The sequence below is a fragment of the Misgurnus anguillicaudatus genome, chromosome 7 (genome assembly GCF_027580225.2).
Source record: "Misgurnus anguillicaudatus chromosome 7, ASM2758022v2, whole genome shotgun sequence".
NCBI lineage: Eukaryota > Metazoa > Chordata > Actinopteri > Cypriniformes > Cobitidae > Misgurnus > Misgurnus anguillicaudatus.
In genome coordinates, this window is record NC_073343.2 from 9,054,511 (window position 1) to 9,631,226 (window position 576,716).

Consider the following 576,716-nt stretch of genomic DNA (forward strand, 5'->3'; position numbering starts at 1 on the left):
TGCCAGTAATCCGTAAGTAAAACACTATCCTGCACCGTCAGTATGAGTACAACACTATCCTGCAACGTCAGTATGAGTACAACACTATCCTGCACTGTCGGTATGAGCACAACACTATCCTGCAATGTCAGTATGAGTACAACACTATCCTGCACCGTCAGTATGAGTACAACAATATCCTGCACTGTCAGTATGAGTACAACACTATCCTGCATCGTCAGTATGAGTACAACACTATCCTGCACTGTCGGTATGAGCACAACACTATCCTGCAATGTCAGTATGAGTACAACACTATCCTGCACTGTCGGTATGAGTACAACACTATTCTGTACCGTCAGTACGAGTACAACACTATCCTGTACCATCAGTACAAGTACAACACTATCCTGCACCGTCAGTACGAGTACAACACTATCCTGTACCGTCAGTACAAGTACAACACTATTCTGCACCGTCAGTACGAGTACAACACTATCCTGCACCGTAAATATGAGTACAACGCTATCCTACACCGTCAGTACAAGTACAACACTATCCTGCACCGTCAGTACGAGTACAACACTATTCTGCACTGTCAGTACGAGTATAACGCTATCCTACACTGTCAGTACAAGTACAACACTATCCTGCACCGTCAGTACGAGTACAACACTATTCTGCACTGTCAGTACGAGTATAACGCTATCCTACACTGTCAGTATGAGTACAACAATATCCTGCACCGTCAGTATGAGTACAACAATATCCTGCACTGTCAGTATGAATAAAACACTATCCTGCACTGTCAGTATGAGTACAACACTATCCTGCACCATCAGTGTGAGTACAACACTACTCTGCACTGTCAGTATGAGTACAACACTATTCTGTACCGTCAGTACGAGTACAACACTATCCTGTACCGTCAGTACGAGTACAACACTATCCTGCACCGTCAGTACGAGTACAACGCTATCCTACACCTTCAGTACAAGTACAACACTATCCTGCACCGTCAGTACGAGTACAACACTATCCTGCACCATCAGAATGAGTACAACACCATTCTGCACCGTCAGTACGAGTACAGCACTATTCTGCTTCCAAAGCAAAACGTCTAAAATATTGCAAATAAAGCTACTGGTCAAAAGCTAAAATGGTCCCACTTTAGGTGTCTTTAAAGGTGGGATGCGTGATTTTCGAAAAACACTTTGGAAAAGGGAGTCAGGCCGACCACCAAAACACACTTGTAGCCAATCAGCAGTAGGGGGTTCTACTAACCGACATACTTGCCTGGGATGAGTATGTGCGGGGCGGGTCTATCTATTGGGGTAGGAGCATGTTTGTTTAGGTGATTTCAAATGTCAACATTGGCTTCCAGAGGTCATGCACTCTGCCTTTAACTACTGTGTACATAAGAAAACATTTAATGAATAATAAGGTACTTAGCTAATTTTCTATGTACAATTAGTGGTGGGTTTAGGGATAGGGTCAAGACTACATACATGTATAACTACATGCGATATTATAAATGCAGGAACAGTGTTACTGCAATCCCTGCACTATTAAAGTTTTTCTAAGTCGCTTTGGTACATTTCTCAAATTATCCTTGACATTTGCAAAACAGTAAGTGCATTTCTCAAAACAATGGATTACCATGAATTACCTGCAAAAGCCAGTCTCTTGCTCAAAATCCTTAGTTTATCTCTCAAAAGTAAATATCTGTGTCAATGAAGATGTAGAAATGTGAACATAGGACAGTCTCCCTAGGGATGTACTCCTTGTACATGCAGTGCTGTAGGAATTACAGTACAGTCTTACTACAGAGAAAGTCAAGATTCACCTTGGAGCAATTTGCCAATTCAGTAAAAAATTAGGAAAAAGTCTAATGGAAATGTATAGAAAAATGCTTGACATACTATGAGAATTTGTTTAACCATTTTGCATATAAAGACTTATGCTATGAACATAACCCTAAATGTTGTGGGGGGTGAGACTATTCAATAGACCCATTATAATACATGTTGATCAACATAACATAAGCTATTGATAATGTAGGAAACAGCATCAATATACCAAAGCATTTGCAACTTCTTCAAAGAAATGGGAAACTGCTTTTTTGATGTGCACAAGTGACACAATGGTGTGAAGATTGAACAGGTAGTTTTCAGAAATTCAATTCTGATCTGAGAAATGTACCAAAGCGACTGAGAAAAGCTGTAATATGAAGTAGAACCGAAAACATTTACTGTGTGCTTTTAGCGACTCTCAGTGGTCGTTTTAGAAAAGCTGACAAAAATACTGCAGAGGTTTTTATCGTCTAGTCCAGGATTGAGCAAACTTTTAACTCGAGGGCCACATTACGTTTTGAAACACAGCCTTTATTGTCATTGTATTTTTCTATATACATCTAGCTTTATTTATTCTGAAATCAACACTTCATTATTAGCCTACTATACTATGTATAGGAATACATTCATCTTTACCATCTTTAGGCTACTCTTTCATATGTTTTTATTGTGTTTTATTGTGCTAGCTATATTTTTTTTAGTTATATGAAGGCTTAAATCAAAACAAACGAACTGCAGGTTGATTGATATTAATTTGAATTTGGAATGCATTTTATTAAAAATAAATACATTATTATTATGTATTTGTAGTTACTAGAAATAGGAATAATAATAAAAAATCGCTTACAGTCTAATCATGCTTCTTTTTTAGAGCAAATCATTTCATTGCTAGATAATTATTAGCCTACACATCAATCAGCATCACAAAGAATGTTAAAACAGAAAAAAGCAGGTTGTGGTTTTTAAAAACGACAATATTTTTTGACAAATCACACATACCGCGCTCTGTCTGGTGCTGGTAATGTATTTTGCTGTCATGTTTAAACACGTGAGATTCTGTTTCTGCACTGGTGCGCTCATTATTCACTCATTTGTGTAAGTAAATTCTGCGAACTAGCGACATCTATTGGACTTTGATTGTATTGCAACAAGAGAGTCAATCTAGACAAACCGGAATATTAATATATTTATAAACTGCTTCACGGGCCGGATATATTAACATTATGAATTATAATGCTTCCTTTTGACTTTATTTATTATGTCCGCTTCTCAGAATTTAAAGGTTATGTTTTTCAGTATTTTAGATCTCTGTTTGGAAATAGTTTCCCTGATTTTATTCTAAATCTCTCAGACATTTCCCTCGCACTTCGCAGTACGTAGAGGTGACATTTACGTTTTATAATCAGGGGCGTCATGCAAATAAATATTATATATAATATTATAACTTTTCTTTGGCCACTTACATTTCTTACAATCTGAGCACCCCTGCCTTCATGTAAAAACCACTATAATAAATCTCTTCTCTAACTTTTTTGTCAAATACCAATCAGAATAATGCCATATTGCATTAGTTACATCTGAAATGACTAAAATGACATTTATGTGTTATTTATGTTCTTCTTAATGCTGCTCAGTTGCCATTAATGCATTTGCATAACAACTGTGTTATGTTATGAAATTATTGTAATCTAGTTAGTATATAATGAAAATGACAAAAACAACAATCAAGTGATAGATTGTAATGTTCAACACTCCAAAACCAATAGGTTTTATAACTAATGAGATGGTTTATTAGAAAAAGTTTGTTCAAATACAAGATTTATCTCTCATTTCAAAATAGACAAATTTACAAATAGACATTTTAAAGGTGCAGTGTGTAGATTTTAGTGGGATCTAGCAGTGAGATCGTGAATTGCAACCAACGGCTCAGTCCACCGTTCACCGAAATGCATAGAGAAGCTAAGGTAGCCGTAAAAGGACAAACATGTTGTTGTCTAAGACAAAATACAGTAGAGACGAAACACGGTCTGTAGAGCAGTTTGTCTTTTTAGGGCTACTGTAGAAACATGGCGGCACAAAATGACAACTTCTATGTAAGGGAATCCGCTGTGTATGGAGATAAAAACGGCTCATACTAAGATAATAAAAACAATACAGTTCAATATGAAAGGTCTTTATACACCACTGATAATATAGTTATGTAGATTATATTGCATTTCTGTCATAAAAGTTTCACACTGCACCTTTAAATGCAGTAAATATTTTAAAAATAATAATTTTTTAATGTTTGCTAGCACTCATCACATGTACAAATAACTTTAATCATGTCTCTAATCCATGATAAACATCAACACTTTCTTGGCCTTCGTGCTCTACCTCAAAGAATACTTCAAACTGATTCGCTGAGACTTCAAACAGATCTAAACATCTATTGTTAATAGTGCCACAAAGTGTGTAATAATTTGTATCTAAATATGGTTGTAAATACAGGCAGTGTTGCAATTTGCTTGAACTCGTGTTGGACTTGATTACAACACTGTAAAATAAAAGGTTGGTAAGGGGAAAGCACACAAAGATCTGTTACCATTAAAGAGCACCTATTGTCCGATTCACGTTTTTAGGCCTAAATACAGTAGGCCTAAATATTTTTTCTTGGACTACAACAAAAACACGGATTGTAGGCAACAGTTTACTTCCTAGGATTGGTGATGTAGACAAGACCGACATTATCATAATTCCTTCCGTTTCGGACTCACAGCCTGTAAGTTAACTCCTGTTAGCAACCGAATCTTTCAAACATGTTAAAGGAGACATTTCACGAGACTTTTTTAATATGTCAAATAAATCTTTGGTGTCCCCAGAGTACATATGTGAAGTTTTAGCTCAAAATACTATATAGGTAATTTATTGTGGCATGTTAAAATAGGCACTTTATGGGTCTGAGCAGAAATGCACCGTTTTTGTGTGTATCCCTTTAAATCCAAATGAGCTGCTCAGGTGGGCGGAGTCTCAAGCGCTCGCGCTGTATCAAGAGGGAGATTCTCTCACGAAAGAAGTTAGTAAGCGATGTTCAGCATTAAAAAGTCAATCATCTGTTTTATGCATACTAAATACATATTTATCAGCAGATGGGGAACATTGTGGAATAAAAATAAAGACTTTTAGGTCTCATGCTGCCAGTGTTTTAAACAGGCACAATGATTTTCAGCATGTTACAATGAAATACACTTCTACAAACACTCAGAAGTTTAATTTTTGACCAAACCACACGAGCACATTTAAATGATCTGTAATAAAACAACACATTTAATGCTTAAACTTTAGAGAAACAGATCAAATGACATGTTTATGCTTATTGTGTATGATTGAACACATTTGCGTTTCTGTCAGTCTCTCACTCTCTGTCTTGTGACTCCTCGTATTCATTTGAAACTTCAGAGAAACCTTAAACAACATATTTATGCTTATTGTGTATGATAGTGAATACGCGTTGTTCCCTCACTCTGTCTCGTGCAGTGCATTAATCCTCGTGTTAATTCATATAAACTTCAGAGAAACATATTAAACAACATACTTGTATTGGTGAAAGTGAACCGTCTCTCTCTCTCTCGTTCGTTCGCTCACTCGCTCTCTCACTCACTCTCTCTCTCTCTTGCACTAAGGTAACGTTAATCCTCATCTTCAACCTTTAGAAAGACCATTAAAACTACAAGTTATAAGATTGTAGGCTACTGTTTGTGTTTAAAGGGAATACAAACGCATCGTGCTGTCAGTCATTCTTTCTCTCTGTCTCTCGCACTCGTGAGGCCGCATCATGGTTGGATAGCGCAGATGAAGGGGCGGTATCATTATAATAAGATCCCCTTACTACGTCATTGGGGGAGCGAAATCCTATTCACTGCTTGCAGAGAGAGCCCTTGCCAAAACAGAGTTACAGCCTTACAGGGTTGCTATTTTTCATGTTTTCTGGGTTGGTGGAGGCACTGGGGACCCGATTATAGCACTTAAACAAAAGTCTGATTTTCATGGAATGTCCCCTTTAAAGACCGTCAATTTGCCGGCTGACATCAGAGGTATTCAGGCCAATCACAACGTACAGATTAACTGGCCAATCAGGGACAAAATGTGCGTTTCAGGAAGAAAGTGAATTTTGGAGCTACTAAAATGTGCAGTAAAATGTGTTTTCTTAAACATAAACGCGAACACATTGTATACACAAAATAACGTTGTCTTGTAGCAATGAAATAGTTTGTCTTTAAACACTTTCCCTTAGGAAATCAATTAAGTTTGTAATTAAAGTGATTCCTCATTGAAATAAATAAGGTGGGCTTAAATGGGTCCACAGTGAATGTTTTTTATTTATTATTTAATCTTTATTTAACCAGGTGAGCTTGTAGAGAAAACGTTCTCAATTGGGCGACCTGGCCAAGATAAAGTAAGGTGCAAGACATCAAATAGTTACACATGAAATTACACAAATTACACAAGGAAATAAATTAAACATATTAATATATAACAATTAATACAAGAATCTAGTTTTTATTTAAAAAATAACAGGCAACTACATAAGTAGTAGGCCTATATAATATTAGGCATAATTGTGCAAGTAGATATTATGCAAACACATAATAACACATAAAATAATATAATGTGCCAGACACTGCAACAAACAGAAGGCACAGAGCAAATGTAGATTTAGTACAAAATTATAAGAAGCATGTGCAACAAACGGGCGAAAGCTCTTATAGTCGTACTTTAAAAGAGGTGAGAGAGATGGTGTTCAAGTTTCAGAGACTTTTGTAACTCATTTCAGTCGTATGCAGCTGCAAACTGGAAGGAGCTATGGCCAAAGGAAGTATTTACTTTTGGGATTACTAGAAATATACCTGCTAAAGCGCAGGTTACTAAATTGTAAGGCAATGGTAAGAAGAGAGTTCAAATACAGAGGGGTTTTGCGTAGAATTGATTTATATATAAAATGGTACCAGTGGGGTGTCAAGTGTGTAAAGAAGGCCAACCCATTAACATATATAGATCACAATGGTGGGTGTTAAAAAAAGCATTGGTGACAAAACAAATGTCACAGTTGTAGACCACATCTAACCTTTGTAGAGGTAGAGGCAGTTCTATAAATGACATCACCAAAATCTAATATTGGTAGGACAGTCAATTTTACTAACGTATGCAGCATAAGTAAAATAAGCTTTGTTTCTGAATAAGAAGCCAATTCTAGATTTAATTCTGGTTTGCAGCTCATAAATGTGGAACTTAAAAGAAAGTGAATTATCCAACCAGATATTTGTAGGTGTTCACATAATCTAAATCTATCCACAGTCAAAATACTATTCAAGTTGGCAGGTACGGGTAGTGTGCGATTGAACAACATGCATTAGTTTTGTTGGAATTAAGGATTAATGTAAATTTTAGCTGCATCCAGTGGTGAGGCTGCGAATTGCAACCAACGGCTCAGTCCACTGCTCACCCTTCGTTTTGAAACGCATAGAGAAGCTATGGTACCCGCCACTGGAAAAACATGTAATTGACTGAGACAACTTCTTGTCCGTTAAGGGCTTCTGTAGAAACATGGCCGCACAAAATGACGACTTCCACGTAAGGGGATCTTCTGTGTATGTAGATAAAAACGTCTCATTCTAAGGTAATAAAAACATAACAGTTCATTATAAAAAGGTCTTTATACACCCCTCATAATATTGTTTTGTATATTATTTTGCATTTCTGTCAAGAGATCCTTCTAAAAATTACACACTGCACCTTTAAGTCCCCAGAATGCATGTTGAATCAAAGCTTTTTTAAGATTGGTAAGCAGCACAGTGTTCAATGTAGGACCAGATGCGTATAAAATGGTATCATATGCATAGAGGTGGAATTGAGAGATTCCAGCGGCAAGAGCAACATCATTAATATACACAGAGAATATTATTGGCCCAAGAATCGAATAGTGTTTTTTTTTTAACTTTTCCCTTAAAAATAATTTAAAAAATATTTTGCATCATAATATATTTCATTGTGCCCACATTAAGAAATGTTTAGATTTTTCTAGCTTGTGTTAATTGGCTAGATTGCATGCATTTTGAGGCGCACCATTTAAGCTCTTTTTTTTTTTTAAAGTACGTTTATGATGTATTTATTTGTAAATGAATGTAAAATAAAAAATAGTGTTTTAGTTCACACACTTAATTCTTTGGTAATGACCCTGAGATTACCCTGCTGAAAAAAAACAATAAAACCATTACAGAAAATTCTAAAGGTTTCCATTAAAATACCAATACGAACCATTAGCTTTTACCATTAAAACCATTACACTGTAGTGTGTTTTGGGCCATATTCCATTAGAACCAATACATAGAACCAATAGAACCAATACACACCATTAGAGACCAACAACCAATACACTGTAGTGTGTTTTGGGCCATATTCCATTAGAACCAATAAAATTCCCAATAAAACCATTAGATTTTTCTGTAATGGTTTTATTGTTTTTTTTCAGCAGGGTAGCTTAGGGAACTAACAAATCGATGGATTGCTTAAAATAATGGCATAAAATATGCATTTTCCTTTTTATAATTTGAGGTCAAAGTTGAAAGTAGGTTTAAGGCTATGTGGGCTTAACCACCCTAATTCGTCTACTCTTTTCGTTTATTTTCAAATTTCATTAAATAAAAATATATTTCCTTAAATACATACATAAAAGTATTAGAGGAACGCTTTTTGCATAACATTTGACCTCACCGTACTGGATTTTGGAAGTGTTGTATGCTTTTAGCGTTATTCTTCAGAGCAAGGAGCACGCGACCACGCACAAATGCCAATGACGTCTGCAACAGGAGTGTTGCGTTGGCAGCGCCTGCTGCCTGAAAGAAAAAAATGACCAAAGATGACAAACATGTCCAAAACTGAAAATCTCTGAAAACTACGAGGACGCCGACGCATCACAGAACTGATAATATTGTGCCCATTAAACAGATTTAAAGACGCTTTTTGGAGGTTGCACGCATACATTGTTCTTTTAAAAAAACACTTGAATGTGCGCCTCTGTTTATAAATATTATAAATATTAACAAGTGTACAGATCACTGGGTATTTTTTCTATTAGTTAAATGTTATGTAACTTTGGTTGATGTTTTCACATGTTGCATGAACGTACAGTAGGCTAGCCCATATCAGTTTGTCATGAAGAATGTTTGTTAATGGCTTTCTAATGGAAATTGTTGTAAAGGATTACATTAGTCATTAATGCACGCAATGACTCTGTGCTCTTGCATGTGAGAAAGTTTGATCGTATCTGTGTCCTGAATTTTTCGGGCGACTACGCAATTTCCGTGTGTGGGAGAGATGCTCGACGGGTCCCACTGTCTGTTAGCTCGTTACAGAGGTGCGTAAGCAAACATGCGTGACAGTGTCTAAAGAAAGAGGAACCAGACTCGTTCGAGTTAACAGATTTTGTACTTTGCTGTTGTTCTGTGCGGGAAGAATCGGATTTAAAGTCTCGGTGCGGGCATAAGGGCGCGGAGAAGCGCACACAGGTGAAAGAGACGCTGGTGGCTTCAAACTCAACATTTCCCGGCCGGCGTTGTGTAAAATGACACAGTCGAAATCTCCTATGTTTGAAACAATCTTTGTGAAGATGACTAGTTTAAAGGCGTTTTCCGAGCCATTTGGTAAGTAAATCAGCTTTAACTAATGTAAATTAAACTTATTCTTTCCTGGGAAAAGCTTAAAGCTCTATCTATTACTCTATTTACATTGATGAAGCGAAGTTTCCCGCAAAGCTTTTGTTTGTGTAGATTTTTGTTTTTGTAAATAGTGTTTATATTTTAAATAGCATAAATAACTCTTTTGTTGGTTTGTTTCACAAATATAAGTATACAAAAGGTCAACATGAATAATTATTTATGCTGGGGTTGACTTTCACTTACTGAGACTTTTGACAGAGATAGGCTACATGAGAATGTTGTTTAGTTGTTTATTCATATTACAGAACTTGCTATTTTTCTATTTCAAAAGACTTTGGGATTTAATTTAAGAATGCAGAGGTGACAGGGTTTGTATTGCTGTATTTGTGCGTTTTGCTCCTTTTAGTATATGGGGGGCCATGCATGCAGAAGTAGATCCGTGCAGAGGGGCTTTGCCCTGCAGGGCTAAATTATGATGTGGTTTACATTTTATCTCTTCAAGTTCATCCTGCGCAAGCAGGTACATGCTCATCGCATTCCCTTGCTGAGCTGACACAGTCATGAATGGATTCAGGCTGCACAGGTTTGGATTCGTCCACAGTTCTGATTCTGAATGAAATTCATCCGTTTGCCTTTCTAGACTGAATTCACATTGAAATATCACACGGCAAGAGGTTTATAACACTTACAGTAACAGTTTGTTGTCTCATTTTCAAGATGATATATTGAGATTTTTGCTCCTTACAGAGGAAGAATGAGAGAAGGGAAAATAACTTTTCTACAGAATTTTGTTAGTTTGAATTTCTAGATAACATCAGCTCAGGGTGATGGGTGCATGCTCTTTCCTGTTGTGGTGTTTGAAAATGCAATGTGTGAATTTATTTCCCAGGCTGTTTGCAGCAGTTAACATGATTACAGTTAAAGAGCGTCTTACTGCCTACATTTATTCACTTTATTAGTTGATGGGATATCTTAGGAAATACCCTATATGTCATATTAGCAGCATAACGGCGAATGCAAGTGTCAAGGACTGTTTTAATAACCAACAACAGTATACACTAAATAATATCTCTTAATATTGCTGAATGAGTGTGTGTATGTATTCTATGTGAAGTAGTAAGTCTGGTGTGTGTGTGTGTGTGTGTGTGTGTGTGTGTGTGTGTGTATGTGTGTGTGAGAGAGAAAGCGAGAGAGCGAGAGAGAACCACATCCTTTCCTTTACACAGGTAAACCACATAGGCTATGCAGTTTTTTGAAGAACTAGCTTATGTTTTTTTCTTGCTGTGTATTTTAAGATAGCTGTGTTTACGTTTCGTTACAAAAGGACACACCTGCGTTTTTTGCGCACCCTGTGCAGTTATATTAATCATACTTGGTTACCTTTTTACATGTGTCACTTTAAGTAATTCAACCAGGGTGGTTTCAAAATGAAAATGTGTTAATAACTGCTTGACTAGCAGTGTAAACGGTTGTGCGGTAAATGCTCTGGTTCTTGGGAAGCATATACAACAACAAAAAACAAACTAAGACAGAGGAGCCTTTTTAGCTGACCCTTTAACCTTCATTATTTCCCTTAAAGCAGAAATGTGCTACTGTACATCCTACCTGCTGAAATATTGCAAATGATAAAAGGATGCACACAACCCAAGGCCGTAGTTTCTTAAATGGGTGGGGGTTGTGTTTGGTGTTGTCGGGGTGACCCCCCAAATCCATCCCCTCTCTTAAATAGTTATATAATAATGATTAATGAAAAAAACATATGTGACCCGTGCTGGCAAATTGAGCACATTTTCAAAAATGAGTTGTTTATATTTTTGACGTTCTCTATTAAAAAAAATCAAAAAGATATATGACAAAAACTGACAGACTAACACCTGTTTGAAGTTAGCAAAGTCAGTTTTGAGAAAAATAGAGTTTTTTAAAGATTTCAAAAACAAAATCATGGCGTCCATACCATAAAATCACTGTTAAAACTAATAGATTTGGCACAGACAGTCAAAAACAATATCTATAGGAAATATATATTATGTTCAACTTTTTTCTTTCTTTTTTTGTTTGATTGAAATTGAGACAGGCAGCTTTAAGATCTACTGTAATGCAAAGATCAATATAATGTTAAACATCCGATATTTTTCACCAATAGTTAACCAAACATTAACTTAAGACATTACAGATTATACAGTATATGCGTGAATTTTTGTCAAAACAGACATTTGTTAAAATTGTAATTCTGTGAAGATATTATGCGAAGATCGTTCTTGACGCTCTTAAAAACTCTTTTAACATCAATCAGGTACGAAACTTTATCTCTCTTTATAACTCTTTTAACATTAAGCAAGTCCTGCACTTTATTTTCTAATTCTTGCATGTTTTAAAACTAAAATGTCAAACGGGCATGTGGATGCATCTTTGTATTAGATCCCATACACACTGCATATTCATTTTGTTGTCACTTCACCTTTCAATGCTTAATCCTGTTCTGTACACACACAGTTCAGTAATTTACAGGACTGACAACCGCATTCTCCGAAAACTCTGCATAGTGTGTACATAACCAAACTGAACAACTTATAGTTAATAAAGTGTGGACATGACAGGTCTCCTGAAAAATGAAATGCCTAGAAGGGGAAAAAGTTTTCTGTATGGGCGGTGCAGAAAATTACAGATGCACGAGAGTTGGCTGACTAGTGTTGCCAGATCTTGCACGAAAAAAACAGCGAACAAGAAAAATCCAATAATAAACCGAAATAAATCCAAATGCTTTACGTCAAAGATCAAAATATTGGGACAGGCATCTTAACACTTTAATAACACAAAACACTTGATCGCTTCATGAGCCAAATTCCATAAACGAGTAAACGCCAAACCGGTATGTACGTACAATATAAACGAGGAACTGGCAACACTGCAAGATAGCACGCTGTGGAGCAGCCTTAATGCACAACGCCAAGATGGAGGTTTATTGCAAAACATAACGCTGTTAAATTATTTTGGTCAAAGCTGTGAGTGATAAGCACGCAAGATGGCAGAACGTTGCTTTGGCTATCTCTGTGTCAATCATCACACTTTCGGGAGTGAGTCTTGTTCTGTACAGACATGTAACGAACATTTAGGGGATTCACTCCCGCATTTAAATGCGCTTGTCACTCTTGAAAGTTTGCAGTGTGTACGAGTCCTTAGATTAAGTATATGGGATGGTACACCTTTTAGAAAGCGTACAAATAAAGATCATTTTAGATTCTGTAAATGATTATTTCGAGCATTGGGATCACTAGACAAGGGCTTAATGTACTTATTTTTAAAATGTATACTTTCTTTCACCTGTAGTTAAAAATAAGACGGTCACATATGGTCAATTTCCATGGGCGGTTTCCAGGACAGGGATTAGCTTAAGCCAGGACTAGGCCTTAGTTTAATTAGGAAATATAACTAGTTTTAACAAACATGTCTTACTTAAAACATTACTTGTGTGCATTTTGAGGTATGTTTGTCAGATATGTCAGTACAAGTTGTTTTCAGTTTGGTCAGCTCTTAAATTTATTTTAGTCTAGGACTAGTCTAGTCCCTTAATGTCGAAACCAAACCTACGCCTTGACCCAACCAGACACTCTCACATTTCCATCACACACAGTCACGTAGTCACTGTGACCTATACTCTATTTCTTTTTTCTATGTGTTTCCTTAAATGTCATACGGATGCTGAGACGACAAGTGTATTAGTGAACTTTCCTGCTTGTCTATCAGTGGAAAGGTTGTGAGGTAAATCTGCTCTGGTTCTTGTGAAGCATACATCAACAAAAAAGACCAAAGAGTAGAAGGAAATGCACAGGACTTTTTAGCCTTTATTATTCCCATAACAGCAGAAATGTGCTTCTGTACATACTTTCTGCCGAAATATGGCAAAGGATAAAAGGCTTTGCCAACCTGTTCACGGTTCTGGCTAGAGGGGATACAGCTATGGCCAAAAATGTTGGGTTTAGGTAGGGTGACCATTCGTGCCCCTGACACATCCTTGCCAGGAATACGGATGCGCCCTCTGGAGGTCGCATTGGTCGACCGCATACGTCATCGAGGTTTGAAGGGACATTCTACTTTTTTTGAAAATGTGCTCATTGTCCGGCTCTCCTAGAGTTAAGCATTTGATTCTTGCCGTTTTGAATCCATTCAGCTGATTTCCGGGTCTGGCGCTGGCACTTTTGGCGCGGCTTGGCACTATCCATTGAGTCGGGTTGGACCATTGGCATTGCGCTAAAATTAACCAAAGAGTTATTTTTCCTATTTAAAATTTGACTCTTCTGTAGTTACATTGTGTAATTAGGCAAATTTTAATTTTCTGTCGATCTTAGTACACGATGTAACTACAGAAGAGTCAAGTTTTAAATAGGAAAAATATTGAAATTTTGGTTATTTTTTGCGCAATGCTAATGGTCTAATCAGATTCAATGGATTGTGCTAAGCTATGCTAAAAGGGCTAGTGCCAGACCCGGAGATCAGCTGAATGGATTCCAAAATGATAAGATTCAAATGTTTAACTCTAGGGGAGCTGGAAATTACCTTATTTCCAAAAAAGTGTAATGTCCCTTTAATATTTCAGGATCTATTTCAGAAAAGCAACTGTTACATTTCAAGATAAAAATAAAACTACAATGATTGTCTTAAGAGAAATACATTTTAAATTTAATAATGTTTTGAATTGAAATGTGAGTACATGGATGATGTATGCGGTCGACAAATGCGACTTTCGGAGGACGCACGCGAGGTCCTGGCCAGGACTTGTCCGGGGAAAATGGCATGTATGGTTACCCTAGTTTTGGTTTGGGGGTGGGATTAGGATGAAAACAGCGGTTCTGGCTAGATAGGATCCAGCCACAGCATAAATCCTGTGAAATGTTGGGTTTAGAGTTAGGTATGGTGGTAGGATTAGGATGAAAACAGCACTCAGCAAGATTTCTCGAGATTGTGGCCGTAGCTGTATCCCTTCTAGCCACAACTCCTTTTCACATCGCACTAGCTGAAGCGACCTCGAGAAAAGGTGTTTGTTTTGTTAATTTGTAGCTTAAGATTATAACAAAGGTCATAGTACAGTTAATTGTTGTTTGGTAATTTGTTATTTAATAGTCATTTTAGCAAGTGATTTTAGAAATATCTTTTTATTGAAATAGATAAAACTTGTAAAACTGTCTGGAGGCGTTGTAAACATGGCCACCAAGTGGCATGACTGGAAGTTTTTGAGAGGGCGTCATTTTTTGGTGTCATGGGGTAACCCCCTAAATCCCTCCCTCCTAATATTTATACAAAAATTAATTAAAACATATGGATAGGTGACACTTCCACCGCCCCCAATGTCTTACCAAACCTACGACCCTTGACGCAACTCACACACTCTCACACTTCCATCCCACATCACGTAGTCACTGTTACACACAGTCGTATTTCCTTAAACGTATAGTTCACCCAAAAATGAAAATTCTGTCATCATTTACTCACCCTAATGTTGTTTAAATTGTGATGAACACAAAAGAAGAAATTTAATAAATGATGATAAGCACACAGCTGGAGGAAACCATAGTCTTCCAAAGTAGGATAACCAAATGCTATGTAAGTATTGTGATGAATGATAATGAAGATATTTTAATAGAATATGGTAAGCACATGTTATTATATACAGATTTCACACTATGGAAGTCAATGGTTAGCATCCAAGACTTACAAAACACTATAAAGTGTCAGAACTTTGCATTGTTTTCCTTGATGATTTCCACAGTTCATCCTAATCCCAATGTTGTTGTTCATTTGTTTTTGCAGGAAGAGTGGCGTCTGAACCGGTGGAGGACACTGACCCCAGCAGCTTTGTTACAGAGATGGTACGTTCATCTATTTATAGCATTGGGAGTTGTACTACCCATGCAGGAAAGTTCTAGATGTTGGGTAATACCCGACATATTAGGTGAATCACATGGTTTTGGTTTTGGTTTGTTATGACATAATACATGAGTTGTAAACATTGTTGCCTTTCATACTCTGATCAAATAGCCCAGATTACGTAGGTTAGACATGATTTTTATACATGATATGAAATAGATATAAAGCTTTTCTAGAGACGCAGGGGGTGGGGCATTGAAACGCATACGCTTACATTGTTCTGCAAAGCCGTCTGCTAATTCTCCGAGGTTTGTTCCAGCCTGTTCTCTGCTCATTTTTCTACACATCTGAAAGTTACATTTTTCCCCCTTTGCCACACCATACGCCCCTCCTCTCTTCAAATCTGCCTCCACATGTAGAAAGAGGAACAACGCTGTATTGTTTTCCTTTATGGGTTGCTGTGGTTGTCTCTGATACAGATGTTTGATGTTTTAAGTTTTTTTTTTTGTATGTGTGTTTTTTAGTCTTTGAGGTCGAATTACCCTGTTCAGGTCACTGATCCACAAGGTATTGTAGCTTTATATTGTTGCTATTTATTGGTAGTGGTGGTGAATTTATTTATAATAGTTACTGATGCTCTGTTAAGCTGTCTAGACAGGTTTCCGTATACCTCATACTGAATATTTATTTCCATAGTATTTAATCAATGCTGATGATCTCAGGTGTTGAGAATGGTGACCTTTTGGTCAGCCTCCACACTTTCCATAATAGTATATTTTTATGATTGTATTTAATTGTATTCCAAGGTGTATAGTAAACAACGGGTTTATTCTGACCTCTGATTCACTACAGATCCTGTGACCTTACAGCTCCGCTCTGTTCCTCCTAGTTACCTGACTCCACCTGCAGACAGGATACAACATGTGAGTCACATGATCTTGTACTGGTTTGAGATCATTTTTGCATATATATATATATATAGGGATTTGGCTCTTGTAGTTTTAACATCATTTGCGGATGTCATATATTAATGTTTGACAGGAAACTTATATATAGATGTAAATTACACACCATGTCGTATTGGTTCTTGAGCAGTTGTGACATGTGGGTTGCATAGGAAATACGTGGTTTTTGTATAAATGCCAGTGCCATGCATGTTATTCCACTCCTCTAGACAGAGGTTTTCCCCTTTTATTTAATAAAAGATACTGTACATTTAATTCAATGTACACTATTTACCTGTGTATGTTTTGAACACTTTCTTTAACTTAAAATTGCCTTTATCCCTAGCCTGTGGAAAATGATGGGAGTGAATTTATTCCATCAGCTTCTGTTTCATCAGGTATGCATCATTATTATTTTATACTACGGGGCTGTTGAATGCTTTATTCTGATTGGTTGAGAAATAGTTAATGAGTGTTGATTATTTAGCTGTAAAACCACCTGACCTGTCAAATGTTTTAAAATAACTGCCAGAGCAATGTCTGTGGTAAGCATAGTATATGCAGAATAAATGAATTATTCGAAAGTACATTGCAAAAAATGTCTTTCTTACTTAGTATCAGTGGCGGCTCGTGACCGAGGGGTGCAAATAAAAAATAAAAACGTTTCCGAAGTGTCATGTGTGTTGCTTGCGTTTTCAAAATATGTGTTTATTGCGTCATGTGAACCATGTGCATCACGTGTTTTTTTCGAAATAAGTGCCTGCTGCACACACGTTAAAACCGTTTATGATTAAAGAGACACTTACGTTCACAAAATACACGTAAGACACTCCCATAACAGTAAACTCTGATTACGCATAAGATTATTGCGAGTATCTGCCAAACGCGAGCGTCTCTTTTATCATAAACCCTTCAGAAGCGTCTCCAGCACACTGAATCTTTTAAGGTAAGTGGTCGCAATAAATTTATTTAAGCTACATTTAAACAAAAAAATTTGAAAAACATAACAAAACAAAAAACTGTTGTTTAAATGTAACTTAAATAAATTGATTGCAACCACTTACCTTAAAAAATTAAGTAAATTGAATAAATCACTTTTTTCAGTGGCACTTATTTTGACAAGGCACATGATGCACATAGGACACCTCGACGCGCAGAACACATATTTTGAAATTATGAACCACACACATGACAGGCTACATACATGTGACAAATTTCACATCGAGCGCCATCGAAAAAAGAAGTCACTGGCCCCCACTGCTTAGTATTTTTGTTTGTTTTCAGTAGAAATATCTAAAAATTCCTAAATCAAGATGTATTTTCTCGTTGAGCAAAATGACCTAAGAAAAAAGTCTTACGTTTTTAGAAAAAAATAAAACAGTTAAGTGAATGTGTGGTTTAAAACAAGCAAAAATATCTGCCAGCGGGGTGAAATTTTTAAGAGAAAAGTTAACTTATTTCAGGATTGTTTATTTTACTCCATTGGCAGATATTTTTGCTTGTTTTAAGCACAAATTCACATAAATTGTAAATTTTTTGTTTAAAAACTAGACTTATTTTGTTAGTTCTTGTCATCAGTTTTCTACTTTTTAAAATAAACTAGGGCTGTCAATCAATTTTTAATCTAATTAATTATGTACTCAGTTATTAATTGATCTAAATTAAACACATACATAATTTTTGCTGTGAAAGTATTAAATATTTCAATTTAAATTAATCATCAATGAATAATCAGCATTAGTGACATTAAAGTTTAAAAAACTATTTTATTATTATTTTCACTGTGCAAATAATGTCCATAACAAGCAAAAAAATGACCTACAGTAATTTGCTAAGGAAGTAAATTCAAAAGTGCTTTAGGAAGATTATTTACAAAAAGTTTAAAAGTGCAGTATCAATTGCAGGACTTTTTGGTGCAATTGAACATAAACCTTAAATAAAAAATCAGCCCCTTTACCTTTGGTATTATGGGACGTGCAGGTCGTACCTCCGGATTAACGTTAACTCCTGAATGCTTTGTGTTGATGTGGGACTTTAGAGTGGACAAACTCCGGTGAAATGCAAATTCCTTACTGCAGACATTGCAGACGACTTTATTTTTATCATCACATTTATATGTTACCGCCAGTCTCCCTTCCTCCTTTATTTTACAGTCGAATGGTGGCTAGAACGTTTCCAGGTTCAAAGGTCAGTACGGAATGGATTAATCTGCGTTATTTTTTTTAACACGTTATTTTTTCTCAGATTTATTAATCGAAATGAACGCGTTATTTTGACAGCCCTAAAATAACCAAATACAAAATAATTGTGATATCTTTTATTTAAAATTTAATACACATTTTTTATTACACAGCAAATTAGCAGCAGAAAATACATGCAGTTGTTTTGTTCTCTTTATTATCAACTAATACAATAAACATGACAAATGTGAAAAACAGTAAGAAAGTAAACTTTTCTTTTTTTTAAACATTTTACAGTACAATCAATAAAGCCACACAGGTGTTTATGACGAATCTCTGCGACAGCTCTCTGACACATGGTGTACTGTTTACCTTGGTGTCCGAAATCGCACACTCATTTTCATTTGCTTCTTCACCATATAGTGGACTCAATTGTCATTCCCCATACAGGGAATTGTGAATGAGTGAACGAGGAAGCGGTTTCAGACACAGCTTGTGATATTATTGAAACAACACATTTTGTGTTTACTTTTTAAATCAACACAAAATGACACATAATGTGTTAAAATTACACATAATGTGTTAAAAGCTTAACACAAAAAGATGTGTAAAAAATGAACACATCCTTTCTAAGAGTGTAGGTCATTTTGCTCATCAAGAATAAGCATCTTAATTTAAGAATTTTAAGATATTTGTACAGAAAACAAGACAAAAATACTAAGAAAGAAAGTAATTATTTGCATGTAATGCACCCCACAAACCCCCCCGGTGTAACGGTTCTATGGGTACCACCTTGGGTGTGCATTCTTTTTGAATAATTCAATGGCCCATCCTCAATTATTCCTTCTGTATCATATTATTAATATAAAATATTATCATTATTTGATTAAAAAGTTGCCTTTTTACTATCCATGGCATATATGTAAACATTATAACTATTATAGCTGTTCTGTTATTCAGTTGCTTTTCTTTACCCACTCTCTAGACTTCACTAAAGATCATAGATCCTGTAAGGAGTGTTCTCGTTCCGCCCCTCCGCCCAAAATCAGTGACCTGATGAACGACGAAGATCTTCTGTACACCCTGCGCTTGAAGTTAGACCCGACTCACTGCACTGTCAAAAACTGGAAGAACTTTGCAAGCCGTTGGGGGATGAGCTACGACGAACTTGCGCTTCTTGAGCAGCGCACACACGGGTCCACCTATCAAAGTCCCACGCAGGAGTTCCTGCTGCGCTACAACCAGAAATCCGTCACGGAGCTCACAGAACTCTGCCAGCTCTACCAGCGCATCGACGTGCTCCGGTTGCTCCAGAAATGGATAGAGAACGACTGGCCGTCGCGCTGGCAGAAGGCACATTAGGTGGGGCTTAGTGAGAACAGCAGACAAGACTTCAGCGAAGAGACGTGTTGTTAGAATCGAAAATGATTGACTTATTATTGACAATGAGTCAGAACACACACTAACTGATGAGTGGTTGTGCAGAATGAGTCGACGGGGTTGTAAACTGGACATTTGTTTAAACACCATTGCAAGTGGCTTTATCACTTCCAGGGTATTCAGAAAACAGACTTGATGACTTTGAACTTGGAAAAGAGGATTAGAGATACTTCAGTCATCTATTGTATGGAGAGGTTACGGTGAACACAGAAAGAAATACACAGTAGAGAGAATTAATGGGTGCATTTATAGTAACTATGCTGAGGTTGGTTTATGTGCCAGACCTGCTTTCGGAAATACCCCCATGATATCTGGATATACCAAAGATTGCATTTTAGATAAGTTGTGTCTTTGAAATATTGATTTTACGTATGCGGTGATCAACAAAAATCTTACCCTGGACCACAAATCCAGTCTTAAATACATTGTATGGGTCAAAATGATGTAGTTTATTTATTTTAATTTTATGCCAAAAATCATTAGGATATTAAATAAAGATCATGTTCCATAAAGATATTTTGTAAATTTTTCGCCATAAATATATCAAAACTTTATTCTGTGAGTGCATGAATATGCTAATGACTTCATTTGGACAACTTTAAAAGCGATTTTCTCTTTTGTTTTTTGTTTTTTTTTGCACCCCCAGATTCCATTGTATCTCGGCCAAATATTGTTCTATTCTAACAGGCCATACATCAATAGAAAGCATATTTATTCAGCTTTCAGATCATATAGGGATCATTATCAATTTAAAAATAATTACCTTTATGACTGGTTTTGTGGTCCAGGGTCATATATATGCAGTGATTAAAAGGCACATGAGAAGGAAATGAGGAAAGACCACCCAAGTGTGACTACAAATATAGAGTCTGAGTGGAAATTGTTTCTCGGTATATATATATACGATTTCATATATATATATGAAATTGTATTTAATTTATTTCTTAAACACAGAGTCATCTTTACTCCTAACATCATTGGTTGTCTTTTAGAAAGTGTTAGTCACATTTTGTGGTAATTGCATTGCTATACTAAAGTTTTAAGACGGTTTCTCACCTGTACATCTTGTGAATGAATCACGAAGAAAGTCAGATTCTTAGTATTGAATGGTTGATAAGATCAGTCTTTATCTGTGTGATAATTCGTTTTATGATGTACACTACTGGGCCACCACCAGCTTTGTTTTAAAATTTGTTTAAATGACCTTATATATTTTTTGTGTGTCTTTATTACAGAAAATACAGGAAATATGTACCCAAAATTAAGACAATACAAAGTTTGAAAAACAAAGTGCACTCTAAGAAGGATGTTTTAATTTTTAACACATTGTTTTGTGTTATGCTATTTAACACATTATGTGTTATTTTAACACATTATGTGTCATTTTGTGTTGATTTTGTATTTATTTTGTCAAATAAATACAAGGGACAACACAAGATGTGTCAAAACAACAAAAAGTGATTTTGCATACAAATATTCTGTATTTTCTTGTTGTATTGTAATGAAGAGAAATAATTATATGTGGTGATTATACAATTGCAAAAACAACAAATCTAATGGTGGCCTCCGACTTTGCCACAGTACTGTATGTCAGTTTTCTGTGACATTGCATAATACTTCCCCATTGCAACATTTTTTGAAATTTCATGAAAATTTGATTTATGTGGTCTTTCTCACTCCCATAACATTGGTTGAATTAACACTTAGGTATAGAGTAGGCCTACACGAGATCTGTATGGAAAGCCTTGGTCTCATTATTAAGCCTCATTCGTAAAACAAACAAAAGATTTTATCTGTAAACCATTCATAAAGCCATTCTCACTCTGTGAATGCAACTTTTTGAAATAAGAATAAGTTGTGAGAGGCTTTTGAAGTGGCCATTTACACACTGTTCAAAATTTCACAAATGTCATGTAGTTTACTTTATTGTGTCTATATGTTTAATGTCCCAATGCACTGCTCACTGAGCATCTATATTTATGCTTAGTAGGAATGGCACTTAAACCCGTTTCTTTAAGAAAGATTCAGTAGTTCTTCAGTGTCTCCGTGAAAGAAGCAGTTTAAGAGAAGTAAAACTGCACACAACAGTCGATTTGAAAGTTGATGTGACTTTATGTAAGTTTAAGTTTGGGGTGTTTTACATTTTTACTCTTTATCTCAAAATATGATCCTAGAAGTTACAGAGTTTACAAACTGCAATTCTGTTGTCATTGTGAAACAATTCAAAATAATCACAAAGTATTGGTATGAGTTCTTGTGCATTTTTCGCTCCTTTTGATTGGCAGGATATAATCTGATTATCAGCTGGGCAATTCCATGCAAAAGTTTTTAACCATACTGATGTCTCAGATGTTAATATTTGGGACTTTAAATACCTATGCAAAGTCTCTGTTAAAGTTTTTAAAGTATTTGTTTTTAATTATTTTCCATAAAGTAAGTGCAACATTTAGAAATGTCACATCCATAACAATGTTTCTTCCTCATAAATGCGCATACAATGAAAATAAATATTAAATGTTCTCTGTAGAGTTGTCACTTTGTCATTAGTTGGGTATTATTGCTTCTGGTTTGTGCATTGTAATTTACAGAATTCCTATAAAATATAATGTCTCCAACACAGAAAGTCGTGTTATAGACGTTTCATAGGACGCACGTGCAGTGCACGATACGCGTCTGGTCCATACTTTACTTCCGGTTTCAGTTTTTTTAATGCTCTGACTAACTGCTAAACTCTTGAAGAAATACCTTGTCGAAAATAACGAAAATAATGATTTGGTTTCCCGAGTAATCTACGTGTTGTTTATTTTGCTTGTTATATAAATAAACTATGTTTAAAGTACTTTGTTGTTAGTTATTTTTAGCGGAGTTTTCCGGAAGTTACGTGTTGACCACGAAAGCCGCTTGTTTATGTTGTTATGGCTAAAACCGTCTATATTCAAGCTAAATTTTATTAATTTATTTGTGGGTCATTCTATGAAAATGGTGGCTTGCCTGTCCCAGCCCCAACCACCAGGAAAAACACTTAAAATTGTCAGATAATGGCACAAAATATATGTTTTTTGTTTTAATTAAAGTGTTTTATTATTAATTAAACATATGTAAGACAGTTGCAAATCATTTTTATATATATTGTAGAACACGGTCAGTACCATGAAATTGGCTTGTCCCTCGGCTCAGGAGTCGTGGTTTAGGGACATATTTTGAGTTAAAAAAAATTAATATTCTCCCCCTTTAAATGTCATAATACAAAGGGAAGTAGTACAGTTATTTAGTAGACTACTTTAAAAACTAAAATATCAACTAAATATTATAAATAATTTACTGGGAATACCTGTCCCCCAATTTCATGTCACTGGTGTTACAATTTATAAAAACCACCACTTTGAAAAAAATCAACATTCTTGCCAACTTCTTCCTGGATCAAACATTCATTGTAAGCATGGCTGTTTTGAAAAGCACATAGTGAGTGTGCACTCTCTCCTCATCTTTTAGCAATTTGATAAATAATTTGATAATTTCATGTGAGGACTTAAGATGTGTCACTGGTGTTACTACAGTTTATAGTAAGGGGAAAGGAAATTTTATTAATAGAATTTTTCAAATTGCATAATTAAGGGATTTATTTACAATTTAAGAAGTGTGGTTTGAGTTACTGTGGCTGCAATCTTAGCTATGGCATTATGTCTGCAGATTTGTCACTGGTGTTATCGTCACTGGTGTTACTGTTGCTTCTTTCATAAGTAAGCATTTTAAGAATATTATCATTCAATTTTGATCACTCAACCTCAATTATTTCTAATGTTACAACAAAAAACACAATGGTAGAAATAGAAAAAGGTCACACAATAGAACTTTAAGCATGCCTGTTTAAAGTAAATTATTACTAATCAAGACAATTTCTTAATATCACATTAACTTTTTCTGTCTTTGATTATGTATGCAAATAAAATAGTCAAAATACATTCTGGGAACCCTTAAATGTCATATAAAATATAGGGAACATCAGTGACAAAAAAGCAGCACAAGCTTTTTTAATGTAATGTAGCAAATAAAATGTATGTAATGAAGTAAAAATATTAAAATACATTAAGCTGTCATTTAAGTTGATTTATAATGTTAAGAGGTTATCTATTATTATCTGACTATAAGTTTTGGTATAAAAAAAAGAATTCCATTTTTAAAAAGTTGTCTGTTCAAAAAGCCACAATTTTCATAGAATGACCGTGTGTCCATGGCATGAAATTCTGCTTTTTTTCATGTCTTGAGCATGTATGTCCTTTTGTGTCACTCACACAAATTTCTTTAAATAGTATTTCGAGTCCATGGCACATGGTCTGTGGGTCTTTTTCGTGTCATTTTATGTATTGTTTTTTTCCTTTTTTTTCCCTATTTTAAATCATTGTCGCTTGGGGATGGGGTTAGATTTGAGGTTTGGGTTAGCATGTACTTTTACGCAGTGGTGTAGTGGTGTCTGGAGAAGTGGGTATACTCTTAGTTTATGCCCCTAGTAGAAGTGGGTATACTCTTAATGTATGCCCCCAGTAGAAGTGGGTATACCCCATGCCATCAAATAAAGAGGTGGGTATACTCCGTATACCTGCGTATACCCTGCACTACACCACTGCTTTTACGTATTCGTTTCTACATGTTTTTTTTTCTGATTTTAAAACTATTTTCACTTGGGGTTGGGGTTAGAGTTGGGGTTTGGGTTAGGATGTCTGAAATGTAACAGAAAGTTGTCCTTACCCCAACCCCAAGCAACAATGGTCAGAAAACAATACATAAAATGAAACAAAACGAAAGTTGTACAATGGACACGACAAACCATTTACAGAAATGTGTGCAAGTGACACGAAAAAGACATTCGTGCTCATGGCACAAAAATTATGAGTTTTGTGCCATGGACACGAATAAATTAATCAAATTTTGTGGCTATAACAGGACTTTCTGTGAGATCAGTCTGGATGTCTCCCAAAACCTTGTGTCCTTTTTTGTTATATCCATAAGTATGCATGTTTCCCTCATCTATAGAAAACATTATTTTACTGATGTCTAAACTCTGTTATCAGGGGTTTAGGAAATAAAAACAGATATATAGGTAATAACTGCATTCCTGAGGATTTATATTTTTAGTTTGTAGACTGTGCTAATGTCACATTGATAACGCCGGAATTGTTCAGCTGTTCTTCAACAACTGGCCGATGTCTGATAGTGGGAAAATGCTTTTATCTACCAATTTTAAGCCGATATATCTGTGCATCCCTATTCAGCACAGATGTAGAGCGTAAATTGTGTGGATGGCACCTTTCTGGACAGAACAAAATATGTTGTAAGCTTGGTTTCCTGCCCTGCACACCAGCATTTGATTCCTTTTGTCTAAAAGTTAAAGCCATATCTGTTTATGAGCATGAAAATAAAAATAAAACTTTTTATATGAATACTTGTCTTAAGTATATAAAAGAATTTGTTTCATAAAAAAGAAATTCATTTTTAAGCCACTCAGCACATAATGTGACAACTTAATATGAGCTTTGAAAGAAATTAACCATTCTCTGTTATTATCATTAACTTTATTAAACTGAGATTAGTGCCTTTGCAAAAATTTAACAGAGGACACAAGCTTCAACAAACACTTAAAACTGATAACAAGTTTGACATAAACGTGAACTTTTCCCAGTCACAATACTGTTGAATATATATAGTTATATTTATGTATATAAAAACAGAAGTGTAGTGTAAACAAAGGATAATATATTAGATTACTACATGTAAAACAGTGAAAATAAAGTCAGGATTACAGGCTTAGCATATGTTTCCTTCCTTTCAAAAAGATAATACAAGCATCATATTTTAAAGAAGACTTTATACAATTACGCATATACCTGCGTTCATACAAAAATAATTACACCTCTTGCAGATTCTGTAATGCTTTGTTATTAATGCATTCTCCAATCATCATCCTCCAATTCTTTGGAAATCCAAACAGCTGGATGTGCATTAACTACGTGAAGGTGGCGTGGAGTCAGCAGTATCAGACTCCTGTTTCGCAAGGATTTATTTCACCTCTAATCCGTTGTCAAACCAAGCATATTGTTCAAGCTTAAGGAAAGCTTGGCTGTTTTATCATCTCCCTCGCTAGTAGAATCCACCACCGGGTAGTCCTTATCAGCGTCAGGCTTTGTAACTTTAAATGTTCCTCTGTTCAATTTAATAGGGTTGTCTTGTTCAGAGCTTTCGTTACGTGCTTTAGACAACCTCAGCCTTTCTAGAACGTCTACAGCAGATGATTGTCCATTAACCCCAGCAGATGGAGATCTCCAATTTGTCTTGTGTGATGAGGAGGCCATGGCATCAGCCAATTCTTTTGTAGGGTCAGCACTGAGGTCAACCGCTCCAGTGAGCTCTTCCAAAGCGTTGTCAATGCTACTAATAGGAGGCAAGTTGTGTGACTTAAATTTAGGTATGTATTCTGGAAATTTCATTTCTGCTGTGGGACCATCTACTTCTGGTGTGTTAACGGTGATGTCCCCATCTTTTGAATGAGATTTTCGCCAACTGAACGGCCATTTGAACTTATGTTTGGAACCCTCGATATCAGCATTGACACCTGGAACATCAACATCGACCCCAGCATTGGGCAGACTCACGTCAGCCTTAGGAACACCGATCTCAGGTGTAGAGAGGTTTAGATCTGGTCCACCTACGTCAGCAGAAAGGTCAAGATCGGGAGATTTGACTTTAGGGCCGGTCAAGTTGAACTTTTTAAGTGTTGGGAATTTCACCTTTGCTTTGGGAGCATTAATGTCAACATCTGCTGTGGGAAGCCTTGCATTAACATCTGGAACCTTGACATCTGCATCTATTCTAGGTGTAGAGAGGTTGAAATCAGGAGTACCAATCTCAGGTGTAGACAGGTTTAGATCTGGTCCGCCTACGTCAGCAGAAAGGTCAAGATCGGGAGATTTGACTTTAGGGCCGGACAAGTTGAACTTTTTAAGTGTTGGGAATTTCATCTTTGCTTTGGGAGCATTAATGTCAACATCTGCTGTGGGAAGCTTTGCATCAACATCTGGAACTTTGAAATCTGTGTTTACTGTGGGTGCAGAGAGGCTTAGATCAGGTGCTTCTGCATTTAGGTCAATGTCAGGGGTTGTCAGACCTGGAGCAGTAAGATTAGATTTTGGTCTCTTCAATGAGATCAGTTTAAACTTCCCAGATGGAGCCTCAAAGTCTGGGGTCTGAAAATCTAGATTAGGAACAGTTACGTCAGCTTTTGGTAAAGCTGCGTTTAGATCAGGTCCCCTAACTTCAGCTTTGGGAAGGTTCAGATCAACACCAGGTGCGTTCAGTTTTCCTTCGATTTTGGGAACTGAGACATCCAAATCTGCATTAGCATCCAGCTCTGGGCCGTTCAGTTTTGGTCCAAATAAATTCAATTTTGGCATGTTAAAATGTGGCAATTTTCCAGATGGAGCATTAATGTCGACATCTGGGACTTTCAGGTCTGCATCAGGCCCTTCGAGATGTGCTTTTGGCAAATTTAGGTCTACGTTTGGTGTGGAGAGATTGAGACCTGGTGATTTTATATTTCCACCAATGTTCGCAGTTGGAGCTTTCAAGTCAGCTTTTGGCAAATTAAAGTCTAAAGATGGAGAATTTAGACTCAGATCAGGTGCATTTAAATCTAGATCAGGCCCCTTGAGTTCTCCTGTAGGCATGTTCACATCTACATCAGGTGCTTTCACCCTAGGTGCACTGAGACCAAATTTAGGTATTTTAATATGAGGAAATTTGCCTTTGCTAGAGGGGGCATTGATGTCTACATTGGGAGAATTTAAATCTATCTCTGGTGCTTGGAGGTTTAAATCTGGGGATTTAATATGAGCCTCCGGCAAGTCCAGATCTACATCTGGAGCTCCAAGTTTGCCCTTCAATTTGGGTGCTGACAGATTTAGGTCAGGCCCTTGGAAATCTGCTTTAGGTGCTTTCAGGTTAACATCAGGGACTGAGACATCAACATTTGGTGCATTTAGGTTTGCATCAGGCCCTTTCACTTTTGCCCCAGAAAGATTTATTTTTGGCATTTTAAAGTTGGGTTTCTTAAGCTTTCCAGATGGAGCTTTCAGATCAACATCTGGTGCATCCACATCAATGTTTGGAGATTCAATGTCCAGCTCTGGTGAAGAAATACCGCCCTTTAATTTTGGTGCAGAGAGGTTAAGGTTTGGTGCCTTGACATCTAGATCTGGACCATCCAGTTTAGCTTTTGGCAGATCAATATCTACATTAGGGGATGACAAGTTAAAGTCCGGTGTCTGTATGTCTGCGTCTAGATCTGGACCTTTCACCTTTGGTTTATGTAAGTTAATCTTTGGCATTTTAATGGTAGGGAATTTGTGCTTTCCAGATGGAGCATGAATGTCCACATCAGGTGCGTTTAAATCAACATTGGGTGTCTTTAGTTCTGCTTTTGGTAAAGCCACATTTAGGTCTGGGGTGCTGATTCCTCCTCCTATCTTTGGTGCTGAAAGATCAGGTGTCGAGACATTTGCATCCAAGTCAACTTCCGGTGCTTTAACCTTTTTCTTAAACGGCCACCTCTTTTTGCCAGATGGAACATCTATATCTACTCCTGGCAGATCCATGTCAACATTTGGGGCACTGACATCTGCATTTATCTTTGGTGTACTGAGATCTGCATCAACGTCCACATCTGGTAGTTTTACTTTTGCATTTTTCTTCTTAAATTTGGGGAATTTGAACTTGCCAGATGGGGCCTCGACATTGGCTTTTGGTGATTCAATGTTTAGATCTGGGCCACTTAGGTGAGTTTTGGGCAAGTTCACGTCTATTTCAGGGGAGTTGATGTCTCCATTAATCGTGGGGGCTGATAGACTCAGATCAGGGGTTTTTAGATCAGCGTTTAAGTCTGGGGCAGTTAAATTCACATCACCATCAAACTTAGGTTTTTTGGTATGTAAATTGAAGTTGGGCATCTTAAACTTGGGGGATTTGGTGGTCAATTCAGGTTTGTCCAGATTGACAGAAACATCTGGAGTGTTTAGTTTAGGGGTGGAGACACTGACATCAGGTGCTTCAACTGTGCCATCCAAACCTGAACCTTTGATCTTTGGCAGGTCAAAAGTTGGCATTGTGAACTTTGGAACGCTGAAGTTAGGTGTGGATTCATTTAGCTCAACATTTGGCATTTCTCCATTTATTGTGGGGGTTGAGATTCCACCCTTGAGGTTCGGTGCATTTATTCCTCCATTTAGTCCTTTGACACGAACACCGGGTGCTTGAAGTCCTGCCCCACTGTTCAATCGAAGATCTCCAAGAGACTAGAAGTGTGAAGATGAAGATGAAATATGAACAAAGAAGTATTTTGCTTGTGAAATTCTTCTTGTATTATATTTGCAATGTTCTTACCAGCCCTGCATTCAGATCTCCTGCAGTCTTAAGTTCAAGATTCTTGTCATAAGGCTCAATGATTTTGATCAGCTTCAGTACATCGTCTTTACTGAGATGATCAAGGTGAATGGTGGCAGCAACAAGCTGGTCACCTGGAAGAACCATCAAACAGACCATGTTTTACACTATTTTAAATTATTTGAGGCAAAGTAATTACTCTCAAGACATGTGAAATGTAAGGTACATGTACATCTTTAAATAGGTTTTTACCTTTTCTCAGATTAACTGCAGGATTTCTAACACCCGTGACGATGACGCCTCCTTCATCCGTGTCCTCCAAAACCACACTCTCCGAGAGAGCAAGAGTCTGACTTTCACCATTCTGAACACGAACATGGAAAGTTATTATTATTTGATTATACATACATATTATTGTATGCATCAAAGAGAATAGTTTGTGATGACAGGACACCAACCATCATTTCTAAGTTTTAAATACTGGACATGTCATGAAAACCAGTTCTCAGGTGATCTGTCAAAACAAAAAGGAACAAGACTTTAAAACAACAACAACAACTCATTTTTAGGAATCATTCTCATAGAATTACAATAGAAATGGCTGTCTGGCCCACAAATTTCATGGTCGTTCAACAATTCATTTTACTTCGTAATTTTGGGGAACATACAGCAAAATATGGTGACTAATCAGAATGAGTCAGAACTTAATGGGAATCGGAGACTGCGGCTGGTTTCAGACCACAAGACTTTGGAGAATCCCCAGCATCTTCAAAACAAAGCTGTTACATGCAGTCATCACTCCTATATAAATGTATGGGTTTAACGTCCTCAATAATCCCCTCCTACACTGTTTTATACATTTGTTGCATCTGTATTGCATCATTCAATAGCACACAACACTGACCATTGGTGAGTTCAACATGACTAAGTGAAGAATTTGATCGGTGCTGATAAAACTATAGATTGAAGCATTATAGCAACTAACTGTAGCTTGTTAGAGAAGAGAAAGAGGAAGTGGCCAGGAAATGTCAGGAACCACCTCCAGTTGTTTCATGAGATGCAGTAGCTTGTAAGGGTGGTTGCGATTAATCATTCATTTACCATTACTAAATAGAAGATATGATTACAGTATTTCACATTTTTGGCAGACCACATTACTGAATCATTGTCAGTAGACAAAAGTAGATAATCAACTAGCTGCGGAGATGACATATTTTATGAGCAAAACCTGTAAACAACTTAGCACTTCCAGTTATCTCATCTTGAGATCAGTGGGTTTTATCTATGTTCTGAGTGCGATTGAGTAGAGGCGGGGACTAATTTGAATATTCATAGAGCTGCATATACTAAATAAGGTAAGGGTGTAAAGTTATAGTGAAGCTGTTTTAAAGCATGAGGAAATCACTCAATGTTCAAAGATCGACAACAGGGGGACTTTAATAAAGTTTGAAAGGGTTGTTGGAAGGTTGGTGATGATGATGTAGAAGTTTATCAAAAGTGATGTAATTCAATTATAGCATTTTAATTTCTAGTAAACACATTTAGATTACAAAAAATGATAAAAGTTGTGTTCATTTGTCAAGATTATCTTGATGGATACAACGTGTAAGTATCATGACATTCGCTGATCATAGAACGATAATTGTTTTTAGATAATCCAAAATCCTATAGATTTTTTTAGTATGAAATGGATATTTTTATTTTTCAAGCATTCTGACTTATTAACACAGTTATAGAGGTGTTTCAAAAAGGCAGTTGCGCGTGTTACAGAGTATTTCTGTGCCGAATGCACTTCGTACAAGTTTCGGAAAGTTTTTTTTCGATTACAGGTCCAGCTGACGTTTCAGGGGTTTCTATACGTATCACTTCTTTACTTCCCCCGGAAAACCCCGCCCACCCGTCAATCAGCGGGAGAAGCTAGGACTTGCAAACATCACATCACACAGCTTTGTTTAATTTCAAAACTCAACAATGGCACGAAAGAAGACGTGAGTTTTTGGATGTAAGGAGAAGAAAGCCAGCCTTATGGAAACAATGGATATAGTTTGTTTATCCGGGGGTAGCAGCGGAGTTTTGCGTGTGTGTTTGATGTGCTGGATTTCATTGAAAAGTCCTAACCGGGTCATGAGTTGCATGCTGTAAGTAAGACTTCTGTCTTATGTTGGAAATAGGCACGTGCATATTATATAAATGACACGAACATGTAGTGAATCATAAGTTAAACAGTGTTTTATAGTGTTGCGTGACCCATACTCGCTCCTCCCGCAGTAGTAACTCCTCCTTCTTCATTTTTTCGTACGTTATTGGAAAGATTCGGTAAAGCTAATCTTTCTTTTATAAATCTGATTAAAGTAAAGACTCTTCGGAGATATAAAGGATGTAATACTAGGTACTCCAGATTAACATCAGAAATGCAGCATGCGTTACGTGAGCTTTAAGGTTTGTTGAAGCACCAAAAATCATTCTTTGCTGCCAAGAACCCTTTTACAATCTTTGATTTTAAGTGTTGCATAATAACCTCAAAATGACCCAATTTACCTGAATTAACTCTTTGGGTATTCATTGGCATGACTCATTAGTTAAGATTGGAATTAACAAAAAGCTAAGCATTTTTCCTGTAACCAGTGTTAAACTTTGATTCTTTCTGTTGATATTCTTGTTAAAGTTGGCATTCTGTATCTTTACCAGCTTGTTTAGTTTGTGTATTTGGTTTGTATGTGTGGAATGCTTGAGGAATTGATGGAGTGTAAAAAATGAGGAGAAGCAGGTTGTTCAGATGAAAGAATGGTGATGAGATAAATACCATGTCAAGATGAATCTCTCTATCTCTCTCTTCCATGCTTCCTGTTTGTTTCTTGGAAGGATACTTAATTGAATATTTTCTCTATAGAGGGTTGATTGTGAGATGTCTTAATTCCAGAACCAAAGTGAAGTTGTTTTCTAAACATTTGCTCAATAATGAGTTTAAACAGCAATAGAAATTATTTAATATATTTTAGCTCCCACACCACCACAATGCCACCCTACCCCCTATGAAAATTACCATTGTTTCACTATATGCAAATAAAACAAAAACAACTTGGTTACTATATTTAAGCCATGGTTATCACATGGTTTTGCTGCAGTAACCATACATTATCCATCCATGGTTATTGTAGTAAAACTATGATTTTTTTCAAATGCTAATCAATACACACAAAAAAACATTGTTGCTATACACTCTAAGAAAGGATGTGTTCATTTTAGCGCATTGTTTTGTGTTATCCTATTTAACACATTTTGTGTTATTTTAACACATTATGTTTTATTTCATGTTGATTTTGAGTTCAAATAAATAAAAGTGACAACACAGTGTGTAATTTTAACACATTATGTGTCATTTTGTGTCGATTTGTGTCAAAATATAACACAAGTTGTGTTAAAATGTGTTGTTTCAATAATAACACAGAGTTGGGTGGATTTTGGGACAACGCTTTTAGTGTGTTGTCAAAGAATCAACACTAATGTGTTGTTTTTAACACATTCGTTCTAAGAGTGTACAGTTTTACTATAATAAAAATTGTTAATTTTCATGAGGGACATCGTCTGCAATACAGAATGCAACAAATTCCCAAATGCTTACTACTGAAAAACCCTAGTGCTAAAAATGCTGCAGTTAAAATGATATTATATTCAACTCAGTTTTAGTTATAAAGCACTTTCAAAACCATTCAAATGGGCCAACTATGGAAGGTATTTTTAGACTTTTTTGAATTAAATAATTAAATGATAAAATAAAAATAAAATCGCAAAATATGTCCCAAATTAGAAAATTAAATGCTTAAATAAAAATTTTAACATTAAATTAAATGATTTCATTTTCATTTTCAAAGTGATGAAGCATTCCGGCCAAATTGAAAAATAAAATTAAATTGATGATTTGACATTTCATTTTCCATATAATCTTAAGTCAACCAACGTGCTGTCTATACTTATAAATAATAATAAAACACATGGAAACATGCGATAATAAAATAAAAAAAATAAAAACACATTGACTATATTAAATAATCATTGACACGATGATTATAAGAACATTATTAAAACGATTTAACTCAGCGAAACAGCACAAATATCCTGTTCAGTTTCGCTGAACAATTTAGGTGAGCAAAGAGAAGCGCAATCTCATCACATTACAACAATCAGGGTAAGAAAGTCAACAGCATAGAAACATATCTACATTTAGATCAGAATTACTATATTTGTTCTGTGTCTTTTGTTTGACACGTCTCTACAAAATTGTGTACAAAATATGGAATGGTTTTGCCAGTGAATCGACTTAAATGTAAAAAAATCATTTGTGTGATAAAACAATGTTTGCATTATGATGTTACTTCTAATGTTGTGTAAATGATGACACAAACACATGTGAAATTTGAGAGTGACCCACTTACCCACTGTTGTTCATGTGAGTGTATCTGCGGCAGCTGATGTTGACACTTCCAAACTCCAAATGAATGTGACTATCTCATACCTGCTCACTTGGATGAAGTTTCTGTCAGATAGTTGCACGCATAGCCACCAAACAGGTTCTACAGCACCAACATGACTTCCCTGCCAACCACACACAGTAACACACCGAAACTACAAAGAAACAGGGCAAAGTCTGAAAGTGATTGAAGAGATTGGAAGTTTACATGGAGATGCATTGCCTTTAGGAGAGCTAACATTAAGAAGTTGTGTTCCACAGAACATCCTGCTAATGCATTCTTTAGACATTTTTATGATAAAACTTCAGTTTTCAAATACATGTGAATCAAATCATGTGCAACAGCAGCATGAAGAATAGAGCATGATACAAAAATCAACATGATGACAAACATAATCAACATTTATTTTGGCTGCAAATTTCAAGAGCATGGTAAACCTACATACTACAATACATAGCTTAATTTAACCTGTGTGTCTCAATCAGTTCCCGTAGCTCTTTAGGTCGTGAATAAGTAAATTGTGTACACGGACTGACGTAGCACTGATATTTCGTTTTTAAATACAATATGAAATACAAAGTATTTTATGCAGGAGTGGTCACAATGAGGCAACACAAATGAGAAACTGACCACCCGCTGGTCGCGCCGGGAACTCACATATGCGAATTTGTCAAATCAAATTTTTAAATAGGTGCTATATTTACTAACCGACTGATAATAATTCTACGTGGCATTGATTTAACAAGGTGCTGAAAGCATTCTTTAGAAATGTTGGCCCATATTGATAGGATAGCATCTTGCAGTTGAGATTTGTGGGATGCAACTCCAGGGCATGAAGCTCCCGTTCCACCACATCCCAAAGATGCTCTATTGGGTTGAGATCTGGTGACTGTGGGGGCCATTTTAGTACAGTGAACTCATTGTCATGTTCAGGAAACCAATTTGAAATGAGTCAATCTTTGTGACATGGTGCATTAACCTGCTGAAAGTAGCCATCAGAGGATGGGTACATGGTGGTCATAAAGGGATGGACATGGTCAGAAACAATGCTCAGGTAGGCCGTGGCATTTAAACGATACCCAATTGGCACTAAGGGGCCTAAAGTGTGCCAAGAAAACATCCCCGACACCATTACACCACCACCACCAGCCTGCACAGTGGTAACAAGGCATGATGGATCCATTTTCTCATTCCGTTTAAGCCAAATTCTGACTCTACCATCAGAATGTCTCAACAGAAATCGAGACTCATCAGACCAGGCAACATTTTTCCAGTCTTCAACTGTAATTTTGGTAAGCTTGTGCAAATTGTAGCCTTTTTTTCCTATTTGTAGTGGAGATGAGTGGTACCCGGTGGTGTCTTCTGCTGTTGTAGCCCATCCGCCTCAAGGTTGTGCGTGTTGTGGCTTCACAAATGCTTTGCTGCATACCTCGGTTGTAACGAGTGGTTATTTCAGTCAAAGTTGCTCTTCTATCAGCTTGAATCAGTCGGCCCATTCTCCTCTGACCTCTACCATCAGCAAGGCATTTTTGCCCACAGGACTGGGACATACTGGATGTTTTCCCTTTTCACACCATTCTTTGTAAACCCTAGAAATGGTTGTGCGTGAAAATCCCAGTAACTGAGCAGATTGTGAAATACTCAGGCACCAACAACCATGCCACGCATATTTATAATTTATTCTCATCTAAAGTAATCTTAAAACTACATTTGGTGACCCAGACATAGTATTATTAAGAAACTGTTATTATGTTCGCTTTTGCAATGTTGTATGAAGATCTTCAAAAAAAGGTCACAGGTAAGGGAACATAGGGTGCATTGATGCTCCCTGTTTTTTGCGTTGCATTTTGGGAATTTTTAGAAACTAATGTTCCAGTGCACTGGAAGTATTTTGTGATGAGACAGCCCAACTTCCTGATCAGCGCTTTGACTACTGATTAAGCTGATTGAGATGGACCCAAACACTAATAAAGGTGCTTCACAATGCCACAGAAGAACCCTTTTTGGCCAACTTTTTTTAAAAGTGCAGCCAGTGACATTATTAAAAAATTGCAAATTGAACTTAAAAACTTGAAATATACTAGTCAACATTTAAAGTGGATCAAAAAAGTTTATCAAAGTTGTCCTAAGACAAGAACAATTATTGGGTATTGGTTTTAAGACAACTTTTAGAAAAGGTTTTGATCCACTTCAATTGTTGACTAGTCACTAGTTTACTTCAAAGTCACCATGAAACGGAAGTAGCGATTGCCTTATTTTCCCCATGGTGACGTATATTCGATTAAAATTGGCTTCTGAAATGAAATAAGGCAGGGCTGGATTTGAATTTGTCCATCGAGATCTGATTGGATCATTTGAATGTGGGTTGTGTTGCTAATTGTTAATCGCAGGGATCTTCTCCCGGACTCCACCCACCTTCGATACCATATGACCGGAATAAGTAAAGAGAGATCATTTGAGGAGGGGAGGAGATTTACATTTTTGATTAAAGATAATGAGGGCACATGATTTTTTTTTTAAAATAATGAAGCTCACAGATAAGTCACTTATTTAAAAAAACACAATATTCCAAAACAAATTACAGTTTTTCCTTTAAATTTCATGGCGACTTTAATTTCCATGACTTACTAATATAAAATAAAAATGACCACAAAATTGTTTGCGTTAGATACTCATTTTAAAATATAAAATATCTGATGTCATTAAATATGAAAATAACACAATATGACAAGGATGACCCTGAGAAAAGTCATTAACCTATTGTTAGCACAGAAAGTTCGGCAGCAATAAAATAAAGTAAAACAAAATCTAAGTCTAACCGTAAAATACAATCTAAACTACAATTAAAATGACCCTTAATAAACAGGTAACACTTTACAATAAGGTTGTATTTGTTAACATTAGTTAACAATGCATTAGGTAACATGAGCTAACAATGAACAGTAATATTGTAACATTAATTAATCTTTGTTAATGCTAGTTAATGCAAATACAATTCTTCATGTTAGTTCACTCTGCATTAAGTCATGTTAACAGTTACAACTTTTGATTTTAAAAGCGAGATGGTGCTGGGTCCCTACACAGGCGCGGGGGATGGGGTTGGGTTTCACACCAAAAAGTTTGATAACCACTGATGTAAGATAATGCATGAACTAATATAACCTTGTTGTAAAGTGTTACCAGTAAACATATTTTACAAGCAAATTTAAAAACTACAATAACCCCGCTGTCCACTATTTTATAATGGGATATTCCTCAAAACTAAACAATACTGACAGTTTGTCAAGGATGTAATGCAATAACTAACATTGGGGAGATAAGGATACAATTCTATCACATTGCCATTTAAAAACCCACATTGTTAGTGGCACCATGACCTTACAAATGGCAAATCCTTACAAATACAACATATTGCTGTAACTCATGTCAGCAGTGAAACACTTAAGATCCAAGAATTGTGTTTGCCTGGGTTTGGCTTTATGTTCTTGTTCCACACACCCTTAAGTGGTTTCTGCATATGAATGAATAGACATGCAAGAAGGTTTCAGTACTTCAGTAAGTTAAACATCAGTTACTGTAGTATTGGAAACACTAATGCAACACCCACAAACCTTGACTGAGCAGTTTTGCACTACTGGGAAGTATTGGATCATTTTAACCCTTAAACCGTTCAACTGGAAATTAATAATATTTGAGAAAGGTCATCTGGTGAAACTAGTTTTACATTTTTTTCTCTTACTTATGAAGTAAGTTTTCATTCCTGTGAATTATAACATCTTCACTGTAGCTTTTTGTTTCTTTTAAGTCATGAACTGCAGTATATCCACATTTCTAAGTAATAAGTAATAAGTGTTTACACTGTTACTCATTCTGTCCTGATGTAATCAAGCATGCAGGCCTATGTCTCAGGATGTGGATATTGACTGCCATTACCACTTCCATTTATTTTTACTCTTTATATGTGCTACACATATCATAGATAAACAACTTTTGGCTATATGGTTCTATAAAGAACCTTCAACGTTAAAAAAAGAACCTTTCTGTTTTGCAAAAGGGTTTTTGTAGTGGAAGGGTAACAAAGAAATGGTTCATTGGGGAACCGAAAATGGGTTATCTATGACATCACTCAAGTGTGAAACATTTTGTAGCACCTTTATAATTAAACATGCTCATGCAAAAGTGGAAATGCAAGTATAGCATGCACTACATGTTAAGGTTCAAGTTCAGTTATCTCTGACCCGTGAATGTTTACGCGTGAAAAAAGACTGTAGGCCATGTAGTACTGAATTGCAAAGTTAGATAGTTTAACAGTTTCACCATTTCTGAGTTCAGGATTTGTTAGGCAGGCCTAAAATGGTGGCTTGAGTACGCACTTAAGCCACCATACAGTATATGGCCCTACCACACAATCATGAGCTTCATTCAGGTTGTAGCCGTATTTTAAAGTTGAGAGAGATGGGAGCATGCCCACAAGTGGGCGTGGTTTCAGTGCAAACAGCGGACACACCCCTACCACTTGAGAGCAGAGAATCCTCTATTTTTCCAAGACACTTTTTATTTACTTGCCGTTTTTTGCCATCATTAAATATTTGGTTGGATGATTAATAAGAACACACAAAGACATGTAAAGCAGTATTAGCAGTGTGCCCATTTTTGTTCTTCTTCTACTATTTAGTTCTTGTGATCGAGCACCTGCCCTAAATAGTTTTTTTGGATGTGGACACATTTTACTCTTTTTTTTGGTTAATAACACACGAGGCGTGACAAACTTAGATCATATTTAACATCTGACTTTACAGAGACTTTAATAGAGGATTTCCATGTCATTGACTGAGCACTTGAATACAAACTAAGTGCCAGGCCTAACAGCCTGCTCCAGCGCAAATGCCTGTTTTGTTGTTAAAAAAACATCAGGATTTACTAGTGACACAAAGTGAAATTAGCGCGAAAAGAAATGACATTCACTTTTTGCGACTGACCTTATTTCATGTGCATTCGTAGGTGTTTCTCTTTCAGACGGAAAATTTATAGAAGGTAAAAATTTAAATATATTGGTCAAATTACTGGCATTTTGACCACCATTCAACACCTCTCATTTTTTGTGCCTATGTTCTTTAACCTGCGCCTTGACAGTAAATCACCCACAGAAAGTTCCCATCAGTGCTTTATTGAAATTGCGCTCCTACCGTAATTTGCCCTGTTTAGTAAATCTTGCCAATTTTCAAAATTCACTGTTAGACTTAACTGTAATTTCTACAGTTACTTACCGCAAAATGCCCAGTAAACTACCACAATTTTCTTTTCCAGTTCATTACTGTAATATGCATTGCATTATGGGTATTAAAGGACAAGTTCGGTATTTTACACTTAAAGCCCTGTTTTCAGATTGTTTATGATGAAATAGAATGGTTTTGACTGAAATTTGGACATATGCTGCCCCGAGAATTTTCAGGTGCTTCTTGTATCACCTCCCACCTCTATAATGGCTGTATAGGTGCACTGGAACAATCCTTCCTAAAATGCATTAAAATTTCATTTACAAAGACGTGAAACCCACCGAGTGGTCAGGGGTGTTCACTGATATGCTCACAAAAATCGCTGCAAAATACGCATTTTAACAGGTTTTATCGTAGTTTTTGCCAACTCCATTGACTTGTATTAGATGTGCTGTGAGGTACGGTATTACTCCGCGCCGGGAACTTTGTTTGTATTCTTGCAATTGGCAAAGGCAGATTATCGCCACCAACTGGGCTATTATTCAAGCTCTCAACGGCAGATTGTACGAGTGTGAGGCGTTTGGAAAAATAGGTCCACAACTCTACAACGAATGCTAAAACACCTGTTGGAAAGCATCTTTTGCAGCGATCCTTGCGCGAGCACACCAGTGAACACCCCCGACCACTCGGCGAGTGTCACGTCTTTGTAAATGAAAGTTTAATGCATTTTAGGAAGGATTGTTCCAGTGCACCTATACACACATTGTAGAGGTGGGAGGTGATACAAGAAACACCCGAAGATTCTCGGGCCAGCATCATGTGTCGAGGTTTCGGTCAGAGCCGTTCTATTTCATCGTGAACGGTCTGAGGGCAGGGCTTTAGGTGTAAAATACCGAACTTGTCCTTTAACATTTAATTTAGAGTGATTTACTGTATGTTTTGAATTTGTGGTAGACTGCTGTAAAACAACAGCAGTAGTGCTACTGTAGTTGAATAAAATAGTGTTATAAAAGCATATAAAATGGAAAAATAAAATATATCTATAAAATTAAATACAATTTATTTGTTATGCTTTTAGCAGTGAAGCAAATTTTAAAATGTGAATTGTTTTTCAGCAGTGTAAATAATTTACTGAGAATTGTAGATAGAAAAGGGATTATGGATAAATGCTTGACCGTAAGATTTGAATTTGACCTCAAGACTTAGTGACGCCAAGATTTCACTCCTCAGAGTGTCGGGAGAGTGACAGAAGAGGCTACTTGGGGAGTGTAGCGAGTAACTTTCATCAAGCGACTCTGTAGCACTCTGGTAGTGTTACGGACTTATGACTTGGGCGATCTGAGTTTGATTCCCCTTCAAGGCAATTTTTTAAAACTAGGTTACAGTAAGCGTATTATACAGTAAAATGAAACTGCGGTAAAGGCATCATACTGTAAAAAACATGTACAGTTATGGTACTGTAATAGGGCAGTTACACAACACGTTGCCAGTTACCGCATACAAAAAAAGTCTAACAGTGTTCATTATTGTCGTATTTAGATAGACAGAGCTTTGTTAAATGTGTGACATCATACCTTGGTGCCCATATTTCTCGAATTGTTTTAAGTAACTTTGCAGGCCTGAAGCATAACCACACCTTTAACCAACATTCTGAGCTTATGCCTACAAAGTCTTTTTGCACAAAATTAAACAGAAGACACAACTGCACATCTTCACAATAGAGGGTTTATTAGTCATTGTCAGAGTGTAAAATAAACTCTCTCAATTGTGCAATTGTAAATGTTTACAGTTCTGCACATATGGTTTACTACATAAGCAAAATGCGGTTAACGTGATTGAAAGCTTTATAATGCGTGGGGCAGATTGTATATTTGGTGCAAATAAGCAGTGCTTCGTGTGATTATTTTCCTCTGTTTATTCAGCAAAGCTCCTTTGACCGGACTGTCATGAACCACAGATGTATTACAAGACCTCAGAAAGTGTTTAAAATTGGAAAGCACCTTGTGTACCTAGCGTAAGCTCATGGATGAAGATTGACTCTGGCACTGAGCTTGTGCAGTTGTTGCTACATGTCTACGGTAAGAGCTTTGCCTCAAGGGAGAACTTTGGAGTTGAATCGTTGACTTATTTATTTGCGCTACATCTAAGTCTTGATGTCTGGGCGTCAGGTACGAACTTGTCTGCTTCATTGTGTCTATATAATGAAATACAGTCATCAGCAACCTACAAACAAAGGAACTCCCTCAGTTATAAACATGTTAAGAATCCTTCACTAATTGATAAAGACTGTTGTTGAACTTCATACTAGTGGGAACTCGGAGAATGTTGCTTCCCTCACCGGAGAAGAAACAGGTGTCTGAAAGTCATCATATAGGGCAACACACAGATAACTAAGTTTGGTCAACTCAAATTCTTGTGTTGGCTGTTGTCACTGTATATGATTGAGCAACTGCAGAGTGCTTGAATTGTTGAAGCACATTTTTCACATTGCACAAACTACCATCGACAGGCTGCTGAATGTTTCAGATGCCGCTGATCCGGTTATAACACACTACTGTTGTTACTAAAGAAACACTAGCAGTTAAAATGCAAAAGCCGTAAACAGTGCATTGTACATAATCTAAGGGTATTTCCAAGTAAAACTTTTTATTTAATTAAATAATAAATAATAAAGATAATCATTAAAAAATAAAGAGGTTATAAACATGCATAATATAAAAGCAGATAAACATTTATTTAAATATGCATATTATAAAAGCAGATATATCTGAATACATATTTAATACGGTTTTACCAACAACTGTTACGTAAAGCAATACTCCAGTCAAATATTAAAATTACCTCATGATTTACTCACCCTCAAGCAATCTGAGATACATATGTCTATCATCTTTCAGACCAACACATTAGGAGTTATTTTAGTAAATTGTCCTTGCTTTTCCAAACTTTTCACATTGGAAAGCAATGGTCAGGGAAAACTTAACTTTAAAGCCCCACACAGCTTCAATGGGTTAATAAAGGTCTTTTGCAGGTAATCGATACAATTTTGTAAGAAAAATATCCATAAACTTTATAAACTGTAATAACTAGCTTCTATACCGACACCATCTTGGACTTACGCAATTCAATCCCAGTCTTAAGAAATTTCGTAATATAGTCACGTTACTTTTTGATTCTTTTTCGTGATATTGTCACGAATTTCCGAGTTTTTTCGTGATCGTATCACAAATTTCATTCTGTTTACGTGTAATTGTCACGTATTGGTTACTCAACTGCCTTGTCCTATTTTCTCACCACCGTCACTTCGGTTCAGGATTAGATTTACATAAAATTACATCCTTACCCAAAACCAACTCTAACCCTAATGCCAGGCGACAATGGTTTAAAATTATGAAAATAGAAAAAAATAATTCCGCAAAAAAATTATATAAACCAATACTTAAAGTGACATCCTAACGCAAACATCGAATCTAATCCTAAACCGAAGCAACAATGGTTTGCAAATAGGAATAAGCAGTATGTGACAATTACACATAAACAGAAATTCATGATACAATCACGAAAAAAAAAAACGGAAAATCGTGACAATATCATTAAAAAAGAATAAAAAAAGTTACGTTACTATATCATGAAATTTCGTGAGACTGGGTAGGTGATTCACGAAAGTCACTGTGCAAAGTACCTATGGCAACCAAAGCTGAAAAATGTTCTAAAAAAAATCACATCGATTAACCGCAGAAGACCTTTATTAACCCATTGGAGCCGTGTGGATTACCTCTGTGAAGGATGATGCACGTTTTTGGGGTTGTACAGTGACAATAGATATTCTATTTGATTCTAAAGTCAGAAGTTGTTCGCTGATCCCAATTTTATTATACAGAAAAGCAAAGACTTTATGGGCTGGTCTGAAAGATATGTGCTGGACATATGTATCTCAGATGGCTTGCGGGTGAGTACATTATGGGGTAATTTTGATATTTATCCCTTTAACAAAAGCTTTAATTCTTGTGATTGTTTTGATATTTCTTAGAAAGACTGACGCAAACTGTCTAAACTGACACGCATGACTATCTTATGACTCAAGGCAAGACAATACAAAAGGACTTATACAGACAAAGAGAAAATCTGAGCCAATCAATCTACATCCCAAATTCCAGAGGTCTATGAGCACACGTCCGATTTGGTTCGATTCGGTTATAATTGTTTCTGTAATGTGCATGGCCAATAACTCATCTGTTGCTGGTTCTCAATAGTACCCCTGTAAACTAAGGCGTGGCAGAGATTGAACACCGTGACTTCAGGAATGCAACAACTCCACATTCCCATACAGGTATTTGTAACTTAAGACAAATTGCACAAGGTCAGAGCACCTTAAAATTAAGATATACAGTAGGCAGATCTTATGAATGGGTTTATGAATGGTTGAGTGTTAGCTGAGAGACACTTAAAATATAGGTTTATTCAATAGGATTGTCCACACTCTCAGAAAAAAATATAAAAGTTGTCCCTGGGACAGTTCTTTTTAAGAAAGGTACTTATATGTATCATTTTGGTAGAGATATGGATGTTTGAGGTACCAGTATGTACCTCTAAGGTACCAATGTGTACTTCTGAGGTACTAATACGCAGTGTTAGGGAAAGCTACTTTTAAAAATAATAAATTACAATATTAAGTTACTCCCCAAAAAAACTAACTAATTGTGTTACTTATTTACTTCTCATGGAAAGTAATGCTTACGTTACTTTTTAGTTACTTTTGCTTTACTTTTTCTTGGCTGAGGCTTGATCTCTTTCAGGCCTTGCAGGTGTTTTTATGAATGAAAAGTTCTGCATTTAGAAATTGCATATTTCATCACAAAAATGTCGAGCTCTGCCCAGCCATCTCAGTTTCTGACTTAAAGTGTTCCCACATAGGCGTGTACGCATAGAGTGCATAATGTGACTACGTTTAGTTTAATTCAGTACATCATTTTTTTATCTAATTAATTAAACTAAAAAACTTGCATTACTTTTTTAAAAAAGTAACTCAAATATTAATGTGTACATTTGAAAAGTAATGTGTTACTTTACTCGTTACTTTAGAAAAGTAATATTATTTATGTAATGCACATTACTTATAATGCATTACCCCAACATGCACCTTTTAGATGACAAATTTTGTACCTTCTTGTAATTTTTTTTGGGGGGGATTAGCTCATCTGGGACTACTTATATTAAGGGCTGTTAATTTTTTTAATGGATTAAGAATTTTTTTTTAACTGTTTACCCCAAAATGAAAATAAATGAATATTTCCAGGGCTCAATGCAAAGAATTTTTAATACTGGCCCATGGTTCAGGTTTTGACTTGCCCTGCCAAAATGTTCACTGGCACCAATAAAAAAATGTCTGTGTCATATATTTAAAAATAATAATTCAAAAGTCAAATATAATTGTATACATATACAACAGACATGTTCCAACGAAAAAAGGTTCCCAAGTTTTCTGCTTTACCTGTAAGCTGACAGCAAATTGTGCAAAATATTGCATGGTTTCTTTACTGTCTGCTTTCAAGATGTTAAATAATATACATTAATGTCGGAGCCAATGGTGTAGTGGACAGTGAAAAGTTGTGGTTTAAAAGTACATATTTTTTCTTTTTCTTGTCAAAAATGACAATCGTTTCGCTAGATAAGACCCTTATGCCTCATTTGGGATTGTTTATAGTCCTTTGAAACTCCGTTGAAAAACTGTTAAGTGTTGAGTTAAGTATTAAATGTTGGGCTCTATTAAAGTCCTTTAAAATGAGAAAAATCCTGCAATGTTTTCCTCAAAAAACATAATTTCATAAGAAAGACACACTGAAAAAACGAACTTTTTGGTGTAGTAATATTTATTGGATTAACTCTCATAATTTCTACATAATAATATTAACATTTATTGAGAACTAGATTTTCCTAAGTAAAATGATGATAAATACACAAATAATTCATGTAAAAAATGAACTGTGTGGGAATAGTAAGTCTTATTAGATATTTTCTTGTATTATTTAATGTATAATGTATTATGTTTTATAGTCACTGCACATAGTCCTAAAATAATTAAGTAAATTTTAATCAAAAACTTTAGCTTATCTTAGTTCATTTTACTTAAAAATATTAAATCCATTACACTAAAAAAATCTAAGTAAAATTTACTTACATTTATTTGCACATGTTGTAAGGAATACCCACAATTCTTTGCGCCTGAATATTTTTATTTTTTAAGCTTTATCACAGAATAAGAACTGATAATAACTTTAACTACTTAAATATTTGTTAGCAAAATGTCATAAAGGTTTAAGCTCTTATATTATTGATGTTGTTTTGTTGTAAATAATAATTTTGTGAAGTCACCGTTCAGGTGATCAGTGTTTCTTTACATGAACCCTGTTCAGAACATTGTATTGTAATTCTCTCCACAGTGCTGATAATGCATGTCAGAAACACAGTTTGTGTGCGTTTCTGTTCCGAATCAAGTTTATTCAATGACTTACTTGTTGTCAGTCATGAATTGTGTGTTATAATGCCATTTATAACACTTAAAAGAACTAGGTCCATATTAATATGTTAAAGAAAATAACAAACAGAAAATACGATTTATTTAATATTATTAGGACAGCAATGCTTCAATTAAAAAAAAAAAACTAATAGACTTTACCTAAACGATTAAAATAAATCTAACTTCTAAATAAAATAATTAAGTAACATTTAATTAATTATTTAACATATGTTTTATCATGCAATTTAAAGTAAATTTTACTTGATTTTAGTAGGTAAGTTTTACTTATAAAAAGCAGTAAATTTTACTTAAAAAAAGTTCGTGCAAATTGTTACGAGGATTTTTTAAAGTAAATTTTACAAGTTGTTTTTTTCAGTGCATCAACATTTTGGATGACATGGTGGTGAGTAAATTATCTGGATTTTTCTTTTAAGAAAATGGACTAATCCTTTAATATAACTCTGACTGTGTTTAGCTAAAAAGTCACAACTAGACTGGCTTGAGGGTTAGTAAAATATGGGCTAGTTTTCATTTTTGGGCAAACTATTTCTTTCAACAAAACATTGTTTGTAAAATGTCATAGCATTTCTTAAGGGGCCGTAATATTTCTTTGAAGTATAGATTTAGCTGGGGGCAAGGATTTAGCTGGGGGTATTTTACATGAGTTAACAATCTGACACAAGTGAATTAGATGCATTAAAAGCATTTGAGGTACAGTACGTGACAGAGAACTAGTCTTATTCAGGACCAAGATACTTCTGATAAGACTCTTAGACAACAATGCGTGTGTTTCAGAATGAGCACAGGCATTTTTGTGAAGCTAAAACGATAACGAAGCGTCTTTGAGAAGGTTCCTCTGATGTCCACCTTAGACAAATCCTCCTCAGACAAGTGGTAAGCATTGCTCCAGAAGCATTTTTTCACCTCTACAATGCATACCTGACATATCCAAATACCGCTGAACCCATGCACGGCACGCTCATTCATTAGGAATTTGGCTCAACTCTAATTCCAATACCTAAAACTTTAGTAAGAGCTACTTTAGTGAACAATCATACACAGTAGTACACATACCATAAACTTTTGTACAAGAATCTAAAAAAAGATAGAATTGAGGATAAAATGTAATAACTGGGAGAAAAAAAAGCATTATACTAAAACATTTTTATTGAATTATTGTACAAATACATGAACATACACAGTATGTTTAAGAAAATTTTAAAGATTTGGTAACTCTTAACAGAGTATCAATCAACAGGTTAAAAGTATGACATCATTCTGCGAGGATGAGAATCTTTTTATCTGATTCAGCTGGTTCCATCATCACATTCTCTCTGACTGGGGACATCGGCTCTCCTTTTCTGGATACGCTTATTTTTGGATTGTCCCTTAAACAAATACATAAATACACATTTAAATGCATACATCTACATCCACAAAGAGTGTGACATTTTCTTAGCTTGTTCTTGAGGGGTCAGATTAAATCATGCTTGTTTGTTTGATCTTTCTGTGAAACACAAAAGGAAATATTTTAAAAATGTACGCTAGCAGCAGCAGACTGACCAAACAAAAGCATTAAGCAACCAGGGGCTGCATATAATCAAAATAAAGAGCCATTGTATCGGGTTTGACAACACAGGCAGACACGGCGGCACTGTTGGTTCTTGCATGTCTCATATTATAGCCAACTGCAGTCACAATTTTGGAGAGATGAAGAAGATTTAAGTGCTATGGACACTTAAAGGAACACTCCACTTTTTGGAAAATATGCTCATTTTCATCTTAGTTTTAACAGTTTGGAAACCATTCAGCCTATCTCTGGGTCTGGCGTTACAACTTTTAGCATAGCTTAGCATAATTCATTGAATCTGATTAGACCATTAGCATCGCATTCAAAAATGCCGAGTTTGTATAATGAACAGTTTCTATATTTTTTTCTATTTAAAACTTGACTCTTCTGTGGTTACATCATGTACTAAGACCGACGGAAAATTAAAACTTGCAATCTTCTAGGCAGACATGGCTAGGAACTATAGACCGTTTCATTGGACGCACATGCGGTGACGCGATACGCGTCTGGTCCGAACTTTACTTCCTGTTTCAGTTTTTTTAATGGTCTGACTAGTGGACTAAAATGAACTCTGAAACAAATACTTCATCGAAAATAACAAATATTTTTGTTTCCTACCTAGGTAATCTACGTGTTGTTTATTTTGCTTGTTATATAAATAAACTAAGTTTAAAGTACTTTGTTGTTATTTATTCTTAGCGGAGTTTACCGGAGGTTACGTGTTGACCACGAAAGCCGCTTGTTGATGTTGTTACTGCTGAAACAGTCTATACTCTCATTCTGGTGTAATAATCAAGAAACTTTGCTGCCGTACCATGGCTGCAGCAGGCGCAATGACATTACGCAGCGCCCAAAAATAGTCCCCAGCTCTGCAACTACACAAACTTAGTGCCAGTCACATTGAAAGTTACCTAGCTGGGGACTATTTTCGGGGTTATTACACTCTTAGAAAGGATGTGTTGATTTTTTACACATCTTTGTGCGTTAAGCTTTTAACACATTATGTGTAATTTTTACACATTCTGTGTCATTTTGTGTAAAAAAATAACACAAGTTGTGTTAAAAGTAACACAGAATGTGTTGTTTCAATAATAACAGAGAGATAAGTGGATTCTGGGACAACACATTTAGTGTGTTGTCCCAGAATCAACACTAATGGGTTGTTTTTAACTCATTTAATCAAAGAGTGTAATATCAGGTTATATTTTCAGAATGTTCTTTACATTTTGTAGGATGATTTTATGTAAAAAGCAATAAATCACAAAAAATGAAAATGGGTTTCCACAGGCCTACTATTATTTTAAATTAAAACCTAATGCCTTTTAGCAAGCTAATATTTCCTCATTAAGCAGCTTCGCACAGTGACAAAGCAAGAAGAGAGAAGTTGCCATGAGATGATTCCCTAGTTTCACCGCAGCCCTTATACAGACTTCATCATGTTTCATTTTCATGTAAATTAGACCCCTCCCCCTTTGAGCTGCTGACTCAGGCCCTTATTATTCATCTCTCGAGCCTTCGCCCATGGCATAATGAGGATGCTTTTCTTTTAAGAGTGAACCAGTCAACACCCTTCTCTAATTTACAACAAATCTTTCTCACTTTAACTAAACAATTAGTTCCACCTCAGATAAGAGTTGTGTAGATAACAACCAAGTAACCAAACCTCTCCCATTTGTTCACTGTCTTTGTTTATGTATATTTAATAATGCTTTGGCCATGTAAACTGACTCTTTATTACCATGTCAATAAAGCATAAGTAAATACACTGTTATTACACTGCCCCTACTAGACAGAGGTGGTAATGACAACCAATGAACACTGTCTGACACAAGCAAATACTTACACAGACAGACTTACTTTTTGAAACTGAATGCACCCCAGAGACCACTGATGGTGGCTTGCAGGCCAGGACGGTTCTCATTGTTGACAGTATTTTTCTTTCCACTTGGTTTCTTTCTCAGACCGCTGGGCCTAGCGGGGGTAGATGTCTCAATTTTACCACCTTTACCCTGCCCACAAGGCTGTTTTCGGGACAACCCTGAAACCTAGAAAGTCACAAATGGAGAAAGTCAAACTGAGGGTGGAGGTGTGGGGAAAGGGATTTAAAAATATTTTTATATACAAATCATATCAACGCTTCATTTAAATGCACAGTCCCGTGGTTTTGGGTATTTTGTGACAATCATAATGTAATGGACCTGCCTTTGTTTTGTTCGCAGGAGGTTTTGACTTCTCGGTGGGAGAACTGCTTGGGCTGTTGGAGCAATCAGAATCTCTCTCCTTTTCCTTTAAACAGAATAAAAAGAAAAAGTAAAGAGAAGAGAAGAGCTGACTACAAAAATGTGTGAAACTTGTGGGTGGTTGAGGATGTTTAGGTGGTTGCTTTCAGACCCATTTAAAAAAAACTCACCCCCTCAAAAGCTCAGTTTCTATGATATTCTAGTCTAGGTTTTCTTCCCCTACTGTATCTGTAAGGCTTGTCTGGTCGATCAAGTAAAGAAAAACAATACACTTTTAACAATTATTATGCATTTGCAGGGTTCCCACACCTTAGTTAACTTCAAATTCAAGGACCTTTCAAGGACTTTCCAGGTCCAATATCCTCAAATTCAAGGACTAAATGTGAGGACACATTTTAAGTGAGAGTAAGGTTACATCGTGTTACCTTTTAAGATACAGGGCCCTATTTTAACGATCTAAGTGCATTGTCTAAAGCGCACAGCGCAACGTCTAAATGGTCCTATTTTTTAATGTTTCATGGAAGTATTTTGGGCGTAACATGCAATAAGCCAATGAGAGTCTCAGCTCTCATCCCCTTTAAAAGCCAGTTGCGCTGGCGCTATGTCTAATCCCTATTTAATTGACGGACTTTGTAAACTGAAAAACTAAGCGGAGGAAGAAGATCCCCAGTTTAAGATTAATGTTAAATAATTGTGTTGCTTTTCACTTGTATTGAAATTGTTATTTTTATTAAAACCTTTAAAACCCGTTTTCTTTTAGTCATGGAAGTAAAAAAGCAGGCTTTTAATTGCTTTAAATGTATGGCTATCCAATATCATTAAAAAAAATTTACAAGTAAGCAAGAAAAGGTTTGTACTGTAAAAATACTTTATTTGTAACAAACAGAAGATAAAGAATTTACAAACGGCTCTCCGCAAGGTTCAGCACTTGGACAGTGTCAGTTTTTTTAAGCATTACTTAAAAATGTTTCTCATCTTACCATATCCACAGGTACAGAGTCATCATATACAATAAACCCACGAGGTAGCATTTAAAAAAAAAACATTTAAAAACAGATGCATTTGTTCAAAGCAAAGCATTTATTTACTTACCAGGCTGCAGGTGAAGCAGCTCTTTGTGCTTTCTAACATCTCATAATTAGTCCTCATTTATGTCCAAGAGACTTAATAATAATCTTTTACATTCAATCCTTTAATCTTTCATATTTAAAAGCGTTTTTGTGCTGTTGCGCATTCATGTATGTGTTAAGCAAACCCGCGTTTAGGGGCATATTACTAATGCGCTCTTTAAATAAAAAAAAAACATATTGCGCTGGTCAATGTCATAGTCTATTTTAGTTGCCTCAAAATAGCAACGCGCCAACAATGCACCTGAACACACCTCGTTTTCAGACCAGAACGCCCATGGGGCACAAAAGGGGGTGCAAATCAAATGCATTTGCTATTTAAACAACGCGGAGCTTAACGTGTCGTGAAAATTAAAATTGCACAGGGTGGAAACTAGAAAAAGACACTTGCCTCGCGCATTGCGCCAGGTGTAAGATAGAGCCCACATTGTTACAGTTCCCTTTCGAGGGAACTCGCGCTGCGTCACTGCGGTGACACTTTGGGGACGCCTCCAGGGGTAAGTGCGTCTGAGTGTGTATATAAAATCAACCAATTTTTGCATAGTTGTGTTTGACACATGAAAACGTCTCGGGTTATGCCTCACCGGCTTAACGACAAAGACAGGGTGACGTGGGAGCCAGGAAATATATCGCTTTCTGAAATATTGCCAAAGACGCCATTATCCTACACTACACAGGGAATAATATGGATTTTTTTCCAGAAAACTTCTTGCATAAAATAGATTCAAGAACTTTTAATGACCTGTATCTATGCATGTATATTTTCAAAAACTTCCTAGGGCCTTGAATTTTCTCCCCCGGATTAACAAACCTTCAAGGATTTCAAGGAACCGTGGGAACCCTGATTTGGCCAACGCTTTTATCCAAAGCGACTTACAGTGCATTAAGGTGAACATTTTATCAGTATGTGTGAACCCATTACCTTTTGTGCAGCAAACAATGCACTACTAATTGAGATACAGGGACACTGTACACTTTTTACCACACTATTTAAAGGTGGAGTGCACAATGTTTGAAAAACGCTTTGGAAAAGGGATTCGGGCCGATTACCAAAACACACTTGTAGCCAATCAGCAGTAAGGACCGTGTCTACTGACCGACATCCTTGTCGGGGTTGCGTAGGGGCGGGTCTATCAAAAGAAGGTCCAGATTCTATTGGGGTAGGGGCGTGTATGTTTAGGTGATTTCAAATATCAACATGGCTTTCAAACATTGTGCACATACTTGGGGGTTTGTTTGCACTACTAAAACATGAATAAACCAAATAATTAGGATTGATTACTACAAAAGAAATTGGTTTCCTCACCCTGTCTGTGATGTCCTCTGTGCCTAGGCAGCTGGTTAGCGAATCCTCCACACCAGATGGGGCATTGCTGGACTGAGAAAAATATGCACTGTCCTGAGACGGAGGAGAATCAGGGGACTTCTCAGAATCTCCAGTGCCCTCTACAGGAGAAGATGAGAGAGAAAGCTTCCCAGATCCTTTCCAGGAGAAACTCCCCTTTTGTCTGTGGAACTGCTGTAGGGCAGATAAACCTGAAGGTGTGGGTGATGACTCGGGTCTATCTGTGGTAATTGAGGGTGGATGTAAAGTAGTTTTTTTTAGTTCTCTGGTGCTTCCTGACCAGCTAAAGACCCCTTGACCCGGTCTGACAGGCCTGGAAGGGTGAGAGGGTGACACAGAGGGGCTGGATGATTCATCTTTGATTTGATCATCATTGGCCTGTTGTTCTTCAGTGTCTGATTCCTCACACAAGGACTGTCTGTCACCAGATTGTGAGAGGCACATTTCTGGAGACTCTATAGGCTGAGGTGCATGTTGTTTTGAAGAGGCTTCCTGTGTCTCTCTGACATTTGATTCACCATGGCAGAAAAACCTGATAGAGATGTTGATAAGATTAGTTGGTACCGTTTAAACAAAGATTTTGGGAGGTGGGGGAACCCTAAGATCTGTGGATAAGCAATAGAGGAGCGGAATGTGCGTCTGCTGGGAATTTTATGTTGTTTTTGCAAAGTTTGACACTTTATTGTCAGCGCCTTTAAAGGTCACGCTCTTCCTGATCCTATTTTTCAAACTTTAGTTAGCGTGAAATGTTGCTGTTTGAACATAAATAATACCTGCAAAATGATAAAGCTCAAAGTTCACTGTTGGGCGATATATTTTCTTTAACAGAATTCCCCTTTCAAAGCCTACATCGAACAGCCGGTTTGGACTACAGCCCTCTACTCCCTGCTTTAATTACGTCAATATAAGAGTTTTTGACTAAACTCCGCCTACAGGAATACGTCAGTCGCCAGCTAAGCTCAAACGACACTGCTAAGCTAAGCTGCTGTCGAATCACAACACACTAAACAAACTACACAATCAGAACTCAATACGTATTTTTGAAGGAGGGACTTCACAGAACAAGGAAGACATCAGCACGTTTTTAGGACAGTGAAAACAGCGGTATACAGATAAGTAAATTGTGTGAAAAATAGCATGTTTTAACACAATACACGTGTTATATTGCGCACTGTAAACACAATCAAAGCTTCAAAAACACAGGAAGAACGAGACCTTTAACAAACAAACTACATTTTTAAAGGGACCCTTTTTTTGAACATTTTCCAGCTTCCCTAGGGTTCAACATTTGATTCTTACCGTTTTAAAATCCATTAAGCTGATCTCCGGGTCTGGCGTTGGCACTTTTGGCGTGGCTTGGCACAGTCCATTGAATCTGATTGGACCATTGGCATCGTGCTAAAAATAAGAGTTTTGATATTTTTCCTATTTAAAACTTGACTCTTCTGTAGTTACATCGTGTACTAAGACCGACAAAAAATTAAAAGCTGCAATTTTCTAGGCAGATATGGCTGGGACTATACTCTCAAACTGGCGTATGTGACTTTGCTGATGTATGCTGATGGCTGCAGCAGGCGTAGTGATATTACACATTGCCCGAAAATAGTCCCCTTAGTAACTTTCAATGGCAGGGAACTATTTTGGGCACTGCGTAATACCATTACCATTACATTGCCTAGAAAATCGTAACTTTTAATTTCCGTCGGTCTTAGTACACAATGTAACTACAGAAGAGTCAAGAAGAGTTTAAATAGGAAAAAGATCAAAACTCTTTGGTTATTTTTTGCGCGATGCTAATGGTCTAACCAGATTCAATGGATTGTACTAAGCTATGCTAAAAGTGCTAGCGCCAGAACCGGAGATCAGCTGAATGGATTCCAAAACGGTAAGAATCAAATGTTTAACTCGAGGGGAGCTGGAAAATGAGCATATTTTCAAAAATGTGGAATTTCACTTAAATAATAAAAAATTGTCTAAATAAAAATGTACGTTTTACAGTATAAGAGTCTGTGATAGCAACTGCATTCATTCATTTAATAATTTTCTCATGATGCTCTTGTACCTGCTGCGTGTGACCTGTCCTCCAGTGCCCTCCTCTGATTGGTTCCTCCACTGCAACAGTGTTGCAAAGCGGTTTCGAGGCATGGGCAGTCCAGCTGTTTTGACACGTTCCTTCTCCTTAGAGACAGATGAGTCAGCGGTGGGTGGAGTTTCAGGACGATGCCTCTTCACACTAGCTGAGTACTGCCCTAACAGGTCGTCCACAGAGAGACCGGAGTCTTACAGAAAATAAAAAAACTTTAGAAAGGATGACTTTTTGCTATATTAGAAGGTCAGTGGAGTTCAATGAGAAATAGAGTGGAGATACTAATGGGATACGGTGCATGCCAGACTTGAATCTGCATTACCTACATGAGAATATAGCAATTCATGTGCTACATCTCTGACTTTTAGATGTATCACAAGAGTCTTTTTTGGATTATATGAAGATTTTACAACATTCAGTATACTCCATGTAAAACTTTTGTTCCTGTTACCTAATGCAGTTATTAGTGTCCTATTTTGAAGTTTACGAAATATATAAAACTAATAATTGTTTTCCAAAAGACACAATACTGTGCATCTGCACCTTTCCTGTTTGTGTTAAGGCTATTCAGGACTACCTACCTTCACGGGGTCTTTTCACCTGTGACTCCCTCTTTGGCAGTTTCAGACTCTGTACACTAACAATCCTCTCTTTGCCCCGAGTGGGTGGGGGTCTTTTGGGGCTGGTGGGACTCTGTGGATGGTTGCTGCCAGGTTCATAGTTCTTGCTCCAAATACTCTTCTGTAATGCGTCACAGTTGTCACTTCTGTTGTTCCAACCACTACTACGAGCAGGTTTAGTGGGCTGTAGGAAAGAGACGAGGGGAAAAACGGTATTTTGTTGAAAAAATATTATATTATTTAATAGAAATGTAAGCAATAAATTCAGATTAAAAATGTCTGGTTTACCCCAGCGTGAGGTGCATCAGGGTTAAAGTTATCAATCCTTTGCATCGTGTTAATGTCCAGATTTCCAAGAGCCATTTCTAGTCCTTTCTCATCTCCCACATTACTGCATTTAATCAGTTAAGTTCAATTTAAAATAGCAGAGCATTGTTACACATTCATTTCTTAACAAATCATAAGGTTTCAAATTAATTGCTGTTTTTGTAAAATGTATGGTTAACATGATAAAAAACTGCACGGTAGAAACATCCTGTTTGATTGGTTTGTGATGTAAAGGATACGTTCCAGCATAGCTAAGGGAGGTGGGGTCGACATGATCTGGGTAAGGGTTCAACGGAACCACCTTCCTTCTCAAGGGGTCAAAGACGAGCTGGTACAGAAATGTGTTGTTGGCTTTGGTGAAACCCTCAATGTATTCATCAGGCACACTGATGTCCATCTTCAAGTACTGACCCATTTTCTTTATCACCTGTACGTATATACAGAATTGAGCAGAATTTAAAGATCTCACACTTGTCGTCTCTCCTCTCTACATTTTTTTTCTTCTTCAGATAATCCAGAAAATGTTTAATTGCCTCTAGCAATCTTTATCCTTTAAAGATATATAATCATCTCACTTCAGCTTCAAATGCACAGATGGCACAGAGAAATGTGCATTTGTGCAATGGGGCATGAAATCAGGCTGAAATTATAAGGTAGTATCTAAGTATAAACACAGAGCTCAGTGCCCCGTGGGAACGTTACCAGAGCAAGAGGAACTTGATAAAACCTGCACCTATAATCACATGATCACAACCAGAAATTGTGTCTGTGTGTGTACAGTATTCACCAATCACCGTTAACTATTTATCCATTTTAGCAAATATTAATGTGTATATGTAATGTTTCTTAGATGTACACATACTCTGCTTTTTCTTTTAATCTGTATATTCTTACCTTCAGAATATCTGGATTATTGGCTATCCTGAGCAGCTTGCATGCCTTTCCCAGACCGATGCCATACAGGGAGGGCAGGTAGTCGCAGCCAGAGAGGATGCACATGTAACGAAACTTCTCCTCTGTGAATATGTTGCCGAGTGATTTGCAGCGGCCGAGGTGACACTGGTCAATCTCAAGACCGTTACCTTGTTTATCCATCTTTAAAATCACCTACAATAAACACAACAAATGTTATGAAGCTGTAAATGTAGTAACATTCTCTGTCTCTAGTTACTTCATAATTTTTAAACATTTACAAGCATACGATGAAAAACAACAAAGCACAGCTACTGTCACGTATAGTCAGGATGAACCAGTGATTCGTGGGTTTTGTCAGACCAACCATGATTCTACAAAATATTGTGATGTAAATCCTCCGTCATGTTCAATCTTTCTGATCTGTAGCGGTCAGAATAAGATTTTGCTGTCCACAGTACAAAGCAGCCAATGAATCCTTCCAAATGTGCATGACATCAAAGGTGGTCAGCATCTTTACAGGTACTTGGGACCTTTACTACTAGTACCTTTTTGCAGCCAAATGCCAGTAGATCAGAGTCCTCTGTAATAACTGCCTGAGCGATGCCAGATTTGTTTAGGAAAGCTAACTGGGCATCAGCTTCATATGGAGCAACAACACAGTCCACTCCACGTGTCCTGGCAGCCTGAAATCCAAGACGGTGACACACATGAAAAAAACTGGAAGAAGCAAAACCCAAGAAAACTCGGTACATTTGTGATTACAAATAATTGAAGTGGAAAGTCATAAATATACCCTTCACTGTTTACTTAATGTACAATAGTACAATATCTTATTTAAAAACAAATGAATTTAGGCCTGGTTCACACAGACAAGGCTTAGCTAAAGCCAGGACTAGGTCTTAGTTAAATTAAGGTGTTTAAGCATCCTTTATAAACATGCTTTATAAAAACATGTTACTGATGTTTATCTTCAGACAAATCAATGGCACTGGCATTTTTTTAGGATCTGCCAGTGCTATTTACTTTCAGTTGAGCGATCTTAAACATGTGTTTTAATCTAAGACTAGCCTTAAGCCTTGTCTGTGAAACCAGGGCCCGGTTTTTCAAAAGTAATCCACTAAGATTTTGGATAACGGATTGAATCAAATCTTGAAAATGGGTTTTTCAAAAGAAAAAACGGATTACATAATCGGATTAGATCACATAATCCAATCTTGGTTTTGATCCGGATTAAACCCTTTTCAAAAACCGGGCCCAGGAGATAATGTTTACAGATATCATGATTGTGCATTAATGGTTTTACCTTGATGACATCATGTGCCATGGATGGGGTGATGTTAACACAGCGGGTAAAACAGTCTCTGGCCTCTGATAGCTTCCCTTCCCGCAACAGCTGTTTGCCTTTCTGCAGGTTTGCCTGTCGACGCCTGGTAGTGATGATACACATGATATACTTCCCGTTTGCTATTTTACTTCAAATGTATTGCCTTGAAAATAAACGTTAGTATTTTTGCAGCAGAATGTCTGTCCTTACTCTCGTCTGGTTTTCTCTACTTCCTTTTTGGAGGGCAAGTTACGTCCATCAAACACCAAGATGGGTTTAACGCCAAAAGAAAGAAGCATTTCTACAAACTTCATACAGTAGGACACATACCTGCGTGACACACACAGGAATACAGAATTTAAAATAGCTACAATATTGAAATTCCTTGAATATTCTTAGGAAAGCATCATAGGATGATACCTCAAGAAGTTGGTTGATTTAAAAAAAAGCCGAATGAGCATTTTTACAAATTCTAGGCAAAAAAGTGATTACTTAGAAGATGCTAAAACATAACCTAGTTTTGATTATAACATAATGTGGCTAGTGTGATTATGTGGCTTAATTGGTAGAATATAAGCATTGCACCAGCTAAGGTTGTGGGTTCGAATCCCAGGGAGCACATGAACTGATTTTAAATACAAAACAAGAAGTGATCATACAGTTTAAGTGGCTCTGTCTGTGTGTGTGTGTGTGTGTGTGTGTGTGTGTGTGTGTGTGTGTGTGTGTGTGTGTGTGTGTGTGTGTGTGTGTGTGTGTGTATATATATACTGCATATTGCATCTGTAATTATTTAAGATTATACTGTATCTAACATATAATGCATGCAACTTACTGATCTGTAGGTTCCCCTTTTGCAAGTTTTTCAGCACATGAGAAAGCCCCCTTGTGGAGCCAGCAGTATGTGTCCACAGCTACTGTCTGCCCCCGATACTTCTTCACATTCATGGGCTCTGAAGCATCTTTGATGAACTGCAACAGGCCTTGAATTCCCATATTGTCGGTCTGAAGGGACAGATGTCTGTAAGATGACTGTGTGTGGTAGAAACCCAGATAATGTTAAGTTACCCTGTCCTATAAAAACAAAAGCCCGTAATCTCTGATCATTGAAATAATGGTTTACATATTGAGTATAGACTTATGGTATACACATGATCCACTTATGAAGATCTTAAACACGTCTTTATAAGAAAGCTTTTCGTTTCTTAACGACTACAAAACATCTATATACATAACGTTTGCATTTCTGCCGTTCTGCTTCTGCTGTTTTATTGCGTCTGTCTGCAAGAACACTTTAACCGCCAAATCCCTCCAAAACAAAACAAACTGATGTATAACAAACCACACACACGACTCTGCCACGCCTGAACCAAGAGAATCAAGCCATTTATAATATACAATGTCAGTATACATTAAAGTACTGTATTTAACAAATTAAATTACTTACCAAAAGCTTTGCCTTGCGATTGGGTGCCTGTCTGTCTGACTTTACTGGGGTTCGACTTTAGCGGCAAAAAACAACGTCACTACCCAAGAACCCTATTGGTCAGATCGACATACACAGCCAATCACAGGGCCGAACTGTTGTGGAGGCGGGGAAATTAAGGCCACTTCCACGTGATCGGGCTTGTTCGACTTCATTCGGCGCTGATCTCGCGGAACTTTGACGTCATCCGGCTGTCGATTCTTGCGGCGCCGCATGAAGTTGAACAAGCCATTCAACTTCATCTTGCACCGCAAGAACAGACAGTCGGATGGCGTCAAGGTACCGCGAGATCAGTGCGAAACATCAAACTGGACAGTTTGATTTCTATTTGCTCTCGCGGTTATTTGACGTAATTTATCGGTCGGTTCTTGCGGCGCCGCATGAAATTGTACACACCTTTCGACATGCAACTCGCGACATGCAACGGCATTGCTTGTTTTTGTTCTTTCTGTATATTTTTGTCAAAAGACAACTAAAATTAATTTACATTAAAATGAGCCTGTATGTATGAAATTTGAAGACAAAAAGAGCACATTTAAAAATAATGAAAACATGTAAATATTAATATATAAATTATATAAAATAACAATTTAATGAACAGATAATACGATATTACGATAGACATTGGCGTCTATTTAACAAATTAATCGACACTCTGTTACTAAAAAAGTATCATTTTTTCGGCCATTACGAACAAAATAAAGTATGTATTTGTTTATTTGTTTGTAAAAATATTAAACACAAAATGATAGCAGTGATCCTGCAGGGGTGTTGTCGGTTCCAGTTTCTGTCACTGGGTGGAGCGCGTGCCTCCCCGTTCCGCTCCAGGATTTGACGTGTCGTCTGTTTTTCTACACTTCCTGCTTCCTCCATGACTGTTTTGAGCCAGCAGTTGTGTCTGAAAACACATCGGTAGGAATCGTTAAACGTGGCAATGGTGTGAAGTTTTGGGATCGGCGGTGGTGTGTGTGATTCTGATTAAAGTCTGAGCTTTGATCGCTGTCAATCATGCAGTTCTCTCCCACCAACGGAGATTTTACCTTCGTTTCATCGACAGACGCTGAAGGTAGGATAGTTAAAGGCCCAAATGCATATAAACACCTCTGTTTTGATCGATGTTAAAATTCTATTATAGGCATGTTGTTTTAATGATTTAGACATAATAATATGTTCATACCTTAGTAAGGGATATGATCAACTCTTAGGAATCATTACATGTTGTTTAGAAGAATGGCATTTATTGGGCAGTTTGAATAAAAATGCAAACCCTTTATACCAGAACTCAGCGGTACAATTGATGCCCCGGATGTCACACTTAACATGGGCCCAGAAACAACAAAGGACACCTATGCTACCACTTTCCTGAGGCAGAGGGGTTATGGATGGTTGCTTGAGGTGGATGAAGAAGAATCGGAGGACACTAAGCCGCTCCTGTAAGGCTGCTGACATGTGGATTTAAGGGCATTGGTTCTTGTGGTTTAGTTGTAAACACTTGACTGTTTGTGCAGGGAGGAGTTGGATATTGATCTGAAGGACATCTACTACAAAATCAGATGTGTGCTGATGCCCATGCCCTCACTGGGATTCAACAGACAGGTAGTGAGGGACAACCCTGACTTCTGGGGGCCACTGGCTGTTGTACTGCTCTTCTCTATGATCTCCATCTACGGACAGTTCAGGGTGGGTACATGAAATTGATGGGCACATGATTTTTATTTGTACGGTCTTAAAGAGCATTTGGTTTATTTAGAAATTTTGGTAATGAATTGCATACTAAAGTAGCTTTAGAAGGGCTTAATTTAAGGAAGGAAAGAAAGTGTAATAAATGCATAATTTAATTAGGCAGATATACAAACTTGTATGATTTATATGTAGATTTATATCAGATGTTCTGTTCTGACCAATCAGGGTTGTTTCCTGGATTATTACGATCTGGATATTCGGTTCTCTGACGATTTTTCTCCTCGCAAGAGTGCTGGGTGGAGAGGTATAAATGTCCTACAGTGTGTCAGAAAATAAATGAGTGTAATAATCTCAAAGGGATCACTCTTACCAACTTATGCTTATGTTTTAATGTTTTTAAATAGGTGTCTTACGGGCAAGTCCTTGGAGTGATCGGATATTCATTGCTCCCACTCATTGTTATAGCTCCACTTTTTCTGGTCATTGGGGGTTTTGAAGTTGTCTCTACATTCATAAAGGTAAGAACGTGAAAATAAATAATGCTATATTAAATAAATGTCTGTTCATTCTAAATAATGCGTTTTTTGTCTTTTCTAGCTTTTCGGAGTGTTTTGGGCTGCGTACAGTGCTGCATCTTTACTTGTGGGTGATGAATTCAAAACAAAGAAACCCCTCCTCATATATCCCATCTTCCTTTTGTACATCTATTTCCTGTCCTTGTATACTGGAGTCTGATTTCACCACAGGCTTTGATTGGCTCGTTGCTTGGACATTGACTGTTTGACACTGACTGTGAGGAGATGCACAGCAGTGATTTCCCATAAAGACTGTGGAGTTAGCTTTATCCTCATTTCTTTTTATGTTCTTTTACTGTGTTTAAAGTCCTATATGCTATGGGGTAATTAGGTGTACAGACATTCGTGTATTTAACCGGTTCCATCAATTTTGTACACAATTAAAAGCCGCATCTTTTACTGTGGAAGCCCTGTTTTCACTGTGCCACAGAATTCTGGAGTCCAACGGAAAAATAAATATGATTCAAACAAGGGATTCTCACATTTTATATTGTTAAAGAATTATATAACTCAGCATATAACTCATGTGAAAAAAACGAATGGTGTAAGCTTAAGGTAAATAGGGTTTTCTGTTAAAGGGTGACCCAGTGCCAGTTTTTTATGGTTCACAGAATTATGAATTTTAATTGTAATTTATGAAATTCCAAACAGAAAAGTTGTATGTAGGCAGTACAGCTTGCATTAAAAATGTCTTCTAAGAATGGGTGCCTTGAATTGCTTGTTTTATATGGCTGTGGTGTATCTTATTTAAGTAATGTAAATGTACTGTAGCCAAATAGGAAAGGAGTTTTTATTTGTAGAACATGCAATTTAAAACAACTTTCTACCTGGTGATATGTATGTTGCAAAAATATGTTACTTTGGCTAAAATAATTCTGGAGTCTGGAAATGTTACAAGAATTATACAACATAAATCGAATTAAAAGCTATCAACACTATAATCACATCCTGTGATGAATCTGTTTAATCTTGACTGTAGTATGATGCTGATGTATGGTCAATTGTAAAAAAAGGGAACAAAGTCGAAAGGTGGTGTTCTAGTAGTTTAAAGGAAAACACCACCGTTTTCAATATTTTACTATGTTCCTACCTCAACATAGATGAATTAATACATACCTATCTTTTTTTAATGTGTGCACTTAATCTTTGTACAGTGTGTCATGAATGTATTAGCATTTAGCCTAGCCCCATTCATTACTTGGGATCCAAACAAAGGATGAATTTAGAAGCCACCAAACCATTCCATGTTTTTCCTATTTAAAGACTGTTACATGAGTAGTTACACAAGTAAGTATGCTGGCACAAAACAAAACGTGGCGATTTTTAAAGCGGATAAAAAAGAGAACTTTATTGTATGGCAGAAGAGCGTCAATAAAAGCTCTGGCTGCCCTGCTATTGAAAATGTGTAGTGGACACTCTGATGCTCAAATGCATTCTCTGAACTCCTCTCAAGCGGAGGTTTTCGCCTTCCGATTGGTTGTCACTGAACCACTTCATAGCTCATTACCATAAAGTTGAACTGAAACTTTCCTCGACGCTCACACCGTACATGACGCCATGCTGCTCGCCGGAGCTCGTTGCTGGCTCTCATTGAAAATGAATGACTTCCGGCCACTTTGACACTCTTGCCAGTGTGAATGCGCACTTAGTTTGCAGCACTCCGACCACGGTGCGCAATGACATTATCACTCCTGACTAATCCCCCTCTCGCACAAACTTCTGTCAATATTACTGCGCCTGAGGTCGAAGTGCTGCAAACTGAGTGCTCTTCGGCCATACAATATAGTTCTCATTTTTATCCGCTTAAAAAATTGCCCCATTTTATTTTGTGCAACCATACTTACTCGTGTAATTACTCATGTAACAGTCTTTAAATAGGGAAAACATGGAAGTGTTTGGTGGCTTCTAAATTCATCCCTGTTTGGATCCTAAGGAATGATCGGGGCTAGGCTAAATGCTAACACATTCACGAAGCGCTGTACAAAGATTAAGTGCACGCATTAAAAAAAGATAGGTATGTATTAATTAGACTAAGTTGAGGTAAGAACATAGTAAAATATAGAAAAACAGTGGTGTTTTCCTTTAACTGTCACCCCCCTTTTAAAGGTGGGGGTGAAACTGTGATATGCACCTTCAAATTACTACTCTGGCATTCTTTGGTCTAGAAGCAAAATCTTGGTCTTGTTTTAAAGAAGACACTTTTAAGTTTTTCACTGAAGTGTTTGAAGTTGTATATAAAATAAAATAAATAGTTATACCAGTTTAAATTTATTTGAAATAATAAAATAATGCAATAAAGTATATACTCTCTAATCATATGTATATAAAAATATAAATGTTTTACTCCCAAAACACCACAACAATAAAGGCACAAGTCTCAACTAGTTCTGAACCAAATTTCAAGTTAAAAACACAAAAAAATAGGTTTCTGTCACACTTTTAGTGGTTTTACCAACGCATGCCACTAGGTGTCAACGCTTAGCTGCATTATCTTGTCACAAATTAATAAATTACTGTCTCTGCATTGTTTTAATGCAAAAAAGTTTTGAAATATGAAAATTACATTCCTAGAGCTTTCCAACAGCATATAGTTTGTAAAGATTTTTGAAGATTCATCAATTTATTTGAAGAATATTAGAATTATGAATATATACAAATTCATATTTACTCCTACAGGGTATGTTACAATTAACAAAATTACTGTCACTACTAAATTTCTGTCATCAAATGGCCCTTAAATATGAAAACTACATTCTCAGAGCTTTCCAACAATTTATAGTTTGTCAAGATTATTTCAAGTTTATAGGGTAATAGTGTTAAATATATAATCATTCAAATGTATTCCTATGTGGTGAGTGACATTTAACAAAATAATATAATAATACAATTTCTATCATCAAATGGCCTTGAAATATGAAATGAAATTTCAGGTTTATAGGATTTTTTACAAATAAATATGTTTTAACACATTGGGCCCACCTATTGGCCTGCAACATTTTAGAAAATGACTTTTAGTACATAATTTTTTTAGCAACGGTATATAGTTTGTCAAGACTGGTGTAGGTTTAGACTATACAATTATTGTTTTAATATGTAATGCCAAACGTCCCACCTGTGGGACAGTGACAGTAAAGAGCAAAAGATAAAACTCTGGAGCTGTTAATGTTTTTTAAAACTATGTATTTTGTAGGGAATGATTATCTATCTATCTATCTATCTATCTATCTATCTATCTATCTATCTATCTATCTATCTATCTATCTATCTATCTATCTATCTATCTATCTATCTATCTATCTATCTATCTATCTATCTATCTATCTATCTATCTATCTATCTATCTATCTATCTATCTATCTAGAGTTCGTGGAATAGCGCCCCTAGAGGTTCGGCGGGCGATGACACAGTAACTACGCCAGTTCCGTTTCCCCGCTGAGTGTGTGAGCAGAAGGAGCCGCTGGTTTCCGCTCCGCTGATGGTGAATCGCTGCTCCTGCGGTATCGGGAGGAGGTTAACAGCCCGCAGTGGAAGCGCAGCGGTACTTCAGGATTAAGATTGAACAGTTTCTTGTCGAGTCGCATCCACGGAGCAACTACTGAAAGAGGAGGGTAGGCAGGAAGGGAAGATAGCAGGAAGATGGCGGCGGCGGCGGCCTCGCCAGGTTCGCCGGACTGGGTCGTGCTGAGGGACGGCTGCCTTCGCTGCGACGAGGAGGGCCTGCGGAGCTTGTCTTACCACCCGGCCCTTAACGCCATCCTGGCAGTCACCAGCCGGGGCAGCATCAAAGTCATCGACGGCACCTCCGGCTCTATTTTACAGGCCTCAGCTCTGCACGGTGAGTTTTGCTCTGGACTGTTTCTGGGGGATTTAAAACGGCCGGACTTGATCAGATAGCAGAAACAGACATAACGTTGGATAGGTAACGTTAATTCGTACTAGGCTGGCCCTCCTCAGAGATGAGGAGAGTGGGAAATAATTTTCTCCTAGTGCCTGTAATTAAGGAGGAGAGAGAAACCAATTGGGGAACAGTGTCAGAATTATCAGATTCTTAGTAAGTTAGATCTTTCGTTTGTAGACAGTCACATGGTGCAGTGTTTTAAGAATGACACCTCACTATTTAGGCTCCTTATGAGGAGTGTTTGAGAATGAACACTAATTCCTTGTGTCCAGTGATGGAGGTGTGTGTGTGGTCCTTCGATAGATCAGAATGATCGGTATCAGATTGAATATTCATTATTGGGCCTCTTAATGGAGCAGTGTTTTGTGATATATCTCATTGTTACGCTTGACAGGAAGGTCCCCAACCTTCATAGACCCACAGATTAAGGCTAACAATATGTTTAATAACACTAACAGCCCTTAGACTACAAAGAAGTGTTGTTGCTGAAATGATACCTCCCTCTCAGAGCATCCGTATGATCCTCACTGTTTAGGGCCTGCTGTTGCTGCCTGATTAACGTTACTTGAAACATTTCAAACTGCGGCTTCACTTATGAATACAAATGTGTTACTATTAATCAATATACCTCGTCTTTACAGTCCACGTGCAAGCAAAACTAAACGAAAACAAAAACTGAAAGCGCTTCTGATCTTTATTGTAAAGCGGCATTGAAGCTAAATCCAAACATGAGCAAATATCAGCTAGTCACTGTGTATATGCGGCTGTTTATATGTGTTGTTTTTTAGTTGGGGTCAGCCACAACCAACATTTTATTACGTGTCATTGATTAATATTGCATATGAGGACTGATTTAAGATTAATTTATTAACAATTTATAGATTGTTTTTGTCCAGCTGACAGAGGTTTAGCTAATTGAGCTAACGTTAGCCTACCGTTAGCCTAGCCTAGCCTGCTACTGTAACAGCTCATGTTTAGCTCAACAGATGACAGCTGACTTTAATGTAACACACAGCACACAGTGATTTAACATTTCATTTAATTGAATGCTTGTATGTGCATGGTTGTGTCGTTTTGTTGTTAAACGTGTTGACCAGAGGATGAGTGCTGCACATTGTGACATTGCGTTTTATATTGTATCATGTTTAAAAGGCTTAACGTTAAATAGACGTATGGATACTTCGGAGTTACGTGCCTGGAGCAGTGCTATTCAGTAAGCAAGCGGGTTATGCCGTAGACGTAGAGAGGTGGTACCATTGCATTAATATTATTAGCAACCTAATAAATAAATTATATATTTGGAATCATGATCAAGGGTTGTCAAACTGGGGTCCAGGGACCCCCAGGGGGTCTACAGGAGGTTCTATGGGATCCCCAGAAATTTTCTGATAGGAAAAAAGCCAAAAAAAAAAATTATTAGGTGTTTATCTTTCAGTTCTACATATAGTGTCAAATCATTTATATTTGCTTTGTATCGTTCTTGTGTGTTTTCCTTATTTCAGTCTCCTTTATCTCAATTAATGTGGTTTGTAAGCCAGGATTCCTTTCAAATCTGCTAACAAGAAGAGTTATTGTCAAAGTTGCATTACAAATTCATTTAAATTGAAAATGTATCTCTTCATGTTTGTGCATCAAGCATTACTTTAAATGACAGCCTGGTAAACTGTTACAATGCATAGTCTCAGCCCTAAATTGTTGTGGTCTTTTGAAGGTCCCTGTAAACATTTGCTTATGTAACATTAAAAGGCACCTATTGTCAGATTCACAATTTTTCATTTCCTATGGAGTGTAAATGTGTATAAGTACATGTTAATGATATGCAAAAGGTGCATACCCCAATGTAAATGATGACGCGAGTTCCAATGGCTAATCACAACATACAGATAAGTTGGCCAATCAGGAACACAGCGCTTTTCAAATCAATGAGTCTTGTACAAAATCTGTGCGTTTCAGGAAGAGAGTGAAATCTGGAACTACAAAAATGTAGGGTATGTGGAAAATAATGTTTTTTGAACCATAAACCACACAAATACATTGTATTATACTAAATACACAAAATAATGATTTTTTTAGCAATGATATAGGGGCCCTTTCAGCTAATTTCCCTGACCTTAATAAGGATTTAATATATTTGTGTGTATATAATGTATGCAGATATTTATTGTTGGTTAGCAGCTTGATCTTAAAGTCTTGTTGATATTGTTAAAACTTGTGGGATGGTTAAATATGTTTTTTGATCGCAGACATCTTACTAAAGTGTTTATTTACTGTTCTGAATTGCAATTCATTTTGGCAGGAAATATTGGCACAGACAAAACCACAAAACAATTTATGCACACTTATTTTGATGATTGGATTGATTGTATTGAAAGGTTTTCCTTTTTTGCAAAGCGGCCACTTTAATACAATGATTTAAAATAACAATGTCCAGTTAGCCTGACGTTGTCATACTCAATTCTAGTCAGAATTTGAGTCTGATACCGCTCCATTGAGCTATAATTATGAGGCGTGTCTCAACCGAAAAATGCCTCTGCACTCAATTGGATAGACCTACGACCAATCAGAGCAACGGAGTGTGTGACGTATGTTGAAATTACGCCTTTGCAGCCTGACCGAACTGCTAGTTATTTCGCTACAATGACACTAACATTGTGATTATACTAAGTCTGAGTTAGCGAATGTACATCAACACCTACTATGTTTACAACATTTTGTTTATATCACAACATTAAGTATTTACTAAGTCATACAGTAAGACTATCTCTTACCATTTGTACGTTAGGTGAAATTCATCCACGACGATACCCTTTGGCTTGAAAATATTGGAGCCTAGCATGTCCCTCCACTTATTCAGCAACCACGATTCCGGGCTTTCAAAAAGAAGCTCGCAACGACGCTACAGATTCACACACGCGCTCTTTGGTGACGTGGTTCATCACGTTATTGTTGATTATCTGTCCATCATCGTATAAAGCCCGCCCTGACAATTTGATTGGTTCGACCAGCTTTGGGTCTAGTATAGTAGCTCCTCAACGCAGAAACCCCAGACCGATCTTCCCGTTCTCAAAATCTTGTGGGCGGGGCTAAGATCGTCTGGCACCCAGGCTAATGTCCAGTGACATGTCCAAGTAACAATGGCAGATTCAGGTTTTATAAGATAACAGGTTATTTACACTTGTGAGCCCTCAACAACTCGCTTTGCATTTTAAATAGATTTTGAACATTCTGTTATGAATATTTTATCTGGACTTTTCTTCTGGACAGTTTTATGTTTCATTTAACTTTCTACCAGTCATGCATGTTAAAGGATGTGCTTGGCTTTACATTCAGAATAAAGGGGAGCAGAACAATTTGGAATGACTTGCCAAAGCCAGTGACATTTTTCACTTTTTCTTACTTTGCCAATTCTGATTTGTTAAAACGAAGGTGTAGCACAGCATTTGCATACGTATTTATGTAGTCAACTTGCAGTAGTTTCAGGTGTGAGAAACGTGAACATTTTAAATTTCATTGGCTTTATATTATTTTTTTATCTTATCTACGTTTCATTTTATGCAGTCTGTTTAGTAAATAAAGGAGGAGTATGCATATCCATATATGCATGTCTTCTACAGGTGCATGAGTCAGAAAATATGTCAAAGTGTGAGGATAAACAGAAAGCTCACAAATCTAGACACTGTTTATCTATTCCCTTTTTTATAAAAGATAAAATAGCAACATTGGGATCATTAGATGTCATGGCAGGGCTCCAGACTGACACCAAATTGTGGCATTTTGCCACCAAAATTTGAGAGTGTGCCACTGAATGTGTTTTTTTTTGTGATGTGACACTGAATTTGAAACAGCACGTTGTACTTTCTGGATCTATCATCAAAGTATTTATTAGTAATACAGTGGAAATTAGTAAAAATGCGAATATTTGGTTAGCATGTTGATTTACGGTGTGTGCCCTTAAATTTTCTGGTTGCGCCCCTAAAATTTTCAGTTGGGGGCTACTGTGCTCCTAGTGAAAAAGGTTAGTCTGGAGCCCTATGGTAAATCTGTTTATAATGCTAATAGGTTTGATAAATATGTAAATATGAATTAATTCAAAGCCAAAAATTTGCACTAATAATTTTTTCTTTCTTTTGGGGAGCACGCTAAACCCGGGGGCCGCGTGAGGTGTCAGTACTTCCCAGCAGTGGATAAGGTGCTGTTTGTGGACGATTATGCTGTTGGCTGCAGGAAGGACTTGAATGGGATCCTTCTTTTGGACACAGCTCTCCAGGCTCCTGTGTCCAAGCCAGAGGACATGGTGCAGCTGGAGCTGCCCGTGACTGAGGTAAGAAACTAAGCAATGGGATAAACCAGATCCAAAACCTAAATCAGGATCAAATAGATGCATAAAAATCACACCCTATACCCTAAATAATGAGCTCTGCCTTGATAAATCGATAAGTTCGGGTACATCACTTGACCTTTTATCTGTCCATAATTGATTATGTGGTTTTTATCTACATGCCTCTGAAGATCAGAGTCAACTTTGAATAGAGTCTTCACCTCTAGCTAGTCACAATATATCAGTATTAACTTAAAACCCCTGTCAACTTTTCATGTTTCGCGAACAATGTGTGATCACAGGTTGCATTTTGACCTTGTGCTGAGGTCAGCGTGCTGTGATATAACATATCGCACTGCTGTGTTCCCGTGATTCGCGCACAGCTTTGTGATGAGAATATCGTCATCCTGTTCCGCACTATGTGGTGTGCATTACAACCACTCCAAATACTAGTTGGTTGAGCAAGCATGGTGATGTGACGATCGCATAACCAGTCTGACAAAGAGTGCAATGCAGACAGACTGGTCCATTGTATCTTAGGACACACTTTGAAAACAAACCGCAAAATTGACACCACTCCCTGGTCCTGTACTTTAGTGTATGAAGACCGGCGGTCTGAGGGTTATTGTAGACTAATGCTCTGACTAACCTGAGACAGTTTGAGGTGTAAAATTTAATACAAAAGTTTTGTTACTGTATTATTTTGCCTTGTCAGTGACCTGCCCCAAACCTTAAGGTGTGGTTAGTACCGTGTGAAACATAAGAACACTCTCATTGATACATTTTTGACTGTAGAGAGCTGAAACATGATTTCCATTTATTTATATGTTTAGTATATTTATATTTTTCTTTTACTTCCATTTACTTCACCTGAGCCCTTTTGATTTGTTTAAGATTTTTAACTAGATATTAACATACCACAATAACAAATGCTGTGATCTGTTCCTAAAATGCATTTTTAATCTACTACACGCACATTTTGTGATGATGTTTTAGCACAATAGAGGCCATTGATATCATAACAAGCTTCCTACAGATGTGTTTGGTCACATGAGTTAGCAGTTCTCCTGCCCTGAACTGACATGCTTCAGTCATGTGATATCACACCTTGTTTAGAAAGGCCATTCATGATCATGTACAGTAAACTGTAGTGTAAACATGAATCTTTACCGCAGTTCTGGAAGGAAATCTTTTTGAATAGCAGCTTTTTTTATTGCATAATGTTAATCATGATTTATTTGTTATGATTGCCTTTGCGGTATTCATCTAAAGGCAGGGGAATACCTTTTTTCCGCGTCCGGCTCCCGCGCGCATGCGTCCACGCAGCTTTCCAAGTATACTCCCCGTGGCTACGCGCGTTCGACACTATACGCAATTCAAACGATTTCTTATTCAAATTATTAGTCTACCAGGCCGTCAGGGCAGCACTGATTTGGCGACATTTACAGTACATTAAAACATTAGGATAGGTGAAGAAAAGTGACTGATCCACCATTGCGAACACAGTTTAGAACAAACAACAAGACAGCAAAGAACAGGAATCAAACATTATGGTAACAAACATGCTCCACAGCTTTTTGTTCTTGGAAGTAAAAGTTAAAGAAGAAAAACGATTGTGTGTGTGTGCAAATGCTGTCTATTTCCTTTGTATAATTGTTTGTAGTGAGTGTCCTGTCCAAATATTTTCACGCGCATGCATGCGCTGTTGTACACGGACTGTTCGCGTGGTCTCGAACTTTGGGCTGCACGCGGACGGTCTGCGCGCCCGACCGCAGACCCTCCTGATGACGAAAATGACGTCAGGCGGACGGCGCCCAACCGCTTAACACGGGCACTACATCACATTTACATCCAAAGTGACTTGCATTCAAGTTTTACATTGTATCAGTTTGTGTTTCCTGGGGTGAATCCATAACCTTTGCATTGCTAACAGGAACGCATCACCATCATTTTTATGAGTTTTTGCCAATATGTTCATGCAGTGTTGTTTTAAAAAGAGCTTTACTGATTTCAAATTTATACATAGCTATTTACAATATTTATCTTACTCTTATGTCTTCAATTCTGATTGGCTATAGCACTAATTTATTTTTAAAGCTTTAATTTATTTAAAAAAAAAATTGGCAATAAAAGGCATAACAGTCCCTCCAGAAAAACGCGATTATGGGATCGCATGATTCAATGCATAATCAGCCAAAGTCCTCATATTTATGTGGGGGTCGCATTTTTTTTAATTTACATCACTTTCGCCGCATAAATTGCAGATTTCTGCTAGCAAAATATGCGGAGCTTGCATTTTCGTAGCAAAAAGTCATATATATCTTAGCAAAAAGTTGAAAAATATTGCATTTACTTCACACATGCGCAGCCATGATCCCTGTTGTCATGGGAATGTTAGGAAGTGACTTAATTACATAACGTGAACATCAATCAAAAGCTGCAAACAGTTTTTGCAAGTTCACACAGTTTTTGCAAGTTTCCGCAGTTTTGGCAAGTTCCCACAATTTCATTGCATAAAATTGCATAAATATCCCGCATATTCCATCGCATTTTTTTAAAAGAAAATTTGCCTCAAGATCAAGGATTTTTGCCCGCAACTATCACAAAAAACTGTGTTTTTCTGGAAGGACTGGCACAAGCTTTTTTCTAAGCTTATTTGACTTTTTGGGGAGTATGTTAAAACCGTGAAGCTTGGTGGCTTTTCCACTGGGGGGGAGTACGTAGTACCCAATATTTTTTTTCGTATCACCTCGGTTGGGGTTCCAAGTGACCCGAGCTGATACCAAATGTGACACGAAAACACTGTACATCACTGATTGGTCTGAGAGAAACGTCACTACCAGCGTCATTGCTATAATGTAAAAGATTAGCTTTACCTTAGTGCTAGCTTGCGCTGTCTCAAGCAAACATGTTGTCATCTGTGCTCTGCTATAAGTTCCCAAACTCCCTTTTTAGCGATGAAAAACATCCATGGGTTGAGAATCAGGGACACCATAACAGTTTTTTCCAGACTTGCAGTTTGTGGCGGAACATTTGCGACGAGCACGTCAGCAATATATATGTTTAAATGCAACTTCAATGATGCGGAGAGCGCCGTCGACTGACGACACGGGTGTTTGAACAGAAACTGTCATGTGAAACAGAAAGAGTGATAAACACGATGTGCAAACTTCTATTTGTGGTGGCCAATTAAAATTTTGTGGTGGACTAAGAAATAATAAATGTATGGGAATGTACAACGACGCTCTCAATTGTATGATGTCACAGTAGGCAGCGCAAATATAACGACACACCTATAATCCCTCCCACTGCGAAGTGATACTAAACTCGATGGAAAAGCTAACCACGCCAAAGTGAGGTGAGCTGACCCTACCCAAACTAAACTAAACCGTGGGGTACTACGCAATGGAAAAGTGCCAATTGTCTGTTTGTTCCTGTAGCTCAATTGGTATGGCATTGTGTTAGCAACGCAACGGTATAGGTTTGATCCCTAGGGAACACACATGCTTAAAAATGTATGTCTTCTAATGCACTGGAAGTCATTTTGGTTGAAAGCATCTTTTAAGTGTGCATAAATTGTATAAAATGTTTGTAGTGCTCCTGTATAGCTCAATGGAGAGCATTGAGTTAGTTAGCGGTGCAAAAGTTCATAGGTTTGATTCCAAGGAACACGCAAACTGATATAAATGTGTATATTGTAATGCACTGTAAGTTGCTTGGTATAAAACCATCTTCCAAATGCATAAATGCTCTAGTTGTGGACCAATCTAATATTTTCAATAAGCACTTTAGTGCTATTGGTTGTGCTATCAATTGAGATCAGCTTCCATTTATAAGCTAAAGAAATGTAATGATACCATAACACCTCAACACTAGCATTTGATAAAGACATGAGAAGAGACAAACTTGAGGGATGTTGCCATAGCAGCTGCTATTAAGGTTTGACTGGATGATAAGTCTGACAAAGTGTTCATGTATTTCCCCACAGGCCCAGCAGATGTTGTACGCCTGTCTGGAAAAGGTGGATGTCTCGAACACAGAGGGCTACGATCTGTTTCTCACCCAGCTCAAGGAAGGCCTGGAGAATACCTCACATGAGACGGCAGCCAATCATAAAGTGGCAAAGGTGAGTTTGATAGGAAGTTACATAATGCATAAATTAGGGCTATAAAGATTTATCAGGCAAATGCGCAGTTTTCTGAATGAATGAAATTGAATGAATTACGGTGAAATGCCGCCACATTCAAAAGCCAGGGGGGCGCACTCGTGCAGAAACGCCACTTGTGCCACAGAAGAAGTAGTGTTACAAACCCTATTCCAGGAAATGTCTACAGGAATATGTATATTGCTGTTCTTCAATTTGTTTCAAGTATTTTCATGATAATAAAGAATGTTTTGAATGATTTTGTTTGACGAGTGTTGCTTTTTCAAATGCACGTTATAAACGACCCAGACTCATAATGATTTTAGATTGATAACAGACTTCTTACAGACCAAAACGCCATAGTACACGCACAAGCTGCGCATAAAACACAGAATCGCGATGCAGATTCGATTTTAGACGGGCCTTTTTAATGGGACACGCGATATATCGTTACAGCCCTAGCATAAATCTTACTGAATATGACAAAACTGCGATATAGTATATTTTCGATTTGCTTTTTACTTTTTTTTTTGTGCGATTGTTTACACGGCCAGCTCTAAATATTGGCTTGTATTTATGTGCCGTGTGAACAAAGTCTAAGTTCTTAGTGTTCTTAACCACAGGTCCTGGTTCTTTCTTTCCCACACACATTCTGTAACATTGCTCATCTGTTCATCATTGTGCTGAGCTGGGATTTGGCTTCATGTTTCAGAACTGCAGAGCTTCTTTCAAGATACTTTACTCTTAATTTTGTGTATACCATAAGGCCGGACAGTTCATGTTCGAAAAAATTGAGTTCCAGAGTGTGTGTGTGTGTGTGTTACAACATGTTTGCAAATGTAACGCAATCTGATTTGTGTTTGTTGTTTAATAAGCCAGAATAGTTGAGTCATGTAGCATTACTCCTTATAGATTATTCATGAGCGACATCCTGACTGTGACTGTGATCTATGCAGATACACACACAAGATGTATTGAACAGTTGTACTGCAGAGCTCAGATCAGTATCCCTGCAGCAACTGAAGTGTGATCAAAGACTTGAAGATCAAAAGAAACAAAAATCTTAAAAGAAGCAAAAACTTATAGATCTTGATATCATATATAGATCATCTAAGAATGTTGGGAGAAAAGCACAGAAAGCCCTCAAGAGATTCTCATTGGGAGAGATTATTCTTTCTTTCCTAACTTTTTTACTCCTCAAACTTTCGGTTTTGTCTTTCTCTCTATGATCCTGAATTTTCATTACTTTATATAACTATAACCAAACCAAACTTTATCAGTGGTTTGTGAAGAGAATGTACCTATGTGTGCGAGTTCTAGATCACCACTCTTATTATGAGACCTCTTATGAAGGGTCCTCTGCAGTTAAAAAATATAATGACGCCACGTTTCTCCTCTGCGTCCTCTATGCCATCAGCGAATTACTGCAGTCCTGTTCATGCAGCTTTGCAGTAGGCTACAAGCATAGGGAATCAGTCCCATGTTTTTAAATGAAGGTAAGGGCAACGTTCCCTTGTTTACTCATCTAAGCCCTTTTTTCTCTAATTTGGCAGACACCCATATATCACTCCTGTAACAATGGGTGTCAGCTCCAGTGATGGATTTCTCTCTCAGCTCTCTGATGACCTCTCACAGACCACTATGCGGGCTTCTGGATCTTTCTTGACACGTAGAGAAAGCACAGACTATGTAGAATGCTGTGATGCTGTGTTATTCAGACATTTTGTTCTGAAGGTTTATGTAGGTTTTAATTAGAGTAGAGATTCAGATAGGCCAGGATGGTTGTGATAGAGCTTGTTTAAACATGCATTCTGAAATTAGAAACGCTCGAGTCTTTGCAGGTGCTATGAAAAGCAGCCTTGTAGTTTTACAAGATATTGCTTGTCTTTCTGTTTGTTCTCATTAAAACAGTGAGTGCTGTAGAAATTTTAAGACAAAGAGCTTGGTTGTCTTTGGTTCTTTCTTTGGAGACAGAAAATTGGTGTGAGAAATCAAATGGGTCTTTTTCTAAATAATATAATGCCTTAAGTTAATTCCCCTGAACCATGATTTGCTGATAGTTTTGAGACCAGGTACCTTCTCATTCTAGAAATCATTTGATTTGCCGAAAATTAGGATATACCTTGAGTTTAAGATGAGTCATCCATATTTATAGTCCAATAAGAGTTTGTTTTAAACATCTGCTAATATGTGTCACTTGAACGCTCTTATTCTTTCAGTGGGCAACAGTGACCTTCCATCTCCCTCATCACGTATTGAAGGTGGTCACGAGTGCCATCGTGAACGAGCTAAAGAAGTTAAATCAGAATGTGGCAGCCCTCTCGGTCGCCTCATCGGTCATGGACAGACTCTCCTACCTCTTCCCGAGTGGTAGGCCAGAACTGGGTGTCGGACCTGGGCGCTCTGTAGACAGGTAACTAGAAAAGATTGAGACACTATAGCTTCTGTTTCTTTTTGGTATCACCACAGCGTTCAGAATTTCACTTTCGCTTTTAAAGTTATGACCTTAATAATGTGACGCTATCTTTGGAGACTGGCAATAAAAACATTAGCTTTATTATTTAATAGTATATTACTTATATTAAAGGGGTCATAGCATGAAAATGTTAGCATTGCCACTTTGTAGGTTTGAGCAAAAATGTGTCGTTTTGTGTGTGTCTTTTAAAATGCAAATGAGCAGATGAAGTGCAAACACTGATCACAATGATGGTGGTTTGTTGTAATTCAAACTCAATTGTGCTATGAATTATTTTCTCTCTCTTTCTTTCTATCTGCACTAAACGGCAGTGCTGTGGTTGGATAGTGCAGATTAAGGGGCCAGTATTATTCTAATAAGATATCCTTATGACATCATAAGGAAAGCTAAATTTCAATGACCGATTTTTGCTCACACCTACAAAGTGGCAATGCTAACATTTTCATGCCATGGCCCCTTTAACGGTTAGTGGTTTATTTATAAAACTTTAGCATTTAAACCTTAGTACAGAACCCATCCAACAAGTTGTTACCTTACTTTCTCTTTTTTTGTATATAGTAATGCTTAGTTTAGTTTTAGTTAATGCTTAAAGGCAGGATAGGCAGGAATTATCTAAAAAAACTTTTTTTACAAATTTGTTTAAACTGTCTTTATATATCAATACATAAGTAAAATGTAAGTACTCTGAAAAAGAGAGTATAAAAATCGAGTGTCTGTAGACCTCTCAGCACCGTTTCAAACACAGCCAATTTCTCCATTCACTCCACCCCCTCCCTTCTGGGTTTCTTCTTAAGCCACGCCCCCAAAACACAAGAACGCGCGAAATACCTCAGACAAGCGGAGAGGAAGGAGCGCGGTGCATGTAATAAAATCAAGTCACAATCACATGTAATAAAACACCTAACTTTATCGCTAGGAATATAAACAGATGGCTTTTATAAACGGATGGCTTTTAGTACTCACTATTAAGCCAGTGTTTTGCATGGAAGAGTTTCTGTGATGAAAGCATTGTTGACTCTGACGAGGACTACACTCCGCAGACAATACCGCTACCGCATCATCGACTCGAGGAAAAGCCACGCGATATTTACTCTCGTTTGATTGCTTCGTTTATTCCTTTTTTGCCTTCGCTGACTGGATATGCAGGTACTGTAAGATGTGAATGCAGTTTCTGTGAGTTGTGAATGCTATTTCTCTGCTGTACTTTTGCTCTTCCTATTGCCTTGTGCACGTTCAAATCAGTCGGGTGTGCGCATGTCTGGGCAGATCCCATAGCAACGGGTGGAGCCATGGTCGCGAGAGAGAGTGATATTTGAGCAAGCTAATCATATGTTTCGTCCCGGATGGAAATAATTAACTGTGTTTAACACAGTCGTGAGAGGTCTACAGACACTTGAGTTTTATACTCTCTTTTTCAGAATACTTACATTTTAATTATGCATTTGTATATAAAGACAGTTTAGACAAACTTGTAAAAAAGTTTTTTAGATAATTCCTGCCTACCCTGCCTTTAAAGGGATAGTTCAACTAAAAATGAAAATAATGTCATTAATGACTCACCCTCATGTCGTTCCAAACTTGTAAGACCTCCGTTCAACTTCGCAACACAGTTTAAGATGTTTTATATTTATATTTAGAGAGCTTGTTGACCCTTCATTGAAAATCTACGTACGGTATACTGTCCATGTCCAGAAAGGTAATAAAAACATCATCAAAGTGGTCCATGTGACATAATTGGGTCAGTTAGAATGTGTTGAAGATTTAAAAATAAATTTTGGTCCAAAAAAAAAAAAAAAAAAAGACTTTATTCAGCATTGTCTTTTCTTCCACGTCTGTTGTAAAGCGCATGCGCGACACTAAAGTCACGTGACTGCAGTGACGCGGATGACGTTTTATCCTCAGACATGTTTGCAAAGTTGTTGTTTTTTTCAAACTTACAGCATGCGTCTCCCTCAGTCTGTAAATGAAGTCCGGGCGCACAAAAAAACCCCAGCTGGGGCGCAACACGTCGTCCGCGTCGTACGTCATCCGTAGATTTTCAGTTAAGGGTCAACAAGCTCTCGAACTAAATATAAAACATCTTAAACTGTGTTCTGAAGATGAACAGAAGTCTTACGAGTTTGGAACAACATGAGGGTGAGTCATTAATGACATTATTTTCATTTTTGGGTGAACTATCCCTTTTATACTTAGTTTAGTTTCAGTTTATTTTTGCCGTATGTGTCTATTTGCTAGGATATTTTGTTTGGCCTAAGTGTGTGTGTGATATTTACAGATCTTTGATGTACAGTGAAGCTAACAGGAGAGAAACGTTCACTTCCTGGCCTCATTCTGGCTACAGATGGGCTCAGCCTGATCCGATGGCTCAAGCGGGCTTTTATCACCAGGTTTGTATCATCATAATGGCAATTGGTTTTCAGATCTAATATGTTTCTATTTCATCTTAGGTTCAGTTGGCTATTCTTGGTTTCTTTCCTGATGGCCACTAACTGATATTGAAAGTATGAATGTATAGACTATGATTAAGTTAAATTAGTTTGAGTCCCTGAGGTCTGACCTAAACCAGGTCAACATTAATCTAAGACGAAAAGTTGATCTCCCCATGATGCTTTGGAGTAATGCATTGCCTCTACCCAACTTGCCATGCATGCCAGAAAGGGTTGAGCTGCACGGGTAACCAGGGAGACCACACTGCTCCTCTCACCCATGTTCCCTGTTGTCATGCCAACCATACAGAGCAAAGGGAGAACAGTGGCCTCTGTGTTGTGGATGAAAGCATGCAAAGAGAAATTCTATGAGTTTTTAAAGAGAAAGTGTGACGTTTATCTAATTTTTTTTAAGACTAAAATAAGTATTTTAACTTCTGGTGAGATTCTGGCGTTAATAGATTCCTAATTGCCTGTCTGTGTTAATCGTGGCATCAAACATAATTTTTGTGGAAGTGCAAACTGTTGTCTGTGGTCAAGAAAATATTGCTTTTGCAACACAAGTGCTTCTTTGGGTCAAGTCACATTAGTCAGCTGTTTGTCTGTTCTAGATTTTGACATTTTTATTGGAGCCGTCACATAACGAAAAGCCTTTTTGTTGACTAGTCCTTTTTCTTGGCTGTTTGTTTTTACACTGATATGATAACTAGATTCTTGAAAATATCTTCACTCTCTCGATAATGCTAACAGATTGTTGTCGCCTTTCTTCCAGCCTGCATCTACAGGTGATGACAGGGCCATGTGTTTTACCTGCAGTGTGTGTTTGGTCTGCTGGGAGCCTACAGATGAGCCGTGGTCCGAGCCAATTTCTGCAATGAAATCTTATATCCTCTCCCACATCAGAAAAAAAACTGTTACTGAACTTTTTTCATTAATATAAAAAGCAAAAACAAGTACTTCCCACTTAATCCCTTAATTCTGCCCCTTTAGGTCCGAGCATGAGCGCCATTCGCCTAACTGTCCATTTGTAAAAGGAGAGCACACCCAAAATGTTCCGCTGTCTGTCACCTTGGCCACCAGCCCCGCCCAGTTTCCAAGTGCAGATGGTTCGGATAAAATCGTGTGCTACGGGTTTGGTAGCTGCCCTCATTTTCTTGCTACAGCAACCAAGAGGGGAAAGATTTGCATCTGGGATGTTTCCAAGCTCATGAAGGTAGGTTTATCCTTAAATAAACCAATTTAGAAACTAAAAAACAGACTACAGTCGTGAACAGTCATGGAGATTGGCACATCGTAAACCTATACGTCTGTACACTATATCAAGTCCTTTCTCGCTTGTACAGGTGCATTTAAAGTTTGAGGTGAACCCGTATGACCCAGCCATCCTGAGACAGCTGATCCTGTCCGGCAGCGAACAGCAGGGTGTCACGGGCACGGAGTCGCGCAGACCCACTCTCTCCTGGCTAGAGGAGGCTACTTGCTGCTCTGACTTACCCAAACTAGAGGGGGACAGGTTCTGAAACCACATACCCATACTTTGCGTTTTGTTTTAAAGATGTCTCTCCTGTGTATTGGACATTTGTTATGTTTGTGTTTTCAGTGATGACCAGATAGAGGATTCAGACAGTGAAGAGCCATCCAGATCTGAGTCGGTCACAGGTAAATACACTTTCCATGTTGATATACAATCAGTAAGTAAGTAACTTATTCATTTCATTTTAGCACTACTGGGAAATTTAAGGTTAGGATGAAAAAGTAGTTTAAACCAGTGGTTCTCAATTCCAGTCCTCGGGGCCCCCCCTCCCAGAATGTTTTAGATGTCTCCTTATATGAAACACCTGATTTCACTCATCAGGCTCCTTAGTTAACACACTAACAAGCTGATGAACTGAATCAGGTGTTTTTATATATGGAGACATCTAAAATGTTCTGGAAGGGGGGGCCTGAGGACTGGAATTGAGATCCACTGGTTTAAACCAACAAGAACAATAGAAACACTTCAGAAGACAACATGTATTAAACTGTAAAGAAGGTCCTATGGCAGACATTGTCAATGAACATATCATTTTCTCTTATATAGGCCCACTGGGTCAGAAGGAGACGATGGAGGTGAGTCTGGGAGTTACAGCCCTCAGTGTTCTTCAGCAGCCTGAGAAGTTGCAGTGGGAGGTGGTGGCCAGTGTGTTGGAGGACACCGTTAAAGACCTAGAGGAGCTGGGGGCCAACCCTCCACATTCACTGGGTCCCCCTAAAGCCGACAAGGGCAAGGACAGGACATCCGAACACCACAACATTCCCTTCCCCTGCCTGCTGGCCGGAGGACTGCTAAGCTACCGGTCAGCGGCTAGTTCTCCACTAGGTCCCCCTCTGTCTCGGCGCTCTATGGATAGCCCAGTAAGGACTGCTGCCCCTGAGGGGCTTTCTTCAGACCAGGGTCTCATGGAGATTGAATCCTGTAATCCCCCCACAGACCTGGGCTCCCCTAACCCACCACCAGCCGCACCTGTGCATAGGACTATGCCTGTACTACTCCTGTACAGCATTAAAGAAGCAGACGAGAAGTCTTCAGGAAAAGTTTTCACCCAGATGAATAACCTGATGAGCAAAGGGCTTCACGAGGAAGGGTTCACCGTCCCACAGATCATCGAGATGGAATTCGACACACATGAACAGCTGCTGCTACAGGACCCTCCAATCACATACATTCAGCAGTTTGCTGATGCAGCAGCTGGACTTGGGCCACTGGATGGCGAAAAGTGGAGCTCACTGGCTCCAAGGCCAGGTTCTCTAGTGCAATGTTTGCGGTTACCCAAAGCCTTGGAGGATGAGAACTTGTATGTGGACTCCATTACACCTTGCAGCGATGGCTTGCACTTGTTAGTCGGCCTTCAGCCATGCTCTGTAGAGTCTCTTAGTGCAATCAATCAGGTGGAGGTGTTAAACACCCTAAATCGTCTGCACTCGGCCCTATGCGGAAATCGCAAGAGACAGACACTGGCCAATGGCCATGACGCCCACTCGGGCACTTCACCTCCACAGACCCCTCTTATCCTACCCCCATATGACCAGCAACAACCCCATACTTCCAGGCCTCTAGTGGGCAGCGGTGGTGGTGGATACCTTGCACTCTACAAGTTGAACTATTCCACCCGCATTGTGACCTTGGAGGAGGAACCAGTGAAGGTGCAGCAGATCCGTGACCCACGGGATGCTGTCACATCACTCCTCCTCCTGCCTCCAGATGTGCTGGACGGCAGAGAGGATGACGGAGAAGAGACGTCCGAGGAGTCGACGCCCTCAGGGCTCAAAAATGGCTCAGGGACGGCAGCAGCCATAGGAACAGCTGGCCCAAGCATGGGATCAGCTGTTGGGAAAGAAAAGAGAGGAGAGGTTGCTGGACTTGGGCACCTAGTGGTGACCACACAGGCAGGTTTCATCATGATTCTGGACTTGTCCACCCTAGAGGTGCTTGCCAAGGTGGAGCCACCCAAGAAAGAGGGGACAGAAGAGGTGGACCCCTTTGTCTCTGTAACCTACTGCTCAGGCACTGACCGGCTGTGTGCCTGCACAAAAGGTGGGCAAGATGCAACACTTATTGATTCATTCAGGTCTAACTCGGAAGTCAATTTCATTGTCCTAATAAATTCTAATACATTTTTATTTGGGTTCAACTAGGTGCGTTAAATGTTGTACTGTTACTGCTGTTATTTCTATGAAGCATTTGCGTTCACAGTTTTCTTCAGTTTAGCTTGCCACCCACATATACCTCATCTCCACGGTAACCAATAATATTCTCATTGACTATAGTAGGATCACCCACTCGCTCTCAACATGCACATTGCTCACTGACATCACAGAGATGTGACCTTGGGAAGGCAGGGAGTTTGTTTATTTCTGCTGATAGGCTGAATTAAGAAAGGTTGATTGATTTACTGTTTGAATGACTAAAATAAGTTTGGCTAAAACAATACATTTCTACATCTCCTATTATATCACAGATAGGAGAACTGTCCATTTCAGTCTGTGAGCACATTTACACCTGGTATTAAGATGCGTTTTGCTCGATCAGATCACAAGTGGACGAGAGACACGCTTGTTTTTGTTCACACCTAGTGTTTTAATTCATCTCTTTTGTCCACTTTCGACTAGGGTTGTGTTGATATACGATAGTATATTTTGTATCGACGATCGCCAGACAATTTGCCAATAGCAGGCTTTTATGACGATAGTTGCTGATGGTTGTTATTATTATCATCATAGTTTCACATTAATATGCGCATTGCAATACGTTGCATGCTGCGATACATTGCAATACTTTTTCTTTTTTTTTTCATATAAAAAAAATAGAGCTAACTTTTTTCAAGCTAAAGTGCTTCCACGTGTCGACTTTGAAAGCTGCAGGTGTTTTTAAAATTTCTGCCATTTTCTCACTTCTGCTAACTTTTGAGACATTGGCCGAATTGCCGTATATGACAGACAACTGGACAGTGACAACTACAGCAGCGGCGGAGGAGGTCGTTTGTAGCACACAGAGGGATTTGATAATATTGATACACTATCGTGGGAAAAAATGTATCACGATAGTTAGCTGTATTGATAGTTTTGCACAGCCCTAATTATTCACCATATTTTTAGTGCTACTTGCAAACAGGAAGTTAGGCTGTGTTTGGGTTTATGTGATAACTGATGTCTTCTTGAATGTCATGTTTTTTTGTCTTGAGCTTGAATGTCATAGTTTATCAATTCCAGCTGTTCAGTTCATTCACTTATGCACTTTGTGTGTGCATGTATTAGCGGAGCAAAAGGGAAATTCCTTACTTTAGTTTCTTTTTCTGCTCTACCTCAATGTCTTTGCTGGTTAGTAGTGTAAACCATGTGGCTCGTTGTGGTGAGGTATGATGTTACTTTTTAAAGCTATTAGACTTTAACAAGAAACGTTCAAAAATACAAAAGGTTTACATTAGGGCTGTGCAATTAATCGTTTTTAATTTTCAATTTAAATTTTTGATTCAAACAATTACAAAAACAAGATAATCGAGGTAAAACAATTATTGAGCAATTAAAATATAAATTGCGTGATGCTGGCCTAATGTGTTTGTAGGGCACTTTTAAGGCACCACTGCTTTGACACCTGTAGTGTATTGTAGAGCTGTAGATCGATTAATCGCGATTAATCGGTTGCAGAATAAAAGTTTTTGTTTACATCATATATGTGCGTGTTCTGTGTAAAATAATTATGTATATATACACACACACACACACACACACACACACACACACACACACACACACACACACACGTATAATTTTAGGAATTTTTTTTATATTAAGTATTTATAATTATATATAATATAAATTATATTTAAATATATAAATGTATTTACACATGTAAATATTTCTTAATATATATGCATGTGTGTGTATTTATATATACATAATTGTTTTACACAGTACACACACATGTATGATGTAAACAAAAACTTTTATTCTGCAACCGATTAATCGTGATTAATCGATCTACAGCCCTAGTGTATTGCAACACTTACTTAATAAACAGGTTAAATAAATGCATGTTATTAAATTCACGGAGTAATAGTGTTAAATAACCGTGATTATGATTTTACCCATAATCGAGCAGCCCTAATTTACATTTGAAGGAGAGACATCAGCCATATATGGACCAGAATATCAGAAGCAGTAGGTGTGAAATTGGCAACCACACAAGCTAGAAACTGCATTTCGTAAAGATATTTACTTATGCTGTGTGAACACTTCAAATTTGCAAAGCACTTTTAGTTTCTTTATTAAAGTGTTGAGCTTGTACTCATAAGTGGAGGGGTGTGTTTATCTTTCTGAAGGTGGAGAGCTTCATTTCCTTCAAATTGGAGGTGTGTGTGATGATATTGATGATGCCGACATTTTTGTCGACGGACCCATGTCTAATAGGGCAGAGCAACTACTGGACGGAGCAAAACCTACATCTAATCCCTCAAGCCCAGGTATTACAGGTAAGTGACTCGCACATGGTAGTGTGGACATGTCTTGGTCCAATATAACGCAGGGGATCAAGCAAAACGTATATTTGCCCCACCAACTACTAGGGGTGTGACGAAACGCTTAATCCACGAGACGAGACGAGACACGAGATCGGGTTCACAAGAACGAGACGAGACGATATTTTTACACTTTTTAAGAAACCCTCGATGATAAAATAAATGAATAAGAAACTGAAATCATGTTATTTTTAAATGTTTTAATTAATCAAGGACTGGCCCTAACAATTATTTTACTAACTGATAATGAAGTAATTTGTTATTTTTGGGTAATAAAAATAGACCCAAGTGAGCAGTAGCCTTTAAAATTACATAACGAAGATGCAATAATAATTGGTTCAAATAAAGTATTAAAACCAAGTTACATTAAACAACATTACATTAACAAACACATTACATTTGTGGTGTATAAATAAAAAGCATTATGTATATATTATAACAAATGCCTGCAGGGGGAGATAGTTGACTCGTCTCGCGGACGCTATCTTCACTTTCACTTTAGATGGAGAGAAACGCTTATTTTTTAGCCAAACAATGTTTAAATCCATTTGAATATTTAATATACGTCCATTTCTTTACAATAGAAATGAACATGCAGACATTAAATCATGTAAACTCTGTGATGGTTTAATCTGTGCTGAGACTTCACATCTGACAGTGATCAACAGACAAACACAACACGTCACAGACTTCATACGAGCTCCCAAACGAACATTATTGGAAACCCAAACAAAAAAGCAAATGCAGTAAAAGACAGAATATAATGCATGCACTGTAAGAGGCTAATTACACCAACCACGCTTTAAACGCTTGGAAACGCAAGGCGCGACGCACTGCCTTTTTTAAAGAAGAGCAGAGCTAGTCGACGCGGCTTTTAATATTGCTAGGCAACCACCTAGTCAGCTGTCTTGTCAATCAAATATTGAAGCGTGCGCTCTTTTGCTGTTAACTGTCACATTAGCAGAAACTTTAAAAAGATGACGCTTGCTCTGACCTTGTTTGAGGGTGAGAGGTGCACAAACACGCAGGAGAGAGTTAGCGAGTGGAGTCCGGTTCTTCAAAGCAACTGTAAACTTCCCTCACCACAACGTAAGGCCCGCATCTCCCCTCATTCGAGTGGACAATGGAAAGACGCGAATGAAGTCGGGCACTTCTCCGCTCTCGGCGTTCCTTCAAAGGCGCGTGCTGCGGCCGCCGGCAAAAACTGCAAGGCGCTCAGCGCGCATAAACAGCGCGCAAACGCTCCATGCCCATAGAATATCATTTAAAAAAGGCGCCTGCAACTGCCATAAACGCTTTTGGTGTAACTGGCCCCTAAAAGGGTAAAACAGAAAGCTGCATCCTCCGGAGGTCGCATATGCAGGCTGCATACGTCATTAAGGTTTATTTCAGATCATTAACTGAGCATTACATTCGCAAGTGGTGAGCATATTACAACAATTTGCGATTAACTAAATTATTAGTAAACTTTATAATTGTTAGTAGTCTCTAATAAGACAGTCTTTATGAAGTAAATGCAGTTTAAAAATGCGACCTCCGAAGGATGCAGTCTTTTATTTGAGAAACGGCCAGAATTTCACCTACACAAGAATTCTCGCGAGACACACTTAATCTCGCGATACATATTTAATCTCGCGAGATCTCGTCGCACGAGATCTCGTCACACCCCTACCAACTACCTCTAAGGAATTCACATCCTGACTCCCCATACTATACCAAATGCAAGGGGTGGGCATTCCAGTGCACACAGTACATTAAACCGTGTATCTGTTACTAGGAGTTGACCTCCTGGTGGACCAGCCATTGACCGTAGAGATTCTTTCATCTCTCGTGGAACTAACACGGTTTGAGACGCTGACGCCACGCTTCTCGGCCACCGTGCCCCCTTGCTGGGTGGAGGTACAGCAGGAGCAGCAACAAAGACGTCACCCGCAACACCTCCACCAGCAGCATCATGGCGACGCAGCACAACACACACGCACATGGAAACTACAGAGCGACAGGTACATGAGAACCATTATAGCTGCATAGCTACTTTGGTAGAAGGGTACATGCATAGAGTAATGCGGTATCATGCAGGCATTGCATTTTTTTGTATTGTGTTGACACCTTTGCTGTTTATGTATTGTAATGATACAGTTAAATTAAGCTCTCTTTCTCTCAGCTCCAGTTGGGATGAGCATGTTTTCGAGCTGGTCCTGCCCAAGGCCTGCATGGTGGGACATGTGGACTTCAAGTTCGTGCTGAACAGCAGCATTACAAACATCCCTCAGATCCAGGTCACACTGCTGAAGAACAAGTCACCAGGCCTGGGCAAAGTCAACGGTGAGTACAGGCAAAGGCAAACGAGAGTCCTTGAATCTTGACAAACAACTCGATTTTATCAGCATTTGTTTATCTCTTGCTACATTTTTGTTTAAATGTTTGTGTAACGAGACGGCAGTGGACAGGCAGATTGTCTTCCCCTTGTCTCACGTCCTTCACTCAAACGGAGAGAAGAATGGGCAGCCACACCTGCATGACTTCTCAGAAGACATCCAGTTCATGGATATAGAGGAGACACCAGGTAAGAGTACTGTGTGAAGGGTCTCGTTGACTAATATTAAAGTGTTCTTATGTATTTATGCCAAAATATATGTAAGGGAGTGTGATCGCAGTGAATAATTGGCATGAAACAAATTCAAAGCATTTCCAGGAAATGTTTTTTCTTTCTGTAGAAATGTAGTCTTGTTTAAAGCATGGGCAATATAGGTCAATACTCACATGGTCTTTTTTCTGACCTATAATGTTTATATATATATAGACTGCATTTTTTAATTTATTTAATCCTACATTTTGAAGGGCACTAATATTTTACCATATTTTACAAGATGTGATATAAGTCTCAAGTGTGCCCAGAATATATCTGTAAAATTTCAGCTTAAAATGTTTTCATGATAAAATTAATTTATCAGAGAATGTCCAAAATGCCCTTATATTGGTGGAAGCAAAAAGGCACTGTTTATGTGTCTATTCCTTTAAATGCAAATTAACTTTATACACAGGTTATATCTGACCACATTCTTTAAAGATTCTTATCTTTCTCTCATAGGCTCCAGGCTTTGCCCCTTTCTGCAGGAACATAAGGATGATATCTTATGCGGGCCGGTGTGGCTGTCCAGCGGACTGGATCTGTCTGGACATGCAGGGATGCTGAGCCTTACCAGTCCCAAACTTCTCAAAGGTGCATCTGAGATACCATTGAAAGACATTTATAGCAACCATTAGCAGTAGTCTTACAAAATACTCTGTCTCTGTCTTCAGGCATGGCGGGGGGCAAGTATCGATCGTTCCTGGTTCACATCAAGGCCGTGAATGATAAGAGTATGGATGACAGCTTGAGGCCGGTGGTGCGGATTCCCTCAGTCAAACCCCATAGCAGTAAAGCTCATTCGCTCTCATCTTTGCTGCAGAGGGCCCAGTCCACCAAGGTATGAGAAATCACATTGTACTGAAGCAAGAACTCAAGGTTTCTCCAAAAAATTCTAGTTAGGATGTATAAATAAGATGCACATGGTATTGCAATACAGCCCCCTATTGGCTGTATAGCAGCATTGCTTTAATAAAGTAGTAATACTCAGTGTCAGGCTTTCATTTAGAGCAGGGGTCTCAAACTCAAATTGGCTTGGGGCCATTTCTGAGATTGACATTTAATCGGAGGGCCACAGAGCTATTTTAAGGTTAAAAAAGTACAATATTTCTGTAAATTAAAATTATATTATTTAATGTATAATAAAAACAATGTTTTTATCTTTTAAATATACATTATTTTATAAAAGTAAATCGTTTCTTAACCTTCCCTTTAATAACTAAGGCCTATTTAAACATTGCACTAAACTAACAAATAAAATTTCTGTATACATTTATAAACTATTATAAAAAAATACCATCAGTAAGTGTTTGTGTTTTGATTTATTTTGGATTGTTTACAGTCATAGTATTGATTTATTATGTTCCATCTTTGTTATTCCACAGTTTTAATGAATTTGCTATTACAGGTATATGTGGAAAAACATGAATAAGTGAAAGTGATCCTAAAACTTCTGAATGGGTAGTCAATGTTACATAAGCTAGTTAAACTGAAAAAAATTATAATACTGCTAGGTGTAATTGCATAGCAAGCTAACGTTACATAATAATCTATTATACTTCATTATATATAGCAGTATACATACTTTTATGCTCTGTATGTTTCTCCTCATCTTTCCTCTTTTAATCTGGCACTTTGATGGCAATTTTTCTTATCTGTAGTTTATGTGTTGCATTACATCTATGGCTCTGCCTCATACATGCGGTGTCTCCATTGGAAGCTGTGACTTGTTGATGTGAGCCCCACCGCAGCTCTTCTCTGAGTAACAGCTGATATTCACCCGGAAGTAACAAATCTTCTTTGGACAAACACAACAAAGTCCCGACCAGATTAACTGATTGCATGGTGACAATGATATGATTGACGCGAGGTTCAGATGAGGAATTAAAGTCCGATCACGCATTCCGTTATCCTCGCAATCTCGTAGCGGGCGACTCATGGCTGCGTATAGCAACAGGTGACGCCACGCCACGGAGCGAAACTTCCGCTTCTGAGCACTTTAGAAAGTAAGAAACGCCTTGACTCGTTTTAACATGCGTTGTTAGACGCGACATGCGAACGAACGTTTAAATTAAAAATGAAATGAATATGAAACGAAGTGCATAAAAATCTTTCTGCGGGCCAGATTATGTTATATTGTTGAAAGGTGCCACGGGCCGCAGAGAGGGGGAGGGCGGGCCGCAAATGGCCCGCGGGCCAGGAGTTTGAGACCACTGATTTAGAGGGTTGGTCTATGCTCTCTTTAGACTTAAAGTATAGCCTAAATGATGAACTTTTATAATTCTCTCTTCAGGAAAAGGCTTCTACATCTAAATCAGATCCTTCGCAGGCTGCCCCTAAGAAGCCTGATAATTTGCGCGGCTGTGACTTGCTCCAGGAAGTGTCTGTCACTATCAGGAGGTTTAAGAAAACGTCTGTACCCAAAGAACGGTAAGAAAGATCAGTATATTCCCTCAACATCCATTTTCTTAAAAAAAAAATACTGATAATTTACTCACCACCATGTCATCCAAACTGTTGATGTCTTTCTTTGTTCAGTCGAGAAGAAATTATGTTTTTTGAGGAAAACATTCCAGGATTTTTCTCATTTTAATGGACTTTAATGGACCTCAACACTTAACAGTTTTAATGCAGTTTAAACGCAGCTTCAAAGGACTCTAAACGATCCCAAACGAGGCATAAGGGTCTTATCTACCGAAACGATTGTCATTTTTGGCAATAAAAATAAAAATATGCACTTTAAACCACAACTTCTCTTCTTCCTTCGGCTGTGTGACGAGCCAGTGCGGCCTCACGTAATTGCGTAATGACGTGGAAAGGTCACATGTTACATATATGAAACGCACATTTGCGGAACATTTTAAACAATAAACTGACACAAAGACATTAATTAGTATCATTCGACATACAACAACGTTGGAACGGTCCTCTTTCTGCACACTTGTAAACACTGGGGCGTAGTTTCGATACGTCATCCGTGACCTCTTGACGTGATGACGTATTACGTGAGGTCGCGCTGGCGCACAGGACCGAGGAAGAAGAGAAGTTGTGGTTTAAAAGTGCATATTTTTTAAATGAATTATCTGGATTTTTTTAAGAAAATGGACTAATCCTTTAAGTGCATAAAGTAACCATGCTATCTTTGTCGTCTTACAATTTCCCAGAGTGCAACGCTGTGCGATGCTCCAGTTTCCTGAGCTTCATGAAAAACTTCTGAGAGGTTTGTGTAAGGAAAGAGATGAAGGACAGAGCTCCGAGCACTGTCAGAGTCTCATTCTGGACATCCTCTGCTGGCTGGCAGGGGTCTACTCGAACGGATCCTGCAGGTGAGTTGCCACTGTAAACATGTTTGGGTTTTTTAAGTGTCGAGTTTTATCGATTTTGTCTCTTTTAAATGAATTTCTTTGTGTTCTCCTTTAGTTTGAGAGAGGGGAAGGAAGGGCTTCTGACCAAAACCAGGAAACGGCTGACAGAAATCATCAGGACGTGTTTCTTTGAAGCCGGGCGTAGTATAGCTCATAAATGCTCTCGCTTTCTTGCACTTTGTATTAGGTGAGTTTGTGACTTCTCTCTTCAGGCTTGTTATTTAATAATTTGTGTCACGGTGTAACTGATGAAGTAGACTGGTGTCGACAAATGCGCTGACGTAATGATCATTGGTGTTTTTGGTGTTTCAGTACCGGTAAAGGAGACTCTGGGCAGCAGGGCTTTGGCCAGGCTTTGTTTAAAGCTCTTCTGGATAATATGCCTTATTTGCCTGCTGCAGCCACAGGAGGTAATTGCTTGACGGTAGTTTGTATTTGTACTACACGTAATCAGAAAAGAGGTACAAAAGCTGTCACTGGGACAGTTCCCTTTGAAAGGTACTAATATGTAGCATTTAGGTACAGATCTGTAGCTTTTTGAGGTATGAATATGCCCAGTTTAGGTACTTTATAATAGGGTTTTGCTTAGGGGTGTAATGATATATGGATATGGATCAATACTTTGATTACATTTCTAAAAATACGATGCATCGTTGCCACGCATATAATATCGATATGAGGTACCTTTATTTTGACACACTATCCACATCTTCATTCATTGAACAGTAGCCAATGTGCGCATTTTTATTTATTTTCATTTAATTTCTTCGATATTGTATCGCATCGTAAAGAACTGTCCGGTTTACACTCTTAGTACCGCTCCAATACTGTAGCTTTTATCTGAAAGTGCAGGGGTTTTTTTTCTTCAAAAAATTAATAAAAGTAGAAAGATCCATACATACTTTGCTAGTTTGCCAGTCTTTATTATCGTTTCATGGGTTTGATTTTTCAGTGAAAACACATACTGATAAATGTGTACTTTAAATGCATTGCGATTGCGAACTGCTTTGGATTCAAGTGTCTGCCAAATGCATAAATGTAAATGTGAGAAACACTGCCAATAAAATTTGCCAAGCAACGACTGTTGGATTGACAGCTATCAGTGCCAGGAACATTTAAAGGGGACATATCATGAAAATCTGACTTTTTCCACGTTTAAGTGCTATAATTGCTATAATTTTACTAGAAAATGTAAAAAAGAACAACCAAGTAACTTAGTTATGGTAAACCATTCTCTGCAAACGTGAAAAATAGGCCATTGACATTTGGTTCCCCCTGTGATGTCAGAAGGGGATTAATACCGCCCCTTAATCTGCACTATCCAATCACGGCACTGCCCTTTAGTGCAGAGATCAGCTTATTTGCATTTAAAAGGAAACACCTCACACCTACAAAGGGGCAGTGTTAACATTATATAATAAATAATCTATATGCTATTTTGACCTAAAACTTACACATATGCACTCTGGGGACACCAAAGACTTATTTGACCTCTTAAAAAATATGTCGCCGCAAGTCTCTTTGGATAAAAGTTTCTGCCAAATGTGTGAATGTAAATGTAAGGCTTTGTTCATAAATCTGAAATTGAGATTATAAATAGGGAAAATGTATCAATTTGTTTACAAAAATAAACAAGTAATACCCGTTTTCTTTTTCTCTGTGCGTCTCGCAGGATCTGTCTTCTGGTACTTTGTCCTGTTAAATTATGTGAAAGATGAAGACCTGGCTGGCTGTAGTACCGCTTGCGCCTCTCTGCTCACTGCTGTCTCTAGGCAGCTGCAGGACCGCCTGACTCCACTAGAGGCACTGTTGCAGACCAGGTCAGCTGACTGCCTCTTCAGTTCATCACTAAACTATATGAGTTTCATAAAATATTCATACTTAAATAATGAGATGAATATAATGTCTCCACACAGATCTGATATATTTTGTCCATTGATGCAACAGTTCTTTTTCTATTCCTAATATTTTTGCATAATGTTGTAGTTCCCCAAGTAGTGTAAACAAGCAATTTACTCCAAACAAATATTCTGCTTGAGTTCAGTGCTTGACAAGTATATATATTTTTTTAAGCATGCCTGTTTGTCTGTGTCTGTTCAGATATGGTCTGTATGGGTCTCCCTTCGACCCTGTTCTGTTTGACCTGGAGGTGAGTGGGTCTTCCTGTAAGAATGCCTTTAACAGCAGTATCGGGGTCCAGTCGGATGAGATCGACCTGTCCGACATCCTCTCAGGTACGTCTTTTCTCACATCTTCCCATCTTCATGGGATCACAGGTGTCTCATATATATGTGTGTATAATGTCAGGTAACGGGAAAGTGAACACAAGCGGGGCAGCGGAGGGCAGTTTCACGGCCTTGACTGGCCTGTTGGAGGTCGAACCCTTGCACTTTACTTGCGTCTCTACAAGCGACGGCACAAGAGTTGAGAGGGATGATGCAAGTATGTTTACCGGTACATATCCCTCTTTCCTTTTTCTCTCTTTAATGATTTTTTAAACAGTGTTCTGGTACAAACTTTGGTTGAAAAAAACTGATCAGACTGAGATCTTTGTGAATGTTTACCGTGAGCACGTTTGGTGTGACGCCCACGGTAGCTGGGCTTTCCACCGGAACCGTCGGTGAGGCGTCCACGGCCCTGAGCTCAGCTGCGCAGGTGGCCCTTCAGTCGCTGTCTCACGCCATGGTTTCAGCCGAACAGCAGCTGCAGGTTCTTCAGGAGAAACAACAGCAGCTTCTGAAACTGCAGCAGCAGGTAGAAGAAGTAATTAAATTTCACACTCTCTTATATTGCAATGTATTAAATAATGTATAGATAAATTCAGTGCGTATAGAATGAGAACGTTCTGATTGTTCTGCATTGCTTTGTGTAATAAAACAGAAAGCCAAGCTGGAGGCCAAACTCCATCAGACAACATCAGCCACTGGTGCATCGGGTGTCGTCAACTCTGTGCCGTCCAACCCGTCCTCCGCCCCAGGCTTCTTCATCCACCCCTCAGATGTCATTCCTCCCACCCCTAAGACCACTCCACTGTTCATGACGCCGCCTCTCACCCCACCAAATGAGGCTGTGTCAGCAGCCATAAGCGTGGAACTGGCTCAGCTCTTTCCGGGGTCCGTCATTGACCCTCCACCTGTGAACCTTTCAGCCCAGAATAAAAACACACACAAAGCCAAACCGGTCAGTACTAAAAACCACCTGATGAGAAAATCTCATTTAACAGAGAAAGGCCATGTCTGAATTTATTGTCTGAAATCAAACTTTTGTTCACAAACAGGCTCACATTTGAGGCTAGTGGGTTATGTAGTGATGAAGAATTTGTTTTAGTTTCCTGTATTGGAAGTGTGTTGTGCAGTTGTGTCACTTTAAACCTGTGATCTGTGCTAATCCAGCATTTGTTGATTAAATAAAGTAAATTGTACTTTGTGTTTTCTCTTTGTAGAATCCTATTGGTAGTGGCCTGGCATTGGCAATGTCCCAAGCCTCTCACTTCCTGCAGCCACCACCACACCAGTCCATAATAATAGAGCGAATGCATTCAGGTAATCTAATAAACCATGTACGACACTCCAGAACTCATTTTAGAGGTACAAATTTTGAATGGACACTTTTGTAATCCCTAATGTCTTGATGTTCCTTCCTATTAGGTGCAAGGAGGTTCGTAACCCTAGATTTTGGGCGGCCAGTGTTGCTGACAGACGCTCTGATTCCCACGTGTGCTGACTTGGCCTCCCTTTCCATTGACATCTGGACTCTCGGAGAGGAAGTGGATGGGAGGCGACTCGTAGTCGCCACGGATATCAACACGCACTCCCTGATTCTACATGACTTGCTGCCCCCTCCAGTCTGCAGATTCATGAAGGTTTATAGACATTTATCATGACTGAAATAGAAATGGGACTTTTTTTAATCTACATTCATTAACTTTAAGCCACTATCACTCTTTCTATACCCCTCTCCCAGATCACTGTGATTGGTCGATATGGCAGCACTAATGCTCGTGCTAAAATCCCATTGGGTTTCTACTATGGCCACACCTACATCCTACCATGGGAAAGTGAACTGAAGCTGATGCATGATCCATTGAGAGGTGAAAGTGAAGCCGCCAACCAGCCAGATCTGGACCAGCATCTGTCTATGATGGTGGCTCTACAGGAAGACATTCAGTGCAGGTCAGTTAGCTGCAAAGTGCCTCTGAATGTCACTGATATAATGTATGCCATTTCCAACAATGCTAATCTCTTGCAGGTATAATCTGGCCTGTCACCGCCTTGAGACGCTGCTTCAGAACATCGACCTGCCACCTCTCAACAGCGCTAACAACGCACAGTACTTTCTTCGTAAGCCAGACAAAGCCGTAGAGGAGGATTCCCGTGTTTTCTCTGCCTACCAAGATTGCATTCAGCTGCAGCTACAGCTCAACCTGGCCCATCATGCCGTGCAGAGATTACGTGTGTGTCTGGGTGCCACCCGCAAACACCTGCCTGAGAACTATGACCCCAGAGAGCTGGTCCAGAACTCCTCCACAGAGCAGCTCCGAACCATCATCAGATATTTGTTAGATACACTGCTCAGCCTACTGCACTGCTGTAATGGTAAGTTTTAACTCGCTATTTTGCATGCACAAAACCTTCATCGCTGTGTGTTGCTAGTCTCTTTTAATGAGGTCATTAGGATGCGTTCCTAATTTTGGTCATCCTAGTAACAAATATGTTGAGTAACCTCTTAGTAAATGATGAAAGACGAATGGCGTGAACTTCACTGCTTCACTCTCATAAACTTGTTAAACACAGAGATTATCCAAAACTATGGGAAAAATCTATATGCATTTTAGCGAGGGAACCAGTGTCCCGCTAACTTCCGGGCTTGGCCTACAAAAATACGTCCCCTGCAGCACTCGCATAAAGTAGTTCTCACTCACTGCATGATTTTAGCCCAAATTTTTGACTCAGCAAAAAGGTTTTGGGAAAACGCCAACAAATGTCCGAAATCACGGCAAGTCGATGCACATTCACGCGAATGACAATCAAACAGTGTGAGCTATCAAACACACACGATCTGAAAGAATCACTGATGAGTCATTGACACCCGTGAGACATCTGGCATGCTAGATATCTGGACCTGTCGGCTATTCAAAATCATGCCGTGTGAAATGAAATAACTGAAAATAACATTGGCGATGACCTATAGCCATTGAGAAAGTAACATAAAGGGCAGCTGAAAGTTCGGGGAGGAGTCTATCCAACCATTTCCTCCTACATAATCTTATTTTTGTTCTTTTTGATGCAAATAAGTGCCCATGCAATTTGTATGGCAAGCTTCTTGCGGGCTATGATTTTAATAATAATCCCAGTCTCATGTGAGAACTCCGGTCTTGCACCCGTGACCTCGCATTGTTACCACATTGTGCCACTTCTCACATGTGTTTGGTTGTGAAACGTAGTTTGGGGACCAGGACAAAGTTGGCGATTCTTTCTACGGTAAAGTCATGCAGTGTGAAACCCCTTGTCGCCGATCCATTGTGCAATGTCAACAAAGCAGCGACTGAGCACTACTCCAGATAGTCATGCAGTGTAAAAATATCATCTGTGACTCGACTACTTTGAAAATTGTGCAGTCTGAACTCAACATACCACCGGCGAGAGCATCAAAGTGGCCAGAAGTGTTTTTTATTTTCAATGAGAGCCGGCGGCGAGCAGGGTCGTGGTGCATCATGAATGGTGTGAGCATCGGGGAGAGTTGAAATCAGCTCAACATTATGGAAATGAGCTATGATGCGGTTCAGCGGCAACCAAACGGCAGGCGGAAGCGTTCGGCGGCAACCAATCGGAAGATAGAAAACTCAGAGTGCATTAGAGCGTCAAAGCGTCCACTAAACTTTTTCTATAGCGTCGTTGGCAGTGTAGCCAGAGCGTTTTTTGACGCTCTCACAGGAGACGTGTTAGGTGTATCTAAATAGTTGTTGCTATTCACTTTTTCTGCACATGTTGCTCAGTTGTTAACACTGGTGGGTGTGTGACTCTGTTGGAGGGGGCGGTGCTCTGACTGACAGACGCTTTGCAGAAATCGAAACAAAACATTAGACATCTTTATGAAATTACGAGAAGTTAAAAAAATGCTTTGTTTTGAAAACTATCGCTGTTCTGTGAGCGAGAGGTGCTGAGCCAGTCAATGTGCTCTGTGCAGCTCTACAATTTTAGTAAGATTTTTTTCATTTTAAATAGAAAACTAAAAATGTAAAGGAAAAGTGTATGTAGCGGTCAGTGTTTATAATTGGGGTGGCCTGCTTTAAAAAATCTATTTATGGGAAACTTTGCCTTATGTGCTTTCATTAGGATGATGTGAAAGATCATTTAAAAAGAAAAAGTGTTAGTTGCTATGTTCTGAAAACTATGACAACAATCTTTCCCTCAAGCAACTTTTCTTTCCCCTGATGTAATCTGGGCCATGTGGGTGGGTGGAAAATATTTACCAGTGACATTATAACCTACTTTTCACAATCCAGTCTGATTCTTTTTGGTAAATGAAAGTCCACCCTACATGTAGCAATGTAGCGACAAGGTTCAGTTTTTTTCTTAGCACTGTTTTGCAGGAGTTTGGTTTTTGATGTAAAGTAAAGATCCAGTGTTTGTAGAAGCAACTATTTATTATCGAGTAATCACAATGTGACATTAATTTAATTAAAGTAAAAAAGTTAAAGAATCTGTACTTCGGGGTTATTTTGAAAAGAACAAGTAAGGCTTCTGATCAACTGTAGCTTTGACAAGTTTTAAAAGTCACAATGAAACAGAACTAGCAATTGTCTTATTCTCCCCATCGTGACGTATATTCGAGTGAAACGATTTCTGAAATAAGAAAAAGGTAGGGCGGGACTTCAATTCGTTCATCGAGAATTGTTTGGATTGTTGGAAGTTGGTTAATGTTGTTATTTGCTAATTGCTGCGATCTTTTTCCGGGCCTTGCCCTCCCGCCATTCCTCGTGACCAGAAGTCCAATTTATAGTCGTGCGTAAGGTCTATGCCGTAAGTTATCCGTGGTCTGCATGTTTGTTTGCTCGTCGATGCGGATGATGACGCAAAAGTATAAATAAAAACCGACACATAACACATGCTGTCGCGGCTACGCCGTAGGACCTACACACAACTATAAGGAGCCCTTAAAGAAAGATCCTTACGAGGAGGGGAGAAGCTTGGCTTTTTTATTTAAGATTATGAGGGCACATGATTTTTCAAAAAAGTAATGACGCTCACAAATAAGTTGTTTGTAAAACATACCACAATATAAAAAAATATATATATTTGTAAGAAACAAAAACCTTTCAATATTACATTAGTAAATTAAATTTACATTATGAAGCACAGTGTATTTGGCTCTTACCCTACAATATTTCCTGCTGTAGATATTCTCTTGATATTTCAGTTTATTGTAAACCACATTTTGTGTATGTTGTGCTTAAATTTGTCTTATTTTTGGATTAAGTTTCCTAGAAATACATCCGTTTGGCAATGTGACCTTTTATATATGAAAAGGTGGAAGAGTGGGGTTGTCAGTCAAACTTATGTACCCTCAGATTTTCCAGTGATTATTTTCACTTTACTCAGTGGAATGACACTTTATAGCATAATATATTAGCAATGTCTAGCACTGATGTAAAAATATGTTTTTTTCTCTCTCTCTCTCAGGTCATTCTGTGCCCTCGGTGTTGCAAAACACATTTCATGCCCAAGCGTGTGAAGAGCTCTTTAAGCAGCTATGTATCAGTGGAACTCCTAAGATCCGTCTGCATGCCGGTCTGCTGCTGGTTCAGCTCTGCGGAGGGGAGAGGTGGTGGGGTCAGTTCCTATCCAACGTCCTGCAAGAGCTCTACAACTCTGAACAGTTGCTCATCTTTCCTCAGGACAGGTAATAAAAACTGCTCTCACCTTGGTATATCTGTTGCTCCTTTGGTAGAGCAGATTTTTTAAGTGTACTGGTCGGGCCAGTGGTTCAGATTTTTGTGCCCCCTCCAACACGCACACAAAAAGCACTAAAATAAAACTGGCATGGTTATTGTTTTTTTACCCATGTAACCTTAAAGGAATAGTCTACCCTTTTGCCATATTAATCTATGTTATTACCTCAACTTAGACGAATTAATACATATCTATCTTTTTTCAATGCGTGCACTGTACAGCGCGTCGTGAATGTGTTAGCATTTAGCTAACACATTTAGCATTTAGCTAACACATTTAGCATTTAGCTAACACATTTAGCGTAGACCCATTCATTCCTTTGGTACCAAACAGGGAAGCCACCAAACACTTCCGTGTTTTCACTATTTAAAGACTGTTACATGAGGAGTTATACAAGTAAGTATGGTGCCACAAAATAAATTTTTTTTTGGTACCATAGGAATGAATGGGTCTAGGCTAAATGCTAACACATTCACAACGCGCTGTACAGTGCACGCATTGAAAAAAGATAGGTATGTATTAATTTGTCTAGGTTGAGGTAATAACATAGTTTAGTATGGCAAAAGGGTAGACTATTCCTTTTAAGGGATAGTTCACCAAAAATTCTGTCATTGTTTACTTACCCTCAAGTTGTTCCAAACTAAATTTCTTTGTTTGCTAAATACAAAGGATGATATTTTGAAGAAATTTGTTTAGCACTGTAGCATTCACTCTGTGTTTTGCAAGAGCTATTCACATAATTTTCGTTTTCATAGATTTTTTTATTTAATAAAAGTTTTTTATTTCCTCAGAGTGTTTATGCTGCTGTCCTGTATTGGCCAAAGATCATTGAGTAACAGTGGAGTCCTAGAGAGTTTGTTAAACCTGCTGGACACACTGTTATCACCCCTGCAACAGACTACTGCAGCACAACCTCGTAGGACAGAAGGTGTGTATATTTGTGTGCGGTTTCGTGAGTATTAGAAAAAGGGTTTGATGTGATGTACATAACTCATTTGATTGTGTTTGTCTATAGGTGTGTTGGATATCCCCATGGTCAGCTGGGTGGTCATGCTGGTTTCACGACTGCTCGACTATGTGGCCAGTGTGGAAGATGAAGCCAGTGCAGCAAAGAAACCTCTAGGCACTAAAGACAGAGAGAGGTCATTCACAGGTGAGACAGGTGTATGGGAGAGCGAGATGGATCTTTCACAGGAGAATGTCTGTAGAGAGAGTGTAAAAACCTTTATGATTTTCACAAAAGTTTAATGCTTTCCAGAAAATGTTCTTCTTTAAATATATAAACATACAATATATCAAACAAAAGAACAGACCCTCTGCTTTAAAAAAAAAAGTGCCATCCTACCTTAATTAGTTCTCTTTTTATCACCTCTAAAATATGGGCAGGTTTCTTCAAAAATAAAAAAAATTGCGCAAAAGCTGATGTAATTGCATTTTTGTAAAGAACTTTTCTTAGAGATCAGATTCAGATCGATGATCAAAACATACACAGGGTCCTTGCTGTTTGCCCTAAGGCAGTGCTTTCCAATCCTGGTCCTTGAGTGCCCCCTCTCAGAAAGTTTTAGATGTCTTTTTATTTAAAACACCTGTTTCAAATCATCAGCCTCCTTCCAGAATGGTTAACATGTCTCCCTAACAAACTAATCAGGTGTGTTAAATAAGGAGACATCTTCAACTTTCTGGGAGGGGTTACTCGAGGACCAGGATTGGGAAACACTGCCCTGATCCCAAGTTCAGACTGCACTAATTTAGCCCTGATTTTGACTTGCCGTCAGGTTTAGAGAAATCGCCAACAAATGCCCGAAATCACCGCCTTGTGGATAATAGCGGAAATACGGTTTACTGAAAAAATGTGTCATTGGCAGGAAAGTGTTTCTCTTAATTGACGAGTTTACTCGTCAGTGGTGGGGAAAGAGTTAAGGGTCATTTACATTATAATGATAACACTAAAAATATTGTTTTAAAACATTTTTATTTTAAAGGGAGTTCACGTCACAACTGTATCGTTAGGATAACTTTTTTCCAACTGATGAATGATAATCCGTTGACAGTCATCACATCTATTCAAACTTCAAGTGCACACACATTTATATATGAAATGACAGATGATATGGTGGAGAAGCCCATTGCCGAGGTCCATAACATAAAATTACCTCAGGTATCTAGCGCTGGTGCAGTTGCTGTAAAATTGACTACGTAATGTTTTTTATTCTACTACATGGACTACGCTTAGGGTTGCAAAGGGGCGAAAAGATTTATTTGATCAAAAATCCTTTAGAAATCATTTGAATATTAATTAGATATTAAAATGATTTCTGAAGTTTTTGTCTTTACCATGGTATAATACACTATTTTACACACAACACAATGAAGATAAAAATTTGAAAAAGTGATTTATAGGATACATGAAAAGATGGACATTTTGACATTATTTTGTGTGCATAGGGTGTGGCCTCAACGGCCCTTCAGTCAGCTGTGTGCATGTGACTAAGAAATATGCAGGGTTGAAAATTCAACTGAAATTTTATTGAATCTTGTTGTTTTACACACATTTATGCTGCAAGATTTTTTCAACTACATTAAAGTTCCCTGTTAATAGACACTTTGCCCTATCTACGGCAAAATGTAAGATTACACAAACTTATTACCTTGGGTTCACACCAGCCGCGTTTGAGGCGTCAACGTCGCGTCTACCGCGCCTAGTTTGTCACTTGAACAGTGTGTACTCACTTCATTCGAACGTGAAATTCTATTCATCGAGACATTCACGTGGAAATTCGCGTCATGGGAGGGGCTTCTGCGACTCGCTTTCTGGAATCACGTCACTACTAGAACAAGCTCCTGATTGGTTAACCAAAGTTAAAATTGTTCAACTCGCACGTTTGCCGCGGCAACGCTCAATTCACGCCATTTGCGTGAACTAGACGCCACGAGACCTCCAGACGCACGTCAAAGCGTCTTCACATTGACTTAACATTGAAATTACTCACGCTTGACGCCTATTCTGCGGCTGGTGCAAACGCAGCATTAGACTCACTGTTTAGTTAACATGAAACGCAGCATGTTAAAGGAAAAGTATGTAGGATTGAGGCTAAAACTGGTACTGCAATCACACAACTGGTGGCCAATACACAAAATGACAACATAAACATCAGTTGACCACTTTTTAAATGACAATATCCTGGCCGGACCACTGTTATCAGTGATATAAGTATTTGAAATGAAAATGATTTCTTAATGTCTAGTGAATTTCTTACATCTAGTAAATTTCTTACATACTGTTCCTTAAGGGCATCTGCTGGTTATACCTGCTGTGTAAATACAACAAGAAAAGCTTATTTACACATTCAGTGACATATGAACAACTGCAAAAGTTTTTATTACCGTAAATATACAGTATTAGTTAATGCCATTTGAAGGTAAGCGATTTGTGAGTGAATTAACATAAAAGTTATCGTTATCGTCCTGTGATTTGGATGCTAATAGTTATCGTTGTAGTTAACGTTATTGTTAAAGAGTAAACGGCCCTTTACGCAGGAAAACATTTCTAGAGAAAGGCAAAGAGATGCTTGGACAAGCAAGATCCTTCACCTGAGATTACGAGTTACACAAGACGATTCTTGGATTTGATCTTTATACCCTTGACAAGCATAATGCAATTGCTTTAGAATTCAAACGGTGTTGAGATGCATTAAGTATCTTTGTTTTTCTCTTTTCAATAACATCAGGGAACCAGTGGAGCTTCATAAATAACAGCCTGCAGTCCCAGAACCCCAGCAGATCATCCAAAGGCAGCAACAGCAGTTTAGATCGCCTGTATTCACGCAAGATTCGCAAACAGCTGGTCCACCACAAACAGGTACACGTGTCTCGCACAAACTTCCTGTGCAAATATAGGTCACATACATACTAGAAACTGGCTTGAAATCTGCTTTTCCTTAGTAGTTGTAGTGTGGATGTTAATCAATTTTGCTTTCATTGCAGCAGCTGAATTTATTGAAAGCCAAACAGAAAGCTTTGGTCGAGCAAATTGAAAAAGAGAAAATTCAGAGCAACAAAGGCTCTTCCTACAAGCTGCTGGTGGAGCAGGCCAAACTCAAACAAGCCACTTCCAAGGTGAGGCTTTCAAGAATAACTCCTCTAGAAACATATATCACATGGCTGTCAAATGTTGCTAACCATGTGGTTCTGTTTTGCTCGTAGCACTTTAAGGATCTGATCCGATTGAGGCGGACAGCCGAGTGGCCACGCTCAACCTTGGACTCTGAGGCGTCGGTGGCGAAAGAGACCCCTGAAGTGGAGCTCTTGCCCTTCACGTTATCTCACGAGCGCTGCATCTGTGTGGTGCAGAAGCTCGCTCTCTTTCTCCTCTCCATGGACTTCACCTGCCATGCAGATTTGCTACTCTTTGTCTGCAAGGTGCAGTTTTACATCACAACTTGTTTTCGACTCAATGTAGCACGAGGTCAATGTTCCTAAATGTTCTCAAACCTACATGTTTAGGTATTAGCCAGGATAGCGAACGCCACTCGACCCACAATCCACCTGTGTGAGGTGGTTTCAGAGCAGCAGCTAGAGAGATTGCTGCTGTTACTTGTCGGGACGGACTTTAACCGAGGTGACATCTCTTGGGGCGGAGCCTGGGCCCAATATTCGCTCACCTGCATGCTGCAGGACATCATCTCAGGTATGTATCTGTTTGGTCTGGAATGGCCATTTAAAAAATTGAGTTATGTGACCAATGTGGTGTGTTTGCAGGAGAGCTGTTGTCTCCAGCATGTGTGGATGGGATGGATGGGGCAGGGGCTGATGAAGCAGGGGCTGCCTCTTCCTCTGTGGTGGTGGATTGTGACGACTCGCTCCCACAGCCGACCCCCATTCCCCTTGTGGAGACCATTGATGAGCCACTAGGACCCGATATCATCGCAGGTACACCCGGGACGTCCTCTGTGTTCCAAAGTGCGTTGGTAACTCCGCCCGAATAGCACGTCACCTTATACGGACCTCCGCCTTTTTATACATATGATTGTTGTTTTCCTCTTTTTTTTTTATGCATGTTCATGTGTTTTAATTTTGCGTTTTAAAAATATTTTCTTGATTAGGAGTAAAGATGGTATAATGCAGTAGACATGGGGTTGGAACAGTGCAGATGATTTGACTCTTTGACGTATCTCTATCTGTAAAAAAAATCATTATTATCACCATAAAGCCAGACGCTTTTTCATGCAAAAAATATTTTATATGATGATAAAAAATGATTCAGAATGGGTCACCGATCCACTGTTTGAAAGCCCCGTCCGTCTAAGAGGAGTTTTGACTTCCTGACGAAGGCTGTCTGGTAGCTTCTCTTGGTACGCTGCTGTTGCAATATTAAAGGTCTTTTCGTTGCCCAAAGTGCGCCACCACTGTCATCTTTGGAAAAAGATAAAGACATAGACTTTGACTTGCTACAGGACTTGATGGATGTTGATATTGATCCTTTAGATATTGATTTGGAAAAAGACCCACTCGCCGCCAAGGTTTTTAAGGTAGGAAAGCTCTTCTCTTACTTTGCATGTATATCCCAAACATATAGTTCGAATTGCATGTTTTTAACTTCTCACAGATGAGTGTCTGAGATTTCTTTTGTTGTTGTTGTTTTTCTTTTTTCTCTTCTCTCGTGCAGCCAATCAGCAGCACCTGGTATGATTACTGGGGTGCTGACTATGGCTCTTACAGTTATAACCCCTACACAGGGGGTGTGGGCATACCCATGTCTAAACACCCCGTAGCCGCCACAACAGAGAAACCTGGATCTCAAAGCCTCTCAGTATCTGTGTCTCAGGGTAAGAAACATCAGAATAAATTAATTAAATCATAAAATGTATAACGTTGGAGGGTTTAAATGCTTTAATGTGTACAACAGCTCTGGACGCTCGGCTGGAAGTTGGATTAGAGCAGCAGGCAGAGCTCATGTTGAAGATGATGGCCACGTTGGAGGCAGATGCTATACTGCAGGCATTAACAGCCACATCTCCATCAGGTATGAAGTTGGTATTTGTATATATGAAGAGTTTGGTTCTAAAATACAATAAATCCATTTTGAGTAGTTTTGGTAAAGATGTGTTTTCTATACCAAGAAAGTGACAAGATGAAAACCACTATTTTCTGTTACAAACTTTCACATAGCATCTTTAGGTTATAATAACTAATAATTAGATTTTCATCTTAGCCATGTTATATTAATTTTGTTGACTAGTGGTATACACTGATAAAAAACCCATTAATGGCATTAATCAAAGCCCTTACTCATGTTAAGAACACTGTCATTGCCGCTGTCATCCTTGGGACGTCGTCGCTGAACTTTTTTGACAGCGATCAGCTGTAAAATATTTTGGTCCTGCTTGATTTTCGTTGACTTCGAGTAAAATAACGGAGAGTTTTTCATAAGATCCCCTGGGGTCAATGTGTTAGCATGACAGAAGCTTGATGCTGTCGTGTGAGCACAAGCAATAGCTCGCATTTTCCTTCGTCCGAGTGCCTCTCACATAAATTATTTGATTTTGATGGCTTATGTTTCATCCCCGTCACAGAAAACCACCACAGGTTTATCATTGCCATCAAAAGTATAATTTTTTTGTTTGTTTGTTAATCACCAGTGTTGGGGAAAGTTACTTTTAAAAGTAATGCATTACAATATTAAGTTACTCCCCAAAAAAGTAACTAATTGCGTTACGTAGTTACTTTTCATGGAAAGTAATGCTTATGTTACTTTTAAGTTACTTTTGCGTTACTTTTTCTTACTTTGCTGAGGCTTGATCTCTTTCAGGCCTTGCAGGTATTTTTTATGATCGCAAAAATGTCAAGCTCTGGCCTGCCATCTTGGTTTCTGACTCAAACTTTTCCCGCTCAGGCAATCAAGAGTGCGTAATTCTACGTTAATATTAATTCAGTACATTATTTTATTTTCAAATTGAATGAATTAACCTGAAAAGTAACTCCCATTACTTTTTTAAAAAAGTAACTCAAATATTAATGAGTACATTTATTAAGTAATGCTTTACTCGTTACTTTAGAAAAGTAATATTATTACGTAATGATCATTACTTGTAATGCGTTACCCCCAACACTGTTGATCACGAAGTACAAAGTATGAGGAAACTAGGATTTCTTGTGTAGCCTATTCAAAGCCACTGTCCTTATTGTTTACAATGCGTGGAATGATGTGCTGTGATTTGTTGAGCTGATTTATTGCATTCTGCAGAGAGGGAGGACTGGTTTTGTTGCGATTTGGAAAAAATGGAGAAAAGATGACAGTATAACACGACGGATATCGGATTTTGCATAAAATTAAGAATGTACTTTTTTAATACTTGACGAGATACAATACTAGTTTTGGTGGTAACTATTTTTTTTAAAATGGCGTTTATCACGTTTTGGAACCAAACTCTTCATATGTTTTCCTGCGGTCCTACAGTCATCATAAAAAGTGAAAATATCAGGTGTTGACTTTCATTCCTTAAAAATCAAGACCCTTTCATTCGTTTTCTCTCAGTGGCTCAGTCTGCAAACGGGACAGATGATTCTCTCTTGCGTGGGGGATTCCACAGCTCTCCCCCCAGCAGCGCTCTGATGGTACAGCCCTCCTCCATTCCCATGTTGAGCACCTGCTTCAACAAACTTTTCTCCTTACTGCAAGTTCACCATGTTCAGGTATGTGCACACTTTTGTTTCAGGTAACTTGCATTCACAACACTTTGAGGTAAAATTTGAAATTCTGGATAGTTGAAAGATGCATGAGTTCTCTCACTTTTTTAAATATCTCATTCCCCTTGTGTGCTCTCTCTCTTTCATTAGTTGGAGTCCTTGCTGCAGCTGTGGTTGACTTTGAGTTTAAGTTCTTGCTCTGGAGGATCGGATGAGAATGGCTCAGATGTCTTCCTCTTCAATTCCTGCAGAGTACCCACAATCCCACTTAACCAAGGTTTGACAGTAACCAGCGAATAGTCGCCAAAACAAACCATGATATTATAAGCACTCTTGACCTCTGCTGTATAAACTTTGCTATAAAAAGTATATCAGACTCTTACATTTTTTTTTATAAAATGTTCACACAGGTTTTGGAACCTTTTAGCACTGCTGATGCAAGCAGCACACTTTTTTTGAAAATATGCTCATTTTCCAGCTCCCCTAAAGTTAAACATTTGAATCTTTGCGTTTTGGAATCCATTAGGCTGATCTCCGGGTCTGGTGCTAGCACTTTTTGCATAGCTTAGCGTAATCCATTGAATTTGATTAGACCATTAGCATCACGCTTAAAATAACCAAAGAGTATCGATATTTTTCCTATTTAAAACTTGACTCTTCTGTAGTTACATTTTGTACTAAGACCGACAAAAAATGTAAAGTTGCGATTTTCTAGGCAGATATGGCTAGGAACTATACTCTCAAACTGACGTAATAATCAAGGACTTTGCTGATGTAACATGGCTTCAGGGGGCGTAGTGATATTACGCAGCAGCCGAAAATAGTCCCCTTGGTTACTTTCAATAGCAGGGGACTATTTTCGGGCAGTGCGTAATATCACTACGCCAGCTCCAGCCATGTAACAGAACAATGTAACTATGAGTCAAGTTTTAAATAGGAAAAATATAAAAACTCTTTGGTTATTTTTTAGCGCAATGCTAATGGTCTAATCAGATTCAATAAATTGTGCTAAGCTATGCTCAAAGTGCTAGCGCCAGACCTGGAGATCAGCTGAATGGATTCCAAAATGGTAAAATTCAAATGTTTCACTCTATGGGAGCTGGAAAATGTGCATATTTTCAAAAAAAGTGTAATGTCCTTTTAAAGCATGTAAAGTTCCCTGACCAATCAGAATCTTCTTTCCTCTAAGTTTCTGTGGTTTACTGTCAAAGGAGGAGGGCATTGATTGGTCAGATTATTACAGGAGTGTATTCATAATGACTGCGATTGTTGTCCCTGTTAGCCTCCATCAGCAGCTTCCTGTCAGTGCTGGCCTGGTACCCAAACACCTCTCTGAGAACGTGGTGTCTCGTTCTGCACAGTCTTACCCTCATGACGAACATGCCGGCCAGCGGTGAGTGTCTTCTTTGTATCGTGAGTTTTTAAAATCAACCAGATGTGTGGAAAATTTTGTGTGTGATGCACTGTTGGATTTTCTTTAGAGAAATCCCATCAGCTCAGCAGATCAAACGGTGTCACGCCTCTGCAGCCTTATTATGAAAGCAAACATTCATGTGACCCGCTTTTTTAAGTACCTGTGCTTTCAGTGACCACCATGTGTCTGTTTTATACATAGCCTCCAGCAGTGGGATGGTTGTGCATGAGAGCACGGCCCAGCAGATGGTGTCTGACCCCACACTTGTGCACGTGCTCGTGCGCTTCCTGTCTGGAGGAAACCCACATGGCACCATCCAGCACAGCTCACAGGTACCATCTCTGCCTCATGACGCACACAGGTTTGAAAAACGACTTTTCTATACACTCACACTTTTGCGCTCTTGCGCTTTTTTCAGGTTGGCCCCACTGCCACACAAGCCTTGCAGGAGTTCTTAACCAGGTTGCAGGTGCACCTGTCCTCCACATGTCCACAGATGTTCAGCGAATTTCTGCTCAAGCTGTTGCACATCTTGTCCACAGAGAGGTACTTTACACAGTATTTAAAACTAATGTGCGTCAATAACCATGTGCGTATGGTGATTTGAAAACCCATTTAACCATTTTTTCCTCCTGTAGGGGACCTTTCCAGTCAGGTCAGGGTCCATTAGATGCCCAGGTGAAGCTTTTAGAATTTACTCTGGAACAAAACTTCGAGGTGGTTTCTGTAACCACCATCTTAGCCGTCATCGAGTCCATCACCTTCCTGGTTCACCACTACATCACGTGTTCAGACAAGGTGGTCTCACGCAGTGGTTCAGACAGCTCTGTCGGTGCCCGCGCCTGTTTCGGAGGCCTGTTCGCCAACATCATCCGTCCTGGTGATGCCAAGGCTGTGTGTGGCGAGACCACTCGTGACCAGTTGATGTTTGACCTCCTGAAGCTGGTCAACGCCCTGGTAATGTTGCCCCTGTCGGGCGATCGGGAGTTCAGCGGGAGGTTGCCCCCGGCGAGCGGAGGCACAGACAGCGTCTCAGATGAAGAGAAGGTGTGCGGAAGCAAAGAGGGTGGGGCTTCTGGTGCAGCACAACATCAGGGACCTGCAGCGGGCGTGGCAGATCTGGTTTTGGCCAATCAGCAGATTATGAGTCAGATCTTGTCTGCTCTGGGACAGTGCAACAGCAGTGCCATGGCTATGATTATTGGTACACAATACTCACTTTTTCTTGAGCTTTCAGGAGCTAGCAATACCAAGGTTGTGGGTTTGAATGCGAAGGAGGAAACATTCTGATATAATTTATAGCTTGTATTTCACGTTGAAAGTGTTTTTTAAAGGATTAGTCAATTTTCTTAAAAAAATCCAGATAGTTTACTCACCACCATGTCATCCAAAATGTTGATGTCTTTCTTTGTTCAGTCGTGAACAAATTATGTTTTTCGAGGAAAACATTACAGGATTTTTCTCATTTTAATGGACTTTGATGGACCCCAACACTTAACAGTTTAAATGTAGTTTAAAATTGCAGTTTCAACTGAGTTTCAAAGGACTCTAAACGATCCCAAACGAGGCATAAGAGTCTTATCTAGCGAAACGATTGTCATTTGTGGCAAGAAAAATAATAAATATGCACTTTTAAACCACAACTTCTCATCTATCTCCGGTCCTGTGACGCGCCAGCGCAACCTCACGTGTTTGCATAATGCAGTGGAAAGGTCACGTGTTACATATATGAAACGCACATTTGCGGACCATTTTAAACAATAAACTGACACACAGACGTTAATTAGTATAATTTGACATACAACTATGTCGGAACGGTCCTCTTTCTCCCACTTGTAAACACTGGGGCGTAGTTTCGCATTCGTCATCCGTGACCTATTGACGTGATGGCGTATTGCGTGAGGTCGTGCTGGCCCGTCGCGTGACCGGAGATGGACGAGAGGTTGTGGTTTAAAAGATCATATTTTTTATTTTTCTTGTCAAAAATGACAATCGTTTCGCTAGAGAAGACCCTTATGCCTCGTTTGAGATCGTTTAGAGTCCTTTGAAACTGCAATTTTAAACCGCATTAAAACTGTTTCATTAAAGTCCATTAAAATGAGAAAAATCCTGGAATGTTTTCCTCAAAAAACATAATTTCTTCTCGACTGAACAAAGAAAGACATTTTGGATGACATGGTGGTGAGTAAATTTTGTGGATATTTTTTAAGAAAATGGACTAATCCTTCAAAGCATTAATAAAATGTAAATCATTTTGGAAATTTAGTAGCATGTTAGTTACTAATGTTTTTATTATGTTATCATAGCATTTATTGGCATTTATACATATTGGTGATTTATGAAATATTGTGTTTCAATCTTCTTCATCAATAAGGTGCTAGTGGGCTCCATCTAACAAAACATGAGAACTTTCACGGTGGATTGGACGCCATCTCAGTAGGCGATGGGCTCTTTACCATTCTGACAACACTGAGTAAAAGAGCCACGTCTGTCCAGGTCATGCTACAACCCATACTTACCTACATGGCCTGTGGGTACATGGGGCGACAGGTGAGACCTGAGCTTATTTGGACCTGTTTTACACACTCAGTATAAGCCAGTGATGATCATGAGCTCAGAAATGTGATTTAATTGAATTTGGCAAATTGTTTTTAGAGTGGAAAAGCTATACATGTATTGTGTGCATCTAATAAATTGTATTCTGATTCTACAGGGATCATTGTCCACATGCCAGCTTTCTGAGCCTTTGTTGTGGTTTATTCTAAGAGTGCTTGACACCAGCGAGGCATTGAAAGCCTTTCATGACATGGGTATGCAGACACTTGAAATCAAAGTTGTGGAAATGCGTTTGTGGTCTATTTTGTCTAGAATACTTTGACTCTTGTGTTCAGGTGGTGTGCAGCTCATCTGTAATAACATGGTCACCAGCACCCGAGCCATTGTAAACACCGCCCGTAGCATGGTATCCACCATCATGAAGTTCCTGGACTCCGGTCCCGGCAAGGCAGCAGATGGCAGTCTTAAATCACGAGTTCTCACTTCAGAACCAGACAATGCAGAGGGACTGCACAACTTTGCCCCTCTTGGTACAGCAGGCACACTTTATGATTTATCATCAAGTCTTAAAGGGACACTCCACTTTTTTTGAAAATATACTCATTTTCCAGCTCCACTAGAGTGAAACATCAGATTTTTAGCGTTATGGAATCCATTCAGCCAATCTCTGGGTCTGGCGGAACCACTTTTAGCAAAGCTTACCAAAATGCATTATATCTGATTAGACCATTAGCATCGCGCTCAAAAATGACCAAAGAGTTTCAATATTTTTCCTATTTAAAACGTGCCTCTTCTGTAGTTACATCGTGTACTAAGACAGACGGAAAATTAAAAGTTGCGATTTTCTAGGCCGAAAAGGCTAGGAAATATACTCTCATTCCGGCATTATAATCAATTATGGTTATTTGTTATTTTTTTAGCGCGATGCTAATTGTCTAATCGAATTCAATGGATTATGCTAAGCTATGCTAAAAGTAGTACCACCAGACCCGGAGATCAGCTGAATGGATTCCAAAACGGTAAAAATCTAATATTTCACTCTAGGGGAGCTGGAAAAAGGAGCCTATTTTCAAAAAAAGTAGAGTGTCCCTATAAACCCCGGTTTCTTGAACATGACAAAGAGGTATTTATTTTGGCATCACCCTGTGTTTACTTTAAGCTGGTCTTTGGTTCCCTGCAGGCACCATCACTTCCAGTAGTCCCACCGCACAGCCAGCTGAAGTGCTGTTGCAGGCCACTCCCCCACATCGACGGGCGCGTTCTGCTGCTTGGTCCTACATCTTCCTTCCTGAGGAGGCCTGGTGTGACCTCACCATACACCTGCCTGCTGCAGTTTTGCTCAAAGAGATTCACATACAGCCACACCTGGCATCTCTCGCCAGTAAGTCTACATGTAGTTGGTAAAGCTGTGGGCAGCCATGTCCAAGTTAAATATAGCTAATCAAACAGGCATATTTAGCCTATCTTTAAACTTTTCCTTAACGTGAGGACCTTCTTGGTGAGGTTTTTGTTTAGTGTGTGTTGTTTTAATTCAATTCAATTTTATTTATATAGCGCTTTTCACTATTGGTAATTGTTTCAAAGCAGTTTCACATTTATAGAAGCAGGGAAAAACACAGAAAAATAGACAGATAGCATAACGTAATACAGATAGCATAAGCAGCAGAATTTGCTGCAGCTATGAATCAACATTATAAGCGATCATATTACTAATGTAACTTACAGAAGAGGGGTGCTAAGTTAAGCCAATGTAGGCTGACTCCCGGGTTGAAAAACCCCCCTAGGAGAAAAAAACCCGGGCTTTTTTAGCCAGGAGAAAAAAGTCCTAGGAGGAAAAAACTCTTGGGAGATTTTAGACAACTCTATTTAGACTTGTATATGTATTTTATTGGATGTTAAACTCTAGATGTGACTGCAACGTAAGGACATCTCTAATTATACTGTACTTGAATAGTGACAATAAAGAATCTTGAAATTTTAATGGTACTGTACCTTTAAGGATATTTTTCAAAACTAAAGTGTAAACAACCGACCTATGTGCACCCTTTGTAAGTAAGCATGCATGATAAGTCAAATTGCAGATGTGATAATATATAAAGCTCATTAAGTGCTTACCCTTTTCTTTCTTTCTCCGTACCTTTCCCAGCATGCCCATCCTCAGTATCTGTGGAGATCAGTGCAGACGGTGTGAACATGCTTCCCCTGTCGACCCCAGTCATCACCAGCGGTCTCACTTATATCAAGTTCCAGCTAGTGAAGGCAGAAGTGGCGTCTGCAGTGTGTCTGCGGCTGCACCGGCCACGGGACGCCAGCACGCTGGGTCTCTCGCAGATTAAACTGCTGGGCCTGACTGCTTTTGGAAACACTTCTTCAGCTACTGTAAATAATCCATTCCTGCCCTCTGAAGACCAGGTGTCCAAAACCAGGTATTGGATGGTTTCTCTCAAAATACTTGATTATCCATTAACACAACTGGTTCTGGATTACTATTACCAGTGGCCTCACAGCAGTGAACATGATTGGCTACTTGCTAATCCTGTTAAATTTTGAATTTAACGGGTCATTACGATCACATCAGTTATGCTATTTATGTCTTTTCCTCTCTCTCAGCATTGGTTGGCTGCGGTTGTTGCACCACTGCCTGACTCACGTGTCTGATCTGGAAGCCATGATGGCCAGCGCCGCTGCTCCCACAGCAAACCTCCTGCAGACCTGTGCCGCCCTCCTCATGTCCCCGTACTGCGGGATGCACTCGCCTAACATTGAGGCAGTGCTGGTGAAGATCGGGCTGCAGTCCACACGCATAGGTCTCAAACTCATCGACATCCTGCTGCGCAACTGTGCTGCATCCGGTACTGACCTGGCTAGTAAGGACTCGCCCACTATTACATCAAAAATGTCTCTACAAATCAGAAACCTCTAAACCAGTGGATATCAACCTTTGTCTATTATTTACAACAATATAATTTTATTGTAATGCTTCTTTAAAATAATCTTAAGTCATCTTGAAGCCCTTTTGGAAGTTTAATGTGGACCCTGGCCCCTTTGTTAAGAAAGATTGATTTAAACGTCACAGGAAGACTCAATCATTCTTGCTTTGTGCTCCTCTTTATTTAATTGGTAAAATTTTTGTGTGCGTGTAATCTGATTGGTGGTCATTGTTTTTCAGATCTGAACAGTCCACTGCTCTTCGGGAGGTTAAATGGCCTGTCATCAGACTCCACTATAGACATCCTCTACCAGCTGGGCACCACTCAGGACCCCGGCACCAAAGACAGGTCAGTGCATTCCTCCAAAGCTTTAGATCTTCTTATAGACAGTTTCATCAGTAACAACATAAACAAGCGGCTTTCGTGGTCCTCACGTAACTTCCGGTAAACTCCGCGAAGAATAAATAACAACAAAGTCCTTTTAAAGTAGTTTATTTATATAGCAAGCAAAATAAACCACACATAGATTACATAGGAACCCAAAACATTTGTTATTATTGACGAGATATTTGCTTAAGAGTTCAGTTGTAGCAACTAGTCAGACCATTAAACAAACAAAAACAGGAAGTAAAGTTCAGACCAGACGCTTATTGAGTCACCGCACGTGCGCCCGATGAAACGGTCTATAGAGCAGATTTACAATACTGTTCCAAGATCAGTTTCATTTCATTCCAAAATATTTCATGAAGTATTACATATTGGTTTTTTGTTTAATTCATGAAAATATTAAATTTTTTTCAATTAATTTTTATAGATGAAGGCAAATATAAAGTATTCACGCATACATGTTTTCATGGTCGGGGTACCTTTTAAATAGCGTTAAAACTTTTTCCATGTTTAAGAGCTATAATTGGGTCCCCAGTGCTTCCATCAACTTAGAAAACGTGACAAAGAACAACCAAGTAACTTTGTTTTGGTAAGCCATTCTCTGCAAGCTAGTGAAAAATTAGGTTATTCAGATTTCGCCTGTTTTGTGATGTAGGTGTGGGTCTCATTACAATAATACCGCCCATTAATCTGCACTATTCAACCATGGCACTGCTATTTAGTGCAGAGAAAACAGAGAGAGAGAGAAAAAAATTATGACAGCACAATTGAGTTTCAATTTCAACAAACCACCATCATAGCAATCAGTGTTTGCATTTCATCAGCTCATTTGCATTTTAAACTTAAGGACACACCCAAAAACGGCACATTATTGCTCATGCCTACAAAGTGGCAAATTTAACATGCTGTAATAAATGATCTGTCTGGGATTTTGAACTAAAACTTCACATACGCACTCTGGGAACACCAAAGAGTTATTTTACATTTAAAAAAAAAATCATAATATGACACCTTTAAACTCTGTTGTGTTGTGTGTATTGCAGAATCCAGGCTCTGCTGCAATGGGTGTATGATTCTTCTCGTGTGGCGGCCCTGAAGCAAAGTTCTCCATCGGGATACGCGGGTCCAAGCGCGCCACCCTCACGGGAATACGGTCTGCTTATGCCATCCCCATCACATCTGCACTGCGTGGCCTCCATCTTATGGCACAGTTACGAGCTGCCGGTGGACTATGACCTGCCCGGACTGCTCAACAGAGAGCTGTTCGAGTAAGTCCACATGCTTGCTTTGTAGTCCTGCAGTACCAATGTTCCTCTTTTAGTAAGAGTTTTGGATAAGTGTGTGTTTATGCCTGAGGTTTGTTTTAGTGTTTTTCGTTAAGAGAGGTTGAGAGAACATATTTCGTTCTTTGCCCAGATCTTTGAAATATTTATTTTTGTAGGTATGAATGCCTTGTGTATGAAACAACATCAATTGCCCTCATAGAGCCTAAAGGAGTAGTGTATTTTAGTCATGAAAATGTACTTCTTATTGCTGTTTTTAAGTCTGTATGATCCTTATTCTTTGAAACACAAAATAGGACGGAAACACAAAAAAGGTGTCTGCAAAAGCAGGAAAGTTGTATGGTCGTCTTTTAATGATGCTTTAAGTGGTTCTTTTTAGTTTTATTTTAGAGTTATTTGAGTACACAGATCAATTTCTTCTTTGTCTCATGCAGGTTGTTGTACAACTGGTCCATGTCTTTGCCCTCCAACGTGGTTTTAAAGAAGGCTGTGGACAGTTTGCTGTGTTCCATGTGCCACATCCACCCCAGTTACTTTTCTCTGCTCATGTCCTGGATGGGAATTGTGGCGGCACCTGCAGCCCAAACAAACGCGCAGCGGCGCATGGCCATGACTGACGACGGCAAGAAGCAGCACGATTTAAACAGCGCAGCCTCTCTCACAGACGACTCCAAAAATGCCCGTACTCCCATTACCGTGCCCATCACCCTCTCAGAGTGCCAGCTAGTGACTTTGGCAGTCGCGTCCCAGTCGCCCAGTGCCATTCAGCAGCTATTAGACTCCGGTCTGCCTTCTCTGCTCGTTCGAAGCTTAGCCGACCTTTGCTGCAACCTGCTGGTCAATGCCGACCTTCCCTTGCCTTCAGGATTCTTAGCCCAGGCCGAGAGACGCCCACATGGGCACAACCAACCCCTGTCATCATCTTCATCTTCAAACAGGCCACCTTTGTCTCCTGAGCTGGCGGCACCCGTGTTGCGATTTCTTACGGAAGTAGGAAACAGTCACACCATGAAGGACTGGCTGGGTGGGCCGGAGGTGAACCCGCTCTGGACCGCACTGTTGTTTCTCCTCTGCCATTCCAGTTCCAGCGGGGCTTCTAACACCAGTGTACACACCAACAGCATAAATGCTGGACATGGGGCATCAGCTAGCACCTCACACAGCAGTGTCCCATCTCATGCCTCTGGGTACTCTTTGGCGTCAACGAGTCGCAGCAGTGGACTGACCACCCAGCAAAGGACCGCCATCGAGAACGCCACTGTGGCGTTCTTCCTACAGTGCATCTCCTGCCATCCCAACAACCAGAGGCTTATGGCACAGGTGTGGTTGGGCTACTTTTGTTTGACTTGTAATTTGTAGAAAAATCAAGGCCAACTAATTTACATACTACATTATTTTATGTATTATTATTATTACATATTCATTTTGATATTTGGAGCATCAAAGTTTGATTCAGTCCTTAAGTCAAGATTAGTTAATATTAAATATACCAAGGTTATATTTTCACAGAATGTTCTTTACATTATGAAGAAAACAGTAAATTATAAATTAATGACGTAAGCTGGGTTTTCAAAGACCAGGATCACAAAAATGCTAATATTGGCCAATGGTCATCAATTTATTTGAATGACATAAATAGTTATTAAATAAAAAATGAAAACGATAAAGATCAAATATTAATATATAAAAAACTAATTAAGTTCACTTTGGACTGAGATTTTATTTTTCTTGTTTGGAAAGGTTCTTTGTGAGCTGTTTCAGTCCGCCCCTCAGCGAGGGAACGTTCCGGTCTCAGGGAACATCTCTGGATTTATACGCCGTCTCTTCCTACAACTCATGCTCGAGGACGAGAAAGTGACCGTCTTCCTCCAGTCTCCCTGCCCGGTATGGACACATGCTTTAAAAATCCTCCGTTAAGTTTATATAGAAGTTATTTTGCTTGGTTAGTCTGTTAAATCATTTATGGCGGCTGCTGTAAAGCCCAGAAAAGCCTCTTACTTACAGGGAAAATGACCCTGACCTTTACATCATGTCGAAGGGATTAAATCCTCCACTGCTTCAGAGCAGATTCATACTGCTATTGCTCTATAACACCACTTGGGGGCAGATTTAACCTTATATTTATGTCTGTCACCCTGGAACAAACGCAGTTTGATTCTTCTCTAAATTTGAGCTCTATTTAAACGTTAATGTTGTTTAAGGTAATGTTTTTCTTCCCGTTTGAAAAACACTATCATTACTTATGTGATTTTGTTTACAGAAAGCATGTTTCCCTGTTTATGTTTAAAATAGTCTAAATATACCCATAGGACATACCCACCTTATTCCTTAGATGACACGGGGAGTTATGGCTCTCCTCAGCCTGCCAAACCGGAACAAGGCCAAATCGTGAAGCCGTAAGCCGTCTTTTTTTAGCACTGCGAGTCATTCAGCAGGTCATTTTTTCACTAAATTACAGAGGGACAGTGTGTTTCAACTCCGATTAATCATTGGGCTTTTACGGAGAGACCGGACAGAGGAGCTCTTAAAATTTAATGTTTACAATTAGATCCAGTTCGAGCTCCGTGCGCTCGGATGTGTCCTCTCAAAGACACAGCCTTCATTTTCTCTCCTCGAACACACCTTCAGCTCCACCTTCAAGTGGATGAGATGTCTGGTGTCTGGACCGCCCATTTTAACAACATGGGGCGGGATTCTTAGGGGATGCACATTAGGAAATGTTTTTAACACATTGAGTTATATTGATTCACTTGTTTGTTTGTTTGTAAACAGCAACAGGACTTTAAAATGACACTGAAAGTAAATTCTTCTTGTCAAGTTAGTTTTTTGCTCTATAGTGCTGTTTTTGTGCTTGAAAGACCACTATGATTGTTTTAGGGCTGTCACGATGATTAAATAATCGTGTCATCGTGATTGTTTGACCTCATCGCGATAATTTCAGATCACTGCAATGATTGCACATCTCTCTAAAAAACACAAGGGGGAGCTGCAGCACCTGTATAAACGAGACAGTATCAGATTACTTTTAAATATTTGTTATGTGTGTTAATATTTACTGGCGGGTAAACCTTGCAAAATATTTAATTTAAATAAAAAATATGCTCATTTTCCAGCTCCACTACCGTTTTGGAATCCATTCAGCTGATCTCCGGGTCTGGCGGTACCACTTTTAGCATAGCTTAGCATAATGCATTGAATCTGATTAGACCATTAGCATTGCACTAAAAAAATAACTAAAGAATATAGATATTTTTCTAATTTAAAACTTGACTCTTCTGTAGTTACATCGTGTACTAAGACAGACGAAAAATAAAAAGTTGTGCTTTTTTAGGCCGATATGATTAGGAACTATACTCTCATTCCGGCGTAATAATCAAGGACTTTGCTGTCGTAACATGGCTGCAGGAGGCACAATGATATTACGCAGCAGCCGAAAATAGTCCCCTGCTATTGAAAGTTACCAAGGGGACTACGTAATATCATTACTAATCAGATTCAATGGATTATGCTAAGCTATGCTAAAAGTGGTACTGCCAGACCCGGAGATCAGCTGAATGGATTCCAAAACGGAAAAAATCTAATGTTTACTCTAGGGGAGCTGGAAAATTAGCTTATTTAAAAAAAAAAGTGGAGTGTCCCTTTAACATTAGTGGACCGATAAATGGATGCATGCTTACGGTGACATGACCTTAACTTTATGTCTGCTTTTCTCTTTTGACTGCAGCTGTATAAAGGGCGGATTAACGCCACCAGTCACGTGATCCAACACCCCATGTACGGATCGGGGCACAAATTCCGCAAACTGCACCTGCCCATCTCCACCACGCTGTCTGAAGTACTGGATCGCGTCTCAGGTATGAAGGCATTGAGACAATATATAGTTACTTGTGTTTACACAAAGCTAATTATAAATTCCACAATATTTTGTTAAAAAATAAGAATTGTCAGTTTTGATTTCATGGGGACTTTAACATTTATCTTATTATAAAAATTTAAAATTTGAGCTTTCAGGTACAGTTTTGCCAGTTTTACTTTATTTTACTTCAGTCCACGTAAATGAAATAACTCTGTTACTTTAATGGTTCACACAGAAATGGTGCTAGGGAGGAAAGTTACGGATTACAGCTCGAAAGTATTAAAGGAAATCAATATTTATACTCAAAAATTCTCTTACCTCTTCCTCCATCTTGGATTTATTTCATTTTACAGAGCTTAGCGCAATTCATTCCAGGTTTGCTTTCTCTCCAGAGAGGATACATGCATTGCTGCAGAATTTGTCTTAAACGATTGGTGGCGGCGTCATTAAGTTTCCTACTTTATGTGACAGCCTTTAAGTCAGGAGTGGGCTTAAAATGCTGCCTACGTAAACAATTCGCTACATTTTACAACAGAGCCACAGTCTACAGGAATCATACCCTCTATGCTCTCGCTATTCACTATTTAGCCTGGAAACGCTTTTACACGCACACATGGGGGTCTTTAAGATTCATCAAAATGTAGCTTTTGCGGCAGCCTCTTAAGGTCTGGTGCACAAAGCATATAGGGCTTAAACAGCTGTGTGGTATAGCCTGCGTGTGTGCATGTATGCATGATGAATGGCTTGTCTCTTGAGACCTTGAATGTGGCAGATATAGTCTTCAGTCGATGTAGACATGCAGTGCGTGTGTAAGGTGTCCGACACAGAGTTGTTCTCATGCTAACGTCGCACTTCCACTGATGGACGACCCACACAGGACACGCACCACTTCTTAGTGTTATGGAGGGTGTAGCTTATTATATTTTTAACATCAATAATTCAGATGATCAGATAAGCTGACATGCACATCGATGGATATCTGTCTCTAAGGAGCAATGCATTTTTTATGCCCACAGCCCAACACACACGCACTATAAAATAGCATTTTAAAAATCCTGAAATTTTAACTCTTCAGATACACCAAGCATCACAGCCAAACTGATCAATGAACAGAAGGAGGATAAAGAGAAGAAAAACCACGAGGAAAAGGAAAAGATGAAGGCTGATAATGGTTTTCAGGATAACTACAGTGTCGTTGTTGCCTCAGGTACTGTTTAACTCCTCCTGCTCACCGCATATATGTTACTCTTTCACTTTATTGTTTACATTTTGTTCTGATTTATTTGCTTTAAATGAGGAACTCGAATGTCATTCAAAACACCTTAGCAACCCCATAGCAACATACCAAAGAACACTCACAGCACATGCTTTTAATTATTACTAACCAAATACTTTTTGTCTCAGGTCTCAAGTCTCAGTCAAAAAGGGCCTTGTCCACCCCTCCGCGTCCCCCGTCTCGACGAGGGCGTGTCCTCAGCGACAAGCTGGCAGCTTCCTCGGGAGTCGATCCATCTGCCAAAACCATCAGCGTGCCTGTCTTCCACCTCTGTCACAAACTACTGCCGGGTACAAACACAGTCTAGCTCTATCACTCTGTTGCATTCTGTCCACTCCTCTCGGTCAATCCGTACCCTCTATGTTCTCATCTCTCATCCCACGCACCTCCAATACAGATTTGGATGCGTGCAGAGGTCACATCAATGTCTGTCCCCGTCCGGCTGCCAGTTCGCCTTACTGCATTTATTTAGAGATGCACAGTCTAATGAATATCAATTACTAATTCCTCTCTTGTCTTCTTTCTGTCTGTCAGTATTTCTGTATGTTCTTCCTTCCTTCATTTTCTTTCCTTCTTTTATCGATGTTTTTCTACACTTCTTTCTTTCTATATTGGGTTTTTCTTTAATCTATGTCCTTTCTTTCTTTCTTTCTTTCTTTCTTTCTTTCTTTCTTTCTTTCTTTCTTTCTTTCTTTCTTTCTTTCTTTCTTTCTTTCTTTCTTTCTTTCTTTCTTTCCTTGCTTCCTTCCTTCCTTCCTTCCTTCCTTCCTTCCTTCCTTCCTTCCTTTACATTTTTCCCCTTTTTTCTATACTCTTTTCTTTATTGTGCTTTTCTTTTATTTGTGTCTTTTCTTTCTTTATTTTATCAGTGTCTGCCTTCCTTCTTTCTTTTTTTCCTCCCTTTTTTCTTTTATCTCAATCTTTCTTCCTTTTTACCTTCTTTTTTATTCTTTCTTTTATTTTATTTTCTTTCTTTCTTTCTTCTTTCATTTGATTCTTTCTTTCTTTCTTTACTTCTTTTTTTTATCAGTGTCTGCCTTCCCTTTTCCTTTCTTTCTTTCCTTCCTTGCTTCCTTCTTTCTTTTATCTAAGTCTTTCTTCCATTTTTCCTTTCTTTCTTTTATATTCTTTCTTTCTTTTTTATCTGTATTCTTTCTTTATTTTTTATTTTATTTGTGTCTTTTTTCTTTACTACTTTCTTTATTTTTTCTTTCATTCATGTTTTTTTGTGTCTTTTTTCTTTCTTTTTTCTTTCTTTCTTTATTCTTTCTTTTTTCTGTGTCCTTTCTTTCTTTCCTTCTTTCTTTTTTCTTTCTTTCTTTTATCTGTTTCATTCTATATTTCCTTCTTTCTTTCTAAATTTCTTTTGTTTATCTATGTCTTTCTTTCCTTCTTTCTTTTTTCTTTCTTTCTTTTATCTGTTTCATTCTATATTTCCTTCTTTCTTTCTTAATTTCTTTTGTTTATCTGTGTCTTTCTATCTTTTTTCTTCTTTATTTCTTTCATTCATTTCTTTCCTGTGTTTTTTTGTGTGTTTTTTTGTGTATTTTTTATCTGTATCTTTTTCTTTCTGTCCTTTTTTCTTTCTTTCTTTTTTCTTCCATTTGTGTCCTTTCTTTCTTTCTTTCTTTCTTTCCTTCCTTGCTTCCTTCCTTCTTTCTTTTATCCGAGTCTTTCTTTTTTCTTTCATTTGTGTCTTTCTTTCTTTCTTTTTTCTTCCATGTATGTCTTTCTTTCCTTCCTTGCTTCTTTCTTTTATCTGAGTCTTTCTTTCTTTTTTCTTTAATTTGTCTTTCTTTTATTTGTGTCTTTCTTTCTTTCTTTCTTTCTTTCTTCCTTTTTTCTTTTGTTATTTATTTTATCTGTGTCCTTTCTTTCTTTCTTTCTTTCTTTCTTTCTTTCTTTCTTTCTTTCTTTCTTCATTTCTTTTGTTCATCTGTGTCTTTCTTTCTTTTATCTGTGTCTTTCTATCTTTTTTCTCTCTTTCTTTCCTTCATTTCTTTTGTGTCTTTTTATGTATTTCTTTTTTTTTATCTGTATCTTTTTCTTTCTTTCTGTCTTTCTTTTTTCTTCCATTTGTGTCTTTCTTTCTTTCTTTTTTTTCTGTTAACAGTGTCTGCCTTCCTTCTTTCTTTCCTTCATTCCTTCCTTTCTTCCTTCCTTTCTTCCTTATTTTATCTGCGTCTTTCTTCCTTCATTTATTTTTTCCTTTCTTTTTCTTTCTTGTTTTTTTCTTTCTTCTTTCATTTGTCCATTTATTTTTTCCTTTCTTTTTCTTTCTTGTTTTTTATGTTTATCTGTGTCTTTCTTACTTTTATCCGTCTTTCTATCTTTTTTCTTTCTTTCTTTCTAGTCTTTATGTATTTCTTTCTTTTTTATGTCTCGCTTCTTTCCTTCCTTGTTTCTTTCTATTCATATCTTTGTATTTCATTTGTATTTTTTTTTCTTTCCTATCAGTTCACATTTGTTTTTCTTTTCTCATAATTAAATCCACCTTTTTTATGTATTAAATACGCATGTAAAATGATGACTAATGTGCAGTCAGACGTTCCAGCACAACTCCTGAACTCTGACCACACTTGAAACTGTTTCCTTTCAGGTCAGCCATTGCCACCAGAGATGACCTTGGCCCAGTTGCTGACGCTACTGTACGAGCGTAAACTTCCTCAGGGATACCGCTCAATTGACCTTACAGTTAAATTGGGATCAAAGGTCATTTCAGACCCTGGCCTCTCCAAGACCGATTCCTTCAAAAGACTGCGTACAGAGAAAGGTACTAGCACTATCATACATAGAGTGGGTTTCACAGAACAATAAACTTTATTTCTTATTATCTTTCAAACTTGATCCTGGAGGGCCACTAACCTGCAGAATTCAGCTCCAACTTACCTCAACACACCTGTCAGATGTTTCTAGTATGCCTATTAGGAGCTTGATTAAAAGTTTAGGTGTGTTTAATTGGGTAGGAGCTAAACTCTGGCCCTCCAGGAGCAGGATTGGACATCCCTGCTAAAATGAGTTTTTTAAAAATCTGTGTTTGAATAGGGATTTAGTAATGGTACACAGCTGTAGACCTTTAATACGTTCCTACCCAAAACTCTTCAGCAGTTTTTAGCTCTCCTCCCCCACATCTGTCAGCCCAGGGAAGAATAACCTGATTGGCCGTGCGTTTCTGTGCTTGCGTGTGCCTACACACATTTCCCTCTGAGTGTCCTGCATCGTCAGATGTCAAATGACTTGGCTTTGCTCTGTCAGTGATGTGTTCATGTTTCCTGTAGGGAACGTGGGTAAAAAAAAGCCGCCACCGTACTGACACTTGACAGCCCCCTTCCAACCACCCCCTCCTTTCCGGACAGCCAATACTCGGATTGATTCTGCCCTGTCGGAACGAGCAAATGTTGAGTTTGTGTGTTCATGCACACTTTACACACAGTTTCTAAAAAACCTGATGGCGTCAGCTCAGGTGAATCTGCTTACCCAGCACAGTCCTGGATAGTGTGACACCAGTGTCCTAAACAGTGTCCTGACCTGGCAGATGTCAAGCGATTCAGATATTTAGAAAGGTAGAAGTTGTATTTCAAATTGAGGATGAGTATTTTCCTTTCAACATAACTTGACACTGGAGAACTGATGCGTCGTGCCTGTCAGTGAGTGATATGGGAGCCCTCAAACTTTTAAACTCTGGGTACAAAGCTTTAATGCTGTCGGTTTATTTTCTACTCAGGACAGAAGCTTTCGTTTTTTTGTTATTTCCTGATCGGACTGAGTTTGTTTGGCTCAGTAAGGAGTCTTGCATCAGCCCGTGTTTGATGGCTCCTGTAGAGTTCGAATTTTTCAGTTTACTGATGGATCAACCCCGACCCCCTCCGGCAAATTGGTTGCCTTAGCCGTGTCAAATCACTATTGCCTTACCCTGAGAAATTTCTTCTTTCCGCGCTCTCTAAATCCCGCACCCATCTGTCAAGAAGCTGAAGGGATGCACGCTACCTTAGGGAGAATTCTCTCTGGAATCTGTTCATCTGTCTGTTGAGGACGAGTATGGAGACGGGCCAACCACAGGTGGCGAACTTCTTGCTTATTACAGAGATGTGATCCGACTGTTTGTTTCTGGGTGTAGTCTCCAGAAGAGTTGTAAGAACCTCAGGTGCTACAAAAATAAGATCAATAAAGCCCTACAGATCTCAACAAAACTCTGCCTTATTTGGTCATATCCGGTTACTAGTTAGTTTCACATTGTAGTATGAATTAAAGCTTTTTTGTTCATCTCTGTGGTGAGAGTTTTGGCTGTCTAGTTTTACACTTGTTTTCTGTATCCTTGCATCTCAACATCAGTCACCGGAAGATCTTGGATCTTATCCCTAAAGCTCAGTCTCTGATGCAAAACCAAACACTGAACTGAAATAACAACAGTTGTTTAAAAAAACAAAAGAATACATTTCACCCCAGAGCTCAAATTCTGTGTCTGCAAACACTTATTCTTTCTCGGTTTCAAACATTTCTCTCTGTCTTGTTGAGTTTAAACAGTGCTGAGCAGTAGGATTGTATTTTGGGAAACTGTTGGCTGAAAATGTCTTGCACTGCGTCATGATTAAATACATTGTGAGGCATCAGAATGATCTTAAATGGGTCTCGCCTACAGTGCAATCTTATTGGTCCAAAATCCCTCTCTGCATAACTTGATTTAAGAACCAAAAGGAAAAGAAACTATTTTTTTCTGGGTTATAAGGCCTTTTACTGTATAAGACGCTGCTGTACTTTGCTTCATTGGCTTTGTTTTCTTTAAAGAGCACCTGTGTTCCGATTCACATTTTTAAATTTCATTTGGTGTGTAAGTGTGTATTAGTACATGTTAACGATATGCAAAAGGTACATTCCCAAAGTAAACGATGACGCAAGGTATCGACTCCAACGTAAACCTCTTTTCTTGGACTACAACAAACACACGGATTGTAGGCAAGAGTTTACTTCCTGGGATTGGTGATGTAGACAAGACTGACATTATCCTAATTCCTCCTGCTTTTGACTCAGCCTGTAAGTTAACTCCTGTTAGCATTGCATTGTGCACGAATCTTTCAAACATGGTAAAAAGCGTCACATTTCCGGTTGACGTCTGAGGTCTTCAGGCAAATCACAACATACAGATTAGCTGACCAATCAGTTTTTCAAATGCGTGAAATGTAGAGCTACAAAAATGTGGAAAATGTGTTTTTTAACCATAAACCACACAAACACATTGTATTATACCAAATACACAAAATAACGTTTTTAGCAATGAAATAGGTGTTCTTTAAATAATTCGATATTTTGCTTTTCATCAGTTATTTTAGTAGGTGTTTATCAATGCTGTTTCATTACTGATTACGTTCACACATTTAGCAGCCAATGTTCTCTGTGGAAAAAAAACTTGATTTACGAGAAAAATCTGATTTACGAGAACAGATATGAGCCATTGTACATCACTGCCCAGTTGGTCATTGTGTTTTATGATGTGAACAATTGAGAACATTTAATTTACAGCTGGGAATTGTAAGACTTTACTGTCTGCCGATTGAATGACGTGCCCCTCCTTTCTGGGATTAATTTCTCTTCCGTTTACTTCCTGTAGATCACTGCGAGATGCTGAGCGGGTGTCCGGACGATGAACTGATGGCCCCGGGTGAGGAGGGTTTGGATTCAGCAGTAGACGACAGCTTGCTGGAGACCAGTCCGATTCAGTCGCCCCTGCAGGTGTTTGCAGGGATGGGCGGCTTGGCGCTGATCGCAGAGAGACTCCCTATGTTGTATCCTGATGTCATCCAGCAGGTCAGTATAGCCTTTAAAAATACACACAAAAGGTCTCCAGTACTCTTTACTACAAGCGTGTGCTCTTTCTTAAATTGTATTGTACAACAACACAAGCATTCTGCCTAATAAGCTTCGTCCTGTGACCGCAAACTCATCATTTCTGCTGTTTGCACGTACATTGAGCCCGTTTGTCCGGATCGTTCTGTGCAGGTCAGCGCCCCTGTGGTGCCGTCCACTACCCAGGAGAAGCCCAAGGACAGCGATCAGTTCGAGTGGGTCACCATCGAACAGTCCGGGGAGCTGGTTTACGAGGCACCCGAGACCATTGCGGCCGAGCCCCCACCCATCAAATCGTCTGTTCAGACCATGTCGCCCATCCCCGCACATTCACTGGCAGCATTCGGCTTGTTCCTGCGATTGCCAGGGTACGCTGAGGTTCTACTAAAGGAAAGGAAACATGCGCAGTGTCTGCTCAGACTGGTCTTGGGCGTCACGGATGATGGCGAGGGAAGTAAGTAAACCAAAAATTGTGTGTCCTATTAAATGCAAATGAGCTGATCTTTGCACTAAATGGCAGTGCTGTGGTTGGATAGTGCTGATAAAGTGGCAATATTATCCCCTTATGACATCACAATTGGGAGCCAAATGTCAATTACCTATTTTTTCACATGCTTGCAGAGAATGATTTACCAAAACTAAGTTGCTGGGTTGTTCTTTTACCCATTTTCTAGATTGATAGAAGCACTGTGGACCCAATTATAGCACTTAAACATGGAAAAAGTCAGATTTTCATGATATGCCCCCTTTAAGAAACAGCTGAGCATCAAACTTCTCCAATAGCCGCTATGTATATGCATCTCCCATACGGGAAGCATTGATTTGGTAACTGCTTGGTTAGTTCATTGACTATATTGAGCCTGGATTTGCTCGCTAGTTTGTTGGAGTCCGAATGCTTGAGCTATTGGTAGATTGGTTAAGTAAGTTCCCATGTAGACTATCTTCACATGTAGTCTACATCAGATTGTCCAAAATATAACCAATTTTGTTACTCTGGGATGCTTTCCAGTATTCTACATGTGTAATTTTTCCCGTTTTCTCCATCTCTCTCTTTTCCTCAAGGTCATATCCTACAGTCTCCCTCGGCTAATGTTTTACCCACGTTGCCTTTCCATGTCCTCCGGTCCTTGTTCAGTTCGACTCCGCTCACCACGGATGACGGGCTGTTGTTGAGACGTATGGCTCTTGAGATCGGTGCCATCCACCTCATCCTGGCTTGCCTGTCTGCCCTCAGCCACCACGCTCCCAGAGTCCCCAGCGGGAGCGCCAACTCAAGCGAGGTCAGAGAACACTCATAAAATTCCTGTACATATTATCTATCACTGGATCTATGATTAAATTTAAACTTTGTTAGATGAGCCAAAGCAATGACCCATGCCTTTCCCGAAGTAGTCATCATTACAAAACAATGCATTAAAATGCATTAATTTACTACGTAAACTCGTATAGTTTCCTACGAACTGAATGCCACATGAGCAAAGATGGCAAAATTAAAGCAACACTATGTAGTTTTTTTACCTTTAAATAATGTCTCTAAAATTCTTTCAGTGATAGAGCAACTGGACAAATTGTACTGTTGCTGCAACCTGAGCAGTCTCCTAGCTGCTACAAGCACACTCTGAAAGTGGCGGTGGAGGGTAGGAAACACAGAGCCACCCCTCCCCCTGCCCGCAGAAGAGTGTCTGATACCAGGCACTGTTGCGGTTTTCAACCACATGGGGGAGCTGTAAGTCATTTTTACATGGAAACTACTGTTGCTTTAAAATAGTGGACTCTAGGAGGTCATGGTGCCAGCCAAGCAACTGCCATTGAGATTAATGGGGATGCTAATAGATAGCTGTCTCCAGATTATAGACCTCTTAGATTCAGTTGGTTTGTAAGCAATTGTGCCGAGAGGAAAAACACTTGTAAATACCTTAATGGTGATGTTTTCCTGTCTCATTGTTTGGTGCGTTGTTTTATTAATGGCTGTGGTAGGTGCTCTTTACAGAGTGCTGAAAGACTGTTTATTCAAAACCTTTAACTTAATGAGGATGGGCGGGTGGTTTGGTGTAAAGGGAACAAGCACTCATCCAGGTGTTGTTCTACATTATGGGGGAAGATGTCGCAGAGGTGGACGTCTCTTTTATTCATTACACAGTTGCGGGGAGGTTCTTTTTGCTGAAATGAAGGTCTGTTCATGAAGGACAATCGACGCATAATGGTAATGAGAAAGTAATGGAAAAAATACTATCATCAGACCCCAATACCAGAGCGAATGACTTTTATAAAAATCAATATTCAGCAAGTCGACCCTTATAGACTGGTTTCATTATTAAAATCTTTTTTTTATTCAGCGTTTAGGAAGAAATGTATAAAGGGTGCTCTGTGCATGGTTATGTATATGTGTGGATTCTGTTGGGTTTCAAATTGGGATTGAACGTTGGCCAGTGGCTTGTCTGGGCCATAATGAGCGTCCTTGGGGCGGCAAAAGTATTGGCAGAGCAAATATTAAACCTGTTCCCTCAGCCATAGAAGAGAACTGCAGTCAACAAACATTTATTCTACTTTCTCTCTTTGCCTTTACAATTTTTTTTTACAATTCTCATCTGTCTTTTTCTTCTTGGCTGTATTGTTGCATTGCATTTATAAAAAACGAATTATACCCCATTCACACAGCACTTTGGTCACAGAAAAATTCTGTAAAAATGGCAGAGAGGCTTCTGTGGGAACACACATACGTCCCATAAATGTTCTGGGATCGCTCTCGTAAAGAAGACCTAGTAACATTGCTGTAACATTCACGGAAAGCATTCTGTGTAAACAGAAACAATGCCGTAAGGGGCATGGCATAGTGAGGACAGGCATGCCATTGCAACAAGAAGTTGTGGTTCAGCTCTTTGACACAGGGATTTAAAACGGATCAACATTCATGATGAAAATTGTCGGCAAACTGGACTGAAGCAGAGATAAGGGAGCTCGTCACTATCCGCGCTGAAGCTGAGATCATTCACCAGCATTACAGAATAGCGCGCCACACGCTTCTTTTGATCGTGTCATAAAAAAATGCATGTGTGTGGTTTCTCGAAAGAGAGGAATCACGGATAATTAGCAAACTTAAGACGCTGTGGAAAAACCTACCAAGTGTAGGACTTTAAAAGTGTCACAGGTGTTTTTACGGTAATCTTAATCTTTACCGTATATGTGTAAAAAATACACGCGCAGATTCTGAAAAATCTTTGGCAGTGTGAATAAACCAATAAAGTTTGTGGATCTGGGGGGGGGGGATTTCAAGGTCCTGGGAAGTTTTTGAAAATATACATACATAGATACTATAGAAGCTACAGTTGCCACAACAAAAAAATGTCATAGACGGAGACAACTTAGTAAAAAAAGTTTGTCCATTAAGGGTTTTGCCGGCACAAAATGGCGACTTCCATGTAAGGGGACTCTCAGTGTATGTAGATAAAAATGTCTCATTCTTAGGTTATAAAAACATGACGGTTCATTATCAAAAGGTCTTTATACACCCCTGATAATATAGTTTTGTATATTATTTTGCATTTCTGTCAAGAGATCCTTTAAAAATTACTCACTGCACCTTTTAATGCTTATATCTTCTGTATGCTTATATCAACTTTTTTGCATAGTTGTGTTTGACACATGAAAATGTCTCGGGTTACGTAAGTAACTGTTGTTCCCTGAGAAGGGAATGAGACGCTGCATCTCCCTTGGCATACTTTGTCCCTGTAACGTCATCTTTGGCAATATTTCCTGGCTCCCACGTCATCCTGTCTTTGTCATTAAGCCTCACCATTTGTTGGATTTGATATACACATTCAGACGCACTTACCCCCACATTTAGTCCTTGAATTTGAGGGTATTGGACCTGGAAAGTCTTTGAAAGGTCCTTGAATTTGAAGTTAACTAAGGTGTGGGAACCCTGATTTTCCATGTATTTTCCTTAATTTCTGTGTGAAAAGGGCTTTAGTTTGTCTTTTTTGCAGAATTTAAGGGTGTGAAATGCTGATGCAGAACTGGTGTGGGGTAGATCCCACACCATGAGACCTAATGCATATTAGGGGCTGTTTACACTTGGTATTAAGATGTGTTTTTGTCGATCGGATCATAAGTGGACGAGAGAGACACATTACGTTTACACCTGGTATTTAAATCCGTCTCTTTTGTCCACTTTCGACCGCTTCTGTGCTGAATACTATGAGGGGGTGGTCTGTGAGACGGTGGGCGAGTCTCTGCTGTCATTCAAACCCGAGCGTGAGTAATTATGAGTTTATATGGACGCAAACTAATATTATGTCGGAGTGCACTGCTTGTTTAGCAAGTAAACATGCTGCACAGTGTTTTGTACATGAGTATGTAAGAGCTTTCTTTGAATTTTCAGCACAATTGATAAAATAGGATCGCGCAACTTTCACACGCTTTCAAAACGAAACTACGGAGATCAGCCGCTTAGTTTTATCTATGAAAGGCTAAAAATTGCGCTGTTCACCGAATGTTCACGCCAGAAGTCAAAAAAGACGTAAAACTTGTGTTTAATACCTCAGATTAGATAAATGGGCGGAGAGAAGGCTGTCGCGTGTGGCTGTTCGAACGCATTCAACCACATGTGCGTTCCGCAACTCCAAAACGATCCGATCGAAAGTGGTTTCGACCACCTCTGGATGTGGTTGAAAGTGGTCGAAAGTGGACGAGCTCAAAACGTTTTTTAACACCGTTTACACCTGGCATTAACGTCGTCCACTTGTGATCCAATCGACGAAAACACATGTTAATACCAAGTGTAAACAGCCTCTTAGACTGAATCTGGCCTGCAATGTTTCCCAATCCCATTCCTCATTCTGTCTTTGATGGTGTGGAAGCGAATATGCCCATCACGTTACTCGTTCTAGATCAGGAGTGGGGAACCCTGGGTCCTGGAGGGCCACTGTCTTGCAGAGTTTAGTTCCAACCCTAATCAAACTCAAGTAATCCCGAAGACTTCAATTAGATTTTTCAGGTGTGTTTAATTAGGGTTGAAACTAAACTCTGCAGGAAAGTGGCCCTCCAGGACCAGGGTTCCCAACCCCTGTTCTAGATTATTAGTATTTTGTGTCAATTGCGTGAATGAGTACAGTGTTTCCCCTACCATTATATAAGGGGGGCGCCCCGCCCTCCTTACGGCTCCACCCGCCCCCCTTGAAGGTCAAGTAAATTTGATATGATTTTCTTTGAAGTGCCAGAGAACAATTTGTTATTTTATTAAACAAACTAAACAGCCCTCAAGTAATATGTTATTTATCTTATTTCCATGATGGCATGATTCTGTCAGTGTTTGCGCTTTTACTTACAATTATCCAATTGAGTGCGCACATTTATATTTTACTGTTCGGCTTAATTTACTGCGCATGCTCTCTCTCTGTGCAGCGCGCGCCTCTCTCTATCCCATAACTGGTGACGGTGTTTTGAAAGTCCGCCTCCGTATACTTTATTTTTCTGCGTAAACATCAACAGTCACGGATGTTACTGACAGAGAAGACGACTGATCGAGTTTATCATGACTTTCCCACACACACGCGTGCATTATCTCCCTCTCTCTCATGCTATACATGCCCGCGCCGCGCACGTGTTTTGTAGTAACTCTGTGTAACAGTAACATTGTATGCTGTCATATTTCTGAATTTGCGAATGACGTGAATCGGGCGGCGCAATTGCCGCGAAAACACGCGCTTTTTCCTTTAAACACGTCTTCGCGCAAGTTGAAAATATGCAGCTCAAGCGAAAAAACTCAGAGCAGCTTCAAGAACGCGCACGCAGGATCTTTTGACATTGTAAAGGAGAGAGCGAGAGAGAGAGAGAGAGAGAGAGAGAGAGAGAGCGAGAGGTAAGAATGGTGCCCACGTTGAGAGAACTTAATAGAAGACTAAAGTATGTATGTCATTCATCTAATTACAGTATGTTAACTGGATAACACTGGATATAACTCATTGTATAGTTTAGTAAAATAATGTATTTTGATTACACAAATCAAACTTATAGTGATTGTTTTACTAGCTGCTGACCAGCATAGGGAATCTCTATGGCTAATTTCTAAGACATGTTGTTGATACAGTACTGTGTGTTGTACCTTTTCTTAGGGGTAGCATCTTATGCCTAGAATTATTCAAGGAGCTTGATTCTTTTAACTTCCTTCAAAGTTTGATCAATTGTGCATAATGACATGTGCAACAAATGGATATAGGGTGTCAAACTTATAGACTTGCATCATTTAAGACGCTCTTTTTAAAATATTTTGGGTCAACCTCTGACATAGATTTAAAGCTGAAACTTATCAAATCCTATGAGAGGTCCAGAATGTCATTGAAACACACCAGTGGCTTTGCTGTCATCAGGATTAAACATGTTACCCCTCGAAGTACCCCTCCCCACAGAGCTCCCACATAACAAATCACAATTTAACCCCTGTATATACATACCCAAACAACCCCCCCCCCCCCCCCAAGATGTAAACCTAGGGGAAACACTGGAGTACAATGCTCTCCTCAATTTTCTGATACAGTCGAACGTGTCAAAAAGCTCTTCATTGATTGGCTTAAAAAAATCTGGTACCCCACTGCTATGTGTAAATTAAGTAAGGGAAGACTGATAATGTTAAATGGTTATGTGAAGCTCACGATTGAGTATGTATTTTATTCAGCCACAGGTCTCCAGTGGACATGTTGGGGGTACCACAGAGGAGCAGCAGCTGTACTGGGCCAAAGGAACAGGTTTTGGGACAGGCTCTACAGCATCGGGTTGGGATGTAGAGCAGGCTCTAACTAAACAGCGTCTGGAGGAGGAGCATGTCACCTGTCTCTTACAGGTAGGTGTTTTTTGTGTGTATATGAAGCCATGGCTTGGTGGACAGCACACATGCTTCATAAACATTTTTTATGTGGTGCAAATCCGACTTGCATTATGCCCTGGTTATCTTTTCAACATAATTTTTACAGTATTTTCCGGAGTAGAAGTTGCTCCGGAGTATAAGTCGCATCAGTCAAAAATGCGTTTTGAAGAGGAAAAAACATATATAATTTGCGCTGGATTATACGTCGCGTTTATTTTGAAAATTATTTCACAAAATCCAACCCGAAGAACAGACATTTAATCTGAAAGGCAAGTTGTTCAACTAAACAATAGCACAGAACAGCAGGCTGAATAGGTGTCTGTGCATGTTAAAGTAACATAAACAGTTATTTACACATTACACAATAGCATACAGAACATACCTGGGAAGCTGAATAGGCTAAATTAAAGGGACATTCCACTTCTCTTGAAAATACGCTCATTTTCCAGCTCCCCTAGAGTTAAACATCTGAATCCCACTACCTTGGAATCCATTCATCTGATCTCCGTGTCTGACGCTAACACTTTTAGCATAGCCTAGCACAATCCATTGAATCGGATTAGACCAGTGGTTCTCAAACTTTTTCAGCGTGCGGCCCCCCTTTTTTATGGCGCATTCCTTCGCGGCCCCCCAAAGAAAATTTATGACAAGAAACTGTTTTAAAACTCAACTTTTGATTAAACAAAACATATTAAATGATACGAAGTAGTGCTGTTGGTTAGTAGTCTTATATTTTTTTTTTTGGTTTAATTGCAAAGAATTCATGATAAATTAATTTATTTTATAAAATGTCATAAAACTGGGGCCCCCCTGGCACCATCTCGCGGCCCCCCTGGGGACCCCGGCCCCCAGTTTGAGAACCACTGGATTAGACCATTAGCATCATGCTAAAAAATAACCAAAGAGTTTCGAAATTTTTCCTATTTAAAACTTGACTCTTCTGTAGTTACATCCTGTTCTAAGACCGACGGAAAATTAAGTTGCGATTTTCTAGGCAGATATGGCTAGGAACTATACTCTTATTCCGGCGTAATAATCAAGAACTTTGCTCCTGTGGCGTGGCTGCGGCGGGCGCAGTGATGTTACGCACTGCCCGAAAATAGTCCCCTGCTATTGAAAGTAACCAAGGAGAGTATTTTCGGGCAGTGCGTAATATCACTACACCAACTGCAGCTATGGTAAAAGTGCTAGCGCCAGACCCTTTAACACGACAAGCCAAATCAAGTTTAAAAAGGTTCCGAAGTCATTCCGCGTCACTGAATCCATTGAATTACATAAATACAGGAGCAGCATAGAGCGGACCCTCGTGGCTGTAGACGGGAATGGTTTCTCTTGATCCATATGAAATAATTTTGACGTATAAGTCGCACCTGACCATAAGTTCCAGGATTCGGCAAACTATGAAAAAACTGTGACTTATAGTCTGGAAAATAAGGTTGTGTCAATAAAAAGAAAAAAATCCCCTAAATATATAAATACATAATGGCCTGTTAACATGCACATGTAGATGTCTAAAGCCTCAATGTTTTTTATATGTCTGTTAGGTTTTGGCAAGCTACATAAACCCATCAGGCTGCGTGGGTTCCGGTGAGACCCTTACTGGAGAGGTCAGAGGTCAAAGCAGCTCCTTGCTGCCATCGGTCTTACAGGAACTACTCAGCCAATCCTGTCTCATCCCTGCCATGTCGTCTTATTTACGCAACGACTCAGGTAGGCACGCCTGTCACATCTGTGTGTGTGTCACGTAGGTCATATGCTCTGTGGGCAGTATACTGTTTTGCTGATGTTGTAATGGAACTAGTTAAAAATAAATCTATAATTATTTGGGTCCATGCATGTGTGCTGGAGTGAAAGATTTGTTTCAATAATCGCCACTTCGTGCTTTGGTGTGTATGGAGACAGCAGGTGGAGCCCCTGCCTCTTCTGAGTCTCTCTCTCTCTCTCTCTCTCTCTCTCTCTCTCACTTTCTCTGTCTCTCTTTGTTTTGAACTGTTTGGGTTCTGCAATGTAGAATTTTGCGTTGATTGACACAGATTTTCCCATTATAGTGGCACCTCTAAATTTGGGCCAGTGTTGACGTTATTGGTTGTTTAATAAATACCTTGATGTTCATTTTATCCAGCATCAACATTTTAGATAAAATTATGTGAATTCATCTTAAATGCAATTTTCGTCTTAAAATTGCTTCTTAAAAAATATATATTTTTGCAGCTATCGTTATGTAAATGGTTCTTAATTATGACAAAATATATATATAAATGTTGTTGTGTTCAAACGTTATTTAAAGTTAAATGCCTGTTGGATGATGCTGTCAGTGTGTGATGTGCAGTGTCAATATAGTTATACATAATAATATGAATCAACAGGACTGAGATGACTGTAGAATAGTATTTGTATTGATTTGTTTATATATTGATATTTTATGAAGGGTTAGGATTAAATGGTAAAAAGTTTTTTTTTTTGCCGTGGCAAAAGTTGTGAAGTTACTACTACTGTAGGTAAAGTTAATTCTATGTATCTGCCTACCTGAGTTAAGATAATGTCCTGTCTGTTATGAGCCATGAACAAACATTGCTTTGTTCTTTTAAGTTCCACACGGCCGTGTGTTGTGTTTGCCTCCCTCATGGTGTTTTTAGTGTGGGTTTCTGTGCGCCGTCAGTGTTTATTTCTCTTCGGCTTAATTAAATAAGCGCCTATAAAACGATGAGTGTAGTAATTAGCTTCAGATATCAGCTGGAGATTTCATCCCTACATTGGCACACACACATCAGGTCTCTAATCTCACACAGCCTGCAGGGGGAGCTAATTTGGTCAATGTAAAGAGAACAAACTGAGCTACTAAACGATGGTAGACGCACACACACAGTGTTAAAAAGAGTACACGCTTTGTGCCATGAGATCCTTAGTCCGTCTGTGTGGCAGCGAAACAGGAAATGAACATCTCGGCTCACCCCTGCTTTAATAACCCCCATCTAGCTGATGAACAGGAGGGAGAAGAGACTAGCGGAGATGGACTACTGCTTCCAAAAAGCATTAAGAAACAGCCAAGGGGCAGATTACAAAGAGTACAAGATTACAGCAAAGAGCTCTGTGTGTGTTTCTTTATGCAAGCGGTAGGGTGGGAATCTGCAGGGACTTGGCAATGCAATATCAATATCTGGGTCATGATATGATAATATCTAGATTATTTACATAGATATTTAACAAATTTGCTTTGCAAGCTTATAACAAGGACAGTGTAATTGCTGATTTCTGATTGGATGAGCCATGTTTGAAGTTTGATAAACGTATACCTGCTTGTTTTACATATGCGATTTTGATTTTGACACATCATACAGTAGCGTGAACAATCAATTGCAAACTGTGAAAATCTAATATTATGTTTCTATGGCCTAATAAAAGAGAAAAGATGAAGATGGAAATAAATTAAAACTGACACTGTGTGTGTGTGTGTGTGTGTGTGTGTGTGTGTGTGTGTGTGTGTGTGTGTGTGTGTGTGTGTGTGTGTGTAAAAGCATATTAACCCGTTAATTGGCGCTGTCCTGTGAGCAGGACACCTACGTTTATTTCAATATTTTCTATGTAAATGTTAATCTATCACGACAAACTATATTGTTGGATAGGTCTAAGTATGTAGTTTTCATATTTTAAAACCTTTTAGCAGTAATAATAATGCAGTAACTGTAATTTATTCATTTGTGACACAAGTATGCAGCAAACCTCAAAGCAAACCAGCACAAACCTCAGTTTTTTGACAATTTTATGTATTAGAAATTATACTATATTGCATTTTTATTTATTACAAATAAATGTAAACTGCTTTAAAAAAATATATATTTTCACCTCCAGACACTTCCCTAAAAAACGTTGAAGTGTCTTTTTTAAAACCAAAAATTACCAAAATTAAAACCAAAATTAGGCTTCTAGACCAAAAAAAATGCCAGTTATATTAATTTAAAGGTGTATATCACCTTTTCACCAACCCCCCACTCAAAAAGGGCTGCGCCAGTTAAAGGGTTAAAAATTAATGTTATTTATACAATGAAATACATTCTTTTAATACTGCACAATTTTACAGCGTATGCAATTTCTTACACAACATTAAAATAAAATTTTGCCCTATAATTTGATTTGGTCATATCTTGAACATTAAAATATGATTATGGCATTCATTTACTCAGAAAACTAACTAGACTATCTAACAAACAAAAAATTAAATATTCACATACCTTTGTCATTTAAGAGGTATTCCCTCCTAATATAATTTGTCTTTTTTTATCTATTTAATTTTTATTTACATGAAAAATATTTATTGCGTTTATTTTGCGTATTAAATTTGAATTCATAACAATGTTTACGTTCAGTGGCCAGTTTTGTCACACGGTACTTTGTCAGTTTATTTTGGACCCTGGTTCAAAGGCTTGTTTTGCGTTTGTGATGCAGTGCTGATGGGGTCTAGTCATTAACTCTTTTACCACCTAAGGCCTCCCTGCCAATGACGAGGGTTTCTGGCTTTTCACAATACCGCTATTATCCACCAACTTGCGCTCTTCCGCAACTTATAAAACCCGGAAATATTGCCCTGGGGCAAACAACTGTATGTCCGTGTAGTTTTGAAGATCGCTCTGCATCTGATCTCTATCAAAAGTCCTTTACAAAAATGCAATTATCTTAGATTTTTGCTCTAAATTTAGTGTTTTTGAAGAAACCTATTCCCATATTTGAGAGGTGATAAAAAGAAAACAAATGAAGGTAGGATGAAACTTTTTTGTTTGAAAGCAGAGGGTCTGTTCTTTTATTTGATATATTGTATGTTTATATATTTTAAGAAAAACATTTTCTGGAAGGCATTACATTTTTGTAAAAATCATTAAAAAATTGCGCTGGCTGGCAACTTTGAAAAAAAAACGCTGGCGGGGAAAGAGTTAAGTAGGGCGAGGTTCTGGTGTTTTTTTTTTGTATCTAAACAACAATTAGCACTCACCTCTCACTTTCTTCTACATTCCTTCCAGTATACCTTCTTACTACCTCCACCTATTAAATTTTTCCCTCTATTTCTGAATGACCTGTTTTTGAAATGGGCAAAATCAGTTTGGGTTGCCATGTGCTGTTTTTGATCTAGGTTTTATCTGTTGGGCCTGTATTGACTGTGAAAAGCAAAGAAAGCAGGTATACATCATGTCTCTAAACATCACATGTAATTCAGTGATCTAGGGGATTATTGACTATGAAAGACCACGCATAGTGTATTTCTATTGTGTTATGTCTTTAAGAACTAAATCATGCCGTGTGTTATGTCTTTAAACGTGTGTGACAAGGCCGTGTCCATCAAAATGTTGTTGTATTTAACTGGGAACTCAAGAGAAGAGCACTAATCTGAGAGCTGGAATAGTTGGTTTACACTGATCTGAAAGTAGGAGTATTGGCTTTACATTAATCTTGAGAGCTGGAATCAAGGCTTTACACCGATCTAAGAGCTGGAGTAGAGGGTTTAGGGTGCACTCACACTATCCAAACCAAACCGTGGTCAGGTACGTTTGACCCCCAAAGCCTGGTTCGTTTGACTAGTGTGATTGCTATGTACCGCGCCCTGGCCAGGTTGCAGAGGTGGGCTGGAGCGAGGTTCACTTGGGCTCAGGCGCAAAAGGCTATGGTGTGAGGGCAATTGCACCTGAGTCCGATTCAAAAGGTGAAGGACGTCAATAGGCTTTATGCCCAGCTGCACTACTTCCTGAACTTCAGCCAGCTCCTTGTTTCCTGTCTGCCCCTACCGGACAAACTGATTAATCCAGCCGTGCCCGACCTCAGTAGTCACAAACAAACTGATTAATCCAGGTGTGCATGACCTCAGTAGTCACAACAACAATAATCAGACACACCCGGATTAATCAGTTTGTCCAATAATGGCAGACAGGAAACAAGGAGCTAGCTGAAGTTCAGGAAGTAGTGCAGCTGGGCATAAAGCCTATTGCACACCATGCTCTGATCGATACAAGTACAGTGTAAGTGCGTGCATCTGGGGGAGTATGGAGGGAGGACAATCGCGCTGGGGTTTGGTTTGGTTTAAATAATGTGAGAGCGCCCTTACACTGATCTAAGACTTAGAGTAAAGGCTTTTTCACTGGTATAAAAGCTAAAGTAAATAATTTACACTGATCTCAGAGCTTAAGTAGAGGATTTACACTAATTTAAGAGCTGAAGTGGAGGGTTTACCTGTTCTGAGAACTGAAGTTAAAGGTTTGCACTAGCTGGAGTAGAGGATCTACACCAGGGTTCCCTAAATCATACCCTGGAGGTCCGGAGCACTGCAGAGTTTAGTTCCAACCCTGATCAAACACACCTGAGCAAGCTAATTAAGGTCTTGATCACTAGAAAATCACAGGTGGGTAAGTTCGATTAGGGTTGGACATAAAGTGTGTAGTGCTCCGGCCCTCCTGGGTAAGATTTGGGAAACCCTGGTCTACACTGATCTCATAGCTGAAGTAGTGGGTTTACACTAGAGGTATTGATGGGTCCACTTAGATCCGAAAACCCGAGGTCCGAGCGGGTTCGGGTCTAAAAGTTTTATGTTTGCCGCGGACACGGGCCAGGTAAAATAATGGCGGGTCTCTGGTAATTTAAAATGAATGTGTTTTTGCAGAATGGATAAGAGATGACCCGAGCTATCTTGCGTGTGTGCGTCAATGTCCTTTCCCAACCCCTCCTCTGTTTGCCAAGAGCGCTTACGACATCGTGTGGCTGGCGGTAGGTTAGTTTTCGTTGAGACGCCCCTGGCAAATCTATTTTTAAAATGTACAATTTAGCGGTTACCTTGGTGTCCTCATCAGATAACAATGTTAAATAAATGGAGCACCAGACTAAATTGGTTCCGATGCCACCGGAGTTTCTTCTGTCTTGCTGGTGCGTGCGGGGCTGCAGACTGCCCACACATCAGTGTTGTTTACATTCGGGTCCAGTCGGGTTTAAAAAAATGCCACCGTTTCAGGTCGGACTCGGGTTTAATTTTCTCGGATTTGTCTCTGGTAAAAAAAATGCACGTCGGGTTCAGGTAAAAAGTGATTCTGGTCATTTCAGGTTAGGTACATTTTTTGGACCTTTAGGTAACACTACTTTAAGAGCTGGAGTAGAGAGTTTAGACCTATCTGAGATCTGAAGTAGAGGGTTTGCACTGATCTGAAAGCTGGAGTAGAGGGTTTACACCGAAGGCTGCAGATGGTTGATGAGAGTTTACATAGAACAAGGGTGCATGGTGGGGATTTGTGTTTCATGACCCTGTAGGTACATGCTGATTTACAGCACAGGCCTTTATTACAGCAGTGCCCTGTGGCTTTGGAATTTATTGAGAGACCTGAGACTAAGCGTAAAGCCCTGCTAACATTTCCGCCGGCTGTTTTTTTTACATATTTTAGCATGACGTATCGCAACACACTCTGATAGAGGGCAAACACACAGTCTTTTCTTGCGAAAAATCAATCGCATGCACACGCTTATGGGGGTATTTATATTGTTTAGGTTTGTGTGTGTGTGTGTGATGTGTTCAGAATGCATACTGAAGCCTCATTCTCATGCATGGTGCTCCCATCAGCCTTCTCTGCTTCTTTCACATGTGACAGGAACTGACCTCTGCGTTCTAGAAGGGCTTAAAAACACCTCCATCACTGCTGGAATAGAGGAGAAAATCCTAGTTACCATCATTCATGCCTCATTCCCCCTCCCTTTTCGCTTTTTGTCTTCGTAGCCTTCTGCAACTGTTTGTTTCACCTGCCTTTTTTACGGTTTGCTGAGCTCTGTGTACACACACATACGCTTACAACCCTAGACGTGTGAAATGTGCGTACACGCAGACGTTCGCAAGCAGCAAAAACATTATCGGTCCAGTTGGTCCAATGCCAGTCATTCTAAAAATGAGGTAAACAACACTTTCAAATACGATATAATGCCACAAGCACCCATTCATGTTCAAATAAATATTCTAATACCCAAACAAACAACGCACGTCATTCATGTCACAAGACTACACATACAGGTAAGTCTGAAAACAACCTAGTCGATAGAATAGAATATCATTTTATTTATGAGATTTTCTATGACACAGTACATCTAATATGTAATCGGTTGTCGATACAAAAGCTTTTCATTTTCACAGAAACACCTTTAGTCAGAAAACACACTGATATTCGTCTGTTTATCGTCCCTCTGCCAGTCAGAAAAAGGAAAGGATTGTGATGAAAAAGAGTATCGTGTTCACAGGTCCAAATGTTTGCTGACGGATCCGCCATGTCTGTGTGTCGTCGTTTTATTTTATTACAAAAATATTTCATACTTAAATTCTTCCATTCTTTCTCTGTATTGCAAAGCTCGTCCCATTGGTGGATGAGTTGTACAGTTTAAAAGCAGCCTTTCCATTGGCCTGTGTAAATCTAATTGGATCTTTCTGTGCATGTCTGTCCTTGTAATCAAAGCCAGACAGTGCCTGACGTAATTTCCGTTACTGGCGAAACATAAAGTCCCTCGGCCCATCACCATCATGTCCTGTAAGCTTATGAATCTGTCATATCCAAAATCATTCTGTGTTTGTCCATAGAGGCCTGTTTGTGATGTAAAGTCCACTGTCTTGGAGTCCATCAGAATGTTTTGCAATAATATATTCCGCCCTTCTTTCTTGCTTTGCGTTAAAAGTCAGAGTTCAAGAGTAGCGTCACTCTACCCATCCAGTGTCATCTTCCACATTCCTTCCTGTGAGACGTCAACCCCTCTGTCATACCTCTGTCTGACTCCACCTTACACCTGCCCCCTACCACGTGGTCCTTTTCCTCACAGGGTGGTGTAGATGTAAACAAACACAATGACGAAGAGGTTTAGGAAGGTGCCAATGATTCCGAGCAGGGCCAAGATGGACTCCTCTCTCTCCTCTTTACCCTCTTGCGCCCGAACGTCTTCTATACTGACAGTGGTCGTCCCCATTCTTAACATCCACCTCTGGCTCCAGGATGCTTATCTGAGGAGAAACAGGAGTTGAACATGAGACACTCAAGTGATGGACTCTTTTCTTGTGTCTGGTCCATCCACCCTTACGCTCTCATTCAAAGCACAGACTAAACGCTAAGGTAAATCGCAGCACATGGGATGAGTTTCCTCTCTCCGCTGATTGCCCAGCTGTGTATGTGAAGTAATGAACAAAAAAGAGGATGTCTCCCCCCACCGTGATAGATTCGCCCCTCAGAAAATGATATTTCCCTGCGGAGCTGCTACAACGGGGCGAATCTCGGCAGCCGGGATGATTTACTGTTCGTTTTAAACCTTCTCACTTGCTGTTCGCCTCTGCCGAGCACACTAAATGATTTCTCTTTTCTCACCCCCACTTTCTCGCAAACACTGTCTTTCAATCAATGTGCGTGTTCCTTCGGCATACGCACGCTTTCAAGGGGATTTTAGCATGGGTACCACATACATCGGAGCACAGGCATACAAGCATTCATGTCTCCGATCGTGAGATGCAACAACAACATCAGCCTCTATAGGCAGCCTGGGGCCAAGCATGTAGCTGGACTTCAAGACAGGAATGTATGGCAGACAGAAGTGGAGACAATAAGGCAGGTAGACAGACAGCAATAAAATGTTATCAAGAATGAAATTATGGAAACGTGGACAGAAAGGAAGACGGGAAATGATGGAACACCAAAAACACCACAGGTGTAGAATCAGGGAAGTCTTACCCTACGGCGTGTGAGATCTGGGGGAAGATCCAGCATGCTGTGGTCTCATCACAGAAGAGGCATATCTGGGCTGGCGGCAACATGAGGGCCAGCTGGCCAAACGTCTGACGTTCCCGAGACAGTGAGGAGGAGAAACAAGAAATGGAAAGGCGAGGAGGGAGAGAAAGAGAAATAAAGAATGAAGAAAAGAGTAGGTCTACAACAGCCTCTCCTTGAGCCGTGTGCGTTACGCAGACAACAATCTCATTCCCCAACGTCCCTCCCCTTCTCTCGCTCCCCTTCTCTCGCTCCCCTTCTCTCGCTCTCCTTCTCTCGCTCACTCTCTCTGTCCCCCTCTGGCTTGCTCTCGTTCTTTCTGTGTTAGTATTCCAGCTTCTTTATGTATCACCAGTGTCTAAAAATCTTTCCTTTTGTTCCATGTTTATTCAGTTCGTATTTTCTTTTTAACTATTTTAACCGTTTATTTTTTAATTCTCTGCTTGAACATCTCACACCTTTCATTAATGGGGCTTGGAGAAATCCTCTTTCTCGTTCTCCCTCTTTCTCTCTCCATCCATTTACCAGACCCCTTTTTGAAAATCACTCTCCCCTCCTTTTCTCGTCCCCTCCCTCTTTCTCTCTCCCCCATATGCTCTTGCTGTCACACACTCTTGTTCTCTCCCGTGACTCTTGTCTATCTCGACCCTCTTAGCATTTGAAAGCGAGGCAGGTCAGCGTTTGTAACAAACACTCACCGTCACCTTCTCTCGCCTTTTCCTTCTTGCCCTCCTTTTTTCTCCGCGGGTGCCGAAGAGCTACAGATGCATGCAAATGCCTCCGGTCCGAGGCTGGCTACGTTCTGGAGATCGGCGACCTGCGGCGGCGAGCTCTCCACCCTGCCGTTTTCTGTCCGTAGCCGATGGCAGCCGTGTGGTTATAGGTCCCATCTCAGAGCCTGAGAGCGGCGTGCATTGCATAACCAAACAGAACGGCTGGTAACCGCGGAAACAGAGGGAGCGAGGAAGATCGGGAGGGTGGGCGGTGAAGAGGCTCACACGTCAAATGTCTTTATTGCCAGAAACAATGTAGAGCTACAGAGAGAAAAGTGCAGGATCCAAGTGGAGGGGAAAGTCATTTAGAGAGAAAAATTGAGGGTGTTGGTTGGGGTGCATTGCATAAATTCATATGTGAGATTCAATAGACCACATATGTTGACATGACGACATGAAGTGTGTCATCTCAGTTTTGATGTTCTCAAGCTATTTGCTTGATATTTTTGATAATTCTGTTTTTGTGCTTTTTAAGAAGTACAGTACAGTAGCACTTTACGATAAGGTTGTGTAAGTAAACATTAGTAAATGCCTTACAGGAATATTCCACTCCAGATTTACTCACCCCCATGTCATCCGAAATGTTTATGTCTTTCTTTGTTCAGCCCAGAAGAAATTAAGTTTTTTGAGGAAAACATGCCACGATTTTTCTCATTTCTATAGACTTTATTGGACCCTAGCAGTTCACAGTTTCAATGTAGTTTAAATTTGCATTGAAACAGCTTAAAAGGGCTTTAAACAATCCCAAACTAGGCATACGTGTCTTATCTGGCGAAATGATCATCATTTTCCCCTAAAAAATAAAAATATGTACTTATTACTTACGTATTATGTAATCCCGTCGAAAGGTCATTGTTTGTCGCACATCTCGCAATTGGTTGTCATATATGTATGTTTCATTAAAAGATCCAGTTTCATGAAAATCCAGTGAGATTTAACATTATCGAAAATAGTTACCGAAAAAAGTCCTCTGCTATTGAAATTTACCAAGGGAACTATTTTCAGGCGTTGCATAATATGTGCCTGCTGCAGCCATGTTACGGCAGTAAAGTCCTTGATCATTACGCCAGAATGAGAGTCATATCGGCCTTTTTACTTTTAACTTTCTGTCGGTCTTGGTACACGATATAACTACAGAAGAATCAAATTTTTAATAGGAAAAATCTAAACTCTTTGGTTATTTTTGGCGCGGTGCTAGTGGTCTAGTCAGATTCGGTGGATTATGCTAAACTATGCTAAAAGTTGTACCGCCAGACCCGGAGATCAGCTGAATGGATTCCAAAACGGTAAAAATCAAATTTAACTCTAGGGGAGCTGGAAAAACAGCATATTTTCAAAAAAAGTGTCCCTTTTAAGTGTGTTTATATTTTGGTGAAGTATTCTCCGAAGTTAAAAGGACATCTTATTTTCTCGTAATCCTTGTCTGCAACTGTCCTACCTGAAACTTAAATGCAAGTTAAATGTGTGTGACTCACTCTGATCCCTGAGGAATATAATTCTTGTTTTCTTACTCAACATTGGTGCTCATAGTGGACATAAAATATACCGCAACCTCCCCTCCTCCTCATCCTCTTGACCGTCTTCTCACTGCTTTTTATGATACTCACTCCTGCTCTCCGCCCTTAGCTGGTCTTCTGTCCATTGATGTGTGTTAATAAACTATCAACCTCATTGTCCACGTTAACATTTTAATGGAGGGGGGCAGAACAGTCCCTGTTTACACTCTTTTCCTGCCACATCCAGTCCAATATAATCATATATCATTATTATGTGCCACATAAATACATTGGTTTAGTTCCATCAACCCCCAGACCTCAGCAGAGCCAGATCAATTATTGCTGTTTCAATTTCAAATGATCCTGACCTCTGGGTGGATGCTCAATTACGGGAGGTAAATAAAAGGAATTTGTCTTTAGGCATCAAAGTTAAGGAGAAAAAACTGTACCAGACTAAGATGTTGTAGTAAATTATCTACAGGACCTTAAAGTTGACAGTAAACTGTTTTGTGATTTGATGAAGCAAAAAGGTCAATTTTATTTGCATGTTGATTTTTGATATTTATTTATTGTTTGTTTGTGGTATGTTTGTTTGAGCAGTTGTTCTGTAGTCCCTTTCACACATACAGTCTTTACTGGTAATTTACTGGTAAATTGCAGTTAACATGTCATGTGTGAACAGAACCTTTCCGGTAAATCAGTGCTCCCAATTTACCAGTAAGACAGGTTGTAAGATTTACGGTAATTTACCGGTAAGCGCTGTGTGTGAACGAAAAATATAGCATTACCGGCATTTAGAACGGACGACGTCAGACCGCGCTGACAGATCGGGCCAATCAGAAAGTTTTTTATACAGGTGACGCGGTTTCCCCCAGACTGTTTACGGACGTTTCCACACACATGTTGCTTAAAAGTCGAGCACACCTGAAGTTAACATCCACATTTCTTCACCAAAGTTGTTTAAAACAGCTTACCATCTAATTGCCAAATTGCCGACGTCCTTAGCACACCATCTGTGAAGCCTAATGTGCAAACGCGCAGGTTCCGTTTGACGCCGCCTAACGCAATGTTGTTTGGTCACGAGCAACTTCGCGACCGTTTGCCACAGATGTGAAAACAACAAAATACGGACTGTGGATATTAAGTCATAACCCGCCGTTTACAAATACAACACGGACGGAGCTCGCCGGCCGCGCGCCACAGGTAACTTCCGCTTTCTCTCCGAGTTTACCGGTATTTTGATACTGATGTGTGAATGATGTCTTACTGGAAACACTGCATGTGTGAACAGCACATTTTTGTATTTACTGGTAAATTCATTTTGGTAAATTCATGGTAATTTACCAGAATTACTGTGTGAAAGAGGCTATTGTCTTAGCTGTAGCTTTCTGAGGTAGAAATGATAATGAAAGGACAAGAAATGATAGGAAGAATGAAATCAGGAAATTATGCATGCTGGCTGTCATCCAGGCCATATACGCACCACAGACCATGCTTTTGTACAGCTAGGCCTGTTTACTAATGTTTAACACTTCTTAATGTCTTCTGAGGTGGTGCTTGAAGTCGTGTCTTATATTTTCAGTAGCTCACAAACATCTAGTAGCCAATGGCTTTTACTGTATAATGCTGTACGCCAGCTGTTACGTTCCAGTTTAACTGTTCATCTATGGCATCTGACCCAGAGTCAGTCGGTACCTGGTTGTGACTTTTAGCATTTAAAGGACGCATTAGAGCCTTACCTTTCTTATTTGAGAGAATTCCTCATTATTCCAGGAAAATACCCCACCCCCCTTTATAATTAGTATCGGCACATTTCAGTCACCATAATGTGCAGAAATTATCGCACAGTCCAATTAAATGAAATTATTATGTGGGCGAATTTCCTCGGTCCCCGGTTCCCAGCGCCGTGCCAGAACATTTCAAAGGGATCAAACTCAACCCGGCGGGTTAGAAGCCATGAAGAAATCGGCAGGATTTTTTCCCATCCTCTCTAAGTGGAGTTCCTTGTCAGTAAGCCGTTGTTTATATTCATTTATTTGTTTGTAATTTTCTCTCTCTGGAGCTGTGGATCATATAATCATCAGGCTGACAGCCGGTGGTGGGCGATTATGGAGCGATCTCATTACTGTACGTGTGTGACCGTATTATAGTGACAGTGTGAGGAGAGGAGCGGATTGTGCTGACTCCTAGATCTACTTGTGTGTTCTGATATTTAACCTCTATTAGAATGTGATTATAATCGCTCAAGACCTTGTGCCTGAAATTAGAGCTTTAACTTAAACTTGACAAACAATAATCCTGATTCTGGGTAAAGTTTAATTTTTTAAGATAATGGGCCGTGTTTGTTAAATAAATGAGCAGAAACATTGAGAGTTAGTTGTCAAACTATTAAAGAGCACCTATTGTCCAATTCACGTTTTTTAATTTCCTTTGGTGTGTAAGTGGGTATTAGTACATGAAGATTTTCGTTGCAAAACGAGATAACTCCGTTTTTTTTTTCTTAAATCTTGTTTTTTGGTTGTGCATTCCAATTAATGTCAATTCAACTGCAGTTGGTTTGTTTTGTTTTAAACCTTCATAACTTAAAAAATTCAGCTAAGTAGCACCATAAAACAAAATAATAACATGATAACATAATAATAAACATGTTTTGACAAAAATGTTAAAAACTGAGTTATCTCATTTTGCAACGAAACTCTTCACATGTTAACAATATTCAAAATGTACATACCCCAAAGTGAACGATCGTCTCCAACGTAAATCTCTTTTCTGGCACTACAACAAACACATGGATTGTAGGTAACAGTTTACTTCCTGGGTTTGGTGATGTGGTAAAGGCCGACATTATCATAATTCCTCTGGCTTGGACTCAGAGCCTGTAAGTTGCATTGCATTGTTAGCGAATCTTTCAAACATGGTAAGGAGCGTCACATTTCCAGCTGACGTCAGAGGTATTTAGGCCAATCACAACGTGCAGATTAGCTGGCCAATCAAGGACACAGAGCTTTCCAAATCGAGTTTTGTACAAAATCAGTTCACTTCAGGAAGAGATTGAAATCTGGAGCTACAAAGATGTACGGTATGTGGAAAATAATGTGTTTTTTAACCATTAACCACGCAAATACATTGTATCATACCAAATACACAAAATAACGTTGTTTTTTAACCCGTTAATTGGCGCTGTCCCGTGAGCGGGACACCTACGTTTATTTCAATATTTTCTATGTAAATGTTAATCTATCACGACAAACTATATATTGTTGGAAAGGTCTAAGAATTTAGTTTTCATATTTCAAAACCTTTTAGCAGTAATAATAATGCAGTAACTGTAATTTATTCATTTGTGACACAAGTATGCAGCAAACCTCAAAGCAAACCAGCACAAACAAAAAATTTGACAATTTTATGTATTAAAAATTATACTGTATTGCATTTTTATTTATTACAAATAAATGTAAACTGCTTTAAAAAAAAAATATTTTCACCTCCAGACACCTCCCTAAAAAACGTTGAAGTGTCTTCTTTAAAACCAAAAAATTACCAAAATTAAAACCAAAATTAGGCTTCTAGACCAAAAAAAAAAAAAATGCCAGAGTTATATTAATTTAAAGGTGTATATCATCTTTTCACCAACCCCCCACTCAAAAAGGGCTGCGCCAGTTAAAGGGTTAACAATGAAATAGGTGCTCTTTAACAAATCCAATGGAGCTGACTAAATATTTCAGTATCAGAGGTTTTGGTAGACTTCATAATTTCTTATTTTAATGATAGACAAGATGAGCATATAAGTTAAAATCTGTTTTTTTATTTGTGAAGAAAACAGACAGAGTGCATCCCTTTCACTTTACGTCACTTTGCTTGACAACATGGGCGGTAAAACATGCAACATTTCAACAGGAAAATACGAAGAAAACAAATGACAAAATACAGATGCGATTAAAAATCAAATGTGTTCGACTGTATGTTATAAATGCACCAAGGCGTATTGATACAGACTCTTGTCATAAGACTTCAGGTCTTTACCTTGGACTCCTGGTGCAGTTTTAATTTTGTTTTGGAGATTGATCTCCTGCTCTTCTATCACACTGTTAAACTTCAGCAGCGCTGCATTAAACTGGACAGGGATGGGAATTACATTTACAAGATACAAAAATAACCCTTAGTGTAATCTGTCAAAATGACGGAAGGCTTTCAGATTTTTCCATCATTGTTCAAAAAAATTTGTCAAAGACGGAAAATTTTTGTTTAACGCAACCTCTGTTCGGCATGCACGTGTGTGATTTTTAGATAATTTCCATATATCTTGCAGCCCTAAACACACAATTATGCATTCTAAATTTACATACTTTTAAGCAACACTTAAAGGTGGAATGTGTAAATTTTATGTGCATCTAGTGGTGAGATTGTGAATTGCAACCAACAGCTCACCCCTCAATTTCAAAACGCATATGGTAGCCACCACAGGACAAACATGTTGTCGTCTTGGACAGTGTAGGGAAGAAACATGTTGTCGTCTTGGACAGCGTAGGGATGAAACGCTCTATACAACAGTTTGTCCATTTAGGGCTACTGTAGAAACATGATGGCCACTTCCATGTAAGGGAACCCATGGTGTATGTACATTTACATTTATTAATTTAGCTGACGCTTTTATCCAAAGCAACTCACAATTGCTATATATGTCAGAGGTCGCACGCCTCTGGAGCAACCAGGGGTTAAGTGTCTTGCTCAGGGACACAGGGTGTGTCACAGTGGATTCAAACCCAGGTCTCTCACATCAAAGGCGTGTGTCTTATCCACTGAACCCCCCTTTATGTAGATAAAAATGGCTCATTCTAATGTAATAAAACAATACAGTTCATTATGTAAGGTTTTTTCACCACTAATAATGTAGTTATGTTTATTATATTGCATTTCTGTCAAGTGATCCTTTTAAAAGTTACACAATGCACCTTTAATATTATCTTTGTGTAACTGAATTATTCTTGGGTATTATAGATCCAATTTGTGGCGTTTTCAGTTTTAAAATTCATTGTATTGCCAGTCTTCAGTTTAGTGTGGCTTTTTTTACATGGACATCAAGGGGCTTTGAAAAACAGCAGTTGCTGGTATAACGCAGTCCTTGAGCGTAGTTCTGCTGAGACTCACAGAAATGGACAGTAGTGAATTGGGTCAGCCCTGACAAGCTTTTCAAACCTGCTGCAACATCCTGCAAGATGCGTCCGCACTCCCTCCATCAAAAGCAAAAAATGAAGAAAGTGAGTGATGGCTCCTTCTAATGGATCTGTGTGCACTCATCTGATGCACTTTTTCAGAAATGTTTTCTCTATATTTCTGCTGCGGGAAATTCATATCAGCCAATCTGAGAGTTTGCACACTGGGATTTGACTCAAATGATTGTTTTCTTGTCAAGTATTTCCAAGTGTATTGTTTCTTACTCTCATTAAGATGTTTGTAGTGTAGGTGTGTAATAAAATTCAGCCGGTTTCTTCTCTGCTATGATGTATTAATATACTGCATTTTGCTCATTTGAACAGGTGCCCTTTGTAAAGTCTTATTTTCCTGTCTCCAAAGCTTTTTGACAGGGTGTGTGCCCACACAAAATGCCAAATGCCAGTCAGAGGGCCTGTCAAAATTAATTATGCCCTCCTGCATAGAGAGAGATAGATACTCCTCCTATACCTGGGTGGGGGGCATGGGAGCTAAATTGGATGAATGATCGGAAAGGAGGAGTGTAGAGTGGAATGGGAGGACAGGAAAAGTGAGGCCATTAAAATGAAGTAGACACAGAAAGTGTCTGAACCTCAGGATTATTTTCACTTTCTTAGTTTTTTTAGATTTGATTTAAAAGTGCTGGGTTTAAACAATTATATCTAATTGGTAATGATGTGGGCACTAGGTCTGACCCTGGCTCTGCTTCAGAATTTGATCAAGGTTTTTGTAGACCACAGACTTATTTTATTTGGTGTGAATGAGAACAAGGCTATAAGTGACAGAAGTACAATTGTGTTCATGAAATCAAAAATCAATTTGCTTTCTCAATTCACATTTCTCGCCTTTGTAATCTTTCATCGAAATATGACTTGCTTCGCCTCTGAAATGTCTTTCCATTTCAGTTTATCAAACCACCTTATTTTTCACTATAAGATCAATTCCCAGTGGGGAATTCCTAACTTTCGTTTTTTCCACTGTATAATACCCTGTTTGACTTCAAAATGCCTTTCAGGTAAATTTTTTTTCTTAAAATATATAAACATACAAATATATCAAATGAAAGAACAGACTCTCTGCTTTCAAACAAAACAGGGAAAAAACTTTCATTCTATCTATATTTTTTCTCTGCTTATAAATGTAAATATGGGCATTTTTCTAAAAAAATAAAAAAAATGGTAAAAAGTTGAAGTAATTGCATTTTTTTGAAGGAATTTTGTTAAGATCAGATTCAGAATGATTATCAAAACATACACAGAGTTTAAAATTGGTAAATAATTTTTTTGCTTCAATTTTTTTATAAATTGGGTAAGTGCGCCTAGCCTGGTGCAACCAGACTCTCGTACATTCATTTCATTTGTACAGAGAGTCTGGCCACGCTCCATTGCAAAGCGTTACTTCCGTTAAGGCGGGTCCTCTGTTGAAGTTTAAAACTATTGGATCTGCCCAGAGTCACTCTGAATCTGCCATAACCAATCGCTAATGTTTGGTCGTGACGTATCTCACTCAGTCTGGTGCACGACCCCAACGTCTGCGTTCTTAGCCACTCCCCGCTGTTCGCTGATTGGACCTGCAGATTTTTGCCGGAGAAAACGAAACTCAACACAGCAATTCCAGACGTTCTTCTGAAGCGAAATGAAAATTAAGCGGAAGAATGTAGGAGGGCGGAGCCAGGCTAAAGTGCGCCATCCATTGGATAATCGCGGTATTACAAATTAACATAAAACCTCATCAGGGACACGTTTTTTTTCATGCAAATGTTTTCTCTTAATTGACGAGATAACTCGTCAATAGCGGGGAAAGAGTTAAATAGGTTACACCGATTATAATTTCGTATCGATTAAATTTTTATTTTATGCATTTTCGTAACCCATGTTGTTTGGAGTTCCATTTTTACTGTAAAGTTGTTAAGCGTGATATATATATACATACGCCATAGCTACGCTGCAGGCTGTGCATATCTCTGCGTAGCCTGATGCACACCTCTCCAAAAATGTAACAATGCGTCAGTTCTAAACGGATCACTTTCCTCGTACACACTTTCGTTCACGATGGTAAACACAAAAGTGGACCAAGTTGAGGAGTAATATGTAACTCAAGCTGCAACAAAGTTTCTGGCTGTTTCTCAATTCCAAGAACGCAGGGAACGGACTTGCGTTCTCATGGAAATCGGTCTTGCTAGGCGACCTTGGAAGAACGAACTCAGAAGGTCGCGAGAACACAGAACACACTTGTGAGAATTGAGATGTGTGCGATCTTTCTGTTGGTCACCTGACCTCCACCATTGTTTTGTCGCAATGACTTCTGGGGCGTAAAACGATTTCAGCGCGCAAGTCTGCACTTAATGCATCCTTGATATCAAGAACACATCCGGGTATTTTCATTCATCCTCTGTACTTGCGTTCTTGAGAATTGGAATTGAACTTCCACGGTTAATGATGACGTAGAGCGAGGACGCAAGATCGCTAAAGAACTCATATTGAGAAACAGCCTCTGTCTTTTACCTCCATCACTGCTGACGCTTCACCAACAATATACACAACAAGCTGCCTCTTCTTTGGTTTTGCCTTGATACTATATATAGACGGTTTCAGTAGTAACTACGTAAACAAGCGGCTTTCGTGGTCAACACGTAACTTTCGGTAAACTCAGCTAAGAATAAATAACCACAAAACCTTTTTAAAGGGTTTATTTATATAACAAGCAAAATAAACAACACGTAGAGTATGTAGGAAACCAAAACATTTGTTATTTTCGACGAGGTATTTGTTCAAGAGTCCAGTTTAGCAACTAGTCAGACCAAGAAACAAACAGAAACCGGAAGTAAAGTTCTGACCAGACGCACAATCGCGTGACCGCACGTGCGTCCGATGAAACCGTCTATACACCAGTTACATGCCTGCTAGCGATCTGCATTGGTAATTGCACTTTGATTTTAACAACGACGCAGAAGTATAAATGAAAGCTGACACATAGCTTATTTCGTAGAGGCTACAGTGTTGGTCCTACGCAGAACTATAAATCGACCTTTAGTGATCCACTTTTCATAGCAGTATTTTCGTTCACATCCAATTGACTGCATCATCTACTTTGACTGAAGTCTATTACAAGGTGTGCCAGAATGTTTTCAATCCACAGATCAGTGAGCAAACCCAATTCCCGCCCTCTTGAGGAGGCTGTAACGGTGTCGTCAACAGAAACCCTCTGAATGATTTAGTGGCCTTAAATGTTGCAGAAAGGGAAGAATACGCTTTGTTATCCTTCCGTTAGCTGAAGGTTTTATAGCAGCTCACAGAGGATAAAAATTACAGCCCCGTGGTCGTCCCCATTAGCTCAATCAAACATCCTCGTGCATAAACAGCCTCCGCTGGTGTGGTTTCCTCAGATACAAGACTATTTCCCCCAAAATTACAGCTTTTCACCCTGACACCTCTGAAAGCAACTGTACATAAACCTCTGGAAGGGTGCCACTTTCTCATGAGGATGTTCTGGCATGCTTATAATTAGATAGTCTGGGCACCAAAGCGTCTGCTGGCTGACTTTTCGTGTTTAAAATAACTCCGAGTGCCGCAGATGTCACCTTTATTGTCTGAAATAGGGTGGATTGAGTCCAAAGAGAATTTTAAAGCATGTGTGCCAATTCTTTCGGGTTGGTTTCTGTGATGAAGAATAGATGGAGCTGCTCGGGTCTCGTCAGACCAGGCTTGTTTGATGGACTGATTGATCTATAGTAGTCTAACCGAACCATAGCCAGTTCGGGACTCAAGTTTTTGTTGTTGAATGAAGGGCTTTGAAGTAGTTTTACATTTGAGGTATAAGGATATAGACAGATTCTTGTAGGCTGAGGTCACAACGGATGCTATATTGAAGCTTTGAAACATAAATTGTGTTTTTCTATATCTATATTGAGCCATCGTGATCCATCCCCAACATTCTTGCCTCAGCCTCTGCTTTCTTTAAAGTGCATGTATCAAGAGATCAGATCAGTTTCCTGAGTTCATGTGAGAGTCAGCGGCCAGTCTTGTGCATCAGTCTCAGTGTTATGTGTGCTAGAGAGATGCAGAAGCGTGGATGAGATGCAGCAATGTTCCTCTTGTTTTATTCCTCATTCTCTTGCATTATTGATGGAGAGCTTCTCCAAGCTCTCACTGCATGTTGTGCTTTTGCTCCACCAGCCACATCTCATGCAAACACACACAGATGCTCCAGACGGGACTCCTTTGCCCTCTGTGATTGAGAATTTATGATTCTGTGTCAGGCTCACTTGCGCTCTGCAAAAGCAGCATTTAAAATCGGACACCTGTCAGTCTGATTTATTTCAACACGTGCAGTCAGTTCGCGCACATGTACATGCATGCCGTGGCGGAGTCATTTTATTGGAGGATTTTTTTTCTCTTGTCCTCTTTCTTTGAGTGTCATAAACAGTTATGCATTTCTACACATTGTAAATAAGCGGATTAAATTTTAACAAACCCACAAGGCAAAAAGCGAGTGTGTGTTTCCACGCTGGTGCTGATGTGTGTGTTGTCCCGGCTGTCCTCGAGATATTTGTTGTCATGGTGACAAAGAGTTTCTGGCACATACTTGGAGAGCTGTCACATACACAGTGTACGGCCCTAAAATGTCTTTGGGGTACATTTTCATGTTTTCTCACAAACAAGCAAGAAGCATTTGTGAATGGTGGTTCGCAAAGGGTTCATTGTGTATTAGTTCATTTTTAAATGAATATTTACAATTTGCTTAAATGACAAGTTCGTTATTTTACACTTTCAGATTGTTTATGATGAAATAGAACGGTTTTGACTGAAATATGGACATATGATGCTGGCCCGAAAATTTTCGGTTTCTGTGGTATCAACTTTCCACCGTCAAATGGCTGCATAGGTGCACCTGGAACAATCCTTCCTAAAATGCATTAAACTTTCGTTTGCAAAGACATGAAACTCACGTAGTTGTCTGGGGTGTTCACTGATATGCTCACACAAAAATCGCTGCAAAAGATTCTTTCCAACAGGTGTTTTAGCATTCGTTGTAAACTTGTGGACCTATTTTTCCAAACGCCTCACACCTGTACATTCTTCCGTTGAGAGCTTGAATAATAGACACTCCAGCCCAGTTGGTGGCGATAATCCACCTTTGCCAATTGCAAGAATACAAACAACTCCGTTTCCGGCGGCGGAGTAATACCGTACCTCACAGCACATCTAATACAAGTCAATCGAGTTGGACAAAATGTATGATTGGAAAGCATCTTTTGCAGCGATTTTTGTGTGAGCATATCAGTGAACACCCCTGACCACTCGTTGAGTTTCACGTCTTTGTAAACGAAAGTTTAATGCATTTTAGGAATGATTGTTTTTGGAATGTCACATTACATTTTTTAATGCAGTATGTTCACTTCAAGACATAAATAATTGTTTTTTACTAGAAAACATGCCGAGATTGTTTTGTGTGTATCTGTTTGGTAAAGACATGAGAGAAAATGCATTTTCAAAAATTCAACTCTCTTTATGCGAGTTTCTGAATGTGTGCTTTTGTACGTAGCTTGCTAGTAACATTTATACGAACTACCTGCACATCCGGGAGCTTAACTGTAAATTTCGTCACAGCCTCTTTTTAGGGGAAATAAATAGACTTTCATACGAAATAGCGGCACAAAGCAACAGTTGTACACAGCCGGCAGGCATGAATAACTTAAGAAATTAATCAGATCAAACATGTCAAGTAATTATATGTCCACCTTGCCTGCCATAAAGCGTGAAAGATACATCCACAAACTTAATTTGATCAATTTAAAAACATGCCCCTTATTCTCGCAGCGTCAAATTTGTGTAACAACACTACCCAGTGGCCAGAGGTGTCTTACCCGGACATTTACTTGTACCTCATGGAGTCAACACGGAAGCCAGTGAATGATTTTACTTGGTATTTTAAAGTAAACATCTTTAAATGTATATATTATGTCTTTAAATTAAAGGAATAGTCTACTCATTTTCAATATTAAAATATGTTATTACCTTAACTAAGAATTGTTAATACATCCCTCTATCATCTGTGTGCGTGCACGTAAGCGCTGGAGTGCGCTGCGACGCTTCGATAGCATTTAGCTTAGCCCCATTCATTCAATGGTACCATTCAGAGATAAAGTTAGAAGTGACCAAACACATCAACGTTTTTCCTATTTAAGACGAGTAGTTATACGAGCAAGATTAGTGGTACAAAATAAAACGTAGCCCTTTTCTAAGCGGATTTAAAAGAGGAACTATATTGTATGGCGTAATAGCACTTTTGGGAGTACTTCGACTCGCCTGAAAAGTCTGCTCCCCTTCTCCCTCTCATAATGAGAGAGGGAGGGTGTTACTGCGCCGAGTCGAAGTACTCCCAAAAGTGCTATTACGCCATACAATATAGTTCCTCTTTTAAATCAGCATATATATTCAATACAAAATGATTCCCCATGACTCCTGGTGACATATTGACATCTTGTGAAGCAAATTGATCGGTTTATACAAGAAATTGAACGCTATTTACAACATTATTACCACATAGGAAGTGCGCTCTTCTTGTGATGTTTGCTGTTGACAAACCAGCCTCGACAGCCCAGCAGTTATCTATCTAAAATAACACGATGATCATGATTGGTTGTAAAATATTGGAATTGTGGCAAGCTTAGAAAAACACCAACAGCTTGTCCCATGAGAGCGTTTGAGGTTTTACGGGATAAAAAAGGGGGCAGATTTTTTTTCATTTCAGGGTGGTTGTGAACATTCGCGCGCAACAGTTACAGTGATTAATATAAGTATTTAAACACCCTGCTATTTTGCAAGTTCTCCCACTTAGAAATCATGGAGGCATCCGAAATTCTCATCATAGGTGCATGTCCACTGTGAGAGACATAATCTAAAAAAAATGTTTTTTTAACTATTTATTTGTATGATACAGCTTCAAATAAGTATTTGAACACCTGTATATCAGCTAGAATTCTGACCCTCAAAGATCTGTTAGTCTGCCTTTAAAATGTCCACTTCCACTCCGTTAATTATCCTAAATTAGATGCACCTGTTTGAGGTTGTTAGCTGCATAAAGACACCTGTCCACCCCATACAATCAGTAAGAATCCAACTACTAACATGGCCAAGACCAAAGAGTTGTCCAAAGACACCAGACACAAAATTGTACACCTCCACAAGGCTGGAAAGGGCTACGGGAAAATTGCCAAGCCGCTTGGTGAAGAAAGGTCCACTGTTGGAGCAATCATTAGAAAATGGAAGAAGCTAAACATGTCAATCTCCCTCGGACTGGGGCTCCATGCAAGATCTCACCTTGTGGGGTCTCAATGATCCTAAGAAAGGTGAGAAATCAGCCCAGAACTACATGAGAGGAGCTGGTCAATGACCTGAAAAGAGCTGGGACCACCGTTTTCAAGGTTACTGTTGGTAAAACACCAAGACGTCATGGTTTGAAATCATGCATGCATGGCACGGAAGGTTCCCCTGCTTAAACCAGCACATGTCCAGGCCCGTCTTAAGTTTGCCAATGTTACCATTTGATTGATCCAGAGGAGTCATGGGAGAAAGACATGTGGTCAGATGAGACTAAAATAAAACTTTTTTGTCATAATTCCACTAAAAGTGTTTGGAGGAAGAAGAATGATGAGTACCATCCCAAGAACACCATCCCTACTGTGAAGCATGGGAGTGAAAGCATAATTCTTTGGGGGTGTTTTTCTGGACATGCACCTATGATGACAATTTCAGACCCCTCCATGATTTCTAAGTGGGAGAACTTGCAAAATAGCAGGGTGTTCAAATACTTATTTTCCTCACTGTGTGTTCAAACAACATATAGAAGTGAGTTTCTCATATTACGTGACCTTTAAAATAGAAAGTATTTTGGTTAATTGTGAAGTATTCATAAAATTGGATAGAAAGTATTGTGTGGTATCGGGTTCGAGGTGCAGGTGTTATACAGCTAAGTATCAAACTCTTCAATATTCATTGCTTTCTTTTCGCATGAAACCGGTGTATGCCGATTAAAGGAGGTGGACAAGTATTTACTTGCTGTTTTTTTTACATCATTCAAATTTGGTTAGGTGGTTAATAACACATTTTTCTGTTGTGACAAACTCCGAACGCATTTAATATCTGACTTTACTGGGACTTTAAGCTGTAATAGTCTCAGTTCCAGATGTGATGTATATTGCTTGCATTGGCTGTGTAGATGGCTTGTGTTTCTCCACATTCACACACCATCTAAGGCTGATACAGTTTATCTTTTCTAAGACATCGGAGTGATGGGATCAAGGGAGAGGTCAGTCACAAAGGGCTTGTGGTGCAAATGGAGAATCATTTAAAGGACTAAAACTGTGGCCCAGGCTCAGTACGAGTCAAGATGACTTGTGACCTTCAGAGTCAGATAAATGGAGATTGGTTGTATGATATTGTCATGTCCTTAAAGGAATTTGATGTCATGTAAGACTAGCAAAGTGAAGTGAGAGACTGCGTGTTTGTACCGAAAATTGGATGGAAGACAAATGTGTGTATGCGGGTGACTTATTGCCCCAGTGGAGCCTGAATTATTAATCACACATACATTTACACATTTAAATGATCTGTCTTCTGCTTTGCTGTTTTCTCCTCTTTTCTTTTTGTTTTGACTCCCTTCTGGTCTCATCTCCTGATTTTCCTCTCCTCCTTTATGATCCTCATGTTCTCCCATCTCCTCCTCTGTAATTTTCTCTTCTTCATTTCTCATTTATTGCACCCCCTCCACATCCATTCTTGTCTCGTTTTCCACTTGCCTCCTTTGTCTCCTACTTTCTTCTCTTGCGTTCTTTGTCCTTTTCTTGTCTCCTTTCATCTCCTCTATTCTCCCCTCCTCTCCTTCTGTCTTGTCCTCTCTGAATGGCTATGGAGGGCAGGGAAGCTGACGTATGTGTCCTCTCTGCGTTCGCTAACATTGTTTATCATCCACCCAATCCAGCATGGAGCTGAATGTCTGATGAGGGAGAGAAGGCCAAAGATGAGCGTTTGTGTGCAGTAAATCAGATAGTCTGTAAATGAGATGAGAGTGAAGGAGAAACAGTCTGAACTGAGGAGAGCATGAGGAGAATCCGGAACGCATAGTGACATTAAGATACGACGCACACAACGGTCTCTGATCTTCGGCGTCCTCGTAGAAGCCGCACACTTTATTGAATCTATTTGATAGCCCACTTCCATTTCTTTGAAATTCCTCTTTCCTTCTTAGAAAGACACAAAAATAAATGACATGCACAATTATGAAGCAAGACAAGCTAAAAACATTGTGCTTTACGCAAGATAACACAAAACAGCAAACTAAACATACTGCTGCTCTCGCACACACATTTCCTGCGCAGGTCTTGCATTCATTACACACTGATAATATGAGCCTGATTATACGGTTTTGCTTGAAGACCCTTAATAATCTCTCTCGCTTGCTTTTTTTACTCTCGCTGTCGTCGTTCTAGCTTTAAGACTCTGGTGTGCCACAAAAGGATTATCGCTTCTCTTCCTTCTCCACACAGGAAACAAACACAAAGAGCCCAAATGCTTCAGGCCGCTTGGTCTTCACGGAAGCACAGTAGAAAGAGATCGATGGGGTTTTTGGTCTTACTTGTGTTAAAAAAAGTCTTTGTTACTGGCTTTTTTGTCAATTCCTTTTGTAACTTTTGACTTTGTTTTAAAACTAATGCACATGTTTGTCTAAAAGAGAGATTATGAAAAGGATGTGACCGTCACAGCCATCAGGATATATTTGATGTGGAATGTGCAGTGGGGCGTGGACCAATAAGATGTTGGTGTGAACGGGGTTAACCACAAATGTGGTGCCTGATTTTGACATCTGTGGGTTCAGGGTCCTGTCCTTGTGCTTTGGTAAGCTTCTGTCTAAAATTTTGACCAACACACGTTGTGTCCCTCACGTCCTGCAGATTGGATCCTTCACCTCCTGCCGGATGTCCATTTGTGTAGGATGGGGAGTCAGTGACCTGTCCATATCAATGTAGTGAATTATATGTAGTGTAATAATAAACAGGCCAACAATACTCCTGAAAACATCTCTTGTTAAAAGTGTTATTAAAGCTTTATAAAGCATTAAAGGGGTTATAGTGTGAAAATCAGACTTTTTTGCTATAATTGGGTCCCCAGTGCTTTTATCAACGTAGAAAACGTGAAAAGATCAACCCAGTAACTTTGTTTTGGTAATCCATTCTCTGCAAGCATGTGGAAAAATAGGTTGATCAGATTTTGCCTGTTTTGTTATAGGTAACAGGTCCAATTACAATAATACCGCCTCTTCGTACTGCCATTTAGTGCACACACACACACACACACACACACACACAGAGAGAGAGAGAGAGAGAGAGAGAGAGAGATTTGACAGCACAAAAGAGTTTCAATTTCAACAAACCACCATTATGGCAAACAATGTTTCCGTTTCATCAGCTCATTTGCATTTAAAAGGACACACCCAAAAACGGCACATATTTGCTCACACCTATTAAGTGGCAATTTTAAAATGTTATAATACATTATCTATATGTTATTTTAAGCTAAAACTTCACATATGTATTCTGGGGACACTTAAGATTTATTTCACATCTTAAAAAAATCTCATAATATGACCCCTTTAACCAACAATTCTTTAGAGGTCAACAGAGTTAGTTGTGTTGCACATCATAGAATACCGTGTTGGTATCTGTTCATTTTTAAAGTAGGAGAAAACTAAAAATGTTTAGCTTATTTGTAATATTTTTGTCTAACGGATTTAAACTCAATATTGTGTAAACGTCACCGGCTGTGACATGGCAAAGCACTATAGTAAAACGATGATGCTTCGTTGTCTCTTTATTAGTTAAGATTGCGTGTTCTTATCCAATGGGAAAACATTTCGATTGTGTGGGTGTGTGCATGCATGCATGCGTGTGTGTGTTGTTGTGTATGCGTGCCTGTGCATGTGTTTCGTGCAGCCAGGCCAGCAAGAAGTCAGGGGCTCGGGGCTATCGCATTCTGATACGGTTCTATATAGTAAAGTCAAATGTGAAGCCACCCTGACACTACACACTGTAACGGTTCATTCACACGGGGTGAAAACGTTAATGCTTCTCATTTACTTTTAATTGGTGATGTCATGTGTTGTCAAACTGAATTGTGACGATAGTATAGTATCGATAGTATTGTACGATCTAAAAATGGTGTATATCGCCCAACACTAGTGCAAATAACTTAGTGCGAGACAGCCAATTACATTTATGCAAGACCGAAGCATATGTTGCGGCCACTGTGATTGGCTATTGGCAACGCTTAGGACAAGTTTTCTGTAAAGCATTAACGCTTTCGCCCCGTGTGAATGTACCGTAAGTACACACAGTAATTAAGAGAGTTGGGTCGCAGGAAACGGTGTACTGAAAATTCGTTGGATGATTTTCCCACCGATGCTGTCAGGGCTAGACTCGCCCTAAGTAGTAGTCGAAATTAGATTTAAATTCTCTTTCAATGCACTCAAATGAATATACCTTTCCACAAACACTGTACATACTTTCATGGCATAGTATAAGCAGGCGATGCAGGCTCAGTTGTCTGAGTGCATCTGGTTTGCCATCAACTACAAATATGCTCAGAAAAGCTTCAAGAGGCAGGTGCACTTTGACCTTGCTCATGAAAGCAATTTGCAAGTAGGCAAGAATGCGAATGCGGTACCATGTCCTGAGGACCTTTCGGTTGTTTTTTCAAACACTATTATTTCAAAAACAGTTTTATTTGACATTTGTTTAAATGAAATATTATATTCAGTTTAATTAGTGCCAGGCAAAGATTAATCGCAATTAATCGCATACAAAATAAAAGTGATTTTTAGCATAATATACAAGTGTGGGCTGTGTGTAATTATTATGTGTATATATAAATACACACACACATCTATGTATGTATTTAAGAAACATTTACATGTGTATATATATTATTTATATTTTTATATGTTTATTATGATATATACATTTTAAAAAATTATATATAAATGTTCTGAAATGTATATATGTATGTGAGTGTTTTTAAATATACATAATAATTACACACAGCACACACACATATTTTATACAAAAATTAACTTATATTTTGTATGCAATTAATCGCGATGAATCTTTGCCCAGCACTATTTTTATGTAATACTGCTATTCTATGTAAATCTTAATATTTGTTACACTAAACACGCCCACTTAAGTTGCATTTTTCAAAACGATACTGAGGTAGACTGAAGCTGAAGCAGTGAGGTTTCATGACCCTTTAACTTTGTATGTCTGAATATATGTGTGTGTGGATTGTCCGTTTTGTCCTTCCGCCATTTAAGATGTAATTGACTTTGTTTTTTATAAGCGTCTGGTCTCAGTACGTAATGTCTTTCTTTGTCCCCTACAGTTTTGGACATGGCGCGTCACGTCCCCCTGTATCGTGCTCTGCTGGAGCTGCTGAGGGCCATTTCCACCTGCACCAGCCTGGTTCCTTTGCTCCTGCCACTCTCGGGAGACGCTGCCGAGGAAGAGGAGGACGAAGAGCGATCGGAGTGTCAGACTTCTGTTGGCATGTTGCTGGCCAAGATGAAGACCTGCGTGGACACCTACACCAACCGCCTCAGGTGAGCTTGCCCTCTAACCTCACCATCCGCTAGTCGGCGGATGCTGATGGATAATTGTCCACACTGTGACACTCTCCGTCTCTGATCTTCCTAAAGAAACAGTGTCTGTCTCAGCTGATGCTACATCTACAAGTCAAAACCAGCATTTTTTCTAGATTTTTAGAGTTGTGCTTCTTGCAAAGTTTCAAAACTTAAGTGACTGCCCAGAGTTTTTAGCTTTTTCTACAGTTTCATAACTCTGTTAAAAACATATTGTTTGCTGGTGCAGAACTATGGTTTGGGGAGGGGGGTGTTTACCAGAAACTTTCTTTTGTAAGTTAAGGTAAGGTTGCTATGGGAAACAGTAGGATTTTTTGTCTACTCAAAAGATTTTTTTTTTGCCTTTTTTAGATTTTGGTATCTTTTAATTTATCTTCATTGCTCATTCGAGTAGGTAAGAAAAAGTGCTTAGTTATAGGGGTGGGTTTTATTTGTCTTTATCATAATGGAATAGTCTTCATGGGTAGCAGACGGTCTGTGTGACGGGCTGTTAGTCACAGGAAGAATACGGATGAGCTTGGCTCCGCCCGAGTGTACGTGAGACCACGTGCGTCCGTTGTGACTGTTTTAATTACTGTCCTCTGCTTCACCTACAGGTAAAAAACATTAATGACATTTAAGTCCCCTTTCATTTTTCTCCTCCTGCTTAATGAATGATGCATGTTGTGAGGGCACAGGCTTACTCGAACGACAGCTGGGTGTTGTTGTTAATGGTTTACTCAGGGACAAGTCACTTTCTGCTGCTCGGATATGCGTTCAGCGTGTACTGCTCCATCTGCACGGGGGTTTTTTTTGGGTCGTGAACATGAGAGGCAGAGCGCTCTTGAGCATTTTTGCTGTTTCTGCTGTTGTTTGTTTAACTCATCTCTGATTTTGTGGCTAGTTCTTTTCATTTTTAAGTAGACAACGAAGCAATTTCAGATTTTCTGTGCATACATTAAATGAAAGACCTTTTGATTTATCTGGTGTGGTTTTTTTTTCAGGTCTAAAAAAGACAAAAGTAAAGGGGTGATGAAGGCGGAGACATCTGACCCTGAGCCAGAGGGCCTTACCCTGCTGGTTCCTGACATTCAGACGACTGCAGAGATTGTTTATGCAGCGACAACCAACCTACGACAGGCTAACCATGGTAAGAACGTCCACATAACTGTTTATGAACATCATTTACTTATCCTCAAATTGTTTCAAACTTTTATAAATGTCTTTGTGATGCTAATATTTTCTTTTTTTGAAAAACGTTAATAAGGAAACAGATCTGGGCACCATTCACTTCATATTAGGGGTAGGCGGTATGACCAATAATCAATTTCACAGAATTAGTCATTTTATTTCATGGTAGTAGTATATTTCACGGTACCATATTTTTCGGTCTATAAGCCGTGTTTTTTTTTCATAACTTGGCTGGTGCTGCGTCTTATAGTCACGTGCACCTTGTAATGTTGCCTTTACACCAGCCGCGGTTCAGGCAGTAAAAACGCACTATTTGCGCGTAGTTGGACGCTTTAACATTTGAGTTTACTCGCTTCATTCGCGTTTGAAATTCTAGGCATTATAGACATTCACGTGGAGATCTGCGTTATGGGAGAGGCTCCTGCGACTTTGCTGAGACTTTGCTCACTTCCTGTAATCACGTCACTACCACAGCAAGGTCATGATTGGTTAACGCGGCACCGAAATCCGCCAAAGTATGCTATGGTTTAAATAACTGATAATATTACTTTAACGTACAGACATCTATTCAGCCTGCTGTTCTGTGCTATTGTTTAGTTGAATAACTTGCCTTTCCATATTAAATCTCTGTTTTTCGGCTTGGATTTTGTGAAGTAATTTTCTAAATAAACGCGAAGTATAGTCCACTGTGACTTATATATATATATATGTTATTTCATCTTAATGACGCATTTTTGAATGATGCTGCTTATAGTCCGGAAAGTACAGTATACATTTTTTCAGTTTATATTGCTTTTGGAATATAAAAATTTGCGGACATTTGCCACCCACTATAGCTTTTAACTTAATGCATTCCGCAGTTTTAAAATATGGGAGATGTTTGTACTATAAGCAAATGGCGCGTCAAACTACGTCGCGTCAAACTACGTCACTCCAGCAGCGCACGTGTCACTGATATAAACACAAGTTTTGCCTTTGCTTGCTTAAAGTTCAGAAAACTTTACAACTATTAGCATTGTGTGCGAGGAGAGTTTTCTTAATTTGGTGACGCAGCCGCTTGTGCGCACCTTGAGAGATCTCAGACGAGCGAGCGAGAGAGACCCACGGTTGATTCACTGGTGCTTATTAGGAAATTACACAAATAACTCCTAAAATAATTGACTTTGTATTGCGAGAGGCCGCCTCCTTGTCATTTCTGGCTTATAACAAAAATAGAAAAAGCCTAATTGTGGGTTCACACCAGCCGCGTTTGAGGTGTCAAATTTTTGTCTACCGCATCTAGTTTGCCGCTTGAACATTTTGAGTTTACTCGTTCCTTCGAGCGTGAAATTCTAGACATCGAGGCATTCACGTGGAAATTTGTGCTCGCATCCTGTAATCACGTCATACTAGAGCAAACTCCTAAATTGGTTAACGTGGCGGCAAACATCACGTCCGCCAAAGTTCAAATTTTTGCCGTGGCAACGCTCAATTCATGCCATTTTGTGTAAATGAGGCGGAATCGCGTCTACCACGCCGCGCTAAACAACTCATTCACGCCGCCAGACCTCCAGACGCGCGTCAACGCGTCTTCACATTGACTTAACATTGAAATCACTTGCGCTTGACGCCTCTACCGCGGCTGGTGTGAATGCAGTATTAAAGCTGCTGTGTGACGTGTACAGCTAACAAGCCATAAAAACAGAAATATGTTTTTATAAGCTGTCGAGCCGTAAAACCCAGCCTTTAAGGAGAAAAAAGTGGATCGGCGGCTACGTTTCGCTCTAGGGGGCGCAGTTCTACTAATAGTAGTAATATGAAAAGTTCCACTTTTGTGTCTTTAAACGCTCGTTTTTTGGGGTGGACAGATTATAAAAACTTCTGTTTTTTTGGCTTGTTAGCTGTACATCCTTTCACACAGCAGCTTTTAGGCATTATTCAGTTTTTTGTTATAAGCCAGAAATGACAAGGTGGCAGCCTCTCGCAATACAAAGTCAATGGAGGCGGATGTATTGTTTTCCCCCCAGTGGGCGTGGTTTTCAGGTTATGACACGTCGCGCTCTGTCTCTATAGACGGAATAGAATAATCTGTTACGTCTGACATTTTATTTCACGGTAACGGAATATACTGTCATACCGTCCAGCACTACTTCATAGTATTCTATTTTCCTACTATAGAAGTCGGGGATTTCCCAGATCTGCTTGGTTACAAGATTCTTCAAAATATCCTCATTTGTATTCAGTATTTCCTTTGTATAAATGATAACGGTTATTAAAGATTAAATGTATTGCTCCATTTGATTCATGTACAATTCCCTGTCAAATCATTTGTAAGACGGCACTGCAGAAACCAAACAAATTCTGGATTTCTGTAAAGCACAATTGAGACTTAAAAATAATTATAAGTAAAAGCAGGACAGTACTTGATGTACAGTGGTCAGTCAGTAGAGGGATAGTATGCATTTTACCCACTGAAGACAGATTTTGCCCCAGGAGACACGGAGCGACTGTTTGCTCTGACAAAATAAGCCAAAGAAAAACAGCTCTCCAGACCGGGACCAGAGACGGCAGGCTTTTAGACCCAGATAAACCCTGATTGTTTTCTCCATGGAATTGTAAATGGAGAGTCAGCTTTAACAGAGCAGTTTCGTTTGTCACAGGCAAGACTTAATCTACGTCTTGCTAATTCGTTGCCTTAGTCGTGCCAGCTAAATGCTGCCTCCCTTTGCACGCAGAGCGTATTCCCAAGCAGGGAAATTAACTTTGTGATGAACTTTTAGTTCTGCAAGGTTGACCACGAAAAAGACGACATGACCCACTCAATTCCTAAGCCTGGCGTTCAGTGCTCTTTAGATAAGCCAAATCCACTGTGTCGTTTTTGCACTTGGACAAAGCAAAGGGAACTTAAGACCCACTGGGAAAGCAAGTGTTTCCTGCATTACTTGCGAGAACATCTCTTGTGTGTCACACTGGTTGGTATCTCTCACTCTGAATGAGTGAATGAAGGGGGCGTTATCCACGTTGAGGCGGATCAATGCTGCTGTCACTATCCATAAGGAAAATCTATATGATAAGAGCAGTAAGACATTACGCTTACCATCCTTTTTGACTGCTTAATTAGTACTCCATCTTTACTTTATTTTTTAAAGTGCAGGCGACAGCTCCGTCAGGGTCTCTCTGATTGGTCAATAGCAGTTTCCGTAGTTCAATATCGAGTCGGAATATTCTACAGCCATTAATATTGGCAGTTAATGTGCAGACAGAGGTTATGGTAAATGGAGCTGTCGTTGTCAAACGGATTTTACATGGCGTGTAGCCAACACGTAATTGTTTTGAGGACATGGGTCATTTGATTGGCTGTCATGGTCCAAGTTTGTCGGGGGTGGGACTTGAGTTTACACCCGATGCAAATGAGTTAAGTGTCAGAAATGCCATAGAGCTCCTAAATATAGTGAGTTAATTAGAGTGTTAGCGCTACCGCCCTCCATTCGCAGGTCTATTATGTCTGAAGCTGGCCTGCCAGTGGCTTTAGTCATTAGTTTGACAGTCTGTGGATAACAAACTGAAGTAAGCAACAAAAATGCAGCGACTCATTTGTGTAACAACAAGACTTTCAGGCTTCCAGTCATTTATCAAAGTTGCAGACAAACAGCTCTCATTGGGAATCTTTCATTCTTATGCAGGATTCACACCAGTCGCAGTAGAGGCGGCAAGCGCGAGTGATTTACATGGTACGCGATGTAGGCGCAGCACGAATCTGAACTTCGCCGGATTTCAGCGCCACGTTAACCAATCAGGACCTTGCTGTAGTAGTGACGTGATTACAGGAAGCGAGCCGAGTCGCAGAAGCACCTCCCATGACGCGAATTTCCGCGTGAATGTCTCGAACGACTAGAAATTCATGCGCAAATGAAGCGAGTAAACTCAAATGTTCAAGCGTACAACTACGTGCGAATAGCGCGTTTTTTCCACCTCTACCGCGGCTGGTGTGAATGCACCATTAAAGGGATAATTCACCCAAAAATGAAAATTGTGTTATTTACTTACCCACAACCTGTATTTGTTTTTTTCATTTTATTCAACAAAAGATATTTCATTAATGATGGTAACTGCACAATTGAGGTTTCTCGTTGACTTCCATAGCATTTGTTTATCCTACTATGGAAGTCAATGGGTTCCGTCAACTGTGCAGTTAACATCATTTATCAAAATATCTTCTTTTGTGTTTGACAGAATAATGAAACTCATACAGGTTTATAACAACATGCAGGTAAGTAAATTATAACAGAATTTTCATTTTTGGGTGAACTATCTCTTTAAGTCACAAATATGTTGCTGGCAGTGTGATTTGACTTGAAGGGTTTTTTGTCTACAGTTTATATGAATGACGCTTTATTGAGGGTTCCAACGGGTCCTTGAAATCCTTGAAAGTTTGTGAATCTGGGGGGAAAAATTCAAGGCCCTGGGAAGTTTTTGAAAATATACATACATAGATACAGGTCATTGAAAGTGCTTGAATCTATTTTATTCAAGACGTTTTCTGAAAAAAAAAACATATTATTCCCTGTGTAGTGTAGGATAATATCATAAAATTTCTAGCCTTTTAAGCACACGTGCTAAACTGTTTGCTTTAAATGCTTATATCTTCTGTAGTCGAATGTTGATTCATACCAAAATGCTTTTTTGCATAGTTGACACATGAAAACATCTCTGGTTACATATGTAACTGTTGTTCCCTGAGAAGGGAACGAGACACTGCATCTCCCTTGCCGTCCCTGTAACGCCGTTTTTGGCAATATTTCAGATAGCGATATACTTCCTGTCTCCGGCGTCACCCTGTCTTTGTCGTTAAGCCTCACCATTGGTTGAATTTGATATACACATTCAGACGCACTTATCCCTGGAGGCGTCCCCAAAGTATCACGCAGTGACGCATCGCGAGTTCCCTCGAAAGGGAACTGTAACAATGTATCTTAAAAGGTAACACAATGTAACCTTGCTCTTACTTGAAATGTGTCCCCACATTTTGTCCTTGAATTTGAGGGTATTGGACTTGGAAAGTCCTTGAAAGGTCCTTGAATTTGAAGTTAACTAAGGTGTGGGAACCCTGTTTATTCCAAAGCTACTTGCAGTGCATTCATACATTTACTGTAGTTAGTTCTTGCATGTTGCAATGTTTGCACATCAGGCTGACTAGCTCCATGTTCTCTCTATCGCTGCCAGCAGAGCAACAAATGGGCATTTAGGTGACTGAAGCATCAACAGGGTTGTATTTGTTGTAGAGATGTAGGGATGGAAGATGTGACCTACTCCAACATACCCTTAGGCTACTGTGAAACACATGCACACACACTCGGTTGCCCCTTGAAGTTTACGTTTTATGTCTTCTGTTTCTCAGAGAGGAAGATGGCAGAGAGCTGTAAGAAAGCAGCAGTGAGGCCCAAACCGCTGTCCATCTTGCGTTCAATGGAGGAGAAATACACAGCAGCCATGAAGAAACTACAGTTTGGTGAGTTTTGCATCAAAGGGAACATATTATGCCTATTTTACGAGGTGTAATATATGTCTCAAGTGTGTCTGTGAAGATTTAGTCAATAATATCCAACAGATAATTTGTTATAGCATGTCCAAAATGTTCTTATTTTTCATTTGTGTACCTTTAAATGCAAATGAGTTAAAATAGATCTGAATTCTGTAAATACAGTCTGAAACAATACTATCTTTAGCCAGATTAAAGGAATATTCCACTTTTACAAATATCCTGATTATTTACTCACCCCCATGTCATCCAAGATGTTGATGTCCTTCTTTGTTCAGTCAAGAAGAAATTAGTTTTTTTTTTGTTGAGGAAAACATTCCAGGATTTTTCTCAATTTAATAGACTTTATTGGACCCCAACAGTCCACAGTTTCAATGCAGCTTAAAATTGCAGTTTTGATGCAGCATCAAAGGGCTTTAAACGATCCCAATGAGGCATAAGGGTCTTATCTAGTGAAATGATTTTAAATAACAACTTCAAGTCTTGCACCAGCCGTGTGACGCGCAAACATATTGCGTAATCACGTCAAAAGGTCACGCAATATCTGAAACGCACTTGTAGACCATTTTAACAATAAACTGACACAAAGGTCCTCTTTCTCCAAACATGTAAACACTGGAGCAGTAGTTTTGCATATGTAACGGGTGACCTTTCGACGTGATTATGCAATACGTAAAGTGGCGCTGGCACTTCAGACAGCTAGTGCAAGACGAGAAGTATTGTGGTTTAAAACTGCATATTTTTATTTTTGTTGCCGAAAATGACTATCGTTTCACTAGTTAAGACCCTTATGCCTCGTTTGGGATCGTTTAGAGCCTTTTGATGCTGTGTTGAAACTGCAATTTTAATGTATAAAAACTGTGAACTGTTGGGGTCAAATAAAGTATTAAATTGAGAAAAATCCTGGAATGTTTTCCTAAAAAAAAGCGTAATTTTTCTCGACTGAACAAAGAAACACATAAACAACTTGGGTGAACTGGGGATGAGTAAATTATCAGGATTTTTTTTATTAAAGTTGAATATTCCTTTAATGCTACAACATGCCAAAAAAACACATTTAGAAAAACATTTGGATAAAATGTACCATTCAGTCACTGACTGTGGGTGGGGCTTTATCAGTGTGATGTCACATTAACAAGAAAATGTCTAAAACTGCTTTGGTTGAATTGGGATTAAAAAAGGATAGGGTGGATTTTCATTGTTTACTTAAAATGTTTACCTTTACTCTTGTCCTAAAATGGTCCCGTAATGTCCTTCTATCTGCCCTAACGTACCATCACAGGCAGAAGTTACTAAATAGATATAGATCTGTTATCCAGCACCTGCTTTGTTTCTTTTAAATGCACCAAATATTTGAAGGCCCATCAGAGAGATCAAGTGAAAGGATGGTTTCTGTTATCTTTGTACTGGTAGAATGGCTTTCCTCGCTGTCATTCCTCATCTCTCTTTGCTTTGATTGATGACATGAGTTTTGCTCTGCCAAAACCGCTTTAGCCAGACGTTGTACGATTGAGGTTATCTCTCCTGACGTGACTGTGAGCAGGTTTACACGTCATTCTGTGGATATTTCAGTCTTATCGCAACTGTGTGCGCGCTCTTCCCCACAGACACGTTCGAGATGGTGTGTGAAGATGAGGATTCAAAGCTGGTGTTTAAGATGAACTACCATTACCTGTCTCAGGTGAAGAATGCCAGCGATGCCAACAGCGCCGCCCGGGCCCGACGGCTAGCGCAGGAAGCCGTCACGCTGTCCACCTCCCTCCCTCTCTCCTCGTCCTCCAGCGTGTTCGTCCGCTGTGATGAAGAACGCCTTGACATCATGAAGGTACGAACGGGCGTCTTGGGTCCTTCACAGAAGCATTCATACACTGTGCTACATTATTAGGAAGGTTGTCCGGAACAAATCGGGCTTTTTGAGCCAGTGCTTTTGAAATAGTCGGTTCAGTGAAACCCATTCCCAAAGCATGTGTAAATCACTCGACTGTAAAACCTTGAGGTGAAATCATAGTGCAGAAAACATGGGCTCTCTCCACACATGTCTTTTACAGCTGAACTGTTTTTGACTTTTAAAAAATGCCATCTTAAAATTGTTCATTCATGCTGTGAGACACTATGCAACAAATAGCGCTTATTGAATATGTAAGGGATAATGTATAGGCTGCCGATTATTATCGCAGAAATAAGCCCAGAAAATGTGATCAGGATCTTGTATTATTTCGCTATAACAACTGGCTGGCTATATGTTATCCCACTTATTACACTGATATTTTTCTAAGGTAGGATCGCTCTGAATCTGATCTCTATGAAAAGTCCTTCACAAAAATGGAATTATCTCAGCTTTTTGCTCAAAATTTGGTGTTTTTTAAGAAACCTACCCATATTTGATAGGTTATAAGAAGAGAACTAATAAAGGTAGGATGAAACTTTTTGTTGTAGTTGTTTGAAAGCAGTGGTGTCTGTTCTTTCATTTAATGTATTCTATGTTTATATATTTAAAGAAGAACATTTTCTCGAAGGCTTTAAATGTTTAAATCATGAAAAATGCTGGCGCTGGCTGGCAACTTTTTTTAAAACGCTGGCGGGGAAAGATTTAAAGACATATTGCTATAAATTATAATTAAACATACCTGTCATAATTTTTATAATTTGGATATCCTGAACGATATCGTTCATTGTATCTTTACCGTTATATAGTTATGGTGTGAACTCCGCTTTTGTCTTTAATATAAAACGATTTTCAAAATTATATTTTTATAGTTATCGTTATAATGTGAACGGCCCTTAATACTTTGTTTCTAGACTTCTATTAAGTTTTTTCGACGTGGGCACCATTCTTACCTCTCTCTCATCTCTACAATGTGTTATGTCATGATCCTGCGCAAATGCGCGTTTTTGAGGTTCTGAGTGAGACGCGTTGCTGCGTACCAATGTAGATTAACTGAGCACATGGTGAGAAAAACGATCGACCCGTCGTTTAAAACAAGGTCGCACCATCCGTTTTTGTTATGCGTGCCCTCGCACACACGAACGTGAAGCCTTTGAATGAAAACACTTCATTATTCGCTTCTCGTCAGTTCACGTGCACCAGCGCAGCGCGTACACTGGCACGTAGCAGAGCGAGACCTTTAGTCTATGTGCCGGGGCTTAGCCCCGGACGGCCCTGGCCCAATTTAAACCCACGTATCCGCGTCCTGAACTGGAGTTAACGTCCAATTCCGATCGAGTCCACGTGATCGGATCAGGACATCCCTAATCCAAACCCAGCTAGTATAGTCAACAAGTGCACACACACGTCCTACTGACATTTGAATGCTGCCTTTGACCTGGACTCTTCTCTGAGTGTGTAAATGTCAGTGTGTTTGGCCTCGGGTGTATGTCTCAGACAGGCCTGACCACAGGCAAAGCCCAAGTATCTCACTGACACTTCACAACAGGCTGACACTTCGGCATTATCTACTCCTATACACACACTTCATCATGCAATCTTAATGGACATTAATAGAGAAATGAGCTTTCCAGATTTAACCAACCCAGTGTGTGTGAGCACAGCTATGCGTGTGTGTTTAGTGTTGCGTTTGAATGGTCATGTCAAAACAGTCTTAACGCCTGAATGCAGCTCTACCGCCTGGAGTGGAGAGAAGGGTCTCTCTATCTCTCATCTCTCTCTCATTCTCACTCACTCTCTCAACTATCTCCATATCTTACCATATCTAATTTCTAGACATGGTTGAGACATGGTTCCTTTGCTCTGATTTATTGTACGTTTTAGGGTTTATCATCTTTGATTAGTGAGTTTATTGGGTTCTTGCTAATGTTTGTTTCTCTTGTCATCTCAGGTTTTGATAACGGGTCCTGCGGACACTCCATATGCCAATGGCTGCTTTGAATTTGATGTCTACTTCCCTCAAGATTACCCAAATTCCCCTCCTTTGGTTAATTTGGAGACCACAGGTGGTCACAGTGTCCGCTTCAATCCAAATCTATATAATGATGGCAAGGTGAGTGTCACTTTCTGTTTGCCTTCACAGTAAGCACTTGGCTATAAAGTTGTGCTCCTGTTGAACTTTATATAACTAGCAGAATGATAAAGTTGTTTGACATTGAATAGTTGTTTAGTTCAATCTGAGTGAAATATTCTTGTCTGTGCTCATCCTGATCTCTCTCCACCTTGTTTCATGCCATCCTTGATGCCCAGGTGTGTTTAAGTATCTTGAACACCTGGCATGGCCGTCCCGAGGAAAAATGGAATCCTCAGACCTCTAGTTTTCTACAGGTGAGTCGAATTTTGTCACTTTTGTTTCCTTTTCTCTTTCGCTCACGATTCTTTGCTTTTTTCCCGATGCCATTTGCTGGATGCGTTTCTCCGGTAGACCCAAAGTAGCAGAAATATCTCATTTCATAATTTTCAGGGAATATTGCATCATATCGCTACACACACACACACACACACACACCATCACCAGACATTTACAACGTGCCCATACCGATTTCCCTGCAGTAATTATCTGCCCACATCTCAGCCCCTCCTCTCTTGCTATTTCTCTCTCTCTCTCTCTCTCTCTCTCTCTCTCTCTCTCTCTCTCTCTCTCTCTCTCTCCATCATAGCTCTCTGTATAATAGGCAGGGGAGCTGTTTTTCCCTGTAATATTGATCCAAGTACAGGCTCCCCCTTCCTCACTCTCTCTCTCTATCTCTCTCCTCTATATTGTGCTCATGTACTGCTGCCAGCACTTCATAGAAATGTCTCCATTGATTAGTGCTACAGTTAGCGACCGGCCAATCAATACATGGAAATTAGGCACGGGCACAGGACGACTGTGGTCAAAAAGAGGCAGTGTGCTCTTCACCTTTTCACCTGTTCCCTGTGTCATTGTTCTCTCGCTCTCTCTGTCTCTCTCTCTGTGTATGTGTTTAGGTTCTGGTGTCAATCCAGTCTCTTATCCTTGTGTCCGAGCCGTACTTCAACGAGCCGGGTTACGAGCGTTCCCGGGGCACGCCGAGCGGAACCCAGAGCTCCAGAGAGTACGACGGAAACATCCGGCAGGCTACCGTCAAGTGGGCCATGCTAGAACAGATCCGCAACCCTTCGCCATGCTTTAAAGAGGTCAGAGGTCATTCATCACTCACTTAAACAGTAATATAACTCGTAATGTACTTGCTACACAGATGCACAGGTAAGTCAGCTTCTCTTAGCTGAAGAGATCTTGACCTCTGTGTCGTCCCCCGGGTGATTATGAAAGCCTTGTTTGACTCCCCGTCATGCAAAGGAATTGTACGGGATAGCCAGATCAGAATATTAATTGAACAAAGGTTTTGAATTCTGAATTTATTATACAAGTTATGAAATATAGTCTTACAGCCCACAAAGACATAACGGTAGAAAATGCACAGATAAGCCTTGACATGCAGACGGGTGTGCTTATCTCAAAAGGATTTATTGCAATCTCCTAAAAAGTCATTTGGAACAATTTAACCCTGACACATGCTTAAATCCACAAGCTTATACCACACATCATCTTCATTTGGGTCCATGCTAGCCGGCGTCATCCATCCATGTCATTTTGCTTTTGGCATTTTGGATGCTATTGAGCATTTGTGAGTTTGGATCCTCGCCAGGCAGTTATGAGGCTGGTACGTTACCCCCGTATCCCAAAGCGATCATAAAAAGGCTGTTTCCATGCCAACCGGAGTATCGTTCAAAAGGATGAAGGGCTGTGGTTTTGTTAGAACCAAGTCGGGCTGGCCGGCACAAAAGAGTGATATTTACGTAATGAATGATAAGAACACAGCCAGACTGCATGATGGGAGTTTCCAGATGGATACATCGAGAACGGAGCTCTCTCGGCCCTGCACGCATCAGCATTCAGCTGCCGTTAGAGAGGAAGTTGTGACGTCAGATCATGGGCTTTGCCAGCAAATTTTTAATGTGCCTCACATGCAGGCATACAAACACGAGCATGTGAGCAGACAGACATTTAGTGTGGCACGTCCGCACGGATCTACGCACATGCGATTTAATAAACGGCAAGACACGTAGCTATCTCACCCTCTCTCTGTCACATACACATAAGCAGTCAGGCAAGGTAATAAATGGTGGGCTGTTGACGTCAAAGCAGGGAGGGGAAAATACAACACACACACACACGCGCGCGCTCCTATCCTGCACTTTTCAGTTATGGATACAACAGACTTACTTTAAAGTATGATTTTTTTTATACTCCCCTCTCTCAGGTCATTACACATGTTCCTTCATTTCCTATATTAATTTTGTTGCCAGTCTCAGCGGCACATGAAAGACTGTAACGGTCATATGTCTGGCTGATGATCTTTGTACATTTAAGCAGAAGATAGATGAAGGATGGATGGATGAAGCTAGACAGTGAAAGAGAGACAGAGAGATACACAGTACTGTAAGACTTGGGATCCGGGCCGGTAAGGTTGAGCTCGGAGCCAGCGAGTGATGTGTAGCGGCCGCACGGGGTTTCCATGGCAACACTGGCAAGACCATCGATCACACGTACTCATTCCTGAATCCTTCTCGCTTGCGCCAGTTTTATTCCCTCCAGAAGTTTGATCTGTACAGCGACTCGCCTTTACCATCAGGATGAAGTGCAAGTCACAGACCTGTAGATGGATTACATGCACTAGCGAAGACAGCAGGTGAACGTGACAAGCTTAGTTGAGACGAAAACTGAGTAAAAACTTAAAGGTGCTCTTGATGGAAATGCAATATAATATACATAACTATAGTGTATGGGTTTCACGATTCTCCAATCCTCGATTTGGTTACATTTTCGATACTAAGGCCTCGATTCGATTCTCGGTTTTTACTTCTTTTTTTTTAAAGCACAAAAAATGCTATGCCATTTTTAGACAAGAGTTTTATGAAATATATATCTGACATTGAACCCGCAGATGCCCTGCCATGTTAGTCGTTCTGCCAGTGGAAAAATATGGTACACGCACATACCTGATAAAACGAAATTTCCTCTCAGATAAACATTCCAGTCAGTACTTTCCACCTTAAAAACGCGCTTTTATTACGTCAGACGAGATGGTGAGACTATACCCCAATAAGTTATGTTTAATGGAACAGTATGTAGGATTGTGGCCAAAACTGGTATTGCAATCACAAAACTTGTGGCTAAAACTGGTACTGCAGTCACACAACTGGTGGCCAATACACAACATAAACATCAGCTGAGGGCTGCAACTCCACTTTTTAAATGACAATATCCTGGCCAGACCACTGTTGTCAGTGATATAATTATTGGAAATGAAAATGATTTCTTAACGTCCAAGTGACATATCAGGGCCATTTTATGATTAATTGATATACATTTCTTACATACTGTTCCTTTAAATGCTGTTTTCATAACTCTTAAGCAACTGAGATAAGTTGTTGTGAAACTTAAACAGATCTCAGTTCCTGAGACAGACGCCGTTCTGCGTTGCAAGTGCCCATGCTCTGATTGAGTTCAGCTAAGGTGGGAGGTGCTTGCTGTTTTTTGTTTCCCATGTAAAGAGCAGCTCGCGTGGTGTCTCCTGCATCTGCCATGCTATCTTTTGACCGACTGTAGCTAGCTAAGTTAAAGGAGGTTGACTCGCAGCACTCAACACACGTTTTTTTATCATTGGTATATGAAGACTTAAAGGAATAGTCTACTCATTTTCAATGTTGAAATATGTTATTACCTTAACTAAAAATTGTTGATACATCCCTCTATCATCTGTGTGCGTGCACGTAAGCGCTGGAGCGCGCTGCGACGCTTCGATGGCATTGGTGGTACAAAATAAAACGTAGCGCTTTTCTAAGCGGATTTAAAAGAGGAACTATATTTTATGGCGTAAAAGCACTTTTGGGAGTACTTCGACTCGCCTGAAAAGTCCGCTCCCCCTCTCACTCTCAATTGGAGAGGGAGGGTGTTACTGCGCCGAGTCGAAGTACTCCCAAAAGTGCTATTACGCCATAAAATATAGTTCCTCTTTTAAATCCGCTTAGAAAAGCGCTACATTTTATTTTGTACCACCAAACTTGCTCGTATAACTACTCGTCTTAAATAGGAAAAACGTTGATGTGTTTGGTCGCTTCTAACTTTATCTCTAAATGGTACCATTGAATGAATGGGGCTAAGCTAAATGCTATCGAAGCGTCGCAGCGCGCTCCAGCGCTTGCGTGCACGCGCACAGATGGTGGAGGGATGTATCAACGATTCTTGGTTGAGGTAATAACATGTTTTGGTATTGAAAATGAGTAGACTATTCCTTTAACATAATGAGCTGTATTGTTTTTATTACCTTCGAATGAGTCGTTTTATCTACATACATTGCGGGTTTCCTTACATGGAAGTCGCGTCATGTTTCTACAGTAGCCCCAAACGGACAAACCGTTCTACAGAGCGCGGTTTCGTCCCTACGTTGTTTCAAACGTCGACATGTTTTTTGTGACAACTACCGTAGGTTCTCATTACATTTCGAAATTGAAGTTGGTTGCAATTTGAAATCTCACCACTAGATGTTGCTAAAAACACATTGCAAGTGATTTTCAAGATTTGCAAGAATTCACAGCTTAAAGGGGACAAAAGTAGGATTTTATTAGTCAATATTAATGTCTTTATTCATAAATATGTCCTCGTTGGTGTCAAATGACCTCTGCCAGTGATCTGACTTTTCTTTGTAAGCTTAGAATTTCTTCGTTTTACTTACATTGAACGGGTAAGTCCAAGGAGGCTTTCATGTCGTTCCGCCATATTGTTAAACTATAATAGCAGAGAGGGACAAAAGCACTAGCCTACCAACACGTTTTCACAACGCATTTTCGTTCAGAACACATGAACCAGCTGAAACGGACAAGGAGATCAGTGAGTACAAAACGGCTACCGTAGTTGCAACGTGCATTTGGAAAAGCGAGGCGCTAGAGAGCACTATTCGTTTAAATACAAAATACAATCCTACTTATTGTCTCTTTAATATCACAGACCAATGTGTATTGTTTAAAATTTTAAGACAACTTTTATGAAAAGTTCTGATCAACTTCAAATTTTGACTAGTATAATTTCGACTTGAACCCCTTTATGCCTTGTGTAGGGTGCAACACTTTGCGTGTCCCATATTTTCTTATAAAATGTCATAACATTGGGGTCCCCGGCACCATTTTACGCCCCCAGTTTGGGAACCACTGGTTTAGACCATGCACTAAAACTAAAGATGAATCGGCCTAAGATGCTAAACCACAGTGGCGCGAGGGTTCTCAACAGCTCCTCATATACTGTATGACGTGTTTGAAAAAGAGCGTGATCCACTGAATAACCAAGAACAGAGAGAGATCCAGATGCAGAATGAATGAGTCAGCCAGCTTTGGCCTTCAGATAGACACTCAGTAGAGGATTGGTGAGGAAGTCTGCGTAAGCTCACAGTTGTCTTTCCTGCCTCTGGTCTGTGTCAATGTAAAGGTCACTTAGTTCGTTCACACTGACGGGCAGAAACAGTGCTGGTTATCTGTGTGGCATAATCGGTCATCCAAACTTTTGATAGGTCATCTAAAGATTAACCCACAGCTGAACTCACCTTGAACCCGAAGTTGCACTACTGAAATGCCATGCTTTGTTGATCTACAGACTCTACTGTAAATGACACACAGTTATTTTTGTGCTTTTAACTGTATGTTTGTGTGTTCATAGGTGATTCATCGGCACTTCTACCTGAAGCGAGCAGAGATCATAGGCCAGTGTGAGGGCTGGATCTGTGATATTCAGCAGTACAGCAGTGATAAAAGAGTGGGCCGAACCATGTCTCATCACGCAGCTGCGCTGAAGGTATAACACACACACACACACACACACACAGTTTATTCATTTTCCAGTAATTCTACAGTATGTTAACATACAGTATGTTAAATACACGGGTCAGGATCAGCGACTAGGCGTCCTGCAGCAGGTTTTCTCATTTTAGCTTTAATAGTTTTAGCGGAGGTATTTTAAGGGATATGAATTAAGTGGATTCAGCTTGCTGACAGTGTTGTGCCTCAGCGTGTTATTAGACTGTCAGCGCAGTAAACCCTTTATAGGAAGTCTTGTCTCCGAATTCATGCTACAGTATAACTCTGCCTTTGTAACAAATTTGCTGGATCAGCAGTCTGGTGTAAGTTGTTTTTGTGCTCTAAAAGGTTATAGATATATAAAATGTATATTTATACCTTTTTGATAATCTGCCAGTTCAGTCTGCGCTGTTTGTTTAAACTTGCGCTAGACGGCATCTATGGTCATGAGCATGTTGTGCCTTGAATGTTGCATTTCAAGTTGCATCTTCAATAAACTTTAAAAAGTGCATATCTAGCCCCAATGTGTTCTTTGTTACTCTCTCACACCAACCGTTTAGGGAAAACATCACTGTGAAAAATACAACTGATTTGTTTTACTGCAGCCTACAGTTAAAATTTGTGGTCGACCCATGTGTTTTTGTTTTTTATGGCAGATACCGAAATTAACCCTTTCCCCACCATTGACAAATTATCTTGTCAATTAAGAGAAAAGCCAAAAGACGAGTTTTTACATCTCTTACCCACCTTATAAACTACTAATGCATATAAAGATCCAAATGCTGTAAAACTGTGTTTGTTGGATCAAGGTCTAAATCTGATCTTTAACAAAAGTCCTTTACAAAAATGCAAGAAACCTACCCATATTTAAGAGGGTATAAAAAGAAAGGATAGAAAGAAATGTTTGTTTAAAAGCAGAGGCTCTGTTTTTTCATTTGATATTTTGTGTGTTTGTATTTATTAAAAGTATATTATATAATAATATATATTATTTTTTATAAAAAAATTATATTTAAAGAAGAACTTTTTCTGGAAAGCATTAAACTTAAATGAAAATCTGCTATTGGGTGGCAACTTTAAAAACAAATGCTGGCAGGGAAAGAGTTAAGAAAGCGGTATGGCCAATATGAGGCCAATATAACTCTCATGTAATTACAGTAAATGACAGACAAACCGGAAATTGGTGAAAATAAAAATTTGTAATGCATAATATTGTTTGTTCCAAAACGCAATAAATCCATTTTGACTAATTTGGGTAAAAACGTGTTTTCTATACCAAGAAAGTGACAAGATGAAAACTACTATTTTCTGTTGCAAACTTTCACATAGCATCTTTAGGCTATAATTACATTAAAAATTCAAATCCATAATTAGATTTTTAAAGATTTATTATGAAAACTGATTATTTATTTTCAAAATGTTATAGACCCCTTCACGGTTCACGCCACTGCGCATGTCAGGGTCAGAAAAGTCATTACAGCAGATTGAGTTGCGTATTATTCGGTATCGTCAAAAATGCCTACTTGCGTTGTGGGCTGTGAAAATCGCACCAGGTCTGCCGTTAAGTTTTTCGTGATTCCTGCAGAATCTCAAAAACAAAAATTTTGCAAAATAAAAAAAACTGCAATTAAACGTGCAGACTGGGGCAATGCAACGACCAAAGAGGCTTGTGATTGTAGTGCTCACTGTTCTTTCATTTGATGTTTATATATTTAAAGAAGTACATTTTTTGGAGGTATTAAACTGTGAAAATCATAAAAAATACTGGCGCTGGCAACTTTTTTAAAACGCCGCTGGGAAAGAGTTGTTAATATTTTTATTATTAATAAATTCCAAATATCGGCTGATATATGGGCCATTGCAATGTATCGGTCCATCACTAGTTAAAATCTTTACAAACCTGCATTGTACTAATTCCAACCATTACTGTATTTTTTTCACAGAGGCACACCGCTCAGCTCAGAGAAGAACTGCTGAAACTTCCCTGTCCCGAAGGCCTGGAGCCAGACGGTGAGGAGTTTTCTGAGAAGAGCACCTCACTCATGGTTAAAGAGTTACCCGGTCAAGACACAGAGAAGCAAACTGACAGCCAAGACGCCCACTGCAGCGACGGCCAGCTATGATCCCTCCCTCTAAAGCCCCGCCCACCGCCTTTGACTATCCAATGATATTGAAAAGACTGGATGGCTATTGTGATTAAGCCATCTTTTTGTCAATATTTGTATGTAAGAATCTAATTATGTAACGGCATAAAACGAGAGGACAGAAAATACAAGGAAATCGCTTACGACGCCCATCGACACAAAAACCGCTGAACTTGTCTTTATCCTGCGCCCCTAAAGGAAACGAAGCAGACGAGAAAGTTCTTTTTATTTACTTGTAAAAGAGTATAAACTTTTTTGTGCTTTTTTTCTTTATTTTCCCAAATTGTTAAATAACCACTGATTGATATGTTATTAAACTTGTTTATGTAAGATCACAGTATATATAAGGGAACTGCCTTCAGTGGAGAATGTTTACCAAATGTTTTCGCTCTTGTTTTTTGTTGTTTGTTTTTCTTTTATTTGGGCTGAAAGTGCAAGGACAGATGTGAGAATATACTGGTCATACTGAAAGCGAATTATTTAAAAAAAAAAAATAAGATAACAAACATGCCCATATTCACTCTGATTACCCACAATCCTCTGGTGGTCCTCTGCCAGTGCTTTTGGTTTCTACAAACTTATGTACACTTCAATAATAAAGCCTGAAACGGATGTTCAGAAGTGATACAGTGATTGAATGATCTTGTTCAGGCCGATCAATAGCACGTTTTATTTTTGCCCTCTCTCTGCTTTTAAATGCAAGTTTAATAAACGCAACCTGTTTTACTTTGCTTGGAAATATAAATGAATGTGGGTCTGTAGAGCGCAAACTGTAGCGAGTGTGTGTGCGTTTAGATGTCATCTTTCATCTCTCTTTAGCATAAATTTGTAATACATTTTTTATATATACAGTACTGTGCAAAAGTCTTAGGCCACCATAACCAGCTTTGTTGTTTTAGCAAAGTTTTAATGTTCATCCATATTTATTTTTCACATACAAACAGAAAATACAGGAAATATGGACACAAAATTAAAAACAAAATTTTTAGAACTAAATGTTTTCTTCAGGCATCAGTCAGTATTTACTGTGACCTCTCTTGGTACAGTACTGTATATTTCTAATGCATAATGATTTATAATAATAATAATTATATACATTTTATGTATGTTTACAGTGAGGAAAATAAGTATTTGAACACACTGCTATTTTGTAAGTTCTTCCAATTAGAAATCATGGAGGGGTCTGAAATTGTCATCGTAGATGCATGTCCACTGTGAGAGACATAATCTAAAAAAAAAACAGAAATCACAATGTATGATTTTTTAACTATTTATTTGTATGATACAGCTGCAAATAAGTATTTGAACACCTGAGAAAGTCAATGTTAATATTTGGTACATTAGCCTTTGTTTGCAATTATAGAGGTCAAACGTTTCCTGTAGTTTTTCACCAGGTTTGCCTGTTGCTAAAAAACACGGAATGTGAGCTCCCTCCAAAGATTCTCTATTGGGTTTAGGTCTGGAGACTGGCTAGGCCACGCCAGAACCTTGATATGCTTCTTACAAAGCCACTCCTTGGTTATTCTGGTTGTGTGCTTCAGGGTCATTGTCATGTTGGAAGACCCAGTCTCGACCCATCTTCAATGCTCTAACTGAGGGAAGGAGGTTGTTCTCCAAAATCTCGCAATACATGGCCCCGGTCATCCTCTTCTTAATACAGTGCAGTCGCCCTGTCCCATGTGCAGAAAAATACCCCCAAAGCATGATGCTACCACCCCCATGCTTCACAGTAGGGATGGTGTTATTGGGATGGTACTTATCATTCTTCCTCCAAAGTTATATTTTCCTCTCATCTGACCACATGATTTTTCCCATGACTCCTCTGGATCATCCAAATGGTCATCGGCAAACTTAAGACGGGCCTGGACATGTGCTGGTTTAAGCAGGGGAACCTTCCGTGCCATGCATGATTTCAAACCATGACGTCTTAGTGTATTACCAACAGTAACCTTGGAAACGGTGGTCCGAGTTATTGACCAGCTCCTCCGGTGTAGTTCTGGGCTGATTTCTCACCTTTCTTAGGATCATTGAGACCCCACGAGGTGAGATCTTGCATGGAGCCCCAGTCCGAGGGAGATTGACAGTCATGTTTAGCTTCTTCCATTTTCTAATTATTTCTCCAACAGTGGACCTTTGTTCACCAAGCTGCTTGGCAATTTCCCCGTAGCCCTTTCCAGTCTTGTGGAGGTGTACAATTTTGTCTCTAGTGTCTTTGCCATGTTAGTAGTTAGATTCTTACTGATTGTATGGGGTGGACAGGTGTCTTTATGCAGCTAATGACCTAAAGCAGTTGCATCTAATTTAGGAGAATAAATGGAGTGGAGGTGGACATTTTAAAGGCAGACTAACAGGTCTTTGAGGGTCAGAATTCTAGCTGATAGAGAGGTGTTCAAATACTTATTTGCAGCTGTATCATACAAATAAATAGTTAAAAAAAATCACACATTGTGATTTCTGGAAAATATATATATTACAAATATGTAACAATTTAAAAACTGACTCCTGTAAAAAGAGGTGGTTCTAAAAAGATGCAATATAAAAACTAAGCAAATTTTTAGGAAAATTAAGGTTTTTCTTATAACTATGAAATGTTTAAATCTGATCACTATAGCTTTTTTTCAATACTGTAATAAAAAAACTCCTGTTATTACAAAATGAAATTATGGCATAGTTAAGATCTCTCTCTAAAGCCCTTTTAGTTAAAGTTCAGAACTCGCCATCGTAGTCGAGATATTGATCGTCAGATATGTTCGAATCCTACTGAGAAACATAAAAGAATGAACGAAGCGGTGTTCGTGCCAACTCTCATTATTGATCTGTTGTATAAAACCCAGAGCGTCAATGCTTTCATCTATGTGATTGTGATTCAGAAACGTGAGCAGTCAGGCCGTTAGGTGTATTCACATGCGAGTACGCACCCAGCACTTCGATGGATTCTCTCAGGTCGGTCGTGCTCGCCAAGGTCATGATGTTTTTCTGGGAGGAGTGTGTGAACTGGAGGCTTTATCTCTCCTATCTGTACTGATTCATCATAAGGATATTGAACCTAGCGTTTTCCTGCATCCCGTATTAAAGATCTATATGTTTGGTTGTCATTTTCAGGATGCAACAAAGGTGTTTTATTCTGGGAGCGAGTATCCATCTATAAAACAGGGTAATGTTCTGTTTCTGCTTATGGTGTAAAGGTTCACAGGTAATATAACAGCTCTGTGACAAGCCTGGAACCCTTGACATTTACTCCTTATTAGTCTTATCTTTTAAGTGTGTGTGCTTCATGCCCGCTAGCTGTTAGTGTGGTGTTTTATTGTGTTGCTGGATTGGCTTATTGTGTGTGTGCGTGGCTGTTTTGAAGCAAATTCAAAAGAGCTTTTTTGGCATGACAACAAGCAGTACAATGTTGCCAAAGTGTTGAGTAGTGTACATAGACAATAAACCTTGCTACACTTCTAAAAAATAAGGGTTCCTAAAACAGAAGTTCACAGAAGTGTATAAAGGTTCTAAAGATTAAAATAAGGTTTATAAAAAAAATTTAAAAAAATTAGCACTTGCGTTTTTAGGACAGTGTACGCTGTTAGACAAAAGGGTCAAACTATGTACCCCAGCTGTCACTTTGGATATAAAGTGGAGTGAAAAGGTGTTGGGCCCCTTCCTGATTTAAATATTTATCAAGTAAACCCAACATGCAGTTTTATTATGAAGGGAAAACAAAATCAAACATACAAGGCCCTGTGTGAAAAAGTCTTTGCCCCCTAAACCTAATAACTGGTTGGGTCACCCAATCAAGCGTTTGTGATAACTTGCAGTGAGTCTGTTACAGCGCTGTGGAGGAATTTTGGCACACTCATCTCTGCCGTATTCTTGTAATTCAGCCACATTGGTGGGTTTTTGAGCATGCCACAGCATCTCAATAGGATTGAGGTCAGGACTTTGACTAGGCCACTCCAAAGTCTTTAGTTTTTCTTCAGCCATTCAGATGTGGACTTCCTGGTGTGTTTTGCATCATTGTCCTGCTGCAGAAGCCAAGTTCGCTTCAGGACAGATGGCCGGACATTGTCTTTAAGGATTTTTTGTAGACAGCAGAATTCATGGTTCCATTTATCACAGCAAGTCTAGCAAAACAGCCCAGACCATCACACTACCACCACCATCATATTTTACGTTGGTACTTGCACTTTTTCACACAGGCCCATGTGAGTTTGGTTTTTGTTTTCCCTTCAAAATAAAAACCTTCATTTAAAAACTTTAACTTACTTGTGTTTTCTTCGTTTAATGTTTAAATTTTAAAAGTGCGACAAACATACAAAAAATAAAAAATCAGGAAGGGGCCAACACTTTTTCACACCACTAGGCCTATACCTTTTCAAAAGGTACCATCCTTCCAGAAAAACGCTGATTTTTTTGTGATTATTGCGGGCAAAATTCATTGATCTTGCGGCACGTTTTCTTAAAAATTGGAATATTTGGGATGTTTATGCAATTTTATGTGATGAAATTGCGGGAACTTGCAAAAACTGTTTGTGGCCTTTCAATGATGTTCACGTCACATAATAACGTCACTTCATAACGTTGCGACAGGGGACATGGCTGCGCTTCCCTGCTGAAAAAAACAGCATCAAACCAGCATGGGAATTATGCTGGTCTATGCTGGTTTAGCTGGTGGTCACCAGCATACCAGCACCAAAACACAACATTTGCAACGAAAATGCAGGGTTATGAAATCATGCAAGCCCCGCATATTTTGCGCACGGAAAACTGAAATTTATGCTGCAAAAGTGCGGCGTATTTGAAAAAATGCGTCACCCGTACACTGTAAAAAAAACTTTGCTGCCTTGGAATTTTTTGTTGGATCAACTCAGATTTACAAGTCATGTCAACAGAAATTAGCTGTCACAACTTATAAAATATAGTTGAGAAAAGTCAACTTAAATTTACAAGTTATAACAACTTACCTGTAGTTATAACAACTCATCTCTAGTCAAGATAAATAATAGTAAGTTGAAATGACTTAAAAATATTTGTTGAATCAACTTGGATTTACAAGGCAGCAAAGTATTTTTTACAGTGTATAAATACGCGGACTTTGGCTGATTATGCGTTATTTTAGGTTATTATATATATAACCTACAGGGAACTTTCTGGGAACGTTCAAAAATAACCAAAAGGGAACCATAAGGGAACGTTATGTGTTTGCTGGGAGGTACTGCCCCAGCATCATGTTTTTACAGTGTAACATAAAATAACAGCTTTTATTGAAACTATACCCAGAGCGTGCCGGTACCTGGTGTTCTTTTTCAGTCCACTGAAAGCTCCTCTCCCTCCTTTAATCTGTTTGCATGTTAGAAGCTATTTTCTCCCTCGTTTCTCTGCTGCGGCTCCTGGGGGTGGCGTGTTTGTGTTGAGCACAGCTCTCTGTGTCCCGCAGGTGTCAACTCTGTTGTGTCGGACGAGCGGCACGCATCCCTTTGTTCCGCAAACAAGCCGCAACAGTCAGTGCTGCAGATGCGAGACCTTGAAAAATGGCTTCAATCATTTGAGAGCCGCTGCGCAGTTGACAGTTTGGTAAATTAGACTCCAGTGGCCGCTGAGATAAATCACTGAGATCCTTTTGGATACTATTTCACGAGTACACCATGCGGCTTCTCTAAGGTCTAAGCTGAACAATTGCAAGTGTAAAGATTCACACAGCTATGTTGAGATGTGTATATGTTAAGATGTGTCAGTAAGCAGCTCTATCTTGGAAACTGCCCCTAAATGTTAGGTCTGCTAAGATCTTAAATATATAAACCATTATTAGGGCAACTTGGTGTTTCAGTTATTAGAGCATTGCTTTAGCAGTGTAAAGGTCATGTTTGAACAAGCACTGTATCTTGCTTTGGATAAAAGCATCTGACAATGTAAGCTTATTTAATTCGGTGCCCCTATTTTATCATCCACCAGACAAAACTTGTCAAATTACACCTCTCAACAAAACTGCAGGATTTGTGACCCTGTCTGTGAAATCCAGATTAAAGTCTCCTAATCTAATTTTGAGATTAGGAGAATAATTTTCAGTCATTGATTTTACATTGACTTAAACTTTGACGTGACCTTATTAAAGATATCAAAGTTATTTAACACAGAATGTTTTTACATGATGATTTTATGAAAACCGTAAATGACTAAATTTAAACTTTAGCTTGGTTTTCGGTCTCATTTGAGGTGCCATCCATTGCTATAGCACAAGAAACATTATGTGCCAACGTGTAGTACTAAGGATTAGGGGTTTGTTCAAATCCCTAAATCTATTTATGAGCAATAATAATAGTGATGCCTGCCTTAGCAAACACCACTAATGCAGCTCAAGAGAGAAACGGCAGATAGATGTTCTGGGGAAGTGAAATAATGAGATTTTCTGCTCTCAACAATAAAGACTGAGCTTTACTCATGCACGCGGTTTCTCTGCAAGGCTGTTGAATCATCTGTGTTGCTTTACTCTTGAGTTTAATATGATGTTTAGTCACACAGTCTCCTACTGTATGGATGATATGTGAAGCCCTCCCTGTGGTAATCTGAGGGCCTTGAGGGTATGAAGTCATCATCGATGAACTTTGTTGTGACTGATGTGAGACATTACTAATGGTATTTCTCTCTATGTTTCTCCTGGCATAAATGTGGCTGTGAGCCACTTGTAGTTCGTGCTATAAAATGGCGTTGATAACCTGTTTTACCCAAGTAATGTGACATTTTTGGGTAAAACTGATGTTCTTGGAATGTATTATATCTTTTTATAAAGTACTTTCACTTCAAACCTGCTTAAACCCGGTCTCAGGCCATTCAGAAATACTGCTTTGTTGTCAGAATCCATTAAATGCCACTAAGTGCACAGAAAAAATAGTTTAGGGCTTCTGTAGAAACATGGTGGCACAAAATGACGATTTCCATGTAAGGGGACCCTCGGTGTGTGTAGATAAAACGTCTTATTCTAAGGTAATAAACACATAACAGTTCATTATGTAATGTCCTATACACTACTGATAATATAGTTATGTATATTAATTGCTTTTCCGTCATTAAATCCTTCTAAAAGTTACACACTGCACCTTTAAAGGGGACATATCACAAGACTTTTTTTAAGATAAATAAATCTTTGGTGTTCCAAAAGTCAACTGTGAAGTTCTAGCTCAAAAAAACATATAGATAATTTATTATAGCATGTTAAAATTGCCACTTTGTACATGTGAGCAAACATGTGCCGTTTTAGGGTGTGTCCTTTTAAATGCAAATGTGGGGACCTCTGCACTACATGGCAGTGCCGTGGTTGGATAGTGCAGATTAAGGGGCGGTTTTATCCCCTTCTGACATTACAAGGGGAGCCAAATTTCAATGACCTATTGTTTCACATGCTTGCAGAGAATGGTTTACCAAAACTAAGTTACTGGGTTGATCTTTTTCACATTTTCCGGGTTGATAAAAGCACCGGGGAACCAATTATAGAGACAGAGCGCAGCGCGTCATAACCTGAAAACCATGCCCACCGGGGGGGAAAGCAAACCAACCGTCTCCATTGACTTTGTATTGCGAGAAGCCGCCTCCTTGTCATTTCTGGCTTATAACAAAAAACTGAATAATGCCTAAAAGCTGCTGTGTGACAATGGCTGTTTCTCAATATGCGTTCTTCAGCGATCTTGCGTCCTCGTGTCCTCGCTCTACGTCATCATTAACGGTCGAAGTTCATTCCAATTCTCAAGAACACAAGGACAGAGGACGCATGAAAATACCCGGATGTGTTCTTGATATCGAGGATGCATCGAGTGCAGACTTGCTGAAATCGCTTTACGCCCCAGAAGTCATTGCGGCAAAACGTCCGAGTTCGTTCTTCCAAGGTCGCCTGGCAAGACCGATCTCCACGAGGACGCAAGACCGTTCTTTGCGTTCTTGGAATTGAGAAACAGCCAATATGTACAGCTAACAAGCTGTATTGCGAGAAGCCGCGAGAAGCCGCCTCCTTGTCATTTCTGGCTTATAACAAAAAACTGAATAATGCCTAAAAGCTGCTGTGTGAGAATAGTACAGCTAACAAGCCAAAGAACCCAGAAATAAGTTTTTATAAGCTGTCGAGCCGTAAAACACAGCTTTTAAGGAGAATAAAGTGGATCGCCGACTACGTTTCCCCCTATTGGACGCAGTTTTACTAATAGGAGTACTATGAAAAGTTGCCTGTTTCCATTTCTGTGTCTTTAAACGCTCGTTTTTTTGAAGTTGAAAGCTTATAAAAACGTATTTGGTTTTTTTGGGTTGTTAGATGTACACCTTGTCACACAGCAGCTTTTAGGTATTAATCTGTTTTTAAGTTTAATCTATAAATAACTTTTTATAAGCTGTCGATCCCAAAAAACAAGCGTTTAAAGACACAGAAATGGATACAGGCAACTTTTCATAGTAATACTATTAGTAGAACTGCGTCCGATAGGGGGAGGCGTGGTCGGCGATCCGCTTTATTCTCCTTAAAGACAGGGTTTTACGGCTCGACAGATGATAAAAACTTATTTCTGGGTTCTTTGGCTTGTTAGCTGTACACCTTGTCACACAGCAGCTTTTAGGCATTATTCAGTTTTTTGTTATAAGCCAGAAATGACAAGGAGGCGGCTTCTGGCAATACAAAGTCAATGGAGACCGTTGGATCGCTTTCCCCCCCAGTGGGCGTGGTTTTCAAATTTGCATAACTGCGCTCTGTCTCTATAGCACTTAAACATGATAAAAGGCAGATTTTCATGATATGTCCCCTTTAAATTGAAATTAATGAACCTTAATATAAGAGCCTGATAAAATATTCTAATTTACAAGAAAACATGTCAGACACATTTTTTTTTGCATTTAAGCTCTTTATATTTCATCACTATCTGCACTTCTTTGCATTTGTACAGAATCCTTTCCTACACTATAAAATATGCTGGGTAGTTTTTATCTCATGGCATGGATAAATATTTGACAGAACAGACCTCTGGGTTATAAATAAAACTGCACTCTTAAAAATGCTGGTGTTTGGTTATAAAGGGCCAATTAACCCAAATAGGGGCAGTTTCACAAGCAGGGCTTATCCTTGTGCCAGACTAAAATGGGTTGAATTACAACCCAACCTGTTGGGTTTGTCCATTTTTTAGGCTTGACTTATAGCGCAGCAGTTTTTACAGTGTATGCTCAGGCATTGTAACCCAATTATGGATTGAAACAACCCAGCATATGTTTATTTGTAATCCAGAGGTGAGTTCTGTCCAATATTTACATAACCTATAAAATATGGACAAACCCAACCATTGGGTTTAAATTAGCTTGGGTTGTTTTAATGAAATCGGGTCAAATATGGGCATTTTCTACGTTAGTAAAAAATGCCGGTTTATTTTCAATTCACAGTTTAAAAAGTCTTTGCTGCATTAATTTATTTTGTTGAATCAACTCAGATCTACAAGTCATGTCAACTTACTATTATTTATCTTAGTAAGACAAGAAATCAGTTGCTACTACTTATAAAATGAAGTTGACTTTTTTCAACTATATTTTTTAAGTTATAACAACTCATCTTTAGTCAAGATAAATTATAGTAAGTTGAAATGACTTGTAAATCTGAGTTGGTTTAACAAAAAAAAATGAAGGCAGCAATTAATATTTTACAGTGCAGCTTTGGGTCAAAAAGGGATGAACCCAGGGTGTTAGGTTGTAACTAGGGGTGTAACAATACATGTATTCATTTCGAACCGAATCGGTACGGGGGTCACGGTTCGGTGCATGAATTTAAACGGAGAATACATGGTATGAAAATAAAAAAAAAACTTGCGTGCAAAATAATTAATGTAATGCGGAACTACTGTTAGATACGCGGGTTCTTTATGGACAGCTAATCTGTTGCCCCGCTTTAGCTCTGAAGCTCTGATTGGCGCCGATGCAGCCGAGCTCCGCCTATGTATGCGCTCTATCAGAGCCCGTCTACATTCTCTGGCACTCTGCATTTTTTGTCACGTCGACGCTGGTCCAGTCAGTTAGTGAGCAGCGATAGCGAGGATGGCAAGTGGTGTTCCACAAGAGTTAGACGCTCCGCCAGCCTCTTTAAGATCGCAAGTTTGGCAAAACTTCAGTTTTCCAGTCAGTTACAATAGTACAGGCGAGAGAGTGGTGGAAAAGACGAGGACTGTGCGTCTGCGTTGTTCAGCAGTTGTTAGGTATGTGAGTGGAAATACATCTAATCGGGGCTCTCAAGTCTCACGCATTCACCTTGACACACACGCATTTCAGTCAGTTCACACGCTCACACTTTGTATTTCTCACGCTGAGAAGTAGGAGATAAATTGTTCTGCTATATACAACAGGCATACTCAGGGCAGTTCTGTCGAGTTCAGCTGCTTTCAGTTTTTTAAGCGTGCTCAACTTTACGCAGCGCCATCAGCGTCAGAGTACCGCGATAAATCTTGCGGAGGAGGCTGATTTCAAATCGCTCTCGCGTTACTCTGACGTCATGGACTTGTCGTTTCTTGCAGCGCCTCGTGAAGTCGTACACACCTATTCATTTATCCTACAAGCCTATTTTTTTGTTCTTTAGTACATTGATATGAAATTAAAATGTAATTTTAAAATGTATTTAGGTAACACTTGTAATACATTTGAACCCATATTTGTATGAAAGATGAGTACAAGATTACTTAAAGTGGTATATATTTTTGAATACGAGATAGTATGTTAAATGCATTTCAGTTCATATTCATGACATCTGAAAATAACACTGATAATGACACCTATGTTTTTAAGATTAGCTTAAGTACTAAAAAAAAATGCCGCCTTCATTTTTGTTTTGCTTCTCCCTCCATTGTACCGAAAGTGAATCGAACCGTGGCGCCTGAACCGGGACTTCTGTGTACCGTTCCACCCCTAGTTGTAACCTATCCTTGGTTGGTTTAAACCATTGTTGGGTCATATATAAATCTTTTTTTGGGGGGGGGGGGGTTAAAATAAAATTTCGTATCGAGTTTGTCCATATTTGACCAAACCCACACTGTAAAAAATACACAGCATTTTTGTCAAATCAACATATATTTTTGTTATTTAACTTAAAAAAACGTTGAACAATTTTAACTTGAATTTTTAAGTTATGTAAACTTAAAATAGTAGGTTAAAGTGACCTAGTTTAACTTGTGCTGCATTTTTTTTACAGTGCAGCATTTTTTCGTGTATTAGACTCAAAGAAACAAAAACATAAAGAAACCCTCATTGCACTCTGGTCCTTCTGCAGCCAAACATTTCTCTCAGCTAATGAGAGTTACAATACAGCCATATCTCGGCTCTGTAATTACCTGTCTTCTCTGCTCGAGAGAGAAAGCCATTGAAAAAAGCTCCAGTACGTAATTAAGCGGAATTGACAAATTGAAGTCCAGTGTGTTGGAATCAGCAGGAAAAAGCTGCTTGCATTTAGTCATGATCCGTACATTCATGCATGTGTTTTGATCTATGCCTAATGTGACGTGTTATGTCATGGGTCACGGGTTTAGCTTTTCCTCCTATACCCACATCTTATTAGACACATCATTTTGCATTTGAGTGTGTGAATTTATTTTTGACCTGTCCTGAGGGCTCTGCTTCTCACTTCTAATACACACTCGTGCAAACACACGTTCCACACTGACAGAACCTTCTGGACTCCGGTGACCGGCTGCCACTCAGCATAATCAAGACGAATCATCTGCTTGATTTTTATAAAGAGTATGACCTTCTTTCAGTGCTAGAAGCAACAGAGGATGAGAGATGGACAGGAGGCTTCTAGGAGCCTCAGGTTCCCTTATCCTAACAGTCACTCCTGTGGTGTAGACAGATTTGTATTAGCATGTAAAGATTGATATTCATTGTATCTATTATATGAAATGTATTTTTTTTTAAAACAATCTAATTCCTTAATGGAAAAAAAGGAAACTATAATGAATATTTCAAAGCCTTTTGACTGAAAATAACTTTTTGTATCGAAAGAAGACCATCTCTTTTTAGTTTAATAGGCATATTCTTTTATTTAATGTAGTAATTTTTTACTGAGCCAAGCTTCTGTGACTGAATTAGTTTATATGACTAGCACACAGATATTTTTTTAAAGGGGACAGAGAATGAAAAACCATTTTTACCTTGTCTTTGTTGAATAATGGTAGTCTACCCACATTCACAAACATACAAAAAGCGCTAAACATGCTAAACATCTCAGTCTCATAGAAATTCCTCTTTTAGAAATGTCAGCCAGAAAACAGCCCAATCTGAAAAACTGATGCTTATGACATCACAGGCATCTAACTGCCCTTCCACTTTAAAATAATTGGCTACATTTTTTGAGTGGCAGCAAAGTCAGCCAATCAGTAATGAGATTACAAGTTAAGCCAGTAGGGGGAGCCAAATAGGTGCAAAACCACTTGTTTAAAATCCCCCACCCTAATAGAGCTTTCTTAGAGAGGTTTTTAGGAAGCTTCTAAAGCATTACAGAGCCAAACAAAAATTTTTTTGTCTACATGTCACATCACAGAACAAGGATAAATACTCCGTTCAATCATTCTATGTCACTTTTAAGTTTATTATTTCAAGTGTGAATTTAAAGAAAGGCTGCATAGTATGCATGAATGTAATATGAACAATTTGGTCAATTATGATACTTTTTATTACGTAGTGAAAAATACACACACACACCCCCAATGTACAAACCAAAAATTAAGCTTTGTGCTTTTACACAGGCCTACTAAAGGGTTAATGGTGCCACATGGTGATCAACAGTAAATTAAGTGTTTTGTTGCAATACGATAAATCCATTTTTTTACATTTTTGTCAAAACATGTTTATTATAATGTTATCATGTTATTATTTGGTTTTATGGTGCTACTTAGCTGTATTTTTTAAGTTATGAAGGTTTAAATCAAAACAAACCAACTAGTTGCATTGAAATTAATTGGAATGCACAACCAAAAAACGAGATTTCTGAACAATTAAAAAAAACGGTGGTTGTCTCGTTTTGCAATGAAACTCTTCAAATATTCTTATTTTACAGTAAAAAAAAAACAGTAAAAAAACTCATTTAAAAAACATTAATAAACTCATAAAAAAACAGTAAAACTAATTTACTAATTTTACCTCTTTGCAAAAGGAAAAACCACCAACAATTAAGAATTCATGATTATATGACGTCATGGCTTTGCAATCAAAAAATGTCGTTATAATGGAAGTCAATGGGGCAAAAACAGTAAATGAGAAAGATCATTTTTTATTCAAAAAATAAAATCTGATGCTGCACAAAAACTAAAAATGTATCAAAGCCAATGTTTTTAACAACCTTTGACATGCACAAGACCATTCCACTATCAGTTTTTATATTGACAATCAGTCATTTTGTGTGTTTTTCCCAAATCAGTGACATCACTTATGAACTTGGCAATTAAAGAGTTAAAATCATGGAATTATTGTAAACATTTGGTAGTTTTGATCAATACTGAGCTTTATTAAAGGGGCTCTAATCGAATCTGTGTGACGTCACTTTTTGTTGATGTATAAACTGTTTTCAAACAAACGAAGTGAAGCTAACTCCTCCCCCTCCCTCTCCCTTCCGCGCTTTCATGAACGCGATGAACCCCCAACCCCAAATCCTTCTTGTCGTTTATTGGCTGGAACACTTTGTTTTGTTTCGTGGTGCTAGGTTTGGCCACTGTGTTGTTATTGTCGTTTGTGGAGCCTGGGCTGTCTACAGATGTCGCCTGTTTTACAATTTGATCAGCGGTTAGGTAGCAAGCAGATAGTGAGGAGATGTTTGCTGTATGTAACAAAAAAATGTTATGGTCTACAACGCGTGAATTTGCTTAGAGCACTTTTAACAGATTTATGCAAAAAAAAAAAAAAAAAAATTCTATATTTAATTTAATTGCTTAATTTAGTGGCTGTTAACAGCTGCGAACAACCCGAAAGGGTATTGAATTTTAAGAACCCACAAGGGTTGAAATGCCCATTTATAGCAGAAATAAATGTGTTTTTGCTGTATATAGCTAATTTTGCCCTTCATGACAACTGTGAAGGGGGGTGACATTTTTTGTAACTCTTATGTTTGAATTATATTAAGCCTTAAAGTTCTGCACAATTAAACCTGTGTCCAATTGAGTGACAGGTAAATTGACGCTGCTGTCATTACCGTCGAGCTAGGCGGGCATGGTTTCAGCATCCAGGCACCTCAGCTCCACCCACATTCCGCCTCTTTGACTAATTCGGAGTGATGTGTGGTAATGAGCTGCCAAGATGGCAATGCCAAATTTGAGCTTCAAAAATGCTCTTTATACACCTAAGAGTGACATCACAGACACTACGTCCATATTTTATACAGTCTATGGGTATGACACATTCAAAGTCAGAGCGCTTTTAAAAACGACTTAATGTTATATGTGTTCACTTTCAAAATATAGGTATTTTTTGATGTTTTATTTAAAATAAACAAATATAAATGGGTGATTCTCACGAAATTAGATTTATGAGGTGTCATGAAACATTTTGATAAAAAAAGTAAATGCAAAGTAAATGTATCAAAATAAGACAGTACTATTTAGCACATAATTTCAAATTACATCATACAAACCAATTTTGTTTTTTTTTCCACATTTAAGGGGAAAATTTTCATCCGCAACATGTCCACGACTGGATTTGGGTTCTTTGACATGGAAATATTTATAATATAATATAATATTTATTCAAAAAATCAAAAAAATTAAAAGCTTCAGTGCATGTTATACTATAAACATGTATAGTAAAGACACATGTGGTATTTGGTGATCATTGGTAAATGTAGAGACAATAATAAGGAATATAAATGTGTCCAAGAAAAACTTTCTCATCCTCCGCAACAATTTTCAGTCATTGTTTAAGCCCTAACATTTAAAAAAAAAAAAAAAAATAGTTGGAAGTGACATAATTGACTGTGACACTCAAGATGGCTACAAGCAGTTCTTATTTTTTCTCTCCAGATAAAAGTTGAAATTTTGTTTGTCATAGTACCTAGACAACTTTTTAGTTCTCATTATCGAAACATGAGTTTGTAAATGCATAAATTTATTGTTAAAGGAATAGTCTACTCATTTTCAATATATTTTCAATGTTATTACCTTAACTAAGAATTGTTGATACATCCCTCTATCATCTGTGTGCGTGCACGTAAGCGCTGGAGCGCGCTGCGACGCTTCGATAGCATTTAGCTTAGCCCCATTCATTCAATGGTACCATTTAGAGATAAAGTTAGAAGTGACCAAACACATCAACGTTTTTTCTATTTAAGACGAGTAGTTATACGAGCAAGTTTGGTGGTACAAAATAAAACGTAGCGCTTTTCTAAGCGGATTTAAAAGAGGAACTATATTTTATGGCGTAATAGCACTTTTGGAGTACTTCGACTTGGCGCAGTAACACCCTCCCTCTCCCATTATGAGAGTGAGAAGGGGAGCGGACTTTTCAGGCGAGTCGAAGTGCTCCCAAAGGTGCTATTGCGCCATGGAGTATGGTTCCTCTTTTGGGTCCGCTTGGAAAAGCGCTGCGTTTTGTTTTGTGCCACCAGACTTGCTCGTATAACTACTCGTCTTAAATAGAAAAAACGTTGATGTGTTTGGTCACTTCTGGCTTTGTCTCTAGGTGGTACGGTTGAATGAATGGGGCTAAGCTAAATGCTATCGAAGCGTTGCAGCGCGCTGCGGCGCTTGCGTGCACGCGCACAGATGATAGAGGGATGTATCAGCGATTCTTGGTTAGGGTAGTAACGTATTTTGATATTGAAAATGAGTAGACTATTCCTTTAACATCATGTTGCGGTAATAATAATTTTTGATAATGATAATCTAAAAAATTTAAATAATTCAATAGGAAACATTTTTTAAATCCTCTAAAAATAATGGTTAGTAAGTTCAGACCTTAATCTTATATGTGCAAAAAAAGGCTTCAAGAGCTTTTTAAAAAAATCTGATGCTGGACACCTTCTAAGTCTGGATTTTGTGAGAATCACCCAAATGTGTGATAAATGAGTATAAATGTATTTATCCAGCTTGTTATTAAAATAATATACTCTAATAGGAATCTTTTGTTATTTATTCTTTGCGGAAGTCTACCGGAAGTTAAATTTGATCCACAAAAGCCGTTTGTTTATGTTGTTGACGGCTAAAACCGTATACTAATCTTTTAATAGTTGTGTCAGACGATACTAAACGTTTGGTAAAACATCGACGTTCCCTTAGCTGCGCTGCCTCATTAAGTTCCCCATAATGCAATGCGCTTCTGTCATGGCCGCTCACTGATGACACTTGAAGCACATGGGCAGAAATTAAACGCATCGCATCAAGAACTGAATGACAGCGGAGCTCACGAGCCCTTTACGTTTCACGTTTAAACCAGGAGCTGCTGCTGAGCGACGTAACGCTCTTTGTATCTAAATTTTAACGGAGAATTCGTGATGGTGATGATGCTGGAGCTGGAAGCTGCTGTTTTGGGCGGACTGAGTCCGGACTGGAAACAGAGCGGCATCAGAACCACAGGTAAGAGACGAGACCCGACACACGGGCATCTCAGCTGGTGTGCTTTTGAAATGCTCCACGTATAATATTATAATCACTGTGACAGTTACTGGCTGATGTTTATAGTTTTATCTGGTTGCGGGTGATGTTCGTATCGACTATTTTGTGAGCTGTCCTCAGTGTAAATGTTTAGTTATTAGCAATGATGTTTATTTGCCGGACGCCTCTGATCTCAGCAGTTACACGCTCTCACGTGGCTTTAATGTGCCGCGAGAGTGTTGACAACTCTCCGCCCCGCGCCGACCCACGGAATAATCCAACAGCGTTCATATGGACGTGAATTTCCACTGTCAGCGAACCGAGCGGTTTTTGACAGCGCTGCGACATCGCGACTACCTTATTTATTGTTTGGCTTGTGTATGGCAATTTTAGAGCATCGGACAGCAGCTCACGAGAGACGCGCGAATCTACAGCTGACGTACAGGTGAGCATAGCGCGTGGTAGTGCATCGTTATTCAGCTGAGAACAAAGCTGGGCTGTCCTACATGTTCGTGACAGTTTCACGATTGCCCGCTCGTTTGGGGGCGTTCAAGCCGGACGCGGTATTGCTTTCGTTGACGGCAAGACGGTAAGAAGCGAAGCAGGCAAAGTTAAACTAACTTATTTTTATTTGACACGACTCAAAACTTAACGCTCGTCACGGGAGATGCTTGAAACGCAACGCATTCTTTAACGCAACGCGAGCCATGTGTACGCGTCCAGTTTGATGCTGCACGGGACAATAAAAATGCTAGCTACTGTTGACTAGGTTGAATATTGTTTAGAGACTTATACCTATGTATTAATATTGTTTTGCATGCCTTTATAGTGCTTGTTAGGGGTATGGTAAATGATTTGTGCACATGCTATATTCAATTTATATTCATGCATCTATCCTCCTCCTCCTCTCTGTCTCTGCCAGTCTTTCCATCTTACTAACATCAGCCTCAGAAGTGATTAATGTGTAATTCACATAGTGTCTGAAATGTGTCGATCTGATCTTCAGCTATTTAAGTCTGTCCTCATTCAGTCACTTTTATTCATGCCAGTTTTCCCTGAGATAAGATCGGCGACTGCATGCTTGCTGGAAGCAAAGTGTTTCTCTAGAAATAGTGCAGCATTTTTCACTCACATCAGAGGTGGCACCATTTTGTATCTGCAACTGTTTTAAGATATAACCATAATAAGATTTCCATGAATTTAGTGCTGATCTCTTTATATAATGTTCTCATTGTCAAAAATGGCAGGAGAGAATGCTTTGTTTTATATATCTAAGATATCCTGCAATTTTAAATGGACTCAGGACAGCTTACAACATGTTCACGCACACACACGTGCACACGTCAGATAATGTGTGATTGAGACTTTGGGGAGCAAACTGCACAAACACTTATGCAGACCTCAGACAAACTTCAGGTAAGCATTACTGCAAATGTGTCAACTAAATAGAAATTTCCCCCAGGCTGCTTCTTTGTGTTAAATGAAGCATTTAAAGTCAATGCTGGCACATTCTATGCAGTCACTTCTTTTTTTATTATGTTTAAGTGAAGGAGAAAATGGATAAGAATTTCTTTAATTTTTCCATCTTTTGTTTGTTTTTTCTTCGTTTCTTTCTTTCATTTGTTTCGTTATTTTCGTTCATTCTTTTTAAGTTATTTTAGTTTTTTATCTTTTGTATGCAAATTTGTCTTTCTATTGTATGTTATTTTTTCTTTTTTTGTATGTTTTTTCATACATTATTTTCTTTTGTTAGTTATTTTCACTCTTTCTTTTGAACATTATTTTCATGCCTTCTTTTGTTCGTCATTATCTCTCTTTTGTACATTACTTTCATTTTTTCATAGATTATTTTCTTTTGTTCATTATTTTATACATTATTTTCGTTAGTTCTTTTGTTTGTTTCTTTTTTCTTTTTGTATGTTATTTCCTTTTTCATACATTATTTTCGTTAGTTCTTTTTTCTCTTTCTTTCTTTTTTCTTTTTGTATTTTATTTCCTATTTCATACTTTATTTTTGTTCTTTGGTACTTTATTTTCATGCCTTCTTTTTTACGTCATTTTTCTCTTTGTACGTTGTTTTTGTTATTTTGTCCCTTCTCTTTCTTTCTTTTTCTTTCTTTTGGTTCTTTTTTTCCCTGCCTTTCTTTCTTTCTTTCTTCCTTCCTTCCTGCCTTCTTACTTTCCGTTTCGCTTTGTCTCTTTCCGTTTCGCTTTGTCTCTTTCCGTTTCGCTTTGTCTCTTTCCGTTTCGCTTTGTCTCGTCTCTTTCCGTTTCGCTTTGTCTCGTCTCTTTCCGTTTCGCTTTGCCTCGTCTCTTTCCGTTTCGCTTTGTCTCGTCTCTTTCCGTTTCGCTTTGTCTCGTCTCTTTCCGTTTCGCTTTGCCTCGTCTCTTTCCGTTTCGCTTTGCCTCGTCTCTTTCCGTTTCGCTTTGCCTCGTCTCTTTCCGTTTCGCTTTGCCTCGTCTCTTTCCGTTTCGCTTTGCCGAGGTCTCTTTCCGTTTCGCTTTGCCGAGGTCTCTTTCCGTTTCGCTTTGCCGAGGTCTCTTTCCGTTTCGCTTTGCCGAGGTCTCTTTCCGTTTCGCTTTGCCGAGGTCTCTTTCCGTTTCGCTTTGCCGAGGTCTCTTTCCGTTTCGCTTTGCCGAGGTCTCTTTCCGTTTCGCTTTGCCGAGGTCTCTTTCCGTTTCGCTTTGCCGAGGTCTCTTTCCGTTTCGCTTTGCCGAGGTCTCTTTCCGTTTCGCTTTGCCGAGGTCTCTTTCCGTTTCGCTTTGCCGAGGTCTCTTTCCGTCCCGTTTCGCTTTGCCGAGGTCTCTTTCCGTCCCGTTTCGCTTTGCCGAGGTCTCTTTCCGTCCCGTTTCGCTTTGCCGAGGTCTCTTTCCGTCCCGTTTCGCTTTGCCGAGGTCTCTTTCCGTCCCGTTTCGCTTTGCCGAGGTCTCTTTCCGTCCCGTTTCGCTTTGCCGAGGTCTCTTTCCGTCCCGTTTCGCTTTGCCGAGGTCTCTTTCCGTCCCGTTTCGCTTTGCCGAGGTCTCTTTCCGTCCCGTTTCGCTTTGCCGAGGTCTCTTTCCGTCCCGTTTCGCTTTGCCGAGGTCTCTTTCCGTCCCGTTACGCTTTGCCGAGGTCTCTTTCCGTCCCGTTACGCTTTGCCGAGGTCTCTTTCCGTCCCGTTACGCTTTGCCGAGGTCTCTTTCCGTCCCGTTTCGCTTTGCCGAGGTCTCTTTCCGTCCCGTTTCGCTTTGCCGAGGTCTCTTTCCGTCCCGTTTCGCTTTGCCGAGGTCTCTTTCCGTCCCGTTTCGCTTTGCCTCGTCTCGTCTCTCCGTCCCGTCTCGTCTCTCCGTCCCGTCTCGTCTCTCCGTCCCGTCTCGTCTCTCCGTCCCGTCTCGTCTCTCCGTCCCATTTCGCTTTGCCTCGTCTCTTTCCGTTTCGCTTTGCCTCGTCTCTTTCCGTCCCGTTTCGCTTTGTCTCGTCTCTTTCCGTCCCGTCTCGTCTCTTTCCGTCCCGTCTCGTCTCTCCGTCCCGTCTCGTCTCTTTCCGTCCCGTCTCGTCTCTCCGTCCCGTCTCGTCTCTCTGTCCCGTCTCGTCTCTCCGTCCCATTTCGCTTTGTCTCGTCTCTTTCCGTCCCGTCCCTTTCCGTCTCGTTCCTTTCCGTCCCGTCTCGTCTCTCCTTTCCGTCTCGTCTCTTTCCGTCTCGTCTTGTTTCTTTCTGTGTTTCTTTGTCTTTCCATCTGGCCATCCGTCTGTCTATCCTTTTCATTTCTGTCTTTTCATTTCTGTCTTTTCATTACTTTCATTTACCATACATTTTTCTGTCGTTCATTATTTAGTGCATTATTTTTGTTCGTTCCTTTTGTCCCTTTCTTTGTTTTTTCTTTTTGTATGTTATTTCCTTTTTCATATGTTAGTTTTGTTCTTTTTTTATATGCCATTTTCCCTTACTTTTGTATATTTTCATTCTTTCGTATGTTTCAGGGTTTTTTCAGTCTTAAAGCCAGCATTACAGTTTTATTGAGGTGTTCCATTGAGAACAGAATGTTCTACTCTTTCATTTTTAAAATATGAATATGAGCTGAGAATTATTTTGCGGGGGTGTCTACAGTCTACAACAAAGCTTACAGGAACATTTCCCTAAATTTTGTCGGAATTAAACAGCAGTTAGTGTAACCTTGTGTTTCTGTTTGTGTTCAGATGGAGGGCCGTTGCTGCAGCTGGTATTTGAGGGAGATTTTAAAGCTGTGCTCTTCAGCTCTGCAGTGCAGGGGCTCCTGGGAGGTCCACCTGAAGAGGGCGACAGTATTGAGGCCTGGCTGGAGAGACAGGTGATCTCTTATTTGAGCAACGGTACTGAAGATGAAAGGAATGACAGGTGAGGACTTATGTATTGCCTGCATTTCTCCATGTGTTAAGGGCTGCACTTGTCACTTTAGTGTTTTAAAGTTGTTTTTACGCAAATATTGTGCTGTCATGATGGATCATTGCTTCTGTGATGGATCTTTGCTGTCATTTGAAAGTACTCTTATATTGTTATTCGTATCTAGATTTGGACAATTCCCATTCGGAACTGTAACGCTCTTCTTTCTATATAGTTTAGTAAATAATACTATACTTTATTATACACATGAAGAAAATTAAATTATAATAAATAACAAGGAAAGCATTTGTTATTTTACAGAGTTACTAGTTTTGCTGAAAGTATTTGCTGTTTAGTATTTGTTAAACACTTCCAATTGCTGCTGGAACATTTAGTTTTATTATTTGAAAGTGTGTTTTAATTAAATGTAATCAAACTCATTAGTATGTAAATGCAAATGAAGACCAATTCAATTTGTGAAACTGAATGTTGTGTTAAACTTCATAATAGTATTTGCATGAGTTACACCATTGCCTTAAGATGTTCTCAATTAGATTCAGCCAATTAAATCAGGGGAATATTGGAGGTTTTACTTATTGTGGTACATTTACTGTTGAAAAGCCATTACAGAAGTTCTGTTAAAATGCCTTATTTATTTGTGATTAATGGTTTTATTTGTAACGGCTCCTGTAATTGGTTATGAATTATTTAACTGTGATTTAACTCATGTCCATCTGCTGAGGTTTATCTGGGCTATATGTGTATCGTAAACGGTGTTTTTGTTGAAGATTTTTTGCTAGGCAATTATATTAAATTCCTTTATTACAGTACATTGGAATTAGTTTTCCTCATTTCTATCGTTCATCTCATTAAAAGCAGCATTTCTCACAAGCTTTAAATATGTGCTTTTAAATGGATTGGTCTTACTGTAAAATCTGAAACTGCTGTAGATGTAGATTAAAAATACCCTCAAACTGAACAGAAAATTACATTTACACTACGCTTGGCAGCCATAAACAGCCCTTATGCCCAAATACACAAATGAGCTGTAATATTTTGGAGATGAAATATTTATTCAGATTATTTCCATATATTAGCAATATTATTTTAAGGCTGTTTTAAGAACTTTGATGTCTTTTTGTTATTATGCCTGTGATGAAATCACTTTATTTCAGAAGCTAAAGAATTACCCTGACATCACATTTACGGATACACAAGAAATGGCATTATAAGTTTACGGCGAAAATATATACCGAAAATAAATGGTTTACCGTTTCTCAAATTTAGTCTCACTGCTGTTATCACAGAGCTACACAGCAAAGCATGATTGTGACAGCTGTGCGCAAATGCTTACTCGCACTGCATTTGCACCTTTATTTAGTGTTGTCCACTTGTGATCCGACCGACCAAAATGCATCTTAATACCAGGTGTAAACAGCCTTTTAGTGTCCCACAAGTTCTGTGTAATGCTTCACTGCCCAAATAATCATGCTTTAATGTGTCTCTAAAGACACATTAGATCACACGCATTGATGCGTGTTTTTTTATTTTATTTTAATTCAAGTCGTTGAAATAGGGCTGCACGATTCTTGCTCAAATGTAAATCACGGTTTTTCTTAATGGGAACTAAGATCACGATTCTCTCAAACTATTCTCATTTTTAAAAACATTTATTTTAAGCCCTTGACATAAGCAGAACAGAGGCTCACTATCATGCTGTGTCTTTCCTGTTGTTTTCATTAAAATGATTGTGTATCTTACTTAAGCTTAAGTATTAACAAGGCTGCTGAGTTGTTGCTTTACTTTACTAGTGTTTTGCATATAGTACATTTAGATCAGTGGTTTTCAAACTTTTTTTCCACCGAACCTCCTTAACCTAAATGATTCACTTGAAGTACCCCCTAAGATTTTTAAGTAAATATTTTAATAGCACATTTGCATGTATAAAATATTTTTCATCCATTTTAAAGTTTTAAATGTCGTATTTTACATAGTTAGTTATTGTTGTTATTACCTGTTTTTGGATCTTTATTTAATTTTTTTATAATTGGTAGTCTACATAAAACCTATCAGTCCATTTTTATCAGTTTTCTGATATATTGAAGTGTTATGTAATGGTCGTATGACATGCAGGTTAAACAAATAAAATATTATTTTTGTTAGTTTTTTATTTAGATTTTTCTAATTTAAAATGTGTTCATTTACATTGTACGATTTAACTGGTAAGTAATTGTTTTTCATTAAATTAATAAAACCGAATAAAAAATAGTTTTGGTCTATTGGCCAAGTAGGCCTACATCTAGAATTTTCAGCTCAGAATTTTGGTACATCATTAAACATCATTAAAGCTACCGGTTTAGCTGTTGAAAGGCAATTCTGCTGAGTGAAGCCAATTTATGAAGAAAGGATTCTGACTGACCCGTCTCCCTTACAGCTATGAATTATTAATTTTTCATAATCCCACTTTAACATCCCTTTTCCCAAAAGAAATAATAAACTATATTGTGCTGTCCTTGATCTTGCTATTATATTTCTCATCGTAGACTGAGCTAAAATAAGTGGGTTGTGTAGAGTTGTGAAGGTGCGTTCTTTTAAAGGAATAGTCTACTCATTTTCAATATTAAACTATGTTATTACCTTAACTAAGAATTGTTGATACATCCCTCTATCATCTGTGTGCGTGCACGTAAGCGCTGGAGTGCGCTGCGACGCTTCGATAGCATTTAGCTTAGCCCCATTCATTCAATGGTACCATTTAGAGATAAAGTTAGAAGTGACCAAACACATCGACGTTTTTCCTGTTTGGGACGAGTGGTTGTGCGAGCAAGTTTGGTGGTACAAAATAAAATGTAGCGCTTTTCTAAGCGGATTTAAAAGAGGAACTATATTTTGTGGCGTGGTAGCACTTTTGGGTGTACTTCAACTCGCCTGAAAAGTCCGCTCCCCTTCTCACTCTCATAATGGGAGAGGGAGGGTGTTACTGCGCCGAGTCGAAGTGCTCACAGAAGTGCTGTTGCGCCATGGCATGTAGTTCCTCTTTTGAATCTGCTTGGAGAAGCGCTGCGTTTTGTTTTGTGCCACCATGCTTGCTCGTCTGGCTGCTCGTCTTAAATGGGGAGAACGTTGATGTGTTTGGTCGCTTCTAGCTTTATCTCTTATTGGTACCATTGAATGAATGGGGCTAAGCTAAATGCTATCGAAGCGTCGCAGCGCGCTCCAGCGCTTGCGTGCACGCAAACAGATGATAGAGGGATGTATCAACATTTTTCCCCCTCTTGTTATCTGTATTTTTGTCATTTTCTCCTTTCATCACCCTTTTATATTTTTAGAAAGACCAAACAATGCAATGAGATTGATGACATTCCCTGTTGTTGTTTGTGAGAATGCATCAGTGTGCTGTAATTCTCAGTGATATATGAATGCATGGATATGCATCGGCGTGTAAATGTGAGAGGGATGTAAATACAACCTTTTGCAGTGGCATCTGGGGACGGAGTCGACTATAGAACAGAATTACAATCTCAGGTTTTACGGTTCGACGTAGTGATGCATTACCAGCAACCGTTTCATTTATCCTGCTCTGCACATTTGCATCAGAGAGTTGTGCGGTCTAAAGCCGTGACTGTCGAGATGTTAAGAAATCTGATGGATGTTGTGGTGGTTGTCAACCTTTGTCTTTCTGGTTTGTTTAGCAAGGTTAATTATTAAACACCCTTAAATTTGTGATTAATTAACCTTAAAGTCATTAATTCCAGTTGTAAACAATTGCTATTATAATAATCGTTATTATTATAAGTGTCCATTTTAACCAAATGTTAAAAAAAAGGGTAACACTTTATTATAATGTTTCAGATGGCGCGACATTAACTGCACAGAGCCGTAGTTCCCTGACAAGCTGGGCCATATCGCATACATATCGCAGGCGATATGTCAGCGATAATTAATGCGAAATTGCCCCGATTGTCAGTGAACTACGGCTCTGTGTAGTTAAAGCTGCTCCATCTGAAAACAGCTGATGGCGATTTAATACTAATCAAGGAACCGGCATTACTGACGAGATGCGCGTGACAAACACATGCGATTTATCGTGCAGCCCTAATGTTCATGATTTAACATTAGTTAATGTATTAACTAACATAAACAAACCATGAGCAAATCTAGTCTAGTATTATTCCAGAAAACGGGTGCTTTCTAATAATACCAGTTTGTAAACATGCTAATTTCTCCATCCTCTTGTCTCTGTTCTAGAGAAATTGTTTTGCTGGCCTTGGCTGTCGCTTGTCTGAACCTTTTCGCCCAGAGTAATTGGACCGGGCCGCCAGTTGAGCTCCAGATCTCTGACTTCCTGCCTGAGGCCTTACTCCAAAACTTTTCACAGGTACAGTGTCATAAAAATCTTGAAATGAAGGTACAACCAGTCTCCCATAATGGTCATTATTCAGAGTACTACAAATGACCAGCCAGAATCAAATATACTTGGGATCTATGCTATTATTTAGAATAAATAAGTGTAAATATACACTCTCACCTAAAGGATTATTAGGAACACCATACTAATACTGTGTTTGACCCCCTTTCGCCTTCAGGAATGCCTTAATTCTACATGGAATTGATTCAACAAGGTGCTGAAAGCATTCTTTAGAAATGTTGGTTCATATTGATAGGATAGCATCTTGCAGTTGATGGAGATTTGTGGGATGCACCTCCAGGGCACGAAGCTGCCGTTCCACCACATCCCAAAGATGCTCTATTGGGTTGAGATCTGGTAATTGTGGGGGCCATTTTAGTACAGTGAACTCATTGTCATGTTCAAGAAACTAATTTGAAATGATTTGTGCTTTGTGACATGGTGAATTATCCTGCTGGACGTAGCCATCAGATGATGGGTACATGGTGGTCATAAAGGGATGCACATGGTCAGAAACAATGCTCATGTAGGCCGTGGCATTTAAATGATGCCCAATTGGCACTAAGGGGCCTAAAGTGTGCCAAGAAAACATTCCCCACACCATTACACCACCACCACAAGCCTGCACAGTGGTAACAAGGCACGATCGATCCATGTTCTCATTATGTTCACGCCAAATTCTGACTCTACCATTTGAATGTTTCAACAGAAATTGAGACACATCTGACCAAGCAAAAATGTTTCAGTTTTCAACTGTCCAATTTTGGTGAGCAATTTGTGCAAATTGTAGCCTCTTTCCTATTTGTGGTGGAGATGGGTGGTACACAGTGGGGTCTTCTGCTGTTGTTGCCCATTCGAGTTGTGCGTGTTGTGGCTTTACCAATGCTTTGCTGCATACCTTGGTTGGAACAAGTGGTTATTTCAGTCAAAGTTGCTCTTTCAGCTTGAATCAGTCGGCCCATTCTCCTCTGACCTCTAGCATTAACAAGGCTGGATGCTTTTCCCTTTTTACACCATTCTTTCTAAAGCCTAGAAATGGTTGTCCGTGAAAATCCCAGTAACTGAGCAGATTGTGAAATACTCAGACCGGCCCGTCTGGCAATAACAACCATGCCACGCTCAGAATTGCCATTCTGACATTCAGTTTGGAGTTCAGTAGATTGTCCCGACCAGGACCATACCCCTAAATGCATTGAAGCAACTGCCATGTGATTGGTTGATTAGATAATTGCATTAATGAGAAATTGAACAGGTGTTTTTAGTAATCCTTTAGGTGAGTGCATAAAAAATGCACTACAATATCTAAGAATTTTACTACAGTTTTATTGTAGTAAATACTAAATTGCACTACAGTATTTTTTCCTAGGCGTACGCACTAAGTGGTTTGAGGCGATATAGAGGTTGAAGGTCATTGTGTATGTGTGCGCATTTATGTCTTTATGCTAGGGTTAGCTAGCTGTATTTGTTAACGTCTGCACATTTTTAATGCCAGAGTATTGAGAATAAGACTTTATGCTGGAGTGAAAGCGTGTGTGTGATGGATGGAATGGGATGAGATGGCGACCCGCGGGCAGGTCAGAGCTCCAGATAATGAGCGTGTGTGGACCGCTGTAGGGCTCCTAATGAAACCTCTTAGGGCTCCTAATTATGCAGAGGTGAAGAAAGTCTTCTCCCTAATGCACCACTGTGCCCACGTAGATTCCTTGAGACTCTGTGTGTGTGTGTGTGTGTGTGTGTGTGTGTGTGTGTGTGTGTGTGTGTAACACTTTCTGCTGTCTCACTCACACCTTGATTTATCAGTCTTGTTCTACAGAGCACCGTTCTTTTAAATTAGGCTGAGAGTTCCACACATGGGCTGAGAGAGAGAGGGCTGTGAGAGATGGATGGACAAGGCATTATAGGGACATGTGTGGGACATTATAGGGAACGCTTAATAAAATGACCAGACTGCAACAAATGATCATCTAATTAAAATATAAAAGTGAGGATGTAAAGTCATTCATATTTCATACATTTATCAATTATAATTGCCTGCAAGGACTGCACTCTCAAAAATAAAGGCGATACAAAAAGGTCTTCACATGAGTGCCATAGAAGAACCGCATTTGGATCCGCAAAGAACCATTCAGTCTAGGAATCTTAAAAGAAGCATTTATTTCTTACCTCTTTATGGTCTAAAGAAACTTCTTCCACCTTGTTAAACAGAAAGGTTCTTCGAATGTTAAAGGTTCTTGATGGAACCATACAGCCAACAATGGTCCTGCATTGTGGTACACCTATATTTTGAATAGTGTGGTGGATGCATTTTTTGTTTTGCATAAATATATAACATTTTGTTATGAATCACAAACACAACTGGTCATTAAAAATGTATGAATTTTGGTCGTTTTACATATTGTGTGCTTGTGGCCAGTCATTATAGGAATTAATGCCTTTGCACAATAGTTTCTATAGTAACTCTTGCTAATGTAAATCATGCTAAATTAAAGACCAGCTATTATGCCCATTTTTACAAGATGTAATATAAGTCTCCTGTGTTTCTAGAATGTGTCTGTGAAGTTTCAGTTCAAAATACCTCACAGAACATTTGTGTCAGCTGTCGAAAAAAAAAAACGTTAACCTGTGTTTTTATTCTTAAAATTGTGTGACTTTTTACTCATTTTAAGGCCATGAACATGCATGCAAAGTTAGGATACGCTGATATGTTTTGAAGTGTACGCAAAAAAAATTTGTAACAATTTTGATGTTCGTGGTCAGTTTGACCCACATTTTTTTCCAAAGCAACTGTACAGACCCAAATTAAATGTATATTTTCAGTGTTGCTATATTGGTGTATTACTATCCTGAAAATGGGCTAAAAATGCTTCTCCTTACTCTTTTGAGTGCTGACACAGTGCCAGTGCCAGACACAGATTTATATTTACAATGTATTATGAATATATGTATTGGCACTTTTCCATTGCATAGTACCCAACGGTTTGGTTTGGGTCAGCTCACCTCACATTGGCCTGGTTAGCTTTTCCATCGAGTTTTGTAACGCTTATGGGCGTGTTTTATTTGCGCTGCCTACTGCTGTGACATCATACAAGTAAGAGCATTGTTGTACATTCCCATACATTAATTTTTCTTAGTGTGCCACAAAATAAAAAGTGACCATCACAAATAGATGTTTGCACATCGCGTATATCACTACCTCTGTCTCACATGACAGTTTCTGTACAAATACCCGTTGCATCAGTCGAGGTGCTCTGCTGAGCCTCATTGAAGTTGCATGTAAGCATATAATGCTGGCGTGCTTGTTCTGCCACAAACTGCATGTCTGGAAAAAACTGGTATGGTGTCCCTGATTCTCAACCTGTGGATGTTTTCATCGCTAAAAGGGAGTTTGGGAACTTTTAGCAGAACACAGATGACAACATGTTTGCTCGAGACAGCGCAAGCTATCATGAAGGTAAAGCTAATCTTTTACATTACATCAATAACGCTGGTAGTGATGATTCTCTCAGACCAATCAGTGATCTACAGTGTTTTCACGTCATGTTTGGTATCAGGTCGGATCGCTTGGAACCCCAACCGAGGTGGTACGAACAAAAGTATCGTGTACTACGTACTGCACCCAATGGAAAAGATCCCAAAAGTAAGCTGACCCAAACCAAGCCGTGAGGTACTATGCAACGGAAAAGTGCCATATGTATCTCTTTCTTCCAGATATTTTGTCACCTTTTTCTCATTTAAAAATTTTCTCATAAATTTTTTTTTCAATTTTGATGTTCGCAGTTCAATTTGATCATTTTTTTTTTTGTTCCAAGGCAACTGTATAGGTACAGATTAAATACATTTATTGTGTATATGTTGGTGTTTTACTATTCTGGAAAGAGAAAAGGGAATTGCGTTGAATCCAGTTAGGGCCAATTTGACCCGCCAACATCAAAATCGTCCCAAAAATCTAATAGCAAGAAAAATAGATCTGATTCCTGTGAAAACAGTTTTAGACAATTGTATTTAGCCGCATTAGCGCTACAAGGTGCTAACAAACACATTTAGAAGAACTTTCGGGCAAAATTAATAAGTCAGTCAGTGGCAGTGGGCGGGCCTTTATAGGTGTGACATCACATTAGCAAGAGAATCAAAACAGCATGTCTAACGACAGGGCTCAACACAAATAATTTTTTAAATTTTAATTGGTTCAGGTTTTCACTTGCCCTGCCAAAATTTTCACTGGCCCCAATTAACAAATGTCAGTGTCACATATTTAAAAAGAATAATTCAAAAGTCAAACATGATTGTATTAGGGCTCTCAATCTTCCTCTATTATCCCATTCGAATTTCATTCATTATTTTTTTTTAATATTCGATTTATAATCGATTATTTAATGCTCAAATCTGACTTATTAATATTTACTATACCCATCTACACACGTTGTAAAAACGGGCTTATGCATTGCCAATGCCACTATGAGCTCGTATAGTTGACTTGTTTTAAATTATGTCCACTAGAAGACATTGCAGTATTACTAATAAACATGTCATTATTTAATAACAGGTGATAGCTTTCTTGCTAATTAATGATTAAGCTTAGACACAAAATTAACCTCTCGACGTGCACTAGCTCGTGGACGGAAAGACGTCAGTTTTTTTTTGATGCTGCTAACAATATATATATATATATAGCCTACTGTGTACAAACAACAATAATAATAACATTGCTTTACATTGTTTAAAAAGTCTAAGGGTTTAGCATCAGTGTATGGTGTCCGTTTTGAGATACAATTGCTCTAGCATCATAAATAGTATTTTGTTACAGAAGTCCAGATGACAACATGCATAAAATAAGCTGACTCCTTACCTTTGTGCTGGTATAAGGAACGCGAATCGAATCAAGTCTGTTTGAGTTGTGTGAATAACCCATAAAAACTCTCCAACAAAGTACATCCAATGACCATTTTTGTTCACAAATGCGCATAATCCGTGAAATATAATATATTTTCCATTGTTTACATCAGATTTCACATGCACGTCTTGTAATAGATTATAATATACAATCTGAGGACTGTTTACATCGTAACACTTGTATATGAGATTACACTCGCGTTCAAAACCAGCGGTCAAACTTGTTTGTAAAAGTAGGTGGGAGTATAATACATAATATCCAAACAGCGCTGTCAAATATCGTGACGTCATCTGACTCGCGCGTTTCTCCAATGACTTCACGGAAAATATTGATAGACAGAACGTGTAGCCAATTAGATAACGAATTCAACAATCTTTGTGTGAAGCTTTATTTCCTGGTGCGGATACGGCATTTTATACGCTTATATAAGGATAAACAATAAAAAGAACGAACTTGTATGCATGTAAACAAAAGACTTTTATTTTGTGGCTGACTGGCACTTAGAAAAGGCACTACAAAAACTCTTGCAAGAACCTCATTTTTGGGTCTATTGACTTCAAACGTGAAATATAACTTTAGACTTGTGGCTTTGGCATCATTGCATTTCTAGGTTTCACACATATATTTATCATTAAGATTTTTAGTGTTAAAAAAGATGTTATGCAAAAAAAAAATTATTACAATGTACTTCAGCCTCTCTAACTTTTTTCTTACACACAGCACACACATCCCCTAGCCTCCAATTTCACTATTCTTTTTTCATTTAAACACACCTTAGAGGAAGTGTGATCTTGAACAAGTATTTTGTCACTGGTCGAAAAGACAAACTTATCCAAACAAATTAGCATTAAAGACATTCCCAAAACGGTCGCCCATAGCACTGAGAGCGGTTTTCTCCTGACACTGTCCTCTTCACCTTGGCTGCTCCGTTCTCGTCTTCCTTATAACCTTCCTCCGCAATCGCTATCAGCTCCGCTTTCTCTTTCACACGTAGCCTACCTCCTGCTGCTGGTCTTGTTTCAAATGAATTAGCCGATGGAAATGCGGGTCGAGGTAGCTAGCGGTATTTTACAGCATAAATGCGTTAGATCAGTGGTTCTCAAACTTTTTCAGCGTGCGGCCCCCCTTTTATATAGTGCATTCCTTCGCGGCCCCCCAAATTTTTTTATAACAAATCTGTTCTAAAACGTAACATTTTAATAAGACAAAACATATTAAAGTATACAAAGTAGTGCTGTTGGTTAGTAGCCTTATTTTTTTAATTACACAGAATTCATGATAAATTAATGTATTTTATGAAATGTCATAAAACTGGGGCCCCCCTGGCACCATCTCGGCCCCCAGTTTGAGAACCACTGCGTTAGATAGTGAAGACATAAAAAATATTTTTAAATCTATTTTTTTTTAAATCCCATTCGAATAGTAGTTTTAACATTCGATTAGTATTATTTTTTTTAATATTCGAATTATATTCGATTACTGAAATTCGTTTCAACAGCCCTAAATTGTATACATATACAACAGACATGTTCCAACTAATAATGGGCAATTGGGCTGCTTTGGTTCAATGGGAAATAAATAAGGAGGCAGATCATTTAATATAAGAAGCTTTTGTCGTCCAAACTCTCTTTCTCATACACGCACTTCTTGTGTTTGTGTGTCCTGTCCAGCCTGCGGCACTGAGCACAGCTGTGTTGTCCAGTCTTCAGTTGGATGGAGAGTCTGTCTACAGTCTGGTGTCCAACCCTCTTCTTCTTCTGCTGACCAGAGTCATACTTGTCAACTGTGGAGCAAAACTGGAGAGCCTTCAGGTAACATTCACAATTGCTTTATTTTCCATTGCAGGGATGCAGTATGATTTGCCTTGGTTGTGAGAAAGTTGATGCAACAATAGTACAGTGCACAATTATGTTAAATATTATGTTTATAATATATAGGGTACCCAAAGGCATTGAAGCAACTTGTAAATAAATGAATATATTTGTTTTGCATAAAATAACCAAATATTAAACCATTTATTTTAAAGGGGACATTTCACAAGACTTTAAGATGTCAAATAAATTGTTGGTGTCCCCAGAGTACCTATGTTAAGTTTTAGCTCAAAACACCATGTAGATAATTTATTATAACATAATTTATTATAATGTTAACATGTGTCATTTTAAATGCAAATGAGCTGATCTCTGAACAAAATGACAGTGCGGTGGTTGGATAGTGCAGAATAGGGGCGCTATTATCCCCTTCTGACATCACAAGGGGAGCCACATTTCAATGATCTAATTTTTCACATGCTTGCAGGGAATGGTTTACCAAAACTAAGTTACTAGGAGGATCTTTTTCACATTTTTTTTAGGTTGATACAAGTACTGGGGACCCAATTTTAGCACTTAAACATGGAAAAAGATGATTTTCATGATATGTGCCCTTGAAAGAATTTTTCCACCAGAACTCTTTTTAAAACATCCAATTTTTAACACGAAAACTTTCTTTCGTATAATAACATTGAACTTTAAATGAAAGAAGTAGGTGTGGTTTGCTCCAGTTACTCAAGCACTTTGTATGCGTGTCAGTAATGAGACATTTCTCTTTAATTATTCACTCGTATGTCTAAGATCATTACTCTGTGCTGCCGTGTGCAATACTTAGAGAGTAAATGAAGAATAATTACAAAGCTGTCAAAAGTAGGAGTTAATTTATGGCTCTGGTTTCCTTTTCGGCTCATTGTATGTGCGTGCAATAACTTCCACTGCAGCGGATCATTAGAATGGATCGGTTCTGTGCCGATGTTTGTGTATTCAGACTCCAGCATTGATCCATGTTCACGTGTTATATGACCTCTCTCCAGAAACAATCTGTGCATGCTTTCTTTTATTCTTATTCATAAGTTAACAATGTCCTTATTCACGTAAAAAAATCCACTAGCTCATAAAAAAATCCTAGATATAATGAAAAGCGTGTAATAGTAAAAAAAGTAAAAGAGAGAGAGTAATAAAACATTAAACTCTCTTTTTATCTCTCCCCGCATTCTTTTTAAAGTCATTACATGTGTCGTATAAAACCCACTTTTTCATTTGCATCATCGTTTGTTGAATATTTATATCTGTAGACTGTTGTTAATGCTTCTTTATACTCATTGTTACTTTTTAAGCATTGGATTAAAAATGTTTCCGATGCAATTAGTTGAAGGCACATAACATTTTTCAGACGTCTAAACCCTCAGACATCTTGTGTACTAGAAGGGTGTTATTAGTTATTAGAAGAAACACACACATGCTCTTGTAAAATGAATGTTTGTGTGTGCACACTCAATGAGGGCAGTGTTATCATTTTATTACTTGTTACAGTTGTGGGGAATGACATACACACACACACTTAGCAATGCAGAAATAAGAAATAAATCAGATTTTTTTTTAGTTTGCAGTATAGACGGTTTCAGCATTAACAACATAAACTCGCGGCTTTCGTGGTCATCACGTAACTTCCGGTAAACTCTGCGAAGAATAAATAACAACAAAGTCCTTTTAATTATAGTAGTTTATTTATATAACAAGCAAAATAAACAACACATAGATTACATAGGAACCTAAAACATTTGTTATTTTCGACGAGGTATTTGTTTAAAGCTGTAGACTACGATGTTAAAAATCGGTCGAGAAAGCCTGAGACGGTTGGGAAGTTTTAAAAAAACTCATCCCGCCCCTCCACACACACACCCCCTCCCACCGGGAAACGATTTTTTTTTTGTTATCAAAACTTTTAGTATTTTTCAAATATAACCAAATAATACAGACATACAAAATTAAAATCAAAATAATATAAAGGGAGGGGGGAGCAACAGACACAATATTTCACAGTTTAAAGTGAAAAGTAAAAAAATTAAAGAAATAAAACAAACTAGATAGAAAAGTTTGTTGACAAACTTTATGTTGGCTTGACAAAGCCTGGCCTGAACGTTTAAAACGGTTTGACAGAAGTTTAGTTTAGTAGGCTATCTGGCTGTTAGTATATTTAAGTATGAAGCTAGCCTGATTTAGCATGAAGCTAGCATGATTAGCCTGAAGCTAGCAGGAAGCTAACATGATTAGCATGAAGCTAGCATCAAGTTAGCATGATTAGCATGAAGCTAGCATGATGCTAACATGAATTAGCATGAAGCTAGCATGATGCTAACATGAATTAACATGAAGCTAGCATGATGCTAACATGAATTAGCATGAAGCTAGCATGATGCTAACATGAATAAGCATGAAACTAGCATGATGCTAACATGAGTTAGCATTAAGCTAACATGATGCTAACATGATTTAGCATGAAGCTAACATGATGCTAACATGAATTAGAATGAAGTTAGCATGAAGCTAGCATGATGCTAACATGAATTAGCATGAAGCTAGCATGATGCTAATATGAATTAGCATGAAGTTAGCATGATGCTAACATGAATTAACATTAAGTTAGCATGAAGTTAGCATGATGCTAACATGAATTAGCATGAAGCTAGCATGATGCAAACATGAATTAGCATGAAACTAGCATGATGCTAACATGAATTAGCATGAAGCTAGCATGATGCTAACATGAATTAGCATGAAGTTAGCATGATGCTAACATGAATTAGCATGAAGTTAGCATGAAGTTAGCATGAAGCTAACATGAATAAGCATGAAGCTAGCATGATGCTAGCATGATGCTAACATGAATTAGCATGAAGCTAGCATGATGCTAACATGAATTAACATGATGCTAACATGAATTAGCATGAAGCTAGCATGATGCTAACATGAATTAGCATGAAGCTAGCATGATGCTAACATGAATTAGCATGAAGCTAGCATGATGCTAACATGAATTAGCATGAAGCTAGCATGATGCTAACATGAATTAGCATGAAGCTAGCATGATGCTAACATGAATTAGCATGATGCTAACATGAATTAGCATGAAGCTAGCACGATGCTAACATGAATTAGCATGAAGCTAGCATGATGCTAACATGAATTAGCATGAAGCCAACATGATGCTAACATGAATTAGCATGAAGCCAGCATGATGCTAACATGAATAAGCATGAAGTAGCAAGATTTATTATGAAATTAGCATAAAGCTAGCATGAAACTAGCATGAAGCTAGTATGACTTAGCATGAAGCTAGCATGAAGCTAACATGACCAAAAGACCCAACCCCCATGTCTCTATGATGTTCGGATCCAGAGATATAAGGCTTTGTTTATTATGTTGCTAGGGTGCTCATATTTGGTTGCTAGGGGCGTGGCTTAATACCTCAATAAAATCCTTAGAGACTAATTGGATGCCTGAGTAAAATGAGCCCACCCCCATGTCTCTGTGACACTGTGCTGCAAAGATATCCATCTGGGCATTTTATAATGGCAGTCTATGGGAGATGTTGCTAGGGTGCACACAAATGGTTGCTAGGGGCGTGGCTTAATAGCTATGGGACGATCCAGAGAGACTGATTGGATGCCTGAGTAAAATGAGCCCACCCACATATCTCTACGACACTTTAAAGTAAAGATTTTCCATCTGGGACGCTTTTATTCCCTTATATGGGCATGTTTCCTGCCCCATTATAAGTCAATGGGGAAATTTGGGTGCCTCTTACACCCCAGAGGTGAAACTTACACCCCAATGTGATGTATGTTCTTACAGAGCCTGCCAGCCTCTTCAACTGTGATAACCCACAAGTTTCTACAAATTTCTCGCTTGCAGCTATGAACCGTCAAAGTTTGTCGCAATGTTAAGTCAATGGAAAATTTGGGGTGTTTGAGCGCCCCGTTTAGGAATTCGGTAGGTCCCATCAGTTAGAAAAGTCATAGCACCAATCTACGTACCAGTCTTAAAAGTTTTGTAAAGTTTTGTGGGTGTAGCTTGAAAGCTCTAGGAGGAGTTACTGTGAGAAAAAGTGTGGACCAGAAGAATAATAATAATAACTAGATAGGTACATTTCCTGAAGAAAATGTGAAGTGGTGCTTGCCGTGGCAAATTTCGGGGGACAATATAGATTATACTTCAAGTCACGAGTAAAACGGTCCAACCCCCATGTTTCTACGATGTTCTGATGCGGAGATATAAGGCTTTGTTTATTCCGTTGCTAGGGTAGTGTATTTGGTTGCTAGGGAGAAAATTTGACATCCCATAGTGATTACACTCTGAGTCACGAGTCAAACAGTCCAACCCCCATGTCTCTACGATGTTCTGATGTGGAGATATAAGGCTTTGTTTATTCGGTTGCTAGGGTACTGTATTTGGTTGCTAGGGAAAAATTTGACATCCCATAGTGATTACCCCCCGAGTCACGAGTCAAACGGTCCAACCCCCGTGTCTCTACGATGTTCTGATGCGGAGATATAAGGCTTTGTTTACTCTGTTGCTAGGGTACTGTATTTGGTTGCTAGGGGAAAATTTGACATCCCATAGTGATTACACTCTGAGTCACGAGTCAAACAGTCCAACCCCCGTGTCTCTACGATGTTCTGATGCGGAGATATAAGGCTTTGTTTACTCTGTTGCTAGGGTACTGTATTTGGTTGCTAGGGAAAAATTTGACATCCCATAGTGATTACCCGCCGAGTCACGAGTCAAACGGTCCAACCCCCGTGTCTCTACGATGTTCTGATGCGGAGATATAAGGCTTTGTTTACTCTGTTGCTAGGGTACTGTATTTGGTTGCTAGGGGAAAATTTGACATCCCATAGTGATTACACTCTGAGTCACGAGTCAAACAGTCCAACCCCCGTGTCTCTACGATGTTCTGATGCGGAGATATAAGGCTTTGTTTACTCTGTTGCTAGGGTACTGTATTTGGTTGCTAGGGAAAAATTTGACATCCCAAAGTGATTACACTCTGAGTCACGAGTCAAACAGTCCAACCCCCGTGTCTCTACGATGTTCTGATGCGGAGATATAAGGCTTTGTTTACTCTGTTGCTAGGGTACTGTATTTGGTTACTAGGGAAAAAATTGGCATCCCATAATGATTACACTCCGAGTCACGAGTCAAACGGTCCAACCCCCGTGTCTCTACGATGTTCTGATGCGGAGATATAAGGCTTTGTTTACTCTGTTGCTAGGGTACTGTATTTGGTTGCTAGGGGAAAATTTGACATCCCATAGTGATTACACTCTGAGTCACGAGTCAAACAGTCCAACCCCCGTGTCTCTACGATGTTCTGATGCGGAGATATAAGGCTTTGTTTACTCTGTTGCTAGGGTACTGTATTTGGTTGCTAGGGGAAAATTTGACATCCCATAGTGATTACCCGCCGAGTCACGAGTCAAACGGTCCAACCCCCGTGTCTCTACGATGTTCTGATGCGGAGATATAAGGCTTTGTTTACTCTGTTGCTAGGGTACTGTATTTGGTTGCTAGGGGAAAATTTGACATCCCATAGTGATTTCCCTCCGAGTCACGAGTCAAACGGTCCAACCCCCGTGTCTCTATGATGTTCAGAGCGGAGATATAAGGCTTTGTTTACTCTGTTGCTAGGGTACTGTATTTGGTTGCTAGGGAAAATTTTGACATCCCATAGTGATTACCCGCCGAGTCACGAGTCAAATGGTCCAACCCCCATGTCTCTACGATGTTCTGATGCGGAGATATAAGGCTTTGTTTACTCTGTTGCTAGGGTACTGTATTTGGTTGCTAGGGAAAAAATTGGCATCCCATAGTGATTACACTCTGAGTCACGAGTCAAACGGTCCAACCCCCGTGTCTCTACGATGTTCGGATGCCGAGATATAACTGTTTGAATTTTATGTTGCTAAGGTGCTCAAAAGTGGTTGCTAGGGGCGTGGCTTAATACCTATGTAAGGATCCTGAGAGACTGATTGGATGCCTGAGTAAAATGAGCCCACCCCCATGTCTCTATGACACTGTGGTGCAAAGATATTTATCTGGGCATTTTATAATGGCAGTCTATGGGAGATGTTGCTAGGGTGCTCAAAAGTGGTTGCTAGGGGCGTGGCTTAATAGCTCTGAGATGATCCTGAGAGACTGATTGGATGCCCGAGTAAAATGAGCCCACCCACTTATCTCTACGACACTGTAAAGCAAAGATATGCCATCTGGAACTGTTTTATTCCCTTATATGGGCATGTTTCCTGCCCCATTATAAGTCAATGGGAAGTTTCGGGTGCCTCTTACACCCCAGGGGTACAACTTACACCCCAATTTGATGTATGTTCTTACAGAGTCTACCACCCTCTTCAAATGTTGTAACCCACATGTTTTTACAAAATCCTCGAACGGAGATATGACCCGTCAAAGTTGGGCGCAATGTTAAGTCAATGGGATTTTTCGGGTGGTTTTTCGCCCCCCTTTCGAAAATCTTGCACCCGATCCCTTATAAAAGTCATAGCACACCTCTCCTCAATAAACCGGTCAATTTGAGCCCTCTTTCATGGGACTACGGCAAACCGTGCGGGACGAGTTAGGTGCCGAAAAAGTGTCCAGATATAAGAAGAAGAATAATAACTAGATAGAAAAGTTTGAAGACAAACTTTATGTTGGCTTGACAAAGCCTGTCCTGAACGTTTAAAAAAGTTTGAGAGAAACTTAAAACAAGTTTAGTTTAGTAGTCTAACTTTCCGTAAACATGATTCAACAAAAAGTTAGCATGTTAACATGATTTAGCACTAAGTTAGCATGATGTTAACATGAATTAGCATGAGTAAGCATGATGCTAACATGAATTAGCATGAAGCTAGCATGATGCTAACAAGAATTAGCATGATGCTAACAAGAATTAACATGAAGCTAACAAGAATTAGCATGAAGCTAACATGATGCTAACATGAATTAGCATGAAGCTAGCATGATGCTAACATAAATTAGCATGAAGCTAGCATGATGCTAACATGAATTAGCATGAAGCTAACATGAATTAGCGTGAAGCTAGCATGATGCTAACATGAATTAGCATGAAGCTAAAATGAATTAGCATAAAGCTAACATGAATTAGCATGAAGCTAGCATGAAGCTAACATGAATTAGCATGAAGCTATCATGATGCTAACATGAATTAGCATGAAGCTAGCATGATGCTAACATGAATTAGCATGAAGTTAGCATGATGCTAACATGAATTTGCATGATGCTAACATTATGATAACATGAATTAGCATGAAGCTAACATGAATTAGCATGAAGCTAGCATGATGATAACATGAATTAGCATGAAGCTAACATGAATTAGCATGAAGCTAGCATGATGCTTACATGAATTAGCATGAAGCTAGCATGAAGCTAACATGAATTAGCATGAAGTTAGCATGATGCTAACATGAATTAGCATAAAGCTAGCATGAAGCTAACATGAATTAACATGAAGCTAGCATGATGCTAACATGAATTAGCATGAAGCTAGCATGATGCTAACATGAATTAGCATGAAGCTAACATGATGCTAACATGAATTAGCATGAAGCTAACTTGAATTAGCATGAAGGTAGCATGATGCTAACATGAATTAGCATGAAGATAGCATGAAGCTAACATGAATTAGCATGAAGCTAGCATGATGCTAACATGAATTAGCATGAAGCTAGCATGATGCTAACATTAATTAGCATGAAGCTAACATGAGTTAACATGAAGCTAGCATGATGCTAACATGAATTAACATGAAGCTAGCATGAAGCTAACATGAATTAGCATGAAGCTAGCATGAAGCTAACATGAATTAGCATGCAGCTAACATGAATTAGCATGAAGCTAACATGAATTAGCATGAAGCTAGCATGATGTTAACATGAATTAGCATGAAGTTACAAGATTTACTATGAAATTAGCATAAAGCTAGCATGAAACTAGCATGAAGCTAGTATGACTTAGCATGAAGCTAGCATGAAGCTAACATGACCAAAAGACCCAACCCCCATGTCTCTATGATTTTCGGATCCAGAGATATAAGGCTTTGTTTATTATGTTGCTAGGGTGCTCATATTTGGTTGCTAGGGGCGTGGCTTAATACCTCAATAAGAATCCTCAGAGTTTGATTGGATGCCTGAGTAAAATGAGCCCACCCCCATGTCTCTTTGACACTGTGCTGCAAAGATATCCATCTGGGCATTTTATAATGGCAGTCTATGGGATATGTTGCTAGGGTGCCCAAAAATGGTTGCTAGGGGCGTGGCTTAATAGCTATGGGACGATCCTGAGAGACTGATTGGATGCCTGAGTAAAATGAGCCTACCCCCATATCTCTACGACCCTCTAAAGTGAAGATATTCCATCTGGGACGCTTTTATTCCCTTATATGGGCATGTTTCCTGCCCCATTATAAGTCAATGGGGAAATTTGGGTGCCTCTTACACCCCAGGGGTGAAACTTACACCCCAATGTGATGTATGTTCTTACAGAGCCTGCCAGCCTCTTCAAATGTGGTAACGCACAAGTTTCTACAAACTTCTCGCTTGCAGCTATGACCCGTCAAAGTTTGTCGCAATGTTAAGTCAATGGAAAATTTGGGGTGTTTGAGCGCCCCGTTTAGGAATTCGGTAGGTCCCATCTGTTAGAAAAGTCATAGCACGCTAAGTCAGACCAGTCTGAAGACTTTTGGAAAGTTTGGTAAATCTAGCTTGAAAGCTCTAGGAGGAGTTACAGTCAGAAATTTTGGGGATCAGAAGAAAAATAATAATAATAAGCTTAGATCGAAGAACAGTATGTTGGCTTTGTCAAGCCAACATAATAACCGAAAGCAATAATAATAGTGATGCTTTGCATAAATGCAAGCACCACTAATAATAATAATAAGCTTAGATCGAAGAACAGTATGTTGGCTTTGTCAAGCCAACATAATAATGCACATAATTAAACATCTTGGTGATTACAGGACCATTACATTGTTTTCATATGATCCAATAGTTTGGAAGAGATACAGTTCCAGGAATTAATTGTAGGTGCATCCCTAATTTTTTTCATTCTTTTTTCTCTTCATATTGTTAGGATTTTACTGTAGAACCATAACCAGCATCTAAATGAGATTATTAATAATGAACAATCTTTGAAATCGTTGACCATAGCTTTAAGAGTTCAGTTACAGCAACTAGTCAGACCATTAAACAAACAGAAACTGGAAGTAAAGTTCGGACTAGATGCTTATTGAGTCACCGCACATGCGCCTGATGAAACGGTCTATAGTTCATTTAAAAAATAATGCTTTTTGAGCAAAAATAGTGGAGAATTAAAATGTTTTGCTTTTTTGTTATGTAAATTTTTTCAAAAACTTAACTTAATTTGAAAGCATATACGGAGACACTTGCTTACAATGAATGTATATAAATAGAAATGTCTTCTTGACTCTCCCTCTCTCACAGTTGATGCCCTGGTGGACTTTAAGATATGTCGCTCTACATCAGCAGATACTAGAGGAAAGATCTCCTGAGCTCCTGAACCTGGCGCTCAGCTGCATAGAGAGAGGCAAGAACACCCACACACATACACACACTGTTGTGTAGTTTTTTGACCTTCTACAATGACAATTAGGTTTGCTTTTACTGGGGAAGTGGAGCGCAGCACTGAGTTCTGAAATACAAATCCCATTTATTTTCTACAAAGAAAACTTTTAGGTATGACGTATAAACCCTTCAAGACTAACCAAACCTGAAATCTGAGGTTAAATGATGATTTGCTTCTAGTGTGATATGTGTGCCTTTACAGATCTCTGTATCATCCTCATTCTCTAGGATTCTCTGGGATTCTCTGTAATGTTTAACCTGATTACTTTTATATCAGGGTATTAATCAAATATTTAATCTGGCTAAGCTGAAATCGAAGGCATCTGTAATAAAATAAAAAATCCCAGTGCCGGTTCAGATTTCCTTACCGCTCAAATCATATTTTCACCTCAGCTGCTGAAGTATACCAGTGTAAGGTGCTGTTTAGAGGAAAGACTCCGCTGCCCGATCTTAGGTAATCAAAGCTGATGTTAGCTGTTAGGGGCAGCGTGAAAATGAATGTGTCCATTTATGTCAGTGTTAAAGGAATAGTCTATCCTTTTTCCATATTAAACTATGTTATTACCTTAACTAAGAAGAGTTGATATGTACCTCTATCATCTTAGTGCGTGCACGTAAGTGCTGTGGCGTGCGGCGACACTTTGATAGCATTTAGCTTAGCCCCGTTCATTCAATGGTACCAAACAGAGATAAAGTTAGAAGTGACCAAACACATCAAGGTTTTCCTATTTAAGACGAGTAGTTATACGAGCAAGTATGGTGGCACAAAATAAAACGTAGCGCTTTTCTAAGCAGATTTAAAAGGGTAACTGTATTGTATGGCGGAATAGCACTTTTGGGAGTACTTCAATGAGGTTGTTAGGAGGCGTTCCTAACTCTGGTTGTCCTAATAACAATTATAAACCGTAACTGTCCTCTTAGTAACTAACGTAAGATGGATGATGTGAACTCTACTGCTTCACTCCCATTGGTAGTAAAAGTCACTCATCATTTGCATAAAGTTGAACTTTTCTTAACTTTGTCGTGTAGCTGGACATGCTCACTTCCTTACCGTGGCCTGGAAAGGCAAAAATAAATTACAATGGTAAATTACTTATTTACAATATTAAAAACAAATTTACAAGTTTTTTTAACAAATTTACAAGTTTTTTAACAAATGTACAAGTTTATTTTACAAATTTACAATGAGTGAATAAATGTACAAGTTTTTTTTAACAAATTTACAATGAGTGAACAAATTTACAAGTTTTTTAACAAATTTACAAGTGTTTAAACAAATTTACAATGAGCGAACAAAATTACAAGTTTTAAAACAAATTTACGTTTATTACGGAAAGGGTAGGTACAATACGCTGACGTCACGCATCCGAGCCTCCGGTGGGAAGAAACACAGAAGTTTCGGCGTGAATCACATGAGAGTTGTGAATGAGATGTTGTGTATTAGGCTTTACATCCTATTTACGGAAAGAGAGTGATAATATTTCATCGCTTCCGAAGTAACTAAAAGAGATATTGGACCTTATTTTCAGGTAAGTGAAATAGTTTTAGTTAGCTAACGCTAGCTTTTCAGGTTGCACACGTTTTGGATGGCAGTTATCAAAATAATTCACTGACTTTCTCATTAGATTACAGACAACCCGAGAGGGTGCTTCAAACTTTTTAATCAAGACTGCATTGTTCGTTCGCTCCCGGGGTTACATAGACTGAAACGGGGAAGCGTGATGAGTTTGTTTACATGTTGCTGTGAACTCAAACCCAGAAGAACACTTCAGATGAATCTCAGCGTATTGTACATACATACCCTTTCCGTAATAAACGTAAATTTGTTTTAAAACTAGTAATTTTGTTCGCTCATTGTAAATTTGTTAAAAAACTTGTAAATTTGTGCATTATTGTAAATTTGTTAAAAACATGTAAATTTGTTTAAAAAATGTTTAAATTTGTTCACTCATTGTAAATTTGTTAAGAAAACTTGAACATTTATTCACTTATTGTAAATTTGTTTAAAAACTTATAAATTTGTTAAAAAACTTGTAAATTTGTTAAAAAAGTGTAAATTTGTTTTTAATCTTGTAAATAAGTAATTTACTATTGTAATTTATTTTTGCACCCCGAGGCCACTGTACTTCCTGTCACCAATTCTGACTGTCACTTGTATTGATAGATGTCTGCAAGCTTTCTTTGAAATAAATTAGATTGCGTCACTCTGTCGTTACTAGTCGCTTTTTTATAAAATCTATAAAAAAATCTATAAACATTTTATAAAAATTTAAAAAGGTTTGGGATAGAATTACATTAAAGGTTTAAAGCACATTCCCAACATGATACAAAAGCAAAGGGTTTTTGTGTGTAGGGTTATAGGTCTGGATGCGTGCGATTATGGCATTTGTCTTATTGGGATCACACCATTGGTGTTGGTATTTGACAAATAGAAGAGAAACTGTGAGGTTGGGAGCAGGACTCCATAGCTCCGCTTTCACAGGATAAGAATATCAAAATCCATCAGCTGTCTGTTTTGTACTTTTACAGAATGCAAACCTGAAAATGCTTCTGATTTTTATTTATTTATTTATTTAACTGAAATATAAAATGATTGGTCTTAAAAATAAAACATGATTATAAGAGTTCTGTAAGGATTTTATGTCTAAATATGATCCCATTAGAAGAGAATCTGAATTAATTAACTTAATCCAAATGTGCATTGAAGAGACTATATTGAAAATTTTATTCTGCCAATGTTGGGATATTATAGTGTGCCAAATCCCATTATTTGTATTTATTCATTTTGGGTTTGAGCTGAACAAGATTTTAAAGTGAATCTAATTGTAACTGAATGTAAAAAGTGAAAAATCCACAGCACACTATATGAGTGAATAAGTCACTCACATAAATAGTAAATCAGGAGTTCATTTGCAAAACCCTCTAAGTGCATCTAACATGTTTTCTTGTAAACTCTTTTTTTTTTGTATAATTCTTTATAGGGGGGGTTTAATGGTACTTCAAGCATTCTGACTTATTAACACAGTTATTGAGTTGTTTCCTCATGCTAAACGTGGGCAAAGTGTCAAAACAGCAGTTGTGCGTGTTTCAGAGTATTTCTGTGCCGAATGCACTTCGCCAGGGTTCGTACAAGTTTCGGCTAGTTTTTTTCGATTACGGTTCTAACTGACGTTTCAGGGGTTTTCGATACGTATCACTTCTTTATATGGGCTTCCGCCGGAAAACTTCCCCCGGAAAACCCCGCCCAGCCGTCAGTCAGCGGGAGATGCTAGAGCTTGCTAACAGCTTATCACGCCACTCAGCTTTGTTTAATTTCAAAAGTCAACAATGGCACAACAAGAAGTGTGTTTTTGGATGTAAGGAGAAGACATCCAGCCTTATGGAAACAATGGATATAGTTTATTATCCGGATTAGCAGCGGAGTTTTGCGTGTGTGTTTGATGCTGTGGATTTTCAGAACCAGGTCATGACGAGTTACACGTGGTAAGTAAGACTTCTGTCTTATGTTGGAAATAGGCGCGTGTATATTATATAAATGACACGAACATGTAGTGAATCATAAGTTAAAACAGTGTTGTATAGTGTTGCATGACTCGTACTCGCTCCTCCTGCGGTAGTAACTCCTCCTTCTTCATTTTTTTGTACGTTATCGGAAAGATTCGGTAAAGCTAATCTTTCTTTTATAAATCTGATTAAACTAAAGACTCTTCAGAGATATAAAGGATGTCATACTACTCTATAGGTACTCCAGATTAACATCAGAAATGCAGAAACAGCTTGTGTTACGTGAGCTTTAATGGCAATGCAAACGTTATTAGTCAGTAATTGTTAAAGGCTTTATTTTTTTTTATTACAAATGTCACTTTAGACTGTGGACTTCAGGGGGGGGGTAACTTGATGCCCAAATCAAACAGAATTAAGTGAGATGTCAAAACGCTATGTTGACAAGATGGCGGCTAGTCTAGACATGGCTGTACAAATATTTTTGACACTATTAGAGATAACAGTTTAAATTGTAGTGTGACATTCCAGACAAACACATATTTTTGTTCCTAGACTTGATAATATATTAAAACGTGTGATTTAAAGGTCACGTTCTTTCTGTGTTTTTGAAGCTTTGATTGCGTTTACAGCGCGCAATATAACATGTGTTCATGTTTCACATGTAAAAAAAAAACAGTATTTTTCACACAGTTTACTTCTCTCTATAGCGCTGTTTTCACTGTTCTCAAAACAGGCTGATATCTTCCTTGTTTTATGAAGTCCCTCCTTCAGAAATATGTAATGAGTTCTGATTGTGTGGTTTGTTTGGTGTGTTGTGGTTCGACAGCAGCTTAGCTTAGCCAGAGCCGTTTGAGCTTAGCTGGCAACTGACATAGTACTGTGGGTGGAGTTTAGTCAAAAAACTGTTCTAGTGATGTCATTAAAGCAGGAAGTAGAGGGCTGTAGTCCAAACCGACCGTTCGCTGTAGGCTTTGAAAGGCGAAATTCTGTTAAAGACACACTATGCAGTTATTTTACCTTAATATAACAGCTTCAAAGTTATTTCAGTGGTAAACAAAGTCATAGTAGGGCGAATCATCCTTCTGTTGAAGCTCGGGGAGGACGCCGCTAGCAAAACCATCAATGCAAGCTTGAGAGAACTGCCCCTGACAAATCTCGCGAGAATCACAACTTGCTTTTCGGCAACGACGTCACACATGTTAGGCTTGTTCGACTTCGTGTGGCGCTGCAAGAACCGACCGCCGGATAACGTCAAAGTACCGCAAGAATGATCCGAGACGGCACTTTGACGTCATCCGGCTGTCGGTTCTTGCAGTAGATCAAGCCTATAACAACAACTGCACGTGCGAATTTGAGACGTAAGGCTAAACGATTTAAAAGTTAAGAGAGCGCGTTCGGAAGAGAGTAGGAAAAGGAAAAGAGAATCTGACCGCGTTAGGAACCGGACAAGAGTCCCACTCGGTCAGGCTTTTACTCGTTGGCGTGAGCTAAAAGACAGCACTGGATGGGATGCTGATCTGGCGATCTTGTTGATGGACTAGTAAGTAAAGGGCACGTTATAGTCGTGCGTAGGTCCTACGGCGTAGCAGCGACGGCGTAGGTTCCGCGTCGGTTTTCATTTATACTTTTGCGTCGTCGTCCGCGTCGACGTGCAAACACACGCGCGACCACTGGTGGGCAGTATCCACGCGTGTAACCACAGTAGCAGCGCGACCGTCAGAGAAGAAGAAACTGGGCAAGTTAACCCACAAACGAAGAAGAAACAGCAACTTGTTGTGTATGTTTTGAGAAGACCAGCAATGATGGAAGTAAATAAACAGTGACTTTTGATGCAGTTTGAGTTAAATCACTCCTCAACTTGGCTCATCTTTGTTTTCATCGTCACAAGCGGAAAAACCTATGACGCAGTTTTTTTTACCTGACGGGAGGGGTTCTGGTGGACCAATCACAGCGCTTGCGGTCTGCGTAGAACTGATGCGCTGTTAAAAATTTTGCGAGGTGCACGTCAGGCTACGCAGAGCTACGCACAGGCTACGGATAGCCTACGCCGTAGCTACGGCGTAGAACCTACGCACGACTATAAATCGCCCTTAAATCTCTCATTTGTAAACTTGTTTGCGGTCTATGTTGTATGTTGTTGCGCTTGCTTGTAGTATCATGCGATTATCATGACAACAGTTGTCAATATCTCACATATTTATCAGGACATAAATAAGCCTAGAGGTTCTAAATAGTGTTAACATGCACAATTTGCAAACTATTATGATAAATAGCAATAATCATGTATAGTGACATTATAACGAACAACGTTATGAAATAACGCAACGTACACAATTGACTTTGTCATGGCATTTTGTAATGTTTACTTGGGATTTAGCTGCAATCATGTAAAACGTTATAAGCTTGCAAATGCGGTATTTTATTATTATATGCACTCTACACTTGGAATAAACTTCTTATTATCCTATTAACATCATCTGTAGTTTAGTAGACTATGCAGTAGCCTAATATTTGTATGAAATTGTGAAACATTACCTGGTCATTATCTTCGGAGTACTAGAGTAGGAAATTACGACAGTTGCAAGTATTCTCCAGCGACTCTAGGGGTCGCTGTTTGACAAAAACGCTGACAATGCATAGAGCGACTTTAAAGAAAATATATCGTCTGGCAGTGAACTTTGAGCTTTATCATTTTACAGGTATTATTTATGCTATTATAGCAACATTACACACTAACTAGGGTTTAAAAATGGGATCAGAAAGAACATGACCTTTAATTTTACGAATAATATGATGTTCTACATACATCTCAAGAAAATCCAAGTCTGGTAAATGATGAATTAATAGACAACACTAAATAAAAGTGTGAGGTGTGCTCTTCTTTTTTTTAAATAAATGTGCACAGTGTTCTTATACATGCATTACTTGGTGTATTCCTCAAACTCCTCATACATGGAAGGGATGCAGCAAACCTAAATCTCACGAGAAATTGGGTTAGGTTTGGGGTAGGATTAGAATAAAAACAGCGCTCATCTGGCGGGATTTCACAACATTTCGCCGTTTGCTGTATCGTTTTGACATCTCACGTGATTATGTGGGATTTTGGACAATGTCAAGTTACGCCCCTGCTTCAAGTTACATCCTTTCCTGTTAAGCCCCTGTCTTGCAGTCCGCAGACAGACCCATCTCATTTTATTGGCATTTAACAAATTTTGCTGCAAAACCCTCTAAGTGCCTGCAAGCTTTTTGGCAAAAATAGTATAAATGATGAACGTATAAAACATGGCGAGAGCATTCAGTCAATATCATGATTTCATTTTTGACACAGATGCCGTTTAACGGCTTTTGCATTAGAGTTCCTCATATACTCTATAATTTGTTTCTTTACACGTGTTGTGAAGGACAGGAGGAATGGAAGAAGAGGAGAGTTTGAAGAGAAATATTCATATTATTAACTGTAAAAGACTAAGGCCATGTCAAAGTTTAAAATCATTAAGTAATATCAAACTTTGATGCTCCAAATCTTATAATTATATTGAGACTTTAGCCTGAATTTCACATTTTTATTGGTTGTATAGTGATTGTGTATTTTTTTGTATACCATGTAGATGACCAGCCATTCAGTATGATTGTAATTCAGCACTGTGCTATACTGTCAACTACCACAGCATTTACATTTGATACAATAATTTTATCAAAGTACAACCTAATTTACTGTTGCTTTGATGTCTTCCAGTCCCCTTTAAAAATGTTTCAGAGGAAGCTTTGGCTGCTTTGTTTATGTATACAAGAAGATAAAGCGGCGAAGAATCACAAACGATTCAGCATCTTGTCGCAATTAATAGGACTTAAACACGATGCAGTGATTTCCTGTTAATAATTTGTGTGAAGTGAAGCAGAGATTTCATTGCAGATGTCCTTGAAATGTTGTCAGAGGAAAGAGTCAAAGATTGCATTGCTTTTGTGGCAGGATATAGAGTCATTTCTCCAAAGAGTTTGGGTGTTAATGGGGATTCGCCGGGGAATCGTACGTCAAATGATGAGCTCTGCAGCAAAACAGCCTCTTAATTGGGTTCCTGTGCCTTTGAAATGAGTTTCCTGGGCTGCCTTTTAATCAGACACGCATCAGCTACGCCTCAATATAGATAATCAGTATAGATGTTAAGAAGTGATATTTACAAGAGGATAGAGGCGATAATTCTGCCTTCATTTTCTCTCCCTGTGTTAGTCTGCCTTGGAGTGGTTCTGCCTTATAATGCTGCTTTCTCATTCCACGCAAGGGTTTGTTTGGTGCATGATGTTGTGTTTGTGAGACTGGTGTGACACCTTTCTAAGGTCGCATGTCAGTATTGACTGACAAAAAGTGCCCAATGTTCTTCACAGGGAATTGTGGGGATTTTAGGGGGTCACCAGGGATTCTCTGTTTAGCTGACACTTCTCTTACTGCTTGGCCTCAAAGGTTTTTCAGACCTTTTCAAATGGAAATAATGGCTCAACCTGGGGTCATGTGCTTTCCTTACATAAGTTAAAATATTGCAGCTCTAACTTTAAAAAAAAAATAAAGAGCAGGGTTTTTCCATGCTCAAAATGAGGTTGAGGTGCTGCTTTCCTGATGTACACATGCATGTGTACCATGGCTTTAAAGTAACACTTTACAAGCAACATATTTTAATCTTTTAATTATTAAAACAATAAAAGACATTTTTATTTTATAAAACATTTAATCAATAAAATGCAGCTATTGTGTTCATTCACAGTTAACAAACAGCAAAGTTGTGTAAAATATTTTTTTTTACTATAAAACATAAATATAACTATATAAAAAATAAGCTGACATTGGCATTCTTAGACATCATCTGTCACTCTTGCTGTCATTCTTTCTTCCACTCTTGACAAAGAAAACTTCACTACCTTAAAGGGTTAGTCAATTTTCTTAAAAAAATCCAGATAATTCACCACCATGTCATCCAAAATGTTGATGTCTTTTTTCGTCAGTCGAGAAGAAATTTTTTTTTTAGAAAGTTTTTTTGAGGAAAACATTCCAGGATTTTTCTGACAAGAAAAATAAAAAATATGCACTTTTAACCCACAACTTTTCGCCTAGGTTCGGTCCAGCGTGACCTAACGTAAATGCGTAGTGATGTAGGGAGGTCACATGTTACATATACAAAACGCACATTTGCGGACCATTGTAAACAATAAACTGACACAAAGACATTAATTAGTATCATTCAACATACAACAATGTCGGAACGGTCCTCTTTCAACACACTTGTAAACACTGGGGAGGAGTTTCGCGTTCGTCCTCTGTGACCTCTTGACGTCATGACGTATTGCGTGAGGTCACTCTGACGCTTTCAGGACCGGAGGAATATGAGAAGTTGTGGTTTAAAAGTGCATATTTTTTATTTTCCTTGTCAAAAATGACAATCGTTTCGCTAGATAAGACCCTTATGCCTCGTTTGGGATCGTTTAGAGTCCTTTGATACTGCGTTGAAAAAAACTGTTACAGGTTGAGTTAAGTGTTAATTGTTGGTGTCTATTAAAGTCCATTAAAATGAGAAAAATCCTGCAATGTTTTCCTCAAAAAACAATTTCTTCTGGACTGAACAAAGAAAGACATCAACATTTTGGATGACATGGTGGTGAGTAAATTATCTGGATTTTTCTTTTAAGAAAATTGACTATCCTTTAAGGATTGGGGTCCATTAAAATCCATTAAAATTAGAAAAATCCTGCAATGTTTTCCTCAAAAAAACATATTTTTTTCTCGACTGAACAAAAAAAGACATCAACATTTTGGATGACATGGTGGTGAATAAATTATCTGGATTTTTTTAAGAAAATGGACTAATCCTTTAATTGCTTAATATAATAAACAGTTCTATTAAAGGTGACATATCATGAAAATCTGACACTTTCCATGTGTAGGTCCCCAGTGCTTGTATCAACCTAGAAAATGTGAAAAAGATCAACCCAGTAACTTGGTTTTGGTAAACCATTCTCTGCAAGCATGTGAACATTTGGCTCCCCTTGTGATATCAGAAGGGAATAATATCACCCCTCTATTTGCACTATCCAACCACGGCACTGCCATTTAGTGCAGAGATCAACTTATTTGCATTTAAAAAGACACATCCAAAATGGCACATTTTTGCTCACACCTACAAAGTGGCAATTTTACCATGTTATAATAAATTATCTGTGGAGTATTTTGAGCTAGAACTTCACATACGTACTCTGGGTACACCAAAGATTTATTTTTCATTTTTAAAGTTTTGTGAAATGTCCCCTTTAAGATTCTAGTCCTTTGCTCCATCTAGTAATTATTTCAACTATATCCAAATTGAATTGTATTCCCTCATGCCAGTCAAAACTATAATGAACTAAGCATTAACTTGTCAACAATCCGTCAATAATTTGCATTATTTGCGCTACGTCTTACTAAAGTCTTATTTAAATGGAGAAAAGCTCTTTCGTGTCCTCCATTCTGCCGTTCACTCAATGATCTCCTATTGATTCGCTGAGCTCTGATTGATTCACCCTGCTGACTGAATTTTTTCAACTGTTCATTATAATGAATTGGTTTAAAAGAATCATTTGTTTTCAAGCCATTACTGGTCACGTTGTGTGAGAGAGCAAACGCGATTGCAATGTTAAACCACCCAACAATTTCAGGAAACAATAAGCTAATAACGAAACGGTGCCTTGACAGTGATGTAATGCCGCAACTACAGTTACAAATGACAATCCACAGTGTTCAACAATTGTTTGTGCTTTTTGTGAAGTTGCCTGAAAAAGACACCTGTTAAGAGCAGCACTAAGTTCGGTGGAGGCGGCCACCTCCAAATTCTCTATGCAGGAAAAATCCTGTAGATATGGCTTTTCAGTCTTTCCATAGGTTAGCGGTACTAAAGAATGAGGCGCATCCGCACAAGTGCCCTGAGATTGGGGTGATTTTGGATTCTTTTTAAAGGAATATTCCATCTTCCCAAAATAAAAATCCAGACAATCCACTCACCACCATGTCATCCAAAATGCCGATGTCCCTCCTCGCTCAGTCCAGAAGAAACCACGTTCCCCGAAGAAAACATTGCAGAATTTTTCCAATTTTAATGGACTTCAATAGAACCCAACATTCAATACCCAACTCAACACTCAACAGTCCCCTTCAACGGAGTTTCAAAGGACCACAAACAATCCCAAACGAGGCACAAGGGTCCCATCCAGCAAAACGACCGTCACTTTTGACAAGAAAAACAAAAAATATATACTTAAACCACAACTTTTCGTCAAGGTCCGGTCCAGCGCGACCTAACGTAAATGCGTAGTGACGTAGGGAGGTCACGTGTTAGATATATAAAACGCACATTTGCGGACCATTTTAAACAATAAACTGCCACAAAGACATTAATTAGTATCAGTTGACATACAACAACGTAGGAACGGTCCTCTTTCAAGACGCTTGTAAACCCTGGGGCGGAGTTTCGCGTTCGTCCTCTGTGACCACTTGATGTCATGACGTATTGCGTGGGGTCAGCTGGCGCATCACGACCGGATCTACACGACGAGAAGTTGTGCTTTAAAAGTGTATATTTGTTTTTTTATTGTCAAAAATGACAATCGTTTCGCTAGATAAGACCCTTATGCCTCGTTTGGGATTGTTTATAGTCCCTTGAAACTCCGTTGAAAAAAACTGTTAAGCGATGAGTTAAGTGTTAAATGTTGGGTTCTATTAAATTCCATTAAAATTATAAAAATTCTGCAATGTTTTCCTCAAAAAACATAATTTCTTCTCGACTGTACAAAGAAAGACATCAACATTTTGGATGACATGGTGGTAAGTAAATTATCTGGATTTTTCTTTTAAGAAAATGGACTAATCCTTTAAGGAGTCTTGGGTGATAACTTGCATACATAGTAAGTGTTGTGATAAACATAGTAAGTGTTTTTATATTAGGGCTTATATTAAGGTTATGTCAGGTTTGTAAAAGTATTTTTTACATGTTTCGTATTAATGATCAAATGAAGAGTTTGGTTCCAAAACGCAATAAATCCATTTTGACTAATTTTGGTAAAAATGTGTTTTCTATACCAAGAAAGTGACAAGATGAAAACCACTATTTTCTGTTACAAACTTTCACATACCATCTTTAGGTTATAATAACATAAATTCAAATCCATAATTTGATTTTCAAAGATTTATTATAAACAAAAAGCAATTCCCGCACACTATCTGCTAGCTAAAAAAATGTATAATTTTCAATGGTTGCCTGAGGAAGATCAGACGATCGACACGTTGTAACGCAACAATTATTAATTTTTTTCAGCAAGCAGATAGTGTGCGGGAACGGGAATTGCTTTTTGTGTATGTTACAAGACTTTTTGTCTTATCCTACGCACCTATCAATTTACTAAAGGTGTGCGACGCTAATTTGTTTAAAGATTTATTATAAGAAACTGGATTCATTTTTCCACAAACTGCAAAAAATCCATGACAATCTATTAAATCAATATATAAATGTGCATTCATCTTTGCCATGTTCTTTTAATTAACTCCTTCCCCACCATTGACGAGCTATCTCGTCAATCTGCAATACCGCTATTATCCAGGTGGCGCTATTCCGCAACTTATAAAACCTGGAAGTATTGCCCTATGGCAAACAGCTGTATGTCCCTGTATGTTTTAAAGATCGCTCTGAATCTGATCTCTATCAAAAGTCCTTCACAAAATTGGAATTATCTCGGCTTTTTGCTCAAAATTTGGTGTTTTTGATGAAACCTACACATATTTGAGAGGTGATAAAAACAGAACACATGAAGGTAGGATGAAACAACAGATTTTTTTGTTTGAAAGCAGTGTATAGTGTATGTTTATATTTTTAAAAAGGAGCATTTTATGGAAGGCATTAAACTTTTGTGAAAATCATGAAAAAGGCTGGCGGCGAAAGAGTTAAGTTGACTAGTGGTATACACTGATTACAAAAATAAACATTAATCAAAACTCTTACTTTGTCATATTAAGAACACTGTCATTGCTGCGGTTATACTTGGGATGATGTTGTCGCTGAATTTTTTCACAGCGAACAGCTGTAAAATGTTTTGGTCCTGCTCAGTTTTCATTGGCTTCGAGTAAAATAATGTAAAGTTTTTCATAAGATCCCCTGGGGTCACTGTGTTAGCATGAGAGAAGCTTGATGCTGTCCGGAGAACAAGCAACCGGCATTTTTCCGTCTCCTGAGTGCCTCTCACATTATTAGATGTTGATGGCTTACGTTTTTCCCCGTCACAGAAAACCACCACAGGTTTATCAATGTCATCAAAGTATTATTTTGTTTTTGTTTGATTGTTGATCATAAAGTACAAGATGAGGAAAACTAGGATTTCGTGTATTCAACGTGCCGCCGTTGTTTACAATGCGTGGAATGATGCGCTGTGATTTGTTGAGTGGTGTTTATTGTGTTTTTGGAAAAAATGGAGAGAAGATGACAGAATAACACAGCGAATATTGTATTTTGTGTAAAATTAAGAATTTACTTTTAAATACTGACCTGATATAATAATGATTTTGGCCGTAACTAATTTCTTAAAAAATGGCGTTTATCGCGTTTTGGCACCAAACTCTTCATATATTTCTGACTGTTTTGCCCTTCAAGCACACACACAAAATCACACACACAAGCAATGTTTTGGCCTGTGGGCAACAACTTAAACAATCTACTGTACAAACCTCCCTCACAAATCCTCTGGACTGTTAAATTCATTGCCGTTATACAGGTTTACTTTGCCTTTAATCTGACTGGCTGTGCCGGCTTTTTGGTTTACTTTGCAATTGCTTTACAAAGCTGATTAGCAAAACATGTTTATGGAAAGGTCTGAGGGGGAGAGACTACCCCTGACTGCCAGAACCCCAAAGAAAAAAAACAGAAAAGTAACCATGGTGTATACTTTTAGTCCTTTTCTTTTTGCTCCTTTCTTCTCCTTTTCATTTCTTATTTATTCCTTTTTTCTTTCTCTTCTTTCAGTGCACAGAGGTGGTATTTCACTTCACAGCCGTGCTCATGCTTAACCGCAAGATGAGATTTCAATAGCTTTTATGTATCAGGCAAATTTGTCTGGGCAGTTTTTTCTTATTTATAACTGACTTTGGGTCAATGAAGCATTTTATGAGTTGGTAAATAATAAAGGTGAATTATATTTTAATCAGCGCTTACATTCGATAAGTTACATGGGTGAGTGGATACTGGACTGGCTCTTTCATCATTGTGGTTAGTAAATGTCACGACTCCACTGGGATTTTAACGGTGCACAGATGATTTAAACCCAGGTTTGTTGGTGACTGCTTTCGTCGGGACATTAGTAGGGAACATATGTGCCGGTGGATTTTAATATTCAGTCGCCAGGTTTTTGATTAAGGTTTTAGATTGCCGTTCCAGCTCTCATTCTGGGAATGAAAGTATGGTTGTCTGAACCCTTGACTCGTAGCTTTTGCTTTCTAAAACCTTACATCCTGTCTTGTATTTCTTTCCTCATTCTGTATGCGGAGACATTTGTTCTTTAATGACAGGGTTTTGTTACATTTTGATGACATTTGAAGACGTGACTTTGAAATGTAGGCTGCATTTATTGAAAATTATTATTTAATCTGTTTTAGTCAGCAGATCCTAAAGGCTTTTGGTGATTTTTGTGACTGGCGTATCTGACACACAATGAAAATTCGTTTTTTTTTTTTTACGTGTAATTGTTTGTGATACATGCCTGTGTAAATGGATGGAGGCAAACATTCTGTTTCTTCCGGAGCGTGACTTGCTCGTAAATGGTTTGTTGTGCATATGCAATGAAAGGTGCTGCTTTTGAGTGCCAAATGAGCTTTGATCTGCACGGCATGGGCTTTAAAATGCTTGGATCATCGCAGGACACGCTGAAGGTCACTGCCACCATACGAGCTGAGCTTTACAAAGAGCTCTTAGCATTACAATTTACATGCAGTGTTGGTGACGGCGGTTTACTTTGCAGATTGATATTTTAGAATTTAAAATCTTTACAGTATGTGTTGTTGTTACAACATTTTTTTGTATATGTATTAAAAGGAACACTTTTTTTGAAAATAATCTAATTTTCCAGCTCCCCTAGAGTTAAACATTTGAGTTTTACCATTTTGGAATCCATTCAGCTGATCTCTGGGTGTGGCGGTACCACTTTTAGCATAGCTTAGCATAATGCATTGAATCTGATTAGACCATTAGCATCGCGCTCAAAAATGACCAAAGAGTTTCAATATTTTTCCTATTTAAAACTTGACTCTTCTGTAGTTACATCGTGTACTAAGACAGACGAAAAATTTAAAGTTGCATTTTCTTGGAAGATATGGCTAGGAACTATACTCCTTATTCCAGCGTAATAATCAAGGACCATGGGTGCAGCAGGCGCAATGATATTACAAAGCACCCGAAAACTTTGGTAACTTTCAGCTGAGGACTATTTTCAGGCACGTAATAGGGGTGTAACGGTGGCGCAAAAAACACGATTCGGTGCGTACCTCGGTTTTGAAGCCACGGTTCGGTTCATTTTCGATACAGTAAGGTGGAAGATGCAAACATTAAACTGCCGGCTGTTTATTACCATAAACTTTTTTTACAATTTGTTTTAAACTTTTTTTAAACACTTTTTATTAAAATATAATATATGCTATATATATAATAAAAATACTACTGCAAAGTTCTCCACTAAATAACATACTTTTTTACATTATTTTATTAACAGTAGGTAAGTCTTTCATTCGCAAAGCTGCGATGCAACGGACAAGGAGATCAGTGATTACATAACGGCTACCGTAGTTGCAACACGCATTTGGAAAGGCGAGGCGCTAGGGTGCACTGTTCGTTTGAATGCATAATACAATTTCACCACTAGATGGGGGTAAATCCTACTTATTGCCCCTTTAAACACAGAATTTGCTTTGTGTTTAGTAGTTTGTTATTAATTATTAATTATGATTAGTTATTTTGATAATTGTTTTTATTTTGATGATGATTTGCCTAAATTGTCATCACCTTTTAAGTCCCTTTGAGGCATGAGCACCGTGTGCTTGTGAAACCGCTTGCATATCTCCTTTGAGAATTGGATGCTACTCAGGTATCTAGTTATTTATTAAACCAAATTGTTGTCGTAGTACCACTGTGCTGATATTGTCAGTGTTGAAATTCACAAACTAATTACTCATCATCTCTGCGTTTTTAAATGGGAAAAGTTTGAAGTATTTAAACATTAAAAAAAAAGCTTTACCTTTTAACATCTATTCTAACGAGAGACACGTTTCTTCCCTTGCAGCGCAGCTTTACGTCTGTTAGTTTTGAATATTGCGCCTATCTGAATGTTTATTATACACATACTCATTTTCCGCCTTAGAGGCACCATATGTTCAATATACTAAATGTGCAAATACAGATGGTGATTTTCATGCCTTGGTTTCTTTTCCTGTTCTTATAGTGTGCAAATGCGAGGAGTTGTTTAACAACATCACGCAAAGGAATCTGGCCATTCAGTTACACCTGGAGTGCAGTTACACCTGCCTGACCTACTATGAGTACCGCAGGGCCAAACAACACTTACAGATGGCCCAAAATCTAACGGGACTGGACGTTAACATGACAGGTGCGCATTACCACAAGAAAAAGAAAGATTGCTGTGTGCAGTTTATTGAACGACGGATAAAAAGCAATACAGCAATGGGGAAGTAATTGGAAAAAGAATGAATTGATAAGGATTGATTGCCTCGTAGTTCTGGATGATGAAAGAATAGATGTGTGAATAAATAAATTAATGGTTGTTTTTGTGTCTCTCTCTTTCTCTCTCTTTCTCAGGTGCACTAGGAAAAAGAACGCGTTTTCAAGAGAACTTTCTTGCACAGCTCATTTTGGATGTGAAACGAAAGGAAGATTCACCCGTTTGTAAATCCCAGAGCCCCTCACTTTCACCCACACCCAAAGAAGACTTACCAAAGGTACAAGCACGGTCTTGTAAAGTTACCCATAAATTGAAAATGGGAATTGAATGACCCAGCTATAAATATTTTTTACTGACCATGTAACGTAAATTTGCATTATTTTGTTCAATGAAATTTAACTCTATTGTTTAGCATGTATAACAAGCACATTAGTGGTTTTGAGCCAGTCTGCATCCGTGAAATGGCTTATTGATTAAACCGTGTATTATTTTGAGTTTATTAATTTAATGATTTATAGGTAAAATAAAATTGCTATTAGAGCTAAACATATAGATAAATTAATACACCAATAGTTACAGACCAACAAGTGAATGACTTAAATAAATGTTGAAGTTTTTCCACGTTCTCCGGTGCTTGGCGAGTATTGATTTTGAGCCCCAGATGAATAAATACCCATCCCAGTTTGTTACTGTTGGGGCAAGATTGGTGCTGTGCTTATCCTATCCATCAGGGGGCGACGTTTATTCTTGGATTTACAGCACGCGTGACATTGAACTGCTGTGAAGGTCGTGAAAGATATATCTTTTGGAGATTTCTATCTGTCCCTCTCTCACTCCCTCCTGTTCCTCTCCTCTTATCCTGGGGCAGCGCTTTACTGTTATTGCACATTGTTGGATGGAGGTTGAGTGTTATCTGGTGTTTGGATGATCTGTGCACTGGCATTGCCGTGTCTGCTTCGGCTGGAAAATGACAAATTGGGGACAGACAAAGATTTTATGGAAAATTCCAGACGTTATCTCTGTCGCTGCTCAGTTGGCTTCGCTTTGTGTGTTGTGGCCCGAGAAAAGATATTAAATCATTTTTTTCCCCTAGAAGGGCCTCGGTTTTTGAAAAATGTGTGATAAGATCAGTATTACTTACAAATTCTGAGCTGATAAGCACTTCAGTGTAGTTATCATTTGTTTATGTAAAGTTTGCTTGTTTTTGGGTAAGGTATGTGTATTCCAACATCAGCAAATATATATGATCAAATTTGCATTATTTATACTTAACATGACTCATAATGCTGTTTTAGCTTTCTACAAACAAAAAAGAAAGCATTGCAACAGTTTTGTAATACAGTGGGCAGACATTTGAATGTACATTGGAGCTTGGGTGTGTGTTTATTGGAGAGGGTGTTCAAGAATAAGTGAGGATTTATTTCCAAGAATAGGTCACACATAGTTTCTCTTGTTGTTTTTAAATGACACAGGTTATGGGCTCTGGGGTGATGATGTCACAGGGGTCAGTGAGTAACGACTGAAGTCGGAATATTTTTGCTGCTGTTTATAGTACACATGATCCTCGAGGGTTGAGCTCACAGTATGACAGTCTTGGGAAGGAACTTCATGGGTGGGATCTTCAAGGTTTTTTTTAGGGCCTTTTTACTGCCTTGTAGATTCTGAATTTTTTAAAACTGTTTAACTAAAGTAGTTTTGAAAGTGTAGAGCAAGACCCTGATAAAACAAATTATGTTGCACTAATTTACTAAAGATGATTACAAATAGGGGCTGGATACACCAAAACTTTTAAACGCGCCTGAAAATGCCTTGAGGATGCCGAATGCCAGCTGTTTTTCAGACGAGCGCTTTGGTAGCTCTGATACTTGAGCTGTGAGCCAGTTGGTTGCTGTGGTAATGTCCCACCCCTCCTCGAAAGTGATTGGATGGCCGTGTGAGAACTGACATTGACGAGCAGAGCTTTTCACTCAAAGTTGAATCTTTTTGAACCCTCGACAGTCAGCGCCGAGCACGGAAAAACCGCAGAGCGACGGTTTTTAGCAAACTTAAGACAGGCCTGTACATGTGTTGGTTTAAGCAGGGGAACCTTCCGTGCCATGCATGATTTCAAACCATGACGTCTTAGTGTATTACCAACAGTAATCTTGGAAACGGTGGTCCCAGCTCTTTTCAGGTCATTGACCAGCTCCTCTGGTGTAGGTCTGGGCTGATTTCTTACCTTTCTTAGAATCATTGAGACCCCACGAGGTAAGATCTTGCATGGAGCCCCAGTCCGAGGGAGATTGACAGTCATGTTTAGCTTCTTCCATTTTCTAATGATTGCTCCAACAGTGGACGTTTTTACGAAGCTGCTTGTACATTTCCCAGTAGCCCTTTCCAGCCTTGTGGAGGTGTACAATTTTGTCTCTAGTGTCTTTGGACAGCTCTTTTGTCTTGGCCATTTTAGAAGTAGGATTCTTACTGGTTGTATGGGGTGGACAGGTGTCTTTATGCAGCTCACGACCTCAAACAGGTGCATCTAATTTAGGATAATAAATGGAATGGAGGTGGACATTTTAAAGGCAGACTAACAGGTCTTTGAGGGTCAGAATTCTAGCTGATAGATAGGTGTTCAAATACTTATTTGCAGCTGTATCATACAAATAAATAGTTATGATTTAGGATTTTTTTAGATTATGTCTCTCACAGTGGACATGCACCTACGATGACATTTCAGACCCCTCCATGATTTCTATGTGGGAGAACTTGCAAAATAGCAGGGTGTTGAAATACTTATTTTCCTCACTGTAATTACACAGAATTCATGATAAATTAATGTATTTTATAAAATGTCATAAAACCGGAGCACCACTGGCTTACAATCTCGATTATTAAGACTTAGAAAATTATACTTTTTTCTAAGTAAACGTGATCATATATGCTGGTCATGTATTGGCTTGGCTTGCAGAGGCATCCCTAATGTAATCTAGCTTAATGTACATGAAATTAAAGAAATTCTTCCCAATGTGAATATCGCTTTTTATATTGTTAACCCCAACTATTTTGTGTTCATGCTTTGAGCAAAATCAGCAAATCCAAATCAAAGAGTGACAGTCTGCATTCGATTTATAAAACAACAATTAACAACATAAGGGTTATTTGAGGGAAACCCTTCTCTTCTTTCAGCTACCTCCCAATGCCGCCTCATATGTTTCTCTTTAGGAAACCCTCAATAAAGCTCCTGCAGTTGACGTCACGCAGCCTAAACTCTGCACTTTTGGCAGGCAATTGTAGAGAGCTTGAGCGCTGTTAGCATTGGTAACGATAGTGGTTGAACAATAATTATAAACCAGACTGTTTCTATCCTTACAAACCTTACTATTTCTACATGCTGTTTAAAGGTTTTATGTTTATTAGTAACCCTAAATGACATGAGAGTTTAAATGAGGAAAATAACTGGACTGATACTGGTTAATGGGGCGTGCACACCAAAGCTTTTCCACTGGCGTCCGGCGTATGTTTTCAATTGTTTCCAATGGAAGCGTGATGTTTTTCAAAAAATCTGGCGTTTTTTTGCGCTGAAAGCCGGCGCTCTGCGTTTTTTCAGCACTGAGCGCCGAGAGTTCAAACCGGCACATCGTACAACGACTGATAAACAAAGCAGAAGTATTGCAGCAACCAAAGCACTCAGCTAAAGCAAGCTGGCAGTCGGCGTCCGCCTGGCATTTTCAGCCGTGTTTAAAAGCTTTGGTGTGCACACCCACTAAAGTGATGAAAGTAAATTTTGTTGCAGTTTCAGCTTAATGGTAGGATATCAAATTTTGAAAAATGCTAACGGTAGCCGACTAGCAATGAAATCACGATCCCACCCACCATTCAAATCGCCATTCAAAGTCACGCCTCTTTCAAAACACATGAACACGCACAGATAAGATGGTCACATCTCATGTCTCATTCACCAGTGAGAAAACTTTGCAGTACAAAGTGAATAACACTTCCAAAATAACCAACATAAACAACTGGTTTTAGAATAAGTTAAAGCACACTTTCGGTTGTGTAGACGTAGTAACTATATTATTACGCTAATCCGTAAATGAACACAAATTTCATAAGCAACACAATGTTTCATCAAAGTAGAATATCTGAATCCATCTCAATACAAACATATCGCGTACCTACCTTACCAAAATAAACAGTGCAATGCACCATTCAGACCCTTTGCCTCCTGCAGCTGTTTGCATCTCGTGGTAAAGCAGTAAAGTTACCGATGTTAATTTGGGTTTTTGCTCTTTGCGGATCCAGGCAGTTTTTGCTGTTGTTGTTTTAAAACATCTCTTTCGTTTTGTGGCTCCTGTGCAGGTTGTCAATTCAGGAAAGTTTGCCATTCTCTCTCTGTTTACAGATGGGAGGTGAGGGCACAGGAACGCGCCTATGGTGTCTGCGTGAACAGGCTGCGCGGTGGCATTCAAATTAGGCATACGGATAAGTGACAAAAAAGGCAATGTCCGTTCGGATCGAGATCTATGATTTGTTGAACATTTTTTGGTCCTATGCCTTTCACAGATGACAAATTTCTACAAATACATTTAAACAACTTAACATAGTGATTGCTATTAGGATTTGAGAAGACTTTTAACCAGCATAACTAAAAATGTTTCTGGATCAAATCAGATACCCTGCCTTTAAAGGGGACAGAGAATGAAAAACCATTCTTACCTTGTCTTTGTTGAATAATGGTAGTCTACCCACATTCACAAACATACAAAAAGTGCTAGACATGCTAAACATCTCAGTCTCATAGAAATTCCTCTTTTATAAATGTCAGCCAGAAAACAGCCCAATCTGAAAAACTGATGCTTATGACATCTCAGGCATCTAACTGCCCTTCCATTTTAAAATAATTGGCTACATTTTTTGAGTGGCAGCAAAGTCAGCCGATTAGTAATGAGATTGCAAGTTAAGCCAGTAGGGGGAGCCAAATAGGTGCAAAACCACTTGTTTAAAATCCCTCACCCTAATAGAGCTATCTGAGAGAGGTTTTTAGGAAGCTTTTAAGGCATTACAGACCCAAACAAAAAAAATTTGTCTACATGTCACATCACAGAACAAGGATAAATACTCCGTTCAATCATTCTATGTCACCTTTAATCACTCCTCAACTTGGTCTAACTTTGTTCTCACCGTCGCAAACGGAAATACCTATGTCGATTGTGGTACCTGTAGAATTGACGCCCTGTTAAAAATTTGCCGAGGTGCATTTTGGCTATGCAAAGCTACGCAAAGGCTACAGTTAACCTACGGGCGTAGACCTTACGCATAAATATAAATTGGACTTAATTCCCCAAGACTTGTTTTGAGGTGTGTGATGGTTTGTACAACCCCAAACTGCACACGACGGAGGCATTTTTACCTGCAGTTGCTATGAGATTAATGGAGAAGTTATCACCACTGATATGGCGGTGCTATTGACCCACGGTCCGGCAGCCAATGCGTGGTCCAGTTATTTCTTTCATGTCTATAGTTTTAACAGGCAGAAAAGACCACCCTCTATCCGCCGATTGATCTAATGTGTGTTTTTCCATTGGTCCTGATCTCTAGCATGAACCGATATTATTTTATCAATTGATCTGAAATATCAGCCAAAGACCTTGTGTATACATGTCCCAAATGCTGTGCAGCATGATAAATAACAAAACAAGCAGCAGTACTCTGACATAACATTAGTGCAAGTCAATTTAAAGGAACACGCCCACATTTTGGGAATTTAGCTTATTCACCGTATCCCCCAGAGTTAGATAAGTCCATACATACCTCTCTCATCTCCGTGCGTGCTGTAACTCTGTCTGACGCAGCCCCCGCTAGCTTAGCTTAGCACAAAGACTGGAAGTGGGTGGCTTTAGCTAGCATACTGCTCCCAATAAGTGACAAAATAACGCGATCATTTTCCTATTTATGTGTTGTGATTTGTATAGTCAAACCGTGTACAAATAACAAGGTGATATGAGACAATGATCGCGTTATTTTGTCACTTATTGGGAGCAGTATGCTAGCTAAAGCCACCCACTTCCAGCTAGCGGGGGCTGCGTCAGACAGAGTTACAGCACGCACGGAGATGAGAGAGGTATGTATGGACTTATCTAACTCTGGGGGATACGGTGAATAAGCTAAATTCCCAAAATGTGGGCGTGTTCCTTTAAACCCATAATTTCTCCCGCTTGCATTGAAATGAAAGCAGACGGACTCTGTGGTCGAAAGTGGACAAAAACGTTAGATGTGAACAGGATTGTGATTCTCGTCCACTTGTGATTCGATCGACCAAAACGCATCTTATAAAACGGGCAGTTCTGGTTCTTCATTCTGATTGGTTGAAACGCGTTCTAAGCCGTGATAAAATACACCGGTAACCTCACGGTTCAGACCACATTACATAAGTACCACTGAGCCACTGTTGCTGCGTATTGATTTATGAAAATAAACACCACAGTCTTAAATCATATTTTTAATTTGTCTACAATTGCAAAATTAATGGTGATATCCAGATGAATGTCAATAAATATTGTTGAGTCATCTCGTCGATAAAGAGAAAACGTTGTCTGAGGATTTTATAACTCAAGTTCATACGTCCGCTATTATCCACTGGGGGGCGATCTTACCCAACTTAAACACTGACGCATTCACTGAAAACACCGTGTAGTACTGTTCATGGCTCCGTCTGAATCTCATCTCTTACTAAAGTTCTTCACAAAAATGGAATTATCTCCGCTTTTAATAAAATTTGAGAGGTGATAAGAGATCAAATGAAGGTAGGATGAAATGTTTTTTTGTTTGTTTTTGTTTCAAAGCGGATGGTCTGTTCTTTCATTTGATATTTTATGTTTATATAAAGGCATTTAACTAAAACTGTGTGGCAACTTAAAAAAAACGCTGACGGGGAAAGAGTTCAGCATGCTTCCAAGCATATTTGATCATCACTTCAACAGTTGCACAATATAAATTTTAATGTATAAATTAGATGAATGGTGATTTATAAAATAAACACCACAGTCTTAAATCATATTTTCATTGTGTCTTTGCTGTGTCTGTGTTGGTTGGGAACTGCGCTCTGTTTCAGTCACACTTGATTCTGAGGAACCACTTTGTTTGGCGGAAGAGTAATATTTGTACTAATATAATTACAACTTTTTTGGGGTTTATTTTATAAAATCCCGCTAACGTTATGCATACGAAGTAACCGTTTTATAAACGCAATAAACCCCTCGAAGCGTTGGGTTACCAGTGCATTTTATAACAGCTTCGCGTCGTGCCTAACAACGCCCCTTAGCTGTTATAAAATGCACTGGTAACCCACTGCTTCTCTGGGTTTATTGCTTTATTAATAGCAGGTGTAAATGTGCTATCTGTATCTTCTCTCTTATCTGCCGTTAGATCTGTAATTAGTCATACTTAGCATTTCTGTAGTAATCTATTCTGATTCTAATGCCTGTGTGTGTAGGACCATCAGCTGAGTGATGATACAGTCCTGAACCAGATTAACCTAGCGGACCCTTCAGAACATGAACTCCCAGATCTCAGCGCAGAAGAACAGGCCCTTATACTGGCAGTATGGTGAGTGTCTCTAAATCAATGTATCAGCAATTTATCAGTGTGAATGTGTCCTGTATGAAGTGTGGCTATAGTAACTGCTATACCGTAAGTGATGTGAGCTCTGTTTTATTTGGGGGCCATGTCGTAAAGTTGATTTACAGCGCTTGTCATATTAAATCACCACTTCCACATTTTTTACATTTCATTATGTGATAAATTGATGCAGCATGTGTTTCATTTTTATTTTAAAATGAATGCACATATGAATAAGCACAAAAGTAAGGATGTTTCTGTAAAGGTACAATGTGGCGTTTATGGACGTTTGAAATCTTGCAGAGAATTTGCTTATCCAACATTCCAAAATAGTTTGTGTGTGTGCTGGTTTTGTAACACTTTATTATTGACTGTTTTAAGAGTCTTCCTTGTGCATGTGATATTAAACATAATTCTGAAAATCAGGCTGTCAATGCACAAAGCAGAACATTTTGTGAGTATTGCTTTAACAGGTCCTCCGGCAGTAATGCGCTTAAATTCATCCACCAAAAACATCCACCAAAAACTCGGGGAAAAAACTTCCATTTGTCTTCAAATCCTAAAGATTAGTTTTAGTAGCTCTAGCTTTTAGTTGCTGACTTTAAAAGCTGAAGCAAGTTCAGTTCAACATTAATCATTTTAAGGATGTGCAAATCATTGTTATTGCATCTTTTTGTTTTGTTTTCGGAAGCCTTGTATTATCTTGCCGACTTGGCTTTGAAGTGCTGCGTCAGGCATCTCCCCCAGCACGCAAGCTGCCGAAATTGTTTTTGTTCTCGTGTGTGCATTCTTCGCTGGCCTTTTCTTCCTGAATGAAAAGTGGATGGTCATCGCCCCCATATCAACCCTCGAGAGGAGGCGCGGAGGGCAGAGGGTTCTCCAACGCTGCTTTTTAATTAGCTTTGTACCAGGCTGCTCGCTCTGTTTGGTGTCGAGAGGTGGTTGTCCTGCAGGGTCCGGCCGAGGAGACAAATTGCAGGCGTGGAATAATTAGCAGGGCGTAATTATGCAGGCCAGAGACCTTAATTGTGCTACGTGATGGTTGAAGGTGAATTATGAGCCGTCAGTTGGCGCAGTCGAGCACGGCCGGACATACGGTTGAACTGTTTTGTTGAAATGCAAATAGCCCGACGTACGTTTATTAGCTCTGGCAAACATAAAGAACTGTGCGAATGAGAGTTTGGCAGGGAAAAGCAGATGAAGTCACCTGCAGTATTGAGCTTAATGGTTTTAATGATTAGATTAAATGATTAGACTATTAAAAACGCAGAAGGAAGGTTTAGCTATACAACCTTATTGGTTCTTTTGTGGCAACTTTAAGGGTTTAATGCATACTGGGTGAATCTCATAAAGAAATTTGTATTGTAGCCAAATACATGAAATTTTTTTGCATAAATTAAGGTTACCGGTCAAAAAAAGATCACAAGCTGTCACTAATGCACTCTTTAAAAAGGTCCTAATATGTACCATTTACAGAATGTATGCATTTTGTACCAATATGGTGATGGCTAGGGATTATTCACAGTGCGGAAAATAAGTATTTGAACACCCTGCTATTTGTAAGTTCTCCCACTTAGAAAACATGTAGGGGTCTGAAATTGTCATCGTAGGTGCATGAGAGACATAATCTAAAAAAATCCAGAAATCACAATATATGATTTTTTACTTTTTATTTGTATGATACAGCTGCAAATAAGTATTTGAACACCTGTCTATTAGCTAGAATTCTGAGCCTCAAAGACCTGTTAGTCTGCCTTTAAAATGTCCACCTCCACTCCATTTATTTTCCTAAATTAGATGCACCTGTTTGAGGTCGATAGCTGCATAAAGACACCTGTCCACCCCATACATTCAGTCAGAATTCAACTACTAACATGGCCAAGACCAAAGAGCTGTTCAAAGACACTAGAGACAAAATTGTACACCTCCACAAGGCTGGAAAGGGCTACGGGGAAATGGCCAAGCAGCTTGGTGAAAAAAGGTCCACTGTTGGAGCAATCATTAGAAAATGGAAGAAGCTAAACATGACTGTCAATCTCCCTCGGACTGGGGATTCCATCCATGATCTCACCTTGTGGGGTCTCAATGATCCTAAGAAAGGTGAGATATCAGGCCAGAACTACATGGGAGGTGCTAGTCAATGACCTGAAAAGAGCTGGGACCAATGTTTCCAAGGTTATTGTTGGTAATACACCAAGACGTCATGGTTTGAAATCATTCATGGCACGGAAGGTTCCCCTGCTTAAACCAGCACATGTCCAGGCCCGTCTTAAGTTTGCCAATGACCGTTTGGATGATCCAGAGGAGTCATGGGAGAATTTCAGACCCGTCTATGATTTCTAAGTGGGAGAACTTGCAAAATAGCAGAGTGTTCAAATACTTATTTTCCTCACTGTATTACCATTTTTCTTACTGTATGTTCACACTGCTGCCGGCGAGAGTGTCAAAAAAATGCTCTGGCTGCCCTGCCAAACACACCATAGAAAAAGATTAGTGGGCGCTCTGACGATTGAATGCATTCTCTGGAATCCTCTCAAGCGGAGGACTTCTATTAATTTCCACCTTCCAATTGGTTTCCGCCTTCCAATTGGTTTCCACCTAACCACATCATAGCTCATTACATAAATAATTGACCTGATTTCAACTCGACACTCACACCATCCAAGATGCGCTGCACCGCTGTTTGACGCTCTCGCGGGTGGGGGGGTGAACACATGGTTACAGTGTATGTTTAGCACCTGATTTTCATTGTGATTACTCCAATACATGGATGGATGGATGGATGGATAGTAGGGCTGTGGTGATGCATCGGGTTTTTTCATAAAAAATAACTGTCTGAAATCGATTCTGATGAACAGCGATGTAAATATGCTTATAGACATTTCCTGGAATAGCGTTTGTAATGGTGCTGCTTCTGTGGCACAAATGGAGTTTCTGCACGAGAGCGCCTTCTAGCTTTTGGATGTGGGGGCATTTCACCGTAATCTATTAAAATGTATTCATTCAGAGAACGCGCAATTGCATAATTCTTTATTAGATGGATGGATGGATGGATGGATGGATGCGCAATCGCATCACCGCACATGTGTTTATAGATGGATATATAGATTTTTTAGAATTGAGTAGGCTATAGCATATTCAAAACATTTATGACATATACTTGCGCACACATGCTTTTTTCTTCTTGCTTTATATACATGACATGTATACCATTTCATATATCAGGACAGGCTTTTCTAGCACTCAAGAACCAGAAATATATGTATGGTTTATGGCTTGACATACGGTTGTCGTCTTTGTAAGTCTGAGCAGATAAAGTGATGAACATTTTGTGTAGATAGTAATGTATGTAAACAAGATGGTAATTGATATTGGATCATATTAATGAATATAAACTGTATCACTGTCCATGTCTTCGCCTCTGAGCTGTGATTATTCATGCAATGTGTTTTGGTTGCCAAGTGTGTGTGTGTGTGTGCGTGCGTGCGTGTGTGATAAAAACAATATGCCTTGATTATTACTGTGCTTTTTCTTATATTTTAAATGTTTCGAATCTACTTTGCAGCATAGACTTTCAGAAGAACAATCCTGTTCACAAACTAAATGATGAGGAACTCCTCGCCTTCACAACGGTAAGATGCTCTGATGCTGTTTTACTTTTCTTCAAATTTTGTTAACACTTATAGCTGCGGTTTCCAGTACAGGGCTTATCCTAGTCCTAAAAATGCATGTTTGAGCTACCTTAATTTAAAAACATCTTGCGCTGCTGACATATCTTAACGTATATCAGTGTTAATGTTTCATCTCAATATGCATACCAGGATTGTTTTTTGTAAGGTTTGTTTGTAAAAGCTACTTAAATGTCCTAATATAACTGAGCCCTAGTCCTGGATTAATCCACCCCATAGTGTTTTTGCATATTGAGTCTATGTCAACAGTTTTTTTCCTTCATCACACTGTAGACTACCACATTGTAGGTGATTTACCAACTCGAACATTAAAAAAAATTTCTAACGTCAGTGTCAACACACAAATGCGTTGTGTCTTTCTTCTGGGGACAATATGAAAAGGCTTTGGCCATTTAGTAAATGTATTATTGAAAATTTTTGAATATTTGACTTCCAAGCTTTTAATTTCTAAACTTAAAATGTTTAAAGCTTCTGACAAAAAGTCAATTGATTCATGTTGTGTGTTATTAGTTTTACTCAAATGTGTCAAGGCAGCTTTTTGCAGAGAGGCTACTTTATCTTTAGTATTCTTGAAGACACTTCCTCTTAACCCTTAAATACATGAGTGTTTTCCCAATCATTGTTACATATTTGGGTCATTAGTGACCTGGGATGTATATCTAACAAGATTGCATCTCTAAACTGCCAGAATAGTACAAAACTGTCCCAATATTTCTTTAAAGGTCACATAACACGCACTGTTTCTGCTAATCTCATTTTAATCTTGAGTACCTATAGAGTAGTTCTGCATTCTTCATATCTCCAAAGAGTCTTTAGTTTTATCAGATTTATAAAAGAAAGTTCAGCTGTACCGCTACTTTGCGAAAAAGCATAGCTTTTAAAGGTGTACCGCGGGCGGAGCGAGTCATAAGCAGGCAACACACACAAAACATTATCTTACCATCTCTGTATAACTTACGATTCACTACATGTATGTTTTGTTTATTATAGGCAGTTAAGCGCAGATTGCCAACAAAACACCAACATTTGATGCAGTTTTACTTACAGCCTGCGATTCCTAACCCATTGTTTTATCATTTCATGACCCCAATTGTTAGCCTGGGTGTCAGCCGATCTTAGCCTCGCCGACAAGATTTTGAGATCGGGAAGATCGGTATGGGGTTTCTGCGTTGTGGAGCTACTATTCTAGACCCAAAGCTGGTCGAACCAATCAAATTGTCAGGGCGGGCTTTATACGATGATGGACAGATAATCAACAGTAACGTAATGAACCACGTCACCAAAAAACACGTGTGTTGAATCTGTTTACAATGAAATGGCTGCCGCTGTAGAATTCAGATGTGTGGATTCTGACATTGAGTCTGTTCTAAAAGATTTCGACATTGATTTTAAAAGAGGAACGGAGAACGCGAGCGAGGCATTTGTTGATTTTGCCGTCTTTCCTACGGGATTCGGCAAAAGTTGGTCGCAACTGAAATGGGTATCACGGCGATGCAACTCGACGTGCATGACGAGATGGATATAATTAGCGGTCGTTGCCAGCTTTTTTTCGGAAGCCCGGAATCGTGGTTGCTGAATAAGTGGAGGGACATGCTAGGCCCCGATATTTTCAAGCGAACGTAATGGGTATCGTCGTGGATGAAGTTCACCAAACGTACAAATGGTAAGAGATAGTCTGACTGTAAGACTTAGTAAATACTTAATGTTGTGATATAAACGAAATGTTGTAAACATAGTAGGTGTTGATGTACATTCGCTAACTCAGACTTAGTATAATTACAATGTTAGTGTCATTGTAGCGAAATAACTAGCAGTTCGGTCAGGCTGCAAAAGACATAATTTCAACATACGTCTCACACCCCGTTGCTCTGATTGGTCGTAGGTCTATCCAATTGAGTGCAGAGGCATTTTTCGGTTAAGACACGCCTCATAATTATAGCTCAATGGAGCGGTCTCAGACTCTAATTCTGACTAGAATTGAGTATGACAACGTCAGGCTACCCAATTGTTTCATTTCAATAAAATCCAGTGTTAAACACACTTGCACAACTTCTCTTCTACCCCAGATAAACAAACTACATTCACTATTTTCATAATGCTGGTTCATTGGGAAGCTGAACAAGCTTTAATATTCCTCACAAATAACAACATACTACTTTGGTGACGTTGATTTTGTGTCTGCTTTTGGTTGGCGTGTATGTGTTTGTGTGTGCTATTCCAGTTGAAGTGCCCATATAAGGACTTCCACTGTACTTCCTGCACTGCTTACACATCAGATTTAATGGTCGAAATTTGAAGAGTTTCGTTGCAAAACGAGATAAATAAATTTTTTAACATTTTTGTCAAAACATGTTTGTTATTATGTTATTATGTTATTATTTTGTTTTATGGTGCTACTTGGCTGTATTTTTTAAGTTATGAAGGTTTAAATCAAAACAAACCAACTGCAGTTGCATTGAAATGAATTGGAACGCACAACCAAAAAACAAGATTTCTGAACAATTAAAAAAACGGTGGTTATCTCGTTTTGCAACGAAACTCTTCATTTGTAGCAAACCCATATGAAATGCATTCGGCACAGAAATACTTCATCATGCTTGCAAATGGTTATTTGAACTTTTGCCCATGTTTTGCATGAGGAATTCAACTCTTTAACTGTGTTAAAGAATGCATGAAATAGTCTGAATGCATGAAATACCATTAGACCCCCCCCAATAATTCCAGAATTATAAAATGAAGCATGTTTTGTTACGCTTTGACATTGTAATTGTCATCAAACAAATGAAGTTCCACACTAATAATTCAGTCATCATGATTAGAGCCCGACCGATATGCATTTTTTGGGGCCGATGCCGATACAGATATTAGAGAGTAAAAAAAGACTGATAACGATATATCGGCCGATATTCATTATGTGCATATTATAGTACAGTACACATATACTACAGTATATTATACTACTACAGTACTGTACATAGAATACACTATATACATTAACAGAATATACTATATATAAATACTTTTTGCAATGATCACTCTATGATCACACCACAAATGTGGTGATCAAACACTTAAAATGACGTGACAAAGATATGTAATATAGGCAGGTGTGTTTTACAAGTTAACAATAAACTTTATTATCCAAAATTATTCTGATATAAGTGCACAAAACAGTAAACTTGACTTATTATAAATAACTTTAAAACACAAACAAAACAAAATACATATAACTTAAATCATTGTCAGTTTTGACAAGAATAATGTTATATTGGGCTTATTTTAAAAAATGAAAACTTATAAAGTCATTGTTTATTAGCTTTAGAGTAAGTTATGGACTTCACAAATTAATTAAAAACTTACCGTTAAGACGACAATGCTTGAATTACTGACAACATACTGATGTAGGCTTATGTTTAATGTACTGCACAACGTTTTTATAACACGAACCCACAGTGTTCTGCCGGGACTTTAAACTTTTATCAAACTAAAGCATCTGCTCTCCGCCTCTTTTATTTAGCGAGGGTGTAAAGTTGCGCGAGCTTATTTAATCAATTGCTTTGAAATAAGCATGTAACAGCACAAGCAGCTGTACTCCCACAGACTGCGCGTCAGTTTAAGCGCGTCCTTTCTCCGCCTCGCGTCATTTCTTCCGCTTCCGTTTGAAACAACTCGCAAGTGGACAAAAAAGACTGATTAAAACCACCAAATGTAAACAGGAATGTGTCTCTCTCGTCCACTTATAATCCAATCGACCAAAGCGCGTCTTAATACCAGGTGTAAAATGTTTTGAAGAAACCGCGTGACTGCCCCGGCCGCCACCTGAACTGAGAGACTGACTGAAGTGAAGGGGGTGGGGGATTGGCTGATGTCACTACAGTGAGTGACCTGAGTCGCCATTAGCAACCAATAGGGCGCACTCTGCTGGACAAACAAGTACTTACATCTTTCAAAAGCATTTAATGTGTTCTGTAAGGAACGTTCATATCGGCTTCATATCTGCGGCTTATACGCCGATACAGATATATCTGCGACATGCTCATATCGGCCGATAAAATCGGCAAAACGATAAATCGGTCGGGCTCTAATCATGATAGTCAGAACACGGCAATATTTGTATTAATAAATATTTTCAGTCCATACATCTATCTTGTCGTCTGTCCTTGCATTATCCAAACCCACTTTTCCTATACAAGCTAAACATAGAAACTTCATTGTGATTATTATTATTATTATTATTATTATTATTATTAGCAGCAGCAAATCCCCCTTGATGTGGACGCTTTTTTATGAGCGGTCATGTGTTTAACGCAACACTGTCTTCATGTCACATTCTGCAGGGAACATCATTTTTAACAAGCTGCAAATTAGCATACAAAGCGTTTTTAAATCAGCAATGTGTGCCCACTAACAGCTTTAATTATTCATAGGATTTTATTGCTAAGAGTTGTGGAGGATTTATATCATCTCACCAATGTTCTTAACTGCATAATCAACCAGATTAGAGTCCACCACTAACACCACTAATCACCCCTTACCAAAACGTAATGTGGTGTTGCCATGGTGACTACATTAGAGGTTATATATGGTGATGAAAGATGCCACGCTTATACTGTAGCTTTACATTTACATGGTATGAGATGCATGCAAACTTTCAAAATTGATGTGTGTTGCCTTATTTGTCTAATCAGGATTAAGGGAACAGATTTTGAATTCAATAGACTTCAGTTGGATGTCTTTAAAAAAACACACACTTGCAGTTTTCTCCTCTTTTAGTACCTCTCCTGCTATATTTACCTTATATACACACACAAACATCTTGTCCAGTTGCTCTCCCGGCCCACAGTTTAAAGGTCTCTTTTTCTTCTGCAGTATTTGACTGATGATGTTTACGGTTCAGATTCAGGGGCGATGTTTTGACTTGTTTTCCTCCCGTGTTGTTTTGTTCTGTTCTAATTTCTACTTGGGTTACTGCCCTGCTCGTCTTCACGGAGTCTGAATCCATTTGCATTCATTAGAAGTTCCCTTTCCTCGCTCGCCGTGGTCCAGAGCTGCTCCGCCTCGCTACTCTCTTGATAGCTTTATTTGTACAAGCGACAGAGCGATTCCACCGCTCTCCTGTATTTGGCTGCATTCACTCCTCTCTCCAGACTCTCTCATGTCTTGGAATGAAGTCAGTTCTTTTGGATTGTTTCTTTGTGTTATGGCCAATTGCTATTTTCCCCAAAGTATTAAGTGTCTTTCTCAGACAGCTTCGACCTTGAGGACATGTTTGTGTGTGTATGCACCTGTTCTCACGGCTGCCGTGACGTTGGTGGTCTTCCCTTGACGTTAATTCCATTCAATCAACACTTCAAGATCGCACAGCGTTCGACAACCCAATTAGATGCGGTGCTGTGGGTTTATGTCCACAGAGGCATGTGCCAGGTTTTGGCAAGCATTTCAAAGCCACCTCGAGTGAACTTGTCGACACCCATCCCAAAGACGCCTTGGGCAGAGAGACCCTTCAGTTTTGGGTTGTGGGTCTGATGCTACAACAGACGGACTCGAAGCACTGTAACATTCAAAATGAAAACCAAAACGGTAGTAGAAGAAAAATGTGTCTCCAGAGTTTGACCCAGGGGTTTGCATCATATTCGGCTAAAGCCGTTAGATTCAGGTCCCTCTGGAAAAATAATCTACACTGAGCACGGGTTTCAAACTAAGAAAGCTCTGCTTTCTGGATGAACTCTGAAACGGGTCCATCTGTAAGTAGGTTGGGAGCAGTGGTAGTGAATGAGTTTGTTGGATGGAGAAATCTTCTGAACCCTGTTGATCTGTTGAAATGGGCTTTACGATGCTTGTTTGTGGTCTCAGACACCCCAGTTACAGAAGTGTAGAAATAATAGGCATTGTGAAATGTATTTTCCCTTCATTCTTTTAAATGTTTTTCTGACCTAATGAAAACCCCAAAGGCAGATATAATTGAAGCTCTTGTCTCTCTGAACACAAAACACAAATGTTTTGTTTTAGAAATGGGATTTTTGTATTGTTCTAGAAAAATTAGGTCAGTTTGACCGTTAAGTGGTGACAGCAGTGGATGCTTCTCAATTCTTATTTGTGCATCCTTGTTTCCTTTTTTTGGGTCTTAGCTCTAAATGGTAAGTGGTAAATGGACTGCATTTATATAGCGCTTTTAACAGACCTATGGCCATCCAAAGCGCTTTACAATCTGCCTCACATTCACCAATTCACTCCCACATTCATACACCGACGGCGGTGTCCGCTATCCAAGGCACCAGCCAGCTCGTCGGGAGCAGCTGGGGTTAGGTGTCTTGCTCAAGGACACCTCGACACTTGGTCCGGTGGAGCCGGGGATTGAACCACCAACCTTCCAGTTTGTAGACAACCTACATGAACCACTGAGCCACTGCCGCCCCCAAAAAAATCCTTTCTGAATAAAAAGGCAAAAAATTTTAATATACTAATATATTCGGTAAACCTCACCCTCCTAGGGTGCGAGCGAGAAAAGACGCAAGTTAAAGAACTGAGATGTCCTACACGATGGCGAAGCTCGATCGGTTTCCGTGTTGTAGGATATAGAACGCTTAAGCGAGGATGCACCAATCAGAGTGTCCGGCATGTTTTAAAGCTCAGATGCAAAAGCCACTGTCAAAAATATTATAATGACCCAATGCTCTCGGCACGTATTATACCTTCTTTAAATACTTTTGCTTCAAATCTGCTTAATTCCAGCCTCAGGCCATTCAGAATTCCCAGTTTGTTGGCAGACTTTTTGCCAGAGTTACGATTTTTCAGATAAGTGCATGGAAGAAAGATTGGATGAACAACGGTGCGAAAATGTCTGATTTCAATTGTCGAGCTTGCAAAGTGTTTTACCTGGTTAAATGAGGTTTACCGAATATATTAGTATATTAAAAAATTTTGCCTTTTAATTCAGAAAGGATTTTTTTTACAAAAAGCGTGCATGCAATTAGTGGGTTTTGCTGCGAAAGACAGTCACATTTTTTAAATACCAATGAAATGACTAAAGTGACATTTGTGAAAATAAGGCATTTCATTTATTGACTAATAATGGCAATCTTTATTACCAATAAAGTGAAATCACTGAACCTGAGCATAAAAGCCTGATAAAAATGCTAGAAGATTTTTACAAGAAAATTGCAAGACAAGTCAGATCCACTTTTTTCAGATGCTACCAAGCATAAGTAAGCATTTTTTTGCTGGAATGTTGTTCTCATATCAAAAAAGGCAAATCTATGAAATCTTGTATTTTAATGTTTCTTGTTCCCCAACGAAACGTGAAAGTTAAATGCAATGCAAATAAGCACGAGTTTGTGTAAAATATGTATTTGTTATAGAATGAATTATTGGGTGGGGTTATTAAGTGAGATTTGGAAAATTGTATCGTTTCAACACCATGCTGAAATAGAAAAACATTGTTGCCTCATCAGTAGTCTGGTGGTGCAAGGCATATTTATTTATTTTTTTACTCAGTGCTATTAAACTCCCCCAGCGTCATTTCTAGATGTTCCATTTTACAGAGCTTCACATTTAAATGCATGAGCTATACAGGGTTTCCTATTTAACCTGCCTTATACTTCTGGAGCCAGCCAAGAATAACCAGCGAGATGGAGCGTAACGAGGGGAGGAGACTATCATTTATATGGCAGGATTATTTATTTTCTTCTTTCTCAAAATGAAGTCTTTTCAGAGGCAGGGCAGGGAACGTGTTCGGGCTGACTTAGCACTTCTGTAGGAACAGTGGGGAATACTTTCATAACCCAGCCATTTAACGCTGCAAGCACTCTTTCTTCCTCCTGTCATTTTGGTTTTGTGTGCGTGTCCAAAAGCTCATCGCTGTATCTCGTTGTGAGCACTGCAGAAATGTCTCTTGGCGAGGATGGATGACTTCTGGTGGCGGATTCTTTTCACTGGTTTTTATGATCAACAGTTATTGATTGACCTCGATACCGTTGTACGTACAGGCGGTAATGATCGTATTGAATGAATCATTCGTATAGTTGAGACAGAAACCGATAAATCATTTAAAACGTATTTGCCGTTGTTCATTACCACAAACTGCCGGACGTCAATGGGTATTTGCTGTATCATTTACTGTCCCATATTGACTCTAATGTTCATACCCCTCTAAAAATCAATGTGATGCCATTTTTGGCTTCATTCCCAGATTCATATTAAAACCAGTGCTGAATTAAACTGGATTAATTGGGAAAATTACAATTGAAATGAGAAGAAACCTCTGGTCCATAACCTGTTAAGATGCTGATTTGTTTTTTTTAATTAAAAATGGTACCATAAATGAAGCTCAGTTTGTATTAATACATCCAGATTTGATTCCGACATAGAGTTTGTCCAAAATTATATTTGATGGAGTAAAATGCTTCCATACTGTTGGAATTGGGATTGTGCCAACAGTAAAACATTTATATACAAAGCAGATATCTTAAATCTAGCCGATGAATATATAACGTATTGTAGAAAGTAGGGGTGCACGGTTCACAAAACCATTGATTCGGTTCGTATCACAATTTTAGGGTCACAGTTTTCGCATGCTTTACATTTATTTGGTGTAAGTGTATTGCCATCTATATAAATGTATGTGCCTTTTTAGCACACAAAGATAACTGGCATTTATCAAACTGCCAACTTCAGTGTAGCTCTTAGATTGGCATTAACAAGCGTTTTCGTCGATCGGATCACAATTGGACGACGTTAATGCCATGTGTAAACGGTGTTCAAACCGTTTTGAGCACGTCCACTTTTGACCACTTTCAACCACATTCAGAGGTAGTCGTAAACCCTTTTGATCGGATTGCTTTTGTAGTGTAAACGCACATGTCTCTCCATCTATTTATCTAACCTGAGGTAATGAATACAATGTTTTACGTCTTTTCTGACTTCTGGCGTGAACACACGGTGTACAGCTCTATTTTTAGCCTTTCATTGATAAAACTAAAGCAGCTGATCTACGCGTAGTTTCATTTTGCGAGTGCATGAAAGTTGCGCAATCTTATTTCATCAATTGCGCTGAAATATCAGAGAAAGCTTTAACATATACATGTACAAAACATTGTGCAGCGTTTACTTACAACAAAAGCAGTGGACTCTGACATAATTTTAGTTTGCATCCATATAAACTCGTCACTACTCCCGCTCGTGTTTAAATGACAGCAGAGAGACTAGCCCACAGTCTCACAGACCTATCTAATAATTCTTTCTATTGTTTTATTTCCGCTGTCATCATAGGTAACATGAAATAAAAAATGTTTCCGCACACTGGACTTATACGACGCTGGCGCATCCTCCAACTCCAAGCAGACTTCCTTTTCTCTCCCACTTGCCATTTCTACACGTAACATAACCTGCAGCACTCACACTCCACACCAGTCACAACTTCTTTTGCGCGAAAGGGAAACACGCTATCTGAGGTCACATACAGGGCACAAGGCTACATGCGCATGCTATGAACCCTCGAACCATGCAGCGCACACACGCTCCGAACAAAGACAACCGAAAGGTTCAGAATTTTTTCATAAACCGTGCCACCCCTAGTAGAAAGACACACTGCTTCTTTTGTTTTTATTTTTAGGCATTTCTTTATGTATGTCAAAACGTAGATTCACCTCAGACCCAAGAAGACATCTGTCTTATTTCAGTGCTTGATCATGCCTGAAGACTGCTGGTCTTGGCGAAAAGAAAAGTAACATCATCCGCATCGAAAATCCCCTTCGTAACTGCCAAACCTGCTTCAGTTTCAAAGAGCTCCCAGTTGAAGATGAATCATAGGGTCGTAAGGCTTTTCAGCTCTGATCTGTGCGGTTCGTGACGTCACAGGTTGTATCTCCCTCAGTTGCCATCAACATTGGGCTCAGCTATTGGCAAAACCCCTTGAACTATTAGCTCTTCCTCCATCGCAGAATTCTTTGCCGTCATCGTTTTCCTCTTCACTGTTTTGCCCACTAGGCCACAAGCGGTCATCTCTAGGGTGTGGTGTAAGAGCTACTTGCTTGTGTCAGCGATTTATTTCCAATGATTGAACCCCCATCGTTCTCTTTAGGGAGGAATCTCAATCCCCCTTAAACAAGGCAATGTGGAGATGGCATTACGTATGTAATATGAGCTTGTGTTTGTTTGGTTGAATTGGTCGTTTCCTTGCTATGATACCCTTGAGGCCCATCCTCGTGTTGATCTCACCAGTGATCTCGGGCCAAGGGCAGCGCGCTATTGGCTGCATTATGTGCCCAAGTGCAATTCAGCCGGGTGTGAACGAATGTGCTCTTCCAGCGTCTGTTTTCAGATCTAAGGTGAACACCTGCATTTCCACTCATAAATCCTTTGCAGGGATGGGCGTTTTGATGGACGATGCACATTTTGAGAATATTTCAATCAATAGAGGCTAATTTGAGCCTGGATCACAATGGGTGGTCTGGCCTTGTAATGATGTCATTTGTACCGATTTGGGTTGGAATGGAATCTCTCATCTCTGAGTTCATCCTGGGTTGTTCCTCTATGCTTCTGTCAGAACGGGAAAGTGTTCAGAAAGAGTTTGTGCTGTGTTTAAACCAGGAAAACCACACTTGATGTTATACGGGACACAGTCTGTGAGAACCCAGCTACTTATTTTTTTCATAAAATCATCCTACATGATTTAAAGACGACTATGTGACGCTATATCTTTTATTGACTGATAGATGTCATAGATTGAAATCAGTGGTTGAAATCAAACTTTGATGCTCCTAATCTCCAAACTAGATTGAGACTTTATCCTGGATTTCACCGATAGAGTCTCATTTGTAAAACAGAAGTGGATTAATGTGTGATTTTCATAGCCTCCCAATATATTAGGCACTATAATTTTTTTTCTCCAGCAAAAGTGCCCATTAAATCTCAAGAAGTAGTTTGTGTGGTTTGAGTGAGCAATAGAGGATGTCTAACAGGATTGGCGAGATGAGCTAAAGTAATGTGGAAAACATCACGGAGATATATTGAGTTTCCTTCACTGACCTTTCAGATTTAAGGGTTTGAGGATTAGACGTTAATGAGACACTTTCTCATTCACCATTGAAATATGCACCTGACTTTCATCTAATTTGTTTTCTCTCCTTCATCCTGCCCCTGTCTGGAGAGTGTTTTATTTATAAGTAAACAGAGCTGTGTCATTAGGGTAGTGATGTTTGTTTGGAAATTTCCTTAACTGGAGCATAATAAATGAGAACGGCATGCAGTATATAATCTGCATGCCGCTACATATCTTGCTGTATTTTCTTGTTTTATTCTTACTAAGATTTTACAGCTTGAGCTTTCCTGAAGGTACTACAGGCATACACCAACTGGCCTTTTTTACCTGGCTATTTTTCACATGACTGATGGATGGTACCTGTTTTAGTTTATATGTGCATGAAGCCTTTGTTTTTCTCATTGATCATCATGTGTTCTTCTTAATTTATTTGCTGTCAACCTTACCGTCATCTTCTGCTCTGCGGTCTGCTGTCAATGGTCTCCACTGGCTGGTTGTGTGTGCAGGCATCTTTCCAGTCTACATGTGGATCCAGGAATCTGCAGGCTGGTTAGATGGTTGTCACGTGCCCAGCAAACATCGCAGTACTTTATCGTCTGCTTTATCATTGAGTTTTTCTTCAGTTCTTTGTTTTTATACAATCCCTTTTTTCCATTTACAGTATAGTACATACAGATACATTTTGACATTGAAGAGCTGAGACAAATTGTGTGGTCAACGTTGATTTCAGACATGCACTGTAAGTGATCTTGGTGATCTGACATTGATTTGTTTTGTGATGAATGCTAGAGAAATGACCATCGCTATTTGGGTCTTTGCTCGTTGTGTTTTTCATCAGTAGTGTGTCACCTGACAAGCAATTTCAAATTCTTGTAATGCCAAAACCCTCCAGAAGATCATAAATGTCAGAGGGTGTAGTTTTTGCTTTACAAAGTGCAGCACGTCCCTCTGGCATGGGAGTCACAGATTTATAACATGCTCACTGGGGCAGAAGTAAACAGGTCCTCAGTTATTGTGAAATATTAGTTGGGTCCAATTTTTTAAGTTCTTAAATATCTGATGTTTTCATTTTATATGTAGTTAATTTTTTTAGTTGCTCTTTTACTTTGGCCATTAAGCAGATATTTTATGGTTAGATTAACTTTGTATTGGGCAGATTCATGTATGACATGCTGTAAGACAAGGTTTCTTGTCTAAACTTTCTTACCCTTACAATGCGAGAAGGTCTATACTGCCCTACAAAGCCAAAGCGCAGTAACTACGCATTTGGTCAAAATTAAGTTAAGGTTTGAAAAAGGCTTTGTGAGATCCGTTGTGTCTTGTGACAAAGTCTCCTGGTTCAATGTTGTCCCATTTCAAAGAAACTTGTGTGCCAAAATTGCAGTAACATGTTTGACTAGTTGCTGTAAAAAACTTTAAGGGGATTTTTCTCGGTTTCAATGTTTGCATAGTTACTGCACTTAGCCTTTGTAGGGCAATGTCTAAACCAATACAGACCAAGTTACCATTATAATAGTAATAATAATCATAATACTTTATTGTTGTCAGGGCAAAATTGCTAGCCCAATGTCCCAGGCTATTATGCCTTGCAGCTGGGTTAGCAAAATGCATCTCCGCCCTGCTCGTCGGGCTATCTTGACTTATAGGGAGAAAAAATATATTTAAATGCTTATGCATTCTCTCTGAGTTTGCTTACAGATTTGGATGGATAATTATCATGGTGTATGAAATTCAGGAATCGGGTATTTAAATTGTGCTTGTACTCGCGATTGCGTTTACTTTCACTTTGGCGATTGTGCAAAGCCACGAACTGTAAGCAAGAGTACTGATTTGTCATTGATGATCTGAATCTGTTGCGCAAAATTTCTTCCAACGTCGTCCTGTCAGTCATTACAATCCTCTAAATCTGCCACAGCAAGCTTTAATCATATAGATTGCATGTGCAGTGAAGAAAATTACGACAAAGGCTACAGTATGTAACACGTGCAGAACTTGCTCTTAAAGCGACTGTAGCCCCTATTTTTCTGATAAGAGAAATTATCCAATCTGTAACTGGAAAAACATTGTATGATCCAAACCGTGAGTTCTGTTTCATTCCTTCTGACCGCCAGAGGCGGTGCTTATGCACTATTGCAGGGCCAGCTTGATAGGTCGAGATAATATACCAACAAAGTCACATGGTGTCGTAGGCTGAGCCCTGGGTAATAAAAGACCCTTTACCTTTTTTGCTTTCTCGCTTGTTGTGATGGGTTGTTTTCTTTGATTTTCGCACAGTCAAGTGCAGCTTACTTGAGCAACGAATTTCGTCCTCGCAAGCTGTGACCACGTGCTATTTGGAGAGTTTTCTCCTGCATCGAAGTCGTGAACTTATTACTTAAGGTAATAAGCAGCCACAAGCAACTAGCAGCCAGAGGAGGTCAACATCAGTTACCAGAGGGTCCACATCAGCGCCCCCCCCACAGCTGTATCAAGCCACACTCACAAAGCTTGAAGTCGTTGGACCGGTGGTTGTTCGTTTCTCGAGTGCACATCTGTTGTATTGGAGGGAGACAAAAGTAGATCCCTGGGTGCAGACCACAATAAGCAAGGCATATGCTTTGCAGTTTCGATGCCGGCCCCCACAGTTTTCCAGGATTGTTCAAACAATTATAAAAGATCCAGTGCGTTTGGTGGCCCTATCCCTGGAAATGTGTTCTCTTTTGGAAAAGGGAGCACGTTGAAAGAGTTCATCCCTACATTTAAAGGGACAGTTATTTTTTTCAACTTACTTTCTTGTTTAAAAAAGGATAGTGGTTTTCATCCAGTTCTGAACTTGAGTTCCTTAAACTTCTTCCCTTTCGTATGTTATGTGCAGCCGATTTTCTTGGGTCTGTCAGAAAGGGAGATTGGTTTACAAGCATCGGCTGCTCCTCAGCACAGGAAATTCCTTTGCTTCAGTTTTAAGAATCGGGCTTACCAATTTAAGGTCCTTCCTTTTGGCCTATCTCTGGCCCCTCGAGTGTTCACAAGATGCATGTCTGCAGCCCTACATCCAATGTGGTTCAGAGGGATCTGAATCCTACCTTATTTGGATAACTGTGTGCAGGCACAAAACAGCAGGCTGTGCAAAGACACCAGACTACTTCTGATGAATGTACAAGGACTAGGTCTTGTGGTCAACGAGGCGAAGAGTCAACGAGTGCAGAGGATCACTTACATCGGAATTACACTGGACTACTGTGCAATGTCGGCCACCCTCTCACAGGCTGCTTGCTTGTTTCCGGCCAGGAGCAAGTTTGACATACAAGACGGTATTACAACTCATGGCATGGGGGATGCTGACTGCTGCTACTTCGGTAATCCCACTTGGCTTGCTCCACCTCAGTCCTCTCCAATGTTGGAACTACAGTCTTTGTCTGTGCCCCGCCAGGCATCTTCATCGACAGATTGTTGTCTTGCACAGTTGTATGCTGGCGTTGACACAGTGGAATCGTCTGGGTTTTCTGATGTCAGGTGTTCCTATAGAGGTCATTCCTTCTCATCAGTCCAGGGATCATATACATTTTCTGGAACTGCGAACTAACTCGAATAGCATCATTAAGTTCATCTTCCAGGGTTAACAATCGTGTAGCAAATGCTCCCCGTCCAGGACCTTCTACATCCAGGGGAATGGAGGCGTCACCCGGGTGTGGTGCGGATGATATGGCAGCAGTTTGGGGAAGCAGAGGTGGATCTTTTTGCAACAGATGTGAACACTCACTGTCGCTAGTGGTTTGCGAGAGTAGAGACATCCAGTCCATTGGGACATGATGCTTTATCCCATGAGTGTCCAAACTGTCTGCTTTATGCTTTTTCTCCGCTTCCGTTTCTGTGGGAAACACCGTACAGAATAGCACTGGGCAACCACCCAGTGTTGCTTGTGGCATCCCATTGGCCAGCCAGGCCTTGGCTCTATATGCTTCTTTCAACACTGGTGGACAGGCCATGGCAGCTTCCACCTCGGAGGGACCTGTTATCTCAGATGGACAGAGCTGTTTGGCACTCCGATTCAGCCCGTCTAAAGCTTTGAGTTTGGCATCTGGATCGGACCATCTTTTAACTGATCTGGAACCTGTTGTCGTCTAGACTATCACCAGTGCTAGAGCATTGGAAAATCTTCTCATGGTGCGAGGAGCGTGGGTTAGATCCCATATGCTCTATGGCGGATATCTGCACAGCTGTTACTTGGGCTTCTCCATATACCTTTGCCTGGTTCTAGAAGCTCAATGTTGTTACCCCTAATGCTGTCAGTTCTCTGGAGACAACCTTGACTTTTCAGGTGGGTGGCATTCCTTATGACTATTTTGGTAGGAGTCATCCACTAGTGCTTATGCACCGGCTCTGGCGGTCATCTGGAATTCACAGAACTACAGTTACACAGTATCTAGCATTTTGTGACCCATTAAACCACTATCAAATGGTGAGTATATCCAGTGTGGAGATGAGCAAGAACAGTTGGCTTGGATGGAAATACAGTTTTTTTTGTTTGTTAAAAAACAACAGCATCAAAAGCAACAACAAGAACAGCAGAGCAAACATTGTGGTAAGTGGCCCTATAGGCTTTGTGTTGCTAAAATTCGACCCGTGGTGAAAACTAATTGAGGAACCATGTGCTATGTCCTCAACGTCGAGTGGCATTTTCTTATCTGTGGACCTCCTAAAATAACAACGTTACCTGCCATTTTAATAATTTTGTTTATAGAGTGATGAAAAAATTATTTTTGGACCAAAGATCAGTCTTTTATCTGTATCCTTTGGTTGATCACATGGGATTTTCACTTGGCTTCGTTCGCTGAAAGGTTTATGTTTTGAAAGCACCTGCTGAAATCAGAGTTTAGTCATGGCTGCCCAGACGTGGATTGGCTGAAGTTATCTTGCTGGCTCCACTATGGTTTTCAAAAGGAATTACCGGTTTGTGTTGTGCTTCAGCTCTCAGATCTGTTTGGATAGTGGAGCCACTCTTATTGAATGCATGTCAGACACTGGGGTTAATTTATAGCCCCAGTGTTTATGTGCCTCGCTTGACATAAATCTTCCAGTTTCACAGGAGCCTAATGACTTTAACAGAGTCCTCGCTTTTCATGTACACCTCTAAATACATGAGGAGGATGTTGGGTATCTGTGACCTTTATTACAGGATCAAGTCGTTGTCTGTTATGAAAGCCATTATGTGTTTAATTTGTGCTCTTGCTGTTTTTTATTAAGACCCATCTTAAAGATACCCTTGTTAGGATAGAGGTGTAAAAAGAAGCCTTTACCCTATGTTAATCTTTTAAGAAAATGCATGCAGTATTGTGCTGGTGCTGTTCGGCCATTTCACCTGAGGTGCCCTAATGCTTTTGAAAGCCTTTACATGGTTCAGTTGTCATTGGTCAGCATGCACCACAAGGAATGTCAACTCGACTTATCGGCAAACATCCAAACCTCACAACAAATTATCTTTTCAAACCCAGACCTCCTTCCCTGTTTTCCTCAAGGTTACATCCAGACTAAAGTCACTGCTGGACGGCATATGGGTTTACACGTAGAGCCTAGTTGTGGTAATACTTTAATTCGGTATTCCACTTTAGACATTTTACTAATTATTAGTAACTTCTTGTCAATTACCAGTCATTTTAGTCGACCATCTGCTTAAAATCTACTAACACTTTATTTTAATGGATCCTAATAGACATTCTACTGACAATCTTATTTTACTAACCCCTTACCTAGCTCTAACCAAGTTAGTTGACATATATTGGCAAATTAATGATAGTTTGGCAAGTTAATTATTGTTAGTAGAATGCCTAAAGTAGACTATCGAAATAAAGTGTAACCCTGGTTGTTGGGATTTTTGTCCCTTAGCAATGTTTGTGGACCCACTACTCAGTACAGTACAGTAAGATTATTAAATTTGTTTTGTTTTTTAGGGAAAAATACACATTTATTCTGTCCTTGGGAGCATAAGGAGTACATTGGGTAGTTTTGTAACAAGATTAAGCAGTGTAGCATTGTTGGTTGCATTAGATAATGTTCCATCTTTATTGGCCATGGATTTCCAGGAGATCTTTACAGCTAAGAGTATTTAATTTGTAGTGAACACCTTGAATTGCTGATCTAAGCCCAGGCTCACACTACTTGGTTTTTTAAAATCTTGGCTAATGATGAAATTTGTTTGCAGCATCCCCATTTTAAATCCTAAATATCAAACATGTTTGATATGATCGGGGCGACCCCGATTCGCTTGCTAGCACATTGGGAGGTATACGATTTGATCTGTAAATGTCATACATTATACTGAGCCGAACATTAAAGGCACAGGATCCGATTTTTCTCCCAGATTCTAGGGAGGGGTAAATTAGCGCTGAAAATGCTGTAGTGTGTGCCTGGTTTAAATCAAATGTTGAAAATCTCAGAAAAAGGGATCTTTATCACAGACAAAAACATTGCAATAGATACAGTAAGCTTACTGATTTCTTGTATAGTTTTGCAAAGGGATAAAACCACTGATGTGCCTGCTTCTCATGAAGTCAGGGCTGACGCATGACAACTGTATTTTATTGTTACTGTCGCTCAGAGGATTAAAAATGATATAATGCAAGAATAAATATTTTAATTGCATGGCATCATCCTCAGACCAATAAAATGGCATTTGAACTTTAAAGATAAATATCTGAATGCTCTGAGATAATGTCTGACATTTAGTTATTGTAGAAACCTTGTCTCAGAAGAGCCACTCTGTCTGAGGTATTGGACTGTAGCCTTTTTTTTTTGGCCTTTATCTTTTCACTCACAGGCAGAATCAAAGACGTCAATACAGCACAGTAGTTCAGTTAATAGTAACACTCTGGCAGTCTTTATCAGCGCCTCTACTGTAACAGACATTGCACAGGATTGCATTACTGTTGTAATCTGAAAGTGAAGGAGTATTTACACGGGCTCCCAGAGAGGCAGTGTGCCAGTTGGTTTGAGATAAAATGATAGGATGTCCTTTTCAACAGATATTGTGAATGCTTAGATCATCTGTTTGGTGAACCATCTTTACGTCACTGCTTCCTGATCAGTTTTAGTAATATTGATGTTTTCAAGTTTCCATGGTGACCATTTCCCAGGGGTCACCTGCATCATTTCTGTGAGCTCAGAAATAATGGCCCATTTGCAAGCAGTTACATCTAGTTAGGTAGTGCTTTAAATTACTTTTTTTTAACTATTTTCTAATCTAAATGACTCATTTTTGCTTTATTTTGGTGTCAGTTTAAGACAGAATAAGATCATTCACAACATGAAATGGTGCGTCACGCCCACCTTTATAGTCTTATCATAAACAAAAATGCACGCGAGTGGTTTTTGGAGAGCGAAATAATAAATAATATGCAAACTTTAGACGCTGCGTAGAAGAAAGTGCAGGACTTTAAACAGGTCACGTGTCTTTCCGGGACCTTGCAGATTCCGGAAAATCAATGGCAGTGTGATTGAATTTAAAAAAAATGTAACGATCCCGGAAAAATCCAGGGTGCATTTTCCCTGTATTTTCCAGGATGTTTGTGTGAAAAGGGCTTTAGAAACGCCCCCACGCCTAAACAAAATGATCCGTTTCCTCACTCTTAATGTAAGTAAATATTTTATGTGTTCAAGGTCAAGAATCTGCTTTTTATCGTAAAGGCTTGGTCTAGATTGTAATGCAACATTGAAATATTAAACATCTTGTGTAGTACTTGTTTTTTTACATTTAATGGGTTGGGTAAGCATTCTACTTTTGTAGAAGAGAAATTCAGTACTATTGAAATTCAGCACTACTCATATTCCTCCTATATTGCACAATTCAGTGATATCATATTTACTTCTGATGTCTTTGCACTACAATGGGCTTGTCTTCCACTTTAACTCTTTCCCTGCCATTGACGAGTTATCTCGTCAATCCGTAATACCAGTATTATTCACCAGGTGGATATCCACAATTATCCACAACTTATAAAACCCAGAAGTATCGCCCCAGGGCTGTATGTCTGTCTAAGTTTTGAAGTGTGCACTGCATCTGATCTCTATTAAAAGCTCTTCACAAAAATGGAATTATCTCAGCTTTTTGCTCAAATTTTTGATGTTTTTGAAGAAACCTACCCATATTTGAGAGGTGATAAAAGGAGAACTGAAGAAGGTAGGATGAAAGGTTTGTTTGAAAGCAAAGGGTTTGTTGTTTCATTTAATATATTGTATGTTTATATATTTAAAGAAGAGCATATTCTGGGAGGCATTAAACTTTTGTGAAAATCATGAAAAATGCTGGCGGGGAAAGAGTTAAGGGTGGTCATATAAAGTATGCAGAATTGGTGATTTATGTTTTTGATGTTTCATATTTCTTGTGGCTTTGATTTAATTAAGCGGTAAAAAGGACTGATAAGTGTTAAGTGAGTTTTACAAAACTGTCTGAACGTTGGTCAGGCTTTAATGCTTTACAAAAGAGCCCGAGGTCTTTTTTATTCCCTAAAATGAGGACATTTTGCTCTCTTGTGTAATTAAAGTAATAAATGTAAAGCTTTGGACCACTGAACACTGGGTCCTCATTTAGGCAGCTGTTAAATATCTCTATCCTTTTCTCTCTCGCTTCCTCTCTCTTCTCTGTTGAAGAGAGCGATGCTACTGCTGTTTTGCATTTTTGTACTTGTGTCTCTTTGGACAGGTGCCTCAACAGGCAGCCTGCTGCTGTGGCGCATTTGTTATTCCAGCTGTGTTTGCATTTGTGATGTTGATCTGCTCTGTTGCCCAAAGGCATCCTTGTTTCATCCATCTTTCTTGTTCATTAATATTTAAAAGACTCGCTGTTGCTGTTTTTTATTTCATTTTTAACTGCGTATTGATGTTTCAAAGTCACTTAAACAAAGTTTGTTAGGTTAAACGTTTATTTCTCTCTTTAAGCTAGAGACTGAACAAGAGGGGGTGAAGGGAAGAGCTAAACCAATGGTATTTGATGCGATATTAAAATGTATTAGATATTGGATATTAGAACAATCATATACACTCACCTAAATGATTATTAGGAAAACCTGTTCAATTTCTCATTAATGCAATCTAATCAACCAATCACATGGCAGTTACTTCAATGCATTTAGGGATGTGGTCCTGGTCAAGACAATCTCCTGAACTTCAAACTGAATGTCAGAATGGGAAAGAAAGGTGATTTAAGCAATTTTGAGCGTGGCATGGTTGTTGGTGCCAGACAGGCCGGTCTGAGTATTTCACAATCTGCTCAGTTACTAGGGTTTACAATGAATGGTGTGAAAAGGGAAAAACATCCAGTATGCGGCAGTCCTGTGGGCGAAAATGCCTCGTTGATGCTAGAGGTCAGAAGAGAATGGGCCGACTGATTCAAGCTGATAGAAGAGCAACTTTGACTGAAATAACCACGTGTTACAACCGAGGTATGCAGCAAAGCATTTGTGAAGCCACAACACGCACAACCTTGAGGCGGATGGGCTACAACAGCAGAAGACCCCAAAGGGTACCACTCATCTCCACTACAAACAGGAAAAAGAGGCTACAATTTGCACGAGCTCACCAAAATTGGACCGTTGAAGACTGGAAAAATGTTGCCTGGTCTGATGAGTCTCGATTTCGGTTGAGACTTTCAGATGGTAGAGTCAGAATTTGGCGTAAACAGAATGAGAACATGAATTCATCATGCCTTGTTACTACTGTGCAGGCTGGTGGTGTAATGGTGTAGGGGATATTTTCTTGGCACACTTTAGGCCCCTTAGTGCCAATTGGGCATCGTTTAAATGCCACAGCCTACCTGAGCATTGTTTCTGACCATGTCCATCCCTTTATGACCACCATGTACCCATCCTCAGATGGCTACTTCCAGCAGGATAATGCACCATGTAACAAAGCTCGAATCATTTGAAATTGGTTTCTTGAACATGACACTGAGTTCACTGTACTAAAATGGCCCCCACAGTCACCAGATCTCAACCCAATAGAGCATCTTTGGGATGTGGTGGAAAGGGAGCTTCGTGCCCTGGATGTGCATCCCACAAATCTCCATCAACTGCAAGATGCTATCCTATCAATATGGGCCAACATTTCTAAAGAATGCTTTCAGCACCTTGTTGAATCAATGCCATGTATAATTAAGGCAGTTCTGAAGGTGAAAGGGGGTCAAACACAGTATTAGTATGGTGTTCCTAATAATCCTTTAGGTGAGTGTAGGTGCACACTATTGTTAACATGCATAACATTTTAAATTTACTGAATAGTTTTTAATGGGAGAGCAAGTTTTATTTCTTAAATATTTTGTCTAGTAATGCTTTTTTTGTATTTTGAACTCAAATAATATTTGGAGGACCACTTTAATACCATGATGGACCCCTAAGGCGGTAGAGCATTGCGTTAGCAGCGCAAATATTCTTGAACTGATAAAAATACCTTGTATACAGTACCTTGTAATGCACTGTAAGTCGTTTTGGATAAAAGTGTCTACCAAATGCGTAAATGTAAGCGACCTTGAACCCCCTATTGAAAATCCATGATTTAATCAGGGTGTGTTTCCTGGGAATCAAATCCACAGCCTTTGCGCTTCTAACGCAATGCTCTAACAATGACCTACAGGACTACATCATTCGTAATTTCTTGGAATATAGAAATTGCTTTGGTGTTGTGAAAACAAAACTCAATTTGTGCCAACACTAAGCTTCTAAAAGTCCATATGCATAGATGTTTGAGTGCTTAGTGTATCAATTGCATAGTGTGCAATATACAGTACTGTAGTATAGTGATAAGTTGGATTTTTTTTAGATTTTTGCATCTCTTCTTTTGAATGGAAGATGAATGTAAAGCATTATTAATTTAGTGGGATCGTATCCACATGCAGGCTCACACTTGGGCTAGTCTGGTCATTAAAACAGTTTCCCGTTTCTGAGCCCTAATATGGTTACCATGGCAACACAGGTTTTTTGTGGAATATAGGTACTATTCTGGAAGGAGTGGGTGGGGTCATCAACTTGAAATGTTATTTCTCTCTGGTTTTTCTTGTATGTCCCCAAGGGGAGGAAGCTGCTTTGTGATAATCATCTTTTCAACTCTACACTGAAGTGAAGAACAAGACCTTGGGAATTTGTGCTACCCTCCCAATACACGCACGGTTTGTGTATGTGTGTCTGTGTACCAGCTAAGAACAGTTTTTTTTGCTCTTGTGTGTGTTTACATACCCAGCGTAGGAGTGTTTGTCAGCCACTGTGAACCAGATCCTGCTGTTGTGAAAGCTTCCTCTACTTATATCCTTTACTTTATAAGGCTTTGTCCCCAGTATCTCACGCCTGTTGGTTTGATATCAATCTACAAAACGAATTGAGACTGCAGACTTATCTCTGAAACTCCACTGCCTTTCAACAAACTGAGATTGAGAGTCTTCATCTCTTCCTTCCTTAAGCAGTCAGATCAGGTGAAGCATGGCGTGTTTTGACTTGAGACTTGAAAATATTTCTCAAAATGCTGTGATTCAGACTTTTTTGCAGTCGTACTTGACTGAGGAAATGATAGGATTGGCTTTGATTTTGTCCTTGCTGGTATTTTTGCACCCTTAAACCCAAACCTTAAAGGCACAATGTCATTTTTGCTCCTCAAAGTCACAAAACAACAATAACAAAGAATGTTGATGTCGTGAAAGAGCAATGGCACTGTAGTTGGAGACAAATAATCCAGGTTATGGTATAGATGATTAGTCATGTGACCTTTTACGTCATCCGTCCTTTTTCAGCTTACTGCCGCCATCTTGAGTACCTACCGAGTACCAGTAGGCTACTGACAAGCGTTGGCTAGCTTGCTACGATTTACAGATTTCTTATCTTTTACTGTCTATGATTCTTACGGATACGGGAAATGCTATGAAAGACAACGTTTTCGCACCTGTCATGAAAAGAAATGCTACTTTAAAAAAACTATCTTGGTTAGGGTGTAATCCTACTCTATCCCTGATGCGTTCTTCCAGCCGCTGTCCGCTGCTACCGAACTACCACTATTTTTACAATACTAAAAAGGCACGACACAACATGAAACTTAGCTCATCACCTGGATCTCTACACATGAACTCGAGCATTGAGGACATTGTTTGTGTACACAGAGTTTACTAAAAAGAAAGGTTCGGAACAACTTTGGCTGTTTTGGTGTCCGCTCGCCATCTTTGCCAGACATAAAGAATTGATCTCCGAATGTGAATGAATGAATCTTATATGAGGCTCCTTTTTTAACCAAAAGGTCAATATTGCTTTTCACTTCCGCTGGAAAACCCTTGCAAATTTTCTGAATTCAAACATTGTTAAAAACAGTTGGGATAATGCAAGTACATATGTAAACAAATATATTTAACACCGTGCTAATTATTTATGGATATTTTAATGCAGAAATGTTACATACTGTGCTTTAAGCTTTTTAGGCTGTGATCCTGGGCTCTTCTGTTATTAGATATGACCCTCGACTTGCGCTTTTCTTGACCTGAAGACCCTGCAGATTACAAAACTCAGGACGTTCTGTTGGCGGAAATGACAAACTAATCCACACATTATCAGCTTGAGTTTCCAAAAGATGGATTGCCAAAATGCTTATGTCATCAACAATTTCTGCACCCTTGTGTGATGTGCTCAGCCCATTTGGAGACAGCCAAAGCCTCTCTGTTATTCATTATATTCATCAGCCTTAAGAGTCACAGCCAAATGTATCCTTGGAGGAATCATCCAAAAGTACAAACAAGAGATGAGGTATTACTGAACCTGTTCCAAACCATAGTGAGCTGTCTAATGTCTACATAGACAACCTGGGCATCCTTAAAATGGAGGATTATTGACATAAGTAAGGGATGGTGTGTAGACAGCCACAACAGTGTGATCAGGACCTGACGTGAAGCAGAGGGTCTTGTATCACACTGAGGAGGTTTATTTCACAATATCAACCTGCTGCTTGTACATTATCCAGCTTATTACATAGCTTTTTACCTCATAAATAAGGTAAAGAGCATTAAATATTGATTTTCAAATATTTTATCACCTTTTTTCTAACAAATTCAGACTTTCCAGAAGGAAAAATCATTTATTTTTATGTTTTAAGATAAGACGTTCAAATGTCATAAACGCACTATTTGGTTTAATAATTTAGAAATATAATATATTAGGGCTGTCAAAAGATTAATTGAGATTATTCACATACAAAATAAAAGTTTGTGTTTGCATAATAGGCTTTATGCCCAGCTGCACTACTTCCTGAACTTCAGCCATCTCCTTGTTTCCTGTCTGCCATTATTGGACAAACTGATTAATCCAGGTGTGCCTGACCTCAGTAGTCACACACAACATGAAACTTTGCTCGAAGTATCACCTGGATCTCTACACATGAACTCGAGCATTGAGGACATTGTTTGCATACACAGAGTTTACAAAAAAGAGAGGTTTTGAACAACTGACTTTGGTGTCCACTCACCATCTTTGCCAGACATAAAGAATTGATCTCCGAATGCAAATTAATTCGAGGCTCCTTTTTCATCTAGATGGTCAAAATTGTTTTCACTTGCGACAAAACTAATTATCCGTGCATTTATATGGAACTATGCTTTAGGAGCTATCCATCTTTACTCTCTTCCATTTTTACGTTGCATTCGGAGATCGATACATCTTGACTTGCAAGATGGCGGCGAACGGATGCCAAAACAGGCAAAGTCATTGTTTCAAAACCTTGTGTACACAAACAATGTTCTCAATGCTCGAGTTCATGTGTAGAGACACTTCGAGCAAAGTATCATGTTGTATCGAGCCACCTTAGTGTTGTAAAAATAGCGATTTTGATGCTCACAACACATTGAAGGAATATTTTTATGTTTTAAGATAAGACGTTCAAATGTCATAAACGCACTATTTGGTTTAATAATTTAGAAATATAATATATTAGGGCTGTCAAAAGATTAATTGAGATTATTCACATACAAAATAAAAGTTTGTGTTTGCATAATAGGCTTTATGCCCAGCTGCACTACTTCCTGAACTTCAGCCATCTCCTTGTTTCCTGTCTGCCATTATTGGACAAACTGATTAATCCAGGTGTGCCTGACCTCAGTAGTCACAACAACAATAATCAGACACACCTGCATTAATCAGTTTGTCCAATAATGGCAGACAGGAAACAAGGAGCTGGCTGAAGTTCAGGAAGTAGTGCAGCTGGGCATTGTGTGTGTGTGTGTGTGTGTGTGTGTGTGTGTGTGTGTGCGCTGTGTGTGTGTGCGCACTGTGTGTATATAAATACACACATACATGTATGAATTTAAGAAAAACGTTATTTCGTGATAATTTATATAAATAAATATATTATGGAAATATAAATTATATATATATATATATATATATATATATATATATATATATATATATATATATATATATTTTGATTTTATATATATATATATAATTTATTATTATTATTATTATTATTATTATTATTATTATGTTATTATTATGTTATTATTATGTTATTATTATTATTATTATTATTATTATGTTATTATTATGTTATTATTATTATGTTATAATAATAATAATAATAGTACATATTTTTTGTTTAATATTAAACTGTACATGGCACAATTATCTACACAATCCAGGTTGCTGTTTGTTATTATTTTTAAGAGTTTGTAATCTGGGAATATCTGAAAATAATCTGTAATAATTGACAATCTCTCTATACAAGCGACAGCATTAACACTTTGTTTGTGTAAATGAATTGCAAAAGTGTTTAAAACTGTAGAGAGTGTAATTTTTAACACCAACCACACAACACCTTTAGTGGTTTGTGTTGGAGGCAAGGCTTTCTGTTTGTCAAACCAATGACAGACGGGAGGAGCCTTTGGACAAACAGTCACTGTTTTTTAAAAAAGAAGGTGTTTTTCTTTGTGGCTCACTTGCTCGCTCTTCTCTTAATACTTTACAACTCATCACACTTGTACTGTAGTCTTGCTAGAGCCCTTGTATTTGTGTAGTTGAGTTAAGATAATTTACAGTGAGGTTGGGTTTAAATATAGAGACGTTTCCACACAGATAAATATAGATCCCCAGTGTACAGTAACACACAGCAAGGAAAGACCCTCACAGTTTAAACAAACCACTTTTTATTTTCTAAAAGTAAATCTGCCATTTTCCGTCTTGAGAGACAAATTCGTCATTGTTATTTACACCACACATCCCAGGCTTCTGGTTTTAAAATTGAAACTATTTTCATATGCGTGTTCCCTTGGAATCGAACCCATGACCTTTGCATTGCAGTGCTCTACCAAAAGAGCTATGGGAGGTTATTTCTAGAGGTTATATTTGGAATTGAAGCTAGTGTGGACTATGACATTTGCTTTGTGGTTACTGTGGTGTTCACGGCTACTGGCTTCATGTACACGTCACTTTATGCTCCTCAAAATAAGGTGCTTAAAAGGTTCTTCACAGTAATGCCATAGAAGAACCATTTTTGGTTCCATAAGAAACCATTTAGTCAAAGGTTCTGTAAATAATGATTTCTTAAAGGAACAGTATGTAAGAAATGTATATCAATGAATCATAAAATGGCCCTGATATGTCACTAGACATTAAGAAATCACGTTCATTTCAAATACTTTTATCACTGACAACAGTGTTCTGGGCAGGATATTGTCATTTAAAAAGTGGAGTTGCAGCCCTCAACTGATGTTTATGTTGACATGTTGTGTTCGCCACCTTCCTTCTATCTACCAATCACAAAGTCAGTAGTGTTTCGGCGTACAGGTGGCCAACTCTGTTCTAGTTACTACAGCTGCAGCTACGAACGTGTTAGATAAAAAATGTCATGAATCCGAAATATGTTGTGACAAAGTCTGAAATAAAACAGGGATTAGGAGAAGCCTTTGAAAGATGGAGATGGCTGAAAACTGAGAAGAATTTGAATCTGCCCTGATCCCCATACTGTATGCCTTCTCCATAGTAGAATCTTGCTGCATGCACAATTATTAAAAGACAATATGGATTGAGGATTATTTTATACAAAATCCGGTGGAATATGAAAAATATTTATATTTAATATGTTTGTGGACAAAACCTGCAAGTGGATGTTATATTGTGAACATTTGGCATGGGGCAGGTCGAGTCTGGAGTTACTATGGATGTGGTGTTTCATAATAAAGGTATTATGTCGTTTTATGAATGAACAATTCAGATATGACCTCGTTGCATTCAGTGTATTTTTAATTTCACTAGAGCATTTATTTCATGAAACAGCACTTCGAAATGACATCTAAACCCTTTGTAATGACATATGGCATGACAAGTTTAATACCATTCTTCATCAATTTGATACATTGTAAACTTAATAGTTTGTAAACAAAGACTCGTCAGGCCTGCCAGCGTGGCCCAGTTGGTTTAAAAGAAAAAAAACTTAAAGGAATAGTCTACTCATTTTCAATATTAAAATTTGTTATTAACTTAACTAAGAATTGTTGATACATCCCTCTATCATCTGTGTGCGTGCACGTAAGCGCTGGAGCGCGCTGCGACGTTTCGATAGCATTTAGCTTAGCCCCATTCATTCAATGGTACCATTTAGAGATAAAGTTAGAAGTGACCAAACACATCAACGTTTTTCCTATTTAAGACGAGTAGTTATACGAGCAAGTTTGGTGGTACAAAATAAAACGTAGCGCTTTTCTAAGCGGATTTAAAAGAGGAACTATATTGTATGGCGTAATAGCACTTATGGGAGTACTTCGGGAGTATTAACCACCTGGTGGATAATAGCGGTATTGCGGAAAGACTGAAAATATCGTCATCGGCGGGGAAGTGTTTTCTCTTAATTGAAGAGATATCTCGTCAATGGCGGCGAAAGAGTTAATGTGTTACTTTTAACGAGCTCAACACTGACCACCACACATTTAGTACACATATTAAAAAAATAACGTTAGCTCAGTGTAGTTTTATATGCTTTAGCTATAAAATATGAACTATGGTAATCTACTTGTTGTTAATTTTGCTTGTTATCAGAAATAAACTAATCTTAAAGGTGCAGTGTGTAATTTTAAGAAGGATCTCTTGACAGAAATGCAAAATAATATACAAAACTAAATTATCAAGGGTGTATAAAGACCTTTCATAATGAACCGTTATGTGTTTATTGCCTTAGAATGAGACGTTTTTATCTACATACACAGAGGGTCCCCTTACATGGAAGCCGCCATTTTGTGCCGCCATGTTTCTACAGAAGCCCTTAACAGACAAACTTTTTTACTAAGTTTTCTCCAACGATGAAATGTTTGACCGGTGGGGGCTACCGTAGCTTCCCTGTGTTTTAAAAGCAAGAAGTGAGTAGTGGACTGAGCCGTTGGTTGCAATTCACAACCTTACCACTAGATGCCACTAAAATTTACACACTACACCTTTAAAGGACTCTATTGTTATTGATTCTTTGCAGAGTTTACCGAAAGTTACGTTTGTTCCACGTAAGCCGTTTGTTTACGTTGTTTCTGCTGAAACAGCATATTTTTATAGACAAGCACTGACCTTTTGTTCATTGATTCACATACTCCATTACTCGCATGTCTGCTCGGTGTACAGAAACACCAGGATCAACTCTCTATCTCTGACTTTTTTAAGACCTTTCCTCTCCCTAACGTTCTCTCTCTCGTTCTGACTCTCTCTCTTGTAAATCTGCTTACAGGTCTTTGGTATATTGGCAGAGGTTCAGTGTTTCTGATTCACTATTCTGTTTCTCCTGTTATTGATGCTGTGGTCCCATGATCTGATCTCTTTTGCTGACAGTAGTTCCTCTAGTGTACTGTATACATCTCACATCCTGCCATCATAGACCACTAACATTTTAAAAGTTTCTTTTCGGTACGTAACTGGACAGAATGTCCTAATTCTAACATTTAATACTTTGCTTGGCTGATTTGTTCAAATCCCTTACCTCAGGTATAAAGAATCATAGTGATGCTTATAAAAATAACTCTTAGCAAGCCCCACTAAAACAACAGTTTTTGTCAGCACAGATTTCTGTCATCATTAAATATTTTGTGAAATATAGTTGGAGGCACTTCGTACACTTCGGTGCAGTTCTGACATTTCAGCCTTGCTCCAGTTGGGAAGCGTTTCAAGTAACGTGTGTCGGAAAGTATTTTCGTTTAACCCCGCTTACCTTCTGTAATGTTGATGTTATACAGGCCAGCTGATGCTGTCAGTGAATGTTTCTGTGTCACTGATGTCTGTATTTTATTATAGTTATTGTGGCATGGTTTATTCTTTCTTTTGCGAATTTGTCACTTTGGCTAGCGCTCACAGGAACCTCCTTTTTTACCAAGGTCAAAGTGAGACATGAAAATGTCCAGTGATGTTTTCTTCATCTCACACTCTTTCTCTCTGTTGATTAGTGTTTGCTGTCTCAACCGAAGTTCTGGGCGGTGGAAGTGACGTCGTTGTGCTTGAGGACTAAACTGGAGAGAAGAAGCTCACGAAGAGTTGAACGTGCCATGATGCAAACACAGGTAGAGTTGAAAACGAACATCCATACACACTCAAATAGCATTTTACGTGCATGCACAGCCAATCACATGGTCTGACTGCAAACATACAGATACAACCAGGATTAAACAGTTTTTTCATGTACAGTAATTGATCAGTTTTTGTCTTTATTTATTTACAGTGATGGGAATAACGTGTTACTGTAATTTCACTACTTTTAGCAGTAACGAGCATTTAACAAAGTATTTTTTTTAAATCAAGTAACACAATTACAATTTCTGAAATTTTAAATGAGTTTGTTACTCGCATATACTCTAAGACATTTCTGATCTAACGTCGCAGAACCATGGTGGGCGGCGCAATGAATCATTAAACTTCATCATGGCTGACAGTGCGTATAGAATGAACATAAAAAATTAAAACGGGACAACATACCTTTGTTTAACTCTTTCCCCGCCATTGACGAGTTATCTCGTCAATCTGCAATACCGCTATTCCGCAACTTATAAAACCCGGAAGTATTGCCCTAGGGCAAACACCTGTATGTCCATGTATGTTTTAAAGATCCCTCTGCATCTGATCTCTATCAAAAGTCCTTCACAAAAATGGAATTATCTCTGCTTTTTGCTACAATTTGGTGTTTTTGATGAAACCTACACATATTTGAGAGGTTCTAAAAACAGAACACATGAAGGTAGGATGAAACAGATTTTTTTTGAAAGCAGAAGGTCTGTTCTTTTAATTCATATATTGTATGTTTATATATTTAAAAAGGAGCATTTTCTGGAAGGCATTAAACTTTTGTGAAAATCATGAAAAATGCTGGCGTGGAAAGAGTTAAAAATTGTGCCCGAGTCATAATCCATCCGGTCTCATGTTTGAAAATTATCTTTGCCAAGTAATCCCAGTATGACATCAACTTGCATTTGTAGTCCACAAAAGTAATATTCTTAGATGCATCGACCTTCATGGAAGAGAACGATCCGCGATTGTTGTTTCCAGTAAAATATGCACCCTGCGCTGTACAACCATGTTAAAACTTCATAGTATGTGTGAGTGCGCATTTAGGTTCAGTTTTGGTTTTACTCACTCCATACCCGACAAAACAATCCACTCGCTCTGTGTTTGTCCGACAAAACAATCCACGTACTCCGTTTTCTGATTAAATATCTTCCTTTAATCTTGTTTGTCATTTAAATCAAACATTAAAAAATATACTAACAATATATGATCTTAAATCTTAAATATCACGGATGCGGTAAAGAGAACTGTGCAACTCCACTGTATTCCACTGTAGTCCTGCGCACAACCCGCCGCAAGCTTCACAGTCTCCAAATTCTTAAAGAGACAGTACACAATTTTAACACATTATATATTTTCAATCTAAATGGTCTAAATGATATACATAAATAAACTAAGCTTACATATTAAGGTAATTTCTAATAAAATATTCAAACGCTGAATATAAAGCAAAATAGGCTCCTACAGTATGCGATATATTAGAGTCTTGCGTGTAAAATAGACCATCCATATAAGAAACTTCACTAAAAAGAGTAACGCCCACTGTGGCCTACAGCCTGTCATTTTATTGTTTGACGGTTCAGTACTTTCCATATTTACATTTAAAAAGCAGACATAAAAGTAACTTATTAAGTGACTTTCCCTAGTAACTTATTACTTTTGATATACAGCAACTGGTAGAGTAATTCAATTACTTTTAAAAGAAGTGACTAGTAACTGTAACTATTAATTTTCAGTAACTTGCCCAACACTGTTTATTTTTACTTTGAAACAGTAAATGCGTTTTTTAATGCTGCAGTGCATGCTGGTAATTGACGAATCTACAACGTTGTTTAATGCAAAATGGTTACTTAATACCATATTTGGTGGAATATTGTTGTTCTAATAATGTGTGCACATCAAAAGTAGGGCCCTATAATTTCCGCGATCACGGAATCGCGGACGGAATCGCGGAATTGGCTAATTAACACGGAATCTAGTATTAACGCAGAATTTTGTGGAAATTTACATATTTTGAATAAAATTCTGTCTTTGTGTGGGAGAAGAACGTATGTCTGGGGGAAATGCAGACCGGGGGAAGCAAATCTGGGCGACACACTCCCTTCCGTCATTTCAGACCCCCTCCAAAGCAATGAAACCATAGAGGCTTTCCACGACTCTGCTTTTGTCAGCGAAAAAATTAAGAAATTCGACGCTAAGCCCTCAGTTCCGAGCAGTTCCCACATGACTTTTTTGTGACCGGAGAACTGAAGAATTTTGGAAGTTTTGTCAACACTCTGTTCACGGTGAGCGCAAAGATACATGCACTCTCTCATCCATGTCTGTCTCACTGTACCTCTCTCACGTGCACGCGCTCACGCATCTGTCCGAAGTGCGAACACAAATCCTCATGTATTTGTTCAGTTTTATGCATTTCAAGCGAGCTGAGGCAAACAAACTATCCCTCGCATTTAAAATATAATCATCTGCATCATGGCGCCGCTCTCTGGCTCTCTTTCGCTCGCACGTGCAAAGAGCTGCGTGCTCATGCCTGCTGTCCTAAGTCAGATCACTATCCTGTGTATGTTTGTAAAGTTATATGCATTTCAAGCGATTGTGTATAAAATATGGATCGCATTCCGCTGGATTGATGTGTTTAAGGCACTTCTGAAGGCACCACTGCTTTGACACCTTGTTGTAGCCTCCTGCAACAACACTAAACAATGCATTGAATTGAGTTGTGTGTGTGTGAGCGCGTGCGCGCGTGTGCTTGTGTATGTGCATGTGTAAATGCATCTTTTATAGTCATTAAGTAATCCTGTTATCCAGTTTTCCCCCAAATCATTTACATTTTAATCATTAACATTAAAGCCACACTCTTTTTATGACTAAAATAAAAGTAAAGGGTAAAAAATATAATTGCCAAAAATTAAAACGGATAAAACGGAATTTGCAAAAATTAAAACGGAGAAAATGGAATTTGGGAAAAAATAAAACGGAATTTGGGAAAAAATAAAACGGATTTTATAGGGCCCTACAAAAGCAAATGTATTTAGTAGATTACATACAACGTCAATGCAAAGACGGAAACAGATGCAAATTCGCACCATCCGACGAGATTGCAGTGAAAGTGTCAATCGCATCTGCGAATAATTATAAAATGCAATGGAATTTTGCATGACTCATCATGCAAGCCGAAATAGTGAAGATCTTATTGACTGTGTCTGGTTTCACGGTTTTATCAGAAAATGGACAAAAGCTTTTTTGTGCATGACACTCCTGACATGGAAAAAGTAATCTAGAGCGAGTGATGCTGTGCGAATATTCACTGCCTAAAATGCTGCATATAAAGCCAGATCAAATTTAATTGCTGTTTTTTTGTTGTTCACCGATTTAACGCGTTGCTTAACAAATTTGAAAGCATCCAGGGAAATGAGATCCCATATTTCCTTCTGTGTGTTTCTCTTTGAGTGAAATGGACAGATAAGCCGGGGGGAGAAGGATGCTATGGCTTCCCTTTGGTCACATCCTTTTTCCTCTCTGCCAATTCTCATGACAGTTATGTCCATGTCTTACTGAGAAAATGCCTGAACAGTAAAACCAGGGAAGTGCTGATTTGTGGGTTTTGTGTGTGAGTGCGGGGGTGTGGATTTTAGGAAGGACTGGAAAATAGGATTTCTCGTTCTGTGCTCCGAAGGAAACAGGACAGCTTGGATCTTCCTGTTCTCCTGATCAAATTTGATTTTACGGTTTCCAATGAGTTTGGGGAGCAGAGAGACAGAAGCCGATAGACTTGTCAGAGACCGGTGTGTGACACGTCCAGAGAGACGAAAATCAAATAAGCGTTTCAATCAGGCTGTTCATATCGGAGATGTTCTCATGAAATCTACTGCATCAGATTTGAGTTACTTTCCCTTCAATTGGCTTTTATAAAATTTCTTAAAAGGATACACAAGTCCCAACTGGTGATGGTTAATAAGTCATTATGGCAGATGAAACATATATTCTGAGTCTAAGGAGGGTGACAAATTCTAGCCTCACATTAATCCATCTCGCCATGTAGAGATGTTTGATTTAAAGTGATGGTTGGAGTCATCTGTCTGCTTTTTTGTTCTTCTATATATTTTATAATGACACCAGACATATTTCCATGCCTTGACACCATGGGGGTGAGTAAAGAATTTTGGGAAGACAGAATTTTGATAATTGACTGTTTCTTTAAATGTTACAAATGTTACAGATTGCAGCTTTAAATGTACAATTGTAGTAGTTTGACTGCTAAATGGGCTTTTTTTAACAATGTACGGTGAACCAAGATATTTGCAAAACCCTCTCAGTGCGTCTGACATGTTTATGTTTAGGCTCTTATGTTTAAGTTTATTAATTTCACTTTAATGTCAATAAAAGGTTATTAATCATGAAGTCCGTTTCACAGGCTATTCTAGAGATGGGAGTGTCTGTTTTGTGCGTTGCAGATGATCATGTGCTCTGGATATGCATGTTGGTAATGTTTGATATTTTGCTTTTTTTTCTTGAAACACATCTTCAGATGCACCTGAACACATCAGGGTCTTTCAACATCAGACACCCTCGCCCAGGTGACCCAGCCACGGCTGATCAGACCGCGACTTGTGTTCAGGTAGCACTCGCTTGCCCCCATGGTGCTCCTCTACGAATCCAGAGCCATCTTGAAGCTTTCTCGGCTGCATCGGTGATGTTCTTGATGGCCCTGCTCCTTGTTGTTCCTACAATGCCCAGCGCAGTAAAGGCTTTGTGGAGCGAGCGGCCCACAAATCCTCTGCAGCCAACCTCGATAGGCATGCATCTCGCCTTCCAGCCCTGTGCTCGGCAGTCTGTGACCAGATGTTCATATTTGGTCATCTTCCTTTCGTGGGCTTCTCCCAAACGGTCCTCCCATGGCACAGTCAGCTCCATGATGATGATATTCTTGGTGCTCTCTGAGACTAGGATAATATCTGGCCTCATCGTTGTGCTGACAATGTGCTGGGGGAATTTAAGCTGCTTCTCCAAATCTACAGAGAGTTTCCAGTCCTTGGCTGATGCCAGGATCCCTGCTGGTGCCTTCCTCCCTGCTTGTGGCTGTTCAAATGAGATTGAGCAATTTGTATTGCTCCCTCGGCCGCCTTTGCTGATCTCTTTGCTGATGGTGTCTGCAATAGATTTCAGCACCTGGTTGTGACGCCAAGTGTACCGACCCTGGCCGAGCGCTGTTGGGCAGGAACTGAGGATGTGCTCCAATGTTCCACGAGCTGGGCACAAATGGCAAGTTGGTGTGTCTGCTTTTCCCCACATACAGAGGTTTGCTGGGCTAGGCAGGACATCATACACTGCCCTAATCAGGAAGGTTATGCGGTGCGGCTCACTTTGCCACAGCTCCGTCCAGGTGACCTTGCGATTCATGGCCTGCTCCCACCTGGTCCAGGCCCCCTGTTGCCCCATTCCAGCTGCTCTACTCGTCCTTCCTTCCTCCACAGCAGCTCTGACCTCTTCCTGTATTCGGCTGCGTTTCTCCTTCCCCTTCAACTCCTTATGTCGAGGAGGTGTTGGGAACATCCCCAAGCCAGCTCTGCCTTGGGCCACCACTCCCACCAGCTCTTTGTGCCGCAGTCGAGCCTGTGCATCCAGCACAGCGGCTTGGGCGCTCCACTTTCTCCCTGTCTTCACCAGCACTCCTGCCTGGGCCACCTTTGGGTCGTTGGAGTCTCTGTACATCAGCACCTCACGTGCCCGAGTCACTTTAAACTCCTCTTCCAAGGATTTCAGCGGCAACCGGAGCATTGTGGTGTTCCCATAGAGGGCAATGCTACTGAGGCTCCTGGGCAACCCTAACCATCTCCTGAGACAGCTGCTGACCTTTCTTTCCAAGGTCTCCACCGTAGAAATGGGAACCTCATACACCAGTAGTGGCCAGAGTATTCTTGGCAGGATACCATGTTGGTAGATCCATGCTTTAAACTTGCCGGGGAGGCCAGAACGGTCTATTGCTCTTAACCAGCTTCCCAGCTCCTGGCAGGTTGACTGGACTGATACAGAGTCTCTGAGGCTGCTGTCAAAAACCTTGCCCAAGCTTTTCACCGGCTGTTCTGACAGTGATGGTATCTTTGCCCCTTCGATGCTGAAATGGAACCTGTCCGTGACCTTACCCTTCTTCAGCACTAGTGAACGGGACTTGGTTAATAATTGATAAATAATTATAGAACATGTAATTTATTAATTTAATTTTAAAGCTGCTGTCGCAAGTCTGGAGGATTGAGCTGATTTCAAATGTTTACAATTTTCATGCCCCTTCCCCACTACCACCGAGCAACCTCCCTTCGAGCTCGTTCTCGTCAGTGCGTGTGCACCAGTATTATTGTGAACGCATACTTGGCAAGAATACTTAGATTACCTACATAACACTCCGAAATACAATCAATGGTTGATAAAGCACAATTACCTGTCGAGAAGAAATGTGGCAAGCTCTGCATCCAGCTTGAACCATTTAAAATCTCGTAGATTTCTCCACATTTCAAATGCCGGTCCGATATGATCCTAGTTTTATTACAGGCACGGTCGCTTTCTATCTTTATTTCCTTCTTTTTTTTTGACAGTATAGTGTCCCCGTCACTATACTGGGGTGTTAGGACCCACGCAGACTCACTAACACCACTACCAGCAGCAACCTGGTTTTCCCAGGTGGTCTCCCAAGTACTGACCAGGCTCAGCCCTGCTTAGCTTCAGTGGGCAAGCTGTCTTGGGCTACAGGATGATATGGCTGCTGGATTAATAATGTGTTTGTCTGAAAATGATTGACATGTGTATCTCAGATGGCTTCAGGATGAGTAAATCTGGTCGAAATTTTCATATTTGAGCAAAGTATCCCTTGAAGCGAATTTGAAGCGCAAGTATTTGAATGTGCATAGATGCCAAGTGCATCGGTCATTAACCCATCTTTGATAGAGGTGCCGTTTAGCGGCTTTCACATTTGAGCTTTTCATATATTTTGTGTAATAGTTGCTGTGTTTTTCAAATGTAAGGTTACTTATGCAAAAAATGAATTGGTAGTTCAACTCCGTCCTTTCACTGTGTTTGCTAATGTTTGTCTTTTTGTGCTAGTTTAATGTAGACATGACTGAGCACTGCAGGTGATCATCAGTTAAAGTGATGGTGCGGAGAAAACAAAAACTTTTTTTGGATCACCTGACTGATGGGACATCATGATCGCTGAAAGAACCCTATGAATCTAAAAACCAAGCAGTTTTTCGTAACACATTGGTCTCTCCCTTTTAATAGCTTTTTTCTGTCCTGTAACTCTTAAATGTTTGCCAGCGGAGCAGCTATCTGACATCACAAATCTTGGTCTGACAGATTGTTAGGGGAGCTTGGCTCCAGGGACCGCCCTGAGGGGAAAGTTTGAGTCGGACAGATGATCACAGTAAGACACACAATCATCTGTCTGTCACAGAGTTAGAGAAACGTGGAGGCTCTGAAGTCTCACTGCTGATAATAGTAAGTTCGGTGGCCTTCAAAAAGTGCCAGCGAAAATATTATATCTCACTCTTACTGTCAGATGATGAATGAGAACAAAACACTTACTTTTATCAAAGAGAGAAAGAAAAAGATCATGTAAAGATTATCTTCCTGTAGCTCAAATAGTAAATAACCAATTACAGTAGTAATACTACCAATAATATACTGTAACTATACTGTAGTTTAGATCAGTGGTCTTCAGTGTTTTTCAGGGCAGGGACCCCTTAGATGAGAGAGGCAATGTGTAAAACAGAGAAATTTAAGTAAGCAGTAAGGTACGAGAGGCTGCTTTTTCTCATGAGACACAACGTAAAATGGAGTATAGCACAACTATTGACCAATTAGAATCAAGGACTAGAACTAACAGTTTTATAAATAAAAATAAACCATATTATCACACAGCCATACTATGGTAAGACATACATTAGCACTATGATGCTGTTGTTGTACAAGCATCATTTTCTGTGTGGTTTTATTTTTGTTAAAAATATTTAGTTTAATTAATATTTTAAGATATTTGCAGTGTAATACATTTTCATTTTACTGTGAGATGGACAATTACACATTTACCTGAGCCTGGGCTTTCAGTTTATAAAGATGCTGATCATTGTGAAATCTGGTGGAGATAGAGGATGTGCTACTTTATAATTCTGAGGTCCATGCTTTTCTCGTGGATCATCATTGTCACGAGTTTGAGTTACGCCTGTTTATTTTCATCGTATCAGACTCAGGAGAACAACATGCAACGAGTTTGCAGCATCTTTTTGGGGCAACTTACCAAGCACCATCATTGCGCGTTTCATTGATTTAAATGCGAGCAATAGTTTTGTTACAGTTTATAATGCGCATGCAGTGTGGTGTCATTTGCCTGTCGATGAGCGCTTTAGCAATAACAAATCTGAACAGCTTGAAACAACCGTCCAAGTTCAGAAAGATGAGAACAGTCACGCTGGTTCTAAAATAACTTTCTAAAAGTAAGCCTTGCGTGCCTAAATGATTTACCTGTCTTATATTGTTTTTTTTCTGTCGCTACTACTGCTTTCTGAGTGGGCGCTTAGTCTTCAGATATTATGCTGAAGATATTTTGCTTTCAAGCAAAAAAAAAGTTTCATCCTACCTTCATTGGTTCTCTTTTTATCACCTTTCAAACATGGTTTCTTCAGCAAAAAGCTGAGATAATTCCATTTTTGTGAAGGACTTTTGAATGAGATCAGATGCAGAGCGATCTTTAAAACATACACAGAGGTTTTTCTCTTTCACAGGAGGCGTTACTTCCGGGTTGTAAAAGTTGCGTAAGTGCGGTAATAGCGCTGGTGGATAATAGCGGTATTGCGGAAAGCCAGAAATTCTCGTCATTGACAGGGAAGCGTTTTCTCTTAATTGATGAGATAACTCGTCAATGGCGGCGAAAGAGTTAAAGGGACACTTCACTTTTTTGTACAGTACTTTCCAGACTATAAGCCGCACCCGAGTATAAGCCGCATCATTCAAAAATGCGTCATGAAGACGAAATAACATATATATAAGTCACAGTTTACTATACGTCGCGTTTATTTAGAAAATTATTTTTACAAAATCCAAGCCGAAGATCAGACATTTAATCTGGAAAGGCAAGTTATTCAACTAAACAATAGCAGACAGAACAGCAGGCTGAATAGATGTCTGTACTTTAAAGTAATATTATCAGTTATTTAAACGATAAACCATAGCATACAGAACTTACCTGGAAGGTTGAATAGGCTAAATTAACCGAACAAGCCAACTAGCGTGAAGTTCGAATATTCGTCATTCCACGTTACAGAATCCATTGAATTACATAAATACAGAAGCAGCATATGTCGAACTCTCACGGCTGTAGACGGTAATGTTGTCTCTTGCCTCATAAATGTGAAAATTAATTCATACTGACTTACAAGGTGCACCTGACTGTAAGACGCAGCACCAGCCAACTTACAGACCGAAAAATACGGTAATATGCTAATTTTCCAGCTCCCCAGAGTTAATTTTACAGTTTTGGAATCCATTCATCCGATCTCCAGGTCTGGCGGTACCACTTTAAGCATAGCTTAGCATAATCCATTGAATCTGATTAGACCATTAGCATCACGCTCAAAAATAAGTTTTGATATTTTTCCTACTCTTCTGTAGTTACATTGTGTACTAATGCTACGTACACACCAATGCGGGGCATCGCACTACTCACTCTACTGTAGAATACTTTAAGTTCGAGTCATGCAAATTTTTTGCTCGAGTTGAAAATTTTCAACTTGGGCGAATAAGGGTTCATCACCTCATTCGCATCGCCCCACGCGAGGACGTGCCTGATCACGTCTTTGCATTGACTTTGTATGTTATCTACTCACGCAATTTGTTGAACTCGCGTCTGGTGTGAACCCACAGTTAGACTGAAAGAAAATTAAAAGTTGGGATTTTGTAGGCCGATATGGAACTAAACTCTTATTCCAGCGTAATAGTCAAGGGCTTTGCTGCCGTATGGGTGCACCAGGTGAAATGATATTACGCAGCGTCCGAAAATAGTCCTCTTGGTAACTTTCAATTTTCAGGCACTGTGTAATATCATTGCCATGCCGTGTCTTTGACTGGAAGTTCTTAATTTTTGTTTGGATAAGAATTCCAGGCACACACTAAATGAGACTTGTACATGATCATTCATAAATACAAATTTTCATCTTCATATTTCTTGTAATGAAGTTGGAAAGGTTTCTGTTTTTCCTCACCTTATCCTGAGCAATCGTGCCATTTTGCGAAATTCGCACACACTTATCTGCTCTGTCACAGCAGTACTTGACAAACTTCATTTCCTTTCCCTCCTCTGGCCTTTCTTCTGAGATTAAAAGCAGCGAGAATGTGTTCAGGAATGACAGAGAGGCACTTTCCTTCTGTGCACAGCATTTCTCGGCTGGTATCTAGGCCATGAAGTTGGCCAGTGAGAGCCAGGTCTTTAGACAACTTTTTCATTCCCTTTGTGTATTCAGAATCAGGGAGTCTGGTGGATTGTTGGATTAAATGCAGTCTTTTTGACCACATCATTTGCCTTTGAGGGGCTTGCACCAAGCATCGACTGCCACTCTTATTTTTCCATTTAAAATTCTGAACAGGATTTGGATGAAGCAGATTCCTCTCAATGTGTAATTCAGTTTTAGTGTTTAATCAATAGCATCCCTGAAATATAGTTTGGAAGGTCAAGTCTTTGGATTCAGGCTTCTCTTAGCAACATTAAACAAGCGACCGTCGTGGATATGACGCACGGCCCTTGTGAAACAGAATAACAGTTTTGTCTTCAAGTAATTTAGCAGAATCAGATTTTTTTTATCCACAACACATGCACCCTGCTGTAATTGTATGACAAAATGCTCTCACTTGCCACAAAACATTATCATCACAATCTAGTTTAGCTTTCTTTCTCTCTGTTGCAAATCCTTGTGCACCTGCTCAGTTTTAAATTACACTTCTGTAGCTGAAAATCTCTTTGCAGTTATTAGAAATTGTTCAAATGTAACAATAGGGAAGTACTGATATCATCTGAATATGGTACGTGGACCAAAGAAGAAGAGGTGAGTTTTTAACTCCATAAAGTACTACTGGCCTGCATCAGCTGTTTTATTTCTAGACACTTTTTATTGCTGTGAATGGGTTTTATTTGTCCACAGGTCTTTTTCATTTGCCGAGTCATGAGGCTTGCTCAATGATGTCATTTCCTCCTGGCAGTGGATTTTGCGCCTGGAGTTCTTTTATGGAAAGGTTTATATGTAATCCAAGATGAACTGCCAAATTGTCAAACTCTTTGGGAGTTTACTTTGCCCCACTTTGTGTGCAAAGCGAGTACCTCTGTAATGTCATATATGAATTTCCCCATCACTGTGGGGGTGCATTAGTTCACTTGTTTTTCTATGCTTTCCACCTCATATCACCCGCATATTTATTTGAAAAAACTTCAGAGGATTTTAATGGAGAAGATGAATCACTAATATTTAGCCAACCTAGTGTTGTTACTAGGGATGCACCGTAAGGAAAATTCTTGGCTAAAGCCGAATTAAATGAATCACATGAATACCGAACAACCAATTTTCCTATTATTTTGCCAGTTTTATCACCATTACATAAGTTATATTTTCAGAATGTCTTTTTTACTATTTTTTCCACATTATTTAACAATGAACATTCCAGCAGACATCATAGGGCCTTTTTACACCTGGTCACTTCTGATCGGATGGCTATGTGATTTGTCAAAACTGTTCGGTTTACATTCGGCCACATGCACTCACCTGAAGGATTATTAGGAACACCTGTTCAATTTCTTATTAATGCAATTATCTAATTAACCAGTCACATGGCTGTTGCTTCAATGCATTTAGGGGTGTGGTCCTGGTCAAGACAATCTCCTGAACTCCAAACTGAATGGCAGAATGGGAAAGAAAGGTGAATTAAGCGCAGCATGGTTGTTGGTGCCAGATGGGCTGATCTGAGTATTTCACAATCTGCTCATTTACTGGGATTTTCACCCACAACCGTTTCTAGGGTTTACAAAGAATGGTGTGAAAAGGGAAAAACATTCAGAATGCGGCAGTCCAGTGGGCAAAAATACTTTGTTGATGCTAGAGGTCAGAGAAGAATTGGCAGACTGATTCAAGCTGATAGAAGAGCAACTTTGACTGAAATAACCACTTGTTACAACCGAGGTATGCAGCAAAGCATTTGTGAAGCCACAACACACACAACCTTGAGGTGGATTGGCTACAACAGCGGAAGACCCCACCGGGTACCACTCATCTCCACTACAAATAAGAAAGAGAGGCTACAAGTTGCCTGGTCTAATGACTTTCGATTTCTGTTGAGACATTCAGATGGTAGATTCAGAATTTGGCGTAAATGGAATGAGAACATGGATCCATCATGCCTTGTTACCACTGTGCAGCCTGGTGGATTAATGGTGTGGGGGATGTTTTCTTGGCACACTTTAGGCCCCTTAGTGCCAATTGGGTATCGTTTAAATGCTACCGCCTACCCGAGCATTGTTTCTGACCATGTCCATCCCTTTATGACCACCATGTACCCATCCTCTAATGGCTACTTCCAGCAGGATAATGTCCTGTCACAAGGCTTCGTGCCCTGGATGTGCATCCCACAAATCTCTATCAACTGCAAGATGCTATCCTATCAATATGGGCCAACATTTCTAAAGAATGCTTTCAGCACCTTGTTGACTCAATGCCACATAGAATTAAGGCAGTTCTAATGGCGAAAGGGGGTCAAACACAGTACTAATATGAGTCTTGGTTAAATTGATATTAATCCGATCTTCTATTTTCCCCACACACAAAATGGAATTAAACTATTCAGTACTCTGCCTTAAACTTGCAACGATGCTTAAGCCCTGGAGTATAGTTTTTAAGTGTCTTTGAACGTATGCGCACGGTGGAGCGCACAGCCTATACTTCTAGCTTTTGCAATAAAAGGAAGCATTTATGTTGAGCAGCGAATGCGCGTCTGCTTGCTCGGTCAGGGTCAAGCACAAGCAGAGGAAAAGTGAGGGATGGTGCGAAGATTGACAGGGGCATGAAAGAGGAAAAAGCACTTAAATGAATATTCCATTTTCTTAAAAGAAAAATCCAGATTATTAACTCACCACCATGTCATCCAAAATGTTGATGTCTTTCTTTGTTCAGGCGAGAAGAAATTATGTTTTTTGAGGAAAACATTGCAGGATTATTCTCATTTTAATGGACTTTAATAGACACCAACGCTTAACACTTAACTCAACACGTAACTTTTTTTTTCAACGGAGTTTCGGGGGACTGTGGACGGTCCCGGGCGGGGCATGGGGGTCTTGTCTAGCGAAACGATTGTCATTTTTGACAAGAAAAATAAAAAATATGCTCTTTTAAACCACAACTTTTCGTCTAGGTCCGGTCCAGCGCGACCTAACGTAAATGCGTAGTGACGTAGGGAGGTCACGTGTTACATATATAAAACGCACATTTGCGGACCATTGTAAACAATAAACTGACACAAAGACATTAATTAGTATCAGTTGACATACAACAACGTAGGAACGGTCCTCTTTCAACACACTTGTAATCACTGGGGCGGAGTTTCGCATTCGTCTTCTGTGACCTCTCGACGTCATGACGTATTGCGTGGGGTCACCTGGCGCATCACGACCGGATCTAGACGAGAAGTTGTGCTTCAAAAGTGTATATTTGTCATTTTTCTTGTCAAAAATGACAATCGTTTTGCTAGATAAGACCCTTATGCCTTGTTTGGGATCGTTTATAGTCCTTTGAAACTCCGTTGAAAAAAACTGTTACGTGTTGATTTAAGTGTTAACTGTTGGTGTCTATTAAAGTCCATTAAAATGAGAAAAATCCTGCAATGTTTTCCTCAAAAAACATAATTTCTTCTCGACTGAACAAAGAAAGACATCAACATTTTGGATGACATGGTGGTGAGTAAATTATCTGGATTTTTCTTTTAAGAAAATTGAATATTTCTTTATCTTCTGTCTAACAAAATGCTTTTGTTAATATACGTTTTATTTTTTCGTTTAAAATAAGTGTGTTTGTCATTGTAGGACTGAGAAATTATTATTATTTTGGACAAATCATTTTGGTTGCAGAACATTCAGTGCATCCCTAGTTATAACTCATAAAATAAATGGACATCTTTGCTTGGATGCGTCATGTATCTGTTACGCTGTGATCAAATTGGGGTTTAACACAGTGTGTATTTTTGCCAAATGTGTCTTTGCCTTTTTGTGATGCAGAGGCTTTCTGTAAATTTAGAACCCTGACAGATTTATTGGCATGTTTTAATCGATCTCTGTTAGTCATTACTCTCTAACTGATTTTTGGTGTTGTTTGGTCGGATCAGTTAATTTAGTTTTTCTTTCTCTCTCCTAGCCAGCATCAACTCATTGCCCCCTAAGACAGCTGTTTTATATTCCCAATGATAATTTTAGTTGCTTGTTCTTTCCTTAATATAAGAAACATGCTGACAGGATACAGAATAATAGCACACATTTATTGCCATCCTATTTAATGTAGGCATGTAAAAACAACATTGTGATGAGACATTTTAAGATTTTCAAGGAATTAGTTCATCCAAAAATAAAAATAAGATCTCTGTCCCACACTCATGACATTTTAAACTCGTATTGTGTTATTATTTGGTGAAAACTTAAAAGTTCTGTGTGTTTAGCGACGACAACTGTTTGCAGACTCAAGTAGTCCAAACCATTAGTCCTTATGACTCATGCTCTATAGTCCAGGTCATCTGAAGCGATATGATCACTTTGTGTGAGGAAAAGAAAGAAAATGAGATTTGAGTGCTGTAGAGGAGAGGAAGATTTTCTGAGAATGGCCTGAATTTCAGTTGGTTTCTCAAACAAAGGTGCCATTTTTGTGTTATGGTGGATCGTGTCAGTCATGACTATGTGCAGATGTTTTTTACACAACAGCAGTGCAAAGATTTTGCACACTATTCCAGAAGTTCTTTTTTCAAAGATTTCCCTATTTTTTCTTAAACTTTTTAAACTTAAACAATTGATAAACTATTTCTGTAAATTAAATGCGTAAAAATTAAAATATTTCAAGCTTTTGTGTACATAGATGCTTTATGTCCGAGTACAATGCATTTATATTATTATTTTATTAATTTAATTTATTAATTTTTTTATTGCAGGATGTCAGTGATGTCAGCATTTGTTTCTTGACAGTTTGGGTTATCACAGCTGTGTCCCTCAACCCATCCCAATCAGTAGATTAGCATTTATATATCCGACATTTTCCAACCATGGAAATCCTAAATAAGTAATTAGTTATATGCAGCCTGCAGATGAGCATTGCCATCCTTTTGGAGAAACTGATTGCATCAAGTCAGTTTGAAATTTCATTTCCGGACAACTTTTTTTTAAGCTAGTGCTCTCTCAACCAACCACACTGGAACATTCTGTCAATAAGGATTATTTGTCATCTTTTTACACAATTCACATAAATTACCTTCTGTACTATGCAGCAGTGTTCATTTCTGTTATGTTCTGGAATAATCTGCAAGCTATAAATTAGGAAAGTCAATTTATGCGTTTCCCATATTCGATGATCGTTCAAATTAACGATCAATCAATCGAATAATCGTTAACTTTAATAGTGCAATAAGCCTTTACTGCAGTGGCATATAGCCAATAACATGAAATGGCAATCAAAACGCCAGCTTCCTCACACAAATTAAAATATTTTTGTCTTAATAACTTGCTAGTTATTGATGGTCGGTTTTTTTCAATATTTAGCATGGCCTGCACCACAGTATCTATTTTTCAACCTGCCCCGCACCCCTGATTATTAAATAGACATACTAGGCATTGTAATGTAAGTGTAAACAGGCTGTATTTTAGCCTAAAAGTGCTTGAAACCGCCATTAGATTACATCGGCATGTAAATTGGCAAACGCATACGCTTATGAACCATAGAAACCAGCATGGTCATATTAATAACAAATAGGATAATGATACACATTTTCAACATTTACAAAGCAGCATTTGTATTCATCAGTATAGGCCGCTTCAGCAGTAACAACATAAACAAGCAGCTGTCGCGGTCCGCACGTAACTTCCAGTAAACGCAGCTAAGAATAAATAACAACAAAGTTCTTTAAACTAGTTTATTTATATAACGAGCAAAAAAGCCAACACATAGATTACCTAGGAAACCAAAACATTTGTTATTTTCAACGAAGGCATTTGTTCAAGAGATCAGTTTAGCAACTAGTCAGACCATTAAAAAAAACGAAACCGGAAGTAAGGTTCGGATCCAGACGTGTATCACGTGCGTCCGATTAAATCGTCTATAAAGAGCTATAAATACCTCCACATTAGATTTAGCAGCTTGACCTTCTTTTTCTTTTTAATGATGTAAATTCCAAACCTTAATTTCCCTGCACCTTGTCTTCAATCTTCACTTTTATTTGCCTCTTTGTTTTGCTGTTCTGGCTGGTGGCGGGAGCTGCTTTGCGCTTTCGTGACCTGAGGTCAAAGGTTTAAAGACATCACAGCAGTTTACATTGCTACATAGGCCCAGGTATTATAAACTTATTAAAGAACCTAATAAAATATAAAAATATGTATTCCCAAATATTTATAGCTATAGGGAATTGCATGCAACATTCAAGGTTTTTTATTTAGTTTTTAATGACCCAAGCCGCCCCACAAATAAAGTGACATTTTTTTTTCCTGCGGGGCCCACGGGCTATGAGACGACCCATGCATCACTAATGCTAGTGGAATTGTAAAATGAGTCAATATAGATGGTGTTTTGAGAAAACCATCAATTTAAACGTATCTCGTAATAAAATATGATGACTAATAGACATGGGCGGTTTCCCCGGAGAAGGCTTAACCTAGTCCCAGATTAAAATGCATGTTTGAGCAGCCGCAATTTAAAAACACCTTGCACTGACATGTCTTAACATACATCATTGCCATTGTTTTGTCTTAAAATGCACATCAGTAATGTTTTTTTAAGGTTTGTGAGTTTTTTTGTAATGTCTTGACTAAGGCCTAGTCCTGGATTAATCTAAACCACTGTGTGTAAGGGCCCGTCCCAATACCTCCCCTTCCCCTACATTTTTGCCCTAACCCTCGCTTTTGCACGTGTAGGGAGTCCCATTACTTTAGGGAGCAACACAGAGTGCTATTTTCCCCTTATAATCAAGCCTCAAAATGTAGTCAGGACCAATTACCCAGGATACCTTGCGAGCCCAGCAAGCTGGTCAAATTTTTCGACCAAGATGGCGGACGCCGCTGGAGAACAACTATATTTTCGCAAATAAGCATGTTAAATTTCTAGAAATTGTTGGAATATGTTAGTTTGAACACGAGTTTTATGTCTACTGACTGCTTCAAAAGGGAGTCTGTCCATCATATATACATCTGATCTGGGAAGTTTTGTCAATATTTAGGATATGTGTTCACATATAACCCGGGCTTATCAAGAGTTCAATCATATTAATACTTATCACGCTGCACGTGATGTAAGTGAGCACATTCGCTACGCTACTTTTCATATAGTGGTGTCCCATTTCATAGGGAAAGATTTGAACCCCCACTTCCCTCGTTGAGGGGACTTTACTGTTGAGGGCACTCAAAACCAAGTGGAACTTTTAAGGGAGTAGAAATGGGATGGGGCCTAACCCTCTTCAAATGCGCACTCTGCCAACAGTTGAATATAAGTCCATGTCAGAAAAATGGTTTTATTATCATCAAGGATTATTTTCCAGTTGTTCATCTCGCTTTCTGAGTCGTTGATGCACTGTTTGTTGTAATTATATTCAAGAAGCACACGAAAGGCACTTCCTGTTGCACCTCCAGCTTGGACGTGCAGCGCACTTTCAGCAGAGATACTTTATGGAAAAGCAACCTTCGATATTCTACCATTAGAAAACCCGCAACAGTCAACTTGGCTTGCGTGCAGCGCCACAGCCAGTCAGTAATGATCAGTGACATCTGTTGCGGGCGTTCAGATCAGTTACAGTTTACATTTTACAATTTCTTGCCAGATTTAAGATTACATGTTAATCCTTAAAAAACGGCCTCTGTTCTTCTTACCCGCGTATAGCAGCGTTAGCAGCATTTTTATGCTAAGCTTGCAGGCTTCCCTAGAGAGGGTCTTTGGTTTCAGTAGGTTTACTGTATTTACAATTTCTCTATCGGACCTGATCAGATCCACGGTGGGTGCCATTTCATGCAGCTCTGCATTGGTAGTCAACCGTGCATGACCTTGCTTTTTCGACCATCGTTAAGTTTAATCAATTTAATTATGATTTATGATCGATTAATTGTTAACATCCCTAGGATAAATGTCACAGACATCTTTCTGCATTTAATTATTTAAAGCTTTGACAATGTTCAAGCATAATTTTCCTTCTTTCTCCACTTATTTATGCCTGTTGCATCGCATGTGTTCATAATGTTTGTCAGCAGGGGTTCATGTGTAGGGGATATTGGCCAAAGACTCCATAGTGTTGCAGGAAGAAATAAGGCATTAACCTCAACTCGGATCATTTTTTCTGTGCCAGTTATTTGCTGCCAGAGATGGACTTCAGCTTGCAAATTGCGCATGTGGCCTCGTTTGCATGTTGTACACAGCTGGCTTGTGTTATGTTATTGCTTTTCGAAATATCGACACTGATTTGAGAACGAAAGAGTGAGTGTTGCACATCAGGCCTGCACATGCTTTATAAACTGTACATTTATGCAGAATTCATGCCATTGAACCCTATTGCATGTCCCTCTGCAGAAAAGGGAAGCATTTTTCATTTCAAAACAATTGAATAATGACTTTTTTGCATGTGCTGGCACATCTGTTGCAGTAACTCTTGGAATTTGTGATTGATTTTTAACATGCTGTGAGAGGTTTTTTATTCAACCTGTGATACTGATTGGAAAATGTATTTAGTTCTTTGGGTTTGGCAGTAAATTAAGGACGTCTGAATTGCTCACAAAATAATTGAACAAATTCTTTACACCACACAGTATTTTACTTGCTTGCGTGTTTCTCGATCACACCAACCATTTGTAATGCTTACAGACAGTTTTAACCATCACTGTGTTCTCTTTCAGGCGCTGGTGGATTTCTTCAGTGAGAAGAATTGTGACGTGACTGAAAGACTGAAGATGTTTTACACCTGCAGGGCTCCGCCTCTTTGGGATCTTCAGGTAAGCTAAACATCTCTTATATGTGACACTGTCTGAACACCAGGCTAAAGTTACATCCACACAGAGACACTTTTAGCTAGATACGTTTTTCCTGAAGGATAGAGCGTTTTGGGAGCCTGAAACCACTATTTTATTGTTACTGGGTCACAGAGTGGTGGATAAATCTGAATACGACGCCCTTGCGGTTTCAAAAGTAGCCTTGCCCAAAGTATCCTACATCTCTCAGCTGACGGGTTTCTTTGATTTCATGTGCATTCAGGTATGCTCTGAATTTCTCTCCGCTTTTGCCCTGAGAGTGTGCACGCAATTTATATCTCTTCAATCACTTCCATGCAATTGTTTTATCTTTCCCGAAGTGTGTATGCGTTTAGACTGCGTCCTCTTGTGCATTCGCAAATCCATCAGCTTTCGTGCGCTCTCTTGTAGGTGGCGCTTTGGTCCGGAACGCTCCACTGATCGCGTGCGCATCTCAACAAACTGTCTCAGTGCTCATGGGAGTTGTGCTCCCAGTGTCGCTTTGCGCATTGTTTATCATTTCGCATAACTTTTAAGAACAACTACAATTACAATTAACTACAATTAAAAAATTATATTCAACCTGCCAAAGTGGCTAGTGGGATTGGCTGTCTTACCAATCCCACAGCCAAAATCTACCCGCATTTGGCGGGTTGGCGGGTGTTAATGTCGAGCCCTATGGTGGTACATTAAAAACTCATTTCATAACAAAAATAAAAACCGGCATTGGGTAGGAACCGATAAACCGTCTAGCACTAACGTAATGTACAAAAATGGTATGTGTCTACACCCTGCCTTTAAACACAATGGCCGTATTTACTTCAGGGTCATTTGGTACGGACCATTTTACGTCAAAGTTTGGTTTGTGCGAAATAGGGCTGGGTAAAAATATCGATTCATCAATGCATTGCAATTATTTGTTTCTCAATTCAATATCGATTCATCAAATCCTATAAATCGATTCATCTCACTGGCCAGTGGCGGCGCTGTGGGCAACACTCTAGTAAGAGCGTTCAGCGTTGTATAAGATGCGCTTTACCAAAACAGCAAGATGGCAAACAACAGCTGCACTTCGTTCAAGTCTGCACCACCAATTTGTTCTTAAACATTGGTAATACTGCACAAATTTATTTTAAAATATACTCAGGTACTTAATTACTTGTGTATTTACTTATAATTGAATCGATACCGAAGCAAATAAACCAATCGAAATCGAATCGAATTGTGAAATTCCTAACAATACCCAGCCCAAGTGCGAAAACTTGTTTATTTTAAAGAATTCCATTCAGGTCTGCCGTGGTATTTTTTGAAGGTCTGGAGACCTCAGTGAAACTGAATGAATGAATGAATGAATGAACAGGTAAATCCGCAATGAGTTGATCGATAAATATAAAGTAACTTTGAAAGGTCTTGGGTTTTAAGTGGATCAGTTGGATCTTTAATTCGGCTTTATCTATTTTTCTCCCTTTTCCATCTTAATTATACCTGAATTTATTTCTATGTAGGGAATAATTGACACATAATAAAGCTAGATTACCGGAGGTAATTCAAAACTAAAATGATTGACTCGTCTGCCTGTGCCTAAATTGATTTGCTTGCATATTTTCTGTCATTACCCGTCGCAGGAGTGCGTCGAGACGATCACCGCAAATGAGCACGGGCCGACGTTATTTATTTATATTTTCGAAAACCCATTCGAGTAAACTCAACAGCTGGGTTACACAGCCCATATCTCAGCCATTAGAGCTTTGGCAGTTATAATACCAAATTATAACGGTGAGGGCGTCGGAGGGAAACGAGACGAGGAGTTTATTTTGACAATGTTTGTCAGGTAATAGAGCAACACGTTACTCTGCCTTCCAGTGTGCCTGATTGAGCAATAATACAAATAATGGAAAACAAACGTATGTTTTCTAAATAAAGAGATTATTGCAGAGCAAAATAAACGAGAAGGTGTGGAGGAGAGTGGTGAATTGTAGCAGGCTGACCGCAGACAAAGGACTTTAGAGGAAAAGAAGTGAATTGACTGTGGAAAGAGAGAAAGTGGATGGCTAGATAGCATGGAGGGTTGATGTGATCAGTTCTGTGAATGACATTGCTCGCGCTTGGTGTAATAACAGTGAGCAGCAATAAAGCTGGAATTGAAGTTGCTTCTATTGCTGCCGGGGGAATCGTGCGCTACGAAACTGCAAGCAAGAGGCGAGAGCAGCATATACAGCCAGAAAAGAGCGTGTGTGTGTGTGCGTGTGTGCGTGTGTGCGTGTGTGCGTGTGTGCGTGTGTGTGTGTGTGTGTGTGTGTGTGTGTGTCAAAGAAGGATGAGAGAAGGATGCAGGGCATGAAGGTGTTTTTTTATAGATGGGAACAGATTTCATAAATTGTAAGATTTGCTTTCAGAATGAATCATTTTGGCATATATATGAATCAACACGGTGTTCACTGCGGCAGTTTTGTGGGGGATGGATTGAACAAGAAAATAAAAAGATTGAAAGGTTGCACAAATAGAGCTGGAGGGAAGCGTCCTGATCTGTCTGTCTCTCTCTCTTTCTTTCTTTCTTTCTCTTTCTCTCGCTTTCTCTCTCTGTTTCTATTTTAGTGTTATTTGCACAATAAACTATTAGAATCCTTAAGCCAAAATATTTGTATTTACAATATAAACTAAAATATATATAATATTTTTTTTTACATACTACTTTCTTCCTCTATCTTACCTGTTTGTTAGTAGCATCACGTTCCATCTCCTGTGGCTGATAGGTCACATGATCTCAAACAGCTCACCGGTGAATATATCTTAGATTTATGGGTACCCATAATGCCTGTGGGACGTGATATGCCACTAAAGGCGGGCGGGGTGGCGTCACGGGACAGAAAGGTGAAGGAGAAATTGAGCGGGAACCGCTCAAAGCTACGTGTTCCTGATGTCTTCCCGATATCCAAGGTTGAAGGTGACATCGGTTCGTTTCACATTAACTCTGGACAAATGAAGTTTTAAAACGGGAATGCGTGGACGTGCAGAGAGCACAATCTCAAACTCCTCATCCTTTAGGGACTTCATTCCTCCATTACAAATGATCTGTGAATGAATGCAGGAGCGGAAAGCGTGTAAACACACATTTAACCAGCAGCATTCATCAGATGCGGAGACCGGACAACGATCATTAATATCGTCTTTGTGTGTGTGTATATAGCTGCTGTTTGTTAAGTATGACAGCACATAGTGAGAGAGATGCATTCTTACAGAAAGCTAGACTGAAGACGACTAAAGAGGAAAATTTAGATGTCCAAAGGCATATCCCACTTTAAATTTGCATAAGTTGCATGATTATGATTACATTTCGCAGATGCTTTTATCTGAAGTGAGTTGCGGCGTATTTAGGCTACTGTATATATTTTAATTCCCTGGGACTCAAACCCTTGACATTTTTGTTGCTAATGCGATGCTCTTCCAACTAAGCTACGAGAAACTAGATATTGGTGCAAGACAAGTTTTTCCCTCTTTTGATCATGTGTTATGTCACCTGCAGGATCTTTGTGGTTTTTCTCGGGAGCCAAAATAAATGCGATTAAATCTCTGAACTGGTTCAGTTACGTTCACTTATTTTTGGATATTTTTGGCTCTGCATCCACACATTAGCTTAATATGTTTGCGCATGTCTCCCGTGTGTGTTCAGAGACAGTTGGCGAGTCTGTTGACTGATTTGGGTCTGACGAGTTCTGCACTGCTGATCTACGAGCGGCTGGAGCTGTGGGAGGACGCGGTCATCTGTCTGGAGAGGATGGGCCAACACGGCAAGGTACACAATACACACACTTACAGTGACCCAAAAAAGTACTCAGACTTTTTACGTAGCATTTATTGATTACCCAGTAATTCAGTCACAATATTTTTTTTAACATGGCTTAAAATAGTTTTTGTTAGTGCCTAAAAAAAATTCCAAAATCCAGAATGATCCTATAATTTGCTCACCCTCATTCCATCATAGGTATAAATTATTTTCTTCAGCTCAGCACAATGTAAATTATTATATTAAAAAAATGCAGTGGCTCTTCCTAGCTTTGCATTTTGCACTTATGTAGCGATGTCGATCTGGATTGACATTCATCTCTTTTTCTCATTCTTTCTCTCTTGTTTGTATGTCACAAACATCAATATATGCACAAACAACACAACTGACAGAGACACAATTGCTTTCTGTCTGTCTCTTATACTGTACACTCACCTTTTCTGTTCTCTATTACGCAGCTTTATTAAGTTACTGTCCACTTTGTCTACCAATCAGATTATAGGGTAGCTCTGAGGTCAATAAAACCAGCCAATCACTCCCAATCTAAGATCTAATATTATAAAAATGTACTGACATCTGCTTTACTGCAGTACCTGAAGTACTCTCTCTATCTCTCTATATACATTTCCCTGTGCACATATTAAAGTTTAATACCATAAACTGCCGACCAGCAGTTCAGGACTGACCAGTGTAAAGGACTGATGCTTTAGGGAGGTTTTTTCTACATTTACATTTTGTCATCTTGGAATTAAAAAAGTTGACATTTTTGATAACAAAATTTAATTCTTTACATATTCTTTTTCTGTGACAACTTATGGCACCAAAAACATATATTTAAAAAAAAAATTAAAAATGGATGCAATGAGTCAGGAACAATGTTTTTAAAGTTTTGTTTTTGAACAACATTTCAGTACATTTTAATGATTCTTTTCACAATATTTTTGATATCCCCATTTGAAAACATGTCAAGTGCTTCAAACCAATCGTTGTTTATTTGACAGATACGTTTTAATGCGCTCCCTGTATCATGCTGATTGTTTGTTTATTTGATAATGGCAATTATAATCCTGAAAATAGTTGAAATCTATAAAAACAGCTTTACCATATAACTAACATTTGAGAACTATAAATTTAAGACAATTAATTAAAAACAATTGCAGACAACAGTGGCTTGTAGTGCTACGATGGATCACAGTTGACGAATCACGACCAACGGTTCGGTTTGAATGCGATTCGAAATATAAAGCAACAATATGTAGTTTCCACATAAAAATGACTTACAGCTCCCCCATGTGGTTGAAAAGTGCAACAGTGCCTGATATCAGACACTCTTCTGCAGGCAGGGGGAGGGGCGGAGCTGTGTTTCCTACCGTTCACCGCCACTTTCAGAGTGTGCTTGTAGCAGCTAGGAGGCTGCTCAGGTTGCAGCAACAGTACAGTTTGTCCAGTTAAAAGTTGTTCTATCACTGAAATAATTTTAGAGACATTATTTAAATTTAGAGAAATTATTTAAAAAACTACATAGTGTTGCTTTAAATGGGGAAAGGTTACCATGTGCACGTGTTTCCAATGCTTGCAAATGTTATCATTTTAAGTGATATTAAACAATTTAACCACAAAAAGACACTAAAGTAAGCAGCTTTCTGTTGGCACAGACACACATGCGGTTGCATCCGGTCCAGATCCAGTCAGACGTGATCATCCCTATGCCCTTCAAAGATCAGAACTCTTGATGTATGAGCTTTAGAGACAGTTGTGAGAATACTGAGAGAATATTGTAGTCCATTAAAATACATTTGGTGAATAGAGCAATGAAAAACAACGTAACTGTTAATGCTGCGCCGTTTGGAATTCGCCCTTCATCTCTGTGCGCGTGCGAGTTTAAGTGCACTAAAAAATGCACACACAGAGACGCGTTTCAAAAAGCAAGCAAACATAAAATCTTTCTGTTCTTGACAGGGCAAATACAAACAAAATGATCTCTCCACAGTATTCTTCTAATAAAAACATTATTAGAACTACTTAAGTCTGTGTCATTAATGTTAATCCAACAATCCAAGACAATGAGAAAATCACTTCTGTAGCTCTAAAAAATATTATTATTTAATTCATACAATAAAAACAGTGTCCAAAAAATGATACGATCCGTGCCTCAAAAACCGTAATGTGATCCGAACCATGAGTTTCGTGATCCGTCAAACCCCTATTGGCTTGCATTTATTAAATTAGCTTATTAAAATTATTTTGCTTTTTTAAATTTCTTTTATAGCAGTTGATTGAAAAAAATGTTGGCGAAGCTTGTTCGGTTTTCCGAAGCGATTTAAAATCATCTTAACTTCAAAAGCTTAATTTTAATTTTTAACTTTTAAGGGTATAAAAATGACACCTTTAATTCTACTCAACCATATGTTTGGCGACAGTAAGTACTTTTACTTTTCATTGAATAAAATCTTGACACAGTCACTGACCATAATAACTTCACACCCCTGCTGATGTTGTTGACTTGATGTCTAAAAAAAAATTCCCGCCTACACTTTGCAGATTGATGGTTGGTCCAGTCCAGTAAGTAAAATGTAGAGGGTTAACCTACTGTAAATTACTGGAGGTCAGAGGATCCTGATCTCCTCCCTCACAGATTATGTGTGCGTAAAACGGGGAGAGCCGAATGTAATTTAAGGCTTGAGTGTCTGTTGGCTCATTTCTCTTTTTTTATTGCGCTATCCAAGACCAATTTCCCTTCCGAAATTTCCAACCCCTGTTATTACCAGTGAAACTGCTAACCCAGTCCCAGATTAGCATCCATTTGAGCTCCTGCCAGGCGTGAGAGGAAACTGCAGCCTCGTGAACCTTTGCTGGCTGGTTATTGGACTGCGGTCAGCTGGTCTGGACTGAACAGCAGATTGTTGTTAGCGGGGAATGTGAAGTGTGCGGTTTATAACAGCCGTTACGAACAAAGGATCATTCAAGTGCTGTCAAACCATGACTCTCCAGAGCTTGAGAAGCACTGTAGCCCCTGACTGAAAACTTTAAGTGCGCAAGCAGAACATTTTGAGGCAGACTTTTAATCAGCCTGCAATGCAACTGTTCACATTTTTCCTAAAATAACCGTATTACTGACAAATACTTTGACAATATATAGAATTAACTCTATATGCATTTGTGGCACAACCAAAGAATCATACAACCCCCTAGACCAGTGCTTCCCAATCCTGGTCCTCGAGGACCCCCTCCCAAAAAGTTTTAGATGTCTCCTTCTTTAACACACCTGATTTAACTCATTAGCTTGTTAGGAAGACATGTTTACCATTTTGGATGGAGGCTAATTAGTTAAATCAGGTGTTTTAAATAAGGAGTTATCTCAAACTTTTTGAAGGGGGTCCTTGAGAACCAGGATTGGGAAGCACTGCCCTAGAGGCATAAGATACCCCAATAGGTACAACATATCAACAAAATATAGATGTCTTTTAAATTAGCCATAGAGATCACATATGCTGATCTTAGGTCAGCAGCTAGTAAATACAACTATCACTATAGTTAGGTTGTAATTGAATTGTTGCTGGTAACATAGATTATTTTTAGGGCTGGGCATAGATTAATCTAGATTAATCGCATACAAAATAAAAGTGCATTTTCACATAATGTGTGTGTGTGTGTGTGTGTGTGTACTGTGTGTAATTATTATGTATATTTAAACACACACACACACACACACACACACACACACACACACACACACGCATGCATGCATGCATTTCAGAACATTTTTATTTAATATAAATAAATATACACTCATCTAAATTATTATTAGGAACAACTGTTCAACTTCTCATTAATGCAATTATCTAATCAACCAATCGCATGGCAGTTGCTTAAATGTATTTAGGGGTGTGGTCCTGGTCAAGACAATCTCCTGAACTCCAAACTGAATGTCAGAATGGGAAAGAAAGGTGATTTAAACAATTTTGAGCGTGGCATGGTTGTTGGTGCCAGACGGGCCGGTCTGAGTATTTCACAACCTGCTCAGTTACTGGTATTTTCACTCACAACCATTTCTAGGCTTTACAAAGAATGGTGTGAAAAGGGAAAAAACATCCAGTATGGGGCAGGCCTGTGGGTGAAAATGCCTTGTTGATGCTAGAGGTCAGAAGAGAATGGGCCGACTGATTCATGCTGATAGAAGAGCATCTTTGACTGAAATAACTGTTAGTTACAATCGAGGTATGCAGCAAAGCATTTGTGAAGCCACAACACGCACAACCTTGAGGCGGATGGGCTACAACAGCAGAAGACCCCACCGGGTACCACTAATAACATTCAGATGGTAGAGTCAGAATTCGGCATAAACAGAATGAGAACATGGATCCATCATGCCTTGTTACCACTGTGCAGGGTGGTGGTGTAATGGTGTGGGGGATGTTTTCTTGACACACTTTAGGCCCCTTAGTGCCAATTGGGCATCGTTTAAATGCCACGGCCTACCTGAGCATTGTTTCTGACCATGTCCATCCCTTTATGACCACCATGTACCCATCCTCTGATGGCTACTTCCAGCAGGATAATGCATCATGTCACCAAGCTCAAAAATTTCAAATTGGTTTCTTGTACATGACAATGAGTTCACTGTACTAAAATGGCCCCCACAGTCACCTGATCTCGACCCAATAGAGCATCTTTGGGATGTGGTGGAACGGGAGCTTCGTGCCCTGGATGTGCATCCCACAAATCTCCAACTGCCAGATGCTATCCTATCAATATGGGCCAACATTTCTAAAGAATGCTTTCAGCACCTTATTGAATCAATGCCACATAGAATTATGGCAGTTCTGAAGGCGAAAGGGGGTCAAACACAGTGTTAGTATGGTGCTTCTAAAATAATCCTTTAGATGAGTGTATCCATACATAGTATGGCTATATCCATACCTTTATCCTTTACACTTTTCTCGTCTTGTATCCAGGTTTCCTGACCTGGACACATGAGGTGTGACCTTTGTTCTCATCTATGTTTTTGATGTTAATTTACCATTTCTCCCGCTGTCTCTATCTCTCATTGATTGTTACCCATTACACTGCACTCTTGTGGGCTTGTGATCTACTTGTCTTTCAACATACAATAACAACTAGGAAAAAAACAAATTTGCAGGTCGTAAATGCGTGAATATTTGTAAAAAACTGGTTCAAGTCTGGAGCCCTGACTTTTGTTCCCATCCTTTTATTTCACTCTCTACTGCTCTTTCCTTTTCTCACCTACCTCCTCTTATCAGTGTTGTTCTCATAGAAGAGAAATGTGAGACTTCCTAACCAAGTAAATAGCTTATTCATCCTCTGTCTGGCCTTTCAGGTTTGAAGTGGTTTTTCTTTAATGCAACTATTGTGTAGAGTAAAAAGAAATATTGTTCCCACTTCTCAAATTATGTGTTCTGGACCCAAATAGAAGTGCTAGCCAAGCAATGTGAATTTTATTGCTGCTCTCCCTCTCTCTCCCACTGTGACTAAAGTTCTCAGCATTTGCAAAAAGCCCTTTATCCATCAGTCCAGGGTGTAAAAGCAAAGGTGAGAGGGCAGATGAGAGCTGCACTGTAATATTGCCTTGTGTCCGGCATGTTTGAGAGTAATGCCGCATTTAGTTGGATTGTATAGAGGACTTGAATTTTGCCTGACTTTACAAAAACAGGGCTTTTACATGGTTCCTAAAGTGTGAGGCTTATTGAAAGGGATTTCTCACAAAAAATGATTGTGCACTCTTAAAAATAAAGGTTTATAAAAGAGTATACTATAGTTAGGCTGTTAAGTTCCATTAAGTAGGGAATAATGTAAAAAAGCTTATTACACAGCTATTTACCTCATAAGTAAGATAAAAAAACAAAAAAAAATTGATTTGAAATATTTCATTTGCTCATTTTTAACAAATGCAGACCTATGAGGAAACATGCTTACTTTTTGTTTTAAGATTACTTTTTGGATTTTTATTATATAAAATTTTTGTGTAATATTAAAATGATTTGCAGCATCCGGGTTACCGTGTGTTATAGTTTTAAAGGGACGCTCACTTTCCAGTTCCCTTTACTTTTTTGGAATCCATTCAGCCGATCTCCGTGTCTGGCGGTACCATTTTTTGCATAGCTTAGCACAGTGGTTCCCAAACCTTTTCAGCGTGCGGCCAGCCTTGTGTACAGTGCATTTTTTTGCGGCCCCCCGAAAGAAAATTTATGACAAACAGTTTTAAAATGTAATACTTTAATTAAACAAAACATATTAAATTATACCTAGTAGTGCCGTTGGTTAGTTGGCTTATTATTTTTTTTAGGTTTAATTACACAGAATTCATGATAAATGAATGTATTTTATAAAATGTCATAAAACTGGGGCCCCCCTGGCACCATCTCGCGGCCCCCCTCCATTGAATCTGATTAGACCATGAGCATCTAAATGACTAAAAAGAGTTTCAATGTTTTTTCTATTTAAATCTTGACTCTTCTGTAGTTACATTGTGTACTAAAACTGACAGAAAATGAAAAGTTGTGATTTTCTAGGCCGATAATATTGATATTACCGTTTCCTGGAGAAGACCATATTAAGTACTAATAAAAAATTTCACGGGCAAAAATCTCTATGTGCAGGCATACTGTAACTTGGGGACCAAAATTCGTATCTGTAAATATTTTGACATTCTCTATTAATAAAAACCTTTAAAACAATGCAGGATTTGTTGAAATATGACAAAACGCGACATAACTACACTTGTTTGAAGTTGACAGAGTCAGCAAAGTTAAAAAATAAAAATGCAGCAGGTGCAATGATATTACGCAGCACCCAAAAATAGTCCCCTTGATAACTTTCAATAGCAGGGGACTATTTTCGGGCACTGCTTAATATCATTGCACCTGCTGCAGCCATGTTACAGCAGCAAAGTCCTTGATTATTACGCTGGAATGAGAGTATAGTTTTAGCCATATCGGCCTACACAATTTTCCGTCAGTCTTAGTACACGATGTAACTACAGAAGACTCAAGTTTTAAATAGGAAAAATATCGTAACTCTTTGGTTATTTTTGAGGGTGATGCTAATGGTCTAACCAGATTCAATGGATTATGCTGAGCTATGCTAAAAGTGGTACTGCCAGACCCTGGGATTGGCTGAATGGATTCCAAAACGGTAAAAATCAAATGTTTAACTCTAGGGGAGCTGGAAAATTAGCATATTTTCAAAAATGTTGAGTGTCCCTTTAAGCTGTTGTTTTGTCGGAATAACATACCTTGGAATGTACCGACTGGCCACAGAACCTTTCTGTTACACAAAACTATGAAAAACTATAAAAAGGTAGTAACAAAACAATTCTTTTGGGAACCTTTGACTTGACTTAATGCCATAAAAGAACCAGTTTTGGTGTCTCAAAGAAATTTTTGTGAAGAACGCTTTTTTGGCACCCTTATTGTGTTTTGTGCATAGCAGATACTTTCAGTCTTATTTTTGTAATACCGCTGGACATATTTCAAAATTAACCCTCAACATTAACAAATGCAGGTAGCCTTGACTTGAGGGTATAAATACGACAGCTTTTTGCCATTGGTTAATAACTGCAACATAAGCCATATGTAACTGTAACATAAGCCTAATGTAAATTGTCAATTGTTGTGTTTTTCAATTTATCTGCTATTTACTAGGGCTGTTAATAATGCGTTAACGCAAATTCATTTTAACACCACTAATTTTATTAACAGGCTATTAATGCAATGTGCAATTTCTTTTTGACCCTTGGTCTAGCCCAAGTTGGATAAATTGAGACGGAGCCTTAGTCAGTACATGTGCTGTCTGAGTCGGAGGTTTTCATAAAAATTAGAACATTAAGCTCTTGTCTAGTGATCCCAATGCTCCAAATAGTCGTTAAACATCTCAAATGATACTTTTTTGTGTAATTTTTTAAATGCTGAACTAATACACAAAGGATGGTTGTCTGTCCACTTGCGCGTCTGAGGTTTCGGTTTTAAAACACACAGGACTTAGAAAATAAAATGCAGGACTTGCTTGATGGTAAAATAATTATTAAGAGAGAGAAAGTTCGGCATCTGACTGATGTTTAAAAAAATCAATCTTCCGCGCGAGTGACCGACCCCGATATACACACATTCACAGATTACAGTTTTAAACTATCTGTTTTGACAAGAATTCACGCAGATATAATCTGTTACAGTATGTCCTAAGTGAATGTTTGGTTAACTGTTGGGGGGAAATATCTGATGTGTAACAATAGCCTCTTTCACATAGTAATTCCAGTAAATTGAATTAATTTACCAGAATGAATTTACCAGTAAATAAAAAAATGTGCTCTTTACACACGCAGTGATGTTCCGTCTTTTTATCAGTAAAAGATCATTCACACATCAGTATCAAAATACCGGTAAACTTCGGAGAGAAAGCGGAAGTTATCTGTGACGCACGGCGCTCAGTATTGTATTTGTAAACAATCCACGCCAAACAACATTGCATTAGGCGATGTCAAACCGAAACTGCGTCTTAAACAACAGTAGTGTTTGCACATTAGGGTTTACAGAGGGTGTGCTAAGGACGTTGGCAATTCTGCAAATAGATGGTAAGCTGTTTTTAACTACTTTGGGGAAGAAATGTGGACGTTAACTTCAGGTGTGCTCGATTTTAAGCAGCGTTTGTGGTAACGTCTGGAAACCGTGCCGGGGTAAACGCGTCATCTGAATCAAAACGTTATGATTGCCCCAAAGCTGTCAGCGCGGTCTGACGTCGTCTGTTCTTAATGCTGGTAATCTATTTTTTGTTCACACATAGCACTTACCGGTAAATTACTGGTAATCTTACAACCTCTCTTACTGGTAAATTGGCAGCACTGGTTTACCAGAAAGGTTCTGTTCACACATGACCTTATAACGGCAATTTACCAGTAAATTACCAGTAAAGACGGTATGTGTGAAAGGGACTCTCGTATTAGATCTGCATTACAGTAGATCTTAAAGCTGTCTGTCTCAATGTCAATCAAACAATAAAAGAAAAATGTTTAACATTAAAGGTATAGCAGAAGATTTTCCCGAATTATTTAAAAGAACCGCCCCTCGATATTTTTTAAAAAATGCACACGCAACACTCTCCCTCCCTCCTCCCGAGAGGGAACACCTGTTAAACGCGTGCACAAGACAGAGAGAGAGCATGCAGGAGCTCAGTTCTTCTCTTCGCTCTGTTTACAAGTTTTTGTCGGCATGTTTACCGTGTCTGTGCGGTTCGTGACTTGTGCCAGGGCTAGCATCGCTAATCATAGCTTACATCAACTTTAACTAGCAGTGATTTTAAATGGATTCTCCAAATAGCATGACAAAATGTACCTTTCCAGTAGAAACTTCGCGTGGGAAGCCCAACCTGTCCTTTTAGCTCACGCCAGCGTGTGAAATTGTCTCCCATAAACATTCTGGTCTTGTTTCTTTCTTTATAGTCCTTTCTCTTCTTGTCATACAATTCGTAGACACTTTTTCTCTTGCGACCCTCAGACATTTTGAAAAAAAACACAGCGAGAACGCAAGCTTCAATGAATGGTTGAAACCGTAGCACAACACACATACACGTGAAAGTGCGCATGTGCAGCAAGCGAACCTAGAGGCGAGCACGTACGACGGTTATACGTCAACATATAATCAGAATGATTGACATTTGGGATGACCAATAGTCTTGATGATCCACCCGGAAAACGAAAATCTTCCGCTATACCTTTAATAGTGTTTTTGACTTTGTGTGCCAAATGCAGTTATTTTGTTTTTGAACCTTAAAATAATCTCACTTTTTTTTCAAAATTAACTTTGCTGACTCTGTCAACTTCAAACAGGTGTAGTTACGTCGGATTCGAACAAATCATGAATTGTTTTGAAGGTTTTAATTTTTTTAGAAAATAGAAAATGTAAAAATATTTACAGACATTTACAAATAAAATCCCCAAGTTACAGTATGCCTGCACATAGAGATTTTTGCCTCTGAATTTTTTTATTAGTACTTCATATAGTCTTTTCACAAGGTCATTTCCATTTATTATATTTTAAGGAAATGGTTTATTAAACAAATTTTGGAATTGAATCTCTTGACATTTTCCCCCTTAGGCAGAGGAGATTTTGAGGCGGGAACTGGAGAAAAAGGAGACACCGTCTCTCTATTGTCTGTTAGGAGATGTGCTGAAGGATCCCAACTATTACGACACAGCTTGGGAGCTCTCCAAACACCGCAGTGCACGCGCCCAAAGGTCCAAAGCTTTACATCATCTACGAAACAAAGAGTTCCAGCAGTGTGTGGACTGTTTCGAAAGATCCCTTAAAATCAACTCCATGCAGGTATTTGCAAAAAAGAGCACTTGTAAGTAGCTTCATATGGTATCTAGTCACATTCTCATTTACTGCAAATTCTTTGACTTAAAAATGGAGCTGGGGGGCTTGGCCTCAGAATTTACAAATCTCTATCAGATCCGACCTGTGTTTCAGCTGGTCTGAGAGTTGGGAATTAAAGTGATCTGTTCGCAAACAAACATTTGACTTTAAACTTTCAAATCTATTGGACAGGTGTGGGAAATGAATTGGCAGTGTTTCAATGTTTTTTTTAATTAGAAGTAATTTGATACAGCATCTGTATGCCATCACAAGCTGTTTTTATTTAACACTCAGAAGTTAAATAGCAAAAAAATGATAGTCATGAATTCATGTTCGATATTTAAAAATGTTTTATTAAACTGGACAGGGGCCAATTGTTTGCCTGAAACTCTTTTTCTGTAGTTAAAATGATTCACTATCGGTGCGAAAGGGGAGTCAACATCTCCGTGAGCTTGGAGCGTTTGAAAGCGTATGTTTTGATATAGACCACACACATACACACAAACTCAAAAAGAACATCAAAGGCAAAAATGTGCAGAGAACAGGAGGAACACAGCGAGGAAAAAAAGACAAAAACAGCATGAGCGCATGTGGACGAGTGCTATCAGGTTCCCTGAGGCCCTCAAAACGTGCACAGCCTCCTCTCTTTTTCTCCTTCGTCGTTCTTCATTTCTCCCTTCATCCATAATGCAAAAGCACAGGCAGCAATAAGACAAAAGTAATTTTCCTGAGGGACTCATTGTTGACCCCAGCATGATCTTTTAACACCATCCCGTAGCTGTGCCTCGCGGCTTTGCTGCAGGGCTTCTCGGAGCTTAATGCTGCCTGCAGGGCAAGAACTGGAATTAAAGATGGACGAAGGCCAGACAGAGATGCAAAGATGAGCGTGAGGGAGCAGAAATAGATAAGAGAGACATAAGAGATAGAAAAGGTGGTCTGGGAATTAGATTGCTTGAGGTTATAGGTTCAGAAGACATTATTAATTTTTAGTGCCCGAATGACACCTTTAAAGACACCTGAAGCTCTTGAAGTCTGTCGTTTATTTTTTTCTGCCCCTTTTGACAGATTTAATCTTCCTATCTTTCACCGTCTGTCTTCTTTCTCTCCAGCTGGGCGTGTGGTTCTCCCTGGGTTGTGCGTATTTTGCTCTGGAAGGGTACGAAGGGGCCGCCAGAGCTTTTCAGAGGTGTGTCGGGCTGGAGCCAGATGTAAGTTACATAATGACGTGGGTCACGTGGGTTCCTATAAGAAGATCAGTTTCACATGACCGTAAAGAAATGGCATTAGCTTAGGGTGCTTTTATGTCCCGATGAATTTTCTTTTCAAAATAAATAAAACTCATTTTCAATATTAGTAATTTTTATTAATTTTCAAATATTTCCACCACAAAATGCTGAATTATTAAAGAGACCTGTTATGACTTTGTGAAAAGCACATTTTATGGGTTTACTTTTTCCTGTGTGACCCAAACTCTTTGTAGTTAAAAGAACTTAATTGGTTTCTTTATTGTAAGTGAATCCCTGTGTTTCTGCACTTGCCTCTTCTTTTTCTGCATGTTATGCATCTACAAGGCCCCATAGGTTAATGTTCTTGAAATTCGACAAACTGTAGTCATGGCCCAAGCTTAAAACCACATCCAGGAAACCAATAGTAAACATGCTGCTGTAAAGTATTGTCCTGATGTTTATTTTGATGAGTGACTTGTGGATGTGACTTTTTATTATTTCTTCTATTTAGAATTCAGAAGCATGGAACAATCTCTCCACAGCGTACATTAAACTGAGAATGAAGTGAGTACACGTTCACACAATTAAAATGAATTCCAAGTAAACAACTGAACAGAAAATCAGCTTAGGCTGGTTTAAGCCGTTTTTTTTACAAGTAGGGACTGTAACTTTAAGACTTCTGTATAAAATATAAATCTCTGCTGTGATTTGCCTAACTTTTGATATTTTTCTTGTGATTTTTCTATGATTGATTTTGGAGAAGCGTTGTGTGTGGGTTTAAATATGTAAGCAGTAAGGTAAAAGAGAGGCTGTGTTGTAAGTCACGACTCAAGGGCGTTGTTAAGCACAATGCGAAGCAAGAGAGCCTGCAACCCCTTCAGCCGTGACTTATTCATGATACAGCAGTAGCCTCGAGTACCTTGTATTTATTAAAGGGTTACCACCACAATACAAATATTAAAGCCAAAAATATATATCGGCACAACTTTCATGAATAGCTGAGTGGTAGAGCATTGCATTTGCAGCGCAAAAGCTCATTGGTTCGGACTCAGGACATACACATACTGATAAAAAAATTTAAGTCGCTTTGGATAAAGCATCTGCCAAATGCATAAATATATATATTTATATATTTATATATATATATATATATATGTATATTTTATATATATAGTAAAATCACGAAAAGCCTTCCTTGGTCCCTGACCAACTATAAACAACAACTGAGTGTTTCAATGTTAACTTTGGTAAGGGTACTGCACAGTAGGGCTGTGACAAGACACTTACTCTACGAGACAAGATTTTTACACTTTTTAAGAAATCCTCAATGATCAAATATATAAATGGGAAACTGAAATCACATTATTTTAAAATATTTTAACTAATGTAGGACTGTCCCTAACAATTATTTTGGTAATTAATAATGAAGTAATTTTTGGTAATAAAATAAAAGTGAGCAATAATCTTTAAAATTACGTATAATAAATTGTTTTAAGCAGCTTTACATTAAAAAAGGAGGAGAAAACACAGAAAAATCAGTGGACAACATAAGAAGGCAGAGTAAAGCGACTAAGATTAACCATACTTGCGAGTGTAGTAATGATGTAACTTATAGAAGAACATAGAAGTTAAGCCAATGTCAGCTGACTGCCTAGGGCTTGAATAAAACTTCTAGGAGAAAACCCAGTGGGAAAAATCCTAGGGAGAAAAAAACCCATGAGAGAGAGAGCCAGACATAGCTGATTCTATAGAGGATATACTATATATATCAGATACTATTTTATACAATTCATTGGGAATAAAATGTGTGTGTGTGTGTATATATATATGTGTATATATATATATATATATATATATATATATATATATATATATATATATATATATATATATATATATATATATATAATATATTAGTGTAGGGGCAGTTCACATGTAATGCAAGTGTCATACAGTATTTTGGTTGAATATCTGTTTGGTTCCGACAAGCTAAATATTGCGGCATAAGTATATTACCCAGACGAATTATGTAAATACTTTGTTCCAGACAAGCTAACTATTGCTGCATCAGTATATTTACTAGACAAATTATGAGAATGGTTTGTTAAAGAGAAATGTCTTTAGTTTAGACTTATAGTATTTTAAAATGAATGCGATATTTAACTGGTAACCAATGTAAAGATGCCAAAATTGGGCTTATGTGATCATACTTCTTAGATCGAGTAAGCACTCTTGCAGCAGTGTTTTGAACCAGCTGAAATGTTGGAGATTTGACTGTAGAAGGATAGATTGCTGTCGAACATCACACCTAGTTTTTTGACTGTGGAAGGTGTCGCAACAGTGCAGCCGTCTATGGGCAACTTGTAATCTGACATATTTAGTTTGGAGCGATTCGGTTTAATAAGAAGTATCTGTCTTATTGGAGTTAGGCATAAGAAAGTTATTTGCCATCCAGTCATTGATATCGCTAGCTTAGAAAACTGGTGGGTTTCACTAAGATTAGAGGTGATGTAAAGCTGGGTATCATCTGTATGTTATGTTTCCTGATAATGTTTCCTAGAGGTAACATATATAACGAGAAAAGGATAGGACCTAGAACTGATCCCTGTGGTACGCCGCATTTAACTGGAGAGTGAGATAACTTTCCTTATTTACATAAACATATTGATAGCGGTTGGTTAAATACGCCTGACCACTGATGCCAACATAGTTTTCTAGTGTCTGTTGAGTAAGATTGTGTGATCTTGATGTGCACTAAGGTCTAAGGAATTGAGATTTCACCATGATCAAATGTTAAAAAGAGGTCATTACGTAACTCTAAGCAGTGCTGTCTCTGTGCTATGGTGGGGCCTGAATCCTAATTGGAACTTTTCATACATACAGTACTATTGTTCACTAAGAATTTGCATAATTGGCTTGCCACTACTTTTTTTAAAAGGGAGATTTAAAATTTGTTTAAAATGATTAAGCTCTCCCTGGTCGAGGTGCGGCTTTTTAATGAGGGGTCTAAAAACTTGCCAATAATGATGATGCAAAATAATAATTGGTTTAAATAAAGTATCAAAAACAAAAATACATGGTTTAATTAAAGCTTCCATGATACATGCTGATTTTGCTTATCTCTTGTTAATCTTGAGTACCTAGAGTAGTACTGCATATCGCAGAAGAGTCTTTAGTTTTATCAAAATTAATAAAAGACAGATCAGCTCTAACGATCGTTTTTGGAAAAACCCGACCCCCTCAAGGCGTAATGCGGGAGGAGCGAGTCACGAGCAAACAACACATACAAAACATTATCCCACTATCTCTGGATAACTTATTATTCACGATATGTTTGTGTCGTTTACATTATATGCACTCATGCGCTGATTACCGACAAAACACAGCAGTTTTACTTACCGCCTGCGACTCATGATTCGTTTGGGTCACCCCATTGCAACGAATTCCAGCACGATCGTAGTTTTACCCCAGTTGTTGACCAATCAGAATCAAGGACTGGAACTAATAGTTTTTTTGTGATTTTTAAAAAAATGTGAACAAAAATGCAAAAAGTTTTTTGTGAGCATTAGGTTTAGGGATGGGGTTAGTGGAAGGGGTGAAAACTTTGATTAACTCAGTATTCAAACTATTATGGGTGTGCAGTGTCCGCAAAAAACACGAATGCCTGCGTGTGCATGCATGCGTACAACTATATAATAGCACTGTTCACACCCTTTTATCTCAATTAGATCGCCACCATGTACCAACCATAGATAAGCCCATTCAGGTTGCGGTTGACCTGATGTATGCAGTGTGTCTCTGTGTTTTCCTCATCCTGCATCAGCTCAAGAGCCTCTGGGGCCTCCCTGCTTTTCAATTACAGCAGGAATGACTTTGGCAGCTGTAATTGCAAAGATAAATCTTCTGCGGGCACTTGCTGTGTCTACCCCAGGAGCCGTCGCAACAACTACCAGCCGGCCAATATTAACCAGATTTCGGCGCTGAATGCCAGTTAGGACATTTGCTACATGACATGATTGGAGGTTTTGCTGATTTCCTGCGAGAACCGACAGCGTTTCCTGGAATGCCACTGTAACGGCAAGCACCTGCGGGATTCTGGCAATGATTTCACTCCTCTGCTCGTAGTCTAATTAGCTCTGTGCATTCATCCCTGAGATGAGGCTTTGAAACCTTCTATTAAAAACTGATTAATGCTCGCAGGGACCATCAAGAACAGACCAAGTGTGCACCCACATGCATGTGTTCAAAGGGAGCTTGGGTTTACATGTTATATTGAAACCCATGTGTCATAATCTCTCGTTGACAGCCCTTACACAAATATAGGCTCTGTTCCAAAATCTCAGCTGCCTTGCTGTGTACTGCACACATAGGCAGGTGCCTTCTGTGGCAGGATCTTAAATTAAGTGTAAAAGAGATTGACATTGGACAGGCACCAACTCTACGCATCAATTCAGCTTGCAGTTGATCATTACTGTAGTATATTGCTAAGATAATGCGATAATCTAATGCGGGGTTCACACCAGACGCGGTAGAGGTGCAAGTGATTTACATGTTAAGTCAATGCAAAGACGCGATTAGGCATCCTGCAATGCGGGGCGAACGGCGTGGAATGTGCAGCGCGAATTGGGCAGAATGTGCAGCACGAATGGCGCAAGTTGAGCATTGCAGCGGGAAACGCGTGAGTTGAAAAATCTGAACTTCGGTGGATTTCAGGACATTGCTGTAGTAGTAACGCGATTACAGGAAGTGAGAAGAGTCTCAGTGGAGTCGCAGAAGCCCCTCCCATGACGCAAATTTCCGCACGAATGTCTCGAATGACTAGAATTTCACGTGTGGCTTTCACATGCAAATGAAGCGAGTGAACTGAAATGTTCACGCATCCAACTACACACGAATAGCACATTTTTGCCCCCTCTACCGCGGCTGGTGGGAATGCACCATAAGGAAAAAATATTTTAAGGTAATGCGATAATCCAAGAGAACAAATTTTAAATTTATTAAATACTTTCCAGTATTAAACATATTTAAAAATGACATTCGCAATCTTGAACTTTTTCTCCTGAAAAGCAATGTGAGATAGCTATGTCTGTGAAGGATACAGTACATGTGACGTTGCATCGGATTCACCAAAAGAAAGTATGTCATGCTGTGCCATCATAATGTTTTTATATGGATTTTGCATCAGGGCATTGATAACTTTCAGTGCTGTCTATGTAGGGAGCTTACTAGGATTTTGGAACAGAGCTACATTATAGTACATTATAAAGTGTATTATATAGTGCATTTATGCATTTGGCAGGTGCTTTTATCTAAAGCCATTTACAGACTATACGTTTTATCAGTATTTATGTTCCATTTGGACTAAACCCAACATTTTGCGCAGCTTACTAAATGCTTTACCATGATACATGCTTTAGCGTTCTGCCTAATCCCTCTATTGAGATTTGGTACACGTTACAAATTTTCCAAATACTAACTGCAAATATAACTACAGTAATCTGTTTCTGCAGCATTGACACAAATTCATACTCTAGACATGCAGGCCAGATACATCCAGCGAAAACTGCGTACAGTTCCTCTGATAAACACGCTGATGTGTTTCTTTTGTGTGTGGCAGGGAGAAGGCGTTCCGCACTCTTCAGGAAGCACTCAAGTGTAATTATGAGCGATGGCAGATCTGGGAGAATTTCATCGCTGTGTGTATAGACCTGGGCGAGTTCAGTGAAGCTATCAGAGCGTACCATCGGCTCATGGACATGAAGGACAAATACAAGGACGTGGAGGTGGGTCCACATCACGAGCGTCAATGTTTAACCTTCAGACAGACACCAGGCTTTCTTATCTTTGTCTTTTGCATGCAATCTAGAGATTTCTGGGTTTAAACATCCAAAAGGACAAGCTTAAAAACTTTTTTGGCTTGTGGAACTAGCGTGAAGCAGCTGGGTTTTTATCTCCTGTGTTTCCAGCCTCACTAACAGTTGCCTGGCTGCATGCATAGATAAAACATTTATGTGATAGAATCTGTGTAACTAAAATTTATGAGTAATTGTGTTTGTTTGTAACTGAGAGTAACTAATGTGACTTTTGGAGATACAGCTTGATGTATGTTGAGGAGCTTAGATGCAAAAAGATCATCAAAAAGGCTGTTTTGTTGGCAAAATCCGTCAATGCCACATTCCGGGCTCGGAATTTGGTATTTGTACTGTATGTATGCATGTGTACGTATAGATACACCTCTCTCCTCAGTCATGCCTTCTCATTCAGCTGTAAATCTAATATTATCTGTCATAACACTTCTCCACCAAAGTTCTCCACCAATGGTTTTTGCACTCCTATTGCTTGATGGACCAGCTGTTACATCCTATTAAATGTGTCGTTTGTTTTATCATTTGCTAGTCAGATGCCTGGTAGTTGTTTACTTCCGTCCATTTACAGAGACTCCTGGGTCACTACAGTGAAAGTAAATTATCTTTTATTTTCAACAAAATAATGGCTCTCCCTAAAAAACAAAGCTATATTGTGTATCTCTAATTTTTATACACCCACCCTTCCCACTGTGATCTGTACAAAATAATCCAGAACTCTTGCTGGGTATAAACAAGTAGCAAATTAACTAGCCCAAACACACATAGCGGTGAAAAATAGGTGTAAACAAGCACATGGAAACTGCTTATTAATCCTTTTTGGGGAAGTGTTTTGACTTAATTCAGAGCAATTACGCTGAGAGGAGACATTTGGCTCCAAATAGGAAACAAATGTTTAGAAGTTGGGAGCTTTGGGTTTTTACAGTCACAGGGGAGCAGATTTAATCCTGCGTTTTAGTATTGCTGCCTCATTTTAACGCACAACACTGTTATTGAAGTGTCTTTATTGTCTGCTGAAATGCACGGTTTTTACATCAATAGAAGGTTTAGGATAAGAAACTAACCATGGCTCACAAAATTAAACCTTAATTCTTTGCAGCCATGCCATTAAATATCCTTTTTTGGTTGGGCAAATAACCCTAAAGCTGGGAACACACCTAAGGACTTGCTAAAACCTTCTAAGGGACGGATTACACAATGCGTTTATGGCACTGGGCAACTGTGTTTTTTCATTGTCCAATCAAATGTGAGTAGATGCGGGCCTTCGGTTGTGCTGACAGAAGTTTACAGTGGCTTGGAATAACCGGAGACTGCACTCACTCACTGTCACCTGCGTGTTTGTGCACCTCTCACCCTCGATCAAGGTCAAAGCAAGCACCTTCTTTTTAAAGTTTCTGGTAATGACAGTTAACAGCAAAAGAGTGCTCACGCTTCAATATTTGATTAACAGGACAACTGCCTCGGTGGTTGCCTTGCAATCAAAAAGTTAATCAATGAAAGGCAGTGCGGCTCTCCTTACCTTTCCAAGCATTTAAAACGCGTTTAATGTTATCGGCCTCTAAGACTGGACACAACACACTTAAGGATTGTTTCTTGTTACTGTAAACAAAGACTGAGCACCACAGGAAAAGACATGCGGCATGATCAATTGATATGACCAAATTACATTCGTAATCTGTGCAAAAATACTTAGGTGTGTCCCCATCTTCAGTTCTTAAAAGAACAATATATATATAATACCATTTCAAAAGATGTAAACAACACTGGTCCAGAAGCACCTGTTTCAGTTTTTAACACTAGATAAATGTTGGGATCCAACAGAACATATAGAACTGAATCAAAAAGTTAAACAAACATCTTCAAGATAATTATGTATGTGAAAAACTGTTACAAACTGAAACAAGAAGTGTTTCTGGGCCAGTGTTGTTTACATCTTCTGAAATACACAGCGGGGAAAATAAGTATTTGACACATCAGCTTTTTTATCAGTAAGGGGATTTCTAAGTGGGCTATTGACACAAAATTTCCACCAGATGTAGCCATCAAGCCAAATATTGAATTCATACAAAGAAATCAGAACATTTAAGTATACAAGTTGAGTCATAAATAAAGTGAAATGAAACGGGGAATAAGTATTTAACACACTTTATTTAAGACTTTGTAGAAAAGCCTCTGTTGGTGATTACAGCTTCTAGACGCCTCTTGTATGGAGAGACCAGTCGTATGCATTAGGAGTGATCCTGGACCATTCTTCCACACCAAATGGTCTTTAAATCTTGAAGGTTCCTTAGGCCTCTTTTATGAACTTTGATCTTCAGTTTTCCTCATATATTTTCTATGGGATTTAGGTCAGGTGATTGACTGACCACTTCATTGTTTCCTTGGCCTTGTGTTGTGTTTGTCCACCCTCTTTTCATGTTCAGCTTTCTGGTAGATGGCAGCATATTTTTATCCAGAATGTCCCCATACATTTCTCCATTCATCCTGCCTTCAATAATATGAAGTCTGCCAGTACCCTTGCTAAAAAGCATCCCCAAACCATGATGCCCCCCCCCCAATTTAACTGTTGGTATGTTGCTCTTGGGTTGGTGGGCAGTGACATTTCTTCTCCAAACATGGTGTGTAGAATGACTGCCAAAAAGTAAAATTTTGCTTTCATCTGACCATACTATAGTCTCCCAATAATCCACAGGCTTCTCCAAATGCTCTTTCACAAACTTTAACTGAGCCTCAACATGCTTTTTGTTCAGCAATGAAGTCTTGCATGATGAGCGTGCATGGATGCCATGGCGGTTCAATGCATTGCTTATAGTTTTCTTTGAAACAACAGTACCTGCAGATGCAAGGTCTTCCTGAAGTTCTGCCCGAGTGGTTCTTGGCTTTTAACTATCATGAAGTCCTTCCTGTGTGCCTCCTGGGTAAAGAGAAGCCTTTATATGCCATCAATTAGGGCTAAAGCAGCTGATATCCATTAGTACTGATAAGGGGCAGGATTTCTCTCTCAATACTGACAGATTTCAGGTGATCTCCTGGCTTTCTATGCCATTTTGCACATTGTTCTCTTCATGTGTTCAATATTCCCTGTCATTTCACTTTATTTATTATGACTCAACTTGTATACTTAAATGTTCTGATTTCTTAGTATGAATTCAATATTTGGCTTGATGGCTACATCTGGTGGAAATTTTGTGTCAATAGCCCACTTAGAAATCCCCTTACTGATAAAAATGCTGATGTGTCCAATACTTAATTTCCCCACTGTATGTATGTGTATATATACATACATGCGTGCGTACGTACGTACATATATAAATATATACTGTATATGGCATCTGATAATGGTTTGAATTTTAGGGACAAGAAAAACATTGTGTAACATTTCTAACATTGTTACAGAGAAATACTGAACCATAAGATAAGCCTTTGAAATATAAATTAAGCTCTCGGGTGGCCCAGCAATTTAAATAATTTATAAATGCAAAGTATTACATCTGTTACAATGTACACCTTACGGCCATATTCAATCGGAATTAGTATTACTTGGTGTTATCTAGTCATTTGTTATAATTGCGGAGGGTGTCTGCGATCTTAATTCCATGCGAATCGGCCATGTCTGTAATTTTTCAATGTAAAAATTCCCTAAATGGCAAGTGACCTACCATATTTCCCCCAGCACCAAGGTCCTGTGATCATTTAAGTACTGTGCGAATCAGCATCTCTGTAATTTGACCAGGATTTTGCAGGTTCACATACAATTGTTCAAGCTCTTTACCTGCAGTGTTGGGGAAAGTTACTTAAGTTAAAAGTAATGCATTACAATATTAAGTTACTTCCCAAAAATGTAACTAATTGCGTTACTTTTCATGGAAAGTAATGCTTACATTACTTTTAAGTTACTTTTGCATTACTTTTTCTTACTTGCCTGAGGCTTGATCTCTTTCAGGCCTCGCAGGTGTTTTTTATGATCGGAAAAATGTCAAGCTCTGGCCTGCCATCTTAGTTTCTGACTGAAACTGTTCCCACTCAGGCGCACAGGGTGCGTAATTCTACGTTAATTTGTTTCGTTTAATTCAGTACATTATTTTCTTTTTAAATTTAATTAATTAAACTGAAAAGTAACTTGCATTACTTCTAAAAAAAAACAAATTAAATATTAATGTGTACATTTTTGAAGTAATGCATTACTTTACTCGTTACTTCAGAAAAGTAATATTATTACGTAATGCACGTTACTTGTAATGCGTTATCCAACACTGTTTACCTGTGCTGTTTTTATGTTGCAACCTGATAAGACAGTCGTTAAAAAATCCTATTAATCTGCTCTCATAACCCATAATGACAGTAAAAATAGAATTTTAAAAATGTCTATACTTTCATTTAAAAGGAAAACAACTGAAATATCACATTTCCATATATTTAGACCCTTTACTCAGTACTCGGTTGAAGCACCGTTGGCAGCAATTACAGCCTCATGTCTACAGTATATAGAGAGGATAAAGCTATATATTTTTTTTTATTGTAAAAAGCTATGGGAATTAAATTGTCTTTCCCCTTTACAAAAAAATCACAACTTTTTTTTCTGCTCCATTTTAAATTGTTATTATTCTTTTACATGCAGTCAACAGCCCGCAGCTCATCAATTAAAAGTTGTTACTTGAAAGCACAGAAGTTGTAGAGGTCAACGCTAGCGTTCGCCTCCAGCCCACGAGAGGATTTCAGAATGTAATTGGGATCTAGAGTTTAGCCGGACTCATCACTCACTCCTCACTGCTGTTCAATCATTTCCCACCACACAGAAATCCTTCAGACTGCATGTTAGTGGGAAATTAGATGAGAGGATCTGTTTAATAAAGAGAAAATGGTATGTATGTGTGTGTGTTTTGTGTGTTAATGCATCTCGATATACAGTCTTAAGTCTCGTCTCGTTCATCGATCCCCTCCTACTAATTCACATTCCACAGAGAACGATCCATCCTGAGCTAAAAACGGAACCGAATTTAGACTCATCCAGTATACTCCTATATCTGTCTCTCCATCTCTGCTCTCTTCGTCATTCCTTCGAAAATTACCTCTCTCCTTAATTTCACGCTGTAAGGTGATCATGCAGGAATTACACCCAGATACCCGTTTGTTATCACTTTTCCCATTGTGAGAGGGAGGAGTCTTATTTAGAAAGTCAATTTAATATTTTCAATTGGAGAGTCACTGATAACATCCTGACCTGAAACTTGGACTCAATTTTGGGGATTTTTATTTATTTATATTTCAGTGTAGGTATATAAATGGATTTTAGGATGGATGAATGAGTGCAGATTGTATTTAAGAGCTTATAAATGGAGCCGTAGTGCAGTGGTTGGCATACTGGTTGGATGCAATGTTAAGCCTCTTTATGTGATAAAGATGGACTGAAGGTTTTAATGAATGTGAATATAGTAAATGGAAATAAAAAAATTGATAATGTAAGGATGATTCTTTAGTTAGCCAAAAATAGTCTTTAAGTAAGGCTCTGACCGTGATTGACCTTCAAATGGATTTTGACTTTGTTTTAAACTTTTCATGGTGTAAAAATATGAAAGCTTTTATGTAAGCAATAAGTTACAAGAGGCTGTATTGTGAAATAATTCATGGCTAAAAGGTTGACATGAAACAGAGTCAATGTGCAACCCCTTCAGCCGTGACATTCTTACGATACAGCACTAGCCTTGAGTATCTTATTGCTTTTCTAAAATTATTGTCACACAGTACAAATATTAAAGCAAAACAATATATATTAGTGCAACTTTGATGAAGTAAAATCAGCCTTTTTGGAAAATAGTCCCTGAAAAGCAACACCTGCTGCATCCGAAATCTCTAAATTTGCCTTCGGAGACATATGAAGGCATCAATGCACGTCCGAATCCAATGTTTAGTTTACTTCCTGTCTTCTGAGATACCTTCATCATCTTGTCCCACAGTTCTATGCGTAGGCGGGCGAGGGGAATAGGATTGGTTGAGCCGTTTGTAGCTAGATGGAACAAAGCTACGGCCAAAATCATCCTAATCCCTTCCCCCAAACCCAACATCTCATGAGATATTGCCATAGCTGTATCCCATCTAGCCAGAACCGGTCAAGCCTGGTCAAGTTAAAAAAAAATGTTGGCCAAGAAAGCAGCTAGAGCACAAAGTTTAACTTTTGATTGCATTTTTAGTGAGAAGTTTTCAAATATGGGATTAGTTTTCACAAAGGCTATTTCTGTTTAGATTTCAAGCAGAATTCCGTTACACTGCCTATGAAGGTTGTCCGAATGCATTTCCCGGAGCTGCCCTTATGCCGCCAAAGTCATTGCCTTATGTCATGGAACAGCGATGCAACAAGCTACTTTAGTTTTTGGTCACAGCCATTATGTTTATGTTGCTATGGATTGGTTGCTAAGAGTGCTGTAGTGATGCACAGAATCGTTTTGTAAAGCGGTTATAGACGGTTTCAGCAGTAACAACATAAACAAACTGCTAAGAATCAATAACAACAAAGTCATTTTAGAGTTTATTTCTGATAACAAGCAAAATAAACAAGTAGATTACCTTAGTTCATATTTCATAGCTAAAGTGTATTAAAACGATACTGAGCTAACGTTGCTGTGTAAAGTGTTTACTATAATGTATACAATGTTATCTACAAACTGGCTGCCAAACCTCCCTTCACATAGTGGTGATTCATGATCGCCTTCTCCCCTTGTCTTTAGGAAACCAAACATTTGTTATTTTCATCATGGTATTTGTTCCAGAGTTAATTTTAGCCACTAGTCAGACCATTAAACAAACAGAAACCGGAAGTTCCGACCAGACGTGTAACTGCGACAATGCCCGTGTGTCCGATGAAACGTCTATAGATGACACAATTACCCGTCTGATCCGAACTTTACTTCCGGTTTCTGTTTGTTTAATGGTCTGACTAGTTGCTAAAACTGAACTCTTAAACAAATACCTTGTCGAAAAAACAAATGTTTTACTTTCCTAGGTAATATACGTGTTTTGCTTGTTATGTAAATAAACTACTTTAAACAAATGTTGTTGTTATTTATTCTTAGAGGATAAAGATAAAGATCAATAAAACACTCCAGGAGGTTCACAACAAGATTACAGTTTGCCCGGGATATGTTGCGATGTTGGCTGTAACAACAGTCGTTAGAGGAACCTCGAACTACAATTTTATTAAATTTAAATCGGCGGAATAAAGGATTGCCTTCAATCAGAAGTGACCAAGGAAGGATAACTTAAATGTTTGCCTAACATTAAATGAATAGTAAAAAGTTCTCAAGTAATTAAATAAATAATCAAGTAAACAGTAAGTGATAATAATACAAGAACAGAAAAGCAGATGTAATTTATTATTAAATAAATAAATATAACGTTAAGTAGCAGATTGTTTTTTTTTTAACTTAACGTTACAGCTGTCACTTTAACTCTTTCGGAAGTAGCGCCTCACGTGAAAGAGAAAGAACTCCGTGTATGTTTTAAAGATCGCTCTGCATCTGATCTCTATCAAAAGTCCTTCGCAAAAATTGAATTATCTCAGCTTTTTGCTCAAAATTGGGTGTTTTTGAAGAAACCTACCCATGTTTGAGAGGTGATTACAAGAGAACTAATGAATGTAGGATGAAACTGTTTTTTTTTTGTTTAAAAGCAGAGGGTCTGTTCTTTCATCTGATATATTGTTTGTTTATATATTTAAAGAAGAACATTTTCTGGAAGGCATTAAACTTCTGTGAAAATCATGAAAAATGCTGGCTGGCAATTTTTTAAAAAACGCTGGCGAGGAAAGAGTTAAAAGCTTACAATAATGGATTCATATGTCCTAAACCACTTTGATCCTAAACTTTGTACTTTACACATAACTTTTTTATACACATATGAGCGTATGTGACCGTCGCCTGAAAGAAACTGAATGTGCACGTTTGTTCCCGCTGAGATGTTATGCACAGCAGACTTTCTTTTGTGTCTTAGCAACTTATTTCAAGGACTACAAAACAATAAATTGTAATACATTATGATATTGCTTTACCAGATCCTTGGATATGAGACAGCAGGTGCGCCAAGCAGGTTTCACGAGGACTTTTCACATTTGTATCATCATGAAAATAATGCATTATAACTTACCATTAAACTTAGATATATAGTAGAGATAATGGTTTTATGCGTACTCAGAAGATGTGATTTACTGTTAACTGTGGGGTGCAGGGCTGTTAATGATAACGGGATACAGCGTGCTATGAGAGGAGTTTTTCGTTCCCGTTAGTAAATTAAAGCCAAACATATTCACCAAGTTGTCTACTCTATTTAATATTTCATTTAATATATTTTTACTAAACATTTTTAATTTCTGGAAATATTTAATACAGTATATGATAAATAATGCAAGATCCTAAAAATTCGACATTTAGTTAATTTTGCGCTCTTCCGCGATCGCGAAACAACTGGAGGGACTCGCTGGCAGCTCACATCTAACTCAAGATTGTAAAATGAGTATTTTGTCTCTGGTAAGCCCTGAATTAATCGAATAAATGTGACTATTTACTGCATTAGATTGCTGTGTTCACTGCCAAGACGGACACAAATATGGCGGTGGGCATGGCGGAAGTGACGTCTTACACTCTAAAAAATTATGTGTTGGATTTACTTAAAATATATATGCACCATTTTTGCAGCACACTTTTTAAGTATTCCCAACTTTTATAGTTTTACTTAAAATTAACAAGAAAACCTGTGTTTTATGTACTTACATTTTTAAGTAAAGAATGTTGATGAACTCAAATATTTAAGTTCATATAACACACATTTTCTTGTTTATTTTAAGTAAAATTATTCCAAGTTGGGATTACTTAAAAAGTGTGATGCAAAAATGGTGCATTTATATTTTAAGTAAATCCAACACATATTTTAGAGCGAAGTTGGAGCAATTTAGTATACCCAATAATCTGCATGTTTTGGACTGTGGGAGTGTACACAGAAAGGTCTGCTGAACAAAGTCTTTGTCTGACTTAGCTCTTGCTTGAATCAGAGACCTTTTTGCTGTGAGGAAATGAAGTTGCGCGCTAACCCACTGTGTTGCCCTCTACACTGAGCACACACTTCTCAATCATGGTAAGAATGAACAAACATAATTTTTTCAAAATAACTCTAAATACAACATATAACTAACATTAACAACATATCAACATAAATAAAGCCAGCAAACATTAAAACAGTCATCTTTTTTAGTAAATATTAACCAAACAAGTGAACATGTCGCAATGCATGCTGGGAACTATTCAGACCATTGTTTTTTTTTAAATTGCTTGTTCAGATTACTCAATTTGGCAAGTTGGATAAACAAATTGGACAAAAACTTAAAACTCCAGTCAACAAATGATATTTGTTAGCAGGATGATTATGCTTATTTCATTCAGTGAACACAAATTAATGAATTCAACTTTGTTTTTTGTTAAAAGAACATTTTGAAGTTGGATTTTTTACAGGGCATGTGCTTCACAAAATGGCTACGACAGATGTCATAATTTTTGGCTGGAAAGGCATCATGGGAAATCACGTGGCTCTATAGTTACTTAAAATGTTATGCTAGATTTACTTAATTTTGATGCAATTGTTAAAGTAGTTAGCATTACTTATGTTTTTTCATTTTATTTTTGGATACATTTAAGTTCACCTGGTAACTTAAATTTTTGTGTTACACATACTAAATATGTTAAGTAGAGGTTGAAAAGTTATAAATACTAAGTTTTTTGTGTTTAATCCAATTACTTTCATAAGTTATGGTTGTTCAGCCAACGAATCGTTTTTTAGAGTGCATGAATAATATACTTTATTTGCCTTAGTTGAGTTAATTGTTAAATATGAAAATTCTGGTCAATTAAACCTTCAACATCCTAAAAATCGGGAAAAAGTGTAAACTACTATTGTTTGCCTTTTTAAAATTAGATTCATTTTTAGAAAACCATTCTTTTTTTGGTACAGAATATATGCTCTAACCGAAGAATCGCCCTAAAGCATCTCTTCATCCTGTAGTTCTCAGATGATGGTTGATGACCATGATGTTAAAGGTGACTCATGAGAGTCTATGAGGTGAAAAATGAAAGTCCAGAGGGAAAACCTCCAGAGGAAGATCTGAGGTGACTGAGCATGTTACACAACTGATTTCAGTGACAAAGATCTCAACACATCTGCTTAGCAGCCTGAGGAGAATTAGAAACGATGAGGAGAGATGGTAGTTGTAAAGGTGAAGAAAAGATAGCTGCAGGGGAAAATAGAAGTCTAAATCAACCTTCACCTTAGGAATGTGTACTGAATGTTTTCATGATTCAGTGAGTGATGATGTGTCCACACATGTGTGATATCATGAGAACATGCGCTCCACTTAAAACACAATGAACTGTGTGCAGGCTGTTTGCTCTTGAGGTTCTGTCAGTTTGCAGTTATGTGTGTGTCTTGGGTGTGTATTTCACTCTTACATGTGACTGCGTATGTACTGTTGGGCCAAATGTCTCATTTTGTAACGTGTATTGCATTTTTTTACAGAACGTATTATCAGCATAATAATTTGAGTTAAAAAATGAACATGATTTTGTTTGTTCATCATTACTTTGAACATAACAAATTGGATTTGTTGGTTTTATTAGATTTTAATCTTTGTCTGTCTCTCGCTCTCTCTCTGTCTGTCTGTCTCTTGATATCTCACTCTCTCTGTTTGTCTCTCGCCCACTTTGTCTGTCTGTCTCTATCTCTCTCCCTGTCTTTCTGTCGCTCGCTCGCTCTGTCTGTCTCTCGCTCGCTTTGTCTGTCTGTCTCTCGCCCTCTTCGTCTCTCTCTCTCTCTCTCTCTTGCTCTTGTCTGTCTTGCTCTGTTTGTTTTATCTGTCTCTCTCTCATTCTCTGTCTGGCTCGCTCGCTCTGTCTGTCTCGCACTGTCTGTCTGTCTCACACGCTCTGTCTCTCTCTCTCTCTCTCTCTGTCTGTCTTGCTTTCTCTCTCTGTCTGTCTGTCTGTCGCTCGCTTGCTCGCTCTGTCTGTCGCTCGTTCGCTCGCTCGCTCTGTCTGTCTCTCGCTCGTTTGCTCACTCTGTCTGTCGCTCGCTCGCTCGCTCGCTCTGTCTATCTGTCTCTCACCCTCTCCGTCTGTCTGTCTCTCTCTCTCTCTGTCTGTCTGTCTCTCTCTCTGTTTGTTTGTCTGTCTGTCTCTCTCTCTGTCTGTCTCTCTCTCTGTCTGTTTGTCTATCTCTCGCTTCTCCGTCTGTCTCGCTCGCTCTGTCTGTCTCGCTTTGTCTCACTTGCTCGCTCTGTCTGTCTCTCACTTGCTCTGTCTATATCTCGCTCTCTCTGTCTGTCTGTCTCTCTCTCTCTCTTTGTCTGTCTGTCTCTCTGTCTGTCTCTCTCTCTGTCTGTCTGTCTCTCTCTTTGTCTGTCTGTCTCTCTCTTTGTCTGTCTGTCTCTTTTTCTGTTTGTCTGTCTCTCGCTCCATCTGTCTCGCTCACTCTGTCTGTCTGTCTGTCTGTCTTGCTTGCTTGCTTGCTCGCTCGCTCTGTCTGTCTGTCTGTCTTGCTCTGTTTCTCTGTCTGTCTCTCTCTCTCTCTCTCTCTGTGCGCATGTGCTAGCGTGAGCGTGAGGAGTTTGTGAGCGTCTGAGCGAACTGCGGATAGTTTGAGTGAGTTTTCTTTATTTCCTTTTCCCTGGTTTGTTTAAACATATTTGTCTAGTGTAGACCTAGTTGTTGACAATTTCGTCACTCAAGGGTGGTGAAAATGGGGACAAATTCAGATGGTTGTGCCTCCTTAACAGCTAAACATGGGTGCAAATGCATACCTGACGAGACAATAACAGTTGAGGATTGTTTAATTGCGATTAGTAGTGAAGTTGGCGCTCGCAATATTGTGTCCGCATCACGGATGAATAAAGCGGTTGTTGTCTTTTTGAGGGAAGTGTCTTTTGTGCAGCATTTAGTTGAGTTTGGCATATCTGTAAGAGATACTTTTTTACCAGTTTTGCCGTTGTCGAATCCTTCCAAAAGAGTTATCCTGTCAAATGTGCCTCCATTTATCAGCAATGATTCACTCGAGCGTCTGTTAGGACGCTATGGTAAATTAGTAGGGCCGATTAAGATGATCCCTTTTGGAACAAAAAATCCGGATTTTAAACATGTGATGTCGTTTAGACGTCAGACTTTTATGATCCTGAATGCAGAATTTCAGTCTTTGAATACGTCAGCGAAAACTACTTTGTTGGGTAAAGATTATATAATTTATATCAGTACCGAATCAATGAAGTGTTTTAGTTGTGGAATGTATGGCCATACAAAACAGTCATGCCCAAAGAATGATGAGGCTAGCAATAATAATGAGACTGTGAATAATCCTACGGCAGAGCAATTAACGTTGTCTTCTATCCAGATAAATAATGAAGATGGAAATAATAACGGTGGCACTGATCAGGAAACCGAACCATCTTCTCTTTCTAAAGATGGAGGTAATGTTGTTGAAATGAATGAGTCTATACATATTGCTGCAAAAGCAGATGTAGATGTTAATGTCAATGTCGGTGTAGTTCAGGACGAGGGAGAGATCGCTGAGACAGATCCTCCTGGTGAAAACAGCGCACCGGAGCAGCCTGTAGAGGGGGCTGAAATAGCGGACCCTGCTGGCGAGCTAGTAGATTCACAGGAATCAGGACTCAGTGTATCACAGGGTGATGTGGCTTTGATGATTGAAGGAAGTGAAGTTCAGTCTATGGATTCTGATAGTGAGGGCTCTTATATAGCAGAATCTCAAGGAGGATCTGCAGAGAGTTGTCAGATTTCCAAAATAAAGCGTCCTCATTTTAACACATGAGTATTGTTAAAAAGAAAATTAAAAGCTCGTTTAAAGGGATATAAATAAGGTTATGAGTATTAGTTTGGTTCTCTGGATCCTTGGATATCTTAGCCTTATTTTTCTTATGGCATCTATAAATATTGGATCTTTTAATATCAATGGATGTCGTGATACAACAAAGAGATTTGCTCTATTTAATTATTTACAGTTGAAAAAAGTAGATGTTATTTTGCTTCAAGAGACTCATACAGATGTTCAAAATCAGACGCAGTGGAATTGTGATTGGAAGGGAAATATTATAATGAGCCATGGTACTAATCTTAGTGCTGGAGTTGCTATACTTTTTTCTCCATACGTCTGTGATCAACCAGTTATGGTTGAGATAATATCTGGTAGACTTCTGAGAGTAGATATTACCTTGGGACAAAATAGATTCTCTTTTTTTAATATATATGCTCCAAATGTTGGACAAGAGCGTTTAGTATTTTTTGAAAAATTATCTGAAGCTTTGTCACAGTGTCCAATGGATAACATTGTTGTAGTAGGAGGGGATTTTAATTGTACATTAAATCCAGATCTTGATAGGAATCATGATGAACCTCACCCAAATTCTGCAGAGATTTTAAAAAATGTTATCAGATATCATGATTTGGTTGATTTGTGGAGGGAAAGTTTTCCTGGAGTTAAGCAATATACCTGGTTAAAAAATAATTCAAATGTTTTGTCTGGAGCGAGACTTGACCGCTTCTATGTTGCTAAGAGTAATAGAGGTAGATTTTATAATAGCTCAATAGCACCATCTTTTTTGTCTGATCATCATTTTATTTCTGTAACTGTTTCTGCTATATCTTTAAAAGCACATAAATCACACTGGCACTTCAATAATAGATTATTACAGGATCACTCTTTTATTCACTCTTTTGACCTTTTCTGGAAGTCTTGGAGAGAGGAGAGAGTTAATTTTTCTTGTTTAAGTCAATGGTGGGATATGGGCAAAGTACACATTAAAATGTTTTGTCAACAATACACTGCCTATACCACTAGAGCCCTGAAAGAAAAAATGAAGGCACTTGAAGAAGATATCCTTAAACAGACTAATTATGGTGACTCTGTTGATGCTATAGAGAGGAAGAAATTCCTATTGAAGTCCCTATTGGAGGAGCAAGGGAAAACAGCCCTTTTAAGGACCAGATATTCTCAGTTAAATCATATGGATGCCCCTTCTGCATTTTTCTTCAGTCTTGAAAAAAAACCAAGAGAACAGAAATGCTTCCATAAATTGAAATTACCAGAAGGCGGAGTGACAGTTGACCAGCAGACAATTCGTACTCATGCCCTTAACTTTTATGAGAACCTTTACTGTACTGAACTGTGTGATGGAACAGTAACAGAACAACTTTTGGATGATCTACCAAAATTAGCAGATGAAGATCGAAAAATCCTTGAGAAATCTATTTCCTTAGTTGAACTTTCTGAAGCTGTCCAGGAGCTGAGCCCTGGGAAATCACCTGGCCTTGATGGTCTTTCGGCTGAATTTTATCGTGTATTTTGGAAATTGATTGGAGAGGATTTGTATGCAGTTCTTCATGAAAGTTTTAATCAAGGGATACTTCCACTGAGTTGTCGGAGGGCTGTTTTAACGTTGATCCCGAAGAAAGGAGATCTTGGGTTCCTCAAGAACTGGCGACCCGTTTCTTTAATCTGTGTTGATTTCAAAATACTATCTAAAACAATAACTAATAGGCTTAAAAAATATATGGCAAGTGTAATTCATGAAGATCAGACTTTTTGTGTCCCTAAACGAACAATTTTTGATAACCTTTTTCTAGTGAGAGACATTATTGCAGTCACAAAAAAACACAAATTGGACATTGGGTTTCTTTCCCTGGACCAGGAAAAAGCCTTTGACAGGGTGGATCATCAATATTTGTTTAAGACCCTGGAGGCCTTTGGATTTGGTCCACATTTTGTCTCTCTTATCAAGTTGTTGTATAGGGACATTTATAGTATGCTGAGGATTAATGGGACTCTTACTAGGCCATTCCCTGTGACTAGGGGGATAAGGCAAGGATGCCCTCTTTCTGGGCTTCTTTATTCGATTGCCATTGAGCCGTTGTTGGTTATGTTGAGAAAGCAGCTTTCTGGTATTGGTGTCCCAGGTTCCCCAGAAGTTGTCCCAGTAAAATTGACAGCTTATGCAGATGACGTAACAGTCATAATTAAGAGTACTAATGATGTTACCAAACTTATTTCTTGTTTAAATATGTTTCAAAAAGCAACATCTGCACGTATAAACTGGGATAAATGTGCATCATTTCTCTTAGGAGACTGGGAAAATGAAGAACCACCTCAATTGCCACAACAGTGTAAATGGGCTCGGGATGGCTTTAAAATATTGGGTGTTTATTTTGGGACAGCTCAATATACTGAAAAGAACTGGGAGGGTCTAGCAGATCGAGTGATTGGCAGATTGCAAAAATGGCAATGGCTTGTTCCACAACTCTCTTTCAGAGGTAGATGCCTGATTATTAATAATCTAGCAGCCTCAATGTTATGGCACAGAGTTACTGTTTTTAATCCTCCTAGGGAATTACTTGGGACAATTCAAAAAGCTTTTGTTAAATTTTTTTGGAATGGTCTTCATTGGCTTACTCCTGGGATAATTTACCTTCCTGTGGCAGAGGGAGGTCAAGGTTTAATACATATAGAGTCAAAAATATTAGCAATGAGACTACAAACATTGCAGAAGATTCTGTATTGTTCTGATCATTTACGCTGGGCTACATTTGGTTTATGTTTGTTAACAGATCTAGGTGGAGTAGGCCTAGATAAACAGTTGTTTTTAATAGACAAACCATTTGAGGACAAGAAACAGTGTTTTTGGTCTAGTTTCTATTTATCAGTAATTAAAGCATGGACGTATTTAAATATTTATAGAACTGAAGAAGTGCATTATGGGATTTTAGAACCTTTGTTTTTTAATCCCCTTATACAACTGCCATCTAATGTATCCCCTTTAATTCCCAATTTTCTGAATGGTGGGGTCAGTAAAGTAAGGGACTTAATTGATTTAACTCAAGGTCAGTGGAGAACTGTGCAATCAATTGCTACACAGGTTGAACTCAAATCCCTGAGGATTGTGGAGAAGATAATGGAGTGCATTAAAGATGCTTTTCCTCCTACATTAAATTCTTTCATAAACTTAGTTTTGGTAAATGGGTTTATACATCAGAACTTTCCTGAAATCAGAGTGATACCTACAGATGAAAGAATTGGTTCTGATATTAATCAGACGACATTGCTGAAGGGATATGGGGATATGTTCTTTCATGATATGGATAAGAAAGTTCTTTATTATATTTGTGTCAAATCTGTACATGTTGGGCAATTGCAAGAAAGGACCGATACTAAATGGAGGGCAAAGCTCTCTTTTGGTGAAGATATGCATCCATCTTGGAGAGTATTATATAAGCCTCCTATTTCTAAGAGATGTGGAGATATTCAGTGGAGGGTACTCCATTGTGTTATAGCTTCAAATAGCTTAGTTTCGAAATTTAATGAAGTGGTTTTATTGTGTCCTTTCTGTGATGCTCATGATACTGTGTTTCATATGTTCTCTGAATGTTTAAGACTTCGTCCTCTTTTTGTAATTTTAGAAAACCTCATTACAAAATTGGGTTTTTTATACAATATTACTTTATTTATATTGGGATGTAAATACAGAAGGTCATGGCAACAACAATGTGTTCTTGCCAATTTTTTGATTGGTCAAGCTAAGCTAGCCATTTTGAAATCCCATCAGTGCAAAAAAGTAGGACAGGATGTTGATATGGTAGCTATGTTTAAGTCCTTGGTAAAAACACGAGTGATAATTGAGTATTCATATTATCGATATACTGACAATATTGCCTTTTTTGAATGGAGATGGGGTGTTAGAGAGGCACTGGTGATTGTGAATGAAAATGGAAACTTAGTGTTCAATTGGTGAGATTATAAGACTAGTTGTACTAAATGTATGAAAATGTATATTGTTGAAATTGTAATCTGCTGTTTGATTTTATTTATAACCCTATTTTAATTAAAAGGACTCTTAAAAGTCAAAGTCTTTGTCTGTCTCTTGTTCTCCGTCTGTCTGTCTCTCTCTCTCTCTCTCTCTCTCTCTCTCTCTCTCCCTGTCTGTCTGTCTGTCTGTCTCTTTCTCTGTCTGTCTCTTGCTCTCTCCGTCTGTCTGTCTTTCTCTCGCTCTCTCCGTCTGTCTCTCTCTCTCTCTCTCTCTCTCTCTCCCCCTCTCTCTCTGGAATAGTCATCCTTCATGAAGCTGTCAATCATAAAACACCCTCATATTTTTTGCAAACCTGTGTATGTTTTGACATTGTTTATAAAATTGTTCTTCAGCAAAAAGTGTATAATTAAGAAAACCTGTTCACTCTTTATAAACAGGTAATGCACTGCTTCTGCTTTAGTCATTACTGCTGAGTTTAGTGTTAGTTGCAGACCAAAACAAACACACACACAAATGCACATGAGAGTGAGTTAAGGCTGTGATTAATAGCTGTAACGCACACACAAACTCGCAGAGGAATGTGGAGCCCAGCTTTTTCAGGTCATGTTTTTTGGTAGTTTAGTGGAGTTTAATGGGTGTGGTGTGCTTGGTTTAGATGTTGGAGTTTGAGCAGAAAGCCTCCTCTGTCTCCGACACACTTAACAGATGCCGTTCAGGGAATCACCTTCTGACTAATTATTTCTGAAAAGCATTTCATAACGTGTGACACATACACAAGTTGTAATACAAACGTGTTGAGTCGTCTTCTGAAAACCTGTCTGAATCGTATTTCACCCTTAAGTCAAATGAAATTAGAAAGCATGTACTTTTTTCCATTAGCGTAAAACAATAAAGCCTTTTTGTTTTACGATACGGTAACGTTATGGTCACGGTGGAATTGTACAGTACACAATTAATTTCTGTGGTAATCAACATTATGCCATAAATGTTGTTGACTGAGCTTAATTTAAAACCTTTTTATAAAGTGATAAACTGTGATGATTCTTTTCATATTTAGTTACACGCGCCATATGTACAACTTTTCCAGACAGACTGGATGTCGTCTGAACTCTTTGGCTCATCCTGGTGTCTCTCCTGGCGCATGTACAATCTTTCTAGTCGTCTGCATTTGTTTGTGCAGTTATATATGCACAGTGCCTCTGATCTCACAGCTCCACTGGTGGCATGTAGTGTGCGAGTGTGTTTGAGAAAAGTGCAGAGAGTGTTTCATCTGTCCTCATATTGCATCTGTCAGCCCACAACTAATCTGTGGCTTGGCAACTATGTGTGTTCGTGTATGTGTACGTATGACTCAAATATTAAATGAATTGAAATGACTCAGACAGCGTGTCCTTCACTACATCTGAGAGTGTGTGAGCTGAAATCTAAGGAGTGCTGGATCAACGCCATATGGAAAAATGAGCTGGGCAAATAGGAGTAGAAACATGGGAAAAATGGGAATGGGGAAAAGTGGTGAATAATTGAAGAGTGTAATGATTAAGCTGTGCACTCAACCTCTCATCTTGTCCACCATCTTGATTTTATTTTTACAGAGCTTGTCACAATGCATTGTGGGATTGACTTCAGTGTTACAGTAACTATAGAGCAGTGTTTCTCTGACTGAAGCTGAATTTTGAAGCAAATTAACCCCTTATTAACTCTTTACTTTGTACTCGAATGCATACTTTTTTCTGTGTGCTTTAGTTTTTTATGCATTTATTGGATATTATTATAAAACTCAAGTTCCATGATATACGAGTTTCCTTTTTTGCCAAATAATTTGGCTAATTAAATACATTTATACCTTGTCTATATGTGACCCTTTCTGTGAAAACCCAATTAAAGTATTTTTTGTGATTTACTATTTCTACATACAATCATCATACATAATGTAAAGAACATTCTGTGAAATATAACCTTGATATCTTTATTATAGACTGAGTAAAACCATGTCAAAGATTGAAATTAATGGGAAATCAATGACTGAAACAAACTTTGATGCAGCAGATCATTAGATTGAAACATTACCTTGGTTTTCAAAGACAGGGTCACATATATATCCTTACACATTTATATTCATATAATGGTATAATTGAACCTGGGCAAATAGGAGTAGAAACATGGGAAAAATGGGAATGGGGAAAAGTGGTGAATAATTGAAGAGTGTAATGATTAAGCTGTGCACTCAACCTCTCATCTTGTCCACCATCTTGATTTTATTTTTACAGAGCTTGTCACAATGCATTGTGGGATTGACTTCAGTGTTACAGTAACTATAGAGCAGTGTTTCTCTGACTTTTCAGCCCAAGGACCACTTTAACTTCCAATTTTTTTCTGAGGACCACCTAACAGAATCCCACTCTAACACGCCCCCAAAAAACAGCAAAATAGGAAGGATAAGCTAAATTTAAGTTTAATATGCAACTGTTTCAAGTCAAAAACTAATTTTTTTAAACACATGCAATGCTATGTTCAGAAATTATTATATGCATTTTATTTCATTTGAACAAGTAATTGTGAAATGAGTTACAGCTTAATATGAACAACAAACTGCACATATGGGGAAAAAAACTGCAATTAAACATAGTATAACAGCCTAGGTCCCACTTAATGTCATTCCAAAGAGCCATTAATTTAAAACTGAGGTGGTGGGTATATGAAGTCTATGGTTGTAACTATGGTAACAATAAAATGCTGAAAAAAATGTTCCCCTTAATGTCCAAAATCACTGAAATTACAGGGATTTTACACCTGAAACAAAAACTAGTACATTACAAAACTAATAGATCTGTGGATTTTAGCTGCTTTCAGTTGACTCTTGATCCTTCTTTTGACTCCTCTTTGGTTTAGCCGCTGATCCATTTTTACGTTATTAGAACAGAATGGCAAGAACTGATATCACAGTTTTGCAAGTGCATTAAAAATCTACTAAAATAAGTGACGATTGTATAAACACTTGCCTAGTTTAGGTCATCTTTTGGCGGACCACTGGGGGGGTTGGGCGGACCACTAGTGGTCTGCGGACCACACTTTGAGAATTACTGCTATAGAATAAAAGCTATAAGTGTTGATCAACCTAGGAAAATGAATGCCTTCATCTTTTATTGACACACATTAGTATTGATTTTTTTTTAAAGATTTTGTATGCATGTTGTGTAGTCTGAGTGCATTGAGTGAACACTGAAGCTGAATTTTGAAGCAAATTAACCCCTTATTAACTCTTTACTTTGTACTCGAATGCATACTTTTTTCTGTGTGCTTTAGTTTTTTATGCATTTATTGGATATTATTATAAAACTCAAGTTCCATGATATACGAGTTTCCTTTTTGCCAAATAATTCGGCTAATTAAATACATTTATACCTTGTCTATATGTGACCCTTTCTGTGAAAACCCAATTAAAGTATTTTTGTGATTTACTATTTCTACATACAATCATCAGCGAAACCTGAGCAAACGTTTCAGCAGCTTGCTATCCTCAGTGCTCTGAGCACTGAGGATAGCAAGCTGCTGAAACGTTTGCTCAGGTTTCGCTGTTTTTAAGTCACATTTTTGCACTGTGCACTTTAATAAGTGGATTTTGTGCTTTCTGGACCTTTTGGGTCTTCCTGGATTCGGTGTGCGGTCAGCCATCTTTCTAACTCATTCTACATACCCTTTTTGGCTCAACGCACCTGAAGAAGAAATATATAGTTAATTGAGAGCGCAACAATTTTTTCCTATACATACAATCATCATACATAATGTAAAGAACAGTCTGTGAAAATATAACCTTGATATCTTTATTATAGACTGAGTAAAACCATGTCAAAGATTGAAATTAATGGGAAATCAATGACTGAAACAAACTTTGATGGAGCAGATCATTAGATCATTACCTTGGTTTTCAAAGACAGGGTCACATATATATCCTTACACATTTTTATTAATATAATGGTATAATTGAACATGTAGGTTCTGCATAATGTCTCCTACAAAATAAAAAAAATTCAGCAAATGTCTCCTACAGTATGTTTGGCCACTACTGTATTTGCAGTGTTGTGCTAAATTGGGTAAAGCGAGGTCTCTTAAAGCCTTAAAAGACAGTAAAATTAACTTGCCTTAATTTTGGAACAGGGTTTTTTATTAAAGGATTAGTCAATTTTCTTAAAAAAAATACAGAATTTTAAAGAACTCTAAATGATCCCAAATGAGGCATAAGGGTCTTATCTAGCGAAACAATTGTCATTTTTGACAAGAAAAAGCAAAATATGCACTTTTAAACTACAACTTCACGTCTATGTCCGCTCCTGTGACGCGCCAACGCGACCTCACGTAATACGTCATCACGCCAAAAGGTCACGGATGACGTATGCAAAACTACGCCCCAGTGTTTACAAGTGTGGAAAAAGAGGACCGTTCCGACGTTTTTGTATGTCGAATGATACTAATAAATGTATTTGTGTCAGTTTATTGTTTAAAATGGTCCACAAATGTGGGTTTCATATATGTAACACGTGACCTTTCCATGTCATTACACAATTACGTGAGGTTGCGCTGGCTCGTCACAGGACCGGAGATAGATGAGAAGTTGTAGTTTAAAAGTGCATATTTTTGTGGTCAAAAATAACAATCGTTTAGCTAGATAAGACCCTTATTCCTCGTTTAGGATTGTTTAGAGTCCTTTGAAACTACGTTGACACTGCAATTTTAAACTGTTACGTGTTGTGGTCCATTAAAGTCCATTAAAATGAGAAAAATCCTGAAATGTTTTCCTCAAAAAACATAATTTCTTCTCGACTGAATAAAGAAAGACATCAACATTTTGGACGACATGGTGGTGAGTAAATTATCAGGATTTTTTTAAGAAAATTGACTAATCCTTTAAGGAGCAGACCTATGATGCCTTTACATTTTGCCCGTCCTTTAGAGCAGATCAGTAGTGTAATAGGCAGGAAAATCAAAAAATGCAGACGCAAAGTTTCGAGATTTATGTGTTTATCTCAGCGAGATCAGAGGTTAAAGGAAATGGCTAGGCTCAGGATAAATGTCAATTCTAAATTCCGATTTATATCCTTGTTGTCAAATTTAAGTTTAAACTGCAGTCATTCTCATTATCCCAAAAGAAAAAACTGTGAATATTAATTTGTATCATTCGTGGTTGTTTCCAGGTGTTGGAAATCCTTGTACGTTCTGTAGTTGAGAACCTGACAGATCACCATGGTGACCAGGCATCCAATCTTAAATCTAAATTACAAGAGCTCTTTGGTCGAGTCTCTGCCCGCTGCAGCACAGATGCCCAAATATGGAGGCAGTACGCTCATCTCTACGGGGATGGCCATAGCAACAACCTAGAAGACAATGAGAAGGCACAACTTTTTATGTTTAACATTACTATTACTAATGCTCATCGCTGTTAGAGATTAACAAATTGCTTGACAATTACAGTATTGAAGTTTACTTGTCCTGTACCTTTGGTGCTATGAACATGAGTAATACCTCAGCTTTGTGTATTGTTCTATTATTTGAAGTTTTAGACAAAGACATTAAACTTGGTGCTGGTTTTTCCAAATAACATATTTTTGCACTATTCTCCACCATTTTAATTTGTTGTATAAACCCGTGTTTTACATTAAAAATTATAAGAAGAAAAATGCACTTTAAAGGGGAAATATAATGAAAATCTGACTTTTCCATGTTTAAGTGCTATAATTGGGTCCCCAGGGCTTCTGTCAACCTAGAAAATGTGAAAAGATCAACCCAGTAACTTAGTTTTGGTAAACCATTCTCTGCAAGCATGTGAAAAAATAGGCCATTTAAATTTGGTTCCCCTTGTGATGTCAGAAAAGGATAATACCCCCCTTTAATCTGCACTATCCAACCACTGCACTGCCATTTAGTGCAGAGATAAACTCATTTGCTTTTTAAGAGACACACCCGAAATGGCACATTTTTGCTTAAACCTACAAAGTGGCAATTTTAACATGCTATAATAAATTATCTATATGGTATTTTAAGCTAAAAATTCACATACGTACTCTGGAGACACAAAGATTTATTTTACATCTTGAAAAGTATTGTGAAATGTCTCCTTTAAAGGGATAGTTCATCCAAAAATGAAAATGTTGTCATCTTTTACTCACCCTTGTGTTGTTCTAAATTTGTTTGAGTTTATTAAATCTGTTAAACACAAAAGAAGATATTATAAGAAGATATAAATTGTGTTAAGCACACAGTTGATGGTAACCCTTGATTTGTATAATATTTGTTTTTCCTACTATGGAGGTCAACGGGTACCGTCAACTGTGTGTTTACCATCATTTATTAAAATAATTTTCATCTTTTGTGTTCAACAGGAACTCATAGAACAACATAAGGGTATGTAAATGATGATAGAATAACATTTTTGGGTAAGGTAGCCGCCACAGGACAAACATAGCATCGTCTTAGACAACTGTAGAGCAGTTTGTCTGTTTAGAGCTATTGTAGAAACATGGCGGTGCAAAATGGCGACTCATATGTAAGAAGTTTGCAAAAATTTGGGCATCCCTGACAATTTCCATGATTTTCATTTATAAATATTTGGGTGTTTAGATCATCAATTTCATTTTGATCTATCAAATAACTGAAGGACACCGTAAAATTTCAGTAGTGAAATGAGGTTTATTGGATTAACAGAAAATGTGCAATATGCATCGAAACGAAATTAGACAGGTGCATAAATTTGGGCACCCCAACAGAAAAATCACATTCATATTTAGTTGAGCCTCCTTTAGCAGAAATAACAGCCCCTAGTTGCTTCCTTTAGCCTAGGGGTCTCAAACTGAAACTGGCTTGGGGCCATTTTTAAGACAGACATTTTATCGGGGGGCCGCAGAGCTATTTTAACGTTCAAAAAAGTACAATATTTCAGTAAATGTCATGTTTAATTTCTATTATTTAATGTATAATAATACTTGAAAATATATAAGCAGTGGTTTTATCTTTTTAATATACATTATTTTATAAAAGTAGCCTAAGTAAATCTTTTTTTAACCATTTCTTAACTAAGACCTATTATAACCTTGCAATAAACTAACAAATTTAATTCCTGTATACATTTATAGACTTTTATAAAAAAAATTACCACCAGTAAGTGTTTCTGTTTTGATTAATTTTGGATTGTTTTCAGTCATAGTATTGACTTCATTATGTTCTTTTTAATTTCAGTTTGAATGAATTTTCTATTATATGTGGGAAAATATTAATAAGTGAAAGTGATCCCATAACTTTTGAATGGGTAGTCCATGTTATAAGCTAGTTGTTAAATGTGACATGTGAATGAACACTTGAACGTTTAAATCAAAAATCAAATTAAAATTTAATTTAAAACAAAGTGAATAAAAATCTTTCTGCGGGCCAGATTATGTTATATTTTTTAAAAGGTGATGCGGGCCGCTGAGAGGGGGAGGGCGGGCCGCAAATGGCCCGCGGGGACGGGAGTTTGAGACCACTGCTTTAGCCTGTAATGAGTGTCTGGATTCTGGATGAATGTATTTTGGACCATTACTCCTTACAAAACATCTCCAGTTTAGTTAAGTTTGATGTTTGCCAAACATGGACAGCAGCTTCAAATCACCCCACAGATGTTCAATGATATTCAGGTCTGGGGACTGGGATGGCCATTCCAGAACATATCAGAATGTACTTGTTCCTACACATAAATGCCCAAGTAGATTTTGAGCAGTGTTTTGGGTCGTTGTCTTGTTGAAATATCCAGCCCTTGGGTAACTTCAACTTTGTGACTGATTCCTCAACATTATTCTCAAGAGTCTGCTGATATTGAGTGGATTCCATGCGACCCTCAACTTTAACCAGATTCCTAGTACCGGCACTGGCCACATAGCGCCATAGCATAATGTAACCTCCACCAACTTTGACTTTGTGGGGTGGGTAGCAAGTGTTTTTCTTGGAACGCTGTGTTCTTTTGCTGCCATGCATAACGCCCCTTGTTATAACCATATAACTCGATCTTTGTTTCTGTGAGCTTATATCTCTGCCATAACTATTTGTAGCCTTAAACCATAATGTTGAACAATCTTTGTTTTCAGGTCATTTGAGAGTTGTTTTAAGGCCTCCATGTTGCCATTCTTCAGAGGAGAGTCAAAGAGAACAACAACTTGCAATTGGCCACCTTAAATACCTTTTCTCATGATTTGGTTGCCTTTGTCTATGAAGTTCAAGGCTTAATGAGCTCACCAAACCAATTGTGTATTCCAATGAATCCGTGCTAAGTAGACACAGGTATTCAAAATGACAAGGGGTGCCCAAATTTATGCACCTGTCTAATTTCGTTAATAAACCTCATTTTACTACTGAAATATTACTGTGTCCTTCAGTTATTTGATAGATCAAAATGAAATCGCTGACCTAAACACCCAAATATTTATAAATGAAAATTATGGAAATTGCCAAGTGTGAACAAACTTTTGCATTCAACGCTTTTAAGGTAGTAAAAGCATAACAGTTCATTATGTAAGGTCTTTATACACCACTGAAAGTAAAGTTACTGTATGTATATTTTATTGCATTTCTGTCAAGAAATCCTCCTAAAAGTTACTAAGTGCACCTTTAAGTAGACTCCAATTGTGTTATGCTTTGATGTCATTTGCCCTCATCTAGGAAACCATGAATAGTTTAAAATCACTTCAGTGTTTCATCTGAGGCTATAATACACTTTTAAAATACATATGCAAAATGCTAGAATATATAGTGCACAGTTTAAGTACATAATGTATAGAGTGTCATTTAAAACGCAACTCTAGTAAAAGCAAAAGTGGTGCATATAATAAAGATTGATTCTGTAATTGACGTTTGCATGTATAAATGTATGCATTTGTCATTCTTTCTCAAGGAATGTTGGAAAATTAAGTTTGGTTGCACGGACCTTTCACATTAAACTGACTAAAAGAGTTGTATTTTAAAGCAAGCTTTTAATGTTGTTATTCATCAACGGCACACAAAATAAATCTTCGTGACCAATACCAATTTCCTTCTGCCATGAATCTTTAATTAACTGAGCTTAAGGAAAATACAGAGTTTCCCACTTGTAATTATCACATTGTGGTTGTGTTTATATGCGCTCGCCTCATAAATGCTGTATTCTGAGACGCATACAGAAACTCTTAACCTATGCAGAGTGTTTGTGTGTGTGTGTTTCCAGGCACTACAGTTCTTAAGTAAAGCCCATCGGTGTGAGACACAGACCGCAGGCTGGGAGAAAGACCTCAGCAGCTTCAGATCTGTAGTGAAAGGGGCCAAAGACATGGCTAACGGTGAGATCACACGGCCCCCACACACACAGAGATTTAACAATTCTTATTCAGATTCTACTTGGGGATTTTTTGGGGTCTTGCGAGGACGCACCAAATCCGAAATATTATCACGCACTCCATACACATCTATGGTCTAGATTTTTTATTCACAAGGCCGTTTGAAAGAGAGGCAGAACTGTGGTCCCTCGCTCAGGGAGAAGACACTCTGTCATCGCTAATGTGGCGGCACGAGAACGCAGCGCCGGTCTTAAAGGGCTGATGGATTAAGAACATGCACCAGGAGCAAGAATGACAAACAAGCCTTTTAACCCTTATGACCTCCACTAGAGACGACATTGTGCTGTGTGCACTTGTGTTTGTATCAGCTGGGTTTGCTTCTGTGCTGTGTTTTGTGTTTGTCTCAATAAGCAGGATGTATTGGGTTTGGTGTGCATGTGTGTCTGTGTCCCAGCTGATGTTTAATTCAACAAGCACAGAGCACAAGCTTTCAGCTGAATAGCAGTTCTTTATTTTCTTTCTTTGTTTTTAACTTTCTCTTTATTTCTGTCTTGCAGTCAGTCTGTCACACGCTCTTATTCTCAAATCATTTTTCAAGATTTTTGTACCGCTTGCTCAATTTACTTAATTTAAATGAGCTAATAAAACATTGTATGAGATCCATTTAAGAAATATAATTTAATCTATATTACAAATTTTGCCAAATTTCCATAGGGCCTGTTTTAATATTTTTTTTGTGTGTGTGTTGATTTAGTGTGGATGAAACTACAGTAGGCAAGGGAATTCTAGTTCCCAGCATGCTTTGCATGGAGCAGTAAAGATTGAAATTTAGTATTTTGTTATTAATTTTTATACAAGAAATGGGTAACACTTGTCAGTTTTTAGTGCTTTGTTTTGTTGGGATAAAAACGAGTTTTTGTTAGTTTGGATGGATACTGTTGTAATACTTAGTTTGAGTTTTTAGGTATGATGAAAAACTTTCAAAAACCTCATAGCTCAAAATGTATCACATGACTGGACAGAGCAGACATTCCCATTTACAAAGATACATGGATTGTAAAAATCTGTTGAGGATTGAGAAAGTTATGATATTTTTAATATTAGAAATCAAAGGAAAAAGTTATAGACGGTTTCAGCAGTAACCACATAAAAAAGCAGCTGTCGTGGTCCGCACGTAACTTCCGGTAAACTCCGCTTAGAATAAATAACTGCAAAGTTCTTTACACGTAGTTTATTTATATAACAAGCAAAAAAACAACACATAGGTTACCTACGAAACCAAAACATTTGTTATTTTCGACGAGACATTTGTTCAAGAGATCAGTTTAGCAATAGTCAGACCATTAAAAAAAACGAAACCGGAAGTAAAGTTCGGATACAGACGTGTATCGCGTCAGCACACGTGAGTCCGATGAAACCGTCTATATATGGATTTCAATGGAAGGTGTGTGACCGAAAATGCTGCTTATTCACGTGTTTTTGCTTGTAACTTTCTCATTTCATCAGATTTTGCATGAAATTTTAACAGACGGTAATTTTGTTAGTTCTTTCAAATGAAATCATAAACATTTACTGTTTAAGTTGGAATGGGCCATTTAGTTGGAATTAGTTTGTCATATTTAGACTCAGACGCATGGTTTTTAGAACGATGACTGCAGTCCTGGCCCGTATTCATAAAGAATCTGAATGCAAAAAGTAGCTCCTAGTGATGCAATTCTAAGAAAATTCTCTTTTTACTCTTAAAATTAAAGAAAAAATCCTAGAAAAGAAAAAATAATTTAGAAAGCATCTTAACCCTTAAAAGAGGTCTTAAGGTCAAAATTGTTAGGAGCATGGACAAAGACTTTTAAGAGGCTTAAGAGGTTTTTATTGCAACTGGGAAAGTTGACAAAACATGAAGAGGGAGACGACAAATGTTGCACACAATGCATGACAGTAAGTTAATAACATGCAACACATTAGATTGTGCAAGAATCATGTTTGTGATCGATATTATTAGACACATAATAATATAATATAGCGCCAGAAATAAAAGTAATCACTACATTAACTACACTAACAGATTCGGTAGCTAGAAAAAATGCAACTATGCAGCAGAGATGATAGGTCTGTTACAGACGTCTATAAAACAAAGTAATCACACAAACTGACAGAACATTGTGTTGCAGTTTATTTCCTATGTAATACGTTAAGTACATTAACAGCACTATATGTTTATACTATGTTTATTTTATATATATAAATATATATAAAATAAATACATTAATTATATATTAAATATATATTATATATTTTCTCAATTATATATATATATATTATACACACACACACATATATAATAGGTAAAAAACCTGTAATTTCAAATTGATGGCTAATAATATAATAATAGATCCTATACTTAATCTTAAGCTAAGACTCCTACGTGAAAGTTTTTAAGCTAAATTAAGAGTTTTCTGAGAGGACTCTTAGAATCTTTAATAATACGGGCCCTGATGTTCTGACAGGACGTTCGCTAATCTACCACCACAAACATGACTACCAAATTTCCGCGATTTATTCAAATACCTTCTCCTTCCATAGGTTTTGATAAAAAAAAATTTCAGTACCAAGATAAAAGATATACATTTTGTCACACCAACCTTTCATTAGTGCCCTGAGTCTAGCGGAAGCACACCGACCGGTTGAAAGTGACACAAATTTACAAACAGTTGCTGTAAAGTAAAAACACCTCAGAAATGAAAGTTCAAAATATCAAACGCTTCCGGTGGTTCTTCTTTGCGTATTTATTGTAGTATTTAGTAAAAAAATACTACAACCATGCAGCAAGAAGTGGATATTGCATGACACGCATTTTAAAGTAACACAGATTTTTCGTCCCAGAAATTCAATGCGTGTAACCGCAATGTCAGCGTTGCTACTAACTGTGCGTTAAAACCAGATGTGGAAGAGGCATCAAAAACGCGCTATTCGCGTGTAGTTGGACGCTTGAACTTTTTGAGTTTATTTTTAAAGAGACTTTCTCTTTATTTTTCTGTCTTGTAGTCAGCCTGTCACACGCTCTTATTCTCAAATCGTTTTTCATACTCTCAAAAAGATTTTTGCTGCTTGCTCAATTTACTTAATTTAAATGAGCTAATTAAACAAAATGAAACATTGTATGAGATCCATTTAGGAAATCTAATCTAAACTATATCACAAACAGTAAAATACTCACTTCATTTGCGCGTGAAATTCTATTCATTCGAGACATTCACACGTAAATTCGCATCATGGGAGGGGCTTATATAGCTCTAATTGAGTAAACTTACCAGATTGTTCGACCTCCTCACTCACTTTCTTCCAAACAAGATCTTTTTAATTCCTGTAAAAGTAAGAAAATGTCTTGTGTAGCAATTGTTGTTTTGTTTCTCTGCCTCCGTTCACTTCCTGTAATCACGTCACTGCTAGAGCAAGCTCCTGATTGGTTAACACGGTGTGAAAATCAGCCAAAGTTCAGATTTTTCAACTTGCGCGGATCACGCGTCAACACTCAATTCGCGCCGCGCCATTCGTACTTAACGCACCACAGGATGCCTATTCGCGTCTTTGCATTGACTTAACATGTAAATCACTTGCGCTTGTCATGTTTTCTTACTTACACACCAAACGCGGGGCATCACGTTACTCGCTCTAGATTACTTGTGGGATTTAACTTCGTGAAAAGCAAATTTTTCGCTCAAGTTGAATATTTTCAAGTGGTTGAGGCGAATAGCGCATGTTTTCGCAGCAAAAGCGCCACCCATATCGCGTCATTCGCTTTGCCCCACGCGTCTGATCGCGTCTTTGCATTGACTTTGTATGTAATCTACTTGCTCAAATCGTTGAACTCGCATCTGGTGTATACACACAGTTATAAATAGGCATTTTATTAGTCTCTATGTGTAGGTTCATTAATTTCATTTAAATGTCAATAGAAAGGTTACTTACTAGTCAGTAATTGAAATGCATTATTTTCGCAAATGTCACTTTAGTCATTTAATTGGTATTTAACAAATGTAACTGCCTTACCGAGTAAAAAAACGTGCACCTTGTCGTTCCCACCGCGTCACTTCATCCAATTTATCTACCGTGCATGTAGAGGACTGCTGAAAATGCGTTGTGCCGTTTAACGGATTTTGCCAACAAGTCCGTATTTTAAAATGACCTGAGGCCGGGATTCAGCGGAGTTGAATCGAAAGTATTATATAATACGGCTTTTGCATCTGAACTCTTTAAATGTTATTGTTTGTTTTATTTAAACAGAAAAATAACTGTGCAAATGTCCGTGAAGTAATTAATCTAAATCTCAGTTGAGGTTATTTCCAATGCTAATATACACTGTTGCCCGCTAGCAGTTAACTAAAGGATATTAACTAAAGATTTAGGGCGGCATTTTCATTTTACTCCATTTAATAAGGTTTCTGCTTCGCAAGGTATTTGATCAGACATTTCAATTTAATTCAATGTTTAGAAAACCAATTTACAATGTGTATAACCTCTAGCCACTGAGTTACATGTTAATTCACAGATTTGTGTTTTATCCTAAGCCGTCATCTGTGTTCATACGTTCACTTATTATTTTAGTATCTCTTTCACACGTACACACACATACACACACACAAACTCCTCTCCATCAGTATTTCGTCCTTGTGTTTTCAGACCATTTGTTGTTAATCCTAATGATTTATAAAGGGGAGGCTCAGCAAATGTAGCAGAACCTTCACACACCTCCATCCCTTCCCACTCACTCTGGCTTGCTGTGTGTGTTTGTGTGTCCGGGAAATCGATTGATGTGAGCGTGGATAAAGTGTGCGAGCGTATGTAAGAGACCATTTTTCACTGGTTTGTGTAGTCCCTCGTGAATTTGTGTAAATCATGCTTTGTATTCATGTATGTGTTGGTGTGCATTAAAGGCACATCTCAAACCGTGCATGTTTTGTGAATGAGCTCTGCACTCATTAATCACACCACTTTTCCTGCTGTCGCAGCTTCAGGCAACAACATGGGGATGAGATGGAGACAGCCAGGGAAAGAAAGAAAAAGGAAATAGAAAGGACATAAAAACTAGAGAGAAGTCATAGCAGACAAGTGCATGGTCGAAAGGGACATACATAGGAACATTTTGTCATCTACTTAAAAGTAAATTTGTTATCTATAAGTCCATACCTTTTATTCTAGTCTACGTAGCCTACCTTTAATATCCTACCTAGTGCACATGGTAGAAAAACTGTTTGAAGGATGTTGGCTGCTGCACTGGTAACTTATATGTATGCACCTGCTTTGAACTACCCCAGTGCTGACTTGAGAGCTAAATTGCAATATCAAAAATAATGATCATGTCTTTCTTTCCATAAGTCTTTGATTTTAGGGCACAGACCTGACCAGTGATAAACCCTGACAGACTTCCTATATCCTCCTATCTCAGAGCATACTGATGCTCAGTGTTTCAGCAATGCCCTTTCCAAACTACTGTGACTATACCGAAATTGATACTCTTCGATAATTTCTCTCTCTTTCTCTCTCACAGTGGCTATCAGCTGTAGCAGGTCTAAGCAAAATCCTCAAGAAGGTCTGCAGTTATTGTCTTCGGCTCGACTCAGTCTGAAGAGTCTGGTCACCAAAGCTAAAGTGAGTTAGATTCACATTCTTCAAATTTGCAAAGATTAATCAAAAACAAAAGGCTTTATCTGGATTTTAAATTTTAAAATGATTATATAGGGTTAAACGGACACTCCACTTTTTTTGAAAATATGCTCATTTTCCAGCTCCCTAGGGTTGAATGTTTGATTCTTGCCGTTTTGGAATCCATTCAGGCGATCTCCGGGTCTGGCGGTACCACTTTTAGCATAACTTAGCATAATCCATTGAATTTGATTAGACCATTAGCATTACGCTAAAAAAACAAAGAGTTCGATATTTTTCCTATTTAAAACTTGACTCTTCTGTAGTTAGTCTTTTGTAGTTATAGTTCTGTAGTTTTTGTACTAAGAAAGACGGAAAATTAAAAGTTGCGATTTTTTTACCCTCAAATTGGCGTAATAATCAATGACTTTGCTACTGTAAAATGGCTGCAGCAGGCGTAATGATATTATGCACTGCACTGTAAAAAACAACCTATAGAATTTACTCAAAAAAATTGTTGTAACAATTTGCACTCACTTTGTTTGAGTAAATTATATCCTGTATATTTGATTAAAGAGTACCTAAATTTAATTACTATGATAAACTAAAAAAAATTAGGTAAGGTCTACCTATTTTTTTCATAACTAATTACTTATAAAAAAATGAATAGCATTAACCCTATTGGTATTAAGGCACAGATCTATTAAATTATTATTAATAATGATAAGCCATTAAGAAACATTACATATTACTTATTCAGAGAGGGTTGAATAAGAAAATAGTCATACACAAGATTGCATAAATTGCTTGCTTTATTGACCAAATAACATTCTGTAAACATTTAAAACTAATTATTGGAAGTACAAAATAACCCCAATACATTTCAAGTGAAATACAACATATCATAGTTTTACATAAAGCTTCTTGAACATATTATTTCATAAAAAAAAATAAACCCAAGTCTTCACGAGATGTTAAAAAAAACATTAAAGCAAGATTCCTAATTACTGTTCTTCACGGTATCATTAGAAAATAAAAGAAGACAATAATATGAGAGGAAAAACTGATCTCATTTACCTCAGTAGACTAGCATGCTATATCGATACAAACAAACATTTCAACTTCATTTAAAACTTAAGTGCAAAAATACAACTTCATATTATGCTATAACTCACAGTACACGTGCATAAAACATTGAACACTAACAAGAAGTACTTACATTCAATTTTAAGTGATTCAACTTCATATACAAGTCACATATATAACATATGAACTCCGAAATACTGTTTTGAACAGATATTAAAAAGCGAAAGGCTTATATAATAATAATAATAATAAAATGGCTTCATAAATGGATCCCTTCTTAAACAAAACTCAATATATTAACAGATAAATGCAAGAAAACTTTTACAGCAATTATCTAGCATCACCAGCTTTACCGTTGGTTGTTTGTTTGTCTGCTCGATGCCCTCCCGTCTGTATCGTACATCAACCGTCCGCTGCTCTCTCTCGTCACGTGGCTTGCTCAAGTTCAACCACACATATTGAGCAGCTCCGCTGTTCACGAGATTCAGACATGTAAATAATAATAATGGAAGTTAATATTTTAATCATAAATATGGATTTTTATTCGTATTCGCAGGTGCAAGAACTGGGCGATGTTTCATTCAAAGCTAACCTGACTGACATATTCTAACCTATCAATCTGTCAACAACAGAGACAGAGAAGCACGCAAATGACTAAACTTCTGGTAGATTTTACAGTTAACCAACTTAACATTTCCATTCATGATGATATCAACAAGTTAAATAAAAACTTACCTGTCAACAAACCGCAGTTCTCCCGCCGATATGATATGAAAAATGGTGACTCAAGTCCGGCCTGGATGTTGATTTATGCGCACTTTGCGGTGCTAAGGCCAATATTTTGGGGTATATGTTACTTTTTTTTTTAGTATTGCAGTTATTACTGTTAAAAATTGGATAGTGAAGGTAGAATATACCCATTATTTTTCATTTTACTTGCTAGCTTATATACTTAATTAAATTATAACTAATTTTCATGGGTTAAATTGAACACCCTCCAGAGTAATTTTTTACAGTGTGCCCGAAAATAGTCCCCTGCTATTGAAAGTAACCAGGGGACTATTTTCGGGCAGTGCATAATATCACTACGCTATGCAGCCATGTTACATCAGCTAAGTCACTGATTATTACGCCAGAATGAGAGTGTAGTCCTAGCCAAATCTGCCTTGAAAATCGCAACTTTTAATTTTGCGTCGGTCTTAGTACACAATGTAACTACAGAAGAGTTTTAAATAGGAAAAACATCAAAACGCTTTAGTTATTTTTGGCTCGATGCTAGTGGTCTAGTCGGATTCAGTGGGTTGTGCTAAGCTATGCTAAAAGTGCTAGCACCAGACCCAGAAATCAGCTGAATGGATTCCAAAACGGTAAGAATCAAATGTTTAACTCAAGGGGAGCTGGAAAATGAGCATATTTTCAAAAAAAGTGTAATGTCTCTAACATGTTTAGACCCCATTTGTTTTTCTAAACCTGAAACAGGGTATTTAAAAACGGCACAGGGGACTAAACATGAACCTCAGAGTTGGTTGTATAGTGAACTGTGGTCACTGTATGGCAGGTGGTTTAAGAGGAGTGGTTTAAATAAAGAGGGATTGGCGATGCCGTCCAAAAAGAAAGTCATTTAGGAGGGGTGGAAAATGTTATTGCAATTTGATGAAAGATAAAATCCACAGATGAATCACTCAAAGTAAAACTATAAATGTGTATAGAAACGAAATAAGGTTATTTTTTATGTTCACCTTAAATGTATTGCCATTATAAGTGATTTGTTTTGAGTTAAGGTTTTATAGTGATTCCTGTTTAGCTGCAGACTTATTTGCTTTTCTTTGTTTTTTTACTTTACAGCAACTCTACACTGATGTTGCCACAGGGGAACTTCAAGATGATGTCACAGGTGACATCACAGAGCTTGAGCAGCTCATCACAGAGCTGCAGGACCTGAGTGCACAGCTCCGTAGCCCATGAGCAACCTGCATACTACATTTATCCAGCCTTCGATTGGTTAATTGGCAGCCTTTGTTTAGTTAATCAGTATTTTAACATCATGTTTTACACAAGAACTCATCTGGAGAACTTTTAATCGCTTCTGTTAAAAGTCAATCGTCAGCTGGTAGAAAACAGAAAGGAAAGTCTTGGGAAGTGAGATCAACATAAACTGACATTGGATCAGTTGTCTTAATGCAAATCCGAAGTTCCTTGATCACATGATCTGTGTGAATCCCTAAGGCTGGCATTGAATTGCCTATGCCTTATGTATAACAGTGCCTCTATCCAATTTAATAATAAATACTCATATCTTTCTTATATAATTGCCTTTGTGCTTGTTTTTGTGCACTTGATCTGTTAATATTGAAGGATTAACAGTGACACAGTTAAACACACTCAGAAAAGCTTAAAGGTGCAGTGTGTACATTTTAGCAGCATCTAGTGGTGAGGTTGCAAATTGCAAACAAGGGCTCACTCCACTGTTCACCCCTTGCTTTTAAAACACATAGAGAAGCTACGGTAGCTACCACCGGACAAACATGTCATCGTCGGAGACAACTAAGTAAAAAAATGTCCGTTAAGGGCTTCTCTAGAAAAATGGCGACTTCCATGTAAGGGGACCCTCTTTGTATTTAGATAAAAAGGTCTCGTTCTAAGGTAATAAACACATAACGGTTCATTATGAAAGGTCTTTGTACACCCCTGATAATATAGTTTTTGTATATTATTTTGCATTTCTGTCAAGAGATCCTTCTTAAAATCACACACTGCACCTTTAAGATGCAAGACAACTGAGATCATGCGATTTCCAGGTCAGATTATATTAGATGTTCTGTGTATTACTAATGTCTGGGGGGGCCCTGCTAAGTGACTGTTGCATTGACAGATGCTCACATTTCTTTGCTGTTTACCTCCAGATGTGTTGTCTTGTGTTTACACGAAATGTAAATGCTGAAGGTAGTTCATTAATTCAGTATGTTTCGTTTTTGCACACTGTGCTTAACCCAAGGTTAATGTCTTTGTTGCTACAATATGGCTACTTTTAACATAAGACTAATGTTATTAACCTCAAAAATCATTACCACTACTACAGGCCTTGCGTATAAATGAAGGGTTTAAGCAACTGTGATTTAGCTTTTGTCAGGCAGAGTGCAGACACTGTTCAATCCATGCTGACAGTCAGATAAAGAGTACAAATGCTGTGTGATATTACTTTTCAGCTCAGTGCTTATGTCACTGTTATGAAGATTTGCAGAGGTGGGGTGCTTTACCTTAGAGTATGCCCACCCCAGGGTTATACAATACAGATGAAATGCTTATACAATATATGAAGAGTTCAGATGCGAAAGCCACTAAACGTCAACTCCATCAAAAATGAGATCATGATTGTAATTTAATAATTTCCACACATACTATTATGTCATTAAATACTTTCACATTAAATCTGCTTAATCTTGCCTTCAGACCATTCAGAAATACCATTTTTAGTCAGAATCCATTAAAGCTCACATAACACACACAAAACATTATCCCACTATCTCTGGATAACTTGTGATTCAATACATGTTCGTGTTGTTTACATTATATGCATTCACGTGCCAATGCCAACACAACGCAGACATTCAATGCAGTTTTACTTACCGCCTGCGACTCATGCCCGGTTGGGACCATTTTTCAACGAAATCCAGCGCTAAACACACACAGGCACGACTCCACTGCTACCCCGGATAAACAAACTATATATTGTTTTCATAAGATTAAGTTATTTGCTTAAATTTCCCTCACAAACAAAAACACACATCTTTGATGATGTTGATTTTGTGTCAGCTCTTGGATGGTGCGTGGATTTGCTATTCCAGTTAAAGTGACCATATAAGGACTTCCACTGTACTTCCTGCCATGAAATTGCCTATAAAACAAATAAACCAAGATTGTTACGTATGAATCTTTCATGTTTGAAAAAAAACTTTTAGAAATTTGTACAAACCCTGGCAAAGGCATACAGAAAAGAAATATAAACGTCCAACTGCTTTTTTGACAATTAAAAGATTCCTCATCCTAAACATGGGCAGTGTTAGTAAGTTAGAATGCATAAAAAAGCTTTAGGACCCCCCCTTAGAGGGATAGTTCGCCCAAAAATGAGAAGAATGTCATGACTCACCCTCGTGTCGTTCCAAACTCGTAAGAACTCGATCTTCGGAACACAGTTTAAGATGTTTTATATTTAGTCCGAGAGCTTGTTGACCCTTCATTGAAAATCTAAGTACGGTATACTGTCCATGTCCAGAAAGGTAATAAAAACATCATCAAAGTAGTCCATGTGACATCAGTGGGTCAGTTAGAATGTGTTGAAGCATCGAAAATACATAAATTACAAAAATTACGACTTTATTCAACATTGTCTTCTTTTCCATGTCTGTTGTGAAGTGCATGACAAGACTTAAGTCACGTAACTGCAGTGACGCGGATGACGTGTTATCTGGTGCGCCCCAGCTTTTTTTGTGCCCCCGGTTTCGTTTACAGTCTGAGGGAGACGCACGTTGTAAGTTTGAAAAAAACTACTTTGTAAACATGTCTGAGGATAACACGTCAGCCGCGTGACTTTAGTCTCGCGCATGCGCTTCACGGAAGAGAAGACAATGTTGACTAAAGTCATAATTTTTTTTATTTTTGGAACAAAATGTATTTTCTTCAACACATTCTATCTGACCCACTGATGTCACACGGACTACTTTGATGTCCTTTCTGGACATGGACAGTATACCATACGTAGATTTTCAATGAAGGGTCAACAACCTCTCGGACAAAATATAAAACATCTTAAGCTGTGTTCCGAAGATGAACGGAGGTCTTACGAGTTTGGAATGACACGAGGGCAGTGCTGTAAGTTGGCCGGTACGCGCCGGTACTCTGTACCGCCACTTCCAAATATAGCTCTTGAGCGTACCACCACCTCTCTGTGCGCCCAGAATGTGATTTTAGCGTACCGGAACACTCTTTGCACATCTGTTTAAATCAGAGGTTTAATTTAATCATTTGGCTGCGCTGCCTCTTTTCAGAGCACCCTTCACAATGCACCCTTCCTAATTCGTCCCACCGAGAGCAGAGACTACATTACCCATACACCCTTGAGTTTTACAAGTTAAAAGGGCATGCGCCGCTTTTGCTGCTGTCAGTGTCAACAACTCAACGTGGTCTGGAGAGGTGTGTGTTTGTGTGTGAAATGCGAACCATAGCTGCTCGGTTACAATGAAAATACTATGAACACTTAAAAACAATTATATTTTCATTTTTGGGTGAACTATCCCTTTAAGAGTGAAAAAAAAATCTTATTAACAAGAAATCATGCCAGGCGAACTTTTGCATACTATTTAAAGGGGACATTTCAAGACTTTTTAAAGATGTCAAAAAATCATTGGTGTCCCCAAAGTACCTATGTGAAGTTCTAGCTCAAAATACCATACAGATAATTTATGATGTTAAAATTGCCACTTTGTAGGTTTGAGCAAAATTTTTTGCAGTTTTTGGGTGTCCTTTTAAATGGAAATGAGCTGATCTCTGCACTAAATGGCAATGCTGTGGTTGGATACTGCAGATTAAGGGGTAATATCCCCTTCTGACATCACAAGGGGAGCCACATTCCAATTACCTATTTTTTTTACATGCTTGTAGAGAATGGTTTACCAAAACTAAGTTACTGAGTTGATCTTTTTCACATTTTCTAGGTTAATAAAAGCACTGGGGACCCAATTACAGCACTTACACATGAAAAAAAGACATGTCTCCTTTAATACTCAACATAATTAATAGGCTACATCTGACTTTTAATGATCACCTCACAAATTGCCTTTCATATTTACTGCACATTAACTGCAGTTAAATTTATATATACAAAGACATTTATATTTAACCCTCGTATTTCTTTGGAAATATAATTTTACTTCTCCATCTCTCTCTCAGCCCTCTACACTCTCAGAAACAACATGTAGTACAAAAGCTGTCACTGCATGGTGCCCTTTAAAGGAAGGTACCTATATACTTTTGGGTTACCAATATATGCACCCTTTAGGTACAAAGTTGTACCTTTTCAAAGTGTGCCATCCCAATGACAGCTTTTGTACTGTTTCCACTGTAGAGTGTGTGTTCTCTGAGAAATTACATCTAGCCAGTATGTTTCACTGAATGGTTTTGTGCATTAGAGAATGTCTGTTAGTAATTAACTTTCATTGTAAGAGACTTTTTGACCGTTTCGAAAGTTTGGTTATTCATTGTTTGGTTGGTTTACACAGAATTGGTGCAAGATCACTGCATGTCACAGAGAACCTACAGGAAAGCTGGAGGCTAAACATGAGGCTGACACAAAACAAACATCCTCTGTCTGTCTCCTAGGAACTTAGAACCATGAGATTTCCAGACACAATGTGAATTCACCATAGCAGAAATGTTAGCTTAGCGTAGCGTAGCGTAAGTTCTACCAGGAAACTTGAATGTTACGTCATTCATTTCACAAGGCGCAATCAATCACTCCTGATTCTGATTGTATATAAGCCTCGTACTCACTTGTCTTTGCGTTCGCAGATACTGATGCCAGCATTTACAACCCACCCTCCCTACCACCATCACCAGGTCGGTTCCGTCCATACTTGAGGGGGATTAGATTCTGGCCTGTCTTCATCTTCAGACAGGAACCGCAAGAATCCGTGACCCCCGGATTTGAACTATGGTCGGGGCCTACGCCAAAGAACTATACTGTGTTATATTCCAGCCTTGGTTGCTAATTACTGTTAAATAAACTCATATCAATTCTTAACCTATCTTCGAGTCTTTCTGGTAGAACTGATCATATATCTGGTAATAATGGAAGGAAATTCTACATTTTAAAGTATTGCAATATTTTCGTCATGCTAAGAATTTATATTTTTAGTTAAATTCCCCTTTTTGGAATGTTTTAGGAATTGGCAATGTGTGTTTAAACTAATGGCACATCCAAGGATGCCAACATATCAAGTTCAGGTAGCATCTTTAAAGAAAAGTTTATGCTTGAAAACCCCTTATTACAACAAAAAGCTGTCGAGAGGAGACATCCGAGTGACTCCCACCGGGTGCCGCCCTGCTAGCTGTGGCAACAATCACAAAGCACATTTTTAGCTACATAAACTGTTAATTCCTTAGCAAGGCTCCGTTTCCTCCCCCTGGGTGCAGTGATATCACTGATACAGTGTGATGTCTTCCTGTGGGCTACACGCGTGGCTGCTGTATCATTTAACTGCATTCCTCCTGTCTCGCCCGCAAATGAACAAGTGAACCCAACAGCCTTTCATTATGTTTTCTCACTTTATATAGCTATAAAAGTTGATTGGGTTTGACGCGAAGGGTCCCCCACATTTCAGCTGACATTGAATTGATGGGACTCAAGCGTATATGTCAGAATGTGTGTGGTGAGTACAGTACAGCACAGTATGTGCAGATTAGCTTGGCCAACTATTTCAAAAACTCTAATATAGTAACTGCTGGGGATAGTTGGAGTAAACGAATTCATTACTGGTTCTGGCCAAGTCAAACATTATGTTACATTAATCTTTTACGCTTTGCTGTTGTTCTTGTTGTGGTTTGTTAAATCCCTAATCCTGAGTATTAAATGAATCCTTCACTCTGCGGTAAGGACGATAAAAGAATGATATCACGAATCCTACCGCTTATTGAGGGACATAAATACAGAGAACTGGGGGGGGGGGTTGTGAATTGGGCCCGTATACAGATGGGTGATTCTCACGAAATTAGACTTATGAGGTCTCATGAAAGATTTTGATAAAAAAAAGTAAATGCAAAATAAGAGTATCAAAATAAGAAGCATACAGTTACAAACATCTCTTCATATACTATTTTGCACATGATTTTAAATGACATACAAACCTAATTTTGTTGTTTTTTCCACATTTAAGGGAAAAATTTTCATTACCGCAATGTGTCCATGACTGGATTTGGGTTCTTTGACATGGAAATATTTATAATTAAAAAATACACATAAACATTTACAGTAAAGAAACGTGGTATTTGGTGATCATTGGTAAATGTAGAGGCAATAATAAGGAAAATAAATGTCCAAAAAAAAAATTCTCATCCTCCTTAACAATTTTCAATCATTGTTTAAGCCCTCAATGAACTAACATTAAAAAAAATGTGTTGGAAGGTAAGCAGTGCTTATTTTTTCTCTTCAGATAAAAGTTCAATTTTGTTAGTCATAGTACCTAGACAACTTTTTAGTTCTCATTACCGAAACATGAGTTTAAATGCATATATTTAATGTTATATCATGTTGCGGTAATGATCATTTTTTATAATGATAATCTAAAAAATGTAAATAATTCTATAGGAAATATTTTTTAAATCCTCTAAAAATAATGGTTATAGTAAGTTCAGACCTTTTTCTTATATGTGCAAAAAAATGGCTTCAAGGGCTTTTTTATTAAATCTGATGCTGGACACCACCTAAGTCTGGATTTCGTGAGAATCACCCAGATATGCAGAACACACCAGGAACTGTATAGCACAGGTAGGCACACTGGAGAACCAAAGTACAAGCCAGTGGCATGTAGCACCTGTTGTGATGCAGAAACAGAAGCATGTTGGTGGAAGGGGCAGAGCTTTTTTTGGTGTACGCGGTGTATAGTATAGAAAGGTTTATGAGTAGGACACAATTTATTTGAATTGAATCTGAATCATTTTTATGCCATTTTATGAACAGTATAGGATTTTAAAAAGCTGTATTTTGGAAATCTTCCCATAATTTCAATCATGATTTTGCTAAAGTGAACATAGATGGGTAGTTTAGATTTTAAACAAGTTGTTTATTTATATCTTCTACATTTTTGGCACAGAAAACAAACAAATGTAAACAATCCATCTCATTAGTGCAGTACACCAAAGTCTTAACATTTTGATTATATTCTTTGCTGTTTTCTCCCCCCAGTCTTTTCTTTTAGTTATTTTTAACCTATAAATAGCCGTGACCCAAGAATAGCTGTGAGCCAAGATTGGAGAGAGACACGACTGTCTCTATCTTCCTTAACTGAACACTCTTTTAAATTTAACTATTAGATCTGCCTGCTGTGTGACTAAAGAAACTGTTTTTATATTTTCTTCCAATTAAAGATCATCATTTGACAAAAGCCAAACTTTTAGCATCAAGTCTGTAATTATGCAGTGGTGTTTACAAAATGCGTTTCATAAAGTTGCAGCATAACACATGCTGTTTTACATCAGTTAGGTTGTGTAAATCCTGCGGGAATCCAGTTTCACAAAGACTTCCTTCAGATTTCCTTAAAGATGAGCTCATACAGTGAATAAACTTTCCAATCTCGGTCAGATCTCCATCCAAATGTTTTCTTTCTGCATCCAAATTGTATGAGGGACGGCATTCGTCTGTCTGGCTGTCTCACCCACACACATCCTAAAGTTGTTTCAGAGGGGAAGTTTCAGAGTCACCTTACAGTAATGCTGTAAAGGCATTTGGTAAGCCAGATAACAAGCATCTGTGGGAGGACAGTGACTTTCTGCTAAATTTAGGAAATTATAAGTGTGCGAAAGAAAATAAATTTGGAACAGTTTGTGACATGTGTGACCTTGTTATTTATGAACATGAACTGTGCCCTTGAGCTTGGACTGCCTGTGATCTTATTCTCCTCAGGCTATAGCAAATAACTAGCAGACGTCTGACGTTTTTACAAACGACCATGTGCCTCAAATTCATAAGTTTGCACAGTTGTGGATTTTCTGTTCGTGTAGTTCAATTGATTTTCTTTAGAGGCGCAAAGGTCATGGGTTCCCAGCGAACACACATAATGATAAAAAATGTATAGCTTTCCTTGGCTAAACTGTAAGTCGCGTCTGCCAAATGCGTAAATGTAAATGTTCTGCCCTTGGTTTTGGGGTTCAGCCCCACATGTGTGTTACTGTAAGAACTCCATCCCTGACGTCATGTCTACAAGAGATTCGTCGTATGGAGCTCGAGCACAAACTCCTGCCTTTGCACACACTCGCGCGCTCGAACTTTTACGGGAGTTTTCAAACTTACGCACGAGCTTCAACCTCGCGCACACGAGCTTTCTCCTGCCGCTCCGCGAGGAACAAAAGCCGCGTTGACTCGTGCTTTGAAACTATTTGTTTAACTCCAAGAGTTTTTTTTATGTTTTCTTGATAGTTATGTTTGCCTGTGAGTGCTATCTTACGGCTAATAGATGACAGCGCGCGAGGGTGTACAACTTTTTCACACGCGACAAGCTGATAGTTAATAGTTTATATTTCTATTTTATTCGTTTTATTTATATGCAAAGTGTCTATATAGAGCAAAAACTCGAACTTGAACACTTTCATTTCTAATATGGCTGTATTCGTATGGGACATCATTCTGGCGTTATTGATTTCTCCGGCTTTGCTTTCGGCGGATCAGAGCGGCATTAGGAGACTTTACGTGCTTCAACCGGGACCGAGTGGTACGGACCGGGTTCACGTGAGCTCCATCACATCTCTTTCAGGAACGTCGGGCCAGCCGCACTCATACAATGTGGAGCTCAAAGCCAGATTCGGCGGCCAGGTCCGGACCAGGAGGATGGGTCACCAGCCGAACCCGAGCATTCCGATCCACCAAGACCCTCAGCCTGTCCGCCACACACCCAGCCATCATATGAAAGTGTCAGGGTAAGACCAAATTATTAGTAGAGTTACACTTTACGTTGCTTAAACATTGCTATAGTAATAATAGGCTATACCAGTGTGTACTGGCAGCTCAAGCAGCTCAAATATTGCATAATTAGGAAAGTGATATTGGATCACACTTTGCATTAGTATGCATAATACAAATGTACTACAACATAAAGTGGGACAAAATGATGCATTCCTGAGCAATGCCAACAAGTTTTCATTGCAGCCGTTAATTGACAATATGGAGTTAGCAGCAAATGATGCATTTGATAAGGCAAAGTGTCTATAGTCATTATGATGTTCTGAAAGCCTTTCATAATTCAACAACACTGTAACATCTGTTGTTTAGTAATCGTACCCTAGCTGATTCAAATTCAGGCTACTGGCTCCTGTAGCAGTGAACCCGATGCCCCTTAAAACATTGAAGCAGGGCCATTCACATATGTTTTTCCACATTTCCTCCAATCACGAAGAGTATCGAGTGTATCCCACACCGTATTTCTTAAAATCTCCGGCACTTTGGATCGGTTCCTCTCGCTTTGTGGTGCAGTACAGTATGAACAGCACAGTCGGAATAAGACGTCTGATTATGTTGGAGCCTCGACCAACGCTGGCCCCGGGCCCTCGTGTGAGAGCGGCCTTACATCACTGGCTGGGTGGGCGAGTAGATTGGCCTTGGGGTTACAGTAAGGTTAGTAGGTCCATTGGATTTGTGTGCGAGGGTAATTCTTGATGTCTTGCAGAGTGAACGTCTGTGGGGGGCAGTGCTGTGTTGGTTGGAGCAAAAGTCCGGGATCTCAGCGCTGTATCAAACGTGAGTTATTACGACTTATTACTGTGCATCATGTGCTTTGTTTTTTTCTGTTCTGCATGCTTCTCTGGGTTTTTCTAATGCTGCATTGAACTTGCCTTCAAAATGTTGCTGAAGGGCAGTAAAACCTTTTTTAGGCACTCTGGAAAACAAGTTCAGAATGGTTTGCATGCTTTTTACACAATTTTTGAAGACTGAGGGTCTTATATGAAATCAGATTATGTAAGCATTGCATAAGCACAAAGCCCAAGAGTGCAACTTGTCACGGCCAGGTAAACACAAAACCGGTGTAATTATACAGGGTTTTTTTTAAAAGGAAAACACCACAATTTTTCAATATTTTACTATGTTCTGACCTCAACTTAGACAGATTTATACATACCTATCTTTTATCAATGCGTGCACTTAATCTTTGTACAGCGCGTCGTGAATGTGTTAGCATTTAGCCTAGCCCCATTCATTCCTTAGGATCCAAAAAGGGATGAATTTAGAAGCACCCAAACGCTTCCATGTTTCCTTATGTAAAGAGTGCTACATGAGTAGTTACACGAGTAAGTATGATGGCACAAAATAAAACGTGGCGATTTTTAAGTAGAAAAAAAATGAGAACTATATTTTATATGGCGGAAGTGCACTTAGTTTGCAGCCATATTGATAAACTATAATAGCAGAGAGGGACAAAAAGCACTAGCCTACCAACGCGTTTCCACAATGTGTTTTCATTCAGAACACGTGAACCAGCTGAAATGGACAAGGAGATCAGTGATTACATAACGGCTACCGTAGTTGCAACACGCATTTCGAAAAGTGAGGCACTAGAGAGCACTATTTGTTTTAATGCAAAATACAATTTCACCACTAGATGGGGGTAAATTCTACTCATTGTCCCTTTAATCATTTATAATTTAATGAACATACTGACATATGATAACAGACTCCCCTTTTTAGCATAAATGAGTTGATTGATGAGTTTTGATTCATTTGGGGCATAAATCATCCATCCATCCTTCCTTTCGTTCATCTATTCTTCGAACCTGCTACTCCTTTTTGCAGGGTCGCAGGGAGCTGAAGCCTATGGGCATAATTCATATACCCCCGATTTCACAGACAAAGCTTAAGACTAAGAAATGTTTGAGCTGTTTCAACTGAAAATAACTTGCACTTTCATATCTTAAGGTATGCCAGTGCTATTGATTTGTCTCAAGATACAAACCAATACCGTCTTTTTCTAAAGCATGCTTATAGACCCCTTCAAGGTTTGTAAACATTGAATGATTATCGGGTGCGCACGCAGCACGGGGTCGAACTGTTCATACCATTTAGGCTTTATAATTTAATCTAACAGTGCTGAAAAATGATGACTTACCTCAAATGAAGTGAGCACTACAAACACAAGTCTCTTTGATATTTGCATTGTCCCAGTCTGCACGTTAATTGCTTGCAGACGCAGATGTTGTATTTTTTTGTTTTTGAGATTCTGCATGAATCGCGAAAACTTAACGGAAGACCTCGTGCGATTTTCACAGCCCACGACGTAAGTAGGCATTTTTGACGATACCGAATAATACGCAACTCAATCTGCTGTAATGACTTTTCTGACCCCGACATGCGCAGTGGGAACAGCCTGTGACGTGAACCGTGAAGGGGTCTATAAAGGATGCTAAAAGTCTTAGTTTAACTAAGACCTAGTCCTGGCTTTAGCTAAGTCTTTTCTGTGAAACCATTGCCATTATGTAAAACTATACCACAGCATATGTACAAATATTAAAGGGACACCCCACTTTTTATATAACTACAGAAGAATTAAATTTGAAATAGGAAAAAATCAAAACTTTTTGGTTATTTTTGAGCGCGATGCTAATGGTCTAATCGGATTCAATGGATTATGCTAAGCTATGCTAAAAGTGGTACCGCCAGACCCGGAGATCAATTGATTCCAAAACAGTAAACATCAAATGTTTAACTCTATGGGAGCTGGAAAATGAGCATATTTTCAAAAATAGTGGAGTGTCCCTTTAAATATTTGTCTCTATGTGCTTTTGAGCAAGACATTGAACCGTAAGTTGCCCCATAGTCCTCCTGCAATAACGTATTACTCTAAAAACACTTTCTGGATACATGTGTGGTGTATATATTTAGATGACATTCACCCATTTAAGCAAATAGTTTAGGCTTCTATACTGCTAACCCAGTCAAAAACATCTAAATGCCATGAGCAGCTGCTATGGGTAAATGTAACACACAAGCGGAGATGTTTTATAGTGTCCTTCATAAACATTCGAGACAGACAGCTGCATGGCCCACCTGTGAGTCAAAATGGGGGCTGGAAGTGTATTGTTGTAGCAGAAGAAAGAACGGACACAAGTGGATGAAAGTAATTATTGAAGACACAACAGAGAGTAAGACTTCAGAAGTGTTGAACTTGAACCCAAGTAAAGAATAATATGGCATAGGGGTTGTTAACATACACCCGCATCCGGCGTGAGAGCAGGATTCATTTTTCCTGCGCCTGTGTGTTTCTGCCAGCATTTTATATAAAATCTAGCCTGTGTGTCTGCATACATGATGGAAAATGCATCTCCACCCAATCCACCAGAAATTTCTAGTTACCCATCTTTCACAGTTAGAATTTTTTTTCCAAATCTGTTACTGGGGCAGTACCTTTTAAAAAGGTCTTACTATTTACCAATTATTTAGTTTGTATCATTGAGGTACTAATATGCACTCTTTGGTCCCAGTATGTACTAATATGGATTCTTTACGTGCAAATGTGTACTTTTTGAAAATGTTATTGCCAGTGGCAGCTAGAGACCATTTTTTTACCATTATTTTCTGACAGTATATACACACATCCCAGACGAACAATCGATATTGCGTCTACATCCCCAGTCTCTTGTGACATCCTTCAACTTGTTTTTTAGGAATGATAAAATGACTTTTGTGTGCAGGGTCTGCGTTGCCTCCAAGATTATGTCTTGAATGTCTGGTACATTTTGACTAAGTGTTTAGTCTTGGAGGTAGTGTACATGGATGGTTTTATATGTAAAAGTGAAGTGATTGTCACTGATATATAGCCAAATGGCGCTTTTCCATTGCATAGTACCCCACGGTTAAGTTTAGTTTGGGTCGGGTCAGCTCACCTCACTTTGGCGTGGTTATCTTTTCCATCGAGTTTAGTATTACTTCGGAGTGGGAGGGATTATATGCGTGTCGTTATATTTGTGCTCACTACTGCTGTGACATCATACAAGTGAGAGTTCGTTGTACATTTCCATACATTTATTATTTCTCAGTCCACCACAAAATTAAAATTGGCCACCACAAATGTTTGTACATCGCGTTTATCACTACCTGTCTCACATGACAGTTTCTGTTCAAACAACCGTGACGTGAGAGTTTGGATGACCTTGTTAAGGTGGTAGGGTATCCCAGATTAGGTGGGCCGCCAGAACTGAAAAGTGTTGTGGAAAACCCTGACGTCAGTTGATGGCGCTCCGCTGAGCCTCATTGAAGTTGCATTTAAGCATATATAATGCTGACGTGCTCGTCACGAATGTTCCGCCACAAACTGCAAGTCTGGAAAAAACTGTTATGGTGTCCCTGATTCTCAACCATGTTTTTCGACGCTAAAAGGGAGTCTGGGAACTTATAGCAGAGCACTGATAACAACATTTTTGCTCGAGACAGCACAGGTAAGGCTAATCTACATTATAGTGATGGCGCTGTAGTGACGATTCTCTCAGACCAATCAGTGACCTACCGTGTTTTCGCATCACGTTTGGTATCAGCTCGGGTCGCTTGGAACCCCAACCGAGGTGGTACGAAAAAAGTATCGGGTACTACGTACTGCACCCAGTGGAAAAGCTCCCAAAAGTGAGCTGACCCGGCCCAGACTTGGCCAAACCGTGGAGTACTATGCAACGGAAAAGCGCCTATGGAAGTAAAACAGTGCCATTGGATTTTGAATTCTAATTCTTAGCACTGAATTTTTTTACATCGAATTTTTAACACTGAATTTTATTTTGCATCTAAATCAGACTTTGAATTTTAAAAGCAATTGAATTTCTAGCACTGTTTTTTTGCCTATGACATTTTTTTCAATGTTTTAAAAAAATTCAGTGAGAAAAAAATTTCAATGTCTAAAAAAATTCAGCGTAAAAAAATCCAATGTCTCAAAAGATTCAGTGTAGAAACATTAAATGTTTCAAAAGTTTCGGTGTAAAAAATTCAATGTCTCAGAAAATTCAGTGCAAAATAATTCAACGTCTCAAAAAATTCAGTGTAAAAATATTCAGAGTCAACATCCGGGGAAGCAAGGAGAAGCAATCGATCCCTGTATCAAATCATTCAACATCCAGCCAATCATTTACGCTCCATTGGTCATGTGACGCTGAAATGGGAAGTCGGTGAAGTTCAGGCAAAGGGTTTATTTGCATTACGAAATCTCACATTTTTCACATCTGGCAGATCGTATCATCAGTATATCAGGACACTGCCCGTTTACATTTATCAGCATCAAAGTGGCTTCTGTATCTGGATGTGTGATCGATCCCGTGCGGGAAGACGCGCTGGATGAATAGCTGTCAATCACAAATAACTGGCTTTAACCATATGATTTAGGGTTGTCGCGGTAACCGCACTCCCGTATTGTACAGTTCTACTGAGAAGCAAACAGCAGAAAATAACTAGCAACCCCAACAACCTAAGCTTTATATTTTAAGCTTTAAAGGTTTTATCTTTGTTTATCTGCAGCGTCTGCACCGCGGACTTTACCTGAACTTGACTTTCACCCACATGCTTTTTATTAACAACAAAATCCACTGTTTTAGTCTGCCTTAATAACGGGCTCTGTCTGAACTTATACGTTTTTGTTCTGTAGCCTACTTTGTTCACTTACATATTTCTATATCACCCATAAACTGTTGTTACCTATGTTTCCTGATAAGTCTAATATGATTTAAATAAAAGAGCTAACAATTTCCTAAATTTCCTGTTCATGTCTCCCTCTAGTGCGTAAGAAGTGAAGTAATGTAATTTACAAACACATTTAGGTATAAGTAACTTTTTGCATAACCAGCACTGAACAAATGTATTTGGTCAATGTTATTATGGTTTGTACGTGTTTAACCCAGTCTCCTGAGGTTGCGTATAAATAACACGAAGTGTAAAACTCGTGCAAATTCCACTTTGGCGTGCATATGATACGCAAGTCATTCCCATTCACTTAAACGGGGCATCTTTTTTTGTCGTTTTATTTATTGGTTTCTCCATTTTTTTCTGTTTTTTAAACCATTTTCGCTTGGGTTTAGGTTTAGATTTTAGATTTGCTTAATGAGGTTATTTAATATACAGGTTTCTCCATGTTGTTGTCCATATTTAAGCCATGGTCGCTTGGAGTTGGTGTTAGAGTTGGGGTTTGGGTTAGGATGTCATTTTTATATAAAAAAAATTGTTCTAACCCTAAACCCAAGCGAAAATGGTAAAAAATAGCAAAAAAATTTAGAAACCAATAAATAAAACGACAAAAAGATGCCCAGTTTAAGTGAATGGGAAGGACTTGCGTATCATATGCACGCCAAAGTTAGTGCTATTTATACGCAGTTTCAGGAGACTGGGTGACTAGCGCAACATTCACGTAATGACCCTTGATATGTCGCTATGGAAACTCAAACATTAAAACATCCATTAAATTCTGCTACTGATTATTGATCTCTACAGGAATAGTTGGAACATGGTAAACATGTCCCTGAATAACCTAAAAATACAAGCAGTGTTAAAATGCTTTTGCATATCGATTTATTTCAAGACTTTCAAGCTTAGCTAGCATTGCTCCACAAATATGAATTTATAGAATACATAGGATTTAAATTGCATTTCTTTATCTAACTTTTGCGAGTTTGTCCATGGTTTATATTGTTGTGGTTTTATATTGATTAAATTTAACAAATGATTGGTTTGCTTTTTTTAAATAAATCTAAGGATCTTTAGATGTATTTATGTAATAAGGCAGGTAAAATGTTTTCCATTTATTCGTTTTTGTTAAACCTTCTCCTAATATAAGCGAGTCATTTTAGTAATTTGTTGTTGTTCTTTTTTAATAAAAAATAATAATAAACAAATACTAAGCATTCGTAGTAATGGAAAAATATGTCTTTAATTTAGTTGTGTTAGAACGCAGATACCATCCGTCGAATTAGTTTTATTAATAAACAAGCTGTTTAGCGAGTTTGTCATTGTACTATTTTATTGGTTTTAAGTTTTTCGTTCATAATAATAATAAAGAAACATTTAAAAAACTATTAAATTCAAGAAATGGAAATATTTAATCATCTGACTTTCATAGCAAAAGTAATCTAGTACAGATGAACGTCTTTGCCAAATATAGGCTATTTCCTATAAAATATGCGGTTTGTTTAATTCAGAAGGTGAAAAAATCCTTACCTGCATTTCCATAATAATACAAATACAACACATCTATGTAAGAACCTAAATCTCCGTGTTATTTTTACATTATGACTTAAAAGAACAATTTGGAAAATGAGATCAGAAGCGCGTGAATCCGCAATACACTTGCTTTGAAGACAGATTATTTTGCCAGAGAAAGATATGGTAACATTTCTTCAGAAGAATTGCTGAAACCTATTAATTTACTGATGTTTTTATTAGTACTCCAGCTGTTTTATCGGCCTTTGAGATGGGACGTGGCAGTCAAATTCATGCTGAAAGCGGGGTGAATTCCAAATGGCGTTAGCGCCCTTGAAGGGCACTTCAGGAAGGGGATGTCACACAGTCTATCCAAATAAAGAGAAACTGATGTGCGTATTTCATTGCTCTATTCGCCAAGTGTATTTGAATTGACCACACTATGAGACAATTGTGCAACTTTCTCTAGAGTTTATACATCAAGTGTGTTCTGATCTTCGAAGGGAATAGGGATAATAATATTCTATTGGAATACGCCCTTTATCTTTTCGCGGCAGTCGCGTAGGCTTTAACCAATCATTGAACTGATTATTAACCACAAATCATAGAACATTTTACTGACCCTAGTGTTAAAAAGATTGCGGGAAAATGTCTTGGAATTTCTATTAATTCACACATTAAAAATCTCATACTACATATAATTAAGAAATTAAGAACACAGGGCTTTACATAAAATAATAACTAGTAAAAATTGTATATTTTAACGAGTTGTGTATAATGTGTGAATAATATAGATTTAATGGTTTAATATTTTATTACTGGTGGCCATCTACTTTATACTTATCTGTTTTATATATTATGAGTAACACTAGGGGGCAACAGCGACAAGCTAAATGCCTTATAAGAAAGTCACACTGCTTCACAATGCTGCTATGTGTTTCATTGTGTTTGTTAAGTAATACGAGTGATGTATCCTCGAAAATCATGTATAATTATATTAAAATTTAATGTGTACTATAAATACAATTAAATATGAATTTAGTGTGTTTCTGTTATCCTTCACTGTTACAAATAACCGCGTTGGCGATCTTTTTTGTGATTTTAATATAGTAAAAGTGTAGGAATTATGTTTTTAGCAGATTGATAGCCATTTATATAGCCATATTTTTGCTACAAAAATAAAAGATAAACTGTGTTGCTTTAGTTGGTATAGATAACCACAGTTATCTTTGAGTCACCATTCACTGTTTATCTTTATTAACTGATTTACTGTATTTCCATCACTCCCTAGTAAAAAAAAACGTTATAAACATAGTAAGTGTAGTGATCAATTCACATTCCAAGCTAATATTTACCTAAAATAGCTGAAAACCTATGCAAACAGATTGACAACCCTGGTTGGTTTGGAACTGTAGAACGTTACATGAATCACGTGACCGCGCGGCGGCGAGATCAAAGCGTTTCGTAACTCTATTATTATACGACTCTGCATATGGTTAAAGCCAGTTGTAGCCATTTGTGATTGACAGCTATTCATCCAGCGCGTCTCCCCGCACGGGATCGATCACACATCCAGATACAGAAGCCACTTTGATGCTGATAAATGTAAACGGGCAGTGTCCTGATATACTGATGATACGATCTGCCAGATGTGAAAAATGTGAGATTTCGTACTATGTTAATGCAAATAAACCCTTTGCCTGAACTTCACCGACTTCCCGTTTCAGCGTCACATGACCAATGGAGCGTAAATGATTGGCTGAATGTTGAATGATTTGATACAGGGATCGATTGCTTCTCCTTGCTTCCCCGGATGTTGACTCTGAATATTTTTACACTGAATTTTTTGAGAGGTTAAATTATTTTGCACTGAATTTTCTGAGACATTGAATTTTTTACACCGAATCTTTTGAAACATTGAATGTTTCTACACTGAATCTTTTGAGACATTGAATTTTTTTACACTGAATTTTTTTAGACATTTAATTTTTTTTCTCACTGAATTTTTTTTAAAACATTGAAAAAAATGTCATAGGCAAAAAAACAGTGCTAGAAATTCGATGGCTTTTAAAATTCAAAGTCTGATTTAGATGCAAAATAAAATTCAGTGTTAAAAATTCGATGTAAAAAAATTCAGTGCTAAGAATTAGAATTCAAAATCCAACGGCACTGTTTTACTTCCATAAGCGCCATTAGTGTGCATGTACAGTACTGGCCAAAAGTGATGTCCCATTTTGAACAATTGACATCTTCACTCTTTATTCAAATATTTTATTACAGATTAATCAAATGAAGAGTTTGGTTCCAAAACGCAATAAATAAATTTTGACTAATTTCGGTAAAAACGTGTTTTCTACACTAAGAAAGTGACAAGATGAAAACCACTATTTTCTGTTACAAACTTTCACATAGCATCTTTAGGTTTTAAAAACATAAAAAATTCAAATCCATAATTTGATTTTCAAAGATTTATTATAAAAACGAATTATTTTTTTTACAAAATGCAATAAATGCATGACAAGTTTTTTTTCAAAATGCTATAAATCTATTGAATCAATATATAAATTTGCATTCTTTTTTGCCATGTTATATTCATTTAGTTGACTAGTGGTATAAACTGATTAAAAATAAACATTAATGGCATTAATCAAAACACTTACTTTGTCATATTAAGAACACTGTCATTCCTGCGGTTATACTTTGGCCGTCGTCGCTTAACATTTTTTACAGCGATCAGCTTCGCGTAAAATAATGGAACGTTTTTCATAAGATCCCCTGGGGTCAATGTGTTGGCAAGATAGAAGCTTGATGCTGTCGGTAGAACAAGCATCCGGCATTTTCCATCTTCCGAGTGCCTGTCACGTAAATTATTAGATGTTGATGCCTTACGTTTCTTTCCCGTCACAGAAAACCACCACAGGTTTATCCATGCCATTAAAGTATTATTTTGTTTTTGTTTGTTTGTTGATCACGAAGTACAAGATGAGGAAAACTAGGATTCCTTGTGTATTCAACGCGCCGCCATTGTTTGTTTACAATGCGTGGAATGGTGCGCTGTGATTGGTTAAGCTGATTTATTGCATTTTGCAGAAAAGGAGGAGTGGCGTTTATTGCTTTTTGGGAAAAAAGGAAGAAAAGATGACAGAATAACACAAGGGAATTGTATTTTTGCGTAAAATTAAGAATTTAATTTAAAAAACTGACCTGATATAATACTGATTGTGGCAGTAAATTTTGCCGTTTATCGCGTTTTGGAATTAAACTCTTCAAATATTTTTGTTTGCATATTGCATTTGTGTGTTTGGAGTATAAACTGCCTGTTTACAAGGGCAGAAAAATCACTCTGCAGGGTTTCTGAAGATGGCCCAGAGCATTACAATTCCCCTTTAGCAATCTCTTTTATTTTCAATGGAGGACTATATAGCTGGTGCATTTGATGTCAGTCGCCCAGCAAGACATCTGAAAGCCCTTAAGTTTGAGCTGGAATGTTACATGTACTGTAATGGAAGATCTTGAAGGAAACATTGCTATGGGGAGTTTCTTTAACATCTAAAAAAACATCTTAAGGAGGACCTCAAGTGCAATTTTTTGTCAGCCTGATGCGCTTTTATGAAAGGTTATTCTCATAAACTTATGGAATCCAGTATTTCTGCCAGATTGTTGGCTTGAGCTCACAAACGTGTATTTGGTAACAGGATCGCAACTGTATATATATATATACACTACAGTACATGTGCTTTCAAGCAAATGCAGAATGAAATATGACCTCCTTTATACATCTGACAACAGAATTATATGTTGTAATTTATGTTGAATAGGATCACGGCTGTGAGGATTAATCACAGGTCAAGAATTTTTCTTTAGTTTCATTACTTGTGTAGTTCAATATAAGGGAAAATGAGAATCTCCAGATTGTGTTGAGTACCTCCCTCTGTCTCTATATATCTTTCTCTCCATTTGTGTTTTAAAATCACAGTGTCTCCGCTCTCTGCCTTCTGTCTCAGAATATAGACTGGATCATAAATTTTTCTGCTTAATGTTTAATGGGGTTTGATTTCTCAGGTTTTAATCTTGAATAGTTATGGGTTTTATTTTTCCTGGCTGGTTTCTCTGAGCTTCGTGAACTTAGTAGGAAAGTGTTTTACCTAGATTTATTCCGAGCTGTCAGTCATCCATTAGATAAGTTTGTCTTAATATTGCACTGTGGAAAGGGACGATGGGATATCGACCTTCCTCTTTCGCCAACAGGATATTACACTTAAGTACTTTATCTTTAATGAAACAGGAAGAGCGCTAATCTTGCTCATTTCTGTCTTTTTTTCTATAAATAAATACGACAATAGACCTGAAGATTAGTATAGCACAGGAGCCTTTTTAAAACACTCTTATCTCTGAGTATTTACATTTTTAAATACTTACTGTTAGTTTATAGCCTATACTTGGAGAGCTTAGTGTGTCTGTTAAAAACTAGAAGACTTTTACAAATGCCCATATGAATGAAGGTCACGAAGTGTGTTAGGTTTAGTCTGTGGAATGAGTGCAGCCTTGTTAATCTCTGTTCCCTGAGGATTTCGTGTGTTTTCGTGCCTGCATTCACCATGTGATGTGCATTCAAATGCTTCTCAGACTTTCCTTGAGTCCTGTTGTTGGATTGAGATCATCAGGAAACATTCAGAGCATTTTTGTTTTTCTTTCAGCAAGGGGTGGGGAGTTGGTAATTTAATTTGTTTGTACAATGGAAGATTGTTTTGCTGACAAAGAGCTGGTGAATTGTGAAAAGTAAATTAAAGAGGACAGTTTTGCCAATCCAGAGATTGCTGGATTGATGCTGCTTTCAAAAATCTCCATTTTGTGACTTTCAATTTATGGGTATTACTTTCAAGTCCTCATGAACAGGAAATAGTAATAAACTTTGCTTCCGTAATGTGACATATTTCCAACTATTTAAATAACAAGAGGAAAATAGCGGGCATGGCTTGTATTTTTCACTGTGAATTGATTGGATATAGAAAAGTAGGCGTTCCATTCAGAAGTGGAACTCACAGCAGACTGACATTCGGAAGGGGGAGGAGTTAACAGATGCTCTGCCATAGGGATCAGGTTGATGTCATCATGGATCATTTTTTATAATGAACACTGCCATTAAATATTCCATTAAAAAAATGTCAGTTTTGATTTCATGGGGACTTTAAGGCCATTTATGAAATCTTCATGACGCTTAGAAAATGCTACACAATGGTGGACTACTGTCGTATGTTGTTGAAAATTGAGTAAAATCCAATATATGTCCTGCACTAACCAAATTTTTGGCGTCTACAATGAGACCCTCACCCTAATGCCACATGCAACTAATCAGTATGTTTGATTATGGTTATAGCCGTGCCATTATAAAACTTATTGACTATTTTCTAACCAGATTTTTTGTTTCATAGCATATACAGGAAAATAGGTAAAAGTATAAATGCAATGTATGCTCATGTCTCTCAAGCAGTGTTTCTCAATCCTGGTCCTCGAGGACCCCCTACCAGAATGTTTTAGATTATTTAAATTAACACACCTGATTTAACTCATTAGCTTGTTAGGGAGACATTCTGGAAAGAGGTTGATGAGTTGGTTCAGGTGTTTTAAATAAGGAGACATCTAAAACTTTCTGGCAGTATCCACGCATGTAACTACAGTAGCAGGGCGACTGACATAGAAGAAGAAGCTTGGCAAGTTAACCCACAAACAAAGAAGAAACAGCAACTTGTTGTGTATGATTTGAGGAGACCAGCAATGATGGAAGTAAATAAACAGCGACTTCTGTTGCAGTTTGAGTTAAATCACTCTTCAACTTGGCCATTCTTTGTTTTCACTGTCGCAAACAGAAATACCTATGACGCAGGTTTTTTAACCTGACGGGAGGGGTTCTGGTGGACCAATCACAGCGCTTGCGGTCCGCGAAGAACTGACACGCTGTTAAAAATTTTGCGAGGTGCACGTCAGGCTACGCAGAGCTACGGTAGAACTTATGCACGACTATAAATCGGGCTTTAGGGGCCGTGCACACCAAAGCTTTTACATCTGCATATTTTCAATGAAAGCGTGGCAGTTTTCAAATAAGCCAGCAGCTGGTGCTTTTTTACAAGCTGAAAGTCGGAGTATATATTTAACTTTGGGTGAAAAGCCCAGCTAGTCAATGTCAGTTCTTACACAGCCGTCGAATCACAGTGGAGGAGGGGTGGGATAAACATCACAACAACCCGACCAACGTTTTCAACTAACCCGCCCGTAATTTGGACCGCAAAAAAATATATATATATTGTACCCGACCCGCTTCCTGGCCCACATTTTTTTTTAAAGTAATTATTGTTTAATCAACCTGATCTCTCTCTCTTTGCTAATTTTTCCGTGGCATTCTCACGGATTGGTTACTCAACTGTTTTGTCCTATTTTCTTACCATTGTCGCTTTGATTTAGGGTTAGATTTACATAAAGTGACATCCCTACCCAAACCCAACTCTAATCCCAATGCCAGGCGACAATTGATTAAAGTTTAGAAAATATAAAAGAATACATTAGAAAAAATAGTATAAACCAATACTTAAAGTGACATACTAATGCAAACACCAAATCTAACCCCAAACCGAAGCGCCAATGGTTTGAAAATAGGAAAAAGCATTAGATTAACCAATCCGTGAGAATGCCACGGAAAAGAAAGTCCGTGGCAGGGCCACGGAAATGTGCGGAGATCCGTGAGAATGCCACGGAAAAATGAACCAAAAATTCCGTGACTATCCCACGGAACTTTGTGAGATCATGATGGTTTAATTGGCATCTTTATTTCAAACGACCCGACCGACCAAGACCCGAATATCATAAAAAAAAAATTTAATGACTTGTAACCGCGGGTGACCGCAGACACCCGCTCATTTTGGATCAACCCGCGAATCACTGATGTGCATGCTACCGTAGCGACAAAGTCACTAGCAGTGTAGCTTAAAGCTGTATTTTTCATGTAACTCATCTAAAGTGCTAGATTGTTTTTTCTGATCTCAGCTAACGGCTGATCTCCATTACTGAAAGATTGTCTATTTCTATTTAATTGAACAATACCCAAACCATTCACATCCCTTGCTAGATAAAACACAACATGAAAATAATTCACATGGCCTCCAAGATGCAGCAAAGAAACAGATATGTTGTTTCCTTGCAGTCTTTACCGAAGAACTGTCCTGGATCTTTAGGAACAGGTGACCATAGTGAACCTGCTGTGATGGGTCAAAACTAAAGAGATCATAGTACTTTTAACACAGTAATCCAGTTTAACCATTTAAAATAATAATTAAGAATGATTTAGTGCAAAACTGCCTGCCTACATCACCCAACCTGACATTACTAGTTTAGTTAAGAAAGAACCTAGCAAATGTGGATGTGGAATAGGGCTGAACGATGTGAGGAAAAGTTGCGATGTGCGGTGACATTGTTTAATGTTGCGATGATGATGTGAGTTGCGATAAATATTTTTTCATGTTTTAGGGGCCATTCACATGTCGCGCCTAAAAACGCCTGGAAAACACTAGACACGTAGGTTATTGTCACATGACCTGCACGCTGCGCTTAAAAGTTAAAAATGTAAAAGTTAAATTTTTTTGAAATACCTGGAAAAAACGAGCGCGTCGCACTGCGGCGCTTCCAGAGCGCACATACATTTGAAATAATGAACTTGAGCGCGCAATAGACGCAATTTGTGAAATCACCGCTTCCACAGTACCTGTGTTTGCGGCGTCATCTCTCCTAAATCCAAAATAATTCCATGATATAGCTGAAGTGCTGTTCATTTTCCCCACAAGGTCTTCCTCTTCTCTCCTTCCTCTTACATCGTTTTTGTTAGCAGGCACAGCGTCGCAACTGACACCTCACAAATCAATCTGAGCGTAGCCGACTTGGAGGTTCCCCTGATTGGCCTAATAGCATGAACGTGCAAACCATCGCTGCGTCCGAAACCGCCCACCTCCATACTATATAGTAGGCAAAGTAGTGCTTTTTGCATACTATATAGTATGGTAGTAGGCGATTTCGGACGCAGCACATGTCTTCAGGACTAAACGTTTATTACATGCGCTTACTGTTTTCCCTTCATTCATCGCGTAAAGGCTGTCTGTTGCGATGTGTTCCTCGCGTGAGTTTATATCGCGATGACGATGAAAATTCGATGTATCGTTCAGCCCTAATGTGGATTTGTGGATTTGTAACAAACATGGAAGTTCATATCCATGCAGTTGGAAATGTATGACCATGTCAACCAAGCAGTTGTTAACAACTGCTCATTATTCCAGTCAGTGTAAATAATGCATAATTACTTCAATAGAAGCAACTTTTGAGAATTCTCTCTTCCTCAGCTAGTATCTCAGCATGCTACAGTAAATCATGCTACAATACTTTCCTAAGCAAATCCGAGTTGTACCATCCCTGTTGACTGGTTTTAAGAAGCACAGATCCTCCTGAATGAGCTCTTAGATGTGTTACACATATAAACCTGAGAAGAAAACGGTCGACTTTAATTGGCTCCGTGTCCGCTGTGAAATACTAGCTGAGTGAAATGGGCTTATCGACATTTCGTCTGGCACACTCAGCTGTGCGTGAGCTCCTAGGCTGCTGAGGGTACAACGCAACACATTTAACACACATTTCAATATTGACTTCAGGGATAAAACTAATAAGAAGCTGGACGCGTTGGAATTACCCAGCATTACTCCCCACAGCCTGAATATCAGAGTCAGCAGGATCACCCTCTTCATTTCCCTTTTATACTCTCTTTATCTATCTGTCTTTTCTACCCTCCCCTTGTCCTTTGGGGCTTTTTTGCTTACGCTCTTAGGCTCCGTGGTGCTGTTCAGTCAGCAGGAAGATATGAAGAGGCGTTGAATGGCACATTCACAACCTAAAGTTTTAGAGATAGAAAAGGTTGCATGGTAATATGACATATAGCTTTTACGCTCACTACATTCACTCCATTGTGTTTTACAGAAATCGCAAACATTGTAACTGTTAGGTTGTGTTGTGTCAAGTCCGTGTGGATTATATTTTACTCTTTATTGGCTTTCTCCAAATTGAGCTGAAATCTAGGTCAACGTCTAGATCCCAAATTCAATTTCATATCTGTTTATGCCGTGTCTGTTATTTGTAAAAACGGGGCTTTGCTATCAATGGAAAAGTCATTTAGTGTGGTTGTTGTATAATGCATTGCTGGCAGGGTCTTTCCATAGCTGACTGAAAATTGTGTTGGCCAAGTCTCCGAAAGCAGATAGAGTATTTCTAAATAAAAGTTGACATGATGTAGAGTCTTACAAAAAGGAAAAAGATACAAATTTCTGCTTGGATGCTGTGCACTGCTGTGTAAAACATCTGCTGTCTGTCTCTGCTGAACAGTAGGTGTCATTTAAAGGAATAGTTTAGTAAAAGAATAATAAAACAAATCTGTCATCAGTTTCTTCACACTGTTTTTTTCTAAACAGTATGAGGACTTCAGATGCAAAACCCTCTAAGTGCGTCTGACATGTTTTTTTTTGTTTGTAAATTAGCATTTTGTCAGGCTTTTACGTTAATTCCAATGAAAAGGTTATTTGTAATTGAAATGCCTTATTTGTACTATTGTAACTTTAGTCTTTTAATTGAGCTGAAGGCAAAAACATTCACTTCAAAAATAAATCTAAGACATAGTTAACAGTATGGGTGTCACGATTCTCCAAATCCTCGACATTTTCGATTCTAAGGTCACGGTTTGATTCAATTCTCAATTTTTCCTTTTTTTGAAACCACAAAAAAATGCTATTCCATTTTTAGACTAGACTTTTATGAAACATAATATCTGACCTTGAACCCGGAGATGCACTGCCATGTTAGTTGTGCTGCCGGTGGAAAAATATGGTACACGCACATACCTGATAAAACGAAACTTCCTGTCAAATGAACATTCCTGTCAGTACTTTGCACCTTGTCATTTAAACGCGAGCGGGAGTAGGGATGCAACGATTATAGATTTTGATGGTACGGTTATAGTCTGATAAATAATCACGGTTGTACGGTTATTACGGTTATTATGGACTCATTTATTTTACAACATTAATGTAAAAAATCACATGAATTAATTTTTTTAACAATTGCTAAATTCTTTTGTATTTTCAGTTTGTGTATTTTTTCTGTAATTCTTGGACAAATGATAATAATAATAACCTAGCAGGCTTTGACTTAAACAGTATAGGTGCCTTTTGAAACCTGTAGGCTATTCATTTTAATGATCTTTTGAATAAATGTAATTTTATATTTGGACTGAATCTATATTATAATATTATAATATATTATAAAACTAAATGTATATTATTTTGATTTGTTTGAAGTATAAGTAAAAATGATAAGAGCCTCTCAAAACGAATAATAACACAGGGTCATCCTGGACTGGGTTCTGCGAGTCATTTTGGACTGGCAGCATTAACGTGTTAACTCATGCTATTAATTCATAAATCATTAACGCGTTAAAATAATTCAACGTTATTAAATGCAGTCAGACCACCAGGAGCCCCGCCCGGATTTGATCCGCGAGGAGGAGGTTTTTAATGCTGCACAGTCCGATTGGAGTGTGGCTCTTTCACTCACCCGTGCAGGCAGGCACACACACACACACACACACACACCAGATGCACAAACAACCAAGAGACGTGTCACGGGCACATATTCTTTTGAACGCGGAGCTTTGTAATACAGTGCGCTAACGAGCATGTCGCATGCCGCACGCGCCTCTTGGTGGTTCGTGGATCTGGTTTGTGTGTGCGTGCGTGAAACAAAAAAACGCGGTGTAGCGGAGGCTTTACGGTTACTTAACCGTGACATTTTAAAGCGCGGTTAATAGTGAAACCGGTTAATCGCTGCATCCCTAAGCGGGAGTAATGACGAGTTTATGTGGACGCAATCTAATATTATGTCGGAGTCCGCTGCTTGTGTAGTAAGTAAACATGCTGCACAGTGTTTTGTACATGTATATGTTAGAGCTTTCTCTGATTTTTCAGCACAATTGATGAAATAAGATTGCGCAACTTTCACACGCTTGCAAAATGAAACTGCGAAGATCGGCCACTTTAGTTTTGTCAATGAAAGGCTAAAAATACGCTGTGCACCGTGTGTTCGCCGTGAGGCAGAAAAGACCTAAAATATTGGCTGTGTCCCAATTCAAAGGCTACGACCTTCTAAGGACGTATTTTAAGACTGATTGCGTCACAGCAGCTAGACTTCAGGCTAGTAAGGCCGTCCCAATAAAAAAAAAAAAAAAAAAAGGCCGTCCCAATTCAAAGGATGCTTAGAATGCGTCCTCAAAATGCGTCCTCATTTCTCTGAGCTGTTAAGGATAGAACGAATGGATCCTTAACAGCCGAGGCTATCCCAGGATTCATTGCGCGCCTGCAACGGCGGCATATACTGTAACAGCTGGATATTTTAAAATAAACAATTAAAACCTTTATTAAATAAAAGTGTGTATTTATCAAAAAAAATTCTTGTCACTGTTTTAGTATTATAAGTTGTTTTGTGTTAATATTATTCTTTTTATGTTGCGTATATTTGATTAATTTAATATACTGTTGAATAGTTTAATCTACATCAATGTGTCATATTTTCTAAAATAAATTAATATTTTTCTGATTCCATATTTATTTTAATAAGTCAGAAACATCTCCGTTGTGTCCAAGGGTGCCGCACAAGCCCTAAAAAGTGAAGCCAAAACGTCTCGATCGCCCCCCAGTGACCCCAGCGAACGGGCGTCATCCATCTTTTTTTACAGTCTATTGGCGCTTTTCCATTGCATAGTACCCCACGGTTTAGTTTAATTTGGGTCGGGTCAGCTCACCTCACTTTGGCGTGGTTAGCTTTTCTATTGAGTTTAGTATCACTTCGCAGTGGGAGGGATTATAGGCGTGTCATTATATTTGCGCTGCCTACAGCTGTGACATCATACAAGTGAGAGGAGCGTCCTTGTACATTCCCATACGTTTATTTATTTCTCAGTCCGCCACAAAATTAAAATTGGCCACCACAAATAGATGTTTGCACATCGCGTTCATCACTACCTCTGTATCACATGACAGTTTCTATTCAAACACCCGTGGCGTCAGCCGACGGCGCTCCGCTGAGCCTCATTGAAGTTGCATTTAAGCATATAATGCTGATGTGCTTGTCGCGAATGTTCCGTCACAAACTGCAAGTCTGGAAAAAACTGTTATGGTGTCCCTGATTCTCAACATGTGGATGTTTTTCATCGCTAAAAGGGAGTTTGGGGACTTATAGCAGAGCACAGATGACAACATGTTTGCTCGAGACAGTGCAAGCACTAAAGGTAAAGCTAACGTTATAGCAATGACGCTGTTAGTGACGTTTCTTTCAGACCAATCAGTGATCTACAGTGTTTTCGCGTCACGTTTGGTATCAGCTCGGGTCGCTTGGAACCCCAACCGAGGTGGTACGAAAAAAAGTATTGGGTACCACGTACTGCACCTAATGGAAAAACTCCCAAAAGTAAGCTGACCCGACCCAAACTAAACCAAACCGTGGGGTACTATGCAATGGAAAAGCGCCATAAGGTTGTGTCCTGTTGACAGTTCTCTTCGCAAACTTCTGAGACTGCCACCTTGAAAGATCGAGTGCTCACCTTTAAGGTTGCATGCTTATAAGGTCGCAGCCCTTGAATTATGACACAGCTACAGTGTTCAGTACCTCAGATTAGATAAATGGGCGGAGAGGTGGTCTCCTGTGGCTGTTCGAACACATTCGACAACCACACATGTGCATTTACACAAAAAGCTTGGCAAGCCAACCGGACGTGACATGGGGGCGTGGCAGCATAGATGATTCCATTTTTTTCACAAGTTCGAGGTTGTGACTTAATTTTGAATGATTTTGATTTAAAATCGCCTTAGTAAACAGCAAAATTTCTAAAAAAGCAACTAGAAACATTGCAAATGATAAAAGTCAAAATGTAAAATAAAGAAACTAAACCACACAGTAGGGTTGTGATCCAGGTTGTGTTCAGGGCCAAGTACTCACAAGGGACCAAAGTTAGAATGTGTTCCACTGTTTTACAGGCCATCGTTTATCCAGTTCATCTTCTGTGCACTTAAAGGACTGAAAAAGTGGATTCTGCCAACAAAGCTGTATTTCTGAATGGCCTGCCTGAGATTATAGGTTTGATTCCCAGGAAACACACATATTCATAAAAACATATAGGCCTAACTCAAATGCACTGTAGGTTGGTTTAGTTTAGAAATATATATTTTTGTATACATCTATATACTTACATGTTTTGTGTGTATATGTGAGAAAAGGATGTGCGTGTGCATGATATGAACAAGAATCGTGGTCTTATGTGTTTTTGTTTTGTTTCTGGGAGCCTCCAGATTCCTTGTGATCTAATGAGGTTAAGGGAAAAAGAGGGAAACCTTTTGCGGGTAAAAAAGAAAACAGAAATCCCCTCGTGTGAGTTACGTCAGCTGAAATGAAAAACTCTCTAAACTCAAGGGGAGTGATTTTTAATGATGTCATGTGCGATGTAATCACTCTCACCATGATGACAAAGAAAGTGTGTGTGTGTAATAGTTTTGCTTTATTACATGTGTTTGAATGTTTCGTGTAGTATTGAAGAGAGCTTTGTTGTTTATCTTCTGTTTAATATCAACTGTCCTGTGAAGTCTGGACCACCAGGTCTGTAGTAGATTAATGGGATAGGATCATGGGATGACTGTGTGTAGCCGTTTGTGTTAAGCAGAGCAGCTGTTGTTTGCTGTGATGTCATAAAGTGCGTCTGTAACATAAGTTCAGGTTTAAAAGGACATTGACGTTAAGTTTGTCTGGACTTATTTGGTTTATTTGCTGTTAAGGAATATACACTGCTTGTGAACGACTGTAAATGTGCCGATGAGGAGCAGTTTTGGTTTGGTTGTGTGTGTGTGTGTCATTGTGGGTGTAAGAGAGCCTGTGTACCTTGGCCATGGTGAGTGCTAGGCAGCTCTTTGTAGTTGAAAAATGACAGCCTTGTTCCTGCTCCTCAATGATGTAATTACAGACCACAAGTCAACACCCAGTTATCCATTCATTTTCCCTCTTTCTCTTTTCTCTCTCTCTCTCTTCCATAATTCCTGCAGATAACAGTTCTGCCCTCCATTTTTATATATTTTGTTCATACAAAAAAGTGGACAAAACGATTAATGGACTTAACACAAAAAATATTGTATTTATGTAAATAAATAAAAAAGTTAAATACCAATCAACATAAAATTGTTGACATGTAAAAATTGTGTGTGTTATTTTCATCATAAGACCTTTCCTCTGTTTACAGCTAATTGTACACCCTCATGTAAAAATGGAGGAATGTGCTTGCGGCCCCACATGTGTGTGTGTAAGACGGGCTCCAAAGGCAATTCCTGTGAACAGACCACTCTCCCCCCGTCCTCTCATCCGACCGGACCACTAAATGGACACACCAAAGGTGGACTTCCAAACGGCGGCCATACAAATGGATACAGCAATGGTCATAATGTTATTCCCCAGCGGCCCATTCCTCAGCAGACCTTCCCACAAGGCCAAGGCCAGGTCCCATTACCATTGCCCGGCACAAGCGTGGGACATATGACCCTGTCCATGAAGCAGTCAGCTAATGGACCCATCCCTTACCAACCACAGTGAGTTTGACTGTTGCATTCAATCATTTCGTACATCCCGCTGTTCATATGCTAAATTAATTGGTAGTCAGAATGATTTCCTGGGTATATGTTTGTTTATTAAACTTTGGGACAGTAGGTTGACAATAACACACCAAAACGGGCTAAACCCATTAGGCGGCAACTATGTTTGCTACACCTCCGGGCAGTTATTTCAATCATGAAAGATTAAAGTCATATCTGCTTGAATGGGGAAAGACAGATATCTCTAAAATTGTGTGCTAAAATCTGACCAACAATTAAATCTAACATTAACTGTACTTTGTTTCTTAAGTTCCAATTGTGCTAAAAACACCTTTTGTCGAGGTTGTTTCAGCTACTGCACATCCGTACAGGTTGGCAAGTGCCTCATGCAACTGAGCCCCTCGAATCTTTATCGTTTGATGATTGGTTATTTTAACTGGAAGGGCGGGTCTTCCTTCGCCAGAGTGACCATGAGCGTTGCATTGTCCCCTGTTCATAGTAATAGTAATGCTCATTAACATTATATCCAATATCTTTGATGGTACCTACAAATATTGGTAACACTTTACTTGAAGGGGTGTTCATAAGACTGACATGACACCTCCACCATCATGACATAACACGTGTGTTCATGAACATGAAAGAGATTTTATGGATGTTTATGATAACTGTCATTAAGTGTCATTCGCTCAACTATGTAATCCTTAATGCAAAGATGACATTGTTTGTGATGACTTTGTTATGACAACTTGACATAAACCAATTCATCATAACTTGTCATGACAGCAAGACAACATAACTGACCACTTTTTACCAGTGATACAAATTTAATTTGTCATTAAAATGTCATTAAGTGTTAATACACTGTCATATAGTTTTATAACAATGTCATGAATATTTTTCTTGACCTCAACTACAGTGGTACAAATATAATTTGTCATTAAATTGTGTGTAAATACTCTGTCAAATAGTTTTATAACAACTTCATGAATATTCTTCAGTTAATAATGTTTTATTTAAGTTTCCTCTATGTGTTTAACAGATAAATTCTACCATTAAATAATAATAATAATAATTAAAATTGATAAAATTATATTTTATATAAATTTTTATATAAATAATATTTGACATAGTATTAACACTTAATGACATTTAAATGAGGGTTTAATATAACATTAACCCATAAAGCTAGGTCGTTTCTTAAGATTGATAATTATTCTGCTAATATGTCATGTTTATGACAGATTTATGACAAGTTATGATGTATTGGTTTATGTCAAGTTGTCATAACAAAGACATCTCAAACGATGTCATCTTCGCATTAAAAAAGGCATAATTGAACAAATTACACTTAATTACAGTTGTCATAAACGTGCATAAAATCTCTTTCATGTTCATGACACCCCTTCAAGTAAAGTGTTACCCAAATATCTTTAAGCTATAAATGAACAAGCAGGTACCTCTGGTGACTGTCTGCTCATGTACAGTATGTTTACACACATTTATTTACAAGGCAAATTTTAATGATTCCCTTTGAGTTGTTTAACTTGCGGACTGCAAGGCTTTATGTTTTTGTTTTGCATAGTACAGCACAAAGCAAATGTCTTCGAATAATTGTGTATGTGTTAAATTCCTTCAGGGTTTGTAAACCTTTCTTCTGTCGTTTAATATTTTGGATTAAACTCCACCGCTTGTTATTAATACCAGACATCAGATCCACAGATGGTGAAGCTCTCTGCCCATTTCATGCCCTCCACTTCTCATCATCTCAGTCGGGATCTGTTAAGAGAAATGCTAACTGTTCGTAACTACGGCCCTGAAATCTTTCACACATTACTTTTTCTCAGACTCCCATCAAATCTGACAGTCCTGATGTGAGACTTATGCCTTTATTTTCCCTTAATTTAGTTTCCTCTGACAACACAGGTTTTTTATGAGACTCTTTCACACTGTCGGACTAAAGCCCCTGCAGGCCCCTTTCAGTGGGTTTTTGGGGCTGGCTTGGGAATTGTTTTGACTGCCTCAGCTTTGGATGACTGAAAAGTTCACAATCGTATTAGATATGGAGTGTGGCTTTTTATCAGAGGGAATCGCACTGACTGTAGACGCTGAGTCAAAATCACATTTTCACCAAATGTGGGACAGTGTATAGTTATGGGGGTAGGGTATTTACCACAGAATTGCCCCCACGTTTGTTCCAGGAAAGCCGGAATACTGTGGCAGGGCAGGATATTGATGAATTCTACTTAAAATATTAATGAAAGCAGTTTATGTGCTGAGGCTGACATGCATTTTCTGTCAGAGGTTAAAAGTGTCTGCTTGGTAATTGTTACCAGACCTGTTCTTAAAGGCTTCTGTGGGTTTCTACAGGGTTTATTGTGTGCAGGAAGGAGGTACAGTAGGCCTCTGTCCAGAACACCCCTTCCTCTCCAGTCTCCACTATAGACTAACATCTTGCTTAACATTTTAAAGGAAGTGTATTGAATTATTAAATAGTGAATTGACATTAATTATATAGTCAATAAACTGCAAAAACACTTGAATCAGTAAAACAAATGTTTTAAAAAAAAAAAAAGAATATGAAATATGTTTTAATCAATACGGGTAACACTTTGCAATAAGGTTTAATATATTACCATTAGTTAATCCATTACATAACACAAACTAATAATGAACAATATATTGTAAGGTATTATTAATATCTTGTAGTGCTAGTTAATATAAATAAAAATATTAAATGTTTGTACATATTCGTTCTTTGGGCATTAACTAAAATGTATTAGAAAATGTAAAAAAATTACATTAACTGGAACATCAAGTGTTTTCCTATATGTACAGTGTTGAGGTTAACGCATTAAAAGTAACGCACATTACGTAATAATATTACTTTTCTGAAGTAACGAGTAAAGTAACGCATTACTTAATAAATGTACACATTAATATTTGAGTTACTTTTTAAAAAAAGTAATGCGAGTTACTTTTCAGTTTAATTCAACTTAAAAATAAAATTATGTACTGAATGAAACTGAACATATTAACGTAGAATTACGCACTGTGCGTATTTTATTATTATTTTTTTCTTACCCCATTGGCAGTTCATTTTTAAACTAAGTTAAAGAAAAGATTTTATATATATATATATATATATATATATATATATATATATATATATATATATATATATATATATATAAAATCTTTTCTTTAACTTAGTTTAAAAATGATCTGCCAATGGGGTAAGAAAAATGACAGGGCTCTAAATATGCCGACGGCTTAGTAAACTGATTTACGATGTCATTGCTGTGATCCTTGCCTTTTGGCATGTGAATATCAAACTGTCACAATCTTGTAGACTGGTGAGTTAGTGTTGCCATCTTGGTTCACTTAAAACGTGTTTTATAGCTTCGTGGTTGCCATGGTAACAGACGGAATTAGTTATCCGTGAATACTTGTCTGCCCAAAATAAAACAAAACATTAACATTGTTTTACTGTAATTTCAATCTTCAAAATCTGAGAGTTATTAACCCGGTTTCCTCCAAAACTGAAAGTGAGTAAAAGTTCTTTGAAGTGCAGGTTGAATGATTTGTTGGTGTGACCGGCAGCTGTGAGTCATCTGTGTGGGTTTACTGTAGTAAAGCTTAGGGTTGTGTGTCATCCAAACAGATCAGTGAAATGGCAGCTTGAACATCTCATTGGGAAACTCACATGTTTGGGGAATTACAAATGCTTTTGATTATTGTGGACCAAGTATAAACGAACCACCCATAGCCACATAACTCACCCTTCAGAGATAATGAATGATAAAGAATGGAAATACATAAAGAATGCCACTGACGAATTAGAATCAAGGATTTTATTTATTACATGTGTTAAAGCCAGTAAATTCACAAAAGTATTTGAGTAAGGTGTTATTTCCAAACTGTTTCCATGTGGTATGATTTTACAGGTGTAATGTGGGTTCAGTGTTCAGTTTTACTGTTGAAGGAACTTTCTCTGCTATGGCAGTTTTGATTTTATTGACTTTAAATGATACAGAAGTTGAATTTGCTTCTAGAAAACCTGATCCAGGCACATCCTGGAAACGACTAAGACTGACCCCTGGCCACTTTAGGAGACATATTACACAGCATTTTCTGTTAATGTTTTGAGTCTGGAGGAATGCTAAGCACTGGTTTTAGTGTGGATAAACTGTGGCACTGTGTTTTACTGCGGTCCTATTATGTGACTAAAGTGATTTAAGGTGTTTAATATTGGAGGTTATGCTGGAGCCGTGGTTTATTTGTGCTCTGAGGATTTTTCTGTGTTGATTTAGCGTTTTGAAATATCTCTTGTCGACAGTTTAGTATTCACACTTGACCTTTAGGTAAGCTGAACATTGAGATGCTGGTCTTTAGAAAATCGGTTTCTGATAGAAAAGTCTCAATTAACAAGAAAAGGTACAACACACAGTACTGTATCAGCAATATGTCTTATAAATTAGCAATGGAGATTCCCTATACTGGTTAGCAGCTAGGAAAACAATTACTATAGTTAGGTGGTAATTGATTTGTATAATCAAAATACATTATTTTATTAAATTATACAATAAGTTACATATTCAATGTTATCCAATTAGCATATTGTAATTAGATGAGTGAGATGGCTATACATACTTTAATACTTTGTTTCTAGTCTTTTATTAAGTTTTCTCGACGTGGGCACCATTCTTACCTCTCTCTCTATAGCCCTATACGGACGGGATTCGTTTTACAGGGGGACCTTTGAGAAAATCGTGCTTCTCAGAGGTCCTCTGTGTTTTTTAAACCTGTCTGAATCAGCCATGTTTGTGTTTTTCTCTGACGACCGCCATAGGAATTCCAGAGCAATTTACCTACTGTTTTTCGCCAAACTCAGAGGTCCTCTGAGAAGTTTAAAGGATTAGTCCATTTACTTAAAAAAAAAAATCTAGATAATTTACTCACCACCATGTAATCCAAAATGTTGATGTCTTTCTTTGTTCAGTCGAGAAGAAATTATGTTTTTTTGAGGAAAACATTCCAGGATTTTTCTCATTTTAATGGACTTTAATGGAACCCAACCCTTAACACTTAACTCAACACTTAACAGTTTTTTCAACTGAGTTTTAAAGGACTCTAAACAATCCCAAACGAGGCATAAAGGTCTTATCTAGCGAAACGATTTTCATTTTTGATAAGAAAAATAAAAAATATGCACTTTTAAACCACAACTTCGCATCTATCTCCGGTCCCATGATGCGCCAGCGCGACCTCACGTAATTGCATACAGTAGTGACATAGAAAGGTCACTTGTTGTTTACTACTTAACTATCTGTTGTATGTTATGCACTTATAATAAAAAAAAGTAATCACGAAAAAAAAGAAAGGTCACTTGTTACATATGAAACACACATTTGCGGACCATTTTAAACATTAAAGTGACACAAAGACATTAATTAGTATCATTCGACATACAACAACGTCGGAACGGTATTCTTTCTCCACACTTGTAAACACTGGGGCGTAGTTTCGCATTCGTCATCCGTGACCTCTTGACGTGACGACGTCTTGCGTGAGGTCGCGCTGGTGCATCACAGGACTGGAGATAGACGAGAATTTGTGGTTTAAAAGTGCATATTATTTATTTTATTTTGAAAAATGACAATCGTTTCGCTAGATAAGACCCTTATGCCTCGTTTGGGATCATTTAGAGTCTTTTAAAACTCTGTTTAAAAAATGTTAAGTGTTGGGGTCCATTGAAGTCCATTAAAATGAGAAAAATCCTGGAATGTTTTTCTCAAAAAACATAATTTCTTCGCGACTGAACAAAGAAAGACATCAACATTTTGGATGACATGGTGGTGAGTAAATAATCTGGATTTTTTTTAAGAAAATGGACAAATGCAAATGTCTGTGTTTGCCCTCAATATCTTTTGAAAACGCGATTCATTTCGTGTTTTGGCCAATGTGATCAGCCGTAAGGTCTTACTAACTTGCATATATTGTATTTCCTGAGTTCTATTCATTCCATATGCACTGAAAAAATGATTCATTGAATTTAATCAATTTTTTAAAGGTAAGTGGTTGCAATCAATTTATTTAAGCTACATTTAGACAAAAGTTTTATATTTTATTTTACTTTACTAATCTTTTTTGTTTAAATGTAGCTTAAATAAATTGATTGCAACACTTACCTTAAAAAATTGATTAAATTCAATGAATAATTTTTTTCAGTGTGGATGTTTTTCCCCATTCGGCGGAATAAAATAATTAAATCAAGACGAGCTGAATATCAAACACTGTTAAGACTGGCCACTGTAATATCAGTAACGTTATAAGGTAAGAAACTCTGTTTAAACTTGTTTAACTCCGGAATGGTAAGTTGATTAATTAAGATAATAAATTGTTATTAATCATTATTTCTTCATTTCTTTGGGTTTATTATTAGCAGCCAGTTATATAAAACACGTAGGCTAACGTTACTTTAGTGGGATTTATATATTTTATTTTGATTTGTTAAAATTAAATTAATAAATTACATGTTCTGTAATAATTTTACATTTAAAGCAAAGTATTAAACATTACAAACACGCGTATCCAGAGCATGTGATCTTCTGCAACGCCCAAATGCATGAAACAGACTCTCCCATCTCTGGAATAGCCTGAGAATTTTAATTCCGTTTGAATTGGTACATAAAATCACAGATATCGTGGGGGATACATTGAAACTCAAAGGTCGTTTGGAAAACTAATCCCGTCCGAATAGTTAACCCTCATCTCTACAATGTCTATTGATCCTGAGCAAGTGCGCCTGAGATTCTGAGTGAGACGCGGTGCTGCATACCTATGTAGATTAACTGAGCACACGGTAACAAAAACGATTGACGAATTGTGCAAATGTGCGGTAAAACACCAGTCGTGCAATATGTTTTTGTTGTGGTTGCCCCGCACGCATGAGCATGAAGCCTATGAATGGAAACACATGATTTACTTCGCATCAGTGCACACGCACCAGAACAGCGGGTACACTGGCGCGGAGCAGAGCAAGACCTTCAGCCTATGTGCCGAGGCTTAACCCCGCACGGCCCCAGCCCAATCTAAGCCCTGACTTGAGTGGTACCCTCAATAGTTAATTTTTGTGCCTTTGCGGGTATACAACACATTGAAATGTTGTACCTTTGAGGTACAATATTATACCCTTAGGGCCTATTATGTATCTGGCTTTGAGGACTAGTTTGTACCAGTTTAAAGTTAGGGGTAGAAAACATTTAGTTGCACCTTATAAGGTATACAAATAGGTACAACATTGTATTATGAATGGTACTCTGAAGGCAGTGCTATTAATAAAATTTGAATCAAACAAAACATATTAAATTATACAATGCTGTTGGTTAGTAGCCTAGTAGTAAGATGACATAAAACTGGGCCCCCGGCACAATCTTGCAGCCCCCAGTTTGAGAACCACTGCCTTCATTCCTGTACATTCACATGGGGCGGAAGCGTTAACGCTTGACGGAAGGCTTGTCTGAAGCGTGGGCCAATAGCCAATCACAGTGGCCGCAAAACATGTTCCGGTTAAATGTAATGGCTGACTCTGCCTAGGTTATTTGCATAAGGCGATCTGATTGGCTGATGCACACGTTGCCACTTGAAAAGTTGAGAAAAGTTCAACTTCTGCTGCGAGCAACTTCACTGACGCGGCGCCGACGGATCCACAATTCTGTTCATCATCACCCATTGAAAGTGAATGGGAAGTGTTAACGCTTACGCCCCGTGTGAACGTACCGTTAGGGTACCACCTCAGTGACATTGGCAGTGTTTGATCAATATTCTCTCTTTTAACCTCGTTAGACCCGAGCTTTGGTTTGGCTTGCATTTTAAATTTCTTCCAGCTATTTGAGGTTAGGAAGAACCAATAAATATAATAACCAAATATTTTTCTTTGAACATGAAGCAGTGTAATTGTCCACGTTTGTGTACAACAGGTTCCAGTTACACAGAAGTAAGTATCATGGTGCAAACAACAAAAAATATGATGTCCACATATGTGGACACACCAGGTCTTAGGAGGTTAAATAAGAACATAGCATTTATGTGCTTTATGCCTTAACCTTGTTTATGTACCACTTCAGCATTCATTAGGCTTTAATGATGATATTTTATTGCATTATTAAAATGAATGATTCCCCTGAACTGTCGTGTTAAATTAAACTAAACTACACATTTATTCCTTCCCCAGCAAGCACAAACTTGACCATTTCCATTTAAACTCACAGTCGACTGATCTTAAAGAACCAGCCCTGTGTGAAACACATACTGGCTCTATCATAGCATGATGTAACCACTCGCCCCCAGCTACAGAAACCCACCCATATCAGATCAGTGCCATTAACACACACCTGGTTGTATAAGTCCTGTCAATCACTGACTTCTGGAGTTCATTGTTACTGCTTCTCTCATTGCTGGCACGACTTTGAAGTGTCAGTCATATTTAGGTTACACCCGTGTAATGAGGTGCCACCCTCCTCTATGGATAAGTGTGGGTTGTCCGGCTGACAGGGAATGGAAAAGGACAGGAGGGGTCCAAGAGAGCTGTTAATCCATCAAGAGGGCTGATGACTTCAAATTCCAGTATGCGCTAGTGATGGATTTTTGCCTTGTGCTGCTGATGAGGTTGAGAGATGGCCAGAAAATCTGGTTCTGAGAGGCATCCAGTACAATTTTTTTGGATTCTTACTAAGAACGCTGTAACAAACCAGTATAATAGTGACAGAAGTGTGTTTCTAAAAATGTACTGTACTCTTTTACTTGCCATTACAAGCAACAAAGATCAGTCATTAATGACTGCAGGTCAGAACTACAGTACTAAGCACAGTCAGTTGTTCCACCTGCTAACTGTACCAGAACTGTACAGTACCAGATGTATTTCCTGGTAGGTCTTTGAGCACTGCAATGAATCATAAAAATCTGATGCAAAACAAAATGTGAAAATAGACAATGAAGATGAACGGTGCATTTGCAGGTCTGAACTGAGCAAAAAAAAAAACTATTTGGCTCTTAAATGTTTTATTGCAAGAGTAATTTCATTATTCTAAAACACTATGTCCCATATAAACATATTATTTTATATATTATAATTTACTGACTTTTAACAAAGTTAGTATGCATACTCTGTTTTTGACTAAATATTCAGTAAAAGTTTTATGCATCACTTTAATTATCAGTGGTAATTTTAGAAACACAAATGGATATACAGTGAGGTTTAAAAGTCTTGTAATTCAATATTCTAATACATCTCATTTAAAACATCTATTTAATACTTTTAATTTGGCACTTACTGTAAGTTGGCATGGACTTCTGCCAAACTTGATTTATCAAATGACCAAATGATTTATGTAAGCACTGCATATTTTAAAAATTATCCAAATAGCATTTTGTGTGTCACACTCGATGGGTGCATCCCAATTCAGAGGCTGCGGCCTTCCAAGGCCATATTTGAAGGCAAATGACCTCACTGGGCCGCAACGAAGGCTGTCCCAATTTGAAGGCTGTCCCAATTCGAACGCTCCTTAACGTACAAGCCTCTAAATCTGGCCTTTTTCCCCCCTGAAACCAAGGATCCATAGATGTATCCTTCACAGCCTTGGCTATCCCAAGATTCAATGCACGCCCGTGAATTCTGGGTATTTTGAAATAAACATGTAAAACTGTACTTAAATAAAAGTGTATATTTTGCAAATTAAAGGTCCTTGTGAATGTTTTACTATTATAAATGATGCTTTAGTGATTACGACGATACAGTTTACATGCACCCTAAAGATTGTAATCTGATTAAAATGTTCATGTACATGTACATTCTATAGAATCCGAACCGAACGTCTGCACAAGCGCACAGCCTGGGTTGACAGATTCGCGTAACAGAACAATCCCAAATGGACATTCAAAACTAGCCCAAAAGCATCCCAATGACTATTCACAGCCCAAATACCAATAACTAATGAACGAAATACTTTCTTTCTTTAACCCGCATAGAAAAAAACAAATGGTGAAAACAGTTTAAACAGTAGCTCAAATCTAAACTCGAAAAAAGCAGAGGACTTGGCAACGCCTCGCTGCGGACAGCATCTCTGGCCGAGTTCAGGCTTTTCTCTGGATTAAAGTCAAAATGGAGTTGGAGAACGTTGTTTTTAAGAAGTTTTCAGATATATGTGATAAAAACACACTTTTCAAAAGTCACAACGCTATTTTATTGCTTTAAGTAGCCTAATGTTTTAATAGTACACATAAACGCGGCAGAATGTACATCGCGTGACCCCTGTAACCTTACCTTATTAATGCCTAATGCCGCTGCCTTGCTATTGCGTGTTTCTGTGACAAGAATCATGTGATATAAGAGTTTAATATAAGACGTGAGCACAAATGTTCTGCGCATGTGCACAATGTATTTTAGCATCTGTTTGAGAAAATACTACGATTCACGTGTTTCATGCATACTTTTCTCCTGCGAATCGGATCACAGATCAGAGTACACAATCCCCTTCAATACGATCCAAATTTGCATCCGATCGTCCTTAATTGTATTGATTAAGGTGTTTACATGAAAGCTTTTCAATACAATCGAGCCATCAATACGATTACAAACGGATTATTTGATTGCATGTAAATGTACCTACAGTTGGATAATTTAATCTGCACCAATGTGTTATATTTTATAAAATAAATATCTGGCTTCATATTTATTTTTAAAAGTCTGATAGGCTGATAAGCGCAGTGGGCGGGAACAGCAAGTGACGCAACTCTCCTGGTAGACTAGACTGTCTCATTTCAGTTTGCTTTGTGGCCTTTAAAGGATGCCGCCTTCAAATATCGAGCCTTGCGTTCAAAGTCTGCGGCCTTTAAAGGATTCAGACCCTGGCTGTTTCTCAATGTCAAGAAAGGATCCTCAGAAGCCAGAATTTCGAGGATGCTACCTTATCGACATCTGTCGAAAGACTGTTCTAATGTCAAGGTTCCTCGGAATTGCAACCAAGGACTGAGTCCTTCTTTCCAAAAATATGGGTGAATGTGTATCCTTCGCGCTCTCAAATCACCCACAATCCTATGCGCGCAGCGCCGAAAGCACACCTTTTTACTGACGTAAGGACGCAATGACGTGCACTTTCTAGCCTGTTCCATTTACTTGTTCTCCAAATTCTAAAGAGGAGCCTCACTTGGAAAGACCAGTCCTGCCAAGGAAGTATCCTTGACATTGAGAAACAGCCGCTGTCTGTTCTCGTGCCTGTTTACATTGATTATTTCCCTTTGGACTCCAGTTCCCATCATCCTCTAAGCTCCCTCACCTGTTTTGTGTTTGTCATCATCCTCACCTGCCAGCCATCATCCTCATCATCACTTCATTTAAGCTCCCCATCTCCCTGCTGTTGGTTGTCCATTCTCCTTTGTATTTAGTGTGCGTTTTCTGCTTGTCTTTTTATTTATTTATAATTGAAGTTTATCATTTTTATTCATCCTCCGAGTCTCAGTCATCTCCTTCCACGCACACGCCTAACAGTGTGCTTCAGTAGAAGCAATGAAAACTGACCTTTCTCAACAGTCAAGATCAGTCACTAATGTATTTACTGTAACCTACAGTACACATTTACTTTTGAATCCTATATTTTCAGTGTGCACTTTGAAAGCCAACTTTGCTGATATGCGCAGAGATGCTCAGTATAGAGGAGAATAAAATCATCCTGATATAGGTCACTGGGTTTATTAGAAGAAAAAGCTGTGTAACGTCTAGCCGGGCGCGAGGGAGGAACCATAGGGGAGTCCGCCAGATTTTGGGAGTAACAGGAGGATAAGAGCGGAAAGAGAAGAAGAATAGATAAAGAGTTCAGAAGGAAATGGAAAACTGAGATTGCCTGTTGATATTAAAGGAGAAGGATGGGCAGAGAACAGGAAGAGAGATAGAGGGATGGAAAGATAGAAAAGAATCAGACAAGCAGATTTGTGTAGAAGTCTTCTGTATTTTTTTATTTCTTGAGATGTTTTCATCTGAAGATCACAGGTGTTCAGACAGCTACAGTTAACTGTTTAGCTTCAGTTGAGTGAATCAAGAGAGCTTTTTAATTACATTACGTCTGCCAGCATTCGAGGTCGTGCCAGCTATTTTGTTGAGACTGGAATTGGAGCTTGTTTATAACCCATTATCTCTCCCTCTCTGACATCACTCAATTGGCTTTACCTGTATGATTCATGCATGCAGAAAAACAAAAAGCTTCACATGTCTTAGTAGCTATTCAAACTCCTTAAAAGAAAACACCATCGTTTTTTTAAATATTTTACTATGTTCTTACCTCAACTTTGTCTAATCAATACATACCTATCTTTTTTTTCAATGCGTGCACTTTTTATCTTTGTACAGCGCCTCGTGAATGTGTTAGCATTTAGCCTAGCCCCATTCATTCCTATGGCTCCAAACAGGGATGAATTTAGAAGCCACCAAACACTCCATGTTTTCCCTATTTAAAGACTGTTACATGAGTAGTTACACGAGAAAGTATGGTGGCACAAAATAAAACTTTAGTTTGGAGCCATAGGAATGAATGGGGCTTGGCTAAATGCTAACACATTCAAGAAGCGCTGTACAAAGATTAAAAGTACACGCATTGAAAAAAGATAGGTATGTATTAATTCATCTAAGTTGGGTGACCCCGAATAGTCGAAGATTCGATGCATCGATAGGAGAAGCCTGATTCGACTACCAATCTCACAGTCGAATCGTCGCAGATGTGTTATGAAATGAGGATCATTCAATTTTGGCCGTATATGGGTGCACACATTATCTGATTTCATTTCACATATAACAGCTTTCTCCCAATATATTAATATATAGCATATTATTATAATCCTGCAAATAAAATGTGAAGAAGTAGCTTTCAATAAATATTTTTAAAATGCGTTAATAAATCCATCAACCCCTGTGACCGGGCTACACGTCCATAAGAGGTTCCTATGTTAATAAACTATTGCCTGTTTGTTTCTACATTCAAAAGACAAAGCTGGCAATTCTGGCTATACTTTAGTTCTTTTAATAATTTATTTTATTTTATTTATAAATCACTCTGGGTTATCTTGATTTATCTATTTGGCTTGTGTTTTGTTTCCGTGCACTTGAGGCATTTTGCACTTTGTTCTGCACTTTCTTACTTCTGACCTTATTTTATTTTTTTTTAAATTATTTATTATAAACGTAAATTCTGATCTAATTTAAGTCTGTACATTTTGGATTGCTTTTTGTTGTATCGATGTTGCGCTATTGCGTGCTGGCCATGTTTGCGCATGCAATTTAGGCAAACGCGGCGCGCTAGGTGCTCTGCGTCTCATTCTAGGAGTTCATCAAACTAAACATTAAAAAACGGATGTTTTTTGATGGGAATACGTTTTTAAAATGTATTTAAAACGTAGTGGTTATCTTGTCAAAAGTTAAACTACAAAACAGGTAAGCCGTTTCTTAAAATTTCGGTCCGAACCTATATTTATGCCTGACACGACTGTCTTTCTTGTGATTTAATATTATGGTCGGTGTTCACTTTCGAATGATAGCAAAGAGATTCCTGAAATAAATAATTTCATCAGGTCTTTTTTGTATCTAAAGTGAATACAGAGATGATCAAAGTCAAAGCAAGCAGGTATTTCTGTGTTAAATAATAACGCGTAGTGTCTATAAAATCATTAATTTCAGTGTTTTTTCAGTGTTTTTTCTTGTTATAAATTAACGTTTAATGAATTGTGTATATAAAGCTTAGTTTTTATCATTTGCAGTAACAATCACAAATTATTTGTCATTTCTCATTTGTCGTTTTTTTGGGGTCATGCCTGCTTTGACGCGCTAAATCTCCAAATTAATTAAAAACTGTAGCCGGGGTTTCCAAGGCAGGATCACCTTTGTTATATTTTTAGGTTTGGTTATCAAAAAGTTTTTTTTGTTTGATGTTCTGTAGATCGTGGCTTTAAAATGTTATGAATAATTAAACAAATGTTGCCTTACATTTTACCTTAAAATATATATATGCATCGTCAGTTTTGTCTTCGTTCATCACTTGAAAGACAGTTTTGGTCCCTTTATCAGAAAGTTGTTTGTGTGTGTTGCTTGTGAAAGAAAATAAAAGTTACCCATTTCTACCTGGTCTGACCCCCTCCCAACCCATGCACACACACATAGATGATTCGACTATCGGTCGACTATGGAAAGATTCGACAATTCTGATTCGAATATGTAAATCCTTAGTCGAGGACACCCCTATAAAACATAGTAAAATATTGAAAAACAGTGGTGTTTTCCTTTAAACTTTTTCTTTCTTTGAATATAACTCAAGGAAATTTATTGTGTTTGCATCCATTTGCATCTATTTGTTAGAATGCAAAAGCTGCCCACAATCCAGAAAAAACTGCATATATAAAATTGGCTGTACTTAGGGACTGTTAACAGTTTGACAGGTCGATTAGTAATATTGATTTTTTTGTTGTGTATTCATTTCAAAAGTGGTACTTAAATTGACATGCTGGGCTTTAGTTGTTAAAACAGTTTGCATATTACAACCCCTTTTGGTAAGAATAGGTGGCCACATTTAGAAAGGCATTTTTTAAGACACAATATCAAGTAAAAGAAACATCTATACATGCCCACAAAGTAAATCATTGTCATTCAGGCAACCCACAGACTAATTAATAATGAAAATATGTCATTTTTAGTTGCATGGCAGCATGTTTTATGTGTGTCATGCCCTACACCCCAAAAACCATAATTACAATGCATATTACCAGAATTTATATTGAATCTCAGCCCAGTATCGTAAAAATGAAATATAAACAGCTCATTATATTTCTGCTTCTTGCACACAGAATAATCTTAGAGCAAACAAACTTTAGTGGATGTGCAAAAAAGGCTTCATGGCCACAAGAGATGCAATAAGCACCGGTTTAGTTCCCGTCTCAGACAGGTTATTTCTTCATTAGAGACGCCACATGTACTATAAATACGTGACTGTTTCTACATTATCTGCGGGCAAACACAGTGCACTGTGGGTTTTTAAATGCAAACCACAGTTTCTTCAGAGACTAGCCAAAGACCCTGAGGAACAGCCTGCAGACCACATTTCACATTAAAAGATATATTAAAACACCCGCATAGTAACACATGAAAACATTGCCCTCAGGGCAACTGTATCTCATTGAGTAATTTCTTTGTTATTTCTGATTCTAATAGTAAAATGTGATACCTTTGAGCGTACAAGTGAATATTCCTCAGTTTAACTGAAATAATTTATAGACAAAATGTATGTATTATGTGGTCTACTACTTTAATTCTCTCATGTTATAGTGAATAATGTTGGATGCATTTATTCTATATTTAAAGTTGCCATAAAACGGAAGTAGCAATTGTCTTATTTTCCCTGTGGTGACGTACAGTATACAGACATACGTCTTCTGAAATAAAAAAGGTAGGGCTGGACTTAAGTTTGTCCATCAAGAACTGATTGAATCGTTTGAAGTTTGGTCATGTTCTTATTTGCTAATTGCTGCAATCTTTTCTCAGGCCCCACCCACCTGCCATACCTTATGACCAGAAAAAAAGAGATTGTTTAGAGGAGGAGTAGAGATTTGCGTTTTTAAACATTTATTTTATAATTAAACATTATGAGGGCACATGAATAAAAAAAAAGTCATTTGTAAAAATACCACAATATTCCAAAACAAATTACAGTTTTTCATTTTAACTTCATTGCGACTTTAAATATATGAAGAGTTCAGATGCAAAATCTTCTAAATGCATGTTTTTTGTAAATGGGCATTTTTATTAGCTCCTTTGTAAAAAAATCTGTAATTTCACTTCAGTGGCAATGAAAAGGTTGTAAGTCAGTAATTGAACAAATATTACTTTACTTGTCTTTGGTTTCTAGTTTGTCCTTCGCTGCAAACCCCTTTAACTGCATGCACTTCTTTTGGAATGGTCTCGAGACCGATTTCTGCTTTCTCTGACTTGTCTCGAACTTGTTCCTTCAAAGACTCGGTCTTGACTCAGTCTCGGACCACAGTGGGAGGTGTAGGACTCGTAATTTCAGACCGAGTTCTCGAGACCAACACATTTTTTTATGTTCACATAAAAAAACACACAACATATAACAATAATAATTAAAAAAAAAATTATGATACTAAAACCATAGTCCATATTAAGACGTTAAGACTGATCCTCTGAACAATTCCAAATCTAGCTAGTCTGTAGGCATAACTGTTGATTATTAACTGGGGTGATATTAAATCCTGAATATGAAAACTGACATGTTTTTATTGTCTTGGTCTTGACTCAGTCTCGACCCCTAAAGGACTCGGTATCGACACAGACTGGCTTCCTCAAAGACTCGGTCTTGACTCAGACTCGACTGTATTTGAAAACCAACAGACTCGGTCTCGACTCGGACTCGGCATAGGCGGTCTCTTCCAAGTACTCTTCCAAGTACTCACAAGGGAATTTCATAAGTTTAAATGAAATCCATGGTCGTTTTTTTCCAGTCCCACCCTATCTTTTCCAGTCACTCTTCATTGGCCTTTCTAGATAATGGTAAAGGCTCAAAAATTCAGTCAATATCCTAATATATTTGGAAAACCTCCTTTAACTGGGTGAAAACCTCTTGCAGCTCGACAAAATACCCTATGCACAGTCACTTTTGCGTATTCCCTCAGGGGCAAAAGCCCATCTGGTGCTGCACTGGAAGCCAATGATCCCTATCGGGCTAAATGACTGAGAATTTTTTCATAGACGTTGCTTACTTGAACTTCCCCGGATTACAGTAAATTATGTCTGTCAACATTGTTGAGGGTGTCAGCTTATACACCGTCACGTAAAAGTTGCTTCACCGTAAAGTGCTTCACATAAAACCTTTAAAGATACATGGACCACTTGGGCGGTAATATAATACTATTGTCTATTACCAAATCCAATGCATTAGGCTGAAAACAGGATAGCAGCCTCCAGGACGGTGCACATGGCTCGGGAATCAAGGAGGTGCAGTACGCATCGGGGGCTAGGGTGGTGCGGGTAGTTAGGTGGCCAAGGCAGTGCAGCCCACAACGGGGGCCAGGGAGGTGCAGTCTGCACCTGAAGCCAAGCAGGGTAGGGCACTGGGCTGAGTTCAAGGATGCCAGTGGACGGTGGGCTGGGAGTGTCTCTGAGGCTGGGTTGAAGTAGAGGTATGAAACATAGTTCCAACGGTAGAGATGACCCAAAACAAAGTTCACTGAGATCATTAGATTCATGGCAGATCTCAGGGATGAATGGGGGCTCTGGACAAAGTTCAAAGGAGAGTAAGGGCTCTCAAGGAGAGCGAGCGTGGCACTCACAACCAACAACTTAATGAGCGTGTCACTTGCGACCAACAGCTGAGCGAGCGTGGCACTCGCAACCAATAGCCGAGTGAGCGTGGCATTCGTGACCAACAGCTGAAATTATCATAAATAAATGATCATAAAGCCCCATCTGAAAGCAGTAATTCAGAATCGCATCACCCCAGCTAACCAGATGAGTCATGTCCATAATGGTCCAGAACGTATTCTTGACCAAATAGGCAGGTTCCCCATCTACGATGCACGGCGGTGGGGGAACCGGTTCAGGTGGATTAAAACCAGAAAAAAATTTTGATTTTAGAAACATGAAAGGAGAGATGTGTCCTTCTGTACGCAAAAGGAAGTTTGAGGTGACTGGACTAATGATCTTAGAGACAGTAAACGGGACAATTAATTTATTTTGGCAAATGTTGCTTCAGCAGCGCTGTACCACTTGAAGGTCGTTTTGGTGGATATCAAGGCTGTCAGAGGGGCGACCAGTTGGCTGTAATTGCGAATGAAACGCAGGTAAAAATTCCTGCAGAGCTTTACAAGAATCCGGAATTGGCCAATGTACCACAGCCTTAACCTTAGTGGGATTCATGCGGACCCCCTCGGATGACAGAATGTACTCCAAAAATTGAACAGACAGACAGCTGTGCCCCTAAAGAGCGGTGTGGCCGAACAGCAGTGTAATTACGAAGGCCACCTTAAATCAGGGTTTCCTGCAGAAAATGTGTTAGTTAAGGTGGTAGGGTTGGGCGGGTGGGCGTGCTGAGGGGGTGGCAATCAAAGAGGCGGGGCGTAAGCGTCTTGATGAAAATTAAAATATTTGTTTTTCTTAATTTTGAAGAAACTATGAACACATACTAGATTATTAATGAATTCTAACTGCGTGGTAAAGTGAAACTTAAGGGTTAATTAACACAAACTTAAGCAGATGTTGTAGAACTTCTGGCGAACGATGATAGATAGCGCAAAAATTGTAAAAACTGATTATTTCCCACTATTTATTACATTATCTTAAAGAAGTTTAACTACTGTAGCATGTAAATAATGCACATAAATAAAGTGAGCAAGAGCGCTCAACAATTTTATCTAATCAACAGGCACGTGAAACCCTAGCAGGTTGCTCAAACAACAAGCTAACTTACTTTAAAATTGCAAGAACTACAGACTAATACAATAACAGGTTTAAATAAACCCAAAAATAAGTTCACTTACAGTTTCCCCGGACACGCGTTTTATCAACTGGCTATCCTCCAGACATGACGGACAACGTCTTATTTAATTTCGGCCATGTGGTGCACTCGCAGGCTCGCTGTATGAAGCGCGTCCATGCTATTCCCCGAGATGTTTTATCAACTGGCTAGTTATCCTCCAGACAGTGACGGTCCGGATCACGTCTTTCTCATTTCGGCCATGTGGCGCGCGTCCCTGCTCGCGGTGTGATGCGCGTACGCTCAATTCTCAGAGATGCATGTTTTTTTTGGGCGACCTAGTTAAGGCGGTAGGGTTTCCAAGCTTAGGCGGGCCGCCGTAACTGAAATGTGCTGCGGGAAACCCTGGTAATACTCCAGGCGTCAGATCTATTTCAAATAGTGACAAATCCACCGGACAGAGCTGAGCTGTAAGTGGAAAATACATTAGGAGATAGACAAGACATGAGTAAACCAAACAACAATCTGACAATGAATCATACACATGTAACGTACATGTAACGAATGCTAACAAGCGATAGATGCGAGTAATAAGCCAGTGCTGTCAGCCCCGAGGTTGTGTAGAATAGCAACCCAAGTAGGGAGATGTGACCCTGTCGTACATGAGACGCACACACACAAACAGGACATTGCGGGGAATAAGAACATGACCCATGAACCATGACGGGGCGCCGTACATATTCTATTCTTGTGTGCACTTAGGACTTTGCTGAAAAAGAGACTTGGCACTTAACTGATTCTGCCAACAAACCGGTATTTCTGAATGGCCTGAGGCTGGGATTAAGTGGATTTGAATGAATACTATGAACAAGCCAAGAGCATTATCGGCATTATATGTATTTTTTATCAAACTTTACTCAAATCCAGGTTCTGAAAATGACAGGAGAACATTCAGCTTCAGTAGTTTGAATACGAACTTTGAAGAGATGTTTTGCTTTGAACTTCCACCACCATTGTCGAAAAGGTAGTTTAACCCCTTTGGTATCTTAAGTCTATTTAATTATCATTTGTGGGCAACAGTTAAGCAGGACAAAATGTAAGTTATAGTTTAAACAGAGTTCAATTGTCAACAGAATTTTTTTTTACTGTAGCTACAGTACAAAACGGAAAAAACTGTCTGAACCAGAGATCTGGGCACAAACCCACTCGTTTCGCCAATGGTAATTTTCCCTATAGTTGCATGTATTCACAGATTTGTCATCGTCTGAACATGAAAAACAAATGTACGTGAATGCTGTACTTCACATACATACGTCAAATGTAATGCGTTCATGTCACACTGTCATGTTATGTGGCTGTAAAAGTGTTCAGTCAGCTTTTCAGAAAGGGTTCTGGTCAGGAATCGCCTTACACGCTGACTGACTCGACTGCGGTTTTGGGTGGTTGGACTTTAGAGTGCTGTATGTTTTTTCCTCCTTAACGGATTGTGGTGTGGAGTTGGTTATATGGATCTGATATTTTTTGCATTTATATGTCCTTATTTATATGTGCATGTGGAAATTTGGTAGGAATATGTGAGGACGTTTAGGGAAAGGATGTGGTCTTATATATATTCTCAAAACTAGATGGTCTGAACACATACTGTATGGAGAGAGCGATACCTGGTCACCTTCACTAAATGTATTATGACTACACAACTGCTATTCAACTATTGGCCATTATTGACCATTGTGGCTAAAGTTTTGGTATTTTAGGAAGGATCTGTGTGTATGGTTCGTGTTTATGTGTGTTTGAATATATTTACAGACATTGAGCGTGTCTGTGGTCAGTGGGTTTGGTTTTTAGTAAGGGTGTGTGTGGGTGTGTATGTGGTTTGGCTCAAGCGTATATGTATGTATGCATTTAGAAAGGGTTTGTATGGTTGGTGCTGCATGAGGTCGGGTTAAGCATGTCTTTTTAGTATTTTGCAGGTGCTGGGGTGGTCAGGTTTCCTGTGTTGTTTGATTTTCATCTAAAATGCAACATTGCACTGAATCAAAGTCTGGCTTCATGGCTTACTTCAGGTTTATTGCTGCAGACCTGTCTGTAGACTCAATCCAGAGACCTGTCAGGCGAAAAAGAAAGACAGAGAGATATAGAGGAAAAGAGAGCCATGTCCATCAGGTTGCTGAGACTGGCAGCCTGTGCACCTGCTGAGAAAGAACTATAAGATATTTGTGAAAGTGAACTACAGTTATGTCAGTAATGCAAGCTAAAGTCTTATGCCACCGTTACATTTGTTATTTCAGCAATGGTACAAAATAATGACCATATTTCTTAGTCTTTTTATTAAAATACATCCAGAAAACACAGGAAATTTGCAATCATTGGTATTAATAAGCAGCTTTTATAAGCTACATGTAAATTAAAGTATTTAGTGTGAGCTGCCTTTACAATTAACCAATAGCAGGAACCTGGTTCTCTTAAAGGATTAGTCAATTTTCTTAAAAATAATCCAGATAATTTACCACCACCATGTCATCCAAAATGTTGATGTCTTTCTTTGTTCAGTTGAGAAGAAATAATATTTTTTGAGTAAAACATTCCAGGATTTTTCTCATTTTAATGGACTTTAATGGACCCCAACACGTAACAGTTTAAAATTGCAGTTTCAACGGAGTTTCAAAGGATACTAAACAATCCCAAATGAGGCATAAGTGTCTTATCTCGCGAAACGATTGCTATTTTTTGAGAAGAAAAATAAAAAATATGCACTTTTAAACTACAACTTCTCGTGAATCGGTCCTGTGACGCGCCAGCGCAACCTCATGTAATTGCGTAATGCCGTGGAAAGGTCACGTGTTACATATATGAAACGCACATTAGCGGACCATTTTAAACAATAAACTGACACAAAGACATTAATTAGTATCATTCCACATACAACAACGTCAGAACGGTCCCCTTTCTCCACACTTGTAAACACTGGGGCGTAGTTTTGCATATGTCATCTGTGACCTTTCGGCATGATGATGTATTATGTGAGGTTGCGCTGGCGCATCACAGGACCGGAGATAGACGAGAAGGTGTAGTTTAAAAGTGCATATTTTTTATTTTTCTTGTCAAAAATGACAATCGTTTCGCTAGATAAGACCCTTATGTTTGGGATTGTTAAGAGTTCTTTGAAACTGCAATTTTAAACTGCATTAAAACTGTTACATGTTGGGGTCCATTTAAGTCCATTAAAATGAGAAAAATCCTTGAATGTTTTCCTCAAAAATAATAATTTCTTCTCGACTAAACAAAGAAAGACATCAACAATTTGGATGACATGGTGGTGAGTAAATTATTTGGATTTTTTTAAGAAAATGGACTAATCCTTTAAATCTAGATTTAATAGAAGCTAATTTTAATGTAATGACTTCATGACTTCAGTCTCCTCTATAAAACAGTTCAAGATGTGCTAAATACTGACTTTTACGTTTTAAAATTGTGTGTTTTTTAAATTCTGTTTACAGTATTTTCTGTTGATTTCATAATAGAGGCCAAGGGGACTCTGTTACACTACAGTGGTTTACTGTACTGAAGAGAGATAGATAGAAAGTGAGAGAGAAAATTAAGTCGATTGTAAGCCCATCCACAGTGAAAACTCATTGGTCTAGAAAGAGAGACCAATCAATGCTCTCTGTCACTTTCTCTTTTGTTTTGTCGCTTGCTATATTGTATGTTAGTCTCTTTAGACTGAGACCTTGAAAAAAATAATTTGAACTCAAACTCAATTCTCAAATAATTGATTTCTGGGATATATTACATCATTTGCATGCACCAGGGTATTGCTATCAATACATGTAAGACTCTCGGAACGTCCAGGACATCCCAAAGCCCAACCCTAATAGTAATAAAATGAATTAATATTAATTAATAACAATACAACATTATATATGCACGCATTTCATATGCAAGGGACCAGCATTTAGCCTATTGTTTTATAAAGTTGGTTTCATGTTTGCTAGATGGCAGAACTCAAACCGAACTGCTGGGAGCTATTAAATGCTTTTCCCAGACAAATTCAATTATGCCTTGGCCAGGGCTTGACTTGTGTGTATGTCGTCTGTTGTTTGGTTTGTGTTGACATTCACCTTCCCTAGAACACTGGAATACAAAGTAGTCGCTAAACCCTTTTGTTTGTGTGTGTAAGTCTGTATATGTGCGTGTCTGTTATTCAAGCCCAGAGTTATGAATGCTGAGCCAATTCACTGGTCTTTAAGTTGTTTTTGTCTGTTTGTACACATGCAAGGCACAAAAATAGAACTGCATGCCAATTAATGTGTGAGAGAGAGTGAGAGACTACTGCAGGGTGAGAATAGCTCTCTTTTTTATTTAAACACATTTGCATGCCATTAAGAGCAGTACAAACATACATTTTGAAATGGGATCTCTTCGGGGCACATCAAAAGAGAAACAAACGACGGAGAAGCAAACTGGAAAATTGTGAAAGACGACATGAGATAATACTGAGAAAACAGTCGCTGTAAAACTTGTAAATATTCTCATTTTGTTTGTTTGTCTGCCCCATCCATCGACTTGGACTAGACTTCAAACACCGTTTAGACTACTTCTGTCCTCGTGTTTGCCTTTGTTGTTGGATTGTTGTGAATATACATTACAGGCTTAAGTCTAAGGGCCCTATTTTAACGATCTAAGCACATTGTCTAAAGTGCACGGTCTAGACGGACGTGTCCGTTTCTACTTTTGCTAATTTAGTGACGGGAAAAATGGTTTGTGCGCAAAGTGTTGTTTCTTTTCTCCTAATGAGTAATGGGTGAAAAACTAAGTGGAGGAATAAGAACACCAGTTTAAGTTTGATATAAAAAAATTGTGTTGTTTTCTTTTTTATTGAAACTGTTATTTTTTTATATTAAAACCTTTAAAACTCGTTTTCTTTCAGTCATGGAAGTAAAATTAGCAGGCTTTTAATTGATGTAAGTTAATGGATAGCCTACACGATCTGTGTTATCTCAAGAAAAGGTTTGTACTCTAAATACTTTATTTGTAACAAAAGAATTTATAAAGAATTTACAAACGTGTGGAGAGCCTTCAGCAATCGGACAGCGCCATGAGTGCTTTGAAAAGCATTACTTAATAAGCATGACTTAATAATAAATACTCATTTATGTCCAAGAGACTCAATAATAATCTTTTACATTTTAATCCTTTAGTTTTTCATATTTTAAAATGATTATGTGCTGTTGCGCATCAATGTGATAAGCAAACTTGCGTTGTGGTGAATGTGGTCCCGTTTATAGGCGCATATTACTACCGCGCTTATTAAATAACAAAAACAATATTGCGGCAATGACTTTAGACTTTAGATCAGGTTTTTGTTGGTCAATGGCGTAGTCAATTTTAGTTGCCTCAAAATAGCAAAGCGTCAACAATGCGCCTGAACACTCCTCATTTTCAGACCATGGGCGCAAAATTGGGCGCAAATGCATTTGCTATTTGAACAACGCGGCGTTAATCATGAAAATGATAATTGCGCTGAGTTGAAACTTGCCAAAGACACTTGCGTCGCACATTGCGCCGGGTGTATGATAGGGCCCTATGAGTGCACACTACTGTTAAAACAAAAAAAAACATGGTTACTTTAGTTAAACATAATGGTAATTAATACAGCAAAAAACATTGTTACTACAAATTTTCTTAAGGGCTGTGCTATTTTCCAACCAATTTTTTATTTTGTGAATTACATTTCATCAGAAATGTCATTCTTGGGTCACTTATGACACTTTTCAACTTATTGGTACGACTTTTCTCGGTATTACTCGTCTCGGCTCGCTTTACTTTGGCTTTTAGGTTTGATTCCACTGCAGTGTAGTACTGCTTAGTTGGTGGGATTACACATTTATTGACTTATAGTTGCTCTGTCTTTACTGCCATGGCATCATCGTAAACACAATAAAAAAAAACGCACAACACAGGAGCAATGGAGCATTTCTAAAGAATTGTGTTCTAGATTCTCGGCCTGTGTTTTTTCCCCCAAAAGTACGAGTTTGGGAACTCATACAACAAAGCGCAGATGATGACATCACTTGGTTTGCTCAACAGTGCAGGAGGGTAAGATAATCTTACATTTAGCAGTGATGCTGGTGGTGTCGATTCTCTGACCAAAAAGTTATCTTCACGTGTTTACTGTACACATCACATTTTAGTATCGGTACATCTTGCTTGGAAAAAGTAACAGGTAAAGATATTTGCATTTGATTGATTATATTTTTTACACAAGCAACACACACATCTCTGCTATGAAATGAAGATTTGAAGTTTGTTTCTAGTACTTACCATTCTTCTAGTACTTACCAAACATTACAGAAGTGCAAACGTTACAACTTACCCCATAGGTGGGGTTAATTGTAACAGGCAGGGGGTTAGTTTTAACACTTGCTAAAAATTAAGTTTGCAGGCAAATATTTCAATACTATTTTGTCTTGAAGTGGATATTGTTTATATATTTGTCTATAATAGACAGGTATCCACACTGTATTCATATACACTTTTCTAACAATAGTTTAATTATAAATGGATACAAATGTCTAAATATGTGAGGAAAAAGAAGCAAATTATGACAAAAAACAAATTTTTATATGTGACCCAGTCTGTTATAACAATAGTATAGTTTCAAAATGAAATTCTGAGATAATGAGCATCAAAATCTGATTTAAGCCATTCATTTCATTATGACTAACCTTATTCAATCAATATTAAAGATATGAACAAAATAAATTTGACAATTTTTTTTGATAAGACAGGCACATTAATTTTGTTGGCAGCCAGCAATCATTCGTGTGTAGCTTATTTAAAACAACGGCAAGAATTACGCTAACGTTAGCGGTTTTCATATCGTAAGTGCTGAAGGGGTTAGTTGTAACACAGCGTTACAATTAACCCCGCTGGGTGAATATTTTCAAGCCCACCAAAAAAGTTGCTAAGATCTGCAGACATATTTCAAAACGATGCTATGTTTTAGTCAATAAGACACTGATTAATATGACATTGCATTGGATTTGGTATCTTACACACCCAACGTAGAAACCGAAAAAAAACATATGATGAAAAAATTTACTTATATGCCACCAAAAACCTCGTTCATCAATAACTCTCCGGAAAAAACATTATACATTTCCAATAATTTGCTGGAGATCGTCTTTTGGCAGCGTGAAAAAAATACCGGAAAAACAAAACGCTCAACCTTGTGCAACAATGTAAACAGTCCGTGTTACAGTACAACTAACCTCGTGTTAGTTTTTATCCCGCCCAACCCTACCATACCGTGCCGTGGAAAAGTGCTATTACTGTCACATGGTCATCCATGGCAACCGAATTGCCTTTAAAATCAGTCTAAACCTCATGTTATGCATGGTGATGTGCAATGTCAGATTGTTGGTTGTAGTAATCCTGCAGTATGATTTCTAGTATTTCTGTCTAATAAAGAGCCAATATGAGAATAGCCACAGGTAAGGAGGGGTGTAAGAAAATATTGATTAACGTGCATATTGGGATATTTTGTTTGCTAGTACTGTATTGATTCTTAAAAATGCAATATCTGTTTTTTTTATTAAACAAGATTCATTGCAGTTTCGTTTTTGACCTTATATCCCGACCACCAGATAGCAGTCATCTTATCTCTAAGCTTCAAGAGTAACAGGAAGTACTTGCTACGGTTTGAATATGGTTGTGTGTTCTTGATGACAGCTTTCCTAAAATTATATCCTATTCTATTCCAAAAATAAGAAATATCCCAATATATCGTATCGCCAGAGTCTTGCCGATACACAGCCCTACTCGTGAAAAAAGACAGATTTCTGCTTTATTTTTAACACAATGGGTTCGGAGAGGTCTGATGTCAGTAGTGTTATTCTAAGATGCTGACCCTGATTAAATCTTCCCAGCTGTCACAAGTTCCTGTTTCTAAGCAACCACATCTCTTGTTTTCTTCATCCTTACAGACATAAAAATGATGGATTACATTTCACATCCGTTCTCTCCCAGCTGTGGGATGTGTTTTGTCTTCTGATTAGCAAGATGTTCATAGCTAATAATCTTTGACCACAATCCATGAGTTTATTCAGTCAAGTTCATTTTAAAAGTTTATCTTTTAGAGTTCAAAAATGTTAGTTTTTGTTGCTTATGATTGGAAACATAGGAATATTCTTTGTAACTTGTACTTACAATAATCTCTGTTCTGATTCATACTGTAGGTATCTATAATATGAATGTATAAAAAAATATGTTTATTGACATGCAATGATTGATTTGTTTATGTAGCAGTGCATGTCGGTGTATGTGTTTGTTGAAATATTATTGATGTTTGCTGCATGTAATAAACATAATAAGAAATGGCTTTGATTCATATGACAGCTGATGTGCATTGTAAGTAGCAGGTGATTGGTTTTATTAACATGTATTTGTATATGGCCTTGAGCAAGTAATTATTCAAAAGAAAACTAACATGAATTAGAATATGAATACATGAGTAAATAAAATATGTGCATTTTTAATTAAGGCACAAATCATAATAACAGAGAGACTGACAGACAGAGAATGTGCTGTACATATATATTAAAGAAACAGTAAAAATAAACTATTTAAATATTTGTATCTTTCAGAGTGCAAAATCCAGTTTCAATGCACCAAAGCAAAGGCCAGAAATTCATGATTCAACAGAAAAACTACCACACTCAGACACAGATGCATGGAGTCGGACCCACCTTCAACCGGCCTATCCCACTTTCAGTAGGACACAACCCACTTTATGGTAAGTGCAGTATATTTTACAAATGCACGTTTGCATTTACCTGACACTTTGTCAAAGAGATTTGAATGACAAGTGACGTTTTGTTTTTGGATATTCAATGAGAGAGAGTATTGTATATATTAAATGAATGTATATGAATGAATTCATAATATGCCATTTCATAAAAGAAAAAGCACACAAGCTTGTGCATAATTTTTTTCCATCTGCTTCATGTCATGTAAATATTGGTCAGGAAACACAATGACGTCTCCCTTGCCTCCAGTATTACATGGCAAATAAACACAGATTTATGTTAAGTCAGGTTTATTTTGCCACCTGCCTTTATATGACACCCGTCCCTAAGATGCCACTTTCTATAAAAGTGACATATTGAGTAGATCCCAAGGCATCACTTTCTGTCTGTGGATGAATGAGATCAGCATCTTAAAGTGTTATTTCATGTATCGGTTTTTATTTTTTAACAAGTCTCGCTGACTGCGCACGAGGCTTTTCCAGCCTTCGGCGTTTGACGGAATGATGGATCACACAGCTTGGAGCGTTCTGTGAGGAGACTGACAGCACGTCTGAGACATTCAGCTCAGTGTTGACAACATTGTGACAGTGCAATTTCATTTATATAAAGCTGTTGTAGATAAGAACAATACAGTGACGACAGTACAGAGCATTTACAAGCACAAGGATATGAGTTTTAGACCCCACTGGAGGTCTCTCACACACACACTTCTGTGCTATTCTCTCATTTGTTGTAATTTTGTATCGCCGCAGGTCAGGCCTTTAGTTATGGTCCTATTGTTTTTTTCCGAGAGCTTCCTTTAGTTGAAATCATATAAAGACTTAAGTATTGCCTTCTGCGCTGCACTGTCGAAAGTGAGTTATTAGCCCCATTTTCTCTGGGTAATTTTAGATAAAAGCCAAGCCGTGAGGGACTGCAAGAACCAGAGAGAGAGAGAGAGAATAAAATGACAGAGCTTTACAATAAACGCTCATAGCAGGAAATGCTTTAAAAGACAGGTGAGAGGATTAGATACAGTAGTTATGTGAATGAAGGGACAGGGATGGCAGAACTAATGTGTGGCATGACATCCATTATTCCAGTTCTGGCCCTTGCAGACAGGTACCGTTACACAGTTATGGAGGAATTGTGCGAAGACAGACAGTGGATGGAGCTTCGGGCCTTAAAGGAGTGTTTATTGTAAATACACTCACCTAAAGGATTATTAGGAACACCATACTAATACTGCATTTGACCCCCTTTCACCTTCAGAACTGCTTTAATTCTACCTGCCATTAATTTAACAAGGTGCTGAAAGCCTTCTTTAGAAATGTTGGCCCATATTGATAGGATAGCATCTTGCAGTTGATGGAGATTTGTGGGATGCACATCCATCCCAAAGATGCTCTATTGGGTTGAGATCTGGTGATTGTGGGGGCCATTTTAGTACAGTGAACACATTGTCATGTTCAAGAAAACAATTTGAAATGATTTGAGCTTTGTGACATGGTGCATTATCCTGCTGGAAGTAGCCATCAGAGGATGGGTACATGGTGGTCATAAAGGGATGGACATGGTCAGAAACAATGCTCAGGTAGACCGTGGCATTTAAACGCTGCCCGATTGGCACTAAGGGGCCTAAAGTGTGCCAAGAAAATATCCCCCACACCATTACACCACCACCACCAGCCTGCACAGTGGTAACAAGGCATGATGGATCCATGTTCTCATTCTGTTTACACCAAATTCTGACTCTACATCTGAATGTCTCAACAGAAATCGAGACTCATCAGACCGGGCAATATTTTTCCAGTCTTTAACTGTCCAATTTTGGTGAGCTTGTGTAAATTGTAGCCTATTTTTCTTGTTTGTAATGGAGATGAGTGGTACCCGGTGGGGTCTTTTGCTGTTGTAGCCCATCTGCCACAAGGTTGTGCGTGTTGTGGCTTCACAAATGCTTTGCTGCATACCTTGGTTGTAATGAGTGTTTATTACAGTCAAAGTTGCTCTTCTATCAGCTTGAATTAGTCGGTCCATTCTCCTCTGACCTCTAGCATCAACAAGGCATTTTCGCCCACATGACTGCCGCATACTGGATGTTTCCCTTTTCACCCCATTCTTTGTAAACCCTAGAAATGGTTGTGCGTGAAAATCCCAGTAACTGAGCAGATTGTGAAATACTCAGATCAGCCCATCTGGCACCAACAACCATGCCACGCTCAAAATTGCTTAAATCACCTTTCTTTCCCATTCTGACATTCAGTTTGAAGTTCAGGAGATTGTCTTGACCAGGACCACACCCCTTAATGCATTGAAGCAACTGCCATGTTATTGGTTGATTAAATAATTGCATTAATGAGAAATTGAACAGGTGTTCACAATAATCCTTTAGGTGAGTGTACAACATACAATATTAAAAAAGGCAAATAATACGGAATACGTTCACATTGGTACCTGCACTGTCAGATTAGTCACTGGGGAAGTACTCTTTCAAAAAGTCTTTGCACCTAAAGAGTTCATATTTTACCTTGAGAGGTACATGTTGGCAACAGAGTGCATATTAGTACAAAAATGTACCTATTAGGACCTTTTAAAGGGTTCTGCCGCAATGATGGCTAGGGATTTTTTTTTTTACTGTGTTAGATAGTGAAGGTCAAAAGAATGAAAGGAACGGTTCGAGGTGAGGCTGAGGTCACACAACCTGATCTCACAGGTCAACATACCTATTTTGTTACCCATCCATTTGGTTGAAACAACCCAGCATTGGGTAATTTTTAACCCAGCTGTGTGATCTGTCCAATATGTACCTAGCATGGGTTAGAGTGTAAAATGTGAGTTATACAAAAATGTATGATTATTCGTAAAGAAAGCACGAATGAAACGCAAACCCCAACGTCATGGGGGCATAAAGTACTAAACGTACAAATGAGATTGTACCAATGTAGGCCTATATAAATTAGTTAAAACGGGTATGTATGTATTGCCATGACATTGTGTTGGTTTTGACATTTACACATGCTTTCTCTGTACATTTATATGAGTGCTATTGATGGAATGAGGTTCTGGTTGGGATCTCTGTGGATTAATGCACTGATCATCCCTGCCTTTCAATCTACCCATTGCTCGGATCTGCATAAATACCTGACATCCATCCCACACAACTATGCATTCACATCAAAGAGACAGGTTTCTAGAGGAGAGAGGTGTAACCGCATGGATGCGATCTAAGAGATGGGTGGTGCCAATGCAAGGGGAGGTGGTTGTACCGTCACAACAGCCCAGACTGCTCTGTAAAATGTAGCCAAAAGCCGTAAGGCTAGCGCAAGGAGGAGTCCGTGGGGTATTTGGTAACTGTTTTTGCACGGTTTTGCGGTCTTACATGCTGCTTCTCGTTGCTTTGAAACTCGGCCAAACCACACGCTGACTGGGTGTCTAATCAAACAGCCCGTTTAGAGGGAGACAGACTTTTACATATCACATTACATGATGTGGGTCTTAAGAGAAAACCATCTGATTGACTTACCATTGACCTGTTGCATTGCAGTTTTGGTTGAATTTGTAGATAAGCATAAGGAGGGATTTGAAAAGTTAGAGATTAATAGATAGCCATTATACATTAGGCCTACAGTATGTATTCCCCCTAATCATTTGAAATCAGGTCCTGAATATATTTTGGGGGCAAACTTGAGACTTTTAAGCAAAGCTCCCATCAATTCACTGTAGACTTGTAAGGGTAGGGTAAAGATTAGTCTGGACCAATGTTAATTTTATGCAAATCTGATAAACACGGTGTATAGTATGTCATGCCTTAAGTAGCCAAGCAAACATTCGTGTGTGTGGTTAGACTAGTTTCTCAATGTCTTGGCACTCGGTGAGGTTTATTCCACACCAAAGAAGACCTGTCAGCAGCCCAGTGTGTGTGTGGCACGTCTGGTAAATCCATTTGTCTTCTGTCATCTACTTCTCACTATGTTGTTGCATATTCTGGGATTGGTGTGTGTTTCAACACCCCCATACTAGGGCTAGGCAAAAAAATCTTTAATGTACAAAACAATTTTGATTCTTAAATCGCTGAAGCAATTTTTAAAGCCACAATATGTACGATTTTTGTAATAAATTATCCAAAAACCAGTGGCACAGTGTGATATATTTCATGGAGTGGTGTACTTACATTATCCCAAAAGTTTTGTAAAGCCAGAGAAATTTCTGTTTTAAATAATACTTCATCCTGTGTCTCCCTTGTAATTGTCGCCTTTTTAGTGAATTAAAATCCGTGCTTTTTTCAGTTTCAGTTGTTTAAGTTTTGTTTGTGCGCATCCGAATTGTGCAGCCGGCAAGCCACATCCCAAGGTTTCAGACAGACAGCGCTCAAATACTGGGTTTGTGCTTAAAGAACAAACATATATTTACACAAAATGATTTCAAAATGCTGTGATTATTGTTGTAAATGTAGTCTGTGTGTGAATGTGAACAATTCAGAACGAATGTGTAACAGTATATTAGATCCATGCATTACATGTAAGTCTTATGGCACTTTTCCATTGCATAGTACGGTTTGGGTCGGGTCAGCTTACTTTTGGGGGCTTTTCCACTGGGTGCAGTAGTGCCCGATATTTTTTCGTACCACATCGGTTGGGGTTCCAAGCGACCTGAGCTGATACCAAAACGTGATGCGAAAACACTGTAGATCACTGATTGGTCTGAAACCAGATCGTCACTACCAGCGTCATTGCTATAATGTAAAAGATTAACTTTACCTTCGTGCTAGCTTGCGCTGTCTCGTGTAAACATGTTGTCATCTGTGCTTTTCTGCAAGTTCCCAAACTCCCTTTTAGTGATGAATAACATCCACAGGTTGAGAATCAGGAACACCATACCAGTTTTTTCCAGACTTGCAGTTTGTGGCGGCACATTCGCGACGCACACTCCGCATATGCTTAAATGAGGCTCAGCGGAGCACGTCGAAAGACGCCATGGGTGTTTGTACAGAAACTGTCATGTGAGACAGAGGTAGTGATAAACGCAATGTGCAAACATCTATTTGTGGTAGTCAATTTAAGTTTTGTGGCGGACTGAGAAATAAATGAATGTGTGGGGATGTATAGCAGCAACAACGCTCTCACTTGTATGATGTCACAGCAATAGGCAGCGCAAATATAACGGCACGCCTATAATCCCTCCCACTCCGAAGTGTTACTAAACTTGATGGAAAAGCTAATCAAGCCAAAGTGAGGTGAGCTGACCCGACCTAAACCATGGGGTACTATGCAATGAAAAAGCGCCATTAAAGTGGCAGCACACCAAATAAATGTTTGCAACTTTTTAAAAACTTTTTAATGACGTATTGAAAAACAATCGATGTTGGACTGAATCGAACCGAAATCATTTTATTACAGGATTGAATCGAAATGCCAAATTGGTCATAACGTCCAGCCCTGCCTCATACACATACTGACTTACAGACATACTTACCCACAGAAGCCATAACTACTTTACTTTAGTCACTCAGTTCACAGATATACTATAGGGGTGTATGGTACTGTACAGTATAAATTATGTCTGTGTTTTGTCTGCAGTGAAATCGTTTGATCTTGGTCTTTAATGGATTTTTGTAACATGATGTGGGGTTCATTTTGATGGAGAACATAAGAGTGAACCTGCCATGTCTGGATGATAGGGGTGTGACGAGACACTTAATCCATGAAACGAGACGAAACACGAGATTGGGTTCACAAGAACGAGACGAGACGATGTTTTTACACTTTTTAAGAAACCCTCAATGATAAAATAAATGAATAAGAAACTGAAATCACATTATTTTTAAATGTTTTAACTAATCAAGGACTGGCCCTAACAATTATTTTGCTAACTGATAATGAAGTAATTTGTTATTTTGGGGTAATAAAAATAGACCCAAGTGAGCAGTAGCATTTAAAATTACATAATAATGAAGATGCAATAATAATTGGTTCAAATAAAGTATTAAAACCAAGCTACATTAAACAACATTTTGTGGCCTATAAATAAAAAGCATTATGTATGTTTTATAACAAAGGCCTGCAGGGGGTGATAGAGGACTCGTCTCGTAGACGCTGTCTTCACTTTCACTTTAGACGGAGAGAAACGCTTATTTTTAGTCAAACAATGTTTAAATCCATATTAATATTTAATATATGTCCATTTCTTTACACTAGAAATGATACAGCCACTCTCATTTTTTGAGCAAGAACATGCAGACATTAAATCATGTAAACGCTGTGTGAGGGTTTAATCTGCGGAGACACATCTGACACTGATCAACAGACAAACACAACGTGTCTCAGACTTCACACGAACGAACATTATTGGAAACCTAAACAAAAAAGCAAACGCAGTAAAAGACAAATATAATGCATGCACTGTAGAAAGCTGCATCCTCCGGAGGTCGCATATGCAGGCTGCATACGTCATCAAGGTTTATTTCAGATCATAACTGAGCATTACATTCACAAGTCGTGAGGATATTACAACAATTTGCGATTAACTAAATAATTAGTAACTTTATAATTGTTAATAGTCTCTAATAAGACAGTGATGACATTTAATGTCGCGAGATCTCGTCGCACGAGATCTCGTCACACCCCTACTGGATGACACCACCAAACCAGATAAAAGTGATTCTGTCATCATTTAGTTCACATGTGAATGTTTTTTTATTTTTGCGTTCCAGAAAAGAAAGCCAAACTGGGTTTTAAAAAAATCAAGGTGACTAAATGATGGCTGAATGTTCATATTTATGGGAATAGTTCCTTTAACAAGATGTCATTATAGATGATTGATGGAGGGTGAATGATAGAGGAGGCATGCAGAAAATCAGACAAGCGAACGATTAATCAAACACCGAGAGAGAGCGAGAGACAGAAAGCCAGAAAGGTCTGCAGATGCCCCTGCGTGTTAACTGCCTGGAAAATATTTGGTGAGTCGGTAACGCCAGGAGTTTAATCAGACTATAATGTAAATCACACACACAATAATAGCCTGTAATTACCCGAGGAGAGAAAAACAGGAGAAGAGAAAACGTCAAGGAGAGGAGAATAAAAAAGAAACAACATTGGTTAGCTGACTCTCACAAAGTTTGGTGGAAGTGACATCATAAAGGCTATTTTAGGCTATTTGTTTTCCCTGCAGTTTTCAGATGGAGGTGTGAAGAGTCAGTTTATGCTGGTAAGAGGAGGAGATGTCTGGAAAGACAAGGAGGTTGGATGTGAGATAGAAGGGAAGCACAGAAGTGAGATGGGACAAGCTGGCATGCAGATTTTTGTCTTTGCGTAGGGTTTGAAGTTGTGCAGCCACATCTGAATATTGCATGAAAAACTGGGGCTGATCCCAAAGTTGTTTGCTTGCGTCTCTCTCTCTCTCTGTGTGTGTTTCTCCCTCTCTATTTTTTCCTCCACTCACCTCCTTATGTTCCACAGACTGGAACAAAGTCTGTGAAAAGTAGAGGATAGATGAAAAATGAATCAGACAGTCACAGGGGAACACGTAGAAAAGACTAAGTGAAGACAAGACAACAGAAACACTTTTATCCCGTCTCCAGCCTCCCTCTCTCACTCGCTCGCTCGCTCTCTCCTGTTACTCTCTTAAGGCTGAACTCCTGAGCTGTTCTGTCAGACACTGCCTACGAGAGTGAGGGAAAGTCGTTCGAAGTCGTTCACGAAAACCATGCCATCCAGACTGACGTATTTTTCTCTTCTTTCTCTGCTGATGTCTGTGCTTTGCCGGGCCGCAGTGGGAAATCAAACCGGCCGGATCAAAGTGGTCTTCACCCCAACTATCTGCAAGATGACCTGCATTAACGGGCGCTGTCAGAACAGCTGCGAGCCGGGCAACACCACCACCATCATCAGCGAGAACGGGCACGCCACGGACACGCTCACCGCTCCCAACTTCAGAGTCGGTGAGTGACATCGTCTCATAGTACTCATAGTGCATTGTGGGAAGACTGGGCTTCAGTCCAAGTGTGTTGTGAGATGCAATGTGTTTTCATCTTCTTTATATAATTTCTTTATCTGCAACTGGACTTTGATAAGTGTGTGACTTGTGTTTGCTGAATACTGAACTGAGAACAGCTGGCCCTGGGCCTGTTACATCATGTCCAGCCTCAGACAGGTCTATAATTATGGCTGGTGTTTGGATGTGTTTCTAGTCGTAGTTCGAGGGAGTTTTCACTTGCCTGGCAGATATTGCGGAAAAGTTTAAGATGCTTTAGACCGTCTAAAAACGTACAAAGTGGACATTCTTGCTTATTTTACAGTGCTCTTAATTTTGTAATGACACAGCAAAACATCTTTCCACATTTCAGGCACATATTTTTGTAGCTTGCTTATCTGGAAAGAGCAGAATGGCTTCCTAACGGTTTTTAGTTGTGTAATCTATGTTAAGTCACAAGCTTAACTAGATCCTAATGGTATCACAGCTTGGTACTTGGGGTCACTTAGGGTCTCCAACACTTTATAACTTCAACTTGGGTATTCATAACATTAATATTATAATAAACTAGGTATAGTTTATATCCTGGTAGTATTGTTATCATTTTGGTACCCACTGACGTTTGAGTCATACTGTGTATGTGGATGCTCATGTGCATTAATGTAGACACAGTTGGTTTGTGAATGTATAGGGCGTTATAAACATTTGTGCATAAATGTAGCATAAAACTTGTCTATATATTCAACCAAAAGTACTGATGAGGAAAACATACAGTAGGTGGTATTGATATTGATATCAATAATAAAGAGATTTTACTTGAATGGATGTCTACCAGTAAAAGTTTGGTATTGTGACAACCCTAGTGGTTACATAATGCCACTTTCAAATCAAATTACACTGCGGACACAAGGGGAGCATTCAGCTTGGTCTGGCACACAGAAGATTGTTTTCATCAGTGGGTTTTGTCGTATGTACACAGCAGCTACAGATATTCCATATAAGAGGGTCAGGAAAGCTCAGAGGAGTAAGCGTTTTGACAGACGCTCCTGCGGATGGCCAGAATAGACGTAATTTAAACAGAGGTTGCGCTTGGTGCTAAGATCTCATTCTCTCTCTCTCTCCATCAAGTCATTTGTCTGAATGAGGTGAACGTCTGGAGTGGGTGAGTGTGTGAGGCCTTATAAGGAACGTAGAACGGCGTCTCAGCTCTGATCCAGACACAGCTGGGAGAGATTGCAGGCCGAGATCCAGCAGTGTGGAGACTGGAGACACACACACACACACATAGTCATTAGAGTTGGATCGATACCAAAGGTTTGGCTGTGTAACAATATAAACCTCTGGTACCTCGGTATTGATAGTGAGTTGATACTTTATGCAGCAAATAAAAGCCTTGTGCAAGCAATCAATAGATCAATTGGCTGTCTTATAAAATTACCAAAGTATTACCAAAGTATAAATCAATATGCAGCTTAATGATCGTTTAATGTAATTACATTGTAGGTGTAATCTATTATAGTAATGCATAAGATTCTCTATGTGCTGTGTAGTTTGATCTGTTTATTTCTCTGCCACTTCAACTCTAAGTGAGTCAAAATCATTGTCAGAGCACACAAACTGTATTCTTACTCTGTCAGTATACACTCACCTAAAGGATTATTAGGAACACCATACTTATACTGTGTTTGACCTCCTTTCGCCTTCAGAACTGCCTTAATTCTACATTGCATTGATTCAACAAGATGCTGAAAGCATTCTTTAGAAATGTTGGCCCATATTGATAGGATAGCATCTTGCAGTTGATGGAGATTTGTGGGATGCACATCCAGGGCACGAAGCTCTCGTTCCACTACATCTCAAAGATGCTCTATTGGGTTGAGATCTGGTGACTGTGGATGCCATTCTAGTACAGTGAACTCATTTTCATGTTTAAGAAACCAATTTGGAATAATTCGAGCTTTGTGACATGATGCATTATCCTGCTGGAAGTAGCCATCAGAGGATGGGTACATGGTGGTCATAAAGGGATGGACATGGTCAGAAACAATGCTTAGGTAGGTCGTGGCATTTAAACGATGCCCAATTGGCACTAAGGGGCCTAAAGTGTGCCAAGAAAACATCCCCCACACAATTACACCATCACCACCAGCCTGCACAGTGGTAACAAGGCATGATGGATCCATGTTCTCATTCTGTTTACGCTAAATTTAGACTCTACCATCTGAATTTTTCAACAGAAATTGAGACTCATCAGATCAGGCAACATTTTTAAGTCTTCAACTGTCCAATTTTGGGAGCTCTTGCAAATTGTTTACTCTTTTTCTTATTTGTAGGGGAGATGAGTGGTACCCGGTGGGGTCTTCTGCTGTTGTAGTCCATCCGCCTTAAGGTTGTGTGCGTTGTGGCGTCACAAATGCTTTGCTGCATACTTCAGTTGTAACGAGTGGTTATTTCAGTAAAAGTTGCTCTTCTATCAGCTTGAATCAGTCGGCCCATTCTCCTCTGACCTCTAGCATCAACAAGGCATTTTTCACCCACAGGACTGCCACATACTGGATGTTTTTCCCTTTTCATGCCATTCTTTTTAAACCCTAGAAATGGTTGTGCGTGAAAATCCCAGTAACGGAGCAGACTGTGAAATACTCAGACCAGCCCGTCTGGCACCAACAACCATGCCACGCTCAAAATTGCTTAAATCACCTTTCTTTCCCATTCTGACATTCAGTTTGGAGTTCAGGAGATTGTCTTGATCAGGACCACACCCCTAAATGCATTGAAGCAACTGCCATGTGATTGGTTGATTAGATAATTGCATTAATGAGAAATTAATGCAAGTGTTCCTAATAATCCTTTAGGTGAGTGTACGTTATTAAGCTGGTACACAAACTGTATACCTTTGTCACTGGGTCAAATCTTTCTTAATTCTGTGAGAGTTCTGGTCGATCAACCCTTTATTTCCTTTTATGTGTGTATAAACAATCATAAAGAATTTAAAAGCAGTTTGTTGATGACACCCAGTGGAAAAGATGGGTGTCATGATCATTGTCCCAGGACTGTAAAATATATGTTTAGGACATTAGCATGGTGGCCTATGGCCCGAGATTGCTATGATCAGCTCTAGAAAACAAGCCGGTTAAGATTTGCTAGTCAGCTGGGTTAACAGTGATGTTTTGATAAAAGATTTAGATGTCTATGTCCAAACGAAAAGGAGATGTAACTATGTGCAACTTCCCCTGCTTCCCAATATGCATACCATCTATTCTAAATAGTATTTGAAATTAGAATAAGTATGTCCAAAATCAAAGTGTGTTACAATTTGTATCCATAAAGTTCCCGGATGGTCTACCGTTTTAGCTAAAAATTTTAAGTGTAGATCCATGGACACTCAAACACCTGATATTACCCACAACTCAACGCAAGAGGGCGGAGTTTAGTTGTTTTACACATAATAACAAATTAAGTAAATGATGCGTCACTGAAACAATTAATTGAATTACAGAGTAAAAATTACATGACAAGTTATGAATGAAGAAATACTTGAATGCAAAGATGAGTTGTTGTCAGGTGTTGGGGAGACAGAAACCAGTAGCAGACAGCTCTTAAACAAAAGAGTTTATTAAATAACAAAAAACCTCCTGTGGGCAAACAATGACAATAATTCAAATATAAACAGGACAAGACAAGGCACACAAAAACAGTCCCTACAGATACACAACGATCCAGCACAAGACAGCAGACACAATGGCATTAAACAGGGGATAACTAAACTACGGAATGAGGACACACAGGTGAAACTAATAATTAATCATTAATAAGGAAACAAGGGGGGCGGGGTCAAGACTTAAGACAGGAGAGCACGAGGTACACAGGCCATGTGATTCTCCTCACAAAAACAAGACAACAATAAGGATTGTCATGATCCTGTCACAAGAAGCACATACAGGGCTGACAGGATCATGTTGTTTCCAGGAAACAGTACATTACATGACAAGACAAGACATAACAAAGACAAAGTCTACAGGGCAAGACAGTGCCAGACATCCGGACCCCCATGAGAAGAAACAGGACTCCAGTCTCCAAATGGACGTGGGCTTGGAATCCCACGGCCCTCTAGGCTCACTGACTGGGAACATTACTGCGGAGCCCGCCTACCAGTAACAGGCACCCAGAACTCCCCCTCCAAAGACCCGGCATTAACAGCACGCTGTCCGGGAAGCAGGAACTCCCTGCTCCCCCTCCACGCACTGGCACACACAGCAGCCGAGCCGGAGCTGGCACCTGTGGCTTACCGTCTCGGAACTTGCGCTCACGTCTCACCGTGACACAACCAGCTAATAATAATTAATAAGGAAACAAGGGGGCCGGGTCAAGATTTAGACAGGAGAGCCCGAGGTACACAAAAAATGCAGCATGAAGCTTAAATATCTTAATTATGCAAGTAAATACAACCTATCTTTTAAAGTTTTGACTTGTTTCACTTATGGCATTTTTCCATTGCATAGTACCCCACGGTTTGGTTCGGGTCAGGTTAGCTCTCCTCACTTTGGCGTGGTTAGCTTTTCCATAGAGTTTAGTATCACTTTGCAGTGGGAGGTATTATAGACGTGTCGTTATATTTGAGCTGCCTACTGCTGTGACATCATACAAGTGAGAGCGTCGTTGTACATTCCCATACATTTATTTATTTCTCGTCCGCAACAAAATTAAAATTGACCACCACAAATAGATGTTTGTTTGCACATTGCGGTTTTCACTACCTATGTCTCACATGACAGTTTCTGTACAAACACCCGTGAGCCTCATTAAAGTTGCATTTAAGCCTATATGCGAACGTGCTCGTCGCGAATGTTCCGCCACAAACTGCAAGTCTGGAAAAAATTGTCCCTGATTCTCAACCTGTGGATGTTTTTCATCGCTAAAAGGGATTTTGTGAACTTAAAGCAGAGCATAGATGACAACATGTTTGCTCAAGACAGCGCAAGCTAGCACGAAGGTAAAGCTAATATTTTACATTATAGCGATGACGCTGATAGTGATGATTCTCTCAGACCAATAAGTGATCTACAGTGTTTTCGCGTCACGTTTGATATCAGTTCGGATCGCTTGGAACCCCAAACGATGTGGTACGAAAAAAAAGTATCGGGTACTACGTACTACACCCAATGGAAAAGCTCCCAAAAGTAAGCTGACCCAACCCAAACTAAACCGAACCTTGGGGTACTGTGCAATGGAAAAGCGCCATTAATTTGTTAAGCTGATATGATATCATTTTTTACAGTGTGTTGATATGACTGGAGGAGATTGAAGCGCTCTAGTCCCACCTTCCAGTAAAAAGAGCCAATCTTCAACCCCAAAAAAAACGATATACACAGGGGGAGGGACTTTATCCATTTGCAGTATCTGACAAGTTTTGCTTTAGCAAGACCGGAAGGCGTTGCAAATATGGCTTTGCAGACTTCCTTACAAAGACTTGAATGTACCTGACGTCGTAAACACAACTTACCGGCTCGTAAATACGGTCAACCAGGAGGACTTGAACTCATCATTAAACAGGATTGCAACAGAAAATGATGTGATCATAATACAAAGTACAAGTACAAAATAAAAAATAAAAAAAAACAAAGAAGCCAAACACACATAATGCATCCTACTGTGTATGAAGTTGTGTATGAAAAGTTGTGAACATTATTTTTGGGGTAGACTTACACATACAAAATAAGAGAGATAATAAATCATTCATAAGTGATTGTCTGATCATTTGGATAATGAAGGGTAATGATGTTGAGGAGAGAAAAACACCTGAAGCTTATTTTGGGGTCGGCACAAGATTACCAGTGAATTAATGTACAAAATGTTTTCTGACATTTCAGTCTTTCCACCCAGAAATCGCAAGCTTTAATTTTCACAGTTGTGCTATAATGTTTATTCCACCAGAGATATTCAACAAAGTATCAAAATTGGGCCAGCCGCCACAGTCTCCCCTGCTGAAGGCTTTACTGCCAGGCCTCTCATTAGAGCGGCTCCCAGCTGTCAGCCTATCTGTTTGTTTCTGTGTATTTGTGTGTACTTCTGTAGTAAAACCACACTTGACAACTGAAAATCCTCTCATCATATATATATCTCATATAGTTTTTTTTCACCAATAAAGTATGTAAAAGCAGTCGAGTTTGTGTGAGTGAAAGTTAATGATCTGGGACTGGGGTTTGGGTGGCATCCTGCTCTCGCTTAATGACTTTACCACATTTCACTTGTTTACTGTTATCCTGTGCTTTGCCTCTTTTCCAGCATTTACTTGACTTACTAAGGAGAGTGTGTGTGATATAATGTTGATACACGAGTATGCCAGGCTGAGTTGGAATGGAGGGAATATGGAAATGTGTAAATTATGGTAGACTGTATGTATTTATATAAATACATGGGCAGTACAAGAGATTGAATTTGAGAAAATGTACTGTGTTTGTATGCATTCTTTGGTAAATGTGGGGTTACCAAGCCATAGTCTGGTTACAAATGTCCAAAACTTTACTTTGAGGACATCTGGACACATTATATTAATGTTTTTATGATAAATACATGCATAAGGTTTGGACAAGTGTGTATTCATTAATAGCTTCATATAAAATTACAGAAGTCTGTTATGTCTGAGTTTAGATGCTGTGTGTCTGACCGCAGTAAGTAGATGCGGTTTGGAGGAAATGACATCACGTTGTGCTAAGTGGGTGTGGTGGTCGTGACAGCCATGATGTTTTATTGAGCATTTAGCTTGATGAGTTCATGATGGCTAATTAAATTGTGTGGCTTTGGGTTTGGAACTTTTTTAAATGAATATCTGTTTGTGAATGGAAATGAATATAATGTCATTAATTTAGGGTCCCGTACCACAACGCAATCACATCACCATAAAATGTCAACCCGAGACATTTATTCATCTCAGCTATGGGAAAATTACACCCATTCATCATTTTAGTAGTATTAGTACTCCAGGAGTAAATGTGAAACTTAAGTACAATTTTGAACTTTCTGAAATATACTGTAAGCGAAAAAGAAAGTGGAAGATGTTTTTATGGCAGCATGAGCCGTCACCATAATTACATGTTGTGGTGGAAATGTGTCACTCAAAACTGTCATCACACGCCACTTTAAAGTTCCTCAATAGGAAGCACACTAATATGGGAAACACACACATACTTAAGCAAAAGCTGGGAATATCCAAACTGATGAAAAGTTTGTTTATCCAGCTGTGTGTGTTTGATTGTGTTTGTAATAAATTGTATGCGCCTCTAAACAAGAAGTGGTTGTTGAATGATATTTCACAGTGTCATGTGATATGTTTGTGATGACACATTTACTTTGTGTGTTTGTGTGTTTTAGTTGTTTGCCATTTACCCTGCATGAATGGAGGAAAATGCAGCGCTCGGGACAAGTGCCAGTGCCCACCCAACTTTACAGGAAAATTCTGCCAAATGCTAAATCCCAACGGTCACCAGGGGCAACAGACAGCGGTAAATGGGCAGAAGACACATGTCCACTCAACACACACTCTTCCCCTAACCTATGGCACTGGGCAAAACCAAGGTAACATTCCTAATATTTGTGTTTCGGTTTATAATCAGAATTAGTAATTTGGTTTTCGCAGGCTGTAGGGCTGGGCGGTATATCGAGTTTGGGTAATATATCAGTTTTTCCCAGAGATACAGTATGAGACATTATTGTCTATATCGGTATGGTTTGAAATGTCCATCCCTCTTTGCAACCAAAGCTTTACTAGAAATGTACAATGAGGTCAGATGTAATCTTTCCAAACAGCTGGCATGTTGTGCAGCTGTATATTTTCAAACAGGGAGGAAATACTTGTCTTTGATTTTGATTTTCATCATACGCTGTTTTAATAAAGGTAATTATTATTATTTTTTAGATTTATAAAAGACAGATCAGCGTATCAATTCTTTCTGAATAAACCTGAGTCATGAGCAAGCAACACACACAAAACATTATCCCACAATCTCTGGATAACTTATGATTCACTACATGTTCAGGCCGTTTACATTACATGCACTTACGCACCGATTGACAACAAAACACAGACATTTGATGCAGTTTTACATAGTGTTTTATCACTGGGACTGCCCTATTTCAACAAAATCCAGCATTAAAGGTTCAGTGTGTAATTTTTAGTGGCATCTAGTGGTGAGGTTGCGAATTGCAACCAACGGCTCAGTCCACTGCTCACCTCTTGCTTTTAAAACACATAAGAGAAGCTACGGTAGCCGTCACCGGTCAAACATGTCATTGTTGGAGAAAACTTAGTTAAGGGCTTCAGTAGAAACATGGCTGCACAAAATGGCAACTTCCATATAAGGGGATCCTCTGTGTATATAGATAAAATGTCTCATTCTAAGGCAATAAACACATACTGGTTCATTATGAAAGGTCTTTATACACCCCTGGTAATTTAGTTTTGTATATTATTTTGCATTTCTGTCAAGATATCCTTATAAAAATTACACACTGCACCTTTAAAGGAAAACACCATGTTTTTTTATATTTTACTATCTTCTTACCTCAAATTAGACTAATTAATGCATACCTATCTTTTTTCAATGCGTACACTTAATCTTTGTTCAGCGTGTCGTGAATGTGTTAGGATTTAGCCTAGCCCCATTCATTCCTTAGGATCCAAACAGGGATGAATTTAGAAGCCACCAAACACTTCCATGTTTTTCCTATTTAAAGACTGTTACATGAGTAGTTACACGAGTAAGTATGGTGGCACAAAATAAAACGTGGTGAATTTTTAAGCAGATAAAAACTATAAATATATAAATACTATATTGTATGGTGGAAGAGCACTTCGTTTGCACACTTCGACCTCGGGTGCAGTAATATTGATGGAGGTTTGAGCAAGAGGGGGAGTAGTCACGAGTGATGATGTTACTGCGCGCTGAGGTCGAAGTGCTGCAAACTAAGTGCCCATATAAGGACTTCCACTGTACTTCCTGCACTGAAATTGCCCATAAAAGAAACAAACCAAGATTGTTACGTATACATTTTTCATGTTCAAAAAATTTGTCATCTTCAATTTCTGAAATTGTATGAAACCCTGGCAAAGTGCATTCGGCACAGAAATACTCCATCACAAGTCCAACTGATTTTTTCTTTTGCCTACGTTTAGCATGAGGAATCCTACTCTTAAACAGTGTTAATAAGTCAGAATGCATAAAATAGCATTAGCAATTAGCAATAGCATTACTCCCTTCCCCCTTTAACATTTATTCTACTTTGTAGAAAATTCCGAGATATTTACTGTTCATCCCAAAATGACCAGATATGGATTTTGGTCAATTTTGTCCAGCCCTAACTGGCTCTGTAAGTGCTTATTTCATGGTTGTGTAATTCAGGTGATTGTGAAGCACTTCTCTATCTGTAGGTTTGGTGAATGTCCATGTAAAACATCCCCCAGAAGCTTCGGTTCAGATTCACCAGGTGTCTCCTGTGGACAGTAATGGGCAAGTGAAGAACTCACAGTCCAGCCACTCCTTCACCTACCACATCACCGAATCCAGCAGTAGTCAGAACATCCAGCACGGGCACAATCATGGCGGAGTTATTTACCCCAACCAACAAACATATCTCCAGTACCAGCCGGTGACATCCAAAAGCCAGCTGGGACGATGCTTCCAGGAGACCACTGGAATGCAGGTAAGAGAAATTATGTTTATCTCAGCTTCTTCTTTGTCTCTTTCTTTTTCTCTGCTCTATTTCTCACCTGCTCTAGTCTTTCTCTATTTCTGCCTTTATCTCCATGCTTTTGCTTCTATCTTCATGTCTCTACTATATCTATCTCCTACACTATAATTTTATCTCTAGCTATTCCTCTACTTATATCTCTATCTATGTCTTCCTCTGCTTATATCTCTGTATCTATTTCGAACTCTACCTTAATTACTTCTATCTCTACCTCATATCGGCCTTAAATGTATTTTAAACTAACTATAATGAGATTTTCATTGTTCAGCTATCATTGGATTATAAAAAGTAGAACATAAGAAGGCAAAATGAAAAGTGTGATTGGACACCATCCAAAACATTGTGATAAGAAGAGAACCGCAGGTCAAATTCTCAAAAGTTTTAACTTTGTTCTTGCTTTCTGCGTCAAAGAACAGCCATTTGTCTTCTGTTCCCATAGTTGTTCATCCATCAAGTTATTATTATCAGGTTCACCTCAATCTAAGTGTTGTGTGTTTACTTTCTCTAATCGTAAAGTGCCTTGGCCGTGTTTGCACCCGTTCAGACTTAATTTGCGACGTTGTCTTGTCTTGTCAGAAGAGAGGAGGGTGTTATCAGGCAGGGGAGATCTTGCTTTTTGGTAATGGCACTGTCGGCAGTTGTTTGCATGTGTCACATTGCTGTCTTTCAGAGTGGTTTTAGGTTCGTTGTTAGTTCGGCAGATTAGATTCAGCCAGGAAAAACGAATTAGTGCGTTGATCGGAGAAAATTGGGATTTGTAAAAGTTGTGCGTGAGCAGAATTATCTATGTGTGTGCGCTGAAGTGTGTAGATGTGTGTCTCATTATTTTGCAGATGAGTATCTGTCTCTTTCACTTTCAGGAACTCATTTGATTTGGATTTGATTGTGTTTTATTTCATTATAGTGTGGGAAAGCTCTGCCTGGCCTGTCTAAGCAGGATGTTTGCTGTGGGACGGTGGGAACATCATGGGGATTCCACAAATGCCAGAAATGTCCCAAAAAAACATGTAAGCCATTGTCTTACCTCTTACAGATGAACATCTCATTCTCTCTCACATACAAACATCTTTTTCACTCACAAACCCACTCTGACTTTCACAGAAACATCTCTCAAACACAACAATCTCTCTCAAGTTCAAACACAAATATTTCTCCCTCACTCTCACACATAAACATCTTTTACTCTTCCACTCAAACATCTTTCACTCTCACACTCAAATATATCTCACTCTGGAATATCTCACTCCCAAACACAAATATATCTCACTCTTACACACAAATATCTCACTCACACACAAAAACATCTATCAAACTCAATTATCTCACTTTCACAAACAAATATCTCTCACACAAACATATCTCACTCTCACACACAAACATCTTTCAGTCTTACACTCATGTCACACTCGAATATGTCACTCCCACACACAAATATCTCTCACTCGCACACAAACATTTCTCACTCTCACACACAAACATCATTCAGTCTTACACTCATGTCACATTCGAATATCTCACTCCCACACACAAATATCTCTCACTCTTACACACAAATATCTCACACATAAACATCTATCACGCTCAATTATCTCACTCTCACAAACAAATATCTCTCACACAAACATTTCTCACTCTCACACACACAAACATTGTTCAGTCTTACACTCATGTCACACTCGAATATTTCACTCCCACACACAAATATCTCTCACTCGCACACAAACATTTCTCACTCTCACACACAAACATCATTCAGTCTTACACTCATGTCACACTCGAATATCTCACTCCCACACACAAATATCTCTCACTCTTACACACAAATATCTCACACATAAACATCTATCACGCTCAATTATCTCACTCTCACAAACAAATATCTCTCACACAAACATTTCTCACTCTCACACACAAACATCGTTCAGTCTTACACTCATGTCACACTCGAATATCTCACTCCCACACACAAATATCTCTCACTCGCACACAAACATTTCTCACTCTCACACACAAACATCATTCAGTCTTACACTCATGTCACACTCGAATATCTCACTCCCACACACAAATATCTCTCACTCTTACACACAAATATCTCACACATAAACATCTATCACGCTCAATTATCTCACTCTCACAAACAAATATCTCTCACACAAACATTTCTCACTCTCACACACAAACATTGTTCAGTCTTACACTCATGTCACACTCGGATATCTCACTTCCACACACAAATATCTCTCACTCGCACACAAAAAATGTTCACTCTCACACACAAACATCTTTCAGTCTTACACTTATGTCACACTCGAATATTTCACTCCCACACACAAATATCTCTCACTCGCACACAAACATATCTCATACACAAATATATCTTATATTGAAATATCTCACTCCCACACACAAATATCTCACACACAAACACACATCTCTCACAGTGAAGCATCTTTTACTCTCACATATCAACATATTTCACTCTCACACTCAGATCTCTCACACACAAACATCTCTGTAACTCACACACACAAACATCACTCAACTCACACTTAATTATCTCACTTTCACAAACAAATATCTCTCACACAAACATATCTCACTCTCACACACAAACATCTTTCAGTCTTACACTTAAATATCTCTCACACCAAATATCTCACTCCCACACACAAATATCTTTCACTCAAACACAAACATATCTCACTCTCAAACACAATTATCTCACTCTCACAAACAAATATATCTCACACAAACATTTCTCACTCTCACGCACAAACATCATTCAGTCTTACACTCATGTCACACTCGAATATCTCACTCCCACACACAAATATCTCTCACTCTTACACACAAATATCTCACACATAAACATCTATCACGCTCAGTTATCTCACTCTCACAAACAAATATCTCTCACACAAACAGTCACTCTCACACATAAAGATCTCTCACACTCAGATCTCTCACACACAAACATCTCTGTAACTCACACACACAAACATCACTTAACTCACACTTGATTATCTCACTCTCACAAACAAATATCTCTCACACAAACATATCTCACTCTCACACACAAACATCTTTCAGTCTTACACTCATGTCACACTCGAATATCTCACTCCCACACACAAATATCTCTCACTCTTACACACAAATATCTCACACATAAACATCTATCACGCTCAATTATCTCACTCTCACAAACAAATATCTCTCACACAAACAGTCACTCTCACACATAAAGATCTCTCACACTCAGATCTCTCACACACAAACATCTCTGTAACTCACACACACAAACATCACTCAACTCACACTTAATTATCTCACTTTCACAAACAAATATCTCTCACACAAACATATCTCACTCTCACACACAAACATCTTTCAGTCTTACACTCAAATATCTCTCACACCAAATATCTCACTCCCACACACAAATATCTTTCACTCGAACACAAACATATCTCACTCTCACACACAAATATCTCACTCTCACATTCAAATATCTCACTCTCACACACACATATCTCACTCTCACACAAAAAATATCTCACTCTCACACATAAATATCTCACTCTCACTCTCTATGGTCCCCACAACGTGATAATTACCAGGTACACACACACACACACACACACACACACACACACACACACATATATCTCACTCTCAGACACAGACTAAGAATTCTTAAATTGAGATAAGTGGTTTGAGATTTTAAGTCTTGTTTACTGAAATAAATTATGAAATTTAAGAAGTTTATGCTTAAAACAAGTAAAAAATATATGCCAGTGGGGTAAGAAAAATAAACTTACATTTAAGTTTATTGAATTACGTTGAAACTGGAATTAAGATTTTTTTCCTTACCCCACTGGCAGATATTTTTACTGGTTCTAAGTATAAACCTGTTGATTTTCATAATTTAGACTTTCATAACAAGACTTCATATTTTAAGCCACTTTATTTATCTCAAATTTATTTTAAATTTATCTCAATTTAAGAATTCTTTGTTATTTATACTGGAAAACAAAACAAAACTAAGTAAGACATAAATTTTTTGCAGTGCTCTCACACAAACATCTTTCACTATTACACACAAACGCCTCTCACACTCAAATATATCACACACAAATACAGTGGGGAAATAAGTATTGAACGCATCAACATTTTTTCAGTACATCTATTTCCAATGAGGTTATTCACGTGAAATTTTTTATCAGACATCAGTATTATCTCAGGAAATCCACAAATATAAAGAATTCACAACATTACAGTCCATAAATAAAGTTATGACAAAGGAAAAAAGTATTGAACACATTAAGATAAAGCTAGACACCTAGGCAAGGTACCAGCAAATCCATAAGCATTTAGAAAGTAATATTATATTTCCTATCTGTGCAAATTATTATCAGCTGGGTTAGTAAATTGATGAGCTATAAAAGGCTTTTCGTTACCAAAGTGTCACACAAGAAACATCTCATGATGGGTAAAAGCAAAGAGCACCCCCAAGACATTAGCAATCTTGTTGTTGCGAAACATATTAATGTATCAGATACAGATGTATTTGTAATCTTCCTGTAAGCACCATTGGGGCCATGATTCGCAAGTGGAAGCAACATCACTCTATCATCAACCGGCCATGTATAGGAGCTCCTTGCAAAATTTCTGACCAAGGAGTCAGAAGAATAGTTGGAATACCCCACTGTATCTTTCACACACAAACATCTCTGTAATGCACAAATACAAATGTCTCTCACACGAACATATCTTACTATCACACACAAACATCTCTCACACAAAATTTCTTATTTTTCCACACAGGGGCTGTTTCCCGGACAGGGCTTATCCTAGTCCCAGACTGAAATCCATGTTTGAGCTGATTTAATTTAAAAACACCTTGCACTGACATACCTTAACATACATCAGTGCTATTGTTTTGTCTCAAGATGCACACCAGTAATGTAATTTTCTAGGATATGTTTGTAAAAACAGCTTAAATGTCTTAGGCCTAGTCCTAAATTAATCTAAACCCTGTCCAGGAAACTGCCTTTCAAACATGTCTCACCCTTGCTTGTGCTTAAAACAAGCAAAATTATCTGCCAAAAAATAGCTTGAATTAAGTGTTAAACTAAAAAGAAAACTTGTTTCAAGATCTTTTCTCACCCCATTGGCAGATATTTTGCTTGTTTTAAATTTGTCACTTAAATTGTATATTTTTTTGTCTAAAAAATAACACAAATTAGCGTCGCACACCTGAAGTCAATACATAGGTGCGTAGGATAAGACAACAAAAAGTCTCAAAATATACAAAGAACAATTCCCGCACACTATCTGCTTGCTGAAAAAAACTTTTTTATTTTTTTAATGAAAGTTGCGTTGCTTTTTTTTAATGAAAGTTGCGTTGCAACATTTCGATCAACTGATCTTCATCAGGCAACTCAAGTTGCCTGATGAAGATCAGTTGATCGAAACGTTGCAACGCGACTTTCATTCAAAAAAAGCAACGCAACTTTCATTTAAAAAAAAAATTCAGCAAGCAGATAGTGTGCGGGAATTGTTCTTTGTCTATATCCTAAACTTATTTTCTTAGGTCATTTTGCTCATCAAGAAAAAGCATCTTAGTTTAAGAATTTTTAAATATTTTTACTGAAAACAAGACAAAAATACTAAGTAAGAAATTCAACTGTACATTGTAAAATTGGTAAAAAACAATAGTTTGATTAAAATAATATACACACTTATACAGTGTTCAAAGTCTATTTGTTAGGCCTCAGATGATGTAAAACACTTGCAGTACATGATTTTAGAGCTCAGCCGAGAATTAAAAAAACTGAAAGCATTATTCATCTGAGGCCCAGTCTTGATTCTTACTATCACTGAAAGTAAGAGTTGGGGTTTCGTTTTAAAACCATTTGAGCTGATGTCAAACCTCTGAGAGTCTATGACTCAACTGACACATGGTCCTAATAGAGACACAGAGAGAAGAAAGGGATGGATTCCACAGAGAAAAGGAAGGAACATAATGAGTAGGCAGACGAAAAACGAAAAGTATTTGGTTACACGCTGTGAACTTACTGACTTGCTGACTCACCTGGCACACGCTGCTGCTAAGTAATGACCTGGTTCCTTAAACTCGCACACATTTGCAATCACCCAATTGTGATTCCTCCATGCTTAGTCACTGCTCTGAAGTCAGTTTCTCTGGAACCCTCTGGAAAGCAATCTCAGACAGTGTGACCCCCATTCACTGAACAGTATACAGTAAATTCTTTTGAAATTCTCTGCCCATATATGGGCGTCCCTGCATTCTATGCATTCCCAGACATATCACTGATCTAAACCCTGTGGATGTCACAAAAATAAACATTCACGAATATCTGAAATATTTAAGTATTGTTGTTTCAGTCTTTAAAAGCCAATTCACATGTTTTTGCTTAACTTGAAAAGTGTCGTTTCTTCAGTCCAATTATGTGGATGTTGACTTGATTTTGAAGGCATTGAAAGCTTCAGTATATATAAATGAGAGGTGCAAAGTAGATATGGAGTTTACGGCTGTCTCAAAGGTCTGTTAGCAACAGCTGAAGGCAGATCCTTACTATGGCATCTAATGGAAATAGAAGCCAGGCGGTGCAGCATGGCAGTGACTGAAGCCAAGTGTTGAGGTGCGATGTAAATAAGTTTGGGGTTCATCCCCCTTTATTTCTGAAGCAGGCTTAAAATATGATGGGCAATGCTGTTATGTTCTTTTCCAAATTAGTGTTACACTCTCGCCCTTTTCCTCTCCATTTATAATGTTTAATGAGAGTGATAGAGAAATGGCACTGGTATTTTTTATCATTCCCATGATTTTCCCTCAAGACGAATTTACTGTACAACATGACTATAAAGGTTTTCTAATTAAACTTACAATTACAGAAAGAGAACCTTTGAAAGTAACCAAGGTATTTTTTGCCCTTATCTTTTTCTCTTCCTCCAAAGCAATTCCTCTTCAGAGGCCAACCACCATGATTGAATGTCCTCCAGGCTACAAGAGGTTGAATGCCACCCGCTGCGTCGGTAAGAATCATGGCCTGTTTCTTGTGACAATGTATTGTGTAGGCATGCTATGTTTATGTTTTCACCATGAGCTGTTTTTTCCTGCATTATACTTGTGTCCATGTACAGCGTGTTGCTATTTGTACGTGTGCAATTGTGCATCAGTTGTGTATTTTTGCACTTGCCGAAAAAGTCGAGCAAGAAAGAGCACTTTCATTTTCTCATTCTAAAGAAATGGGCCATAAAGAATGATTTTGCATCAATCAGCCAACACAGAAAGAAAGCAAGAGAGATTGAAAAATAATGGGAGACTCAAAGCAGGGTGTAAATGAATAGACAGAGCATCTGGTTGTCAATGACACATATATAATTCAGATCATCTCCCACATGCCTATGCCTTTGACTACTCAGACAAGAAAAGCCTTGCTCAAGAGCACCTCAGTCATTTCCTGATGTTCTCACGGCGCATTCACACGAGGCGTAAGCGTTGATGCTTCCCATTCACTTTTAATGGATGACGTCAAGCGTTGGCGAACTGAATTGTGGATCCGTCGGCGCCACGTCACTGCCGTTGCCCCAGACAGAAGATAAACATTTCTCAACTTTTCAAGCGGCAACGCGAGCGTCAGCCAATCAGATTGCCTTATGCAAATAACCTAGGCAGAGCCAGCCAATTAAATTTATGGAAGACTGGAGCATGTGCTGCGGCCACTGTGATTGGCTGTTGGCCACGCTTCAGACAAGCCTTCCGTCAAGCGTTAACGCTTTCGCCCCGTGTGAATGTACCGTTAGGAATCGGAGTGCCGATCTTTGGGTTACAAGTCCAACTCTCTAGTCCTGCATATTTTCCAACCCTACTCCAACACACCTGCTTCAAATTTTTAGGTAGCCCTGAACAAGATTAGCAGGTTCAGGTGTGTTGGTTTGGCGTTGGAGCTGAAATCTGCAGGACTGGTTCCCTCCAGGAACAGGGTTGGAGGACCATGCTCTAACCATTAGGTTATATCAGTGGCAACTCGTGACTGCTCATCCGAGGGGCGCTTATTCAAAATAAGTGTTCGAAGTGTCATGTGTGTTGCTTGCGTTGGCAAAATATGTGTTTGTTGCGTCATGTGAACCATGTGCATCACGTGTTTTGTCAAAATAAATGCCTGCTGCACACGCGTCAAAACTGTTTATGATAAAGGAGACGCTCACGTTCACAACATACACCCAAGACACTCCCTTAACATTAAACTCTGATTACGCATGAGATTATGTGAGTATCTGGCAAACGCGAGCATCTCTGTTATCATAAACGGTTTTGACGCATCTGCAGCAGGCACTTATTTTGACAAGACACGTGCGGCACACAGGATCTCTCGATGCGCAGAACCCATATTTTGAAAAAAGGAACCACACACATGATGGGCTACATACATGTTGTGATGAACTTCGCATCGAGCGCCATCGAAAAAAGAAGGGACTGGTTGCCATTTGGTTATTTATATATTATATTTACCCTTGCTCACTCCATCTCTCTTTCATTCTCCACACACCCCCAGATGCAAAATACATAGACGTATGCTATTAACAGCCACCACTAGTTTTCCTAGCCTTCCAAAACCAGAGCTGAACCGCAGCTAAAAGTAAAGCAGGCTGTTTTGGTGGAAGTGCCCAGCGTGTGGTCTGGCCGCAGAAGTCTGGTTTAACTGGTCTTGCCCAGATCTGCCACTCTAGAACATTGAGACATAGTCAAGTGCAGTTAGCAAGACAAACTGTTAACATTAAGTAATATTTATGTAATCACTTAATTTTTTTGCAATTAAGTGCAAAACTATTTTTTTTTTTCAAAAAAAATTCTTATGTTAAGGGTTTGTGATCAGAAATGTCACAATAAATAAATGATTAAAATAATGTTTGTTCTTGTGACATTGGTCTTCGATTTTATATATTAGCATAATGACTCTCACCAAGAGTTGTTCTCATAGACTTTAGTTTACAATACATCCAAAAATGTTTTGTAACACACTAATACAATAATTTTGTAGGGGAAAACCGGGGCAAAAGTAACGGGACGAAAGTAATAAAGTGATTTTCTCCGAGCCTTGATAACATTTACATCCCAGACTATGACAGCATCTTTAGCACACAAACCCTTCACAGACCTGCTAATTAGTGCGTTATTTACTCACCGTTTTCCATGTGAAGATCCAGAAAGGTGTTTTCAACCATTATAAGTCATTTTTTTCTTACAACACGTTGTATTTCTCGTTTCATGTGTTACTATACTGATCAATCTAAAGCAGGGGTGGGCATCGAGGGCCACAGTCCTGCAGAGTTTAGCTTCAACCCTAAACAAACACACCTGAATGTCATTTCCAAACAGTCCTGAAGACTTCAATTAGATTTTTCAGCTGTGTTTGATTAGGGTTGGAGCTAAACTCTGCAGTTGCCCACCCCTGATCTAAAGGTTATTTAGTGACCTAACACATCCTAAAGTTTGACTTCTCAGTTTTTCAAAATTAAAGTAAATTGAGTTTAAATATGAGGAGATCTTGTCGGGAAGAAAGTAACACTTGTTACTTTTGTCCCGCTGCTAATACTATTGTATATGTTGAAAATTTATATTATTCTAATTTGATTTAATTTCATTTTCATAGTGTTCAAACTGTTAAAAAAAGTATTTTATTTTCAACAATTTAAGATTGTACTGTTGGTTGCTTTTGAAACATTTGATTAAACTGAAATTTAAAATAAAAATGTAGTTACATATTAACTAGGTCATAGTCATGTATATATTGAAAAAAAACATGTGTAACACAAAAATCTATCTTGTTTTGTTGTGTTACTTTTGACTCACCTGTGTTGTACTTTCGTCCCTGCAGGTGGGGTCGAAAGTAACAATTCACTACAAAAAGTGAAATTATACTGAAGTCGTTTTACATTTTTACAAAATTTCCCCTTGTATTGATAGACCACACTTGTGAATTATTGACCACAGCAATAATATATCTCTGTCTATAACATTATCTTTTAAAGAAACACTAAAGAGTTTTTGCTCTTTGCTCCCCCTACAGGTTAGAAGCGTAATTGTCCATTACCACTGACGTAAATACTGTAGCATAGCTGGATCTGATTGGATTGTAGGTCTGCCGTAAAGCAAGTTTTTGTAGTTTTCACTCGAACTACAGGACTGCGACCCGACTGGAAACTTCTTTAGTGCGGTTTTGGCCGATAGAGGGCTGCAAAGCGAATTTGAAAGTGCCGTTCACCTTGTTTCGAGTGGATGAACGACTGAAACTTTTTTGGAAACGTTATTTTAAGGTAAAAAAACCCCTTTGGTGTTGCTTTAAAATTACGTTTTTATGAAAATTTTACTTTCGCCCCCGCTCACCCCTATTTGTTAACATTAGTTAATGCATTAGCTAACATGAACTAACAATGAACAAGCATTTTACAGCATTTATTAGTTAATCATTTACTAATATATTCTTAAAATCAAAATTAGTAACCATTAGTTAATGCACCATGTAGTAACATGAACAATTGTATTGGCATTAACAAACATTAACAAGGATTAAAAATTCCGGAAATCGGTATTGTTCAATGTAAGTTCATGTTAGGTAGTACATTTACTAATAAAGTGTTACCAAATGTTTTTTTTTTAGAGAATTGGCATTCAGGATGTAAAAATCCAAGTCTGAATATTATTTATGTCCTGATAACCGGGCCTGAGGGTCTTAAAAAATCATTGCAACTTTCTTGCGTCACACGAGTTTTAACTGCGCTAGTAGATGAGTGTCCTGCCAGGCTCTGAAGCTCTGGGAACTCTTCCTGCCATTACTCATTTAGATCTGCTTTATGGGCAATGGATGGATCCCTTGCCCATGTTGTTGTTTTTAGTGTCAGGTTTTATGGTTATAAACAGCCTGGTCTTGTAATTTGTATAAGCAGCCTTGTTCTTTCTTGTTATTTTTAATTTTCTATTCGTTTTATTTGTGTTTTAAATTTGTTTTTTTTACTTTGTAATTTGCTTAAATAATTTTACGCAGCTAAGCTTCAAATGGTCGGGCAATACAAATGTGCAGTTATTTGTGCCAATGAAGAACCTTAAAATGAAAAGAGAGAGAAAGAGATGTCTGGTGTGTAAATGAAGAAATAAAGAAATGTACTTAGTGGGGAAAAATAAATTCAATTTTATTGGTAGATGATAAATTACTAAGAAGGAATTATGTTTATGTGTGTATGCGCTTTCTTCTGCGTTTTGTTTTGTTTTTTCACTAAGGAAAATGCAAATAAGGTAACACCACAGATTTAATAGTGAAGCTTATTTCTTTCACTATGATGTCATAGCTTTGATTGACAGCACCGGCAGGCCATGCTGTGCTCTGGCCAAATATTTGATAGCTTGTGAGAAGGAGTGTATGCCCTCCCCATCACTTATATCATGAACACATTAGCATTGCATTAGGAAGTGTGTTGAATCTGCATCCAGATCGCATAATAAGCGCTTATGTTACTTGACTAAGAATGACAAGTACACACACGAGTAAAATCTCTGTGTGCACAAAATCACTTTTGAACTGTACTCTCAATTGAACACCTGTCGCATGTGTTTTTGCTCTTAGATATTGATGAATGTCAAATTCAAGGTGTTTGTCCCAATGGACAATGCATCAACAACATGGGCAGCTACAAGTGTTACTGCAACACCGGCTTCATGCCTGACCCCACCCTCTCCACCTGCATCCGTAAGTCTTCACATTTCTCTTTTCTCCTCTTCATATCTTCTTTTCTCTTTCCTGTCATCACCACTCCTCACATTACACCTGCCTCTATTCTCTTCTCCTTTTTATCTGATCTCCTGTCCTTTCTTCTTACCTTTCCTCTGCTCACACTAAGGCCCTGTTTACATTAGAGCATTTGTGTTTTAAAACGGCATTTTGAAATGAAAACGATCCTCGTTTATACTGGCATTTTCAAAAGAATCTTCATCCACACTAGACCCGACCATAAACGCATGAAACATGACCAATTAACTGTAACTGGGCATGCGCATAAAAGTGTAAAATAACTTATTACTCTAATAATAGCTTAGCTTTGCGCATTTATGCAGCCTAGGGGTGTGCGATATTGACAAAAATTCATACCTGGATCATTTGCCGACTACAACAGACACTTTTTTTGAACCAATAAAAATGTGTTCAGGAAAGTATTATATTGTTCTAGCTCCCCCCTACAACATATTAATATGATTAATAGGTTAATGTTGATGTTATAAACCAAACAGAACGGTGTTTATGATTTAAAAAGAAAGCATTTAAGTGAACAGTACTAAACAGTAACGAACTTGAAGCAAAAATAAATTTCAGCAAATGCAAACTTCAATCAAACATAATAAGAGGTGAAGTATAGCCTTAGCCTACAGAAATGCTTATTCCTTTAATGTAGGGAGTTCCTCTTGAGCCATTTCACGCTGTTATATTAATAATAGTTCATTGTTCGCAGTTCATATTTATGATCTTATAGTCCATTTGAAAATTTTCGTACGAACTGACTGTATTCTTCAGAAAAACACCAATTAACTTATCTTCCCTCACCTGTCGCTGTTCAGTGCATGTGTTCCCTCACACGCATTTTCCGACAAAAAGGCGTTGCCGGCTAAAGTATTAAAAATTAATATGACGTTAATTTTTAAAATGTGCGAGGTCCATGCATGTCCTCTGCTAGCAACACAGAAATAGCAAAAAGCGCAATCGGCTAAACGAGCATTAAAAATAAATATGACGTTGATTTTATTGTTTTTATTAATTTATATTCACAAAACATATCAACAAAACATCAATTAAAATTAAGAGACAAATTATATGAAACGAAATTCATTTCGTTTAAATTAAATTAAATTAAAATAATGTCTGACCCATTACAATTCTCCCTTCATATTGGCCTTTACAACGTCCTATATGGCGTTTAAAATTACAGTCTATCTTTCCTAATAAGCTTACTAAATTTAAACAAAACATAAACAACATTACAACAATATTCAAACCTAACAATACTCAAACATAAATATAAAACAGACATTATATAAGGATATATGTTAAAACAATCTGATATAGCGTTTATAATAGCTGGTTGGTAGATTTTTGGCAAAACCTCTGTTGCAAACCTCCATTTACCTGAATAAAAATAATTTTTACTTTTAAAATTATGCACTGTCACGTTAACATCAGCTGTTCGTTAACATAAGACTCCGTCTATGTTCATTTACACTGCAGCGCAAACCCAGAGTTCTCAAACTAAAACAGGGTCAGCGTTTACGAACGACTCTGTTTATGAGGGTCAAAAACGGTGGCGTAGTGTAAATGAAAGGTGTAAACGTGGCAAAAGTAATGCGTTTTAAAAATTTAACGCATTTAATGTAAACATAGCCTAACTTGCCTCATATCTTATCTCTTATTTCCTCTCTCCTGTCTTCGCCTATCTGATCTTCTTTCATTTTCTCCCTGTTGTCCTCACCACTAATCCTATTCTCTGATCTTCTTTTCTCTCATCTTGCTTACCACCCTTCTCCTCTTTTCTTCTCTCCAATTCTCATTTCTTTGCCTTATATCTCTTTTCTCTGTTCCCTTCTTCCCTTCTCTACCTCCTAAGTCTTATGGAAGGCTGATCTCTTTGGCATGTTTCTGCTTTCTCCATGCGTACACTTTTAATAACATCTTCAATTTTCTGAAATTGATCAATTTAAGCTAATCGCTTCACATTGTACCAATGAATAACATTGAGACCTGTCGATTAGCAGAACTAGCAGCATGACCTAACAAGGCATCTAACACTAACTGTGGCTGCCAAATAATTAAAAGGGTCACTGCTGTTCAGGCATGAACAAGTGAAATGTTCTGGCATGGTTTATGGAGTCGGTCAACGGTGCACAAAAACTTTCTCACTTTCTATATGATTGTATGAGGTAACCTGAGTATGCTGTCTATGTAATTGTGATAAATATAGACGGTGGACCTTTCTTTGGAAGGTAGAGCTTGCCAAATTATATCTCTAGAACATGGTGTTATGTAGTTTTAGAGTCGTCTTAAAAGCTTTCAGTCAATTTCGGTTTGTTTGTTCATGAAAGTTGTGTTTGACAATTATTAGCAGGCTCTTTTGATGAAATTTGAAGTGTAAACCAACTGAGACACCTGACCCTCATATTTTAACCTTTGTGGATAACATCTCGCACACTTCTTGCTGTGCACTTGATTGTCTGCATGTCTGTTTTAACAAACTTTTCTGATCACACAGTTTCTTGTCTTCGAATCATTTCACTTTTTATACACAGTCCCTATTCGTGTGCATATAGAAGCAATTGTTTTGGTACTGCAAAAGGTGAAGGGAATCTTTTTTCTTGTCTTTTGTTCTTTATTTTTCTCTCTTCCATGTTTGTGTCATACACCGTGCACACTCCTCCCCTTCCTCCCTCTTTCCGTCTCCACGGTGACCAGCCGAAACACCTGCCATTCTTGAGGAGAAGGGTGCTTGCTTCCGATTGGTCAGTTCGGGAAAGCAGTGCTTGCACCCCGTGTCCACTCAGCTGAGTAAACAGTTGTGCTGTTGTAGTGTGGGCAAAGCTTGGGGGCCTCGCTGTGAACACTGCCCTCTACCTGGGACAGGTAAGCTACCTGAGACACGCCCCCCCTTTACTCAACAACGCTCCATGTTGGTCCTACCTGGTATCACCTGTTCTATTAGTCACTAACTTTCCGTCCTACACTTCATTGTGGGTTGCATGTGTGTTCCACATCTCTGCTACGTAGATGCTTTTACACGCAATCACTCTGTTTTTGTTGGTCGTGCTGTATATTTTTGATTTTACAACTTGACCTTTATATGTGACACTGTATGTCTAATACAATTATGAGATTTGGAGCATCAAAGTTTAATCAATCATTGTTTTTATATTGATTTCAGTCTTTGACATAGCCTTACTAATATTACAGATACTGTACCAAGGTTATATTTTTACAGAATGTTCTTTAGCAGTGTTGCCAACTATTTTTAATTTAAAGTAGCTAAAGCCTGCTTACGTCATTACATATAAGTGACGTCATCACGTCGTATTTGCATTTTGATTACATTGGCACTTCAAATTCTCTTACTCTCTGAACTGTCACAAAGTATAATTTAAAGGGGACATATCATGAAAATCTGACATTTTCCATGTTTAAGGGGTTGTGCACACCCAAACTTTTAAACGCGGCTGAAAACGCCTGGAGGACGGTGAATGCCAGATGTTTTTAAGCTGAGTGCCAGCTTTCTTCAGCTAAGCGCTTTGGTAGCTCTGATACATATGAGACGTTGGTTGCTGTGATACTTGCCCCGCCCCTCCTCAACTGTAATTGGACGGTCGCGTAAGAACTGACATTGACGAGCAGAGCTTTTCATCAAAAGTTGAACATTTTTCAACTCTCGGTGCTCAGAGCCGAGCACGAAAAAACCGCCGAGCGCCGGTTTACAGTGCGGAAGAAAACCGCTAGCTGCTGGCTTATTTGAAAACGCAGAGCTTCCATTGGAAACAATTGAAAACATGTGCCGGCCGCGGGTGTAAAAGCTTTGGTGTCCACGCCCGCTAAGAGCTATAATTGGGTCCCCAGTGCTTCTATCAACCTAGAAAACATGAAAAAGAACACCCAGTAACGTATTTTTGGCAAACCATTCTCTGCAAGCATGTGAAAAATTAGGTCATTGAAATATGGCTCCCCTTGTGATGTCAGAAGGGGATAATGCTGCCCCTTAATATGCACTATACAACCACCGGCACTGCCATTTAGTGCAGAGATCAGCTCATTTGCATTTAAAAGAACACACCCAAAACGGCAAATCTCAAGCTACGGCTCACCCAAAAGTTGCTAGATTTGTCACTAGACGCTTTTTTGTAAAACAGTTGGGAAAAGGCGCTAAATTTAGCGACAAAGTCGCCAAGTTGGCAACACTGTTCTTTACATTACATAGGATGATTTTATTCAGTAAAATGGTTAAATAGTAAATAATAAAAAATTTGTCACTACAAATCCACAGTCACTACAGTATGTGAATCATACAGTAGGCATATCTTTACAATACTGGCAGGTAGTGAAGGTGTTAATTTTTAGCTTTTATTTGTGCCACAAGAATGCAGTGATTTGTCATCATGACCCTTCTACTCTTTTAAAATGTTATTTGATTTAAAAACAGTCATTGTTTGCCCACTTTTGTTTGATGAAGAATTAGTGCCTTTTTTCATTTAAATTAATTTTACATACTGACAGAGAGTGCAAGATTTTTTCTGTATTAGGGTGAATCTGGCAACTCATCCTTATCCAGTGGAACACACAGAAAGTGCCATTACATTTTTACACTCCTAGTATTTATTTCATTACTTTGTTTTGTTTTCAGTAAACGAAGAGTTTAATGCTATGTAAATGAATTCAATATTTTTATTGTTTAGTTGTTGTAATTATGGTTTGTTTGACTTTATTGAACATAAAAGTTCTTTATGAACGTTCTTTGTTTTGCTTTTGTAGCTGCATTTAAAGAGATATGCCCCGGAGGAATGGGTTACCATGTTACCACACCACATATTTACAAGCCCAAATTCCCTGCTGGACATGGCCAGCCAGACGGTCATGGGCATAACAACCCCACTATCAAACACCAAGCACCTGTGGACCCCCCTGTGCCTTTCCCCACCCAGCCGCAGCCTGTAGAGGCTCTCAGCATCACAGAGAGGCCACTACCAGAGGTGAGAAAAAACTTTAATTTAAATAATTATCTTTAATCTATCTATCTATATCTATATATATCTATATCTATATATATCAGTGTCAGATTTAGTTTTAGAAATTTTAAACTTGATCTTTATGTGGCCAGTTGCATATGGAAAGTAATATGAAAATTGGGCAGTGATCTAAATATATGGCTGTATTTTTCAATGGCTTGTCCAACAGTCAGAATGCTTCTGAATATGCAGACGCTGTTTTATATGGCTAATGTTAAATATAACGGCACAAAAACAGGTGTTAAGGAAACTGGCCAGGTACGGGTTTGTAATGGGAAGATTGCTTGTGACTTTTAAAGGAGACACACAATAGCTACACAAGTTCACCTAAATTCAACTCTCTTGCTCTCTTCCTTGTCGTATTTTCTACTTCACTGTTTAAATGTCATCGCACGCACGCTTGGCACCAGGCAATGGAATGAGGCTTGGCGTTGGTGTCGAGAAAAATGAGATGTCCAGAATGTAGCCAAGACTCTGCTGTTCCTATAGAAAGTGAAGAGACGGGACGTTTCTCTGTGTACCGGAGAGAGTCATTAGAGTTTCTGCCATTGATTCCACCTTGCAGAGGCAAAGTCAAAACTGATGAAGGATTCCAAAAGATCAGAGCGTCGCATTATATTTTCTCCTTTCAGCATGCTCTCGCAATATAAACTACACTGATTTTATGGCCTCTCTGCAAAAGCAGCCCGTAAAAGCATTGCGTCACTAAAAAGCTCTGTGGAGGTGGGCCAGGATCCCAGAGAAAAGTATTTGTCCTTGGTTTTTATTAAGTGTTTGTCCTGTTGCTTGGAGACTGTACCACGGTTGCAAAGTTTCTCTGAAACTGAAGTTGACCTAATACAGTATGTGGCCAACCATACAATATGTAATAACCCACTTATTACCAGATCAACAGATTTGTCCACTGTCTGTGATTGATGTTATGCACCTGTTAGCAATATTCTTGGACAAACATTTTTAGCAGAAGACATGAGGGCCAAAAAAATATGAGTCTGGAAGAATTTGGCTGACCTGAATAAAACCCAGACCTGGACCTCAATGAACACCTTCAAAATGAATTGAGACGTTCTCTGAGTCAGATCCCATCTCCCACCAAACAGAGCCTGACCTCACTGATGCTCATCTCTCTGAAAGGTGCAAATACTGTAACCACAGACTTTTAGTAAAAAAAAAACTAGAAAAGTCGGTGTTTACAGCAGCAAAAGGAGAAGTAGTGGCTTATTTATTCCGTATGGAAACTGTGTGAGGTGTTTGAGCATTTATACTTTGACAATGTAAGGAGTTTTACCTTGAGTGTTATGTCAGATATATAAGAATTTGCTGTCTGAAAGTGATTTGTTAATTTCTCAAAAGATAGATGTTGTTTGTTTTGAGTTCAGACTGCTGTGTTTATCCCAGGATCTATCCCAGGATGGGGACTAAGGTAATATCCCTAGTGCTGGAATCAGTTCCAGAGTTTGCACCCTGTGTGAACAAAAGGCAGGAATAATGCCTTAAAGGGATAGTTCGGCCAAAAACGATATTAAACCCATGATTTACTCACCCCCAAGCTGTCCGAGTTGCATATGTCCATTGTTTTTCAGACAAACACATTTTTGGATATTTTAGAAAATATCTTAGATCTTTCAGTTGATTAAATGTAATATTACGGGGTCCAGCCATAGTCCACGACCTTCAAGTCCAAAAAAGTGCGTCCATCCTTCACAAATTAAATCCAAACGGCTCCAGGATGATAAACAAAGGTCTTCTGAGGGTAATCCATGCGGTGTTGTTGTAGAAATATCCATATTTGAAATTTAATTAACGTAATTAACTACCTTCCGGTAGCGCCGCCATCTTAGACTAGGGAGAGAGTATTAGCGTAGTGTACGCACTTTTCTTAGTGACGTATGACAAATTCGGAGGGCGGGGGGACAGAGCAGCAGCAGAGAAACCTCTGTACGCTGCGTAAGCTCTCATCCTGAATGCGGATGAGACTAAGATGGCGGCGCTACCGGAAGGTAGTTAATTACGTTAATAAAATTTTAAATATGGACATTTCTACAACAACACCGCACGGACCACCCTCAGAAGACCTTTGCTTGTCATCCTGGAGCCGTTTGGTTGTTTTTTGTTAGGGATGGACCCACTTTTTTTGGACTTGAAGGTCGTGGACTATGGCTGGACCCCGTAATATTACATTTAATCAACTGAAAGATCTAAAATATTTTCTAAAATATCCGAAAATGTGTTTGTCTGAAAAACGATGGACGTGTGCGACTCGGACAGCTTGGGGGTGAGTGGATCATGGCTTTAATATCGTTTTTGGCCGAACTATCCCTTTAAGGGTTGTGTTGAAGTAATGTAAAGATGTGTGTGTCGTCACAATGACGTAATTATTGTTTAACTCATTGACTGGTGGCCTTAAATCCATAGTAACGCTCACAGAGACCAGGAAGCTCCTCACTATCCACGCTGAAGCTGAGATCGTTTGCCAGCTTAATAGAATGGTCTGCCATGTGCTAGTATATGATAAACTTGAAAAAATGCACAAACTTCGGTTTTTCATGAGAAAATCACAGATTATAAGATAACTCAAGGCGCTGTGGTAAACATCTGATGTCACATCTTTACAGGATTTGTGTTAAAGAGCACCAATGGTCTAAGTCACAGTTTTACATTTTCTTTGGTGTGTAGGTGTGTATTAGTACATGTAAACGATATGCAAAAGGTACATACCCCAAAGTAAACGTCTCCAACGTAAATCTCTTTTCTTGGACTACAACAAACACACGGATTGTAGGCAACAGTTTACTTCCTGGGATTGGTGATGTAGACAAGACCAACATTATCATAATTCCTCCCGCTTCGGACTCAGCCTGTAAGTTAACTCTTGTTAGCAACTGAATCTTTCAAACATGTTAAGGAGTGTTACATTTCCTGCTGAAAATCACAACGTAAAGTTTAGCTGGTCAATCAGGGACAGTTTTGTACAAAATCCGTGCGTTTCAGGGAAGACAGGGAAATCTGATCGGGATGCCCCTATCAGGTTTTTTGGCCCTCAAGTCCGAGTCCAAGTCATTTGATTTTGAGTATCTGCTGATACCGAGTCCCGATCTGATACTTCTATAATACATTAAAAAAAGAATAAAGAAGAGCGAATAAACAGACCCAGGATGTTCCTTATGCCATGCCGCGCGTTGCAGTTTCTGTGTGGAGTCAAAAGGGTCTAACTATGTGCCAGCGCATAACTGTAGATGTGTTGAAAAATAATGAGAAGGATTTTATAAGTTTCAGTTTTAAAGCTGGGCCACATGTTGACCCAAACTTTAAATTATGCACATCTATGAGTCTGACACCCTATATGCATTTGTTGCACATGTCATTATGCACAATTGATCAAACGTTGAAGGAAGTTATAAGAATCAACCTCCTTGACTTATTCTAGACATAAGATAGGCTACCCAAAAAGACTCAATTAACAAGAAAAACAACATACTGATTCAGCAATATATCTTATAAATTAGCCATAGAGATTCCCAAAGCTGGTCACCAGTTAGTAAAGCAATCACTATAGTTAGGATGTAATTGATTTGTATAATCAAAATACATTATTTTATTAAACTATATAATAAGTTGTATCCAGTTAGTTAACATATTGTGATGAGATGAGTGAAATAGCTATACATACTTTAATACTTTGTTTCTAGACTTCTATTAGGTTTTTCCGACGTGGGCACCATTCTTACCTCTCTCTCTCTAAATCTCTAAAGTAATTTCATGATCCTGCACGAATGCGCGTTCTTGAAGTTCTGAGTGAGACGCGGAGCTGCGTCAGAGCACATGGTGACAAAAACGATCAAAGCGTCATTTAAATGAGCGGTAAAAACCCGGTTTTGTCCTGGGTGCCCCACACGCCCAAGTGTAAAGCCTATGAATGAAAACACGTCATTATTCTCTTCTCGTCAGTTCACACGCGCCAGCGCAGCACGTACACTGGCGCGGAGCAGAGCGAGCCTTTAACCCCAGATTTTAAGCCCTGCATATGTATCCGAGTCCTAATCGGTAGGTAACGTCCGATTCCGATCGAGTTTGAAACCACGTGATCGGGCCTTATTTCCGATCACGTGATCGGATCGGGACATCCCTAAAATCTGGAGCTACAAAATGTACGTTATGTGAAAAATAATGTGTTTTTGAACCATTATACCAAATAACGCTTTTAAGTGCGCGCACAGATTCCAGAAATCACTGACAGTGTGAATTAATCAAAATCAAACAATCCTTGGACATCGTATTTTTGTTATCTCTGTATAAAAGAGGCTTTAAGAGACAGAATAACATAAATCCACTAAATTTAAAAAAAAAATGTTTAATGATGTATCAAAGCTCTCTAATGATGTCATTAGAGAAGGATCTTGCCATTTGATCAGGTCTTTGAAGAATTTCTAAATGCTCAGTTTAGGAAAAGTGTGGTTTCCGGAAGAGATAGGGGTCTCATTTTAGTGTTTATGGTCTGTGTGTAGATCAAAGCACATTTCATTTCACCCTCCAATAGCACGCAACACTCCCCCAGAAGAACCTTAACTATCAAGAGAGTTTATGTCTCTGTGTGTGCTTGTGTAAGAGAGATGATAAAGAAAGAAAGGTTGGACAGTGTATTGGATCTTTAAAGATTTTCAAAGCTTTGGTACGTCGATCAGGATAAAGCCTGTCTTCCCAGGTCTCAATTCCTTTATGTATTTCCCTATAAATACCTCTTCACCTTTACCCCTGCAAACACCTGTCCAGATGTCTACCCGTGTGTACTCCAAATTCATGTCTTCTGTCTTCTTGTCCTTTTGTAAATTCTTGTCTTCTTTATACCTTTTCCCCATCTAACTTTCTACCTCCATCATGTGTCTACTTCTTTACTAATCCCCCAAACACTTCTTCTGTTTTCTGTCCCCCAGCAGACCACCTTCTGTCTGTACTTGTCTCCCAGCAAACACTTGTCTACCTGTCTACCTTCTCCAAACACCTGGACCGGCTGTCTACCTGTCTCTTTCTAACACCAATCCATATGTCCACCTCCAAACATCTGTCACCGGTCTGCATATCTCTCCTATCTGTCTCATCATCTGTCTACCCATTACAATCATCCGACTGCTATATATGTGTACTATTTACTCACTTAATGTTTATACAGAGTCATGAAGTATTTGTGTTTGCCTGGCACTATTAAAATTGAGATTTTGTTTTGTCAAATCTGCAAAAGTGGATTGACAACACATGCAGAGGGTGACATTGATGGGCTGATGTGTGATCTGCATCCAGACGTCAGGCTTTTTCAGTTTCTTTTGTTCTTACATAAGAAAGATGCATTGAAATCTTGACAATTTTGTTAGCGGTTCTCATCTGTGACATGAAAGCAGGAAATGCTGAGCAGATTGTGAAACTTCTTACATGTCTTCCCTTTCTTTATTCCTCGTTCCTTGTCCTCCTTTAGAGGTGAAAGAGAAGGTGTCACCACCTGCTCCAGTCGAAATTCTGCCTTCTCATGCAAGTCAGGATATTTCGCCGACACAACTGGCAGGTAAGTGTCATCTATCCCTTCATCCACCAAACGGTTTCCCTCGGGTTAATTGTTTTTGTTGTTCATTTTAATTTCAATATTTGTAGGACAACCTCGATATTTAATTTTTATTAAATATTTGATCAAAAAATATTTCAGCATGTTGATTAAGGTTTTTCCATGTAGAGAGTCTCAATGACAAGATTTTCCATCGTGTATGACCAACTGCTTCTGATGTAAATTTTCACATTTCTATTTCATCACTGTTATATAAAAAGTGATATAGAGAGATCTCTGTTATGGATCCAAAAACAACAAATGAAGAGTTTAGTTTCAAAACGCAATAAATCCATTTTGACTAATTTCGGTAAAAATATGTTTTCTATACCAAGAAAGTGACAAGATGAAAACCACTATTTGTTACAAACTTTTTCATAGCATCTTTAGGTTATAATAACATAAAAAATTCAAATCCATAATTTTTTCAAAGATGTATTATAAAAACTGATTATTTTTTCTGCAAAATGCATAATCAATATATAAATCTATTGAATAAATATATAAATGTGCATTCATCCTTGCCATGTTATATTCATTTAGTTGACTAGTGGTATACACTGATTAAAAAACATTAATGGCATTAATCAAAACACTTACTTTGTCATATTAAGAACACTGTCATTGCTGCAGCCATCCTTGGGATGTCGTCGCTGAACTTTTTTGACAGCGATCAGCTGTAAAATGTTTCGGTCCTGCTTGATTTTCGTTGACTTTGAGTAAAATAATGTAAAGTTTTTCATAAGATCCCTTACTCTGCATTCAGACCGCCACCGGCGAGAGCGTCAATAAAAGCTCTGGCTGCCCTGACAACGACGCTAAAGAAAAGTTGTAGTGGACGCTCTGACGCTCGAATGCATTCTCTGAACTCCTCTCAGGCGGAGGTTTCCACCTTCCGATTGGTTGCCGGTGAACATTTCCGCCTTCCGATTGGTTGCCGCCGAACCGCGTCATATCTCATTACCATAAAGTTGAACTGATTTCAACTCTCCTCGACGCTCACGCTGTACATGACGCGCCGCGCCGCTGCTCGCCGGAGCTCGCTGCCGGCTCTCATTGAAAATGAATGACTTCCGGCCACTTTGACGCTCTCGCCGGTGGCGGTCTGAATGCACAGTTAGGGTCAGTGTGTTAGCATGTCAGAAGCTTGATGCTGTCGTGTGGGAACAAGCAACAGCCGGCATTTTTCCTTCGACGAGTGCCTCTCACGTAAATTATTAGATTTTGATGGCTTACGTTTCTTCCTTGCTACAGAAAACCACATCAGGTTTATCAGTGCTATCAAAATAAGTATTTCGTTTTTGTTTGTTTGTTGATCACGAAGTACAAAGTATATGAGGAAAACTAGGATTCTGTGTGTATTCAAAGCGCCGCCCTTATTGTTTACAATGCGTATGGTGTGCTGTGATTGTTTAAGCGGATTTATTGCATTCTGCAGAGAAGTGGCATGCAGAGAACTGGCATGTTGTGGTTTGGAAAAAGGGAGAAAAGATGACAGGAAAAAACGGCGGATATCGGATTTAGCCTAAAATTAAGAATTAACTATACTTTTTTACCAGATTTGATTTAAAAAAAAAATTTATGGCGTTTATTGCATTTTGAATATCGTCTATAATAAGTTTTTTTCTAAAGATTGTATTTTTTAAATAAATTTAGCCACATTTAACAGTGGATAAAAGAAAAAAGCTATTTTTGTTGCTTGTTTATAAGCAGAGGCTCTGTTGTTTTATTTGATACACTGTATGTTCATTTATTCATAGAAGAAAATATTTTGAAGAAGTTGTTGCTGTCGGCGAAAGAGTTAACAGACAGGACATGAACAGGATGTTGTTTAGTGAAACTTCATTCGATTTTTTAACCTCTTTGACCTTGTGCTGCTTTGCCCTTTAAAGTTTATTTTGGTTATTAATTTTCCAGGAAGTGGTGAGCAGAATGTTCCCTACTTTCGAGACGGGCTGCAAAAAGCAAGGGCCCAATTAAGAAGTCGCAAAGTTATTTTAGTTTTTCTTCCAAGGAGATATTTGAAACCTCTCTCTCACACACACTCTATCTCTCTCCTTACTTTTTGGAAGTTGACGTTATGTGGAAGTCCTCGGGGATCTTATCGGGATAACTGTTGACAGAGGCTTAATAAAAGTTATGTAATCCGCATTCTCTAGATAGATGTTTGCTTAAGCCGTTCTCTCTTTTCCTCAGAGAATGAATGATTCACATCATAACAGTCCCTTTATAGCCAATAAACGTCTGCTACTAATAAGTGATGCATTGTTTGAGTTATGTGTTTACGTATGAGTTTGTGTAGCTATTCATTTATTTGTCCATTATGTTTATTTAATGCATTACGTTTTGGTAATGTGAAAATGCCCTTACTTTGTTTTGCTCTCTCTCTCTCTCTTTTTCTCTCACCTCAGAGGTTGACGAGTGTTACGTGAAGCCCTTTATTTGTGGTCCAGGACACTGTTATAACACGCCTGACAGCTACGAATGCATCTGTGAAACTGGGTATGAAACAGACAGCACCACGTGTGTAGGTGAGAAGTCAAAGGTTAAACTATTAGTGTTGACACTGACACTGTAGTTTTACATAACAAGCTGGTCACTGGTCAACGTAATTTTAAAAAACAAATAACTGGATGTCCTATTCATTACACCTCGTCCTGGATGTTTTCCTTTAAACATCAGTAAATCAACCATTGGTTGCCCGAAACCCAAGACAGCAGTGACTAAACAAACTGTGTTTTGTGTATAAGGAAACTTTAAGACTTTCACAGCATCATAATGCCTGTCTAACATTTACAACAAATTCAAGTAAGCTGTAGGCGGTACTATGCAGTCAGAATGGTAAAAAATGGTCCGTAGCTGACACTAGGGCTGTTTTCCTTTAAAAAGTTTTTCTAAAGCATTCAAATGTGTTCCTTAGAGGTACACAATGGTACCAAAGAGTGCATATTAGTACATCAGAGGTACTGGTAAAAAAAACTGTCCATATCTGTACCTAAATGGTACATAGTAGGGCCTTTTCAAAGGGTACTGATCCATTGACATATTTTTTTTGAAGTCTTTTTTTGTGATTTACAGTTTTCTACATAAAATCATCTTATGTAATGTAAACAACATTCTGTGAAAATATAAACTTGATGTCTTTCATGTTAACTTGGTCAAGGCCATGTTAAAAATGGAAATTAAAGTAAAATCAATGCATTAAACATTAATGCCCCTCAATCTCAAATTTTGATTACCGTATTTTTCAGACTATGGGCCCTATCTTGCACCCAGCGCAATTGACTTTGTCAGTGACGCATGTATCATTTCGTATTTTGCACTGGCGCACAGCGGGTTTTTCCCTCCACAGACGCACGTCGGCAAACTAGGGAATAAACTTGCGCTCCCTGGGCGTTTCAGTGCAAAAAAGGAGGCGTGCTCCGGCGCAAACCACCTCTTATGCTATTTTGCAGTTTCAAAAAACAATTGCGCTACTAACCAAAAAAAACTAGTCTAAAGTCAGTGGCGCGTTGCGCGTGGTTCATTATGCTATTTTAAGGGCGCATGCTTGACCATAATGTATAGCGTGCACAACGCGCATTGCTTATCTAATCTACACAGATGCAACAGTTATTTTTGCAAATCATAAATTGTTACAATAAAAAATATAAGATAAGGGAAATCATTAAATCATAAATTGTTACAATAAAAAATATTAATACACCAGACAATGTGGTGAGCATTGTGGTGATAGTTTTTATTTATTTTGTGTGGCAGCGTTAAACAATTATCATGCAAATAACGATTAAAATATTTTCATAAGTTTTTTGTGTGGCTGTATTACGTTTATTTTATCTAAATAATAATTCAAATGTTTTCATAAGAAACCTTCATGTATGTGAACTTGATTTGTAAGTGTACTTTGGGGTTGAACCTTGCTTGCGTTTCTTGTGTCCGATTTCAAAGCCCCCAAAACCCTTTCAGCGGTGAGGGTGGACGCAGCGATGTCCTCCTGTGTGCCCGGCGTGCCCGATTTATGCTGGCAAGCTTGGGATCCGCCCGTCTCCTGACATCATTGTAGTGCTTGGCGCAGCTGATGAGACAATTGCGGCTATTTCCTCTCACGCCTGTTTAACCGACGCTGATTTGGGCGTGTTTCTCCCATCCCCATACAAAACAACTTCTCTGTCTTTGACTGCTCTTACAAGAGCGTCGGTCTCCTCGGCCGTGAACCGCTCCTGGCGTGCGCCTGTCGAATCCGTCATAATAATAGCAACCCGCCATGGAACTTGCGCCCTTGCGTTTAAAGGGAATGTTGGATAGCGTTCTGGTTTATTTGACGTTACGCCCAAACCACACCTATGAATAATGAACCTACTTCAGACCAACCCCTTATTGATTTGCGCCCGGCGCAAGACTTATTTCTCCCGCCGGGAAAATAGCAACAGCGCCCAAGATCCGCCCACAAACTCACTTGCGCTTTGCGCTTCGGACTTGCGTTTCAGATCGTTAAAATAGGGCCCTATAAGTTGCTCCGGAGTATAAGTCGCATCAGTCAAAAAATGCATCATGAAGAGGAAAAAAAACATATATAAGTCGCACTGGACTATAAGTCGCATTTATTTAGAAAATTATTATTCTTTTGGGGGACATTTTGTTTGTCAAGTCTTTCTCCGTTGTCTTTAAGTTAAAGGAATAGTCTACCCTTTTGCAATATTAAACTGTGTTATTACCTCAACCTAGACGAATTAATACATACCTATCTTTTTTCAATGCGTGCACTGTACAGCGTGTTGTGAATGTGTTAGCATTTAGCCTAGCCCCATGCATTCCTATGGTACAAAAAAAAGTTTATTTTGTGGCACCATACTTACTGGTATAACTCCTCATGTAACAGTCTTTAAATAGGGAAAACACAGAAGTGTTTGGTGGCTTTCCTGTTTGGTACCATGGAAATGAATGGGCCTAGGCTAAATGCTAACACATTAACAACGCGCTGTACAGTGCACGCATTGAAAAAAGATAGATATGTATTAATTCATCTCAGTTGAGGTAATCACATAGTTTAATATGGAAAAAGGGTAGACTATTCCTTTAATGTTTCAGTTAACAATTTTTTTCAGAGGTAGGCTACAGGAGCAACATAGCGCCCTCTCATGGCTGTAGACAGTAATGTTTTCCTTTAGTTCATGATAGACAGTATGAATTAATTTTGACATATAAGTCGCACCTGACTATAAGTCGCAGCCAGGACCAACCAAACTATGAAAAAAAGTGCGACCTATAGTCCGGAAAATACGGTATAAGACTTTAGCCTGGATTTTAGGGTCACATTTTAAGTTGTATGCCGAAAAAGTTTGCTCATAAATGAATACGCAGTTTTGCATCAACCATCAATCCACATGAGCGGGATTGTGGAATATCATGGAGAGCAGAGGTTACATCAGTTCCCTTTAAAATCAGACCAGATGACGAGCATCTGAATAGACTGGATGTTACATAAACATTTTATTCTGATGTTTCCTGTTGCCTTTCTATGTTCATAAAATAAAAATAATCTAGCATTTTCCACTTTCATACAAAAGCCATTTATTTCTTATTCATTATTTTTGACAGATGTTGATGAGTGTGCAGTGACTCCAGGTTTGTGTGGTAATGGTCACTGTCAGAACACTCCAGGCAGTTTCCAGTGTGCTTGTGATCCTGGCTTCATGTCTAATGAGGAGGGCACCAGATGCTCGGGTAATTACAAGACTCTGCCACGCACACAAACTCATGTTCACACACAAAGAGAACCAAAGTAAAACTGGAAATATAGTCTGTTTTTACGTGTACGCGCACGCTCGAACGCACAGCCTTGCAAAGTATAGTTTATTTGACTCATACATGTACACAGACGTTTGACGCGTGCGCATTGCGACAAAATGCAATATATCTCCATGGCTAAATACTACGTTGTCTTTTAGGTGCATACTCGACTAAGTTTACATGTACACCAATAATTTTAATTATTTCTAATAATCAGAGTAGCTAAGGAGTTAATCGCATTAAGATGTTCACATGACTGGATCTAACCTCTTCACTCTTGTTTACATGCAGTTTTTTGCACAAATGATAAACTTACATATGCTGTCCACTGTTTAATTTACTTTTAAACACGTTCTTATGGACGTATTTCGTTATTCTGCGCCGCGATGAAGACAGAAATATTATGACAATGCCTCTGTAACGGGTTTCATATGCTGCTGTTGCGTTATTTGAGCTGTTTCTGGATAAAGCCAGACTGCTGACAGCGAGTCATGTTGACAAATTCCTAATGTCAAGTATAAAATGAATTTGCGCTGAAGTTGTACACATGTACTTCAGTTAGTACGGTATTAAAGCATTTACATGGACGCATACTAGGATTAAAAATGGCGTACGCCAACTCTCTTAATACAATTATACTTACTGCGATAATGAGCTTAATCGCATTATTTTTATCAAAGTATTATGTTTACATGAGATGAAGTATATAGCAATTATTGTGTAAAAAAACATTATAATTGCACTATGAGGGTGCATGTAAACGTGGTAAATGTATGCAGGGTTTCAAAAAATCCGGCACGTTTCTAATGATGGAAATTGCGACCCTTGCGTACGCACCAAAAGTGGACCATAGTTTGGCCTTAAAGGGATAGTTCACCCAAAAATAAAATGTCATTAATGACTCACCCTTATGTCGTTCCAAACTCGGAAGACCTGACGATGTTTTAGATTTATTCTGAGAGCCTTCTGACCCTCCATTGAAAATCCAGCAACATAACACTGTCCATGTCCAGAAAGGCAACAAAAACATCATCAAAGTAGTCCATATGACATCAGTGGGTCAGTTAGAATTTGTTAAAGCATTGAAAATACATTGTGGTCCAAAAATAACAAAAATTATGACTTTATTTATAAAGCGCTGTGATTGGTCCACCAGAACCCCTCCCGTCAGGTAAAAAAACTCCGTCATAGGTATTTCCGTTTGTGACGGTGAAAACAAAGATGAGGCAAGTTGAGGAGTGATTTATCTCAAACTGCATCAAAAGTCGCTGTTTATTTACTTCCATCATTGCTGGTCTTCTCAAATTATACACAACAAGTTGCTGTTTCTTCTTCGTTTGTGGGTTAAATTGCTAAGCTTCTTCTTCTTTCACGTTTGTGCTGCTACTGTGGTTACACGCGTGAATACTGCCTACCAGCGGTCGCGTGTGTGTTTGCACGTCGACGCGGACGACGACGCAAAAGTATAAATGAAAACCGACGCGGAACCTACGCTGTCGCTGCTACGCCGTAGGACCTACGCACGACTATAACGAGCCCTTTACAAGTTTGGAATGACAAGAGGTTGAGTCATTAATGACATTATTTTTATTTGGGGTGAACTGTCCCTTTAAAGGTGCTCTAAGCGAATTCAAGCGTTTTAGACCATAAAACATTTTTTGTTACATACAGCAAACATCTCCTCACTATCTGCTTGCTGCCTGTCCGCTGATCAAACTGTAAAAAAACACGATCTCTGTAGAAAGCCTAGCCTCCACAAACTGCAATAAAAACAAAGTGGCCAAACCTACAAACAGAAACCATAACAAAGTGTTCCAGCCAATAAACGACAAGAAGGATTTGAGGGTGGGGGTTGGGCGCGTTCATGAAAGCACCAAAGGGAGGGGGAGGAGTTAGCTATGGTCCGTTTGTTTGAAAACAGTTCAAACATCAACAAAAAGTGACGTCACACAGATTCACTTAGAGCGCCTTTAAGAATTCAGGAATAGGGTTCACAATGTTAGACATCTTTACAGAGAATTTAAGTTTATTGTTTTAAAAGTTGTACTGTTAGAGTTGTTTCCTGTGGGACATGGGTTCAAGTCTGGCCTGTATCATGTTCACCGAAGCCACCATCGGGTTTGAGGGATCTGAATGGGCTCTTTAAATATCTAACCCTAATTTACATAGAAACAAGTAAAGTGACCTTAGTTTAGTGAATCGGTCCCTTTGTCCTGGCTGACTGTGTCTCGTTTCTCTTTGAATGGAAGAACCTGGCACTCACGACGTTTGGGCTATTTTTCCTCACGGGTCATTGCTGCACTTCTCCTCCACTCTACTGGATTTAATTTCGATCCAGACGGATCAGCACCCATACGAAGTCTGTTTTCGGTCTTAGACCGCAATGTGGTCGTCTAAATACAGACAGAGCCCTGTCTCTTTCTCAACTCCAAACACATCCTGCGTATGTGTGTGTCATTAGCTGGTTTTCGAGGTTAGCAGACGAGGTACAAACTGCCTCCCTGTGACACACTCTGAGGTTTGTGGAGGAAGGAGAGAAGTATTATCGTATCCTCAACCAAGTCACCCAAATACCTCAGCGGTGTTGCCGCAGATGAGGAAATGTGAGTCCACGGTTCTTGGAAAACACATCTCACAGAATCGGAGATTCTGCCATGAGTCGCTTATTGCGTCCGTATAAACCCATATGGTCAGTGCAGTGGTTTCTTGGGAAACTGTTTCAGTAATCTCCTCTTTTAGTTTTGTAATGACTTCCTATTTATGTCCCAACTTAATTCGGTAATTCATGATATGTGAAACTAGTATGGAATGCAGTGTGTCACCCCTTTAATGGAGCTGTTTGTTTGCTCAAAGTCTTTAAAGACAGATATTACTTCATTTCCGAGTTGTTTTGCTTCTTACTCATGGAGGATAATAACTTCAATTTGTACTGTATTTCTCATTGTGATGTAATTTTCTGTTGCTACATTGGGTTAGTTATCTTGCAAACAACCTTGAGGTTTTCTCTCTGTCTCTTTTGTTTACAGTTGTGCAAAACCATTCATTACATGCTAAAAAGTTTTTCATTGATTCCGACAACAGTCATGACAGCAGTAACTTGTTCTGGGATTAAATAACTGCTTTGATCATAACATAAAATCGTATAACGTTTTGTAAATGTGCGGTAGCTAATGCAGCCGCCTGTCTGCGCAGCATAAACTTTTCTTCAAAAATCTGTTCTGGTTATAATTAGGTAATGTGTTTTCAAGATCTAAAAACATTTAATGTAACATATCCATTCAGAGTATCTTTAGCAGGAGTTGGAAGCAGCGATAACATGAAATAGATGGCATGGTGATGTCATATATCATGGCATAGCAGGCAGCAGCAAGAGTGGGTTTTTAAAGTTAAGATGTTTTTCTTTGTCTCGCTTCGTTAATATCGGTGTGGTGGAGAACAGATGTGCTTTCCAGCACCTGAGTCAGTCATTTTTGTTCTTCTCCCAGTAGGACAACAATAACACCCATCCGTAAGAATAGACCCTCTACTGTATAAAACCATAATACCTGACAGATACAGAAGCTTTGCGCCAAAAAAACAGGCTGGATGGATCGTTTTCTCATTTTTGTTGCATTGACCTTTTCTTTCTCTTTGTTTGCTCTCTTTCTTTGTAGATATTGATGAATGTCAGGATGGACGAATGTGCCCATCTGGTCTCTGTTCTAACACTCCGGGATCATTCTTTTGCTCTCCGTGTCCGGATGGATTCGAAGGAAGAAATGGCCAGTGTGTTGGTAAGACACAGAAATCCCCATCCAGTCAGAATCCACAAAACAGTTTTGCTTGTGCTTGGAAAAGATCTATTTGTTTGTGTTTTTATATTTGAGAATTGTAATGAATGAGAATCGGACCCACAGCAGTATCCCCCCTCAGAGGTATCATGTGTGTGACCTTTACTTTCCAGATATAAATGAATGCCTAGATGAAAATGTGTGTGCTCATGGCTACTGCAACAATCTGGAGGGCCAGTTTGTCTGCACGTGTGATAAAGGTTTTGCTCTCAGTTTGGACGGCAAAGCGTGCACAGACATTGTACTTCCTCTGTTTGTCATCATTTGTATGTTTAGAGGATTTTGGCTGTTATTATATGACCAGCTGATGGATCAGCTATAAAAAAGACTGTAAAAGCCACATCCACAGCATGTCTTCAATGCAACACACTAGAGGTCTACACGAGTCCAAAAATTCCTACCCGAACCCGATCAGACCTGTAAATGTGCTACACTGAACCGACCCAGACCCGTCTGTTGTTTTGAAAGCTGGAACCGGACCGTCTATTATTTAAAAGCTGGACCCGGATCCGCCGCGGACCCTTCTATTATTTAAAATCTGGACCCGAACCCGTCCAGGAAGACACAGACCCGACCGGCAAATATTCTTTAGCTAAATGTTATTAATAAGTCAATAAACAAGTAGCGAAACTTTTTGTCTTACCCATAGAAGTTAGTCTTCTCCCTCCTTGTACCTGACTGTGTGATGCACAATCCGGTACGGCGGAATAGGTCCCGCCTTCTAAATAAAAGAGCCAATTGTCAAAGGTAAAGTCATTGCGTCTCCCTGCAGAAGCTCCTGACTGGTAGTCAGAGAAACATTACAAGAGCGCATGCGCGTTAGCTGCCTGGTTGGAGCAACCAAATATAAACTTTTTAACGCAATTTTAGCGTCATAGAAAAAATGTATGCGACAGTTCATCTAAGTTTTTGTTGCTGTTTTGAAATATTTTATTTAAATGTGAGTGTGTGTTGTCCAAGTCGGATCGACCTCGGGTATTACCCACAATGTTAAACAGACCCGGGACCCGAAGTAATAGATTGAGACCCGACCCGGACCCGGCTGATCATTTAAAATATAGACCCGAACCCATACGGGTCCCGGGTCGGGTCCCGGGTCTTCGGGTCTCGAGTCTTCCGTGTAGACCTCTACAACACACTGTCAGTGTGAACAGGGCTGTAGAAGTCTCAATGCAATCTCAGGGCAATTTATAACTATTCAATTGTTATAAATGGCTTGATGTGGCTAATTTGCATACATTTATACAGGGGTGGGGCTACATTATTTATTTTTCAAATAATCATATGTTTTTGTGAAGTTCACTATAAGGAAATACATGCAAATTAGCAACCTTGTGAAGTAGATACAAATTTCTGTAAGACCTTTATGATGTTTTCATGGTTTGTATTTCAACATCTTTTTGAAAGTTTGAAGACTGGATATTGCTTAACCTTTTACACAGTTGACACTGTGCACCCCCTCATTGTTTTGCTCCAATGATGTCAAACGATTCTTTAAAAAAACAAAGCAGAGAAACACAAACGCAACTGAACAAACTGCAACTCTCTCTCTCTCTCTCTCTCTCTCTCTCTCTCTCTCTCTCTCTCTCTCTCTCTCTCTCTCTCTCTCTGTGTCACAGACATTGACGAATGCCAGGATGATCGCATCTGTATCCAAGGTCACTGTCAGAACACAGAGGGGTCATTCATCTGTAAATGTGAGGCGGGCTTTACACTTTCCTCCACAGGAGACCAGTGTGACGGTACGAGAGCGCACCTGTGTGTCTGATTTGTTATTATATATTCACCATTACTGCTGTTATTGGCATATGATATCTGATATTGAAGTATTGTAATGTTTTTAGATGTGAATGAGTGTTTGGAGTTACAACAGAGTTGTGACGGCGTGGGCAGCTGTGTTAATATATTTGGCTCATACCAGTGCAACTGTCAAGAGGGATATCGACAAATAAACGGAACCAGCTGCCAGGGTGAGACACACATTTGCATACAATACAGTGGGAAAAACTGCATTTAACCTCTCGACGAGCACTTATTCGTAATTTTAATGCTGCTAATAATATCTATATAGCCTACTGTCTACAAACATTAATAATATTAACACTACTATACATCGTTTAAAAGGTCTACAAGTTTAGCATCAGTGTATGGTCACTGCTTTGAGATCCAGATGCTCTAGCATCATAAATGTAGTATTTTGTGACGGACTTCTTACCTTTGTGTTGATATAACGATCGCTAGTCGAATCCAGTCTGTTTCAGATGTGTGAATAACCCATGAAAAACGTCTAATAGAATACATCCAATGACCATTTTTGTCCACAAATGCGTATAATCCATGAAATATAGCCTGATGTTTACATCAGATTTCACATTAACATCTTGTAATAGAAAATAATGTACAATCTGAGGACTATTTATGTCGTAACACTGTATATGAGATTACACTTTAGGTTCTGGTAAACACAAACCCGTGTTCAAACTTTGTTTTTAAAAGTAGGCGGGAGTATTATACATTACTCGCTCGTTCCTCCAATGACTTTATGGAAAATATTGATAGACAGAACGTGTAGCCAATTAGATAACGAATCCAATGATCTTTGCTTGACATTTTATTTTCTGGTGTGGAAACTGCATTTTAAATGCTAACATAAGGATAAATAATAATAATAATAATAATACGCATGTAAACAAAAGACTTTTATTTTGGGGCTGACTGACAATTAGAAAAGGCACTAGTCTTACAAAAACCCTTGCAAGAACCTCATTTTTAATAGCTTATTAAATTTTTAACATAACTTCTTTAGACTTGTGGCTTTGGGATACCTGCATTTCTAGGTTTCACACACATATTTATCATTAAGTTTTTTAGTAATAAAAAAGATGTTATACGAAAACAAATTTATTCCAACTCTAACTTTTTTGATTTTTAACTTAAAATAATTTAGAAACCTGGAAAATTAAGCTGAAAGTGTCTTCTCTCTAATGATACTATAGTTATCCTTATATAAAACGTACATTTCCAAAACAACAATTCCAAATTTAGGGAAGTGAAGGATGGAATTAATTTTTTGCAGCCACACTACAGGCATGTGGTCCAGGCATATTCTGGTACGGTCAGTTTATTTTGATTGCATTTTTCATTTTCAGTTATTGAAACACTTTATTGTGCTTATTTCTTATGAAGAATTTTCAGTTTTTTAAAAATATATTCATTAAATCATTACTTTTAAACATGTGTTATGTGTATTAATATTTACAGCCAGGTTTTACATTTTTAATATGCTTAGAATAGAGTACACTGCCCTGAATACTGTATCCCACAATGCAATGCGCTCAACCAGAGTTTCTATTACTAGTGTAAATAAGTTGTAAACGCTATTAAACCAAAATTTTAAAATACGGACTATACCAGTGTAAAAATGACTCTCATATGAGGAAAAATTTGAAGGTTCAATTGTTCACAACCTCAAAATGTATGTTTCTATGCCAAAAACAAAATCGATGACAAGCCTATAATAAAAGAGTATATCTAACAGAAATGTGTAAATGTGTAAACAAAAAAATGAAAAACTCACAATTGCGTTTCACCTAAATGTTATTGACTTTAAAATTTCCCTTTTTCTTGTAGATGTTGATGAGTGTGAAGAAGACACACAGCTGTGCTTCCCAAATGGAGAGTGTTTGAACACCGAGGGTTCATTCCTGTGTGTGTGTGATGCTGGCTTTGTATCCACGCGTGATCCAGCGGGCTGTGAAGGTACGTGCACGCTCACGTGCCCATCTCAAGGGCTTATTCTTTCATCGATGCCTCCCGCTGCGAATTGTCCCGATTCTCAGTAGTGCTATGCGGATGTTTACCCAAAATTAATCTGTTGCTGTGTTGAAAAGCCCCAGTCTTTGGCAGCACAATAGAGAATGAGTGAAAGCAAGGGATTTAGTGTCTAATGGCTTTCGCATACGAGCCAATGTTATTTTTCCTCTGGTGGGACATGTACGCGCTCCCAGAGCCCAGTGCGGTACCAGAAATGTTTTAAATGCCCCATCCAGCAGTAAAACCATAAAAAAGAGGAAACATTTGAGCTGAATGTCTAGACGAAAAAGTATATAATATTTTGAAATGACCTACTGTTTTAAATGTGTGTGTGTGTGTGCTTTTTCAGATGTAGATGAATGCGTAGATGACAGCAGGTGTGTAAATGGTACCTGTTCAAACACGGAGGGATCGTATTTATGCCAATGTAAAGGAGGCTACCGCCTGGACCCAACCAGTCAGGCATGCCTGGGTAAAATCTAGAATACAAATCATTTAATTACTGATATCTCTCTCCACCCATGAGCTTTTAGGTGATTGGAAAATTAGCATGGCATGTGATGATTTGTTGGTTGTGCTGTCTGTCAGATATTGATGAGTGTGCTGAACTCGGGACGTCTGTTTGTGGGGCATGGGATTGCCTAAACACACCGGGCTCTTACCGATGTGAGGTGACTTGTCCCCCCGGCCATTCCCGAGGCGACCACGGCACCTGCAATGGTAAGGTCATTTGAGTGTCGCACTGCAAATCTCTACATTGTGATCTTCTGTCTCGTGTGACCTCATGTAGCTAATTTAAATATTTGCTACTTAACACAAATAATCTATTTCATATGCGATTGGTGATCATTCATTTATTCATGCATTCATTCATCTACAGGATGTTAGTGTTTACAGCGCACACAGAGTACTAAAGTCTCACACTTTTCTATTCTCATTTCTCTTTCTCTCTCTCTCGCTCTAGATGTGGATGAGTGTTCTCTGAATGAGAATACCTGTGGAAGTCATGGTGTATGTCAGAATACAATTGGCTCCTTCAGCTGCCAGTGTGATCCAGGATTTAAGGACTCTCAGGATGGGCAGGGCTGTGTGGGTACGTGTTTTTTCCCAGTTTTTGCTTTTAAAAGTTTCCTTCTACCCTTGAAAAGTATTATTACAGACATAATTCACAAGTTAAACTTCACAACTCAACTGTTGTTGTAAAACTTCAATCAGGGTTAACATTCACATGAGGTAATGTGCTCTGATTTATTATGATGAACAAAGAACAGTATGTTTTTCAGCGTTCATTAATCTCATTGTTAATTTTTAGTTTCTTTGCTTACCTGGTAGAATATGACGCTAGCAACCCAAGGTTGCGTTGTCATTTCGGATTAAGGTGTCTGCCAAAAGCCGTTAATGTAAATGTAGTTCATCCTTGTTCAGTACCATGGTCACTGCAATGCAGTATTAATTCATGCAATTTTTATGATTAAACATGCTATACTATTTATATAAATTAACATTGATCAAAATAATGGTGTGCATTTTGAAGCAAAAGCAAGTTGTTTTCTGTTCGGACAGCTCTTACATTTATTTTAGTCTAGGACTAGTCTAATCCCTGTCTATGAAACGGCCATAAATGTATAGATTGAAAGCATTGTAAACATGAAAGTGTCTGCAAATTTAAAATGTAAACTACTTTTAAGGGATAGTTCACCCAAAAATAAAAATCCTGTCATCATTTACTCATCCTTGTGTTGTTATAAACCTGTATGAGTTTCTTTATTCTGAGGAACACAAAAGAAGATAATTTGATAAATGATGGTAGCACACAGTTGACGGTACCCATTGACTTCCATAGTACTTGTTTTTCCGGTAACACTGTACTTAAAGGGGTGTTCATAAGACATGACATCTTCATAATCATGACATGACCTGTGTCATGAACATGAAGGAGATTTTATGCACGTTTATGACAACTGTCATCAAATGACATAATAGGCTTTATCCCCAGCTGCTATACTTGCTGAACTTCAGCCAGCTCCTTGTTTCCTGTCTGCCATTATTGGACAAACTGATTAACCCAGGTGTGTCTGATTATTGTTGTTGTGACTACTGAGGTCAGGCACACCTAGATTAATCAGTTTGTCCAATAATGGCAGACAGGAAACAAGTAGCTGGCTGAAGTTCAGGAAGTAGTGCAGCTGGGTATAAAGCCTATTGAACAAATTCTTAAAATCTCCTTCATGTTTATGACACGTGTCATGTCATGATTATGAAGGTGTCATGTCAGTCTTATGAACACCCCTTCAAGTAAAGTGTTACGGTTTTTCATACTAAGACAATTCGAAAGAACAGTATGTTTTTCAACTCCAAACCACTGTAGATGTTCTACTTGACTTGGGGGCAAACAGTTACTATAACTAATAAGTGGGGCCTGGACTGTTTGTAAAGCTCTCATGCTGGCTGGCAGGTAAACCAGAGCTGGATTTTAAACAGAGCTCAGCACTTTCACAGCTTTTTTGCCACATCCTCTCAGACAGCATAAAAAAGATGGCAACCACTTTTCTAGAGCCATGATTGATGCTAGTGTTTAGTTTCATCCAGTCTGAAGGTGGACGGCACAGACCCCAGTAATGTTTAAAACATTGAGACCAGGGTTAAACACATCAGTGGCCCTATACACACAGAGAGGCATTAATACACAGAGCACAGCTCACACAGTCAGGTACCATAAAAGTGATGAATCCTCATGGATTTTTGTGCCCTAGGATTTAGGAGCCTGGAGTGGTCTATTTCATTTTTTGTCGCTGTGCAGCCTTCTAATAGAAAGTGTAAAAACAAGAAACAGAAAGTTGGAAGATTAATTAAACAGGTTTCATGTTCTTTATTTTTATGGTTTTAATGCATTTGGCAGATGCTTTATCTAAAGCGACTGCGTTTATGCTGCGTTTACACCAACCACGGTAGAGGCGTCAAGCGTGAGTGATTTAAATGTTAAGTCAATGTGAAGACGCGGTGATGCGCGTCTGTAGGTCTCGCAGCACGGATGAGGCGTTTGTCACGGTAAGCGCGAATGGTGCTTTTTGTGCATTTAGCGTTTGACGCCAATTTACAGCTGACGCCCGAGTTGAAAAATTTGAACTTTGGCGGATTTTTGCGTTGCATTAACCAATCAGGAGCCTGCTTGCTGCTGTGGCGGCAGCTCCGCCCGGAGTCACTCATTCAACATGAAGGAATGCTTAATATTGTCCATGAGCACCAGAGCTATACGACACTAGTTCTTATTTCTATAGAGACAGGAATAAAAAGGACCTCGCTTGAAAGAGTGTCAGTGAGGACATTGGGCAACCTGGTAAGTTACACATTTCACTTATGAGTCACGTGACGTTTATCGACCAGCGCCATTTATTTTCCCCCTATAGTAAGGTGACCAAATACAAACCAGTAACTCTCTCGATAAATGCCTCAACATCAGCCATCTTGCAAACAGACAACCGCATAGCACTTGCCCCTCCCACAAGAAGGGGATTTTGCCTCTGACGCTAGTGCGAAGAATGCATTCAAACTGTTCAAGCGGCAAACTAGGCGCGGTAGATGCAATTTTGAGGCCTGAAATGCGGTTGGTGTAAACGCAGCATTACACCAGCCGTGGTAGAGGTGGCAAGCGCGGGTGATTTACATGTTAAGTCAATGCAAAGACGTGATTAGGCGTCCTGCGGCGCAAATTGAGCGTTGCCACTGGAAACGCGCGAGTTGAAAAATCTGAACTTCGGCAGATTTCCGCGCCGCGTTAACCAATCAGGACCTTGCTGTAGTAGTGACGTGATGACAGGAAACGAGCAGACTCTCAGCAAAGTCGCAGAAGCCCCTCCCATGACGAGGATTTCCGTGTGAATGTCTCGAATGACTAGAATTTCACGCGCAGCTTTCAGGCGCGAATGAAACAAGTAAACTAAAATGTTCAAGCATCCAACTACGCGTGAATAGCGCGTTTTTGCCGCCTCTACCGCGGCTGGTGTAAACGCAGCATTACTGTGCATTCAAGCTACATATGCATGAGAAATCAAACCCATGACATTGGCATTGCTTGTGCCACACTCTACCAGATAAGCTACAGTACACTAACAAACAAACATAGTCAATCACACACACACTTTTATTCTGATCAGATGTTGTTTGTTCTCTCGGCTTATGTAACTAGCCACAAAATTCTCTAAACATTGGTTTTGATTTCCCACAGTAGAAACACATGCCACCCCACACACACTATTACATGTAGACCATGCATTTCTCATAATTCTTTCTCTTTCTTTTCCTGATTTTAGCTATTATCTCCCTCCTTATTTACACCCATCACTAATTCTCATTCGTATCCCTCTGGCCAATCAGAACAACATGTGGACACTTCTCAGGGCATCCATCGACAAACTTGTTGCTGTTGTTTTGGACAAAAACTCTTACTAACATGACAGATGGAATATTTATCACTTTCATTACAATTATACTGGAAATGTTGGGGAAGAGAAAGGAAATTGGGATTAGATTCGAACCTGGGTCTCCCACGAGCACCACGGTTTAACCCAGTATGTTATGCATTAGGCCCTGCTTTCGACTTTTTTATTAAAGACTTCTTGTAAATGTTTAGCTTTCTTTGCCACTATGCAGGAGATGAAGAGCAAACACAGATCTTAGATCAGACATGAGACACATCACAGATCTGTTGACTTCATCGCTTTAGCCCTCCTGTGCCGACTTTAGCAGCACGTACTGTGTTTCAATGAACCGAAAGAATAACAGCTAAACCCTTTACAGAGACCAGACGTCTAAACTTCTCGTGTACTTGAGAAAACAAAGGCATTAAAGCGTTACGGATAAGCCAAACAGAATTCATTTCTGATACCGTAAGTTGTTTCCAAGTGTGCTGTCGGAATCTTAATAAACTGAACGCTACACAAGTTTATTTACACAATGAATGTAAAGATGATTTTAAGATTTTTAAAACCTGAAGTATTTTTTTTGGGAGGCACAAAAAGCCACCAGTGTATACGAGCTCTTATGATACTGTATCTGTATTATACATCATTCTTCTGGCACAGACGTCCTTTCTCAACTTTTACGATTCTCAAGTGGCACAGCACCCACAGCGCTGTCGACTCCAGACGAGCGTTTAACACTTACGGGCTTATTGACGGCCTGGCCCACCATCACTGAAGTGGGTCTGCCTGGATGGCTCCATTAGAGCATTTGGAGTCTACTGCACACAAAGGCTCTCCACAAAAGTTGATTTATTGCATCTTTTGTATGTGGTGCGGTGAGATGATTGATAAAAGCGAAGAGAATGAGAGTCACAGATGTGTGAAGCAGTAAGGAGAAAAAGAGAGAGGGAATGGACTGGAAAGAAGGAGAAAGGCTTGTTCCAGGAAGCAGACACTTGCATTATAGTGCTTCTTTGGTCTCCATAAATTCAAACTGTCAAAGACAGTCGGGAGAAGAATGGTGCCGGTTTATTTACTGAAGTCAATTGTGCACGCAGTTTGTCACTGTTTTAGGAAATCACAATAAGTCACTTTTTATCGATAAGGACCATTAAAGGTGCCATAATTGATGTTAGCTTTTACGCAAATAAGAACAGATTAAAGGCCCGGTCATACCAGGAAGGATAATGATGAAGTTTAACCAGAAAGTTTTTGCTTGGAGTTAAAGGAACACACTTTTGAAAATCGCCTCATTTTCCAGCTCCCCTACAGTTAAACATTTGGGTTTTACTGTTTTGGAATCGCAGCGCCCCAAAATAGTCCCCAACTTGGTAACTTACAATAGCTGTGGACTATTTTCGGGCAATGCATAATATCATTGCGCCTGTTGCACCCAAGGTATGGCAGCAAAGTCCTTTATTATAACGCTGGAATGGGAGTATAGTTCCCAGCCATATCGGCCTAAAAAATCGCAACTTTTAATTTTCCGTTTGTCTTACCGTGGGTTCAAACCAGACGCATTTGAGGCGTCAAATTTGCGTCTACCGCGTCTAGTTTGCCGCTTGAACATTTAGAGTTACCTCACTTAATTCGCGTGTGAAAGCCGCGCATGAAATTCTAGTGATCGAGACATTCACGCGGAGGTTCGTGTCATGGAGGGGGCTTTTGCGACTCCGCTCGCTTCCTTTGATCGCATCACTACTAGAGCAAGCTCCTGATTGGTTAACACAACGCATTTTTTTGCCACTCTAAACGCCTCATTAGCGCCGCGAGACCTCCAGATGCATGTCACGCATCTTTACATTGACTTAACATTGATATCACTCGCGCTTGACGCCTCTACCGAGGCTGGTCTGAACGCAGCATAAGTACACAATGTAACTACAGAAGAGTCAAGTTTTAAACAGGAACAATATCGAAACTCTTTGGTCATTTTTGAGTGTGATGCTAATGGTCTAATCAGATTCAAAGAATTGTGCTAAGCTATGCTAAAAGTGGTAAGAGATCGGCTGAATAAATTCCAAAACGGTAAAACTCAGATGTTTAACTCTAGGGGAGCTGGAAAATTAGCATATTTTTTTAAAGTGTAGTGTTCCTTTAACATACATTTTTGTCTATTGTTGTGAATGCTAATATGTTTATCGTAATAGTTATCTTTAGCGTTGGTGTGAATAAGCCTTTAGCCACTCAATTAAACATGCCCTCTCTTTCCAAAAGTCTGTCCTCAAAAGTTGTATGTGCACACAGAGATGTTTGTAATCATCTCATTATAAGTACAAGAAATAAAATTAACCAGAACAGTGAACTCAGCTTTCAACTAACCTTAAAAACTTGCAGCACTAATGGTACATTCACATGGGGCGAAAGCGTTAGCCATTAACGCTTCTCATTTACTTTTAATGGGTGACATCATGCGTTCCCGAACTGAATTGTGGATCCGTCAACGTTGCGTCACTGCCGTTGATCACGGCAGAAGTTGAACATTTCTCAACTTTTCAAGCACATGCGTGCGTCAGCCAATCAGATCGCCTTATGCAAATAACCTAGTGCGAACCAGCCAATTACGTTTATGCAAGACCGGAGCATGTGTTGCAGCCAATGCTATTGGCCATGGTTCAGACAAACCTTCCGTCAAGCGTTAACGCTTTCGCCCTGTGTGAATGTATCATAACCTTGGTCCTATGACATTATCAGTTATGAAAAGCATTGGTATGGTAGCTTAAGAGCATTCTTACACAACACATGGACACATTTAAGCTCTCACTAACTGCTACAGCTGAATATACCTTCAGAAGACCTTTCATTTCAGGAGTTTAGATTGTATCTGTGGTTCAATAATAAAAATGTGTTATTTTTTTCAGATGTGAACGAATGTGAACAACTCATTCGTGTGTGCGGTGAGGCATTCTGTGAGAACCAAGAAGGATCTTTCCTGTGTTTGTGCCTGGATGAGACTCAAGAATTCGACGCAAAGTCTGCCAAATGCTTCTCTACACCCACAGGTAATGCAGTAGTCTACTGTAATCTACCACACCTAAAACAGACCAACCACAGCAAATCTAATGTAAATCACACCCAGACTGCTCACACCTACATGCAATCACTTTAAACCAAAACTTGGCCTGATTTTGGTCATGTAAATTAAATCGTAGTGCATTAAAGAACACCTATTGTCCGATTCACGATTTTACATTTCCTTTGGTGTGTAAGTGTGTATCTTACATGTTAACGATATGCAAAAGGTACAAACACCAAAGTAAACAATGACGTGAGTTATCGTCTCCAACGTAAATCTCTTTTCTTGGACTACAAAACACACCGATTGTAGGCAAGAGTTTACTTCCTAAGATTGGTGATGTAGACAAGACCGATATTATCATAATTCCTCCCGCTTGAACTCACAGCCTGTAAGTTAACTCCTGTTAGCATTGCATTGTGACTTAATCTTTCAAACATTGTAAGGAGCGTCACATTTCTGACATCAGAGGTATTCAGACCAATCACAACGTACACATTAGCTGGCCAATCAGGGACACAGAGCTTTTCAAATCCGTGCGTTTCAGGAAGAGAGTAAAATCTGGAGCTACAAAAAAGTATGGTATGTGGAAAATAATGTGTTTTTTAACCATAAACCATGCGAACACATTGTATACCGCAAAATAATGTTTTTTAGCAATGAAATAGTTGTACTTTAACCAACTAAACCAAAGGGCTTTTCACACTTGAAATAGTTAACCCTGGGTTATTCTAAACCCCAGATTAGCGGAAACCTGGGTTATTTGTTTTATGTTTCACCCTGCTCCTACTTAACCTGGGTATTTATAATTGTCTAGTTTTTCCGCATCAACAACAGAACAGATCACAACGTAAATCTCTCTTGGCTGTTTTAAGCCTTCGGAGAGTCCTGGGATGTCATTTTTACCCCAATTCAGATGTTTTCAGTACACAAACAGTGATATGATACATAAAGTATATATAAAAACCGACGTGTATCCTACGCCATCGCGGCTACGCCGTAGGACGTACGCGCAACTATGAGCCATTTAACCTAGGGTTAAAAGCAGGGTTTAAAACCAAGATAACCACAGTGTGAAAAGCCCTCAAGAGTACTATAACTCATCACACTTAAAAATAAAGGTACAAAGCTGTCACTGGGGCAATACCCTTTAAAAAAGGTCCTAATATGTACCATTTAGGTACAAATATGTTTTTTTGAACTGCCAATATGTACCTTTGCAGTACTAATATGCACTCTTTGGGTACAAAAGGTGTGCCTTTTTGCAGGCTTGTGCACAATTCAGAATTTCATAATTGGCCTCCATTCAATTCATGAATTGGAATTTGGAATTGGAATGACAGGAAGTGGAATTAAATTCATGGCAATTCAAAGAAATTCCACAGTCACACAACAGAAAGAATCTCACATACATTCAGTGTTAGGAAAGTTACTTTGGAAAATTGTTTGGCAACTATTTTAAATACTTGGTTAAAGTAAAGCATTCTGAGAAATGTTCCATTGTGTTCCACAAAATTACAATTACAAAAAATCTAACTTAATAATTTGTTATGTGACTAGAGTTTTTAACATTAATTGCTGGGGGAAAACATTTCCTGTTAATGTAAGCTGTACAAGTAGTTCAAATTAATATAATTTATAGAATATGTAAAGCAATGATATCTGACATATACTGAAAGCTTCATTTTTAACACTTCACTTACTGTATAATATGTATATTAATTTCTTAGAATTTCTATTGAATTGCAATTCTGCTTCCTTTAATTCAAATTCGATTTTTAATTCTAGATCCTGTTTTTGACATCAATTCAAATTCAATTCAGATTCAAGAATTGAATTGGAATTTAGGAGTCATTCTCAATTCAGTTCTGAGTTGTGCACAGGCCTGCCTTTTTGGAGGGGTACAGTCCCAGTGACAGCTTTTGTGCCTTTATTTCTGAGAGTGTAAATGGGCACCGTGTCCCCAAAGAATATACATCATTTTGAAAATTCAACATTTTTGCCATGCCATGTTATTATACCTTGTGTGTTCATTTTAAATATTTTGTAGTTCTCTCATTTAGCCATATTCTTCAACCACAAATTCCCAAAAATCCACATAGGACTACTTGTGTAGCACAACACAAACATTCAACCCAGTTTTACCATTACATCACAGATGATGTAGCCCTTTGAACCCCTGTCCTCCTCCAGCTAAACTCACCTTGTACACAAATCGATTCTGAAGTTCTTCACGTTTTAATCTCAGTCGTGGTGATCTTCTGGTGCAACAGGACATTAACTTCCTATCATCAGGGTCCAGCTCAGTGTTGAACAGAGGGAGGCTGGGCGTGATGAATGGAGCTTGTAAAGGATCTGGCAGAAGAGAAATGAGATTCAGCCTGAGGATTACAGAGGACCAAAGCACCATGAGTCCCAAAGCACAGGCAAAATGTCCCAGAAGAAGCTCCTACGCTATGATATAAGACTGCTAATAGAGAGATGTAGTGAAAGGCCCAATAAGTTATCTCTGTTTGAAAGTCTAGTTAGCTCATCTTCTGATTGTAAATGTAATTGGTATGTTGGCGATATTTTAGGCTCACTCCTTTTATTTTTTTCACAATGAAGTGTCCAGCGGTGTTTAATTGCACATTTACTGAACAAATACCTCATGCAAAATAGGTAGTGGTACAACTGTGAATAAATGTGAAAGGTTGTTTGCAGAAAAACAAGCAAACTAGAGAAGATCAGGCAACTTCAGACTGCTATCAGCGGAGGGGTTTAGGGTTTAAGAGTTGGCACTGGCTAGATTGAAATCAATTTGTTCCTCTAATGCTCCAATAGAAGAACATGTTGAAATAGAGAACACCTTCGATCAGATCTGTGGGTGTGTGAGTGGCTTCACACCAGTTGTGCCTGAAGATCAAGTAACAGGAAGCATTTCCTAGATCTTATCCAACTGTTTTAGTTAAGGACTTTTGTTCAAACCCACCTACAAGAATTCTTCTCCTCCATAAAACCACAATGTTTCCTGAGTTAAAATATTTTTTATTCGGGTTTCACAAGTACCCCAGTGTGGGGGTAATGCATTACAAGTAACGTGCATTACGTAATAACATTACTTTTCTGAAGTAACGAGTAAAGTAACACATTACTTTATAAATGTACACATTAATATTTGAGTTACTTTTTTTAAAAGTAATTCAAGTTAATTTTCAGTTTAATTAATTTGATGCAAAACAAATCTGATTTATGCAGTTTCTGAATGCAGAACTTCTCAGTCATTAAAAAACACCTGCAAAGTAAGAAAAAGTAACGCAAAAGTAACTTAAAAAGTAACATAAGCATTACTTTCCATGAAAGGTAACTAAGTACAGGGTTCCCACAGGTCCTTGAAATCCTTGAAGGTTTGTGCATCTGGGGGGGGGATTCAAGGCCCTGGGAAGTTTTTGAAAATATACATACATAGATACAGGTCATTGAAAGTGCTTGAATCTATTTTATGCAAGAAGATTTCTGGAAAAAAATCCAGATTATTTCCTGTGTAGTGTAGGATAATATCATAAATTTTCTAGCCTTTAAAGCACACATGCTAAAATGTTCACTTTAAATGCTTATATCTTCTGTATGCGAATGTTCATTCATACCAAAATTCTTTGTTGCACAGTTGTGTTTCACACATAAAAACGTCTCTGGTAACGTATGTAACTGTTGTTCCCTGAGAAAGGAACGTAATGCTGCATCTCCCTTGCCATACTTCCTGCGTCCCTGTAACGCCGTCTTTGCCAATATTTCAGATAGCAATATACTTCCTGGCTCCCATTTCACCCTGGCTGTTTCTCAATTCCAAGAACGCAAAGAACGGACTTGCGTCCTCGTGGAGATCGGTCTTGCAGGCGACCTTGGAAGAACGAACTCGGAAGTTTTGCCGCAATGACTTCTGGGGCGTAAAGCGATTTCAGCAAGTCTGCACTCGATGCATCCTCGATATCAAGAACACATCCGGGTATTTTCATGCGTCCTCTGTCCTTGCATTCTTGAGAATTGGAATAAACTTCGACCGTTAATGATGACGTAGAGCGAGGACACGAGGACGCAAGATCGCTGAAGAACGCATATTGAGAAACAGCCCCTGTCTTTGTTGTTAAGCCTCACCATTGGTTGAGTTTGATATACACATTCAGACGCACTTACTCTTGGAGGCGTCCCCAAAGTGTCACTGCAGCGACGCAGTGCGAGTTCCCTCGAAAGGGAACTGTAACAATGTATCTTAAAAGGTAACACATTGTAACCTTGCTCTCACTTGAAATGTGTCCCCACATTAAGTCCTTGAATTTGAGGGTATTGGACCTGAAAAATCCTTGAAAGGTCCATGAATTTGAAGTTAACTAAAGTGTGGGAACCCTGCAAGTAACGCATTTAGTTACTTTTTTTGGGGAGTAACCTAATATTGTAATGCATTATTTTTAAAGTAACTTTCCCCAACACTGATTACCAGGACTGTTATTCCTGATATAGCATTAAAACACCATAACACTAGTAGCACAATAGTTATATGGAAGTCACATAAAAATGCATTCTATAATGTTGTGTGCTATATTTGTGTTCCTGACCTTAATTTTCGGCTGCCTATGGCAGTGAAGTGTTAAATTTATTCATTGACGCTTTCCCGCACTTCTGTTTTGCTATTTAGGGGTCAAGCCACGAAGTGGCGTAGACACCTATTGTTTCTGTTAGTTTTCTTATTATTATTTTTCTTCCTCGTTCTTCCACCCAAAAGTCAATGGCAGCCCATAGAACCGTATGTAGGAAAGTTATGAAATTTGGCACACATGTAGAGGACAGTCTCAGAAGTTACTATAGCAACATTGGTGTGTCTGACTCAAACCCTCTAGCGCCACCAACAGTCCAAAAATCCACTTATGTTCATGCTCATAACTTCTGACCCGTGAGTCCTAGAAACTAAATTCTTGTTTCCTCTGAATCCTTTGCTCATGATTATTCAATTGCACACATTGATGTCATTTGTGTCATGCACATCTTTCCGCCATTTTGAATTTTCCGTAAAACCTACTTTTTCGAACTCCTCCTAGACCGTTCGTTCGATTTGCATGTCCTTTGGTATGTAGCATCTAGAGACACCCCAGACAAAAAGTTATCAAAAGCTTTTTGATAGACCAATGCGTTCTCGTATAAATTGACAACATATATGTCGGCGAGCACGCCAAAACGGACGTGAGGCCGTATCTTCGCAAAACTTTATTGTATCGACACGAAACTTGGTATATGTCATTACAGTCATGACCTGAGGGTGCCTGCAACGTTTCGTCACAGCGCCACCTAGTGGTCACGAAATTCGAAAAATGCCTATTTTTGCTTATAACTACTTCAAACTTGAGTCTAAAATCATGAAGGTGGTCTTGTTAGATTCCTTGAGGCATGCCGAGTCAAACGATACCAAACGGTTTTCGGTCGGCCATTTTGGGTGTCGGCCATTTTGAATTTTCTCATTAAGTTCAGTATTTCACAAACAGAATGGCGTATCGCTATGAAATTTGGCATGGTTCATCAGTGACATGTTCTGAGCGCACCTATAAATCTTTAAGACAGCGCCACCTAGTGGTCAGGATATGTAAATAAATTGTTTAAAATCTTAATATCATTTGATTAAATTGCCACTATGACATAAGACTTCACTCTATTGATTCCTTGGCTCATGCTGAGTCCGACTGTACCAAATATTTCTGAGTCAAACCTACTTCCTGTCGGCCATTTTGAATTATATTGAACACCTACTTTTTCGAACTCCTCCTAGAGCGCTCGTGTGATTGGCTTGAATTTTGGTATGCATCATCTAGAGACACTCTAGACAAAAAGTTATCAAAAGCTTTTCAGTAGACCTATCCGTTGTCGTATAACGCATCAAAGAATGCGAGGGCGAGCACGCCAAAATGTCTTTGAGCCTGTATCTTCGCAAAACTTTTGTGTATTAATATGAGACTTGGTATATGTCATAACAGTGATGACCTGAGGGTGCATGCACCATTTCGTCACACTGCCCCCTACTGGTCAGGAGATATAAAAAATGTCTATTTTTGCTTATAACTACTGCAAACTTGAATGTAAAATTATGAGACTGGTCTTGTTAGAGTTCGTGAGGCATGCCGAGTCAAACGATACCAAATGGTTTTTGGTCGGCCATTTTGTGTGTCGGCCATTTTGAATTTTTTCTTTAAGTTCAAGTATTTCAGAAACGCAATTGCGTATTGTTATGAAACTTGGTATGGTTCATCAGCAACATGTTCTGGGAGGACTTGTAAACTTTTCGGCGCCCCCTAGTGGTCAAGAGATTTGAAGCTATATCTCTGCATCTCTTTATCGTATTTACACCAAATTTGGTGGGTGTCATCACAATCAAGACCTGAGTCACAATTTATTGTTTGGTCAGAGCCCCCTAGTGGTCAAGTCATTTAAGGCTATATCTCCGTATCGCTTTATCGTATTTACACTAAATGTGGTATGTGTCATCACAGTCATGACCTGAGGCACCATCTATTGTTTCGGCAAATCGCCACCTAGTGGTCTCAAGATACGAAAAAAATTGCTATTTTTTCCCTAAAACTAATGCAAACTTAGATCTTAAATCATGACAGTCATCACGTATGAATAATTTTTTGCCATGTTTGGCTTGACCCCGGTATTGCTGCTTGCAGCTATATTTTTGTTTCTGTGTTCATAATGTTGAGTCAAGACAACCATGATTGAAAACAATAAAAATAAAAAAGATGCGGACGTTAGCTCTTTGTAAATGTCTTTGTATGTCCTCTTGTACCCCCAGCACAGTCGGTGGAGAGGAAGGAGTGCTACTACAACCTGAACGATGAGAATCTGTGTGATAATGTGCTGGCCAGCAGTATGACTAAAGAGGAATGCTGCTGTACACTGGGAGCAGGATGGGGGGACAACTGTGAGGTCCATCCCTGCCCCGTACCGGGAACAGGTACTAAATTAAACTTCAAACACTGTATACAAATGCACACAACAGACTCTTACAATAAATACTGATCCTATATGTCATGCAGATCAGTTCTCTCAGATGTGTCCTGCGGGCAAGGGTAGCGTTCCTACCGGAGAGTCTGTGATTCCTGGAGCTAGTTTAGCACAACGCTATAAAGGTAACTGTGTATTTGACATTTTGTTGTATTTGTTTTCTCCTGTTACTGGTTTTTTTGCACCTTTTTGACACCTTTTTGTAATGTGTGAGGGCAGTACCAAACATGTATTAGCATCCAACCTACATGCTCAAACACACACACAGGCTCAGTCTGCTTCCTCAGTCACAAGGCCGGTTTAATGCACTGATTTTATTTATGAATGCATGTGGTTTCTTCTGGACTGGTGGCAGCGTGGGTGAATGTGATGTGGTCTGAATGTGTGCATGTGGGTATGTGTGTGTTTGTTTGGAATTCTTATGGATGGCACATTTCTAAAAATAAACACTAACCAGAGCAAAAACCTATGCTACCTCATTGGAAAGTCTATATGTAGCCAAATGCATGCTGATGTATAGGTGTGGTCCTTTCGTAAAAACACCTGTGAATAGCTATTTCATATAGAAAACAGTTTTAGAGGGACACTCCACTTTTTTTAAATATGCTCATTTTCCAGCTCCCCTGAAGTTAAATATTTGATTTTTGACGTTTTGGAATCCATTCAGCTGATCTCGGGGTCTGGCTGTATCACTTTTAGAATAGCTTAGCATAATCCATTGAATCTGATTAGACCATTAGCATTGCGCTAAAAAATAACCAAGGGGTATGGATATTTTTCCTATTTAAAACTTGACTCTTCTGTAGTTACATCGTGTACTAAGGCCTAGTCCACACGGACACGAGTATTTTTATAACCGGAGTTGTTCTTCCAAAAAAATCCCGTCCACACATGCTCACTTTAAAAGAAATCTCCATCCCCATGAAAAAGCAAAAACACACTATCAAGTGCTGTCAAGAGAATGCCACACCAGCAGGTGGCGATGTAACCCAAATCGTAAAGCCATCTTGGCCAATTAGAAGCGTAACCAAGCGTAAATTTTCTTAAAATCCTCACACTGGCAGTTTTTTTTTTTTTAAGTTTGTTTTCAGTGCCCTGATATTGCGTTTTCGTGTGGACGAACGGCCGAACCGCATAAAAAAAGTCACATTTATAAAAATACCCATGTCCGTGTGGACAAGGCCTAAGACAGACGAAAAATTAAATATTAAAGTCCTTGATTATTACACCAGAATAAGAGTATAGTTCCTACCCATAACGGCCTCGAAAATCACCAACTTTTACTTTTCCATCTGGCTTAGTACACGATGCAACTATAGAAGAGTCAAGTTTTAAATAGGAAAAATATCAAAACTCTTTGGTCATTTTTGAGCACGATGCTGGTGGTCTAGTCAGATTCGGTGGATTGTGCTAAGCTATGCTAAAAGTGGTACCGCCAGACCCGGAGATCGGCTGAATGAATTCCATTAAATGTTTAACTCTAGGGGAACTGGAAAATGAGCATAGTTTCAAAAAAAGTGGAGTGTCCCTTTTAAAGAACAACAAAAATGTTTGGTATCCTACACTGTAAAAAATATTTTGCTGCCTTAAATTTTCAAGTCATTTCAACTTACTATTATTTGTCTTGACTAGAGATGAGTTGTTATAACTTATAAAATGAAGTTTACTTTTTTTGAAGTTGTAACACCTTATTTCTTGTCAAGATCTGAGTTGATTCAACAAAAAGACAGCAAAAAATTTGTACAGTGTAGATACATTTTCCAGTATAGACGGTTTCAACAGTGACAACATAAACAAACGGCTTTTGTGAAACAGATGTAACTTCCGGTAAACTTTGCAAAGAATCAATAGTCTTTTTAGAGTAGTTTATTTCTAATAACAAGCAAAATTAGCAAGTAGTAGATTACCTTAGTTCAAAACATAGCTAAAGCGCATAAAAAACTACACTGAGGTAATGTTACTGTTTAAAATGTGTACTATATAATGTAAACAATGTTAACTACAGATCAGCTGACAAACTCCCTTCACATAGCGGTGATCGGTGGCGAGGCTACATAAGGGCCAGGGTGGCACTGGAACACTCAGATTGCCCTCCCATTCAGAGAAGACACAAAATATTTTTTTTGAAAAAGCCGAAGAAATCATGCATAAATTATATTAGTCTCTTTAATAATAATAATCGCTCAAATATGCATAATTCAGAAATAAATAACTAATTATATAGAATGATTATCATTTGCACGTGTTTCTAAACCTTCCAAATGTTAACATTCAAGCGATTTAAGCCCAAGATGATGTTAAAATGAGGTGACGCACACACTCATACATGACACACACTCATAACGCACAGAGACGCGCATTTAAAAAGCACGCAAACACAGAATCTCTATGTGAGATTTTTGCAAGGTGCAAAATTATCTCAAAATACCAGAGTCTTGGCAAGTATTCTCATAAAAAACAATCATGTCTTAAAGTGAACGCAAACAGTTCAGAAAGAAATCAGATGTGTGTGTCAGTATGGATCCGTGCTTATTCGGTCTTAAAATGGCAGTATGCTCAAGAAATCTGCTTATGCTTGTGTCATTATATTAATTAAACAGAAGACAAAAGTAAAATCACTTCTGTAGCAGTAAAAGATTGAATATATTTAATTTATACAATGAAGAAGACTGTTATTATTCATTTGATTCTATTTATATAATTATATTATATTTGTAACTTTTTTATTTCATATGCTTATAATTTCTTGATTTGTTCTTATTTTATTTCCCTTATTTCCCTTTTTGCTGATCTGAAAATTATTCGATCCATGACTCAAAAACTTAATCCGTTAACGTAATCCGCTTAACCACTACTATATTGTAAAATAATGTAATTTGGGAGTAGGCATTGAGGTCCACCCATTTTACTGAGGTCCACTCAGTTTAAATACTGCATGGGTCTCTGTTTTCCAGCATTTCAAATTATTTTCTGTAGTTAGGTAAGTGCAGCTTAAAGAAGTGTCACATCCATAACGTTGTCTCTTCCTCATTAATGCTCACACAAAAAATAAAAGAAATATTATTTGTTCTTTGAAGCACTGTCCCTTTTTCATTTGTTAGGGAATCATTTTTAATGGTTTGTGCATTTTAATTCACAGAGTTTCTACAAAGTATGTTGTCTCCCGAAAACTTGTTATCTTAATTGTCACAACCATAACAAGTGTATATTTTCCTTGTCTAAAATAGAAAACATGAGTATAGACTCAAATATGTCTAGACTCGAAAATGACTAGACTCTGGAAAATATAAACAGATGGTTCAGTATATTGATAATAAATTGATTTTAAATTAGGTTTTAATTTTTGACTGTAAATATCACATCATTGCTCAAATGCAGGTAATTTGTGAATGTTTATTTTGGACACTGTGGTTTTACCAAAAGCAAAAACATTTAAATGTATTAAATAGCCCTGACCTGCCTTGTGTGCTTTAGATTGTATTTATGAAATGTGACTGCACCACAATCATAAATTAAGATTTATACATCATCTGAAAGCTAAATAAGCTTTCCATTAATGTATGGTTTGTTAGGACAATATTTGGTCGAGATACAACTATTTGAGAATCTGGAATCTGAGGGTGCAAAAAATTTAAATATTGAGAAAATGACCTTTAAAGTTGTCCAAATGAAGTCCTAAACAACACATAGTACTACAATTTTTTTTTTGCCATATATACGGTAGACAATTTACAAAAACCTTCATAGAACATGATCTTTGCATAATAAAATCTATAATTTTGACGCATACCATGTATTGTTGGGAATTGCTACAAATATACCCATGCAACTTATGACTGGTTCTGTGGTCAAGGTTCACAAATAATAAAAAAGTGTTTTGTCGTGTGTGTGTTTTACAGACGCAGATGAATGCGTGCTTTTTGGAGAGGAGATTTGCAAAGATGGCTATTGTCTCAACACCCCTGGTGGGTATGAATGTTACTGCAGAGCCGGTCTTTACTACGATGAGAACAAACTGCAATGTATTGGTAAGATCCAAATCTTAATGTGCATGCAGTCACTGTAAAAGTTTGAAATTATATCACTTTAAAGGGACATTTTATAAGACTTTAAATTTTTCAAAAATATTTGGTGTCACCAGAGTACATGAAGTTTTAAAGTGTAAAAGATCATATAGATGATTTATTATAGCAGGTTAAAATTGCCACTTTGTAGATGTGCCGTTTTTGGGTGTGTCCTTTAAAACGCAAATGAGCTGATCTCTGCACTAAATGGCAGTGCTGTGGTTGGATAGTTCAGGTTAAGTATTATCCCCTTTTAGCCCTTTTCACACAGAAATTCCATAAAATACACGGGATAGGCATCCTGGTTTTTTCCGGAATAGTTAGGTTTTTTTTCCATTCACACTGCCAAGTTTACCCGGCATGTGATGGTCCCGGAAAGACACGTGACCTATTGAAAGTCCCGCCCTCTCTTTTACGCAGCGTCTGAAGTTTGCATATTATATATTATTTCTCCCTCCAAGAACCACTCGCATGCATTTTTGTTTATGATAAGATTATAAAGGAGCGCGTGACGCACCGTTCTAATGCTGGTGAATGATCTCAGCTTCAGAGTGGATATTTGACGAGCTCCCTGATCTCTGCTTTAATACAGTTTTCAGACATTTCTCATCGTGATTGTTTATATGCATTTAAAACCCACATTTTGAGGAGCTGAACTATATATCTTGTTGGGATGACGCGCGGGTATTTTCGTTTATTATAGCTCAAATGAGCACGTGACGCGATATTCTTTTATGCTGCTGAATGATCTTCGTTTCAACGCAGTAAGTAATGAGCTAACTTACCTGATATCTCCTTCAGTCCAGTTTGCTGACATTTCTCGTCGTGAATGTTGTAAATCCCTCATTTTAAAGAGTTAAACCAACTTCATGTTGCCATGACACGCGCGTCCTCACTACGGCACGTGCGTCATTGTTTATGCGACTCATTTATCATTTCCTGATTACTGCGTCAATCTAGTTTGCAACATTTCTCGTGGTGAATGTTTATATGCATGTTATCTCTCGTTTTAAGGAGCTGAACCATAACTTTTGTTGTGATGATGCGTGCGTGACACAAGCACTGGATTTTTATGATATGTCCCCTTTAACTTCCATGTCTCACATATGCTGTTGTCCTTTTTAACTTTATGTAGCTCTTTCGTCACAATTCAATGTTGTATGCAACTAAACCAGTTATGGTATTATTTCACAAATTTCAGAAACATTTAGTTACACAATCATGTTTTAATGTTGCTTATTTAGAGAGTGTTATAAAAGCTTTACAAATAGGGTTTGCTATTTGTTACATAAAAGTTTGCTTGTGATGTTTGCTTTGACTGTGTTCTGACTGTGTATGGTCAAATCATGCGTGCAGTGTGATCGCAACTTACGTCAAAGCGCAGCAACATGCATCTGGTCGGGACAACACAGCAGTAACCATCCAGACCGCTTTCTGCCTGCCTAAACACACACACTTGCACACAAACCACAAGCCTACGGTCATGGAGTCTCACCCAGATGCACTGCCTTAATACCGCCACACCCCAGACTGTCTCGCATACATGTACACACACTCAATGTAGCCACAATCATTTCTTTTCCAGCAACCAATTATGCATCTTTACATACATACGCATTCTGGTTTCCATGTTTTGTGGGGACATTCCATAGACGTAATGGTTTTTATAGTGTACAAACTGTATAATCTACTCCCTTCCCCTAACCCTAACCCTAACCCCAACATCACAGAAAACTTTCTGCTTCTTTAGATTTTTAATAAACATCTTTTTGTTTGATTTATAAGCTTGTTTCCTCATGGGGACCTTAAAATGTCCCCACAAGGTCACAATAATACTGGTATTCCTATCTTTGTGGGGACAATTGGTTATGCATGTGTTTCATTATGCATACTGTTTTTATCTGTGTGTTTCGGCCAGTTTACTGAACACATTGACTCTCTCTCTTTCTCTCTCTCTCTCTCTCTCTCTCTCTCTCTCTCTCTCTCTCGGCTCAACAGACACTGATGAATGTGAGGATGAGTCTAACTGTATAGATGGTCAATGTTTAAACTCATATGGTTCATATCTGTGTTTCTGCAATCCTCCGCTGGTTCTCGCACATGATGGCAATCACTGCACGTCACCAGCAATGGCAGGTAGGAGTCTTAAAACAAACAGACTTACAAAATTGTCTTTGTAAGTTTATTCCTACCTACTACATTTTCACTATTGTTTTCATGAAAGCAGGTCAATAGGAGAGCCACCTTTACCACAAAGTATCAGAAGTTACACCCAGTCATAAATAGCACGTCTGCTTATTAATATGTCGATCTGTTGCAATGCAATAAATACGAGGGCGAATCATTCTTTATCATTTACCAGTCAAATTTGTAACTGAGACAAGATGATTTCCCTTAATGACAAAAAACAGGATTTTAAAGGGATGGTTCGGCCAAGAATGATATTGAACCCACGATTTACTTACCCCTAAGCTGTCTGAGATGCATATGTGAATTATTTTTCAGAAACACATTTTCAGTCATTTTAGAAAATGTTCTAGATATTTCAGCCAATCAAATGCGAAGCCACGGGGTCCACGTCCCCCAAGTCCAAAAAATGCGCATCCATCCTTCACAAAATAAATACAAACGGCTCCACAATGATAAACAAAGGCCTTCTGAGGGTGGTCCGCGCCGTTTTGTTGTACAAATATCCACATTTAAAACTTTATAAATGAAAATAACTAGCTTCCGGTAACGCCGCCATCTTAGACTCCTCTGTATTCAGGAGAGAGTATCAGCCATAGATATGTATAAAGGCTAGATGTCTCGCCCGCGCTGCTAGCCAATTGAGTGGAACGTCCCCATTTGGCGGCCATCTTTACCACAGGCAGCTCGCTCACTCATAGCATTGAGTTTTAATGGTGCGGGTACTTTTAAATGACCATAACTTGCTTAATTTTCTACCGATTTTTTTCTAACACTTTGGTTTGTTATAAACGTCAAAGATGTATCTATGACACTGCATGCTTATACTAAAAAAAAAATCATGAAACATGTTAAATCATCCAGAATTATAGCCACGTTAATAACGTTTGTAAGAAACCAAACCCATTTGAAAATTGGTAGAAAATTAAGCAAGTTATGGTCATTTGAAAGTACCTGCACCATTAAAACTCAATGCTACAAGTGAGCGAGCTGCCTGTGGTAAGATGGCCGCCAGGTGGTGACGTTAGAGACTCCGCCGTAACACATGTAGCCTTTATACATATCTATGGTATCAGCATAGTGTGCGCACTTTTCTTAGTGACGATAAGTGACAATGCGGACGCGACTAAGATGGCGGCGTTATCGGAAGCTAGTTATTTTCATGTATAATATTTTAAACTTTGATATTTCTACAACAACACTGCGCAGATTACCCTCAGAAGGCCTTTGTTTATCATCGTAGAGCTGTTTGGATTTATTTTGTGAAGAATGGATGCACATTTTTTGGACTTGAAGGACGTGGACCCCGTAACTTTACATTTGATTAAAGCAACACTATGTAGTTTCCAAGGAAAAATGACTTACAGCTCCCCCATGTGGTTGAAAAGCGCAACAGTGCCTGGTATTAGACACTCTTCTGCAGGCAGGGGGAGGGGTGGGGCTGTATTTCCTACCCTCCACCGCCACTTTCAGAGTGTGCTTCTAGCAGTTAGGAGGCTGCTCAGGTTGCAGAAGCAGTACAATTTGTCTAGTTAAAAGTTGTTCTATCATTGAAATAATTTCAGAGACATTATTTAAAGGTAAAAAAAAAACTACATAGTGTTGCTTTAACTGAAAAATCTAAAATAGCTGAAAAGGTGTTTGTCTGAAAAAATGATGGACATTTGCATCTCGGACAGCTTGGGGGTGAGTAAATCATGGGTTTAATATCATTTTTAGCCGAGCTATCCCTTTAATGCTAGGTCTTCTTATATTATGCATAGGCAGTGCCCCCCAACCACTAGGGGCCCACCTTTCTCTTAATTTTATGCGCCGCTGCGCAGAACGATTGACGAGTGACATTACTGTGCCGCGAGAGCAATTCGAAAGCATAACAAGCAGTCTGATCTCACGGTACTTTGATGTCATATGACAATCGCTCTGTGCAAGCGCTGCATACGATTGAACACACTTATCGACGTGCGTCTTGATATAATGGGTATGGTTTTCTAAAAAAGTTAGTGTCAGGAGCAGAAAAGACAGAAAAAGTGCATGCCTACATGATCATGTATTATTTACTGCCATGCGAGCCACAAATTAAAGCTTGCCGAGCCACATGTGGCTATCAAACTCGGACCAAAAACTGCTTATATTTATGTTGTGAAACCCTACACTTTACATGCTACATTTCTAAGGTCATTATTTTACTGCCTCTCAGCTTTACTGCTTGTATCATTCATCATTCATTTTATTTGGTGCCATAGTGCCATCTAGTGGGCATTTAGTATAAGCACTGCTGTTTCCTTCTAGATTGCATTTCATCCTTCACCAACCATGATTAAGACTTATTTCTAGGTGTTTTATCATAACGTGGAGTGCAGAGAGATAAATGTGTAGTGTTTTTACAGGACAAACAGAAGGAGATGTGTATGGAGGTATTTGCTGGGAGACAGTGACAGAACAGCTCACCTGTACCAAGCCTATAGCCAACATACAAACCACATTCTCAGAGTGCTGCTGTTTATACGGCGATGCCTGGGGAATGGACTGCGCTCTCTGCCCCCAAAAAGATTCAGGTACAGTATAATATTCCTAAAGAGTATTCAGCTAATACATGCATACATTACAGATTGTTTAAAAGCAGCTACACAATAATAAACAGCAGAGTAAATTGAATAGTAAACTGATTGAGATCTGTTGTGTTCATTTACTTTTATTTATTTAGAGGCCTATGCCGCTATGTGTAATATACGTCACCATGGTGGTCCTCTTCGACCGTATGGTCGAGATGCTCTGGTCGCTGGCCCAATTCATGAGTACGAGGTCAGGCCGGAGTACGACCCTCAACCTCTTAACCCTGACGGCACTCTGCCCCACTTTGAAGATTATGACCCAGCCAGAAGTGAGTAAAAACTCTTCAGAATATGTTATTCTTTATCTTTCTTATGCTGATACTTATATATAGTTGAAGATTTGATCGATTAGGTTTTTGCTAAAGATGTTCTAACATGCCCGCAGAGCGCTATCAGTTAGCATTCTCATTTATCTCAATGGCTGTTTCCCAGCCGCCACATACATCATCCAAGCGATAAATGCTATGTGACTGATGACTCTCTGTTGGGGTCTGTATATTTAACCATTGTCCCGGCCAAAGTTGTGTTAGTAAGTGGAGCTCTGCTTTTTATCAGCCATAAATAGAGGAAAAGTATTTTCTCTCACATAAAGTTACCAGCAGGAGTGTAACTGCCAATGCTAACCAACCAAAACTTGACCCAGAGCTGTTTAGTCTTTTACTGCCTTTCTATATTCACTTTCATTGAATGATATGTAATGATGTTCTCTGTAAATGGTTGCTGTCCTGCAGAGAAAGAAGAGGAACAAAGTGTACCGGTAATTCCTCCATTGACTTTGGGTTGCACTAAACTTTCATTCTCTCGTTCTTTCAGGTCCTTATGATGCATTTGAAGGATTGCGAGCGGAGGAATGCGGCGTACTTAATGGATGTGAGAATGGTCGATGCGTTCGAGTACAGGAGGGATACACCTGCGACTGCTTTGATGGATACACACTCGACATGTCCCGCATGGCCTGCGTGGGTAAGAGAAAGCACGAATTAGTTCATGTTTTGTCTTTGTGAAAGATAGGGAGAGGATGGGTCCATGGATGACAAGCTGGATGTCAATTTAACACTAGTTCTGACAGTTATATTGATGAAACGTAATGTGATTTCAGCGTTGCACTTAATCGTTGTGCAGCGCGTCCATTTGGCCTAGCACCATTCATTCATTAAGATCCAAACAGGGATGAATTTAGAAACGACCAAACACTTCCTTTTTTTCCCTATTTAAAGACTGTTACATGAGTAGTAATGGTGGCACAAAGTAAAACGTGGCGATTTTCTAAGCGGATAAAAAATTAGAACTATATTGTTTGGTGGAAGAGCACTTAGTTTGCAGCAATTCGACCTCAAGTGCAGTATCATTACCGTTACTGCGCCCGAGGTCAAAGTGTTGCAAACTAAGTACACTCACTCGTGTAACTACTCATGTAACAGTCTTTAAATAGGGAAAACATGGAAGTGTTTGGTGGCTTCTAAATTCATCCCTGTTTGGATCCTACGAGATGAATGGTGCTAGGCTAAATGGCCACGCTGTACAACAATTAAGCGCACGCATTGAGAAAATATATTAATCCGTCTAAGTTGAGGGAATAACATAGTAAAATATTGAAAAACTGAGTTTTTTTCCTTTAATGTATTCTGCCAAAAAAACTGTTTTTCTGAATGACCTGAACCTGGGATTAAGCGGATTTTAACTAAAGGTGAGGCTAATTTGTGGATTTCCGCCTGGATCTAATTTCAAAAGCTTCCCATACCCACATGCAGAGGTGTACATACAAACGTTTGGTATTATTTTACAGGAAACCCTTTGAAATTTCATAAAACACTGTTGAAAGTGCTAAACATGGTTATATGTGTTGTCAGTCCTCTAATAAACACAAAAATAAATAGGCACTTTTTGATGGTTTTTTTTTTAAAGTCTGTATTTAAAAGTGTATACTATGGCCCTAAGTATGGCCATTGTTTGATTCCAGCAGCTTACAAAGGAAAAAAAATTTTTTTCTCTCTATCATAATCTATGCAAAAGTTATTCTATTCCAACTGAAGGGAGGAATAATACCCCTTTTGTATACAATTTCCACCTAAAAATATTTGAATTGTCCATAACCACATACATCGGAATAAATGCAATATCTTTATATAATTTTACGGAAAACCCTTTGAAGTTACATAAAAAGCTGCTGTTTGTGACAAATATAGTTATTTATGTGGTTTTTCATATGATGAAACACCAAATTTTCTTTTTTTGTGTTGTAAACACTGTCTTTGAAAGTGGATAACTCAACAGCAACAGCAGACAGTAAACACCCAAAAAAGAATGATCTTTTTAGCATGTCGACTTCAAAAGTTATTCTTATTTACTGAAGGGTGTGAAAATACATTTTTCATATAAAAATACTTTGTTTTGTTTTGCACATATAATAAATAGCAAGGGATTATTCATGCACACAATCAAAGAAATGCTGTGAATGGACTAATTTTTTTTAGTTTAGGACCAAAGATAAAAGATGGTGTAGCATTTGTGGCTATCTGTGCTATCTGAGGCAGTTCACGCTCAAGTTTCACATACGTTTCAAATAAGAGCTTTTATTTGATATAAGACTTGCCCATGTTTGTCATATTTGAAAAATATGAAATATGTGAATATTAAATTATATTTAAAAAATGGGGGGGGGGGATTAAGTGTAAATAACTTTCCTACAGTAAAATATATGTCAAAGTGATACATATCTGCAGAAAGTAAAGATTCTAAGCTTTCAAACAGTATCTCATATGTGGTACTGGGTCCATGACAGACCATTAAAAATTAAAGGAATATTTTATATTAAGTCATAATGATTAATTTTGGGCCTGGTACAGGGTCTGCAGAGTTGGTTAATATCACTATCTCATTTTTGGCGGAAGTGGCATTTAAAGGCTTTTGCATCTGAGCTCCTCATATCTATTAATACTTGAAATGAAATGAGATTTTAAATGTTTATGCGAATTAGGCAGAGGCGGACACTACTTAACTATTTTTACTTTTTATATTAAATTAAATTCTCAAGTATTCGTATTTTATCAGTGTTTTTCTTTGGAAAACATACATTCCAAAGCATATTATCATCATTTTTACTCCACTACATTTCATAATTTCAAGTTTTTGGTTTATATTTAATATTTAAGTACATTAAACATCTAGTATTTTTTTACTTTTACTCAAGAAAAGTAAAAGTACACAATTTTTAAGTAATTGGGTATTAAATCAATTTTAATATGCAATATAAAAGGAATACACAGTATGTTTTATGCATTAGAATGTAGTGAAAATTCTTTAGTAAAGTACATTTTTTCCCAAGACAAACACTTTGATAAAGCACAGATGCCTGCAAAATGTAACTAAAATACTCAAGTAGTGTCCACCTCTGGAATTAGGTTCATTTTTGTATGTTATTTGGGCATCTTCTGGTGCATAACACGCAGGAGAGGGATACAGCAACATTCCTTACCCCTTCAGGGAGAATTGAATTTTCAGTATTTGTATAGAGAGGTGGCTGGTGGGAGAGATGTTGTACTGTTCTGGACAAGTTAAACTAAACATCCAACACTGGAAAAAATATTTTTTTATTTCGCAAGAATTTAATAAAATATTTCTTAAATATTTTTGTGTTTTCTAGTACAAATACCTAATAAAATGAATCTGATTTATTTTTGTATTTCACTTACATATATTTTTCTTGGTTTTAAGCCTAACTCACTTAATTTAGATTTTTAAATATAAAATAATATGACATGCTGCACCACTGCTGGTAAAATAAAGGTGCTAAAATGGCAATGCCACATAAGAACCATTTTTGATTTCTCAAAGAAACATTCAGTCGAAGTTATTAGAACCATTCCTTTCATACAAAAGTCATTTTTTGGAACAATTTTTTTTTAAATCTATCTATCTATCTATCTATCTATCTATCTATCTATCTATCTATCTATCTATCTATCTATCTATCTATCTATCTATCTATCTATCTATCTATCTATCTATCTATCTATCTATCTATCTATCTTTAGATGTTAAAGGTTCTTTATGGAACTGTTAAGCCCAAAATGGTTCTTCTATGACATTGTAAAGGACCTTTATTTATTAAAGTGTGCCCACAGGTTTGATTTATTTGGTTTACATAATAATACACTAACTGGGTGTGGTTTGAACCTAGAACATTACTGACCTGCTAAAGGTCAGATCTGAGCCCCCTCTAAACACATTTGTGATGAATTAGAAAGCCGATTGTGAGCCAGACCCCAAACATCAGAGCCTGAAATCCTTTCCAAGAGAGTACAAGCTGTTGTAGCAACAAAATGGTTTTGGTATTAAGAAGCAACTACCAATTGATGCCTTTGATTTTGTAATGAAATATTCAACAGAAGCACTGATGATCTCTTACCAGAAACACAGTCAAGTCTGTTTCTTTACACACAGACAGACTAATGGTGTTCTTTTACAGAATTCAAAGTAAAACCATCCATTTCTTTGACACTGTATTTGTGTTTTCTGTTTCAGATATTAATGAATGCTCAGAGCTGAATTCAAAGATGTCTCTTTGCAAGAACGGAAAGTGCATCAACACGCAAGGCTCGTATAAGTGCGTGTGTCTGCCAGGATTCGTCCACTCCGCCCAGCTCAACTACTGCGTAGCCCAAACACAGAAAGGAACCAGCTCAAGCAGGGAGTGACCACCAGGGGGCACCAGATAATACATTTTTATTTAATCAAGGCCCATATACTCTGCACTGTATAAAAGCAAACACCCAAAAATCAAGTACAAAGAAACTTTCTTACTTGAGATGAAGAGTTTAATGTGCTATCTTATGGTGTCTACAAGAGAACTGTATAAAATATTGATCTATCTAAGTTTATTATTATTTCTCTCTTAGAAAGTAGAAAGACGTTTTATGTGTGAAGATTGGCGAGATATTTCAGAAAATTGACAAACCCTATGACCTTAAACTGGGGGACTGCTTTATTTTACCCAGTCAAAGACACCACGCAGGTGGATATTTTACTAATGCAACGTCTAAAATCGACAAAAAACTTTTCTGAACTGAATTTTATATCACCTACTTCTCATCTCTCTCCGTTTCTCTCTCTATCTCTCTCTCCATTCTCTCTCTCTATTTTTACTTTTTTACTTTAAGGTCTTAGTGAGGTCGACGAAACACACACACCAGCAATATACAGATTTATAGTGTACACACACACTCAAGCACACACACCTGTAATATACAGATTTATAGTACACACACACACACACAACATGTTTCAGTGTTAAGTCTTTAAAATAAGCTTTTATATATGAGCTGCTTTGTATTAATGACAGATACCAGCTGATTCTTTGTGTTTGTGACGTTGGTCCACTGCAGATGTCTGCCCTGTGGAGCAGGCATTACCTTTAACCTCACGTTTCTTTTAGAAATTATTGTTATTATTATATTTCCTTGAAAAGAAAATAATAAAATGAAGTGCCTTTATGTATTTTTTTAAAAAGAACTCTTTTACTGCATTTTATAAAGTTGGCGAAATGTCTTGCCAAGTTGCAAAGCTGCTATTAAAACAGCCGTGGGATTTTTTTCACTCTCTCTCTCTATTGCTCTTTGTTTTTATTTTTTTGTACATTTAAACTGAAGAGTTGATTAAAAACTATGTATTTGTAATTTGTACATGAATAACCATATTATGTATTGAAAATAAAACTTTAAATAAACCAGAAATTGTGACGTTTATACATGCTAATGCATGTTGTGTGATCTATGTTTATACTTTAATGTATATGTATCAGTGGTTTTGGACTGGTGGATCACAATTGGGTGTCAGATGGAAAGTGGAAACAATGCTAAATGCAAATGAAATGCTGCTAAATAAATATATAAAGTATACACTGTATACTTAACCATGTATAATTCCTGCTTTTAAAAGGAACAAGGTGCTTCCCATATATTGTTGTTGTTGATGGTAGTAAAACCTGTACATCCATTCAAACTCATCTTTTATCAGTAGAAATAACAGTAACACTTTACAATATGGTTCCATTTGTTAATAGTTGATAACTTATGCATTAACGAATATTAATGAACAGAACCTTGTCATTGCCTAAAGTGTTACCAAAATGACTAAATTAGGAAGGTGTCCTCATGCACAAAAGTGACATGCTTTTAAAGGAACCATGTCACAAGACTTTTTTAAGATGTCAAATAAATCTTTGGTGTCCCCAGAGCACATATGTGAAGTTTTAGCTCAAAATACCATATAAATAATTTATTATAACATGTTAAAATTGTCACTTTGTAGGTGTGTGCAAAAATGTATCGTTTTGGGTGTGTCCTTTAAAATGCAATAAGCTAATGAAGTGCAAACACTGATCACAATGTTGGTGGTTTATTGCAATTAAAACTCAATTGTGCTGTGAATTATTTTCTCTCTCTCTTTCTCTCTGCACTAAATGGCAGTGCTGTGTTTGGATAGTGCAGATTAAGGGGCGGTATTATTATAATAAAAGCTCCTTATGACATCATAAGGAGAGCCAAATTTCAACCACTTATTATTTCATGTGCTTGTAGAGAATGGTTTACCAAAACTAAATTACTGGGTTGATCTTTTTCACATTTTCTAGGTTGATAGAAGCACCGGGGACCCAATCATCGCATTTAAACATGGAAAAAGTCAGATTTTTATGCCATGGTCCCTTTAATATCCTTTCAATCTGTGATTTTTAATACATTTCAAAATTATATGTTTCATTTCTTTGGGATAGTAAGCAAATGATCTGGATGGTAAAACAGGACTTGCTGATAACCACTGCCTTTGATTATATAAATCCACACCCCGGGTCAAGTCTGTGGTTAATCAATGAATGTCGCCTACTATTGATCTGTGCACATGTATACAATTTATTATGTTGTACAAGAACAATGGTCACAACCCTTAACAATTCACTCAAAGGAGATCCCAGAGTAACATTACATCACCAAAAATAACCATTCTGTTTAGAAAACAATAGAATTTACATATAATTGTTCTCTTCCCATAAATGATTTCATGGAAAGCATTTTTATATGCTTTGCCTGGGCATTTACCCGTTTATCTTGACATGTAATCTTGTGTGAGAAGTCAGGTGACTCTAATGAGTCACATTAATTGTTTTTTGACACAAACCAATGGCACAAAGTATAATAGCCTTATATATCAGGTTTATTATGACTCATTGCTGCAGACGGTGTAGCAGCTGTGCGTTTAGTGAACTACTTCTCCTCTACCAGGAGCAGTAATTTAGGCTTAATAAAATAGTCGGGTCTCCTTCCATGTTTACGTCACACTGACAAATATGATTTGTTAGGTTTCGTCATTAAATCTGTGATGAATGATGTGTGTGCTGCATTTGCATTTATTTACCCGTATATATTTCTCAAAGCATACAGATCTACTACCAAGGAGGATTTGGGCCAAGCTAAAATAAAAACATCTCGAGATTAAAGTCTAAATTAATCCCTACTACAAAATCCAGGTAAAGACCAGCATAAATTGGTAGCTGGTTTTAACAAGGTGATGGGACAGCTGGTCTTCCAGACCATCTTAAAAAGTTACCAAAACACAGCTAGACCACCCTGCTAAAAAAAACAATAAAACCATTACAGAAAATTCTAATGGTTTCCATTAAAATACCAATAGGAACATTTAGCTTTTACCATTAAAACCACTGTTTTGGGCCATATTCCATTAGAACCAATAAAATTCCCAATAAAACCAATAGAATTTCTGTGATGGTGTCTATTGTTTTTTTTTTTTAGCAGGGCAGCTCGCTACATCAGCAGAACCAGCTGAATAACAAGCTGGGAGACCATTGTACCATCTAATTTTGGTTTTAGCTGTTTTTTCAGTAGGGTATGCAATGTTTCTCTAATGAAAAATCCAGCTAAGACCAGCATAAGTAGCTGGTTTTAGCTGGTCTCCCAGCTTGGTTTTAGCCGGTATTGCTGTTAAAAAAAGCTGGTCTAGTTGAGTTTTGGTCACGTTTTAAGCTGGTCTAGCTGGACTTAGCTGGTCAGGCTGGAAGACCAGCTGACCCACCAGCTTTGCCAGGACCAGATTAAACCATCTACTGCCCTGCTGAAACAGCATCAAACCAGCATGGACCAGCATGGGAATTATGCTGGTCTATGCTGGTTTAGCTGGTGGTCTCCAGCATACCAGCACCAAAACACAACATCTGCTGTGTCTTGCTGGTATGACCAGCAAGAGATGCTGGTGCTAATGCTAGTTTGGTGCTGGTTTAGCTGGTGCTAATGCTGGTGCTGATGCTGGTTTGGTGCTGGTTTAGCTGGTGTTCACTAGCAAACCAACACCAAAACACAACATATGCTGGTCTTGCTGGTATGCTGTTTTTTTCAGCAGGGTGCCACCTTAAACCAGCAAAAAACTGCTGGATTTTTCAGTAGTTTTTTGAGGAAAAGTAAAAAATTACGATTACGAAAATTAATCATGGTTTTATTGTGGTAAAAGTGTAGTAACCATGGTTTTTTGGTGTATTGATTACTATGAGCAAAACCATGGTTTTACTACACTAACCATGGTTCAACTATGGTTTTTGAAAACCATGGTTGTCAAAACCATGGTTATTTGTGGTTTTTTGGTTTTAACTGTAGTAATGTCACATTTTTACATTAACATGTTTTGAGTGATGTAAACAACCAGATACCAAATGCTTTTTAATAAAACAATATGGAGGACATGCGTTTAGAGAATGAACACAAGCGCATTATCATACTCAATCCAAACACGTTAATGTAAAAATATGACATTATTTTCGAAATATTACGACTTTATTATCGAAATATTAAGCTTTTTCTCGTTATTTTAATTTTTTTCGCGAAATATTACGACTTTAATCTTGCAATTTTATTTATTTCGACTTTTTCCGCTAAATAATTTAAATCTTGCATTATTATAATGACTTTAATCGAGAAGGTTAGTTTTATTTTTTTATTTTATCTTGACCCTAATCCTACTAGTACAAAAGTGTGTTACTATATGTAACTTTTATTATATTGTTATTACTTTTATTAGCTTGTTAATATATTTTTTGTCAAATCTGGGTGCGTGCGCGCGTGTGTGTGAGTTAGATAATGATTGACGCGTGGGGACGGAATCAGGGGCGGGACTGAATGAAAGTGTTACGAAGATCAGGGTAGTGCCAAAGAAGCAGGGGAGGAGAGAAGCAGTATGCATCTGTGTGAGTGTGGTCAGTATCACATGCTCGTCTCTTGCACACCACACTGTTGTTGATTGTGCTTTGATCTCTCACTAACTAGTTGTGTTTCGTTTGCCAGAGTATACATACTGTTTGCTTTCTTTCGTCTTGTTCAGAGGGACACATAAACTTGCAAAGAACTACGCTGCATGATTCACACCTGTGCTGAGTCAAAAGCGCTCCACAGATCTGCACTGTCAGGTAAGATTTCGTTTCTTTGAATTGATCGTATGCCATAACAAACTCTCTAACCTAACAGTTTAATACACTACCACACAAGAGCCAATCTGGTTTATATACACAGATAGGCAGTGGTTCTGTGGTTATGCGCCACCAACAGATGATAAACTGTAACATTTGCTTTGGTTGTGGGGTTTATATGCTCCACACACTGAAATGTGTGAGGTTTAGTCAGATGTTAATATGATAATTTGGGTACAGACTTACTTTTTGCATTTTCAACACCATCGACAGATTTGATGAAGGAATTTCGAGGTCACAAACTTTGTTTCTTATGGTGTGTCATTGTGTTTGTTGATAAATCAGCAAAGCAAAACACACATAGCCTACAGATTTTTTCGTTTTGATGAAGTTAAACAGTAGTTATCATTTGTGTGTATAATTTTGACAAGAATTGCAATTTTATTAAAATGTTATTACGAATGAAAAAGATGGGTTGGCATGAGGTTTGGTTTAGATGTAGAGTATAGAAAGTATGCTTAGAATGAGAACCACTGTTTGTATGAGATGACCTCATTAATATAGCTTCAAAGGTGTTTGTGTACTGTATGTGCGAGAGAGAGAGAAACAAAGAGAGAGAAAGAGAGAGAGAGTGAATAGACAATGCTGTAGATTTTAGTTCATTTTTGCTCTGATGTTTTATAGCACAACTGAAGCTATAGTTTAGTTAAAACTCTTGTTCATAAGTCACAGGAATGGCTGTGGCCCAAGGACATCTGCGTTCCCTGATTCTCACCCTCACACACGTACACACACTTTCTTTCAAACACACACACACACTGTCCCATTGCTAACATCTCTACAACACCGCATAAAATTAAAGCAAAGTGCAATTGACTTCTAGATTTGTAGACAATGTCTTTGTTTGAGTGTATCTCGGTTGGTAGAGCATCGTGATAGTAGCGCATAGGTCTTGTGTTTGATCTTACGGTGCACACATACTGATAAAAATGTATTGCACTGTATGTTGCTTTAACTAGATGCATAAAATGTAATGGAAAATCACACATTCATTTATAATAATTAGCAGATATATCCCAGTAGTAATCGGTGGCCTTTAGGACCCCGTACAGAGTTGTTGCGTGAGTTGGTGCACAACTGTAAATAGCTCTAATGTGTTTTCCTGTGCAAGAATTAGTCAAACAAAGCACACACATGCAGTAACACACAAACATACACCATGTGATCTGCTTGAAGGACTGTACAACTACAATATGTTTGCTGTATGTTGCAAATAACTCCTTTTTTAAACCTACATTACAGGAAAGCAAAACTTTATAAAGCTAAAAAAGTCAGGGGTTCCCCATCATCAAAGAAAACAAATAGCGTGCGTGTATTAAAGTGTAACCCTCTCTGTTCTTTAGAGGAACTTGTATTTTCACATCTTTCCCTAGTGTGGCGAGAGTTTGTGGAGCATGTCAGGAGTTAGTAATATTTAAACTCGGTTAACACGAACGCACACTGATTCACAGAGCTGTAGTTTCTGTAGTTACTGAGTAGCAAGTGCAGGCAGGTGTCTGTTAGATGCGTACTCCTTTCTCACTGTCTCTCTCCTCTACCTCACTCGCTCGTCTTTTTTCCACGGCTTGCATTTCGACTCCATCTGTCTCTATTCTGTATTTGTCTCTCCTTATCAATGTTATTTGCAGAACGGTTGTGCGCCATAGCTCCTGTTTCCAGTAAACTGCCAGGCTATTTATAGAGTACCATGAGTGTGTAGCAGTGCTCGCATGTCATTTTCTGCTTCATATCAGAGCAACTACGGTCTGGATTTAATATCGTACATTTTTCTTTTGTTGATGCGTCCTCCAGTATGTGCGTTGAGTGACCTTACAGGACTTGTTTTGCAGTTCAATGTAAGATAACGCAGCAGGATAAGTTACATAGTAGCACTGTATTTTACAGTCTGTGTGCTTACTTTGTACATATGTGGTGGGTATGTTGTACTTACAGGCAAATGTGTGGTACTTACATTTGCGTACTGTATCTGCATGGTTATTAAGGGTATCATTGCTGTACTTACGAGTGGTACGTACTTGGTAGTTATTATGTAACTCTAGGCAAGTACCGGGTAATACAGGTAATGTTTTATATATAAGATACATACATAGTGTAGGTATATTGTAACTAACAAGAAACACTACTGTACTTACAAATAAATGTACAAAATAAGTATTTAGTACTTACAGCAAGTGTGATTAATGACAGGTACTTATAGTGTACCTGTATGATAACTAATAACAAACACCACTGTACTTACAAATTGTATGTACATGGTAAGTGTATAGTACTTACAGGCATGTGTAATTAATGGCAGGTACTTATAGTGTACGTATAAGATAACTAATAACATTACCAATGTGCCATTTTGTACTCTTTGTATCCTTTATTATACCCTTTAAACCCAACAATGCACATGTATACTATGCTATATCTTAGATTGTAGGTCCTAGGTAATAACTGTGTAAAATGCAACACTTTACTTTACAGTCCTGTTTCTATGCAGTTACTAAGGATGTGCTAGTAAATGTACCCAGTAGTTAATACGTATGGTATTCAATGCTTAAAGGGTACAATAAAGGACAAAGATACAGACATCAGTAATGTTTGTTATTAGTTATCATATACATACCATGTACAGTATATACAATTTATACGTACATTAGTGTTTCTCGTTAGTTACAATGTACATACACTATACGTGCTGGTCATTAACGTACACTGGCCAGTATATACTATACACCTACTATGTACTTACAATTTGTAAGTACGGTCGTGTCTACCCAGTCTCCTGAGGATGCGTATAAATAGCGTATAAATAAATTCCACTTTGGCGTGCATATGATACGCCAGTCCTTCCCATTCACTTAAACGGTGCATCTTTTTTTGTCGTTTTATTTATTGGTTTCTCAATTTTTTTCTGTTTTTCAAACCATTTTCGCTTGGGTTTAGGGTTAGATTTTAGATTTGCTTAATGAGGTTATTTAAAGGGGGGGATTAATGGTATTTCAAGCATTCTGACTTATTAACACAGTTATAAAGTTGTTTCCTCATGCTAAACGTAGGCAAAGTGTCAAAAATGCAGTTGGGCGTGTTTCAGAGTATTTCTGTGCCGAATGCACTTCGCCAGGGTTCGTACAAGTTTCGGCTAATTTTTTTCGATTACGGTTCTAACTGACGTTTCAGGGGTTTTCGATACGTATCACTTCTTTATATGGGCTTCCGCCGGAAAACTTCCCCCGGAAAACCCCGCCCAGCCGTCAGTCAGCGGGAGACGCTAGAGCTTGCTAACAGCTTATCACGCCACTCAGCTTTGTTTAATTTCAAAACTCAACAATGGCACAACAAGAAGTGTGTTTTTGGATGTAAGGAGAAGACATCCAGCCTTATGGAAACAATGGATATAGTTTATTATCCGGATTAGCAGCGGAGTTTTGCGTGTGTGTTTGATGCGGTGGATTTTCAGAACCGGGTCATGACGAGTTACACGTGGTAAGTAAGACTTCTGTCTTATGTTGGAAATAGGCGCGTGTATATTATATAAATGACACGAACATGTAGTGAATCATAAGTTAAAACAGTGTTGTATAGTGTTGCATGACTCGTACTCGCTCCTCCCGTGTTATAACTCCTCCTTCTTCATTTTTTCGTACGTTATCGGAAAGATTCGGTAAAGCTAATCTTTCTTTTATAAATCTGATTAAACTAAAGACTCTTCAGAGATATAAAGGATGTCATACTACTCCATAGGTACTCCAGATTAATATCAGAAATGCAGAAACAGCGTGTGTTACGTGAGCTTTAATATACAGGTTTCTCCATGTTTTTGTCCATATTTAAGCCATGGTCGCTTGGAGTTGGGGTTAGTAAAATTGTAAAAAAAATAGCGAAAAAATTGAGAAACCAATAAATAAAACGACAAAAAAGATGCACCGTTTAAGTGAATGGGAAGGACTGGCGTATCATATGCACGCTAAAGTGGAATTTGGTGTATGTATTGCACGAGTTTTACACTTCGTGCTATTTATACGCATCTTCAGGAGACTGGGCTGGTTGTGTTTGTTATTAGTTATCATATATGTACACCACAAGTACCTGTCATTATCCCTCACTTACCTGTAAGTACTAAATAGTTATATTGTACATTAATTTAGTACAGTAGTGTTTCTTGTTAGTTACAATATACATACACTATAAGTATGTATCTGGTATTACCCAGTATCCACCAAGAGTTACATTATAACTACCAAGTATGTACCACTGGTAAGTACAGTAATGATACCCTTTAGTTACCATGTAGATACTCAAAAGTAAGTACAACACATTTGTCTGTAAGTACAACATATTTACCATATATGTACAAGGTAAGTACTTGTACTGTAAAATAAAGTGCAACCAGTTAGGCTTTACAATAAGGTTGCATTTGTTACATTAGTAAATGCATTAGCTAACATAAAGTCATAATAAGGAATAGTTTTTCAGCATTTATTTATCATTGTTAATGTATTTTAATGCCAATACAGTCATTTATGTAAGTTCATGGTGCATAAACTAATGTTAGTCCCCAGGCTCTCAGGGGCCCAGCACAAGGGCCATTGCTCTATAAGTGGAATAATTTCATTGTCTAACATAAAGTTATCAAAAGCATTGCCTCCAAACAAGAATGTTGCCTTTTACGTGATTCAATCCATATGCAGACAGAGTTGTGTGTGTTAACAGTGAACGTCGTACTGTGTTGCATTACGTCATTGTGTCGGTTGGGGGGGCCTTGTGACATTTGCGCCCCAGGGTCCCATGGTCCTTTGATCTGGTCCTGGATGATAGCAGTCGTTATAGATGGTGCAGTGTTCTTGGTTTAAAATAACAAGAATACTTTTTCCTTCAGAAAAGAGAAACTCACTGTCATTTCTTCCTCTTCTCTTAACATACTCTTCCCCCGGAAAGCAGGTACACATGCACGCACGCACACACACACACACACACATTTTTACAATTGAACCCTATGATGGCAATGACATACCCCAAAAAGCACTTAACTTCCATCAAAAGCTCCTCCTCTCCGTTTGATCTCACATAATCTGTTTTATTCCTGATTCTGGATCAGTCTTCCAGTAGCTTCTCTTACCTGCACAATAATGAACAATATATATCAGCCAACCTGATCTCACGAATTTCCGTGGCATAGTCACGAAATTTTGTGCTCATTTTTCCGTGGCATTCTCACGGATCTCCGCATTTTTCCGTGGCCCTGCTACGGACTGTCTTTTTCCGTGGCATTCTCACGGATTGGTTACTCAACTGTTTTGTCCTATTTTCTTACCATTTTCGCTTTGGTTTAGGGTTAGATTTACATGAAATGACATCCCTACCCAAACCCAACTCTAACCCCAACGCCAGGCAACAATTGTTTAAAAATAGAAAATATAAAAGAATAAATCAGAAAAAATAGTATAAACCAATATTTAAAGTGACATACTAATGCAAACACCAAATCTAACCCTAAACCGAAGCGAAAATGGTTTGAGAATAGGAAAAAGCAGTTGAGTAACCAATCCGTGAGAATGCCACGGAAAAAAGACAGTCCGTAGCAGGGCCACGGAAAAATGCGGAGATCCGTGAGAATGCCACGGAAAAATTAGCACAAAATTCCGTGACTATCCCACGGAACTTTGTGAGATCATGTTGATATCAGCGCTGTCCTCAACTTAATCAAATGCTACTGTAATAAAGGCATAACAGGGTGGTTTATTTGTGTAATATTTCCTTATATTGAGCGTGCATTAACTCACTTGACCACACATTCAGATACACATTTGTTGACGTAATGTAACTCGCTTTCGTGAGTGTCACAAAATGATCTTTTACAAAGCTATGTACATTATACAATATTACCATTGGGTTTCACAAAGTTTGATAACAGTGCTTTGCGTGAGGTTGGGATAAATACATTAGCCACAAACCCATGTGAGCGACTATTCAGTCACATTTCAAGGAATTTCTCTGAATGTTTCTGTGAGGTCTGAGTAAATGTTTGGTAAGAAGGAATCTTACCCAAAGGCGTCATGGTTTAATGAAAGATATAGCACAGATTTTCATGTGACATAAGCTCGATGGCCACATAAAGACCAAATTATACAATGGAAGAGCAAGCAGTCTGAAAGTGTGAAACAAACCGTGTTGGCGAAGCAGGATATGTGCTCATTGTTTTTGTTAAGCCTGTTCTTTTTTAGATTTGAGACGAAACATGATGGTCCGTATCCCTTTTGAAAGAACAGGAAGGAGGATATAAAAACAGCTGCTAGTATCTCTCTTACACACACAATGCACATACACACTTAAATAAAACTCAAAGGGAGAGAGGCAGATAAGAGTCCTTTAATGTAGCCGTGGTCCACTTTATCATTTGATGAAGGTTTATGCTGCTGTTCATGTAATGTGAATGTTATTACTGTATTATTCTGCCATAAAAATGAATTAGAAGTACCGTATACGTGCCACATGAATATTAATAATGTTAAATTACTATCGGATACCATTACCATGAAACCACCAGCCAACTTTTGTTAAAGGGATTTAAAGGACCTGAAGCTTCCTTTTATGCAGTGATTGAAAAAGGGCAGAAAGTCTCATTTCCAGTTCCTATTAGCGACAAAGGACAGAGCTCAGATATTTCAGTGGTTCTTCCGACCAGGTGACTGTGGAAGGCTCACCTGAAACTTAAATTTAGTTGTTGCATGATGAGTGTTACCAAGCCATAACTTGTGCAAAGCTCTTCCGTTCTGAAACCGTATCTTCACCCCTTACTCTTGCGAACAAAAACCACAAAAAGATAGAGCTCATACCTCGCGCAGACACTTCAGCAGGTTTTGAGAAAATCTATGCATTCGTGGGGCATAACTGTGGGCTAAAATGGGATTGAAGGGTGAGTAATTCCTGCCCGTAAATATTGGGAACTGAATGACAGCCTGCTGGGTGGTAAGTCCTATTGTCTTCGAATAAAATCTCCTCACCATGGTAACCAGATGGCCTCATCCCATCAAAGACTGGAAGCTTGATCCAGGACAAAAGCATTGAATTTTTGCTTTAAAAATATCTGCCACTTGGCTAAAACGAGGGGCTTTGAAACAAAAGAGAGATGGAGAATTGGCCGTGCCCATTGTTTGAGCGTGGAGTTAATGTCCCTCGCTGTTGTTCAGACTGAGAGTTTGATGTATTTGCAATTGTTGTGTGGCTCTCAATAAGATGAGATCAAGGTCAGGCTGTTTATTGAAGCCGTAGTTCCCGGGGTTTGATTATTTAAGGGGAGGCGGAAATGACGTGACGCAGATCCACTCTGTCTATGACATCCTGTTGAAAAGCCACGGACTGGAAAAAAAGCCTGCCTTTATTTGACTTGCGCTGGTGAGATAAAGAGACAGAGTAACATCACAGTTACAGGTTGCCATGTCTGCTTAAAACAAACATCTTTTATTTTCAGGCTGTTGCTAATAAATATGGGAAGTCGCGGGTTTTAGTTTATCCGGGCTTAGGGTTTTGGGGTAGTGCTATTCATCGCACAATGAAATGTGACTAACCCTTAGCTCAGCTGTCAAGTCTTAAAGCAACACTAAAGAGTTTTTTTACCTTAAAGTAACGTTTCCAAAAAACTGTTAGTCGTTCATCCACTCGAAACAGTGTGAACGGCACATTCACATTCGCTTTGCAGCCCTCTATCGGCCTAAACCGCATTAAAGAAGTTTCCAACCATCGGGTCGCGGTCCTGTAGTTCGAGTGTAAACTACAAAATCTTGCTTTACGCAGACCTACAATCCAATCAGAGCCAGCTTTGCTGCAGTAGGCTAAATTATTTACAATAGTGGTAATGGACAATTCCGCTTCCAACCTGCAGGGGGAGCAAAGAGCAAAAACTCTTTAGTGTTGCTTTAACAGCTGCTGTTCAAACGCCACTGGTAATAATCACTGTAGTATGTTTTTTTCCTGCCTCCACCCTTTTTGTAGATGCATGCTTTTGAAATTTGTGATGAAGTTATGCTTTCTTTGTTTGACATATATTTAGGGCTATCACAATGATTAAATAATCGTCTCATCGCAATTGTTTGACTTCATCGTGATGATTTCAGATCACCGCAATGATTGCACATCCTTTCAAAAAACACAAGGGGGAGCTGCAGAGCCTGTATAAACGAGACGTATCAGATGGCACTTCTTAACTGACAATGTAATGTAATACATTGCAAAGCAATTCAATACACTAGAAAAAACAACATTTAAAGAAATTATGCAAAGCAGTATGAACTGCCAGGTAAAACAGAAATTTCCAAAACAGAAATTTCAAAAAATTTAGGGAAGTGAAGGATCTGTAAGGAACTGATTTTTTTTGTAGGCACTACAGACATAAGACAACGATTTAATTTAAATAATCACAACAATGTGTGAAAATTATTTCACAAACAAACAAAAAATTTATGAGAATTAAATGTCAAAGCAATAAAACAGATAATTACTACTCCCATCTAGCGGTGAAATTCTATATGACAACCAACTGAATATTACTTTCTAGCCCATTCGGAACGCGTTTTAACTCGTACGGTGGCCTGTGATCCGTCAAAGCACACAGATTTATGTTAAACATGGAAAAAGTCTGATTTTCTCCTTTTTCATCGATGCGAGGAAAAATATCCCAGGGGCTGTTACACTTGGTATTAAGATGTGTTTTCGTCGATCGGCTCACAAGTGGATGAGAGAGACGCATCACGTTTACACTTGGTGTTTAAATCCGTCTCTTTTAGTCCATTTTCGACCGCTTCTCTCCAGATTACTGAGGGGATGGTCTGTGGACGAGTCCCTCTCCTGTCATTTAATCATGAGCGGGAGTAATGACGGGTTTAAATGGACGCGAACTAATATTATGTCAGAGTCCAATGCTTGTGCTTTAAGTAAACATCTTACATGTCCGTGTATATGTAAGAGCTTTCTCTGATATTGGTGAAATAAGACCGCTCAACTCTCACACGCTTGTAAAATGAAACAAAATAAGACGCGCAGATCAGCGCATTAGTTTGATCAATGAAAGGCTAAAAATAGGGCTGTCACCGTGTGTTTGTGCTAGAGGTCAGAAAAGATGAAAAACATTTATCTCAGTACCTCATACTACATAAATGGGTGGAGAGACGGCGTGTGGCTGTTCGAACACATTAAACCACATGCGTGTTTACACTAACAAGTGTTATGCATAACTATGCTATAGTTAGCAAAGGAACTATAAAACTTCAAGTTTACAACATAGACTGTATAGATGTAAACGAATATGCTGAATTACCTCTGGAGAGGATAGAAAGTAGGCAACTTCGGTGTCCCTTGAGCCACATATTGGAAAACTAACATTACTCCAATATTGACTTTGGTCTTGATGTTTTTCCTGTCGCGTTGTTGTTTTAAATCCCCGTTTCGCTTCCTTGGCGACTTGTTTTAATGTCCTCGAAAATATGTCTTCAACAGGCTTTCAAATCTGCCTCAAATCAAAGCATTAGATCGCGGGATCATCACGGTGTGCAGCTGTTGTTGAATCCGAAGGATTCAGTCTACACAGGTCGCATATGCGGGCTGCATATGTCATCAAGCCTGGTTTATTTAAATTAATTGAGCATTACATTCGCAAGTCATAACCATATTACATCAATTTACAATTAACTAAGAATAATTGTCAGCTTTATAATTGTTAATATTCTTAAATAAGACTGTCTTGATGACATATACCGCCTACACATGCAACCTCGGGAGGCTTCAGCTAGCGGCCAGCGTGAGTGTAATCTGAAAGCGCGAAAGGCGGAGCTTGAATTTCAGGAATGTCCTTCGTCTGCAAATGTATTTCAAAGATGGAGGCACAACATGGATTCAGCCAGTCGAGCGACTCGACCGTATGTATTTTAAATAGCAGATTCTACACTTACAAGAATACTTTGATTAGTGGGTGGAAGTAATTACACATGAATGACCACATACTTTTGAAAGAAAACATGGGTTTTTGCTAAGAATTAACTCAAAAAAGTACACAGTGTAGCTTTAAACAATTAACTGCCAGCCAAATTTCATAATCGTGACAGTCCTAGTTATATTCTGTTTAACGCTAGCTTCTGATCTAATAAATGAGAAATTAATTGAAAATTAAGCAAATCTCCATTTACTATCAGACATAACAAGTGTCTGTCTGTTAACTAGTTTGCTTATTTTTCCTTGTGGGATTTGGCAACACTAGACAGTAATGATACAAGTATAACATTCTTGACTATTGTGTGTCGCTCATGATCTTTCGTTCCCTCACGCCCTCTTTCACACACACAAAAGGACAGATTGGAGATCACACACACACACACACACACGAGTGTATTGTGACGTGGTTCCTGCGTGCTGGGCTTTAGTTTACGGTGTGTTTGGAAGTATTTTTAGCATGGCACAGGGACGCCTGTTACACAGACAGGAAAAGGCCAGAATAGAAGGAAGTGCACTCGCCATTTAGACAAACAATCCCTTCATCTGCATCAGTGAACTGTGGGAGAGAGAGAGAAAGAGAGATTTCTCACATTCACTAGTGCCACATGGTGTTCACAGGTCCTCTAACAGAGAGGCCAAAGCTCGGATATTCTCCTCTCATTAATACACAAATGATTCAAGTGTCTTATCCATCTCTGCATGTATAATGGCACTCAAATATTTGAATTATAAATCTCATTCTTCTTTTGTGTGCATTTTATAGTCTTAAGGAACAATACATTTTTAAAATGAAAATCATTTACTTCCTCTTGCCAAACTTGTGTTTTTTCATACAATGAAATTCAATTTTGGGTGAACTGTTTCTTTAAATAAAATTGTGTTCAAAAGGCCTTCTGTTGTGTCTTGCAATAGCCCAAAGCTATTGAATTAGTAAAAAACACTCTTTCAAGCAGATTTCTGTGAGGAAAAGTATTTTCTCTCAGGCTAGATACATTCAGCCTGTAAACGGTTTTGAAAAGTGTCATGAATTAGCTTAGAGACCATGTCCAGTTCCTCAACAGGACAGATTTTCTGTTACAGATTCTAGTTTCTAGTCTGCGAAGTGTCTAAATGTAAATGTAGTTTCAGGTCACAGTCCCACATGTTGAAATGATGCACAGACCGGTCGACTTCAGACGTTTTGGCTCTTTAAAAAGTGCATGGTGGTTGAGATGGTTGGGGAAGTTTAAGCTTAGAGTGAGGAACAAGTGACAGATACCTGGACTGTTGTATGCATAATCCAAATCTTTTGTTCCTCTGGATGATGACTTTGTTTTTAGCTTTTAGCAATTTTACACAGTCTTTAGTTCCTGTTTGGTCCCTTTGCAGTGTGTGGCAGGATGTTAGCAGGTCTATTTGAGAAAGATACTCTTAAAGGGACAGTTCACCTAAATATGTGACATCTGATGTGTTATCATTTACTTGCCCTCTTTCCATTCCAAAACTGTATGATTTCTTGCAGGGATGGGACGGTTTGAAAATTTCATATCATGGTTATAGTGACCAAAGTTATCAATATTATCATGGTTTTGTTAAAATGAGATGGAAATGTTCAAAAAGATCTGACACACACACTGAAAACATTAGAACACGTTTTATTTTTAAAAATCACAATTTAATATTTCATGTCCCTGAAATTATTTCTGTGGTAAAAATAAATAAATCTGTCTAATAAGTTTACCATGAATGAATACAATACATTATCCCTTAGATGTCTTCTTGTGCAAAAAACTATGTTGCATGTGCGCGCCTGCGTCAAACTGATTCTGGCTGGACAGGATTTACCGCGAGTTTTCAAAATCACGGTAATCAAACACGATTGTAATGATAATTAAATTTTAAACGATAATACTAACCGTCAGGACATTTTATCGTATTTAATCGTGAAACCGTTAATCGTCCTATGCCTAATTTCTTCTGTGAAGCACCAAAGGGGAGGTTTAGCAAAATATTTGCATTGCTTTTAATTATCCATACAATGAAAGTAAATAGTAAACAGAGGCGGCTAACACTAAGCTTTAAAAAGAATCATAAAGCATCCTAAAACATAACGTTTCCTGTAGTCAGACAATGGCTTTGTTATTATTTGCATTATTCAACCCGACATCTTTGTATGAGTACAGAGCAGGCATTTTCCTATAATTAACCGTCATACATGGACAATTTCAGTAAGACACAAGGGTGGATAAATGTAGATAGACTTTTCTGTTTCATTAACCAAGATATCCAATATTTTAAGATCTTTTGATGTTGTATCTTTGGCCCTTCATTTGCACAAAATCCCATGATTCTTAAATCACGTTTTGGGTCAAGGCAAAATATACACTGTTTAAAATAAAGGTGTCAAAGAAAGAAACATTTTTGGTTCCACAAAGAACCTTTCAGATAAAGGTTCTTAACCCTTATGTGTTGTTGGGGCCATTTTTGGACATTTTGTTATTTTTTAGTCTTAATTTGGCCACAACTTTCTCTGTGTTTCAGCAAATGTAATGATTTTTTGGTGACAAATCTTATATTTACACATATTTTAAGAAAATGCTTTGAAATTTTTCAAAAACTTCCCTTACGTGTTGTTAGTGGCTAATTAAACTGCTGTAAAAATGTATCAGATGAATTTTTTCCCACATTTTTTGCATAAATCTGTTAATCAACCTCACTACTGATCAAAACTACCAAATGTTTACAAAAAATCCATGATTTTAACTTTTTCAATGCCAAGTTTATAAGTGGTGTCACTGATTCGGGAAAAAACACACAAAATGACAGATTTTCAAAAATGGCCACAAAACATAAATGAGGGGGAAAAAATAAAATCTGATTCTGCACAAAAACTAAAAATGCATCAAAGCCAATGTTTTTACTAATCTTTGGCATGCCCAAGACTGTGAAAAAGGTGGAAAAAAATCCAGTCCACAATCACTTTTTATATTGAAAATCAGTGATTTTGTGTTTTTCCCCAAATCAGTGGCATCACTTATGAGCTTGGCAATTAAAGAGTTAAAATCATGACATTTTTGGACACATTTGGTAGTTTTGATCAGTACTGAGGTTGATTAACAGATTTATGCAAAAAATTTTGAAAAAAATATCAAACTGATACATTTTTACAGCCGTTTAATTTAGTGGCCATTTTTGGCCGCTAACAACACGAAAGGGAAGTGAATTGGAACAAGGCACAAGGGTTACAATAAACATTTGTTTTTGACCTGCTTGTAGTCTGTACAACATTTATTTTTTTCCACTTGAAAAAAACTGTGCAACAACAAGGTTCTGTTCATTTTAATGGAACCATACAGCCTGACAAAAAACCTTTATTTATTTATTTATTTATACACGTAAATTGAGTTAACCAGCGGACTGTAAAGCCAGAGTTCACCGATTGGATTTAAAACCGCTGGTCGTGTGGTGTTTCGGGATTGCTCGGTTCATCTGTAGTAAATCAGGTTTTATAGAGAGACGGCCAGAGATAATCGTCTGTTGTTTCTGTGGGCTGAAGCTTTAGATGACTGTCTGATAGTGAGGTTGTGGAGAGGTAAGTCATTTGCTGATTGCAGGTTGAATGAATGGCTCATTTGTACGTGATGGGTGTTTGTGCGCATGAGAGCTTTAACGCTCTCTTTCTTGTCTGTATCAACTGTAAAATGATTTATAAAAGGATTCAATATTCAGTTTTTTTTCTGATCATATTGCTGTCTAAGAAGAAATTGAAACATTTGTGAATTGTTAATCCCGCTTTTATTTTACCCGCCTATTAATAGAAACCGGCAAATGTGCTAAAAATAACATAATAATAATAGGGTTGTTTGTAAATAAAGCACTGCTCGACAAGTCTACATGCACCTGCAGAAAGAGGTGCTGTGATGCTTGACCTCTCTCTCTTTAGGGTCGGTGGGCGGAGTCTAGGTTAAAGCTTTACCTCGCTGCAGAAACAGACAGATGTAAAGAGCAGATGTTTCATTTTTGCTTCCAGAGACAGACACATCTGCCCCATCTGCTTTCCCCACAGACATTCTGTCCTCTTTTTCTCTCTTTTTATCAGATTCTGTTCTTTGCCTGCTGTTTGTTTGTTTGTTGCTTATTGTACTAAATATCAGCACAGCTGTCCTCTTAATCATGTCATATTGCTTAAATGAGTACTCAAGCTCAATTTTCGGTTCGGTACACAGGGCACTGGCTGAAAGTGAAATACCTTACGTCCTCACTCTCTCTTTTATTTTCTCACTCTTTCTCACTCTCTCGTTTGTAATTATCTGACTCTCTCTCCCCTGTTCGTCTTCTGAGCCCTTCTGTCACTCTGATTGGCTGTGATGCTCTGTCATATGGCCGTCTGATGTGCGTTGGTGTTTACAAACAGGCGTGGATGACAGTGGGATGCTGTCAGTCAGCTGATCACAGGCTGTTCTTCATTTCTCATGAACTACAGCAGATATTAGGAGTTACACTTTGGTTGATTAACACAGATTGACTTGATCTTTCTCCTGTTAATGACGAGTTTAGGGTAAGTGAATAAAGCGAATGCATGCGTTTTGTCCTTTGCTTCTAATGTGAGAAAGCGTCTTTAGTTTGAGCCCACTCGGTAGGGTGTTGAGGTCATCATATTCATCACATTCAAGTTCTGAGTCTTTGCAATTTCTCAATGAGTAATTCTCACGGTCACGGTTTTACTCCGATTTGGTCTTCTGAGCCTCTTCAATGCTGATGCGTTTATGATAATGTAAAGTAGTATTAGACCGTCTTGCACTATTGAAATTTAACAATCCAGCTGTTCTGTTCACATTTAATTGAGGAAATATTATGCCAAAAATACTCAGTGGTAAATCATTGTGTTAGCACTGCAAAAGTTCATGGGTTTAAACCCAGGGAACACGCATACAGATCTAACAAATGCGTAGCTTTAAAGCACTGTAAGTCGCTTTGAATAAAGTGTCTGCCAAATGCGTAAATGTTAATGTATAAAAACAAGCCTAAAAATTTAAAAGTCTATTTTTAAAGCACTCTTTAAGCTTGGCATTCTGAAGGAGACAAATTTCAGAAGTGCTATATAAAGTAAATGTGTTATTAATATCAACATTGTGACATCCATGATAGACCGACCCACTCTATGTATAATAACACAGCTTTTTATAGATGAGTATCTCATGTGAATGAAAAAGTCACTTTAAAAAGTGAAAGTTGGATCTTATTTAAAAACTGAATTCAATTGGTAATACCTAAAAATATATACATTTTTCTTCAATTAAATTTTTTAACTTTAAGAAACAAATGTAAGGTAAAACAATTTTAAAAATTACTTCCATTAGTAACACCTACAAATGTAATCTTTAGTTTTTTACCTTAAAGTAATACATTTTTTTAAAGTTAAGTTTTTTTTTAAATTGGCAAAACATTATTGAGTGCAACTTATAGGGAAAGTTCAAAGGAAATTATGCAAAAAATATTCTGAAGATGTTCACAGGAACACAGAGAAACATTTTGTAATATTTAAAAACATTTTTTGGTGCAATGCCATCTTGTATAAACTGAATTTTAAAGGAATAGTCAATTTTCTTAAAAGAAAAATCCAGATAATTTACTCACCACCATGTCATCCAAAACGTTGATGTCTTTCCCCGTTCAGTCGACAAGAAACCATGTTCCTTGAGGAAAACATCCCAGGATTTTTCTCATTTTAATGGACACCAACACTTAACACTTAACTCAACACGTAACAGTTTTTTTCAACTGAGTTTTAAAGGACTACAAACGATCCCAAACGAGGCATAAGGGTCTTATCTAGCAAAACGATTGTCATTTTTGACAATTGAAGAAAAATAAAAAATATGTACTTTTAAACCACAACTTTTTGTCTAGGTCCGGTCCAGCGCGACCTAACGTAAATGCGTTACGTAGGGAGGTCACATGTTACATATATAAAACGCACATTAGCGGACCATTGTAAACAATAAACTGACACAAAGACATTAATTAGTATCATTCAACATACAACAACGTAGGAATGGTCCTCTTTCAACACACTTGTAAACACTGGGGCGGAGTTTCGCGTTCGTCCTCTGTGACCTCTGGACGTCATGACGTATTGAGGTCACGCTGACGCTTTCAGGACCGGAGGAATATGAGAAGTTGTAAAAGTGCATATTTTTTATTTTTCTTTTCAAAAATGACAATCGTTTCACTAGATAAACATAATTTTTTCTGGACTGAACAAAGAAAGACATCAACATTTTGGATGACATGGTGGTGAGTAAATTATCTGGATTTTTCTTTTAAGAAAATGGACTATTCCTTTAAGAATATAAACATAGCCTGTATTCATTTGACATCTAATTATTTCAAATAGCAAATAATAAATCATAAATAAGTAATATTTAAGTAAATGTGAAATATTTGTAAATCTTTACAGTTTATTTTATGCTTTATATAATAGTTGTGTGTGATGTGGGTCAAATGAGGCGAGCCAGGACAGGTTCCAGTCGTCAGTTCTCACAGTTGAGATGGGTGAAAATTGGACAGGGATATTTATAACCACAGCACTGGCCCCTTTATCTCCTCAGGCAGGGACCTCTATTGTGCAGAGGTACTTTAAAATGTGTTTCATGTTGATCGGGGGGATGTATCAAAGCATTGTTGCTGTATAAAAATTCATTTGATTTTAAATTATTTTGCATCAGAGAAACATCTCTCATATCGACCCCCTTAGTTTCTGGTGACATCACGAGAGGTTGTTTCTAAATAAGAGAACGGCACTTCTCGCACATGATGTGTGTGTCTGTATAACATCACGCAACAGTATGCAGGCTAAACGTCTCTTGAGAATAATCTGACCCTTCACTCATCACAATTATCGGGTTAACTTCTGTGAAGTCTAGACACAACTCCATATTGTTTTTGGTGTTATGGCTGGAGTTGATTTCCAACGTTTGGAAAGATTAATTTATTGTTGATCTTTTAGATGTCACCTTTTCAAATCTGCCCTTGAATAAAAATAAACCTAATTCTAAAAATAATCTTTTAGCTATTTCTGAGCAGGAACACAGTTGTACCCTCCCCATTTTGATTGCATGGATAAAGGATACAGGAAAAAACACACATCATCCGGAAAAGTTGCGCATAAAAAGTGCAACATCACAACACAAGACTAAAATAAGCAATGCAACAATAGGAATTACATGCAAAATCGAATTACATCTTTAAATGTACAGTTGTACATAATGATTAATGGATTGAGACAGCCTCATGTTATCTAAGCTCAAATGTATTGTACGTCCAACCAACATGATGTCATGCCATCTGTGTGAAATCGTGATCTGCGATGTAAAATCATGCAAACGCTTTTGCGAGAGAGATGAAATATTGATAACTGTGGCAGGAAGTAAAGAATCTTTTGTTCAGTAACATACTTTTTATTGAGCATAGTTATCTACCAACCAACCAACCTACCTATCTATCTATGATATTTTATGTTTATTCCATTTATGGATTTTTTTGAATGGGTCTATGAAATTTTTTTTATTTGTGTGTTTTATTTGTTTTCCAGACTCAGAAACACCATTTCTCCGGTTTAGTACTTTACAAACGTTTGGACAAGAGAAAAGAAGGGAAGGTGTGCCTTCAAGTGCCTGATGGCAGTGAACTTGATGTCTCAGTAGAGTCAGGTTGGACAGGAGGTCATGGGGTCGGTTACGTTGGGAAAGGCTGCTTCACTTGAGCTGCTGCTGGAGGCTTGTATTCAAGCATTTGGTAAGTGACCAGTAAGAAAGTATCAAGAGAATATTTTTTATTTTTTATGTATTATTGATTGAAGACATTAATTAGCAGCTACTGGAAACAGGTGTTCATTTTTGCCATACTACTATTGTTCAGGCTGTTTGTGAGATCTTTGCATTTAAACACAGTGTGTTATTGATCATTGTCATTTATATCAATTCGCTGGTGTTATTGATCGCTTCGGGCTCTCCAGTGTCATTGAAAACAGACATTTCAAGAAACTGAGTATAATTTTCTCCCCTAATTTTCTCTGTAGATGATGATGGAGAGCTGCATGACAGTCAGCTTCCTCGAACCCTTCTGCTGATGCATCGCTGGTATGTGTCCTCCACTGATCTTGCTGGGAAACTTCTGATTATGTATCCTTTGTCGGGTCAGTGTGAATGTGTAATAATTGATATTAAATTACATTTTTAAACTTTTTTTGAGCTTATGTATGCTAAGAACCACAATCATGGAGGCATGACAGCATGTTGATTTTACTGGTTCTTGTGTGTCACATGACAAAAAAGGAATCTAAGAAAAGTCACAAGATATGCGAGAACTGAGACTGGCGTGCTGCCATCATTGCGCCTCCAGGATTGTAGTTCTTAGCATATATAAATACATCCTAAATAAGCTCAAAAAATGAATAATTTAACTTCCGATCACATATATTAACCCACTTTTATTATGGATGGATGCACTTTTGGTCACTATTCATTGCCATTAGTAAATTATGACAGAATTGTAATATTCTGATGAACTATTCTTTTAAGTTAACACGTGTCCAACAAAATTGTGCTTGTACTAACTTTTTATGGGTATGAATGGAGCCATTCAGCATTCATTTTCCAGCATGTTACTCCATTAATACTCCTTGACTCCCCATCACGTATCGCGACTGTCAGGGAGATGACTGCCAACGGACAAGACTGAAGATCTGTTACTTAATGAGGTAAATAAAAACAACTTTGATTTTACCATGTAAACAACCAATTTATTCCCACTGAGTTTCCTACTCTGAATGATTTGCATTTTTAGTCAAGAAGCCGTGGCAGATGATGTCGTGATGAGGCTATTATTTAATCTTTTTGTTTTTTTTACTCTCCTTCTGTTCTCCCTCTCTTTCTCTGAGGGCAGCGTGACTGTCGCCTGCGCTCAAAGTGAGGAGTGATGATGTCACAAGGACAGACATTGCTCCTTCAGATGGACGTTTGTCCACAGTGGACATTTTGTGTTTAAGCGACGGACAAAGAATAATATAGAGATTTTCTTATCCATTATTCAGAGGGCACATCTCCTCAGGCCACCTTTCCTTTCATCTCTGCTCACATCTATCTGCCTGCGCACAGATCTGTCGCTTTGCCAAAACAACAAGTTTGTCTTCCAGGATCAGGATATTTTTAAAAACAAAAGTCTAAAGCCACATTATAAAATCTATTTTAAATCTGGAAACATTTAATGAAATGTTTAAAGCTGCAATCTGTAATGTTTCCCTCTCTTTCACAATCTCTGTTTGAAACCAAAAATTCAAAGTCATTGAGACAACGTGCCCCAAACTGACATGTGTGCTAATGTTCTTAATCTCAGGGTTAAATCAACATAGCATGTCAGCTAAAGTATCAAACGTTATTGTCTCCTATTTTGTGCATTTTTAACATTCATACCTAACAAAGTTGTATTGCATAAAATATAAAGTGCAATTTTTTTACTTTTAAGCCAAAAAATACGAAAATTGTGCTAACGTCAGATTAGAGCGATCTTGACCACATGTGAACACGAAGTTGACTATAGAAGTCGTCACACAAAGTGGCTATTTGATTTTTAAGATAGATCCTCTAGTGTTGGAGTTACCCTTGTGACAACTTACCCCGCTCTCCCCTACTTAACGGACAGAAGTCTGAATGTGATCCACTGTCGTTTCACGTGCGGTCGTTCATCCAATTCTGCCAACAAAGCAGTATTTCTGAATATCCGAAAATATTTGATGAACATGAAATACATGCAGAGAGCATTCGGTTAATATTAGGGCTGTCAAAAGATTAATCGCGATTAATCACATACAAAATAAAAGTTTTTTTTTTGCATAATATATGTGTGTAATATGTGTGTAATTATTTTGTATATATAAATACACACACATGCATGCATGTGTTAAAGAAACATTTACATTCATATATCTATTTATTTAGATTTTGATATTTTTTATATTATATATAAATAAATAAAAATTATACATAAATAAACTTGTCCTTAAATTTATACATGTGTTTATTTATATATACATAATAATTACACACAATACACACACAAATATGTTATGCAAACACAAACTTTTGTTTTGTATGCGATTAGTCGCGATTGATCTTTTGACGGCCCTAGTTAATATCATTAATATCATCTTATTTTTGGCGGAGGGGGCGTTTAGAGCGTCTTTTACATCTGAGCTCCGCAAATCATTATAAGCTTATTGTGAATTTGGGTAAGATAAAGACATGGTATTAAACACTGATTGTTAATGTACTTGCTCAATGACTGATTTTTGTTTAATTTTAACCAGATTGCAACTTGACATCATTTGACTTCAATCCACGTAAAAAAGTTGTTAAAGTAATTCCAAGTAACTTGCAGCATTGTATTTTTAAACAGCAATGGAGAAGCAGAATTATTAAACTATAGAAATGCTAAATAGTTGTATTGCTAAAAGATTGTTAGTAATTTTGGGTCTCTAATTGTATTAGTAATGGATTAGTAAAGTTTTAGACAAAATTAAAATAAAATATTGAATCATTTGAGATTCGGTTTATGTCATATGACCTTATTTTGACCTCTAATCTCATTGGTCTCACGCATTCACTTGGCATGCATACAAACAACCTACATGTTTCCACCTTCAAACTGCATGATGTCACTCTGACTCATACTGGACACACATCCCATCTGATGTTTGCGCCTCAAAAGACAAAACAGGACAAACCCTGAGTGAGGACAGCAGTTGAAAACATCTACATAATGAATGATAAAAAGACACACGGACATAAATACACTTCATCCATTCCGCTCTCCAGCGACTCACCGGCGAGTCACCCAAACAAAAACATCATGAGCTCACTGTTTTGTAGAACTGCTTCCTGTTTGGGGAAAGTAAGCTTGTTTGCTTCAAAATGTAGCCTTGATATTTATTTGATATATTCAGTTAGATTGCAGCTGTTGTTGTGTTTCAGTAGGTCCAAAGGAAATAATATCAACCAAACTGAAGAAAGACAATTGGACATAAAGGAACACTCCACTTTTTTGAAAATATGCTCTTTTTCCAGCTCCCCTAGAGTTAAACATTTCTTTTTTACAGTTTTGGAATCCATTCAGCTGATCTCTGGGTCTGGCGGTACAACTTTTGGCATAGCTTAGCATAATCCAATGAATCTAATTAGACCATTAGCAGATCATGAGCGGATCAGTCTTTATACATTGACATGACAGTTAAAAGTACATCCTATAAGTCATGTATCCGAAAAAAGTAATCTGAAAAAGTTATATTTTATTATTGTATTTTATTATTATTATTAGTTATTATTATTTTGCCACGTTTGTTCTGAATAAATGACAACATAAATGTTTTAGCAGTAATGTTTCAACATAGATGCCTTACCTGTTAAGAGGAAAAAGTCATTTCTGCTCCAGTATTTAATTCCTTCAGATGTTAAAAAAGCCCTGTTAATTTTAATTCTTATTTAACTCGAGCTCTGTTGCGTTCCCTTTTTTAACTATGGGGGCTATGTGCAGTGAGCATTGACACCAGACAAATGGAAAATTGTATTGTATATTTAATAAAAAAATAGTTTCATTTTTAAACTAGAATACATCCTACAAATAAATCAATAGCTATAATAATATAAATCAGGTAGATTTAGTTTGTCTGTGCATCTCAACCAGCTTAATTTTTTGGCTGACCTGTGAATAAACAGTCCATCTCTATGTCATATATACCATCATTGTATCATGTTACTGTACCACCATAATACATAATAAGATATGTGTAAGATTGATTTAATGCACACAAACATCAAAGGTGCAAAAACGTTTGCATTTGTGGTCTAGACAGACTGTGTTTCAAGTTCACATGTCCCCACAAAAAATGAAAGTTTGATATGTTTGAAAATTTTCTCAGGACTCGTATTTATATATATGTATATATGTCTTCCCATAGCATTTAAAAATGTAAGTGTGATCAGTACTGCTATTTATGATGTGAGTTTTCAGTTCTGCTTTACAGACATACAGTTCTTATTTACTCTGACATTTAATATTTATTAAACATTGTGGTTCTGTATTTTCATAGCACTTGTTATTTACTTTTGTATATGTCTGTATGCATAAATAGAAATGATTTTATTGCAACGTTTCGATCTCTCGATCTTCTTCAGGCATCAAACATATAATGTCGAGAGATCGAAACGTTGCAATAAAATAATTTCTACTTTTGCAAGTGGATGGTGTGCGGGACCTCTCTTTTTCTATTTGTCAATATTTGGACTTTCGAGTCCTGCTCTCCTACGCACCTATCGCACACATGTGTGCGACGTTTATGTGATTTTATGCATACATAAACATTACATTGTATATAAAGAAAACCACAAAACAGCTGCAACGGTGTAATATACATTCTTCTGTGTATATGTAGGTACTGGATTGCAGAATTTCCTGCGGAGTTTGACTTGGATCTGGGTTTGATCCGCCTCACAGAAGAATTCAGAGACGCTGCCGCTCAGCTGGGTGGCGATGAGCACATTAAACTACTTGACATTTCTACAATGTAAGATATGCAGTTATTACTCAGAAGCACGCAGGTTTAGATTTGCTAACAGCATGCCCATCATTACACTGTCATTACAATCGACCTGTTTGATTTTATGCATGAGTGCCATTTTGATTTAAATGAAAATACCTTGTTAAAAATGAAAAATGAGCATGTGCTCTAATCACAGATTTACAATGGGTGTGTGTGTTTGTATAGAGCCTGCAGACACCTGTTGGCTTTACTTTATTACTCATTAACACATTTAACATATTATCATGTTGCGTTTACTGTGTGCTTGATGTGTGATTATTGTACATGGTCAGAAAATAAATGGTCCTAGCTGTCACATGGGCGATACCCTTTCAAAAAGTACACCTATAGTACCTCAAAGCTATATATTGAAACCAAAGAGTGGATATTAGTAGCTTAAAGGCACACATTGGCAACAAATGTATCCATATCTGTACCGGTACATATTAGGACCTTTTAACACAGCTTGGGATCATTTCTTGATCATGACTATCATGTAGGTCTCTCGACATAAATAGGTGATGACCCTAAATTAAGTTTTGTTTATTAGTAAAGGTTGAAAGGGAAATGTACCATTCCCCTTCCCAAACATATTTCCTTAAATTTATAAGAAGAACTATCTGGTTAATATATTGAGGAAGTTTTTAATGCGTTTTATACACTTCCCACTGCCTTTAATTGGCTACCTGTATGTCTCTGCAGTCCCTCGTATGACTGGATGCGCAAACTGACTCAGCGAAAGAAGCAGGTGAAGAAGGGCAAAGCATCACTTCTGTTTGATCACCTGGAACCCATTGAACTGGCTGAACATCTCACCTTCCTAGAGTACAAGTCCATCAGGAGGATATCGGTTAGTGTGCACAGTTGAAATGGAAAAACAAAGTGTTTCGTTTACCTGGGAAAGCCTGCAGCTGTAGAGGGCTTGCTTCACTGAAGATTGTGTGTGTTTGTGATAGAGAAAGCTCTTTGATTCTCTTATCAGTTTTGCCTTCTGACTTTTTCCATTGCTCTGCATTGTTATTCTTAGCTAACGTTCACGTTTTTAAGTAAGCATAACTTCCTTTTGCTGCTGCACTTTAAACCGTGTTGTTTTTACTGCAAATTTGTATTTTTAAGCAAAAAAAAAAACCATAAAAAATATTTTTTTGTTAATTACATACGATTGTCTGTTTTGCAGCTTTTCTTTTTTAAAAATCATTATGTGTGTGTGTTCTTAGTTCACAGATTACCAGAGCTACGTGATTCATGGTTGTGTTGTAGATAACCCCACATTAGAGCGCTCCATCGCCCTGTTTAATGGCATCTCTCAGTGGGTTCAACTGATGGTGCTCAGCAAACTCACTCCTCAACACAGAGCCGAGGTCATCAACAAATACATCCATGTTGCTCAGGTAGGCTCAAACTAACCAAAATGGGGTTCTCTTATTTGTGTGTGCAAATAAAGATGAAATAAAAGAACACATGACCCTGTCACATATGTGACCATGTCTGTGAAAGTCTCATAATCTAATTATGAGCCAAGTTTGATTTTTGTCATTAACTTAATAATGATTTCAGTCTTTGAAATCATTACTAAAAAATATGACTTTAGCTGGGTTTTCACAGACAGGGTAACACATCTGAAGTATCTTTATTCGTTTAATTTGATGTGTATGGTGCACAATGTTTTTCTGAGTCCCTATAGCTTTAAATGAATATTTCACCCAAATATGAAAATTCTCTCATATTTTAAACACCGTGATGCCATCTCTATATAAACACAAACTAATATAAACACAAACTAATAATTTTTATTAATAGTGCCACATGGTTATCAACAGTAAAAATGAGAAATTTGACCTCTTAGCAAAAGGAAACAACACCAACATTCAAAAATGCATGATAAAAAGGTGTCATAGCTCTGCAATCAATATATGTGGTTATAATGGAAGTCAATGGGGCAAAAACAGCCACTAACAATAAATGAGGGAGAAAAAATAAAAACTGATGCTACACAAAAACTAAAAATGCTTCAAAGCCAATGTTACCAATCTTTGCATGCCCAAGGCTGTAAAAAAGGTAAAAAAAAATCCAGTTTACCATAGTGTGTGTGTGTTTTCCGCAAATCAGTGACACCACTAATAAACTTGGCAATAAAAGAGTTAAGCAATATCGCTCGAGTAGGAGTGTGATATAGCTCTATATCATCACGGCTGTGATTAGGCCAGAGGCACGAGGCCGTAGGCCAAGTGCCGGAGGCCATCACAGCCGTGATGATATAGAGCTATATCACACGACTCCGAGAGCGATATTGCTTTTATACAACAGTTCGATGGCACACGTTTGAAAAACGAAAACTAGAAAACAACAACGGAGTTATTTTAAAAGCCTCTTTGTTTGAGAACTACTTCTTCCGCCACGGATTTGAGGGCGGCCAGAATGACAGGTAACACTTTCGGCTGCTTTGAAGCTCATAACAACTCAATGGACGGAAAAGCCGTTACTTTATAATACCGTTTCTTGGTCACAAAGTGTAGTTTTAAGATTAGTTCAGTCGAGAATGTATATGTATTATATTTAAATCTGCAGTCGATTAGTAAAGATAGCGTCTGTTTGAACGTTTGCTTAGTGAGATTCGGTACGTATGAAAACCAAAGCATGAGCGGACATCAGTGTTCACTCGCCCCGCTGACCACCGCCCTCTCTGGGCTACACCTCTGACAGGGATTCCCTGGCTCTCATGCTGGCCTTGTTTGTTTATGATCATCAAAATTAGATCAAATCAGCAGTATTTGGTGTCATGATCAAACTATTACTTGTTTTTTTAATTCATATTTAGTTTCTTTTGTGTTGTTATTGTTTTGGCGCGAGGTAAAAGTGAATAAAACTATACTTGTATAACGTTACTATTGCTTTCTCATTTATTCTTAACGCGATACGAACACTTGATTATTATTATTAAACTTTGTTCTTGTCAGTACTATATAAAAAGTTTTTTTTATAAGTGTCAGAGAGATGGTTTTGCATGCTGCTTATAAATATATCAGTGGCGATATCTCATAACATGTTTAAATAGTCATGTCACGATAAAGTAAATGATCAATGTCCACATTAAAAGCTGCAGTGCTTACCTGCAGTTCCACGATGTTTTCGCGTTCTGATAAGAGAGATAGCTCCAGAAAAAAACAAGTGTTTATATTCCTCTTTCCCAGTGTTAATCGTCCACACGATGTGACAAGACATTTCTCCCATTAACTTTAACGTAACATCAAAGAGCGCTGATCTTTTTTGACGGAATAATAACTTCCGATTTGGGATTCACGGACTGATTTATGAGCTAGTAAACTAATGAGACACATGGAGAGTGATTCAAAACAGCGCGTCTGTGTTTTTCCATTCAGAGATGAGCCTGCTTAGGACCTCCATTCACTAGGTGGCGGAATGATATGAAAGGTGAAGCTGTTACAGTGCCGTTATCAGCACAATATCGCATAGCTCTTAGCCAATCAGATTCGAGAACCAGAAAGAACTGTTGTATAATTAAAATTATGGAATTTTTGTGAAGATTTGGTAGTTTTGATCAGTTCTGAGGTTGATTAACAGATCTATGTAAATTAAAAAATTTGAAAAAATATTCATCTGATACATTTTTATACCCGTTTAATTTAGTTGATGGTTTCATCCACACGAAACAACACAAAAGGTAGTAAATTTGAACAATGCTGGTAGTAAATTTTTAAAGTGCTGTCATATTATCATCTTATGTGGGGCTCAACATAGCAAAACTCCAAAAGCACATACACTGCAAAAAAGTAAATGTAGTTTTAAGACAAGTTTTAAGTTAATTTGTGTAATTAATTTTGTAGTATATCAAAATGCTGTGAATAATATCAGCTGTGCGATTCTGAATCGGCCACGTATTATTAGTGTACATCGGCATTTATCGGTGCACCCCTAAAATTTGTATAAGTTCTTTATGTAATGTTAAAGGAATATTCCATTTTCTTAAAAGAAAAATCCAAATAATTTACTCACCACGATGTCATCCAAAATGTTGATGTCTTTCTTTGCTCAGTCGAGAAGAAATTATGTTTTTTGAGGAAAACATTGCAGAATTTTTCTCATTTTAATGGACTTTAATAGACACCAACAATTAACACTTAACTCAACACGTAACAGTTTTTTTTAACGGAGTTTCAAAGGACTATAAACAATCCTAAACGAGGCATAAGGGTCTTATCTAGCAAAACGATTGGCATTTTTGACAAAAAAATAACAAATACACACTTTTAAAGCACAACTTCGTGACCCCACGCAATACGTCATGACGTCAAGAGGTCACAGAAGATGAACGCGAAACTCCGCCCCAGTGTTTACAAGTGGTTGAAAGAGGACCGTTCCTACGTTGTTGAATGTCAACTGATAGTAATTAATGTCTTTGTGTCAGTTTATTGTTTACAATGGTCCGCAAATGTGCGTTTTATATATGTAACACGTGACCTCCCTACGTCACTACGCATTTACGTTAGGTCGCGCTGGACCAGACCTAGACGAGAAGTTGTGCTTTAAAAGTGTATATTTGTTATTTTTCTTGTCAAAAATGACAATCGTTTTGCTAGATAAGACCCTTATGCCTCGTTTGGGATGGTTTATAGTCCTTTGAAACTCTGTTGAAAAAACTGTTACGTGTTGAGTTAAGTGTTAATTGTTGGTGTCTATTAAAGTCCATTAAAATGAGAAAAATCCTGCAATGTTTTCCTCAAAAAACATAATTTCTTCTCGACTGAGCAAAGAAAGACATCAACATTTTGGATGACATGGTGGTGAGTAAATTATCTGGATTTTACTTTTAAGAAAATTGAATATTCCTTTAAACTCCCGGTAAGATGTAATTCTTTTTAAAGTGTTTTGTCAGATGGAAAGGCATGTCTACTTTAATATGACGCCAGTCATTTATCATCTTAATTGACTAACCGTCTCATTGTCAAAGGAAGTATACCGTTTTAATAAATTATAATTAATCGATGAGGACAATAATATTTGCAATAATACCATCTATTCTATTTTATATATTTATAATTCTCCAATTTTCTGTGATTTCTTTTCATGTAAATTTGCTTGGAAACAATGCAACATTGTAAAAATCTGCTATATAAGTAATGTTCAAAACATATGCTGTGTATTTATGAAAACTTGCAGATTTACAATTTAGTGTAAATTCAACTTTAAATCTCATTGGTTTTAGCATGTCTTGTGATCTATGTTTCGTTACAAGACACATTAGAACCAATGAAATTCCATGCTGAGCCCCGTATAAGAACATAAGTTGGTGGCATTTTAATATAAAATTAGTTTTGTGTTCAACTGAAGAAAGGAAGTCATCTGGGACAGCATGAGATGATTTTTCACATTTGATTGAGCTATTTGTTAAAAAACGTAACTGTAAAGGATTATAATATTCCTAAACAAATTAGTTTAATTATATAGCACAAGGGTAGAAATTAAAGCATGCTAAAGCAAATCAAAGTACAGGAAATGCAAAAACACATGGTAGAGGCCAGGATTAAATAACAAAAAATGAAAGTTCATGTGTAGCGCATTAAAAGCTGAAGGGACAGTCAGTCTAATCGACTAACTGTACCGTTGAATACGCAAATGCGAGACCCTTCACCCAGCAAACCAGTTTCTATCACTCCGCTGTGAAAGCAGTAAGATGACATTTCCAGACCCTTTGATATGTTAATATTTGCCATGGAAAGAGTGCGAGGGAGCCGCCTGCCTGATCTCACGCCGCTGGGGGTGTATAAAAACACCTCTATTGTAAAGAGCACCCAGGCATCCCTCAGTACAAAGCCTGTGCTTTTAGTATCTGTCGGGCACAATCCGTGTCAGCTAAAAGATGTTAAGTGTTGAGTTGCTAGAGCTCCAGTTATAAAGGAAAGATGTGCTTTTGTGCGAGCAGCACTTGGTGTAATTATGCTACACATAAAAAGCCTTAAATTCTATGTGGACTAATGGAAATCTGTCTGTCTACTTTATTTCTTTCTTTTTTTTCAGAAACTGCTCCACCTGCAGAACTTTAACACTCTTATGGCTGTGGTTGGAGGTCTGAGTCACAGCTCTATTTCCCGTCTGAAGGAAACTCATTCTCACCTCAGCCCAGAAGTCACCAAGGTGCAGCCCTGACTGCGAATACAGCTGTTTAGTTTACTCACGACACTAATATGATCCAATCACACCTATTCCCACTATTGAGAAACCGTAGCATTCATGGAGAGTTAACCTTATGAGTAATTTTAGATTATCAAACACAATCATGTATGAAAGACACACTAATACATAAAAAAATGAACGTAATGTCTAGAATGTGTACTTAGTTGATTAATTTCAAAAACTGTCGTTTTTCACGCTATTAACAGATATGGAATGAAATGACAGAGCTGGTTTCATCTAACGGTAATTACTGTGCTTACCGCAAAGCGTTCGGTGAATGTGAAGGGTTTAAGATCCCTATACTGGGCGTTCACCTGAAGGACCTGATCGCAGTGCACGTGGTCTTCCCCGACTGGGTAGAGGACGGGAAAGTTAACATTGTGAAGATGCAACAGCTCTATCTCACCTTTAATGAGCTGGTGTCTCTCCAGAGCGCCGTGTCTCAGGTGGAGCCCAATATGGACCTGATTTACCTTCTCACTGTGAGTTCTACTGACACGTCTATGATCTGGAATCAAATTAGTTTTGGGGCCAATTATTGGGGTGGTGAATTTAAAGGGACACTCCAATTTTTTGAAAATATGCTCATTTTCCAGCTCTAATAGAGTTAAACATTTGATTTTTATCGTTTTGGAATCCATTCACCCGATCTCCGGGTCTGTCGGTACCAATTTTAGCATAGCTTAGCATAATCCATTGAATCTGATTAGACCATTTAGCATTGCACTGAAAAATAACCAAAGAGTTTTGATATTTTTCCTATTTAAAACTTGACTCTTCTGTAGTTACACCGTGTACTAAGACCGACGGAAAATGAAAAGTTGTGATTTTCCATTGAATCTAGCCGATATGGCTAGGACTATACTCTAAAGGGGATCGCACACCGGCCGCGCAGCTCAGCGCCGCGCAGCGCCGCGTCGCGCCTAGGAGAACTCGGAGGTATTGTGAACCGGAAGTGTATATTAAATAGCGCGAGCTTCGTCAGATAGCGTCTACTTCAAAATGCAAAATATACGTTAGCAGCCAATGTTAGTCGTTAATGATTTGGGACAAATATGATGTTATTTAATGTTAAACTGTGTGAGTGGCGCTGTGTGGCGCGACAGGGATTTGAACAACTTCCTGAGTCACAGCTGGGCGGCGTGGACAGGCGCCACCTGTCGGCGCCAGTGTGCGTATATACTCATAGAAAACAATGTGTTCGATTTTTTTAGATTTTTTTTAGATCGGTGTGCGATCCCCTTAATTCTGCCGTAATAATCAGGGACTTTGCTGCCGTAACATGGCTGTAGGAGGCGCTATGATATTACACAGTGCCCGAAAGTAGTCCTCTACTATTGTAAGTTACCAGAGGGACTATTTTCAGGCGCTGCTTAATATTATTGCGCCTCCTGCAGCCATGTCCTTGATTATTATGGCATCAAAGTCCTTGATTATTACGCCAGAATGAGAGTATAGTTCCTAGCCATATTAGCCTAGAAAACCGTCGGTCTTAGTACACGATGTTACTACAGAAAAGTTTTTAAAAGAAAAAATATCGAAACTCTTTGTTTATTGTTAAAAGTGATGCTAAACGGTCTAATCAGATTCAATGGATTATGCTAAGCTATGCTAAAAGAGATACCGCCAGACCCAGAGATTGGCTGAATGGATTACAAAATGTTAAAAATCAAATCTAGGGGAGCTGGTAAATGAGCATATATGCAAAAAAGTGTAGTGCCCCTTTAACAAATGAATTTATATGCATGATTTTAATTGTATTTCTGTTCGGCTAAAGCTCTCCTTGGACCTATACTACACAGAAGACGAAATTTATGAGCTATCGCTGCTCCGAGAACCACGTAACCCCAAATCCCAGGTAAGAAGACAGATTGGCCCATGTGCTCATATGACCACAAAAATCCCCTGTCTTATACTGGGGATATTTCTTGTAATGGTATAAAAAAAAAATTTTGAATCACAAATATTTTAGGCTATCACCCTGTAAAGCTTACTGACTACTTACATGTTTGTAAAATTCAGTACAGACCAGAGTAATTCATAAAATCAACAATCATTTTGTATCATTCTGCAGCCCACATCACCCACAACCCCCAACAAACCTCTGGCTCCACTGGATTGGGCTTCTGGGGTCACCACAAAACCAGATCCTTCTGTGGTCAACAAACATATCAGGAAGGTCGTTGATGTAAGATATTTCACTTCTTTTATCCAGGTTTCACATTTTATGTTAGATGCCTTTGATATTGAATGTATCCAAAAAACATGAAACCTAGGTTTAGTCTTTGACCAATGTTGTACAGTCACTAAATGTAATCACTGTTTTTTATTGCATGTAAAGTCTGTGTTTCGTAACTATGACCACGATCACGATGGATACATATCTCAGGAAGATTTCGAGAGCATTGCTGCAAATTTCCCATTCTTGGATTCCTTCTGTGTGCTTGATAAAGATCAGTAAGTAGGAAATACACATACAAACGAAAAGTGTGATTTTCTGTGAAAGACCCCTGTAGTGCCGAACTGCGAATGGTGTTTCTTGGCTCTCAGTCTGTGTGGAGTCTGTGCAGAGATTGTGTTCTGCCTGGTGATGTTTAAAGGGACCAATTTTTTGGGTAAAAATAATCTGCTTGTCTGGAATTTTTTCCTCAAAGAGGTTTCTTAAATATGTAAAAACCTTTTATCACTGGAGTATAGCACAGCAGTAATGTATGTTTTTGTATATTAATAAAAAGCATTATGCTAGCAAAGTAAATCTGACCACTTTCCTATACTATACTCACATTTGACCCATAGTCATAAGATTTCAATTGATTTATGTTTTTTAGGATAGGATAATATTTGGCCAGGATTCAACTGTTTAAAAATCTTTAATCTGAGGGTGCAAAAAACTCAGAATATTGAGAAAAAAAGTCTGTAACACTTTACTTAAAGGGGTCTTCATTAGACTGACATGACACCTTCATAATCATGGTATGACGCGTGTCCTGAACATGAAGGATATTTTATGAGAAATGTCATTAAGTGTTATTTGTCACTAAAGTTGTCATTTTGATGCAAAGATGACATTGTTTGAAATGTCTTTGTTATGAAAAATTTACGTAAACCAATACATCATAACTTGTCATAAATCTGTCATAAACATGACAAATAGCAGAATAATCACACTTAAGAAACAACCTAGCTGTCATTTAAATGTCATTAAGTGTTAATACTCTGTCAAACAATTTTAAATACCTTAACAAAATGCAACAGACATGTCAAAAGATTATATTTAACTTTATGTATGTGCCCAATACATAAAAAACTGACAACTACCAGAACTGGTGCTTCTTTACACAGGGGTTCTGATATTTTCTGACATAGAAGAAAAAACTAACAAAACATTTCATTAATTTAAATAACTTTTTTTCAGTGATATGGACCCAACGCTGCATGGCTTACACCATTATTTTACTGTTTTCATTTAATTTTAGGTGAATCGGTCTCCAAATTCAATAAAATATAATTTTATCAATTTTAATAATTATTATTATTATTATTGGATGACTGATTTTATTTCTTAAACACATGGAGGAAACTGAATATTTATGATGTTCTAAAACTATTTAAGTATTAACACTTAATGACATTTTAATGACAAATTGTATTTGTACCACTGTAGTTGAGGTCAAGAAAAATAATCATGACGCTGTTATAAAACTACCGTATTTTTCGGACTATAAGTCACTCCGGAGTATACGTCGCATTAGTCAAAAAATGCACCATGAAGAGGAAAAAAACATATATAAGTCACACTGGACTATAAGTCGCATTTATTTAGAAAATTATCTGCAGATTAGGATTTTCTTTTTGGGGTCATTTTGTTAAATCTTTCTCAGTTGTCTTTAAGTTTACAGTTTCAATTGTTTTCAGTTAATTTTTTCAGGGGTGGGCTAGAAGATGAGCATAAAACGCCCTCTGGTGGCTATAGACATTAATGTTTTATATTGGTTCATGTTAATTTTGGTATATAAGTCGCACTTGACTATAAGTCGCAGGACCAGCCAAACTATGAAAAAAAGTGTGACTTATAGTCCGGAAAATATGGTATTTGACAGAGTATTAATACTTAATGACATTTTAATGACAAATTCAATTTGTATCACAGGTCAAAAGTGGTCAGTTTTTTTGTCTTGGTAATGTCAAGTTGTCATGACAAGTTATAATGTATTGGTTAATACATGGTTGTTTGCATTAAAAATGACATAATTGAACAAATGACAGTTAATGACAGTTGTCATAATAAACATGCATAAAATCATGATTATGAAGGTGTCATGTCAGTCTTATGAACACCCTTTCAAGTAAAGCGTTACCAAAAAGTCCTTAGCAACACATATTACTAATGATAAATACATTTTGATATATTTACGGTAGGAAATTTACAATATCATGGAACATGTTCCGTACTTTATTTCCTAATGATTTTTAGCACACAAAAATCCAATCTATAGTTTTCACCCATGCAATTTTTTTTTTTGGCTATCCATACAAATATAATTGTAATTGTAAAAAATGTTATTGTCCCCCGTAGGGGCAATTTGTTCTGCAGCATGATAACACCACATACAAGACAAACACATACACAGCATTAATAGCACATTGTGAAAGGCCAAAAAATTATAAATACTACATCTTCCTATTTAAACTAAGCACCTTAATAGCATATGGAACAAACGACCCTGCTACATCACTGGTTTGTGGTCCAGGGTCATATATTGCATTTATTATTATACATATTGCATTTATTTAGAATGGCACCCAGTATTTGGACACTCAGTGACACTTACAATGTTCCCATAATAACTAAGTGGTATTTGCAAATATTGTAAATCAGTGGTTTTAATACTTTTTGGCATGCCCCCCTTGTGTAGGGTGCACCCCCAAAAGAAAATTTCCAACTTAAACAAACATGTTGAATGATACAATATAGTTATGTTGTTTAGTAGCCTTATTTTTCTGAGGTTTAATTTCACATAATTTATGATTAATGTATTTAATAAAATGTCATAAAACTGGGGCCCCCCCTGGCACCATTACCCGCCATCCAAAGGGCCCACCCCCCAGATTGAGAACCACTGGTCTAATTGAAACTTACTACAAACATTTCCCTACTGAAAAGACCAGCTAAAACCAGCAAAAGATAAAACCAGGCTGAAAGACCAGCTTAGGCTTAGGCTGGTTTTAGCTGGTCTTTTCAGTAGGGTTTTCTCTATTTTTGCAATGACCAAATGGTGTCATGATCATAAATGCTTATGCATTAAGCACACACTTTTATCCTAAGCATCTTTACAGTGTGCATTTAATTATTGTGTGTTTTCTAGAAACATACTGTGCGCTTTAGTTTCATATCTTGTTACATAACGCACAACCATCCAGTCATCTTTATTAAAACATTAAAGTGCCTTTGTGGGTTCTGTATGTGTTAGTTCTTATAATTTACACCGCAACACATGTTAGCTTCAGTTACTTCAGGGCATGCAGATGCTCAGTGTGGGTGACCTGCAGAAATGTTAAAAGGTTAAAATGATTCCCTGTGAAGGACACACATTATCAAATATGCACAGGCTCACAGTCGCAAATGTTACATCTTACACTCAGAAATTCCCCTGGTGTCCTCTGAGGTTCGCCTGTGCAGCGCAGCTCTCAAACCGCATTAGTAATGCGTGAGTGCATGCATCTCTCCTGGGCTTCTGTTTTCTCACTCGCTAGCGGTTTTATTGAGACATCAAGCCTGCCATGACACAGGATGAACTCCTAACATGTTCTCAAGCAATGGCACACTTGCACACTGCTGGAGGCTTCATTATGCTACAGTACTAACTAATCGTTGTTTGACATGAATCTTGGATTTATTTGGGTTTGCTGGACTTTCAATAGCTCTCTTATTTTCTTTGTTCAGGGATGGATTGATTAGTAAGGATGAAATGATGGCGTATTTCCTACGTGCCAACCCCTTGCTGCAGTGTAAGATGGGACCTGGATTTATTCACAACTTCCAGGAGATGACCTACCTGAAACCAACTTTCTGTGAACATTGTGCAGGATTTGTGAGTTCAGCTTTTATTTGTCTCAGAAACAAACTAGTTTTTCTCCACATCAGTACTATGAATTATGGAGGATGTGGACTTTGCAGATGTGGACTGTGCAATGGGTATACACCAGTTCAAAGGTTTAAGACTCCGCTGTATGTGTGCACAAACAAGAGAGCAGGAGCTTACCACAACAGCACTGAACTATGCAGACGGTGTTTAAAGGTTAAATCTAACCACCGTGAAAAGTTTCTCCTGAGAACACAGTCTCCTGAGTTTAAACATCAGACAAATTAGTGTGTATGACACCTCTGAACATTTAAGTAGACATTTATGCACTTGGCAGACATCCTTATTATCCAAAGGGACTTACAGTTATTACAAGCTCTACATTTTATCATTATGTTTGTTCCCCCGGGATAAAAAACACGTAACCTTTTGAGTTATACACATAAACTTTTTTGAGCTATAAAATCATAATACATAATGTATAAAATATAACCTAAATATCTTTAAAGGTTAAGTATGTTTTTAGTGTCATCTAGTGGTGAGATTGCGAATTGCAACCAACCTCAATTTCGAAACGCGCTGAGAAGCTACGTAGGTACGAAACGCAATGTAGGGGGCTAATCACACCAAACGCGTTTTAAACAGTTAAGGTGAGCTGCAATGCCTTTTTGGGTCACTTTTAAAAAGAGCAGTGCGGTGCGGCTGTCCTGTCAGTCAAATATTAAAGCCTGAGCGCTCTTTTGCTGTTAACTGTCATATAAGCTGTCACTTTAAAAAGAGGACGCTTGCCCTGACCTTGATCGAAGGTGAGAGGTGCACAAACACTGAGGGGCGACCTTCTGATCTCTCTGATGAAGCCAATACGGAAGTGATTGAAACTGCATTTCATTGACTGGCCGCTAGAGGCAGGCTCCAAAAAGGAGTCAATTCCCATAGACCCCCATGTTTACAGTAGAAAATAATATGTTTACAGCCTGGTACAAAAAGTGTTTTTTGTCTGTATAGCTAATTTTGGCCTTTATGACGACTGTGAGGGGGGTGAATTTTTTTCTAACTCATCCGTTTAAATTATATTAAGCCTTAAAGTTCTGCAAAATTAAGGGCGTGGCCACTTGAGTGACGGTTGAACAGCCACTGCTGTCACTGAAGTCGACCTAGCAACCAGCAACCAGTCACCTCAGCTTCACCCATGTCCCACCTCTTTACCCATGTTTGGGTATCCACGAGTGATGCGCGGTGACGTGCGGCCAAGATGGCGACTGAAGACACCGCCTACTTTGAGCTTCAAAAGCGATCTTCAGAAACCTATGGATGACGTCACGAACACATCTATGATAAACACGCAGGAGACAGTGAGTGGAGTCCGGTTGTTTCAAACAAATGCAAACTTCTGTCACCACAACAAAAGACCCGCCTCTCCCCTAATTCGATTGGACAATGAAAGACGCGAATGACGTTGGGTGCTTTTCCGCTCTCAGTGCTTCTTCAAAAGGCAAAAAAACGCAAGGCGTTTGGCGCACATAAACACCGTGCATAATGCTTACTGCCCATAAAAAAACGTTCAAAAAAGGCGCCTGCAACTGCCATAAACGCGTATGGTGTGATCAGCCCCTTAAAGCAACACTAAAGAGTTTTTGCTCTTTGCTCCCCCTACAGGTTAGAAGCGGAATTGTCCATTACCACTGTCGTAAATACTGCAGCATAGCTGGCTCTGATTGGATTGTAGGTCTGCCAAAAAGCAAGTTTTTGTAGTTTTCATTCGAACTACAGGACCGCAACTCAACAGTTGGTTTTGGCCGATAGAGGGCTGCAAAGCGAATGTGAAAGTGCTGTTCACACTGTTTCGATTGGATGAACGAATGAAACTTTTTTTTGGAAACGTTATTTTAAGGTAAAAAAACTCTTTAGTGTTGCTTTTAAGGAAAACACCACCGTTTTTCAGTGTTTTGCTATGTTCTTATCTCAACTTGGATGAATTAATGCATACTTTTTCGGTGCATGCACTTTTAATCTTTGTGCAGCGTTTATTGAATGTGTTGGCATTTAGCCTAGCCTCATTCATTCCAACACAAAAGTTTTATTTTGTGCCACCATACTTACTCGTGTAACTACTCATGTAACAGTCTTTAAATAGGGAAAACATGGAAGTGTTTGGTTGATCCTAAATTCATCCCTGTTTGGAGCCATAGGAATGAATGGGGCTGGGCTAAATGCTAACACATTCACGATGCGCTGTACAAAGATTAAAAGTGCACACATTGAAAAAAGATAGGTATGTATTAATCCGTCTAAGTTGAGGTAAGAACATTGTGAAATATTGAAAAACAGTGGTGTTTTCCTTTAAACAGTTTGTCCATTTCACGAGTTTGCATTAACATGTAATCAATAGGGAATGAGATAAAGCATATTCAGCGTGCAGTCCAAGGGGAGGCTCAGAGCTCGGAATATTAGCCTGGATTTCCACATATGTACGCAATATGCAGTCATATCATAGTAAATGCATTGCATTTCCTGTTAGTATACTGTAGGATGTACTGTACAGTATTAATGCAGTACAATAATAGAGCAGAAGCACCGTATAGTGACCGTGTATACAGTACACAACAGCATGCAGTGTAGTGTGTTCTGTATTTACACAGATGGTTAGACAGGAATCCGCTGAGTTTACACGCACGTTCTTTCAAACAGACTTTCAGATACACACAAATGCTCACAAAAACGCACACAGATCCACGTTCTCACCCTGTATTGCACAGGAAGGGTGCAACGTGTGGAAGTATCCTGTTTATTGCACATGGTCTGTAGACAGAAAATAGTCAAATACAGCATGAATCTCCAATTCATATTTACTCATATTTCCAAATCTCCTATTTTTTTCTCTTCATGTGGTTCCTCTGTACCCTGTGGTCCAGCTCTGGGGGATAATCAAACAAGGATATAAGTGCAAAGGTAATAAATGACTATGAGCAGAATTTGATTTGCATGTTTCTCTCTGTTTAGTTAGATGTTGGTTTATGAAACATCCTGTTTATCAGAAACTAAATCTGATTTTAAATCTGAAACCTCATGTATGCAGTGTGGGATTACCCATATGCACAAGAAGAGAAAAATGCCTTATTTCTAAACTAATTGTGACATATGAAACATGTTTTAACTGAACTGTAAAAATTCCAATAAAAATGAGTCAGCAAGGTGGTGTGGTTAGGGGACCTATGATTAGGTCAGTATAAAAAACTAAAGTAGAAGTGTGTGCTAATAAGATATAAATTTATTTTTTCTTTCAAAAAGCTTTTTAGTGATAGGGTTAAATGTTTGTGGTATGTAAATAGGTGCATATGTAAATCTATTGATGTTCAAGTAGCTCCATTTTGGTTTCAGACTGCGGGGTGAACTGTCACAAACAGTGTCGTGAGCTGCTGGTTTTAGCCTGTCGCCGTCTCCCTCGGTCCACCTCACTGGGCAGCGTGTCACCAGGAACACTCACCCATAGCTCTTTACCCAGCAGCCCCACCCTGCCCACCTGTAAAGGTGAACGCTCAGTATTGTGGCAACATTTACAGTATGCATTTTGGCAACTTACGATGCTTTCAAACATGTTACAAGTACAGTGACACTATTATTCCTCATCGCTAACATTCTCCATTTGTGCCGTTTCACAGATGACGATGAGGTGTTTACGTTCCCTACTCTGTCACCATCATCGAGCTCTGATCTGGAGGGAAAATCCATCACACTGATGACGGGTTCAGCCCAGCGGATCTCAGTAAGGCTGCAGAGAGCCACCACCAGTCAGGCCACGCAGACGGAACCGCTGTGGCCTGAGAACGGCTGGGCTGCCGTGGCTGACGGGGGGTCACACACCTTCCCCAAGATGAGGTACAGACCACACCGCAAACCATCCAAGAGTAAAGGCTTTGCCCGCTGGGAGAACGACACACAGATTTCAGGAACGAATCGCACTCGTCGGGAGTCACAGGAGCAGAGCGAAGTGTCACAGCAGAACGGACTCACAGAACAGCATAAGGACAAAACTGGAACGTCTGAGGTATGTTTAAACATTAAGGCACTTGTTTGAATTGTTAAAAAAAGAAACGATTCGATACATAGCATTAAAGGGGACATACCATGAATATTTTACTTTTTCCATGTTTAAGTGCTATAAAGGCTTTTATCAATCTAGAAAATGTGAATACGATCAACCCAGTAACTTAGTTTTGGTAAACCATTCTACACAAGCATGTGAAAAAATAGGTCATTGAAATTTGGCTCCCCTGGTGATGTCAGAAGGGGATAATACCGCCCCTTGATCTACACTATTCAACCACGCCACTGCCATTTAGTGCAGAGATCAGCTCATTTGCATGTTAAAGGACACACCCAAAAACGGCACATTTTTGCACACACCTACAAAGTAGGGGTGGAACGGTACATGTATTCGTTTCGAACCGAATCGGTACGGGGGTCACGGTTCGGTGCATGAATTAGAGCCCGTCTACATTCTGGCACTCTGCAGTTTTTTGTCAGGTCGACGCCGGTCCAGTCAGTTAGTGAGCAGAGATAGCGAGGATGGCAAGTGGTGTTCCACAAGAGTTAGACGCTCCGCCAGCCTCTTTGATCGCAAGTTTGGCAAAACTTCAGTTTTCCAGTCAGTTACAGTAGTACAGGCGAAAGAGTGGTGGAAAAGACGAGGACTGTGCGTCGGCGTTGTTCAGCAGTTGTTAGGTATGTGAGTGGAAATACATCTAATCGGGGCTCTCAAGTCTCACGCATTCACCTTGACACACACGCATTTCAGTCAGTTCACACGCTCACACGCCACACTTTGTATTTCTCATGCTGAGAAGTAGGAGATAAATTGTCCTGCTAATATACAATTAATGGACGAGGCGCAGTTCACTGTCGAGTTCAGCTGCTTTTTTAAAGTGTGCTCAACTTTACGCAGCGCCATCAGCGTCAGAGTACCGCGAGAAATCTTGCGGAGGAGGCTGATTTCAAATCGCTCTCGCGTTACTCTGACGTCATCCACTTGTCGTTTCTTGCAGCGCCTCATGAAGTCGTACACACCTATTAATTCATCCTACAAGCCTATTTTTTTGTTCTTTAGTACATTAATATGAAATAAGGCCAAAATGTAAATTTTAAATGTATTTAGGTAACACTTGTAATACATTTGAGCCCATATTTGTATGAAAGATGAGTACAAGATTACTTAAAGTGGTGTACATTTTTGAAATACGAGATAGTATGTTAAATGCATTTCAGTTCATATTCATGACATCTCAAAATAACACTGATAAGGACACCTATGTTTTTAAGATTATCTTAAGTACTAAAAAAAATGCCTTCTTCATTTTTGTTTTGCTTTTCCCTCCATTGTACCGAAAGTGAATTAAACCGTGGCCCCTGAACCGAGGTACGAACCAAACCGGGACTTCTGTGTACCGTTCCACCCCTACTACAAAGTGACAATTTTAACATGCTATAATAAAATATCTATATCGTCGCTGTCCGATGAAACTCACGTATGTCCAAACGGTTATTTTTCAGGAAGTGAAAAAAACACTGTATTTCAAAAGCAGTTGAATGTAGCGTTGTCATACTTGGTACAGCATCTTTACATGTAACCATATTCAGTGTAATGATATAATCCACATTTGACCAGAATTGAGTTTAAATGGACATACGTGCATATTTTACAGTACTGGTGTTCGATACGCGTTCTTCTGATCATTAATTAGAATGGCCAAGTCGCATTTCATATTGACAGATGAATACGCTCAGTTTATTAAATAGCCTACGTCTTAGTTAAATACGCTTAGTTTGTTTAATATAAATTATACATTTATTAAATGTCTCTTGCAAACTATGAAGGGACAATGAATCAATACACTGACATGGTAATGCTAGACAGATACTTTGTTTGCACAGTCCTACCATAATTTACGTACGTCTGGCGTCAGGGGGAAAACGTTTACCTCGATGTAGGAAAGTCATTGTCTCATGTTTATTCGGCTATCCAGTGCTGAGCTTCGATGAAACTTCGCGAGACCGGCGAGATGCTTCCACAGGGCAGGAGATACGCGGCGTGATTTACAGCTTTGACACCAAATGGATATACTGTATACGGAAATGAACCTGGACATTCAATCCGTCGAAAAATCTCAAAATTGGCAAAATGGACATACGTGTTTTTCATCGGACAGCGATGATATGATATTTTGAGCTAAAACTTTACATATGTACTCTGGGGACACCCAAGATTTATTTGACATCTTAAAAAAGTCTTGTGAAATGTCCCCTTTAATATTTTAAAACTGCTATGCTTCGATCCTCAGAGGTCCTTGTGGGTCTCATAAACTACCTTCTTACAATTCAATTTACTGACTTTCTCAAGGCCCTGGAATATCTTTCTATGAAACCTTATTGTCACGGAAATGGCAAGGTTTCACTGGCCGCTCCTTAAAGGGGCCATGGCATGAAAATCTGACTTTTTCCATGTTTAAGTGCTATGATTGGGTCCCCAGTGCTTCTATCAACCTAGAAAATGTGAAAAAGATCAACCCAGTAACTTACTTTTGGTAAACCATTCTCTACAAGCACATGGAAAAAATAGGTCGTTGAAATTTGGCTCTTCTTATGATGTCATAAGGAGCTATTATTATAATAATACCACCCCTTAATCTGCACTATCCAACCACAGCACTGCCATTTAGTGCAGAGAAAAGCACAATTGAGTTTTAATTGCAACAAACCACCATCATTGTGATCAGTGTTTGAATTTCATCATTTGCATTTTAAAGGACACACCCAAAACGGCACATTTTTGCGCACACCTACAAAGTGGCAATTTTAACATGCTATAATAAATTATTTATATGGTATTTTGAGCTAAAACTTCACATATGTGCTCCTGGGACACCAAATATTTATTTGACATCTTTAAAAAAGTCTTGTGCCATGGCCCCTTTAAATTGTTTAATGGAGTCAGGGGGACCACTGTGAGGACTCCTTAAATATGGAGTAGCACTAAGCTACCTGAGCAGGACTCATCTGCTTTTATTTTAGGACCTGGCAGACACTTCGATTTGGGATTGAAAATGCAAAGCATATGACTGAGCAGGATTGTGTTGCCACGTTTGTTAAATTCAGCTCAGTGCTGTGTTATTTGCAGAACAGGCTTTGAAAAAGTCACGGTCACTTGACACACAGGGATTAAACCGTTGCCAGAGTTACAATGCAAAAGTAATGTTTTAGGTGAGCAGTTTATAAATACCCATGTTTAAATTTAACATGTCAGGGGTTTATGTTTACATTTTTAGGTAGCGCATAAACCCTGCAATATTACAACCAGCAGATTTTACATTTGTGACCCTGTTTGTGAAATTCATAATCAAGGTTATATTTTCACAGAATGTTTTTACATTACGTAAAGATTTAAAACACAGGGTTCCCACGTGTTCTTAAAAGTTTGTGAGTTTGGGGGGAAAAATCAAGTCCCTGGGAAGTTTTTGAAAATATACATACTACATAGATACAGATCATTGAAAGTGCTTGCAAGGGAACCGTAACAATGTCCCCACTTGAATTTGAGGGTATTGGACCTGGAAAGTCCTTGAAAGGTCCTTGAATTTGAAGTTAACTAAGGTGTGGGAACCCTGTAAAACAATAATGACTATGATTCTGATCTATTTCTTCACTACATATTCTGAGATCAGCTGACTTGTCCGAAATATGGGCCCAAGCAGGACGCCCTGGAGGCGGTCAGGAGCACGGCTGAGAAGGCTCGCCTCTTTAGGGAGTGTGCTGGGGTGCCTCATGCCTCGAGTAGATCGGGAATAGCGCCACTGTTTCCACAGCCTCATCTGCAGTAGGCTGGGAGACAACCCGCTGACTGCACTGAGAAAGAAGAGGTCTGGGACTACACAGCATACCTGCGATGCTGTGCCCTCTTGCAAGGAGTTGGTGATACTGGACTGCAGTGGACAGACTGGAAACGCAGTACTCAGTGTCAATATAAGCTGATGTGATGGATACATCGGTGCTTAGTGTAATAGGTGTATGTAAAAAGTAGAAAGAATGTAGAACAGAATGTAGAAAGGAATTTTGTACAGAGAAGTTATTATTTAAGGTGTAGACAAATGTGTATTCATAACACTACAAGAGGACATTTTGATTTTAATATCATTTACAAGTTGTTTTAGGTGGCACAGGCATGCGGTGATTTAGAAAGATTATCCTATCTATATTTAAATAAAACACTAACTTTATGCGTTTGCCCAGCAACGTGTTATGATCTAAAGTGAAAGGTACGTAGACAAAGATAAAAGAGTTGCCACAGAAGACCACTTATCCAGATCTTTACCCCAGATATAATGCTATATAAAGTTCATCTTAACTCCTTCTTTTATTAGTTTCTTACATGATTTGCAACAAAGTTGATGTAAACTGTATACAGATCCTGGGTGCAAGATGGTTAAAGTATAAAGTATAGCCTCTCACCTTGTACATCATTACATCAATGTTGCTTAGCAACACTAGCAATGTAAAGATGACATGGACTTCATACATCCATAAATGCAGAAAAAAGACTACTGACCCAGGTGTGCTGTCGGCCAGGTGTTTGCATGGCCTCTGTTGCTAAGAGCACAGTGATTGAGTTGGGCGGCTAGTCTGTTGCTACGGCAACTTGCAGACTTCAGCGTCCTTCATTGACATATGTTCTAAAATGAGTTTTACACTCAGGTGCAAGATAATATGATCATTTTTGTGTAAGAGTAAGTAGCAATACTGTACATCCCATAGGATTCAATCCTATGGATACACAACCATTATGGACTTAAAGGGACAGTTCACCCAAAAATGAAAATTCTGACATCATTTACTCACCCTTATGTTGTTCTAAACCTGTGAGTTGCTTTTTCTGTTCAAGCTCACATTTGACGATACCCATTGACTTCCATAGTATTTGTTTTTCCTAATATGGAAGTCAATGTGTATTGTTAACATCATTTATTAAAATATCTTATTTTGGGTTCAACAGAATGATAACTCATACAGGTTTAGAACAACATGAGGGTCAGAATTTTCTTTCCCTTTAAGTGCAGATGTAATGGTCACAATTACACTTACGCAATCATAAATGTTATGTGGTTTTAGTCGAGTCCCACTGACCCATGATAAAAATCCCATGAGAAGCCTGTGAAAGCCCTTGAGAATGTCCTGTTCATATATCATGAACCTTTTGTTAATTTATAAATGCATAGCAATTGTTGTCATTGTCATTCTTCACAGAGCATTATTCTGATTTTGTGCTTACGTCATCTCTGTTGTCATAGTATAGTTTAAGTATTTATCTGTAAATGCACTGTGACTGTTTATCTTCTATTGAAAGGTGAGTACTACTGATAGTGTTTTACATCTCATTGACTAAATCATGGACTGCACATTATTTGGTTTTTGATGAGCATCATAGCAACAGAATTGAATGTACAAACATTACTGAGCCAGCCAGAGTGGATCAATTGATTTTTGGAGATATGGCCAATAACTGCTGTAAAATGATCAACCTTGTCAATACTGTATCGACTGTAGTAATATAAATGTTTATGGTTAATATCATGTCTACTCAAGGCGTGCATTTACTGTATTATGAAAAGTCATACATTTCAATTAAATATACACAGCAACGGGATTTTTGCAGTACTAAATTCTCTGATTCACACTGTAAAGCAGTGCAGTGTGTAGTGGCCGGTTGCATAAATTGTTTTAGACTTGTCTTAAAAGTTTTTTTTCTTCAGAACTGATCATAACTGTTTTAAGTATGTTACATAAAAAGGTATATTGGTCTAATTTAAATCCAAATATTAAGACTTGATTAGCCCTAGTTGGTCAGACTAGTTTTTAAGACTTAAAGGTGAAATGTGTGAATTTTTGTGGCATCTAGTGGTAAGGTTGCGCATTGCAACCAAAGGCTTAGTCCACTGCTCACCCCTCACTTTTGAAACTCATAGAGAAGCTACGTTAGCCGCCAAGGGACAAACATGTCATTATCGGAGACTACTAAGTAAAAAAAGTTTGCACAAAATGGCGACATCCATGTAAGGGGACCTTCGGTGTATGTAGATAAAAACATCTCATTCTAAGGTAATAAAAACATAATGGTTCATTATGTAAGGTCTTTATACACCCCTGATCATATAGTTTTGTATATTATTTTGCATTTCTGTCAAGAAATCCTTGTAAAAATTACACACTGCACCTTTAAAGTCTTAAAGGCGGAGTGCGCGATTCCTGAAAAACGCTTTGAAAAAGGGAGTCGACTACCAAAACACACTTGTAGCCAATCAGCACTAAGGTGCGTGTCTACTAAACAACATCGTTGCCTGGTTTGCGTATATGTGGGGCGGTTCTATCAAAAGAAGGTCCAGATTCTATTGGGGTAGGGGTGTGTTTGTTTAGGTGATTTCAAATATCAACATTGCCTTTCAGAGATCATGCACCCCGCCTTTAACTAAGCGGCTAGGTTTATGCAATCGGCCACAGGTCATCACACAAGTCTCAGGAGTCCCAGTGAATATAAGCTTGACCCACAAAACTGAAAACTTTGGACTGGATCACATTTTGTGTGATTCGGTGCAGGAAAATAACTGTATCAAAGTCTGACAGAAATGTATTATGATTAAAAGTATTTAATTTACAGTCTATTTTTATGGAAAAGCTGGATTTAAAAATCTGATTTAACTGTAATTATATCAATAATGTGTAAAAATGTACCATCATTTCTTCATTGCACTCTTTTATTTGCTAGATCACTACTAACCATAGCCTTAGCATAGCTTTTCAAAACATTCATTGTAAAAAAAAAACAATATCTAAAATAAAAGTTTGTGTAACGTAACTGACAAGCTGTGATGTTTCATGCCTCATTCAGTGAGTATTAAAACAAGCTGTGTATCGCCCTCATGTGGACATTGTATTTTAGAGTACAATGTTGTACAACACACAACTGTGAATCTTGTTAACTTGGTATTGCAGATTTACCAATTGCTTACACACGTTTTCAAGTCTCCTTTTCCCCCCATACAATTCTCAAAACTGCACACACAAAATAGTAGCTTACATCTCCTTCAAAATGCAACACTGCATTCAAAATGCCATAAACACAAGAATGAAGCATTTGCATCAAATGGCAAACACTTCTTTCATAATAATACATTTTTGGATATACCATCTAAACACTGCTGTTCTAAATCTAAAGCTCTTTGGTTTTTTATATGTTTATATTTACATTTCAATACTATGTTCTACAGTGAAAGTAATCTGCTGAGAGGGGTAACAAGTACACCGGAAACGCCAATGCAATGTAGAAACAGAAAATATTTACAGTTTTTTTCAACTGCTTACACACATTTATCAAAGTTTTCCTCTTTTTTTCAAAACTTAACACACAAATTCAAGAATTGCACACACAATGCTAAATGCCTCACATCTCTTTCAAAATGAAACACCACAGTCAAAATATCACAAACATATTTCAAAAGCAAACATTTGTCTTACGTTGTAAACAATCTTACTATAATGTTATATCTTTGAATATGCCATATACACACTGTTATTCAAAACCTAAAGCTCTTCTTTTAAAATTCCCCATGATTGAATGTAATTGGGAGAGTTGTCAAGTAAAACCAAAAGCAAAATTGAAACCAAATTTTTATTTAGGTTTTTATTTTTTGCTCTTTGTGGTTGTGAATGTAGTGTACACAGTTTGAAAAGAAAAAAATACATCAAAATGTAGTGTTGTAGCATGTAGAGTGAAACCAAACGTGTGTGCTTGCATGTGGGGATGGTTGGGTGTATCAAGGCTCCATCTTTCCTCCGGGCTGGGTCCAGCCACAATACTTCATCCACTTTACATGTCATATTCTCTCTTTCCAGACACTGTGAAAAGAACCTTCTTGTATGGCGAATCCAACTATCCAGCGCCATGTGGAGAAAAACTCCTCAATAGGATTTAGAAATGGTGAATATGGAGGCAGGTAGACAACAGAAAAATGGGGATGAATAGCAAACCAGTTTAGGACCTGATGGGCATGATAAAACCTGACAATTTTTTCCAGATGATGACAAATCTCGCCTGGTCTTCATTCTGCAGACCCTGAACAAGCACGTCATGAATAGTTTCCAGAAATTGTATGATGTGATCAGTGTTATAGGGGCCAAGTGTGGCGTGATGGTGCAGGACACAATTTTGTGAAATTGCAGCACACATTGTAATGTTTCCGCCACGTTGTTCAATGACATCCCCTTCTTCTGGTTTTACTGAGATTAAAGCCCACCTCATCCACATCAATTTATTCATGGACAATGGCATGGGTATCCATTGTCCAAAAGCTATTAATTGACCTTTGGCCACTTCTACAGTCATGATTTGTTGTTGTTAGGTAAAGCAACAAGTGTTTGCACATTTGAGGAGTTAGTGTGAGGCAATGATGAATTGGTGTGGCATTTTGATTGGTTGTGTTTATAAAAGGAAATCAGGAAACTTCCTGTCAGATTTTTGTGTGTTTCATAGAAAATTGTGTGTTGTGTTTTGCAAAAGTGTTCAATGAAATTGAAAACTGAGTAAAAGGCCAAAAATTTGTGTATGGTTTTGCAGATTTAGTGTGTGGTTCTGGTGTTTGAGTGTCAGGTTTTAAAAATTATGTGACAAGTAATAATTTTGTGTGTAAGCAGTTGAAAAAAACTGTATTAGGCCAAACGTTACTGTTGTACAACAAAACTACAAACATGCAAACCAAAAGTATATTCTTTATAGTAATGGGTCAGAGCAGAGCCGAATCTTCAGACGCAGGCAGGGGTGGGACCGTAAGAGCCGGCTCTTCTAAGGGAGTCGAGCCAGAAGTGCTGAATCTATGAAAAGAGCCGGACTGCCATCACTAAAATGTAGAGCCGGAGCTTGAGCCGAATCTATGGAAAGAGCCGGACTGCCCATCACTAATTATTTACAATAGAATACAGGAAATTGTGTGGGGTCCCTGTTGAGGAATTGGCAGGGGGGTGGGGTGCAGATAGTCTCGCGTAGCCAGACCTTCAATACTGAAGCCAACAGTCTGTGGGCATGACGTCTGAGGCTGAAACTAGGGTGCAGATTGCCAAAACAAGTAATCTGACCTATTTATAGGCCTATCTATACTGTAAAGTAAAGCAGTGATTGGTTAGTGATCAGTTAAGCAATTAGTGTTTGCACATGTGAGGAGTGTGTCTGTGTGACCTGGTGAATAAGTGTAGCATTTTGATTGGTTGTGTGTGGAAAAGGAAAGCAAGTCACTTCCTCATAGATCTTGTGTTTTAGGTAGAGAATTGTGTAGCGTTTTAAAAAATGGGTTTTATGCAATTGAAAACTGAGTCAAAGGCTGAGAAATAGCTTATGCTTTTGAAGATTTGGCATGTAGTTTTGCACTTTTGAGTGAGAGGTTTCAAAAATTGTGCGACATGAAAAGATTTTGTGTGTAAATAATCTTAAAAAACTGTAACAACATAAACAATGGCTTTTGTGGAGCAAACTTAACTTCCGGTAGACTTCTGCATAGAATCGATAACCCCTCTAAGAGTAGATTATTTCTGATAACAAGATTACAAACTTAATAACCAGTAAACCTTAGTTCAAATCACAGTTAAAGTGCATCAACTATCACACTGAGCTAATATGTAAAATTAATGTATACAATGTTAGCTACAGCAGTGGTTTTCAAACTGGGGTCCGGGGCCCGCGAGATGGTGCCAGGGGGGCCCCAGTTTTATGACATTTTATAAAATACATTAATTTATCATGAATTCTGTGTAATTAAACCTACAAAAATAAGGCTACTAACCAACACTACTTTGAATAACTTAATATGTTTTGTTTAATTAAGATTTTAAATTTTTTGTCATAAATTTTCTTTGGGGGGGCCGCAGAGGAATGGCTTCCAACTCTGCACAGCACATTTGCTCAAGGGGTAAATTTAGTCACTAGCCAGACCGATAAACAAGCACAAACCGGAAGTTACTATGGGCCAGATGCGTTGTAAGTGTTCTTTAAGTGCCATTTAAATGTTATTAAACACATCTGGAAGCTTGAAGAATTTTCTCTTCAAGTTTCAATCCAGAAAACCCAAAAATCTGCATTTAGGTTTGAAGAACAAAGACATAGGGGGAGAAGATGATTAAAGGGACACTCCACTTTTTAAAAAAAATATTCTCATTTTCCAGCTCCCTAGAGTTAGACATTTGATTTTTGCCGTTTTGGAGTCCATTCAGCTGATCTCTGGGTCTGTCGGTAGCACTTTTAGCGTAGCTTAGCATAATTCATTGAATCTGATTAGACCATTAGCATTGCGTAAAAAAACCCATTATTTTTCATATTTAAAACTTGTAGGGGCAGTTTCCCAGACAGGGCTTATCCTAGTCCCAGACTAAATTCAGGGGTGCAAACTCATCAGGGGTGAAAAGGTGACAAGACACAAGCGCTCTTATATAAGCGGATATGCGGCTTGCACGCTCCTCTTAAACAGAAACAGGTATATAGCGCATATACTGTAGCACTGTTGTCAACGGCTTAAAATCACTTAACTTAAAACTGCTGTGCGTGAACAAATGTTAAGCTTTATGACCACGCGCACAGCAACGTGACGTGGGCGTGTAACCTCAAATGAGAAAATACTACGAGTTAAGTATGTGCACTCAATCTGCAGACTGCTTAAACTTCGGCAGCAAATGAGGTGGCTATAAATTGTAAAACATAACCCGCCAAACTGGCTAGTAATTTGACATCGTTACCACAATAGCTGGACATGATTTTCATAATTTCATTTACTGCTACCATGTCGCAGACCCCCCTCACCCCTCATTTTCAAAAACTCATCGGATCTAGAGGAATCACAAGAATGACCTATTTTGTATAAAAAAACGGCGAATTTCGCCGAAAGGTGACAAGTTTGCACCCCTGTAAATTGAATGTTTGTGCTGATTTAATTTAAAAACATATTGTCCTGAGAGAGAGAGAGAGAGAGAGAGAGAGAGAGAGAGAGAGAGCGAGAGAGCGAGTTCCTAACCATATCTGCCTAGAAAAATCGCAACTTTTAATTTTCCACCAGTCTTAGTAAACGATGTAACTACAGAAGAGTCAAATTTTAAATAGGAAAAATATTGTAACTCTTTGGTTAAGTTTTAGAACAATGCTAATGGTCTAATCAGATACAATGGATTATGCTAAGCTATGCTAAAAGTGGTACCGCCAGACCCAGAGATCAGCTGAATGGATTCCAAAACGATAAAAATCAAAATGTTTAACTATAGAGGAGCTGGAAAATTAGCATATTTTCAAAAAAAAGTGGAGTGTCTCTTTAAAGTTTTCTTCTTTGCATGAACTAGCCCTTTAAGTAAACAGGTGTTTCGTTTTTTTAAACATAACCTGTTTTTAGAGTTAAACACTATGACACCTCTTTTCTCTGTGGTTTATTTAATCATTCATAAACATTCAACTTTGTAAAGCTGATCTGAACAGTCTTTCCCAAAACAACAGAAAACTTCAAATCATGACAAAATCATCAATAATACATATCATCAAATGAACATTCATATGCGTGTCTAACCAAAAAAAGACACAAATCTTTATTCATCAGTGAGCTTTTAAAACCCGCTGGTTAAGCAAAATTCCACTGGGGGGAAATTCAAGTGCTGAACATTGGCTAAAATGAACCTTGAAAACTTATGCAATCTACATTACTAATGATGCCACAAACATTTTCTAACAAAAACTTTTCTATTATTTGAAAAATAAGGCTTTATCAGATTCAGAGTTGGGGCAGTGTAGATCAGGCAGTGGACTGGACCAATGCAAATTATCGATGGAGGAAGATGGAAAAATCTAAATAAAGTTCACTGTGGGACTTATTTGGCAACCCAGCCAACACACTTCAAAATAAGTGTAGTTAAATGGTCAGTTGGAAGCATAACCGTTTCGACCACTAATTGTACATGCAAAAAAGCATTATTTCATCTCAGTAAAGCAGACCTCAGAGGCACGATGGAGATGAATTTTAATGCCATCTCTAGGCCTGTATGTCTCCGGGTCTCCTGCCCTCAGGGAATTGTTGTGTCCTCTCTGAAGCTATAGCTGTCAGTAAAAGTCTTTCAGCTGGTGAATTGTCTTCCCTGCCCAAAGCCCGCCTGGTTATACTGTTGTCCACCTTGCTGAAAGAACTGCTCAAACTGCCCCCCTTGGTTAAAATTCTGCCCTCCTCTTCCACCCCATCCCCCTCCCTGGCCACCACCACCTCCTCTTGGTCCTCCCCTCCCTCTGCCACCACGGCCACCCCTGCCGCCTCTCTCCTGGTGTCGCCCTCCTTCCTGGTAACTCCCTCCTCCACCTTGGTAGCCTCCTCCTGTGTATCCTGGACCTTGCTGACCTCCTTGGTAGCCTCCTCCTTGGTATCCCGATCCCTGTTGCCCTCCATGGTAGCCTCCTCTTCCTCCATGACTTCCTCTATCCTGGTAATGACCTTGATATCCACTTCCACCAGAGCCATCCTGCCAGCCGCTCTGTACTTTGCCCCCACGGTAGTCTCCTCTGCCACCTCTTCCTCCTCCTCCTCCTCTCTCGTGGCCTCCCCGGCCACCCTGCTGCTGATCGTATCCGCCCCGTCCTCCACCTCTTCCGCCGCCTCCGCCAGAGTAGTACTGACCTCCGCCACCCCCTTGCGGACCATCTTGCCGTTTCTGCCATGTGGGCATCTCTGGAGGTGGGGGTTCAATCTCATTGGGTCTCCCTCCTCGATCAGGCACACGACCCATCCGGACCTAATAAAATAGCAATGACTGCTGAAAACTAATGTGTATACAGACTGTTTAACAAACTCACTGGTATCAGGAAATAAAACACCAACTTAGTTAATGTACAACTAACTAACTCACCTTGTTAATGGCACAGGCTGTTTTCTCCCTGATGTGTCCGCTACTGGTTCTCAAAATCTTTGATAAATCTTCTCTAGCGGCAAACAGATGAGCCACAGAAACTCTCGTCTTGGATGCCAGTGCCACACGAACAGGCTGGTAAACTTTGGCAAGCTTATCTGCATGTGTCTGTAAACAATACAGACACATATACCATATATATTTAAAAACAAATCTTCTTTACTGACCAATTAATTTGACTCACTTTTGCAGTTGTACATGATTATATATATATTTTTTGATTAGTACCTTGGCTCTTTCTGACCAGCCAAATGACTGAACTGTCACATCCAGTCGCTTCAACAACATTTTCCTTCTCACTTCATACTCATTCACGAGTGCTTGGTTTATTGCTTCAATTTTCTCCTGAAATAAAAAAAAGTATAAATCCCCAATAAAGGTTTTGAACGAAAAGTTATTTAGGTTAATTTAGTGTTTAGAACTTACACAGTGAACTGGGCCCAGTGATTTCTTTAGCAGAGGTTGTCCTACATGAGATGGAGGGACTTTGGACAAAGCCTCTTTAAGCTAAGGATAAAAAACCATTTGATTTAAGCATACTGTACAAACACACAATCAAAAATGCACAAGTATAAATAACAAGTGACTAAACTTTACTTTTTTCTCAATGCCACTGAAAAACTGGAACATTGTGATGTTGGAGGGAGGTTTGGACATGCCCAGAGCCATACAGATGCCCTTCAGCTCCATGAAGACTTTACTGCCCCCGGTCTCCTGCACCTTCTTCTGAGGCTGGTTTATTAGAAGCATCCTTGATGCTTCAAGCTCTGAGATCAGAAAGCCTAAAAAATAATATTAAAGTCAAATTTACGTGCATCAAGAACATGTTCCTGGGCCATTACATAACTCAACCCTGTTTTAAAAAGTATCACATGATTTAGTAAATGTTATTTACATACCTAGGAGTAATAGGCAATTGTTTGCATTTAGCAGACGCTTGGTGACGTCTCCAGTGATGAGAGCAGGATATGGACAGGACAGTTCGTTTAGAAGTCCACTCATCTCCAGCTGAAACCCCTCAGCCTCATTTGGACCTACACAGACCACAACCAAATCAATATCAGGCTAAATGTAATAAAGTGAATGCAGAATTACACAGCTGGTTTTGTTTTACAGAAACATTTATGGAGGGTGCTGCAAATGCTCTGGTAAATATTTCTTTACTTAGATTATACTGTAGATTATACAAGACTCACTGTTGGTTGGTTGAACATTTTCTTCTAGGTTACAATACAGTTTCAGCTCAGACACGAGCCAGGCACACAATTTAGTGAATTCGGGCGATGCAGCTCCATCAGTCAAAGCTGTCTCAAGAGCTCCATCCTCTAGGACTGGACCCTGGTATCTGCAAATACACAACGTACAGACTTTTCTGAACTGCTTTGCATTTTTTTTTTATGTCTGCATTCAGTGTCGTGGTTGTACTCTTATACACTCACCTAAAGGATTATTCGGAACACCATACTAATACTGTGTGTGACCCCCTTTCGCCTTCAGAACTGCCTTAATTCTACATGGCATTGATTCAACAATGTGCTGAAAGCATTCTTTAGAAATGTTGGCCCAAATTGATAGAAACGCATCTTGCAGTTGATGGAGATTTGTGAGATGCACATCCAGGGCACGAAGCTCCCGTTCCACCACATCTCAAAGATGCTCTATTGGGTTGAGATCTGGTGACTGTGGGGGGCATTTTAGTACAGTGAACTCATTGTCATGCTCAAGAAACCAATTTGAAATGATTAGAGCTTTGTGATATGATGCATTATTCTGCTGGAAGTAGCCATTAGATGATGGGTACATGGTAGTCATAAAGGAATGAACATGGTCAGAAACAATCATCAGGTAGGCTGTGTGATTTTAATGATGCCCAATTGGCACTAATGGGCCTAAAGTGTGCCAAGAAAACGTCCCCCACACCATTACACAATTGCATTAATGAGAAATTAAACAGGTGTTCCTAATAATCCTTTAGGTGAGTGTACTTCTTATACTACTTGGTAGAGAGTATGACTACCTGACCTAATAATGATTACTAACAGTATGCACTGGTATATATTAAACCTAATGCACAAATTAAACTATACATAACTACACCAAATTAAATTGATGTCTTTACATTATCATTTTAGTTTAGTTGTATTGACTGGCCTATACATTTCTAAAGCAATAACAAAAGCAGATTGTCATTTGTCCAGATTGTCCATTGTTTCTGTCGTCTTGCATGTGGTGGCAACATAAATCAGGATGAAAGGTTGTTGTTCTTTGTTGGTAAAGCATGTATGCGTTAAAACACAATCACATGTTAAAGGAATGTATCATTCAGCACTTTTGCCGCACATCTTAAATTGCTTTTCTCCACAGCAAACAACTATTGTTGAGGACAATACGTGGGAGGCTTGAAGTCAAAAGGGTGAATATCCAGTAAAGGTTCACACATACAAAATGCATTCACATTTATCAGTTCTAGAACAGTCGATCTACAGTAGCACATCGATAGCTTGGGATATGGTAAGAGAGGTGTGCTCATTTAGGGCACGATGACACAGCCTGGATATTTATGGCAGTGGACATATTTTAGATATTTGAGCAGTGCTGACGTTGCGCGGCCCATTTGACGTTCACGTAATTCATTGTAGAAATCGCGCTGTCATATGCATGCCAATAACCCCACCCCAACACTGACTTACCTAAATATCTACAATTGACTGTTGTTGTCGTCGAGGAGTACAAAACAACTAAAATAAAATATACAACTATTAAAATATCCAAACAAGAGCGATTCAAAGTATAAGATCCAGCAGGTTCAGTCTCAGGTCATCCAGAACCGGCATGTAATTCAGTTCAGATTTACGCAGGTAAACTTAAAATCAAACCTGATGATGAAGCAGACAAGCAGAGTCAAAGCTATTTTCACCGGGACAATTGTTAAACTTACCCCAGGTCTTCCAGAGAATCAAGAATATCAGTAAACTCCATGATTAACTGCCCAAATCACTCACTCCCAGCAGCCGTGCAGACTGCAACGCTGGATTGGCATAGCGGGGTCCTACAGCTTTTTAGCTGGCGAGCAATGTGCCGGATTAAATTTCCAATAGTCTGTTTTACAGTTTAACTAGTTTACATTTTATTAGTATTTTTCTTTATTTTTAAATTACTGTGACCTCATTATTTTTCCTCACTGTTGCTCAGCTTTTATGTCTGTCACTAATAACATTTATTGTGATGGCTGTTTGTTTAAATAATAAATAAAGTTCACATTACTTTTCATTACGTATCATCTGTATATAAATGTAAATACTGGTGGTGTAAAAATATTTGTAAGGGTATACTGTTAAAGCTAATGCACTAATAGACATTTGCTCTTTAATCATATTTCAAACCTTATATGATTTATTGTACTTTATTCATTAAGATTCATTCAATTGTTAAATTATTGACGGATTTTCTGTATGGTTAAGTCAGGTGAAAAGAGTTTAAAACAGGCACATTTAAGGTCTTCATTGTGGGTCCAGTGCTGCAGGCGGCGCAGTGGTTCTGCGAAGACTGGTTGATACATTAAATCTCACAGAGTAAATGGACAAATAAACACACGTTAAATACACGTATTGAGCAGCTTTGATGCACAAAAATGTTTCGGGGATCGTCGAATCCGGACTATCGCCGGGCACCGGTTCCGCCCTCGGCATTTGGTCACCCCCCGTCATCTTTTGCACCTCCGCCGTTCTGCCCGCCTTACAATGGACCTCCAGGCCCTGGATACTGCGGTCCACCGCCAGGTCCTCCGTCGGGACTTCTGCAGGCCAGTCCTTACAGCGCATTGAATGAAAGATTCAGAGAAACATTATACGAGGTAGCTGATCTTGTGTGTCTCGGAATAGGATCTTCTGATCCGAACTGTAAATAAAGTATTGGTGGTTAATATATAAAAATATCAAGATTTGCCAAGTCTGCAATATTAATTCAGTCAATATTATTCAGTGTGATTCAAACATTTCTAATCAAATTTGCACAAATCCAGATTATTTTTTATCATTGTCTATAAAATTGTCGATACAATTTCTTTTTTGTCTCCTAAGCAACTGCAAGAGAAACATCTGAGACAAAATTGATATTTCTATTAACTAAACTAATCTATAAACTAAAACTCCATCAAGTCTCCTTTCCTGTGATATTTAATTTGAAACTATTTTGTACAACAGTTATCTAATTTTTGTTTTTTTAACATTAACAATATATAAATCTCACTTTATACATTTGATTGGTGACCTAGAAACAGTGGTGAATCAGTGGTGTACCCTGCCTTACTGGATATTTACCCTAAATAAAGTGTCAGCTTTCAATGCAAAATTTATATATATCTGTTTCATTTACTTTGCTTTGCAGAACCGATCCTTTACAAGCCACAATGCTGGCCAAAGTGGATCCACACAATCCACACTGCCGAGCCCACAACTTGCATCTTCAAATCAGCCTCAGCTTGGTCTCTCCTCGCAAAGCTGGACTAGCCAGAAGCAGGATGAGCAAAACCAAGAAGTCAGGTATGACCTTTACAAGTAATGGATTACACATTGAACTGGGTTACAGATGCAAATCATTGTGTTCTTCCTGCTCTCTTCATAACTGAAATTCAAATACAAGTATTTCCAAACTGAAGGTAAATTTTGAGAATCATGTATAATCTGTCGGTTGAATGTCTTTTGAAGGAAAAAAGCAGAAGAGTTTCTTCGAATTTTGGAAGCAAGTAGCCGAATTGAGTCGACGGGAGATAAAAGCAGCTCTGGGGATCATACTTCAGATAAACGCAGAGGACGTAGTCGTAGCAGAGGGAGGAGCCGTCCACGCAGTCGCAGCAGGAGCCATGACAGGAGTCGGGGCCACAGTCGAGCACGCAGTCGTTGTCGTGGAAAAAGCCGACCTCGCAGCCGATCACGCAGCGGGAGCCGCAGTCGAGCTAAAAGTCGCACGAGGGCTAAAAGTCGCCCAAGGAGTCGTAGTGGTAGTCGTAGTCGTGGGAAGAGTGTAACACGCTCCAAGAGTCAACCACGCCAGAGCCCTAGCAAGAGTAAACCGTCATTCACAGTGACCGTAGGAAACAATCACAGCTCAACTGGCACCAGCAGTGGCTTGAATGTTGGTGGTAGTAGCATGCCTGATTTGTTTTATGGCCTACGAGAGATCCTACAAAACAAAGATCTGGATAAACACCTGCCTTTGGTCAAGAATGCCCTGCTTAGAAACCAGGTATGCAGACCTACTTTTTGTTGTTACTTGGTTAAGGCTTAAACTAGAAATTCCTCTATATTCAGAGTCAGATATTGTCTACTTTGACCAGATTGCATTTATTCAATTTCTTTAGCAGAATTTATGCTATTTTAAAAATTGTATTATCTTGCTTCCTATAAACAGAGTTCTGATGAGACAAAGGGAACGTTTCTGGAAAATCAGCCTGCCATAACAGGCTTCCAGAACTATGAGCCAAAGTTACAACCGGAAATCTCTGCTGGACTCAGTTATGGCTCTCTGCTCCCTCACGAGAGAGTTGGAGGAAGTAGCAGCAGCAGCAACTTTTCCAATATCTTATTCTGGAACACCCCCAACCAGCAGCCTGAAATCAAGCCTGAAATCCACAGTGTTGAAGATGAGGAGAAATTCCTTTATGGAGAGGAAGAGGAGAGAGCCAAACCCCAGGCTGTGACTGTTCCGTTAGCCCAGAGTATATCTGTGAGGTCTCCGGTTTATCATGATGTGGGTAAAGAACCCCTGTATCAAGGTCTCCAGGAACCCAAGGCACCTGCCACACCCAGCATTCAGCCTGCTGGTTCAGGATCTGTGAAAGTCACTCCAGGAGATTGTGAGAAGGTGAGAAATCTCCTAAAGACCATCGGACTGAATCCAGGCATGGCTGACATCTGTAAAATGGCTGCAAGACTGAAGGAAAAGAGGGAGGAACCAGGAGGTGCCTCAGCGCAGCAACCGCTCAAACCGGCTCTGGAGTTTCTGCAGGCATTGTCCAAAGGTCAGAACCAGTGTGAATTACCACATTTAGTGACTTCTAATTGCATCATTTTTTTTTTTTCATTTAGATGATACTCAAGGGTATGTGGTCTCCTATTTAGTGAACCATAAAACCAATGGCACTAAAGCAAATAATTTATTCATATACTTTATACCAAAAAAAACCCATAAATAAGTGGTGCTTGAAGGTTACAAAAATATTTTTGACAAAGTTATATATATAAAGGTTTACATTCAAAAAGATCTGTTCCCAAATTATAATGCATGCTTGATAGACAGAACTAGTTACTAAGCGTCCTTCATTACTTCTGGTTCACACCAAGAAATCACAAATAATTGATAGATTTATGAAATCCTGCTTTCAGTATCCAAAAGTGATGACAGTCGGAGTAATCGTTCTGGAAGCAGCCATTCTAATCGCGAATCAAAGCGAGATGAGAAGGTATGTAGAGACTGAATACGACAGCACCTCACACCAGAACACATCATTCTTGTACTCATTAACTACAATACAGTGGGGAAAATAAGTATTTTAGAATTCAGCATTTTTATCAATAAAGGGATTTCTAAGTGGGCTATTGACACAAAATTTCCACCAGATGTAGCCATTAAGCCAAATATTGAATTCATACTAAGAAATCAGAACATTTAAGTATACAAGTTGAGTCATAATAAATAAAGTGAAATGACACAGGGAATAAGTATTGAACACATCAAGAGAACAAGGTGCAAAATGGCATAGAAAGCCAGGAGATCACCTGAAATCTGTCAGTATTGAGAGAGAAACCCTACTCCCTATCAGTACTAATTGATTACAGTCGGTTTAGTCCTAATTGATGGCCTATAAAGGCTTCTCATTACCCAGGAGTCACACAGGAAAGTCTTCATGATGGGTAAAAGCAAAGAACTCTCTCAAGATCTTTGTAATCTTATCGTTGGTTGAATGGGGGAATGGTTATAGGCGCATTTCCAGAATGCTGAATGTTCCTGTGAGCACTGTGGGGGCGATTATCTGGAAATGGAAAGAGCATCACTTCACCATAAACCAGCCACGACAAGGTGGTCCACGTAAGATCCCTGTCTGAGTCCAAAGAATAATCAGGAGGGTTCTCCAAGAGCCAAGAACCACTCGGTCAGAACTTCAGGAAGACCTTGCATCAGCAGGTACTGTTGTTTCAAAGAAAACTATAAGCAATGCACCGAACCACCATGGCATCCATGCACACTCACCACGCAAGACTCTATTGCTAAACAAAAAGCATGTTGAGGCTCGGTTAAAGTTTGCGAAAGAGCATTTGGAGAAGCCTGTGGATTATTGGGAGACTATAGTATGGTTAGAAGCTGCAATTTTGCTTTCATTTTGGCAGTCATTCTACACCCCATGTTTGGTGAAGAAATGGCACTGCCCACCACCCCAAGAACACCATACCAACAGTTAAGTTTGGGAGTGGAAGCATCATGGTTTGGGGCTGCTTTTCAGCAAGGGGTACTGGCAGACTTCATATTATTGGAGGCAGGATGAATGGAGAAATGTATGGGGACATTCTGCATAAAAATCTGCTGCCATCTACCAGAAAGCTTAAAATGAAAAGAGGGTGGACAAACACAAGGCCATGGAAACAATGAAGTGGTTTCAAAGAAAGAAAATCAAGTTGCTTGAATGGCCCAGTCAATGGAGAGAACTGAAGATCAAAGTTTATAAAAGAGGCCCAAGGAACCTTCAAGATTTATGGCGCTTTTCCGTTGCATGGTGCCCCGCGGTTTGGTTTGGTTTGGGTCGGGTCAGCTTACTTTTGGGAGCTTTTCCATTGGGTGCAGTACGTAGTACCCAATACTTTTTTCGTACCACCTCTGTTGGGGTTCCTAGCGATCCGAACTGATAACAAACGTGACACGAAAACACAGTGTATCACTGATTAGTCTGAGAGAATTATCACTACCAGCGTTAAAGATTAGCTTTACCTTGCTAACTTGCGCTGTCCCGAGCAAACATGTTGTGTTGTCATCTGTGCTCTGTAAGTTCCCAAACTCCCTTTTAGCGATGGGTGTTTGAACAGAAACGGTAACGGTACAAAGAGGTAGTGATAAACGCGATGTGCAAACATCTATTTGTGGCGGCCAATTTTAATTTTGTGGCGGACTGAGCAATAAATAAATGTATGGGAATGTACAACAATGCTCTCACTTGTATGATGTCACAGCAGTAGGCAGCACAAATATACTACACGCCTATTATCCCTCCCACTGCAAGGTGATACTAAACTCGATGGAAAAGCTAACCACGCCAAAGTGAGGTCAGCTGACCCGACCCAAACTAAACCGTGGGGTACTATGCAATGGAAAAGCGCCATTAAAGATCATTTGTGTGGAAGAATGTGCAAGAATCAACTTGTATACTTAAATGTTCTGATTTCTTTGTATGAATTCAATATTTGCCTTGATGGCTACATCTGGTGGAAATTGTGTGGCAATAGCCCACTTAGAAACCCCCTTACTGATAAAAATGCTGATGTGTCAAATATTTATTTTCCCCACTGTATATTGTTTCTATAGACTTTGCAAACCATCCTGCTCTCACCATCACTTATAACATGCTCCCAAAAGTCTAATTTGACACCTGTGTTTTAGAAGGTGGATGAGAAGGAGAGAGAAAAACGAGAGAAGCAAATACAGAAGAAAAGGAAAGAGTATTTGGTGAAGGAACTAGAGGGTCTGATGAAACAGGAAGGTACGTTTTTCATACCATGTTTTTTCCTTACGGTGCACATTGGTCAACTGATGTTTCCTTGTTAAAAGAGATGTTGTGTTGAGATAATGGAGCCACTATTTTGACATCACATAACCACTTGCATGATTTCTTATTGTAGGCAGTGGGGATTTGATCCCAGTGATGGGTTTCTTCTGCCAGCGCTGTGAGGAGTTTTTTGGGGATCTGAATAGTGCTCAGAAACATGTTGACGGTCATAAACACGGTGAAAAGAAGCAGGTGACGTAATTTAATATAAATGTCACAACCAATCAATTTGCTCTACAGCAGTATGTATATGAGGAATTGAGGAAAAAAAGAATAATTAGCATTTTTTAATTTTGCAGGTGGGGTCACAGGAACAGCACAGGGATGCTAAAAGACATGGAGATCAGCAACAAACATCATCGCATAAGAGAGAGAGCCCTGCCAATAAGGGTGAGAGATCACGGGTTCATCAGGATCACAAAGAACACAGTCCTGACAGGAAACGCATCAAAGATGACAAACAAACTCAACATGAATCAGAGGTCAAACACAGTAAAGATGAGAGTAAAGATAAACCTAAAGACAAACAGGATGATAATGAGGATGACGAATCCACAAAGAGTGAGAAAAAGAAAAAGAAGAAAGAGAAGAAGTTGAAAAAGAAGGAAAAGAAGAAGAAGAAAGATAAGAAGAAAGAAGAAGCTGGTTCGCCTTAGAGTTTAGGGGCATTTCTTTAAGGTCAGCGTTGTTCAATTCCTGATCTTTAATTATTCTTCTCCTGGATAAAGGTTTTGTTCATGACGGTTCTTAACAGTTCCCATGTTTCACACTCCGATGACATCCAGTGCAGTGTTTGTTTCCCTTATAAAGAAACTTTCCACTTTCAGCCCATTACGTTAAATGTAGAACCAGAGATTGTCAAGCGTACAGAGCCTGGTCACTTCTATAATGTGAACAACACTCTCTGATATTCTGGTTTGGTTTTAAGTAAAGAATGTTCTCTTCAACCTGGGGTTTGTCTCATCTGTCCCATTTTCCTAGGAGAGTGGTATTTGCTCTTGTTCATACAGTGTTTTATAAATCTCCCAACACACATTTTTTGACTATTCGCCTCCGGATGAGTTTTAAAACAATACTTTATTGCCTTTATTAAAATTGACAATATCTTTATGCAGTTTCATACATTACCCCTGAAATTGTTTTATTGACCTTTTTTTTTAGCTTTGACTATTTCACCTGTTAGTAAACCCCTATAAGTAAAGGTGATATTTCAAAAGACTTTAAGATGTCATATTCACTCACCTAAAAGATTATTTGGAACACCTTTTCAATTTCTGATTAATGCAATTATTTAATCAATCAATCAAATCAATCACATGGCAGTTGCTTCAATGCATTTAGGGGTGTGGTCCTGGTCAAGACTATAGGTGTGTTCGACTTCATGCGGCGCTGCGCAGACCGATCGGTGGCTGACTTGAAGCAGTGCATTCCGGTTAGTACTTTTGTCCGACTTCAGCTCGCGCTGCAGGCACGTGACTGTGTCATATGGTTTTTAAGTACCGCGAGAGCGATTCGAGATCAGCCGCCTGAGTTAGCCAGCGCAGTTCGCGAAGATGAGCTGCACGGGCTGTAATGACGACACAGCATTGGTCGGATTCACCACATGACAACAATCACGTGTATTTCGTGTTTATTTTCACGCCTTTCATTTCCACAAATGCTCACAAATCTGTATTTTTATAACAGTTAAAGCTATTTTCATGTAGTCGCGATGTTATATTGTGTCATCTTCATCAAAATAAAATGGATTAAAACGTAGACCCCACTACATTGGTATTTAAATAATATATCATGCTTATGTTAAAGGGGACATTCCATGAAAATCAGACTTTTTCCATGTTTAAGGGCTATAATCGGGTCCCCAGTGCTTCTACCAACCCAGAAAACATGAAAAATAGCAACCTTGTAACTTTGTTTTGGTAAGGCTCTCTCTGCAAGCATGTGAATAAAAAGGTCATGCGGATTTCGCTCCCCGCATGACGTAGCTAAGGGCTCTTATTATAATGATTCCGCCCCTTCAACTGCGCTATCCAACCATGATGCTACCTCGAGTGCGATAGACAGAGAGAAAGAATGACTAACAGCACGACGCGTTTGTATTCCATCAAACACAAACAGGAGCCTACAATCTTATAACTTGTAGTTTTAATAATCTTTCTAAAGATTGAATTAACGTTCTAAAGGATTAACGTTACCTTAGTGCAAGAGAGAGAGCAACGCGACGGTTCGCTTTCAAGCAAGTTATGTTGTTTAATGTGTTTCTCTGAAGTTTATATAAATGAACACGAGGATTAATGCACTGCACGAGACAGAGTGAGTGAACAACGCGTATTCACTACCATACACAATAAGTAAATATGTTGTTTAATGTTTCTCTGAAGTTTCAAATGAATGAGGGGTTACAAAATAGATGAGAGACTGACAGAAAAGAATGTGTTCAATATGTGTACACAATAAACTTAAACATGTCATTTGATCTGTTTCTCTAAAGTTTAAGCATTAAACGTGTTGTTTTATTACAGATCATTTAAATGTGCTCGTGTGGTTTGGTCAAAAAGTAAACTTCTGAGTGTTTGTGGACGTGTATTTTATTGTAACATGCTGAAACTCATTATGCCTGTTTAAATCAAGGGCAGCATGAGACCTTAGGTCTTTATGTTTATTCCACAATGGTCCCCATCTGCTGATAAACATGTATTTCACGAGTTCACACTTACAAATAATTCAGAACAGAGTTATTAATATGCGTATTTGGCGTGCTGTCCGAGGAGAGGGCTCCGAGCTCGTTAATGGACTGAGCCCGGAGCGCTTCCTGGCGGGGAGAGGGTTCCGGGCTCAGCCTTAGGCCCGAACCCAGAACAATCCCCCCTGTTCTGGTTAGTAAGGTGACTTAGGCAATCGTGCGGAGAAGGGGAGGTGAAGGGATGCTGAAACTATCGAGGAATGAGGGTGAGTTGGTTTCCAGTCTATATAGGTTTCTGTTGATGCCAATCAGGTGGATACCTGATTACTGATTGTCAACAGCTGGTCGTAGTTGAGGTGATTAGGTTGATTATTTGAACGTGTTCCTCCCGAACTTTGTTAAAGGGATAGTTCACCCAAAAATGAAAATTCTGTCATCATTTACTCACTGTCATGTTGTTACAAACCTGCATAAATTTCTGTCTTCTGATGAACACAAAGGAAGATATTTTGATAAATGTTTGTGATCAAACCGTTTGTGGCCCCTATTTACTTCCATAGTATTCTTTTTCCCTACTATGGAAGTGAATGGGGTCCACGGATGGTTTGGTTACAAACATTTCTCAAAATATCTTCCTCAGGTGTTCATCATAGAAAGAAATTTATGCGGGTTTGTAACAACATGACAGTGAGCAAATGATGACAGAATTTTCATTTTTGGGTGAACTATCCCTTTAATAAAAACATCATTTCACGAGTTCACACTTACAAATAATTCAGAACAGAGTTATTAATATGCGTATTTGGCGTGCTGTCCGAGGAGAGGGCTCCGAGCTCGTTAATGGACTGAGCCCGGAGCGCGTCCTGGCGGGGAGAGGGTTCCGGGCTCAGCCTTAGGCCCGAACCCAGAACAATCCCCCAAAAGATCGCAAACTAGCATCGGACAGCAGCCGGGAACTGTGTGTGTCCTCCCAAAAATTGCTGAATGTAAAGTGGGAGGTAACGGGGCTCCTGCGGGATCGTAGAAAACATAACTGCTGTGACAGTTGGAAATTGTGAAAAGCAGGGCTCCTGCGGGAGCAGAGAAAACAGCACCGCTGCGGCGGTGGAGAAACAGGGCTCCTGCGGGGGCAGAGGAGACATCACTGCTGCGGCAGTGGGGAAATTGTAAGAACAGGGCTCCTGCGGGAGCAGTGGAAAACTGTGGGAGCAGAGGAGACAGCACCGCTGTGGCGGTGGAGAAAGAGAGCTCCTGCGGGAGCAGAGATTGTGAAAAGCAGGGCTCCTGCGGGAGCAGGGAAAGTGACACTGCTGTGGCAGTGGAGATTGTGAGAAGGCATGGCTCCTGCGGGAGCAGAGGGAATAGTACCGCTACGGCGGTTGGGAAAAACAGGGCTCCTGCGGGAGCAGAGATTGTGAAAAGCAGGGCTCCTGCGGGAGCAGGGAAAGTGACACTGCTGTGGCAGTGGAGATTGTGAAAGGTGGGGCTCCTGTGGGAGCAGAGGAAACATCACTGCTGCGGCAGTTGAGAAATTGTGAAAATTAGGGCTCCTGCGGGAGCAGAGGAAACATCACTGCTGTGGCAGTGGAGAATTGTGAAATGTAGGGCTCCTGCGGGAGCAGAGGAGACAGTACTGCGATGGTAGTAGAGATTAGTGGAAAGCAGGGCTCCTGCGGGAGCAGAGGAAATGGCACCACTGTGAAAATAGGTTCCTGCGAGGGCAGGGGAAACATCACTGCTGCGGCAGTGGAGGAAAATTGTGGAAAGCAGGGCTCCTGCGGGAGCAGAGGAAACATCACTGCTGTGGCAGTGGAGGTTAGTAAAAGCGGTGCTCCTGCGGAGCAGAGGAAACAACATTGCTGCGGCGGTGAAGAGACAGGCATCTGCAGGAGGCAGGGGAAACATCACTGCTGCGGCAGTGGAAAAGGGCTCCTGCGGGAGCAGAGGAAAACATCACTGCGATGGCAGTGGAGGTTAGTGATAGCAGGGCTCCTGCGGGAGCAGAGGAAACAACACCGCTGCGGCGGTGGAAACAGGGCTCCTGCGGGAGCAGAGGAAAGTCACTGCTGCGGCAGTGGAGAGTAGGGCTTCTGCGGAAGCAGGGGAAACATCACTGCTATTGCAGTGGAGATTAGTAAAAGCAGGGCTCCTGCGGGAGCAGAGAAAATGGCACCGCTGCAGCAATGGAGAACAGATCTCCTGCGGGAGATGGTAAAAACACCACTACTGCGGCAGTGGATTTTAGTAAAAAGCTGGCTCCTGCGGGAGCAGAGGGAAAATCAATGCTGTGGCAGTGGAGAGAGTCTTATAGTTTGTGTTGTCCTGGAGCTGGTGGGATCCGCTGATGAGGGTTGATTGGGTTTCTCTGATGTGGGAGCGGTTTGATGTGAGAGTAGAGGAAACATCACTGCTGTAGTGGTGGAGAAATTGTGGAAGGGAGGGCTCCTGCGGGAGCAGAGGGAAACCACTTCCATGGCAGTGGGGGTTAGTAGAGTTCATGGAAAAAAGGGGGGGGCTCCTGCGGGAGCAGAGAAATGACACTGCTGCGGCAGTGGATAAAGTCTAATAGTTTATACAGTCTTGGAGCTGGTGGGATCCGCTGATGAAGGTTTGTTGGGTTTCGCTGATGTGGGAGCGGTTTGATGTTAGAGCAGAGGAAAACATCACTGCTGTGGCAGTGGAGAAATTGTGGAAGGGAGGGCTCCTGCGGGAGCAGAGGGAAACCACTTCCATAGCAGTGGAGGTAAGTAGAGTGCAGGGAAAAAGGGGGGGCTCCTGCGGGAGCAGAGGAAACATCACTGCTGCGGCAGTGGATAAAGTCTGATAGTTTATGTGTTCTTGGAGCTGGTGGGATGGAGCCGGTGGGATCCGCTGATGAAGGTTCATTGAGCTTCTCTGATGTTGGAGCGATTCAATCAAATGTAGGTTTTGGTGAAGAGGTCTGCTGGGAAGCCAGATATGAGTAGGACAGATTTAAGGTGTTTTGGAACCGGAAGCGTGTAACCTGGCGATTTGAGTCAGGGTTTGATGGGTTTAATGTGGATCTAGCCTGGGAGTCGCTGGAATGTAGATATGGTATGGTTGAATTGGTGTTTGGAAGTTGAAGATGTAAATGGAATGGCCTTTTCTCACTTGGTCTGTCTTGCTTTGTTTGATGGAATAAGAAATGGTATTGTTGTCCGGAAGTGATAGATCTGAAAACTGTTGGGTGATTATTTGGATTGAAGTTGCAAGTGATGGCCAGAATGAATATTGCGTGGAGTATGAGGGTAGTGTTGGTGGACTGGAAATCTCGACAGAGGGTGGAGATCCATATGGTGAGTATTTCTAAGGTTACTGGCTGTCTTGCATCAGGACGGGTGGGTTCTTTGGATTCCTAATGAGCGTGGATGTCTGGGTGCTAGCTATTACTGGAGAGGGAGAGCCGAAAAAGAAGTTTGTGGAAAATTTTGAATTCCACTTAGGTATCCTTTAATGGAGCTGGCTTTGAGGTTCTTGTGGTGATTGAGGTAGGATATGAATGAGATGGTGAGTAGGGACAAAATCAGGAAAAACAGGTTGTAAGAAGAGTAGAAGGTCTTGAAGCTCTTTCAAGGGGTTGGGTAGGTTTGTAGGATTCTGGGGGATACAGCTTGGAGGATGGTATCTAAAGAGGCATTTGAGGTGGGGGTTTCAAGTGAAAATGCACTGGTTCCAATTTCCTTGGCTAATTCAGAATTTCAATTTTTACTTTAATTGTGACATGCTGATACATGCTTTGGCCGATTTCAATTTTATTTCTAAGAACTATGATTGATGGCAATAGGCTACAAACAAAATTCGCTTCTTTAATAGAACATTATTTATCAATAAATAATTTATTTAAAATTACACTTTCATCCATGTTGAATTAAATGACATGATCTTTTATTTGAAAAGATCTCAAATAAAGTGCTCGAAAGTTTTGTCAGGCTCAGTGACGTTATTTATCAGCCGCATTAAATGTCCAAATATCAGTTGGACGGCTGTGGTTAGAAGTATAGTTCTATAGTTAGTATAACATGTAGACTTGGGTAGATCATGCTTTTAAACAAATAAGAAAGCAGCATGCAGTGATTTCTATAACCGTAATCTAAATATAAATATCATGTCTTTTAGGTTGTAAACAGAATTGAAGCGCTGTTTTTGGAAAACTGCGCATAACAACGAGCTTTAAGACCCTGGGGAATCCCTGGAATGAGTGACGTAGAAGGAAACTTGCGAATGAAAGACGAATCCTGGATTTAAACAACAGAGAACTAAAACGTGACAACAAAAGCTTTAGATGTGATGCATGTAGTTTACAGCAATAATAGGAAATTAAATCGATCTGAACAGATTAATTTGTCTTGACATCATTTACTTTATTGTTGAGCCAACATAGTTCAGCGACGGATGTGCGACAAAGTTGCTATGTTTTCGGGAAATAGTCATGACAAGCCAGCTGGCCTCTCCAACTATCCACGGTATGGTGGTTTAGCAGCGCGTTATGCCGTTGCTCGGGAAAAGCACCCCAGAGCAGGGTACGCACACGAGCCAGCGGAACAACATCAATGTGTCAACTGCAGCGCGGGGCAGGAATCAATATGGGCTCGGGTTGTGTTCCTTATGTAAAACGATCGCGTTTCCCAGTATGGAATTAAATTAATGTAGCTGTTGGATAACAGGAGCTGCTTCCACTACCAGTGTGCATGTGGCTTTGAAGTTATTTCTTGCGCAACTGGCAACATGATGTAAGTTACGAATTAATGTGTGCCAGTTTGATTTATAATTATAAGAAAACAAGGGGGAAAAAGTAGGGGCGTCTGGGCATATGCTGCTAGCGGAGGTAGCCTCGTGCTCGAGCCTGATGGTGGAGACACAGGCAGGGAAAGCGTTAGAAATTAGACGGAAAGGTTTGTGAAAGCAGGGCAATAACACCACTGGCGGAAACATGCTTGAGCTGGATGGGAAACCTGTATCGCTGGGATGTGTTGCATCGTGCAGTGCATGGCAGGCTGCTTTGCGGCAATCTTCGGAGCGAAAAAATGATTGAGGCTTGGCGGCAGAATCTTGAACACAACCTGGACAGGCTGAAGGCCTTCTGGTGCTGTCTGACGAAACCGCTTTTGCGAGGATGGAAAACCTTTTGGTGAGTAGAGATGTAGCTTTGTGATCTTTCCTTGTTTAGTTTGTGGCTTTGCGGCGGGGTGTGGATTTGTAGATGGAAGAGTTGGTTGGAGAGAGATATGAAGATTGTGGAACTTCTTAGAGGAGATGTTGGCGTTGGTTGATGTTTGTCTTAAGTTTAAGCAATGTTCAATTCCTGCTGAAACTATCGAGGAATGAGGGTGAGTTGGTTTCCAGTCTATATAGGTTTCTGTTGATGCCAATCAGGTGGATACCTGATTACTGATTGTTAACAGCTGGTCGTAGTTGAGGTGATTAGGTTGATTATTTGAACGTGTTCCTCCCGAACTTTGTTAATAAAAACATCATTTAGTATGCATAAAACAGATAATTGACTTTTTAAACTTTTTTAAATATATAATGCTTAACATCGCTCACTAACTTCTTTCGTGAGAGAATCTTCCTGGATGCTCTGTCTTCTCTACACAGCGCTAGCGCTTGAGACTCCGCCCACCTGAGCAGCTCGTTTGGATTTAAAGGGATACACACAAAAACGGTGCATTTTTGCTCAGCCCCATAAAGTGCCTATTTTAACATGCCACAATAAATTACCTATATGGTATTTTGAGCTAAAACTTCACATATGTACTCTAGGGACATCAAAGATTTATTTAATATCTTAAAAACGTTTTCTGGAATGTCCCCTTTAAACTTTATTCTTGTAAAAACAGATGCTGTAAGCCTCTTCAGTTCCACTCATGCTCATACACGGACATTCAAAACAGTATAATTAACTTTTTATGTAGTTTACATCTTACAAATCATGTTTAATGCGATTAAGCAAGCAAACGGCACGTGATCAGTCATGCTTGACGTAAATGCAACTACGGGAACCACAGCGCGTCCGACTTCACGTCTCCGTTTTCAGCTCCTCCCCGCCTGCACGCGGCTAATCTCGCCGATCGGTTACATCCAGCCACAGCCGATGTTGAACACACCTAATCTCCTGGGGTCTCATGTATCAACACTGCGTACGCACAAAAACGCGGCGTACGCCAGCTTTCACGTTCACGGTCAGATGTACTAACAGTGAAATAAACGTAAGAATGTTCGTTCTTCCACGTAAACTTCATGCCTGGCGTACGTACATTTGTCGTGTTTTTTGTCCGTTGGCGACTCATAGAGGCCATAAAGTGAAGTGGCAAACAGAATTGTTCTATCGCACCACCAGCTGTCAGATATTGCTTATAAATTGTAATTGATAAATTAATTTACATATTATTGTCACAAGAGTCTTATTAAAATATTCTATTAATTATGCAATTAAGTAAGAACATATAAAAAGCATGTGCAAATTGAAACAACCCGTCTAGCAATGGCAGCGTTGGCTGTATTAGAGGACATTTTCAATGGGCAAATCCAGAGAGAACGAGTTTTTAGGGATCACAATGATTTTCTGGCCCACGATGATGACTGGCTTATCAGCCGTTTCAGATTTCCAAGGGCTATACTCTTGGAGCTCTGCGCTGAGTTGGGTCCGAATTTGGAAAGAGAGACAGCGAGGAGCCACGCATTACCCGTTCCTATACAGGTGCTTACTACACTTGGTTTCCTGGCAACTGGTTCTTTCCAAAGAGAACTGGCAGACCGCTCGGGAATAAGCCAGTCGTGTTTGAGCCGTCCAATGCCAACTGTATGGGACGGGATCATCCGCTTGTCTACCAGGTATATAACATTCCCATACGATGCAGGTGACCAGTAAAACATTAAAGCGCAATTTGCAGCGATAGCCGGTTTTTCTAATGTAATCGGAGCGATCGACTGCACACATATTGCTATAAAGGCGCCATCTGAAGAAGAATTTACATATGTGAATCGGAAACATTTTCATTCAATAAATGTGCAGATTATATGTGATGCACAAATGCGCCTAACAAATATTGTGGCAAGGTGGCCTGGGGCAACCCATGATTCATATATCCTTACAAACAGCATGGTTGGGATGAGACTCCAAGCTGGCAGGGTGCGCGATGGGTGGCTACTTGGTAAGTTATGCATTTACATGCATGGTTCTATCTAAAAGTTTAATCTTTTTGTGTGTAATTATTCAACTGCCCCTCAGGCGACAGTGGTTATCCACTAAAGACGTGGCTGTTAACCCCCCTCACCAACCCACCAACTGATCGAGAGCGCAGATACAATGATGCCCATTGTCGCACTCGGTCAGTTGTGGAGCGGGCGATTGGGCAGCTGAAATGTCGATGGCGCTGCCTTGACCGGACCGGGGGGATGCTGTTATACCGCCCTGACAAGGTTTGCCGCATCATACTGGCCTGTGGAGTGCTGCACAATGTCGCGCACTTGCATGGCATACCCCTTGGTGAGGTAAGGGCACTGCCAGATGACCCTGACCCAGGACCAGTATATGTGCAGCACAATCAACAAGCCATTCAGGCCCGTCAGCGTGTAATTGCGACAATATAAAATGGTACTCAGACACAAAGTTTATTTTTTGACCAATTCCTTTAATGAATTGCTTATTTCTGTGAGTGCGTCACTGACATTTTTCAGGTGACTGTTAATTTCCCCAATGGCCCTAACAATTTGCTGTTGTGACTCCAGAACAGCATTCGTCAAGACGCGGCCAGATGGACGGGCTTCAGCACTGGGGGGTGCATTAGAGACACTGGAGACGCTGGGCTGAATGGGCTCTGGCTGCTCGTGTGGTGCGGACTCTGAGTGCGTGCCAGTGGATGTTCCTGCTGTTGTTCCTAAGTCTAAATAAACACAGGCACATGTTAACAGTAATTTGACTCTGTTCATAATTAATGGGTATACACACAATTGCAATAAAAGCAGTGGATATGTAAAATCTCTGGTGTACTTTTTGCTACATTGCATGCATTTTAAAATTAAATGGTGGTTGGTAGGCTATACGTCTCAAGGAAATATCTTTTAAATTACTCACCTTCCTGGCAGTCCTGTAAAGTCTACTACCATACTATATAGTATGCAAAAAGCACTACTTTGCCTACTATATAGTATGGAAGTAGGCGGTTTCGGACGCAGCGTGAGTCTCCCACATTAGCAGATACGATTCCTGAGATTAAAGGCGGAGTCCACGATGTTTGAAAAACGCGTTGGAAAAGGAGACGGGCCGACTACCAAAACACACTTATAGCCAATCAAATCAAATCAAATGCCGGTGTTGTGCCTAATTCCGACTGCCTGACTGGAGGCTACCCCCCGTCGCGTGCACGCGCAAAGTACCTTCGCGTTTCCTGTAGATGGCAGTAATAAGCCGGGAAACTATGTCAATTTACACACTTTGAAGGTTAATAAAAATGAACACTCATTAACTCCCCTGTAGGTGGTATAAGTATAGCGATTTAATTCAGTGCTTTCCAAACTTCATTGTTTGTTGGCTTGGAGGCAAAACCATTTGCTTTTACAAAGAAATTAAGATTATCAGAGATAATGTTTTGAAATTTTCTGAAGTATGTTCCAAAAATACACAATGGGACGTGACGCTCTGAAAAACAGATGTATAAACATATGATTACAATAAAAGTAAAAATGTACATTAAACTGATGTGTTTAATTTCTTTAGTTTAATTTCTCATTTCTTCTTTAGATGCCCATATTAAAATTATATACCTAAAAGAACATTTAATTAAACTGACATAGAGAGGTTTGTCATTGCCAAAAAACAGCTTTATTTTGAAAGGGTATTTACTGCATATTATTAAAATGAGTGTGACATACACCTATACTGTATGTCCAATGCAACATTTTATACTTTCACATAGAAGCTTTATTTTTGGAAGGGGGGTATTAACTGGGCACTGCTATTTTATTAATCTGCCTGAATTGTACCCCCTCATTTCTTCTATCTGTATACCCAAATATGTATTCAAATGAGTTTGAAATAAACCTACATAACCAAAACTGTATGTCCAATGCAACATTTTATACTATAACAAAGAAGCTTTATTTTTTAGGGGGGTATTAACTGGGCACTGCTATTTTACTAATCTGCCTGAATTCTACCCCCTCATTTCTTCTATCTGTATACCCAAATATGTATTCAAATGAGTTTGAAATACACCTACATAACCAATACTGTATGTCCAATGGAACATTTTATACTTTAAAATGAATAAAATTACATTTGAATAAAGTTTTGTTTTATTTTGTATGGACTTTTTTGTTGAATACTTTTTCATTCATTTTTTATTAATGTTTCCTGTTGTTTTAAGTAAATAAAATAACATCATTGCTTAACTAAAAATGTATATAATCACATGACCTGAATTTGTCTAGTTTGTATTCAAGCACAGCTGTCATGTGACAACAGCCTACAAATGAAATTACAGTTTGCTTGTTTTACTCATTTTTTATCTACTAAAAAAATAACGGCTAGCACTTTATTTTACAGTACATGTGGTAAATAACAACATATGGTAAGTATGTTGTACTTACAGACAAATATGTTGTACTTACAGACAAATGTGTTGAACTTACTTTTGAGTATCTACACTGTAATTAAAGTGTATCATTACTGTACTTACCAGTGGTACATGGTAGTTATTATGTAACTCTAGATAATTACTGGGTAATACCAGATACATGTATATTACCCAGGTATACTGTAACTAACAAAAAACACTACTGTACTTATAAATGGATATACAATATAAGTATATAGTATACTTACAAGTAAGTATGGGATAATGACATTTACTTATAGTGTATGAATACTGTAACTAACGAGAAACACTACTGTACTTTATTGCTCATACATGGTAAATGTGTAGTAGCCTATTTACAGGCCAGTGTAAGTTAATGCCAGGTACTTATAGTGTACGTATTGTTAGATCTGGTCTCCACACCACAGACAAATAAAAAACGATCCAGCCCCGGACACCAGATCACGTCAGAAAATATAAGTTTACTTTGTTAAAGTATCTGTCAGATACAAGGCTGATCAATCGTTGCTAGAGGAGAGCATAAACAGAGTCGTAAACAGAGTCGTGAGACGGAGGTTTCAGATGATAAAATAGAACAGAGTTTTATTGATGACAGTTAGTTTCAGTTGCATATGCCTCAATGTTCAAACCTGGTCCACCTCGTCTACCCAGGAATACAGCATGCACTTGTTATATCCAAAATTGCTCAGCTGCATCATCCCTTAGACCTTGGGCTTCCATAAACATTCTCTTTATCTATCTTGTTTACGCACAGACAGAACAGCTCTATGAAACTTCCCAAATGTGAAACTGAACCACAAAGAGGCATATAAAATATAGAAATACAATGAATTAATGAATGATATAATAAAATACAGAAATATAATAATATATGAATTAATAAAAACAATAATGAATAAATGAATTAATAAACAATAATGTAATAATAAAAATGATAATAATGAAATTGATAATGATAAAATAATATTAAATAATCAAACAATAATTAAATGGATAATAACTAATGATTATAAAATGATTATGATGATTGTGTAAATAAATGATTAAAGATAAAAAAACACAATAATAAAAACATTCTGCACGTGAGGATCTAAGGTAGGATCCTTCAGTATGATAGCTAATAACAAACATTACTTTACTTACATATTATATGTACACAGAAATTGTGTGGTTCATGCTGGCAAGTGTAAGTTAACTAATAACAAACATTACTAATGTGCCATGTTTCTACTCTGTATCTTTGACCTTTATACCCTTTAAACTCAAGCATTGAATATTGTACGCATTAACTACTGGTACATTCACTAGTACGTCCACAGTAACTGCATGGAAACAGGACTGTAAAATAAAGTGCTGCATTTTACACAGTTATTACACAGGACCTACCACCTTATTTAAAGTATAGTATACATATGCCATGGGCATGCTTGTGAGGCAAACCCAGTCATTAAACATACACATTAATACTGGGTACATTCACTTGTACGTCCATAGTAAATGCATGGAAACAGGAATGTAAAATAAAGTGTTACCATTTTACACAGTTATTACAGAGGACCTACCACCACAATGCTCTTGCGGTATTTTCATACTAATAAATAATAAATTATAATGCTGAAACTAAATAATACTGGGCTTGTTTGCAACTGCAGCTTCAAACACAAGTCCAAAACAAGCCCAATATTATAATATTGTTTTCAGCATTATAATTTATTATTAATGACCAATGAATGAACGTGATGAAAACGCTATAAGAGACACAATGTAGGTCATCTCTTTTGGCATTCCTATTCTGACACTCAAGAGCACAACAAGACATTTTCTAGTGAGTTATATTGTTCGTTTCACTCGTGTCTCATTCATTTCCCTGTTTTTCTGCCACCACATTGCGCGCGTGACGTAACTGTGACGTCAACTCGCAAAAGGTCTATAATAATACACCCCTAAATGAATGCAAAACACTAGTTATAGCCTTATTTACTAAATTACTTTATTACTGATGTTATTATACAGTTGGGAAACTAATAGGCTTGCTCAGGTTTTGATAAAGAGCTCTGCATGCAGAAACTATTATGGGATTTTGGCGCAATTAAGCAGGATCAAGTGAGGGATCGACCACTCAGGACTCAATCACACGGTTTGGCGATGCTGCATTTGCTACGTGATGTCTAGAACAGTACCAAGGAGTGCTAACTAAAAGGTGTGGTCAATCATGCACTTGTAGTGCAATTAAATTGTTTTTAATACGTTTTAAACAAAGTTGCTCAAGTTTATAGGATTGAAGTAATAGGGACAAATTATGTCAAACGTTAATTTTGTATATTTGTGTTAAAAGCAGGACGCGAAGAAATTGAGAACTTGTCTCGAAATTGTCATCTTTTAAAGGTAAATATGATTACATTATCACATTTCTTTTTCTTTTTTATATGAGATTTTTAACAGGGAAAATACTTTATATGCTTCAGATAAGCATTTGTAGTTTGTGAAATGTTTTTAAACGATCTCCTTGGTTTATAGTTTATTGAAGCGTTTAAAGAGAAATGTCCCTTCAGTATTGAGTGTGGTCTTCGGCTAGCAGAAATCCCAGACTGCAGTGGTCAGACACTTTGGCTTGCAAATACTGGAACATGTGGTCAAGTAAGTGTCTAAAATCTTTAGCATGCATATCAGATCATTCAAGCATATAAACCTTTCTTCCACTAATAGGTTTCAGTGGAATAACATGTCACTGCACGAAAAGGTCCAGTTGAAAAACTGCACAATGGGATTGGTATCAAACGTGAGCATCATGGAAATGTATTTCTTAAAAATCTTTATGCATGCTCTAAGGAGATTTCTTTCTCACGTGTGTTGTATTCCGTTTCAGGGTGTGCATCCGATTTTGGAGGAGGAATGTCACATTAAGGATGCCCTGTCACGAATAGTAGTTGAGATGATTAAAAGAGAGTGGCCACAGCAATGGCCTGAAATGCTCACGGAGATGGTGGAGCTGACCGCTTTGGGGGTATTTCAAGGGGTTTTAGTCACATGGATGATGATGTAGTTGTAGCACAGGATTGTTAAAGTCCCACTGTGGTGAAGTTTTTATTGTTGTTTATATCCCTACTGCAAAAATCCCGCCAAGACCAGCATAAGCTGGATTTTTCAGTAGGCTATGTAGTGTTTTTAATATGCTTAATTTGTCATTCAAGTAGATGGGAGAAATGCCACTTTTTTTTAAAACGATCAGTATTATGGTTGATATTTGTATTGCACTTGTTAAAAATTGTTTTTGCCCCCATTTTTTTTTATTTCATGAGCTGAACTTAAATATTTTCTATGTCCCCAAAAGGCCTATTTCTCTCAAATATTATTCACAAATCTGTCTAAATCTGTGTTAGTGTTGCGTTTATAATTGTGGTTAGTGTGTGTGTAAGGCACTGCCTGTAAAAACCCAGCTAAAGTCTTTTTTGTGATGTATTGTTTTCTACATAAAATCATCCTAAACAATGAAAAGAACATTTTGTAAAAATATCTTATCTTTAATATTGGCTGAGTAAGATTCTTTGTATAAACCCTCAGTCTGTTAATTTTGTCTCCAGCCTGTCAAGATCTTCAGCAGATGTTTGAGAAAAAAGTCATCATCCTCTTCGTCACTCTTCATCCGTATTTGGGGTAACAAACACCTGCTTCCCACAAGAGACTGGACCGCTGAAGTCAGGTGGTTAGTCTTTATTTGCATTTATCCTAGAACCGTCAAGACTGCCTTTTTGCAGCTGCAATACCAAAGATAAATGAATTAGGAGTGTAGCTTTTAAAATGATTTATTTAAACTTAAGAATCAAATAGGTGTGTAGTTTAGGTAAAATTCTTATAACTGCATTTGTCTGTTTTACAACAGATGTAACTAAGTATAAATTTACTGTTTTTTTTATGTTGGATGGATCATCAGACCTGCACCTTCCTTAAACATGTTGGTAAGGTAACACTTCATCTGAGTAAATAATGATGCTTTTTTATAAGAACTTTTTATAAATAAATATTATTATTGTTTTTTTTTTTAGGTAACTTACTCTGTATGTGTACACGGTGGTCACCCCAGGGTCTCAGGACTCAAAACGAGTGCTCTATGGATTGAACAGAAAATGTAGTATTAACAAGTGTTAAGTTATGTCTTTAAATGCCACTAATAATGTGTTTTTGTTTTCTTTCTCATTATGCTAACAAACGCTCTTTTACCCCTCATGTTAGGTGGATCAACACTCCAACCATCTGCATTAGGGACTGAATAAAGGATGCCCTCTGTAGCTGGGAATGTTAGATCAGGTAATTTGCATTTGATATATTTTTAAAGACACACACTAATGCTGCTTGTACACTGCCAGCGACTAGCAACACAATCTCGTTCATTCCAATGGAAGCTTTGCCCCAT

The 576,716-nt window shown here is 38.6% G+C and overlaps 10 protein-coding genes and 2 long non-coding RNA genes across 35 annotated transcripts in view; 7 read left to right on the forward strand and 5 right to left on the reverse strand.

The window, feature by feature from the left end:
- The first annotated feature begins 8,840 nt into the window (after window positions 1-8,840).
- edaradd (EDAR-associated death domain) lies at window positions 8,841-22,476 on the forward strand. The gene is made up of 6 exons (XM_055173050.2): window positions 8,841-9,511; window positions 15,332-15,390; window positions 15,913-15,955; window positions 16,241-16,311; window positions 16,679-16,730; window positions 19,498-22,476. Exons 1-6 carry the CDS (start codon window positions 9,433-9,435, stop codon window positions 19,872-19,874), a joined length of 681 nt encoding a protein of 226 aa, XP_055029025.2. The 5' UTR covers window positions 8,841-9,432; the 3' UTR covers window positions 19,875-22,476.
- Window positions 22,477-25,509: 3,033 nt separating this feature from the next.
- On the reverse strand, window positions 25,510-33,960 carry LOC129418158 (uncharacterized). The gene is made up of 5 exons (XM_055173081.2): window positions 33,815-33,960; window positions 29,840-29,895; window positions 29,634-29,745; window positions 29,382-29,515; window positions 25,510-29,293 (listed from the first exon to the last, which is right to left on the reverse strand). The coding sequence occupies exons 2-5, from the start codon at window positions 29,843-29,845 to the stop codon at window positions 26,018-26,020; spliced, it is 3,528 nt and encodes a 1,175-aa protein (XP_055029056.1). The 5' UTR covers window positions 29,846-29,895; window positions 33,815-33,960; the 3' UTR covers window positions 25,510-26,017.
- A 12,772-nt stretch (window positions 33,961-46,732) lies between these two features.
- On the reverse strand, window positions 46,733-58,776 carry exo1 (exonuclease 1). Of its 3 annotated transcripts, none has more exons than XM_055172624.2 (14): window positions 58,582-58,776; window positions 57,970-58,139; window positions 57,348-57,467; window positions 57,117-57,240; window positions 56,359-56,496; window positions 55,793-56,005; window positions 55,138-55,325; window positions 54,860-54,962; window positions 54,533-54,755; window positions 53,928-54,144; window positions 51,827-52,397; window positions 49,356-49,439; window positions 49,011-49,198; window positions 46,733-46,971 (listed from the first exon to the last, which is right to left on the reverse strand). In XM_055172624.2, the coding sequence occupies exons 2-14, from the start codon at window positions 58,128-58,130 to the stop codon at window positions 46,857-46,859; spliced, it is 2,445 nt and encodes an 814-aa protein (XP_055028599.2). In that variant the 5' UTR covers window positions 58,131-58,139; window positions 58,582-58,776; the 3' UTR covers window positions 46,733-46,856. The 3 variants fall into 3 exon arrangements, with proteins under 3 accessions (XP_055028599.2, XP_055028600.2, XP_073725490.1); XM_055172625.2 differs by having other exon boundaries at window positions 57,970-58,166; XM_073869389.1 differs by having other exon boundaries at window positions 57,970-58,208.
- A 632-nt stretch (window positions 58,777-59,408) lies between these two features.
- On the forward strand, window positions 59,409-61,822 carry yipf4 (Yip1 domain family, member 4). Its single transcript, XM_073869390.1, has 6 exons — window positions 59,409-59,686; window positions 59,900-60,053; window positions 60,129-60,295; window positions 60,525-60,607; window positions 60,708-60,821; window positions 60,901-61,822. The coding sequence occupies exons 1-6, from the start codon at window positions 59,629-59,631 to the stop codon at window positions 61,036-61,038; spliced, it is 714 nt and encodes a 237-aa protein (XP_073725491.1). The 5' UTR covers window positions 59,409-59,628; the 3' UTR covers window positions 61,039-61,822.
- Window positions 61,823-64,279: 2,457 nt separating this feature from the next.
- On the forward strand, window positions 64,280-181,527 carry birc6 (baculoviral IAP repeat containing 6). Of its 7 annotated transcripts, none has more exons than XM_073869396.1 (74): window positions 64,280-64,708; window positions 68,911-69,097; window positions 73,083-73,220; window positions 75,458-75,651; window positions 77,990-78,101; window positions 78,913-78,995; window positions 79,131-79,353; window positions 79,484-79,653; window positions 79,741-79,799; window positions 80,221-81,714; window positions 83,999-84,148; window positions 85,971-86,196; window positions 86,358-86,514; window positions 86,624-86,759; window positions 87,285-87,416; window positions 87,497-87,663; window positions 89,116-89,252; window positions 89,987-90,148; window positions 90,243-90,374; window positions 90,500-90,597; window positions 91,860-92,007; window positions 92,288-92,421; window positions 92,495-92,633; window positions 92,758-92,950; window positions 93,068-93,367; window positions 93,630-93,729; window positions 93,835-94,049; window positions 94,151-94,359; window positions 94,436-94,782; window positions 97,870-98,089; window positions 98,931-99,067; window positions 99,155-99,292; window positions 101,868-101,998; window positions 102,124-102,255; window positions 102,343-102,558; window positions 102,643-102,826; window positions 102,898-103,068; window positions 103,534-103,667; window positions 103,805-103,964; window positions 104,045-104,161; window positions 105,674-105,831; window positions 105,976-106,102; window positions 107,108-107,218; window positions 107,441-107,571; window positions 107,658-107,785; window positions 107,878-108,443; window positions 109,614-109,789; window positions 109,953-110,049; window positions 110,131-110,325; window positions 110,976-111,176; window positions 111,942-112,221; window positions 112,406-112,662; window positions 112,965-113,073; window positions 114,156-114,380; window positions 114,830-115,715; window positions 116,136-116,279; window positions 118,120-118,249; window positions 119,327-119,458; window positions 119,656-119,817; window positions 122,127-122,300; window positions 125,133-125,329; window positions 125,522-125,822; window positions 126,431-126,648; window positions 132,042-132,206; window positions 133,775-133,940; window positions 161,897-162,113; window positions 163,136-163,281; window positions 168,700-168,810; window positions 170,448-170,665; window positions 172,677-172,838; window positions 173,036-173,113; window positions 173,756-173,944; window positions 178,521-178,655; window positions 180,601-181,527. In XM_073869396.1, the coding sequence occupies exons 1-74, from the start codon at window positions 64,515-64,517 to the stop codon at window positions 180,778-180,780; spliced, it is 14,748 nt and encodes a 4,915-aa protein (XP_073725497.1). In that variant the 5' UTR covers window positions 64,280-64,514; the 3' UTR covers window positions 180,781-181,527. The 7 variants fall into 7 exon arrangements, with proteins under 7 accessions (XP_073725497.1, XP_073725499.1, XP_073725493.1 ...); XM_073869398.1 differs by having other exon boundaries at window positions 92,758-92,941; XM_073869392.1 differs by having other exon boundaries at window positions 92,495-92,631; window positions 92,744-92,950.
- Window positions 140,261-142,954, reverse strand: LOC129418074 (uncharacterized). Its single transcript, XR_008635967.2, has 3 exons — window positions 142,681-142,954; window positions 141,947-142,050; window positions 140,261-141,228 (listed from the first exon to the last, which is right to left on the reverse strand). It is a non-coding gene; the product is annotated as an uncharacterized lncRNA (long non-coding RNA).
- A 15,537-nt stretch (window positions 181,528-197,064) lies between the features above and the next one.
- Window positions 197,065-355,234, forward strand: ttc27 (tetratricopeptide repeat domain 27). Its single transcript, XM_055171491.2, has 20 exons — window positions 197,065-197,342; window positions 201,538-201,715; window positions 205,949-206,078; window positions 212,670-212,810; window positions 222,332-222,434; window positions 238,466-238,630; window positions 238,840-238,979; window positions 246,174-246,286; window positions 249,864-249,930; window positions 279,429-279,542; window positions 298,682-298,777; window positions 302,463-302,585; window positions 312,683-312,910; window positions 314,053-314,151; window positions 314,681-314,733; window positions 319,787-319,952; window positions 342,060-342,257; window positions 346,091-346,202; window positions 351,745-351,845; window positions 354,771-355,234. The coding sequence occupies exons 1-20, from the start codon at window positions 197,261-197,263 to the stop codon at window positions 354,888-354,890; spliced, it is 2,529 nt and encodes an 842-aa protein (XP_055027466.2). The 5' UTR covers window positions 197,065-197,260; the 3' UTR covers window positions 354,891-355,234.
- Window positions 355,235-362,897: 7,663 nt separating this feature from the next.
- On the forward strand, window positions 362,898-495,551 carry ltbp1 (latent transforming growth factor beta binding protein 1). The gene is made up of 32 exons (XM_073869399.1): window positions 362,898-363,608; window positions 364,355-364,425; window positions 385,205-385,547; window positions 412,717-412,865; window positions 420,626-420,793; window positions 428,197-428,400; window positions 430,253-430,524; window positions 431,477-431,579; window positions 437,560-437,637; window positions 442,227-442,349; window positions 445,095-445,262; window positions 447,153-447,370; window positions 452,876-452,960; window positions 455,408-455,527; window positions 458,595-458,720; window positions 462,440-462,559; window positions 462,730-462,854; window positions 464,238-464,358; window positions 464,461-464,586; window positions 466,247-466,375; window positions 466,779-466,901; window positions 467,018-467,149; window positions 467,394-467,522; window positions 473,751-473,891; window positions 480,723-480,884; window positions 480,967-481,059; window positions 484,834-484,962; window positions 486,997-487,134; window positions 489,573-489,740; window positions 489,890-490,066; window positions 490,611-490,760; window positions 494,322-495,551. The coding sequence occupies exons 1-32, from the start codon at window positions 363,292-363,294 to the stop codon at window positions 494,492-494,494; spliced, it is 4,881 nt and encodes a 1,626-aa protein (XP_073725500.1). The 5' UTR covers window positions 362,898-363,291; the 3' UTR covers window positions 494,495-495,551.
- A 3,430-nt stretch (window positions 495,552-498,981) lies between these two features.
- rasgrp3 (RAS guanyl releasing protein 3 (calcium and DAG-regulated)) lies at window positions 498,982-544,298 on the forward strand. Of its 8 annotated transcripts, none has more exons than XM_055172219.2 (18): window positions 498,982-499,053; window positions 499,179-499,263; window positions 516,866-517,068; window positions 517,352-517,454; window positions 517,970-518,032; window positions 521,759-521,890; window positions 522,608-522,755; window positions 523,123-523,296; window positions 527,942-528,058; window positions 528,304-528,579; window positions 529,875-529,955; window positions 530,172-530,285; window positions 530,439-530,554; window positions 534,042-534,189; window positions 537,093-537,129; window positions 537,559-537,708; window positions 537,840-538,225; window positions 541,891-544,298. In XM_055172219.2, the coding sequence occupies exons 3-18, from the start codon at window positions 516,999-517,001 to the stop codon at window positions 541,897-541,899; spliced, it is 2,124 nt and encodes a 707-aa protein (XP_055028194.2). In that variant the 5' UTR covers window positions 498,982-499,053; window positions 499,179-499,263; window positions 516,866-516,998; the 3' UTR covers window positions 541,900-544,298. The 8 variants fall into 8 exon arrangements, with proteins under 8 accessions (XP_055028194.2, XP_055028193.2, XP_055028198.2 ...); XM_055172218.2 differs by having other exon boundaries at window positions 498,998-499,053; window positions 499,142-499,263; XM_055172223.2 differs by having other exon boundaries at window positions 498,998-499,053; window positions 499,142-499,263; window positions 516,872-517,068.
- A 5,362-nt stretch (window positions 544,299-549,660) lies between these two features.
- On the reverse strand, window positions 549,661-554,287 carry fam98a (family with sequence similarity 98 member A). 2 transcript variants are annotated; one of them, XM_055172922.2, is made up of 8 exons: window positions 554,132-554,287; window positions 552,390-552,538; window positions 552,093-552,227; window positions 551,791-551,975; window positions 551,620-551,700; window positions 551,422-551,538; window positions 551,134-551,301; window positions 549,661-551,019 (listed from the first exon to the last, which is right to left on the reverse strand). In XM_055172922.2, the coding sequence occupies exons 1-8, from the start codon at window positions 554,170-554,172 to the stop codon at window positions 550,354-550,356; spliced, it is 1,542 nt and encodes a 513-aa protein (XP_055028897.2). In that variant the 5' UTR covers window positions 554,173-554,287; the 3' UTR covers window positions 549,661-550,353. The 2 variants fall into 2 exon arrangements, with proteins under 2 accessions (XP_055028897.2, XP_055028898.2); XM_055172923.2 differs by lacking the exon at window positions 554,132-554,287 and adding an exon at window positions 553,884-554,083.
- Window positions 554,288-554,697: 410 nt separating this feature from the next.
- Window positions 554,698-560,952, forward strand: LOC129417696 (uncharacterized). 2 transcript variants are annotated; one of them, XM_055172524.2, is made up of 8 exons: window positions 554,698-555,046; window positions 555,580-555,734; window positions 555,900-556,437; window positions 556,603-557,212; window positions 557,577-557,653; window positions 559,840-559,939; window positions 560,079-560,197; window positions 560,305-560,952. In XM_055172524.2, the coding sequence occupies exons 1-8, from the start codon at window positions 554,825-554,827 to the stop codon at window positions 560,659-560,661; spliced, it is 2,178 nt and encodes a 725-aa protein (XP_055028499.2). In that variant the 5' UTR covers window positions 554,698-554,824; the 3' UTR covers window positions 560,662-560,952. The 2 variants fall into 2 exon arrangements, with proteins under 2 accessions (XP_055028499.2, XP_073725503.1); XM_073869402.1 differs by having other exon boundaries at window positions 559,843-559,939.
- Window positions 560,953-575,805: 14,853 nt separating this feature from the next.
- The window catches only part of LOC141365253 (uncharacterized), a 7,291-nt gene continuing 6,380 nt past the window's right edge, over window positions 575,806-576,716 (reverse strand). For all 7 annotated transcript variants that reach the window (XR_012370459.1, XR_012370460.1, XR_012370458.1 and 4 more), the window contains 2 exons: window positions 576,358-576,411; window positions 575,806-576,060 (listed from right to left, as the gene is read on the reverse strand). This is a non-coding gene — a long non-coding RNA (uncharacterized lncRNA). The remainder of the gene's footprint in view (window positions 576,061-576,357; window positions 576,412-576,716) is intronic.

Bases quoted from the DNA above. Each gene is read 5' to 3' on its own strand.
- edaradd (XM_055173050.2), top strand. From the start codon at position 9,433: ATGACACAGTCGAAATCTCCTATGTTTGAAACAATCTTTGTGAAGATG. The intron at 15,391-15,912 runs GTACGTTCATCT...TGTGTTTTTTAG, and splicing joins GCAGCTTTGTTACAGAGATG to TCTTTGAGGTCGAATTACCC. The intron at 16,312-16,678 runs GTGAGTCACATG...CTTTATCCCTAG, and splicing joins CTGCAGACAGGATACAACAT to CCTGTGGAAAATGATGGGAG.
- LOC129418158 (XM_055173081.2), bottom strand. The intron at 29,516-29,633 runs GTAAAAACCTAT...TGGTTCTTCCAG, and splicing joins TGCAGTTAATCTGAGAAAAG to GTGACCAGCTTGTTGCTGCC. The intron at 29,294-29,381 runs GTAAGAACATTG...TCACACTTCTAG, and splicing joins GAGATCTGAATGCAGGGCTG to TCTCTTGGAGATCTTCGATT.
- exo1 (XM_055172624.2), bottom strand. From the start codon at position 58,130: ATGGGAATTCAAGGCCTGTTGCAGTTCATCAAAGATGCTTCAGAGCCC. The intron at 57,241-57,347 runs GTAAGGACAGAC...CATCACTACCAG, and splicing joins GTAGAGAAAACCAGACGAGA to GCGTCGACAGGCAAACCTGC. The intron at 46,972-49,010 runs GTAAGTCTGTCT...TATTTGTTTAAG, and splicing joins GGTGCATTCAGTTTCAAAAA to GGACAATCCAAAAATAAGCG.
- yipf4 (XM_073869390.1), top strand. From the start codon at position 59,629: ATGCAGTTCTCTCCCACCAACGGAGATTTTACCTTCGTTTCATCGACA. The intron at 60,054-60,128 runs GTAAGGCTGCTG...CTGTTTGTGCAG, and splicing joins GAGGACACTAAGCCGCTCCT to GGAGGAGTTGGATATTGATC. The intron at 60,822-60,900 runs GTAAGAACGTGA...TGTCTTTTCTAG, and splicing joins TTGTCTCTACATTCATAAAG to CTTTTCGGAGTGTTTTGGGC.
- birc6 (XM_073869392.1), top strand. From the start codon at position 64,515: ATGGCGGCGGCGGCGGCCTCGCCAGGTTCGCCGGACTGGGTCGTGCTG. The intron at 92,632-92,743 runs ATGTTTACCGGT...AGATCTTTGTGA, and splicing joins TTGAGAGGGATGATGCAAGT to ATGTTTACCGTGAGCACGTT. The intron at 133,941-161,896 runs GTAGGCACGCCT...TGTCCCCTACAG, and splicing joins TTATTTACGCAACGACTCAG to TTTTGGACATGGCGCGTCAC.
- ttc27 (XM_055171491.2), top strand. From the start codon at position 197,261: ATGGTGATGATGCTGGAGCTGGAAGCTGCTGTTTTGGGCGGACTGAGT. The intron at 222,435-238,465 runs GCAAGAACACCC...CTGTTCTTATAG, and splicing joins GCTCAGCTGCATAGAGAGAG to TGTGCAAATGCGAGGAGTTG. The intron at 351,846-354,770 runs GTGAGTTAGATT...TTTACTTTACAG, and splicing joins GTCTGGTCACCAAAGCTAAA to CAACTCTACACTGATGTTGC.
- ltbp1 (XM_073869399.1), top strand. From the start codon at position 363,292: ATGGCTGTATTCGTATGGGACATCATTCTGGCGTTATTGATTTCTCCG. The intron at 445,263-447,152 runs GTAAGCTACCTG...TTGCTTTTGTAG, and splicing joins CTGCCCTCTACCTGGGACAG to CTGCATTTAAAGAGATATGC. The intron at 484,963-486,996 runs GTAAGATCCAAA...TCGGCTCAACAG, and splicing joins GAACAAACTGCAATGTATTG to ACACTGATGAATGTGAGGAT.
- rasgrp3 (XM_055172219.2), top strand. From the start codon at position 516,999: ATGGGGTCGGTTACGTTGGGAAAGGCTGCTTCACTTGAGCTGCTGCTG. The intron at 517,069-517,351 runs GTAAGTGACCAG...TTTTCTCTGTAG, and splicing joins GGCTTGTATTCAAGCATTTG to ATGATGATGGAGAGCTGCAT. The intron at 517,455-517,969 runs GTATCCTTTGTC...ACTCCCCATCAC, and splicing joins GCTGGGAAACTTCTGATTAT to GTATCGCGACTGTCAGGGAG.
- fam98a (XM_055172922.2), bottom strand. From the start codon at position 554,172: ATGGAGTTTACTGATATTCTTGATTCTCTGGAAGACCTGGG. The intron at 552,539-554,131 runs GTAAGTTTAACA...GTGTATTTGCAG, and splicing joins GATTCTCTGGAAGACCTGGG to ATACCAGGGTCCAGTCCTAG. The intron at 551,701-551,790 runs GTAAAGTTTAGT...TTTTATCCTTAG, and splicing joins TCAGTGGCATTGAGAAAAAA to CTTAAAGAGGCTTTGTCCAA.
- LOC129417696 (XM_055172524.2), top strand. From the start codon at position 554,825: ATGTTTCGGGGATCGTCGAATCCGGACTATCGCCGGGCACCGGTTCCG. The intron at 555,735-555,899 runs GTATGACCTTTA...TGTCTTTTGAAG, and splicing joins GAGCAAAACCAAGAAGTCAG to GAAAAAAGCAGAAGAGTTTC. The intron at 560,198-560,304 runs GTGACGTAATTT...TTAATTTTGCAG, and splicing joins AACACGGTGAAAAGAAGCAG to GTGGGGTCACAGGAACAGCA.